The sequence below is a fragment of the Dermacentor variabilis genome, chromosome 1 (genome assembly GCF_050947875.1).
Source record: "Dermacentor variabilis isolate Ectoservices chromosome 1, ASM5094787v1, whole genome shotgun sequence".
Taxonomy (NCBI): domain Eukaryota; kingdom Metazoa; phylum Arthropoda; class Arachnida; order Ixodida; family Ixodidae; genus Dermacentor; species Dermacentor variabilis.
Window position 1 is genome coordinate 274,396,439 of NC_134568.1, and position 552,500 is coordinate 274,948,938.

General features: G+C 46.2%; 2 protein-coding genes and 1 long non-coding RNA gene across 8 annotated transcripts; 2 read left to right on the forward strand and 1 right to left on the reverse strand.

Annotated features, from left to right (window-relative positions):
* Window positions 1-13,599: 13,599 nt before the first annotated feature.
* LOC142564867 (uncharacterized) lies at window positions 13,600-276,252 on the forward strand. The gene is made up of 7 exons (XM_075676059.1): window positions 13,600-13,874; window positions 73,624-73,935; window positions 217,558-217,627; window positions 256,552-256,823; window positions 262,664-262,791; window positions 268,941-269,126; window positions 269,848-276,252. Exons 2-7 carry the CDS (start codon window positions 73,689-73,691, stop codon window positions 269,950-269,952), a joined length of 1,008 nt encoding a protein of 335 aa, XP_075532174.1. The 5' UTR covers window positions 13,600-13,874; window positions 73,624-73,688; the 3' UTR covers window positions 269,953-276,252.
* A 183,036-nt stretch (window positions 276,253-459,288) lies between these two features.
* Window positions 459,289-479,688, reverse strand: LOC142564875 (uncharacterized). 6 transcript variants are annotated; one of them, XR_012824707.1, is made up of 8 exons: window positions 478,661-478,895; window positions 470,690-471,065; window positions 470,156-470,379; window positions 468,115-468,251; window positions 467,328-467,555; window positions 465,133-465,189; window positions 460,907-461,000; window positions 459,289-459,383 (listed from the first exon to the last, which is right to left on the reverse strand). It is a non-coding gene; the product is annotated as an uncharacterized LOC142564875 (long non-coding RNA). The 6 variants fall into 6 exon arrangements; XR_012824706.1 differs by lacking the exons at window positions 465,133-465,189; window positions 478,661-478,895 and adding an exon at window positions 479,599-479,688 and having other exon boundaries at window positions 467,350-467,555; XR_012824705.1 differs by lacking the exons at window positions 465,133-465,189; window positions 478,661-478,895 and adding an exon at window positions 479,118-479,283 and having other exon boundaries at window positions 467,350-467,555.
* Window positions 479,689-481,024: 1,336 nt separating this feature from the next.
* On the forward strand, window positions 481,025-484,955 carry LOC142564896 (exonuclease V-like). Its single transcript, XM_075676094.1, has one exon. The coding sequence runs from the start codon at window positions 481,180-481,182 to the stop codon at window positions 482,251-482,253; it is 1,074 nt and encodes a 357-aa protein (XP_075532209.1). The 5' UTR covers window positions 481,025-481,179; the 3' UTR covers window positions 482,254-484,955.
* The last annotated feature ends 67,545 nt before the right edge of the window (window positions 484,956-552,500 follow it).

The following is a 552,500-nucleotide window of genomic DNA, read 5'->3' on the forward strand; positions in this document are numbered from 1 at the left end:
GATAAAAAAAAGTCCAAGTCACGCATATTTTACCCGGTGAATGATTTACAGAAATCCAAGAGGGTTGCGCTATGCCCGGAGGCACTTAACGTGTATTGAACCATGGTACGCAACAAACGCACATTTGCCGTGCTGTTTCCAGCCGTTGCTGCCGCACACTTAGAATGAGACGGCATTAATTAACGACTGGGGTCTTATTTTATGCTATTCGCAGAAGAAGCCGTTGTGATGAAATAGTTGGTTTTCCCATTTTCTTTTCTTGTTGTCAACGACATATTTTTGCACTCCGTGCGTCTTTACGTGTGCGTTTTACGGTGTGTCTATTAATAGTAGTGAACCGGCGTAACACCTGTGTAGTGGGAACTTCAACAGAGTCGATGATTCGGCGGTGCCCCTGAAAGAACGTTTCAGTGGCGAAACACAGCAGGCACGGCCGAGTTCATAAGTGCAATCGTCTCTGCCGAGGTGGCCGCATATTTACCAGCACGTATCTATCGTCTATCCCCATTCTCACACATTACTCCACTCGTGAGTCGTAACGCTGCTCTAGTGGGGTGAGCCGACTGAAGAGTAATTATTTAGAAGAATTGCTTCTGAATTGAGCACCCGTTTGCACTTTATATGCTTGAACAGTTTCGTGTTGAATCGGTAAACGTTATTATTTTTTTTCCCCGTTCAGGTTCGGTTTGGGGTCACGCACGTTCTGAGAATATCGGCTCGGGTTTAATTCCTGCTAGAATTATGGTTCAAGTACAGTTATCGGTTCGGGTTCGGATTCGGTTCGACACGCTGATTTAAAAACATTTCTCTCGATCATATCACAGAATGAATAATTATCATTTAAATGTTATACTAAACGTTCAGCTTTATCGAATTTTAACTCAATTCAAGATCAATACATTATTTTACGACCGCACCCATACCCAACCGCAAGCAATAATTGTGTAATTACTGGATTCTGCCCATTTCCCCATAGAAGGTGAGTGCAATTATTTGAGGAAAATGCAGGCGAACCAAAATATATGGTGCACTTTAATGTGGGGGAATGCTGCTGTTGTAATGTGTTGCAAGTCGAAGGAATGGCTGAAGCCAGCTGTATTTTTTAGTTGTCCTTTTTGAGGTGTTTCATTTATGATCCATGAGGTTTTATGTCCCATAGCAGCACTATAGCACTGTAAAAATCAGGCACCTACCCAGAATTTTTTTTCGGGGGGGGGGGGGGGAGGCAGGCCAAGGTAACCTTTCTATGCAAATGAGGGGGAGGTACCTTTACTAGTACAAATGTGAACAACGCCCACCATTTGCCATAAAAACGCGTAAACCCACAAAAGAGAAATGAAATAAGGTGTATTATACAGGTACGCCTCTGCGATACACCTCTCCTTTACTTGGCAAACAAAGAACTACGCCAAATGGACTCGCGCAGGAAGAACGCTGCCATGGACAAGTAGAGGCGAAAGTGTAAAATAACGGTTACTGTAGTGGAATAGAACTTTACAAACAGTAGTTAGCAACAAAGGCACACGGACCGCGCGGAATTGCGTTACTCCGCCAGCCAATGACAGAAGCAAACAATATCGTCGTCGTGCGGCCTTTTCAAAATGGCGCCGTACTTGATACCTGCACCAAATTTGACAAGGTTTCTTGCATTTAAAAGAAAAACTTAAACTCTAGTGACTGTTGGTTTCGAATTTTTGCTTTATATCGTCAATTTTTTATTAAAAATTATCAAAAATCGAAAATTTTCAGAAAACGAGACTATCACGTTTATAACTCCGTCTTTCAGCAACGAAAAATGATATCACAATTCTGTGAATTGCATCTAATAGTAAATGTAAAGCGGACAAAAGTGATATGTTACACATGAATCTAACGAAAAAATTTAGTAATATGGAAATACACCTTTTGCAGAACCCTTGTAAACAACGTAACAATTTCACATAAGATGTAAAATGATATATCGAATTTGTCCGCTTTGAATGGTCTAATGAATGCCGTTTACAGAACCGCGACATCTGTTCTTGATGCAGAGCTATGGATTTGTAAACGTCGTGCTTCTATTTTTTTCAAACTGTCGAATATTTGAAAATATTTTCAACGAAAATCAGGCACTAAATCAAAATTCCGCTTCAAACAGTCACTAGAATTTACCTGTCTCTCTCAAATACAACAAATTTCATTAAAATCGGTGCAGGGGTTATCTCAGAAAAACGTTCTTGCGTTTTACGTGTATTTGAATAGGCTGCCTCGGAGTTGGGCCCGAGCTAAAGCTTCTTCTTAAATTGTATCCGGCTATAGAAGCGTTTTGTGAATTATCTCTGGAAGAAATATACAGAAATGTATATTTGCAGAACAATCACAGTTCTTTTGGATCCCTCATTTACTGCTGTAACAAGTTAAATGCCACAACCGGCTCGTATTGTTATTTGGGAAATTACGTAAAGATGCGTGGCTGCCAGTCGCGTACAACCGCGTATGGCGCAGGAAGCTGTGATCTACACGTACTGCGGCCACCGCGGAAGGTTATAAAAACATCTACATAAGCACAGTAGAGAAGTGGCAACGTTAAGCGGCTCGAATGATAACTGTAGAAGCGTCATTCAGAACACACGGAATTGTCCTCCACTTCCGGCGGCGTTGTTTTCTCTACTTCCTTTTTAAATAAAAAGATGTTCATCGATGAATATTTTAATAAAGAATGGTTACGTTTGTTAATTTTCGCTTTTCCTTTCGGTTTGGCTGTTGCCTTGGCTCTCTCCCTTAGTAGATCGCTTAATTTCTCAAATCCTTGCGACTCTCGTTTCCGTTGGCAATCTTGCACGAAAATTTAAGAGCTGTACAATTAGGGAAAAGCCAGACGAGTTAAGAGGTGACAGTCATATTGCCTATGAGTTTCAAGCTTATTGCAGGGATTGATGATGGATGCTATCTCGCATTATTTTATTTTCCACCTTATCTAACCCATAACACGGGTGTATGGTTCCGAGGATCTGTCAGCGTCGCGGCGAGCCATCACTCGAGGAAGTACTGAAACAAAAAGAAAAGTTAAACGCAATTGGCATTTTCTTTGGCCGCAACTCATTCCACATGCATACAGACTAGCTGACCACGAACTGAATCCCTTTCCTGGCCCCTGGATCAGTCTAAACAGAAGGTTGAACTTATGAAGCAACAACGATGGGCGTGACCGTTGAATAGACGGTAGCAACTGAATGCATCTCGAGTTAATCGCGCGGGCACCGAATTGATGAGGAAACTGGCCATCACATCCCAGGAGACGCCGATAACTACCGCCATCCAAAAGGAGTGAAAAAGGCAGCAAAATGTTGACCGCCGAATAGCTGCCAGGTCTCAACGTTGATTTGGCCGCGCTTTAGGAAGATGTGTGAGAAATGGTGGTGTGGGCCGGGAGGGGGGGAGGTATGAGTCATAATTTCGGGGGGGGGGGGGGTCCCGGGGGCCGCCGGGCCCCCCCTTGGGTACGTGCCTGGTAAAAATGCTTACACCCTTAAGGGTGTTTTCTTGTCGCACTGGTAATACCCTTATTGTTAGGGCCTTACAAAAAATTGTAAAGGATTACAAAGGAGCTCTAACTAGACGTGCGATGACAAAAGACGTAGCTGAAAACTATGTAATCATTTTGATAGCCTCGGGCGCACAGAAATATCCGACAGGAGAGTTTCATATCTCTCCCTGTGAAATTCTCTTGTCGGATATTTCTGTGCGCCCAAGGCTGTCAGAATGATTAAATAGTTTGCAACTACGTATTTTGTCATCGCCCGTCTGGTTAGAGCTCCGTTGTCGGCCTCTGTAACGTTTGTATAAGGCCTTAACGGTAAGGGTGCCAAATGCTGCAGAAATCAGCCTGTGCCTTTGGCGTCATACAAAGGCGTTCTAAATGCGTAGCACGTATAAGACATCCTCGTTCTCCGACTGCCAGAAGCAGTTTAAGAGCGACATGTGAGCAGCCCATCAAGAGGCTTTCTTTTGCGTGTATAAATGTTTTATCAACGTGTCTTTCAACTTTAAAAAAAATCTGATTCTGGGGTTTTACGTGCCAAAACCACGATATGATTATGAGGCACGCCGTAGTATGGGAATCAGGGTTAATTTAGGGCACCTATGGTTTTTTAACGTGCACCGATGCACGGTACACGGGTGTTTTTGTGGGTGTTTCGATTCGATCCCGCAACCTTGAGCTTAGCAGCGCAACGCCAAAGCCACTACGCTACCGCGGCGGGTACTCTTTAATCTTGATCGAGTATTCGGGAGTAAGCGAAGAGGAGGAAAGAAAAACGGTTCTATCGAAAAGGAGGAAAGAAGAACCTCGCTATGTCTTCGTTGTATTTTGTGCCTTTTTCGCAGCTAGTAGCGGATTGTTTCATATGGAAGTAGGTAAGCGTACACAAAGCTCACACTCAGAGCGCACACTCCAGAAAGAAACCGAGCAACTCTATTATATGTAAACACAGAAACTGGAGAAGAACATTGGTTACGCTCTTTCCGCTTCTGCATTTTTCATAATGCGTTCTAACTCATATTTGTGCTTCCTCTACAGAAGGCTACATGTCAAGAAGGTTATGTGGCCCAGAAACACCACCTCTCTCTCTATCTCGCACGCACGCACACACGTACCTGCCTACGTTCGTACACGTGTATAACCTCATATTCAGGTCTGATATTCGCGGGGTGGCAGGCATGTCATTTTTACTTTCTTTCTTGTAGATTTTGGCGCTGTTTTTTGTTTCTTTTTTGCTATATATGGACCTTTTCATCGTGGCTTTCATCGAGCCGGCGCGGCGCTGCTTGAATGTGTTGCTGTCGCGTGCTGCTGAACAATTTGGAGAGTTTTTAGCTCCTTCTCTTTGAAATTTATGTGATGTCACTTCATACAAGGTTGTCGGGGAACCACTGTGCAGCTTTTCAGTGCAGCGGTAACTACAGTATGCGGAAATTTCTCTTGGGTGCGCATACAAGCGACGTGCATTATCAGCAGCGGTGCGTGTACACGTTGTGAACTATTTTGGCTGTATCGGTTTTGACTCGACGAAGAGAACTGGCGTTTGTGTATTGCCGACATGCATTGCACAATCTTCTCACTATCTGATCGCTTGGCGTGGGAACTAAGACGTAAAAGTGCATGCTCTTGTAAGGCCAACCCAATGCAACCCCGAAACATCAGAGGGGCAATCATTATAAAATATTTGCGTCAGCCACGCGCATTGAAATAATTACGCTATGTCTACGCTAGCCTTCTCTATGAGACCGGCGGCGATGCTCAACACATTGATCACTGCGGTTGGTAAACAGGTCTGATACATATAAGCTATATGTTTCGGCATTGCCCTTTTGTCCTATAAAGAAGTAATATCTGAAGAGGTTCGCATAACAAGAATTTGGCAGCCATGTGTGAGGACAGAAATTCCGTAAGACGGGCGAGTGCGTAGTAGAGGATTGGGCGAATAAGACCGAAAAAAAAATCTCATCCGCTTCTTTCGCGAGAGAAAAAAAAAGGAAAACGCGCTAACACCGCAATAAGACATCGCATGGTCATGGCAGATGCTTAGACAATGCTTTATAGTATCGGACAAACATATCTATAACCGAGCATATACTACTGCTTCAGACGCTTGCGCATTCTACAGACAATCACTCGACCACTCGACAAATGTAATTCACATTGTACGGTATTGTGTTACTATTAATAAAACCTATTTTATTAGTGGGAGAAAACCTTCTCCAAAACGAGGTAGTCGGCTAACGTATCTACAGATTAACAATTTGAACGCCTCTCAAAGTACACAGTACTACTCATTCCGTTGCAGAGCAGTACCCACGCTGTTGGGATCGTTATTGTTTTGGAACTTGCTAAATCACAGCTTGCGACTACAGTGAGAATGATACAGTAGGGTCATATTGGTGAAACGAATTTTCAGAAATACAAAATGATCTCCGAGGCTGATTCTAGGCTCGAATACGACCGCGCATATCGCGCTGGGTGCTCCGTCCGCCTCAGTACCAGCCATGCTGACTTAAATCGCTTCAGTGCGTCTCACAGAACTCTTTTCCGCGTAAAAGACGCCGCGTAATACTAAATAGACCGCGCGACGCGAATACAACGGTCATAAACTACCGCCGAGCATATACCTGGCATACAACACGGAGCGCTCGCCCAAGCCACCATGTCGACTATCCATATTTGGCGCCACTGCGTACGCAGTATATCGGCGCCCACGAAAAAATGGTCTCTAAATACATGTGCTGCTATGACCTGTGCCTTTTAAGCCGCCACATTATGAAACCGTACCAATTCACCCATAATCCGTTTCATACCTCAGGTACAACGCTGTGGAAGCTACGGAAGGACCTCGTTCATCAAAATACACCACTATTCGTGTTTCATGGTCAGATCCTTCAAGTGAACAAAAATATTGAAGAAAAAATTGGCTCAGCACATGCGGTATGACATGTGTATCTTTCACAAACTGTTGTCCAATCATAATTAAACCATATCAAGTGGTAAGTCATCTTCATGGGGTGTACCATCTATTGGATGGTGCACTGATTCGAAATAAAGTCTTTCTGCAGAGTCCTTTGGAACGAGTCTCAAAACAATATTGTATTTTAAAACTTGTAAAACAGTGCTCTGTAGTTTCAGGTATGTCGAGAATAGGACAATTCAAAGAAGGCGCAAAAATATGTTTTTTATGCAGCCAAGTGTTGGCGGGTAGAATTTCAGCGTGTAATTTAAAGAAAAATGTTTTCATACATGAGAATACAGGCATGTTGCGTAGCCGCTGAAACCCTGATGGACCAGAGAACGCAGACCGGTAAAGGCGCGTCGGGAAGAGCATTAATAATAAATCTTTGGATACCCTTTTTCTCGGCGCTGTGTAAGGGTATTCAGTAGAAAACCAAACCAAACGAAAACACATGTAAATATACTTCATACATAAAACCTCATAAATAAGGACGTTGAGGATGGTGCGATGAAACTACTAGGTTGGGCAGAGCATTGACTAAGTTAACTTATATGAATGATCAACCGCATTGGGTTTAAACTATAACGATGAAAGAAGAATTGGCAGCTACTTGTCGCACAAATACATGCACTAGACCAACGTCCTGCAGCACACACCAGTCTGAAAAGGTTATCTTGCCTAATAACTTCAAAGGTAGATGACCACACGAAGGCAGCAAATACTCTGTGAAAAATGCTTAATGTATGTCCTGGCACATTGAGGAATCTGAAGTGCACAAAACTGTCAAAGTTTCACCCAAAAGATGAAGCATTGATAGCGATAGCAAAGTATCAGACAATTTCAGGAAACGAGGCTCGTAGTTATTACCGGCCATATAAATTGCAATAAACATTCGCTTACCGGTTAAATTACCAAGCATGGTGCCACGCGCGCACAGGCGAACGTGAACAGGTCTCACTTGATGACCGCGAGCACTCGTTGTCACAACGCTGGCGTGATGGAGTGCGCCGGCAGCGGTGAGAGAACATTTCGTGCTGCCTCTCCGAAACTTGATATTACGCGACCTTCATCACTAGCCGCTCGGGAAGAAAGCGCAAATGAAGCCACCAGACATTTCAGCTTGTCCAGTCATCGTACCCGCAGCCAATTATGAATGAGTGAATGAATAAATGAATGAATCAATTTCTCATGGAGAAACAGGGGGTTATGAAGTCAAAGCTGCATATTGCAGCTTGACAGAGCTCCGTCCTCCATACAGTTTGGCGGCGAGTGCGTCAAAGCTTGCACCCACAGCAAGTGCAACATCTGAAAAAGTAAAACCATATCGCAAAGGAAGGAAGAAAAGAAGAAAGAAAGAAACAAACAAACAAACAAACACTTTCACACTCGGAAACACAGGAAATACAAGATATCGATCGTAAGTAGCACACACAGAAGTACAAAAAAAAAGATGACAACAACAATTTACATGAAAAATACAACACTAAAGAAGTTCAAAGATCATCAATGCATGGCACTGAAAATAATCTCGTCGGCCATGCAACACTGCGAAGGAACTCGCGCCAAGAAAATACACTAGATAAGGGCCTCAGGAAACCACACATAAAAGTAACAGTGCGCAACAAGAGCGCATGGAAGATATAAGCTAAATGGCGGTACTACGACTCAGCGCGATTGCATAGAAAATGTGCGAGAAATGTGTGCGTAGACACGGTTTAGGCATTTATCCAAAGTTTAGCATAACGGTTTAAGTGTTGCTATCTGGAATGATAGCTACTGGTCACCACCGTATTTTGTGCGGCTGGCTACCGTACTTTGGAATCGCACATGACAGGAATCCTGTTTTCTAACGCTGCACTTGAAATGTCTGTATGCTAAATTCAACAAGCTAACATAACGTTTCTTTAAGGGTAAACGATACGCGCAGGACAAACGAAAAGAGTAAATAAATTCGGGCTTTAATATTCGAATGGTAGAAAATTAGTGAGACGTATGGGCACAATAGTAAACACTTTCGATGGTGCATACGGCATGCTTTTGACACACGAGTAATCTCTCTATATTTTCTTTTGATATTGTACCCCAGACTAGCTGTGAAGATAAACATAGAACATATTATTAGTACGTTTAACGCTACCTTAACGCTGACGTTTTACCTTTAAAATAGGACGCGCGGGTCACATATGCGCTCTGCTGCGCTTTGAGCAGCCACGGCCAGGCTAGAGGAGGAGACGCGCTCTCCTGCCACCCCCACCTCCTCTCCTATTTCCCTTTAGCGTGCGGGAAGACCGCGCGCATCAAGCCATCATCCTTCTCGGCTCACCCTAGCATACAATCCTTCGCACCCACAGCATACGACGCGCGGGGCGCAACCAAACCTTCTCGTGCTTGGACTTCATACAGAACCTCACGGCGACGGTGAAAATTGGCATGGAGTGTCTCTGTAATTGCTATTGCAATACAATAAGGCAAGGGAAGAAGGAAGGAGAGGGAATACATCGCGTCCATTCGGACGTGCGCATATTGGCTACAGTCGGTCACTGAGGTCTGTCGACTTCAGTAACTGAAGTCATTGCTCGTGTCACTTTATGAGCTTGCGACACATATGTGCCCATAATCCTAGGGCGTTTGTCACCGAGAATGATCTTGAGTCCATTTCATCTAACCTGGTAAGCTGGTGATGGCACTGGTCGTCGTAGCATGGACAGACGCAGAATATATATCCTATAGATTCCCCAAACCCGCAACTGTGGCGGGTTTGGGGAATCTTCCATCCCAATCAGGAATGCATAGGACTTTGTGAATGCCGCACCCAACCACCAGTGACGCAGTAATGTTGCATCGTAGCGGGACCTGCAACTTTAATGAAGAATTAGGAATCGCAGGTGTAAGCTGGAAAGACGGTTGGAGTTCTAGTCAGCAAATTTAGCGTAACGGGCCTCGGATCTCAGTTCACTGCAACGTCGAATTATCTGGGCACCTTCGTGGGCTGGTCGAGCGGCACTGTCAGCGAAGTCATTGCCAACAATGCCACAATAACCAAACATCCACTGAATAAACGATGTGGCCCTTTTCGAGAGTGTGGTGGTGAGCCTCCAGGGTCTCGGACACTAACTGGTCGGAAGTTACGTGGCGTAGACTTGACGACGAGATCTAAGGGGCTGGCTTGGAATCGCAAAAGACGGACCATTTTATAGGTGGTTCTTCAATGACGTATTTAATCATGGTAAGAAGAGCAGTAAGTTCAGTCGTGGTCGATGTCGGCGTGTGGGACACTACACACTTGATCGTGATTAATTCAACCGGGATTATAATCGCATCCGAACAGCTGGCGAATGAAATAGACCCGTTGGTGCCTGAAAATAATGTAGCTGAAGAAAGAGTGGGCAACTTATACCTAGTTTCAATTTCGGTTTGCTCTTTCATTTTATTCCTCATAAGGTTACAAAAAAATAAAGAAAAAAAAAATATATATATATATATATATATGAAGAGGAAAGGCAGGGAGGTTAACCAGATATTAGTCTCCGGTTTGCTACCCTACCCTGGGGTTGGGAGACAGGGGTTAGAAGGTGGACAGGGACGTAATAGATAAAATGCACACACAGAGACGCATACACGAATGGCGTTCCAGTTAGAAACGTTCACAAAGGCCTGTAGATTGCAAGAAGTGCAGTAGCGCTTGCACGGCCTTCTTCTGTGACGTTAGGTCCTGGCGATGGTGTAGAATTCCTTCTTCCGATAGTAGTCGGTCGTCCAGCTGGTTGAGTTCGTGGTGAAGGGATTTCCTCTGCGTTCTGTACTTAGGGCAGTCGCACAAAATATGCCCAATCGATTCTTCATGGCCGCAGTGGTCAGGGATGTGTTCTTGTTGTGACGTAAAAGCAACGCCCAACCACAGTCGATACAGAAGCGTGGCGTCTCCACGGCGAAGCTTTCATGGGTCTCGAAGGCTTAATGTGAGATGAAGGGAGTATAGTCTGGAATTCCTGAAATGTGGCTCATTTCATTGCGACGTGGTGCACTGGCGAGCAAGCAGGCGGAGCTTCCGTGCTGCGTCAGTTCTATAAAGTTGTATTTGTACGTGGTGGTACTCAGTATGGGCTGAACGGGTAGCTTCATTGGCCCGTTCATTGCCGATAATCCCTCAGTGACTTGGAAGCCATTGGAAAGTTATTTCATGGCCTGCATCACTTATATGGTGCATCGTCTAGCTGTTCATAGTCAGCTGTGCATACTAGCTGTTCGTACGGTCTGCGTCGAATAGGTGACAGTATAGACTGCAGTGCCGCCTTTACATCGCAGAAGATCGTGCACTTGTGTGGCAGTTCATCGCCGATGTAACGAAGGTTGGTAAGAAGCGCTGGGCGCTCTGCTGCCGTCGATGGTGTCGCGTGAGTCGCCATAAACTTCATAATTGTAACTTTCACTGGTACCACGATTGCCGCAGTGGAGCTGTTCACAAAATGTGAATTATGCGTACAGGAAGAGGTTCCTCAGCCAATAGACTGAAAAGAGGGCGCAGTGTAGGAAACTCACCGTAGAGAGTGATCCCATATAGAAATGGGACAAAGGTGATAGAAGAAAACAACAACTAAGAAGAGGCGGCAAGGATTGTAATGAAGAGGCATTTAGGTTATGTTACACCAAAGTGTTGAAAATTTATTTGTGTAGCGGTGTTTATTCCTTGCAGACATTGTCAAATTTGTGAAATCATGCCAGTGATGTTGGATGTGCGGTTCTCTTTAACTGTAGAAATGTTTTGTTGTGTGTGAATTGGGGCTGATGTAACTGTTTGCAAAGATTTATTTTGTTATCTATTTGTAGAGCAGTGGATATATTCTTTGTTTGTAGTGTCATTGTTTATTACTGGTCTATAGACATTCTATAGTCAGCGCACGTTACAGTATAACTGTAACCAGGCAACAAGCGGGCGTGCGCAAGGGTTTTAGCATCACGTTATTGTGCACAGGCAGGCTATCGTACATTCTCGCTGACGAGGGTTTAGGAGAGCGTGCATAATGTAGCCAATCTGCTATGTGAATTGACCGTTTTTATATCGCGGCGGGCTATAACATAGCGGGTCCAAAGTACTCATGTCAAGAACGTTATGCGAAGAAGTAGTGTAAACCTTGTTCTTTTACAGACAGCAGCTCCGGACTGTTTATACCATTCAAGGTAGGCTCTCTGTAAATCATATTGCTCAGTCGTAAGCATTCGTATACTACAAAATAAATAAATAAGTAAATAAATAAACAAATAAATAAAACATGATTAGCGTTTCACTCTGAGATTACTATATTTCGCGCATACTTCTTCGAAACCATAAAATGTTGTAATAGCCTCTCCTTGAAGTTTGATTCTTTTCTTTCCTTAGTGAATTGTGTGCATTTTCTGCGTGTATAACCTCATTTCCTTTCGTACAATGTAACCGACTAACGGAATGAATGATTTTGTTTTGTTCATTTGCGACTGTTTTTTGTATTGTTGATTATTAATGATTACTTGAAGTAGGTGCGTTTTCGACATATTTTATTTCCTACCTGGTTTTCTTTAATACGTACGTACTACTGCACTTCCGTGCGTTTTGTTCTCCCAAATTGCACTTATTCTTCCTGTAAAGCGTGTTTTGCCTGTTAGGCAACAACGTAATGCAAAGAAGCAATCTTCACAAGATATACAGTGAGAAATTGTCAAAGACTGGCTTCTTATTGCCTGACATAAAACTGGCTACGGGTTAGTTTTAAGAATCATTATGTAATATGGCAGACAGTTTAATGGGTGCCCGTTACATTTATTTTTCGTAAAGAAAGTCAAACGAAGACATACAACGTTGTTTAAATTTGAGCTTTCTATCTAAAATGATATTTACGCTCTTCCCCTTAGCTTTGACAAATACGCTTGATCGTCTTTACATGGGATTATTGAACAGAATGCTTGGAAGTGAGATCAACAAGTAATATGCAAGCAATATAATGAGACATTTAGATAAAGACGAGATTGTACTGCTAATTCATTTTTATATTGCAGACTGTCAAAAGGACGTAATCTCTCTCTGTTTGTGTGTGTTTGTGTGTGTGCATGTGCGTGTGTGCATGTGCGTGCGTGCATGTGTGTATGTGTGGTGTTCGATTACTCTTCGATTACAAATACAAATGAAATGCATGTATGTAATGTAAATGTATACATGTATGTATGTATGTATACATGTATACATGTATGTAATACATACATATACAAATTATTTGAATACAAAATGAATAATATTATATTTGTGATTGTCTCTTAAGCGACCAAGTCTGTTCACTAACCCGTAGAGCCGGAAGGAGACCGTGATACAGGATGAAAATGTGAAAGATATGGCGCTGCCTCAGTCTGCGGTCGCGAGAACACACCATCCATTCAAATGTCCCGTCGTGGTTGGTAGCCAGACCTTCGACTTCGTTTTAGGCAGCAGAGCTTTATAGCAGCTGAGACACAGTGGCCATAAGAGAATGGGGCAACCTCAATTGAAAAAATTGCACGTTCCGTCTTGAATTATTGTCCGGTGTGCTAAATTACGTGGTTGGAATGAACGCTGATATCGCAAAAAGAAAAGTTATTGGCCGGAGAAATGCGCGAAGTGCCTTCAGGTAACCAGGCAAGTAAGAAGTTGTGAGGATGAAGGAGTAAATTTCAGGAGTGCACGACAAATGACCTTGCCACAGCAAGGAAGTTAGCGGGAGCCGAGAAAGGAAACAACGAAAAAGTGACTTGTGTGCGGTTTCGGTGCCACAGAGCGACTGGTCAACAGGGTGTCGGCGACGGCTGTGGAGAGCGCGGTGCGCGCGGTGCCGGCGCGCCAGGTGTTCTGCGGGTGCTGTCGGTGCCGCCGCGGCCCGGAGCGTGTGCGCTTTCGGGAGGAGGAAGAAGGGGGGGGGGTGCGTAGGAGGGGTGGTCGAGGCTGCGAGCGCCTGAATGAGAGAGAGCGGCAGCACGCATGCGTTGGAGAGGCGCGGAGGCGAGGAGAGTCTCACTGCCTCCGATTGTTCAATACGAGTTTTTTCCTAGGAGCCGCCTTCTGATTGGACCTTCTCCCGCGGAGTGCGTGAGGCCCCGAGCGCGATAAACACAGGGCCCGAGGATGCAGTCGCTTCTGCGCCGGCCGCCGAGGGGCCACGTTGGCTGTGACTAGCGCCTGCACCGCCGAGCCGGCTGTTGGACTCGCGTCTCGCTCCGGCTGCGCCCGGCACGTCGACGTCCTGTCATCGCGACAGGAAGCTCCAGCACCGGCGTCCCTGCAGTCGCGGCCTCTGCACTTGGGCCGCCGGAAGCTCGGCACACGTTCTCGGCCACATTTAGCCGGTCGTCCAGAGAGGGAGCCACTTTTCCCGCCTGACTTCCCCGCAGATAGTAAGTGGGTCACTGGGGCCCTTTCGTTGGTTGACGTCACGCCGTGGCCCTCCTCACAGCTAGCCACGCGCGCGAGGGCTTTTCCACGGCACGTTACCGCCGCACGCGTGCTGCGCTTTCGCGGGTAAATGAGCCTGACCAAGTGTAACAAGCGTAGCGTGGAGCCACGGTTGCCTTCCCAAAATTTTCTTAACGTCGCAAAGATTGTTCCTCAAGCAAAAGAAAGAGAGAGAGAGAAGAATTTTCTGCTGTGCTGCGCCCCGGAAAGTCATTAGGAAGAAGCGAGAACACCGAAGGGCACGTGTTTTATGAAAATTATTGCTTCCGTTTTTTCAACCTGTGGCAATATTGAATTAAGTTTGATGTAATTAAACTGACGTAAAATTAAATTTAACGTATTGATTGTTAAGTCGGCTTTAACACATCAGCCAGACTTCTGGGTGGTGTACTTGTAGTTGTTTGGAGAATACATGCTAAAAATGAGAAAGTCATCAGAATATCTTTTTTCTTGTTTGCCACTATGTTCAGCGTGAAATACGAGTAGGTTCTGGGTCTAGTACTTTGAAGAAATTGTGCTGACTTCATAATATCGTTGTCTCAGTTCTTGTGTCTTAAAGGTAATATATGTAGAGCTGCCTGACTGCACCAAAACATTCTATATATGTTAAAATTTTGGGGTGTTTCGCCCGCACAACGTTTTAAAGAAATCGCAGCAAGGTAATTTGCTGCCCCCGATATTTCCGTCAACCACAGGATAAAGGCTGTCTAAATATAAGCTTTTATATACGTAACGTAACGCAAACATATACGTAACGTAAGGTTTTCTAGAAAGTTGGTTGTTGTGTCTTGCTCAAAGGTGTACCTACTACCCACTCCGTGCTAATGAAGGTAACAGTACCAAGCCGAGCTCTTATCAAAATGTACTATACTTTTACGGTTCTTATTGTGTTCCTCCTTATGGGAGCCAACAGAATAAAGCGTCTAGAAATGATTCCCTTCAACATTTCGATAGAATAAGCGCCAAAATTGACGGCACACAAGAAGAAATACAGACAGGACAAGCGCCTTGTCCTGTCTGTATTTCTTCTTGTGTGCCGTCAATTTCGGCGCTTATTCTATCGAAAGCTATGCACCAACTAGCCCCACAACGTGTTTTACTGCAATCCCTTCAACAAATCTTGTCTTTGCCACAAAGCATTTGTATTGTAGATCATGTACTCGTATGTCATTTAAGCCATCACCCGCATAGCTTCACAGGCATCAGCTTTATGTTATTTTATTTAAACAGCGCTTTATAATGTGGGCATTAGAAATAAAAGCAAATCCAGCTGAACCACTAAAGGTGCAATACAGCTTACTCTATGAAACAGGTGCTACTTTAGATCCATTCCGTGGCTTGCGTAATTAAAATACGCGTCGTTAAAAGATGAATTTAGGCGTAACACAAGTAAGACGGCACCATAATGTTATGAAGAGGGGAACATACGCCACCTGTTGCAGAATTGCTTCCAATAATAGTCCTGAAAGGGCCTTTTACTATAAATTTTGTTGTACGTGCCACGAGTGACCTAGTTGAGGAAGTAATTTTAACGAAAGCGAACTAGGTGACTGGAAACATAGGCATGCCATCGGTCCCCAAGTGCCAAAAATGTTCGACTCGCAAATAGCTTGTAACAGTTTCGCGCGACTGGTGCAGGTCATACGTCACTCATAAGGAGGCGGTTGTACCCCAACACGACTGAAATAGAAAGTCGTATCTTACCCAAGACTGTCGGCGATTTCTCCTTCACACTGAGCTCAAGAACTTGTCAGTGTATAACGCCTAAGTTAAGCGGAAGCCGCGGTTCCTATGCCACTGTCAACTATACTTCGTTGGCGTAAGCTCCAAATTAACGTGAAATTGGGGTGACATATTCAAGGTCGCTGTTACTTCCATGGAGGTACTTGAACAGATGCCGACAGTTCATAATTTCACGTCGGCATTCTTCATGCTACGTTTATGTCTCTAAAAACAAATGCGTTCTTTAGCGTTGTCGCTGAGAAGCGGGGGATCATCAAACAGAAGTTGTACTAGAGAGGAAATCGTTACTTTTATCTTGCTCAGTGCTGTTCTTGCGGCGTCTGCAGAAATTTCCAGTAAGAGCGCAAGGTTTCCAAGCAACGACCACTTTTGGGCCCTTGACGATGAACGGGCCGAGAGCCTTCAGAAGTGGTCACCAAATTATGCCGTGCAGCATATGTAGTTCGCCGAACTTGCTCAACGCTTCTTCGGCGAGGGTCCGCAAGCAATAAGCGAAATCTTGTTGCAGTTTCTGCCCCGCCAGCAAACCCCATTCATCGCATCGTGCGCTGAGTGAGACCGTTTCGCGGGGGCTCTCATCTCATTCTGCCCTGATGAAAAGACCAGCAGCTGCCGGGAAGCGTCGGAATTGATTATTAATTTCGCTGCTTCTTCGCGCACAGTCCACGTCGCTGGGCCGCGATTGAAGTGCCTTGCTGTGCCACATCGCGGCTGCTCCTCTCCGACAATGCCTGCCGTCTATGAGGCCCATCAAAAGTGTTCACTTTAAGTTTCCCAAGGCGCCTAGATGCTTATTAGGCGAGGACGTTGTGATACAGCAGCATTTCAGTTCGTTGCATAAAAGGGGAAAGCGGAGGGGCAGAGTGCCCCATGACATTAATGAGGATACATGGTTAAAGTGGTCGAGCTTATTGGAGCATTTTCTGTGGAAGTTATGGCATCGATTAAACAACTTTATCTAACTTGTACTCGTACGTGAGTACACCTTAGTTTATTGTGATAACAATGATAAGGAAAGTGTTGTTTTTTTCTCTAAGAAGATGGTACTACTTATCCAAGCTATTATGCAACATTGAAAATTAACTATAGATACACAACTCGTTCGCTCTCCTTTTGTCGTCCTGACTGACGCGCACCGCTTCAATAATAACACAAATATGCCTACGCACCTTGCATATCAATATTATGCTCCTATGACGAAATGTTTCCTGTTTAGATATCTGCACACAAGAACGCAATGAAGCTCCACACTTCTTTTTTCCTCACGCTACCAAATAATTCATGGGGTGCAGAAATGGACACACGTCTCTGAATACTGGTTAAAATCATTCTACGGTAGCTGATGTGCATAAAACGCGGCTGTTTTCACGTCCTTGGCGGTGACCTAAAGGTGGATTGACGATTACCGAATCAGGCGAGCACTGTCATAACCGTGGCACCTTGACAGTTGTCACTGTCTAGCGAAAGTTATGAAGAAAATGGAAAGCAGAATAGAATCTCCGTGATATGAATCCCACGGGGCTTCCGAAAATTGCTACGGAAAGCATGCGATAAAATAAAGGTAGATATCTTAAAAAGGAAGTATAAATGCATGAGTGGATCATGTTTGTAGGTTTGCACGCAAACTTACACAAAACGAAAAAAGACTCAGAAGGACAGGACAAAACAGTTCGTCCGGCCATTCTGTACTTTTTTCGTCATATCGTATCAACCTTTGTAACTTTCGTATGAATCAGCACCAACTTTCCCAGTTTACTATTAGTTATTAGTGTGTATTTGTGACCATTGATTTAATGGCAAAGATTGTAGTGCCCACTGAGACTTTTTTTTTCTTCGATGTGACAAAATACGCGGAAGGCCGCAGAACGTCTAGAGCATAGATCGTTTAGACTGTCAGTCGGTGTTAGACCTGATTGACGCAGCCGTCAAACGTTTGTCGATGCTCTTCACATCACCGGTGTCCCATTTTTGAGGAGAAACGCCGGTGCCGTGACGGTGGCGAGGCGGTGTGCGTTTGCCGGCTGTATGAATAAGGCCTTACTCGTCGTGGTCACAGCTGTTTTTAACCATACTCTCCGATTCCTTTAATGTTTTCTCTCTGCCGTCAATTTCCTCGACCTTTCTCACGCTACATCTGGAAACCTCGTCGCCTGTTGAGAGAAAGTGCTGGAAAAATGTGCAATTGTGAGTCTCTACTAGGGCACGAGAGAGAGAGAGAGAGGGATATAAGGAAGGCAGGGATGTTTACCAGTTAAGAGCCCCGTTGGCTACCATACGCTGAGGGAAGGGAGAAGGGGAAGAGAAAGAAGTGAGATAGAGGGGGTCAAAGGCATTCGTACAAACCAGACGTTCTCAGAAAGCACAAAGGAGACTTCACTGCCTTCAGAGCCGATGATCGGTGGGGATGGTGTTCTTAGTATTGCCTATTCACTCAGAAGATAATAATCTAGTTTCCTGAATGCTTTGGACATAGATTGTCTTTGTGCTTCAACTTGAGGACAGCGGCACAATAAGTGGTCAGTGTTCCCCTCGCGTCCGCAGACATCACATGCAGGGCTTTCAGCAATTCCATTTAGTGCAGAATAAGCTTTAGTGAAGGCAACTCCCAACCACTACCGACACAGAAGAGACCCTTCGCGTTGGTACAGTCGGGCCGGAGGTCCGAGTTGCAGCGAAGGGTTTAGTATGTGCAGTCTGGTGCACCTTATAAGTGAAGTGTTCCACTCAGCTAACTAGATTGTGCGTGCTAGAACGCGAAACTGTCTCGAACAGTTAAAACCTCACCGCATTAAGTAGATTGTGCCATCAAAGCACTTCAATGTCGGCTCCGGCGGAAGCATTTTGACAGGGCGGCTGCAATTTCACAGTCTTGCGAAGGAAAAGTGGCCGTACACTGGAAGCCACCCAGCAAGTCTATAGGTAAATTTTTGTTTGTTTGCTTGTTTGGCCTAATTTTCGTCTAAACACTGCTCGTCAAAATTAGTTTGAAACGATGCTTTATTTTAGTGTTTGAGCAGCTCATCCAATGGTGTGTAACGTTTGCCACTAACTCTGTAAACAGTTCTTCTAAAGCCGAAAGATAGCATATTACACCTAACTCATTTTAGCGGTGACTTCCTATCATTCCGAAGGGTATAAAGCATGGTGCTTTCATGTAGACTCTCTCACCTTTCTTATGTACGATATTGCTTTTGTAGTTTAAGATAGAAAATCAAAAGGCTTTGGGCCTGGCACCGGTGGTTTTCTTCATCGGCAAGCCAACTCAAGTAAAGTACTCCAGATGGCCATTACCTGTTTAGGTGGTCTGGCTACGCGACAACGTTGAGACAGTGTGCGCACCTGAGGCTTCTTGCACAATCTCTGAAAATTCCGGTAATTGCCTGCGCTGTAACAGGGACTCCCGAGTCATTTGAGCGTGAGGACCACCGTGAAGACAGCCCATGCCGCTGGATAGTCTTCACTGCAGGCTCGCCGCCCTCAACTGCTTCTGTTTATACTGCTATGCGATAAATGAACAGAGCAATGAAATCGAGCGTTTTGTGATCCCAAATATATTCCCGTCATTGTGTTTGCTTTTCGAAATTCTTGCTAGTGACATACAGATCCTAATTACTACTTTCGTGTGAGCTGTCCTAGGCACTAGTTCCTACTTTTATTTGAGTGTGACTTTCTGCCTTTCTCTGGCGTATTCAGGTATATGCATATCCCCCAAATGCACGCTGAGCTGTACTAAACCTTAATATAAGTTGCTTGCATAGGAACAACACGAACAAAATGGGCAGTGGTTGATAAACTGTGCAAGGAAACGCAGTTGTAATTCTGAAGACTAAAATAATTCAGTTACGTCCACAAAATCTGCGACCTGAGTGGTATTTTTTGCTGAGCGTACTCTTGGTAACAGTTGAAGTCTTAATGAATGAAGAAAAGGAAAGCAGTGACCCCCCCTTATCAACCAGTAACATTAAATAACCTACGCATAACATCGCAACATGTTGCATAAAAGGTACTTCGGGCTTGAACAAGTAGAATGCGAAGAAGATCGCGCCTAATACCACGACTAAAGAAAGATCGGAGGACACCTAAGCACTTATGAGTTGTGAATGTGAAAGTATTAATGTTCATTTGAACGCTGCTGAGAGGTCCTTCCAGTTTGGCGCAGCGAGTAATGTTTCCGAGTTTTACTGCGGGGTGTGCCACCGAATTGTGCGAATTAATTGGTGCGGATTATTATTACATTTCCTTAACAGTTCCTACGTTAGCATGTTGGCTGTAGACCGGAATCATTTGGACGATATTGCTGAGGAATCAACTGCATATAGTATTTGCTACGTACGCGGCGCAAGCGACGAGAGACTGAGGAAGCAGCAGTAGCCACCACGGCTGGAGGCGCGCGCAGCAGCTAAGCGGCTTTCGAGAGCTCCTCCCCTCACGCAATATCTGGCGCGCCATCACGGCAGCAGGTGTTCAGTGTCACTCGCTCCGCTCCGTCAAAGCGCGGTCATGACGTGGCGTTGCAGCCAATGGGAATTTAGGGGCAGTTTCGCTGCTAGAGACTCAATGGGCCATTTGATGATTTCGCATCAATCCTGACGGTTCCTGTGCAAGTGCTCCTATGCAGAAATATTTACTATTCGTTATCCTTTAATTTGCTCTTTACGGTAGTTGCGCGCTTGTGAGAGTTTCGAAAATTGTACGTCAATTCATAAAAGTACAATCCGTGACAAGATAAGAAGATGCGAAGAGCGCAGCTGGTACCTGCTCATGAAGAAGCTTACAATAGACTCCGCAGTCTCTTGCTTCGAAACAGAGATATAGCTAAATATTCGAAATCTTCCAAACGCGCCGCATCCTATTTTCTGTCGCCTTCACGCGAAGAAAGCACGACACGCTGCAGTAGTGGAGAGCGTCAACCCTCCCGGAAGTGTGTGTTGTCGGGAAATGCTTCTTTATTTGATGAAGAAGCATGCGCGCATTTTATAGGACGCCGACTTTTACATCATGCAGTACCTATACCCGTCCGCGTCAATGTGACCAATAGTCTAGGCCGCAGCGATGCGCCTCTGCAAGGAGGCCATCGCACGCAGCTGGCTTGGCGATTAGTGCCAGACCAGAAGCCACCCGACCAGCTGTCGCTCGTCAAAATACAAGGACTCTGGCGGGTCGGCATCATCATAGTCTTGTCAGGATATTCATTGCTGCTGTCCGCGATCCCGTCGATGTCGCTTCTGTCGCTGATGCGGCAACATGGACGAGTCGTTCCTTCATAAGTGTTCTTTTCCTTGTTCAGCTTATTAATGATTTACAACCTCCATTCAAGGCTGCACACAGTATTGTTTCCAATAAAAAAAACTTGGCTGTTATTTCGCGCACAGCGTGCGCGACGCCACTTTCTGATTGTGTGCATATACGCTTCTCACATCGGCGCGCTGCCTGCACTATAGGCCACTAGCTCAGTGGTCAGCGCGTCAGACTGTAGGCTGCATTTGGACTTTTCGGCCAGGATTCGAAATCTACGGCCGATGACAGTATTTATCTTATTCTGACGTTTTGTGAATAGATAACTTGAGTTGGATGTGTATTGTCCAAAAAGGTTTGAACTCTCGCTGGCTCTCAAATAACTCTCATTGAATCACAAATGGCTTTCCTTGCCACTCGTTTCTAAAACGATAATTCGTCGGAAATAAGAACGGCACGCTTTTATTATTGTATACACACACACACACACACACACACACACACACACACATATATATATATATATATATATATATATATATATATATATATATATATATATATATATATATATATATATATATATATATAATTTCGCCATCGCATAAGCAAAATAAAGAAAAGGAAGAGGGCCAAGGCGATATATACAAATTTGTAAATTTGCATCAGTTAAATTTGTAACTATAATAACCTAGACCAACGCTTTTGTTTCTCGTTCTCTATAAAGTAGTTGCTATATCACTTATGTTGTATTGTGGCAATGAAAGTGAATATTCGCTGGGTGTAATGGAAACGCTGCGACAAAAAAGGAGGATGAGAGCGAGAAGAAAAAAGAACTAACCATACAGCAGAAAAACCATGTTATATCAGCCAACGATCAGAAAACGTTTGCCAATAACGAAATAGAATGAGCACCTTGAATAGGGGACGCGTTAGGCGTACGTCTGGTAATTAAACGTATTACTTTTCTTCGCCCCCAAATCTAGTTTTTATTCCTAAGAGTTAGCTGTACGGTACGCAATACGACTTTGTGTTTAGTATTACTGGAATGTTTTTTTAAAATTCTGTTACACACATGCTTTTCCAAGCTTAGATGCCTGCTGGTTCGAATAATTATCGCGTTTATAACTTGTTCCTCCTTTATTTTTCCGACCTAGTAACTGCTTTTCAGATTTCGTACCAATTTGTCCAATTATCTACAGCGTTGGCGCTTTTCGGTTTCTTCCGTTTGAGTTTTCTTATCCCTGAACATTGCTCTTAATTAAGAGACCGCAATCGGAGCACATCCCACAGACACTGGCAAGAACAGAGATAGATAGATAGATAGATAAAGAAATAGAGGAGAGGAACGGCAAGGGGATACCCAGACGCGCGTCCGGTTTGCTAGTCTGCGCTGGGGAAGGGGTATAGGGATGAAAAGAGAAAGAAAACACGGTTTCGCGTATTGGCAGTAAAACCAGTGAAATACAGTAATACACTGCTTTCCCACTTCGATAAACATTTAACTGTTTCTTTTGGAACGACTCAGCTCATTTATGCAAAGGGCGGTGGGTGCACCCGGGCTTTACTGACTATTGAGCTTGCATGTACGAAAGGTTGTTCTTAGATTAGATCCCAAATGTTTTATGTAGAAAGGGATTATAGTATTACAGCGGATACTTCACGTGTAATTAGAATTTGAAGAAGGGAGATGTAGTTTCGTGATTAATTTATAATTAGAAGAGCAGGAACAGCGGGTTGGTACAGCAATGCGCGCGAATAAGCGACCAAAAGTACGCATATAGACCGTGTTTGCATCACGTGTCACTGGGTTCTTTAAATGTTGATATTGCTTCTGTTAGACACGGGATAGCTAGGCATGCTAATAGGGACCTTCAATTATCCATATTCGCAGACACACAGAACACGAGCGTTCACAAAAAAAGCACACACATAGAAAATTGAAACGCACGCTTCGTCTCCCTCGCGTGCACGCACGCACGCACGCAAGAACACACACATGTACGCGCACACATTAACACATGTACGTCCACACACACACGTCTACACGCACGCACACAAATAACACACGTGGTTACACGCACATACACGCACCTCAAGCAAAGCTAACTATGCGTGAGCCGTCGCTTGTGAGTCTGGAGTGATCAGTGTCACGTATTGTTATATCTATGTGAGTAACTGACGTCCTCCTCAGTGAAAGAAAGGGTTAGCATGAATGATCTTCCGGATTCTCTTAACTCCACCAACTGCGTTCATTGCATTTTATACGCAGATGACACAACCATATCTTCATCTGACAAATCTGTTACTACTCTTACTTCTAAGTTAAATATTCTATTGAGTAACATTTTAAAATCGTGTAGCAACAATTACTTAGTTCTTAATCCTTTAAAAACTAAATTTATGTTATTCAAAAGTGCTCACAGGGCCTTAACTTCTATTCCTGAAGTAAAGCTTGGAATTCATTCAATTCCCGTTAGCACCGATGTCACTTTTCTTGGCATACATCTTGACCCTAACCTTACATTTCGCTCTCACTTCCAACATCTCAAGCACAAGACTGCGTTTGGTATACGTGCATTAATTAACGCTCGCCCTTTTTTTTCTCGTGAGGCTCTGCTAGCGTTGTATTATGCGTTCATTCATAGTCACATTAATTACGGCATTGTTTCATGGGGCAACACGTACGCTTGTCACTTATCATCAATTCAACATATCCAAAATCAGTCAATACGCATTATCACTTCTAGCTCCATGCAATCCAATGCCTCTTTGTTACTTCGCGCGTATAATATCTTTTCTATGAATCATTTGTACCAGTTTAACACAGTCGTCTTACTCCACAAGTTGCTTCATAATAACCTTACATATCCGTTCATTGCAACTGACCTTTTGCAGAATAAAAATATGACCAGATTTGCGGCTAACAACAATTTCTTGTTACCCATGGTTCATACCAATTACGGCAAAAAAACATCTTCCTTCGCTGCAATTTCTCTTTGGAATGAATTACCATCAACCATAAAATCCTGTGCTTCTCTTGCAATTTTTAAAAATCACCTTAAGCATCATTTCCTGCGATAACTTAACTACGATCTGGCGGTGTACCTTTGACATTTATCTCACATGTCATTTCTTGTATTTCATCCATGCTTTTTTCCGACTTTCTGTTATAACGTGCTTTTTCGTGTTTGATTGTAAATGACATATCTAATGATGTATTTGATCTGTAGTTGTTGTTTATAATACGCTAATTTGCTGACTATTGATATCACCATCAATGTTGTTATTATTAACCGAGGGTCCCACTACAGTTCTTTCACTTTGGGACCCTCGTCTGTATATTTGTCATGTAATTACTTCTTTTTTTTGGAACGAATAAATCTGAATCTGAATCTGAATCTGAAAAACTCGTGACCGTAGAGAAGCGATTAAATAGTCTTAAAGGACTTTGTTTCTATCAGTACCATGCAACGTTCTCCGTACCCCTGGCTTGAACGATGTCCGTTCCCCGGAAATTCCGCAAGTTATTCCAGGACGTGGTGTCACAGTCGAAGCGATGATAGCCAGTAATTCGCATTCGGTATCATATCTATATTTATTGGAGTCAGCATTGCCTGCAGCTACAGCATCTTATTAGAACCAGGTACCGCTGCACAAGTGCATCTGGAAGAACATCCCTCAGCAGCAGTAGAACAAATCAATACGTCTGAATGAGCGGCATGGGCTGAAAAAAAAAGAAAGAAAACGTGTTTAGACCTTTCATCAAACTTTACCCACAAATTATTTCCACGTCCCGTCTTCCTATGAGCCTGGAGGGCTCACGAAGGCCGCACCTATAGCGGCAAGAATTTGTTGAGTCAAACGACCTCATCCTTCCCTATCACATTGATCCCTAACTCTTGGTGCCACCTGTCACGGCTTGAGTTTGATTAGGTCGGCGATTTGATAGAATCGATTCGTTTTGGGAACCGATATGACTGGTATGCAGAGCACGCTGCTGTTTTGGTGAGTTCTGTTGGTGGCGGGCGCGGAGAAAATGCTTAACAGCGGCTATAGTCATCGCAGTAAAAAAATAAAAAAGAAGGCTGATAACAAACATCCTTTTCCAAGTTGTTGTTTAATTTGATGCCCTGTGGCTCGCAGCCAACCACCGAGGGTGAGTTGAATGTTCAGAAGCTGAATCATTCTGGTTTTATGACATTTCGCGTAAGCTCATAATGGTGAGTTGTTCTGGCTTCTTTATGGATGCTGGCCATGATCTACCTTTTGTTTCAAGCATGATTCGGGTGGCCCCGTGCGATGCGGGAGTTGCTGCAGTTCCGCACGTTCCGGCTACAAAGGCGAGGCCCTTTTCAGGAGAAACAGCAGGCTTCGTCGTAGTGGATGGAAAAGGCCTTAATTCGGAACACGGGAGACAACGCGTCAGCTCGTCTTAAGCTTTATTCCTTTATTCGTTTGCGTGCTGCTTGGCACGTGCTGCTCCTCTCCCCTTCTTAAATATTCACTTCCAACGCCGGCACGTCTAGCAGACGATGCTATTTGAATACTTGAGTCAAGCGTTTCGATACCGCACTATGGGGTAACATTAAGGTTTCATACCTGTCGCATTGAGGTCTCAAGGGTACGTGTGGAAGCAGCCCTGACTGCCGTACTCGATCTGGTGCCGCTGCAGCAGAACATTTTACTGTTTGCTTTAACCACCTGACGTACAAAAGAAAATTATCAATGGGAAATGCAATTCGATGTTATTGTTTGTTGGTTGATAGCTGTCAAGTTTAATTTAAACCCGTTAAGAGCGTGCTGTATGCCATCCAGAAGGAGATTTCTGATGGGAGATATGTGTGTTCCGTCTGCATTATGTGCGCGAAATAACGGGATTGTGCTTGTGCCTCGTGTAATTATGAGGAACGAACATTTTACGTCGTGAATCAGATGCGTAAATTTCAGATAGTTTACTAGCGAGCTTTGGTTCTTGTAACTTCTGATTCTGAATAGATTGCGCAACGTTCGTGCGCGTCATCTCACGTTTGTTGGCGAGAAGCTACAGGTTTCCTGTTTCGTAAGACACACCCTTCTGTTTAATTACAGGTTGTAGGTTTTACAGTACGCTAGAGAAATTGTAGACTTAACATGTGACGAATAAAAACAGGTGCGTTGTCCCGATGGTGGTGCGGATCACAGCTAACATTATTGGCCCGGCTCTTCTGCCGCGTGTACTTTTTCTTCCCAGTGACAACGCAGGGCACTGAAGGAGGTCTTTTTTCATAAATGCTATAGCACTGTATTGACATGCCCAATCGTCATAGCTTACATGGATTTTCCAGACATTTTTTTTAAGTATGCGATTTTCACCGCTTTGAAGACTTCATTTACTTGAGATCCATAAGTCGACTATGATGCTGTTTGGTTTGAGTTATTTTCTGTGCCACTCTTCCAATGACTATGCATGGGCATTTATTTTTAAACACAATCTTTTATATGTAAATAAAGCGGGAGGCGGGGTGTTATGCGCTACGAGTGATATTTTTTCACTATTCGTTTTTCACGTTAGTCAGCGGGGAGCGCACACAAGTCCTTTCATGCAATAGCATACATACATACATATATATATATATATATATATATATATATATATATATATATATATATATATATATATATATATATATATATATATATATATATATATATATATATATATATATATATATATATATATATATATATATATACTGTACTGTTAAGAAGTTGGGTCCTTAGCGTGGACAGCTAACAAGGCGCATGGTTGTCTGTAATTGCGTCGAAGGGGCGGCCATAGAAGTAGAGGCGAAATTTACCAAGTGCCCAGATTATGGCCAAACATTCCTTCTCCGTAACCGAATAATGCGTCTTTGCTTTGGTGAGAGTGCGGCTTGCCCATGCATCCACGTACTCGTCGAATCCAGATTTGCGCTGCGCGACCACAGCGCCGAGTCCAACACGGTTGGCGTCGGTATGTACTTCGGTCGGAGCTGCAGGGCTGAATTGACGCAGTATCGGCGGCGAATTTAGTAGACGACGCAACCTTTGGAACACATCGTCAGGAGCGGGCGACCAGGTGTAATTGTGGAAGTCGCTCCGCAGAAACTGATTTAAGAGAGCGGTGATGGACGCAAAATTGCGAATGAAGCGGCGAAAGTAAGCACAGAGGCCAAGGAAGCTGCGCAATTCTCTTACGGAGGCCGTTTAGGAAAAATCAGCAACTGCACTGAGCTTGGCGGCGTCAGGAAGAATAGCGTCTTTAGATACTACATGGCCAAGGATGGTGGGCTGACTTGTTCCAAAGTGGCATTGCTTCAGGTTTAGCTGGAGGCCGGCGTCAGTTAGGTATTGTAACACTTGGTCTAGCCTACAGATATGGGTGGGAAAATCGGACAAAAAAATAACCACATCTTCTAAGTACCAGAGGCACATTTTCCATTTGAGACCACGGAAACAATTATATATATAAATATATATATATATATATATATATATATCCCCACGGATATGTCTCTATTGAAAGCGACTGCCTTTCAAATTTGCCCCTTTCCTATAGGAGTAATTGGTGGCGTTTAGAGGTTGTCTGGATGGTTGGGATAGAGGACAGCGCATGAGCTTGCTGCCTGCCTCATATATATATATATATATATATATATATATATATATATATATATATATATATATATATATATATATATATATATATATACCACCGTCGCCGATACCACCGTTGTCGTCATATGCAGTTTGGGGAGATTACCCAGGATTGCAGGAATATTATTGCACAAAGTTTGGGGCAGTGGTTGCAGTCGAGGGAGAAACTTCTCTATCAGGAAATTAATTAAGAATACTAAACAATAACTGAAGTGTGCAGATTTCTTGTCGTTAGTTGCGTTAGAAAGGAAGATCAAGGATTTGCGATGTAGTGCCGAAGACATAATTTTTGTATCAGTTCCCGGTCATTGAGCAAGCACCGTATGTAAGTGCTCAGCGACTGAAATGCGATACTCGGACCGCATGGCGGCCGGTACTCTTGGCGTTACCGGCGAGCGCTGGGTGATCGCTGAGGGGCCGAATGCACGTTACAATGCGCCAGGAACACGCTCGCGTTCATGCGATAGAAAAATGCGTCCGCTTGGTGTCCCCAGCGCCCACCAGTGGTGCAAAATGTGCCATGCAGCCGCGCGCTCCGAGTATCGGGTTTCAATTGCTGAGCACTGCACATGTCGTGCATAAGAATGGCTTATAACGACCCGTCCCTCTTTCACAGTGCATGTATGGATATTGTAGCTCAGTGCAGGCTAGCGCCCTTCATTACACGACCGCTGACAGCAAAATATTTCTTTTTAACTTGTGTTGATTTGTGTCTAATAATCACAGAATGAAACCGCAAATGCTATGTTGTGATGAATGATTAATGACACCTGTATGTTGTATGATAGAACCATGCAAGAAATGAGGAGTAGCCGGTGCCTTAAATTGTGCGCCAGCATCTCCTCATATAATATCAATAAATATGATACCATCGTTAATTATGATCAGCTTTGGTGTCACTACAAAGCCAGCGCGAAAAAGTGAAGCAACACGACAACGGAGACTTGAAAAGAACACAGAAGCCAAGAAGCAAAGCCATGCCGTTGTCCTCGCCGTCGCCATTGCGTCATCCCTGCCGTAGTCAGGTCGTCGTCGATCCATCATGTCATTCTGTTGTTGTCACTCCGTCTTGGTCACACCGTCGTCGTCACTTGAGCGTGTGTGACAACAACGACTAGACCATCGTCGCCGCCGTGGGCTTGTCGTCGTTGTCACACACGCTGACATTTTAAACAATGGGACATCTCAGCAAGCTTACGCCACGCGGCTAGCTTGACTTAGACAACCATTCCTCGTTGGCTTCTGCGGAATCTTTTGTTCAGTCCCGTGTATATTGAAGGGTTATATATTCATAGCCTAGCTATAGTTTGCAAAGCAGTTTCCAGTCTTTTACGTGGACTTTGTGCTAACACTGATAGTGTGTGACTTCTGCCAGAGACTTGCGCAGTTTTTCAGTGATTGGATCATGAGGTGAGTCGCATCATGGTTTGTTTAGAGTAGCGTGCGGCCCCTTATGTTAAACGCGGCGATTTGCAGGCCCTTGGGGCACATGTGAATCGAATTATTTTTGCGGTGTTTCATTTGGTGCCTAGTGAAAAGCCTTTAAAAGGTTCTTGTATCTGTTAGTGCTTGCTTCGCCAAAGTGTCCTTTTTATTTTATATTTTCCTGCAGTCACACACACACACACACACGCGCACGCACAAACACACACACACACGCACGAACGCACGTCTGGGAGTAACAGTACCTCTAATGGGTTCATTTGAACGTAGAAACCTCAACAGCGCCTTGAACCACTTTTTGCGTGACGACCGTATAGGCCGGCAATCCAGGATAGTCTCCTAAGGCGGCCGGTCGATGAGACAGGCTAACGTAGTCGCGAGCGACTGCCTGCGTGCGCTATAGCGAGGAGAACAGCAAAGAATATGTTCATTAGATTTCTCGCTGGCGCAATCGTCACACGCAGCCCTGTCGTCCGTATCGATGCGGAAAGCAAAGCCACAGTCGGCAAAGTACTGTTGTCATGGTTCGGGATAGTCTGAAGAGAGGATTCAAAGAGATGCAGACGTTTGTGCATGACGCTTGATGAAATCCCTGAAGGCTGTGTGGCATCATTCGCAAGCGCACGCACTTTCGCTGTTGCATCTGTTCTTGACAGCTGGATGGGTTCCTCCACGCCCTCTTCATGAGCAGATCGAGCAGCTTCATAGGCAGGCTCGTTGCACATAATTCCATGGTGGTCTTGAGTGAAACTTGACGTCGTGTCCTTGTTCTGCGAGGCTGTGGTGGAGCTGTCGAGCTTCTAGAACTACTTCTTCGTAAAGTCCACGGCTTAACGCAGAAAACAAACAATCAAGAGCTACCTTGGAATCACTGACAGCACTCCGTTTCTGGAGTGGGGCAGCCGCTCATACCTTGCTTTTCGAGTGAGTAGAGATGAAGCAATGCTTCATTCAGAACTCATTGGCCATCACCGACAACGAGAGCGTAGTTATCATGACAATTCACAACGAAGCGGAAGTCACACGTACTGCCATGTTTGGCAACGTTCCTTTTTTTTTTATCATATACGTAAATTGTACGTACGTTTAATTATCCAAAAAAAGGTATGCCCACACTTAAGCCGCTGAAACTCGATAATGTTCAGAGTGTGCGAACTGAAAAGAACGCTATTTGTTTAGTTGGTAAAGGCATTAATTTGATCTAGTTGACTTATTGCTCTAATGAGTGCATTAACGCCGCGAAACTATACGAGGACAAGAGTAAAGGCACACGCTAAACACACGCGGGTTCGTGTGTGTGTATTGTGTCTGTCTTAATTCTTGTCCTCGTCTTGCTTCGGGGTCGCCGTTGTTCGCGTACCCATTATAAAAACCCCCTGGCGTTCTCAGGAATACTTCTCCCGTAGTTTATCCCTAGTTCTTGACTATTTTATTTTAGTTAGTTTGTATGCGAGGTGCAAAATTGCGTCACATTCTTAGTCGCATATAGCTGCTAACGAACATGACCGCTTTGTTATGCACCGGCGATGACCCTGGGAGAGTCGCCAAGAAAATGCGCCAGGCTTTACGCTCTAATTCTCTTCGTCGTCGTGGAACGTTTAAGACGCGCGACCGCACTCCCTCCTCCTCTTCGCCGCCTTCCGACTTTGTGAAGGCTACCGTGGCAACGGTGATGTCCCGCGGAGCTCAACTCGTACGCAAGTCGCGGACGCTTTAGTATACAGCCAAAGTTAGCCCCTGGGCAGCTAAGTGCGTCCACCCTGCAGAACTGCTGCGTTCTCCGGGAAAGTGGATTCGCTTCACCGAGAGTCGTTTATATCAAAGCGTTATTAGTGCACGGGAGCCCGAAATTAGTTTCGTGGTGTGCGCCACCGACTGAGCGGCCGCGACTCGCTCCTACTCTATTCTGGGAGAGGCCTGCCATGCAGGCTATATTCAATTAATAACGAGGACGCTAGCGGCCCGCCTGTTTACGCTTTCGCGTGCAGGCTTCGACGTGCGCGCATCGCTCGAAAGTCACCAGATCTTATTCAAATGGTAAAATAAAAAAAAAGATAAAGGAAGCAGCAGCTTAGGAAGAGAACATATTAGCCTGGCAGCGGCGAGCTCCTATTCCAGAGGGGGGGGGGGGTCGCTGTTTTGATTATTTTGGATGGTTCACGTCAAAACGGCGTGCTAAAAGCGGACCGCTCTGGCTCGGCCGCGTCAAAAACGTTTTGAAGAGCCCCATGCCTTTTTTTATGCCGGCTGGGCTCACCTTTGACTCGGGCCTGCCCGTCTTACCTCCGGGCGCGCGCACCTATTTTGAGAGGCCCGCGTTTCGAAAGTCAGCAACGGTGCTGCGACTGCTACGGCGGAACCGTCCAGGTCGCGCGGGCGCCCGCGAGAGCCTCGCCGAGCATGTCAGATACCTTGTCAGCGAGCGTCGCACCGGGGTGTCCTGGTTTCCCCTCCGTTCCAGTCGTCAGCGGCGCGGAAGGGCGCGCTCGATACAGCTGCTGTTGATCTTGGGAGGTTGTTCACATCCCTGCGGCGAAGGACGCCGCCACCAACGCTGTTGCTGCGACTCCGCGTGACGAGAGACGCGAGTTAGCGGAAGCAGACGCTCGCACGACCTCCCCGCAGGCTTTGAGTGAAAGGCGCACTGCTCGCCCAAGGCTTCCGAGTTGGCAGCTGCATCCGAGAGGCCTGCGTCTTCGAGATTCCTCCCTGCGCCCGACAGTCCGGCGCATACATTTTTTTTTCTCGTTTCGCGCCGTTTCAACAGTGTCGCGTTTTGTACAACTGCTGAGGCGCGTAGCTTTTGGGCCGAATAAATGTTTCTGTTCCCGTGGCAGGCGCAAAAGTCACGCGCACTTCTTTTAGCGCCTTTATTTTTGCGTTCCGACTTTTGAACGGATTACCTCATTACGAGGGTCTCTCTCCGTGGCGGGGAACGAGAATTTTGGCATCGAGCGCGCTTGCAGCGTCCAAAACACGATTATGCGCCGCTCAGCGCGCTCTGTGCTTGCACCCGTGGTGTGCTTGCCGCGATTTGCTCCACTGAAGCGGCCACAGAGACCGCGCGAAAAGTAACAAGAACATCCTTATAGTGTTTGTTAGGCAAAGGTTCTTCTTCTCTTTTTTGCTAAGCAAAAAAAAAAAAGGAGCACGATCGACGCGGTATAGAAAACGCCACACGATTTTATTTTGTATTTCTCGTTTACCCCACAATCTGATCTTGCTCTCCACAGGAGGTTGACCTAGTTCCTATTGAAACCTGTTGCTTTAATATCTCTCCTTCTATTCTGCGTCACGGGCGAGAAATTTTCGCGATTTGCGTCAGACCATGAAATTACTTCAAATCTCCTTTTCCGAAGAATGCGAGGTGTATTCAAAGGAACTATGATCCGTGAAGCCGTTCCGTAATTTGTTTCGACAAACACTTCTCGCCCAAATCTACATTACAAACACGCAGCGGTTCTCCCTTCATGAAGAGTGCATGTGAGAAGCTGTGAATAGCGCTACCAGCATGGCCCGTTTTCATATGCAGCTCATCTGTGATATAATATCAGCAGCTATTTTTTCTCCCTATAGACTAAAAAAAAAAGGAGAAACTTCGCCTCCGGCAAGTAACACATTTAATCTTTTTCAGGTGTGTTTGTCTCAAAATACGGACATTACTTGCTTGAAGAAGCACAGTGTGGAATAAATTATTCACTAATTAACCTCGAGCTTAACTACCTTTAGACGGATGTTGTAATTGCAACATTGAAGTAAAACCGGCCACATTTCAAGGCATGAGCACATAGTAGAAATTCAAAGTTGCGCCAATTTAATACGTCGTCACCTAAGTCCGGCGATATACATCTACATGCTGCCGTTATAATTTTTTTCCTCCTTGCGGGTTGCCACATGTCATACTACATTTACACAAGTACATGCTGCATTTTTTTCGTAAAGAAACAGCATAAGTGTCTCACGGAGCTTATTGTCTATAATTAACTGCTTATCTATGCTGCAATAATAAATAAAAGTCCTGATAAAAGATATTAGTATGTTTAGTTGTGCAGAAATAAATAGAGACATGCAAATTCCATTCCGCATAAACCTTATGGCTTATATGCGTCAAATAATGTGTGTGTCTGTTGTATTCTGTTCTATGGAATTTTATTTTTCTCTCGAGACGTGCGAAGAAGTTACGCCAGCACGTGTGTGCATAGCGTTTAGGCTAATATGACATATCCCTCGATAATCAAAACAAATCTGGAATATGCCTTCAATTGCGGACACATGCAACAAATTGCTATGTTATACTTACATTGTGACCTCTCCGTGGGACTTGCCAGCTACCACACTACCACTTGCTATATAAAAGGCTCATTTGCCATTTCACACTACAGTGTTGCATTCGATGCTTCCTATAGGAGGTCTCATTCATAATATTTTTTTTTAATGTCCGCCTGTTTCTTTAAGAGGGTGTGATAAAGTCAGCTAGGCATCGGGGCTCACGACTTCTACCGTGTCAATTCTTGCCAGAATAAAGAGAACTTATAGTTTGATAAGAAATTACTATAAAGTAGGCAAGGAATTGACACTCAGTCAGCTCGCCAGTTTTGGGAGCCTAATGGCAGCATACAAGTGACGATGGACTGTGGGAATAAACAACACTGGCAGCGTCTTCCGTTCTTCATCTCGTGTGCGCTGCTACGAAGTTCCTAAAACTCGACCCGTCAGTGCTTGCACCTAAACACTAAGTAATCTCTTTTTTTTTTTGCATGACCGTAACAAATTAGATAAATTAAATCATAGCATGGCAGATCCCTTTTACGCAGGTAATGCAGGAGTGACCTAGAAGAGAGCCAGATCACATAGTTGTAGATAATTTCGTAACCTAAGCATACTTTAGGTGCCTTTTCAGAAATAATTTTTGCCCTAAGGAATCGTCAAACAGATTATGCGCATCCGCTGGCGGCGTTACAGCAGAACACCATGTTTGTGTGCGTGTGTACTTGTGTACGTGCGTGTGTTTGTGTGCGCGCGTGCGTGCACTGATACTTCCGTTGGGATGCTGCCGCGTTCAGGCTTGAAGTTGACGTTCGTAGAGCGACCGAAACGCGGGCAACATTAAAATGCGCTTAACAAAGGCTTGCTTGGCAAATTTGTTTCCGCAAGAAACTTGAACTTGCAAACAATTTATGGAACATGGTATACGCGTGGCGCAGGTTCATACTTCGCGATACTTTGTGAGCCTTAGTGCTAATAAACTGCTCTAGCTACTGCTGTCACGGCTTCGCACTTAGGCCGAAGCCGCTATTTCTTTCTCACGTGGCTTTTTTAACCCTCGTCCTCTTTTGTCTTGTTCTTCCTTTGATATGAGTGCTGTCTTCGCTTACTCTGCCCAACAGGACGTCGCTAGAAAAAAAATTTACCTTTTAGGTTAGCAGAGCAAAATTTTATCTTTTCAGTGAAACGTGTCTTTTTTTCTTTTTATTGAAATGAATAATAGGAAAGGTTGGTGCCTTTATGGTGGCATCGGCTATTCCTTGTCACTAAGCAAAGGAAACAAATATGCGCAAAAAGAGAGAATAACGTCACAAAATATGTCACTCAGTAGACCACCAGATGTATAAAAACTGTACAGTCCAACAGTACATGAATCGCAAAGTCTGTGCATGCGTTCACTACACATACACATATACAGGGTGTCCCACGTAACTTTAGCCATACTTAAAAAATATCCAAATGCCACGTAGCTGGACAGAACAAAGGTAATATTGTGTGCAGTCGCTTGGAGATACTCAGATTATTTTTTGCATCTTGCCTAATTACATAATTAATCCTAATGAATTAATTTCTCAAATATTATAGTTAGATGAAAAGTGTCAATGAGAAAATTGTAGAGCGACAGAAAAAACTCCCGGTACAGCTTTTCGTTGCTCAACACGTGCTACGTAAACGTGTTTTTCCGAGCGTGAAAGAAGCCCTCAAACGCACGCAAAATCGCCGCGCGACTGGCCGCTCGAGGCACTTTGCGTGTATTCGCGGGCTTCTTTCATGCTCGGAAAACACCTTTACGTACCACGTTGTGAGCAACGGAAAGCTGTATCGGGAGTTTCTAATGTTGCTCTATAATTTTCTCACTGAGACTTTTAATATAATTATAGTATTTGAGAAGTTGATAAATTAATTAGGACTAATTATGTAATTAGGCAAATGCAAAAAATATGCTGAGTATCTCCAAGCGACGGCAAACAATATTACATTGGTTCTGTCCATCTACGTGGCATTCGCATATTTTTAAGGTTCGGCTAAAGTTATATATATATATATATATATGTGTGTGTGTGTGTGTGTGTGTGTGTGTGTGTGTGTGTGTGTGTGTGTGTGTGTGTGTGTGTGTGTGTGTGTGTGTGTGTGTGTGTGTGTGTGTGTGTGTGTGTGTGTGTGCGCGCGTTTGTTTGTGCTAAAGTAATGTTTAACAGTCTCGGAAGAGTACAGCAGTTTACGATAGCTAGGTGAGACACTGGAAGTGGTAAGGGAGTACATCTACTTAGGGCAGGTAGTGACCACGGATCCGGACCATGACACTGAAATAACCAGAAGAATAAGAATGGGCTGGGGTGCGTTTGGCAGGCATTTTCAAATCATGAACAGCAGGTTGCCACTATCCCTCAAGAGAAAAGTGTATAACAGCTGTGTCTTACCAGTGCTCACGTATGGGGCAGAAACCTGGAGGCTGGCGAAAAGGGTTCCGCTTAAATTGAGGACGACGCAACGAGCTATGGAAAGAAGAATGATGGGTGTAACGTTAAATAATAACAAAAAAGCAGATTGGGTGAGGGAACAAACGCGGGTTATTGACATCTTAGTTGAAATCAAGAAAAAGAAATGGGCATGGGCAGGACATGTAATGAGGAGAGAGGGTAAGCGATGGTAATTAAGGGTTACGGACTGGATTCCAAGGGAAGGGAAGCGTAGCATTGGGCGGCAGAAAGTTGGGTGGGCGGATGACATTAAGAGAGAGAGAGAGAGGAGAATTCAGGAAAGGCAGGGATGTTAACCAGTCAATAGTCTGGTTGGCTACCCTACACTGGGGGATGGGAGAAGGGGAAGAGAAAGAAGGGAGAGAGAAGGTGTAGATACGCGTACGGACAGCACTTCAGTTAGAGTCGCTCGAGCAAACCAGAAGTTCTGAGAAAACACAAAAGTGCCTTCACTGCCTTCTGAGCCGATGATCGGTCGGGACGGTGCGCTAATATGGTCTGTTCACTCAGAGCACGATCGTCTAGTTTCCTCAATGTGTTGGACAAAGACCGTCTTTGTGCTTGAAATTGTGGACAGTGGCACAATAAGTGGTCAATGTTCTCCTCGCATCCGCAAACATCACATGCAGGAGTATTAGCCATTCCAATTAGTGCTGAGTAGGCATTCGTGAAGGCAACTCCAAGCCATAACCGACACAGAAGAGACGCTTCACGTCGGTGTAGACCCGCTGGAGGTTTGAGTTGAAGTGACGGGTTTAGTCTGTGCAGTCTTGTGCGCCTTGTATGTGCGGTGTTCCACTCTGCCAAGCAGATCGTGCGTGCTAGAATGCCAAGTTGTCTCGCGGCGTCGGTCCTTGAGAGAGGAATGGGGACGCAGCGGTCTTCTTGGTTTGACGTCCGAGCTGCCTTATCGGCGGCATCATTTCCAAGGATACCGCAATGACCTGGTATCCACTGAAAAGAGATATCATGTCCTTTTGCTATTAAGTGATGAACAAGTTCCGCGATTTCGCACGTGAGCTGATCGTGAGTTCCATGTCGGAGAAACGACTGCACACATTGCAAGGCCGGCCTTGAATCGCAGAAGACTGCCCATTTTCTAGGACTTTCAGCGTTTATCACTTGAAGCGCGTCGCGGAGAGCCGCGAGCTCTGCACCTGTGGACGTAGTGACATGGGAAGTCTTGAACCGCTTGGTTATTCTCATTGCTGGTATAACTAGAGCGCCGCCGGAACTAGTTGATGTAGTTGATCCATCAGTGTAGACGTGTGTGCAGTCGCTGTATTTCTCGTACAAGAGAAGTAAAGTTAGTTGCTTGAGCGCTGATGATGGCAAGTCCGACTTCTTCTGAAGGCCTGGGATTGTAAGGTTCACTTGAGTACGGCGCATACACCATGGAGGAATGGAAGGCCTTGCCGCAGGTGTGTAACCTGACCTGAAAGAGGCACAGTGCGCGAAGACAGTCGCACTGAATGTCGTGTGGGGCCTATCTACTGGGAGACTTGCTAGGTGGTGGGTAGGGGTCCGGGCAAAGTGTCGTATGTGCACACGCATTGTTTCAATGATAATGTGCGTTTTAATAGTGAAATCTTGAGCGACTGCAATAACCTCAGTCGTTGACGCACTCCGCGGTAGACCGAGACATATCTTGAGGGCTTGGGCTTGGATGCTTTGAATTATATTCAGGTTAGTTCTGCAGGTGTTGGACATGACCGGTAGACTGTACCGTAGGAATCCAATAAAGAGGACCCTGTACAGTTGCAGCATAGAGTGTATTGGTACTCCCCAGGTCTTTCCTGCAAGGAACTTAAACATATGACAAATTCCTGTCAGGCGCTTTTTCACATAATTCACATGAGGGGTCCAGGAGAGATTTTTATCAAGGACCACCCCCAAAAATCTGTGACTCGTGTTGTACGAGATCATGTGTCTGTCCACGGATATCATGTATGGAGACATTGATTTCCTGGTAAATGCCACCGCTGCGCACTTTTCGTATGATATACGAAGTCCTTGTTCTCTAAGGTAGGATGATGTTAAAGTGGCTGACTTTTGAAGCCGCGCGCGAAGCTGCAGTCGCGTCACAGCCGACGTCCAAAAGCAAATGTCGTCGGCATAGATGGAGAGCCTAACGGTGCCTGGCAGGATGTCGAAGAGTCCAATGAGTGTTAGACTGAAGAGCGTTGGGCTGAGTACTCCGCCCTGAGGCACCCCACGGTTACTGTAATGCTGTGAGGTCGGGCCATCCTCGGTAAGCACGAAAAAGGATCTCTGATGTAGATAGCTACTTATCCAGAGATAGACTTTGCCGCCAAGTCCTACTGCCTCTAACGCGTTGAAAATCGCTTCGTGCGTTACGTTATCGTACGCTCCTTTAACATCCAGAAACAGGGCAGCAGATAATCTTTTGCAGGACTTCTGGTGCTCGACGTACGTCACTAAGTCGATAACGTTGTCTATGGAAGAACGGCCACGCCTGAAGCCGGCCACTGCATCTGGATATACCTGGTAATGTTCGAGGTACCATTCTAGCCGTGCTAGAACCATCCTCTCCATTAGTTTTCCGATGCAACTGGCAAGCGCAATTGGTCGGTATGATGCAATGTCTACAGGCGACTTGCCAGGCTTGAGTAGTGGAATTAGGCGACTGGTCTTCCATTCCTGCGGAACCGTACCTGTCTGCCAGGAGCTGTTGAACAAGAGCAGGAGCTCTTTTCGAGCCTCTTCGCCAAGATTACATAGGGCACGGTAGGTTATACCGTCGGGTCCTGGTGAAGCTGAACGCTTGCACAAGGCCAGTGCAGCTTCGAGCTCGTCCATGGAGAAAGGACTATCCATGCGGGGGTCGCGTGAAACCGGTGAGTGGTGGAGCGTCGATGTTCCAGCGGAACTAGTTTCGCCAGCAATCCTCCTGCAGAAAGCTTCCGCTACGTCAATCTCGCTGCATTGTTGGTGAAGGGCCAAAGACTTAAAAGGGTGGCGCTGCGGAGGGGTTCCACGGAGACCACGAACAGTTCTCCATATGTGAGACAAAGGTTTTCGTGGATCCAAAGATTCGCAGAATGATTTCCATCTTTGCCATGCGAGTTTGTCCATGCGACGCTGAATCTTCTTTTGAGTTCTTCTGGCCAACCTCAAGTCATGTACAGACTTCGTGCGCCTGTATCTTCGCTCTGCACGACGACGAATTGCACGAAGCTTCTCTAGCTCGATGTCGTATTCGGTGCGTGTATACGTTCTCAGAAGCGAATGTTTCGCAACCTCTAGGGCACCTTTTATGATGTCCTCTAGGCTAGAGGACAAGTCATCACGACAGCCGTCTTCGACAATTGACTTGAACATTGGCCAGTCGATACATTGTGTGACGCCTGCTAACCTGGAGTCCGTCAACCCTTCAACCCTAAGATTAAGAAGTTTGCAGGGACAACATGGCCACAATTAGCACATGACCGGGGTAGTTGGAGAAGTATGGGAGAGGCCTTTGCCCTGCAGTGGGCGTAAACAGGCTGATGATGATGATGATGACGTGGGACACCCGGTATAAAGTCAAATATTTTAATGGTCAAAACACAGAACTCAAGTACTTGCACTACAAAGCACCGAACACAAGTGATCACACATAGCATAAAAAGTCGTGATAACCACATAAATCAATTTTGAACACAGAACAGCATTTATGTAACTCATTTAACTGATTAGGATAAACTGAAATTATTTCCTCAATACGTTGGCGTCCTCAAATATCATTTTTCAAAGCAAGACGTGCTCTTTTCTGAAGGCCCGCAGTTGGCCATTGACCAAATATCTTTTTTAGATTGAACGGTCTTCTGTCTGAAAGCAACATATTTTTTTTTGCAATACCCCTCGTTGTGGATCGTATTTAGTGCACTGGCGGAGGAGGAGATGATGCACATCTTCGTCTGAATGGCCACAAGAACAGTGCAGACTAGAGGCGCGTTTTATCCTGTACAAGAAGTGTCTCGGAAATGCAGTACCAGGCGGTGCACCAATGTTTCGAGATTTCGGTTTTTTCCCCTCAAATTAGACGGAATTTATAGGTTTATAGAAGGGTCTATAAAGTATAACTCTGAGTTCTTAGATTGCTGATCAAACCAGGTAGTTTTGCTGAGAGGACAGGATATCTGTCTCAGGAGCAGACGAACTTCACTACACAAAACAGGAAGATTGCGTCATTGTGCGCTCGATTCGCAGCTGCGTCCGCTGCAGTGTTACCAGGAATATTGCAGTGCCTGGGTATCAATTGAAATGCAATTACATGATTCATTGCGCTCGATTTTGCGAGCTGAAAGAGCACAATATTCAAAGAAGTCTTCCTTATTGCTTTGTAGTAATGTGACAGCGGCTTGGAAATCGCTAAAAATAACCAATTTTTGCGCATAATTTAACTGATGTTATCAGACGCAAAGCACACAAGATTGCAAACAGTTTTGCCATGTTGAAACATGTCTCTTTCGATAATTTAAATGTTTTCTCTAGCGCTAAATGTGGAATTACCCGCCGCGGATGCTTAGTGGCTATGGTGTTGGGCTGCTAAGCACGAGGTCGCGGGATAGAATCCCGGCCACGGCGGCCGCATTTCGATGGGGGCAAAATGCGAAAACACCCGTGTACTTAGATTTAGGCACACGCTAAAGAATCCCAGTTGGTCCACATTTCCGGAGTCCCCCAGTACGGCGTGCTTCATAATCAGATCGTGGTTTTGGCGCGTAAAACCCCATAATTTAATTTGTTTAAATGTGGAATTACGAATGCTGAAGCCGATGACTTGGTATGACATGAACTGTCTGTGTACACGTGGGTGTACTGGGGATATAATGAGTAAATTTGGAATAGTGCCAGTTGCTGCGCGGCTACATTGAACATGTCTCTCTCAGATATAATCCCGTCGACCGATAATTATATTGTAGGACTTGTTAACATCCAAGGAGGGAAACAAACACCCACTTTGCATCATTAAAATCTTGGTAATAATGCTTTATGTTTTTGAACAATATCGTGCATTTTGATTTTGTTTCGCTCGCTAAGCGCGTGGTTTAATGAATGCTTCTCGTATTGAGTTAAGGTGCGATAAATATATTGGCATGTTTCAACCGTTTGTATGACTGAAAATGATGGGTCGCGAGCTTCAGCAATCATGGAGAACTCGAGGTAGCCTACGGAACCCCAATACTCACTCGCAGCCCCCTTGCCAGTAAACATTGCAGACATTCCTCAGAAGTTTGCGATAAGCCACGGAGTATAGGTGCTGAATGATGGTTTTTTGTTTTGTTTTATGAGGGATGAACTTGTATCAGTGAAGAGACTGATCCCCCCATGTTGTGCCAGCGAGTCGCCGAAGTATGTTTACTACAGTATTGGTGTGCTTTTCAATTGCGCGGATGTGTGATGCCCATGTCAACTGGCGGTCATGAATAACGCCAAGAAATGTGTGCTCTTTCACGAACATCAAAGTTTGCCCTTCAAGCGTCACTTTGAAATAATTCATATGTCGTCTAGTGAAAGGAAGTACGGCTATCTTCGTATGAGATATTCGTGCCTCTTTCTTTTAAAAAAGGTGTCAATAATATCAAGACCCTCTTGCAACGTTGTTTGAATGCCTTGTATATGAGATTCAGAGGCTCATATGCAGATGTCATCTGCGTACAGAGAATACTGCAAGCATACGGGTAGTTTTTGTGGTAAGGCTGCCATGACACAGTTGAATAAAAAGGGATGAGAACACTGCACTGTAGAACGCCCTGCGTCTTCTGTTTATTGAGGAGTCTCTTCCTATTTTGTCAGGACCTTTCCCTTGAATGGCTGAGCAAGATCACATTAATGTTGAGGATCTGTTGCCTAGCGCGAGCAGCGAAATATCTGTGAATGTAAAATTCATAGACCTTGCTTTGGTATTTCCAGGGAATGTTAGAGAAGCGCAGGAGAGCCCTATATACTTGGTCTCGACACGATCTTCATACCCCACCATGTGTGTATTAGAAGCTATATTTGTAGGTGCGTGTGTACCCCCAGTTTGCTTATTTGTTGTCCATTGTTTCAATAACAGATATAACGCTAAGTCTGTAATTAAGTTTGATATGCTACTATACTCCCTACACATCAGCGACGGTGCGAAAGTGCGCGTTTCAGCAAAACGATCGCTTGTTGCGCCGTGAAAATGTCGCTGTCGCTCGAACTAATGCTGCTGCTTCCCATATTTTCTGGCTGCTTATTATTGCTTGACTCGGTAGAGAATTTTCTTCTTTCGCTGATGCACCAGTTCGTCGAGCAGACCAAATGAAAGTGCGCACTCCGAAACGGCAGCGCTGCGCCAAGGACAAGGTGCATGTTCGCCGCCAGGTGAATTTAGATGCAGTGTTTTCTTTCTGCACTGTTGGTGGCGCCCAGCAAGCGCTGCTGGCGAAAAGTTATAACTTCCGTGCGAGGCAGCTCATGCAGCCAGCTCCCCACTTCCGGGACTCTGGCGTTGACGTTCTGATGGTTTTCTACCGCATCGCCATCAGTCAAGATACCTTTCTACATCTGCGGTGGTCCTGTCTGCACTTTGCTTTTCACATTTCTTCAGTTTCTAGCGTCCTCGTGTCAACCCTCTCTCTGTGCCGACTTATTTTTATTTTTGCTTTCCTTTGCCGATCACTTCCCCGTGTTCTCCTCTAGGAAAAAATCTGTGCCCGCGAGAACGCCTCTCTTCCACTTCCGTCGCCTTTTCGTGGTTCCGCTGCCTTTTTTCCTCTTCTCTCCTATATTCTTTCGCAGTTACGCGCCAACGCGCGTTCCGTATGCGCTTGGCCCCGGGCTGCCAACTTTGTACCCCGTGATGCCGTATTAATCCCACTCCGCGCGTCCGTGAAGTTGTGGAATGCGGAGGCACTGGAACTTTTCCCGCCGTGACTGGTGGCGATGCGTGCGAGCGCGCGGCCCGCCGCCGAGCTCCCCCGCCCATCTGTCTCGGGGAGAGCCGGGACCTGTCGTGCACAACGGGGAAGGGAAGAAAACACACACACGCCCGCGCATCTATACACACAGAAAGAGATTATAAAAAGAGGAAGGAGGCCGGAATAGTATGGGGAGAGCGGTGGGGAAGCGGGGCCTTGATAGGCCTCCCCACCGCCGGCAGCATTCCTGGAGTCCGCCCGGAGTGGAATGTGTGCCCGAGTATTATGCAATCTGCCGGGCACTTCGCCCACCAACTCGAAACAATAAATAGCGTAGGAACGCCGCAGCTCTTTCGCCGCCTGACGATGTAGGCAGAGGGGATACCAGAGGGGCAGAGACAACGTTTTGTTTCAGGCGGTGGTCTTTGTTTCGCCTCCTTTGTTGCTGAAGGCGGCGTCTGGCACAACAGAGCTCGTGAATGGAAGCAAAAGAAAAAAAAAGGAAGCAGAGAAACTAGTTGGCGGGGGAAGCGAAGGGAGAGACGGGAAGAAGCAGAGTCTTCTTCGGGACGGCCTCACGAAGCCGAGGTCTCAGCCGTTCGCGGAATGCCGCTGCACCGACGAGACTCGGTTTACCGTGCCTGGCTCCCAGTTTTGTCCCTCTTTTGCTCGCCCACGCGGGGGGATGCCGTCATCGAGACGAGCGAGCGTGCGGTAAATGAAGTACCGCTGTCGTGCCAGTGCGGGTCTCTCTCTCTCCAGTGCTTCGTGAAATGCCGATATGCCGGAGAGTAGGCAAATACCGAGCACAGCGAAGCTGCTGTTTTCACGCCAACCGTCGCTCTCGAGGCTTCGCGTGCACCAGTCGGCAGCCACGAAAAAAAAAAGATGCCCCCGTTTACTGCCTTCTTCGTATTCCTTTGCCTGCGCCTTTTAGAAATTTCGCCAAACAAAGATGACGTTTTGTCTTACAGTGATTGGGCGTAGACTTCTACAAATTCTTCAGCAAAGCGTGAAACGCACTGAGTGTGGAGCGCACGATTTTATTTGCTGCCTCGATCGAAGTTTCAAGGATATGTCTGGAAATATGTTGATGAAGAAATGTGTCGGCTGCCTAGTTCAAATGGTAGATATTCTTGTCTAGTTAATTCGAGAAACTGAATACATACTATATCCAGCTTCAGCGAAGTTAATTATTATTAGGTATGTACACTTACAACAATACAATTCGGTGAGCAAATTTGAAAGAACTCGCTGAAAACTGCCGGCGCACCGATGCTTTCTGGTTTTCCAGGGATGAGGGGTAGGATGAATGCAGATAAAGGAAAGCGATGGCAGGAGAGAAAAATACGTGCTGTCAGTAAGTACTACAGCAAAGCTGACGTGTGAGCGCCATAGTTAGAACAACAACAACAACAACAACAACAATAACGACGACGACGACGACGACGACGACGACGATAAATGCATAAGTCAGAATAAACACTTATAGCGCAGGCCATATAACATATGTGCTATCTGTTTCATGGCGATGACGCTGCCAGAACAAATGGTTTATTACACCGAATGCAAAACTCGCCTTGAGAAAACTTAAAACAACTTAACTAAGTGAAGACGGCAAATGTCAAGATGATCCCCCAATTCACGGTTATGCTGCGGTTGTTTTTCATAATAGACGTTTTTGTGCACCCGAGAATAACCATGTGGATCTAAGGCATCAAACTTTTATTTGCGCCAGAGTCAGTTTTATTATATGACATAGTATCTTAATGATGACCATGGTAAATCCTCATTTGGCGTAAGCCATTGGTATATTCACACTAGTGGGAATGATTTACTGCTAACCTATTATTGCCGCTATGCGCGTATATTTTTGCCGGCATACATGGTGTTTGGGATGTTTAATTATTAATGAAGGTTTACATTAATTTCGTAAGTACGCACAGAATCAATGTAGCAACTCTTAAGAACTTCGCGGAAGCTTCCGAAATGCACAGAATACTATTAAGCTCAAATGATTCACTTAGCCCATGAGTGATAGCTCTTGGAAAAAAAAAAGATTGTGTTCAAGTTTCTTAAGCGTAGAATAGACCATATAACTGGGTAAGCTTGTACGATAATTCTGCGCAATAAACGTCCACACGGCGCCCTAACTCAGAAGTTTTGAATCAGCCTGTTACAGCATTACAGCAATTATTGTCAACATTGCATGTGTGAGGACCTGCAGGCAAGGACCCGTGGGAAGACTGCGCAGTGCGATGCACTTTAAGTGCTGCCACATAGAGTCAGTTTAATTTCGTCTTCCGAGTCGGGTGACACCAGCGCTCTTGCATTGTACTGTGGTGTTGCTGCATGTGGAAGAAATCACGGCAGCTACACTGAGAGCTCTTCCACTGAACCAGCTTCATTGCTTGTCTTTCCTGGGATGAACCGATGTTTCACTCGAATATTGCGGCACTTCATATTGAGCTCACTGTAAGAAATGGAGGCTGTTATGCGTGAGGTTGCAGATCAAGCGAAGGTTGAGAGATCGCGGACAAGGGTGAGCGGAGTGGCGCTCTTCAGGCGTTCCATGTCCGCGGAAAAACGAAATGCGAGATAAACGGGGAGGAGAGGCTGGAAAGCCGCTAACGCGGAAAACGATCGTATACGTGTGGAGCAGAGTGGCAGCGGAAGAAGCAAAGAAAGAGCAAGAAATAAAATGAAAGGAAGAAAGCACTAAGCAGGAGTCGGTAAGAGCATCGAGAGGCCAAATCCCCGGGCAGTCGTTCCCGTGCGAGTTCGAGAAAGAAAGGGTCGTAAAAATTCTGAAACACCGCTTTAGTGCATATACGCTTCCCCCGTCAAGTCGTTTTTCCGTTGTCCGGGGACGACGCGGCTGCCGCCTGCCGGCGAGTTTTTTGGCTTGCAGGTGAGGACGAAGAAGAGGGGCTCTCAGGAAGGCGTCGGCAGAATTATCGCCCTGGGCCTCGTCGGACCTTAGCGGGAGCCCTCGGCCCGAAAAGGCGTGGGAGATGCTTCTGCCGGCCACTAGGGCCACTGAGATGCCGCGTTGTCGGCCGCCGCTGGCGGTCTGGGAATACGTCGCGTGGGAAGCAGAGCGTTATCCGGACGACGAAGCCGATGCTTCCGTCAGTCGAGGCACAATCCAGTGGTCTCTCCCCTTTCCTTACTTCTTTAGCAACCCCAATTCCCCTCCCTTCTTCAAACTTTAACCTCCGTCCGACCCCCGGAACGTGGCCCAATGCGCTTTTCTTCGTTCTTTACACACTGCTTTTTTGTGCTATTCGTCTTTGAATAAGCGCCCACGAGCCACGGTCTCGGTAAGGCTTTTAACTCGCTTTTTCAGAGCCGGCGTTCCTCGACACCCCTCTTTCCACTCTCCCTGAGCGCGAGCAACTCGCTTGGATTCCTTTTTTTTTCTTTTTCTATTTGCCCGCTTTCTCTGCTTTTATTCTAAAAACGTGGATCTCGAAAGGAACATTTCTTTCGTCTATTGTTCTACTTTGGTTGCTTCCTTTTATCTCGGGATCAGCACTTTCTGCGACTGCGCGTTTTTGCCACCGCAGCTCGTTTGACTTTCTACATCTTTGTTGGGCCCAAGGTGTAGCGCGCTTCAATTCTTTCCCGAGTTAAGCCAACCGGAAAGCCCGCACCCGAGTTTTACGCAAAAACCCAAAGAAACAGCCAGTATTCTTCCTGGCTTTCGTCACTCAGTGGCTTTATTAGGCTTTCGTGTAATTTTTTTTTCTTTTTTGACAGGATACGCAAAGAGCACGTGACTCAGCATGCAAAGCACGGTGCGTGAGCTCTTTGTGAAGCCGGGAAGTCTAAGTGAGGGAACGCTTTCTTGTTTCTTCCATTTCGACCCCCTGTAGAACGTTCCTTGAACTTGAGTGCGCGACACTGCTCTCGAATGAATTGTGTAGACCGAAATCGGAGGGAGAAGTACTACTTCCTGGAACAGCTGCACGTCGCACACGTACGTGTACGCACGTATGATACTGACATATTGTGTCCCGCAAGGAATGCGTGTCTGTCCGTTGAAGCGTATAGGGATATAATAGTGACAAAAATCGAGCTAGTAAATAGCTTGATAGTTATTCTGCTTAGTTGCCTATCTATCTCTCAGACAGCTGACACAGCTTCGTAAACATCCTTACACATGTACATTCTTCCTTATACATTCTATGCTAAAGCTCCAAGATCCTAACAATAATATATTTCCGCCACTTCCCAGCGGTTGTGCTCTGGCGTGAGCATTATGTCGTACGTAATCTGAATCTTACATAGATTTGTAATTAATTGCGTATGATAATGACTGTGAGGCACAACATGCGAAGATCACGGTTGAAAGACGCGGGATGGACTTAGTTGACTTTTTGGTGAACGTGGACTGGGCCACACATTTTATTGGAAGCAGTACTCTCTAAATTTGGACTAGGCTAATAGTCTTTAAAATTGTTGCTTTCCGCATAGATGGCGAGTAAACCGCTTCGAAATCGCTTGAGCAAGCAATATTATGTAAAGGTCGGCTAGTTATTCAAAGAAGCGGTTAATTCATTTCCTTTTCTTCTATAAGTGTAGCAGTTCGAATATGTGTCACCAATTTATCTCCGATCTCCTGTACCACAAGTACGTTTGTGTTCATTTCATATAGAAATGGAAATGCTTTTTATACTTTTTTGTCCGTCACTGCAGAGTTCCGAGGGCGAGTAACTAAACCTAGGTGATTTTACGAGGTTATTTTTTTCAATTCAGTGGCAACACCAAGAGGCTCGTTGTATGAACCGAAGTGACTTTAAGTATAGACAGGGCAGCGCGAAAGAACACGAACGAGGAAGGCACACGTATAGGGGATAGACGCAGTTTCCTTTCCCGTTCTCTCTCACCACACCAGCCCGCTAGCTATAGCAACAGTATGGTGCAGCTGTCGCTGAATCGCGAAAAAAGAAAGAAAAGAAATAACCACGGAACATGGGTCGACCGCAAAAGTAAGGAGAATACAATGGCATTGGCTTGGCCGTACGAGGGCCCCCAAACCAACGTTGTACAGAATAGCAGTTTTCTATCACGTGGATGCCTTCACGCTGCACATATCGATTCTTACTGTGCTTTGCCATAGGCGAATCTCAGGAGACTGTGGAAGTCCTTATTTCTGCACAAGAACGAATCTGCAAAGCGAAATCTCATTCTTGCAAATACTACTTTTTTTTTTCTTCATTCCTTTCATCGCCTCGGCGCGAATGAATATAGGCGCGCTACTCAGGCGCTCTCTATTGCATGTTCATTTCCCAACTACCATTTGCGTAGTTCTCGTCATTTGCATCGTATATGGCCCATGGACTGTTTGCTTTTGTTCACTGTAGCGAACCGCCTAAATTTAAGGATAGGACAAGAAAAGGCAGCCGGCATGTGGCGCATTGCCTCTTCATTGACCTCTCTGTAAATTTAGGCTGTACGGTGCAGTAACTGCACACCAACTAGATCACACGAAAGCCTTGTTTCTTCTGTTTGGTCTGGCTTCTCCCGCAGGGCACAACAAGAAGAGAAACTGCAAAGGCTAAGTCCAGTATTTTTTCCTTTTTAATTTTGCGCTTGCTTTTTTTTAGTTTATTTTCTAGACAATTCAACTGCTTCTTGTGCTGTGATGTATGAAAGCTACGCTTACTAGTTGGGGAGCGGGAGGCAGCCTCGCACCCTTTCTTCGAGATAGGCCCACAGGGCGTAAAGCGAAAAGCCTTATTTGGGCTCGAACTATAGAAAGCGCTTAGCCACATCGCATAGCATATAGGAACAGGGAAGAATAATAAATGACGTGATTAAGTTCGTGCTGCTTCACGTGTGAATACATGGTTTTTCGTGAAACCTAATCCACCTTGCGAGTTTCTTCAGAACTGATTCAGACAATCGACTATAGAAACCGATATCATTCCTAATACTTGCGAAAGAAAACATTATAGTATCATTATTAGTATCAAACATTATTATAGTATAGGATAGTATCAACACTATCCCAAAGCTATTTTACCGCTAGGTGCACGTTAAAAGGCAATTCCGATCATATTTTTTCATTATGTCAGAAAATTTGTCATCATGAATTTTCTTGCGCCTTCTGTCACGGATAAGATACGTAGTTCATGGGCGCTATAACGTAAAGCTATTCCAAACTTTTCTATTCCAATTTTGCAATCAGCCCTCCGTGATTGGTCACAAGCTTTCTTGGACCACCTCCACTTCGCCTGTCTGTCACGCGATGTCACGAAAACCGCGATACCTCTCAATCTGATATGACGTGTACACACTGATTATGCATGATTGCACCAAACAAACGAAAAATAGTTATTCTGATTCGACGCCTTTTCGCCGTTAGACCTCGACTATTGGTCAAAAGCTTTAGGGCTGCACCCACTTCGCCTGCCTGTCACGCGACGTCAGAAAGCCGCGAAAACTTACCACGTCAACGTGACGTGTACGCGTTAAAGATGCATTAATAAGCCGAACAAAAGTGAATTTTTCTCTGAATAGCCACAGGCTGCCCCGTTCCGAAAGGAATAAAAGATGGCTGCCGCCGATCGTTCAGGCACTGGCTACTCGCCCCTGCCGGAGAGCCTGGGTTTATTTGCGTGTAATAAAACTTTCTGCGTGGTCGTGTAACGTTTTCAAGAACTTTCGGCACGTTTACGACCTCGTTCTGACAACTCTCCTTTGCTGAGGATCCGTTTTAGCGCCATTCTTAAGCTTCCGTTGCATACCGCCGCGATTGTCGACGAGCCACCGCACGCTAAGTAAGAGAAAGCGGACCAATCGCAGACGCCGGCACCACCCTCTTCATCCGGTTATCGATATTCAGTGCAGTGGCTCGGCCCCATCGAATCCCTCTCCACTTGAGCATGCTGGTCGCCTCTTGTGAGCCAATTTGATAAGACAAGCCACTCAGTGCAGGCAATGTTATTCGTTTTTCAAGCAAACAAAAGTGACCTCCTATGAACGAGGGGAGCATTTGATTGGTTTGATCAGACAACCCTGCGGGTGACCGCCCGATGCTTGCGTCGGCGGTTACGCAAATTTGACGTCAGGAGATTGGAATAAAAACATATTGGAATAGTTTTACGTTATACGGCCCCATATCTTATACATGACCGGAAGATATTGTGGTAGGAACCATCGAAGATTATCGTCAATGTCAGCGATAGCTTTTTTTCTGTGACCTGCTGCACATCTCCATATTATTCGCGAATCACGAAACCTTACGGGTACATCAGCAAACACACCAAATGGCAATCTCACTGCCCACCACAATGCCAAATGATACCGCAACACATATCACACGGTATCATTGTAATAGTTGTAATAGTTGTATCATGTCATAATTGTAATTACAGCACCCCAACGGAAACTTCGTGGCAACCCCCACTATTTCGAGCATCCTGGTGCTGCTGGAACACCGCCTCCATCGCTCGTCGGACCACAAAGCGTTGAAGACGCTTTTGTGCTTCTTGAAGACGACGGGCTTGTGTGAACGTCTGTGACTATTAATGCAATTTCTATTAGAACACACGCGTCAGCGAACTCACCGCTAATTTCCTTCTTTCCTTCCCTCCTTTCTCTCCCAGTCATCTTTGTTTTCCCCTTTCCCATTCCCCCGGTGTGCGGTAGCCAACCGGACGTTATTCTGGCTAACCTCCCTGCCCTCTGCTTTTCTCTTCGTCATCCTCCTCCCTGGTTGCAACTTCGTTGCAACGGCTCTCCATCACGCGGCCCCCCGCTTCACGCGGAGGTGTGTGTTGCGAAGGGGCCGCTATGACTTAATACATCTAAGGGTACATATCCTTTGTGTTACCTTGGCACATTCATTACGGGGATTGGTCAAGAATAGGCACATACCAATTACCACATACGCAGTGCCGAAGTGGTCTGTTACGACACATACCCAGTAGCCCATATCCAGTGACCCATGTGTGCTACAAGGACAGACAGCAGCCAACACATGCCTAGTGACCCACGTTGACACTTCTCCCATAAACAAACAGAAACAGAACAAGCTGCAGAATGCGAGGAAAAGTCAAAGAAAGACTATCGTTCTAATACCTTAAGCTAAGCAAAAATCAACACATTTTGACGAAACCTGGACGAGGTAGTCTTATAGCTGCTTCTCGTGACGTTAGTGGTGATGTCAGAGAAGGTACCTGCCGTGAATAGGAGCGCTGGTAGCGATATATTGAAGCAATGTGTTTAACTACGAAGCATTTAGACCGCCGCTGTGCTGACCGCATCGCCAACGTTGACCTGAAGCATCTGATCTGACCCTCTACTGTCGCAGCCACCCTCAGGGACAAATACACCCGACCCCTTGCAATAGCGTGATACAACGAATTAGTGAACGCCGCGAGAAGATGCCACCAGAAAAATTAACGCTTCGCTTGCCTTCGCTATGGAGGCAGACCTTCTTCCGTTCACCTGATCCCTAACCCCGATTTCATGCCACGGACAATCATTTCAAATAAAGGCTGTGATCAAAGCTCTTGTTCAGCACGACTCTTCTCGGTGAAAAATTAAATAAAAAATAAATATTTTTTTTTATGAAAGTCACGCTCTGCTGAAACATTCGCGCCAATAGATTGGTTGAACGCAGTCGGGCGTATGTTTTTCAGGGAGACCTTCGCAACATGTGGGTACTCGCGCTGCTTCTCTTGTGGTAACGTCACGAGCCGCAAGCGCAGAGTGGCTTGTATAAATCACCTTTTCGAGGCAACGGATCGCGAGTGGGCATGCCGATGTCTAAAATATATTTGCGGAGAAACTACGCAACTCTCAATATCGCCGTTCGATGGACCTAACCAAATTGACCAGCGAGTGTATGATACAAATTTCGCTCAGCCCTCCCTCCCCCCTCCCCCCTCCCCCCTCCCCCCCCCCCCGTCAGAAAATGCTGGAGTTACGCTTTAGAGAACCCAATGTCGTCAAAAGTAGTCTGGAGTCCTCCACTTTGAGAAGTATAATTTACAGAAATATTAAAGGAGAGAAAAAATCATGACTGAAATACATCAAATAAGTTTTTTTAACGGTTTATTTTACACCTTTAATGCTTCTTTTAAAAAAGAAAACGTAAGTAAATAAATAAACGCTCTTTGTTTAAAGAAAACGGTACCCCCTACGTATCGGGGTATAGGTAGACCCGGTATATAAGTCGACCCCTGACATTTATTTGGTTAAACGACAACCTACAATGTGCTAAAAACCGCTATATAAGACGAGGGGCGACTTTCTGTTCGTTTCCGGCAAAAAATCGCCACCGATATTCTTGTTTATAAGTAGTATTTCGTTTTTTTTTCTTTCTTTTTTCTTCTTTTGAGGGGGGGCGGGACTTTGTAAACATTTAACCTATTTACTCAAATATTACGGAAAAGCTAAATGATAAAAACTGTAGGCAAGGATTTCAGCAAGAAGACGTTTGCACGGGCTTCGGCCAAATGAAACTGCATAATAGGTACGTAATATTACACGCGTACATTTGTTCGCCCGAGTAAAAGTTAGATTCTTGACTGTTGCGTTTCGCCTGCGACACGTGGTTTTGCCGGCGCGACTGCGGCGGGGCGGCAGACATTTTGGCCCGATCGTCGTCGCCGCAACACTCATCGCCAGGTGTTTCCAGGCGCGTCTGCGGCGATGCGACCGCCTAGGGATCTCGTTCCAGTCATTGTGCCCGAAACAGGCGATGCCAAAGCAGGGATCTCATTCCAGTTATTGGGCCCGAAACAGGCGATGCCAAAGCAGGGATCTCGTTCCAGTCATTGTGCCCGAAACAGGCGATGCCAAAGCAGGGACCATCTTCTCGTTACAGTCATTGTGTCCGACCGGCAGCGCCACGACAGGGTGCTACGAGATCGTGCGCAGCGCCACGACGGGGTGCTACGAGATCGTGCGCAGCGCCACGACAGGGTGCTACGAGATCGTGCGCAGCGCCACGACAGTGTGCGTCACCATTAGCCCATTGTACATTCACGTGCTCGTCTTTTGAGGGGTTCCTTCTTGCCCTCAACTGCGAGAGTATAAAAACAGCTGCCCCCGGACGCCAAAGAGGAGGGCTCCGATTTCTTCTGTTGAGTGAAGTGCTCTCCCGTCTCTCTACTTCGGTCAAACCTGACCACCAACTCTTTGCGATGTTAAAATAAACAAGTTGTTTTGTTGTTACCAGTCGACTCATGCTTTGCCGGGACCTTCGGATGCTTCCAGTTGTACCCCAGGCCGCCAGGCCAACGCTACCCTTGGGGCTTGCGACCCAGGTACAACCACGGGCGTCAGCGCCGAGTCCCCAACAGATCGCGCCAGCGTCGCGATCCAAACATCTGGTTGGCAGCGGTGAGATCGCCTACGACTTCAAACAACGGTCTGCCAGCGGCGAGATCGCGACAACGGAGGCCAGCAGCAAAGAGATGCAGTTGACAGTATGCTGAGCAGCTCAACGACGATCCGGGAGCAGTGCAACGAGCCCTGTGTGACGACTGGTTGCCTGCAGCGGAACGACTGCGCGGAATTCCTGCCTGCGAGGTTTGGTGAGTGCGGGACTTTCTTCTTCTGAGCTTTGCCAGGCTTTTGTTAGTGTCAGAAACAGAGCTGGTAATTGTGGTTGTCGTTGCTGCCGGGTTAGTTTGCGGCAAGACAATAGTAAGCAGTAGAGAAAGCAGCATTCAGAGCAGCCATGGATTTGAAGTCGTTGCGCAAACCGAAATTGTTGGAGCTTGCAAGAGAGTTGGGTCTGGATGTCTCAGACAAACTCAGAAAACCTGAACTGCTAAAGGCTATTCTTGAGTTAGAGGCTGAGGATGACGAGCTGTCGGAATGCCTTGAGACTATTGAGGAGAGGTCAAAAAGACAGGAGCGCGAACTTAAAGAGCAAAAAGAGAAACAGGAGCGCGAACTTAAAGAGCAAAAAGAGAAACAGGAGCGCGAACTTAAAGAACAGAAAGAGCGAGAGCAACAAGAGCGTGACCGTCAACACGCTTTGGAAATGAAGCGTCTTGAGGTAGAGATGGAACGCGCTCGTAATGGAAGTCAGGCACACGGTGCAGGAGAACGCGTATTGTTCAAAATGACTGACCTGATGCGGCCGTTTAAGCTTGGAGAGGACATTGGTTTGTTCCTGGTTAACTTTGAGCGAACGTGCGAGAAGCAGGGGTTCTCTCGGGAAACGTGGCCACAGCGCTTGCTCACTTTGTTACCCGGCGAGGCGGCCGACGTAGTCGCTCGTTTGGATAGAGAGGAAGCAGAGGATTTCGACAAAGTAAAATCGAGTCTGCTAAAAAAGTACCGGCTGTCTGCGGAGGCGTTCCGTCGGAAGTTTCGGGAAAATGAGAAAGGCAAAAGTGAGTCTTATACAGAGTTTGCGTATAGGCTTATGTCGAACATGCAGGAGTGGCTCAAAGAAGAGAAAGCGTTTGGTGACCACGATAAAGTTCTGCAGTGTTTCGGGCTAGAACAGTTTTATAGTCGGTTACCGGAGAACGTGCGATACTGGGTCTTGGATAGGCCAGACGTGAGTACGGTGGCTAGAGCCGCTGAGCTAGCCGAGGAGTTTGTGACGCGTCGAGCTCGCGGAGCTAAGGACGGTCAAAAGGGTGAATTTGGCTCGAAGTTTGAGAGGCCGAAGTTCACACCCATGAGAGCAAAGGGGAACACGCGTAGTGCGGATGCGAGTGAAAGCAGTCCGACCAAACGTAAAGAGACGGCGGCAGCCAAACGCAGAAAGCGGTTCGAGATGAGGCGAGCGCGCTTGTGTTATACGTGCCAGAAGCCGGGTCACTTTTCGGCGCAGTGTCCGGAAACAACACCAAAAGTTGTGTTTTTTTCAATAGGCAGCACTGACGAGAACATGAAGCTTCTCGAGCCTTACATGCGAGACCTCCTCGTGAACGGGAAAGAGTGCCGAGTGCTTCGCGATTCCGCAGCTACGATGGATGTAGTTCACCCATCTTACGTAGAACCCCATATGTTCACGGGCGAGTGCGCGTGGATCAAGCAAGCCGTGGAAGCTCATAGCGTGTGTCTGCCAGTAGCAAAGGTGCTTATTGAAGGACCTTTCGGAGCGCTTGAGACAGAGGCGGCAGTGTCATCTATGCTGCCACCCCAGTACCCGTACCTATTTTCAAACAGGTCCGATCACCTCCTGCGCGAGAAGGGGCTTTTGTTTGGTGAAGCTAGTGTTCAGGCCTTAACCAGATCGAAGGTTCGGGAGCTCGCTGCAAAGGCGGTAGTTGCGGGGCCGACGTTATCAAACAACGAAAAAGGGTCAGAGGCGCAGCAAGCTGATATTCCGAGCACGCCCGAACTGAATAAACTTGAGTCTGTAACGTTAAAGGCGCCAGATACTGGAGAGGAAACGCCCGACGCGGGAAAGTTAGAAGAGCTATCTACTGATTTGCTCATCGCACCTACGTCAGACGGACTTGATAGGTTGCTAAAAGTCAGCCGGTCGGCTTTGATAGCCGAGCAAAAAAAAGGATGGCAGCCTGGAAAACGTGCGCTGCAATGTCAAAGAAGGTATCGCCAGGAAAACTGCGCGTTTTGTGGAAAGAGGTGGAGTCCTGTACCGGAAGTATCTAGACCGCAGAGGAGTGGAGTTCGATCAGCTGGTCGTGCCTCAATGCTATCGTCAGGATCTGTTGCGCTTGTCACATGGGGGTTCGTGGTCCGGACACCTAGGAGTTAAGAAAACTAAGGACCGTCTCTTGCAAGAGTACTATTGGCCAGGGTGTTTTCGGGACGCAGACCATTTCGTGAGGACATGTGACACTTGTCAACGGGTGGGCAAACCAGGGGACAAATCGAGGGCGCCGTTGAAATTGGTACCTATCATAACGGAGCCTTTTAGACGGCTCGTTATTGATACTGTGGGACCTCTGCCGGTAACAGCCACGGGGTACAGACACATTTTGACTGTGATCTGCCCAGCGACAAAGTTCCCTGAAGCAGTGCCGCTTAAAGAACTCAGCTCAGTTGAGATAGTTAATGCACTACTGTCCATATTTGCGCGAGTTGGTTTTCCTGCGGAAATCCAATCAGATCAGGGCACAGTGTTTACTAGCGCTTTGACGACAACTTTTCTCGAAAGGTGTGGGGTAAAGCTGTTACACAGCTCAGTGTACCACCCACAGTCGAATTCCGTTGAGAAGCTCCACTCCGTCATGAAGCGCGTGTTGAGAGCGTTGTGTTTTGAACATCGAACTGACTGGGAGCTGTGTCTGCCTGGGGTGATGTTTGCTTTAAGGACCGCGCCGCATGCGGCTACGGGGTTTTCGCCAGCTGAACTGGTGTACGGTCGCTCGCTTCGATCTCCGCTTCGCATGCTTCGAGAATCGTGGGAAGGTAGGGGCGACGACCCAGTCGTGGTGGAGTACGTGCTTAAGCTCCTCGAACGCTTAAGAAGGGCACAGGAGTTGTCAGGTGAAGCAATGACAAAGGCCCAGCAGAGGGCCAAGGTTTATTATGATCGGACAGCCAGGGCCCGTCGTTTTGAGGTTGGCGATGAGGTCATGATATTGCGCACATCGCTAAACAACAAACTAGACGTGCAGTGGGAGGGCCCAGCACGAATTGTTCAGAAACTGTCGGAAGTTAACTACGTGGTAAGTCTGCCAGGAAAGCGGAAAGCACAGCAAGTTTACCACTGTAATCTGCTCAAACCTTATAGACAACGGGAAGCAGTGGTGTGCATGATGATAAACGTTCCTGAAGAGCTTCCAGTCGAGCTTCCGGGACTAGGCTCAGTGACGAACAGGGAAGACACCGGTCAAGTCATTAGTGACCTTATCAGTAAAGCACCGCTGTCGCCCGAGCAGAAAACCGAACTACACCAGCTATTACAAGAGTTTCAGGGTCTGTTCTCTGAGAGGCCTGGTAGGACTTCTGTACTTACTCATGATACAGAACTTACCTCCACAGAGCCAGTACGATCCAAGGCGTATCGGGTGTCACCCCGCCAGAGCGATATTATGGAGGCTGAGGTAAAGAAAATGCTACAGCTCGGTGTTATTGAGGCAGGTGAGAGTGATTATACCTCCCCTTTGATTTTAGTTGAGGTACCGGGCAAGGAACCTCGTCCTTGCGTCGACTACCGCAGGCTTAATTCCATCACTAAGGATCAAATTTATCCGATCCCTAACATCGAGGAGCGCCTTGAGAAAGTTAGTTGCGCTCAGTTTATTTCCACCCTAGATCTTGTCAGGGGTTATTGGCAGGTTCCACTTACAGAAGAGGCTAGTAGGTATGCGGCGTTCATTTCACCAATGGGAACATTCCGTCCTAAAGTGTTGAGTTTTGGTTTGAAGAACGCGCCATACTGTTTTTCAAGTCTCATGGATAAAGTGTTGCGGGGACAGCAAGAATTCGCTTTACCGTATCTAGACGACGTAGCGATATTCTCCGCATCCTGGTCTGAGCATATGACACACTTGCGGGCAGTGCTAACCCGCCTGCGCGAAGCGGGCTTGACAGTCAAGGCTCCTAAGTGCCAGTTAGCACAGGCCGAGGTTGTCTACCTCGGTCACGTGATTGGTCAGGGTCGTCGCCGCCCCTCTGAAATAAAAGTGGCCGCTGTGCGAGACTTTCCGCAACCGCGCACCAAGACCGATATTCGGTCGTTCTTGGGTGTCGCCGGCTACTATCAGAGGTACATCCCTAGGTACTCTGATATCGCGGCTCCCCTGACGGATGCTCTAAGAAAGACAGAGCCTCAAACAGTCGTCTGGGACGAGACCAAGGAAAGAGCTTTTAGCGCCCTAAAGAGTGCCCTAACAAGCCAGCCTGTGCTACGATCGCCAGACTATACAAAAGGGTTCATTGTTCAGTGCGATGCTAGTGAGCGAGGCATGGGCGTTGTACTGTGCCAACGGGAAAATGGAGAAGTAGAACACCCCGTCCTGTATGCTAGTCGTAAGCTGACCAGTCGTGAGCAGGCGTATAGCGCCACCGAGAAAGAGTGTGCATGTCTCGTGTGGGCCGTTCAGAAATTGTCATGCTATCTAGCCGGCTCGAGGTTTATCATTGAGACGGATCACTGCCCTCTCCAATGGCTGCAGACCATCTCTCCCAAAAATGGCCGCCTCCTGCGCTGGAGCCTCGCTTTACAACAATATTCCTTTGAGGTACGTTACAAAAAGGGGAGTCTCAACGGTAACGCCGATGGCTTAAGTCGAAGCCCCTAACGTAGGAATCAGCCTCAAAATTGTTTGTTACTGATGTTTTTCTTCCTGAGGCAGGATTTTTTTTAACATATTGCTTTTGTTTAGTGTTTCAAAGTGATGATATGCTTTCTAGTGCAATTTTTCAATTTGTGGACGCGTTCTGAGTGATGCTAGACTACTGTAAGGAACTAGGCAGTGGTATAAAAAGGGGAAAGAGCCTGGCAGGGCTTAGTGAGGGTTGTGCCGTGCTTGCTGACTGAGCGGTTGAGTTTTCAGCGTAGTTCTAACGCTTGCCGGGAACGAGAACAAAAATGTGAACTCTCCCGAAGTCACTTTGCAGTGTCCCGTGCGAACCTGAACGAGAGAACGAGGCCTTCTCTGTGCGCTGCGCTCAAGAAATGTCAAGGGACGCCCGACTTCGGTTATGAGCATCATCGAGCGACATCCCTCCGGACAGCGGATGCAGTCCCCTGTCCATCGGGATCTCCTTCCCCCGGCGGGGCGGTCTGTTGCGTTTCGCCTGCGACACGTGGTTTTGCCGGCGCGACTGCGGCGGGGCGGCAGACATTTTGGCCCGATCGTCGTCGCCGCAACACTCATCGCCAGGTGTTTCCAGGCGCGTCTGCGGCGATGCGACCGCCTAGGGATCTCGTTCCAGTCATTGTGCCCGAAACAGGCGATGCCAAAGCAGGGATCTCATTCCAGTTATTGGGCCCGAAACAGGCGATGCCAAAGCAGGGATCTCGTTCCAGTCATTGTGCCCGAAACAGGCGATGCCAAAGCAGGGACCATCTTCTCGTTACAGTCATTGTGTCCGACCGGCAGCGCCACGACAGGGTGCTACGAGATCGTGCGCAGCGCCACGACGGGGTGCTACGAGATCGTGCGCAGCGCCACGACAGGGTGCTACGAGATCGTGCGCAGCGCCACGACAGTGTGCGTCACCATTAGCCCATTGTACATTCACGTGCTCGTCTTTTGAGGGGTTCCTTCTTGCCCTCAACTGCGAGAGTATAAAAACAGCTGCCCCCGGACGCCAAAGAGGAGGGCTCCGATTTCTTCTGTTGAGTGAAGTGCTCTCCCGTCTCTCTACTTCGGTCAAACCTGACCACCAACTCTTTGCGATGTTAAAATAAACAAGTTGTTTTGTTGTTACCAGTCGACTCATGCTTTGCCGGGACCTTCGGATGCTTCCAGTTGTACCCCAGGCCGCCAGGCCAACGCTACCCTTGGGGCTTGCGACCCAGGTACAACCACGGGCGTCAGCGCCGAGTTCCCATCCGATCGCTCCAGCGGTCAGATCCAAACATGACTCACTAACAGTGCTTGGTCCTAACAACGTGGCAATACGTATCTCGTCATTTTCATTCGTTCCAAGATTCTCAGTACCATCGGAATTCCCATTTGCCGAGCATATAAAACTTGCTATTTTGATTTCTTTTTGTAGAAGCTTAGCTTTTTTGATCGCTCGGTGCACACACTGTGCATCACTTTAGTTGTCAAATTTATGACTGCTGAGCTCGAGGTCACAGGTTCGATCCCGGACGCCGTGGCCACTTTTCGATGGAGGCTGAATGTTAAAGCGCATGTGCACCGTGCATTGGGTGCCCATTAAAGAACACCAGATGGTCAAAATGAATCCGGAGCACCTCTTCACATCATTTCATCTCTCTTCGGTTCGGGCTCGGATTTGGTCACGCGCGCGTATTTCATGTTCAAGGCTCCAATTCACGAAGATTTCCATTTGAAGAATGCAATTTGCCATTAGCCGGTCGCCTTCGCTAATTATGATATCAGGAGTTGGGATTGGCTGGAATTTGCCCCGACGAACAATTCTACTGTAAGAGCTTTTTGTGAATACGGGCTCAGGCTCGCTTCTACGTGCTTGCACCTGAACGCCCTTAGCTAAAAGCAACTTTAGCCAATAACCCCGAGCAAAGAAGGAAACTAAGAGAGAGAAATAGAAAAGAAGGAGAATAATCGAAGACTACGATTCGATGAATGAAAGAACGCTCCCGTGCAGGCGTTCAAGTTGAGTGACCATGCCAAGCTCGGTGCCGTCTATATAATTTGTTGGCTTGGTGCCCGGTGTATCGTCCGGGCTTCACGGTCGTCACTGCCGATTGTGTCATCTGTGAGCGCGCGCAGACTGCGCGGCTGCGTTGCCTTCCCACCACCGCGATCCGGCCCGCGCCCGTCGAGCTGAACACGCTCGTCGCTCAGTTCCGCGGCGGGAGCGATGCCTATTGAGCAGAGCGGCCGATGGCTACGCGGGACGATGCGGAGCGCTGACAGCGTCAGTTCCGAGGGCGGTGTCTGACAAGTAATGGCGCCACATTGAGCGTGGAAGCCGGTACGCCCGCCGACTGTCACTCTACGTTTCTTCGCGCGTGTTGTATCGCTGATGGCAATAGGCGTGCGTCATTCCTTTTCTAGCTGCCGAGTGGAACAAGCGGAACGTGTTGTTTCAGTAGGGCTGCATGCTACAGAGATGCGTTTGCGCGCTTCTTCTCATCGGCTTCTTTCTTTTTCTGTAGGTCGTGTTTAGTCGTTGAAGGATATTGACAGGGGCAGACACCTTATTTTCTCGGTTTGTCTCTCTGTGTTGTTCTTTTGTTGGCTCTTCTTCTTTTCCTTTACTTTTCGCGAAAATCTCGCAGGTTTTCCCCACGATGCGAGCTGTAAGAAAGGTGCGTTTCTGTTTCTTCGCTTTTCCAGAATTTTCTTTTCACCAGGCATAGAACGGCCTGAGCGGACATGAAACATTGTAAACGGGTTTTCCTGCAGGTATGGGGGAATCGAATTTACGGAGACAAAAATGAACAATGATAAATGAGATAATAAACGGCGGGGTGAAACAATGGACGTATCACAAACAACCGTAGGGATGTCGTAACGATTTGAGAAAGATATGTTTCGGTTGGGGGTGGGGGGATTTATCGATGGCATTGTACGTCCGAAAGCTACATATCAAATATAGCCAGACGCGAAAGAGCGGTGGACAGTGCCTAGCGGCTCCGCATGCTGTCCCCGAAGAGGAAACTGGTCTGCGCTCGTGTTTGTCGTTTCCAGCTGTGCATTCTTTTTGTCTGTTTTATTGAGCAGTTTTTACATTAAAAAAAAAAAACGCCTGTGGCAGGTTTCCCGCACTTCAAGTGGAGTATATGAAGATGCCGTACTTGCGAGAGAAATCGCTGAGTTGCACTTATAAAGGTGTTGTAATTATCGTTAAGTTGCTTACATTATAGCGCATGTAGAGATTGAGGAATTAAAGCCGACCGTTAGCGAAATAACATGCATTTAGTACTTTTCATATGCTACGAAATATGCTGGCGTTCCAGTCAATATTCCCAGTAAGTACTCTTCACGTTTGATATCTGTGGCAATGTATTCGTCTTTCATCGAAGATAAAATGGGACAACCAGGAAGGAAAGCTTCCTTGTAAGGATCTCGATTTGGTTCGTGATGATGCGCTGGGAAATTTCCACATTTGCACTCAGTGATTGTTTGAAGCGGGACGTGTGAAAGGTGTGTGCGCCACACGCGGCCCGTGCACATAGATTTAGGCTCACGTACGCTAAATAACCCCGGGCGGTCAAAATTAATCCGCTGTCCCACACTGCAGCGTGCCTCATAATCAGGTCGTGGTATTTGGCACGAAAAAACGCATAATATTTTATTTTTATGCCGCTCGCGTGTTTTAGACTTTTGATACAATATTATTTGGTTAGGTACAAAAGGTGCGCTAACGCTGTGAGGGGTGTCGTATAGCCGAGCACTCCGGTCAAATAAGTAAGCTCGCCTGGCGTGCTTTAACGTGTGCAGATGTCTCAGCACACAGGCGTTTATACATTCAACGCCCATCGAGAGGCAGACCCCGACCTCTGACTCAGCTGCATACCCCCGTGCCAGTGAACCACAACATTCGCGTTGACAGCACTTTAACACGATTATTTCTCTCTCGACCATCACTCGGGTGTGAGTTTTCGCTCAGGCGTCCTTTAAAAAAGTACGCAAGAATATTTGCTTAGAGTAAAAAAACAACAACTTAAAGCATAGTAACAAGACTCGCGCATGCGACGCTGCCGTACTTTAATTACGCACCACTTTCAAAGTCGGGCGTACTTTTCGGAAGAGTAGACGCGTCTTTGCTGTCATTAAAAAAACAAAAAAGCTGTCGCACTGACTTGCAAATAATTTAAATGCGCAGTAAAAAAACTTTCCCTTTTAGTTATCTAAGGGAAAAAAAAACGCCATATGCGCACTTTAAGAAGTGAGTGACGAAAGCTACAGAAAAGGGGCCTTTCTCCGCCTCGTGCATAGCCGAGCTTATTACTTGCGACATGTCGCCCAAGTTCCGTTCCCTCACAGGCAAAGCAAAAACAAAAGCAAAAAAAAAAAGAAAAACAAAGGAAATGAAAGAGAACGAGGAATTCTGATTGAATCTTATTTGAATTGTTAAGCCCTCGCTTCTGTGTGCTGAAACGATGGTAAAAAAGAAGTTCGGTGACTTGCAGTAGGACGGTGCGGGGCTTACCCTATAGGCCCTTTCTCCAAGTATACCGTCGATCGCTATTGGAATAACGAGTGCTTTTCAAGTTAAATGCGACATGGCCGCGCCTAGCGTGCCGCCTGCTTTCCTTCGCTCGAGGGAACTACTTGTGCGCGCCTTAATCCATTGGCAGCCATTAGAAAATAAGTAGGGGTGTTCGAATAGCGGAATTTCACTATCGAATCGAATAGGAATATTCGAGAAAAATTACCTCCGAATACCTAATCAAGCATTGAATATTTTCTAATTTCTAAACAAAGTGAGATATAAAGTTTCTATGAAGTCCCTATGGCTATAATATGGTGCTTATTTATATTATTTGTTACATGCGTATACCGCCGTTTGCAACACGACATCCGGAAAGCTGAGGAGTCTGTACATGAGAAATAACTCCTTTCAGTTATCTGGCGCAGCGTATATATTACAGTAAAGAAACAAAGGAACATGTCACCGGACGCCCATGGAGTTTTGTGCTCGCCGAAGGAAAGAGAGGTGCGTTGACAAAGCACCACACATAGTTTTAAAGGGATGCACTTATAGTGAGACTAGTTGAATGATCAGTTGCTTTGTCTAAATTGAGACCACAAATTCTTATGTAGGCTGCCTGAAAGCGAGGTATTCTTATCGAACGCTCAGAAATTATTCAACAGGAGCTCTCTTCCCAGCGCGTTCATTCCGAAACTGGAGCCTGCGCAACCGCGGATCTCCACCAGCAGAGTCATTCGTAAATGTCTTCACGTGCATCAATGCCTTGATCGGTACTCCCGTATAGGTGTTGTTACCCCTTGTATTCGAACATAAATAAATATTCGACAATTTCGAACGGGGGAAATATCGAATCGAACAGCAATGATTATTTCATTCATATTGAAAACTTAGAGTAGTCGTACACTCCTAAAAGAACTGCGGTATAAAGGTTATAAACAGGAATAAGGTGCCTCAGAAAGGCTGGCCAACGTTTAGATAGGAGGACTTATCTTCGTCAAAGACGGCCTCGTCATCCTCGGCATGTTAGTATTAAAGGCTTAGTAGAGTGACGTCACGTGCGGTTGTTGTCGGTGGTGGCTGGTTGTAAAGGGAGAGACTTGAAAGAGAATGAGAGCTGTCGCCTGACCTGTATTTGCGTGGTTCCTAAGACGAGAGGACAAGAGCGGGATTGTCGGAAGGCGGGGATAAAAGAGAAGAATGAAAATGAAAAAAAAAGAAATAGAAGAAGACACTAAGAGGGGAAAAAGAACAAGAAAAGATAAAGAAGGGCATGGGAGGGTTTTGGGGAAACTACAGGTTAGGGAGCATTCGCCATCTACCGCTGTATTATCTGCTTTTCGCTTGCCCCTCAGAGTGTGCCGTGGCCACGTGGTTGGCCAGATGGCATCCCTAGGGCGAGAGTTACCTGGCAGCCGGCTGGACTCGTGACGATTTTCTGAGTGAAAAGGACACGAACCATGGCCACATCCGTCGCTGACACAAAAGGCTATCCGTGCACTGGTGCAGTTATTCAAGTGCTACGGCCGGCCTGAGTAACGGTTTATAGACCTGTGCATCCTCCTGCGTCCACGCAGCGTTGACTTTCACCCTATTTCCTCTTTCTCTACCCCCAAATATCCTTTGCCCCAACGTAGGGTAGCACACCGAATGCTCGTCAGGTTGACCTCCCTACCTTTACTCTCCTTGCTTGCTCTTTCTTGGCGCGAGAGGATATATAAGACATGAAAATGTGCAAACGCAATCAGTTGCCGCAATGCTGCCCTGCAGCAGATCTGAAGTACAGTGTTCTTTGAAGGGATGCTCGAAGTGGGTGCTTTCATAGCCGAACATGCTGACCTTGTGTCTGTTACATGCAGATTGCTCAAAAGTTCGCTGCTGAACACTTTCTCTGGGCACGTAGTTTTAAACTGGTTTTCTCCAACAGTATATATTCCAATATAGTTACCAGCTGGCATATTTTTTTCTGAAGTTCTTACATCTTTAGCATGCAATGGGATTGCTGGAACAATCGAGTTTGCGGGTATTTTTAAAACTAATTCATAATTAGATACTAAGCCAATTTAATGGCACTGATACAGTGTCCAGCAACGTGCTTTATTGCGACGAGTGTGATGTGCTCGCATCTCGGTGTAGTTGCCGGCGTCCGAGTTCAGCACGTTGCAGCGCGTTCGACTCAACGCTCTGAATTTCGGTTGCGGCATTAACAGGTGCGTCGTAAAGAATCTCTCGTAGTCCGCTGAGCGGTTTGTGATAGCGACAGTCCGACTGTATTGAAGATAATTTACAGTAGGTACTTCCGTTGTTCTATCCCTCTCAGTTTCACTCACGCGCTCGTCTAATTTGGTTGAGAAATCAAATAGTTCTAAAAAAACACGAAACAAGAGAAGAATATAGCCATAAAGCAATAGAAATAATCAAGCCCTTTAAAGATAGCTTATAGTAATAGTACGGGCTACATACTAACACTTGACGTAAAGTACCAAATATATAGATATCATGCGTAATGCTGAGTCAGTCGTAAAAGGATGCCCTGAACACGCGCTTTACACCATCAACGGCATTATGAGCATTGTGGTTTTTCTGAGATCTTCAGAGGCACAGCGGGGAAGGCGCAAGAGAAAGTACAAGCGAAAGGACGACTTCAGCGAACGTGGTAACTTTCGCTCTCCTTTGTTCTGTGTCCCGCACCGTCATAACCATCTTTCCCACGTCGATACGTTGCTGGCTTACAGAATTACAGTCATTCTTATGAAAACGAATAAAGAAACATCATTCAGGGGATTACGAGGTTATCTCTAAAAACACATTTTGCATTAATTTCTGCAGTCGCGGAACAATCTAAACCGCATCTTTGCTTGAAAACAACAGCGGCGAATCAGCGCGATCTCTGTCGGGACACTTCAGTACGCACGACCTGTTGCGCTCCGCTCCGTCTCGCATTTTTGTTTCCCGGTGGCGCTCTGTTAATGCGAAGAGACGGAGCACAGCGGGGAGCTGACGGAGGCACTCTTATGCGGCAGCTTGAGCTCCGAGGAGAGATTACGAGCGTCCTGGGTTAGCCGGTGCGTGCCCGTTCGAGGGCCGCGCGTCTTTATGAAAGCGCTTCCCGCATCTGACGTTGAGAGATCGCACCTTTCTCTGGCCGGGCTCCATCCGCTTCTTTATCGGGCTCAGGCACGCGCGCCCTTCTGCCCCTTTCCACATTCTTATGGTGCCGCGTTCGAAGCGCTCTTGTGCGCAAACATTTGTTTCCCGCAAAACAAGTTCCGCATTAAGGAACCGCAGGCTCCCAAGATCTGATGGCAGCGAGGAATGCATGCGCTATACCCCGAAGCGCCGTTTAAATGGGAAAATTCTCCGGGAAAGAACGATTCCGGCCGGCAGCATAAAACTTGGCGATAGCGTTTTCAAACTCAAAGCAGGGATAGGAGCATGAAAGACCGACGATTCTGCCGCGGTCGCGTTGGAGTTGGTGGTGTGCTCCACTCTGAAAACAGCACTGATTGCTCGGAGACTCGCTGAACTCATCGCTCAAACCAGTCGTCTCTGTGAGCTTCCACGTTTCCACCGTCACTGGCCACTCACGCGAGCGTGGCATGCCGAAAAGCTTGGCGCACCAAGGTGAAACGCAGACCGGGCTCAAGTGCGGTCGGCCGGACGTGCTCCGGACCAGGCGGCCCACGCCGTCAGGAAAACCTTGCCCAGGCTAAACGTACTACTGCCCGCAGCGCGGGCAGCACGCGCGTGCCGCGTCCTGGGCACACTCATATTTCGTAGCCGTGGTGCATCTGCGTGACAGCTCCTGGGACCCGCGGCACGGTGCATGTGTGGCGCCCACGTCCCTCGTTGCCGACATCGATTGGTCCGGTGCAGCGGGGGTGCGCGCGCGGCGAGGCGTGGACATCCTTTGCCGGAAACTCATCAGAACACTTTCGCCGCGCGTGGCGAGTAATCCGCTGTTTCACCCTCGGCCCGACCGGCCGTCGCTTTCTCCCTTTCGTCCAGCTGAAACAAGCCATCGATCCGCGCCACTGTGACAGCACGCTGCAGGAACTAAGTGCCACTGGGCGCTCCTCCTTTCAGCGCCTAAGCGACATCAAGGAATGGCTTCCTGTGTTCTTTCTGCGACGTGTGCCTTTTCTTACGCTGCAGCTCTTTGCGTTCTTTGTTTCTTGTCTCGGAGAAGTAGCAGGTGGCAGAGGTCCGCACTTGAGCTGCGACTGGAGCTTTCGCAATCATTCCGAAAGTTCTACGAAGGTTCTGTTTTTCAGCTTCGTTGTTTTTTCCCCCCCTTTGACCTATATAAAGCGCAGTAGGTTTCTGAGACTGGCTTTCAACGCATTCCGGCTTGCTGAGCTCTGAGAAACAAAAGGAGGTAATGTACTTTTCCTCGCCTCACGCTGTCGCTTGTTGGGTAGACAAAGAAAAGCGACCGTTGGCAGCGGCAAACGGGTGGGTCCCAGAAGACGGCGCCTTTCTCTCTCTCTTTCTCTCTCCTTTTTGCAACAGGTCAGAGAAACAACTCGGTAGATGTAAGGTTAAGATGTACTGCGAGATTTGATTAGGCTGCATTACTCAAACGAATCAGGAGGATAAAGGAAATGGCGCTATGTATAAGGGGTAAAGGAGAAGAAAGAAGTTAACGAAAGGAGGAAATATATAGGGTGTCCCACATAACTTGAGCCACACATAAAAAATATGCAAATGCCACCTAGCTGGACACAATTAAGGTAATGTTGTTTGCCGTCGCTTGGACATACCCAGATTATTTTTTTGCATTCCGCCTAAGTACATAATTAGTCCTAAACAATTAATCAACTTATCAAATATTATAATTAGATCAAAGGTATCAGTGAGAAAATTAGAGAGCAACACGAAAGACACCCGATACATCTTTCTGTTGCTCAATACTTGTTACATAAAAGTGTTCTTCTAAGCATGAAAGAAGCCCGCGAATACAAGAAAAATTGACGTGCGACTGGCCTCTCGAGGCACTTCGCGTGTATTCACGGCTTATAGCACGTAGTGAGCAACAGAAAGTTGTATCAGGAGTCTTTCATATTGCTCTCCAATTTAATCATTGACAATTTTTATCTAAATATAATATTTGATAAGTGGATCAATGAATTAAGACTAATTATGTAATTGGGCGGAATGCAAAAAATAATCTGAGTATGCGAGGAAATAAATGCACTGCGCCCAATTCAAGACAAGGACGTAGAGGGACACGGACAAGCGCTAAGTTTCAACTGCTTTTATTCTTCGTCGCTCGTAAATGTACGTCTCTAGTCGCACATTCGCGAAGAATGTTATCATATTGTCACAACCACAGATTAAAGCAAGCCGGGCAAAAGCACTTCTCACTATCCATTAAAGAAATAGATGTCATTTACGCAAGCCTTCCCTCTAAGAGATATATAGAAAGCTTCCATCAGCGCCCGGACAGTGGTATCTTGGCTTTCACCCAAGATCTTTATTTTTCGGAAAGCAGGAACAAACATGCAAGCTTGAAAATGCGCAGGCAAATGCGCATTTCGTTTATTTTTAATTGAAAGTTCATGTTCCCTTGCACGACCGTTGACGCAACGTCCGGTTTGCCCAACATACGCCTTTCCACAAGGTAGCGGAATCTCGTAGACAACGCCAACCATGTATTTCACATACTCTCAAAGGTGCTTTTTTGCCGCAACCTCCGGGTTCTTTTTTTTTTCTTTTCAGCAGAGATTCTGGGGCAAAGCCCAGCCAGCTTGCGCGGGGCGAAAGAAACTGTCGGCACATTGTGCCTGCTCGCTACCTTGTTCAGGTTGTGGGATAGGCGACGCACATATGGCAACACATCTCGACGACTCCTACATAGCCACCCGGTTTTCACCCTGGAACGGCCTGCTTTTGTTTCACGCGGAAGGACTTCTGCAATTGCCGTTACGGCCGCGCAAGGGTATCCGGCATTAGCCAACATGCTTCGCGCAAGTGGACTAGAGACTTATATCGACGAGCGACGAAGAATAAAGGTTGTTGAAAGTGAGCGCTTGTCCTTGTCCCATACTGCGACCTTGTGTTGAATTTTGCGCAGTGCATTTATTTCCTCGCAGTATGAACCAACTCGCCCAACAACAGGTCTAATTTTATCTGAATATCTCCAATACGACGCAAACAGCATTACCTTGGTTCTGTCCAGCGAGGTGACGTTTGCATATTTTTAATGTCTGGCTCAAGTTACGTGGGACACTCGATATAGGACTTGGCTTCTCCTCACCTGTTGAGACGAATACTGTTCGCTTAACCTGGTGTGCGTTAAGGCCTTGTCTGTACATTTTAATCAACGACGCCGAACGCTGGAACTGTAATTCGCGCTGGTTCGGGGCAATACATGTTGTTGTTTTTTTGCCAGACATCTTTATAAAAATTCGGCGAACTCAAAAGAGCAGCGTTTCTTTCATTTGCTTTGTAAACAGTTCGTACACTTCAACACGATGGTTTCAGCATTCACAGTCCTCTGACAGGTGAAAAAGCTCGCGCAACTTTTTAGTAGGTTAGTGAATAGTGAGTGCTGTCGACCCCTGCGACAGGATGGAGAACGGTAACTGTTCTCGCGCGTGCGAGCAGGAACATGAGCGCATCGTTCAGCAGTAAAGCCTGTCATCGCAAGTCTGCGCTACGCATTTGTGTTCGGGTTCGTGTGGAGCGCACGAAGCGAACTCATGATCACAATCGAAACGTTTTTGGCATCGTCGTTTTATGCGTAACATCGCCACACCTTCCTTCTGTTGCGTTCGCAAACGCACATAGGACACCTCTGAGATTCAAATCCCCTCCTAACGAAAAAAAATATAAACGAATAAAAACTAGGTTGCAAGAATGAAAAGCAACTTTAAAACAGCGAGTGCTAAACCAATCCTAGAATTACATCAGAACAGCAGTGCTGATTTCAAAAGTGGATCTTCCGTTGATTTAAGCATGCGGGTGCCAGGTATCTTCCCATCTAGCCATTTTTGCGAGATGGGAAGAGCCTCACACAGGGTAAATTACCTTCAGCCGTTACCTCGCGTGCTTTTAATCACGCACACAGATAGACACGACAGACACACAAACACTGATAGGTGCAAGCACGCACCCAAAACGGGAGCGACTGAGAGAGAGCGAATAAGAAAAGGAGCTATATTAGCACACTCTAGTGGCTCACCACTTTTCAAGCGTCGTGTCAAACCGAATGCCGCTTTGACATTCGAAGCATTTTTTGTACTTAAAGCAGTAGCTTAACCTCATCTCTGTTTAGCTTAAGGATATTTTTTTTTACATTAGTTCCTTCCGCCACTTTAATCCATGGAAGTCAATAATAAATTAAATTCTGCTACGCTCTGGTGCTATTGTTTCAATCATCACTTACAGCGCATACATAGACAAGGGACAAAAAAAGGACGGCGAAGACAAGAGCTTGTCTTCGTCGCCCTTTTTTTGTCCCTTGTCTATGTATGTGCTGTAAGTGACAATTGATACCATGGAATACCAACTAGCCCGTACCCAAACCTTGCTGGTGCTATTGACGGATAAACTCATAACAATAAATTATGTTGAAGATGTGTGTAGTTTGCGTCTTGGTTTCTTGATTTTAACTTGCCAATAGTACATACTTTTGCGGAGTAATAGAATCGAAAGTGTGGGGGCGCTACTATTTTTTTCGAACGGACAGGTTACTTACACCACCAGTGAAGTTCGCATCAAGGGCCGATTTCTAGTTTTCTAACAGAATTTCAGCGAATTACTTTTTCACACCGTATTGTTTCGAAGCGAGCCGTTTCCTGAACTGGCCGGCTAGTACCAAAGAACGACCTACAGACGCAATGGAAGTTCCGGGAGCAGTTTATTAAATTTCCTACGTGCCCTTTGCCATGGTTGCGATACAGCCTTTCATGTGCATAAGCGACGCCGTTACAGGCTATACATCGGCGGCGAAAGAAGATTGCCGCGGAGTTGGTGGAGTGCCCGCAGGCGAGGCACAGTGCAGCGCTTCGTTTCCGAAAACGTGAACACAACTAAAAACAAAAAAAGCCCTCGCTACGGGGGTCGGAAGATACGTGAACGTGGTTGCTCCGCCAGAGCGGTAAAGGAATTATGTATCGATGGTAGTTGTGGCCGGCTGTCGAAAGTCTCGGTGCACGAAATGGAATCGGGAGTGGCGAGCCCGCATCGCTCTGAGCGACGGCCCTGCCGCGCACTTATGACGGGGGTAGGGGGCAGAGATGCCCCGGGGCGTCCAGGCGGCAACTGGCGCCCATTCGGGGATTGCGGTCAAGTTGCCGGGTTGGCGCAACAAGAGCGCACGTTGTTGCACGCCGGCGGACGTGCCGCCGGGCCACTAGCGCGGTCAGGGTAAACAGCGGAAGTCGTAGGACTGCACCCCTATTTTTATTTTTTTTTTGCTCGCTGGCCAACTTTATTACTGACTGGGGTGGAAATAGCCCTAACCACCTGAAGAAGATTAAAGGGCATCCCCCTTCCCCCTTGCCGCCCCATGTGTTTCCCTGAGGGCCTCTCGCTTTTTTTACTGTGCTGGCTACATTTATTAGCGTCGGCGCCGGGGATGGCTAGTGCCGCCTGCTCTCGTCGGTCCTGCTGAAACGGCGCTAGTTGAGAGCTGCGCGGCACTGACAATTTCGCTGCCGCCGCCGCGGATCCGCGCGATTACGTTTGTTGTGCCGGGCCACAGCTGCAGCTTTTGGGGCCCGTTACTTATTTACGTGCACCACGGGGCAGGCGCGAAAGCCACTCCGGTCTGCGTCCCTTCTCTGTCCACGACTGCTCCCAGGAAACTTTGCTGGACCAAGAATTCCAACTGTAGCGAGCGCCCCGAGGCGCCCAATGTTCCTGACGGTGTCACTTAATTACTACTCGGGCAGCGTACAAGAACTGACTTCTAAGGGACGCCTTTATGTGGCCACGTCCCCCCCGCAACTTTCCAGTCAGACGGCCGGCATTTCTTGGAGAAGGCACGCGCCAGAGTGTACGGCATCAACGCAGACGACGGCTCGCTTCTTGCTATCGATAAAGCAGTGAAAGGCCGCATTGGAATGCTAACACGGGTAGAGGCGTAACCATTCTGCTTACTATGAGAAAACACGCTAAGAAAGGACAAATCGGAGCAATTTGTGTTCCTGGAATTCAACATTTTGGCGCCCGTCCAATTTCTTTCTTGACGTGCGACTTTGGCCGCGAACAGCGATTCGCGCTGGGATAGAACGCCAAACAAGTTACGCATAAGATAAACAAGAAATGGAATTCGGGTTTCACCGGCACTGCTCATTTTCTACAAGTAAAGGTTACAATAAATACATGCGCACTTTTTTTCATAAATGTGGCTTTTGCAAATATTCACTTGACTAGGGGAAAGAAAATGCATGCTCCGCATTCATCTTAGCTTTACTAAAAGCTCCAAGGAGCCAGGCTTTCATGCACTCACTCTGATGTCGGTGGAGCTGAATATATTCGTAAGCGCTCCATTTCATCGAATTGGAAGGGACCTTTAAAGTGAATGAAATGGAACGGGTCCAAGTGAAGCAGATGTTCCGTGGGATAGAAATAACAAAAGGAGCATTGCTCCGTCTCTCTCTCTGTCTTTCTGCTTTTCTTTTTTTCTTTTTTATTCTTTTCGGTTCACCTATTGATTTATCTGGGTATTCACAGTAACACACATCATTCTAAAATAAAGATTTAAAAAATACTCCACCGGGCTAGGAAAAATTTACCGAAGAAGTTATTTCATGCCATCGAGATTCCAACCATTGTTCCGGAACTCCGACGAGTAATCATGCTGTGACCCGAAGGCTGGGCTTTTTTCTGCTACAACAATGCCTAGCAGACAAAACACACTTTACAGGAGAATCACGCGATATCTTGCGCCGCGGCCATCCATTTGTTTGCCCATCCTATTTACTACTGATAGCAGTTACTTTTTCTTCTCTACTTCGTTTATCGTAACTGTTCTCTATACCTATGAAAGTGCACTTATTGTAAGAGCAAACCAACAAAGGACACCTGTAAGGATACTTCAATGTACGCACCCCTCATTTGATCATAGCAAACCGTGAGGGACATGTATAGCATCTAAATGACATTGTCATTAAAGACGTGAACTAAGCGTGACGCAACTCCATGAACAATTGCGAATCTTAACGATAATGACGATTTGTACACTCAATCGCATTTTGCGCATTTTTCTAATCAGGCGCCGAGTGCGCTATTTGAGCTCAATATGAAAAACATATGATTCTGACATAACACTGCTCCCTTTGTCTGTAAGGGTCTCTTCATCTCTTTTACCGCGGTATATAATCCGTTCTACTATAAGTGTATACTATAATTAATATCTATAAGTAGGGAATGACACATACTTTGTATTTGTATGTTTGTTACTATGTGTTCATTACATTATTTTGAAAACCACTTCAATTTGTTGTTCCAAGAACTAAAGCCATCGTTATTGCTTTGTGGTGCTTATTTTTAACAATGAGCATCTTGTTCCAGCTATTATTATTATTATTTTGTATAGTAATGTCCTCCTGGTTTGGCCTTGTGCGAGATAGGCTCCATTGTAAACAAATAAATGATCTTAATATACGCACTTCAAGAGTGAGTTCAACAGTGATTTACTATAGTCCTATTTCGAAACCGTGTTCTTCGAAATACCTTTTTATTCGTCGTTACAGCCTCGGAAACTGACCTCTTTTGTTTTGTTATTCTGAATGCTGCTCTCGCCGGAGCCATTGTTTCTCCTGAGTAAAAAGCTTTTTTTAAAATAATTAAACGAATAATTTACTGGGCGATTAATTCACTTGCTAATATTTAATAGTTTAGTTTTCTTATTTCCCTGAGGTTTGAAGGAGTGTATGATCATGTGAGTAATTTATTATATCTGTGTCACAAAATTCTTTCGACAGTACGGTAGCGATAACCAATGATTGTTGAAATCATTGTTGAAAACCAGCTCTCAATACGGAGCCAATGTAGTTCGCGGATTTTAGTGGCACTCGGTATCAGTAGTCGTTGAAAAGGCGCCTGTTACCCAGGAATTACACAGCATTTAAATACATTTGCGCAGTAGATATATAGTTTGCTCTTAGCATCGTGTACCAACAAACCCAACACCAAACTCGCCTGTAGACATGTAATAGCAAAGGAAATCGACATTTGCTCGTTCTCCGGCTTAACAAAGCTGCCTGTTCTGTGTCACGCAGCGCTGTCTCGGTGGCCTTGGGCCTCCCGTCCCTTGGCCGTGGCGGAGCTGGCGCCGACCGGCGGAATGACGCGCGTGGGCAACCAGACCAACAGCACGGACCCGGCAGCGGTCAACTCGCGCATCTTTGTGGGAAACCTGAACACGCACGTGGTCTCCAAGGAGGACGTGGAGCGGCTGTTCAAGCGCTACGGACGCATCATCGGCATCTCTATGCACAAGGGCTACGCCTTCGTCCAGTACACCGACACTTACGACGCGCGCAACGCGGTGCTTGGCGAGGACGGTCGCACCATAGCGGGCCAGATCCTCGGTAAGTGGTTCTCAGAATTGCGAAATTCCTGTTCATCTATTTCTGTCTCACGCACATCCCAAATCGCATATGGCTTGCCATGACCAGAGCCCTTTGTGTCCTGCATCCTGCACCTGTGACGCACGCTAGCCGGCATGGGCGGCGACACTCTGCTTTGCTAGACGGAGGCAAAAGCTTCTTTTATTCTGAAGCGTATGCTACGCTTAATAGACGTGCGCAATGGAAGAGATGGACGAGATTCACATAGCGTGTTATGTGTGTTTCGTCCGTTTCGCCGTTGTCCACGTCTGTTAAAAGCGACGTGCTCTTCACTGTGCTCAACCAACGCGCGCTACTAGCTGTGTTGACCAACTTGATTTCATTCTTCTCGTACAGGCTTCGACATGTAACGTCGCAGTCCCATCATTCGGACCATTGTCCAACGTAAACGCTCTCAAGTCTAAACATTCGCCCGAATTCGTTGTACGAACAATGGGCAAACTAATGTAAGCGTTTTCTAGTCATTGCCATTCATAACAAGGAAACTACGTACACTGTTTGAATCTTTCTGTGTTCGTGCATTTTGTTAGAACACATGTATCAGCGTCATTTAGGCTCTTCCTAATTCAACGAGGCTGTAAGGAAAGGCAGGGACATGTAACAGGCTAAACATCTAAGCAATACGAAGAGAGAATGAAAAGTATTCCAGAAATAAGGCGTTGGAACGTATGTTTTAAGAAAAGGAAAACAAACGTAGAAGACTAATATATAAAAGCAGTTTCTCATGCTGCGATTTCCCTCATTTTTATTAATAAAATACTGTCAACTCGTTGTTTTGATGACCCCAATTTTAACGCACCACTTACGGGCGTTTACGTTTGGCTAATTAAGTTATGGTCAAACGCGTATAGCCACAGAGGCTGTCAAGAGAACTGGAATTCTATTACTACCCACATTTTTTATGATTTTATATAGTAGAATATGATATGTGCGCCATTAGTGGCCCATTTTTGTTAATGTACCGTAGGAACAAAGTGGAAAGAAGCCATTAAACAAGTATTTAATGCTTAGTTTAGTTAAAATCCAACCAGGTTTCAAAGGCACTTATTGCTGAATGAGGAATTTTTTCAGATATTGCTTTTAAATGTCCCTTATAATTGCACTATACTGCCAATGATGATACTGCTTTTTCCGAGGAAGCCCGGCGCTAACGACGAGATTTACCAAGAATGAATATAAAGATAGAATGAAAGCAAGAGCACGAAAAGCAGGGAGGTCAACAATAGTAGTGTTCGCTTTGAAACACTACATTGGTGGTAAGGAAACAGAAGGAGAAAAACGGGGAGAGTGTAAACACCGCGCACTACCACGAGCATGCACAGGATGAGTATAAATGGTCACTCGGGCAGGTGCACCTCCAGAAATGCATTAGTGACGGAATAGCTGATAGCTGAAATTGACGTTTATGAATGCTTTTTTCTTACTGCATTGGAATGTTTAATGGTATGACGCCAAATCCTGTAGGTGCGACGTCTAATAAATAGTCCAACGTCCAATAAATAGTCCAACGTCCAATCCGATGTCCAATACTGTAGATGCTAGCAAACCACGGAGTGCTTGTTGTGCACCTGTCCTCGATACGACGTCCAACACCTGCAACTTTACACCGGCTGGACTCCAGACCATCTCCCGAGTAAAAAATACTGGAGATCGCGGCAACGCCGGTCGCTGGTGGAAAAAGTCAGCTGATATCCCAAATATGTAAACAAGCACTATTTTGGGTTTCGGCATGTCAAAATTGCTTCACATATTGTAATCAGGCAACAAAAATTTCGGCATGTAATTATTTTCGTTCTTATATGACAAAAAAAGAAAAAGAGACTTCTTTTTTCTTATATGCACGGGGACGTTTTTTTTTTCCCAGTTCTTTCCTTGGCTTGCAAATTGCCCTTCCTAATTTATTCGAATTCTAATTATAGGTGGTAATTTACAACATTCTGCGCAATTTCATTCACAGTTTAAGAGCCTCAAAACTAGCTTGACGAAAACTTACGGTTAAATAAGGGGACAAGTTTAGCCTTGCAGTTAAGGCTCAAGACGAAGTAGTTTCTTCTATATTGATATCTGTTTCTTCATTTTCTTCCCCGTTCGCTCGTAGCTGTCGCCAAATAAGTAATACGCGGGAGAGGCAAGATACCTGGTCAGAACTTGCCTTACATCCTGTCGCATCATTTGTAAAGGAAAGCTGTAGCGTGCTTAACTAGTCTTTAACAGCTTCTCTGAAAATAGAAAGCATCGGCGCACAGTTTATGATGCTACGTCCCCCTCTTCCACAAGGACGTGCTCGGGGCCCGCTGTCGAGATTGCGATAGCAAGAAACGTAATGGCTCAAATGACGCAGGCTCGACTCGTAGATCGCGCTCGGAGGGGGGCAAACGTTCTCCGCCAGCCCGTGTGCACGCCTGTCCGGTGAAGCGGCGCGGGAAGTCATCGTAACCCATCCCCCGCCCGCCCGGTCGGACGAGATCCGCGCCTGTGTGCACGCTGCTCTGTCGCACAGCAGAGCGTTTATTTCGGTCGGTTGCTTTCAGGCGTCACATCGCTGTGCGCAGAGTGGCGAATGCAGTTTGTCCTGGTCCAGAATTAGAGCGCGTGCTTTCAGTCAAGCGGGAGCATGCAGCGGGTCGTCGACGTTTCTGTGCGAGCCAATTGTGTGGCGTCTGACCTCGCCCTGGCGGCTCCGCGTCGAAACGGAAATGACCCTACCGCGGCGCTCGCGCAGACGCGCAGCACTGTTGGTTCCGTGTCCTCAGCGCAGCTGTTCCTCCGCTGCACGAAAGCACAGACGCTCGGAACATCTTTTTTTTTTTTTTGCTTTTCTCCCGCTTCGCATTATTCATTCAACCGCTGTTGGCTCAAATGTCTCCCCTAGCTGGCCTCCCTTGATTAAGTTTTGGCTTTCCGCTATCTTTACAGGTGTAGCTCTCAGGTCTCCCTTTTTACCTTAATTTGCCTCGATTTGTTCGTGTGCGGTGCTCTGATATGCATATATCGGAATCGCAGTCGACTACCTTTTCCAAATGAACCTGGCGAAGTGCAATTCTTTTCTGACGAGTATTTCAATGCGCACTGACGTGTTAGAAAAAGTGCACACATTGAAATAATTTTTAAGAGGCTTAATATCTGTAGCGTAGGGCTTAGAGTCAGTAAATAAAACGTTAATTAGTGGTATGTTGTTAACGAACTCGTTCATCGATGTGGCTAAGCTGTGTCCGCCTCTCCTTATAACCTGAATGCACGGATGAAGTTGGGCTGTCCTCAATGTGCATCTCCTTCAAATTCTTTTCAGACGTAATACGGGCTGCGTCCAACATAACTATTCAAATATCCTTTATATATCCTCAATGTTCAAGCTTCCGTTGTTCTATACGCATTACCTGGATTGTTATTCTGTGCTGCACATGTGAAATCTGGGAGGAAGAATTCTCCGTGACAGTTCCTTATTAAAAGTAGATGCTTTTAATGTGCACGTTTCTAGTGATCGAGAGCCAAAAAGCAAAGGCTTTTTGGAAGCATTAACTGAATGTCAGAAAAAAAAAACAGGCGTATATGTGACAGATATGCGAAGCAACAGCGATAGATGCATCATTAACTCGCGGAGTGACCCCAAATTTTTCGATGCTCTATCTAGTACACACGCAGATAAATACTACTTTTCTAATATTTTTATTTCATTAAAAGACTGACAACGGAGTTTTACAGTCTGTAAACTATACAGGGAAGGCGACACAGTGGGACGCTTAAAATAATCCTTTTGTGACTGTCCTCGCGACAATTTACAGAGACGATCGCTCGCAATCGCGATAGTGTGCTTTGACCAAAGACCTCTAACAGAGGAACTTATTTTAGAATGCCGACATCACAAGCCATCGCAGCGCAAGGCGACGAGGGCACTGTTGCGGTTTTTAAGGGCAACGTAATTGGACAAGCGGCTGTAGCGTGAACAGATGTTTATAGTGCTGCAAGTGCTACTGTGCTGTGCGGTGACGGTATGCGGTGACAGTGACCAACTGTGATTGTATGTCTATGCTCCTTTCTTTCTTTATCTCTACTTTGCTATCACTTTACCTCCCCCTCCTCTCTCTCCCCAGCGTAGGGTAGCAAACCGGATCTTCCCATCTGGTTAACCTCCCGCCTTTCCCTTTTCTTCTCTCTCTCTCTTTCTCTCTTTGAAAGGGATGGATTAACGTACATGCCGCTGCAAGTGTTCAGTGTGTTCATGTCGTGTGCACACAGTCCTGATCACAGCACTATAGAGCGAGAAAATAGCTCGTTCTTTCGCTCCCTAACACAAAATTTCGAGTCTGTGGTGACTTTGGTGGGCATATGTCCTTGCGATACAGCTAGTCCCCATCACCTCCTGCCCACAAGCTGCTGCCGAAGCCTTCTAACAGTCTCTTTACAACGAACAGATTTATTCCTTGTCGATTTTTTCACCGGCGTATAAACATTTGATCTGTTATGATGACTCCCACGCATTGTTGTATTAAACGCTATAGACTATAAAGACTATATGCAACTTGATTCTTTTTAATGCCATTATTTCATATCCAATGAAGGAATTGACCACCGACATAAGCAAAGTTCACAATATAGTGGGGAAAGCTCACAGTCGTTATAATAAAGCCTTGGCATGTTATTATGTTAAATAGTATGTTAAATGTGGTATGACCAAAGCCAACTGCCATAGCTGTGAAATAAGAAGGCAGGCGAAAGTGCTAACGCCAGTCTTCTGCAGCGACTTAGCAACGGTTCCATGTGCTACCGAGCGGCCATGACGAAGACAGGCTACCTCTAAAAATACTTCCCCAAAACACTGAAGAAGAGAAGCAAGATGGCAACGACAGGGTTGAAGTAAATACAGCGCAAACGAGTTATACTGATGTCGAATAAGTGTGCTTTCCGAGTGATTGAATTAGAATGCTCTCGGGCATTTGTACATCAGCCACAGGAATCAGTCCATTACGTGCCAAGTCACGTCTACGTGAGAGGGCATCTGTCGGTGGTCGCGCGACTGAGGAAAGGCGTGGGAGGTCACACCAATATGAGCACGCGGGGAACTCCTACAACTCCCAATGGTCTCGGGACTGCTCCGGAAAATAGAGAAGCACGCTTTCGCAATTTAGTCCAGCAGACGCGGTGCAGCACACCGCCCTGCAGGCGCGTGGGAGCGCGTCAAATAACGCGTGCGCGCGGTTGCCGCCTTGACACACATTCAGACGACAGTCAGAGGAACGCTGTAGCTCTTGCTCTTTAAAATTGTTACAGCCCTATATTCTGCGCGTGTCGGCGTTCCGTGGCCACTGAGGCTTACCTAACTGGAGCGCTAAGCAACTCGGAAGAGCCGCCAGTGTAAACAGCCAATTATGCTACCCCGGCTAGCCAGCGGGCGTACGTGCTCGCGCCTCCCGACACAGGGGAGAAAAAAGAAAAGAAAAAAAAAAGCTTTTGCACGTCTGGCAACTGAACAGCTTGCTACGCATTCTCCTTCAGTGGCGAAATTTGATTAGTCACTGCAACCTCGGCTTTTACGTGCGCGCGAAGCCGTGTTGTGCGAACGGGGCAACGCGGTAAGAAAGAGAGAAAATGAAATAAGTCAGAAGCGAAGGAAAACGAGGCAACTGACTACTCTCCGGCCGCGTGTTGTTTGCCCAGTGGGCCGATATTTTGGGCTCAGATTCATTTGTTCCTGTCTACCCACTCTGAAAAAATGAGGGTTTTTGGTTTCAGCAGCTGTTTCCCAGCGGACGTAACGTTAGCCAAAATAAATATAATGGCCCTGCTGGTCCAATATACACAAAAGCGCTGCTCATTCAAGAGGAGTTGTTGCTTCGTCCACTGATATTTTTAAAAAATTATTTTTTAATATAACGGTGACATATTTAGTTTATATATGATAACGATAATACGGGATGGGGAAATAAATGGGGGGGGGGGGTTAGAGTGATATAATAAATATGTCACTGCTTACATTTTTTTAGACAACTTTAGACAATTACAAAAAGGCAGCTGCCTGTTATTGCCTGTACAGAAAGCATTCCTCGTCATCTACGCATCGATGAGTACCTCTAATTTGTAACAATATATTTAGCAAAAAATATTTTTTTGTAGTAAATCAGACGAAAAATGAGCAGACAGACAAGGTTAAAGGATTCGACCGCTGAAAAAAAAAAGGAACATGGTGCAGAGACAATTTACCATGAGAGAGAGATAAGTCGTAAGGGAAAGGCAGGGAGGTTAACCAGGCTGAGCCTGGTAGGCTACCCTGCAATGCGGAAGCGGGAAAGGGGATTGAAAGAGGAGACGGAACAAAGAAGGTCACAGTCGTCACTGCTACGCACACAACTTTCAATGTAAGCGAATAGCCTGAACGAACGAACGAACGAACGAACGAACGAACGAACGAACGAACGAACGAACGAGCGAGCGAGCGAGCGAGCGAACGAACGAACGAACGAACGAGCGAGCGAGCGAGCGAGCGAGCGAGCGAACGAACGAACGAACGAACGAACGAACGAACGAACGAACGAACGAGCGAGCGAACGAACGAACGAGCGAGCGAGCGAGCGAACGAACGAACGAGCGAGCGAACGAACGAACGAACGAACGAACGAACGAACGAACGAACGAACGAACGAACGAACGAACGAACGAACGAACGAACGTTTTTCATACCGAGCGCTCTACTACCGCATCTAAGCTTTCAGACACGTCAAAGCACACGCTCAATAGCACGTGCGTATAAAATAGCTCTAAAATTGATGTTCGGCGGTGAACGCGCCGCGCCGCTCTTTTGCGCGACAGAATGCGCCCTTTGCACGTGCGCCTTAACGCACGTCCGACTACTGACCGTCGATCAACGACCACAACTACAGCCTGCCGACCGCTTCCAATCACAAGAAATGGGCGAAAAAGGCAAAGAAATCTATTCGCTTTAAAAGTGTGTTTGACTCTCCCCAGGTTAGGCGCTCATACTACGGCCATCATCATCATCATCATCATCAGCTTGGTTACGCCCACTGCAGGGCAAAGGCCTCTCCCATACTTCTCCAACAACCCCGGTCATGTACTAATTGTGGCCATGCCGTCCCTGCAAACTTCTTAATCTCATCCGCCCACCTAACTTTCTGCCGCCCCCTGCTACGCTTCCCTTCCCTTGGGATCCAGTCCGTAACCCTTAATGACCATCGGTTATCTTCCCTCCTCATTACATGTCCTGCCCATGCCCATTTCTTTTTCTTGATTTCAACTAAGATGTCATTAACTCGCGTTTGTTCCCTCACCCAATCTGCTCTTTTCTTATCCCTTAACGTTACACCTATCATTCTTCTTTCCATAGCTCGTTGTGTCGTCCTCAATTTGAGTAGAACCCTTTTCGTAAGCCTCCAGGTTTCTGCCCCGTAGGTGAGTACTGGTAAGACACAGCTATTATATACTTTTCTCTTGAGGGATAACGGCAACCTGCTGTTCATGATTTGGGAATGCCTGCCAAACGCACTCCAGCCCATTCTTATTCTTCTGATTATTTCCGTCTCATGATCCGGATCCGCCGTCACTACCTGCCCTAAGTAGATGTATTCTCTTACGACTTCCAGTGCCTCGCTGCCTATTGTAAATTGCTGTTCTCTCCCGAGACTGTCATAATGCATTACGGCCATAATGCAAAGCAAAAAAGTAAAATAAATGTATCATCATCATCATCATCATCGTCGTCGTCGTCGTCATTATCATCATCATCATCAGTCTATTTTATGTCCACTGCAGGGCAAAGGCCTCTCCCTGCGATCTCCAATCAGCCCTGTCTTCCGCCAACCGATTCCAACAAGCGCCCGCGAATTTCCTAATTTCATCGCTCCACCTAGTCTTTGCCGTCCTCGACTGCGCTTCCCTTCTCTTGGCACCCATTCTGTAACCCTAACCGTCCACCGATTATCTAACCTGCGCATTACATGACCTGTCTAGCTTCATTTTTTTCTCTTAATGTCAATTAGAATATCGGCTATACCCGTTTGCTCTCTGGTTCTAACCGCTCTCTTTCTGTCTCTTAATGTTATGCCTAGATTTCTTCGTTCCACCGCTCTTTTCGCGGTCCTTACCTTGTTCTCAAGCGTCTTTGTCAGTCTCCAAGTCTCTGCCCCGTATGTCAGCACCAGTAAAACGCACTGATTGCACACCTTCCTTTTCAGTGATAATGGCAAACTTCCAGTCAGGAGCTGCCAATGTCTGCCGTATGCGATCCAACCCATTGGCCACGAACTTGAGATTTCGCTGTGGTGGTGCTCCGAGGAGGCACATGACGTCACAATGCGCGCCTCGCCGCGGATATTTCTCTCTCTCTCGCTCCCTAGTCACTATGCTGCGCATGCGCCACTAGTAGCACCGAGCCACAGGTGTTCCGCAGCTGCGGAGCGCCGTGCCTTTTTTGCTGCCGCCGTTTGGTATGACGTCACACCGAGTTCTTCGTCGTTGCGCTCGCCTCCGCTCTCTTCGCCAGCTGCGTCGCATGCCTGATAACATGTCGGAGGATAGAAAAGGAGAGCTCGCGTGCGCCGCAACCACAGTTGAGGCGGCAGTATGGACGGCGACAATTTCGATAAGCAGCAGAAGGCCTGGAATCAACATCGGAACGAGATGAAGAGGAAACGAATCGCCCAGGAAACAGACGACCAGCGCGCCGAACGACTGGCTAAACGCGGCAACATAGCTAGACAACCAGACTAACCTGGACTTGCAATCAAGATTAACCAAGGCTAACCACGCTATGCATTAGCTTTCGCTACGTATATCATGACATAGCCGAGCTAAGCCAATGCCAATTTTTTTATTCTTCTATGAATTTCCTTCTCATGATCAGGGTTTCCTGTGACTAATGGCCCTAGGTAAACGTACTCCTTCCCCGACTCTAGAGGCTGACTGGCGATCCTGAATTCTTGTTCTCTTGCCCGACTATTCATCATTATCTTTGTCTTCTGCATATTAATCTTCAACCCCACTCTTACGCTCTCTCTGTTAAGGTCCTCAATCATTCGTTCCGATTCGTCTGCAGTATAGTATAGTATAGTATATAGTGTAGTAAATGTATAGTATAACGTAAATAAATAAATAAAATATGAAGAGAGAGAGAGCGAGCGCTTGATTTTTACTTATAAAACTGGAGATCGACGATAATATTCAGCAAAAAGCCTTCGCAGATGTATGCTAATATAATCAACTTGATACGTCAAAGGCAGCGAAGCTATATAAGCGAGTTCTAAGTACGTGGATTCTGTTTGCTGCCTGTTCTCAGTGATGATTCATCACCGACGACGTGGTCCTACTCATACGGCCACTTCGGGGATTTTGTAAAGTATAATGCTGGCCAAGTTGCTTCATAGCTTTAACGAAAGATTTGTGGCGCAATGTAATTGACGGGAAACCCGAGAGGGACAAAGTAGGACGCCAGGCGTCCTATCCTGTCCCTCTCGTGTTACCAGTCATCTTACTTTGCGCCACAATTCTTTCGTTAAAGCTTAGGGGCTCCCACGCTGACTGCCTTGCTGACCACGCCGCAGTGTTCCTGCTGCCCCAGCTGTACAAACTCCTAGCTGACTTCTAACGTGGAACAGGTAAATCGCGACGTTGGAGACAATAATTACGGATTAGTGGCTAAAAACACCTTGTAATTACGTTGTCTATTTGAGTAAGGTATACAGAAGGTAACGGCTATTTTATAATTATTTATAATTACGTTTCAAAGCAAAAATTTGAGACATTGACGCGAGCTCCTTTCCTGGCTGACACCGAGCACGTCACCGCATACCGGCATTTGAAAAAAAAATGCCTGCGCAACTTTCCTTAACAGCTTTACTGCAAAATATGACAGTTACGTTAGAGCCATGTCAGTTTGCCTAATAAAACATTAGAAAGAGACAAAACGAAAGGAAGGTGAAAGCCAGGGTGGATAAACAGAGCATGAAACTCGGTTTGCTGCCCTACACTAGGCGGGGAGGAGAAGGAGGTTCCGTATTGGTTAAACAAGAAAAGTAAATTCATCGACGATTATGATACTCCCTGATGCGAAATTTGAATGCAGCTGTATACGTGTTTTCATTTCGCGATATATTGGCTGGCACGGGCAATCTGTCTCGTGCGTCACGCTGCAAACGGAGCGAAGTTGCATGCGATTGCCTCGCTAATCTTGACGCGTGGGCGTGATTCACAGTAGCCGCCATAGACAGACTTCCGCTCATGCAGCGCTTTCTTTCTATACAGACGACGCGCGCTACTCTGCTGCCATCTTGTAGCCATTATCGCCGCAAAGCCCGTCGTGCACGGCACTACGCTTTTCTTCTCGCGCTTTCGTCATTCCCTCCTCGCGCTCTCTTCGCTATCGCCGTCTTTGATCCGCCCTCTGCGTTCCTTCTTTCATCCTTCGCTGTGCTTGTTGGCTCGGTTACGATGACGCCGATGGACGGCGTCGACGGTCTCCGCAGGAACGGGTACCTAAGAAAAAAAGAAAAGAAAACCTAAGAAAAAAACCTAAGAAAAAGAAAGAGAAAAAAGACCTAAGAAAAAGGTACCTAAGAAAAAAAAGAAAGAAAAAATCATTCTTTTAGGGCGCAATTCGTATAGACAGGAAGGAGGGAAGGAGGCAAACGGACAGAGCGCACGCAGCCACCCTTTTCCGTGTTGGAATGGCTGACAACACGGCTTGTGATGACTGTGGTCACGATTCCCCAGGAGACCCTTTAATATGTTTTGTGTCACTGTCCTAGCTACAGTGTACAGAGCCGAGTGCTTCCGACTCCTCAAGCTCGCATTGATGACAGAGCATTACCAGACCAAATAGTTTTGGAATGCCGACCACACAAACCCTAGCAGCAAGTGCCTGGAATGCATTAACAATTCTAAATGTAAAGATAGTGCCCCAGAGACTTTAGCACTGATTATAGTGTTAAGTGTTATCCTGTGCTGGTTATCATGTCCTATGTTACCCGGCTGTGATATTCTACAGATGCTATCCCTCTCTCTTTCTCTCACTCTATTTCCTTCTTATCTGCCAAGCAGCAAATTTACATTGCTCCAGTAGCCTTTGTCATACGGCAGTGATTACGTTCTTATCAGTAAGGTTGTGTTGCTCATGCTTCTCGTTCCTGAGGTCTTCATATTGCGTTTATACCCATGTTGAAATATTTTTTATCGGTATCCTTTACAAGATTTGGGCAAGGATCCTTCAATCTTGTTTGAACTCACAGCCGTACTGGCCAACAAACCATGCGAGCACCAGTAGCGTATCTCAACCCGAGCTCTCTGCCGACCGTCGGCAGGTTGTCGGCGTCGGTACAGTATGACAGAAGCGCCGACACGAAAGAAAAAACGCTGTCGCCGACAGTCAGCAGACCGAAATCGGCGTCGTGTTGGCCTAGTGTGAATGAGCCTTAATAAGAAGGAGGTCTATATTGTCCGCATAGCCATTTTGTTTTCAAGCGAGGCTTGTATTGCCTCACTCGTGTCGGCGTCGGTGCTGGTGTCGCCGCACGAAAAAAACCGAGTCGCGCGAAAAAGAAATGCTTGCCGGGTTGCAGGACCACTGCGCTAACCGATTCAGTCACTGTCGGTTCATCATAAACGCCCTTTAAAGCAGGGTTTATATGCATGAAGAAGTAGACGGAGCGCAAGGCGTGAGCCAATCACAGCCGTTCCCTCCCTCCGGAGGAGGGAAAGGCTGTGATCGCATGTTCGCTCGCCTCGCCTCCGCCGTTTTCCGCCAGTTCAGGCCCCGCAGTCAGATAGGGAGGCCGCGTTTGGTTCGTTCTGCCGGAGAGCAGGCTGCGTTGAAGGAACGGCAGCGAGAGCAGGCCTGTGAAAGTGATCGTGCTCGCCGGGCGGATCCAGAGCTTCGGCAACATAAAGTCGGAGCGCAACGACAACGCCAAGCGAATCCAAGCTTCGGGCTGTCACCTCCGAAGCACAACGAGAGAGCCGGGCCGATCCAGAGGTTCGACAGGCTGACGTCGAAGCAAGAAGACAACGCCGGGCTAATCGATGTCTCTTTAATGTGTCTCAAACGCCGAAAAAAACTAACGAACCTATCCCATAGGTTTAGACAAGCTTTGCGTGCACCCTTGTTCCCGGGTAGCGTATTTACATTTGCTAGTAGGTACAGCGCGGCGTGGTACTTGCGGAGACGCCGGACGTTTGCGCGCATGCCTGAGTAGGAGCAGCTGCGAGAGAGGAAATGTGGGGACTGCGAGAGAGGAAAAGCGGGTGTTGTATGCGTTTGTCCCTAGGCGTGCCGGCAGAAGTCGCGGGGCGTGGTAGTGTTGAACTTAGGGACGCAAGTTGGCGGCTGGACGTAATTATATATATTTATTCAATCATGTTTTTTTACTACTTGAAACAACGTGTCATTATTTCACATTATTGGTGGCGCCTCCAGGACACCAAATCGGCAACGGGGACACCAAAGCTAGAATCCGGACTGGTCCGTCAGTTGGCGCTCACGGAGGCCTCGCGTGCCAGGGGTATAAGATCAGCTGTCCGCGACAGCGGACAGCCAATTTTTCATGCGAACACCCTCTGGCACGCTTCGGCCTTCGCGGCCCCAATCCACGGGCCGCCCTGCTTGCAGCTTTGATCCCCCCTCTGCCCCTTAGATGCCCTGGAGATCCTGCACCGCCTGCTTTATTATAACCTCAGGTGCTCTCCTGATGCCTCCGTTTGCCGGTTACATGTGCACCCCTGGAGCAGTGCTTGTAAAAAATGCAATTTATCGTCGCGACGAAAAAAGTGACCCGCGACTTATACAACACCAGTCAGAGCCTCGCTCCTTCAGACACAGCGATCACCAAATGGGGCGTCCGTGCCCACTGCCTCACCGCTTGGGCAGCTAGCGGCGGAGCGTAAATAAACTCGACCGCACTCCGCAATGCCGCCATGTCCAGGGGACAAACGCATACAACAAGCGTTAAGAACCCGCCTCCGTAGTGCCCAGGCAGAGTATATTCAAGGAGACATATTCAAGGAGCAAAGGCCCCCAGTTTTTCTCTCTCGCACCCGCTTTTACTCGCGCCTGCGCAGAAAAGTCGAGCGCCGCGAGAGACGCCACGCACTGCTGCACCTACTAGCAATTGTCAAAATGCTTCCCGGTAGTGGAAGATTTTTCATCATTTAACTTCTCAGGTGAAAGAAAGAGTTTGGCCCATACCGTCATACTTGGAAAGGTCTCAGATTGTGTATATTCAATATGATGCTGGGGTTGAACACCCCAGAGCTACAGTATGGGCTACGCAGAACGCCGGGGTGGATGACTCCTAAATAATATTTAACGTATAGTTATATTTAAGCATACACCAGTTTTTTTATATTCCTCCCATATCGTTACGCAGATGCCACGACAGAAAATTGATCCAACAACAAGTTCTTGCTTTGGCAAAACGCGGGAAAGTTCTGACGGTTCTCGAAAAACAAAACAGATTTTTAAAAATCTTTTGATCTTATCGACACCACCTGTTCTCAAATACATGCACGACACTATATAAAGCAAAATTAACATACCGTATTTTCGTGTTATGTTCGAGCATGCATTACAGCAGACACTAACCCGGCATAGTCACAAAAATTGAACACCTGCACTTGGGGTACGCTGATTAGTGGACTTGTTCCACGATATAAGGGCTCGGGCAGGTTTCAGTGAGACTCAAAAGCTAACCGGGAGCTCGTAATGGACTTCCTCGCGATGAAAAATATTCTGAGCAGAGAGTGGAGCCACTTCTTCCTCTTAAAAAAGAAATAAGATACTCAAGCGGTAAATGTATTCGTAAGAGGTAACGAGACGAGCCCGTCGTGCTTATCGACATACCTTTCTTTATATAAGAGACAAAATACGATGCGTTTCATCTAAAGCAGCTTACGATCGGGGGAACGCAGGGCACTTCATTCCGAATGCTAAGCTGCTGCCCAGTGAACCCAAGTCCGAAGAGCGCTGCTGAGCGCCCCGGAAATGGGTTCACCGATGCGAGCCGATGCGAGGCCCAAGGTTCGCGATGTCATTCCCGCTCAGCGCAGGTCCGGCTACGTAGCCGGTGCCCTCGGTGCTCCAGATGGAGCCGTGTCAATCTGCGCGACCGGTGACGGTGGGCCAATGTAACCAAGAAAGCCGTACGCCCAATACGCCTGACGATCAGCGGTTGAGCAGTGAAAAATGCAAGTTTTCAAGCATCATGAAAGAGATATACAGATTTATTGGGCATAGGAAATAGTAATATGAAGAGAGGGGCGTCGCTGGCAGCGGATTCTGGCTGTTGTGCTTGTATAGTCGAGAGATGAGTAATATATTGAGATGAAACACATTATAGTAGCGTTATGTTATTTATCTGCGTATTTACTTTACCTGCAGTTTACATGGGTGTGTCAGTTAGAGAGCGGAGGGGCAAATAAAATAGTGTACAAAGAGTAGTGCAATATTCAGTAGTATCCCGCTGTGACAGAAATACACAGATAAATGAACGTGGAATACAGTGTAACACAGGAATAGTAAGTAACACTTCGAAGGCACTTGAATCAAATAGCTTACTGCTGGTTTAAAGAGAACAGCATCTGTGATATCAGCCCTCGGCGATGGCAGATTATTACAATCTGTTCTTTAGCGAAGGGCAAATCAGTGTAGGAAAGTGTCTGTTTTACAGTATGCAATACTAACTTTGCGAAGATCGAGATGACAGGATATGGCTCTGTACCACCATACAGGAGATATAGACGGTAGAAATTGTGGCAGCGGGTGGGTTAAAGAAATAGAAGACTTGAAGTATTTTGAAGCACCGTGTACAGTGAAATTAAACTGAATACTCCTTTGCATCTAACAGATTTTTAAATAATTTGGAAGCTGTTGGCCTTTTTATCACTTTCGTCGACACCATATACAGACATGTGCATCGATATTTGCTGCGCTAATGGCTACATAAATCTCATGATTCCTTCCAGATATGTGTTCATGTATCGCCATTGTTTATTGTATGTTCTTATAATGTAGTGTAGTGTCTACATTTTCCTCTTTTTATATCCTTTTCATTTTTAAGTGGGCTTCATCGGGCGTGTGTTTTGACGTGTGAGCTCGGCTTTTGAATTTGTGGCCTTTGCGTCACGACTTCTGACGTGTTAGCGAAAACTTGTCCCCGAATATTTTTTGCATCATTATGAAATCCATAACGTTCGTCTCCGAGTATTTCACTTTTTATCACACGTTGAACCAGAGGAGTAGACGGCACCATATAAAAAGGCAAGGTAACGCTCCATAAACAGACATCACCCTGAAAAAAAAAACACATCTTTAGAAGAAAAAATTTAGCGACATCCTTTTGCCTATGCTTACTTTATTCATTTATGTCCTAACACTCATTAAACTGTGCATACATTTGCAAAAGTACGTCTCGTATCTATGCATCACGTTGTCTGCTCTCGACTTCGAGCTTTTGCAACCACTTCATGTTCCCGAGGGCCAGGTCCCCTCCTTCTCATCTCATCAGCTCTGCTTCTTATACGCTCGATAGGTTGGGTCTCATTTCCTGCAACAATGTGCGGCTGTGAGACGTCGGTGCTGGTCATTCGCTAGCCTGCGGTCAGCGTACTCTGCGCGCAGATTGCGAGGAATGGCTGGGCCAGTCCTACAGGCAGCGCACTCGGGGGCAAAAAGTGAGCCTACCCTGAAGGCAATGCGTGACAAAGGCACTTCGGAAGCGTAAACGGTTGTCTAAGAAGCACTAGGTCTGCCGTCGCCCGTGAAAAATGGGGCGTACGTGACTGACGCGGTACTGAGACTGCGGCGTAGAAGACGCCAGTTCGATAAGGACACAGAGAGGCGTAAAATAGATTGGAGAGTGAAGGCTCTCACGCTGGTCTCAATGAGCTGGCGCACTTGATGCAGTCGTGAGCAGCAAGTGGAAGGAGACACGATCAGGCCCGTTGCTAGAGCCATGTCCACTTTCTGTCGTCCGTACGGAGCGCTCGTTTAGTGGCTTGGTTGGAGCGATCGATTCGTTCCTCAGGAAGAAATCATGAGCGTAGGTTTGACTTCGTTGACCAGAGGTACGCTGGCGCAAAGAAGACAGACAGAGAGGAAAGAGACGAACAATACGAGAAAGAATATTTTTCTGCGTTCGTCACAGTATTGACGCTGTCGACGCTGATAGAAACGGTGCTTACGGAAACTAGAACTTACGAGTATTCGTTGATACGAGCAAACTAAAAAACGAACATATAATTATGCAAAGAAGGACATAGCCATATAACTATGAAACTGATACATGATATACCAGCAGTGAAGAAGGATAGGAGAGTGAAAAGATGATTCAACAACTTACGAGTATTCGTTGATACGAGCAAACTAAAAAACGAACATATAATTATGCAAAGAAGGACATAGCCATATAACTATGAAACTGATACATGATATACCAGCAGTGAAGAAGGATAGGAGAGTGAAAAGATGATTCAACCGTTTTTTACAAATCTTGTGAACGAGGAACATTATTTGTAATTTCACAGCTTTTTAAAGGCAAGCTTTTCTTTTCCTCTCTCTGTTTTCCTGTCTCTCTTTTCCTTTTTCTTTCTTTGTTTACAAGCCCTCCCGGACTTTCCTGACCGTGGCTGCTCGATGCTGCTGCTGTCTTGCCGAATAGCTCACACTTAGAAAAAAAAAAAGAATTACATCCCCGATGATTAGCTCAAACCTCGGACAACAAGCGAATAGCATGATGCTCCAACCATTAGGCCACAGTCACACCCTTTTTCTTTCTTTATTGCATGGGAGCAAAGCCTTTAGAAAAACAAAGCACTACAGAAATTTAAGGTGTTTGAAAGCACACACTAAAAAGTCAGGCAAGCACGTGCATGTGTCCGATAAAAACATCCACTCTGACGGCGTTTCTTGTGCTGCGTATGCACTGGTTTAGGTCACAATGCCAAGTATATATTTATATCGTGCAAAGGGCCACTAAAGCTCTTCGAGATTATCACCGCATGTGTCACATTGCGTAGCAGGGGTGCGCGAGAGCACATGGGCGCGCGTTCCAGTTTCCTTTACGCCACAGACGCAGGAACGAAATGGGCAAGTTTACAGCATCTGATTAACCGCTTCACGAAAGCTTCGCTTCATATACGTAGATTCCAAGGTGTGCGTTGGATCTGTGTAATGCTTCCTCGTGTTCTTTTCATTTCTTGTTAGGTGCATTTCTTTACTTCACTGAGTATGTTTGCTGAGCAAGTTTGTTTGGTGCAGCTTAATGTTATCTAGCTAACTCCTGGGTTCCAGTTCTGGCCGCGGCGGCCGGCATTGCATTTATATGAAAAGGCATTGCGGAAATCCCACTGTACGGTCATTTTTGTGCACGTCAAGGAACTCGAGTCAGTCGAAATTGATTTGTTGCTATTCATAAAGACATAGAAGTTGACGAGCCACACTTCTTAAAGTGACAAAAATGAGTGTTGCGCTTGGTGCTCGACTTGGCGGAGACATATGTAGCGTTGTGCAAATGAACGCTTGGTTGAATTAAAATATATAGGTAATTTATTTCCTTGTAGTTCGTACTCGCCACGGTAATGCATTTGTGGAGAGAGAGAATAATTTTATTCTTGTTGGATGGGTGACATATAAAGAATAAAAAGAAGAATATAAAGAAGAAGTCCCTCCGAGCGGCCGCTGTTTCTTCGGTGACATATTATTTTCTGTTTTCTTCGAAGAATCAGTGCTGTGTTGAGACTTCACTGTTGTCCAGGGAGAACAGACATCCCGTGGGATTCCTGTGGGCTAAAGATCACGCACAATATCGCGTGGTCTGGCTGCGCTTCGCAGCGCATCTACGCCTACCACGGCGGTAGGCAGCAAAGAACACCGGCACGAGCCATATGTCCGACAGCGCGTTCCCAGGCGCATGAGTGCCGCAGAATCGGCGCCGCACTCGGAAGTGCCACAACAAGCGCCCAACGTCATCAACGTCATCAACGACGCTAGTTTTCAACGCTGCCCTACCTTCCATCGCACCTTCAGTGCATATGGCTGAGACAAGCGAAAGTGAAGCCAAGAAACCACGGGTTGACGACGACAAAACATCTACCTATGATCTAAGTGAAGATGAAGACATAGAGTGCAATGAAACGCCGTTCTCCTTGGTAACGTATAAAAAGAAGCGGCCTGAGGGAATTCCAGTTGTTTTTCGACCCTCACAGGAAGGGCGCAACTTCTGGCAAGTGAATCCAAACCGCGCTGCGTCGGAAATTGTCTCCGCGGCAAAGGAAACAAGTGTAGTCTTTCCGCGTGAATAGAGATGGAAGTTTCTCTGTCAACGTTACTTTAGTCTCATCTGCAAGACATCTACTGTCGATGAGCGAAGCGGCTGGTTTTGAAGTCAAGCCATTCATTCCGGCGTCTTATACCAAGAATGTTGGCAAGATACGCCATGTGCCAGCTGAGTATACGGAAGAACAACTGGTTGACTTCCTGAAGGATTTTGGAGTGACATCTGCCCGTCGTCAGGCGCGCTATAATCCTCAAGAAGACAGAGCGGTAGAATCACGCCCTCTGAGAACCGTCATCCTCCATTTCAGAGAAGACAAACCAATGCCGCAACGAGTGCATTTAGGTTTCACGAGTCACCCAGTAGAAGAATATCATGGCCCTGCTCTAAGGTGTTACAACTGCCAGAGATTGGGACATTTATCGAAGAACTGCCGCAGTCAGCGTCGCTGCAAGATATGCTTAGAAGACCACAACCACTCAGAGTGCAAGTCTGTGTGTCAGCCAAAGTGTGCCAACTGTGGCGAAAACCATACAGCTTCCTACTCCGGGTGCCCTCAGAGCAGAGCTGCCTCAAGGTTACGCAGACATGAGTTAAAATACGGAAGACTGCCTCTTCGTAATGCGCCCCCACCCAACCTTGATGCTGTAAGATGCGCGCCTCCAACTCCTAACAAAGAAAAAGAGCAAGGGGTCCATATGAACTATTCTGCAGCCCTAAAGCACTCAGGTCGACAACGTTCTGACAGCGAGCGACATGATCCACCTTCAGAGAATGCTACTCATCTTGCTCAGGCTTCGAGTGAAATTCATCGACCTTCTCAGCAACGCTCTCAGCTATTGACACAACAACCTCGCCTAACATCTGAGCGACTACCTCGGCATTCGCCTCAACCACACCAGTCATCCCAGCGACCATCTCAGTCAACTCTTCAGCGACCTGCTTCGAGCACGCATGGAGCTTCAGCGTCGTGTGGTGATTACGCGTCCCTACCCGTAGCACAGATGATCCTGCTCATGCTATTCACAGCTCTGCGTGCAATTCTCAGTGCCATTCCACATGCAAACAACCTTCCAGAGGTAAAAGCACTGCTTTCTATGGAATCGTTGGTGCTTCCACGACCACCAACAGCTCCACGGCAGGCTTACAATGAGTAATCGTTACAACAATGTTTTTGTATTTCAGTGGAATGCTTATAGCCTTCGAAATAAGTCAGCTGATTTTCGCAAACTACTAGCTCAACATAACTTTCCTGTTTTATGTGTACAGGAGGCAGGCGTACTAGATGACTTTTGTCTTTCAAACTAGGTTATATATAAATCATCGCGCATTGCTGGAAGTAGCAGAGCGATGTTATGCGTGAGAAAGGACCTGCCGTCCTATTTAATACAGTCGAGCGATTTATGCCGGAGTTCGTAGCATGCAAGATATCTTTTAGAAATACAAGCGTCACAGTGATCAGTATTTATCTACAATGTTCTAGCAAAATATCAGTAGACAGCTTGGTGAATGTGTTTGTTATCGCAAACTCACATGTGCTGGTTTGTGGGGACTTCAACGCACATAACGTCATCTGGGGCAGTGAATATAACGATTCCCGTGGGAGCATTATATAGTCTGCCGCAGAAAAAAGTAATCTAATCGTGTTAAATGACAGCTCTCCAACGTTCTTGCGGGGGTTTCGTTACTCAAGCTGTATAGACGTTACGCTCTGCTCACAAGACCTTCTTGATGGCGTTGAATGGTCAACGGACAAAGAAACGCACGGTAGTGATCATTTTCCGATCCTCGTAAAACATCGCCTCATACGGAGCGAGGGGACCCGGCACTACTCAAGATATACTAATTGTCAAAGTTTTCGTCACCATTTAAGTAACTCATTGGGCGAAAATTCGAGCTTTCAAAGTTTTGCAAATATATAGTGTGAGTCTTACGAGATCTGCACAAAGCAAGTCATTGTTCCAAATGAATACGCTGCAGTCGACGGGGAATATGGATGTCTAAGAGCAATTAGAAGACGCGCAGAACGAGCGTACCGCCGCATTGGAAATCTGGATGACTACAAGATGGCACAGAAAGTTCGGTCAACTGCGCGCAGACGCTTACAAAAATTAGGTACGAGAGGGTGGCGAGAATACTGCGTGGCGTTGTCTCTGTTTACTCCGGTTCCCAGAATATGGTCAGTTGTCCGATCTTTTAGTGGCCCAGTTACCCAGAGCCATCCCTTCCGAGCCCTTGCCGTAGCTCGAAGCACTCCGGAAACATCTGTTGCTGACGAATTCTGTCAACTTATATCCAGACCAGGAATTCCGTTTACTTGCCTACAATTTACAAGTTCGACAACACTTGCAGAACAGAAAGTTCGTGCGTGCTTTATGTCACTACATCCTCAACTTGACTGTGAGTTTAGTCTAAATGAATTGAAATGTGCTCTTTCGTCATGCCGTACAAAGACAACCGCAGGCCCAGATGGTGTCACGTATATGATGTTAAAGAACCTAGGTCCAGTAGGAAGAATACCTCTTTTGGAGATATTTAATGATATCTGGATAAAAGAGACTCTTCCAGATTCATTGAAATTAGCCCGGGTAATTCCAGTACTAAAACCAGGAAAGTCTCCCCTTTGTCTTGACTCGTACCGACCCGTCAGTCTTACAAGCTGTTTTTCCAAACTAATGGAGAAGATGATAGACCGTCGACTGCAGTGGTGGTGTGAACACACAAATGTGTTTTCCAATTACATGACCGGTTTTCGACAAAATCGGTGTACAATCGATTCAGCATTAGACATTGCCACATGCGTAGAACATGAACGAAGTTGCGGAAATGTTAGAGTAGCAGTATTTTTAGATATTCAAAGAGCATTTGACACTGTAAGTCACATATACACATCCTTGCTGGTATGTTAGAGCTTGGCCTACACGGTCGAGCACTGCGATTGGTATCTAATTTCTTGAAAGACAGAAAAAATATTTATGGAAACAATCGAAGGAGAGAGCAATTATCACAGTATCACGCAGGGTGTTCCGCAGGGCAGTGTTCTCAGTCCGTTTTTATTCAAGTGTGTCATGGCAGCCTTGCCACAACAACTCCCGTGTGGTCTACAGTATTCTCTGTACGCAGATGACATCTGCATATGGGCCTCTGGATCTCATATACAAGACATTCAAATAACGCTGCAAGAGGGCCTTGATAGTATCGACAACTTTTTAAAAGAAAGAGGCATGAGTCTTTCATACGCAAAGACAGCCGTACTTCCTTTCACTAGACGACAGCTGAATAATTTCCAACTTACGTTTAATGGGCAAACTTTGATGTTTGTGAAAGAGCATAAATTTCTTGGAGTTATTCTTGACCGCCAGCTAACATGAGCTTCACACATCCGCGCAATTGAAATGCAGACCAATGCAGTAATAAACGTACTTCGGCGACTCGCTGGCTCAACGTGGGGGCGATCAGTCTCTTAACTACTACAAGTTCATAACGCACTTATAAAACAAAGAATTGCTTACTCGGCACCTATTCTCAATGATTTACCGCAAACTTCTGAGGAACGTCTTCAACGTTTAATGACAAGACGGCTGCGATTGTGTCTTGGAGTTCCGCAGGCTACCTCGAGTTCTTTAGTAATTGCTGAAGCTCGTCACCCACCATTTCCAGTCATACGAACGGTTGAAACATGCCGACATATTTATCGCATCTTAACCCAACACGAGAAGCATTCTTTAAACCTCGCGCTTACCGAAAGAAACAAAAGCAAAATTCACGATGTTGTTCGAGAACATAAAGCATTATTACGAAGATTTGAATTATGCAAAGTGGATGTTTGTTACCCTCCCTGGATGTTAACATGTCCTAAAATAGAATTATCGGTTGACGGGGTTATATCTTAGAGAGACATGTTCATAGTAGCCGCACAACAACTGACACTCTTCCAAATTTACTCCTTATATCCCAAGTACATCCACGTTTATAGAGATGGCTCATGTCATAAAAATTCTTCGACTTCAGCATTCGTGATTCCACATTTAGCGCTAGAGTAAATATTTAAATTATCCCGACAGACATCTTCCACCGTGGCAGAACTGTTTGCAATCCTGTGTGCTTTGCGTTTCATAACATCAGAAAAACATTCGCAAAAATGGGTGATCTTTAGCGATTCGCAAGCCGCTCTCACATTACTACAGAGCAATAAGAAAAATTTTTGAACACTTTGCTATTGTATGAGACACTCAAAGAACTTACAAAAGCAAGCGCAATGAACCACGTAATTGCTTTCCAGTGGATACCTGGGCACTGCAATATTCCTGGTAATACTGCAGCGGACGCAGCTGCGGATCGGGCGCACAATAATGCGGAGACAACCAATCTTCCCCTATTGCGTAGTGAAGTCCGTCTGCTCCCGAGACATATTTCTTGTCGCCTCAGCAAATCTACCTGGTTTGATCAGCAAACTAAAAAGTCGGAGTTATACTTCATAGACCCATGTATGAGCTTATCAATGCCGGAAAATCTAAGAGACAACAGAAAATTTGAAACATTGGTACACCGCCTGCGTCTTGGTACTGCATTTACAAAACGCTTCTTGTACAGGATAAAACATGTCTCTAGTCCGCAGTGTTCTTGTGGCCATCCAGACGAAGATATGCATCAATATTCTCCTCGAGTGCACGAAATACGATCCACAAAGAAGGGTACTGCAAGCAATTTTGTTGATAGTAGACAGAAGACCATTCACTCTAAAAACGTTACTTGGCCCATGGCCAACTGCGGCCTTTCAAAAAAGTGCTTCTTGCTCTGAAAAAAATTTTAGAGTACACCAACATTTTGGGAAAATATTAGGTATCAGATGATCCAAGTACGCTAAATGAGTAGCACAAACGTTGTTCGTGGTTCATAGTTGGTTTATGTGGTGATCGCAACTTTTACGCAATATGTATAATTGTGTTCTGTACCTGCAGTACATTACATGTGTTGTGTGTTTCGGCTGTTCAAAATATCTGACTTTATATATGCGTACGTGGACTGAACTAATGCACAGAACTATGCGACTCCTGTACTGTTGGACTGTATATTTTTTATTCATGCAGTGTTCTACTGAGTGCCATATTTCGTGTCGCATTTCTCCCTTTCACGCAAATTTGTTTCCTTTGTCAAGTGACAAGGAGTAGCCGGTGCCACTATAAAGGCGCCAACCTCTCCTAATATTCATTTCAATAATAAAAAAAAAAGAATAAGGTGGTTGTCTATTTTAGGCGCGGAACGTTAACCACTTGTCACAACTGTTTCACATACTCACAACACAGTGACCACAGCCTACTTTCTAATCTGACTGAAGTGTTTATACATTTCAAAATTATTTTCTTCTTTTCTCATGCGCAGCGTATATGAACTATACGTACAGGCATTGCTTGAACGTTTAGCCTTTCGGCAGGCAAGCGTGTTTCACTCCTCCGTCGTTGCCCCGCCTTCGTCAACATATCCCGCAACGGAGAACTGCGGGCTCCCAAGGGGACGACAGCCTCGCCAGATTCTTCTATACCGCTGTGCTGTCATGTTTAACGGCACGTGCAGGCCACATCATTTTTCACCTTGTAGCTGAACGCCAAATTACTGGCGCCGTTTCCACTTTCCGAGGAAGTCTCCGAAGTGCGCCGCCCCGCCGTCGGATGCCAAGTCAAGCATGCGAGGCCCGCTCGCTGGTTGCGCTGGTCTCCAATGCGAAACCAGGCGCGCACGGAGCATAACGGGCCCCTGCCGTCACTTTTGCGTCGGGCAAGATGGATGGCTAACGCTTCCGCTGTGGAAGACGACAGCCGATGGCATTAAATGAAAATAAAAATCGCCGCGTGCGGCGCTCTGAAAAAAGCCTACCATACGCGTATATGTGTGCGTGCGTGAGCCAGCTGTGTTTCAGCGTGTGTATGTGTCCGTGTCTTGCTCGTAAAGAGATTAGGGGCTCTCGCAAGGTTCCCGAATTCTCGAAATGTTTTTGGTCGTAGCGGCGTTTCATTCCCAGTAATGGCCATTTCTAATAGCTGGGGTTATACCACGCGAGCTCTGATCCGTGATGACTGCTTAAGCGGCGGCCATTGTAGGCGCGCTCGCGGCGGACCGCGATCGTTCGTCCTCTTCTCGTTGCCTAATGGACTTGGACTCAAATGGCCGCGTGCGTAGGCGAGCGCCGCAGTTGCCTTAGAGGGAACCCCGGGCTTACCAAGATACGGTATCACCGCCCCGTTACGGAGGTTCGGCCCGCACGCGCAGCGGAATGCGCAATTTGTTGCGAATTACTTGCGAAACGCCTGGAAACGACAGGCGTTGAATGTAGCCCTGCACGGGACGTATCTTGTAACGGTCCATTTCGCCTTCCGTTCTTGCTTTCTGGTCGTCCGTCGCTCCGAGTGGCGGAACCCGGCATCAAAGGCACCGCAGTGGTGTCCGAGCCAATCATGAAGGGCCAGAAGAATGGAAAATGGAAGGGGTCGTTACAAGGGAGATACGGCTTGAGAAATCATTTGAGAGAGAGAGAGAGAGAGAGAGAGAGAGAGAGAAAGGCAAAGGAAAGACAGGGAGGTTAACCAGAGATTACCTCAAGGGGATGCAATAGATGAGAAAGAAAGAAGGATAAAAAAAGGGAAAAAAACCTAAGCACACACACACGCACGTACACAGGAACTATTTCTGTGGGCACTGCCACGCAGCCCGCAAACGCGTTCCTAGCCTTACACAGTGTCACCGTACACTCACCACACAGTGTACAGTCACAATTTGTCAGAAAGTCCCGTGTCTTTCAAGTATCGCAGCAGCGCCTTCATAGCGGATCGCGCTGATGTTCGCGTAGGCCAGGTTCTAAGGATCTTGTTTTCTGTCATTGGGCGCTTTTCAATTTGTTTGCACGAAGACCCTGTAAGGTGTACGACAAAATGTAGAAAACAACGCAGACGGCATTGAGAAAGTGCTAGCCGAGAGTAGTGATGTCTATTGTCACGCATTGGACAACTGTTGTCAATCTAGGCATAAGCTCGTAATAGTGGGTGTTTTAAAACTTTAAGACTTATTTTCCTTGTCTTGCGCTGTATGACGAATGGTTTAGGAGGCTTATAACTCACTCCGGTTTCTTTCTTTCTTTTTATGCTTTGCACGTCTAATGCTATAATTGTTTCTAGCAAGGAGAAAATATTTCTCCAAAGTTATATGTTGAAGAAGCGCGAAAACATACACCCACCGAAAGAACTGAAAATTAACGTTTTGGCTCCACCTACGGGAGCCTTGTTTACAATAAATGGGATAATTCCAACGATGTATACTCGCTGCTTGCGTCACTTACTGAAACGTACTTAAATACGCTGTGTCTATGGGGTTTATTTATTCTGAACAAGGCTCCTGCATGGGGAGCCGAAACGTCATTAAGTTTCCAGTTCTTTTGGCCGGTGTATCATTTCGCGATTCTTGAATATGTATTTCCCCGGCCAAACGGGTTGCCGTCAAACTTTGAATTTCAGAGTTATATATTGGAGTTGTGATATCCTAGTATTCAACTTAACCATGCTAATATAAAGAATTGAGCATTTGTAATACTTACTGCGTGATTTCAGCGGTGCAGTATTATGGCGAGATTTATTGTATCTGTGACTGTCGGCAATAATTGTGCAAGGTAAGACACTCTTTCTATCATATGTGCGCACACAGTTAATCCCCATAAATATTTGTATTGTCAAAAATGTTTTTTTTTTATAAACGCAACGAGGCATGGACAAGCGAATGTGGCCTCGCTTCTTTGACTGGAAGGTCGTCTCGAAGGTCACAAGCAAGCTGCCTGTTTGGCGGCCGCATTCAGCCAAGACCACACTATCTAGCTACGGATAAGTGCTTTGCAAACAGTGATGTTCTCTAAGATGTGCGAACCTATTTTGCAAAAATTGTTTTGAAAGTAACTCGCAAAAACTACACGCAGCCATTATTTCTGCTATCGTATAGAAAGATTATGTAATTTGTTTTGGGAGGTATAAGGAGTGGTGGAGTAACAAATCCTTCTTTATTGTAATATTTTATAAGCTCCAAAATCTTGCAGCACGCAGGACACGACGCTAGACGCAGGACGAGGTGCACAAGGGACACAACACTATAGCATCGTGCTGCATGTGCTTATTGTATTCGTCCTGCGTATTTATCGCAATATATAGTTAAAGATGGGTCAATCCTGGAATACGCTTCCTACTCTTTCTTATGACTTTCTTCTCCGATCGGCATGAATTAGAATCTGAGCTTAAATACACTCCCACTTTCTCGGAAACGAGCGTCTATGTACAGGGCCTTAATACGACAAGTGCCGTCCGATGGCTCTTCATGCATGTCATACTCGTGTCTTACACTAATAATTAAATGAATTCTGGGGTTTTACGCCACAGAACCACGACCTGAGTGTGGCTCCGGATTAATATCGGACACCTGGGGCTCTTTAACGTGCACCTAATGCTCGGTATACGATTATTTTGTGCATTCCTCCCCTATCAGAAAGTGGCTAGGATCGAACCTACGAACTCGAGCACAGCAGTGCAACGCCATCTATACCACTTGACTACCGCCGGAGGGTGTGTTATATTATACGTGTACTAAGCACGCGTTTGTCAATTTTAGACTTGATGGGCTTTTCGTTATAAGTCGTACCTCGAACGAGCATTTATGACAGATGCACGTCTCCCGCTAGCAAGGTAAGCCCGGCCCGCCAATGAATCATCCCCCGGTTATTATTCATTGAGACCTTTTTATCTTATTAGGATCATTCCCACAGAGAAAGCGACTTCAACAACGTCGTTATATCTCTACCAAGGAAGGGGTGCAAGTTTCTTACACAACGCGCGGTGATATGCACAACATACATGCTTCTGATGACTTAAATGAAGCAGCATATGTTATTGTCACACATTGTGACAGTTTTTTGAACGGCGAATGCCAATACGATGACATTTTTTCTTCCCGCTAGACCGATTCGAATTCGAAACTCGCTCGTAAAACGGTTTCCCTCCCCCTTTATTTTTCTCTTAAAGTTTCGATTTTGTGCTCTGATCACGAATTAACTACTTCATTAGCAAGTATTCTCTATGGTTAATTCAAAGTCATATGAACAAGTGTCGCCAGAGCGGCATCTGCTATAGATCGTTGCAGACAACCACAGTATAGCGTTTTCGCTTGCGTCGTGCTTGGTATGGTGCCAACGATATTGAGCACGCATGCGTTTCAAGGCAAGATTGCAGCACCAAAGACTGCATGAAGTCTCGCGCGACTGGGCCAACACGTCCCTAAGCTCTACATTGCAACGAGAAGAGGCAAGTGTGTGCTACTTCGGCGAGTCATACAGTGCTCAAACTACACATACGCGAGTATTTCGCATTCAAGCACAGAAATAGTGGTTCAGCTGAGTTCAGCAAATGATATAGCTCTCGTTGAAACAAGAAAATGGCATATACCAAAGAGACAGAGAGAGGGAACGGGAGAAAAAAGAAGTCGCAGTTACGCCCGAAAGGCAGAGCAACGACTGCGATAGCAAATTAGTATACACCTATACAAAGTAAGGACAGTAGTTTTATCCGCCGTGTAAACTTGTAAACATTCGCTGTCTAGCTAACTTAACAAGCATAATGTCACGTGCGCACAAGCAGACATGAACACATCTTCCTTGATGACCGCGTAAACTCGCTGTCAGAACGGTGGAGTGAAGAGGCGTGGCAGCAGCAGCGAGCGAACTGACCTTCTTGCTGCCTCTCCAACGCGAACTAAGCGGCGAGCGCACAAGAAGCTATCAGAACTCGGAGCACTCTGTCCCCATTGCAGATCGCATTCGAGATGGGGCCCGCGCAACGGTTGGAGGTGTTTCCTCTCCCACAAATGGACAGATGAGTCAGCTGCATTTACATCGAGGTCAGCATAAACTCTTGTTATGGTGCTCATGCCCCAGGGCAATATGACACAGCCCTTTATACGGAAACCTTGATTATGTAGTATCTTAGAGGTCAGTATAACAAGTGCGAAGAAGTGTCTAAGCGCCAGCAGGAGTTGCAAGCCTCTGAACACTTTGATATAGACCCTCGCTTGAAAGCTCGAATCAGAGGAGGAAGAGGACAGGAAAGAACGGCAAGGATGCGAACGGCACGCGTGTCCGGTCTGCTACCCTACACAAAGGCAAGGGGGTTAAGGGGCGACAAGAAAGGAGACACAGAGGGAGGGCGGCTCTGGCAGCGGTAACACGTTTGCAGAAGACACCTGCACAGGCGGCGAGCTGGCTTTACGCTCGGCAAGGCTGCATGACATTGATCTGTTAGAGGCCTGCACAATTGTGCCTGTGCCTCTATTATTTATGAGAGCAGCTGGAGTGGTGTGTAACGGCATGTCAGTGCTTCCAGACGGCGAGGGATGGGATTCACAAGAAGCGTGCTTGTCCCGCAACCACTGGGCACCAGTGTACACGTTCTTGAAACCATAATACCTAATTGGGATGGCCGGTTAGTTACGCAGTCGTTTGCTCGTATACATTATTTTCTGTTCTCCTTTCATCTTACCTCGGTACTGTTTGAATTGTCTCGACTACTGGGCTACAATGGCTTCAGCTATTGTCAAATCAATTAACGGCACATTGAATCCGCGTATATTTTTCGAGGAAAAATAATAAAAATAGCCGCCTCTCTTCCCGGACAAAGGCTTCAGCGCTCTAAGCTTGACTTAGCCTTTTAATCTTCACCGGCGTGTGCCATTGATTAGAGACTACCATGAGTAAGCTTCGGCGCGGTGGCTGAATCGCTGGGACGCGGGCCACCGTGTGGTCCATGTGGCCGATCGATACGACACGCCGTCAACTGCAAGCCGACGCGCCAGGGCGTGCGCGGTCCATGGCTTACGTGGTCAACAGGTGAGTTTAATGCCGAGCGCGTCCCTAAGCCCTGTCGCTTCAATTGTAGCTAACGCAGCCCGTTCCGCGCCGGCGGGCTCTTAATTGCCGCAAAAATGTCAACGGCAATTCTGCCTGTGCGCAAATCTCGCCAAACGCCACGTTAATTTTCTAGCTACTCCTCGGTGAGAGACTCTGCGGCAAAACGGGTGTCGTGTGTTTCGCAACAATGGTTATGTGAGGGGCTGCTGCGCTCTTTGTTGTCCAGGCTCGGCGCAGCACTTTAGAAGAATGCAGTAAAGTTGCCTAAAGACAAATAAGGGGCCGTAATTACTATGTCTGTCTATTTACGTACCTTTTCTCATTCGCCTATAACAGCAAATTCATTATATTGAGAGTATTACAATGTCTTACGTGCCTTTTTAATTGCACGAACGCAAATGAAATTTGTTGCAGAATTATGATTTCTGTGCTGGGTCCTGAGGAGCGTTACTGGTGACGTGGTGTAAACGAAGGGCAAATTTATTTGCAAGATATCTCAACATCGATCGCAATATGTGCCCCTGAGAGAGGCAAATATTAGGGGAGAGAGAAAGGATGCATAGAAAGGCAGGGCGGTTAACCAGAAATAGTTACGGTTGGCTACCCGGGACGGGGGGAAGGAGTAGGGAGATAAAAAGAGAAAGAGAGTGGAACGGGAGAGAGACAGCGAAAGATAGACGAGCACAAACAAACCACGTATACTGTAGGGCGGTAGCGGGCGACGTTCTTAAGCTTTATCGTGAAGGGCCGTAGACCGCAGCAACCTTAGTAACACGAGTAAGGCCTAGAATGAGGATAAATGGCTGGAAAGAATGTGACAAAAACTACGACTCTGGAAAAAAAAAAACAAGAACAAGAATACTGATTTGCCATGCATGCGCACTTCGGACGTGTTTCTTATAAGTGAGAACCAAAGACAGAAAACCGTAGGCCAAAACATTCGGAGGCCGCCTATGTAGACCAGTCGGGTGCTGCCTCCCAACTTCGCTTGTCCACTTCACCGCGATTCGGCCGTGGCAGCAGAGGGCCGAAAGCTAATGGTTATCACTCCTCGGCTGATTTTTTTTTTCCGCTGGATTCTCTCTTTCTACAGGTTTATATATTGTCTCCCAAGGTTGTGAGTGCGTACGAACAAGCGAATGACAAGGACCAGCAAAGTCCCCGAGCGGAGTAGCCCCTGGAGAGTTGCGTATCGGAGACGCGCGCACGTACTAAGCGCGCACCCTCTCCCTTAATCGTTCCTTTCTGCGCGGACAAATACGCGCGAGCCAGCGCTTAGCGCCAGAGTTGCAGCGTAGCGCTGCGGTAGAAGGAGCGCCAATCGGAGCCCGCTGCCCAAGTGGACGATAAACGTTCTCGCGTTCGCCATGCGCGCCACCGCTGTAGTAAATATTTATTGCGCACTGCGCTGACGAGATTAATAAAGCATCCGGGAGCCGTCGGCTCCCGCGGCAGTGCCGTCACGGTCGCCCATCTTTCGCTTCGTCCCAGTCATCGACGGAGTGCGCGCGCTGGTGCGTGCATTCAGCGATCTCTTATCAGCGCCCGCCCCAAGGCGTCCGCTAACCAGAAGAGACAGAGGAAAACTATAAAGCGAACAGAAGGGAGGGTTTTCGATGGTTTCGAGGTGGCGTATCGGAGCGTCCGTTCAGGCGCAGGGCACGATGCACGTACCGCACTTTTGTTCCGAGACGCTCGCTGCCGCGTCCGCTTTCGGCTGGTGTTGTTTTCAAAACAACCGCGTTGCTTCCCGTTGGTGCAGCCGGCCGCTGCCAATCGACGCTCGTCGCGCATCGGTTTTATCAGCCCTCGGCGAGGGAGCCCATAGTATTTCCGTTTTAGAAGAAGAAGAAATAAACAAAGGAAGATCGGGGCGATCGATAACACGTCTACTCATCAGACTGCATACATATGTACTTCCTCCCGGATACCGTTTTTGTTTGCCTTACTTTCGCCATGGCCGTCACGTAAGCGCCCCGAAAAGATGAAATTTCCATATCCTCGTTTACTATTTTGCATACAGAGCGAGCTTTTTAACCACACTACAGACAAAATCGCCGATTCCTACCTCGGATGAGCATAACATGGTCCAGCCGCATCGAAGCACGGCGCGCATCAGGGCGCCGCAGCCAATATACTCGAGGCGCGATTCACTGCTGCTGAGCCACATCACGCATTTTCGCGGACTGAATCGGCAATTTGGTCGGTCGCGTTGATCTAGCTTTATTAAATAGCAGCATCTAATGCAGCTTTAGGCTCTCACGCGCCAAAGGGAGTTATTGCGAACGTAATTCCCTCATTTATAGAAACGCTCATGCGTGGCAGTTTTTGTGCCTTAATAAAATGCCGAATCGACAACCACCGCTGCGGCGCGCAAAACGGAGAAAGGTATTCAGATAAGCTTTCTTTCGGTGGGGAGCGTCACACAGTAAGGGCGTACTTGCATTGAGCAACACGTGGGCCGAAAATTAAAAATTATGAAGTTTTACGTGCCAAAACCACTTTCTGATTATGAGGCATGCCGTAGTGGAGGACTCCGGAAATTTCGACCACCTGGGGATCTTTAACGTGCACTAAATCTAAGTACACGGGTGTTTTCGTATTTCGCCCCCATCGAAATGCGGCCGCCGTGACCGATGGTTAGAAAATGTGTGCACCCGTACGAGAAATGCGTTCTCTGCGGTCCTGTCGCACTGGACGGCTGACGAATATTTGTAAACGTGTTCTAACAAGCCCCGTTGAACTGTCGCGCCGAAAAAAAGTGTCGGGCAGCATGCACTGAAGCTGTTCCGCTCTTCTCTCCCGCTCGTGTGACGAGAACATAACCAAATCACAAATGCAGTATTCGCATAGCTTACCGCCCTTAACAAATCCTGACAGCGCAGCGATCCTACGCGAGCAATTTCCCCATCGTTTGGATATTCATAGCACGGTCTGGAAGTACCAGAATGCAAGAAAAAAAAGAAAGCAAATGTATTTTTATGGCACCGGCCATAAAGTGTGCCTTCCCTCCCTTCCTTTGCCCAATTTTCTCCCCCAAAAAGCACTCCCACACACGCACACCCAATCGCAAATCCTACCGATGCATCGAAGCGAATTGTATGAGGGAAAATACATGCTAAAAACAAAACAGCCGCAATGTGTTGGGCAAATGTAATCGCTAGTTGTCGTTAGCAAATATTCCACATTGAGAAACATCGGCGGTGTTGCCAACGCTGTTGTGCAGTACCACATGATGCTCGAGAACATAGATGTTTGCCAACACGTTGGGCAACCATTGGGAAACGTGTTCTCCAGCTGGCGAGAAACGTGTTCCGCAGTGTGAATCGACCCTGAAAGCGGTTAAAGAGCAATACATACCCAGCGGCTGAGAGTGTTTGTTCTCCACATAAATATACCATCTGTTGAAAAGTTGCGCATATATGCGTTGCTGTCGATGCTAAAATTTAAAGCTTGTGTTTTTTGCAGTAAGGCCTCGATGTCGGGGCTATAAATTGAGCACCAATGAAGCATACAGACAGATCACAGACGCCCATTAATGCTGCGTTAACAAAATATATTAACATCAGCAATACACAGCGGTTACAGGCGCCATTAGCACGACGCCCTTGAAGTCGTCCAGTTTTTTGTAATGTTCTTAAGGGCATCTACAACAGCAGTGAATAATAATTAAAATTAATGGCAGCCTTCATGAAAACATAGTTTCTTGTGGGTTTTCGGCCTATTGTTCCGGAAAGCCGTAAATATTATTTGATAATAAATGTTATTCGTACGGTGGGATTTTTAGGTAGTGGCATTGAGATTGAATGCTGGAACCTATGTGAGCGATGGACCGCGTTTCTAATGTTGGCGCATCTTTGAAATTTTGCACTGGCGCAAGGGACTACAACATCATCTAGGTGCCGTAAATTTCGATAAACTCAAATATTGGAACACAGATCAGCAAATCTCACAGAAGGTTCATGCACGGTGAACTTAAGTGAATTAGCGCCTATATCTGAGGCACGTGATTTTGTCCAGTTCATTCATTGAGGGCCTCTTAAGATTTCGGGAATGATACCCTCATGTTCTACTAAGAACGACAAACAAATGGTGTAGTTAATAAGGAGCTTGCTCAAGTTAGCGTTTTAGACTTTGACCTGAAAAACAAGAAAGAACAGAAACGAAAAGAATGCCCACTCTTTATATTGGGTTCAAAATGTTACCGTTGGCTGTCGGATTATGAGGTATTCGTAATGATATTCTATATAGGATGTGCACATGCATTGCTTACCAAACGCTGCCTTGTGATTCTTGCTGCATGCATGCGCTTGTGAGTGTGCGTCTTTAAGGCTCGTAATTGCGCTACTGCTCGCAGAGCCTGTGAGGGCGCTGGAGCTAAAAAAGAAAAAAGGAAAAAGAAAAAGAAAGAAGGCAGACTGTCGACGAGGCCATATATCCTAATAGCCAAACTTGAGTCTCACGTTACTTGCGCGTCTCGGTCTAGATTTAGACGAACGCTTTGTTTTCTCCGTGCTGCGTTATGAAAAAAAGGAACGCGAAGGGATAAATGATGGCCGCAGGACGCCATTTATTCTTCCCGTGCGCTCGTGGCGGTGCCCTACATTCTCCGCGCCGCTTTCGGCACCCTTCAAGAGTTGCGGCATCGTCTCCTTCAGTTTGCGCATAATCACAGGTCGCGATGACAAAGTGTAATAGGGGCGCGATCAAAAATGCGTTGCCTCCGTTCGGTCCTCTTTTGGAAAATGACGACAGCGAGAGAAAAAGGACGCGCGAGGCGCGCGCGTTGCGACGCGGTAATTTCCTCAGGCCGGCACATTCAGAAGCGGGGGCGCGTTTTCTCTATGCGCGCGCGTATTTTTCGCGCCTGTATGCGCACGCGCGTGCGTGCGTTCATTTTTGGTCCCTGTGGGGCCCTTATATTGATGTCACCTGCCCTGGTTTTACGGGAAAGAAACGCATACTTTCGCTGTCGGTTTGTTTTTGAAGTGTCCTCCGCGAATGCAGGGCACCTAAATGGCCCCTTCGCTTGAATATTTTGGTGCCACCTGTCCCACGCTCCGCGCCGTTGCGTAACGGCCACCGGCGCCTGCTTTACAGCGTGCCATAGACGCCCTGCTGCTTTTCGTTCTCATTTTAACACTCCTTTCTTTCTGAACGCATACCTGCGCAGCCTATTTTGCAGGTTTGTTTCTTTGTTTGCTTTCTTCGTGACAATTTGCAAGTGAAATGTTGTTATTGACTGTGAAATTTGGGCAGTGGCGAAGATCTTACGCGAAGTTTGTTCCTGCATTCAATCAATCACGGCAAATGGAAGTAACGTGGTAGAAGCGTAGCACGCTGGAAAATTTTCAACCAAAAGGCGGAAAACATGGGCGTGTATACAAAGAAACAAGTAAAATGTAATCTTCCTTCTTAAAGAGGGGAAGTTGTCGGTGGTGAGCATCGGGGGAAAAGTGAGAGGGAGGAATGGAGTGTAGAATTAAGAGGGGGGGGGGGGGTGCGGCTGCGGTTAAACAATAGCGGGGAGGAGCTGGCGGTCCCGGCCCTGAACTGGGCACATCGCTGTGCACTCCAGTATAGGTTTGCGTTAATTCCTCGGATGCGTCATTAAATTGAGATGCTGCTCGATTTGCGGCCCTGTTAATTTTAGCGTTGCCTCTTGCCCATGTCAGAAACGATCTGCCAGAACATGAAGGTTGTTTCTTTTCTGTCATAGCGCTGCCCTGGACTGGGTAGATAATTTGCAACCTTTGCGTCGAGACGGGGAAATTACGCGCTCAGCGCAATTTAGCTCATCAGCGCTTTCCCCCAGGCTTTGCGCTTCTTTTGCTTTTACTCTTTCCGTTGTACCTTATCTGTGCATTCTCGCGCCATCACTGAAGCACATCAATGGAGCCTTCATTTAAATCGGTTCCATAAACAACAAAGCGTCACGTTGGTTGGCAGCCCGCTCGTTATTCTTAACGCAGTTTTAAATCGAGTGCTCACTTCAGCTTCTGCTATGGTTACGGTAGAGCGTAAAGACATAATAACATAATAAGTAAGCAAAAATGAATTGGGGATATAAAAGGGGCACCACGGAGGAATATCCGCAAAAGCAATCTCGCAAAAAATCTCAAAGAAGGGCTGAAGAAAAAGAAAAAAAAAACAGTTTCTTCACTTTCGCTTCTCGCATCTGTCGAGTTTACACCCTAGAGGATTCCGCGCGCAGCATTCGTGGATGCGTGCCGCTGCTACAGATTTGCTACGCGAGCAAAGCTCGCTCGTCACGCCTCCTCGCCGCAAGGATGGCCTGGCTGCCCCGATCGGTGGCGCGTAATCCGTTTCGGCGCAAACGTGATCGGAAGACGGGAAAAACAGGGGACCGGCGCTGACGTTGGCGGCTCGTGCTGGCGCGGCCACCGCAGGCGTTCTCGTCTGTTCGCGCTCGCGGGGAGAGCGCGGCGCGGTCGTGTCCACGAGCATGCAGCGCCGGCGGCCTTTTAGGCACGCGCTAATCGCTTGATCAGGGCAACGGAGCGCACTGTGACCTCCACGCAAGAGCGGAGCGTGCCGTCGGGGCCGCCGCCGTCGCTCCGGGGCCCGAAAGGCGTTCATTGTGCGCGCCGCTATGTAAAGCGAAGTGCCCGAGGAAGCCCCGAGCTCTCGCACCCCGGGGCTCGGCAGAGGCCAAAAGGCACGCAAGACGCGGCGTCCGGCTGACGCCGCTGCCGCGCGGCTGTCCCGCTGCGCGATCGCAAGCGGGCAGAAGTTCCGCATTGTGCCCACCTAGTGGCCATGTAATTGAGTCCCGCGTGGCATCAAACTGTTGGGCCGACTCCGACTGTGGGATTGCGGAACTTGCCGGTCGGATGATGGTCTCGCTCGCGCGGCATTTCGGCGCCGCAGGATGAACGGAACGCCAGCTCACGCCTGTCTGGCTGCATTAGTCTGAACACGCGTTCACCGGCTGTCAAGCTGAAGGAAAAAAAAAAAAAGAAATCATGTGGCAGGATGTTCAGAAACAAAGTGTCATGTTGCTTTTGTCTGCCGAACCGAAGAAGCAATTTTTGTTCTTCTTGTGCTCGCTTTTAAGTTGTACGGGCTTCGGTATTTTGGTAGAACAGATCCAGTTCGACAAGATACAACCAGTAAAGCTCCTTTGTTCAGCGGAAAGATCGAAGAGGCCCAGTACAGGGTAGCCAACGGCAGTCGTCAAAGAAGTCAAGTGCAGGCAGGACTTTTGCCCCTCGGACTGAAAGCAATTTGAGACTAGTTTGATTTTTACGAGCGCGTGAGAAACCAAGCCACAAGGGTATCGTGTAATCGTGTAATAAAAGCCTAATATAATAATGAAAGTGAACCCATAACCCCACCCTTTTTCATTCGGCGACTGCGTAATTAATCCGCAGCTGTGTACGGCTGATGGCCTGGCGTATGCCTGGAAATTTAGCAGTTTATATCTGCTATCTATATAATTGGCAACTACATTTAGCGTGGTCATTTCACTGTCCAAGATATTTTCTGATTTTCCGACGTTAGGTGCTCGTCGCTCGTCGCGTCCGTTTCATATAGTTCATGTTCATATGTTCATGTGTTCATGTTCATATAGTTCATGTTCATATCATGTTCGTTGATCCGTACGACAGTTACAAAAATCACCTCCTCGCGTTAGTTCTCCATTTTATCTACAACGCTTATAGAGTAGCAGCCTCTCCATTGAACATGTTAAATTAAATTGTAGGGTTTAACGTCCTAAAGGAATTCTGGGGCTATGAGAGACGCCGCAGTGGAGAAGGGGGCGGGGGGAGGAGGGGTAATCGGGATAATTTTCGACCACTTGGGTCTCTCTAACATGCACCCAAAGCACGCTACACGAGATTTTTTTTTCCATTTCACCAACATTTAAAGGTGACCGCCGTGACAGGAAATCGAACCCGCTACCTCATTCTCAATTAGCAGAACGCCACAGCCGCTGAACGAACGCGGATAGTCGTTGGACATGTTTGTTTGTTAACAAGTGTTTTGTGCACCTACGAAAAGTGATATTGGTTTTCAATTTAACATTGAATATCTCGCCAAATAGCCGAAGCTCTCTTGTGTAGAAGAGAGAGAGAGAGAGAGAGAGAGAGAGGAAAGGCAGGGAGGTTAACAGGTTATCAGTCTCTGGTTTGCTACCCAACACTGGGGTTGGGAGATAGGGCTGACAAATAGAACAGAGAGGAAAGGCTTAAAAAAACCATGTAGTGCTTGAATTCTAGCAGCTCAGTGTGATTTGCTGCGTTCAAACCGTTCTAGTTAGCTCTGATCAAAAAGGGAAGACTAAATTATTTCCTCCCTGGGGAATTCTTCTGCGTTAAAAACGCGATGGCGATAACTATGCTGATGATAAATGCGACAAATGAACAAAAAAGAATATGACTGTGCGGACGCACGTGTGTTTTTATTTAAACTATCTTCTCATGGGATTTCTGTTCGTCGATATGACAATCAATTGCTGCAAGAAGGCAGGCGATGAGAAATGCAATACACTTCAATATCACCAAATAAATAAATAAATAAATAAATTAGCCCTTATTAGCTATGTAACCAAATGTATCGAACGACTCTTGTTAATAGCAGCGGTTTCTTTATACATCTGCAAACGAGAAGCAGGTTTATTGTGAACTTTTTTTTTCCATGGCCAACTTTGCAAAGCACCACGTATAATTGATGGAATGGGTGGGACGACACGAACCAAAGGCGAAATGAGGCATAAAAATGGTAACGAAAGCTGGCGCAACCTCTCGCTTGAGAAGAGATTGAGTACATCAGCTTATAAAAGAGGTGGACTCGCGGCCTCCTGACCGCTGTTAGTAGTATAAAGAAAGCCGCTGTTACTGTTGTTTTCTGCATTTATTGACTTAACCCGCTGTCTATAATCGCCTCAGCCCTATTCAGATGTAGCCGCTGGGGGCGATCCGGCGCTTGCATAAAAGCCGATGGCGCTGCGCGCGTCTGTGCGTGCGGACGCGATTCGAAGAAGGTGGCGGTGGCAGCCTCACGCCGCGAGAGGCGTGCCTTTCAGCGCGTGACGGCCGTGATCGAGCGGCCCCGGATGGGTGAGCAGGACCCGGGGCGAGCCGGGGCGCGCGCCTGTTGGAGATATAGATGGACGTGGCTGCTGCCGCTCAGCTTCGCGCCGCGCTATGCAAGACAGCAGCAGCAAAAAGTCGCGGCATTGCAGTGCCCTCCAAAGCAGGTCGACCGCCCCTGAGGCCGTCACCGCTGCTGCGTTGCGACTCGTTCGAGCGCGCTGTCGCGGTAGTCATGGAAACGAGCCGGAAAAGGCCGCCTCGGACATCTTCTGATCACTGCTGTTGCTTCCGCCACTGCATCGTGGCCTGTTTCTCTTCAACCCCGCAGGAGGAGGGGACGCGACGTTGCGGCTCTACGTTCGCGTCAGTCGGTGCGGCCCCACGGGTGAAAAATGAGTCGGACCACGGAGAGGCTAGACCCTCGCGGCGTAAAAGTAAACATCATCTCCGGCTGTTGCGATCATGATAGTGCAATCTATCTTGATCATGGGGAGAGCAGTGCGGGGGCACTTGGTCTCCACACCGCTCGCGAGAGCTGGCGACAATGACTCCGCGTGTATTGGCCGAGGCGACGCGGTTTCACAGGCCCACGCCAAAACGCGGTAGGTGGCAGCCAGCTGTCGACTCGGGGCGTATATGCTAACGCCGCCGCGGTATAAGCGGCTTATTGCCGTCATCTTGTGCTGCCTCTTGCCCCAACAACGACCGGTGAAGAAGTAATCCTTTTTTCTCTCTCTCTTTCCCCTGCCGGAGTGTTGCGTTTCAGCAAGAGTCGTGCGAGCGGGCTCCGTAAATTTTGTGTGTTCAAAACATTTTGCGAGAAACGGTGTCAGGTCACTTTCTAATTTAGAGTTGCCCGGCAGAACGCCGCTTAGGTTTAGGATTGCAGTGACTCGATTGTTAGTGTAAGATGTTTTTTGTTTCCGTCTTCTCTGTGCACTTAATTAGGCGGGCTTAGACGTGTAACCCAGCAACACGTGATAGATTACAGAGCGTTCCACTGTGCTTTGTATTGTTCGATCCGGGATCGCGAGATGAGAAGGATATGATTCTTTCTCTGCGATCTACTCTCTTTGCATCCTTTCCCTTTCGCTGCCACTCTGTATGGAGTTATTTCGCTAAAGGAGCTTTTACTTCCTTGCTTTTCCTCTTGGTGAAAATATTGATGACGGCAACACATATTCAGAAATTGCGCAGTTGCCATAAGGTTTTACCCAATTTGTTATAGGTAGATTCACGACGTCAGTGAGCTGGATTCAGTGTAATGTCAGCAAGCGAAAACTCCGCGGTGAGGGACGCCGTACAAGTGGAGGGCGTCGTTTTCTTACCACACGCCGCATTGTCAGCGTACGAGCGCATTAGGTACTGCAAAAGTAGTTAAGAGCTGGAAACTGCTCTTGATATGTCCGTCCATGCTTTCATCGACATTGTCATCATCGCCGTGCCGTCATCTCCGGGTTTCACCCTGACCATACGGCCGTTGTGAAGCACACCACCACCATTTGGATTCGAGCTCATGCTCTTGTGGTTAGGTGCCGCAGATGTCCGAGGTGCCCGAGGTTAGGTGCAATCTGCGATCAGATGCTGGAAGTGCTTGCAATTTTCGCGCTTAGCAATTTGTATGAGGTCTTTGTGCGCGACGCGCACTCTTAGACTGATGGCGTTTGTGTAGGTGTTTCGGAGGCCGCAGCAGGCAATACAGTAGCGGACGAATACGACGTTGTGCTCGCCCCAGTGATGTCGTCGATAAGCTGACGGTGTCCACTGCTGTGAGACCCTTCAGCATAAAAGATCAGTGAGGGCTTCGATGCGTGTCGGTTACACTAAGCTCACGCAGCACAGCTTGTGTGCGACGGAGCTGTCTTTTACAGCGCGGCTTTCAGCGCAGCAGTAATTCTCGGCGTGCTTTTTGCAAAGTCGGCTCTTCGATACGTTCGTCGAAGTGTCGTCGTCATTGTCAAGCTATGTACAATGTTTGGGGCGTTGGTGATGGTCAGGGGAATAACTGCTGACGCAGTAAATAAGTTCATAGCCAGAGAAATCAGTTAGAATGTGTCTTTTTTTCTATTTCCTTCTTTTCTCTTTATTTTTCTAGCCATCTAGAGTGCTCTTGTCGCGGCCGGAATTCTCACTAGTGAGATCGTGTTCAGCAGACCGCCGTAGATGCCAGGCAACTGCGGTGCATTGACTTCAGCAAGCGAGTTCGATTAAATGAATATGGTCAAACGAAGGGAGTAAGAAATGTAGTGTATGCCTATATAGTCCAAGCATATGGCTTTTTGTCATTTATCCAGAAAGTCTTTCATGAAATTGACGACCCATCTTGCCTCACGTGGATGCCAGGTTTGTTGATTTGCAGAACTGTGCAACCTACGATGACATTTCCGTCATCTAGTTCCGCTGAAAACGGCGTCCGAACCAGTCCCTCAGTTTGATTTGGCATAGAGTGCTTGTTACTTTTGGAGGTTTTACAGAATAAACAACGAACGTGAGCTGACTAACGTATGTCAACACCGCTCCCGTGCTCTATTTGAACTGGCCCAACTCTTCGGAGCGCTAGTCCTGAAGAGTTACATTGTTTGTGCTGGTGGATATGAATTCATTATGCCGCCGTGGAGGCGTTTGAATGGAAGAAAAACAACACTGGAATTTCGGTCAATATTGATACATGCATATTGCGTGTTTCTTGCGGACGATGCACGCGGGCTCCCCGACGAAGACGACGAATGCTCTCTGGCTCTCGAGCAGGAACTGGAACTGGAACTGGAACTGGAACGACAATGCATTTCGACGGACAATTTGAAAATTAATATCTCGGAACTGGTGCTGTCTAGAGACATTCGTTCCAAGTGGAGACGCCGTGCGAACTCAGCGGCTATCATTCGTACATTGAAATATGTGGGGTAAAGCAATTATATAAAAAGGTAATTAGTACAATTATGTTAATTACTTAACTGATCATTTTCATTTCTCGCAGAAGTAATGGCCACCTCATCGAGTAATTTAGATCGAGGGTGAGAAATGCGCTATCTGCCATAGGCAATTTTTAAAAAATTTGGTGCAGCTAAAAAAAAAAGACACTGTATAGTGCAATAGCTGACTCGGCCTTCGAGCGCAGTGGTAAGTCAAGCATCTTCAAAAGGGAACTGAGGGCCCCAAGTGGTAAATTCTTTTTATTTTCAATCGTCTTTACCGTTCTTCATGGGCTTCCGCTGTCGCCAAGATGGCCCACTCGGTAGCACAGATAAATGAATATAAGCGCAGGAAAGCAATTCTTACGCCCTTGCTGAGTCGATTTCTGTCTAATTACAGGCGTTAGCATTTACAGGAGACACTTAATCAGATTCTGAAGATCTTTGGGAGGAGGAATGAAAATAACATAAGGGAAGTAAAATCTGTCAAGTTTGTAGAATTTGCAGAAGAAGCGTTGCATTCAAATGTTTTTTAACTCTATGAATCGCGCGTGACACTGGTGGAATCAGCAGCGCCACTTCGTTAGTGACGATGAAAGGGCAACAGGCGACGATGCGGAAGGAGAGGAAGAGTCTATTTGTGCGCCATTCCTCATGCAGCTGTGTAACGTCTTTTGACGTGATGCAGCAAATAGCCAAAAGAAAACGCTCTTCGTTGTGCCAATACAGCACTTAAGGATGCAACATTAGTTTCTGCCTTTTGCGTTGACGCCAAATACCCAACGCTAATCGCATTTCCGTAACTCGGGCTGGCATCAGAAGATGCCTGGAGTCATGTTGTTGTTGGCTCAGAACATTTGACTTCATAGTTTGTCTCTTCGCAGTGCAGTCGTTTAGCTACGGTACAGTCCTGGTAATTATGATCGTTGTGTGTTCTTGCTAACGATAAATAAGTAAACAGTGAAGGAAAGAAGGCAGCTCACTCGCTTTTAACCTGCAGCCTATCGCCGCGACAACCGACGGCCTACTTAACTATGGCACCAGGGTATCGGAATAGTGCGACCGCTCTAAGAGAGGCAATGCAGCTGTGTGCGGACGATGCGCGAGAGAAACGTAAGCCAGCACCTGGATCCAAGAAGTTTACCGATACTTCTTTCTTCCTTTCTTTCTTTCTTTCTTTCTTTCTTTCTTTCTTTCTTTCTTTCTTTCTTTCTTTCTTTCTTTCTTTCTTTCTTTCTTTCTTTCTTTCTTTCTTTCTTTCTTTGCGAGGATATACCTCTTTGCGTTCGACCAATCCCCCGGTGAACGACGATGACGACGAGAATAACAACCACAACGTGAAGCACAGTACAGGAAAGAGGAAGAATCAAACGCTGTAGTTCTCCAGGTGTGCAGAAAACATGGTGGCTTCATCGGTGCAGCTTCGGGTGAGAGACTGGAGCAAAGGGATACGCAAGAGTACATGACGTGGTACCTTGAACTATTCTGTTCTTCGTGCCGTACGCCTCTGCACAGACTCGCGCGGACCCTATAAATAGAACATCCTTCGTGCCTGCCCTGTACAAGCGTCCTTGCTACTCCTTTGTCTCGGGCTGTTGACAGTCCAGGACGGAAGCATGTATCAGACGGGTGCGTAACATATAGAGCCTGAATTCAGACGGAAAATCACATGCATACATTGCGCCCTTCTGAAAATGTTTACTGCGACTAACACTGCGAATAATATTGGTGTCCGAAGTTCGGCGCGCTTTTGACGAAACGTGCAATTTATTCTCTCTTCCTCACCCCCGCTCTCTTCTTCCTTATTTGTTTTTCAAATTATCGAGCGCCTTTCGCTGTGTAACGAGGCAAAAACTAGCTTTCATGGCATTCGCTACTATGACGCAGGGCGCCATCTCTCCTGGAAGGCAATTATGTAATGCGCATCATGTGCGGCCATAGATACACAACACCCAAGTCCTGTTGTGCGCGAAAATATCTTGCAAACTTTTTACGGGTACAGTCGCTAAAAAAGAAAGATAAATACTCAAGCTAGCTGACTTCTGCTTTATTCCTATTTTCGACTTAAGATTTAGGAAAACTGAAGTTGCAAACATCCGCCCGTGTTAATGCACACCTTAATGTTTTTGATGGCGTCCTCGGGGTGATTAATCAGCCGGAATGAAGCGGTTCCCCTATTAGGGCGAGTTTGCTTGGCTGTCATTAGTAACGCTGCCTCAGGACGGCCGGCAAGATAGGCCGACGGCGGTGGGTCCGTTAGGCGGCCGGCCGAAATGGCCAGCGAGCGAGTGCATCGGCCTCGCTACAGATTCTTAGCCGGCTTAAAACACCCTTAGCATTAATGGCTTTCCGGTTCGTCACCCTTCTGGCGAGCGCGACCTTTCCCTTCGAGAGGCACTCGAATTATGCCCTTGCTGGCGGCGTTTATAGGAATGCCTGATCCGGCCGGCGCATTAACGGTGAGCCTCTCCCTTTAACGATCCTCGTTATGCCGACTTGCTCCCTACCTCCGATATCGCTGGGGATCTTGTTTCGCGCGAACGTGCCTGCTCGAAAGTCGCCGAGCCGAGCTGCTGGCCTAATAAGTCCATGGGTGGCCGGGCATCACAGGCAACTAGAGTTACCTATGGAATGCAGAGGCCGTACGCAGTATCTTGAGCACACTGTTTTCTTCGCGATTGGTTATTCTTCTTTGTTTTTAAGTAAATGCGTGTAAGGAGATGTTGGTATCTTTCCACGGACGAATTCCGTAATATGCTGTTCGATAATCCGACAACGATAATCCGATGTTCGACAACGATAATCCCAGTTGGTAATGAAGCCAAGAAGCGACGAGAACATGTGTTTGTGCCCAGCAGGTCATGGCGATTAGGAGTTGATTGTGCGTGTATGCGTGCGTGCGTGCGTATAAGTGCATAGGTGGGCAGGTGAAAGAAAAGATAATCGCAAAGTTATATCACAAAGTTGTCGTCTCACAATGTTGTATCACAATATTGTACAGTATGCTATGTAAAGCAGTCCTCGAAACTTTTTCTGAAGTGATGCGGTGTCAACATGATTTTAATTTCGTTATGGTTAGTGCTTTTAATCTCGTTATGGTTTGCCACCAGAGAACTCGCTTCTACTGACATTTTGCCCTGCGGAAAACACTCTTAAACACAGCTTTGGTTCCTCATTTCTGTGTATTAATCAAGTTGAGGCAAGTTCGTGTGACTTCTTAGATAACTCGCTGATAAGGCAACCTTCTGGCCAATATACTTGGTGAATATAACACTTCTTGATAATGCGTGCCAGAATGAACCAATCGTTCATAAGGGGAGTGATTCGCTTGCTATGGCGTTTGGACGTTATTAACTAGTTTTGTACCAGTGGCATAGCCAAAAATCTCGTTCGGGGGGGGGGGGGGGGTCACGTTGCAGCTCGGCCTCCTTCTTATAGAATTTGTCGAGGGATCAGATACATGAATAATGACTGCATTGCCATTGCCAAAGATGCTGCAAACGAATTTTTGAACGCTGCGCGCTATCAAGACAAGTAAAATATGTATTAGGTATATTTCATTAAAAATATATTTGTATCTCCCAAATATTGTGCCAGAAATAACTGATATCCATGCTTCTATGTTTTTTGTCTATTTAATAAGTAAAGAAAATATCACACGGACTTTAGAACTATTATATCAGTTCGATACCAGCAAAGCAATGTATGCCGCTGATATGAAAAACGTAAAGGCGATGGATGAAATGAACAAATTGAGGACAAATGTTTTGATGAAGCTTTGTCATTCAAGAACCTTGTTTAAATTTTTGCACATACGTAATGGCCAGGGGAAAATATAAATGACGCTGTCCTTCGTTCCATTGTATTGCACTGGAACAGCTGTCACAGCGGTCGTTTGTGAGTAATTACACTGAAATTATAGTCGCAACGGAAACCACATGTAGAAGGCAGGAGGTCTGAAAAATATACATTAGAAATGCGAAGATACAATGGAATATACAGATGCGAAGATAGAGCTTGATCAAGGGCAAAAAAGTGGCACTGGAAACAAAGTTCACTGCATGTATACACAAAACCTCGCCACAAGATGTCTAAATATACGTACAAGTCTCCAATAAATCCACGTATCTAAGCAGAAGTCACTGTATATAATGTGCCAAACAAGGCAAATAAACATGTTGCGCAATCACACGTTCACAGATCACAGAATCCTAAGGCACGCCCCACCTCTCTCCACTCCCACCGATGCATCGCGCTCAACGGAAGGCGGCGCGCTGCCTCCCCGCTTTTCTTCCTTGCGCACACAAGACTGACCCACCATCGTCGTCGCACCCCTCACCCCCCCCCCCCCACCCTACACTTTCACTCGCACATACAGCATGCGGCGCGCGGTGAAGATCTTATTGTCCTTGTACGTTATACGGAACATGACGGCGACGGAAGGAATGCGCCTGGAGCGTCCATATAATTGCTATCGCAATAATATAATAAGAGTATCTGGCAACTGAAGCGTCCCGTGGCCCATTAATTTGCGCAAAAGAAGCAGTAACAAAATCGAACTTTCACCATGCGACAATTCGCTGCGCCGAAACAATGTCTTTTTTTTTTTTCTTTTATGGGGAGGGGGCATCGAAATGAAAAAAACGCGAAGGAAAGCATGTTGGCCCCAATCGAATGCCTACTTTGGGCACCTAATATGGCTACCGAAGGAATATCGAAGATAACGTGAGACGTTTGGTCCACAGAGAACCATACACATACTACTCGGCGTCCTACATCGGCGAGACAAGACTTTCCGGAGAGGTTGCGTTCAAGCGAACGCGTTGCAATCCGGAGAGTCCCCACAGTGATGGCGGCAAGTGACCATTGTTTCTTTTTCTCGTCTGCTAGCGGGAAAGCGTCCAAAACTCTGCCAGGCGAAAATCCACTCGGCCAGAGGAAAACGAACGCGCACCGAAGTGCGCCGTGTGGTGGTTGGGGAAACACGAGAAAAACGCATGCGCTCTGGCTGGTTCTACAGCCCCCCGGGTGGTGAGAACAAGAACATTGAATAGGTTCAATGTGTCCTCGCGAATAAAAGACAAAATAGAAAAAAAAATTGAATAAGAATGTAGTTACCTTTGCTGGCTTTAGTGTCTTAAAATATTAATTACACAAGCTGAATAGTTTGCGTGCTCTTGATGCATCTCTGTGCTAAGAAGCCATGTTCACGATTTACCGAACTGCTATACTACGACTCTTCAATGCTCTGTGAGGAAGGCTTTACTTGATGAGCCACCGGTCCACGCCTGATGAGCTCACCGGGCTGACTAAATTGTGGCGTACTTTCCAAGCGATAAGCGAACAAGCCCAGTCTTATCACACAACCTTCCTTCCGGCCTTTTTTCCGGACCTCAAGGGCACCAGGGCTACACTCGCGTTACACCAAATGGACACAAGGCAGACCGCCAGCCTCGAGCTTCGACGTCATAGATGACACCGCTGGCGTGTTCACTGTAGAGCTAAGAGATATTGCAGGCGCCCTGCGTGCGGCCTTTTATTCCGCGTGTTCTCGTCGACAGCCTATAGATGGCGGTAGCGGCGCTACCATCTGCTAAAAAACCGATGAGGCACTAAATCGAACAAGAATGTCGGTGGTTACTAAGTGACACAGGCGTATCACTGCTCGCTACCGGGGTACTTCGAGGTTCCAGGGAACGAGGCGGTACATGGAGCGGCGAGTAAGCTTCTGACAATAATGCCCGCCGTTGCGACGCCAATGCCCGCTTCTCGCTGCCGCTGGAACTCTTGCCTGGAACCCAGTTCGAAGTTCTGGAAAGCTTTTAGGGATCCACTGCCACCCGGACTATCAACCAGATGCCAAGATTTAGTGCACAAGGCTCGAACCGACGCAGTATTAACTCCGAACGGCCTTCCCTGCTGGAGAGCGTACCGTAGCAAACCCAGTGCCCCCAAACCGGACACACCTCCGCCTCCGATCGAACGCACCTGTCCAGAATGCAGAACGGACGCCCGACCAACCGTTTATTACTTACTTAGGGAGTGCAGCGCATTGCCTTTCCAGCTTTGCAAGCACCAGGGCAGCCGATCTCGAGGAAAGTACCTGGCCGAGCGTGAGTGAGCGGAAGCCCTAGAGGATCTCTACGCCTTCGCCTGCGAATCGGGCATTATCTATCTTATTTCTAGGAACTATGCGTTGCGCCCTCTGGGTCGCCCGCTGATTTCTACAGTACGGAGCTCACGATGCAACGCGATACAATAGGGGAGGCGAGGCCGACCAACCCCAATCAAGAGACAATGCGATCAACTTCACACCTTCCTCCAAGTCCGCTGTCACCTCTTATCACCTCCCCAACACCCAGTATACCTGGGCAGACGGCCCAACGCCAATAAATGTTCTTTCTTCTCTCGCTTTCTTTTACCCCCCCCCCCCCCCCCGCAGGGGCGTCTGCGTCAGCAGGCGTTTGGTGTGTTGCGACACCACGTACCCGAGCACACGAGGGTTGGACCCTCCCGCGTGTAGCCGTGCGCGGCTTAGCCGTGTCTGGGGAAAAGGGGATCCTGGGGGTTGAGCCGAAGCTGGGTGTTTGGACCTTTAAGGCCCCCCGGCGGAGGCAACACACCTCTTCGGCCTCGGCTTCACATAGACGGCACCCCCGGACTGACCCACCCGGGGGAAATCGGCAGTCGCCTTTTCCTGTCCTCCTCTCCAATCTTTGTCTTTCTCTCTCGCCTTTTTCATCTTTCCTGTCTTCTCTTCACTTCTGCTAACTTCCTAGTCTCCCGGCGGCAAGGGTTAACCTTGTGTAGCTAACCAGCCTTGGTTATGCTGTATTTGGTTATAGCAGCGATGTACGGCTGGCGTTGGCAGGGTTTCTCTAGCAGAAACTCCTGTCACGTCCCCCTGTTGGGCTCCATGGTGGGTGGTCGGCATCGCGGCCGAAAACCCTACTGTATTCATGGAAAACGCTTTTCCTAAACTCCCTGATCGCCCTCACAAACGAGGGCGCACCGAAGATCTCTTTCAGTTTTTCGGACGACAAGTCCAGAACTTTCCTAGATATCATGTAATCCACTCAGAAAACCCAGACAAACTAGTGCGTAACATTTCACCGTTCCTTGTTTCGAAGTCTTTAACTGAAGTTTTTGGAACAGGATATAAGGCGTCGAGAATGACAAGTGGTGATCTTCTCTTGGAGCTCCACGATAAGAATCAGTACGAGAAACTGCCGAAACTTGTCTCATTTGGGGAGAACCAAATAACAGTTACTCCGCACCGAACCATGAACACCACACGCGGCGTTGTCTCGGACGATGACATGCTAGAGCTCACTGAAGCTGAACTCTTGGAGGGTTTCAGTGAACAGAATGTCATAAATGTAAAGCGAATTAAGATCAGGCGAGACGGTAAAGAGATCAATACGAAACACCTGATACTCACTTTCGGTTCAAGTGTCCTCCCCGAGTCCGTCGAGGCCGGTTATATCAAACTTCGTGTTAGGCCATACGTGCCCAATCCTCTCAGATGCTTTAAGTGCCAAAGGTTCGGCCACAGTTCACAGAACTGTCGAGGCCGGCTGACATGTGCCAAGTGCAGTGACAAAGAACATTCCTCCGAAACGTGCCAGAACACTCCACATTGTGTCAACTGTGAGGGCGAGCATGCCGCATACTCGCGGTCCTGCCCGTCCTGGAAAAGAGAAAAAGAGATTGTCACAATCAAAGTCAAAGAAAATATATCTTTCAAGGAGGCACGTAGGCGGGTGTCATACCTGTCTAAGAGCAGCTTTGCCGATGTGGCGCGTAAGGGGGCAGCGTCACAACGGCCTCCGGCGGCTGTCCGACCCACACACAGTGAGTCGGCAGTTACGCCATCTGCCCCCGCGGCGGTTGCAGCTAGCGCTGCTCCGTCAACCGAGGAGAAGGGACCATCCACCCCGAAGGTGGGTGCAGCCGAGGCTGCCCCAACCTCCGAGGCCCCTTCCAGCGCTGGCAACGGCCAGCGCAGCCAAATCCCTCAGGGAGCCCCATCGACCTCCGGGCTGGTGGGCGCAGGGGTCTTGCCTTCCGGGGCAGGACTCTCTAGGAAAACCTCTCGCTCGCAAGAGCGCTTGTCCGGCGTCTCACAGGAGGCAATGGACACTACACCTGTCCCCAAGGCGCACCAAACGCCTAAGGAGCGTCGAGAATCGCTCGAGCGCTTCAGAAAGAACAAAACACCTATTACAGGGCCTCGAAAGGGCTCTGTAATATAAGGCATCCACTCCTTTTCCGTAAACACAACACAAATTTACCTTAAACATGGATACACAAATAATTCAATGGAACATCAGAGGTCTCCTTAGAAACCTTGATGATTTGCAAGAACTCATCCACCAACATAATCCAAAAGTGCTGTGTTTACAGGAGACACACTTAAAATCTAAACACACAAACTTTCTCCGTACGTATGTTACGTTTCGAAAAGATCGCGATGATGCCGTCGCATCATCGGGTGGTGTTGCGATTCTTACTCATAGAAGTATTGCGTGTCAACCTTTACAGCTACAAACGCCCCTTGAAGCAGTGGCGGTTCGAGTTGTCCTACTAAACAAACTCATCACCATTTGCTCCCTTTATATACCCCCACATTACCAACTGAACAAACATGAATTTCACTCCTTGATCGATCAATTGCCAGAACCTTATGCTGTTCTTGGCGATTTCAATGCGCACAGCTCCCTGTGGGGCGACTCTCGTACAGATGCGCGAGGTCGCCTTGTTGAACAGTTCCTTTTTTCTTCTGGAGCGTGCCTTCTCAATAAGAAAGAACCCACATATTACTCTCTTGCAAACCGATCCTTTTCGTCAATAGATCTTAGTATAGTGTCTCCGTCTGTACTGCCTGAACTTGAATGGGAAGTTACCGACAACCCTTACGGTAGCGACCACTTCCCTATACTGCTAAGATCATATAAAGAAAACGAATATCCACCATACGCTCCTAGGTGGAAGATTGAGACAGCTGATTGGGAGAAATTTCGATCTCTAACTAGTATCTCATGGGCTGACCTGTCTTCGTTAGGAATTGACGCTGCAGTCGAGTTTTTTACAGCATTCATAATAGATGTCGCATTTAAATGCATATCAGAAGTAAAAGGCTTGGCCTGCAAACGAAGTGTGCCGTGGTGGAACAGCGAATGTAGGATCGCCCGTAAGAATCAGAACAAGGCGTGGGGGTTGCTACGCGCTTCTCCCACTGCAGAGAATCTTATGAACTTTAAAAAAAATAAAGTCTCAAGGCAGGCGAACCCGCCGACAGGCCAGAAGAGAAAGCTGGCACAAGTTTTTATCAAGTATTAACTCGTTTAGGGATGAGGCCAAAGCCTGGAACAGAGTAAATAGGATTAGAGGGCGGCAAACACATTCACTCCCCCTGGTAAACACGCAGGGAGGTACACTGGAAGACCAGGCAGACTCACTTGGGGAGCACTTTGAGAGTGTATCAAGCTCAAATCATTATTCGCAATCCTTCCTAAAATATAAACAAATAGAAGAATGCAAGCCACTCATCAATAAATGCCGACAGAATGAACCGTACAATTGCCCTTTTAGTGCTGCCGAGTTGAAAGCTGCCTTGAGCGCATGCAAGAGTTCCGCACCAGGATCTGATAGAATCATGTATGAAATGCTCAAAAACTTACACAATGACACGCAACTTACACTACTCACACTTTTCAACACCATCTGGGATGCAGGGTACCTTCCAACCGCCTGGAAGGAAGCCATTGTAGTCCCTGTTTTGAAACAAGGCAAAGACCCTTCCTCAGTGGCAAGTTACCGCCCGATAGCCCTCACAAGTTGCATTTGTAAGGTGTTCGAAAAAATGATCAATCGGCGACTCATTCATTTCCTTGAACAGAGCAAAATGCTTGATGCTTATCAGTGCGGCTTCCGAGAAGGGCGCTCCACAACCGATCATCTCGTGCGTGTTGAAGGGAATATCCGGGACGCATTTATACATAAACAGTTCTTCCTATCGATATTTCTCGATATGGAAAAGGCGTATGACACAACGTGGCGTTACGGAATCTTAAGAGACCTGTCAGAAATGGGCATCCACGGTAATATGTTTAATATAATAAAAAGCTATCTGTCAAATCGTACCTTCCGGGTAAAAGTCGGCAATGCACTCTCACGTCCTTTTACGCAAGAAACGGGTGTACCCCAAGGAGGCGTGCTCAGCTGCACGCTATTTATCGTGAAGATGAACACGCTTCGTGCTTCACTACCGCCCGCCATCTTTTACTCTGTCTACGTGGACGACATTCAAATAGCTTTCAAATCTTGTAACCTCGCAGTCTGCGAGAGACAGGTACAGCATGGCCTGAACAAAGTGTCAATGTGGGCAGACAAGAATGGGTTTAAGATCAATCCTAACAAAAGCTCTTGTGTTCTTTTTACAAGAAAGAGAGGACTTATCCCAGATCCTTGCATAGAACTGCGTGGACAACAGATACCTGTAAACAAAGAACACAAATTTCTAGGTGTCATACTTGACCACAAACTCACTTTCGTCCCCCACATTAAACATCTTAAAGAAAAATGTCTGAAAACAATGAACATAATGAAACTTCTGTCCCAGACTACGTGGGGTAGTGACAGGAAGTGTTTAATGAATCTATATAAAAGCCTCATTCGATCGCGACTAGACTATGGTGCCGTGATTTATCACTCTGCCGCCCCGAGCGCACTAAAGATGCTAGACCCAGTCCACCATCTAGGAATCCGACTGGCCACTGGCGCTTTCAGAACGAGTCCCATACAAAGTTTATATGTAGAATCAAATGAGTGGTCACTTCATCTGCAGAGAACATACATCAGCCATACATATTTTCTGAAAGTCCACTCAAACCCCCAACATCCCTGTTTTAGTACCATTAATGACATGACATGTGCTACACTCTTTCGCAATCGTCCGTCCGTAAGACAGCCTTTCTCGCTGCGTGTGAGGGAGCTTAGCGAAGAAATGCACGTTCCACTCCTCGAGCTTCGCCTAATGCATCCAGCCAAGCTGCTACCTCCTTGGGAGTGGCAGCTCATACAATGTGATATATCGTTCGTGGAAGTCACAAAGCATGCCCCAGAGATTGAAATCAAGATGCATTTCCGGGAACTCCAGCACAAATACTCCTGCACGGAGTTCTACACAGACGCATCAAAGTCACACGACGGGGTATCCTATGCAGCCGTCGGTCCATCCTTCTCGGAATCCGACGTACTGCACCCGGAAACTAGTATCTTTACGGCTGAGGCCTACGCACTTTTCTCGGCTGTGAAGCATATCAGGAAATCAAAACTCCAGAAATCAGTCATATATACGGACTCCCTTAGTGTTGTAAAGGCCTTGATATCATTCTCTAACCACAAAAATCCGGTAATTAACGAACTCTATTCTGCTCTGTGTAAAGCCCATATAGGTAATCAACATGTCATCATATGCTGGGTGCCAGGTCATAGGGGCATCGAGGGAAACGTTCTAGTCGACCAGATGGCCACATCAATTTCATTGCATGCAGTTAACCCTACTGCTTCGGTCCCTGTCACAGACCTGAAGCCCTTCTTACGGAGGAAACTACGGAACCACTGGCAACGCCTATGGGACGCGGAAACAAATAATAAGCTCCACGGGATAAAGCCACAGTTAGGATTCTGGCCTTCCGTAACAAAATCACGCCGGACAGATGTCCTATTCTGTCGTCTAAGAATAGGACACACATTTGGCACACATAACTTTTTACTCACCGGAAACGAGCCTCCAACCTGCGGTAGATGCGGGGAGAGGCTCACCGTCCTCCACGTCCTTCTGGAGTGTCCGAAAGCCGAATACGAAAGAAAGAAACATTTTCCCATAGCATACCGGCAGCAGATCCCCCTTCATCCAGTAATGTTACTCGGCCCAGAACCGCTATTTGACACCAACGCGGTCCTAAGTTATCTGAAAGATGTTGTGTTTCATGTTTTTAGCCCCACATGTTCGTAGCGTCTCCTCTCTTCAGAGGATGGCGCTGTGATAACTATTTTGAATAGCACATGCCTCTAGGCCCTTGTGGTTCAAGGGCTCTGGCGAGGCAGCAGTGCTCCAAGAAATTTTACCATCTTATATATTTTATATTTTGCATCATCCTTCTACGATGGATTTTAATGTTCATAGTACTCGTCATTAATCATCGCCATAATTTTATAGCACATAGATTTTACGCACTTTACAGCGACTGTTTTTAGGCCACTATACAGCCAAGTCACATCTTCGTCACAGAACTCATCATTCCACCGCGAAATCACTAACACTGTCTTGGCGCTCTTTGGCCATATCTGGCCCTTGCGCCACTAAACCACATACATTCATTCATTCATTCATTCTTTTACCCCCTAGCCATCATTTCCCAATTAGACAACAAAGCTAGCTTTGTAATAAATTCCATACATTTATTTCTCCTTGTCCGCCATATTTTATTTTTCTCTCCTTTCTTACCATTTGTTATCGAGCTTACGGTCACCTTCGCCGCGCTGACATATATTTATGCTGCCCACTCAAGCGGGCAGCATAAATAAATATGAAGTAGATCTTAAGACATGCTGCAGTGTACCGGTAATGGAAGGCTCTCCGCGTTCAGTCGTACATATATCACTGGAGGGCTTCGTAAGTATGGCTTCTACAACGGTGTTCAAAAGTCAATTATTTTAAACTTTATTCGAGGCTATGTCATTATTTTGAACTTCCCTGTCTGTATACACACATGTGAAACTATCTATGCAGCTCTTGGTGGTTTGCCAATGCACTTTATCATAACAATGGCTTCTTCTCTTTGGAAACGAGCTTGCTTCTTTATAATAATCGAAACAAAATACGTCAGACAGAAGGTTTCGACGGTAAAATATGCCTCGGTTGTGCCATAATATACGTATGCGAATGACTGCATCGGAATATAAATGGGATATTAAACAGCGTGGCAACATAAGACAGTCACCCGCATGTACACCGTAGTTTCTTCAGTGCTTCTATCGATCGCCAAAGTTTATTGTATATTATCCGAGTTCAAAGCAGGGAAGTTTGTGCCAGATAATAAACAACTAAGCTAGTTGTCTTTCTTTCTTCTTCTTTCCCCCTAAATATCGGAACCTGATCGTTTACTTTAGCAATGTGGGAGGTGTATAGTCAATTATACAGGGTGTCCCAACTATCATGCGCCAAGATTTAAATATATGCAAATGCCACGTAGCTGGACAGAGCCAAGGTAATGTTGTTTCCCGCCGCTCGGAGATACTCAGATAACTTTTTGCATTCCGCTTAATTACATAATTTGTCTTAGTTAATTAACCAATGTCTCGAATATTGTAATTAGATGAAAAGTGCCGATGAGAAAATGGTAGAGCATCATGAAAACCTCCCGATACAGCTTTCTGTTGCTCAATACGTGCTACATAAAAGTGTTTTTCCGAGCGTGAAAGAAGCCCGCGAATACACGCAAGATTGCCGCGCGACTGGCTGCTCGGGGCACTTTGCCTCTAGCTACGTGGCATTTGCATATGTTTAAAATCTTGGTGCATTATAATTGGGACACTCTGTACATACAACTGGGCATAGATTCACAACGCAGCTTGTACACGCAGGAGTGGTCCGTTAGCCCACGTGCCCTGGCGGTCGCGATATCCGAGGCGGTGCAGAGCAAAGGCGCTGCGCAATGACGAAACATAACGAACGACAGGTCTTGCTGCACCGGAACCCCAAAAAGCATCAGTTTTTTTTTTTCACGCTTGAGCACAAATTACCGGTGACGGAATCAACGAGAAGAAAGGGGGTTAACCGATGGTCCCGATTTTATTAGTCATATCATAAGAAGCCAACAAACATTGACACCAAGGACCACATAGGGGAAATTACTTGTGCTTAATAAATGAAATAAAGAAACGAAGAATTAATGGAAAATAAAGTGGATGAAAAAACAACTTGCCGCAGGTGGGAACCGAACCCACAACCTTCGCATTTCGCGTGCGATGCTCTACCAATTGAGCTACCGCGGCGCTGTTTTCCCATCCACTTTCTTGGGTATTTATGTGTCCTAGTAGAACCCTGGGAGTGTTAGCCAGCGCCACCACACACAGACCTTAGCGGCGGACGTGGGCCGTCCTTCTTGCCGCAGGCGTCACGAGAACGTGATCTTTTTGGGTGAAGGCAACTGGTCAATAAACCCACATACGCTACCTGAAGGCATCAATGTAGCCGGATTCGAGACCCTCGTTATGTAATAAACGAGAAGAAAGGGGGGTTAACCGAGGGTCCCGATTTTATTAGTCATATCATAAGAAGCCAACAAACATTGACACCAAGGACAACATAGGGGAAATTACTTGTGCTTAATAAATGAAATAAAGAAACAAAGAATTAATGGAAAATAAAGTGGATGAAAAAACAACTTGCCGCAGGTGGGAACCGAACCCACAACCTTCGCATTTCGCGTGCGATGCTCTGCCAATTGAGCTACCGCGGCGCTGTTTTCCCATCCACTTTCTTGGGTATTTATGTGTCCTAGTAGAACCCTGGGAGTGTTAGCCAGCGCCACCACACACAGACCTTGGCGGCGGACGTGGGACGTCCTTTTTGCCGCAGGCGTCACGAGAACGTGATCGTTTTGGGTGAAGGCAACTGGTCAATAAACCCGCATACGCTACCTGAAGGCATCAACGTAGCCGGATTCGAGACCCTCGTTATGTAATAAATGAGAAGAAAGGGGGGTTAACCGAGGGTCCCGATTTTATTAGTCATATCATAAGAAGCCAACAAACATTGACACCAAGGACAACATAGGGGAAATTACTTGTGCTTAATAAATGAAATAAAGAAACGAAGAATTAATAGAAAATAAAGTGGATGAAAATACAACTTGCCGCAGGTGGGAACCGAACCCACAACCTTCGCATTTCGCGTGCGATGCTCTGCCAATTGAGCTACCGCGGCGCTGTTTTCCCGTCCACTTTCTTGGGTATTTATGTGTCCTATAGTAGAACCCTGGGAGTGTTAGCCAGCGCCACCACACACAGACCTTGGCGGCGGACGTGGGACGTCCTTTTTGCCGCAGGCGTCACGAGAACGTGATCTTTTTGGGTGAAGGCAACTGGTCAATAAACCTACATATGCTACCTGAAGGCATCAATGTAGCCGGATTCGAGACCCTCGTTATGTAATAAACGAGAAGAAAGGGGGTTAACCGAGAGCCCCGATTTTATTAGTCATATCATAAGAAGCCAACAAACATTGACACCAAGGACAACATAGGGGAAATTACTTGTGCTTAATAAATGAAATAAAGAAACGAAGAATTAATGGAAAATAAAGTGGATGAAAAGACAACTTGCCGCAGGTGGGAACCGAACCCACAACCTTGGCATTTCGCGCTCGAAATGTAATTTCCCCTATGTTGTCCTTGGTGTCAATGTTTGTCGGTGACGGAATCGTCACTTTATATGCGGGGCATTTCCAGCTGAAGGGTCCACAAAGTAATAGCGATGATAGGGGTGTATGCATGGAGTTATGCCGTGAAAGACTTTGGGGATGATCACACGAGATAAGGAATCCACTGGCGGAAATGAGCATGTAGTATGGTGATCCCTATGCGCGAATGGGTAATAGTATCGAACGAAAAAAAAGCAGGTTAAATAATACGTGATCAGGTGAGAGAAATGGAGTGACAAAGAAATAAAGCGACAGAAAAGCACATGTGCGCGGAAACATTCCCACATTACGCAGAAAACCCCGTAACGATCCAGAAAAAGATACGAGAGCAGCTTGAAGCCTAACTCGCGGGAAGAACTAGTAATACAGACTGCCATGCGACACAACGTAACTGGACTTCGCCCCTGGGAGCTGTATGATGGACTGGCAATGAATATAAGAGTAAAGTACTGTTAAACACAAAGGAGGTAAGCAGCATATAAGGCTGCACAGGGATTACTGCAAGCATAGCGATAACCAATAAAAAAATTGCTGAGTCCATAACTAGTGAATTGATCATATGAACTGTACTGTAATTAACTCTGAACGAAGGCACTCAACCGGTTTATTGGAATTAGAAGCTTTTAGCCCTTCTCTGCATGCAGCCGAGTCGTTTTTACTTTCTGAAACGCAACGACACTAGGCGCTACACCTAGGTCAACCAGTGTTTTTTTTTTTTAATTCTTCTTTCTTTTTTTGTTTTGGCACATGCAATACCGAGACTGGGCGAGCGAAGAACACAAGTTCAATTCCATGTCGAGATATACAGGCCTGGCCCGTGCGTCTGTCAGAAGCCATTACTTGCCTCCGATGTCTCGGCTCAGTGGCCGCACCTACCTAACCCGCGAACGTCGGCCTGACGGCAAGCGTTGCGTGTCGCTGATACCAGAGTTATGACGTAACGAATTACACGCTAATAATCACTTGTAATGAAATGAGTTTTCTAGTAATTCTTTAATTTAATGATCGCTTTTTTTCCTCGTTAACACTCACTATACTTCAATTACTTTTTCAGTAAGCAATTACATGTAACCAGTTACATTTCTGACGGAACAAGCTATAACAGGCGACGCAGCTTTGAAAACATTTACATTTGGCAGGAACCAGAGTGTCAAAAGGGATGAAAACATGTGCCTGGATTGCCTCTTTCCCAGAATCAGTGTCCTGCAGCTGTGCCTCCATCAAGTGAACAGGGCAGGCTTGCCGATTTGCTCCTCTCTTGGAAGTCCCACCTCCTCAGATTTTCCTTTATTATAAATTTATTTCTCTCTCCTCGAAGCGCTTTTAGGCAGCTTTGCGGTAAGAACTGCTGCTTCTATGGCTCGACAGCGATTGCCATTGATGTGATGACATCACCTACGTACGATGTTTCAGTTTTTCACTGACCCTATGGGAAGCGCCTTCTCCTAGCGCAAGCCACAATGGAGCGCTGCGCTTCAAAGAGGACCCAGACTCCAGCATCGCGGTATGGCGTAACCGCAATCTTGAGCGCGAGATGTTCCTGCGCTGCAACACAGTACTTATCTCCAGCGCGCGCATCGAGATAGTGCTCAGTGTCGCTGCAGATGTCCTGAGAAAGAAAAAAAGAAAGATTACCTGAGCAAATTTTGAAAAGAAATTGTGAGCGTAGAAAAAGCGGCAAAGGACGCATATAAAGTGCCAGGCCAGCACATGCTAATAAAAGTAGGCAGGAAACTAATGTCAAAGTAATCGATTAATTTTTTTAATATTCACTTACGTTCGCGGGGCACTAATTGATAACTGCAATCAATCACATTGTTGTAAGAAGTAATTGTAATCGGTTACATTTTTTGTAGCGTGTACAAGTTTGGTTGATACAGACTCTTGGTGAGCGGTGTCCAACCTGGACATTTCGCTGTACTCTTTGTCTAGTCAGTCGAGCATCTACCGTCGCGTGAGTCAGATTTGTCGAAAACAGCACCTGACAACACCGCGTTTCGCAAATTGAACGACGGTTACTGTTTACTCAATTTACGATGACAAGTCTATAGCGCGCACGTATAAGATCGTAGGAGAGGGAATAACCGGACAATTCGGTATAGGTCCATGGTTCTTTAGGATCGCAAACACGCTGAACCTGAAGAAGAGCTGCGCTCGTTGTGTGTGGTAGCGCTTCTAAACAACCATGAGTATAAGATTGTTGTTGCTCATTTGTGGACTAAGTATAGCAAGCTAATGGTCTTTTGTCGCATTCACGGCTGTGGCTCAAGTAGCCTCAACAAAACCGTTCACGCAGCTCACATATCCTGCGCGTCATTTTTCTAACGCCTCAACTGGTACACTGCGGCAACTGGGCGATCGGCCGCTGTCCGTGTAGGTCCCCATCGCCCGTCGGGTCACGCGGCAGTGAATGTGTTTTTGTGCTACTTGAGGGTGACTGGCCAGTTTGAACGGCATTGACTGCGTGGCGCCATCTGAGCCCGTGCACTGATTCGCCGCGTCTTCCATCCCCCCCTCTCACTCTCTCTCGCCTTTCTTTTCTTCTTTCTCTCAACTGATACACATCGTGTAAAAATGCGTGGTGAACAGCAACAAATCATTTCACTAAAAAGAAGGAAGAAAATGGAAACTGGAAGCGTTGGCTTAAACCTACTTAAAACAAGTCGGCAGCAGAATAATAAATAGTCAACTTCGCCTATATCATTCAGTTTTACTTGGGCCCTGTGGCGAAGCACTTAAAAATATGAACATGGTTGTCTCCCCAATGTGTTTCGAGTTAGGTACTATACGGTGTAATCACACCATTGCCAGCGCAACGGCGTGAGCGAGGTAAATTTGATCAGGAGAGCGAGCACCTCCTGAGCCGCACATTTTCTCATCATGACTCATAAATAATGCGCACAGCGGCAAAGTTGGATCGGGCGTGCACGTAGGCATTGCTAACTTCACTTTTGTTTCCCGCTAGCAGTAGCATAATTTCTGTTGCCGAAATTGCTAAACTACATTTGCAAAGAGTCTAATTGTCGGCCCAGAGCGCAAAGCTTATGTAGTGTAAGGATTTTAGTCTCCGAGGCTAAAATAGGGACAAACTTCTTTCTACCTGGCATTTTTTAGTTGGATTTTCTTATTGTCTGGAGCACATAGCGCAATTCGGCCTGTGGAGCTTGACTACCCGAAGAGGAGGAAGTTACTTGCGCGATTTATCACAATGCCACGATGACCAATTAAAAATATTCATCAATTAACTCCTTTAGTTAATAGCGTTACGGCACATGTTCCAATTGCAAAATTGAAGTCAAGCATTAGTCATGTCACGCCTGCTTAAAAGATATTCTAAGACTATATATAGCGCCATATTTGAGACCTCCGCCTCGAAAACATCCTCAAAATTGCCTTGGCCTTACAGTTAAAGTGCTACTCCGGCGATTTTTTTACCATGTCAAGATAATGGAATATTTAGGTTCTCGAGACCCCCCTGTCACGTATCTGATAGTAGAATTGTTTCTCAAATTCGAAAATAATTTTAGATAAGCAGAAAAAGCGCAAAATACGAAAGCCAAACCTGGCCAAGCAGCCCAGCGAACCTCTTCATGTGACGTCACGCGTGTCCCCAACGAGGAAGGCGCGCAAGGCATGCCGGTCTCGCTCGCTGGTCGAACGGAACGAGCGAAGAGGAGAGGCTCAGCTGATTCGTGACCGCGCCGGACCTTCGGGTGACAATGCCAGCTGCACCAGCTCTTCGGATCAGTCAAATATTGACAGTTATGATTCTGACGAATTCAACAGCCACGAATCTCCGTTCGCATTCGACCGGCCACCACAAGAGCCACCATCCATGCGCTACATATCGCGCTGCAACATGAAGACAAGGGTAGCCCGAACCACTGATATTATACGTGCTGCTTGCTATCTTAGGTGTTTTACCCCTTCTCAGGGAAGTGCTTCGCATGTTTACTGTAGGATGTGGAGCACGACTTTCCGCATTTGTATTCCGCAAGAACGTCTCAGACAGTCCAAAGCACCAACCGGTGCATTTGTTTACATCGGCAAGTAGAGCGACTACTCCTTGTTCGGTTGAGATAAAATGCTAGCTGCTCATCGGTGACATCAATTAATGTCAGAGCATATCAATACAGGCAGATTTTGTGTTTGTAAGCACCGTTGCATCACTCTGGATCGCGCTAATATGAGCGACCACACACCTTCAAAAACAGCGAGCGGGAGACCGTAGTACGGGAGGGTTGTTATGGCTGCCTCCTTATCATTCTTCGTATTCTCTTCATGAACACAATATGTTCCATAAAGTAGAGACAGATGAGGACTTTACGCGTATGATCGTTCATTTAGAGAACGCGTAGTTTTCTCGCGGAAATGCCGATGCCAGTATAATTGACACCGTTGGCAGCTGAACGGGAGGGGTGTTGTTTACGCTGCTGTATCGAAGGGACCTACGCTTCTTGTTCCCATTTGGGAAACGAGGCAAGCAGTGCACCTCGGAAGCTAAATAGTGAGTATGCATGACAATACGTAAAAATACTCGCATATTCGTAGTCACATTTAATTTAGGGAAGTGCCGGTGAGTGCGGCTGGAAGCTTTCCGTCGAAAACGGCAACGTACCCATGTCGATACTGCTCAGTGTCGTTGCTTCTCGCTTTTTTGTGTGTTCACTGTCTGAAATGAGGAATGGTTTCTTTCAAATCTGTATGGTCAAAACTGAACTACAGAAGCAGCTTTATTCATCCCGTAGCTTAATTAGATTCAAGTCAGTCGCTGAGGTTCGCCAGCAGTACACGCATGCACTACGCGACTGTGAAACATAGGCTTAACCTCGGCTGAACGCATCGACATCGGCTCAAACTGTGTGTGCGGATGGCGAGGGCTGAAGTTTGTGCAGCCAACAACGCAATACCACTTGCCTCGGATCTCTTGCCCATCTACAGGGAACGCAACTTCTCGCGACAACAACTTCGCACGCTATGCACTAGCTCAGAATCGTAGACTCCTCGACGCTCTCGTCGCTGTCGTCTGCATGATCCCGGTACGCTGTGCATGGAACACTCCTGACGTCATACACAATGTGGCCTGTAACTGAGGAGGTGGCAAGGTAGGGTGTTCAAGGCAATGACTTAGATTCGTTCGTAAAAAAATCTGTGCAGCTCTCAAACCTTCTTTTTTAGGACATGGCGGAAGTGTTCAGAGGAACGTACCCAGCAAATTTCATCGACATCCGTTGACATAAAAAAAAATTGCCGGAGTTGCTCTTTAAGAGCACCCTGAACTGCTTGACGCATGCTTCCAGGAGAACGTTTGCTTGAACGCCCATATATTTCGTAGCGCACCGGAAGGCGGGATATCTCTAAAGTGGTTATAGACTTACAATTGATTTTCGCATTTGCAATATGCTCCCTAAATTAAATGATTAAAAAGCTAATTTCTGAATATTTTGAATTATATACCATTACCATTGCGGTCTGTCGCGCAAGCATTGCCCACCTTTTGCACAAATACACCTGAAGAGGCGGAACAGCGTTCTCACAGGCGATGCTTAAGAAATCTGGTAAAAAAAGAAAACAGGTTTCATATGGTGACTTAACATTCGGTTCCTGCCAGGAAGCTTTAGCTCGTGCACAGTCCATTCAAACAAATTCAATACTGACCACCATGTGGGCACTCAAATATTTGACGCGACAGTTTGGCAGCGATAGATACGAAATCCTTGTTCATGTACTTTCATGTCGTCTGTCACAATTATCATAGTGTTTACTTGGCCACAAGTAGGCAACAAGAAGAAAAATTCATTTGTCCCCATCACTGCCTCGATCTTACCTCTTCAGGATGAGATCGCCGCAATTTGTAGCCGTAACAGGGGCAGGCATTGCCACTTTTTCGTTCACTAAGACAGTTGCCTTTTCGGTACCGCATCGTCATAGACTACCTTAAGTTGGCAGTTACTCTCGCTCTCTCACTCCCTCCCGAAAAAGGACATCACTGAAACTATTCGTAATAATAAATGAGACACCTGCTATGTGCCGCTCTTGCACGAAACTTGAGCGTGAACGAGCCAGCAGTTTCACCAAAATATTCATTTATGTCTGGCTTCCACATTTACGCAACAATCAATATTTTCTCACTGCCAAGTGCCGGGAACTTCTTAAGTATACCTGACAGGATGACGTCTCAACGGCGCATGACCAATCATGTCACTACTACAAATTATTCTTACAGTTTCGAATCCTTTAAGATGAGTTATGAGTCCTGCCACGTTGTTATCGTCGCAGGGTTGCACTTTCCTTCGTCGTCCCTGCCTCGTGGGTCTGATGTGCGTGTACCTCACCTTTCAGCTTTGATCTTGGAGCTGGGAGTTGCACAAGAGGCTCCTGACCAGGCTCACATTTACACTTTTTTATCAAGGAGGCTTTGCAATACCTCCCACTGACGCTGTAGTTTCTTTGCTTTACATCTGCTTACTTCATTGAAGGTGTATTCCACCTGGTCCGCTCAACATGAGTCAGGCCCGTCATGCGCAATCATGTCATAACTTTGTTATTATTCATTTTTCGCTTATGTGTCTGCCAACGTACTATGTTAGCCCGCTCAGGGAGGTCTTACAACAACGGCTTTAGTCTTCCGTTTCGCAACTTTGAACTACCTGTTTGTGGAACATGCTATCGTGAAGCATTACCAAGGATTGAAACGCAATTGGCCCCGACGGAGGGGCGCGTTCCCCCTCTCACTTCCTGATTTATATAATGCAAGAAAATGCTAATACAGTTGAAACTCGATTGAACGGAGTGATGACTACGCTCAAATTATTTCGTTAAATCTGGAAGTTTGTAAAATTGAGAAAAGAATTTACCAGTCCTTCGAAATCTAAAATTGTAACGTAGCGACATGCAAAAGCCACCGTGGCATCGCATTTGCCGCTAATCCAGCCATCTGTTGCATAAACCATGAAATAAGGAAAGCGACCACCGCCACCTCTACTGAGGTGGTGTTCAGTGCACAGTTCCGCGCATGGGCACGGCGTGCAGCCTCGTGAAAATAAAACTATAGGGCCTTGACTAGGGCACCAAGATGTTTCAACACGTTAGTTTTAGAGCGCACGCTCGAAGAAAAACCCGTGTGCGTCAAAATTAGAAAGAAAACGCCGTTTTTTTATTATTTCATTTCAGGAATAACTTCGTTAAATCGAGTTCGGCCAAGTTAGTTTCGTTAACTCGGGTTGATCACAACATTAAACCCTATGGGCACTTGCCGGGGAATGAAAATTTATTTGTTGGGTCGGGAACTTCGTAAAACCGGGTTACGCTAGTAGAGATTTAACTGTACGCAGTTTCAGAATAACGAGTCCTACCGCCTCCCCTCCCCCCCTTTCTCCCTTCATGAGCGGCACGCAAACCGTATTTTTGGTTTTTGTCTGCGTTTAACAATCTGTACGGAAACCGAAGTGCACATGGACGCAATACTGATAGCCTGAGGTAATGTGGTGGCACCCATACCCGCTCACTTCCCCGTGAATTCACCGTATTTGCCGCGCTCCGCGTAACTCTCACTACAAATGAATGACGAAACAGCATTTCTATTTCTCTTAACCCGAAAACGAAGGTTGGGTTATAAAAGGTATATGTTATTAATATTGCGCCGGGACATTCGTATTCCTCAGGCCATCTGAGATGCATCCCCGTAGCAGGCAACGCTTCAACAAGCACTAAGTTAACGCGCGTAAACTTATTTGACGCGAAACAGCCGATATAAGCGAATATTATGTACCGCCTTGCGTCATTTTAACTAGTCTGTGTTACACCGTAATCCTTCAAGCTGGTACAACTGGCTCCCGTTCCATTGCTAATTCTAAAGATTTATTATGCTGTAAAAAATTTCTGAAAGGTGTGAAACGTACGTCTAAAAATTAAAATTAAATTATGCGGTTTTTAAGTCCTAAGGCTTCTCAGTGTGTTACGAGGGACGCCGTATTGTGGATGGTACCGGACTAATTTGGACCACCTTGGCTTATTTTACGTGCACCCAAAGCACACTATACGAGAATTTGTGCATTCCGCCTTCATCGGAATGCGGCCGCCTTGTCAGGGAGCATGTACAAAAAGAGAAAGGAATAAAAAAGGTAAGTAGCTTCGATTATTCTTGTGCGTAGAATAGAATACTTGCACCTAGATCATGTGCTATCTCTATAATACTGTAATGTTTAAAGCTCTCAGCCCATATAAAATATGTCTCTTAGAGCCAATTTTATAAGATTTCTCAGTAGAGAAACACCAGCGCTGCTAAGTGTATTTTTGCTAGACTGGGTAGACTGGGGTTGACACGAAGTATAGCATGGCGCCTACATCGGGAGCTCGAATGTTGTACTGTTATTTCTGGACCTTTTCCCGAGACGTCGGCTCCAATTTCAGTCAAAAGGAGAGTGCTGGAGAGTCCTCTTAGAAGCAACGAAGAAAAGTCAGAAAAAAAAAAGCTCCACACACGAACTCCGGAGGGAGACGTGGAGGTGAAGAGCATCTCCAGAAGAAAAAGAAAACACGCACACGCACGCATAACAAGCCCTGCGATCGGAGAATTGGGTTCCCCCCGTTCATTTTCTGACTCCACTCGGTCCCTCTCAACACCCGAGGCGAGCGCGTGGGCGTTGATTTAGCCAAGTCGGGCCCAGGGCGGGTCTGATTTGACCCAGATCTGCAGCGTGGATGTGCACCTCGGTCAGCGCGTCTGTTCTTGTGAAATGCGCGACTGAATCGATTTTGGGCGTCTTCCTCGGTTGAAATGACGGCCAAGGTATCTGCGCAACCGGAAAGTTCGCCCGGAATTCCTCTGCATCCTTGTTATCGGCCGACCCTGTCGCGACCAGTCATTCTAACTGAAGCGGGGGCGAGCGTCATGTGAGGTGAACGCTATACATGAAGTCCTGTTACGGAGATTCGCTCGGTTTCTTTGTATTATTATTATTATTATTATTATTATTATTACTATTATTATTATTATTATTATTATTATTATTAGTAGTAGTAGTAGTAGTAGTAGTAGTAGTAGTAGTAGTAGTAGTAGTAGTAGTAGTAGTAGCAGCTGTTGTTGTTGTTGTTGTTGTTGTAGTACTAGTAGTATCACGTTAATCTCCTATTGGGCCCGAGAGACGACGACGAAGTGCTTCTTCTGTGGAACACAACCTGCCTGTCTCTTTGCTTTTCTGGATTTGTCACTGCTATTGTAGGGACTGCCTCCCCACATTTCGCGGTGATGGACGTACAACCTCCCGAGGCCCTGTCCAGCTCCGGTTCATAGCCGGGAATCGCCTCGAGGAAGCGAGGAGAGAGCGAGAGAGATGAAGAGGAAAGGCAGCGAGGTTAACCAGATATCAGACTCCGGTTTGCTACCCTACATTGGGGATGGAAGATAGGGGTTAGAAAGATGACAGAGAGGAGAAAGCAAAAAAAAAAGAAACACGTACACATGGAGACACACACACACAAAAGGCGTTCCAGTTAAAGACGTTCGCGAAGGCCGGTAGATCGCAGAAAGCGCAATAGCGCTTGTACGGCCTTCTTCTGTGACTTTAGGTCCCTTTGGTGGTGCAGAATTCTTTTTTCCGATAGCGGTTGGTCGTCCAGTTGGTCAAGTTCGTGGCGAAGGCATTTCCTCCGTGGACTGTACTGCGGGCAAGCGCACAGAGTATCGAATCGAGGAAATACATTAAGCGACAGCGACGACATTGAGCTGTACTCCGCATCAGCTGACGAGTAATCGCAAAACAGTTTTAAACCTGTCTTGCATCATTAAAGCCAATGCATCCTCGGTGTAACGTTAGTTCACCTTTAAAAAAAATGCGCCTCAACGATGGCCTCATACTATCCTGTTTGTGCCGACTTCCAATCTGCGCGTCCTCAACAGGCAAGCACTGTCTTTGTTTCTTGAGAACACTGTTCCAAACGAGATCAAGAACGTGAGGCTAAACGCAGGGAAAAACATCTTGGGCCATCGACGCGATTACTCCGAGTGTGCTGAGCTCTCTACAGCGTGTGACGCAGCTTGGCAAAGGGTTCGATCCATTGACCCAGCAAATGGTACAACATTTACAGGAGTCATTTATGACATTGACATGGAGATCCCCGATGCAGACTTTCCAGTGCACCCCTGTCGTCTTGGTAAGACACGTAGTGTAAAATTAGCATTCAAGGGTGACAGCTTTCCCTCCTACGTGAAGTTTGGCCATTTCCGCCACCCGGTTCGACCGTTTGTTCCAAAACCGCTGCAATGTTATAGCTGCCATAGGATCGGCCATGTGAAGGGCGTTTGCACAAAATCTAGCATGTGTCCCCGATGCACCGAGCCTCAGTCAGAACAAAACTGTGTGTGACTGTTTTGAAGTGCTCTAACTGTCAAGGCGCTCACAGTGCTTCTTCCAAAGACTGCTCTAAGATTAGCAAAGAAATTTTTGTGCTCAAAGAAATGGTTAGGGACAATTCAACTCACAAGGAGGCCGCTAAAACGGTGCGACGTATACAACGTCGCCGTACACTGTAAACGGAAATAACTCCGAGGTGGGAGTATACTGCTTATCCTATAGCGACCCCCCGGTTCGGAGTTTTTTTTGCTCCGTATGATCGGAGTAGAATTTTTACTCCGTACGAGCGGAATTTTCGCGTGGAATTATGGGAGTTTTTTTTCTGTATTTTCTTTATTTTTTGCTTTGCTATTGACGGAGTTTTTTCGAGGTGCAACGGGAGTATAAAAAGAGCCATCGCGTGAGTTTGCGCGAACATGTTTACTTGCAGAGGCTGCTGGTCAAATTTCGAAATATGCACACGAGACCGCGTCGAATTCGACGGAACAAGTCAATGAAAGCACATATATCATGACATACATAAACATTTCAGAAACGCCCAATGCAGAAATTTGAAAGACATCACACGTACACGCGATACTCAAGAAGCAACGGTGCCAGTATATATAGCCACGATATTGTGTGCCTCGAAACCGCCTAGGGAGCAGCTGTGCTGTTTTCAGAATTACGACTCACATGCTCGTTCATACGAGATCTCTCTCTCTGAAATTAACAGAATACCTTAAGCAACACAAAACTGTTAATTCAAAATAGTGAGAAAAAAAAGTTAATTTCGTAATTTTTCAAAATTATCATGGCATTCTGTGAGTGCTGAAGCGACTTCGCACACTGCCGGCGTTCGCGGCCAAAAAGTAGTGCGTTAGTTACAGTAAGCAAGAAAAATGTAAGTGCATGTGTTGCATAGCAAAATTAAATTTTTGCGATATAGTGGTAGCGTAGCAAGAAATTATTACGTTTGAGCATGACCCGCAGCAGCCGACATAACACCGAGAAATGCACAGTTATACATTTTATACACCGCACTACTTGCTCTGCGTCCGAGCAATCTGTCTCGGTTGCGAAAAGGAGCTACATCGCTGATCTGTCGAGTGAATCCCTAAACTCGGAGCCAGCAGGCATGCGTCTAAATCAGTGTCTCGGATAGAGCGTAATGTTAATGCAATATAGGAAGCAATGACGTGACCAAAACATATATACGCGATAACAATTCGATTCACATCGCTCAATAAGAAGCTTTATTTACAGTACGCATACTTATGTCCTACCTTTTTTCTTCGGGTGAGAATATCCGTTCACAGATACATAAAAACAGTTGCTTGCACTCCGGTCTTTCTCACTGGCAACACAGCACCGCAACGAACTTGGGTTACGCCATTCAGGCGCGACTAGCACGGATGTCGTCGCTCGAACAGTGGCTACTGTTGCCATTGCTACGCGGTCCTTTCAAACACTACACTGGACGTTGTCAGCATGTACTCAAAAGGACATAGAAGTCGCATTTCACGTACTGAAGAACACAAGACAGGGTGACGCAGCACGAAAACACAGCCAGAACGTGAGCCGACATCACGAGCCAGTGAGCAGCTTCGAGGTATACCTAAGCCTTTTTCCGCACTTGAAAACGTGGTTCTTGCAATCATCGTTGTCAGCAAAGCGATCACAGCTAATGTACTTGATGCTAAGATACAGTGAGCTTCAGGCATGCCTATAACACTTTCTCGAAGGAAATACGGGAAACAAATTGACGAAACGCTGTCACGGAACGACACTTCACAGACGTAAACAAACCGTCAGCCATGAGCACTGCCCGCTCCGCCGAACGCGCCCGGTCGCTAGCGAGGCGCACAGCCTCATGGGAAGCGCCACGTGACCAACCTGTATCGGCGGAGGGGAGTTTTTTAAAACTCCCTGTCGGAGTTTCACGGGACAACAAGATTTTTAAGCGGAGTAAAATTGCGTCATGTCGCCTTAATACTCCCGCAGCTAGCCAGCGGAGTGAAACGAGGGGATGGCGCTGTTTTGCTCCCATACATCGGAGTAAATATTTGAGAGGGGAGGTTTTAGGGCACATCACCTCTTAAAAACTCCCAGGTGGGTTTATTTTCGTTTACAGTGTAGATGGTCCTCACGTAGGAGTGCGACTGCTCAAAAAAAAAACAAAAAGAACGCGTTACCTACTCAAGTGACGACGTCACCTCTAGTTCCCAGCGCAGCAAACGCTGACACTGGACGGCAGAAAACGCCGAAACGTCTCTCCTGCTTCCACGTAGACGGCTTATAGAAGAGCAACAGCAGGTGCCGCGTCCAATACATCAAGCTGCTACATCGGATGAAGTATGACATGAAGATCAGCAAGTGGTATCGCTACTGCGATCCTTAATGAATGACATTCGCGTGTTGCTGAACGACATGCACGCAACGTCACCAAGAAGTGTACTGCAAGTATACTGGACACACTAAGTCCGATGTTGGCAGCCCTTGAGTAAACTTTGGCTCACCAGCAACTATCTTTTCGGGAGGAGGTCCGAAAAGCAGCAGTTTTCCATCGGAATGCCTGGGAACTCCGATCGCGTTGCCGATTTCTGACGATTCGTGTACGCCAACAAGTTTTCCATCATCATCATCTGCGAGCCGAACTTATCGAACTCAGTCAGGCTATCCGGTAATGAATCATTTATGTCGCCAACTATTGGTGAAAACAGCAAGGTTATGGTGTTTTCTCGCCGTGACCTCACTTACATTCTTCACCCTGTACCGCTTCATGAAGATAACCAACACGTATGCTTAACTCTAAAGAAGAAAAGACTTACCGTTACTGTTGTGGGTGCCTACCTATCGCCATCAAGTAGATTTGATTACAAACGATTACACGACATCCTGTCAACATCTCCTGCTCGATTGATTATCATCGGGGGCTTCAACGCTCATAATACGCTCTGGGGAAGTATGAAAATCAACGCGAAAGGGAGAGACTTGTCATCTTTCGCCTCGGACAGCGAGCTCTGGGTATTAAATGACGACAGTTCAACATTTCTACGCGGCTCCACGTACAGCTGCTGTCTTGACTTGGTCTTCGTCTCACGAAGTCTCGTCAGGTGTAATGGATGGTTCGCGGACATTGAAATGGGAGTGACCATATTCCCACGTATGTCGAGATCAGCGGACTTTCCTCTTCCAACTCAGATGATACCTTGCAAAGAGTGGATTGGCCCGAATTCCAGTCTGTTATGAAAGACCTTTGTCAAGGTGGAGCTCTCATCGTGTCGCCCGATTGCATTGGCGAGCTGTGTGGGCAAAGTGATGGACAGGATGATCCTCGGACGCCTGGAGTGGTGCTTGGAATACCACAACGTCTATCCAGATTCCATGACAAAATTCCGACGTGGCCGTTCATCGATTGATAACGTCGTCGACCTAGTTACACGCGTTCAGCACTAAAAAGGATGTAAACGCCTCTGCGCTTCTTTGTTCCTCAACGTCAAAGGGGCGTACGACAACGTTACACATGAAGCCATCCTCGCCGCTCTCGAGGATGTAAGCCTCGGTGGTCGGATGTTTAGATGATACATAGCTATCGCTCTATCCGATCTTTCTTTGTGAGCACCGAGGACGGCCACACTCCTATACGTTACAACTACGGTGGCGCCACGCTGATTGGTCGCCTTGATTACCTTCCAAACACATTTAACACCCCTATCACTCGGGCACTTGAAAGTCTTCTGAAAAAAAAAAGACGTCTCACGCAAGCGCGACATACGTAGAAAAGTACCTGGCCACAAAAGACACAACAGTATACACAGATGCTGCAGTATACGCCAAGCAAAGAGGAACGAACATAGTAAAGACAGCTGCGATAGTAATAAACCCGGACTACAAAGAGATCACAGCACGTCAATGAAGGAGTGCTCCGTAACAGATGCTGGGGAAATAGCCGTAGCTCTAGCGGCAGTGGAGGGCTACCGATCCAAAAGGTCCTTAACAATACTCACCGACTCGCAAGCCACGTGTCGGAATTACATGAACGGCAGACTAGGACGTAGAGCGCTTGACATCCTCCGCTCCTGCAGGGCTAACAACAAAGTCAGGCATACGATTTTCTGGGTACCGGGACACGCTGGAATAGAAGGGAACCTAAGGGCGGACAAGGCGGCTCGACAGCACACAAACCGAGCGGCCACAAACACCGACCCTGAGGAACCCATATCAGTTGACCTAAGCTACTCTGACATCCTGAATTACTATAAGGGGGTTCGAATCAAATACCTTCCACCCCACAACAGCCTAAATCATCATGAGGCAACCTCTTGGAGGAGGCTGCAAACAGGAATATACCCAAATCTAAACAAGCAAGACGTTTCCCACCAAGTATACAGACATTTGCCCCTGGTGCGGCGCCAAGCCCACCTTATATCACATTACATGGGTATGCGTTCACTCAACAAATCCTTCAAATAAAAGACCGGGGAGCGGAGCAATGGGAGAGGGTGCTCTCCAGCAGCAACCAGAAAGTCCAGCATGGACTAGTAAGGCACACTCACCGAGTAGCCACCCTCAGTGGCGCCCTGGAATAGGGGCGTCGACCCTGCGCAGATGGGGAAGAAGACCGCGAAGACGGCCGACCACATGTGCCGCCGGTAATTTCTAACCAATTAGAGCAAATAAAGTTTTTCCTCCTTCTCCTCCTCCCGAAAAAAAAGTTTGCTCGCAGACACACAACAGGGAGCGATCTCTTTTTCAGAAGCGGTCTTTTCTGGAAGGGGAGTTCGTCGATCTCTTTTACGGTCGAAAAGGAGAACCTTCGAAACCAGTGGGCGCCACCAATTATCATATATTAAAAAAAACTAAGCAAATGCGTATTTTCCTGTCGCCTAGGTTCATCGTAAAAAATGAATTTGTGTCTCGCAGAAGGTGTAGTAAATCCAGTAATGCTCATTTTCTTCTGCACCCTCGTGAGCAGGTCTAACGGGTCTCGAAAGCAGGTCGAACGCTCTCTAAACTGCTACAACAAATCTTTACATTAACGTCTCTTAATCTGGTGTTATTAAATTTATTTGAAAACCGTGTAATAAAATAGGTTTTCACTTTATATTTCGAGATACATCAGTTTATTTTGGCCTATTTTGTTTCGAATGCTAGCGCCACGCTTTCCGTAAAGCGTGTCCAGAAGGAAACAGTAAAAACAGATCGTCGGTGCCGTGTGTCTGCCGCGCAACACCTCTTCAATAAAAAGTATTTCAACTTGGTAAAAGACCGCTTACGCAAGAGAGTTTTTGCGGGCTCGTGTGACAGAGGTATAATGTACGCGGGCGACATATGCGTTTGGGCGTCCGGAGTGACACGCTTAGAGCTGCGCGCAATGCTCCAAAAAGCTGCCACTCAGACTACACTCCACCTCTGCAATAAAGGCCTGGAGACTTGATCCGATAAATGTGCACTTGTGGCATTTACGCGTAAGCCCATGACGCAACTACAGTGTGTTAATCAATGGGCAGGTGATACCAACTGTACGCTCTTACAGATTCTTGGGTGTCATAATCGACAGATATATCTCATGGAGCCCCCATGTACTGTACACGAAGAAGCGGTTGACATGCATCCGTCACCTTCTCAAGGTCTTCGCTGGAAAGACCTGGGAAATGTCTACAAGCGCTACGCTGCAACTATATAGGGTGCTTTGCCTCGGCGTTTTGCGGTACAGCTTGCCAGCATTGACTAACGCAAGTAAAACAAACCTACGTACCATTCAAAACGTGCAGGCTGAGGCACTCAGCATTTGTTTAGGTCTTCCTCGAAGTGCGTAAACGGTGCAACTATTGCAATCGCCAGAGACCACCTCATCAAGACTCGCATCAAAGTTGAAGCACTAGAATGCACGTAATAAGGCACCTTGCCCGCACTCCTTGCCACCATCTAACCTCTCTACCTGCGGAGAGCCGAATGGTATCCGTACATCATGAGGCTATATTATCTTTCTTTACACCTGCCGCGAGACCTTTGACTCCTCCTTGGTGCCTTATTCAACCAAAGATCAACCTGACAATACTTGGCGTCCGGAAAAAAAGTATATATGTCATCGCCGGCTTTTAAACAACTTACCTTATTCCTGTTAAATTAGAAGTACCGGTATTACACCCACATATACACCGACGGCTCCGTCCTGTCGAAGAGCTCTACCGCGGCTGCCGTCATTCAAGCAAAAGTCGCCGCTATCAAGTTAAAAAACATCTCACTTGACAACGTCGACGGCAGCAGAACTCGCAGCGCTTTGAGTCGCACTACACTTTATTAATGACGAACCAACACAAAAATTGTCGATTCTCTACGATTCGAAGACGGCACTGCAGTGTTTATTGTCAGCTTTACGGCGCTATCTGCATGGACATTTGGTACGTATTTGGAATAACAGAAGCCATACACCACTTGACTGAGAAAGAACATGAAATAATTGTTCCCTTGCTACCAAGTCACTGTGATATCATCGGCAATGAACATGCTGATCAAGCTGCTCGTTCAGCTTATGCAGAAGACAACCCCCTATTGATCCCGCTGTCTAGGACAGATGCTGCAAGGGTGCTTCGTCTGCTTACACACCAATGCACTACATCAGAACGTAATGAACCTCATTTTATGCACGCCCGTTTATACGATGAGGTCGTATATATACCTTTAGGCTCCGACTTCCACCGAGACTTCCCCGAAGAGACGCGACCCTTTTGTGTAGGTTATGGTTGGGCGTAGCGTCTACCGATGCCTACGCGTTCCGCGTAGGGATGGCCGACACCGCAGCATGTGGCGATTGCGGCGGCGCGAAAACAATTCGTCATGTTCTTTGCCTATGCCCGCAGTACAGTGTGCAGATACAATCGCTTTCCGTTGTGCTGAAGCAGTTGGACTACCAGCCTCTGTCGGAATTAAGAATTTTGCGTTAAGAGGAAGCTTTTGCTCGGGCCCAACTCCGACTCGGCCTATTCAAATACATGCAAAACGCAAAAACGTTTTTATGAGATAACCCCTGGACCGATTTCGATGAAATTTGTTGTATTTGAAAGAGAAATTTAAATTATAGTGACTGTTGGAAGCGGAATTTCGATTTAGGGCTTGAATTTTCTTAAAACGATTTTCAAATATTTTACCGTTTGAAAGAAAGTAGAAGCACAAAGTTTACAAATTCATAGATCTGCATCAAGAACCGATATCGCGGTTCTGTAAAGGGCATCCATTATATCATTCAAAGCGGACAAATTCAATATGTCATTTTACATCTTACGTGAATTTGTTACGTTGGTTACAACGGTTTTGCAAAAGTTGTATTTCCCTATGATTAATTTTTTTTATATTCATGTGTAACATATCAATTTTTTCCGCTTTAGATGTACTGTTAGGTTCAATTCACAGAATTGTATTATCATTTTTAGTGGTTGAGTTACAGAGTTGTAAACTTGATAGTTTTGTCTTCTGAAAATTTTCGATTTTTGCCAATTTTTAATAAAAAATTGACAACCTAACTCAAAAATTCGAAACCAACAGTCACTATATTTTAAGTTTGTCTTTTAAATGCAACAAACCTCGTCGTGTTTGGTGCAGTGCTTGCCGAGAAAAACGAATTCTCCTTCTACATGTATTTAAATAGGAGCACTCGAGCTAAAACTTCCTCATAACATCGCATCAAAAGGCAGTGCAAGCACTACTGCGCTTTTTGAGATCCACCTGCCTGTGTGAACACCAGCGATTGGAACGCCTTTTTTGTTACCTGCTTTCTTTCTTCTTTTCTTTCCTCCTCTCGCTCTTTGTCGTCTTTACAGCCCCTATTTCCCCAGTGAAGGCTAGCAAACTGGATACTAGCCTCTGGTTAACCTCCCTGCCTCTCCTCTCTCTCTCTTCTCCGGGACCCACTCTATAAGCGCCAGACGAGCACACATTACAGAAAAAAAAGCAACCGATTACAATTACCATTACTTCTTTAGAAAATCTAATTGATTGCAGTTACTAATTAGTGCCCCCGAAAGTAATTGAGCAATTACTTATCAGTAATGGATGACTTTAACGTTACTTACCTCCCTACTTTTAATGATATTGGGCACAATACAGTAAATATAACGAGCTGGCGTGGCTCTTTCAGTGCGCCCTCTGCAGCCCTCTGCAGCCCTCACAGGATGTTAATGCTCACTAATAATAGGTTTTTAGAAATTTGCTTCGGTAATGTTTCCTCGTTTTCTTGTGAAGAAATGTGCAGCCACACTGAAAACTCGCTCAACGTGCGCGCTGGTGACGAGGGCGGCATTGTAATGTACGAACACCTTGCTCACGCGACTGTGGTTATTCAAAATGCCGTGATGTTCCGGTTTGGGTCCTCTATGAAGCGTAGTGCTTCATTCTTGCTGGGGTTCAGAGAAATAGGCGTATACACCTCACGTATTTAGTTAATCGATTGAAACATATTCGTTTAAAGGCTAAATACTTCTGTTATTATCTAAAAAAAGTCACAGACTACGCTATAGGCAAATGAAAATTGATTAGCAGCTCTTACCGCCTATGAACGCCGCGAGCGCTTCCAGCAGAGGGAGATAGATATTTATTACGAGAGAGAAACTCCAGAGGGCCGGATTTACAAGAGAGGTGTTCAAACCTGCGAGCCTGCAGGACGCTGGCATAAAAATTGTAACAGCGCCAACACATGCAACCACAAAGTAACAAGGACGACACACAAGCGCTGTCAACTAAATTTTGTTGACGGAAGGCGGATACCTTATATAAGGGGAAAGGCAGAAGTGAAGGGGGAAGGGAGTGATACAATCGGGGGAAATGACATTGCGCATCGATTAACGAACGTGCCGGCAGTCAACGGAATCAGGAGCAGAAAAACAAGAAAACTAGAAAAAACTAGAAAACAGGCGAGCGATACCAACATACAATCAAATCAGTAAGTGGCCGCTTCCAAAAATTGAAGCTCTGCACCCAAAAGCGATACAGAGGGGGGACTTACGCACTTGCTGCCATATTTATGTATGTGGAACGCTTCCAAACTGACGCGCGCCGTCGCATCGGCACTCTTACCGAGAATTTTCGTCTCTCCCAATCGAGCCTCGCAACCTCTGCATTCAATTACGTGCGCGTCCAAATGTGCGTACTTGTCCTTTAAGTTACTTAAATTTCGGGCATGTTCCCCCAAGCGTTCATTAATGCAGCGGCCGGTTTGGCCGACATAAGCCATTCCTCACTTCAAGGGAATGGCGCAGACCACTCCTGGGGAACACTTGAAGAACGGCTTCTCGTGTTTTAGCTGACAAACTCCTTCTTTAGGGTTGCGGATGCGTGGGCATAACTGTGCCAGCTTGTTGGGTGCCGAAAAAACAACGGACACCCCATGCCTGTTGGCTACCTTCTTGAGACTGTGCGAAGTCTTGTGCAGGTACGGCACAGCCAAAGGCTTGTCAGTCTTCCGACGGTCATCTTTTCTTTCGTGTTCCAAGTTTTAGCTGCTGAAGGAGGGTCTCAGACACAGCAATCAACACGGAATAGGGGAACCCCGCCGCCAAAAGTCGGCTGGCCTGATTCTCAAAAATTTTCTGCAGTAGGTACGGGCACGACTTCTGAAGAGACGATTCCAAACAGTGCGACGCTATAGCTCTTTTTACAGTTTTGGAATGCGCTGAATCATATGGTAACAAATCCTTTTTTGCGCGAGGGAAGTAGCCCCAGCAAACGTGCTTTTCATGAAAGGTTAGTCTCAGGTCTAAAAACTGTAAAACCTCTGCGTCAGGTAGCTCATGAGTAAAATTGAGCCCAAGTCCATGCTCGTCAAATGCGTTTAAAACTTCACCTCCTGTAGAGAGGTAGGTGAAGGCCGTCTGCTTTTTTAAAAGCTCTAAAAAATCATCAACGTACCCAAAAACCTTTAAAAGAACGCCCCCCCCCCCCCCCCCGCCAAAAAAAGACCTATTTAAAATTTATCTACTTTTGCTAAAAATATATCACAAAGAATTGGGGTCACGCAGGACGCAATGCAGATACCGTTGCATGCAAGAAAGGCAGGTTGTCACAAACAATAAAAGTAGATCTCAGGTAAAACTGCAATAACGATATAAAATTATCTACTGAAACGCCTGTTGAATTCGGGAATGACACTTCGCCGTTTGCTTCTACGCATTCCTCAATAGCCAACAAAAGCTGATCTTGAGGCACATAATAAAACAAGTTTTACACATCTACGAAGAAACCAAAGCCAATGTTATCTGTGCTCTCAAGAAACAGCGCGACATCCGTAGATTTCTTTGTTAGGAACGGATCATCCAAAGCAAGCGTTTTGAGATGCTTTTGCGGAAACTGACTAAAGTTTATTTGCCACGAACCTTCTTCACTAACGATAGTCCGGAATAAAATATCTGGTTTGTGGGTCCTGGCTGTAAAAAATGCGTTTAGGCTACTACCTCTGCTATTAGCAATATCCCTCGCAAGTTTGACAAGATTTAATTCCTTACAGAAGTTAATAAACTTGGTCTTGACCCTAACGGCACTCTTCTTAACAGGCTCAAAATTCTTATTGATGGCCACTTGCGCTTTTTCATTGTACATTCCCTTTGGTAGAACAACAAACCCAGTCTATTTGTCTGCTTGAACAAGCATAAGGTTATTTCTTTTAAAGAAAGAAACCACTCCATTTAACAGTCTTCTGTGATTCTGCGCGTCAAGAACGTTTGGTGAGCACTTCCGCAGACAGTCTACACCCTCAAGAAGGCAGCGGTCCCGTCTCGTCCTTGTCACATTGTGGTTGCATGTGTTTGCGCTGCTACAATATTTATGTCAAGTATGCACCTACTCACCCAGAAAGAAGTTTTACTGCAGGACGCTGATTGGGGGAAGGAGGTAACCCATCTGCAATCAAGTTTTCATTCCTTCACAGAGACTGTAGTTACCGCCAAATGTAGGTGCTCAAAGGTGCGTGACATGCTATAGCTTGTTTTATCAGAAATTTAATAGGTTACATGTAATTGGTTACTTAAAAGTGTAAGTGAATTACAGTGAGCGTTGCTGAGTAAACAAGGTAATCGTTAAATTAAAGATTTAATAAGGAACGTAACTGATTACAAGTAATAAAATTACATATATTTCTTTACACACACGCCTGTTAAGCGCGTTGCATCTCGAGACCTGCGCGCGCTCCGTTCTTTCAGCAGACCCACAAGAGATTTCCCATACCTCACTTACCTTCCTCAAATTGTTTACATCCATCTGTCTTCCTTAACTGGAATGTGCCTCAGTGGTGTGAAATGGCACAAGCGATTCAATTTTAATGCGTGTGAAGAAAAAGTTAGGGACTATATATACACATCGTTTTCTGACCTCACGCAGCATCAACTTTTTAACTCTGGAGACTCGGCCTACACTGGCATCACTTAGCTTCAGGCGCTTTTTCCACTTTTTCCATCCACTTTTTATACAAAATCATTTATGGAATTATTACACCTTCGGATCCACTAGCTTGTTTCACTGCAGGTTTCAAAGCAGACTACCAGGGAACATAGGCCCTTCCACATTCCTGCCTCTTTCGGCACATACTCGCCTCTCCGCAGAATGCAAAATACTACAAGTGTCATTTTCTCCTTTTTGATATCTTTCGAAACGTGTTGTCTTCTTTCTGTTCCGACCTTCGCACTTTCTCTTAAGCCTTTTTCTTAGCCGCACTCCTCTCCTATATTTTCATAGTTTTTCTCTCCTTCCATCATTATTCTCCGTCTTTCAATTATGTTATTCCTATATTGTTGCTTATTACGGTGCTGCTCATCCAGTTCTTTTTTCTTGTTATTTCATTCTATTTTTTATCCCATAACTCATAGTCATATAGTTGTTTTACGCATTTCCTTTTTTTCTGTGCGCCAGCAACCAGACCTCAGTCTTGTTACTGGGCACATAAAAAATTGATTGATTGATTGATTGATTGATTGATTGATTGATTGATTGATTGATTGATTGATTGATTGATTGAGCGAGCGAGCGAGCGAGCTGTTATTTCATGCGGGAGTATTTTTTACGTAGAATTCGCTGCGCTTGCTTTTTAATACAAAAAGGCATCTCGAAGTTCTTCACAAATTCTATCTGCAGGAGAAGTACCAGCCTCAATATCGAGCTTTCAGGTGTTTGTATATTTGCCTATTTAACGGCTACTCTTGGCCATGGATTAAAACAGTCCGAAGTTTTGCAACTCCCACCGCGCCATGCACCATCACTTTCATTATGTTTGCACTTGCTGTATGTAATATATTAAGGTTATTCTTGATTGATGATATTTTACTGGAAACAACATCAAAAGGAGAAAATTAAAGAAAGGTAGAAGAGAAAGGGTTGTAAGCGCGGGTACTGTAACTGCCTCCCTGCTTTGCGGGAAACTGGGGTATCATACGGCCAAATATAGATAAAGAGACTAATATGTGAAATAGTGGAGGGGAAATGGTGTAGAGGGGATCGCATATGAAAGAAAGGAGCAAGGAGGTAACATACGAGCCAGAGAGAGGAAGTTTTGAGTGCCTGGTGGCTGACAGCTGTCTACTACTGACAGTATGAATTGTGAGTGGGAGAGGAGAAGAAAAGAAATGGAGAAGGCTGTTAAGTAGAAGAGCGTGTTATGTATGGGAAATGCAAAGGCTATTCTTATGCAATCTCGAACGGAATGTTATGTTGAGCGTAGAGCTTAAACAATCCGCAAAAGGACATGTACCAGTACACTCAACAATAACGGGATCGTCATAAAAACTAAGTAATGAGGTAGCGAAAAAAAAGTTATACCCCTACTGAAGTATTGTCGACGTTATTCCACACGACAGTCAGATGATTCTTTATGGTGCCTTAAGGTGCATTTCTGAAATTTTAAAGACCGTAAAGACGGCTTACGCCTGCTTATGACTCATAGCAGGCTTCGTTTTTTTCTCCTTTCATTAGCTCTTGAGAGTATATTGCTGTATTGGCCGTAAGGTTGCCGGGGCACGGCCGCAGGAGACAAGTTTGCTTCCGTTACGGCGGCATCTTTTCACACTGAGCATCAGTGACAGTGATCCTATATCAAAATGCTGAGATAGTAAAATTGTTATTCCAATTTCAGTACAGAATACATGAAGCTGCAGTCATCCTCGCCTCCAAAACTACAACCAGTAGCACCTGGGTTACGTTGCTGCTGCAAAATTTCGACGAAGCGTAGCCGAAGCACGCGTCCGTACACGCACGGATGAGTGAGTGAGTGAGTGAGTGAGTGAGTGAGTGAGTGAGTGAGTGAGTGAGTGAGTGAGTGAGTGAGTGAGTGAGTGAGTGAGTGAGTGAGCGAGCGAGCGAGCGAGCGAGCGAGAGAGAGAGAGCGGAGGAGGAGGAGGAAGGTTGGCGATGGTTTGCAATGCTGCACGTTTATGTGCCAGCTTCTTGGCCAAATATCAAACCTTTATTCAATTTTGGAACTGAAATTGAACCGAGATGTGGATTGGGGGGCATAGAATGTCAGAGGCTTTTCGGAAAGCATGTCTACCAGAACCCATCGAAGCAAACACTAAGAATAAGAAGCACAGAGGATCTTCTCGCTGGCGAAAGAGCACACACCATCCTCTGCCCGAGCGACGGTTAGCGCTCAAGTTCTTCGCGCCGGAAATTGCCTCTGCCCTCTGTGCGAGTGATCCCCATTTTCTGTTCGTTTTTTTTCCCTTGGTCCCCTCACTTCTCTTCCTCTTGATGTCTATTGGAAGGACCCCACCTGTCACGAAAGAGCGCCTTGTCGATTTGAAGCAAAGTTTCCAGGCGTGGTCAGCTTTGCGGCGGCGCTGACACGCGTGTCCTTTTTGCTCTGCTCCCTTGAAGCGCAAAGACGTGGATTTGAGAATAGAAGACGGCAGTAAGGGGAACGGCAGTTGAAATAGAAGACGAATGACTCGAGAACTCTGCATAAGGCAAGTTATACACCGCGGCACTCACCCTACCATTGAGTACGTTTAAATTCATTCAAGCAGGAAGTCCAAGTGTCTTCAGTGCGTAAAAAATGCATGCGCAGCATTCTGCCAGATGTTAGGTGTATGCAAAAAAAAAAATCCTAATTCACTGACCAGCCTCGATAATTTGCAGGTAGTGCATGTGCTTGCGCACATAAGACTGTAGCGGGTCGCCACAGACGCAAGAAGCTTTTTCCCGTTTGAGCTTTATATGATTGCCGGCTCTTTGGGTGGCTATCACGAAGCTCTGACGCATTGAAAACACAAAGTACAAAATCTTAACTAAGCCATGAGACGGCGCGAGACGGGAAATAGAAGTACTTGGCCGAGGGTGACGGTGGACGATCCCGGATACAATGCTGCCTAAATTGGTGCCTCGTGCCGTTGAAAAGCACGAAGAAGAAAAAAACGCGTCTTTGTAATCTAAAGCTGTAGCCTTAGACATAGGTTGAAGCGATACGCCATGTTGGTTTATTTGCCCTCTGTTAATGGCTCATACAAACTAAGGGAGATTGGCCATGATTTGGATTGAATTAGGTTGCGATTAGTAATTCCAGGAAAACAATTGAAATAATTGGGGAACATTCAAAGCAATAGAAAGTAACATCAATAATTGGAAATGTAACTAGAAAAGACCTCTTTCAAACAATTACAAGCTCTTCAACGGCTGAGCAAGCAACATTGTGACATTTCCTAATAGAGCAGGCTCCGACAGAAATAACATTGTGAATTGAAAACTTCACTCCATTTTGTCTGAATGTTGTTTCTAAAATGATTTTTCTTGCATTTTTGATTCGGCGACATAATAATAATAAAAAAAACTCAATTATCTCATCTTCTCTGGAGAATGGACGCAGCGGAAAGGGATCCGGACAACCCTGTGTTGATAAAAGTTTACCATTCATACATTAATAAGTATTCGACACCGTAATCGAGTAACTCATTACTTCAAGTTTACAAGTTTTAAAGAAATTTCTGCGCTAAAGTAATAGTAACTGTCAATACTTTGCAAAATTAGTTTGTTTTAACTTCGTCGTCGTCTTCCTCCAGCGCGTCTGGTGAACTCATGCGCGTTACATCACATGTAGTAATTCAATATGTTGACCTTAGCAATGTTTAACTGTAATTGCTGAAGACGGATGTCTTACGAGGGCGCGCTGAGTTGTCGTAGTCCAGCACGGGAATCTGTTGCGTGCCTTTATCCAAAACCCTTCAGTGCTTTGCGCTTTTTATTTTATAAAGCTTGAACAGATAATAAAAGATCGCCTTTGACAAATAGCATTGTTCCCCACCTTATCAGGTGTATGAAAGAGATGGAGGTTACTTGCGCGACAAAATCGCAATGTCCAGCTAACTCATTAGAAGTATTCACTAAATAACTTTTCCTAATTATTCTGATTATGACACATCTTGTAAATATATGCCGAGCAGTCGTGGTTTCATGTTTGTGTAGCAGCAATTGTTATATTAGCAACACTTTCGAGATATACGGTCTTAAAGTATGCTACGAAATACACGGGCTTTTCAAGTAACAAATTCCCAAACGCCTCGATCAATGAGTTCGGGATCATTTAAACCTTACAACGCTAATGTCATTTGTAGCACATATTCAGTTTCAGTTTCAGTTTGTTCATGTTAGTCAGCGGTGTACGCTCACAATGGCATATGCAAAAAGAGGTCCCAAAGCGTAGAGCCGTATGGGCACCTCTTGGCTGTAAAAGAAAGGTGTGGTACATATAAGAAGCAGCAAAGGAAGAAATAAACTTATAGCAGACACTAGCATTGGAAGTGCATACAGGTGAAATAAATATAACAACAAGAAACTGGAAACTAAATAGGACATATGTCAACGATTAGGCGACACCTAGGAATACATAAAATAATGGCTACACCATTACAACGAATATGGTAAATACAAGTATGTTATAATGCACCATATATCGCAAGTTAGCTATCTAACAGAAAATAAAATATTACTTGTTTAAAAGCCTGTACAAATTGAGGACACATCTCGGAAATGCTGCTAGTCATATCAATTCGGCTACCTAAACATGACTTCACTATTACCTGGCTTCAATTTTGCAATCCAGATATGTGTCCTAAAGTGAAGAATTAAAAAGTTAATTAGTTAAAATTTCTTCATTATCCACCTGGCTCTTGCGATTTGTCGCGCAAATAACTTCTACCCATTTAGGTCGAGTATGCTCCACGCAAGGTATTAAAAAATTGTTCGAACAAAAAAAATCTTATAATAGGAAGAAAGAACGAAGGTTAAACGCCTTTCGCGTTTTTTGCAGCTTCTGTAGGCGGACACGATGCATACGCGAATGCGAAAACTTTTCACAGTTATCGCAATGTCAGCCTCCGTCTGTCACGGGAAGCTGTGTCAAAGCCCTTCTTGTTGTGTCCACAGCATGTTTTACACGGTTTTCTAACTTCGTACCACCACTTCCGCCTATATCTTCTTACCGTCGCTGCACGTACTGTGCATGTGTACCACACAAATTGGAGCGTTTTAACGTAGTGTGATGCTTGATACGTCACTGTGACAAGTGATACGTTAGGACAAATGCGCCTGCGCCGCCTCTCCGCTAAACGGCAGTAAACATGACGAGAAATCAAAGTTTTAGTTTAGCGTCATAGCGTACCGCGCTGGGGCGCTGAAATGAGTTATTGATGCAGTGAAGAATTAGGCCTTTAAAGCGTTCCACGTCGTCAAAGCTTCGCCAAGGCATCACCAATGCCAATGATGAGTGGCCGTCTCATAGGTAGACATCAGAAGATTTCGCGGGTAGGTGGCGTCTCTTAGGCCTAACGGCGTCAGAACGAACTGCTGGTCTCGCTAACAACTGAACATAGTTACTGCTTTGTCATCAGCGTGAGGTAAGAACTATGCGATGGCTTATTTTGCCACTTACTTCTTGCGCTCAAGATGGAAGGCAGGGGCGAAACCGTATCGAAGCAAGGCGCGCATCACGTATAGTGCATCCCAGAAAGCTAAATCTGTCTGCTATACGTAAAAACGGAGCGCGAACGGAAAAATTACACAGAAGAGGAGTAGGATGTTATTGGCTCCAGGCTGATTTAACTTTGCGAGACTTGCTTGCATGATGATGACGACTTCTAATGGCATCTCACTTGAAACGTGGTGACGACAAACAGTCACCTGCGTGAGCTAACCAGGTTTTGCTAAATATATTGCACTTTAGCATTTTCCCTATCTCTACTTAAACTTCTAAGGTTACCTGCCTGTAACGACGTGGCCTGAGATCCTTCCTGCTTTTGCAATGGCTCCGCCTAAGCGCTGCCTTTCGACATAGATTAAGAACCTAAAATAAATAGCAACCCCTCAATGCGTCATTATGTAGAAGTACAGACGACAGAAGTCAAGAGGACAACGCGCACAATATGGCACTATAACTGCACGTCCGAGAACCATTCATGTCATTGTCACGCTTAGTGATGCATATGTCAACTTAGTGATTCTTGTACAAAAAAAAAACTGCGCAGTAGGGAAGGTGTTAACATATGCGCTACAGAACAGTACCTGTCTTTTTCCTACTATAGTATTGCAGATTAATTCCTCGGAAACGCAAACGTTGTAGCCAGTTTGTACTATGCACGTACAATTATAGGGCAGTTGATCCGATCGACTGCTTTAATGTCATCAATGTAACAAGCAAACTGCTCTACATAGGTAAAATAGAGGCATGCCATCACCCACCAGTGGGTGATGACTGAACAATAATGTCTTTGCCACCAAACTACTACAGTGCACAGGAATAGATTTAGTGCGCTGCTGGGTTTTTAGCGGAGGTTTCGAGAGACGAGGAGTCTGAATCTGGACGGGTAGACTGCAAGCAGTTCTCAGTGCTTTGCTATGTCAAGGTACTGTCACATTGTGATTACAGTAAGATGCTGTATGCGCGATCTATATAGATGCGCGTCAAGTTGCTCAACGTGGCACTTAACGACGCTTGCAGATCGGAATGAAGCAAACACTGCATCATCCGGTCCTTAGCATAATATGACATGCCTCCGCACTCAAGCACTCCCCTCGCCGCCTTAAGTGGTCTAACATTGAGTGCTTTAGACAGCGTACTTGTTGGGCGAAGCATCTCGTCAGCAGTGAGAACATATCTTCGTGTAAATAGGAGGAGCGCTTAGCGTTTCAGCTCCGTGATCTGCACTTCTCTTCAAGACCGGTGCACCTTTACAGCTTAGCTATTATGTGCGCAGAATAAATTGCCAATGCGAATGAAACCTTACAGTAACCGAGAAAACGGACGACCTTAATTCTATCTTTAGCTTTGCACTCAAACGGGGCGAGAGGTGCCGAACGGCCGCTTCAACGTGGAATCAAATGTTAACAGCTACAGTGGTTGCTCATTAATTTTGGTTTAATAGTCGTCTGAATAAAGTTTCTTGATAGCGGATTCGCAGCGTACTGCCGTATCGAAGTTGAAGGTAGCCATTTGCAAAGTAAAGGAAAAGAAAAATTCCAGCGTCCGAGGCAAGGTAAAAGAAAGGAACGCAGAAATGACTGCCGTTAAAGACATTTTCGCATGTTAAGCGTTACGCGGTACAGAAGCAATAAGGGAAATCAATTAGCGGGTCTGAAGGACAGTAGTAGAGGAGAAAGAAAGCCGCCCGCAATTGTCGTGCCTCATTACAGGCCCTCGGACTGACCAACCGATTAATAGACCGGAAAGACCCTTGCGGGGATTATTAAAATAATATTTGAGTATCGCTTGGCGAACACTTCCCGCCCCTCTGCCATTTTACTTTCAGCCCCACACTCCTGCTTCAAAAGGACTCGTTTGTGCCGCTCTCCTTCGCGGCGTACAGCGATCTCCACAACCGTGCAGGCGTCGCCGTCCCAAGGGCGGCGCGACTCCAGCTTGTCGCGCTTCCTTCGTCGTGTTCCTTATTGCGCGGAAACAGAGCGAGGCGCCGGCGCGCGCCACGGTAAGCCGAGCTTAATCTTTCGGCCAGCCGAATGAAGAACGGAAGAATGAGAACAAAGGCACAGTGGCGAAACCTCGGCGCTCCTGTTCCAGGAAAATGAAGATAAGCTGCGAAAGGATCGTCCCGCGGGGAACCATTAGCCTGAGCTATAGCCGCTCACCCTCGCCTCTCCCTGGGACAGCTGGCGCCTCCGTCCGAGTTTGCTTTCATTTAATACGCCGGCAACGAGCGCGGCTGTATGTACGAGTCGCTCAGGACGGACCCAGAGCCGGCGCCTTCGGTCCCTCAGCACGGTTACCGGAGCGTGGTTTCGCCAGCAAGTGGCGAAGCGGTGGCACAGCTGCAGGAATAAAAGGGGGTGCTGCCCAGTTATTAATGGCCTTGAAATGCGGTGATGCGAAAGGCTAGAAGGAGCCACGCAGGCTCATTGACTCTACTACGCGCACGATAATTATGCCGACCAGCGCGAGGTGCTGAGCTGGCGAGCTTGAGCATGTGTGCTCCTTCACAGTGCTTCATTGAATTTTTCTCCGGGTCTCGGCGGAGCGCGCCACGAGCCGGCGTTTAATCTCCAACTCTTGGACTGTTCCACAAGTGCGCCTTAGGGTGTCGTTTAGATGGGAGCCGCTGGAGTGCAGGGCAATCGATGCAAAATTTTAACCGCGCTAGAAACAGACGTGCGTACTCTCGCTTCGTGGGAAAGTACAGTTCCTTCGACGATATGAGCATGCTGGAATCTACTTTGAGTAAAAAGAAATTATGTAATAAGATACGTGAGACGAAGGCGTTTCTTTGTCAACAGGTTTCGCTGCACTTTCCAAGCACTACATTGTTAAAAATGTTGCTGGAGAAAAACCACGTAAAGTATGGCAATTTTCGTGACACATATATTTTCTGTTCTCTTCGATTTTATATTACCCGGTTTTTTGTGATTTCACTAAAATATTTTGTTGATTGCTGACAGCAAACCTTATTTTACCGGTGATTTTACAGCAAAAATGATTGTTATGTAGTTTATTCCATTAAGGGAATAAGAGTTTTGTTCCCCTCATGACTGAAACTTTCGTGTAGTACGAAGAGATCTAATACTGGGATGCGGTTGTAACAGATCATACATGTACAGATAAGCAAGTTGCATACAACGTATGACCACCTGACAAAGACCAATCGACGCATTCATGCGAGATCTATCTACCGATACTCGCGTGGCTGGCGAAGCTGCAAAGACATGTTGGTTGACAATATTAAAGAGACGCACAAATCACATTTCTCTCACAGTACTAATGACAATTTTGTCCCTGTACTGTATGGGGATGAATTCTGTAAATATCAAGAACAATTCTGTCTTTGACCGTAAACAGAAGAAGCTTTTTTTTGCGATGAAATAACCTGTTTCTTCCGGTGAAAAATTTTTGTGTAGTAAAAACAAACATGTTCTGTTTTTTCTTTGTTTTTTCACATGCATTTTTACAGTGTATTCGCAGCACGAGATAGAGAACAAGGACTGAATGGTGGCCTCGTGTACGTGTTCGAAAGTGATTATATGCTCGTGTGTCGGGACATAGTGTACTGCATGGTACAATCTGTGCTGTCTTTTTTTCTTTGCATGTTCCAGGGTGTCTAGAATACAACTTAATTTACTGTCTTATCTAACTCCGCTCTCAAACCCGGCACTTTATTTCTTATTTTACAATATTTTTTAGAATTACTACTACTATTACGTGAAAATGAATAACCGAAACCCTCATAGGTCACTAAATCACCTTCTTTTATTTTCATTTCAATAAAAAAAGGACTTTGTTCCGATTATCTAGAAGTGGTGTACAAAATGTGGCCAAAGGTTGACATTACTCCAGAAACTCGCGCCCCGTAAAGTGTCGACGCAAGCTGCACAATAAGTGTAACTGCTGCCGCCAATAAAAACATTCAATGGGCGCGTTCACTGTGCTCGGAGCATGCGCAGTAAGCATGGAAAGTGTAAACAGTCCAATTTGAGCATACTCAGGATCTCGCAACAATTTTAGTGTTAGAAAGGGTGTTCATGAAACTGAGCGAAGTCTTGTTTCGATCACCCCCGTTTACTCCAGTTTCGTAATTAAGTCCAAGTAATTAAGAGCGAGAAGAGCGTTCTCGCAAGTAAGCGAGGGTCATTGATCAGAATGCGGTCTTGAGTTCTGTAGAGTCCGGATGGCTGGGAAAGACAAGCAATTTGGATTGATGCCACATTCCTTGCTGAATTTAGAGCCGCCAAACGGCGAGAGCAGCAAGCTCTCCGTTTCTTCATTTCGACTCGACCAATCTTGACAGTGGATCCACTTGGGAGCTTTGACCACTTCAGAACAACGTTAACCAGGAAAGACGCCGTGGTGGGTGGTAGCTGGCCGCTCCCACAAAATTGGCTTATGCGTTCTTTAGTCGCTGGCAATGTAACTTAACCGAACGACATCTATGACTACGTAGACAGATCAGTCACCCTTGATTTCGATAGTTATACCACTGAATTTCCAGTTCAATCTCTCGATGCTACATTGTCTGGTCGTTTGAACCACCTAGTCTCATCGACGATTGTGAAGAGGGCAGCTGTTGCAGCTTTCTTTACAATATAAAGAATTGTCCCGCACAGAACGCCGTCATACTCACATATTCCAAGTCGATAATTCAACAATTATCGCTTGGTGGGTCTTTAAACAAGTTATAGTGTCTGTCGCTGGCTTTATTTGAACGTATTATCAAATAGGACAGTAAGCGCACGGTTCAGTGGATACCTTTACGAGCTGATGTCGCATGGTGACGAAAGAGCGGATGCTGTTGTCAATGGGACCACCAACGGTGAATCACGAAGTTCCTAAAGAGTCGACTCGTTACCACTTTCGTGGACACCACAGCACCAGCCCCGTGTTGAGAAGGGACATGCCGTACCGAAGCCGGCCTGCTATACAGTTTGCGAAAAGGCCTGTACTGCATGGGCGTTTAAGGTCGGTCATGCTGGTTCTCTATATTTTACTGAGTGCAACAAAGTGAACGACATGGGGTACTTCGTTTTTACTACCATAACTTTCGTGTTGAAAGGAAGAGGCATCTTGATGGCATCAGAAAAAGTGGCATTGATCATGCACGTGCCCAAAATGCTTTTCTGATACATTGCCCGGAAGAACGGCAGAGAGTGCACAAGGAGGCATCGTGCAACGTTGTGCTCCAATTTCTTACAAATACCGAAAAGACAGACTCATGATAGCACCGCTTCCTGAAACGGAAAGCTGCGCTCTGACAGAACAATTACCACCCCAGACTTCCAGGCTATATAGTCTCCTCTACCAAGTAATACTACGGCAGCTGCGATGTACCACTGCTAGGAACGGGACATGAACCCTGATGCCGATCCTGAAATTGTCAATCTATAGGTGGCCATATCACATAAGCTCTCATTTTGATGACCATGAAGATGGCATAGACTCAATATTTTACCGAAAAGAGTACTTACAGCATCATTATAGAGTCCAGCTATGTCTTACCTATAGCAGCGGCCACAGCGAAAACAGTCGCTGCGAGTCAAAACTGAAATGGCCTGGAATTTTGGAAGGATGGAAGCTAATATGCAGCAAGAACCGTATTGTCTTCGGAGCACGTCTTATACCAAATTTGTAGCAGTAGTTTGAAGGAAAATACGAGAAAGGTGTGTACGCGCTTCCATCGCTTGTATGGTAGCTACGAGTAGTTGGCATGCCGCAGACACTACGAGACTGCTGGAGGCCATATATACGAGGGGGGACCCAGAAATAATCGGAATTCTTCAAAATAAAATTTTTTATTCACTTTTAATGGAAAAACAAATAAGTCGCCTTCAAAGTAGTCTCCTTGAGCTGCAATGCACTTGTAGATTCGTTTTTTTTTTCACTGTTCAATGCATCCTAGGAACTGTTCATTTGTGGTGCTGTCGAAGGCCACTTGGGAAGCTGCTTTTATCACCGGTACGTCATTGGAACGCTGCCCCTTCAGACTTTTTTTCGCCTAACCTGCAATTCCTCAGTCAAAATTCGTTGGCATGCACTTCAACCAATGCCTGTGCTCTATGATAACTCGTCGATTGACGTTGGGCGATCTTGTTTGATGGTTTGACGAATCAAACCAACATTTTCTTCTGTCCGACTGCTTGAAGGACGAACTGAACGAAGTTCATCTTCAATGCTCATTTTGCCACCTTTGAATCGACGATACCAGTCGCACATTTGAGTATGGCTCAAGGTTTGTTGCCCGAAGGCTTCTGGGAGAATTCCATGAGCATGAGTTTCCGTAAACGTGATTTCCAAAAGAAAACAAAATTTGATGCAGAGACTCTGCTCTATAGTATCGCGCATGATGGTTTCGCAGACGTGTCATGTTTAACCAGTTCAAAGTAAAGCGATATGCAGAATGACTTGCTTCTATGATGGCTTCCCTTAGAGTACTGTTAGCTGAGGGCTATAGCTAGCCTCACCTAGTGGCAGGAAGTGGAAGTACGACAAGCGTGAAAACGTAAGTTCGCGTTATTTCCGATCTCCCTTCTAGTTGACCCTCCTAGGCAGTCATTCCAATTCAGAGGTTTGATTTGGTTTCCTGGGTCGTAAATAGCTTGCAGCGAACTACAACGGTACAATGTAAGACTCACACGTTCATACGGAGCTGATTATCAATTGAGTATTCGTTAAAAATTGGCCTTGTAAACAATAGTGACAAGTCTTTCTTATCACAATTCACAATGCTGCTTGAAGATAGTAAATTTATTTTCTAGAGAGTCACAGTGAAGAGCTGTTGACACAATCAGTCTTGGGCCGTTCTATTGCAAATGCTTCTAATTTATCTTTGCTACTATCATTGCATCATCATCATCATTGCATAACAGCGCAACTGCTGTGAAGGCTTTGCTAGCGTTCCCAAGAGGTGGTGAGAATACTGTCGCGTTATTGGTATGCAGCTGGCATTAATCTCTTCGTTATTAATGTTAATAGTATTTGTTTTCTCTAGTATTTTTTCATATACCAGTTTTCTTCGCTTTGGTACGTGGCGAATTGTCGTTCTTTTTGCGCCATTATAAGCGCGATTTTGTGCTTGCGTATGCGTTTTACATTAGTACAGAACTTCTTTCTTTTCTTGTGTGTATGTGTCTGTGTGTGTCACACAAACTGGGCCATGTCTGCTGGGGCCGTCCCTCTCCAGGGCCTTTTTTTCATTTTTTGTTGCTTGTTGAAAGTTGCTCTTCGTGTATTCTAGAAGTCTGATTCATCAAGCTTTTATTTCGAACTATGCGGGAAATGCTATTTTACGTGTTTTTGCCTTGCTTGGTTTTTACTGTGAATTTTTAACACAGCTGACTACCCATTGCAGCTTAGCAAATTTCTTAATACCTGTTAGCATACACTGCCCTTGACATCGTCCTTTTGTTCATACAGCAATCCAACGTTGCGGAGAAACCACAAATATCTGTTGCCAACATCTCCACAGCCCTTAGAAACAAACAAGCAAAGAAGCGAACAAACAAGAAAATAAATAAATAAATCCACCGACAATTACGATACTCCCTAATGCGAAATTTTAGTGTAGCTCTATACGTGTTTTCATTTCGCGATATATTGGCTGGCGCGGACAATCTGTCTCGTGCGCTACGTCGCAAGCGGTGCGAAGTGTGGCGCGACTGCCTCTCTAATCGGGAGATCACGAGAGGCAGCGCGTGGGTGACGCGTGGGCGCGATTCATAGCAGCCGCCGCATGCCATCGGTGAAAAGACGACGCGCGTTACTCTGGTGCCATCTCGTAGCCATCGTGGCCGCAGAGCGACGTTACCCTTATCTTTTCACGCTTTCGCCATGCCCTCTTCCACCACTTTCCGTCTCATGGTTTCACTGTGCCTCCTCCTACGCTTTCCTCCTCGCGCTCTCTTCGCTTCTCATCCCCCGCTGCGCGTTCGCTGTTTCATCTTTCGCTCTGCTCGTTCGCTCAGTTACGCCGAGGCACGCAGACGCTCAAAGCAGGAACGGGCGCTTAAGAGCTGCGCTCTAAAAATAAATAAATAAATAAACAAACAAATAAATAAATAAACCGCCTATACCAACGCCGCCATCGCCACGCCCAACGAAGAAACACCATCTCGTTGTTGGCACATAGCGCCTATTTCGCCGGCTCTGTCTTCCCGAAACCGTGTCTGGTTCGCCTTCCTCTGGGGGGATTGCTAATGAATGGACCTGCCTTATTGTCGTCAACTCCAGCGCTGGCAGGTGATTTCAGCTTCCGCTTACTGGGCCGATACGTGGTGGGTGCCAGGCTGCTGCACCTGTGCTTTCGGCGATCGATGTCGCGAAGCGCATGCGGAGCCCAGTCTGCAAACACTCGCCGCCCTCCGGTCTCGTACTCTCTCGGCTTAAGCGTCGCGTCACCTGCAAGCGACGCACACCATTTGGGCCGGGATTAATTCACCACCGGCCGCGGTTTTCCCAACACCTTGCGTTCACTTTTGGCTGCCGAGTAGCTCGGCGATGCAGTGATCATTAAGGGTATGTTTACAAGGGCCGTTCTGGAACATTACCTGTTGGTTGAGTCAGCGGCGTGCGGAAGCGCGCTGCCTAAAAATATACGCGGACATCGTCAGCGCGCGCGCGGCCTGCCTGCAGGCCTCCTCGCCCGTTCCTCACGCGTCGCTTGCCGTCTTCAGCGGCCTCTCCTCGAGCGTCGTCAAAAAACAAACAAAAGAAAGAGGAATATATCGAGGAAAAAAAAAATGCAGCGAATAAAGACTCTGATCGTCGTCGCGGCTTCCGAATCTTGTCGAGCTAATTATGGCCAGATGCCGCCATACCCGGGGAGCCTAGGCACTCCGGCAACTATACGAGGGGGCGAGGGAGCGCGCGCTACCGCCGGCTCAAGGCCTTGCGGCACGTAGAGGCCTCCGATGCGTAAGCCGCTGCAGGTTGCCCTGAGGCTCTTTCGTGCTGCCCTACGGAAGAAGTCAAGGGTCTGTCTGGTCTCTCACTTCACTGTGTTTTCTTCCACTGAAGTTAGAACAAGGCTTTAAATACGGGGGTGAGAACAATGATTTTCTGACAGGAAAATGGCGTCGCGTACCGCGTGATGAGGTATATTTATTATTATTCGTTAAAAGATAAGGCAAAGGAAGCGCTGTTTTCTTTGGCTAAAACCCTTTGATGCAAATATGGCATTCTACTGCTTAGCTTGAGGTCGAGGTTTTGATTCCCGGTGGAAATCAAAGCGCTTGTATACGAGCTGTGGATGCACGTTAAGGAACCCCACATTGTCAAAATTATCCGGAGCCCTCCAATACGGTATTTTTCAGAGAAAGAAACCAAATAAGGGAAGGCGAGGATGTCAACCAGGAACGCGTCTGGTTGACTACCCTTCATTGGGGGAGGGTAAGAGGGGGAATAGAAAGATGAGGGAAATACAAGACGCGGACAACACCGGGTAGTGAAAGGCGTTTAGAGAGGGCTGTCAATTTCAAACAAACAAAAACACACAAAAAACACGAATCTGCTTTTATTGCCTTGAGGGTCGGCGAGCGTTAAGGTTAGTCAGTGATCAATAAGCGTGGTGTGAAGAACAGACACATGCATGTAGATGCTTAGTGAAAAAATATGCGAGCTAACCCGCAGCTTCAACACCATGTCCCCCTTTCCGCTGCGTGGCGCGGTTCCCGCGGGGATCCTAACACTCCACACCTCAGAATAGTGTGTTCTTTTGAATCCCCAGGACGTTGGCAATTATGGCATACCGCATGAACTCCCTTAAACAGCATGTAGTCAACTTGACAGTCGAAGGCAAGGTAGCCTGCATACTTTTGGCGTGTACTTACGTTGGCTGTTCGTATGTCCTCTGTGTCTTGACCTCTCGTTGTTCCCTGGTAATGAGGACAATTCAAAGTTTTTTTTTTAGGTCGATTCAAATTAATCACGCAAGATATCGAATGCTCTTAAGCTCAGTAACTGGTTGCGTACAGTTATGATTTAGGTATTCCATAAATCATATTTTTCTTGCGCGAAAACAGATATTTCGACTTCTGTTCTGTGTCGCGATGACCTCACTGGTCGGCTGTATATGGCGACACGGCGTTATTTCAACTCGGCATTTCCGCCAGCCCGTTAGGACGTTGGGAAATTGTCTTACTGCGTCAGTGAACCCAAGTCACGGCTCAATTATGCACCCGTGTAGTTGTCCAAAAACAGGGCCCGCCTCTCGCTCAGTATGGCTGGCTGAGAAAATCGGCGCCCAGCTTCGTCCCAACATTTTGCCGGTCGTCGACCATTGTTCAGTGGCGCGTGGGTATCGAGAAACTCCAATGCGTTGCCCGCCAATGTGGATGCCCGTGTAATTAAAATCGAAGACAGCAGCACAAGCACAACATGTCGTCGATGCACACCTTGCAACCGCAGGCATCGGTTGTGGCATTCATTTCAATGAATGTTGAATATGCTTTGGTGACGGCAACTCTTAGCAGCCTCGTCACAGTCGAAGCACAACAAAGGTCTCACATCTGAGTAGTCCGGGCGGAGGTTGGAATATTAGCTAATGGTTCAGTGTATGTGGTCTGGTGCGCCTTGTATTTGGGGTAGTCCACTTGGCTAATGAGAACGTGCACGCGAGAAGGCGAAGCTGCGCCGCGGTCTGCCCTAGAAAATGGAGTCAGCAAGCAGTCAGCAAGCAGTCTTCATGTGATCTTAAAGTATAGCCTTGTCGGCGTAAATATAGACAGTGATGCCTCAATGGTCTGGTAACCATTGGAAAGAACACTTCATGATCTTTTTCATTCACGTGGTGGGGGAGCTCCGCGTTATTTTATGTCAGCTAGTCATGAGTTCCACGTCGGAACATTGGAGGATTGACTGCACACATAATAAAGGCGGCTTGAAGTTGCAAAATGACAACGCAGTAGTCATGGGTGGATGGTAAGACGTAGGCAATTAAGATACAGTATTGAGAGTACCTCAGAATCGAACGTGTAAAAATTAAATTTTCTACTCTACGCTAGGCGCCGCAACGTATATATCGCTTACGCAGCTATTTCATTGCTGCATGCTTTCCGCTCTTGTCGTATTTGAAACCGCGATGAACGGGGCCTCAGTGCAGGACATGCAATGCCTTCGACGGGCCGTTTTTACTTTATTGTCGTTCTCGCCGTTGAGTTAGCGCGTTTGTTTTTATTCTCACTATAGTAGAACACTGAGGACACGTGCTAGCTCGAATAACGAAAGCGTGGGAAATGGTGTATAGGTTGTGTGGATTACGTTTTAGCTAGTGGCTGGTGTTGACCTGTTCGCAGTTTTGGGGTCGTTGCTGATATCAAATTGCATGGCGCAGTCTCCTGTGGCCCTGAATTTAGCAAAAATGTACCTGCCCGTCCGGCCATGTCCTGTCTTGTGCTGTTTTGTCCGCAAGAAATGCTGCACGCGTTGAAAATTTTCAGGAAATATTACAGATTATTTCAGCCAAATTTCGTGCATTCTGGCGCAGGTGTCAACGCCATATTTGTTTCGCAAAAGAATGCTACAAAAAAGGAAACGATTTGTCCCCGCCCAGGATTTGATCCCAGGCTTATACGAAGCGGTTATTAGAAGTTAAGGTAATTAACTATGTTACACTCTGTGATCGTTTAAATGTCTGCCGCAATACCCGTGCTTTCAAAACCATCAAGTCACTGCTGAAGTTGGCAGCAAGTATGATGTCGTGCTTTAGTTTTGATATCAAAGGCAATAGGCCATCAATTTCTAGCTATCGTGTGATATACTGTACATTGCAGGAGTGCATCGCGAGGACGCTTGATGTGAAACCTTAATATAGAATCATTACTGTCGTAGCCAAAGGGTCACGTTCCGCAAAACTTATTAATTCTATACCCTAATAGCCGACAGTGCCACCTGCAACTATTGGGGTTCCAAATAAACTACATGGTTACTCCTATGTCACTGCCAGGGCAGACTGTCCGATGTCATCGATTATAGCGAGGCGCCATCCAGCACATGTATTCTAGTTATAATAACCTGCAGTGCAGAGACACAGAGGCATACATGGAAGGCAGAGTGTTAACCAGTCAGGTGTCCGGTTGGCTACCCTACGCTGAGGGAAGGGAGAAGGAGAAGAGAGAGAAGGGATAGAGGGGGTATAGTGACGTGCACTGACAATACTAGAGTCAAAGCCGCTGGGGCAGTTCCAATGTTAACAAGGAAAGTTGAAAGGATACTAAGGATCATGCAATGAGCAATGGAAAGAAATAGCTTAGGCGTAACGGGGACGCATGTATGGCTGTATAGACCACAAATATCACTACTTGGCGCAAAACAAGGAAGGAGGCAAGGGGAACAAGGGGAGCGCTCCCCTTGTTCCCCTTCCATCCTTTCTTTTTGCGCCAAGCGATCATATTTACGGTCTACTCCGCAATATGAACCGACTAACCCAGCAACATGTGCTTCTAGGCATATATAGACGGCGTTGTGGATTACAGATCTAAAGGAAGAAATACAGTCGGGTAAGTCGGTTAGAGGCTCTGGCCGCTGTCACTGTAAGAGAAAACACGCCACACGCCTGGAAGCTCCAGAGGAGAAGTGGACACGAATTATGGATGCAGATAAGAAAAGCTAACATGCGCCAGCGGCTATAATAAATATGCATGAGCTTTAAGGTCACCACCGCCGCGCACCACCACCATCGTCAACAACAAGCTCTCAGAATTTGACGTCCAACAAAAAGGTCACGAGGTCGTTTTTCAATGGGTACCTGGCGATTGTGGAATCAGTGGCAATGATTCCGCTGATAATGCTGCTCGCACAGCACATCAAGAAGAGCAACGCGTTCCAATTCCGCTCTCGAGGACAGACGCGGCAAGGCAGCTTCGACACCTGGCACGCAGTCTCACACTGACCGAGTGGAACTCGCCAAACTTACCCCTCCTCCTAAACCCCTACCTGCAACTTCGACCTCCACTCGGACTTCCTCGACGTGAAGCTACGCTTCTCTGTCGCCTTTGGTTAGGAGTTGCCTTCACAAAGGCATACTCTACATTAATTGGAGTGACTGACAGTGAAGCATGCGAGGTCTGTGGCCCCGAAGAAAACATCGACCACCTGCTGTGCCACTGTCCACGATACACCCCAGAGAGACAAGAACTTGCCAAAGCGTTGCAAAAACTGGACCATCGGCCGCTTTCTGTGCAGGTGCTGCTGGAACACCGCCCCCATCTATCGCCCGTCGGCCCATAAAGCGGTGAAGGCGCTTTTGTGCTTCTTAAGGACGACGGGCTTGTGCGACCATCTGTGACTATTAATGCAATTTCTGTAAGACCACACACGTCAGCGAACTCACCACAATTTCCTTCTTTCCTTCCCTCCTGTCTCTCTCCCTGTTATCTTTGTTTCCCCCTTTCCCATTCCCCGGTGTAGGGTAGCCAACCGGACGTTCTTCTGGTTAACCTCCCTGCCTTCTACTTATCTCTTTCCCTCCTCAGAATTTAACTAGAACGAAGACATGGATTTCAATCTCCGTTACTCCGTTTTCAAAAGTCTTGAGAAGTGATTTATTTCCCCGCTAATCGATGAAGGGAAGGAAAAGTTGCGTCAACATTTTATACCTTACGTGTCAATGGCAACTGGACGGCAGTGTTCTTTACTGAAGAAATTACGAGTTCCCTTCGACTTAAGCGCGAGCAATTCGCTTGTCACACGAGGAACCCTTCTGGCCACAGTGTCAGTGACGCGATTTGTTGGGCAAACATGTCCTGCGCAGCCGTAGCGAATGGCTCGTGCGCTTCAATTAGTGGTTCCCCGTTACTCGTTTTCGGCTGAGAGGTCGAGAAGCGTGTTCAGCACCCTCTCTAAGCTTATTACCGCGCCCCTCCATAAGCCGTGCCGAGTCGGCGGCCACGGACGCTTCGGTAAGGCCTGTGCCACTATGGATATTTATCATGGGCTTAGAACTAACGAGATACTTATGTAACGTTCAAAACGTTATTGTTTATTTATTCAAACTTCAGTTAGAAAGCATAATCCAGCAACTTCATATGTCTACGATGCGACGATGGCTTCAGGAAAAAATGTCGCTAATGGCCTGCTCACGCTTAAACATATTTCCGAGCTGCTCGCCAACATTTCTTTCAGCACTTAGCCAAGGCGTTAGTCAACATCTGTTTTGCTAAGCACCCTGTCCCACTACGTAATAGCACTGGGAACAATGTAGCTTATTCTGACACCCTAGGGGAGGAAAGAGGATCGGTGCGGTTGGACGAGGCGATGGTAGGACAAACACATGAGGCGCTCTTCTTATCTTGGGTATATCTTTTTATTCGCACACCTTGCAGCGCGCGCTACGATGCCCGGGTACAATCTTTGTTTGTTTGTTTGTTTGTTTGTTTTCTGTGTGAAGGGGAGGTGCACTCTTCGTGGCAGGAGCCATATATACAGAATTGATTTTTTTTATTTTCTTCCGCGCTTCTTCTTAGTTGCATGCTGTAAACTAAAAAAAATTCATATGGGCTTGGTCGCCTTCTAAACCACGTCCCAAGCGACACCTCTACATACTCTATGTTAAAGGGACCCTATAACACTTCTTGCACATGGTAAATAAATTGTAAATTCTAGACGTCAGACAATGCTGCCGTGAACATAGGAGACAAATATTGCTCCCTTCCAGATTCCACGCAACAGGGAACGCGCAATCTCGCTATAAAATAGTTCATGCTTTCCTGCAGCTTCCTCGAACCCCTGCCTTCTGAACTGCGCACGATGACGCAATTGGGGTCCTTGTAAGGCTATTGGCTGAATTTGTGAAAAGGTCACAACAAATCATTACTTTATCGAAGCCCACAAACGCGTATGCAACGCTAACGCTGTTCACATTACTTCCCGTATTTAAAAGGTACAAAATTCTGTTGTCCCTTATAAGTCTCGACACACAAATTCTCTTTCGTACTTCCAGTATTCGGCGGTTGTCGTCTGCTGTATTTGCTGCTGCGGTGTTGGCGGTTGTCGTCTGCTGTATTTGTACTGGATCCTCCACAGCGAAAAACTGCGGCGTCACTGAAGTTTTGCTGAGCTCTACCGCAGAGTGCGTCTGCATGCGTGCTGCAGAGGCGTCTTTTGTCTTTTCACGCAGAATTTGTGCCCATCCAGACTCAGTGCAAGTAGAACTGTCATTGTTAGATGTTTTACTTTTGTCGTTCTAAGCCGCGCAGCGCGAACGCTGAGTTTCTCGTGTTGGAAGTTCTTGAAGGGGAGTGCGGTATCTTGAAATTCTTGAAGTTTAGTGGAACGCGCTTCACAAGCCGCGTTGCTGAAAAATATCAAGAACCAGAGACGCCGCTGTGAAGTTGTTGGCTGCGAAGGCAACGTCAACGATATCAGTGTACAGCGTTTGTTGCCCCAAAATGCGCAGCTTCCGCCAGCCTGCGTCCCAGCAGCGAAAGGCGGCGCAGCGTCTCTTCACGTTGCGCTGTGGTGCCGTCTGCGTACAGCCTTCACGCGCTTGAGTCGCCGTCACAAAGCGTGGTCTATCATTGCACAAATATCGAACCCGTACAAGCACTAGCACGGCGCACTGAACAAGTAGGTCACGAAGAAAAGCCTATCAGTTTCTTTGAACACATTTAGAAGCCACAGCTAGAGCAATAGTTCTCACAGTGGGAACATATAAACTGTATAGTAGCTCAGCTCAACTTGTGGGGCCGCGTCTGAATTCAGCGAGCCGTACGTGCGAAAACCGGAGGTAGTGACATTCATGTGCACACCACAAACAAAAATTATGCTACATGCCATGGTGGCGGGCATTGGGTGGAGCGTTGCGTTCACAGCCCCATTCCACCGTCGCCATGTGCCCTCCACAGTATAAGCCGTTGAAGAAGGAGCAATGCACCAGGAAAGGAATGAAGGGCTATCTTTGATTGCCGATAACTCCACTTCTACTGAACGCATTGATTTTTTTTCGCTGCAAACTATTTCTAAAGTAGTGCCCTTCAATGACATACACATTTCGCGACTTCGTTAAAAGCTGTTGGAGGGCCCCTTCGAGCCCGACTGAACGCGCACATGTGCGCGTCAGCTGCCTATACCTTAATTATGGGGTTTTACGTGCGAAAATCACGATTTCATTATGAGGCACGCCGTAGTACGTGGGCGACTGCGGAATGATTTGGACCACCAGGTGTTTTTTAATGTGACCTAAATCTAAGTACACGGGTGTTTTCACATTTCGCCCACATCGAAATGCGGCCGCTGTGGCAGGGATTCAATCCCGTGACCTCGTGCTTAGTAGCCAAACCCCATAGCCACTAAGCAACCACGGCCTATGCCTTAAGCATGGCGAACTTCTCAACATATTTTGCATTGTAAGACTTTTTCTCAAATGACTCCATAGTTTGCGTCAGTCAAAAAAGAGTTGCCAAGAAAGTCCTTATACGGTCTAGAACCATTAATGAAGTGGCAAGCTTATGTCACGTAACTATTGCGGTATTTGATTACGACCACGTGGATCTTCAATATGATGAGCGTCTTCGTGAAAAATAAACAAAAGGAAAAAAAATTGGAGATGTGAGATTTTTGTAATGGACTATGGAGTAGGGCGAGGAGAGGGGAAAGAAATAGAGGGAGCAAACGTGAAATTATTTCAGGAAGGGAAAATAAGAAAGAAAAGTGGTGCCGTTGAGATAAAGCTTGTTTAAATCTTCTGATATTGAACGACAGGTTTACGCTGGTGCCTAGTTCTGGACGCAGCGCCGTTGGAAGCAAAATGCCTGAAGATTTGACCAACCGTGAATATAGCTTCGGGCCACTTTCCGGTGGATGGCAGTCTTTCCTATACCATTACGTTTCGCCTGCCCTACGGAGTACCGCAGAATTGATTTGAATAAATGGGAATAAATGTGGTTAAAGAAAGCAAAGGAGAAGCAAAATGTAATGAACGCTAGAAGCGAATCACACAAGGCCAGGCGACCGTTACGGATACATTTATGGCGAATCATAACCGAAGCATAAAATCAGCGAAACAAAAGCATAACCAAGAATCACCGACTCTACCTACAGCTTAAGGGCACGCCATGCCAGCATTACCATGTCGCCAAATAAACGGTTGTCCTGAAGCCCTTAAAATTATGATATTTTTCTAATAGTCAGCTTGCAGCAACGCACATCCTGCGGTCTGATACTGAACCTAAAAATAAATGCTCGGCGATCGAAGGGTGCAGATGGCGAGTGCTATTCTTGTTCTAAGCTCTCGGCTGAAGCTTGACTAGGTTTGTCGCTACACTGCACACGAAGATTTTGGATTCAAACTCTCTAACCGAATAAAAGCAGCCCGAATAAATGAAAAGAACAACATTAAAATCCCCCTAAAAATCATTGGTGCTTTATTTTTTGCAAGTATCCCTTGGGAGCTTTAATATTCAAACCGAGCTGCCGGAGGCGAATTAAATTCTTTTGTATAGCGACTGCTGTCTGGGGAGCGCCGGTCCGTATTCGAGTGCCTGTACAAGCAAGGGTGCCACTCACGAGCATTGAAAGTTTGCCGGTGAGCCAAGCGCTGTCGTTATTAATTATCACCGCGAATGGCTAGCAGAAATTGATGTCTCTCGCCAATCAGAATGCTTGTAAAATGTTGGTAGTTTGCTATGTTGTCATTCGTCGTTACTCGTCGGTTGTCTGACGTCAGTGCGCCTACACTGAGGAAGTTGTGATGCAGATGCTTGACGATAGTAACCAGTGCTTCTATTGTCGCTACAGTGAATAGGTGTAATTTACTTTTGCTTCTAAACTTGCTCTTCAAGCAGAGTGTTTAATGTTATTTTTTGTTCGTTAATTCTGCAATTTTTTACGCACACGGATGAATAGTTAAAACTCGACTAGTTTTCGCTTACTTTCTTCGCTCGACTTGCGCGAGACCGTGTGAGTATTTCAAAAGTTGTATTTATATACTGATCGATCTCGTGTTACAAACCACTACACGAATGGAAGAAGGATCAATAAAAAATATTCAAGCTTGTTCAAAACGTGTGACTCGTAACATTTCCATACAATGAAGCCGTATTCGGTATTCGAACGCACTTGAGTCAGGTTTGGTCAAAGCTTCGTTCATCGGTTTACTGTGTTAATAATACATTCCGCGAAATTTTATAGATGTGCTGATACCATGAAAGTTTCGACGATAAGTGGATTTACAAATATTTTATTGTAGATACATTTTCAATTTATTTATTTTAGATACATCTTTTTCTTTTCTTAATGTCAATTAGGATATCGGCTATCCCCGTTCGCTCTCTGATCCGCACCACTCTCTTCCTGTCTCTTAGCATTACGCCTCACATTTTCCGTTCCATCTCGCGGTCTTTTACTTGTTTTCTAGCTTCTTTGTCAACCTCCAAGGTTCTGCCCCATATGTTAGCATTCTACTGAGCTACCATGGCTGGTTTTGTTCTTCTCATGATTTGTGTGACCTATTCGTTCAATTAGCAAAGGTATATCATTTTGCCTCATTATCGTATCGCGCGCGGATAATTTCGCAAGCATTTTTCTATATGTGGGCACGTCGAATCAAGTTGCTGTGGTGTAGTGAATACTCGTATTGCTGGGTTATCCTTACATGGCCTGTCGTGGCGACTCAGTAGCTACACCGTTCTGCTGCTCAGCACGTGGCCGGAGATTCGATTCCTGGCCGCAGAGCTTCCCCTTCCACCTCCCCCCCCCCACACACACACAGACACACTACGGCGTCCCTCATCGCCGCAGTGTTGCTTTGGGACACGAAAACACCATTAATGAATACCTTGATGAACTATAAAGAATGCGAGCACAACTTTTATAATGAGTAAAGTCTGGCAGTATGTCGGCAGTGCCCTGTAATGGCATATCATTGTAAAAAATGTTACACCCTTAACGGTGATTTCTTGTTGCACTGGTAACACCCTCACCGTTAGGGCATTACAAATATTGATAGAGGACGAGAACGAAGCTCTAACTAGACGCGCAATGACCAAAGGCGTAGTTGAAAACTATGTAATCCTTTTGGCACCCTTGGGAGCACAGAAATATCATACAAGAGCGTTTCATATCGCTCGCTGTGAAATTCTCTTAGGTATTTCTTTACGCCCAAGGCTGTCAGAATGATTACATAGTTTTCAACTACGTCTTTTATCAACGTACATCTAGGTAGAGCTCCGTCGTTGGCCTCTATACATTTTCGTAATGCCTTACCGTAACGGTAGGGGTGTTACCAGTGCGACAAGAAAACGCCCTTAAGGGTGTAAACATTTTTTCGGCGACCTGCGGTCTGATGCGGTCACGCCGTTAAACACTGGCACGAGCTGTAGCGAACATATCCGAGAACGCTACCCACGTGTTCAACATCAAGCTTTGGTCTTCATTTTACACCACGCTGCTTTGCTTGTACTGCGATAACAAAAAGCATGGTACATAAACGATGCTTTGTTAACATTTGGGCACGTTAATCCCCTGCCAATTACATTTTGTGCCTCGGCATGCCGCGTGTCGCTTCCGCTGTGTACTTCACAGAGAGAGATCAAGGAGAGGAAATGCAGGAAAGTCAACGAGGCCAGCGTCCGGTTTGCTAACCTACATTGGGGGTAAAGAAAAGGGGGAACAGAAACTAAAATTTGAAGGACGCTTAAGCTTCGCCTTTAAGAGTGGAACGCGATAGCATTCAAAGATCCCTGACTGCTTCCCGGCAACTGCAGCGTATGTAACCGTAATGTTTACCGGGAAACGCTCGTGGCGAACGCTATGCACGAAGGCGGGCTTTCTGGTAGAAACGCCGCCTCTTGCGCGGAGGCGATCACCATCTGGAAGTGTTTCAAGTAAACGGGCGCGCCGCTACGTAGACGCCGAGACATTCACGTTCCGGCGAGCGCAAATGGCGGACGCCATCGGCGGTCTCTGAATTGTTGAAACGCTGAAAAAGGTGTTTGTTTGACTTTTCGAGTAACACAATTATGTTTTCTCGCATATTCAAATTACAATCCGAGAGCTATCATGTCTGTTGGTTGTGTGTAGGTCGTACTTTCGGATTTTTCTGCACATTTTAGCTTGAGAAATACTATTATCTGTTAGTTCAGTAAGTTCCTTGTGCCACATGGAGGCCCTGGGTGTGGGTGGTTGGAAAATATATTTTGCCGAAACGACGTCCGACGCCGATACCAAATTTTCTGCGACGCGAGCTCCTTAACGCTGTCGCGTTAATAGGTGTCCTTCGCACATATATAAAATACGTATGCGATTTGTGGGGCATGATCAGCGACTCCGTATCAAGAATTATTGAGTTGAACTGAACATGCAGATATAATTGTCAGCGTCTATGAACCAAATAAATTTTATTGTAGCTATACCTATGGAAACCGGAGCCGTTTTGCGTCGTCATACATTTTTCGAAGTGTGTTAGGCACCGTTAAGAGTTCTCAGTGAGTTTTACGCAAAATACTGTACTTTCATGGCAGTCGATTTACGGGATGTTGCTTTGCCTTTTCTTTTTCTTATACATAATTTCAACAACCAGAAGCGCCTTGCTGTGACGACTTTCTGAATTCCCAGTTAACCCTACCTACGACAACCGGGAATGCCTATTAAGCTCGGAACATAATCGGAGACATGGAGCTGATAGAGCACCGGCCTTCCTGAGTGGCTGTAAAAAAAGAAAAAAAGAAACCTTTGTCCTCGCTTCCTACTTTTGTGACGCTCGCACATGCTGTCACCGTGGCGCAGAAATACACGCCCGAGCGCCCGCATGCGCTCTCGGAAAGTTTTCGTCGGAACGCTCTAGACCGCACGGGAGGGGGGGGGGGGGAAGGACGCTGCGGGCGGGCCGTCAATGCCTCGCACGTTATCTGGACCAGACTCGGGCGCAACGATCGGCTTCAATGGCTGCCCATGTTGGCGTTGAAAAGCGCGCTCGGTGTTTGGCGCGTGTTGACCTATAGGGACGAGATCCGGCGCTCGCTTTCGTCAGTCGGCATCGGAAACGAGCGCGGCTGCCCGTCCTGACGGAAACGCAACCTCGCTGTTGGCTGCTGATAAGCCGAAGCCACCGCCGCCGTAGCGGCAAACTGCCTTCGGCATCCCACGGTTTGTGAAAATTGAGATAGGCCCAGTCGCTTTATTAGGCAGGCAAGCACGCCCTCCTCTAGTTCCCCCTCGCCGTTGCACCCGTGGGCTTTTGTGAAACAGCCCAGGAGTTGCACGTCCGCCTCTTCTTCGGCTCTTGCGTCCGCGCACGCTGTAGAATGCCGTGCAGGCGAGCCACTAGAGAGAACGCGTGGGTCACGTGCGCCATGTGGCGAGTGTGAGCCAATTTCTCGAACAAGCTAGATTAGATCCCATGATCTCGTCATGCCCATCTGTGTACGACATGCTTGTTCGCACCGATTCGCGCGTTCATGACCTTGCGCGAAAAAAAAGAAGATAATTCTTGAATACACTGAGGCACGGCTCGCACTATGTCTCTCGCACTTCACCATCTGTTGGTCGCCAGGGCCGCTGTTTTGTATAGCGATGCCTTATGCCTTATTCTATGCTATTCTTATCATCCACCACACACGGCCGTCCGATCCCGTTGATAATGTGGGCAGACCGTCGCTCTGACCACTGGCCAAGCGCTAAAATCGTGAAAAAGCATAGAATCGGAAAAGGCATCGCTACAAAATACCGGCCCAGTACACGTTTCATAGGCTTGTGTAGGAACAGCAGGGCGTCGAAAGCTACGGGTGGATTTTGCCTTCATTTGGTCTTACCGCTCTGGGTTTTAACCACAGCAACCTCTGTGAAGGCACTTTCGATTTTCTTAGCGGGAGAATAAGAATTGTATGCTATATTTTCTAATTTCTCCTATTATCTCGTTACTTTCTGTCTTAATATTTATTTACTTAGTACTCAGTACATATCTACACCGGGTAGTACTTATTCAAGAATATTTAATTTAATTTGTTGCCTCTTATATTCTTCAAGTTTTATTTACATTCTTGTCTCTTCCTAGTATAGCTCAATTTTTGGGACCTCCCACTTCTCCATTCCCAAGTGAAAGGTAGAAAACGTGATCCTGATTATTCCCTGGGTTTCCTTCGTACCTTCTTTCTTTGATCCTGATTCTTTCCTAAATACTTCCTTTCGTCACCCTCTCTTGGCCATGACCCAGAGAGAGTTGCGCCAATACACTGAGGACCAACCAGTCAACCAAAGACATGCCGACAGCCTTTGATGGCGTCTGGTTCCGGTTGCATCAGAGCAGTAACAGTTGGTTACGTGTCACTGAATAGAGCCAAGAGAGAAGGTGAGCAAGCCTGCAGCAGAGGACTAAAACGGGCATGGTACAGGTTGGATGTCCGCACCTTTTCCAGTGCAGCGGCTGAACCGCACATCCAACTTATGGTTGCTTTTGATATGTGCCACCCGATTTCATGATAATTTCGCGTCACCCAAATGTTTCCATAGGCGGCGAAACTCCAGTTCTGCATCTGACATTCTAAAAAAAAAAAAAATTAGCATCCTCTAGGGCTTGCCTCCAAACAATAAGCGTCACGGCACAAATACTGACGTTTGAAACACTACGGCCACTCCGGGTCGTTCCTTCTTTTGAAGAGCTGAACGCCAAGAATTCGGAGAAGGTGTTGATTGCAAGGGAAGCGGAAGACTCGGCAGAAAAATTCAGTGATCCTTTGTTGGATTGATTTTCGATAATTCTCCGTCCCGTGAAAGTTCGTTTTTAGCCAAGCAAATTTTTTTTTTTGAAACATCAGTGTTCTTTGACAGCCTTCAAAGAAATTCCCTGAAACTACAGTGGGGTTGAACGTAAGGCTAAAAACACGTGCCGCCACTGACAAACTAAGAGACGCACGAGAAAAAAAGACGGGAGACACACGAGAGCTATGTGTCGCCCGTCTTCTTTCACTGTCCTCGTCTGGTAGCGCGCTTTAACTTTTTAGTCCTATGGCTCACAGCGGATCACCTTGTGCAAGTGAACATAGAACAATCTGCGATGTGCAGCCGTCTTAGAGTGCGGCTTTTGCCGTGATTTGAGTCACCAACCGGGTTTCGTCGTAGAGGACATTTTCAGAAAGCAGGCTAATATTCTGAGGAAGTAATACTGAACAGGTCCACCATACGGAATTTGCGCGCCACGTGGCGGTATAACCGAGTAGATTGGACGGCGACTAAATATTTGCTGTGATGGCGGTTTATGGGGCTCGCTCCCCTAGCCGTTTTGATGTCCGCCGCTGTCCATCGCTGGAATGCCAGGGTACTTTGCCAGAACTTGAAACAGAAAAGAAAAAGTCGAAGAGAGTGCCAGTCGAAAGTTGTGCCTCTGAGTCACTAAACTGATGGTGCAGATAAGAAAGCTGCACCTGAGCACTGCTGTGGCTGGCCTATTTGAGTGCTCGTTAAAATGAATGGCTGAGGACACCCTCTGCAGCTTAACGATTAACCGGCACCGCGGTGAAAGAATATAAACAAAGCCGGTGGCAAGAACCGAAAGGCACGATATGAAAGAGGAGGAGAAAAGTCGCGTGACGACTCTTTCCAAGTCCGAGTCGGCTTTGTTTCTCTAAGTGACGCTCCACTGGCGGGGAGTGTCAGCTACAGAAATGAAGCCAACTCGGGCCAGAGGCATCCCGTGACTAAAGCTTGCTTCGTGAATTTAGATTGCTTGCGTGAATCTGAAAGCGTTTGCTCCAACCGATACCGCATGAAACAGTGCAAGGCTTACTGCGCATGATGTTGTACCAGTCCTCGCGTCACTGCTACGCATTATGGGTGAAACTGCAACTTTATTTGTCATTAATTTCCACTCACAATGTCTTAATGCAGTAGCATTGGTGGATTCATTTAAGGGCACTCGGTATTGTAGGTTATCAACGAGAGAAGGGGCCATGTGGAAGCGAAGATCAAGGAGGCGAAGAGTCAAGAGTGACAGAGGTCAAGGGCTATAGAAAGTGGGCAAAAACGTGAGACGCTGGCGGGCGAAGGCGATCACATCACAGTCACGCGGCAGCATGGCATCATCCTCTTCGTTCTCTTGGTTGCGCCAGTCGTGTCGCCGGATCCATCACCCTCACAAGACAACATTCATGTTCGCAGATATGTCCGTAGATAATAGTCATGGCCGTGGTCATGGCCGCTGCTGCAGCAGAAGGCGTCGCCAGGCTGAAGCAGCGCGGAAGATTGGGCTGCCCAAACGCCCAGGAGAAATACGCTGTTTGTTCGGAAGTTGCTCGCGCATCGAATATACGTTGCTCGAAAAAGGCGGTGACCGAAGAACGAAATGCTATTTGTTGTGCTACTCCGAGGTTCAGAGGGAGCGTCGCCAACGCGAGAGGCCGCACCAGAACGAAGCTAGACTTGAAGCGTTACGAGCCATGAGTTTGTGGCAAAAGAGAGGAGGGAGCGAGCAGGATAAATAAAAGACAGAGAGGTTAACCAGGACTGAACCCGGTCGGCCAGCCTGCACTGGAGAAAAGGGAAAAGGGGAGGGAAATATCAAGAGAAGAAGAGGAAGTCCACTGTTGACGTCACCAACGGAGTGATAGTTTTCTGTTCTATATCGCAAACGGTCACACAGTCCGACAGCCTTCAGAAATCGCAGCAGCGTTTTTGTAGCCTTTTGCAGCTGTGATGAGGTATGCCATGGTCCCAAGACCTTGCACAACGAGAAGGGTCTTCCGCATAGCTGGTTTAGAGCTGTGTGGAGGACAAGCCTTTCATTTTGAAAAGACGGGCAGCAGCACAGGAGGTGTTTTATAAGCTCTTCGATACCACAGGCATTGCACTCGGCGCTATCGTCATTCCAATCAATAATGAGTGCGCACTGTTGAATGCAATGTCCAGGAGTAAGCGACACAGCACTATTTCCTCGCTTCCGGGTAGACGAAGTAACAGTTGCAGTTGCACAGAACGGTCGAGATAATGCAACCGATGGTGAGCGAAGCGAGGTGTGTGCCCCTTCTACAATGTTATATCATGAGCTAGCTTACTTTGGTGCTAAGCTCCGTCTGTACTCGATAAAAGTATAGAAACAAAGCTTCTTCCTTCATGTTGCTTTTCTAGTAGCTTCATCCGTGAGGTCGTTGCCTGAGATACCAAATCAGATAAAGCAATTACCATTTACAATTTGCTTCTGCTTCAAATGAATTTGACAAATAATCTGAGTGAATATTAGTTGGATTCTCGTCAAAAGATGCCTCACAGTGTGTTTTTTGGAAATCTTGAGGTTCACTCAAAAGAAATGTCTGGTGGTCGATTTTGTTATTGATGGAATCCCTCAAATGCTACCACATTACATCTCTCAGCCATGAGGAGTCCGCGGATTTTTTTGCCTTGTAGTAAGTGAACAACTATTGATTCATCGCATAAAAAGTGCTTCTTGAACCATTGATTAACTGCCCGTGCTAAATTGTGTGCCTTTTTATCTTTATTTGGAGTGCCCAATTTCGTCCTGCGCAACTGCACTTCCCGCGAAAGTAACACCGAGCAATTTATACTGACAGAGGAGGCGCCAAATTGTAGTGACAGATGAGTTCACCAAATCCTATTGGATTTAAACACTTTTCTACGTGCCCACAAGGCTCGATTCGTGAATTATTACTTATTTTACATAAACGACGAGGAATAAAGAAGGCGCTATGCGCCAGCCAGAATTTCGCGACTTCTCCAAATGCTAACCGCTCTTCGTGAATGATGGACGGACAAACAGTTCCGCATCAGCTTCCTTCGCTCTATACCAACACAGCCCTTTTGAGACATCTTTAGAACCACTTCTATATTACATAGTCTGACGCGATGGCGGTTGGAAGCGGCAAATGTGTGCATGATGCATCGCGGCGACTCAGCGGCTTTTGTGTTACACTGCTGACCAGAAATCTTCGGGTTCGATACCCGGCTGCGGCGACCGCATTCCGATGCAGACGCTCGTGTACAGTGTTTTGGGTGCACGTTAAAGAACTCCAGATCGCCAACTTTAATCCGGAGCCCTCCAATAATCCGGAGCCCTCTTAACCCACTGTGCCGTTTCGTGACGCTAAGCCTTATCATCTATTATTACTATTATTTTTAGATGTGCTCGATGCGTATATCAGCCGACATTGCGCAAGCGCATTGCTGCGTTCGAACCAGTCCGCAACGCTTAACCAAGCATTGCGTGGTTCGGTGTATCCTTGAAGATTAGGTGATTCACTCGCCACAAAACGCTCGCCGTTCACTCTCTACGAATTAAAGCGAGTGAATCTGTCGGCAATAGTGAGCCCTCGCAGGTACGGATAATTTCGCCTGATGTTTCAATGCCCTGGCTGTCTTTTACAAAAAGTTTAGGCACAAGAACTTTGTCCGTCCTGCTTACGTAACTTCCGCTTGGAGAGAGAGAGAGAACGGGAAAAGCACAGAGGTGAACTGATGAGCGTTCACTTTGCTACCCTACACGAGGGATAAGGGAAAGGGGTAATGGAAAGGGGAAAAGAGTGAGAACTGAGTGCACGTGGTAGGATGCACAGGGACGCTATAAGCGGCCTCTCAAACCGGTGCACTTCAGTACTGTACTAGTTCAAGAATCGCTTTTTGTGCCAGTGACGGGTGGGGCCACGGCCCGAGTATCTTTGACTCAGAGAACAGTCTCGAGTGCAGTCGGTTTAAGGTATTCCAGAGTGTGAGTGAGTGAAAAACTTTATCAGCTCTAGATTCACTGGTCTTCTGCGGTCTTCAGATGGAATCGTCCATCTTCTAGCACAACGGTCGGTTGCCCTTAGTCCAGGGCTCCGCTGGATGCTGCTGCCAGTTGTGCTCGCCGAATCAGACCTTCTTGGTCGACCTGGCGATCGCTGGAGAGCACTCCCTCCCATTGCTCCGCACTCGGGTTTGGTATAACGGGTACCACGTCTATCTTCTGGCATGCCCACGTTATGTGATACAGCGTGGGTGTTTCGTGGCACCAGGGGCATTTGTCATTGTATTGTTTGGGATAAATTTTGCTGAGTACGTTTAGGTTCGGGTACGAGCCCGTTTGTAGCTGCCTCCACGCGACAGAGTCCTCTCTGCTAAGGGAGTTGTGCGGTGGTGGATACCGCTTTCTGCAGCCCTTGTAGTAATTTAGTATCGCCGAATAGTCTTGGGGTACCGGTTCGGTCTCCTCGAGGTCGCCTATGTTGGATGCTCGGTAATAAGTGTACCCTCGAGCTATCCTGTCCGCCTCTTGGTTCCCTGCCACTCCCGTGTGTCCCGGCGTCCATACTATCGTATGCCTAATTGGTTCTTCTTTTGTTTGTCGTTCTGTTATGGGGTCTCCGGAGCGGAGTATGCGGAGCGCTCCGTGCCCTATTCTGCCGCGTAGGTAGTTGCGGCACGCTGTTTGCGAGTCTGTAAGGATTGTTAGAGACCGTTTAGACCGATATCCCTCCGCTGCCGCTAGAGCGACGGCCGCTTCTTCAGCCTCGACTATCGTACAGCCTTGTAGTGATGCGCTGGTGATCTCGCGTAGGTTCCAATCAATCACCGTTGCTACCGCGTTGCTGTTGCTCTGCCCCGCTGCTCTGGCGTACGTGGATGCGTCCACGTATACTGTCGTTTCTTGGGGTGCTAGTGTCTTTTGTAGGTATTCAGCCCTCGCTTCTCTGCGTGCTTTGTGTAGGTTGGGATCCATGTTCCGGGGTATGGGTGCTACTTTCAGTGTGTTGCGATACTCGTCCGGAATTGTTTCGGTCCTCTGTATCTCTTGAAGTTGATCGGCGCAGCCTAGTTTCTTCAGGAGCTCCCTGCCAGATGGGGTCTGCTGTAGTCTGCGTTGTTGGGAGACTAGTTGCGCCTCTTTCAATTCGTCGAAGGTGTTGTGTAGTCCTAAGGCTAGGAGCTTTTCGGTTGAGGTGTTGTGGGGAAGGTGGAGTGCGGTTTTGTAGGCTTTGCGTAGAATCGCGTCCGCCTGTTGTACCTCACTCTTGATGGGATTGTAGTATGGAAGGGTGTATGCCACTCGGCTGACGACCAAGCTTCTGACCAGCTTGAGTGTGTCCTCCTCTCGCATGCCGTGGCGTCTGTGTGAGATGCGCGTGATCATGCGGGCCACTTGTAGGGTGGATGCCTTGAGTAGGGCGAGGGTGTGGGTGCAGCGTTGGTTTGACTGTATCCACATCCCCAGGATTCTGATGAGCGTCTTTTCCGGTATCGGCTTCCCCTCGAGGTAGACGTGGAGCTTTAACTCGTCGCTGGTGGGGACTGTGCGGTTTTGCTTTCCTCTCCAAACTCTCAGCAGCTCGGACTTCTCAGTGGAGCAGGCTAGCCCTCTTGCTCTGACGTAGTCCTCTACGCAGGTGGCTGCCTCTTGTAACTTCTCTTCTTTCTGTCTGAGCGAGCCTGTGTTAACCCAGATGGTGATGTCGTCGGCATACATGGCATGGTGTATGCCGTCGATTTCATTTAACTGTTTTGCCAAGCCAATCATTGCTATGTTGAAAAGCGTGGGGGAGATGACCGACCCTTGAGGCGTCCCTTTGTTTGGAGTAAGGAACTTCTCTGATCGGAGCCCTCCGAGGCCAATCGTTGCCGTTCTGTTTGAAAGGAAGGCTTTGACGTAGCCGTAGACTCTCCTCCCGCAGTTCAGGTCGTTCATGCCCGTGAGGATAGCTTCGTGGCTTACATTGTCAAAAGCCCCCTTGATATCCAATGCCATTATTATATTCTCCCCACTCCTGGGGACGTTCCCGAGTACTTCTTCTTTGATTTGAAGCAGTACGTCTTGGGTCGATAATTTTGCTCTGAATCCAAACATGCTGTGGGGATACAGTTCGTTGTCCTCCATGTACTGTTGTAGTCTCAGCGTCACCACTCGTTCGTACAGTTTTCCCAGGCACGATGTGAGCGAGATCGGTCTGAGGTTCTCAATTTGCAGTTTCTTGCCCGGTTTTGGAATCATCACTACCTCCGCATGCTTCCACTCCTCGGGAACGGTCTCAGCTTCCCAGTGTTTGTTGAGAAAGTCCGTTAATTCTGCGACCAACTCTTCACTGAGGTTGCGGATGAGTGCGTTATTTATCTTGTCTGCACCCGTGGCTGTGTTTGTGGTTGTGTTTCGAATCGCTGCGTAGACCTCTGCTCGCGTGATGGGACTGTCCAGGTTAACGTTTTCTCTTCCGCGGTAGCGCTCTGCGTAAGCTGCTGGGTTTGTGTCCCCGAAGCATTTAACGCGTACCTTCTCCAGGAGTTCCGAGTCTGGTCCCTCGAACTGGTGGATGAACCGGTAGATGGTTTTGTTGTTTTCTGCCTTGGTCTGGTCGGATCTATGGGAGCCTTGAGGATATGCCACGTCCTCGCTGTGTTTAAAGTTCCGTTGAGGGAGTCGCTGAATTGCTGCCAATTTTGCCTTGCCAATTGCGCCGCGTACTCCTCTGCTTTCGCTGTGACTTCTGCGATCTTTATCTTTAGCTTCCTGTTGTATTTTTGTTTCGTCCACCTCTTGGTGAGCCCGCGTCTAGCTTCCCACAGCTTGAGCAGTCTGGCGTCTACCTCGGGCGTCTGCGTCGTTCGCGCGATTTCTTTGGTGTACTTGCGCTGTTTTTCAATGAGCATTTTCCCCCACTCTTCTATCGATTGGATCCCGTTCTCGGCGAGATTCCTATCGCATGCGTCTCGAAAAGCGCTCCAGTCCGTAATTTTTGCCGATCCCAGCTGACGCCTTAGCCTGTCCGAAGTTACTTGCGTCTTGAGTATGTAGTGGTCACTACCCAGGTTCTCTAACAGGTTCTCCCACACTGCTTGTTCCGCTCCTCGTATGAACGTGAGGTCGGGGCAGGTGTCGGTACTAACGCTGTTTCCGATTCTGGTTGGAGTGTCTGGGTCTGTGAGGAGGTTGCAGTCGGTGTTCTCTGCTGCCTCCGCTAGCGTAGAGCACGTGATTGTAGAAATTATACCAAAGAAGAAAAGAAAGAGGGGCAGTATATTTATTGTAAATGCATACAGCCCCCCGAAACAGAGGAAGGCAAAATTCTACGAGCTTTTCCATGGCGCACGCAAACTAGCGAAAGACAGCACGCTAATCATCCTAGGAGACTTTAACGCCATGGACAAAAGCTGGGGATACCAAACAGCAAACCCGAAAGGCAAAAGGTATTCCAGAGAGCGAGGCATTGGACAGTATATCATATTGACCGAAACTGTGTTCTTTATGTGTTCTCTTCCGCTGTCCCCGTCTTTAGTTGCGTTCAACGTGATATGCAGTAAACACCAACTAGGCCAAACTGAAGTCCTTCTGGAAGTATTGGACGTCGTAGCGAGGACAGATGCCTAATAGGTGCTCCATGTATTCCTCGCACCTACAGGAGTTGTACGTGGGACTATCGGCCATTCCCATGCAATAGGAGTAAGCGTTCCTAAACGCCACTTCCAGCCACAAGCGGCACAGCAGCGTTGCTTCACCGCGACAAAGGCTAAATGGCAGTTATAGCCGTAGTCCAGCCTATTTACTAGGCAACTGAAGGCACTTAGATAACTCCAGAAAACTTTTGTCTTTTTGCGTGCAAGCAGGCGAAGTTCCCTGGCAGCGTCCGCCCTCGTCAAAGATAATGGACGCGTCTGTGTTTCTTCGTAGGCAGACCGGGTAGTCCTGTCTGCAAAGCCATTACCGGCGATGCCACAGTGAGCAGGAATCCACTGACAACCGCTCTAGGATGCATTACAGAACGTAAGGGATGGCCCTTATCGCTTAGGGTCTATCTTTTAAAGACGAGAGCCCTACTTCACAACAACGACAGTGCGAGGGCGTGATAATATTGCTTTAAGTTTATTACGTGGTATATTAAGGCAGTACAAGGAAACTTCGCTGTACTTACGCTGATGCTTCACATAGAACATCAAATTGGGCTGATTGAGAGTAGCGTGATACTTTTTATTTAACTCTCAGTCTCTGGTACCATTTCTGAATACTGTAGTTACCGTTGCTTTTGCAATCGGTTCCTTCGTCGTACAGTTGAGCTTGCAATTAGGCAATTTTTCCTGTCGTTCCGTGAAGGGAAGAAAAATAAAGTGGGGCAGACAATCACTTTTAATGAGCCCTAGCGCACCACTTTCGACATTCTTAATTTCTACTTTGCGTCTTTCACTAGCTACATCGCATTACTCACGGGGCTTAGACGAAGAAACATTGAAGATCAACACGGCGCTTCTGTCGGTCAACCTCTCTCTGAATGCAAGCTGGCCTGTCCATGCTCTGCGAAAAAGCGCCTGAGCCTGTGATTACTGCGTCTCCATGGTATTCCCAGCCAAGAAAAAGGCCATTTGCGCGGGCTGCGTTAAAGCAGTAAGATAGGCATCGAATTGCTGGCGAAGCTTACGCGGAAGGTCGGACTGAAATCGACTGTGGGCTCGTGTCTCAGCGATAACTCGAGACGACAGGGAGGGTTTCACCTAACTGTTGAAACACTAATAAAAAAAAAGAGCCGCCCCAGATCGGTAAAAACACACAGAATTGGACTTCATCACTTTATTACTGGAAAGAATAATAACGAAAAGAAAGAAAGAAAAACTCGTTTTGCAGAGCACGTGCCAAAGTTACAGGCATCGTTAAAGCAGCGTAGCTGTCGGAGCGGAAAATCGGGCAACTCGACAGGATGTGCCGAGTCTTCAACGCTGCTGTCATTTAAAGTTCGCGCAGTCGGGTCTACTAGAGCCCGCATTTTGAACATTTTGCTATGTTCGCTTTCGGAAGCGCGAGAAGTACTCGAGGGCCGTTTCGACGACACCTCCCGTCGCAGTTTTATGTTTGGAGACTTTCCAATGTGCCAAATATTGGCAAGTATAACCAAAAATAAAAGGGAAGTCTTGAAATTACACAGTGCATGGCGTTATTTGTAGGTTAGTCCCGAAGCAAATGCTTGGTGGTGTCGAGCTCAAACTGGTCGATTTCATACTTCCAGGTAAGAAAAAGTTACGACTTGACGCAGCCAAAATCTGGCTAATTCTACGGCTCTGGGTCGTGTACATTCACACCTGGAGCACCCATTGTGCTAGCTTAGTGACTATGGCGTTGCGCTCCTAAGCGCGATGTCGGAGATTCTATTCCCGACCGTGGCGGCTGCATTTAGATGGAACGAAATGCAAGAACTGTTCTTGTAATTAGATCTAGGTGCGCATTAAGGAACTTCAGGTGCTCAAAGTTATTCCGGCGGTTCCCCACTACGGCGTGCCTCATAATCAGACCGTGGTTTGGCCACGCAAAACCCCAGAATTTAATTTTTTTAATGAACACTTCGTTTGCTGTTTTCCGTGCTTTGCGTCAGCACAATGGCAAACGTAATCACCCTTGATTATGATAAAGTCAACAAGTAATAGGAAGTAACAACGCATTAGAATTACTATTTCAAGTAATGTAATGGGTTAGTTTGGTTTGTAATGTAATGAATGACTCGTGAGCGGACAGGCTTTCGTCTTCATCCTCTTTAGCGTGTGGTAAAGTGATTATCAACCTTTTAGTGCAACAATTACCGTCATATTTTCATCTGATTTCCGTAAAAATACAGTCCTCCTGCTCAAGGAGCGCAATTACGACCCCTTGACTCAGTAAAAACACACTGAATCCGTTTGACTAGTTTCTTTGCAGCTTTGGGACCGAAGCGCGACCTTACGGCTGAATCACAAAATAGCGCCTGTGCTGAGCCGCGGTGTCGTTGAGTGCAACTTATACGTTTCAGTCATATACTTCTACTGATTTCGAAATATGTATCTATAGCTCAATTGGTTGAACTTTATTTAATAATTGATTAACTTCGCCTTTACTGAACGGTGGTGTAGTTGAATGCAACTTATACATTTCTACCGTGGTTCCACTCGCTTGGTGCTAAGTAAATTAACCAACGGCTGACGCGCAAAATATGGAAATTCTACAAACAAATGGTTACTTTTGATTAGACTTCATTGCGGCGAAGGAACGCTATGTTTACTTTTCCATTGCCAATATTAAGTTAAGACGCACTTACGGAAAAATATATTTCAGATAACGCCTGTCTTGCAGCTGTATCTTTATCGCTGTTCGTCAACAGTGACAAAATGGGAAGTTTGGTTACCATAAAGAGCGTGGCATCACAAATAACAGATCTATGCACAAAGAAATTTAAACCATAGAAAGTGGGCCTATAGATATAAATAAAAAAATATCTAAATATTTCGCAATTGCTTAGAAGAAAATAATTCTTGACTGCATACTGAGCGTTATGACAGCAAATTGCAAACATATGCACATTAATATAAATTCTGTGGTTTTAAGTGCCAATTTTACGATATGATTATGAGGCACCGGGTAGAGGGCGACACCTCATTATTTTTGACTACCTGAGGTCCTTTAACGCATACGTATGTCAAAAGTACACGACAGTTTTTGCATTTCGCCCCCATCCGAATGCGGCCATCACGGGCGGGATTGAACCCGCAACCTCAAGCTCTGCAGCACAATGCCATAGCCACTGCGGGCCTCCGCGGCGAGAAAAAATGTACAAATATAAACATCATGAGTAAACTTCCGGAGCCAGCGCATGATATGCGACAAGCATGAGCAGGCTCTAATCATGCTTAAATGTTGGTTTCTCAGCAAAGCGCACGAATAATTACTAACATGTAAAAGTTATTATATCATTAAATTCAGAAAAAATGAAGAACACGCTCAAATGCACTCAAAATTTTAGTGGCACAAGAAAATTATCATTACGTTACAGTGTAATAAATATTACGCCACTCAAATTATACGACAGTATTCATCATCATCATCATCATCATCATCATCATCATCAGCCTAGTTACGCCCACTGCAGGGCAAAGGCCTCTCCCATACTTCTCCAACTACCCCGGTCATGTACTAATTGTGGCCATGTTGTCCCTGCAAACGTCTTAATGTCATCCGCCCACCTAACTTTCTGCCGCCCCCTGCTACGCATCCCTTCCCTTGGAATCCAGTCCGTAACCCTTAGTGACCATCGGTTATCTTCCCTCCTCATTACATGTCCGGCCCATGCCCATTTCTTTTTCTTGATTTCAACTAAGATGTCATTAACTCGCGTTTGTTCCCTCACCCAATCCACCCTCTTCTTATCCCTTAACATTACACCCATCATTCTTCTTTCCATAGCTCGTTGCGTCGTCCTCAATTTAAGTAGAACCCTTTTTGCAAGCCTCCAAGTTTCTGCCCCGTACGTGAGTACTGGTAACACACAGCTGTTATACACTTTCCTTTTGAGGGATAGTGGCATCCTGCTGTTCATGATTTGAGAATGCCTGCCAAACGCACCCCAGCCCATTCTTATTCTTCTGGTTATTTCAGTCTCATGATCCGGATCCGTGGTCACTACCTGCCCTAAGTAGATGTAGTCCCTTACCCCTTCCAGTGCTTCGCTACCTATCGTAAACTGCTGTTCTCTTCCGAGCCTGTTAAACATTACTTTAGTTTTCTGCAGATTAATTTTCAGACCCACCCTTCTGCTTTGCCTCTCCAGGACAGTGAGCATGCATTGCAATTGGTCTCCTGTGTTACTAAGCAAGGCAATATCATCAGCGAATCGCAAGTTGCTAAGGTATTCTCCATCAACTTTTATCCCCAATTCTTCCCACTCCAGGCCTCTGAATACCTCCTGTAAACATGCTGTGAATAGCATTGGAGATATCGTATCTCCCTGTCTGACGCCTTTCTTTATAGGGATTTTGTTGCTTTCTTTGTGGAGGACTACGGTGGCTGTGGAGCCGCTATAGATATCTTCCAGTATCTTTACATATGGCTCATCTACACCCTGATTCCGTAATGCCTCCATGACTGCTGAGGTTTCGACTGAATCAAACGCTTTCTCGTAATCAATGAAAGCTATATATAACGGTTGGTTATATTCTGCACATTTCTCTATCACTTGATTGATAGTGTGAATATGGTCTATTGTTGAGTAGCCTTTACGGAATCCTGCCTGGTCCTTTGGTTGACAGAAGTCTAAGGTGTTCCTGATTCTATTTGCGATTACCTTAGTAAATACTTTGTAGGCAACGGACAGTAAGCTTATCGGTCTATAATTTTTCAAGTCTTTGGCGTCCCCTTTCTTATGGATTAGGATTATGTTAGCGTTCTTCCAAGATTCCGGTACGCTCGAGGTTATGAGGCATTGCGTATACAGGGTGGCCAGTTTCTCTAGAACAATCTGACCACCATCCTTCAACAAATCTGCTGTTACCTGATCCTCCCCAGCTGCCTTCCCCCTTTGCATAGCTCCTAAGGCTTTCTTTACTTTTTCTGGCGTTACCTGTGGGATTTCGAATTCCTCTAGGCTATTCTCTCTTCCACTATCGTCGTGGGTGCCACTGGTACTATATAAATCTCTATAGAACTCCTCAGCCACTTGAACTATCTCATCCATATTAGTAACGATATTGCCGGCTTTGTCTCTTAACGCACACATCTGATTCTTGCCTATTCCTAGTTTCTTCTTCACTGTTTTTAGGCTTCCTCCGTTCCTGAGAGCCTGTTCAATTCGATCCATATTATAGTTCCTGATGTCCGCTGTCTTACGCTTGTTGATTAACTTAGAAAGTTCTGCCAGTTCTATTCTAGCTGTAGGGTTAGAGGCTTTCATACATTGGCGTTTCTTGATCAGATCTTTCGTCTCCTACAGTATTCACAAGCAACTAATCAGGGCCCTTATTTACGATAAGCTATCGTATTCCGCTCAAATTTTCCGTAAGGGCAGATTCCGACGAATCATGATGCTGGAAATATTACTGGAGGTTACCGGCCGCAGTCAACCAGAACTTACCAACTAAAAGCTTTGTGGAAAAATCCCACTGTGTTTTCGCAGCTTCATTTTGTTTGTAGAAATAAGACCAGGGGTCCAAGCAATTTCTGTTCCGGTTAGGGCCCCTATATCGAAGACGTTAACACGATCATTAGGTATTTCCCGATGCTGATCAAATTATGGGCATTCGATGAGGGTGTGCTCTACGTAAACGTCTGGGGTTCCGCAATGTACACAGTTTGTAGAGGACCTTTTCCTTATTCGATACAGGAACCAGGGCGCTTACGCCACTTCGTGACAATGTAAGCGGTTGTCTAGGAGCTCCTTCAATCTTGAGGTTTAGTGAGAAGCGTAAAAAAGAGGCCTTTTTTGTACAAGAGAGACAATGTCACCTGCTCATCTCAAACGCATGGCCCTTGATAGTCATGCTTTTGGCGTCCGATGCAGAAAACGCTATGGGTGTCAGCTCTCTTTTTTTTTTCAGTGAATGCACCGCCGCTGTCATTCTGTCCGCTACTTCATTACCAGTTATTCAAATATGGCTTGGTGGTCACTGGTGATGGATCTGATAACCGGATTATGAGGCGAGGCTGAATATTTTCTTTATTTCATAGCAAATCGATGAGTTGTGACTGTGAAAATAGCACCACCTCTAGAAAATTAGTTCAACTATATTTGGCCGAGGTTGACGCTTTAAATCGACACCGTTCACTCGCATCGCTGGACAAAGCTCGTCGGTGAACTATGTATGCACGTTTACGATGGCAAGAACTAAGAAAGAAGCTAGCGTCGAGAGCTAAGGCCCATATTCACAATAATGTTATTCCTCTGTAGCTGTTACTAACATGAAATGCCGACCACTTGTCACTTTGGACTTATTTTTAGCGAAGGCGACCACTCAACTGTAAAGGAGGCATTGCATGCGAAAGAGCACCTCTCATAACACGATTGATGTTTCTACCAGAGAAACAAAATAGGTGACTCTGATATTTCTCGAATATTCTAATTGCATACATAGGCTTCAACATTTGCACGAATATAACTGTATGTGCTCGTTATCTAACATTTTAGGTCTTTGTCTTTTATAGTTCTAGTTGTTCTCCTCCAAATGTATTTTTATGGCTTACCACAATCATGCATCTAAAGCAGCATTCCTACACAGCCTCGGCGGACATCGCAAGATCGCAGTCAAGGGCCCTACAACGTCAAACTATTCCAACAAGTTTTTATTCCAATCTCCTGACGTCAAATTTGCGCAACCGCCGACGCAAGCATCGGGCAATGACCAGCAGTGTTGTCTGAACAGACTAATAAAACGGTCTCCTCATTTATGGGAGGTCCCTTTTGTTTGCTTAAAAAACGAATAACATTGCCTACACTGAGCAGCTTGTCTTATCTAATTGGCTGAGAAGAGGCGACGAGCGCGCTCAAGTGGAGAGGGATGCGGTGGGGCCGAGCCAGTGCACTGAAAATTGATAACCGGATGAAGAGGGTGGTGCCGGTGTCTACGATTGGTCCGCTTTCCCTTGCTGAGCTTACAGTGGCTGGACGAAAATTGCGGCGTCATGCAACGGACGGTTAAGAATGCCGCTAAAACGGATCCTCAGCAAAGAAAAGTTGGCAGAGGGAGGTCGTAAACGTGCCTAAAGTTCTCGAAAACGTTACACGGCTACGCAAAAAGTTTTATTGCACGCAATTAAACCCACGCTCCCTGGCAGGTGCGAGTAGCGAGTGCCTGAGTGATCGGCGGCAGCCATCTTTTATTCCTTTCGGAACCGCCCACGGTCGCTATTTGGTAGCGACGCCTTTTCAGATTCTATGCTTTTTCACGCTTTTCGCGCTTGCCCAGAGGTCAGAGCGATGGTCTGCCCACATAATCAACGAGATAAGGCGGCCGTGTGTGGGGGATGGTAAGAATAGAATAGAATAAGGCATAAGGCATCGCCACAAAATAGCGGCCAAGCCTGCGGCTATTCAGCGAAAAATGCAGATTTATTCGGCATATTAATGCATCTTTAAAGCGTACACGTCACTTTGACGCGGTGAGTTTTCGCCGTTTTGTGACGTTGCGTGACAGGAAGATGAAGTGGGTGCAGCCCGAAAACTTTTGACCAATAGCCGAGGACTAGTGGCGAAAAGGCGTCGAATCAGAAATAACTATTTTTCTTTTTTCAGACCAATCACGTATAGTCAGAGTACATACGTCATATCAGATGGGGCGTATGGCGGTTTGCATCACGCCGCGTGACTGACAGGCAAAGTGGGGGTGGTCCAAAATGTTTTTGACCAATCACGGAGGGCTGGTTGCAGAATTGGAATAGAAAACTTTGGTATAGCTTTAAGTTATAGCGCCCCAAATTAGGCCCTTTGATTTCAATCTGCCTACAATTTGATGACACGCACGTGCGCAGGTCACACGAGTTATCAATTCATGTAGCATTTTACGGGTTTACACATGCGTTTGCGGGATATAAGCACCTATCTGAAGGCATACGACTGAAATTTCTGGAAATGAATTTGCAATTACAGCCGCATCTCACCTTATATGTTCGAGGTTAATGGTCACCGCGTAGATTGGTTCTTTCTTTTCCAAGTTTCTTGCACGGATCGGCCGCACCGATGCCGCTAATTAAATTCAGTGCAGAGCTCCAGGCATCCGTGATAATTGCTTCTTGGTATCTTTTCAATCGAGCTTCCTCTGGCAAACAGCGTAACTTGGAGGCTTATACGACAGGCCCGAGTAATCTTCAGGCTCCACACACCTAGATACCCTTGGCTAATCTTCCGTCACTGCTTCGATTAAATGATTACGGAGCATGTCATTTGCTGGCTGATTGGTGACCTTTTCTTCTGAAATTTTTGGTAGCTCCGCTTCCGAACGAAATGGCGCTGAAACCTTATTTCGGGAGTTCATCTTGGGAGACGTCCAACCCCGTTCGTTCCCGACTCGCGAAATAGACACACGGTGCGCCCGCTCTGCTTACCCGCCGTCAGAAAGAAGAGGGGGAGACAGGATGACGTTTTGAGCTTCCTGGTTGCCGCTTTCGTCTCATGATGTGTTTTTAGAATTGGTTACTTTTGATGACAGTTACGATGGTCATGACGAACGTCGTCGACGTCTGCGTCGTTACCCGTGCACTTGCGTGCGTCGTTAATGCAGTCCACGTAGACGAGGCACAGCCTACGTACTTTTCACAGTGAATTCCACGTGGGCCATAAAAAACGGCACGGTCCCATCCGGCACCTCCCTGGATATTCTCGGTCGTCCGGTATACGTCACCGTTCGTTTTATTTTAATATCCTTGGACCCAAGTTCGTAAACGTTCCCAACTTCGTAATTCCTGTTCGTGATACAGTCGAACGTCACTACAATGAAAACGCATCCCACATGCCACCTCCCAACAGAAATGCCTTCGTTTTATTCGTACATATTGACATTCATGACAACAAATTCTCGATCGGGTCCATGAGAAAGAAGCGCGAGCATGATGCGATCTATCGGCACCACGAGCCACTGATAGGACAGTGAAAGCGTTTCCTGTCCGCCGGCTGCTCTGCTCTATAGGCGAGCCGAGAAGACGCTTTGTGCCGTCGTTTATGCGCAACAATGTGGCTTGATGAGATGTCAATGGCGGTGGTACAATGGTTGTGATCGCACGTGAGGGGTGCGCCCGTTGCCTGACTTGGAGCCGCCATGTCAAGCTTTCGGCCAAAACGCACGTTCGCGTGCATCCGAAATGCGTACTTTTGCGCATCAGATTGTTGAAAGCTATGAGAAACTGCCATCGGAAATTGCTCTTATTAAGGATTACTAAAATTTTGCTGAATTTTGCTAAAATATGAAGGTTGTACAGGTCAACGCCCCTACATCCAGTTATCATAACCAGGAAGTTGAAAGCTTCTATGAAGACGTGGAATCGGCGATGGGTAGAGTGAAAACAAAATACACTATACTGATGGGCGACTTCAATGCCAAGGTAGGCAAGAAGCAGGCTGGAGACAAGGCAGTGGGGGAATATTGCATAGGCACTAGGAATAGCAGGGGAGATTTATTAGTAGAGATTGCGGAACAGAATAATATGCGGACAATGAACACCTTCTTCCGCAAGCGGGATAGCCGTAAGTGGACGTGGAGGAGCCCGAACGGCAAGACTAGAAATGAAATAGACTTCATACTCTGCGCTAACCCTGGCATCATACAAGATGTGGACGTGCTCACCAAGATGCACTGTAGTAACCATAGGATGGTAGGCACTCGAATTAGCCTAGACCTGAGGAGGGAACGGAAGAAACTGGTACATACGAAGCCGATCAATGAGTTAGCGGTAAGAAGGAAAATATAGGAATTCCAGATCAAGCTACAGAACGGGTATTCGGCTTTAACTCAGGAAGAGGACCTTAGTGTTGAAGCAATGAACGACAATCTTGTGGGCATCATTAAGGAGTGTGCAATAGAAGTCGGTGGTAACTCCGTTAGACAGGATACCAGTAAGCTATCGCAGGAAATGAAAGATCTGATCAATAAACGCCAATGTATGAAAGCCTCTAACCCTACAGCTAGAATAGAACTGGCAGAACTTTCGAAGTTAATCAACAAGCGTAAGACAGCTGACATAAGGAAGTATAATATGGATAGAATTGAACATGCTCTCAGGAACGGAGGAAGCCTAACAGCAATGAAGAAGAAACTAGTAATTGGCAAGAATCAGATGTATACGTTAAGAGACAAAGCAGGCAATATGATTACTAATATGGATGAGACAGTTCTAGTGGCTGAGGAGCTCTATAGAGATTTATACAGTACCAGTGGCACCCACGACGATAATGGAAGATAGAATAGTCTAGAGGAATTCGAAATCCCACAGGTAACGCCGGAAGAAGCAAAGAAAGCCTTGGGAGTTACGCAAAGGAGGAAGGCAGCTGGGGAGGATCAAGTAACAGCAGACTTGTTCAAGGGTGGTGGGCAGATTGTTCTAGAGAAACTGGCCATCCTGTATACGCAATGCCTCATGACCTAGAGCGTACCGGAATCTTGGAAGAACGCTAACATAATCCTAATCCATAAGAAAGGGGAGGCCAAAGACTTGAAAAATTATAGACCTATCAGCTTACTGTCAGTTGCCTACAAACTATTTACTAAGGTAATCGCAAATAGAATCAGGAACACCTTAGACTTCTTTCAAGCAAAGGACCAGGCAGGATTCCGTAAAGGCTACTCAACAACAGACCATATTCACACTATCAATCATGTGATAGAGAAATGTGCGGAATATAACCAACCGTTATATATAACTTTCATTGATTACAAGAAAGCGTTTGATTCTGTCGAACCCTCAGCAGTCATGGAGGCATTACGGAATCGGGGTGTAGACGAGCCGTATGTAAAACTACTGAAACATATCTATAGCGGCTCCACAGCCACCGTAGTCCTCCATAAAGAAAGCAACAAGATCCCAATAAAGAAAGGCGTCAGGCAGGGAGATACGATCTCTCCAATGCTATTCACAGCGTGTTTAAAGGAGGTATTCAGAGACCTGGATTGGGAAGAATTGGGGATAACAGTTAATGGAGAATACCTTAGTGACTTGCGATTCGCTGATGATATTGCCTTGCTTAGTAACTCAGGGGACCAACTGCAATGCATGCTCACTGACCTGGAGAGGCAAAGCCGAAGGATGGGTCTAAAAATCGATCTGCAGAAAACTAAAGTAATGTTTAACAATCTCGGACGAGCACAGCAGTTTATGATAGGCAGAGAGGCACTGGAAGTGGTAAGGGAATACATATACTTAGGACAGGTAGTGACTGCGGATCCAGATCATGAGACTGAAATAACCAGAAGAATAAGAATGGGCTGGGGTGCGTTTGGCAGGCATTCTCAGATCATGAACAGCAGGTTGCCATTATCCATCAAGAGAAAAGTATATAACCAGCTGTGTTTTACCAGTACTCACGTACGGGGCAGAAACTTGGAGGCTTGCAAAAAGGGTTCTACTTAAATTGAGGACGACGCAACGAGCTATGGAAAGAAGAATGATGGGTGTAATGTTAAGGGATAAGAAGAGGGTGGATTGGGTGAGGGAACAAACGCGAGTTAATGACATCTTAGTTGAAATCAAGAAAAAGAAATGGGCATGGGCAGGACATGTAATGAGGAGGGAAGATAACCGATGGTCATGAAGGGTTACGGACTGGATTCCAAGGGAAGGGAAGTGTAGCAGGGGGCCGCAGAAAGTTAGGTGGGCGGATGAGATTAAGAAGTTTGCAGGGACGACATCGCCACAATTAGTACATTACCGGGGTTGTTGGAGAAGTATGGGAGAGGCCTTTGCCCTGCAGTGGGCGTAACCAGGCTGCTGATAAGGATGATGATGATGAAAGTTTTGCTTCCAGAAAGATATCTTCAGTGGTGCGCGAACGAATATTCGCTTCGCTAAAGGGAATGTTGCATCGAATCTTGTTCGCTCGAATCTGCATTCTGGGTTTCCTTATAGCCATAGAAAAACAGCCAAATTTTGACGTTCCTTCGTCGGACTCGGTAATTCGTTATACACGTGTTCGTTATATCGACGTCCGATCATGTACAACTCAATGTGATATTCATCGCTAAGGGCTGAAGGCGAGTGATTTTCAAATCACACTTTCGTAATTCTATCTATCTCATATCTTGGTTGTCTCCCTGGTTATTTGAAATAAGTGTCTACACAATTGATGACTTGCGCGGCGTTTCCAGATACCAAAGCCGAAAAACTTTCAATGAGCGATTCAATGAACGCCACTTACTTCTCCGTTCGTGAGTATAGACATTCCTGTACGCGCGTGACGTTCCTTTTATACCTACCCTCAGAACCTTGGATGATCAAGATAATGTTGTGTTTATTATTTGTTCAGATAGTTGTAACTTCTCCAGATATCATTAAAGTTTCGCTCTCTGCATATATATATATATATATATATATATATATATATATATATATATATATATATATATCGAGAGAGAGAAAGAGAGAGATGCAGCAGAGTACGCCTACAGTTTAATTATCACTTTTTGTATGTTGACTATCCAGCCAAATCTACGGCCAGCCTGCACAGATATCGCAGCCTTCTATTTCCACCTGTTTGTTCGAGTTACCAATGTGAACTGCCAAGCGAGACAGTCGATGCAATTCATAATTGTGTGTACTGTTGGCGTTATCTAGCCCGTGAAACATCGTTAATGAAGATATTCTCATAAAAATTTGCATGTATGCATTCACGAAACGACGTCAGGAGATTGTTATTAGGGTATGTAACGATATATTGCCGAATTCACGAAGTTTTAGTTCGTAAGTGCTGTTTACTATTGGTAGGCCGCATTCGCTAATATGTCCAGCATCCGGACTGCCTGGCATGTGCTCCTAAGAACAACTCTATCGTAAGGACTTTTTTTGTAAGTACGAGGCGTAGATACCAGACAATTGGATGTGCGATATGGGAAATTAGTGTTTTTAAAGCATCGATGGGCTGGTCGCGAAGCGAAGCAAGATCGTTTTGGGCGGTACTTTTCGGCGATGTATGTGCATGAATCCAGGTGATAAGGTTGAAAATAGTCTCTTTCTTTTTATTATTTCTTCTTCGTACATTTATTATCTTTCCTCACGTAAGTGATCCGAAATAATCGCGCGTTGCGCTTCTTTTTACGCAGACACGTTCTTGCTTGCTTTGGGCATGTACTTTCAATATGTCATTCATAAACCGCACAGCTGATGATGCGCTAGGTATGAGGCAGCTTTAAAGTACGAAAAATGTACAGAACGTATTTTTCAATGCAGTTTAGGAAGTTTCCCTCGGCTGTTCTCCTACAAGGCACACCACCACAAGCATGTAGAAAAAAAAAACACGCACAAAAACATCCCTTGTCCTCAGCATTAGTGATGTTTAATAGACTGTCCAGAACAAACAGCACACATTTACACAAAACCAGTCACGTGACATCCACAGCTCATAACCGATCATATGACCTCCATAAATGGTCGCCAATGGCTGCAACTTCCTCTACTTCTTATCCGGGGTGATACAATGATCATGCTCCTACAAAAATAAAGAAAAGAAAAAAAGAGAAAATTTTTACTTTTCAATGTGATTGCTGCAAACTGCGCACTGATCAAGCCGCGTAGCAATACTTTCGCGCCTTCATTGTCTCGAACCCCATTTTTCCAATATATTTATTTCGTGCAGTAGTGGCATGTGAATTCCTTGTTACAACCTCAATCACGACTTGAAGCCTCAGCTGGTCGCTTATTACGGCCACAATCTGACCTTAGGGAACTAGCCACCCTGACTGCTTGGGGTGCGAAATCTTTATGTGGCACGTCATGCAGTCCTGCCAAACGGGTGTATTTTACGGACGAGTGCAAGCTCCCGATAGTGGGAGCAGCCACACGTATACAGAGGCATACACGTGAAATGTTATAAACGGTGAAGAGACAGCGCAAGCACGGGACGACGGCTGAAAGACGCCTGTAGGACACAGCGCGGAATGGAAGACGGACAGTGATGTGGTCCGTCTTCCTGTCACTGGTGCTAAGTTTCTTTTTCTCTTTCTTTTCTTTTTTTTGTGTGTGGTAAAAAAATAAATTCTGGGGTTCTACGTGCCAAAACTAGGATCTGATTGTGAGGCACGCCGAAGTGGGGGCTCCGGAAATTTGGACCAGCTGGGGTTTTTTAACGTGCACCCAATACACAGAATACAGACGTTTTTGCATTTAACTTCCATTGAAATGCGGTCGCCGTGGCTGGGATTCGAACCCGCGACCTCGTGCTGAGCAGCCCAACACCATAGCCTCTAAGCAATCATGGCGGGTTGTTTGTGTGCGCGTGCGCGTGCGCGTGTGTGCGTGTGCGTGTACGTGTGTGTGTGTGTATGTTTCAAGAACAAAACACAAGCTCAGCCAACAAATCAATCTTTAGTTCTTTTTTAGTTCTTTGTTTTGTTTATACAGTACTCCCAGCTGCTCTTTGGCAGCCAAGGCTGGAGTTCTTAAGAGTGAAACAATAACCGCCTGCAGGTGTGCAGTTCAATTCTGGCAGATGGTAAAAATAAAATAAAAATAATCAATCACGCTTAATAACACAGACGAAAGTTATTCGAGAGAGAGAGAGAGAGAGAGAGAGAGAAACGGGGTGGTTCGGGAAGGCAGGGATGTTAACCGAAAGAGATTCGAGAAAAATGAAAGGACTTGCCCTTAAAGGTGAGGACTTGAAGGTGAGCAAATACATTGAGAACAAATGTCACCACATAACATTCAATAAAGTGACACGAAGTTCATTAATAAGCAAACGTCAAAAGTATAGAAAAGAAAGAAGCATAACTTGTCAATTGCGAGATCACGGAGCATACGTCGCTGATGTGGCGCAAGGAATTCACGCGACAATAAATTTATTATTTCACACGCCGTCACGGAGAGCACCTAAACATCTTTCGGCATTACATAAAATATTTACGTCTTGTGAAAGCGTGCTCTACTCCTCGATAATTCCGCGCAAGTAATCAAGCACACCTGTAGTCGAATACATTTGCAAATCAAATTATAGAGGTAAGAATAAAGTACCTGTAGAAAACTATGTAAATAAATTACAACTCACAACAACCGTGCAAGTGGCAAGAGATCCATGAATAAACACGCAGCAACGTTATAGGGGAAAAAAAGTGAAAATGACAAGGCCGCCGAGCATGCGCCGCGGATGTGATGCCACAAAGAAATATCATGCGACAAGTAACTTTGATATCTCGCACTTGCAAGTGGTCGCGGAGAGCTGCCAAAATGCTTCGGTATTAAATAACGTTGTTACATCTCGTGGTAGTGTTTTGCATTCGCGATACTTCTCGGGAAAAATTAATAGCGGTGTGCAGAAATTCGGGTTTGCGGCATTAAAGCTGTCTTGTCGTGCTTCAGCCTAGTGCGCTTTGATCTGAACTGCGCGTAGGCATCGAAGTGTAGTTTTGTTTGGTTTTTTTACAGTGTTGCTGCCTTACTTGTAATCGGTGAAAATCACGGCGTGATTAGAGTGCTGCAAGGCCAGCTTGGTTTAGGAGCTAACAGTTGTATTTCGGTTGTAGTTATTGTAAATGAATACTTTTTCTTGGTACGGCTTTCAATGAAAGCAATATTTTAGAGTACGGACCCCAGGCGACGTCGGCTTATTCGAGTAGAGGTTTCACCGACGATGTGTAAGCTACAAGCTTTGTTTTACATGCATAGTGCCTAAAGCGGTGTCTTCGCGTCCATAGTTTTTGGCGCTGTTGATATAATGTACTTTATGTGGGTGTTCCAGCTAGGTGTTCGGTTTATGATCTCACCAAAAATACTTCAATTCTTAACTTTCTTAGTTCCGCCATTGTTGGCGGTGTCCTTGTGTACCAATGGATTCCTCTGTTTTGATACTGACATATGTGCGACCTTTGAAGCACTAAGGCTCATCTGGTATGCCTGGCACCAATTGTTAATGGCTTTCAGGTAACAAACTAAAATTAGTTCGCCTTCAGCTGGCTGAATAATTCAAGCAAGCAACACAGACAACTGCAAATAAACGGCAAGGCACTGGACAATCAAATGTTAGGTAATTTAAATCAATTAAAAAGAGAAGCGGCTCAAGCACTGAGCCTTGAGGGACGCGTGAAAGGACTGGTGCAAGTGATGAACAGGATGCTCCAAGCGAGTGAAGAATCATTTGATTTCTTAGTACACATCTAAATGTTATAGTTATATTGGATACACGGTCGAAGGATTTCTGAAGGTCTATAATTATTATGTAAATTTACCCTCCTTTGTCTAGTGCTGTAATTAGGTCCTTAGTCGTTGAGGGGCCGCGCCGAAGCCCATTTTGACTTTTGGAGAAGTGGCTATAATTTAGAAAGGCGCTCAAGTGTTTGTTAGCGAAGTGTTCAAATTACTCTGCTAGAAGTATAGAACAGTGAAACCGGTTTGTAGTTCGATACAGAAACTTGAGCTGCCTGCAGAGCCTCGAGTCAGTTCTCGAACGGACAGGTCACGTCGATGATGATTACCTCCTCTCCCTTGCCAAGGACTAGATCGGGGCCGTGCGTCGCGTCATCGACGGGCCCGTTCTTGTGAGTCACTGAGAACGTCTTTGCGGTGGCAGTCTTCAACCGGTCAACAATTCTGTTGTGCCGGCTGGTGTATGCAGAGCTGTGGCTCATGCAGGGACACAGGACATGCGGAAGGTTTGTCTGCGCGCGTCCGCATACCCTGCCGCGCTACCATACGTGCATACGTGCCGCGTTGCACGTGCGCATACCCTGCCGCACGTGCAAAGTGCCTGGCTGCGTTCAGAGGCAGCAGGTTGAAGCGTGTCCTGTGCACGAAGCGCCAATCGCACAACCGGGTGAAGCGACCGCACCACATGAAGTGGGAGCTGCTGGGGGTCTGCGGCGGCGCACTCCCTCACACTTCGTTGGTTACGTTTCTCGCGGAGGGCGTGGTCGCGTGCGCGCGTCATGCTATCCCGGAGCGTTCTCACCACTTTGGTGTGGTGCTTTGTAATCCGGATGTCCTTGCCGCAGGTGATGATGGCACCATGATCTTGCATCTGCCAAGAGACATTTAGACGATGAGAGGCCTTCCGTGCTTTGGGGCATACCGACGACAGCTAGCTTGCTAGCTCTCGGAAATCGCCCTTTGTGTCTCAGATTAGGTATCCTGCGAGATCGTCCGGAGTTGCGGACCTGCAAGGACGTTTGGAAGTTATTTTGTTTAACGCTTGTAGCGCCAGCTCCTGGACATCCAAGTCTGCTGATGTCAAGAGCTTGAATGCGTTGTCAATACGACAGGTGTCGCTGGTCTCAGCGGCAAGGGACGTGCCTGCTGCCCCGGCCGCGGGCCTGTCGTCAAGGTACTCGTTTGCCGCGTTTGCTGGCAGAAAAAGCGTCCTTTTGATTAGCGGCCGTAGGGCGTCCTCGAGGCATGCCCACTCTGCTTTTCCCACAAGCCCGCACCGAATGGCAAAGATGAGTACTGGAAAGACGAAAGTTTTGACCACATCGATCCTCCGCCAAGGGGCGAGCATAGAGCCTAGCAGGCTGCGTCCGACGTCGATCACCTCGTTGATCGTGCTTCTGTCTGACAACAGAAGGAAGCCGACAAGGAGCCCTAGAAATTTCTTTCCCTCGTAGTCCCCTACGGAGGGAATCGCCTCACTATATGCAGTGAATTGCGTCGGTCGGGTGCCTGCGGGGGTTTTGCCAGAGAGATTCAGACTTTCCAACACTGCGGTTCAAGACATCGCATGTCACGACCTCAACGGCGGCAGAACTAACGGCCTTGCGTCGAGCACTGGAATTCATTGATTCTGAAAGACCTAGAAAATGGGCTGTGTTCTGTGATTCAAAACCGGCATTACAGTGCACGCAGTCAGTTCTCCGACACGGATGTCATGACCAATTGACGTACGAAATCATGAAACTTTACCATCACGTCCAACAAAAAGGTCACGAGTTCGTTTTTAAATGGGTACCTGGCCATTGTGGAATCAGCGGCAATGATTCCGCCGATAACGCTGCTCGCACAGCACATCAAGAAGAGCACAGCGTTCCAATCCCGCTTTCGAGGGCAGACGCCGCAAGGCAGCTTCGACACCTGGCACGCAGTCTCACACTGACCGAGTGGAACTCGCCAAACTTACCCCTCCTCCTAAACCCCTACCTGCAACTCCGACCTCCACTCGGACTTCCTCGACGTGAAGCTACGCTTCTCTGTCGCCTTTGGTTAGGTGTTGCCTTCACAAAGGCATACTCTACATTAATTAGAATGACTGACAGTGCAGCATGCGAGGTCTGTGGCACCGAAGAAAACATCGACCACCTGCTATGCCACTGTTCACGATACACCCCAGAGAGACAAGAACTTGCCAAAGCTTTCCAAAAACTGGACCATGGGCTGCTTTCTGTGCAGGTGCTGCTGGAACACCGCCCCCATCGCCTGTCGGCCCATAAAGCGGTGAAGGCGCTTTTGTGCTTCTTAAGGACGACGGGCTTGTGCGACCATCTGTGACTATTAAGGCAATCTCTGTAAGACCACACACGTCAGCGAACTCACCGCAATTTCCTTCTTTCCTTCCCTCCTGTCTCTCTCCCCGTTATCTTTGTTTTCCCCTTTCCCATTCCCCCGGTGTAGGGTAGCCAACCGGACGTTATTCTGGTTAACCTCCCTGCCTTATACTTATCTCTTTCCCTCCTCAGAATTTAACTAGAACGAAGTCATGGATTTCAATCTCCATTACTCCGTTTTCAAAAGTCTTGAGAAGTGATTTATTTCCCCGCTAATCGATGAAGGGAAGGAAAAGTTGCGTCAACATTTTAGACCTTACGTGTCAATGGGAACTGGACGGCAGTGTTCTTTACTGAAGAAATTACGAGTTCTCTTCGACTTAAGCGCGAGCAATTCGCTTATCAAATGAGGAACCCGGACCGGACGTTATTCTGGTTAACCTCCCTGCCTTCTACTTATCTCCCCCCCCCCCCTATTTCCCTGGATTGAGGTGAAGTCCCAACCGAGAGGCCAGCTTTGCCACTACGTTAATTCGACTCTGGAGTTTACCTTGGTCACTCGCCAGCGGCGTCAGATCGTCGGCGCAGGCAAGCACATTGTACTGCTTGTCGCCTCCCTGAACTGCCCGCACGACGGGGTCGATAATGAGGTTAAACAACAGGGCGCTCAGTGGGCACCTCTAGCGGAAACTGGCTGAGATGTCGATTGGTGCGGTCGTGCCGACCTCATCTATGATGGAGGATGTGTTGTCGTGGCAGAGGTCTGCAACAATGGCGCAGAAGTCCTTTGCGGCACCTGCTCCGCGGAGTGCATCAACGAGAGCGTTGTGCGGGACAGAGCCAAAGGCGTGGGCAAAGTCGAAGAACGCAACTCAAAGGTCTCCACCGCTGGCCCACGCTGCGTCCAGGCGCTCCTGTAGCACGAAGTTGTGTTTGAACGCGCCATCATGCGGCAGGAACAAATTCTGACACCGCGAGAGCACTTCTTGGTCGCAAAACCACTGTTGTAGGCGGTATGCGAGGCAACCTGCATACAGCTTGGAGATTGTGCTTCCAAGGGCGATGGGTCTCCAGCTCGTGACATCCTGCGGCTCACGCTTCTTCTGGATCAGGATCGTCCTTGTCTCCTTCCGGGCAAGGGTCACGCGCTGGTACTTGAGGCAGACGTAAATACTGCTGTAAGAAAAAAAGCATCAGGGTCAGTTGAGCGTCAGCGCTGGTACGTAATGCGGTCACTGCAGGGGGCTGTGTTTTCGCATCTGCGAAGGTGCGCAGCCACTTCTTCGTATGTGACTTTGGTTAGACCGGGTTCTACAATCCACAGTGTACTACGATCGGATCTTAGCTCAAAAGGCCGACCCGCGTCGGCCATGTCTACGTTTGCACCGCTCTTTCTTTGTCGGCATTCCAAGCGCTTGCGTATCTAGTTTTCTTCCGCTATCCCGTGGTGGCGGTGCTGTCGTCGACGCGACTGTAGATAAAAAAAAACAGAAAGGCAAGTTGTCGTTCTTGATTTTGAATTTCACTTCACTCTTCTCATCGTGATAGGGAGGCCGTCTATAGTCCGGACTCCCGAGGAGCAACGCGCCTACGAAGAGCGACGTCCCGCATGCGCTTGGCGTTTTGTGTACGATCTTGATCGGTGGTATTTGCCACCCGCCGGCGACGATTGCATTTTCGTCTCTATTCCTGCCGTCGCTCTTCGTAGGCGCGTTGCTCCTCGGGAGTCCGCGCTGTAAGCGCATATGATGGAATTAATGTAATAATAACAGAGGTGACACGAGAATGTGTGTGCGTGCCTATCGTCACGATGACCACCGATCGAGACAATATATGTGTTCGTACCTTTGTTCAAAATTCTGTTCACCTCTGTGTCGTGTGCTAAACAGCTTCGCTGGTCATCCACCTTCACATAGTGTAATGAGTCATGATTTTAAAGCGAAGTTTTCGATGTCTGACTGATTCGTCCGTGAGCGCCGTAAACGCATTGCAGGAAAGCCAACTTGCACATCTACGAGAAATCTACCGTTTGCATCCGCAGTACCGCGCAAGCGTCGACCAGCCGGTCGGTCAGTGCCTGATAAGGGCGCGAAGCGACGAGCTCAGCAAGAATAGCGCATGCGCACGAAATTCACCGGAAGCGCAAGTTGCGTCTGCTAGGCGTGACACCGCCACTGTCGCAATTAACTGAGCTCCCCTGCTTATCGGAGAGAAAAAGTGCGCGTCAACACGGGCTCGTCTTAGGATCTGCAGGGGAAAAAAAAATCAAAGCCCCTTTCTTAAATATGGATCGAGAGTTTCATGCTAGATCGCTGATCGCTAGATCAGCGAGCAACGATCAATCAGCGATCAATCAGCGATCAATTAGATCAGCGAGCAGCGATCGCTAGATCGCTAGATCATGCGAAACTGAAGACGCTACAGTGACCCACAACGCAACACTGCTCCTGCATTGATCTCACGTTTGCAAGCAGGCTGTGTTACGTTACGATGACAGAGCCTCTGACCATCTGCCAGAGCGATCACAAGGCATTACTGTGCATGTGTAGAGTCACCCGTGAAAGTGTGAGTGTGTTCGTGTAATCAGCGGCTACATGATCTAAAAGAAAGGCTATGCAGCTTAACGAAACGTGTCTTCATTTAGCTTCAACGTTCAAAAAATACAATCCTAAACAAGCAATCAAATCACATATGCATAGCATGGGATCGCTCAGCTTGGGTTGGTTGTGTGGTCATTCGCTTTAGACCTTGACCCAGTTTGCATTGTAGGAAAGCTTCGCGTTCAACCATCTTTCCTTAAGAAATGGGTTTTGATTTTTGAATGGGAATAACCTTGGCCGTTTCGTCTCGTGTCTTCCCGTGCGTGCGCTGTTTCTTCACCATGATATGTCATCGACTAACTCGATTATGCACCCTGCGGCAATGTCATATACGTGCTCCCGAGCAGGTTTGTTCCCTCTTTTCTAACAACCGCGTAGATCACAATTGATGTGATGCATAACAACATCAATTTTTGGCCCTGATATGCATGCCGCCGTTCCCCTAATCATTCGGGGTACTACCGTGTTTGACAGTTGCCAATACTCTTCTGCATATAAGAAAGCCACTCTCAGTCGCACCGTGCTACCACAAGTTCTGTCTCTCTCTCTCTCTTCCTTACACGGAGTGCTTTCATTTGCATATTTATTTCTCCTAATTAGTACCGCAGGCACCTCGAAGCCTCACTTCGCGTTAGGCTGCACGTCTATAGCCATCAGTGCTGTTTTACTTGGCCGAACACAATTTCGTTAGGTGGTTTCGTCAAGCGTGGGATCCGTCGCTCAAGAGCAGAATTTTCTTTTGCTCGGCGCTGCGTCAATTAGCGCAGCGGATTCGAGCGTCTCATTAGCTGAACGAACTTTCTGCCTCCTTTGCGCTCCGGTTGTTGAAGGGACACGCTTTCTTCATCTTTTTGTTTTGCTTTGTCCTGGGGTCCTGGAGCTCTAATTACTTCCTTCACAGACACACGGGACGTTCGGGCACGTTCAGTTTTGTGCTTTAAAGTCATAAAACCGAACGTAGCCTTTTGCTATTTATTGCGCGCAAGAGCAGAGTTTTTGGCACGACAGCTAAGAGTTGTGTTGAGAGAAAATTTCATTCATGTGGAGTTCGGTTTCGGATATTTCGTAGGATTGCGTAACAAGCGTTATCACACAATAAGGGTAAATCTGTGTCATGTGGATCTCTAGTACGAATGCCATTCGCTGCTCATTTTTTGAACGCGCCTCTACTATTGTCCATTTTTATTGTTTACTGCAAACGAACTATGGAAGCATCGTTAACGAAGCCTCGTAAAAATTGCGAATAGATTCCGCCTGAGAATTCTATCACGACGTTGTTTGTTCCTTTTCTTTCTTTCAAAAAGCAACCTGTATCAATTTGCAAGATTGCACACGACACCCTTGCAGATGCATCTACTAGCAAGAGCACTGCTATTCAATCGCGTAATTTTTGAACTGTTTGCAAAAAAACTCATGCAAGCTGAGCTCCGTCGATGTATGCAGACATAACCAATTAAAAGATATGCCTTCTTCAAGCAGCCCCTATTCACACTGAACGTTCTAACTCTGGGAGCAGAAAACTTGTACCATTCTACTTCCCGTTCAGTTCTGATTTCTGAATAAGTTTTATAGCCGTCTTTCTTTCCTGACCAGTCGACCTGAAAGCTTGAAGCGACGCATACAGTGAATTCTTTCCTTCACCGTGCCATAGCAGTGTCTTGTTGGTTTTTCTCTACCACAGCAAGCGATCGGCCTGTGCATGCAACGCATTTCGGTACCCTAGAGAGAAGCGTAAGGAAACTAAACCTCGGTGAGAGTTTTTGTTCGGACGTAATCAGTCATATTTTTTGCGTGCATTTTTTTTATCGCCCAGCCCCCTTTTCTTTTTCAACGGCCGTCGCCCGCCTTTGCGGGCTCAAAGCCAATACAGGACGGATCAGCCCGGCGCATCCCAGGTGGAGTTGTTTCAGCGCACGGCCCAGTTGAGCCACTTGGCGAGAGCCGGCTATTTCCTCCAGGCTTATCTTCCAGAGAACGTCGCTTCTTTCTCGGCCCCGCTTTATTCGGAGCTCCTTTCACGCGCACTTCCTCGCGTGCCTGCCTGCCGAAACCGTAGATATCTTTTCTTCCCGAGTCTCCGTGAAGATCGGCTGAGGTTGCACCTATACACGACGTGCTGCGGGAAAATAGGGACAGCGGCGCACGTAGTGAGATGGAGCGTTCGCATAAGCCACTCGACATGCCAGCCTCCACTCTGAACCGGTGGGAAATAAAACATCCGGTCTCGAGGCCGGCACGCGGAAGCCGAGAAAGACTCGGAAGAAAGAATGGGGAGGGTTATCGGTCAGCACGGCCGGCCCGCCTTGCGTATATACGCCGAGGTTATGCTCCCTTTGGCTGGGCACGCAGGGGGCGGCGTGCGCGATTCCGGACGAAGATCCCCTGCAAACAGCGTCGGCCTCAGGCAAGATACTTCCGGACGGAGGGCGTCTGGACGGAAACTTCGGATAGCGCAGCAGTGACCGCGCGATGTCGCTTCGGAAGGGCCAACTGACTCGTGTTGTTTCGTGGCCGCGGCGCGTATATGCTTCGTCTTGGGCGCTTGTCGCATTTACTGCATGAAAAACGATTTGTAAAATATGTTAATTTTACTGCTTGGAAAACGATAAATGATGACGCAGATAAGGCAGCTCGATCGTCGAACCAAGAAGATCGCTGCGTGACTATTCCTCTCTTAAGGACAGACACTGCGAAATAGCTTCGCGTTCTAGCACGCACACTCTTGTTAGCTGAGTGCAGCACTGCACATACAAGGTGCACCAGACGGCACAGACTGAATCGTTCGCTGCAACTCGGACCTTCGGCCGGACTGCACCGACGCGAAGTGTCTCTTCTGTGTCAGTTGTGGTTCGGAGTTGCCTTCACGAAAGCTTATTCAGCAGTAATTGGAATGGCTGACAGACCTGCAGACGGCCGCGAGAAGAACATTGACCACTTACTGTGCCACTGTCCTCAGTTGGAAGCACAAAGACAATGTATCTCCAACGCATTCAGAAAACTCGATTATCATCTTCTGAGTAAACAGACAATGCTAGAACACCGTCCCTACCGATCATCGGCTCAGAAGGCAGTGAAGGTACTTTTGTGCTTTTTGAGAACGTCTGGCTCGTGCGAGCGCCTTTGACTCCGTAGTGCTGTCCGTGCACGTCTCTCTACCCTAATCTCTCTCTTTCTCCCCCTTCTTTCTATTCCCTTCTCCCGTCCCCCAGTGCAGGGTAGCCAACCGGACTCTTGACTGGTTAACATTCCTGCCTTCCTTTTATCTCTCTCTCTTGGAAAACAATACTTCGTATGCAGCGGTGGATGCATAGATACGATGAGGCCGCACCAAGTGAGAAGATTATTAGCGCAAGTACTCATTTGGGCAAAAAGTCCTGTACTGCTGCGCCGATACTTCAATTCTCAATTTCCAGATTACCGTCTTCAAACAGGATGAGCCACACGCTGTTCTGTAAGAGTAGTGTTCCGAGCAAACAGCAATTATAGAGCAACCATCACAACTAACGCATATCCGAAGGTGTTTTCAGCCACTTGTTAAAAATTTTTATAGCTAGCTGCTTGTTGAATATACTCATCACCCCAGAGACGGCGCACATTCTTAGCAAACACAAAAGAGGCTGTGCTCCATACACCTAAAAAGAAAAAGAAGTGATATAGTTGCCGATGTGTGCAGTGCAGTCATCATCATGACATCATCATCATCATCATCATATATATTTATGTTCACTGCAGGACGAAGGCCTCTACCAGAGATCTCCAATTACCTCTGTCTTGCGCTAGCTGATTCCAACTTGCGCCAGCGAATTTCCTAATTTTATCACCCTACCTTATTTTCTGCCGTCCTCGACTGCGCTTCCCTTCCCTTGGCACCCATTCTGTAACTCTAATAGTTCAATGGTTATCTACCCTACTTATTACACGGCTTCCCCAGCTCCATTTTTTTTCTCCGAATGTCAACTAGAATATAGGCTATCCCCGTTTGCTTTCTGCTCCACACCACCCTGTTCCTGTCTCTTAAGATTACGCCTAACATCTGTCGTTACATCGCGCTCTTTGCGCGCTCCTGAACTGGTTCTCGAGCTTCTTTATTAACCTGCAAGTTTCTGCCCCATATGTTAGCCCCGGTAGAATGCAATGATTGTACACTTTTCTTTTCAACGAGTGCAATCATACGTCGACTATGCCGAGCAGAGTCCCGTCCCGTAATGAGCAATGGAGACACCGAACTCATAACCGCATCATTGGTAGTGACAAACAAGACGCTCACACAGAAGACAATGATACATATGTAATCGTCGATCATCAAAAAAAAATTAAATCCACAGTGCCAAAGCTCCAATAAACGATTAATTGCATAGCGTGGAGCCACATAATAAGCACGAAGAGTGTACGTCACTCCTGTGTTCCCGCGCTGTACAATTAATCGCGCCATACAAAGAAGCCTATAGGTACATAACCTCGTGATCTATTAAAGAATTGAATTGTGCGCAGTTATGCCTCCGTTACGTTATGACGTCATGTAGAATGTTAGAATTCCAAGTTACACACGTGAAATTTCTTCGGCGATCTTACTTTGGGACTTCAAAAAAGGCCGTAAGATGGGTGTATCGTGTCAAATACCGAAATTTGTTATCATATATCGGAATATCAAACTTCGCGCTATTTGAATTTTTTGGGCGCGGCTAATGCGGTTACTATGACAAAGTATATTCATATAATACTTGCAGCCTCTTTGATTTATAGACGCAGCTTGGATTTCTCGACTCATTGTATTTTCCGTTTGTCAAACGGTTGTGCGCACATTCGTGCGCGCGCAAAAGGTGGAGCCTGACGAGAGGAATGAAAATGAGATCAAGGACGTAATTTTCACTGCTGATGTCCCTTGTTTCACGCTGCATGCAACAAGCAGCTGCGTTAAAAGACGCAGAAATTGGAAGCTTCCGTTGGGGCACTTTGTCTTCGCATGGAGGGGGGGGGGAGGCGTACAGTGGGGTGTACTCATCGTCCTAGCTAATCACGTCTCCACGTAGGTTCAGACGGGACAGGAAGAAAAAGAGGTGTTTCCGCAACGTTGACGTTAACGCGAAGGAACGCCTTCCCTTAAGCTGTTCGCGAACTTCTTGTTCCTTCATGAAAGGAAAAATGGACATCGACACGTACGTAGCACGAAGCTACAAAGGAAACCAACACGGGTTTCTCATAATACAAAGCTTCGTAGTTGAAGAAAAACATTTGTCCTGGTCCAAACCGGAAGCGCTCAAACTAGGTAATAGGGGTACCCCGCAGGGTTCAGTCCTATCTCCCTTTATATTCAACGTGGCAATGATCGGTCTTCCTGCGAGACTCGAAAAGATAGAAGGACTCGGACGCAGCCTCTACGCGGACGACATCACCCTTTGGGTGGCGGGTGGAAGCGATGGGCATGTGGAAGAGATCCTTCAAACAGCAATAAACACGGTGGAAGACTATATCAAAGACAAGGGACTGAGATGCTCCTCGCAAAAATCAGAACTTCTGCTCGGAAGACCCACATGCCGGGGTCGAAAAAGCATTAGGGAAAGGCCGTGCGTTGTGGTCACAGTAGAAGGCACGACGATACCGATAGTGGAGAGCCTGAGAATACTGGGACTCCGCATATCCGAAAACGGCCATAACGGAGAAGCCATTAGACTTTTTGACAATAGTGTACAACAAACAATCAGACTAATAAAACGGATATCCAACAGACCCTATGGCGTGAAAGAGCACAATCTCATCCGATTAATAGAAACATTCGTAATCAGTCGTATTGTACATGTGGTTCCTTACTTCAAGCTCTATACGCTGCGGAGAAAGCCAAGATAGACTGCATTATTAGAAGGGCGTATAAGCAAGCCTTGGGACTTCCGGAAAATACGTCAAACAAGAAATTCTTGGCGCTCGGCGTGCACAACACACTAGACGAACTTATTGAAGCCCAGAGAGTAGCGCAGTATGAAAGGCTTACACAGAGTTTGATGGGGAGGCACATCTTAGATGACATCGGAATAACCTACGAAGCACAGCACGGAGTGCGGAGAGACATCCCAAGGAAAATAAGGGAACACCTATCAATACCCCCAATCCCCAGAAACATGCACCCAAAGTTTCACCAAGATAGAAGAAACGCAAGAGCGAGAGCTCTCCACAAAAGATTCCGTAGTGCCAGGGACGTGGTCTATGTGGACGCGGCGGAGTAGCAAATGCACAGAGTATGTCGATAGTTGCTACGAGTCTAGAAGGTGACTGCCGAGTTAGCGGGACGGTAAAAACATTTTAATGGCGGAGGCGGCGGAGGAAGCTGCCTTAGCACTGGCAATAGCCTCCACGGAAGCTAACATCGTAGTAAGCGGCTGCAAGACAGCCGTCAAGAACTATGCAAAAGGAAGAATCTCGCCGGAAGCACTGAGAACTTTAAACAACTTTCGTGAAGATCGTGACATTCACATTATATGGGCGCCCGCACAATCCTCCCTTCCTGGGAACGAAATAGCGCACAACCTGGCTCGAGAACTGACAGGCCGAGCAGGTGACACGCAACAAATACTGGGAACGGAGAGAGACCGGATGATCAGCTTTAACGAGATCACCAAACACTATAAATCGGGAAGGGCCCATTTCCCTCCGGCACACTCCTCGTTAAGTAGACAGCAAGCGACGGCATGGCGCCTCTTACAAACAGATACATATCCGAACCCGGTGGCCTACCACCGCTACTATACCCGGACCTTTACACGGATGGATGTAGATTCTGTCAAGAAAGGGCGGAATTACAACATATGGTTTGGGCTTGTCCTCGTACACCCATACAGAATAAAATCAATAATACCAGAGAGCAGTGGGAGACCGCGTTGCTCAGCTGTGCACCGGGAGACCAACTCAAGGCAATTTAGCAGGCCGAAGATGCCGCCAGGGCCCAAGGGCTCGAGGCCGTCATCTAGGTAGAGAGGCCTGTCTCAAATATGCTGTGCACAGATAAAGTTTATTCCTCCTCCTCCTCCTCCTCCTGGTCCGGGATTTTTCTTCAACTACGGAGCTTTGTTTCAGGGAAAGCTGTGTGGGTTTTCTTTGTAGCTTCGTGCAACATACGGGTGGATGTCCATTTTTTCTTTCATGAACTTTCCTCCACCTTGCGGAATTCCGCAGTACTGATTTGCCATAGGTTATTTTCTCATCGTAAACAAAAACCATAGAATGCTATCGTGTAAGCTTTGCTCTTACGCAGCGAAGGACAATGAAAAATAGCAAATGAGGTCGTCATCGATTGTTAAAGCCAAATAAAACAAAGATGTCAAAAGGGTAAAAAAAAAAACGTGCTGAGGAAAGCTGACTTTTTCTTGAGTGCAAATGTGAAAAAGGGGAAGGCAGCGAACGGAGGGAGCGTCTTTAACTTCTTGCAATAATTTTTATTCATTAATTCCAAAGCGTGGAAGAGATGCTTTGATTCTAATGACTCGTGTTTTCGCCCCCTCACGCTCTATGCCTTTCTGCACCAAGCGAAGCTAGTCCTCGATTTTCTTTATTCATTCTTTTGTTTCGGCCCGGGCTATAGTCTTGCGCCACCGCCGCTTCCTTTGTGCCGCTCCCCAGATTGAGCTTTGCCGTTCAACGCTTTCGCAGTGTTAAGCCCCAAAGGCTCTCAAGCTGTCTCAGTGACTGCGTTGTTAAGGGGCCCCTATTGGAGTGCATAATTGAGAACGGGCGCACGACAGCGTCGGCTCTGTACGAGGGATTATAATTGTCAATTATTGTTTCACGCACTCTGCCTGTGTACTCATGGTCCCTTTCAATTCGCTCCCTTTCCTCCCCTTTCTCTACCCTTCCCCCGCCCACCTCCCCAACCGGCCCTTCTTTTTTATTCCAGCTCTTTCACGTGAGAACATTTTTTCAACGTCACGCGCCTCTCTTTCCTTTATTTTTTTTTTCGTCTACCTTCTAAAGAACGCGTTGCGCGCATCGTCTCTAAGACGTTATTCGAACACCTCCCACAATATTACTTCCTTTTTCACATTTTTTTTTTATTTTCTTTCCCTCTAGCTTTTTTTTTTTTTTTTTACTCTCTTTCGCTTTCGAAATCACGGCATCCCTCCACTGCACTGCATTTTTGCATCTTGTTCTCCTGGCACACTTTTTTCCATTTTCACTTTTTTGTCAGAGAGTGACTCAGTGTTTGCCGACGGCGTTATTTTTCCTCCCTTTTGTTCCCAACTCCTCCTTTCTCTGTTTTACAGACGTTAACATGGTTTCTGAGCCCAAGCCTCACCAAGTTAACCGCAAAAGGCAGAACCTTGCGCCGGATCCGTAAGTGTTGCTAATGCTTTCACTGTCTGTACGTTTAGCACTTTTTATCCACTTTCTTTTTGCAATGTCTGCCAAGTGCAGACAAGAACCACGAGTAGTGTTTCAAAGAAGTTGTATTGTATAGGAGCGACGCGCGTGTAATCATTTAGCCGCATCTGCGGTCACATCGCTGGTGCGTCGTAATTTATGCATGCGCCTTGAAATGCCATTTTGACGCCGCTCGAATATTTTGTTATCCATTCTATAAAAAATGGGGAAAAAAAGAGTATGTCAACCGCAGTTCAAGGTCTCCTTTTAAATTTGTGAGTGTTCTCGTATTTATCTGCATTCGACATCCATCGTTTTAAGATCCGCTAATGGATTACTTGTCGGCCTCAATAAGGTCCCGTATTTGTTTCCAACGAATAACACTCTGCTATTTTTCATATGTTATCAAGAGAGAGCACGCGTTCTCGACGCCGTTGTATTACTTTATTATAATGTTTTGCCCTTATACATTATTCAACTGCGTCGCGTGGCGCTTCACTAAAAGATGGCATATATTAATGCAGGAATTACATGTAACAGGACCAACAAATTGTTGTAGCAGCGTCAGACGATGAAACGGAAGTGATGGCTCGCTCTTATAGTGCTTACTTTAGCGCGGTCGTCTTAAGTGCCCAAGGCCAAAATTCAGCAGCATTGTTCTCAGCGCGCCAGTGACCGGAGCGATCTCAATGAACGCGAAGCAAAAATGACGCCATTGAAGCTGCCACCGGCAGGCCTGGATGGCATAGTCCCACTTTCTCGAAATGAGGCAGCATTTTCTATGCTCTGATCGAAGATTATTCTTCTTACGTTGCTTTTTTTTATTTTGTGAGGACGCCTTTATAAATTTTGCAATATTTACATGCGTCATCGTTCTCAAGTAGAAGGCAGTGCGCTGAGCGTTCTCTTCAAAAGAATGGCTCGCACAGCTTTTAATGCATTCGTATCAGGACCTCCAAAGTGAAAATGTGTGTGTGTGTTTGTGCAGTGTGGGAAGCCGGTAATGGTGGTATATATAAAAGACAGGATGTTTGTCGAGCCAGCTTCTGAGTAACACTTTGCAATGTGGTGAACACGGTTTAAATCATGGATTCGGGACCTTAAATAGGTGCGACGTAATGCTAATGCATTTCTCTCGCATTTACCGCTAAATCGCCAGTATTTGTTTTTCTTTCTAATATTTGGCTTCGCGCAGTCCTTTAATACTTCTGTCGGTAGACGAGAGCATCCGTTCCTTGTAAAAACTTCTGTTCATTGTCCCTTCTGATTGCCAAGATAACTAAATCTGAAGCCTTTATGAAATTTATGCAAGAACACCTGCGAGATGAATGCGGGAGTTTGCAATGGTATAGTTGAAGATGGGGAGGCAAACTTAAAATCCTAAAGGTGATATAACGTTACAAATATTGTATGAAGCTGAGCTGTTCATGCAAACTTCCTTATTAAAATGCAAAAACATGATAACCGGAATTTTGCCACACGAGGAGATTTTCATTAGCTCCGCCATTACCTTATAACCCGTTACTGCTTTAACGTTATCTACCAAAACGTTTCCAGGTGCAGTGCAATACGTAGGCGTGTTTTCCGTACCCTTCTGGGCTAATTAATAATGGTTTCGCGTTACTTCAGCATCGTTTCAGTAAAAGTGATGCGGAAAATATGAGTGGCTAATGGACTGGCAATAAGAAAAACAGAGTGCGAAGAAAAGGAAAGGAGATTAAACATGGGTCGTGCCCGGATGGCTAGCCTAGACATGTGGAAGGGTAGCTTCTATATTTTTTATGGCATTCTTTTTTTACGCACACGTTGATATATGCTACCTGAGCTCCATGTTCAACTGGCACAATTCCCCACCGTGGCGATGTTGTTTTAGATGAGGTAGAAGAACCCATGTGTACGCAGTGTTCATGCAAGTTTTCGAATTTCGTGCGCCATAATTCAGGGCTACAGTTAGCAAAATTTCTCTTACGCCTAACATCGCTTCGTGGACCACCGCCACACGTGTCAGTTAATGGCATGAGAACAGAAGTGTAGCCACGGCGCCTTAGCGCGCGATAAGCTTTGTGAAACACGCTGAATCTGCGTCGCTGCAATTCAAAGAAGAGTCATTCGCGCGTGAGGAAGGATTGTCAGAACGGCCGCCGGCCAATGACGGCAGCCAAAGACGCGAGTGGCGCTATTTGGCCATTATTGGCCCTTGCACTGTAAAATATTTTATGCCCTTGAAATTGAACAAGGGTGCAAATGTCACTATAACTCACACCTTTAGACCCTTTAGACACTATTCACGCTCAAGGGTGTAAATTATTTTAGAGTGTGCGCTATAAAAACCCATATATAACCAAAACACGAGAGCAAAAGGTCCGGCCAATCACACGTTTTGTGTGATCTAAAAATCTATTACGCAAATGTAGTCCCACTTCTCTAAAAAATGTAATTTAATGCAGGAAAGCGATTTCTCTTGTTATTGCCGGATTCTGTTATTGCAGACAGCGCCACAAACTGTCTCTCTCAGATTTCATTCAGCGGAGACCGCGATTCAGTTTTCCACGCACGTGGGGATGTTTCAGACGCCTCGCCGCATCATTAGTAGCCTTTCACAATTTCCATTGCAACTGAGGTCTATGAATGGCATACTAACGAGCAGGCGTTTCCGCACCTCTGCGCAGACCGTTCTGCTGTGTACGCGTGCTATTTCTCACCGGATTAGTGGGCTTCGAAACGCATCGAGCGACATCACGCCGCATCGTCGTGTCTTCTTTCGTAATTACCAATTTCCGGCACGCGTCGTTGTTCATCAGTCGGCATAGCGCATAATTAACGACTATCAAACGCTGTATTGGCTGAACTGCTGCAGTTCCGCTTCGAATCACCAGACTTAGTTAGGCGAAACTCATGGAATACAAACACCCGTAGCCGTAAAGAGCCGCCTTTCTTAACACCGGCACCTGGCAAGCATTCCCCAATAGCTTAACGTCACGCCTGGCTTGTACGTGCATTATCAATGCTCCCTGAAATTCCGTAAAGGATTTTGTGTGGCTCAATTTAAAAAAGAATTATAAAAATAATAGCAAAGCCGTGAAGAAGCCCCGCCGCCGCTAAAGTACACTGGAATCGGAGGAATGCACGAGGCGAAGAAATGGTGCCCTCAGGTGTGCGGCATTCTTGAAGCTCGTGGAGACGACACCTGGCGCAACATCCTTACAGAAACTTCGGCCAGGGCGTAAAATTAGGTGAGGAAAAGAAACGGGAAACTAAACGAATCGTACTGTCCGGAAAGCGAATGCCGGAAATGTACAGGCAGATCTCTCGGGGTGCATATATATGTCTAGCATAGATCAATTTTATTCGAGCGACTTCTTTCCATTGCGCGGTGCGCTATTAACTACACGTCCGATGGCGTGTGCTCTCCCCGCCAGCTGTGCGTGATGCGGGGGCGCATATCGTTTAATGCGCTTCGGTGTGATTTGCCCAAAAATTCTCGTGGGAGACAATTTGTCGTCATGCGGACGACGTTTCAAATTTTGGTTGTTTACGCAATTAACCGCGTGCCACAAGAAAATGCTTTTTTTTTTTCGTAGTGCTAGAAAAATTTCTCTTCGAAACTATGATCACCCTGCCTAAGCTTCTCATAATTCTCATAATTCTCATTGAAAAGTTTCTGCTTGGAGTCACGTCACACGTGCCCCCACGTGTGAAGAAAATGTGGCGATTTATGAGGTTTGAAATTAAGCTCCATCGTGGAATTGAAGAGATGCCGTAAAGGTACAGCCGCGTTAATCTTCACATCCTGCAGTTTTTTTAACACGCACCGAAATCTTAGTGCACGTCTTTTCCTCGTTATATTCCACCTTTTTCTTGACCCCCGTGTAGGGCCGCAAACCGGTCGATCTCTGGTTGACCTCCTTGGCTTTCCTCTTTTTGCTCTTTCTCTCTCTCTCTCTCTCTCGCTCTCCTTCGATTCAGCTTCTTCGTCAGTGCGGTTGCTACGGCGGGGAATACAAACTGCGACCATAACCACTGAGCCCCAGCGTCGAGCGTAAATAACTGTCCCTAAGTATTAAAAGGCTTTTTATCAGCAAAAAAAAAAAAATTTCAGCAGCTACGTGGTCTGTGTTCTGGAACTGTAATCCCCGGTTAGAGTGTACTCGTACTAAGAAAAACAAATATAATAAAAACAAAAATAGTGATAACAAAATTCAACAAAATAAACAAAAAGACGCACAAAACACAGCCTCACTGAAACGCGAGCATTGGTACGGCGTTCAGTCGCCGTGTTCGCTCAGCTCTGCCGCAAGAGACGTGGGGGCGCTGAACGCTGACCTCAGTCTGGAGTAAAAGTTGGCCTTTTGGCGCAGGTGCAGTGTTAGAAAGATGTTATATTTGGTCCATAGGGACAAATGAGGATCTGAATTGGCCTGAGATTAGAGAATCGGGTGAACCACATTGACATGCGAAAAACAACAAAGAAACACACAACTTTTACTCGGTATATTCACTGAAGCAAAGGCACGGGAATTAGGACGATTAAGAGTCTTTGACTCTTAAACGTCTTGTTGCGATACTTTCAGCGATGCTAGTTAAAAGCGGTAAGGGAAACATGCGAGCTTCAGCCTGGCTACTTGCAATTCGAAGCGTGTATCTACTTGGTGGTCACAAGCCCTGAAGAGAGCTGCCTTCATGCAAGGTCTTGCAATACCACGCTTGACTATCTTTGAGTGTGCGGAAGAAAAGGGAAGAAGGTACTTATGAGACCGAGGAGCATAACCCCAACATAGGTGGTTGCTTGAGAACGAGAGCTACAATCTAAGAAACGCAGCTTATTGTCTGACGGATTCTCCGTGGTCAATTGAAAGGAGCTTTAAACTGTGCTGAACACGTCATACATAGCAGCAATAGGCTGTGCGTCAGAAGTGTTAGTATTATAAAAAATTAAAAAGTCATCAACATATCGCATCCCTTTTACAGTGCTCGTCTGGCTGAGCTACGTTTTAAGATTGCGGTCATAGCTGGCGAATAAAATGTCACTTAGAATAGGGGCAATGAATGCATGAACCGATGCACACCCCTTTCTTTTGTATAAAAAGCTTATCCCCCATGCTGATAAAAGTGGAAAGTATGTAAAAATTTAAGAGCTATAAAAACCTGTCGACACTGATAGCCCATGCATTCTGAAACTAAATAACACCGTATTTGTCAATGCAATGGCCAACTTCGATGCATACATCTTCTGGAGGCAAATAGTAATATAACTCTTTGGTGTCCACGGAAGCCGGTCGTGTTCGAAAATAAGAAGCGGCAGCGCATAGAGCTCAGCGCGGGGCCCGACAGATGGCGCTGCTTAAATAGGAAGCGGAAATGCTTTTTTTTTAGTGCAATATTCAATATGGCCGCTTTATTCCGGTTGCGTACGCTGGGTACGCGCCGTGCTCGCCTTGCTGGCTTTGAGGCATGCCTCAGTTGCCGCGTTTTAATTGCCAGGAAACTAAAGAACATCTACTGACGCCCGTACAAACAAGCCACAAGTGAGTGAACAGGACGTGCGACTTTATTGGCAGAAGAAAAGCAGTGCACCTTCTCGTACAAATAAAATTTGCAGTTCGAGATACGCTGAAGCCGTTAACGCGAGCTCGTACACTGCTCACTTTCGTCGTCGCACATGGCGATATGGTAACGAGCGACAATCAGTAGCGCAAGAAAATTGCGCAGTGCACCACCTGTTTGCATTGACAGTCGCCGTAACTTGCATTGCTACGGCTACGGCGCAGCTGCGGTCAAATGAAGGTCAAATTGCTGGCGACGGCAAAACTCGCCTAGACACGGTTAGTAAAGGTTTCGCTTTAAAATGTGCACGAGCTTCCAGACTGCGGTCACACATGCTTACAGAACGTTAGAACGTTAATGCCATGAAGAAAATGCCTAAGTGCACGGAGCCAGCAATCTACAATCTCAGACAAAGGTACACCCTTTGGGTTGTATATCTGCCACACAACGATAATCGTCATCTGCCTTGCTTGAAAACGCCGCGCCCGCTACTTTCCTGTCGGGAATGCTTGTCATGCTGATAAGGCGCATGCCGTTCGGTACTGGGAAGTACCGGGCTCGCAGCGTTAAAGAAATGCATGCAGACAAGACAGATGACGTTTATTGTTGTGTGGCAAGATACAACCCAAAGGGTGTAATTTTGTTTTAGAGTGTAAGTTCGCTGTGCACATACATACTCATGTACGGGCGCGACCTACACACCCACTTCCCGAAGAGGAAGCTTTCGCTCGGGAGCTCCTATCTAAATATAGTGAAACGAAGAAATTATTTACATCAGCAATTACGGCAGCGACTTTCATGAAGTTTCTTGCATTTAAATGAAAAAAGTTTAACTTTAGGAACTGTAAGAACTGAATCACGCCATCATTTCATTTTTGATAAGTTCTCTAAAATTTCAAAATTGTAATAAATTCACGTATCAAGTTTACAACTCAAATCATAATAAACGATATCACAATTCTCTAAAGCGCACCTAATAACGCATCTAAAGAAGCCAAAATTGATGTGTTATACACAGCTCCAAAATACACCACTAATTTGTGAATAGGAATTTTGCGAAATCGCCGCATACACTGTAACTATTTCACGTAAGCTGTAAACTGGCATATCTCATTTCTCCGCTCGAGATTACCTAACAGATGCAGTTCAATAAATTGTCTTTTCTCCCTCTTTTTTTTTTGAACAGTTATGGATTTGTAAACTTCGTGCTTCTTTTTAGTTTTTGAAACTTGCTTAATTTAGGCAATTTATGTTGCAGATTTGAGATCTTAAATAGAAATTTGCTTGTCCGAGCGCAGAGCGGCTACCATTTTAACTTTATATCTCTCAAATGCAACAAATTTTGCACAGAGTGGTCCAGCGGTTCTCTGAGAAAAACCTTTTTGCGTATGGAAAATGTACTTGAATATGGGAATCGGTATAGGCCCCGAGCTAAAGCTTCCTCTTAATTCTTAGTTGTGGGGCAAGGCCGCGAACCAATTACATTTTGTTGTCTATCTTGAGCCCGCGTTCCGGAAACTGCTTCTTGTTTAGCCAGATAATATAAATCATACATGGGACACCCGCCTTCTTAGCGTAGTGGCTTTGACGTTGCGCTGCTAAGCTCGACGGCGCAGAATAAAACCCCGGCCGTGGCGGCCGCATTTCGATGGAGGCGAAATGCAAAAAAAAAAAACAAAGAAAGAAAGAAAGCCCGTGTACGGTCCATTGGGGTCCCGTTAAGGAATCCCAGTGGTCAAACTTAGCGTGGAGTCCCTTAATACGGCGTGCCTCGTAATCAGATCATGGTTTTGGCCCGCAAAACCCACGAATGTAATTTTAAAACATGGGTCAGCTCCAGTAAGCAACAAATGGATGAAAGAATAATAAAATAAAATGTAAATAGAAATCGGAACGTCACTTCCGCATAGTTACCCGAAAGTTCAAGCAACCACACTGTAAAATACAATGAGCACCAATGTACACTGTACAAACTTTCAGGAGTTCAGCAACATTTCAGGCACACTTCGCGCGCCCATTCAATCGATGCACAGTAACGTGCACGTAAAAATAGTCAATGCGAACAATCTCCGCGTTTCTTAGCGTTTCTAGGAATATTTTCAGCGCCGCATCTGTGGAAGTGATGTTACTAGAGAAGGCGCTAGCCTGGTAGTCAATGCCACCAATTGCTCCGCGTAAGAATGCGAGAAAGACGACGCGTGCTAACAGTGCGCTTTTGCAGGTTGGCCATGGCCGCACCTCGCGCGCTGATTTTCGACGAGCCTCTTACCCGGAATGCGACAGTGCCTATAGAAACTTACTGGAATAAAATTCTTCAGACAACTAATCATACAAGCTGTGCACAGGTACAATTTCCCCGTACAGAGAGAGAGAGAGAGAGAGAGAAATAGAAGACAGGAAAAGGCAGGGAGGTTAACCCTTCGCACGTCCGCTTTGCTACCCTGCACAGGGGGAAGGGGGGATGGGAATGAAGAGAGAGATAGAGGAGCGAGAGAGCACAGTTTCGCGCACAGTGGAAGACTCGCACCAAGTCTACACACGGTTTCCAGGACCTGTCGACTTGAGGTAATTCAAAAGCGCTTTCGTGGCCTTTTGTGAAATCGACGCGAACGGCCAAGGTCCAAGGATCTTTATTACGGAAAATGGTCTAGAGTCCAGCTGGTTCAGTGCTGTCCGGAGAACTTCGCGCTCGACGTTGTACTGGGGACAGATACATAGGATGCGTTCAATCGTTTCTGTGGTTCCGCAAGAGTCGCACATGGGCGTATCCCCCATTCCAATGCGGAACGAGTAGGCCTTCGTAAATGCCACCCCGAGCCAGAGGCGGCGCAATACTGTCGCCTCAGAGCGGGAAATTTTTGATGGCACTTGTAGCTTTAAGGATGGATCCAGGCTATGAGGATGACACTTCGGGACGTTGGGAGAAGACCAGTATTTGTGGGTCATAGCTTTAGCCACGATATGAAGCTGTCTTGCAGCGTCGGTTCTTGATAAGGGGATTGGAACTGGTCGGTGATGTTCTATAGAGCATTACAGGGACGTTGTTCGAGAAAACCAGTTTTTGACAAGCAGGAGTTGAGCATCCTTCATGGCTCGTCTTTCATTTTCAACCAAATTCGGACAGCTCTCGGAAAGGTGACCTACTAGAGAGGCCACCGCGAAGCAATGAACTCCTTTTCATGTTTACTTTAGTTTCCAGCTTTACGCTAAAGTTTACACAGATAAATCGTTCCACGGCCGACTTCCGCATTCCCGTTACGAAAGAAAACAAATATTCAAGCTGTCTCACGTGACTCCTTACGCGGCAGCTGAACTTTTCGCTGCTTTGAACTTTATATGGTCACAACCGTATCCTCGCAACTGAATCAATCTGAGTGACACCAAACCGTCACTGCTGAGCATTAACTTCATAATTGTGAATGAAAGTGATAAACTTTAGTATACGACGTGCAGAAGGTACAAACGTGATAGGATTTCACAGAGAATATCAGTACATGTTTACTTGCACGCGGGAAACAACGATTAAAAACACGGTGTTATACTGCCTTCTTTTTTGTAAGAGTATATGCCGTGTGTCCCAGCCAACGTTAGTAAGAAGTTCAACGAAAAAACGAACGGTTTAAAAAACACGGCACAAGATGCGATTTTAAGCCCTATGGTGTTGGGTTTTCAAACGGCTGACAACCAAACGTTTATATACATATATATTTCCACGATGACGCTCTTCATTGTGTGCATAAATGCAGGAGGCGTGACGATAAAGTAAGATTTAGAGTTGCTTTCCCGACTGAGTTGACTTTTGCCATATCCGCGGAAGCTCTAAGTTTTATGCTCAAGAAATTGAACCCGTATCCATAACGAAAAAGCTCTTACGCTAGAATTGTTCGTGAGGGCTAAATTCAGCCAATTCTGATGCTGGAGATATTATTAGCGAAAGCGGCCGGCCAATAGCAAAGGATATTTACGAACGAAGATATTTGTGAATGCGGCCGCTTAATTGTAGCTTTCCATTGGTGGGATCATATTTCATGCGCTGCATAACTATGGTAGCTGTGTCTCAGTCCCGAATACCATAAAGCTAAGCCTTCGTCTCGACTGAGTAGATGCAAACGCAAAGAGGTCAAGACAAATATTCAGAGAAAACTTTATTACACATACCCTGTGACTCTACATTTATGCTAGATGGGTAGTTTGTCTGAGTTATGCGCGGCAGATATTTACCTGTTTTGCTTTCTAGCATTTTCCTTTCTTCTCGGACCACTGCAATTTTTTTTCTTCTTTCAATAGTATGTATTAACGCCTACCATAGTTGGTGACGTAAGATGTCATTCCTTAATTTGCGCAGCAAATTTAGACGACCAACATTACTCGCTAATGGCAGACACCGCCCTCTACTACAGGCCTGTGCTCTCTTACTTGATCTATAGTTGTCATCAATAATTCAAAGACAAATGAGACCTCTTCAGCACGCTCCCACATATCGACTAAAGCATTACAAACAATACCCCGAGGGAGGCACGAAGGCTCGCAAGTCCTCAGAGAGGACTGCATTTTTTTTTTCTCGGGACAGAGTCGCAAGCAACGGCCTCCTTTTACGAGGGCTCTTCAGCTGAGCACTCTGAGCCCATAAAAGACCATTGATCGCAAAGTTTTACAGGAAAGCCGTTTATAATGAAATGCCTAAACTCGTGCGCGCTGAATTTTTTTAAGGACCTATATATACGCCGCAGCGCTATCTTCTGGTTGCGCCGTTACTTGCGCCAGTCAATCCCTCTCCCCTCTTGGCTTCTTTATTTCTTTGAGCTCGCCATCGGGACTCCGTTTATCGGGGCACGTCAACTGCGGTTGCGCAAGCACTAATTTGCTACATTCTTTCCGCCGCAGCCATTTCATCAGCTTGTTTTCCCCAGGAACCTTTCGCAACATTGACTAGTCGCTTCGGACTCTTTCATTATGCAGTCCGCGGTGCGCCGCGCGTGATAACGAAGTAATGGTGCCGGCAGCGGCGTCGATCTGTTCCCCTGGCACGAAGACGATTAAACGCGCAACGCCGTAGGATTAAGCGATATGCGGTTTCCTTGCCCGACAGTTATTGATGGCTTCGGTTTGATCTCGAAACGCTTGTGTGCGACGAAGCTTCGGGGACACGCAACAGCCGCGCTCACCGCGCTAACCACGTACGACCAGCCCGATATATATATATATATATATATATATATATATATATATATATATATATATATATATATATATATATATATATATATATATATATATATATATATATATGACGTTCAGAAACGCAAAAAAAGTTCGACTCTCTCCGCTTTCGGTTCTTTTTCTATTTTTTTTTTTTACAAAGATGCCGTGCTAAATGGCATAATAAACTACGGGAGCTGTTTCTGCAGTATAATCAGTGTACTAGCGTATTCTGGCAGGATGTTAGCGAGGTTCTTAGAGTGTAGTTACCGGTATGTCTGTGAAGATACGTACATCATTAAGCTTTTGCTGCAGTCCTTGTCAGTCTTAGAAATAAGATTAACATGGATCGCTCGACTGAAGCCGGCGACTTTGATGAATTCGCTTCGGTTAATACAGTGATCTTTATTGCCACCGCTGGTTCCGGTATAATGTACAGATTATTTTGCAATTATTTTTATTTTTGTCTTTCTTCAGGCACTCCACCTACGTTACCTAATGCATCATTTGTGCTACAACTATTAAATCTCCAGAAGCGCGAAGGTGCAACCGCTCTATATGGCTTTCATATATTATAGAAAGGCGCTTGATTCAGTAGGTATATCAGCAGTCATAGAGGCAGTGTGTAACCAGGGAATACAAGAGGCATACCTGAATATCTTGGGAACTATCTAAAAAAATTCCACAGCTATATACCTTGGTCCTCCACAAGAAAAGTAGAAAGTTACCTACCAAGAATGGGGTCAGGCAAGAAGACACAATCGCTTCAATGCTATTCACTGCATGCTTGGAAGAAATATTCCAGCTATTAAACTGGGAAAGCCCAGAAGTGAGGATCAACGGCGAATATCTCAGAAACATTCGGTTTTCAGATGACATTGTCCTGTTCAGCAGCACCGGGTACGAATTACAACAAATGATTGAGGACGTTAACGGAGAAAGTGTAAGAGTGGGGTTGAAATTTATTATGCATAAGACAAAGATTTTGTTCACTAGCCTGGAAAGGGAACAAGAATTCAGAATTGCCAGTTAGCTTCTAGAGTCTGCACAGGAGTACGTTCATCCAAGTCACTTATTCACAGGGGACCCTGATCACGATAAGGAAAGTTACAGAAGAATGAAAATGGCTTGGAGTGCATACGGCAGGAATTACCAAATCCTGCTTGGGAGCTTACAACTGTCGTTGAAAAGAAAAGTGCAGAATCACTGCATTCTACCGGTGCTAACATATGGGGCAGAAACTTGGAGGTGAACAGAGAAGCTCGAGAACAAGTTAACGATTAGGCAAAGAGCAATCGAACGAAAAACGTTAGACGTAACGTTGTGAGACAGGAAGATAGCGGTGTGGATCAGGTAATGGAGGTGGTGACAAACGGGGATAGCCGACATTCTAGTTGACATAAAGCAAAAAGAAAGGGAGCCTGGCAGGCTATATAATGCGAGAAGTACAGAATGGGTCTAAAGGAAAGGTAGCGAAGTCGAGGAGGACAGAAAACTAGGTGGGGGGATAAAATTAAGAAATTTGCCGGCACAACTTGGAATCGGCTAGCTCAAGACAGAGTTAATAGGAGATTGCAGGGAAAGGCCTTCGTCCTGCAATGGCCATAAAAAATATGCTGATGACGAGGATGGTGACGCTTTAGCTGGCTCAAATATTGCTTCTTATTTTCTGGGCCGTATGTCCGAAAAAAAGCAAAGGTATACTTTCCAAACAGCTGCTGGTCATCTGCAGCACAGAAGAGTTCTCGATGCGCTGCACTCATTTTTAAATGAAAAACGACGTAGCACCGCAGATGAACTCATTTAAAGTCTTGTTTTTCCATTCTTTAGTGCTCGTCTTGCTCAACACCGCCAACTGGGCGTAAGCAAAGTATAACTAAAAAAAAAAAAATAAACGTTCTTGAGTGCAATGCTGGGCTGTCGCAAATTTCCATAGATGTCGGACACGCACAGCTATTAATTTGAGCTGCTGGGAGGCTCAGTTACCTTCTTGAATTTTGGAGTGATACAAGATATCAGAAAATACAAAATAATTACCAAACCTCAGAGGCATTTTTTCAAAGAAATGTCTCCAGATTTCCTAGAGCAGCTGAAATTGCAGCCTCCCACGCGACCCGTCAGTCTTCTTACGTTTCCCACGAAAACGGTCCCCCCCCCCAACTTCTCCGTTTGAGTGAGGCGAATTTCGAAATTTCCTACTTTCATCTGCATGCAAATTACCACCGCGGAACGGAACTTAAGTCGAAAAGATATTCCCCTCGCATTGTTACAAGCGGTAAGAACAAAGGGAATGTCGTACGCAAATAGGCGCTTTTGCTGCTACGACATTTGTTGATGCTCAGTAAGTAGTGAGTGGCGTTGAGGAGAGTAAGAAAACAAACATTTTATTTAATGAGAATTATTCTCAATAAAACACTTTTAGAGGACTGAGTGTAATGTGTTGTTTTTTTTCCACAAAAACGGTTCGATTAGGATAATAATAGGTACGTCTTATTCTGCAAAGCTAAGCCCCTTCCTGAGAAGCTTTTCAAATAGCTTACTACGTTATAATAAGAAAAGATTGAGGTCTTTGGTATGTGTGCCAGACGTGCTATTTAATTTCTATAGGCAACCGCCGTGGTAACTCAGTGGATGTGGCGTCTTGCTGCTGTACACACGGTAGCATGTTCGATTCCTGCTTCTGGCGGTCGCGTTCTGATAGAGGGCGGAATTTTAATATGAAGTGTTCGTGTACGTGGACCCATACTCAAAAGAAACCCCTTATGCTAGAGCTGTTCGTCATAACAAATGTTAGCCTATCGTGACTCTGCAGGATATATTAGTGAAGGCCGCCCGCCAATGGCAAAGAGCACTTACGCACGAACGCTTCTTGAATACTGCCCCTAAAGTTTAAGATCGCCGGGGGGGGGGGGAGGGGGGTAAAACTAAAGTAAAACTGAAACTAGGGCGTCTCTCATATGTCGCTGTGCTGCTTTGAGACGAAAACAATAATTTATTAAACTCTTTGGGCAACAAGTAAGTGCTTCTATGAGAAACGTGCTCGTTCAGCCCGACAATGACTGTACGCAGACGCTATAGCTGGAGTCCTCCTACAATGTATCGAATTCGCGTAAGCGTTCGCACAAAATACCGGATGGTGATTGACCGCTGCTTTGGCTGTGGCGTTGTTGACGCTCGCGATTGTCCACGGTGCAAGCCCCTCTAACACCGTAAAATTATTGACGCTGCGCTTTTCATCTAAAAAAAAAGAAAAGAAAAAGATGAACTACTCGAGGAATCTGGCCCATTTCAATGTGCCCGCCTGTTCAGCACAGAGCGTTTTAACCGTGCTGTCGGTGCACACATGGTAGGGCGGGGGGCCGGCTCTTTAATGAATCCCCAAGAGGTTTGCCTTCTGGCATGTGCGCTGTGTGTTTCGTATGCGTTACGTGACGCGTGCACTGTGTGCATCCTATTATTTCTCATCATTCCCACCTGGAATAGCATGTCGACATACCGCTTTGCATAGGCTTGTGTTCAAATTCTCGCTAAGGAGTCGCCCATTGTTAGGCGTCGGTATTGGTGACCATAACTAGCGAAATAATCTACTTCCTCGTTCTTCCGTGTAAAGCGGCATCTTAGTGTCCCATCACACATCCCATCTGGCTCAACTGGGCAAGCTAAGGTGTGTGAATATCTACTATTGTGAGTAGCAGTGGGGCAGTTTGGAGACCAAGCTGCCGCTGCAGGGGTCTTGCACAGGGATTTAGGATCTACGAGTCTAGTGTCTTGGAGTACGAATCACATCGCTTTACATTCGTAAGTGCTGTTCTCAATTGGTTAGTCACCTTTTGCTAATGATATGTCCAGCATCAGGCTTGGCTGGTAATTGCTCTTGCGAACAATTCTAGCGCAAGAGAATTTTGTGAATACGGGCCTCGATCGTTGTCGATGCACTAAACCATCGCTTTATGCAAGGTTGGCCGATGCTATTGACGATACAATTATGAGAGCACACAATTGCAACCGACTGGCGCAAACCATAAACAAGATTCAAGGAGGTGATATTTTCAAGAATCTCGCAGAAAAAAATGCGTTGTAGGAAAGATTCAGCCCCTCGAGTCATTGAGTGCCACCAATAGGAATTGAACTCGAGGTATAAGAGTCAATCCCAAATGTCGTGTTGCCGGACGTTGATGCGTCTAAGCAATGGAATTCTGGTATGCTGAGACATTATTCGACTGGGCGAGTATGCGAGAGTGCAAAGCAGAATGACGTAATGCAGCATACTTTACTCCATCGGACGTAATCTTTGTTTGTACGTTATCCCTATGCGTTCATTTACTAGCGTTTTCTAGCATTATCTTTTCGCACCACAGGCGATGCTTGCGCTTCTTTGGGAGGCTTCTTGTCATTATAAGTCCGTTTGTTATCACAGTTATTCTCATAATCAACGTTTCACGTTCACGTCAACAGAAATTAAACGTGTTCAACGATACGGACTGGGCTAGAATAGTTATGCGTGGTTCTAGGACTATGAACGAACGCTTTCCTGAGTTCAGTAGCATAAAAGAACGGAAAAAAAGGTTTTCCTAATAATACAATTTTAAGCCATGCCAGTCATTTCATCCTGCTTTCTTTCTTTTTTTTTACGTACATAGTCTCATCAGAAATTTTATGTACAGCACGTTTAGATACATTTAGGTACATTTTTATGTATATGTTCTCAACATCAAGCAATGATTCTTCCATACAAGGGGCCTCGTATTCTATAGGCACGCTCAGCAATACATTCGATGAGTGAAATGTTAAATACTAAAGGGATAACTAATCCTTGAGACAAATTTAAACCCCGCTATAGAATCCCACCAAAAGGGAGACGTGGACTTCGACAAACTGTACTGGCACCCTTCTCATGTGTATTTTGAAGCATGTCACAACATCCTTACGCTTTGCAGTTTTTGCGTAACAGCTTATGCACAAGTGTCTAGTTAGAGCATTGTCACACGGCTCTCCCATATTTTCGCCGAAAGCTTTTGTGTTACTGTTTGTATCGTCTGGACGTACCTTCCCTGTATTTCCCGAGGGATTACGAACCAGTTACACACTGTGTCGCCTCCTGTGAGCAAATTTATCCAAGCTTATCTTTCTTCGTTATTACACGCTTGCGCCCTCGTACGATGCGTTCCCGTGTTTCTAGGAAGCGGGTAAAGCAAACACAATTTCTCTGTACCACGGACTGATCCAATGAGACTAGAACGGCGAGAACGTCACTTGATGTTTTGGCGTCAGTAAAGTTTTTTATACTGTGTTCAAATATCCCGAGGCAACTACGCCAAATATACCTATCCTCCAAACTCACAAACGCACGAACGCACTCACAATGCCAGCGTGCTTCGAGAGTTTCATATCGTCTAGTGTAGTCCCCTGGGACTTTCCAAAAGCGGCCAGGCGTGAACATCACCGGAAGGAGGAACAAAGCTATTTCTCCAATAAACGGCGCGCGCGCCACAGAAGTCGGTAATTTAACTCGAACTGCTCTCTTGGCTTTTTTTTATTGTTTTTGTTTTATTTACTGTTGTATTCACATTTACTTTTCCGAACTAAATTGCCCTCGTGGGCCGCATGAAGTGTACATGCTCTAATTACAAAACTTTTAGGCTGCGACAGCTTTTTTTTTTTTTTTTCCTCCAGCGCGTCCCTTTTCGTTGTGCTTTAGTTCCTAGCTTACAAATTATTAGCACGAGGAGGACACTTGCACCGTTCTCGTTTTTTTTTTCGACTTTTAAAGGGTCGCGTCGCTGTACTGTCCCCCGCATTTTTGCACCAGCGAAGCCATAGCTAGCTCGGCCGCACGAACCCACTCACTCTCGGTCCTCTCGACGGCTGGCCGAACACTGGCTGCGGCGGTCTTTCTCCTGTTAATTAAAAGCGCAGGCCCACGATTAAACTGAAGCGGTCCGCAACTGGGCCCACCACGGTGGCGGCCGCTACTGTCGGATCAAGCGGCGGCTTCACATTTTGCTGCTGCCTCTTCCACGCACTCCCCGCGCAGGGTTCTGTTACTCCGCTCGGTGCGGCGCCTCCATTCGCCGCCCGTTTTTTGCTTGACCCGCACTCTCAGCGTGGTCCAGAGCGGGCCAAATCTAGCTGAACGAAGAAGAAACCCAAGGGAGCGGATGGAAGCATGATGCGAACTGGTGTCGCCGCCGCTGCGACGACGCTTTCCGCTTCGCCTGTTTGCTTTTCCACTTAGAGTAACGACTTGCGAAGTCTGCCGCTTTAAGGTTATCGCAATTAAGCAGAGACCCACCGGCGCGTGGTAGCGGTATCCTTCGCACGACTCCCTTCTTGTGGACATTTGAGTCTTTCACGCGCAACATTTAGTTCTTGTTGCGGTATTTCAGCCCCAGAAATGAGCGGTTAAAATTGCTGCAAGCCCTTGTGCGGTCATAATACAAGGTGGCTAGCCTGATTTTTTTTTCTCATCACTTTTGCGTCAGTGGGAGTCCCATTGCAGCTAACGAGTGCTGCCGGTTAGCCTCCGATGGGCTGACTGGTGAGTGCGGCTACATCGTGAGAGAGAGGCGATAGGTGCGGAACGAACACTTTAAGGACGAGAATTGGATGCGTGGTACTGACTGCCTTTGCTCACAGTCGCGGTCTCGGCCATTAGCTGTGCAATTACCGATAGCGTGCTGTCTTGTGCACCTCCTCAAAAGCGCGCGCGAAGATATACTGTATCGTTCGGCCAGTGATTCGGCGACAGAACATTCATTCCGAACACCTATGCCATTATATGGCTGTCTTCTTTTTATTAATATTTTTTTTCACATGATACTTACATTCCACAGGTTTCCCATGTCGGTTTGCAACCAATTCTAATGAGGAACGAATACGTCTTTGAGATTGCCACGTCCAGCCACAAACGACACAACAATGTTGTATCACAGGGAAAGCGTCGTGATAACTGCAGATTCAGGGTAGGATCGAGCATTTGGATGAAAATGTCGAACATCTTGTTTTCACCTGTATCCACTGCTGCCTCCATCGGCTTCTACTCCGCACCTTAGACCTCTTCGACGCACAGGGATGCTTCTATATACCGTTGATACGTGCGTCTCAACCTCGGAACGCGACACGTGAATTGTTACTGTTCCTGAAGTCGACAGGCTTCAATTACCCCCTGTAGTCCCGAAGGTGCGTGACCAAATTCCTGAACCCCGTGGCCCCATTTTGATGGGGGTGAAATGCAAGAACGCCCGTGTACTGCGTATTATGTGCACGTTAAAGAACCACAGGTGGTCAAAATATAATCCGGAGTTCCCCAGCACGCCGCACCTTATCGTACAGTGGTTTTGCCACTGTACGATAAGGGATGATGAAACCCCAGAATTTATTGTAAAAAAAATTTAACCGACTGTAGCCTTCATGTGCAGTTCCGCATGCGCACACCCTCAGTTTTCTCTGTCGGGGTTCTTTATGTCTTTCTTTCTTGCTTAGCAGAGCGTGGACATAGGCCAGTTGGTGGTTCGTGATTTTTGGGAAGTTGCCGCAAACACAACACGAGACTTGAAGAAAGGGGCAACACGAAGCGGTACTGACGATTGATCATTTAATGAAACGAACGCCAAGCTTATATAGATTAGACACACGTGTGCACCTCGAAAAGCAACGTAAAAACCAATAAAAAACACACAGGTACCTTAAACAGGGGTGCGATACAAATACCAAGTAAATGCTCACATACTACTAAGGCCTACTGCTGAGGCACTACTACTGATAACTACTAAGGAACTTGACTAATCATTGCCGTAGTTGCTTGGACTGCTCTCCTTTGTTTTCAAAGACTGATATTATCGGCAGAAAAAATGGACAGCTGGAAAGAGAGATTGTAAAGGCAGGGGCCATGCGACTCTTTAAGGATGGTGATTGCGTTAGTTCGGCGCCAGTTGCGGTTTCTCAGTAATAGCTTTTGTTTCTTTCCATGTGATACACGCGTGTTCGGTGCCTCAGTAGCCTGTCAGCGTTTTCTTAGTATTTGTATCGCACCTCTGTTTAAGGTGGCTCTGTGTTTTTTATTGGTTTTTACGTTGCCTTTTGAAGTGCACACGCGTGTCTGATCTTAGAAGCTTGACGTTCGTTTCATCAAATCATCAGTTGTCGGTACCGCTTCGTGTTTTGCATGCGGTAACTTCCCAAAAATCTTTCTTGCTTGCTTCCTTTCTTTCTTTCCTTCTTTCTTTGATCCCATAACTCCCTTCCTACGACGCAGGGTAGTAAACCATTAATGCTTCTGGCGGACCTCCTTGCCTTGCCTTGCCTTGCACTATGTCTCTCTGTATTGCTTTCCACAGTTCGTGCCGCATCATGAATTCACTTGATCGAAAGAGGAGGAGGGCGGGAAGGCCTAAAAAGAAGGTCGCGGGTAGTGAAGTGGAGGTCGGAATTGAAGGACAACAAAAATTTTTAGGCGCTACCCAGCACCGTTACCCAAAGGAAGCGACAACAAAATAAGTATCGCGCCACTTCCTGCGATAAAGTTCAGTGTGAATTTCGCATGAAATGCTGAACCTCGCACGCGCGATGCTTTCGCCGTTCAAGTTATGCCTCGCTTTCTTAAAACCTAGAGCTTTTCATAAAGGCTAGGGGCTATCAATTTTCGGTTTTTCGGCCGTCGCGAGGACTATATCTGAAACACGTACTGCACTGCGCCCGCGTTATGCACCTGGCGTTTTACGGTTACCCGTGTTCTACCTTACGCATGCCGTCGAAATGTCAGAGATTTTACAACCACCATGGGCCAGCCGACTTACTGGCATACGCCCACCCTTTATTACACAACTATATCGACGGCAATCTAAAGATTCCTGCGCATATAGCCTTTTCACGTTACGTATTTTGTCATTGATGGCAAGATCAACGAGCGGTTGAGAAGGCAGCTTTACCGCCTGCTCGAGAAGCACCGTAGTTTGCAGGTGTGGCGCAAATGTCGGATGTCCCGCCCTTCCCTTTCATCTACATTGTAGGCTGCGTTCAAACTTTCTCTGTCGAACAACGCTCTGCTCCAAGGAAGTGCTCCTTTGTGACAGGAAGGTCGGTATCGCTTGAGTCCTACTTCCTGAATGAAGCCGTGTCGGTGTTGCAGTGTTCTAAATTATCTTCTCGGTAATAAATCGCGCAACATTGTTTTGAATGGCAACAGAAGCTCAGCAGTGGACTGTAATAGGAATACAATGCCGAAAACGCATTATTGGTGCCTTGCAGCTCCTGCTGTTTGGTCTGAACACGCCCGTGGCGAAAACATCAGTGTAAATAATGGACGACAAGAAGCCGATACTGGCTAATCTCAATGATCCAGAAGCGTTGAGGAGGAGCGAATAAGCGACACGTGTGTTTGACAGCTTGCATTCTTTATCACCGTCTTCACCCCTTCATACCATCGCGCCTCTTCTTCTATCGTTCCCCTTGTCATTTGCCTACTCATGGAGTAGCAGCAGAGAAGAATGTACTTCAGGCCGAACTCCCCTTATTTTTATCTCCCTATATCTCTATCTGCTGCTGTTGTGTTTACTCGCTTCCGAAGGTCGACATGTTGTACCTTGAACACGTGCCTCGCCGTTTCTTGAGTGTACGCGCGTTCCCCCGTTTCTCACCTCTACATCTCGTCTTTCCGCCCACCGGTTTCCACCTCCGCAATACATGATATGTAAAACGAGTGCCATTATGGCCAACATTCCTGGCATAATTTTCTTAAACGATATAGCGTTCAAGTACTCGAAGAAGTGTGGGTGACTAAGTGTAAACGGCTCTTTGTGCACGAAACGTATACCGGTCTTGCCACATGTGGCGAAGAAAGGGGACGGATAAGATACCCGGTGCCCACTATAGGCGGGCATGAACATTTTCTACAAGAGAAATACCCGAAAGTGGCATCTCAGTCTCTGACTGCAGTGCCACCCAAGTAATCAGTGTTTCGAATACAGCTGCCCTAAAATTCATGCAAGAGATAGCGCGGGTACGAGCTTGAGTCAAGCGACGAAAACTTGTATATGCGAACGCAGCACATCATGTAGGCTTTCATTCAACAGAAACTGTGACCGTAGTTAGATACAACGCATCGACGAATACTTCGATTGTAACTGATGCCCTTAGAAAAAAAAATGTATGTGAGCCACGTCCAAGTTCACTTAAAAATGGTGCACATGACAGCTGGGATTCGCAGCTAGTGAACTAGAATCGAAAAATCGCTGAACGTGGTTTCTTTCTTTAAATTAAATACCGCACCATGCCTGCAGCCACAAACTCTTAAGACGCGTGCCGCCACTGCACCCAACTAGTTGGCGGTGGATAGTTGCTCAGCGAGAGTGAGTGCATCCAGGCCTGACAACCTAGGTGCAGACCCTTAAGCACCTCTTCGAAGATATCGGAACGCTTAGCCGCAGGCAGGTTTGAAGTGAAGCCGTTCTCGGGTGAAGTTACGTTCAAAGTCGGGCCAATGTTAAAAGCCTCGAAGAAAGTGCTCACTCAAGCAAATATACCATGTGTCCCCGTAACTTGTGCCGAAATCTGATATATATATATATATATATATATATATATATATATATATATATATATATATATATATATATATATATGTGTGTGTGTGTGTGTGTGTGTGTGTGTGTGTGTGTGTGTGTGTGTGTGTGTGTGTGTGTGTGTGTGTGTGTGTGTGTGTTTGTGTGTGTGTGTGCAAAGGTAACGTTGCTTGCCGTCGTTTGAAGCGAGTCACACTATCTTTTCTATATCGCATAATTATGTAATTAGCCATTCTTACTAAATAAACTTCATTAAATATTATATTCAGAGCAAAATTGCCAATGATAAAGCTGCAGACATTCCTGAGAAATTCCCGATCAAGCTTTCTGTTGTTCAATGCGTGCTAGTTGAAAGTTATTTTATCTAGCATGCATTGGACGCACAGGCGCTACCAACAACAATGGTGTTTGTTTCCTTCGCCGAGCCGGACAAAAGTAAATTCAGCAGAGGACGTCACAGAACACCTGAATCACCTGACCATCAAGAAACCAAAAATTTATTAGACAGAGCACCGAACAGACGGCTTGATGAAGGAAATAAACATATTTGTTGTTAGTAACGCTTGCGCAAGTCCAATGTGCCTTCTTTTGTATTCGTCTTTCCCCCGCTGAACCATCTTTCTTTCAGCGTTGGAAAAAAAAAAACACTTATCCAGCACGCATTGCGAAACAGCAAGCTGGATCGGGAATTTTCCTGGATGGTTGACAATTTGATCATTGATTCTTTTTGTCGGAATATAATATTTGAGCAGTTGATTATTTAATATTAACTGGTTATATAACTGGGCAAAATATAAAGATATTATGACTTGCGCCAAGCCACGGCAAACAATTGCATTATCTTGGTTCTGTACAGCCATGTAGCACGTGCATATTTTTAAAATTTTGGCACAAGTAACGTGGGACGCAGGGTAGAGGCCGACGTTTTGGAATGTTATCGCAATGAGTAACTAATAACACTAGTTCACTAGTATATGTCAAGGCGTGCTGTAATTTGTAGTGTGTTCTTCTTTTCTTACGTTTCTTCTTTTTTTATCACACTGCATCTCTTCACGAAAGAAGTTACATAATTAAAAAACGAATGAAAACCTTTGTTTTTGTGTAGCCAAACGGACTACCCGCCTGTGGTCAAAGATAGTTTCTATAATGAACGCTTCATTCGTTAGTATCCATTGGTATTCGCGCACGCAGGCTGATATAGAAAAAAAAACAGAGGCAACCTAAAGGGTTCCTGAAACGGTTTGGACAAATTTCGCAGACACGTAGGGTACAGCTACAGGAAAATATCAGCGCCACAGTTTAAGTGAAGCGTCTCATATCAGTAGAGCTACGGACGGTTACAAGTTACCCGCCTCCATAGCCATGTTTTCCTCGTAAACTCGTTCGCCGAGTAGTCAGGGCTAAGCTCCGCCTTCTCTGGCTCTGCGTGATAATGTGACGTCGTGTGGGCTACTTCCGATTGTCTTGGAGCCAGCGCACGAAACCTCTCCAACACCTCTCCGCTAGCCGTCTGGCTGTCGATCCCCCGCGACAGCTATCCAAGCAGCGTGCGTTACGAGCGTCTGTCGCAGCGCCGAGCGTGTCCGGTATTCCGGTAACCGCAGGCGAGCTAGGCGTTTTGGCGGATGGGCGGAAGGGTAAACTATAAAGCCCCTGCATACTGCTACCGCTGTGATAAAGGGGCTTTAGCGTAAACGTGAGCGACCTGAACGGCCTGCACGACGCAGCCACTTGGTGGCGCAGAGCGTAACCAGCCAAACACAGAGCTACTATTGATGTGACCAAGTGCAAAACATGTTAAACATTTAAACAAACAACGTGTTCCCGATTACGCTCCTGCCGAAAATTTGCACCAGCAGCAAAGTAGAATACACTTGGTTACTGCTATGTTAGCTCTGTGTTTGTCTAGTTGATATCTATGCCATGTCATCAGGTGGATGCACCGTGCAGGCCGTTTACGTTCGCACCTCCGCTCATCCGGTAAAACGCGCAGCCCGACTGCGTTTAGCCGAATACCGCACGCGCTAAAGCTCTGTGTTGTGGTACTAATCCTCCCGTGTGAACTGTATACCGGCGGCAAACGCGCAGATGCTGGCGCCGATCAAATACCGAGAGCCCGATGCGCTCCAGCCACTCCGTTCCCGTGTTGCCTTGCGGAGAAACACGATGTCGCAGCTTGACATGTTGCCGATCGCTAGATTTGCAGGCCACTATGTAGAAAGGGCAATCCAGTGCCTCATTTTCAGAAAGTGGCGTTGGCACGTGAAACTCCACATATAAAAAAAATTTAAGGGCAATCCATGGCGCTCGCGAAAAGAACTCGAGAACAATACTGACCGCGAAGCTCGCGTCAATACGGAGAACATTTTAGTACAAACAGACGACACTTACGGCGTGCCGGAAGTGCTTGAGCTTTGTGATAAATTGTCGTTGTTCATTGTCATTCTGTTCCTTTATTACAGAAACAAATTAACCATCATTCTTACTATTACGAACAACATTTATTCACCATAAAGTTGAAAAAATTATCATTGACGCGACCTGGGTAGCTAATCGGACAGCTTGCCCAACTGCGTCAATTGTGAGGGGGCGGCTGAAACTTCAGGGGAGTGGTGCCGCGGCAATCAGTAGCGATGCACATCTTTAAAATCTTATAATAAATTACACGCATTACGCAGAGCACTTAAATGCGTCACTTAATGATCAGAAGGACCCACCCTAACGACTCAGCACGTTTGTAAAAATCGTTTCATGGTCCCTTTAAGAGACGACCATAAAAGCAACCAACGCACCGCAGTCCTATTTATGCGTAACGAGTAGTTAAATGTATTGCTACTATGCTGGGAGGCCTTGCCGAGCTACAGACTTGAATCTAAAATTCACTCACACAACCAACCATGCTCTGCCCACATTTCCACCCACGCATTGCTGTAGCCAGCGGTGGGTATAATGGGCGTGCTAGTAGAGAAAAAAATTAATGGCTACAAAAGTTTTTTGCTTGTCGTATACTCTCTTCGTATCGTTCTTTTTTTTATTTCCTCGTGTAAACTTGGCTCTTTTCTCTGTCTTTCCAACTCTCTCCATCTCTTTTTATATGTAACGCACCTTACGTGGTACGAATCTGCTAATGTAAAACATAGCCTATTAGAGAGCTTTAGAAATAGCAGACTCATAGTGAGGGCACACGCCATCAATCGGACGTGAAAAAGTACGCAAAAAGAGTCAGAAAGAACATGAGGGAAGTTTTTGTTATTGCATACCAATAAGGGGTGAGCAATTTCTAAAACTCCGTATTACCACCTACATAATGTAATACCTTGAAATATTAAAATTTCACGTATAGCGTATCCCTATTTATTACGGGTTCGTATAGTGAAATTTCCGAATAGAATACGAATATTCGAGAAAAATGGCATCCGAATATTGAATTGAATATCAAACATTTTATTTTTATTTCTCTATTAGTGAAACATAAAGTTCGCGCGGAGTCTATATGGTTAAAAATAAAAAGGCTTATATACAATATCCAACAGCCGCATGTGATGCCGTTCGCAACTGGATGTCAGGACAATTGATAAGCTTGTACATAAAAAAAAGAACTGCTTTCAGCTACCCAGGGCACGGTGACAATGACAGTAATGAAACAAGGGAACAACACGTCAGCAGGTGCATTTACATTATTGTGTTCTTGAAGGAAAGAAGTGTTCATGCATGGAGGCAAGGAACTTGATATGAGTCAAACAATAAATCAAGACAACAAATTGGTATATAGAATGCCTAAAGGCGGCCTAATCTGAATGAATGGCAGCAAATTATTGAGCTGGATGTATCTGCCCCGTCCGTTGGCTCAGCAACTGTCGCGTCTGCGGATCAGTCGCAGCTCGCCTGCGGGCGTCTCACTTAGAATAGTCCTCACTTTCATCGTTTTATCTCTTTTAAGGCTCGAATAAGTTTTCGCGTCCCTCATTACTGAAAGAACCGAATATCTGACAATTTAGAATAGTGAATTCTCTTATCGAATACGAATCGGATAGACTATCTGATCGGTATTCGAAATTTCGAATATTTGCACACCCCTGTACCGTTTCCTCATTTCCTTAAACAAATTGTTATAGACGATTTGAAGTCGGGCTTACAGGCTTCTGTTTGTTCGGAGAATCGCCGCTCTACCATCGGTCCTTTACAGTCGCCATTGTGGCTTGTTATCTCGTTCGGCGAGCTGGCCTCCGAAGTGTATCGTTGCGCGAAAGCCAAGGTCCAGGCTGCGGCCAGCTCCGGCATCCGACACGTAGATTGAGAAGGCCGTCGCGGCGGCGCCTGGCGTAACCTGAGCGCCGGCTCGTTTCATTGCCGCCGCCTGATTGCAGGCAACACGCGCGCTCGCAGAAATTAGCCGCGTTCCGCGGCCGAGATAGGCAGAAGCGATTGCCGCGGCCGAGTATAAATAGAGCCGTGAACAATGACCGAGCACTGTTCTCTCCTGCGGTAGATTTAATCGAGGCGCGCCTCTGCCGAGCGTCCGCAAATCGGGCGGTCGGCGCAGCTCTCCAAGCACGCCGTCTCCACCCCCGCGTCCCCTCTCGGAGAGCCCGCGGCGGTATGCTAGCTATTTTCGAGGCAGCAAAGCCGCCGCCGTCCATGACGCGGCCACGGAGCGTGCGTGCGGTTGTCGCGCGGTGTTTCATTTGCATAGAAGGAAGCCTTACGCGGGGCGCGCGCGGTCCATGCATATGCGTGTCGTTGCTGCCTCGCGGCGCGTGTTAAGGCCGGCCGACCTGCGCTCTATTCGGCAAATTGGCGGAATCCGCCGAGGTCGTCGGATGAAACCGGGTCGTCCAGCGAGCTCCGTCCCTCGCGCGCTCCGTTCGTTTACGCGCAGTTAGTGTCACACGTGCCACCATGCACATGAGATAGCATGTCAACGAGGGCGCGCGTGCATTAGCCAGCTCCCACTGCGCCTCCATGCAAATCTGTCGGGCCGCACTAGATAAACAGCCGCGTCAGCTTTGTGCCGCAGCGCGAATGAGCGGCTCCGCGCTCTGTCGCATCCGTCGCCTTCGGGCGCTTGCACGCGCGAGTCCATTCCACTGGCTTCCGCCGGCGTCTTAAGGAAACGTGATTGTCTCGTTGATGCAAGCGAGCAGTTCAAAATATGGTTTGGGGTTTTACGTTCCAAAACCGCGATATGATTATAAGGAATGCCGTAGTTGGGGACTCGGGAATAATTTTTGAACACCGGCAGGTTTCCTTAACGTGCTCCTAAATCTAAGTATACAGGCTGTCCCGGCTAACTTTAGCCAGAGTTTAAATATATGCGAATGCCCCGTAGCTGCACAGAAGCAAGGTATATGTTGTTTGCCGTCTCTTGTACATGCTTAGGTTACTTAATTTTAATTCTAATTAATTAAATAATTAGTCCCAATTAATTAATCAACTTCTCGATTATTATCATTGGATGAAAGGCGTCAATGATAAAATTGTAGAGCTACCTGAAAGAACTCCCGACACAGCTTTCTGTTGCTCAATACGCGCTACATAAAAGTGTTTTTCCGAGCGTGAAAGAAGCCCGCGAATACACGCAAAGTGCCTCGAACGGTCAGTCACGCGTCAATATTGCGTGTATTTGCGGGCTTCTTTCACGCTCGGAAAAACACTTTTATGTAGCACGTATTCGGCAACAGAAAGCCGTATCCGGAGTTTTCCATGTTGCTCTACAATTTTATCATTGACACTTTTCGTCTAATTATAATGTTTCAGAAGTTGATTAATTAATTAAGGCTACTTGTCTAATTACGCGGAATGAAAAAAAAAAAACGTAAGCATCTCCAAGTGACGGCAAACGACATTCCCTTGATTCTGTCCAGCTACGTGGCATTCGCGTATTGTTAAACTGTGGCTAAAGTTAGCTGGGACACTGTATATAACACGAGCGTTATTGGATTTCACCCCCATCTAAATGCGGCCTCCGCGGTGGGATCGAAACCGTGACCTCAAACTAAGCAGCGCAACGTCATAGTCTATACCGTGGCGGGTGAGCCAGGACGTATTGCGTTCATTTTACCGCGTTCCGTATTTTACAGCCCTGCAACGACAGCCGCCTTTTTTTCTAATCACTTGAAACGCTTTTTGTTCTTGCACTTTTTACACGAATTCCTGCGATGGAAACTCAGGCGCGTACCTTCTTAAGGTGCTTACACCATGAAATCATGCTTAGTAGCGGCGAAAGCACTTGTTTACCTTTTCCTTTTCTTTCCTTGGTGACGCCTTTAGCTTCTGTTGGAAGATCTCGAACACTTTATCTCGATTATTATTATTATTATTATTATTATTATTATTATTATTATTATTATTATTATTATTATTATTATTATTAGGAATTGTATCAACTCCTAATGAAATAAATAAATAAATAAAAGCAGGCTATAGCGATTGCCTGCCGAAAGGGACACCTGAGGTCTGCGCGCTCGATGAGGAGGAATACGAGAAAGAAAGAAGAAAGGCGCCGCGCCACACCTCGCATCACACGCAGACACAATAAGAGCACTATACAGACCAGGGTCGAGTCCCGAAGGTGAAAAGAATTCTAGAACAGCTTTATGAGCCTTCCAGTCTTGAAATAAACCCAAAAATAAATATGCCTGCGAAGTGGGAGAGGAGCATTTAATGAGAGTTAGTCTATAGGCGATGAAACATTCTTAAACTACGCAGTGTACGCTCGCGCACTGCGGCACAAAGACGCACACAGACGGGGCTATTTGCAGACTCGGACCCAGGGTGCGGTCCAGAGGGTGTACGGGATAACTTTGGCTACTTGCGGTTTGGCGCGCTACATGCGGAGAGCGCTAACAAAGAGCGTTCACAGATTGGAGGCACAAAGCACGCAACAAAGCGCGTCTTTCAAAAGGAGTACTTGGCTGCTCAAAAGTTATTGCATAAGACGCGCAAGATTTGCTCGATGATTATCGTGCGTGGAGAGCGCGGGCGTGCATGGCTGGCTGGCCGTGCCTCAAACAGAAAACGGCTCCAGTGGGCCGCACTAAGTTTGTTGGTTCACTATAAGGATGCGCCCCGTCTCGTAGAATAAAATTTCGGTTGCAGTCCATAACTCCAAGTGGCGCAGTGTGCGTGTCCTGTTCCAACACTAAATTGAAAATAAGACAGACAGACAGACAGACAGACAGACAGACAGACAGACAGACAGACAGACAGACAGACAGACAGACAGACAGACAGACAGACAGACAGACAGACAGACAGACAGACAGACAGACAGACAGACAGACAGACAGACAGGCAGACAGGCAGAGATTTAGTCGCCTTATAATAGCGATGGCTGCTTCTTTTCACGTGATAGAAATAAAAAGGAATATTAATATAATGGAGAAACGTCACGCGTACGGGATATCAAGGACGATCGAGGGCAGCCAATGAGAGTAAACGAGTTCCTGTGTAGTCGGCGATATACAGGAGCACATTGATATGAAAGGCAATAACAAGCTGCACTATGCACAGCGTCCCGAAGAGCTGAAGAGGTAAAGGGGGTTGCGATGTTTGTCCCAGATGTACAGCGGAGGTATAAGTGTCAAAGAGCCGCTGTTGGAAGTCGCCGAATGAAATTCGAAGACATGAGTGCGCAAAATGCTGATCGTCTTCCTCGGGCACGTTTTCCTGGCGTGGTATACAAGATTCCACGCGCCGATTGCGAATCGGTGTATATTGACGAAAGCGTAAATTTCTGCAGGCGTCCCAAAGAGCACAAGAATGATGTCGCCAAAAGCCACACAGTGACAAATGCCCTCGCAGAGCATGCCGAGAAGACGGGTCACGAGATAAATTGGAACAATCCGCGTATTGTGACCACAGAGAAAAACTTGACAGTGAGGTCTTATCTCGAATCACTAATAATTCAAACGACAAATAACACAATCAATAGATCATCTGGCACTCTAAATTACATATACTTGCAAACTTTGTGTCACGTGCTGAACGCTATTTAAGAACCTTGTGCTTACCCGACATTCCATTGTGAACAAGGGATCCGTACAGATCCCGCAACGTCATTTTATTTTTGTTTTGACCTTGGTCAGTGACCTGCTTCATATTCTAACAATGCTTTACCTGTCCAGACGATATTCCGCCCAACTCTTGACTATGTCGTGCTTTGCATTAACGGAACTGAAACAATATTTCGTATACATGTTGCTGTATAGGTCGTGCACTGGGTGCTGATCGCCGCGCTTTAACCTGTATGATGATTTGTAGTTGTCATTATGGAAACAATTCTCTCATTTTTCGCATGTAATTATTGCATACTACTGCTATACAATTTAAAACCATTAGAATTTGATTTGTGCTTCTTATATTTTAGGACATCTGTGTGAACTCGTCCTACATTGCCTATTGCTAGGTATGCGTGAAAAATTATAGTTATTTTGGGACAACACGGGCAAGGCGGGAGAGAAGTCCACTTGTCGAAACGTTGGCTCCTGCTTTCACCTTGTTCTCGTTTTGCCCATCGTCTTATACTTATTTTGTTATGTAACGCCTTCGGCGATGTAGGGCTATAGGTGGCCTTGTTTTTCTATTAATATTCAGCTACTTGAAGGACAGGTAATTTTTTGTGCAAACAGATGATGGTGACGTGCCACAAGGTCGAGTCTTGAGTCCCGCTCAATTTAACTTCATGCTCATCGACCTTGCTCATTTCCTTCCTCAATCCGTTCATGCTTCGATCAATGCAGATGATGTGTCGACCATGTGTCTATCTGCACAAGGGAGCTGAGGCCTTCGTCAGGCCTTTCAGCGTTCAGCCCCGGCTTCCTGCTTTGTAACAAGAAGGAAAATAAACTTCACTTCACTTCACTTCACTTCATGCATGCATTTGGTCATCAGGAGTGACGCGTCCCCGGGTGCGCGCCAGACTTCAAAAAACTGCCACGCTAACATCAGGTTATCATTGAGCACGAGGTCTGGAGTTGTCCTCCGAGAAGTGCTCTATGGTCGCTTTCACGCGCAAAGCAATTATACCATACTTTGTCAGAATTAATGCACAGTCATTAGCTACGAGGAGACGCACCGCTTTCTAGGAGTGATAATAGATCGAGACTTCTCCTGGAGTCCTCATATCTCCTACAAAAAAACGAAGCTAGCCATGGAACCCATATTCTCACATTTCTCACGGGAAAGAGATGGGGTGCGCCTCTATGACGCACTGTTTCTGGGTCTCCTATAGCTCACCTGTACTGGCTGGGACCAGTAGGACTAAGCTCCGTACCCTCTAGTCCGTGCAAGCACGAGCTCTGCGACTATGTCCCAGGTATGCATTCCAGGTGCTTACCAGGTGTGCATCCATGGCAGCAAAAATAGTCATCGGGCATGACCACCCCATCAATGCATTCATTCAAGTCGACGCTTTATGGATGCACATCAGGCACTTCGTCCGACGTCTATCGCATCATCTCCCCTCCCTTGCTGCCGCTCGACCTAGTTTAGCGTTTAGCAGGATTATTGCCGTCAACCATGGAACCATGAAATTCCACACCTGTAGCAGGACCACTGTGCTGCCTGCATCCACTTCAAGTCCTTGTCATTCCCGGTATCAAAAAAAAAAAAAAAAGAACGGGGACATCTTTCGCCCTTAAGCAAACTTTGCTTTCATTCCTACATGAGAAGCATCGAAATGCATCCACGTTCACACGGATGGTTCTGTTTCCTACAAAAGTTCAGCTGGAGCAGTGGTAATTCCCGCAAAATCTGTCACCATCAAATTCAAGACGTCTCGCATTACATCATCGACGGCTGCAGAGCTATCCGTGCTGCTTTGGAATTTATTGGTCACAAATCATCACACTCATGGTCCATCTTTTGTGACTCGAAGGCAGCTCTCCGGTGTCTGCTGTCCCCTTTCAACCGCGGACCTAACGTGCAATTAGTCGCAGACATCTGACTACTCCCCCACCATGCAATCGACAAGGAGCACATCATCATCTACCACTGGATACCGGGCCAATGCGGAATATCGGGAAATCACAGTGTGGGTGACCCCTGCCCGATCGGCCCACGATGGTGGCCATATTATAGCAATACCATTGTCGTGAACAGATGCATCGACAAGGCTTCGCTCCCTCGCACGAGCGCTTACACAGACTCTGTGGAACAGCAGTGTATTCACCAACGCACGTCTCTACAGGTTGGATGCACGCCTGCAACTTCGTCTTTCACCAGGGACACCACGCGCGGAAGCAACACTTCTTTGCTGCCTGTGTCTCGGCGTGCCATTCACGAACGCCTATTTCTTCCGCATTGGAATTGCCGAAAGCCTTGCTTGCAACAACTGTGGCTGCGAGGAGATCGTCAAGCAGCTCCTCTGTGACTGTCCCCGTTACAATGTGGCAAGAAAAGTGCTCGCGACGGCCCTCGAAAAACTGGACGTTCGCTCTTTGACAGAGGAAAAATTTCTATAACACTGGTCCAAACGGGCTTCGGCACTAAAAGGAATTAAGTGCCTCAAAGTCTTTGCCGCTCTCTTGTTCTTTTTATCTCCTACTCCTTCTGCCCGTGCAGGATAACTTTAACTTAAGCTTTAACATCACGTTAACTTGCAATTGGTGGTCGCCTTGCCCTTCGAACTTAACCTGTTGAGAGGTTACATGGCCAACTGACAGTTATGGCAACCATAGGAACACAGTCACACACCTAAAGGTCTTATTCAGTTCTTTCAGGAGTTTTGTTTAAAATCAAGAACTCACTGAAAAGGACTTTTATAGTACAGCATTCTATGCCTTATATATGAGATGTGTTACCCATTTGATATTTTTTTCTTTCTGCGTTCGCTTTTTCGTTTTTTTTCTTTATATTTCTTAGTAGCTGGGGTTTATTTTTGTTGTTTGGAATAGTTGGCTCCTCGGTGGCCCATTTTCTCAGTATCTCATAATTTAATACATAACAAGAACAAAGCACATTTAGTATTTCTATATCTTGTTCAATAATGCTAGCTCATTTCAAGCCAGACTAATGTATAGCCAAGAACTTCCTGCGGTTCAGCAAAGAGAAAGAGAACAGAAAACAACGTCTTCAGAACATATCAGTACTTCTACATTGCAAAAAAGAAATTAAAAATGTACCGTGGTGTCGCTTCGTAGCGCATCGTGGTAATGAGTGTTTTGTGTGGTTAAACACCAGCGCCCATTATTCCAATATATGTGTGGCTCGTATTAATCAGCAAGTGTAATCACATTGAAGTTGTACTAGAACAAAAATCATGTCGTAACAACATCACACATATGACGCTAGTTTCTTGTTTTGTTTTTTCTAAAGGCTGTACAAATTTTGAAATTTTGTTATCGAGATAAAGTAGCACCAAAGGTTGGCAACGCTGCTGCTTGTTCATCAATCGATAACGGCAAAGGGAAAAGCTTTAGCATAGTCTACGGCATGAAGTGTACCAAGACGATGGTCGGTACAGCCTGTACGGTATATTTGAAAACTTTCTTAATCCTGCGTAGCGCTATGCTGAGCGGTTCACCATGCACTTCTCGAAAAAAGAATTTGGAGGAACGAATCTGCCGTTCTCCTATCACAGAGCGATTCAGCGTCGACGTGGTGACGGGCGCACGACTTGCTCGCGTGCGCCCCCCGCCGCGTCCGCGCCCACTTCAGGAGGACGGCGGCGCTTAAACCGGCGTCCTGGCTGTATTGCGTCGCTGTTCCGAGCTCGAAAGAGAGGGCGAAAATGGCCCGCGCACAGTTTCGAAGAACAAAGTTGAAGAACAAAGGCCTGTTTACTCTCGCAGTCGCTGCACTCGTACACTGCGGCCATGGAAATGAACGCGCTGAATGGCGCGCATATAGGGAGGGTCGGCAGCGCGTCCTTGCGTGGAAGACACGGCGCACAGCTAAAAGACAAGAACCAAAACGACGTCGAGAGAAAGAAAAAAGAAAGCCCTGAACCACGAAAACCAGTGGCAGTTTTGCTCCTCCAGAAAGGTTTTCTTCGTCGCGCTCCTTTGTGCTATTTCCCTCCCCCCCCCCCCCTTGTTTTCCGGCTACTGTTTGCGTCACTTTCGTCCCCTTCTTGTTCGCTTTCTCCCAGCGAGCTCGCGGCGGTCGAGCTTCGCGCCAGCGTGAAATATGGGGGCGTTTAGGAGGCTTGGCTGTTCTAAGCGCGCACGACCCGGTGCGTCGCCGCCGCACGCTCGGACGCGTTCCCGCGGCCTCCGTATCAGTGGCCGCTAACAATCTTGGCTGCCGCAGCCCCCCGTTTTTACGGCTGCGGTGCATGCTCCCTTCGAAACGGAGCCGTTTTTTCCAGGTTGCTTGCTCCCCGCCAGCTCGCCGCGTGCGCGCGTTTGTGTGCACGCGCTGCAGCCGCTGTCATTTTATTTTTATTCGCTTCCGTTACGCTTCTAATCGCTGGCTCCCACCGCGTGCCCTTTCTGTCCATTTTGTCAGCTTCACTCTACCTTCCATTCTCTTTTTTTTTTACGTATATAATGTCGCTGCCTGGGGAGGGGGGTGACTACCAACTGCCCATGCGTTCACACTTCCCTGTCCCGAACGCACGCGTGTACGAACACACACGCAAAAGTCAAACGATGAAAACTGAAAGCAGGCGTCGTCGTTGGAGCACCGAAACCGTGGCGAGAGCTTTAATTTCATACTTATTTCATTCTCCAGACTCTACCTCCGCTTTCGTTCTTTCTTTTGATTCTTCTGGCGACATTTCGCGCGACCATCAGGCTTCCCGTGCATGCGGGACATTAACCAAGGGCATGGAGACAAAATAGGGGCAGTTGTCTTTCCTTTTTACTTTCCTTTCTTCCCACCATCTCCTTGCTTCTTCCCATTTTGTTGCCGTTTTATTTCTTTTATTGCGTCAGTTCGCCCTGCTTTTGCCGCGCTGGGATCCGGCCGATGTGCGATATAAATTTTGTTGTCACGGTGGACCCATTTTATGCGCAATTAACTTTCGCGAGATTTCTACGGGCTTCAAAGTACGGGCTACTAGAATGCTTTAAAAATAATGCCCAAAGCTAACGAATGAATGCAAAGGCGGGAACAAAAACCGTCGGGAGCACGGCGTGGGGGGAGCAAACTGCATTCCATTCGACACACGGGTCTCTGACTTCGAATTATTTTATGACCAGTGTTGGTTTCCGCTCACCCTCCCCGTCACCTCCCCTGCTTCCTTGCTTTTCCTTTCTTTGTCTCTCTCCCTATTTTTATATATGTATACGCGCTTTTACTAGATCCTATCTCGTTGCTTTTAATTAGAGAGAACGCAGCAATAAAGACGTCATGTCTTGTACGTTGCGAAAGTTATAAGCACACCTCTGGTTGACTATTCGTTCGTCACATACACTCACATGTTCTTTACATCTCTTTACATTTCTTATTCTTATATGTTACATATTCTACATGTTTCTGCAGACATGGCTGAAGAGTTCTGCAAGCGTGCGCACGTGCGAGAGTTCGCAAATGTTGACTTATCGACAAAATGTGCCTTTGTGGGAAAGAATGCCATGCTACAGAGATTTCTTTGGTTTTACGTGCAACAGCACGTACATATTAGAAATGCGTGTGTAGATATCAGTGTCTAACAGAGAACGTTGGCACGACAACCGTAAGTTACGTTCTTAAATGAATCAACAGAAATGTGTAAAGAAAAATCACTTGGGCACTGGGTAGAATAGGTGTGCTAGGTAGATAAAAAAAATGTTTCACACGCATTGTGGTGCACCCGCTATATGCGGAACACTGATGATGATGAAGCATACCGTACCCTGGTAGCGATGGGGGTTGCGATGACAGTGGGGAAAGAGAGGGCATAAGAAAAGGTGCTCCAACTTCCGCATTCAGAAATATTCTCCAAGATAACTGGAGCCTTACGCTATTAATTGAGCATCAAGCCTTACGGTATTGCGCATCATGCCGTTCGCCGGCCGTCAAGTTTCGCGAAAGCAAGCCCGGTTGACAGGGTACGGCAAAGAACTCTGAAACGTTTCTTGTTTCGCCTTTTTTATGCGCATGATGAAAAATAATACTATGTGATTGGTTCAAGGTTCTAGAAACTCTGCTAATTGTATGTAATTGTAATTGTTTCTCCTTACTTCTTTTTGTATGTGTGCATGTGTGGGCGCAGCGTCGTCCTCACCATACTGACGGCGAAAATTATGAAAATTAGATTCAGGCGTTGGCCCGACGATGACAACTCGACGACTGCGGAGACGGCATGACGTCGAGCGTATAGCAGAAACACTAAACATTCTTATTATGACTACGATCCAATTATGAGGCACGTCTTAGTGGGAAACTCTGGATTAAGTTTAACGCGATAGCGTTCAGGGCCTCGTAAATTACGGCGTCGGCGTCCCACGTCCAGCGTCATCTGCCGTCTCGGCAAACATAGTTCCGAACCGTGCAAATATCCCTGTATACCCAACCACGCAGACCCTCCGTGTAGCGGAAAGCAGTTACTGAAATAATTGAATTGCTCAAAGTAAAATACGTCAGTAAAATTGGAAAGTACGAATTACATACAACCTAGAGACATGATAGCATCGGATTGTAATTTCAATACTCGAGAAAACATAATTCCGTTACGCGAAAACTCAAGCACTAACCCCTTTTCCAGCGTTTCTACCATTCATAAACTGTCCACGCGCCCGCTTCCTTGCAACACCTCCAGATGGCGCTCACCTCCGCCGCATCGCGGCCCACGCAAGAGGCCGTGTTTCTACCAGAAAGTTCGTCTCCGTGCATAGCGTTCGCCGCCACCTTCCCGCCTTCCATCGCTGCCACACGTGACACCACTCATTTCAAGGAGATTGCCAACGACTTCATATGTACTCCTCACTCCTACCTGTAATGCCCTCGTGCCTTGAGAGTGTGCAAATAATAATAATGATAATATGTCTCAAGCATTCACAATACTGAAGATATTCACGGACGAAAAGAATAAAGCTGTTTGTTAAGAAAGCACTTGCCTATAATCATTCCGATAAAACACAGCTTTATTTAAGCCCCTTACAAACGAGGCGAACTGAGGTCCTGGTACTTAAAAAAAATCAACAACAGTTCTGCATGAAGCAACTAGCAACAGTTCAGCATGCGCAAAGCTATGCATAAATATAAATCCAAAAACATGAACTGCGTGAAAGCTGGTGCGACGAATTTACCTGGTCACGTAAAACCAACAAAATCAGTCTTTGCAAGCCTCAGCAGCTTTAACAAGCAACACGATGCACTCGTAAGGTCCTGCACCCTAGCTAGAGCAACACGGTAAAGAATCGGCAGTCCGTGGAAGGGGCAAGTGTCATTAAGAAGTACATCGCTTGCCCGTGCAAACATGATCGAGCTCAACAAGAGCCCATGACAAAAGAAAACGTGAGAACGAGAAATTTCCAGTCGAACGGCGGTGGTCCATTGCTGCCGTTGTTCCCGCTGATGAGGCCTCGCGGGGAATGATTAGAGCCGTTTCGCGGGCAAGATTCTTCAGGTATTTGAGCACCCCACCGCGCAGCAATTGTTCTTCGACATGCCTTGAAGTTTTGGACACCACGCACATGAGACGGGTGCTGCTTATTTCGCTCCGAAAACGGGAATAAAACAGAGACACACGAACTACGTACGACCCAGAAAACTACGGCGCACGGCTGCCTGCTTTCCCGGGTGCACTTAGAAAGGCCGCCACCAGTAGGGCGTTCGTCGACACACGCGTGTAGAGCAGTGAAATATGAAGGGAAGAATGTGTGCGGTCGTTGCATCCCATACGTTGTAAAATTTCATTTCGGCCATATAATATACTCTGTGACAACATTGTGTAGTTGGTGCACAACAAAATATAACAAAAAGTAAGATAACATAAAGATACAAGCAAGGACAACAGTGTTGTGTCCCTTCTTTCTTTTTCTTCCTTGTTCTCATGCTGTTTCTTTCATCTCTGTATGTTTAATGAGTTCATCCTATTTCAAGTTCCAGAAGGAACAGCCTTTTCACGCAATATATCTCACTGTGACTGGACGCGCAGTCGAGTTGTGCGCTTTCCAGCGGGCGAATAGGATGACTCGTAACTGTTCGAAAGGTGTCGTCACCAGTGCTTTCGCTGGTCTCGACGACATCACTGACGCCCGCGCTAGTCCTCGCTAGAGCGCGTTTGGAGCAGTGCAGAATCCTCTTGTTCACCCACTGCAAAGCAATGTTAGCCGGAAGCGGGGAACCAATAGTGTGTTTGAATGTAGTAAACAAAAAAAGAAGAAAGGAAGGAAATCCGGGGAGTGCCTGGACGAGCGCGTCAAAACGAAGAAACTGCAGAATAGGACTCTTGTTGCTTTAGCACAACCACTATTATTATTATTTGTTTTGAACACATATACACATATATACAGTTAACAGGAAAGGGAAGGCGAGGAGCAGGCTGGCAACTGCCACCGGAAGGGGCACAACGCCTGCCTACTCTTCTGAAGGGAGGTGACAGCAACACAGAAATGGAAGATAGGAAGGAAGGGAGGAAAGAGGAAAGGAAGAGCAACAGGACAAATCTAAAGACTAAAGGAGAACACAGTACACTAGCTCGTTGTTCCGCCGAGTTTCGACTCTGCAGCCGGAATTAAAGTGACGCCGCATCGAACAGCCTCCACAATTATCAATCACATCCATGGCTAGTTTGCTACGCGGCTAATTGTGCGCTCCACGATGAGACGCCAAGTATAGCTGCACGCAATCACCGTTTCACTGGTAGTCGGTTCACAATATACACTACAAGGTGTTTAAACCCGCCACTTCCCATCTTCGAAGGAAGAAGCGTTAGGACACAGTACAGATCACACACAGTAGGGCCGGTCACTGAAGGTCACGCTACTACAGAATGTTGAACGTTCACGCTACAAACGTGAACTTAAGTTAGTTAGCTCCAGAAAGGTTAGTAGGGCGCGATGGGCCTGATCACGTTTAGATGCACAACCACTGGGGTATAAGCATTCCTCGAGTGTCGCACACCGCAGGCCAAGGAGGTGATAGTTTCTCACTAGCGACATGCGCTGCGCACTGAAAGCGGGACACTCAAATATAAGGTGCTGAAGTGTCTCGTAGCAGCCACAAGACGCACAGAATGGACTTGCCACACGCCCTTGTCTGTATAAACGTTCGTGCACGTTCACGCAACCAACCCTCAGCTTGAGCAGTTGTGCTCTAGCGCGACGAGGCAAGCCTCGACCACGAACACGGGGCGGGAACGTTCCATTTGCGACACGCTGATCTGGATGCTGCTTAAGTAGGTGGCGACGTATCAGGAGACGAGCGTCATCAAGCTTGCACAGAATTTCTGGGCAGTCACAGTTGTTATGAGCGCAACTTGAAGCGAGCCGATCAGCTTCTTCATTTCCGGCGATTCCTACGTGTGAAGGTATCCATTGAGCGACGACAGATACCTCACGTGATGTAATTTTGCTCGCACAACCACTAAATCTTTCGCCACCCACGCACATGCTGTCCAATCAGGACGCGCTCTTCTAGCAGTGGCCAGAAGCGCGCGGTTAACAACATTTCGCCGAGCTGACGCAGTGCACTCGCTGTCGCGGCGCTACGTGCTCCTCGCAGGTTCGCCACCCCCCGGCAGCTGGGCTCCCCGGTGAAGCGCGCCCGCACCGAGCCGCTCGCTTTCCGGCCAGCCAGCGCCATCGGCGGCAACAAGGGTGTTGCCAAGAAGAAGCTGCACACGTACGCCGAGCCGGACATCCTCATCTGCGGCAACTGCCGGGAGGTGTTTCCGGGCCTGCAGAAGCTGCTGGACCACAAGCGCCACCGTTGCCGACTGCGCTTCACCTGCCGCTGCCACGTGGTCGGACTCTTTCCGGCCGAGTCGCCGCCCGGTGAGCGCTCGCTCTGTCGTGAAATTGGTCCCGGCGGTGGTGGTAGTCCGGCCTGCCGGCTGAGCAGATCGACGAGCTCAAGTGCGCATTGCTCCTCGAAGGCGTAGCTCCCCGCGCCCCCTTCTTAGGTCCCTCCCTCATCCTCCTTTGAAGACGTCGAAGCGTGCATTGAGGTCTTGTCACTGATCAGCCGCAAAACTCAGGACCTGCAACTGAACCCGATGTATGCTTGAAAACAAGAAGTTCCTAGATTGCGTGAGACAAACCCCGTCTCTTGCTACTGCAAGATGATCACAGCCTAGCATCATCGATTTTATCAAAAGCGAGGGAGGCTGTAGGTTTCAACGTTGCTTCTCTGAGTGATGATCAGAGCGTATCTTTCTTTTTTTTTTCCACCTCTTCTTCTTCTTCTTCTTCTTCTCTCTCTCTCTCTCTCTCTCTCCCTCCCTCCCTCCATGGATGGTGCCTTTCCTTTTCGCTTTCTTTGTTCGGCTTTACGCCACAAATAAACGATGAAGTGTAAAGAGTAAAGTTCCGCATCTAAGTTGAAACATACTGTCTAAATATACAGGGCAATACCCGCCGTGGTTGCTCAGTGGCTATGGTGTTGGGCTGCTGAGCACGAGGTCGCGGGATCGAATCATGGCTACGGCGGCAGCATTTCGATGGAGGCGAAAACACCCGTGTACTTAGATTTAGGTGCACGTTAAAGAACCCCGGGTGGTCGAAATTTCCGGAGTCCTCCACTACGGCGTGCCTCATAATCAGAAAATGGTTTTGGCACATAAAACCCCATAATTTAATTATTTTTATACTGGCCAATGTTTGGTAGAAGCATACGTCATAGTTATTATCGTGAGATTGTGCAACGAACTTACGCTTATTTGACGACGGACAATTCGATGTGCTTATTAATTTACTCGGGTTGAAAGTCTCAAAAAGTATCGATGCTATTTGAATGGTTCTTTAAAAAACTCTTGCTTTATATCATGCGAACCAATTTGTCAGTCTCACTGTGTTCAAGTTAGGCAGTCTCAGTACGGACTACGCAAGTACTTAATGACTGCTATAAAAAATCTGTCGATGTTAAGACTAGTGTACAACGACTGGCTCACGGTGTAAGCAGCTATCAGTGGTGACCATAAGACTGGAAACAAACACAGAACGAAAAATAATTAGAGCACATGAAGAACCGCAAGCGGCGTCATTAGAGCTGTCATTGCAGCTCACATGATCGCACCGGTCATGTCAGCTTCAATGCCGAGCTGGCTGAACTAACACAATACAGAGAACAAGGTCTCTGCGTGGATGTCATAGTCACCACACCTGTTTAAACCTGTGGAAACAAACACAGAACAAAAAATAATTAGAGCGCATGAAGAACCGCAAGCGGCGTCATTAGAGCTGTCATTGCAGCTGACATGATCGTACCGGTACACAATACACACAATAGAGAGAACACACACAATACACATACATACAATACAGAGAACAAGGTCTCTATGTGGATGTCATAGTCACCAAACCTGTTTAAAATGTATGCAGTTTGTGTCGATTTAATCAAAGATGGTGGAGACATCACGCTTGGAAACCTTGTAGACCTTTACACGCAATGTCTCACGACTTCAAGTGTACGAGAGAACTGGAAGAATGACAACATTATACTAATTCACAAGACGGGAGACGTTAAAGAAGTGAAAAATTATAGGTCTATTAGCTTGCTTTCGGTATTCTATAAAATATTCTCCAAGATAATTTCCAGTAGAAGAAGGGCCACATGAGGCTGGCTTCAGGAAGGTATATTCTACAATAAATCACATCCATGTCATCAATCAGGAAGACGAGAAATCTGCAGAGTACAATCAACCTCTCTATATGGCTTTCATAGATCATGAAAAGGCATTTGATTCCGTAGAGATAACAGTAGTCACAGAGGCATTACGTAATCAATGAGTGCAGGGTGTACGTGAATATCTTGGGAAATAGCTACACATATTCCACAGCTACCTTGGTTCTCCACAAGAAAAGGAGACAGTTACCTATCAAGGAAGGGATGAGGCAGGGAGACACAATCTCTCAAATGCTATTCACTGCTTGCTAGGGAGAAGTATTCAAGCTATTCAAGTAAGGATCAACGGCGAATATCTCAGCAACCTTCGATTCTCAGATGACGTTGTCCTGTTCAGCAACACTGGGGACAAGTTATAAGGAATGGTTGAGGACCTTAACAGGAAGAATATAAGAGTGGAGTTGAAGATTATTATGCAGACGACAAAGATAATGATCAATAGCCGGGCAAGAGAACAAGAGTTCAGGACCGCCAGTCAGCCTCAAGAGTCTGTGGAGGAGTACGTTTATTTTGGTCAATTACTCACAGGTCAATTACCCCTGATCATGAGAAAGAAAATTACAGAAGAATAAAAATGGGTTGTAGAGCACACGGCAGGCATTGCCAGATCCTGACTGGGAGCTTACCGCTATCATTGAAAAGAAAGGTGCACAATTACCGTAGTCTACATGTGCTAACGTGTGGGACAAAAACTTGGAGGTTAACAACGAAACTCGAGAACGATTTAAGGAGCGTGCAAAACGCAATGGAACGGGAAACGTTAGGCGTAATGTTAAGAGACAGGAAGGGAGCGGTGTGGATCAGAGAGAAAACGGGGATAGCCGATATTCTAATTGACACCAATTTTTAAAAGGCAACTGGGCAGACCATGTAAAGCGTAGGATATCTAATCGGTGGACCATTAGAGTAACAGAATTGGTGCCAAGAGAAGGGAAGCGCAGTCGAGAACAGCACAAAACTAGGTGGGGTGATGAAATTAGGAAATTTGCAGGTGCAAGTTGGAATCGGTTGGCTCAGGACAGTGGTAAATGGAGATCGCAGGGAGAGGCCTTCGTCCTACAGGGGGCATAAATGATGATGATGGTGAACTTTTGTAACCTTTCTCGTAAGTTGTTTGTCGACTTTACACTGACGGCTAGAATAGTGCCTAACACAGTAGCGAACTAACGGCGAGCCAGTAGCAGGGATTGCTAAAGAATGTTTTTACGGTCACATTTCCTTCGACCTTACGTATGAGAATCTTTACACACATAAGAGCCACAAATAGGCCTTAACAGACAGGATGTCCACCATGTGTGTCGGAAACGCCAGGCTCAAATCCTGCTGCCATCGAAAGGGCTTCGGGGTTCCTAATGGGTACTGATATTTCCTAGCCTGATGGCCCGGTCCTTCCCAAGAGCGAACATCTCGCATATGGTGGACGACAGGCGTTTTTGACTAACCACGCATCAGAATCAAATTAGAATCAGAATCAGTTTTATTCATGACAAAAATGGGGATAATTACAGCATAAGTATATACAAAAGTAGGTCCCCTAGTTAGAAACGGAAATGGGACCTCCTGTGCAAGATGTTTAGCATTAATGATGCAAACAATCGCAACATGTAAAATTTACGACAATAATGGTTTTAGTAGACAAGGCATAAATGAACAGAAAAGCAGCAGATGAATGTATTAAACAATAACAAGGCTTCGGATTAGTCAACAAAAGGTGAAAGCACAAAAATAGCTTAAGAAGAAAAAAAAAGAAAAAAATGCGGGAGACAAATAGAGAAACAAAGTGAAAGTTAATAATACAACTCATACTACACTCATATGATAAAGTCGGAGGAAGCTAAAAGAAAATGCTTAAGTTCTGTACGAAATCTGTGAGCTTTGAACAATTTTAAAGGGAATGGTAATGTGTTCCACAGAGATAAAGCTTAAAAGTGTAATGACTACTTACCATAGTTGGTGCGAACGAAGGAAATTGTTTTGGAAATTGTTTTGAAGGAAGGATTGTTTTGGAAAGCGCGTCATTAATGTGGCAGGTTCTCTGAGCCGCCATGAACATTCCAGCAGAACTAGTAAAGAAGTGAACTCCCAGCCTCGTACAAGGCCATGATAGGATTACAAAACTCAGACGATGACCGATCCTTCCGACATCCTCTTGGAGTAAGACGAACCCCTAAAACCTAAAAAAAGAGAAGAAAAAAACTGAGCAAATATTTTAGTGAAATCTTTTACGGTCACGTAAATAATGTACGTCACCCACGCACAGAGAACCTCATTCTGATCAGTGTCTGATAAAAAATATATTTGTTCCTTTCTCTTTGAAAACCTCTAGGTAAAAAAATAAGCTTAATATCAACCAAATTTTAGCAAACCTTGGAGAGAAGACTTGATTTGTGTGCAGTTATGAAACAACACGAGCTACAAAGAAGCGATTGGAAAGTTAATTTTTGTGGAAGCTATCTAATCATTAGTATGTTCATCCCTTGGCGCTTTAATTGATTCGGCAAACTTTGGGCAACCCCAATTTTTTTTTAAAGATTTAACAACTGCATTGGATGCAAATCTGTTTCCCTGTTCGCTAATTTTGTTCGCTCGCCTATCTCATTTTCGATTAACGTTCAGCTGCGCTGTCATTACTGTGAACACAGACTTAAAATGTCATGCCGTTGTCAATAATGCATTCCTGTCCTCCCGGGACAGCACGTCGTTCACAATTCAGGTCCTTCTTCGTCGCAGTCAGCTTGATTCACGCTCACGGAACGAATGAGTACATTTGAATTACCAGGCTTTAGAAAGGCTCAAGAAGACAAGATTCACATTTAGAACTACTTCAAAGCCCCCGTACGTTAAATCAACGCGTAAATGGGTTATTCGTTCCAACGACACTATGTAAGCTGCATAAACCCTACCACACCTACAGCCTCGTCTGCTAGTACTGATTTGTTCTTCCATTTAGAAATTAAAGTATGCTTAGGCTTGAACACGGGGTGCTAGGTTGAGCTCTAGAGTCCACTGTCACATTTTTGCGAAACCACTATGGCAGCTAGCAATCGTCATCGACGCTTTATTAAACAGTTTGTAAGTATACCAGCACGACGAGCGTGCAGTGTCAAATGCGTCTAGGACGATTACATCAAGTCTTTTAAACTTCCATGCGTATTGCGCCTAGCGTTCCTGTTTCTTCACTTTCTCGTCGTCGCCAGTCCGGGAGCAGACGCTATATATTTCTATCATCCCTAAAATTCCCATCCCTCTATTCCCCATCTGCAGCCCCACTCAGCCAACAAGTTTACAGTCATACTTGCATAAACTTGTAGAACGTCGAACTTTGGCCACCCGTCTCTGTCAGGTTGACGGCGACGAAGTTGCACCTCCGCATGTTCCCAGCACTGGACTCAAGTGGCACGTGAGGGAAGTAGGCATAGGAAGGTTTGCTTTAATACAATTGTGCTCTAGATGGCGTAAATTTATGCAATGTCATTGTTTATGTATAATTTGTTTTATCACTGAGTAATTCCGGAGGAAACAAGACCAGCAGGCCAGCAAACCTGTAAGGGCAGTAAAGCTTGTAGTTCTGTCCTGCTTCGGAGCGACTAGGCAAGGCAGCAGCAGGACCCAGCCACGATGAAAAAAGTCCACGAGGGTTCGCAAAGAACGTTTCCCTTTAAAATTGGTTAGTTTACTCCCTTGTCAGAGTAACTTCTTTCTCATGACTGCAGCTTTCATGGAGTACAAAAGTTAAATGCTCAGATGCGATTGTAACAGAATATGCATGTACACTACGTAGAACATATGAGAAGGGACCATCACCATGCGACCAGACGCACAGTCCTACGCGGCGTATAATTCCACCAGTATATATAGCCATTCTCTATGTGGCATGACTCGCCCGGAAAGCAGCTTGCACTTTAGCACTTGCACTCAGTGCAAGTGCGAAAGAGACCGCTAGTTTTCTGAATGCAAAGGCAACCTTTTCGTTTACCTTGTCCCGGTGCAGGCATTCCGTTGCCCATCTGCGCTCAGTGCCTGGCACGTTGTGGAAGTTGGTGGGAGCTGGCCTGCCACCTTGAAACAACTCATGGAATGTCCATCTACCACCATCCACTGGAGGCAGCCACGAATTCGGTCAGTACGACAATAAAAAATTACCTTCACAATTTTTCTTACTACCGTGTCTTATCTATATCTATTTCTTTACTCATATAAATGACACAGATTAGCATTATTATGGCAATCCATCGTTTCTGTGTGACAAATAAACGACGGATCTTGAGTAGGTTCTCAGGCGATGGTTCTCAGGAGTAGGTTCTCATGATGGTTCTCAGGCGATGACCACGGCCGCTGTCTCGAATGCATCTTCATCCGCTGCCACAACGATCTCGTACAATTTGCCATTAGCAAATACGCTATGAGAGCGTTAAGTGTTACTATTCAATCTTTACCGTTATCTCCCATGGCCCTGTACTTCATCAGGCAAGAGAGAGAGAGAGAGAGAGAGAAAAACAGAAAAGAGAGAAGGCAGGGAGGTTAGCCAGACACACGTCCTGTTTGCTACCCTGCACTGTGTGAGGGACATATATGGATGAAAATAGAGAGAGCCAAGAGAGAGAGCCCAGTTTCGCACACTTACGAAGGTGCGCAGCGAGTCTTTAAACGGCGTCCAAGAGCTGTCAATTTGACATACCGCAATAACGCTTTCGTGCCTTTTTGTGCCATCGACGCCCATGGCCGTCGTCCAAGAGTCTGAAAAAAAAAATTCCCCGACGATTACAAAACTCCCTAATGCGAAATATGAGCGCAGCTCTATACGTGTTTTTATTTTGTTATATATTGGATGGTGCGGACCATCTGCCTCGGAGCGAGGTGCGGCGCGATTTCCTCGCTAATCTGGACATCACGAGAGCCAACGCGTGGGTGACGCCTGGGCGCGATTCACAGTAGCCGCCGCCGACACACCTTCCAGACGACGCGCGCTACTCTGGGGTGGTACGATCGGAGATTGTTGTTCGGCGCGTTCGTGCGTTTGCCGGCGCGCGCGATTGGCCTACTCCGCGCCGACGTCGCAAGCCGCGGCGCGCAGACACGTTTTTGGTGACGTCAAAACGACGACACGCTCCAGTCAATCATCCTGCCACCGAGCACATCGTCTGCTAGGCGCCGAACGCGATGGGAGTTGAGAAGTTTGGAGCGATCATGGCTCGTTACGGGACCGGCTTCGCATGGCATGTCTGGTGGATTGGATTGGATCCGAACGGCGGCTTCGGCAGCTGAATTGCACGTTCGGATCCAATCCATAGTTTAATTCAAGAAAAATGGCGCTTGCGTTGGGAACTTAGGTTGTTGCGCTGGCGTTGCCCGAGGAGGAAGGAGAGTGGGTGGCGGTGCGAAACGCGTTTGAAGAAATGACAGAAAGCGAATTCCGGCGTCGCTTTTGTTTCTCGAAACAAATAGTGCGCTGGTTTTACACCGAAATCGGCCCCTTCATCGATGCCAGCGAGCCCCTGGAGTGTTGTTGTTGCCTCTTGAAAAGTGCGCCACTGTTCCCGTCGTTCTTTTTTTTTCCTTTTTTCTTCTCGCTGTGCGCGACACCACCTAGGGACGACGCAGAGAAACTAATAATTATAAATTGCAGTAGATACACGTACTACTGTTTGAAAACGTGTTTCAGCTTGAGAAGAAACAAATATATTTTTGAGATAAAGATTTCATTCATTGGAAGACGAGAAACATTTCGATTTACAGTAAACGGTCTCCAAGCGGACGACAAACGAGGGAAGTAAACTTCCGGGGAGTTCACCGCTTGCCGATTGGCTGCTCTCTCCGCCCCGTTCTCAGAAATTTTGCATACTGCCACTTTGTGACGTTGCAGCAACCGAACATAACTCGTATCGAACAAAGATCTCCGACCGCTCCCCTGGTGCCATCTCGTAGCCAGCATCGTCGCACTGCGCTTTTCTTCTCACGCTATCGCCATACCCTCCTCCGCTTTACGCCTCATGGTTCCGCTGCACCCGCCTCTCCGCTTTCCTCCTCGCGTCTTGCATACCCCCGCTGCGCTCTGTGTTTGCTTTCATCTTTCGCTGTGCTCACACTCGGTTACGCCGCCGCCGACGCTCGCCGCAGGAACGGCCGCCTAAAAGCTGCGGTCTAAAAATTGGATGCCAAGGCCGTTGTCTTGGATTCATCAGTGCATCTTAAGGTGTAATCATGCATCTTATCTGCGACAAGCAGTAATTATTCATTCGAAGCTGCTAGGGGCACTAACTTCGCTGTGCGCAAGCGCATTGTCACATGATATTTTTCTAGATTTCGCATGCTTCTCTTCGGAATTAAAAATACATTTTAGCCAACAGCAGACCTCTTAATTTCGATGGGCGCAAAATGCAATAACGCCTGTGTTCCGTGCATCGGGGGCACGTTAAAAACCCTCTGGTGGTCAAAAATAATCCGGAGTCCCCCACTACGGCGTGCGCCATAGTAAAATCGTGATTTTGGCACGTGAAATCCCAGCATTCAATTCAGCATCTGAACGAAAACAATTTGTTGGGATGTTTCCCAATACACTCTTCTACTTTAGAATTGAAGGTATTCCATTTAAGTCAATAATTAGAAAAGTAGTCCATTCACTTTGTTATACCTAGGTATACCTAAGGCGGCATTTGTTTATTGATCGCGGATCCCTCAATAAGTAAATGTCGCTAAGACAACTGCAATAACCTCTCTTGGAACCTATTACCTAAGCCCCTATTTGAGGACCACATCAAACAGAAAACTGCACTATTAGTTCAGCGTTCAACGGAATCAAGAACAACAAGTATCCAGGAGTAGCGCTCCGCTGATTAAGCGACTAGTCCGGTATAGTCAGCATGCGCTCGTATACAAGGTAAGCCTGCTGGCAGAGCGTTCGCGAAACACGGCAGGGTAAGGGAAAAATGAAGAGTATGATAGACAGGAGCAATGACTCATCGCATCACCATCGACGCTGATGCCGAACTTACTGCAAGGAACCCGCCGCCTCCATCCAACACACGTGCGCTCTCGCCATTGCGACGCACTGCGCCGTTATGCCTTCGCGCGAGATAGGCTTGTACGGTGGGTTGGTACCATAAACACTTCCTCGCACCACCGAGCGCGTGCCGAGACTGCGGCGTGGTGGGTACACTTGACCATCTTCTCCTCCGGTGCGCGCATACGCACACACACACCGCTGCAGCCACGTAGGGATTCCCATCCACATTCGGCAATCTGGGGTTCACTGAAGACTCCGCGGCAGGGCTCGTCTTCTCCCCAGACTCAGTTAAATGCTGTGCACGCACTCACCAGAGCCTGACGACTTTCTTGGACGCCTCTGGGCTTCTACAGTGCATCACCTTCTGTGGGGCATGACCACTGTCTCAAAGCTTGCGATTGCGGTCTCTTCAATGCTGTATTCTCCACACGTCTGCACGGAAACGGTTCTGCGCCTCGTCTCCTCGTACGGCGAAGCTTCCTTAAGCATTGCTACTCTGCCGGAGTACACCTGGCGCGCAGACCTCCGTATGGCGGGTTCTCCCTTCCACCTGTCCCGCGCTGTCGCCAGCAATGAAGAGCGATGACGAACGCTCGAATACACGGCCAGGAAGCCGAAGAATGTCTTGTGAAGCCGGTCGGCGAAAACCGCTGCCATACAAGTGCATCAGCCTACAAAGGAGCCGCACACGCGTAGACAACATCCGGGCGTCAAGTACGCCGTAGGCAGGCCTACGATACCGGCGGAGATCTCCAAGCTTTTCTCTCCTTTACTCGCGACGTATACGAGAAGTGGACTTTCGGCTCCGACATGCGACAAGGCAAGGGAGGAATGTCTCTTGCAGACGTTGGTCGAGGCAGTGAGGGAAAGCCCTGCCGCGGGGAAAGTAGCTCGTCTCATCGCATAAATGTCCCGCACCCGTTAACTTAATTCTATGTTCATTGTTACTAGACCCTTCTGAAGAATTCTTGCCACAGAACGTTCCCCGAAAAGCGCTTTACGCCTTCCTTTGAATAACACAAATTTCTATCGTGGTTTCGTGAGAGGCCTTTTTCTTCGAATTAACGCTGGCTTAAGGCGATTTTATTGAGCAAATGATACGTGCACCTAATTTAAGTATAGAAGTATTTTTACATTTCACTCTTATCAAAATGCTGCCGCCACGACCATGAATTGAACCCGCGACCTCGTGGTCAGCAGGAAAACACTGCAACAAGAGATGCTAAATGTTCTTGCCATCAACGATTTCAACATAGATTCGGCAATCACACACAAAAAAAAAAAATTTGCTATCCATCTCAGTATCGCACACTCTTGCTGTATGCACGTTGCAATTTCCAGTACAAAGTCTATAGTACAACTTCCGTTCTAAATCCTGCAAGACATTCAAGCAACGGAGTACTTCCATCCAAGAACACCTGAAGTCAACATATGATCAATTTTTCTGCAACTTAGCAATGCAGCTTGTCAGACTAACTGGCCGGAATTACTCGTAATGCCGTTGATGTGCATGCAGGCTTCAGTAGAGAGAATGAGAAAATTTATTAGAAAATAAGGGCGCGCTCACTCTGACGACTTTCCAGGGCAATGATAACCTTCCATTCGTCATATATTAAGTCAAACTGCCACCTCAATTGCCATTCAGCGTAATATTCACCAGCATAGTGTAAGTTACATGGTCTGAACCAATGGTACATATTTTGTTTGTCGGACGCAGTAGTAGTACAATTTCTTTATAGAAAGACAGAGAGGCCGATCAGAGCAAACGCACTGCTTAATAGAACTCTAGCGGCGTAAACTTGCTGTTGGGTATTTCGTGTGCATTCTTCATGACACATTCGGCCTGAATTCCGGCATTTTTGGAAAGCAATATATATTGTATTGATGATTTTGCGCTTACACCCGCCGTGGTTTCTCAGTGGCTATGGTGTTAGGCTGCTGAGCACGAGGTCGCGGGATCGAATCCCGGCCACGGCGGCCGCATTTCGATGGGGGCGAAATGCGAAAGCACCTGTGTACTTAGATTTAGGTCCACGTTATAGAACCCCAGGTGGCCGAAATTCCAGGAGTCCTCCACTACGGCGTGCCTCATAATCAGAAATTGGCTTTGGCACGTAAAACACCAAATTTAATTTTTCTTAAATTTTGCCCTTATAGGCCTAATAAGCGTGGAAAAAAAAGTCATCCACAATAGAATCTTCCAAAATTTTTTATTAAGTAAGACGAGAGCTGGAACGTTTGTCGAACAGTTGGCGTCAAGGGAAAATATTTAAGTACAGAGGGTGTCCCAACTATCATGCACCAAGATTTAAAAATATGCAAATGCCACGTAGCTGGACCGAACCAAGGCAATGTTGTTTGCCGTCGCATGGAGATACTCAGATTATATTTTGCGTTCCGCCTGATTATATAATTAGTCTGAATTAATTAACCAACTTCTCAAATACTATAATGAGATGAAACGTGTTAATAAGAAAATTGTAGAGCAATAAGAAAAACTCTTGATACAGCGTTCTGTTCCTCAATACGCGCTACATAAAAGTATTTTTCCGAATGTGAAAGAAGCCCGCGAATACACGCAAAATTGCAGCGCGACTGGCCGCTACGACTGACAGACTACGTGGCAGCTGCATATCTTTTTAAATATCGATGCATGATAGCTGGGACCCCCTGTATACTGAACACACCCAGCGACTTCGACATCTGCAATTCCTAACAGAGTTCTCTGCGTCTTCTTATATCTTATTTCTGAAATTCTCTGCGGATGTTCGTGTGCAGATTTTGTGCTACTTGATAATCGAAAAGGCCCTTGGTATTTAATTGCATTCAACCCTCCGCCTTTTGGTAGTCTTTCATACTCTCCATTAACCGGGGATCTTCTAAGGTGCGCACGGCCGTGTATCAGTTTAGTCGAGGTTTAGTGCGAATGCTGTAAGGGTGAACTAAAACCCTTAATCGTTGCCCCACCTTCTGTTGTGGCACTACTGCATGCATTGGCGAAATACGTGCCAGTTGGTAAAAGTAGCTCACCATGTTTACAGGTTTCAGGAAACTTTTGCGCGGCTGCCCATGTGCAAAGCGCGAACAGCGCGCGCGTTATTGCCATAGGGATGCACAAAACGCTCTCAATCAGGCGAGAATGGCATAACGACGAGGCAGATGCACCCATCCTCAGCTTATTAATGTCAAGAAATAGGCAAGCTTTACGGGGCGGCGACATAAGCCTGGTTAGATATGGCGGTCATGGCGGGACTGACATTCGCAGGACGAGCACGACCCGAAGAGCTTGCAGTCGGACCAGGCCATGGCGTCTCCGAACAACGACGGTGGCTGCGAGGAGGCGGCCAGCGTGGCTTCAGACAGCCGCAGCGACGACTGGGCCTCCATCGTAGTCGAGTGCGCCAACCACGGCTCCAATGGTGCCCACTCAAGCAGCGACCTCACCGACGAGGTCAATCGATTGCTTCTCGCTGTTTGAAATGCCTCCTCCGTGCTCTAGCATGTACACCACGAGGCGGAAGGCGCTAATTGGTCTCGGCATCTCAGTGTGCTTGCGCCGATTGAACGCCTCTTTCATAGTTTCCCTGCGTCCATTATCTCCCGAAAGGCGACGGTCAGTATAGAACCCCAATTATGCTACGAAATGTAGTACAAAATGTGTGATCCAAGTTAAGTGCTGAATCAACTGACTATGATTGTTTTATGCGCTTTGGCATGGAGAACTGAAGAGAACATGTTCTATTTCAAAAGGTTTGATTGTCCCCGTGCAATGCCATTAAGATAATCTCTTTATTAGTCATTGCATTTTCAGATAGGTTTTTTTTATGAGTAGCTATGGAGTATTTTAAAGTACTTCAAACATACATTCAGATGACAGTAATGAATCAGCGTCGAATACTGTAATCATGCAGTCAGCTTGAAAGGCTGTTTCCAAAGCACCAAGAAATGAAGCGAACGCAACATTAATATTTGTAACAAAGAAAGTACCGACTTCAAGGCCGGCTTTGTCTATAATGCTTTTAAGAAGCAGACTGAAAAAAATAACCAACACTTTAATTCTTTATAAAATGCCATCAGCAGTTGAAATATTAACATAAAGCTATGTACTCATCTGTTCTATTGTGCATGTAGCCCCTGGTGTCTCTTATATCGGCAATTGCTCATGTGCGCAGGGCGTGGACAAATCCCACGTTGACTCGCCGGTGGGTTCAAGCCACGACACCTTCGAGAAAGGTGTAGACACAACGGATCTGCAGCCGATCATTGCCGCCGAGTAAACCTCAGCAGCGGCTACGCTCGCCTCTTCGACGACGAGAGCAACTCAGGACCGGCAGCGAGGCATCTATGCTTGTTACAATTTTGTTTCCACTACATGGTTCCTTTCCGACAACCCGCAACGTGAATACAATACGCCAATATAGCGGTGCCAAGTCAGGAATTGACTTCGACAGCACATTCGATCAGTCATTCACAAGCTGTGCTAAGAGACATCTCGAGATTTTATGCCACACGCACGCATTAGGAGTTTCTGTCGTAGTTCTCATTCCTGTTACCGTAACGTGTCAATCGCAAAGCGTTATTCACTTGCGAAACATTTCGAAACAGTGTTTTTTTTTTCTGGTGTTCTTTTTTCATTTGTGCACCAGCTTATAAGTCCTCATCTGCAGACAAAGGTGACCATGTGATGGCCTTTCGCAGTCTGCCCTTTTTTTCTTTTCACTATGCCGTGTTTATTCCTTTTCATGCGACATGCAGTGGTGTTTCGTTTAACGAGCTACAGCCATTGATTACTGTTGCAAACAACAATGAGAGGTGCGTAGAACCATTCTCCGCCAGTTCCTGAACTACGCCACGAACTTGATGCGCTATGACTCATTCAGTGCCACCGGTCGTTATTGCTGCTAAATGCAGTTACTAAAATCTTGAGGACAGAAATTAGAACAAGGAAGTCTGCACGAATGCCGATTTCGCAAGAATAGAACCATGTTACTAAACATGGAAAGGAGTCAAAGCAACAACCCCAAAATGTACTGTCTGCGACACACACAGTATATTTCATTCTCCTGCAATCTCCGGTTTCCGTATTCTGTTGTGGCCGCAGGGCAGTCTACGTCAGTGCACATGCGTGTGGCACAAATAACTTTCTGAATATCAAAGTTTTGTATTGCCGGTGCTTCCTAAGTTATGACACTAAATGTCAAAAAAGTTGCCAAGTGTTACCTGGGTGTCAAATGCGTTAGCTGAAGGATTTCCATAAGCCGTTGCAGCCTGCTTGGAATAATGGGTGCGGCTTTAGGGGTGCATGATGATCGCGCAGTAAAATGCATCGCGAAACGACAGCACGCATAGAAGAGAACGGACTCACAGAAATTACCACATGAGTTTCACGCTAGAAAATGCGGGACATGGGTGGCGGTAGGGTGCAACGTGGAGATGTTGCTTTGTTCCCGTGCCTCGGCTAAACACCACGGAAGAGCATGCAGTACGGCTTGATCATTCCCCACTGCTCCGAGGCCACTCTTTAGGCATGACCTGGAAGTGCCATAAGGTATATTTTATGAAGAAGAAACTATGGTAGAGGCTAAAGTTAGTTTTCCCGGCATGCCGTTGTTTCCGTTTCCATTCCACCTGTGCTTGCACATGTACAGTGTAGACGCTGCTGTTAAAATATTGTAAGTTTTGACTTTGTAGTTGTAACAAAAAGGGCCACTTGTTCTGAACTATCGAGGACTTCTGGGCTGTTGGTCTGCTCGTGTCGGAATGACCCTTGATGTCTACAAGCATGAAGAGCTTACAAACGGGGAGGTATTCTTTTTTATCAAAAACTGACTCGCGCTGAAGAAGCTCTGGCAACCACTCAAGTCTCGGCGTTGAAGATGCCCAACTGAGTCAGCATAGTGCAAATGAATGCATGTTGACTGCTTCATTAGATAAATATGCATCGAATTACGCTTTATAAGCCGCTGACTAAGGCGAAATTGTGGCCGCATGGTTGAAGGCCTTTCCTTTTTTTCTCTCAGGCCCATGTACGAGCCCAAACTCATGCTTCACCTTACTTATAATTTTCTTTTCATTCCCTATTATCTTCAGCCAAGGAACGTGAAGTGCGAGTGTTCCCCTTGCACGACGTCAGAAAATGACGTGCTGATGACAGTTCTAACAGTTCGAACGCGTGCGAGCTGATCGCTGTTGGGTTTTAGCTGCCGGCCAGTTGGGCGCGAAGCTATTCGAAGTTTGTCCGGATAAGGCGCCTTCCTTTGTTCTGCGGCGTTGCGTGCGAATCTTCTAAACACACGCTTGTAAAGCTGCGAACTTATTGGTAGCGGTGAAATAAATAAAACCCAGTTTAAAAGCCTGAAAGCTAAATTTTGTTTGATTTTGTTGTCAGTGGAAAGTAGACCTCTTGTTAGTAGTGACGCGTTGTCATGTCGAGGCCCGCTCTTGCTTATAGGAAAGTATTCAGGCAAGACAATGGCAGTTATGCATATCTCAAAGAAAATACGGGCGCTTCCTTGCAACATGTCCAGAGGGAGATGTTGGAAACCATTGGAAAAACAGACTGCTCCTTTTCCATCAGGTTTTTTTTTTCACTTTTTTATTTGAGCAAGTATAGTAAATGTCGCCATGCTCTGTTAGCCCGCACAATAGAGCCGCCTAACTTTAGTAGCGACCAAAGCTGCTGCGCTTTGGTTTGTTCTACAAATGATTGCTTCAGTGGTTATCACACTGGAGTTTTGCATACAAGGACAACAAACTGTAAAGACGGCATCCGTGCGGCCTATAATGTAGTATTTTCGTATTCTCTATCACAATAAAACATATCCTCTAGACTATTCGTTAAAATAAAGCATTAAACGACGGAGGGTTATGCTGCACATATTCCAGTGACCTGACACTTTAAAATGTGCTGTCCCTTGTGAACAGGTACGTGCTTATAAACGAGGTTTTTTTTTTTCCTCAGGTGATCTCGGCGTGCGTTTCGCCCTCTGTAAGCGCGCAGTATCTGATGCGATATTGGTGTCAAAAAAGCCTGGTATGTTATTTTACATCTGGCTAAAGCCTGTGGCAATATATTTTCATACTGGAACAACACATTTCTGCTTGGTAACAGTTTGAATTTAATGTTATCGTGTCAGTCCGGAAAAAAAAGTAACACTATATTTTGAGGAAGTTAAGGCACAAGATTTCGAGCTCCAAGTCTTGTGAATACCATTAGAGCCTTCAGGTAAGAGCCGATATGTCGTCTGAAACACCTGCTATTCTTCTTTGTTTCTTTTTTTTTCTTTTTGTGGGGAGGGGTTGGGGGGGGGGGAATCGGTTGCAGAATTTCGTCCTCATAAAGAAGAAATCAGGTAGGGCAAGCCAGATCGCGAAAGTTTACATATTCATGATTTTTCTTTGAATCATGAATCCGTTTGGTTATTGTTTTATTGCTTTGTTTCTGTCGAACGACATTGAAGTTTGTCCCGAAAGTGTAAAAATGGCTCTATAGTACAGAGGATTGACACGAGAAATCGCATTTCTTTTGAGAGGGCACTTCCAACCGTTTCTTCAGTCCAAATACTCTGCCATTTAGCCTGGCTCATTTGTGAAACATATATTTGTGATTTATTTTCACGCAGAACAGAATACGTAAGCGACAGCCGCATGCAGCTCTCTGGAGAGGCGATAAGCGCTGCAGGCACTGCGCCGATTTATGTCTCTTGGTCAGTCTCGTGCCAAATTTCTCATATAGCTACTAAACCGTTTTAGTTACCTAACTTGTTCTGCAGTCGCAATGCTATTTTACACTGTCCTCAGTCACTGCTCATTTCTGCAATATTGAGGTGAAATAGGAAGATAAAAGAAGCTGAAATCGCCAATGTTTCATGTGCTTCCGTACAACGTTCCCACGGCCACGTTGTAGGCGTTCAATACAGTTATTTCGATAGTTTATTTTTTCAAGTATGCCTGTTTTTCCCAAGAGACTTGCGAGTATTTTTTGAAGACACCGCGCATGCGCAAGTCGAGCAGACGGACGGCCTTTAAGCGTCTCCTGTCACGTGCAGTGGTGTAAAACAAAATACCACGTTTGTTAGCGTATGTACATAACGTAGTTGTAGGTGAGCGTAAATGTAACAGTCTATACGCCACGTATATACGAAATAAACGTAGTCCACAGAACGCGCCAACAGCGCCACCTGCGCCAGCACTCTTGGGCGTCGGCCTGTCATGTCTGTCTTCCTCGGTGTGAACGTCGTCTTCGCATGAGAAGTGACAACTCTCGACCAATGTTTGCACGCAACACAGAATGCAACTTTACTCTGTTGACACAATGGAGACTTATTTTGTTGGCACTCACATTCGTTGAAGCCTGTCTTCGCTATTGTTCATAAGGCACAACAAAACTGTAGAATACGTACCGTAGAGTCAGACCATGTACTATACATGTATGTAGCCTTGCAGATTGCCCGTGTGGTGCTTTAACGCATTGTGTGACTCGTGTGCGCATGCTTATGCGCTTCTGTCTTTTGGCGTTGAATTCATTGTTCGGCTGTAGCAAACTTCCGCCTCACCAGGGCCCGTATTCACAAAACGCCATGGATGCCAAGTGTGCCTGGCGCCCAAATGCCGGCCATTGAGGAGACGGCCTTCCGTTGGGGAAGCTTTGTGAATGTGGGCCCAGATGTATTGCGCTACTTAGACGGTGTCCTCAAGGTAGTGTAGAACTGTTTCACGAGCGGCATACTAAAGCGAAGAGAAAAAAAAAGCGCTGCCTCAGTATGCGCATGCATTGTGACGCTTTAGGTGCTCTGTTCACAAAATATTAATAATAATATATTGGGCGCGTCTTCTAATGTTTTTATATCCACGAATATATTTGTAACATTTACTTAATATTGCTATGTTGTATGAGGCACGCATTTGAAAACTTTTCTAGTGATTTTTTCGATATCTCGTTGTTGTGGTCGCACTATATAGCGGCTTTTACAGTTTCTAGTCACATCTTAAGTTCCGTTTTCGTGAATTACTTGAAGAAAACATCGGTGAACTGTCTAATCTACTTGGTGGTCAAGTTTAAGTTCTCTGCTGTCGTGTGCACCAACTTATCGCACGTAACATTGTTGAAACCTTAACGGCTTTAGTTGGCTCTGTTGCGCATTTGTTTCTTTGTTATTTTGTTTGTGGCTAAATAATAGTGTTGTACGCAATCGATTCTTGTACCTTTTTGTCCAGCTGCCACAACAGTCACAGTATATTATCCTGTACGTGGGAAATAGGGTACGACCACATTTGTTAAAGAGAACAACGAGACGAATGCATGAAAAGGGGCTGAAGAACTTTTAGCTTTTATCAAGCCTGTTTGTCTGCATTATCAAGTTTCTGAAAAGTGTAACTATTCGAAGAAAACGCAATTTAGTAGATTTTGTTGCGCGCTTCAATTCGCGAATTGCCACTTAGCTCCCGGTTTCTTGTTCACTGCAAGTCATCATCGGCTCTGTGCAACTTTGCAGTATACGGCTTTAGCCCGCCCGTCTGAAGCGCGTGAGCAGTGTGTGGCAGGAAGTGCATCTGCGTCCTCTAGTGGAGGCCGCTGAATGGACACGATTACGATAGAGCGATTTGGGCGAGTTGGCCAAAGTTCATGACATAAAATCGGCAGTTCTTCGCCCTCAGTCCTTTGCTTTAACTGCACTTTTATTTTGCTTCCCGCACTACGGTGCTTTGCGCTGTTCTTGCGTCATGAAGAGACGATTTCCTACTCAGCAAGCGGCCGGCGCGCCTTACTGGCTTATCGCTGCTGGTTGCGCTGCCGTTGGTGCTGCCTTCTGTGCTACGAACACAGCCGCTGCAATGAGCAATGAGTGACGCTGGGCCATGTAAGGCATGCCTTCGTTTGGCATTTAGGCAACTGCCGAGGCTCACCTGGCGTACGTTAATATCGTTGAAGGCGAATTGTATAGTGAGAAGGACGAGTAAGCTTCAATCAGCACATTTGGTAACGCATGCTCAAAACAAGTTGTCTCGAACCAGCGCTCTTGACGGCGTAATTGCACTTCGGAACGCACCGCACCTGCACTCTATATAAGTGTGCTGGAGGCTGCATGAGTCTAAAGGCGAATTACATTTTCTTTCTTTCTTTTTTTACATTCCTCGTTCAGTTTTAGCTCCCAGCAGTACAACTGTCAACAAAGAACGTAGCTGTAAAAACAAAAATAACGGTACTAAGAGGAAATAGAGCACTTTTTTTTCTCTTGTAGGGCATCCTCGTGACTTCAGGAGGGAAGACGTCTGGCACAAACAATTCTTGACGTACACGTATGACTCTAGAGCCACCAAATTTTTTGTAGATGCTTTATAGAAGGGGTTGAGGCAAAATCTTTTTTCGTGTCGACTTTATCCAATGAAGTCTATGCGTAAAATTATGGGATATACTGTTCAGGGAACTTGAAATTATTCTTGTATTTCTGACTGCGTAGCCGACAGCTGGTAACCGAGCCCACCCTAATATTATGTAGACGCCAATAGTCGACCTAGGTGCTGCAATTTTCCTAGCCTTTCTTCATGCACACAAGTTGATGGCCCTCTCTGTACACATCGGGGGGGGGGGGGGGGGGGGGGGTGAGGTAGGGGGGAGTGCGTTTGATGGATGTCCAGATGCTGTCTAGATTGCTCCCTTCAAATTCTCCCAAAGATTTAGCCGCTGATAACGTAGGACGGTTTCCTGGCGGCCTTCATAACAGCCAAAAAAAATGCTCCGGGATCGCTGAAATAACTCGTGATCTTGCCGTATGCTTTTTATGCTGTTGCGTATGCGCGCAACGCACGGAATCACATATCACAGAAAAGACTGCTTAAAAGTGATAAGGATGCTCATTCAAAATCGAGCACCGTTGGTGATGTTAAGATCCAAAGGAACCCAGTTGTAACTAATGTACAATAAGCTGCATATTTTTTTAAGAATTGTTAACCGCATTAAACTTTTTCAAATTATTTTCTATAGTTCTATCTTGTGTATTTTTGTTCTGACAGAAAACTAGAGCCAGTGTTGCGCGGCAAGTTATTACACTCTTGCGACGAATAACACTAGCGCCAAGGGATCGATGCGCAAGCTTACTTTCTTTGACGTGGATCAAGAGAAAAAGCAACAAAAGAAAAAAAAACGACCAGATGCATTTTTCAATAAACCCATTCCAGCGTTCAAACATCAATTCTAAAGATACGTGTAGTGATATATCACTGGATGGGTTTCAGCCATTGAATGGCGTTGGCAGATCAAACTTGTCAGTGTAACACATGTTGTTTTGTGGGATAAAAAGAAACAGATGCTCCTTTTATGAGATGAACATAGCCGTGCAGCTCTGGCCTGATACCTCAAGAAGCACAGTTCATGCAGCCATTTTTTTCTAGTTTTCAATATATTAATAATATTGTGCCGCGAACACTATTGCACCACTGCTTGCGCCTGCATATACTACTATACATGCGCTTTTGCAAGAAAGACGAAGAAAAAGCTAAGATAAGGCATCCAGAGCGATTTAATATTTCAGTGAGGACACTTTCCACATAAACATGCGTATCCCCGACCACCATCCGCTTTCCTTCACCAGGCTTTCCCAGAAGCTATAGTGAGAGAGAAAGTATGGCTGTGCCTGTTTTCAGAGGATAAAAGTTATCGCAGATATTCCCGGTGCTCTTGCATGGCGTTAAGCACTGAAAAGGATCAGCGAATTTGCCTGTTCATTACACTGACTGTAGTAAAGCGGCTCTAAGGCCTTCCTGCGTGGCTGCTGTGGTACGGCTAACGTAGTGAGTGAGTGCTTCCCGTTATAAGGGTGCACGCCATTTGCTCGGGGGTATTAGGCTACACGTAAATGTAATGTTAGGAGTCGACGTAAAAATGTTAGAAAGGCGCCTTTAGGTAATAACTTTGCATGAGAGAATACGACCTGAACGTTTTGCGGGTCTGCGGGTACATTTACGAAGGGGCGAGCCCACGGGGAAGGATAATCCACTGGGAAATGAGGGGCGGGAGTGGAGGGCAATTAAAAGAAAAAAAAAAGAGGCCGCGTTGGAAGAAATAATCATTAAGACTATAAAGATCGTGAAATTCGATAGCTGCATTCGAGATTACTTAAAGAAAGCAAATGCAAACGCACTCCTTTTTGAGGGAATAGCAGCTTGTCCCTAGTTCGACTCAGTTTTCTGGAGTTCTTGTGTTTAGCCAAAGGGTATGCTTACTAAGCTTGGCACTTGATTAAGAGTAAGCGCTCGCCATTATGGGGCATTAGAACACAAAAATGGAGCCATATATTGCCCAACCAGTTACTATTGCAAAAATGGCTCTCATCACAAAGAGATAGCAACAAATCATTTTGTTCTCCGACCGTTGGCCAAGCCAAAATGCACTTGTGTCCGGCGGTGCGCCTTACATGTATGGCCAAAGGGACACACAATAAATAGTGGCAAATCTGTCAGCTGCTAAAAATAGCGCGAAAAAGGGAAAACACGAAGTAAATAAACGCTGCCACCATTGCCATCGCAATAAAGTATTGCCACAAAACTACGATTTGGTTGAGACACTACATAGTCAAGGTGGTGTAGGCAAAATGGGCAAGATGGTGTTTTTCACTTCATAAGAGTTGCACACATCAAACAAGCGCATGAAATTCAGGTAGGGACACGTAAGAACATCAGTGTGCTGGGAAATATTCATTACGCTGTTGCGTCAATTCTATAATGGCGCTTCGTTGAAGCAATAGCCTTCGTGAACCTACATACGCCATCAAATGGTGGAACGCGTAATTAGTGGTATACTAACAAAAGGCGATCGAGAGTTCAATAGACATTTACATTGCGCTTCCTTGCGTGGAAGCGAAATTTGCGTGAAATAACGGCCACCATCCACGCTCGAAACACCTTATAGCACTTAGTGCGCAATGCCGCGCCATTGGACTGCTCTTGTTTGTGCCATCCAGCTGTCCGTTTCTAACACGTCATCCGAAAAGGAAAAAAAAAAGAAACATCCACACGCACACACACGCATCACCTACACACACCGTGGCGGCCTCGGTCAGACCGACGTGCTCGCCTTCGTCTCCCAAAGGGGGTGTAGTAATGACAGCGAATGGAAGCATAGTCTCTTTACTTTCACTCGGTGCATGCACGACACGGATCCTTAACGCGGTGCAGCAGGGATCTTCCGATTGCGGTTACCAACCCTGTCGCGCCGGCGGCCCCGTTCGCTATCGATCTGTCCTTGATGACAGGCCGCTAGGCAAGACACGCAATCTACTGGGCGTCTGGCACCGACCGCATTTCAGGCCGCCCGACAGTGTTTGCCCCTGCGGCACCGGCCTTAAGCACTGCGCCAGAAGCGGAAGTCAATCCTTCGGCTATACGAGGAAAGTGCGCGCCGGCCTTTTCCCCACAGAACTACCAATTAGTCAACTAGCCGGCCGAAATTTGAGTTCGCGCGGTTGACTCGCACACATATCAAGTGACCGCTCCCTGAAGCGATCGATACGCCCAGTGTGTGTTTCCTATTGCGGCGGAATCAGCTATGTGACCTCTTCGTAACACTAATTGGCAGCGCTGTAGGAACAACGCTCGCCCACATCCACGAAGGGTACAAAGAGTCGACATGCCGATAAAGCGACGTTCGGCATTATTTTGTTTGCAAAGTAAATACTGCCTCTGAGAATCAAACTTGTGTTGGTCTGAAGGAACATCATTGTTTTTGTGGAGTGTTGACACTCAATGTTCACGCGGCGTAGTATAACTGATCGCCCACTGAGCAAATCCTTGCAGTTTCAAATGAACGGATCCAAAAGCATACAATACTTATTCGATATACTTTGCTACAATATGGTTTCGTTGTTGCTTAAATGAACATCTTCAAGGTTTCTTTTTAATTGCTCGAACCTAGGCAGGCGCACCTGAATTGAACATTTCATTAAGGGATGTCGTGGGGCTTAGATGCATAAAAACGCATCTAAGCACTACGTTCGTCTGGGTAGGAACCGCAATACGAAAGTAAACACTATCAGGTGCAGTATCGAAAGATTATTTCATTGAAAGATAAAGAGAAATCCACTGGATTCTCACGAGACGTGACCAAGTTCAATGGAAGCTATACATGAGCATGATTCGCACTGGTATTTCTTTCGCGCCTTCAAGTTCAACCCGATCTTTCTTAGATGTAATTTGCAACGCTTCGAGATTCTAAAATAAGACAATGGTTGACGCACTATTTATTTCAGATTTCGTACTTCAGGAATTAAAATTGGCGATGATCAATTTGATTAATGTCGTTCATGATATTTCCTAATGTTGTGGTCACACTGCAGTAACGCTACAGGAATGTCGAGAGAACATAAACCTCACTGTTAGCGACAGTACTTCCTGTTGCTCAAGTTTGTACTTTGCAAACTGTGCCCATGATAACACATTCGCTTGCAGAAAGTTGTCTGCGAGTTGTGCTGTCGACACGTGTTTCCCGCATGTGCGGTTTGGTTGTTAACTATGGATGCAATGAGTGAATGCCTCAGTCTTGCTTCAAGAGGCTTCATTTTGTGGTCGATTCACACAAAGCTGTTTATGACTAAATGCTGAATAGAGTAACAAATCAAATGGCTGTTCATGGTTTGTTTAAAAAGAGCTTCCTAAAATATTAAGTTGACCCAGGAAGAAACCAATGTACAAAGCTACCAGTGGTTTTTAGAGATTTGGGGCCGTATTCACAAAACTTTTCTTACGTAAGTGACGTCCCTAATCGGCCGTCGCCACGGTGATCGCCTCGTTACCTTCCCGATCGCCATCACGAGTGGCGGGTGCTCGAACGCCGGCCAATGAGAAAGTTGGCTTACGTAAGAGGAGTCTTGTGAGTAAAGGCGCTGGGTGTACGCTGCACTTTGTGGACTGTAAACGTTGTGAACACTGTAATAGTATTGTATTCAACACGCTGTTTCTGTATTCAACACACATGCAAAACCAATCTCGTGCCCATAATTTATGCCAGTATGCGCTTCAACCCTGATCCCAAAAATCTGTGCTCATGAAATTTGACTGTACGCGCTTCAGCCCTGTGTCTTCACTATTTCACGAATAAAGAACTACATTATTGCCGGATAAAGAGCACTACTTTCCTCATACACGCTATTTCCCAATAATTTCACATCAGCTTAACACAGCTGATAGACAAAATATGAAAGGATGTATCATTTGGTGGTCATTTCATGCCACCATGTGGGATGCCGTGGCAGGTAAGTTAAGCATGTCGAGATATTCAGTGACAGTTTTAGTCATACTAAAATGCACTTCTTTTTTGTTTTTCTTTACAGCGCGCTGTACGTTACACTCTGGAGCACTCATACTAAAAGGCTAAGTCGTCCGCGCGAGGTTTCGCCATGTAGTGCACAGCGCAGCTATGCGGCTATTGAAAGCTTTGTTTCGTACTTCGCCGTCCCCCTTTAATCTTCGTAAGCTTCCTGCACTCTTCCGAGAAAGCATAACTTATCCACGAAACTACTCATTCAAAATGAATGCGCGACGCACGTATCCTTTGAAGAGGATTGGCGCAACGTTAATGCGATTAGAAAACTTATGATGGGTGTGTCATTGGTGATATATTTTATATGTTACGATGATTATTATGAAGAGTGGCACATATTCAATGACCAAAGTTGGCGTAAAAGAGGTTCATTGAAGAGTGGTAGATACGCAGTGACCCGAGGTACCAGAAAGAAAAACGGTTAAATCCGAACATAGATACCGGAGAGTGCTTGAAGTATCCGAAGAAAGCTAATCGGATTAAAAAACAAGGCATGGCGAATTATATTGCTCCAGCAGCCAATTCAAAGTCGTTGTGCACACGCCAGACGACATGCAGGGCAACAACTTCGTCGCCGCAGTTGACGAGGGAGCTGTACAATTAGCTTTTATGGTTAAGCCCCGTAGTGGTTCACAACATGAACCGTAGCAATACCAGAAGTGCGCAAAGTTGGGCTTGTTGGCTGTTCATGAGTATAGGCACAGCGCATAGTAAACAGGACGCACAGAAGAAGACACACGAAGCGCCGTGCGTGTCTTCTTCTTTCTCCAGAAGGCATACTACTTTGCGCTGTGCCTGCAGTCACGTAGCAATACAGTTTTTCTTAGGAGGGGTAAGGGCAGTGGGACCGTCGTCTAAATTGGTGGACGCCCAAGAACGTGAACGCTGACAACGCAGTGGATAAAATTACTGCTGGATGACACGAAGCTCGCGTGCCACTGGTGCTTGAAGGCCGAGTTGTGGGTGCCTGTTCACGCTTGTTTCAGGCAGCTGCACTTCTCGATGCCTTCTGTGACGATGCGAAGCTTGCAAATGCGTTTACTCATAATGGTCAAAGTCTCGCAATTAAATAATTCGCTGCTGAAGCTGTTGTTACCCAGGGAGTATCAACACAATATGATTCGCTCAAACAGGCTTAAAAGCAAGTGAAAAGAAAACATTAGGCACAGTCTCAAAATCTGCGGACGACCTGCAGAGAAGTTCCGTGAAATTTAAGAAGCTTTCACATGCTGGCGACGGCATCGTAACGTAGATTCGCAAGACGATTACCATAGGTGAAGGAGACTGCAGTGTTACATACAAAACTATCGTAAAATAACCTCTAACCGGTGCAAAGATGGTGTCATAACGCTTAAATAACGTCCCAGCATACGACATTATATAATTTGAGATGCTATAGGGCCTTAGAAAACGCGTAATTCTTGATCTGGTCTTTAATTACGCATTGTGCTCTCGCGTACAGCTCCCGCTGAAATCCCTAGATGCCTGGAGACTTGTATGTGCAGCCTCTCCGCGCAGCACGCGCTTACATTTAATAAACGCTTGAGTTCGCGCGTTGCTGCAGCGATTAAGCGGCGAAAGCGAGCGACGACAAAGTTCCGCTACATGCACAGCAGACGTGATTAAGCGCTAATGAGGCCCACATTCGTCGACCTTACCAGGAGTACCTTGTATGCTGTACACACGCCTATATTTCACAGTGCCGGGTCGCTCACGGCATCGCCCAAGACCAAACAACACATTCTACCAATGGAATAAGCCGACCGTGCGCTCTACAGCCTACGTTCGGTAGCCATTCCAAGAACAGAACCACTTCAAGCACACGCAGCATTACTGCGAAGCGAGATAAATAGCTCTAAATACCTATCTTTTATATCATCGGTGGCTATCCTTTGCCGTATTACCGGTATGTGCTGAAAATGATGCAGTCTTTCTAGCCGACATTTCTGCGCTTTTGATATATCCGGTTCGTGAAGACTGCTAAGACACTTATTGCGTTTGTTCACCTATATTTACCGGGTTATCCTAGACACTCTGTAATTGGGGTTTGCATTAATGTTTCGTTATCTACCATGAGCCTCCAAAACTGAAAACTAAATTTCGTTATTAAGCGAAGGCTTGGGCCTACGACGCCGTACTATAATCCTTATACCGCCAGTGCAGGCCTCGGCGTATGAGTTCTCTCATGCATTCCTTATATTTAAGAGTAGAATTTATTCGGATAATTTGTAAGTAAATTATGACTCTTAATTTTCCATTCTTTTTTGCGCTTCATGGTTGCCTCTCACGAAGCACCGCCTCAGATATTTGCCGTGATTCGTTATTACCACCATTCGCTCAGCTGAGCGAATGGTGCATGTGTGGGGGGGGGGGGGGGAAGGGGAAGGGGGAGGTGTTACGTGAGCCTCTGTGTGATTACAGAAGCAAGTTGACAATGACAGCGGTAGCATGACTGCGACGGCATGACTACAGTCTTGGTTTTATTCAGGCGAACAAAGATTACAAGCTGTTGCGTTATGACCTGGGCCGACTCTCAGGTTGATAACTTTACTTTTTTTTCTTGCTTACGGGGGTACGAGCCATCGCTTAAGGGGGTATGAAACTTACGCTGGGAAGCCACAAAAATGCTTACGCACTTAATAACAAAGGTGATACGAGAATGTGTGTGCGTACCTATAGTCACCGTGACCACCGATCAGGACAATAAATGCATATCCAAGTGATAAGACGTATAAGCTTTTGCATAGAATGAAGCGAATGACGCCAACATGGTCCTACTAAGACCACTGACTAAGGCATAAGGATCAAGAGAATGTGTATGTGCGTTCGTGTGCCGCCGATCTGTGTGTGTGTGCGTGTGCGTGTGTGCGTGCCTGTGTATGTTTGTGTGTGTGAACAATAAAATTTGTTCATACCTTTCTTCTAAATTCTGTATCACTTCATGTCATGCGCTAAACAGCTTCGCTGGTAAGCCACCTTCACAGTAGTGGAATGGCGCGTTATTTTTTCTGTTTAAGAGGCCCAAAACGAGGCGAGGGGGGAACTTGCACTCCGTTTCATACTTACGTGCAACGCTGCCGAAGCTACGCAAGGAGTTCGGTCATCAAAATATGTTGCCCGCGCGCTGCCTCGCCAAGTGGTTCAGACAACCAGATTTGAATCAAAATGGCACGTTTTTTCTTAGTATTAATGCGATTAGCACTGTTAGAATACTACGGTCACTTTCCTGATGGGGCGGCCGTCTATATCTAACAAAAATACGGGCAGATTATAAAGGTAGTGCAGTTTAAATACTTGGGCCTCTAACCTCCTTCACGGTGCTCCTTAATAATTTTTATTTATTTATCCAGTGCTGGATAGAATCGAAACAGCGTCACACGGGTTGCTCCGAGCAGCCCGATGCTTCAGCACACTGTACCAGAAATTTATTTTTCTTTGCGGCCGTTCTTCGAACTATTACACTTCTTATATTACACTCTTATTACATAACAGGTTAACCACAAATACTGACGTTAATTAAACTCACAATTTAATTATGACCCGTGCCGTGGTGGGGGACTCCGGAATGATTTGGACCGCCAGGGGGATCTTTAACATGTACCTAAATCTAAGCACACGGGTGTTATCGCATTTCGCTCCCATCTAAATGCGGCCGCCGTGGCCGGGATTCGATCCCACGACTTCTTGCTTCGCAGCCCAATACCATAGCCATTCAGCAACCACGGCGGGTAAAGACTGACATTAAATGAATGACATTATATACATTAGGTGTGTCCGCCACACTGGCAGTGACGTCATTTAAGATTTCCTTAGCACAGCCAGATGTTCAGCCCTGTTTATCCACTCAGGAACACGTTCTTCTCGTTTCTGTAACCCAAGAAATTTTGCCACAGAGAGAGAGAGAGAGAGAGAGAGAGAGAGAGAGAGATCAATATGCGCGGAGGCTTACCAGACGGACGTCCGGTGCTACACATAACACATTCCCGAAAGTACGTTCGTGCTGGTTTTGCATCCAGGCCGCAGTGGTAGCCCTCTCTTCTGAAGCGCCATAAATATGGAAGGTTCGAACGCATAACTAAATCATAGGGAAAACTATCATCACGGTTTATTGCCAAACACTGGACGCCATGTGGATCTATTAGCAGTTCCTCCACACACACACTACAGTCATGTTAAAAGCTTCTTTGTAGCGCTTTTAACCTTTTCTGCGAGACACTGGTCTGAACGAGCTATTTCAGGTTGATTGCCAAAATCGACTGGAAGCTTGCGAAACTGCTCAAAATCAGGACGAACACCCAAGTTTTTGATGGCGTCGTGGTCACTGTAAATGGAATTGAATAATCTGTGCAGAAAATCTCTAATAAGTATTATGAAGCGCTCGCTCCGATGAAGCAACAAACAAGTGACATATCAAGCTTGAACAAGCGAGTGGAAAAGCTCGTGATTCATGCCAAAGAACAAGAAATCGACAAGCTAAAGCAAGAAATTCGCGACCTTGAGCAGCACCGCAGAAAAGCTGGGAAGAGCATGGACAACTTCAACAAATTAAGGAAAATCGTTGAACCAACTTGCTAATGACTTCGGTCTTCCAAATCTCTTGGGTGCATATATCGAAGCCGCCCACCAACTTCCCGCTATAGACCAAGCAGCGAAGCGGCTTATAAATCCACCCTCGTCCTAGTGCGCTTTTCATCCGACCTGGTTCGAAACGCTTGATATAAGAAGAAACAGGATATAAAAAAAAGCTGAGACCATAAATATGCTCAACGAAAACCTAACCCTCCGGGACTTATAAATGTTCTAGCAGAATAAACGAAAAGCCCACGAAATGGATTCCGAGCTCGCTTGGCCTAAAGACGGCAAAACGTTCATTCGGCGTAATCCACACCGTTCAGTTGTCAAAATAAGTACGGTGGGTAATATGCACATGATATAATAAACCTCATAATATTTCTTGATTTTCTCTCTTAAGGCACAGCGATTCATAACCTAATGAGCTCGATCGTTTGCTTATCATGGTCCGGCTTCCTTCCATTTCATCAGAAGCACGCTGGATCAAGACCAGTTTTCGTAGTTTCCGTTTATGTGCGAAGACTTAAGAAAAATAACGACTCGGTTAGTGTGTTTTTATATACTCTTGATCAGAAGTTTGACTTGCGCTTCACTGAGACCTAGTTTTCAGATAACTGCCTTAAAATGTATTTTTCCAGGCAACGTCTGCTGCAGTACCTTGAAGTATAGACCAAGGAGGTCGTGATAGCAAATACAAATTGATGCACTCCATAATTTTGAACCTATGTGAATGACAGCATTTCAGCAAAGCGGTTAATTAAATGCTATACAACTAAATGCGATTCCTACCTACAATTGTGTTTATTTTCATTTTATGCAACGTGCAATTTCATGCATGTTTAAGCAGCGCACAGGTCATAATTTTAATATCCCGTGATGCTGATCTTTATGCACTAAAGGTTTCACCAATTATGCCGAAATGCAACCCTCCAACAAGGCGGATGCAGAACATCACTGTCGACGCAGCGATGTCCCCGGGATGAAGATGATGTATGATGCCTGTGGAAGGATGGTGATGAGGATCTGTATGGCACAGCGAAGTACGACACAACCCTAAATACATCTAAATATTCTCTACATCTTATGTTCCTGTGGTACCAGAGTCCTAGTGGCCCACTCTGTAAGGTTGGCCTAAAGTTGGCACATACCCAGAGGCACGCGCCCAAAGGCTAAAAAGATGACAACCCAAATATAAGAAAATTATTTTAGAAATCAAGGAAGCCGTTGAATATCATGCGCTGTTCCATTAAGAGGTGTGTGCGTTTTAGAGGTAGCTATGAGGCGACATTATAGCAGGCACAGGTTTTATGACGTGATTTATTGCTTGATTACGCAGAACAGACTTGTGCCCACTGGCACTACACTGTCGGCTCTGGAGCGAGGTCCACGCGCCTGTCGGGCGAACAGCCGATGACCGCAGGCCTAAAACCGTCGACCCACGTCAAACACCGCAGGGACGGCGAAGAAAGCTTCACTTTAGGATAACTTTATTCTTGGAATTATTCCAAAACTCTCGCTGATAAGCACTCATAGCGGGTGAATAAAGCATACTACTAAATTGTACCCGTGATTCTATAATACCAGGTTACATACCAGGTTATATACCAAGTGTATCTGTTATTCTAGAATATGATTATGATTATGACCTCTGCATCATGAACGATGGTAGCCCGACGTACCTGCGGGGCCCTGCGTATAGCAGCTGCCTCGACTTGACCTTAGTGTCACGGAGCTTCACGTCACATGTTAAATGGTTTTGCGGCATCGAGACTCACGGCAGGGATCACATTCCCACCTACCTAAAGATTAATAGACTCACTCGCTCCTTCTCTCATGCTGTCTTGAAGAGCACTGACTGGACTATGTTTACGCCACTTATGGAAGAAGCGTATCGGGGAGATTTCGTCGGCAACGTCGACGACACCATCGCAGAAGCAACGAAAGCTGCCAAGTGTCTATTATCGCTGTCGTCAAACCAAACGGATTTCGACATTGAACTTGAGAGACTTCGTGCGATTCGACGGCGAGCAGAGCGACGATACAGACGCACTAAATCAATTTATGATCTCAGAGACGCACGACGCATCCAGAAGAAAGTTCAGCGTCGCATAGACAAACTGGAGATTGAGCGATGGAAGAAATTCTGTGAATCACTGGACCATCACAAGCCGCTTTCACTTATCTGGAGGACAGTCCGTGGTCTTCGTTGATCCCCGCAACAATGACACCCATTCACATCTTTGGCCATCCATCTCGGCCAAACTGAGCTTGGTGTGGTGGAGGAATCCTGTGCGAGAATCACAGGCGGGCATGTCTACGCCAACGTTGATGTAAGTGACTTCCCTGCGACTCGGGCACCAGAAATGGACGTGTCCTTTACCATGAAAGAACTCGAAGCTGCCCTGGCCGTTTCTAAACGATCATCCGCTCCAGGCCCTAACGGCGTCACGTATACGCGGCCCTGGTACCCCTTGGACAAGAGGCAAGAACAGCCCTTCTGAACAGCTTTAACAACTGGCATAGAGGTACAGTTCCCCTGCGATGGAAGTTAAGTCGGCTGGTACCTTTGCTAAAGCCGTGAAAATCTCTGTTGGACTTGGGCGGCATATCGCCCTATCGTTCTGGCCAGCTGCATTGGAAAGGTGATGGAAAGGATGGTCTTTGCACGTCAAGAATAGTATCTCGAGCGCTACAATATCTACCCCGCTTCCATGGCAGGATTTCGTCGGATTCGTTCTTCAATTGATAGCGTCATTGACCTGACAACGTTTGTGCAAAAGGTGAAAAGCCGTAACCGCATATCAGTTCGCTCGTTCTCGACGCGAAAGTCTCGTATGACAACGTTCCACATCCCGCCGTCATCAACGCCCTCGAGACTATTGGAAATGGCGGGCGCATGCTTCGCTGGTTATCCGAGTACATAACTCGCCGGTCGTTTTTTGTACAAACAGAAGACGGCCTCACATCTGAATGTTATGCCTAGGAGGAGTGTTGAGTCCCACGCTGTTCAATGTGAGACTCATTGAACTCACTGAAGTTTTACGTAAAACAATCTACCTCTCGATATACGAAGATGGCATCTACATTTGGACTTCTCCTGTCCCTCGCCTTCAGGTTCGCACGCGATTGCAGCGGGCAGCAACTTTGACATCAGCATACCTTCAAACACAAGGCTTGACTATATATACCGAGAAATGTGCATTGATTGCATTCACACGTAAACCTATGACACCATACCCAGTCTCCAGACCTCCAGACCTATGGAAAGACCCATCGATTCGTATGTGTAGTAATCAACCAAAATCTTTCCTGGAGCCTTCATTGCACGGACCTGAAGAAAAAAACTGTTGTTGATTGCCCAGGTGCTGAGATTCATGAGCGGGAAAACATGGGGCACATCTGTACGGTCCATGCTTCAGTTGTACAGAGCTCTATTTATAGGGTATCTACGCTACAGCCTTCCAGTGTTGTCCAGTACCTGCAAGTCAAATATTCGCTCATTGGAGAGCTTACACGGCCAAGCATTGAGAACCTGTTTAGGACTTCCTCACTGTGCGTCAACAGCTGCAACAATTGTGCTCGCCAAAGATCACCCCACCCAAACATACGCAGCTGTGGATTGCCTCCGGACGCATATCCGTCATCTTTCCCGCGTCCCCGATCATCACTTGCCGTTCGTGTTAACGCAGAGATCTCGTGTAAAGTTTTCTGATGTTATCACCCACACAGATTATTTTCCATTAGGATAAATACCAGCAGTAAGGCCTTCATTACCCTTGTGGTGTCTACAACAGGTTCAGGTGCGCCTAAATATTCTGGGTGTAAAGAACAAGGCCAATCACCCAAAACTAGCTCTGAAACACGACGCTGCTATTAATCAATGAGACATATGGGGGAGCGAATACACATCTATACCAATGGTTCGGTCTCACCTACCAGCTCTTCAGGTGCCGTTGCCATTCTGGCTACGAAAACCACAGTGACATTCAAACTGTCACACATGACAACATCAACGGCGGCGGAGCTTGCTACCCTGTGTGCTGCTGTCAAATACCTCCTGCAACAGACACCTAAGAAATAGATCATCTTTTGCGACTGCAAGGTAGCCCTTCAGAGTCTGCATTTTGCCCTGTATCATATGACTCATGAGCAGCTGACATATGAAATAAGGGAAGGCCACCATCAAGCTGTCGCTAAGGGGCATGAAATTATATTGCAGTGACTACCTGGACACACCCGCATTGATGGTAGTGACCTCGCCGAAGAAACCGCCCGGTCTGCCCATCTGGAAGCCCGACCAGTTCCAATCCCCTTATCTAGAACCGACGCTGCAAGAAAGCTTCATATCATGGCTAAAGCTATGACACACAAATACTGGCTTTCTCCTATCCTCCCGAAGTGTCATCTTCATAAGCTGGATCCATCCTTAAAGCTACAAGTGCCATCAAAAGTTTCCCGCTCTGAGGCGGCAGTATTGTGTCGCCTCTGGCTCGGGTGGCATTTACGTAGGCCTACTGGTTCCGCATTGGAATGCGGGATACGCCCATGTGCGTCTCGTGTGGAATCACAGAAACGATTGAACACATCCTGTGTCTCTGTCCCCAGTACGACGTCGAGCGTGAAGCTCTCCTGACAGCACTGAACAAGCTGAGCTCGAGACCATTTTCGGAAATGAAGATCCTTGGACCATCGCTGTACGCGTCGGTGGCACAGAAAGCCACGAAAGCAAGTCGACAGGTCTTAGCAACCGTGTGTAGTCTCTGTGCGAACCTTCAAGTATGCGCGAAGCTGTGCTCTATCTCCTCTCTCTCTCTCTCTCTCTCTCTCTCTCTCTCTCTCTCTCTTCGTCCCCATACCCCTTTCCCCAGTGCAGCGTAGCAAACCGGATGTGCGTCTGGTTAACCTCCCCGCCTTTCCTCTCTTCTCCCTCTTCTCTCTCTCTCTCTGTCTCTCTTTCTCTCTAGATTATGCCAGTTTATTTCATCATCTCGTACTTTTGCCCCGGTTCATGAGTTTCATAAATAAAAAGGCCCTAATTCCTTTTTCTTTTTTTCTTATTACCTGTGATACTAGCCGATGATTTTAGTTGTGCCAATTATAATCTGAAAATAGTAGGCAACAATTCCACTTTTCTTTTGGTTACCAAAGTGTCGTTCATGAACTACTCACAAGGTTTTACAGACACATTTGAAACTCTGCGAGCCGCGTGTTCAACAAATTACTATAAGCTACACAGGCTGGGGTACTAGTATTGGCAATAAGAATAATGATAACTTGCTCATTCTTGTTTATTTACACCGCATACCAACGCAGACAAGCAAATTGGTATGCGGTATTGCAGGCGAGTGTTCCTGTTGTGTCGCATATCTTTCGGAGAAAACTCACAAAGTTTTACGCCGCCGCATTTCCTCTCGTGGTGCCACGAAGCCATGCCAGAAATCCACGAAGCCATGCAACGACGTATCCCCTTCGACGCGAATATGATAAAATGTCTGCCTTGTCATGAATACAAAAAAAATATAGAAATGAATACAGAAAAAACCGGAACCAACTTGATTTGGATGTTAAACGCCCACGTGCTTATCCACTATCACAACAAGGTTGCAAGTAATACGGCGATTCTAGGAGAGTCTGAAAAGTCGCTCTTTGAAACGTCTGGCGCGTACATCACGTGGCACTTTCTTGGCTTCTCCCCTGGTCAAAGCTAGCGCTTAGAGACCCCGTATCAGACTGTACTGCCTTCATAGTGGGCGAGCTTCGCCTATAATGCTGTCGCATTAAAGCGGTTTCTACTCATTAGCCGCCAAGTCCCATTTGCAAACTAACCCGTAGCATGGATATATTCCACATAAGCTAGTTAAATATTCCAAGAGTTACAGCCATCTTCAAAGGAGGGATAAAAACGATCCCACTGTACGTAAATCAATCTCTGTCTTTGGAATGTTTTCAGAAGTATCAATATTTTCAATATTTTCAAAGTATTCCTAAAGGCAATGTCTTTGAAAAGAAGCAATGCAGCTTTCAGAAACAGCTAGACAGCTCCGAAATGTCCTTTCTCCAAACTAAAGATACAATGCTTAAAAAATATTAGGCAAAAATTATTTTAATGTACTTTTCTGGGCTATAATATAGCTATTTTATCTATAAGCTATAAAAAGTAAAGATAACTAAATTAAGCATATAATATTACTTGAAGCATTCTTCAAGTGTGGAATAAGAGGCGATGTCTTGAATCTCGTGAGCCTGATGATATGAGGATAAATCTGCTTACAAAACCTCATTGAGGTCATTGGAATCAGCAATGTCAATTTTGATATGGGCCATATAATATGCGGTGATCTACAGGGGTGAATACTCGGAACACTTTTACTGTAACAGAAGAGGGGCGCGCTAAACCAGGTTTCCTTTGTCCGACCGTCCGTTCTGTTACGCTAAAACGACCGTTGTTGTCATCAATGTTACTGCGTCGTCGTCAAACCGCCTCCTGATCCCGACATTCAGCGACACCATATGACGAAGAAAAAGAACGCTTTGTCCACAACCGCCGTCACATCGCTAGCGTTGCAAACAAATTAAGCCCCAGCAAGCCGGCTTAAATAGATTAACATAGCGGCCCACACAGTCTAGTACCAGTGTGCGCATGTCTGTCTTGCGCAAACAAATAATAAATCTCACCATAATACCCGCATAATACATAGACGGCTTATAGGTCTAACAAAGCACACAGACCAGTTAATATAAGACCGTATATATATAGGTCAAACACTTAGTTTTTTACCCTAAATTGTACGAAAGCGCCGTGAGGTCCCATGTATATTTAGGTATATGTGTGCTATATGCCATGCCATGCTATATGACAAGCGGTATATGTGGGCTATATTGCCACGCCATTCTTTCACTAAAGTTGCTCATACCAGGTCTTACATTCTTGACAGAATTATTTCTCAGTATTTTGGGAATGTCAGCCCGCAAACAAATGTCGTGAAAGAAAACACTGACAGCACATGCCTTTTATCTTAAATCTTCTCAGACCTAAATATTAAATGTCTGAAAATATAACAGAGCTGAAACCTGAGAATGGTGTAATTTTATTGGCGCAGTTGTGCACTACCTCTGGGATCGACCCAGGAAAGTTATTTGAAACATACCCGATACAAAAAAGTGGCAGTAAAGCCACTAAGAAAGACATTCGCTTTAATTGATAAACATAAATGAAATTGTCCGATGGCAGGAATTTAACAGAGGGCCCCTAGCACAGCGGCGCGTTTTTACTTAGCTTTCATTTGCTTCGATTCAAACTGCCACTACAGCTACGAGTCTTACACTTTGTACAATATTCTAACATGTTGCTATCGCATTCATTGCTTCGCCCATATCGCGAAACTGATAGTGAATTCCAATGGCAGATTCGGAGTGGCCGATGAACAGAATGAAATCTGTGATTGAAACACAGGCACTCCCACCAGAGCAATTGGCAGGGGTCACAAGCGTACATCCCGCAAGCAGGAAAAATGGTTGGGAATTCAAACGCAGCTAAATGAAGCGATTGTACGCCTTGACCGAAACGCCTCTACGAAATTTTTATTAGTCGCCTGTTATTGACAATTTTGTATGGGAATGGTGCAACAGAATGACTGGGTCAAAGAAAGGCGAAGTCGTACGCACGCTAATTAGGTGAGGTCTCAAGTGGCAAAGGGTAAAAGAGACATGTAAGGAGCATTTATGGATTAGCGACACATGGCAAGGCAAAAATACGTGGCTGGGAATAGCTTACCAATAGACAGGTAGTGACAGCAGAGAGAAAAATAAGGACTCGATTGATTGCATTAGAAGCGATATTATTGAGTTCAGGAAATCGCGCCAGGTGATATTAGTGGGAGATATGAACGAGCAGATGAATGATTTAGACGGATATACTGATTACAGCCTTTCTCTAGTGCTGGATCTGCGTGATGAGCATAACTGTATAGCAGTTAATAGAGATAATAAGTACCATGGACAGGCAGCGCGGCAATTGTGGAAACAGGCAGTCAAGTATAGGCTATGCCTTAGTCTAAGAAATGGTCTACGAACAACTAGACCAAATGATAAAAGATGAACATGAATAAAATACCCTATGTAACGACCATAGATGTTTAACATTAAAATTTGGGAGAGATACTAACGCAAAACACGAACCAATAGCATGGGAATTTCTAAAAATGAGTGAAGAGCAAATAACAGGGATCGCAAAACACATAGAGAAGAAAATAGAGACTTTCCCTACAGCAGTCCGGCAATATAGGGAACTGGTAGACGTTCTGCAGCAGGAAATTAGACAGACAAGGCAAAAAAAAATATTGGATTAGAAAGAGGAAACCACGCAAGTAGTGGAACTGGGAAATAAGGCAAGCTATAGAAGAGCGTAAGCAGGCGTCTAGGGATCATGCAGAAACCAAAAAGTTGGAATTACACGAAGAAGAGGTTCCCCTTAGATGGAACAAATACTGAGAAAAGAAAAGGGCGGTGAGTGACTTCTTGCAAATGAAAATTAAATGCGCAAGTGAACGTCGGGTGCACAAGATTCGCAAAAGAGACAAAGGCACCCGGCGCCCAACAAGATCTCGCAACCACATAAGAGCACTCGCAGCTCCAACTAAAAATGCCCAAACCAAGGGATGAAGGCGGTAACATCTAAGAAGGAAATGATGCACTGGGCACATCCCACACGCAGACTCAAACAGATCCAGCAACACCAGAGGAGCCCGAGAGATCAAAATCCAGCATAGAAAGCTTTTATCTTAAAAAAGCGGAAAAAATGTCCCTACTGACTCGGCAGCAGGTCCCGATGAAATCCCAATACAGTTAAACAAAAATCTCTGTCCGAAGAGCAAGCGCTGCTGACTAATGCCATAGAGCAAGTGACTAAAGCGAAGAAAATTCCGGTTGAGTGGCGTGAAAGCAAGATGAACCTCATCTACAAAGCTACAGGTGATAAGGATAAGACGAGCTCCTGCAGGCCACTTACAATAACGCTGTTGATATACAGAATGACAATGAAAGAAATAAAATTGGAACTGTCGAAGTGTACTGAAAAAACTTATGTACTGGATTAACTGTAGAATGAATTCAGGCCACGTAGACGCTTAGAGGATAATATATTTGTACTAACTCAGTGCATGGAAATTTCAGTAGCTCGGAATATATATTTGTTTGAAATATATTTGAAATATTTGTTCGACAACTGTCGTGATTCTACGCGTATTTACACGGATGGATCTCTCCTCCCAAACAGCTCCGCGTCGGCAATCGTCATACCAGCGAAAGCTACAACAATCAAATTTAAGACGATCCACGCGACAACATCGACGGCAGCAGAGCTCGCAGCGCTCTTTACTGCCCTTCATCACAATGATGATGAACCACCACACAAGTGGACAATATTCTGTGATTCGAAGGCGGCACTGCTGTCTCTACTGTCACCTTTACGACGTGGACCGCACGAACAATTAATATTTCATATTACAGAGGCGTTACACCATATAAGTGATGCAGGCCATGAAATAATCTTCCAGTGGCTTCCAAGTCACTGCTGGATTATCGACAATGAATGGTCGGATCAAGCTGCCTGCTCAGCTCATACTGAGGAGCACCACGTCCGAATTCCACTTTCTAGAACTAACGCAGCACGGAAGCTCCGCCTGCTTGCTCCGGCAGTGCACCGCGTCGCAATGGAATGAGCCACATTTAATAAATACGCGACTGTACTCACTTGATCCCACATTAATTCTTCGAGCGCCATCACAGCTTCGCCGTAGAAATGCCACGCTTTTATATCGACTGTGGTTGAGTGTTGCCTTTACCAAAGCCTATGCATTCCGCATAGGGATGACCGACACCGCAACCTGTGACCACTGCGGCCATGAAGAATCAATTGACCATATTTTGTGCGCCTGCCCACAGTACAGTCCAATGAGGGATGCCTTCGCCACGAACTTGATCAGCTGAACGACCAACCGCTATCGGAAAAAAGAATTTTACACCATCGAAAGGACCTACCGTCACAGAGCCGTGCAAGCACTTTTGCGCTTTTTGCGATCTACCGGCCTTTGTGAACATCTTTAACTGGAACGCCTCTTGTGTGTGTGTGCCGCCATTTGTGCGTATTTTTTAACGTTTTCCTCTCTGTCTTCTTTCTAACTCCTATTTCCCCTCCTCAGTGTAGGGTAGCAAACTGGATTCTGATATCTGGTTAACCTCCCTCCCTTTTCTCTTTATCTCTCTGTCACTCTCTCCTCTACCTATAAACGTAGGTGAACCGTCATAGAGTATTTGAAAATCATTCTTGATAATGATCTCGTTAATCTCTGCCCCACGATTGTCTTGCGAACGGCTACAGCACTGCGGATGATGGGCACTAAAATCTCCGCATAACACAAACGATGCACCACACCGAGACACTAAGCACTCAAGTAGTGAGGTACCTGAAGAACGTGTAGGCCTTTTGGATATGCTTGCCGTCGTCGTAGACACACCCCTAAGGCTCACAGTAACAGCTGCACACGCAAACTCATCGTAACAGATACCACCTGTGTCAAGAACCGCGAAATCCAAGTCAGCACGTACGTACACTGATCCTTTTGAAGCACTGGGCGTATGCGCCGCGTCCACACACTGGAAAGAGCCACAAGATGGTTCCGCGCATCGAGTGTTACTGTGGACACCCACAAAGCCAGGTAATCGATATTCGTCTTTCCTTACATTAGTTTCTTGAAGCGCTATAACATCTGGTGGAGTCTTCATAGCGATGAGTCGAAGAACTAGATCAGCGTGCCGCTGTCGCATCGACCTGACATTCCATTGCAACACAAAGGGACGAGGCTGCTGACAACTGTTAAAATTGTTTCCGGTAAACTGTCTAGTGAAGGCCGTCGAGGACTGGAACGAGGGCCTCGAGAAGTTGCTGTGCTGCTGACGCTGCTGGTGCCTGACGACGGGCGATTAGAGAATCTGATGACGTTGACCAGCATCTTCAGAAGATTTACAAGTTGCACATCGTCGTTGGCTGAGACCGGTTTAGGTACTGTGTTTACAGTGCTTTCCACTGTGGTTGAAAGCTTTGTAAATACTTTAACCGATGATTTCGATGGCAGCGCTGGCAACGATGAGTCTGAGAAGCAGACTGTCCGCCCCCCTGCTTTTCGATGCGTTGTGTCTGTCATTCTTTCAACGCGTTGCTTTTCTAGTCGCTGGAGCAGCACTACGGCGACGGTAGCTTTCATCTCCTCCTGCTTTCTTTTTGGCTTTCTCTTTTAGTGCCTTTAGTTAATTATTCAATGAGGTACATCCTTTATCCGTCGCCAAATGTTCACCATGACAGTTAAGGCCCCGACATGCCTCACTTTCGCAGGAATCTACATGGTCATTCCCACCGCATTTGGCACATACCAGATCTTTGGTGCAAAAGCCCTGAAAATGACCAATCTTAACACACTTATGATATTGTAAAGGCCGTGGTACGAAGGGTCGAACAGGATAGCGCACAAGTCCAGCCTTCATATGACTAGGCAGCTTTCCACAGGCAAACAGCATGTTCATACACTTTAGAGAGGCCAGCCTTCGAACGCTAATTATTTTGCATGGTGGCGTGCAAACGATCATGCTCTTAAAAACATCCTTTGAGATCCAAGTCGACATCAAATACGACACCAGCTGCTATATGCGTACCCTGTGGGTTTAGGGCCGCGTGCGGACACCACAGATTTCAGACAAACCAAGCAGAGTTTGCACCATCTTATCATCGGTTGTGTCAACGGCAATGACATCTTTCCGGGAGTTCACGCGAACCTCTTGGATTAGTCCAGGGGTAAGTTTAAAGAATAAATTATTACGTTTCTGTCGGGAGATATCATTCAGGCTTACCATCGCGTCGACGGGCATGAAAGCTACTGTCGTAGTCTTGATGCTGCTACATATGATAGTAGCTTCACTTCAGGACGATGCCAGAGACGTCCGTCTTAGACGGTGGGGCTTGGCAGGTATGAAAGCATCCGAAGCTTCCGATTTTGAGTCAGAAAGATCAGAATCAGCAGCGTCAGATCCCACTTCAGAACTGAGCCGCTTCCGAGCCGCGAGTGGTCTGTGCGGGCCGCCAGACGAATCCAATACCATATATTCCTTGGTAAGCTCCGCGGGGAGGATCTCACAGCAGAGTAGGAGTCTTCAGGGTTCAGCACAAACGTCGCTTCCTGTTACTGGTGCACGAAAAGCACAGAGAAAAACTACAGTAGTAGAAGAAAACCTCCAACCTGGCACCTTTCATGAAGCGGGTAATCGATTAACTGTCATCAAGCAGGTAATCGAGAAATCTGCAGATTATAATCTACCACTCTAAATAGCTTTCGTAGATTGCGAAAAGGAATTTGATTCAGTAGAGACACCAGCTATCACACACACAGAGAGAGAGAGAGATGCAAATGAGAGAAAGACAGGGAGGTTAACCAGAGTTAAAACCTCCGGTTTGCTACCCAGCGCTAGGCGAAAGGAAAGGGGAAGTAAAGGCTGAAAGAAGAGCGTGACAAAAATAAAAGCGGTAAAGAAAGGAACAGGGGTGGAATGGGATCATTATAGTCTTTCTAATAAGCCACTGTCACGTTAAAGGGTCAACAAAGCCTTGACCGGCTTTCAGTGCGACGACAGTTCATGTCGGCATCAGCTGTCATAGAGGCATTAAGTACTCAAGGAGTACAGGAGGCTTACGTAAATATCTTGGAAAATATCTACAAAGATTCCACAGCTACCTTGAAGCTGCGCAAGAGAGAGAGAAATAGAAGACAGGAAAGGCAGGGAGGTTAACCAGGCGCACGTTCGGTTTGCTACCTTGCCTGGAGGAAGGGGGTATGGTGGTGAAGAGAGAGAGAGAGGAGAAAGAGAGAGCACAGTTTCGCGCACAGTTGGAGGTTCGCACCGAGTCTACACACGGTTCCCAAGACCTATCGACTTGAGGTATTTCACGAGCGCTTTCGTGGCTTTCTGTGCCATGGACGCGTACGGCCAGGATCCAAGGATGTTCATTACGGAAAATGGTCTAGAGTCCAGCTGGTTCAGTGCTGTCGGGAGAACTTCGCGCTCGACGTCGTATTGGGGACAGATACATAGGATGTGTTCAATAGTTTCTGTGGTTCCGCAAGAGTCGCACATGGGCGTATCCCCAATTCCTATGCGGAACGAGTAGACCTTCGTAAATGCCACCCCGAGCCAGAGGCGGCACAATACTGTCGCCTCAGAGCGGGAAATTTTTGATGGCACTTGTAGCTTTAAGGATGGATTCAGCCTATAAAGATGACACTTCGGGAGCTTGGGAGAAGACCAGTATTTGAGTGTCAAAGATTTAGCCACAATATGAAGCTTTCTTGCAGCATCAATTTTTCATAAGGGGATTGGATTTCGTCGGTCATCCAGATAGGCAAAGCGGGCGGCTTCGTCGGCGTGGTCATTACCAATGATGCGGTATGTCCAGGTAGCCACTAGAATATAATTTCATGCCCTCTATAGCGACAGCTTGATGGTGATCTTTTTCTTATTTCATATGTCAGCTGCTCATGAGTCCTACGATATAGGGCAAAATGCAGAATCTGAAGTGCTGCCTTAGATTCGCAATAAAATGACCCATTTGTGAGGTGCCTCTTGCCCGAGTTATTTGACAGCAGCACGCAGGGCAGCAAGATCTGCCGCTGTTGATGTTGTCATGTGGGACAGTTTGAATTTGATTGTGGTTTTCGTAGCCGGAATGACAGCGGCACCTGAAGAGCTGGTAGGTGCGACCAAACCATTAGTATAGATGTGTATTTGGTCCCTATATGTCTCATTGATTAATAGCAGTGTCATCTGTTTCAGAGCTGTTGTTGGGTGATTGGCTTTACATCCATCCAGCGTTTACATCCAGAATACTTAGCGCACCCGAGGCTGTTGGAGACGCCACAAGGGTAATGAAGGCCTTGCTGCTGGTATGTATCCTAATGGGAGACAGTCTGTATGGCTGATTATAACTTCAGAAAACGTTGCACGCGGTCCCTGCAATGACAAGAACACCAAGTGATGATCAGGGACGCGGGAAAGATGACGGATATGCGTCCTGAGACAACCCACAGCAACGTATGTTTGGATGGAATGATCTTTGGTGAGCACGAATGTTTCAGCTGTTGATGCACAGGGTGTGTTGATGCTGCACAAGAAAAGTAGAAAGATGCCTGTGAAGAATGTGGTCAGGCAAGGAGACACAATCTCTGCAATGCTATTCACTACATGCTTGGAAGAAGAATTCGAGCTATTAAGCTGGGAAGACTTAGGAGAGAGGATCAACCGTGAATACAGCAGCAACCTTCGATTTGCAGATGACATTGTCCTGTTCAGCAGCACTGGGGACGAGCTACAATAAATAACTAAGGACCTGAACAGAGAGAGTGTAAGAGTGGGGTTGAAGATTAATATGCAGAAGATAAAAATAATGATCAATAGCATGACACGGGAACAAGAGTTCAGGATTGCCAGTCAGCCTCTAGAGTCTGTGAAGAAGTGTTTACCTAGATCAATTACTCACAGGGGACCCTGACCATTAGGAGGACATTTACAGAATAAAAATCGGTTGGAGCATACGGCAGACATTGTCAGATCCTGACTGGAAGCTGAAAGGTGTACAATCAGTAAATTCTGCCGGTGTTAACATATGGGGCATAAACTTGGAGACTGACAAAGAAGCTCGAGATCAACTTAAGGACCGCACAAAGAGCGATGGAAGGAAGAATGTTAGCCGTAACGTTAAGAGCCAGGAAGAAATCTAGCGGTGTGGATCAGAAAGCCAACAGGGATAGCCGATATTCTAATTGACATTAAGAAAAAAATGGCGCTGGGCAGGTCATGCAATGCACTGATTAGATAACCGTTGGACCATTAGGGTGACAGAATGGGTGCCAAGAGAAGGGAAGTGCAGTCGAGGACGGCAGAAGACTAGGTGGGGTGAAGAAATTAGGGAAATTCGCAGGCGCAAGTTGGAATCGGTTGGCGCAGAACAGGGGTAATTGGAGACCGCAGGGAGAGGCCCTTATCCTGCAGTGCACTTAAAATAGGCTGATGATGATTATGGTGATGATGGTAAAACCACAAATTTGGCAATGCAGGGTGACACGAGTTGGGCCTCTTTTGAAGTCACAGAAGCACAGAGCAAAATTAGTCTTGAAGAAAGATTCACGAACATGGATGGTAGTCGGCAGATGGTAGATGGCAGTTTTCCATAAAATCCTCTTAAGAGTTTTTTTAGATAGAATCCTTTCATGGCTAACAATTCTTCATTCGTGGGGTTCTAATTTATTACTTTTAGCGGCACACGGCCGACAAATTCCAGCGTCAGACCATGTAGACCATTAACGTTCCTTTTATTCTATGCGGTATCTTTGATCTCTGCCCCTGGCCTTGTGACCATTCGACAAAGAAAATCATTGTTATTATTCTAAGAGCAATTATTAGCGTAACAATAACTGCTTCATGGAATAGTGGCTACAGGTTACTTTTGCGGTGCAGGATAAGTGAGCACAGTACATAGGCCGAATATGAGAGTCTAGAATGTTCAAGTAACTACAAACCAAGGATGGCTTCCTAAAATGGAGACATCGTTGTTATCCGATGATGTTACCACTGACTCATGCGATTGCTCTTCATTTTGGCCTCACACTTTGAGTATTAAACAAGGGAAGGCAGAGCAACTGACAACGACCCGAACTGACGAATCCTATGAAGAGTGTTGGCAATGAACTTGACGGACTGAAGCATATATTCTCTTCGTGCGCTACCATGCAATAATTGATATTCCCTCAAGGACGCTAGATTTCCGGCGAGAGCTTTTCCTCTACCTCCTAAAGTGTTAAGGACACTGCCCTATTCAACAAGTGGCGAAGTTTAGCAAGTAATGCTAAACTCTGCAAATCGCGTATTTCAGTTCATAGCCTCATTAGATACACAGTTAACTTTATGCTGCGGTGAATCGCTTATTCACACGCACGTTCATATCCGTAAAGTAAAAGTGAACACTCGGACGGAGCAATTGCCAGCATGCCACTGCAGGGAAATATCCGCCCGTCGCTTATTGACTTTCACTCACCCGTCATTCACTATGGAAATCCATATAACAGCAAGACCATCGCCGCGGCAATGGCCAATCGGGATCTGCACTTCCTAAGAGAAAATTTGTGAATACGGGCCAAGAAAGGTAAGTTTGTTCTTGTCGTTTTCCATTGTTTTTGTTCTTCGATTTGGCCCGCACGAAGCCACACCCCCATTATAGGCACCTTGCACAGGCCAGAGGGCGCTACGGCGCTTTCATATATCCACAAACCACAAATGAGACAGTGCAGAGTAACATGAGCTGGGTTTTGAAGTTAGAGAAGCACAGAGGCCCAAATTGGTTTTTAAGAAAGGCTCAGAAACATGGCTGAAAATAAATGGGCAGCTAAAGCGCAAAAGTATGTGTACTTGAAAAGCATGGACACAGAATGGAGGAACAGGTCAAGAAAGTTGTCAAGCAAGTACAGGGTAATTGAAACTGTATATAGACATCTAGGAGTCATCACAAAGAAAGTGAGAGAAACAGGGACGGGTAATTGCATGCAAGGAATGAAAACCAAAAGGACCACGGAGATTTACAACAATGAGAAGAAAGAAATTAGAAGGGAAAATCTGTGCTATAACACAAAGGGCAGTGCCTTGCTATTTGAGGCACGAGCCGGCTGCCTAAAGAGAAAAACATACCGGAGCAAATATTCGGAACTAGGTGAGACATGGTGTATGCGGCAGCAAAAGTTAGGAGACCACTCAGCACATCCTAATGGAATGCAAACGGATTCACGTAATGAGAACCGTAGGTAACGTACACCTTCCAGAAGCGCTTAAGTTTAAAGTGGACAGAAGCGTCAACCAGTCAGCAGTCGGGATAAGCAAGAGACTTTTAAAGTATTGATGAAAGAAAAGCTGGGAATATATTGATATGACCGGATCTCTTGAAGTCATAACTAGCGGTACAAGGTAGATGTTAAAGGGGGAAAAAAGATTAAGGAGATGCAGATAAAATGCATGTATAGCATACCTGAATAAATCAAACAGGATAGGTCACTATTTGTCAACGCCCCGTTTCAAAGGGGATGCCATTAAATCACCACCATCATCATAATCATCATCGTCGTCGTCGTCATAATTCCGAAAGCCCCTAGCATTCCTTGCGTTTTCCGTCGTTTTCGGCCTTTCCGGCGAGAATTGGCGCACGCGTTGTGTATAGAAGTTTCGTGTTTCTTTTTAGCCTCCAGCGCTCTAATGGAAGTCGCACCACCATGTAAGTCTACTACTCTCGTCCGCCGTGATTGTGTGTGGGGCACATCGGAGACGCAGTGAACCCCGCGATCAGTTTGGTCCATGGCAACACATCGAGACAGCCTGAAGTGCTTTTGGAACTGCACTTCATCAACCATAGTATAGGATGTTAAAATGCGAACTTCCAAAAAGAGCCGTACCCGCCGTGGTTGCTCAGTGGCTATGGTGTTGGGCTGCTGAGCACGAGGTCGCGGGATCGAATCCCGGCCATGGCGGCCGCATTTCGATGGGGGCGAAAACACCCGTGTACTTAGATTTAGGTGCACGTTAAAGAACCCCATGGTGGTCGAAATTTCCGGAGCCCTCCACTACGGCGTGCCTCATAATCAGAAAGTGGTTTTGGCACGTAAAACACCCTAATTTAATTTTTTTAAAGAGCCATTGTTACCTCTTCATCCGAATACTGGTGAACGACATCGTCCACGAAACGCGCAACTTTCGATCGCTTGGCCGGCGTCGAGATATGGTGTGAAAGCTTCCTTGGATACACTAGCTACCGAAGCTTCTTTTACGCTTGAGTTTCCGCTGGTCGATTCGGAATTTCACCTAGATAAATCATCGCTCTCCGCAAGCAGTAAAAGCGCAAGATGATGATGCGAAGTGCCACTCATTGCTTCTGAGAAACCACGATTCGCGTTCACGGACGCGCGCCATAGCGGTATGTTAGCTGTGGGTGGGCTGACATCAAGCGACTTCCGGTCTACTCCACCAATTTTTACGGAGTAGAGAGCTCTACTCCGTGGACTGGATCTAGCGGCGGAGCTGCTGCCTATCTGTCAATTAAAGATACGGGAAGCACTCTCAATCTCCCAATGGAATACACTTGTCCCGCAATGAGCAGGAAAACTGCTACAGGAAGTGTTCTAAATCTGCCATTGGAATTTACCATAATATTTTTTTTCTTTTTCTTTTAGCTTTTAAACTATTCCTGCTTCTTCCTCTGTCAGTGTAGGGTAGCAAACCAGGTGTAACCTGGTCAACCTCTCTGCCTTTCCTTCTCCCTCTCTCGCTACGAGGCATCGTAAGCCACATGTTTTAGCAACTTCTCACATCTTGTTGCTGCGCACAATAGTCTACTCGGCGCGCGCGCGCGCGCGCGCGTGTGTGTGTGTGTGTGTGTGTGTGTGTGTGTGTGTGTGTGTGTGTGTGTGTGTGTGTGTGTGTGTGTGTGTGTGTGTGTGTGTGTGTGTGTGTGTGTGTGTGTGTGTGTGTGCGTGTGCGTGTGTGTGTGTGTGTCACGTACACACGCTTGCACGATATCCAAGCACGCATGATACTGGTGTGCGGCTGACCATCGCAGCAACGGCTTATGCGCGTACCTTCGAGGACACGCCAATGGGACGAACACAACCAAGCACTCCAGCAGTGGTAGGGTTTTTCTTCTTCCTGGGGGCGTATGTCATTTCTCTAGAGGGCCGTGTCACAAGCCGTTGGGCGCAGGGGACCACGCGCATGGTTATCTCGCCGAAGCCAGGCTCTGGGAAGTGCACTGCCTCGCATTGCTTCTCCGCTGGTGAGCGGTCATTAACACCGCCACCGATCAGTGCCGCTGAGAGTAGCCGTTCTCTCGGAGGGAATACTTGTGCGGGGACTCTGATTAAAAGCGGCCGCTCGAGCTGGGATTCTCGACTGTAACGCTCCGCTGGTCTTCGCGCCCGCTTTTCTTTTTTTTTTTTTTTTTTACTTATTTGCTTTCACCACTCTGTGTATTTGGCTCCTGATTCTCTGTTTGTGTTCCTATACAGTGCCATCATTTTTCTGTGAAGGCTATCGGTTGTGGGACGTGCAACACAGACGATGACAAAAAAATCTTGATCTGTTTCTTGCTTTTTATTTTACGTGTATGTAAGGCGGTAGCTGACCAAAACAAGTGGCTGACGCAAAAATACGCTCGTGAAAAACTGTGGAGAAAGTAGCCTTTCTCTTATTTACCTGAAGTTAACAAAATCTTAAGTGATACCACAGGTTACTCCTTTAATAGAACGACTCATTCGTTGTGCCGTCTTAGCGAACCTGAGCCATTGCGAAATGAAGTCGCCAGGTTTTTACGAAACTCTACAAACTTCACTTTAATATCACCGACTACTGTCTAACTATTGTCTAACTTGTCCTTAGTCAACACACTTCCTTTTACCGCTTTATAATGGCAGTTAGGATACGAAAATGCATAAAACAGATATATTATATAAACAGATACATTAACATGGCATGGTTCCCAACCGCACGCTCGTAGACAGTAGGCATATTCCTAAAATACGGCGGAACAACGATGGCGAGAAGTAATATTCAAAGATTTGTGTGGAAGTCGTCGACGATTATCGTCAAAGTAAACGGAGCTTGTACTGCTTTGCATCGTACTGTGATTGTCGCTGTATTCATCGTAACCGTGTGTCTCGTTTTTGTTGTGGGAACTATTGTTTCACAGCATGGCAACGCCCGAGGTGTCCTTTGCTCCCCTGACCATGGGCCGACCGCGAAGGTAGCACTGGATAAACTGGGAGAATCCCGAAGGCGGCACACAGTGTCTCAAAGCGCCAGCTGCGACTGGGAACGAGGGGAGGGGGGAAGGGGGGAACTGGCGTGCTTTTACTTAAACACGTAACAGTTCCTACGCGCCCCGATACACGCACCAAGCGCCTCAGAGCACCAGCTTGCACGAAGGAATAAGTTGTAAGGTTGTTATTTCGTAGCCAAGCATATGCATCTGTAGCCTACTTGGTAGGCTGCAGGCATGCTGCGCTGGGAGACTCCGGTCCGAATCCCACCATTTTTGGAGCGATGGCTTGTGTTAACCCCCCCCCCCCCCCCTCCGCTGAGCCTACTCAACGAGAAACCCTGCTAGCCAGCCACTACAAATTCCGGAGAGGTAAGCAAAGAAAGCGCCACTTCAAAAGAAATCATGCACATCCCGCGCACTCTGAGAACGGGCTCACGCGAAACTTTGTCGAAACGAAATGGCGCATTTTAATGACATTGGCCAGCAGATTTTGGTGACGAACGCGTTCTTAACTGTTTCCAGGCATTATTAAACATTAAAAAAAATGAAGCAACTTGATCTCATTTATTTCTCCACATAGAGAGTACAGTCGTAAAAAATGAAACAGAAACGAAAGCAAGAAATGAAAATTGAGTAATCATATTTAGTAAGGTAATCAATCATTTAATCAATCGTTTCATTAATAATTCACAAATAAAATCTCTCTCCAAGATATCGATAACGCCACTATATAGCCTTCGCGAGAAGTTTACACCGCTCAAGTCAGAATTTTGAGGTATAAAATTGAGCGTATCAAAATAGCACGTTCAGCTTTGTGGGGTTAAAACGGGTTGAAACACACCACAACATGTGCAAAAACTCGAAACATCGTCACCACTGACGACAGCATCTAAACGTTCGCACGCCCCAAAAAGAACTTCACTAAACAGGGCCTCCCTACGGCAGCCAGATTTGTTTCACTGAAACTCTATATATGAATTGGTTATCAGCTAATATTTCGAATGAATGACAGAGCGACTGCAAGGCATGTTCTTTATGCGTACATATTCCATCTTCATTGTCAGGCAGCAAATCACGCGTCCTTAGTTGTATATATATATATATATATATATATATATATATATATATATATACTCGTCAAGCGCCTCATAGCGCTGGCTTGCACGAGCGCAGCCGTCAAAGGTTTTAATCCCTCTTTCTGTACATATTTCTGTGGCCTAATCTGGCTCTCGAAACCCACTATCAAGCACTTAATTTTCTTTCTATCTATCTCTCTCTCTCTCTGTTTTTTTTTTTTTTTTAGTGACGGCTTCTACTCGCTGACACAGACGATGAAGACCACGACAGCACGAAAAAACCCGCGCGTAGGTATCTAAAGAAAGCTTCGCTTTGAAAGCACTTGTACAGTAAACACGCTCTATAATTGTTCGCCTACGAGTAAGGATACACAACGCAAATGTAAGCATGTAGAACTGTAGGAAGCGTTGTTACAGAGCTTTTGGGTTTGCCTCTTAAAGAACTAGAGTCGGAAAAGTTCACATTAATCTCCTTGGGAGAGACTACGCCTTCGGATAGGCTAGAAATAGTGGGCTTCTTCAACGGGCCTTCACATAAAGTTCCCTCTATCTGCTATCACGTTGGTATTGAGTTTTGAGAAGAGCAATAAAATTCTAAAACCGCAAACTACTATCGCGCTAGCTGTGTCGCTAAAAGCATCATTTTACTTGGGTGAAGCAGCGGATTTGGGTCGTCGCATTGCCGAAAAAGCTAATGGGCAAGCAAGCACCAGACGTTCCTTTATACCACGCTTTTTCATCTCTCCTAGAAAATACAAAAACGAAAACAAAGTATAAAGGACTGTTGATGTTCAACAAAAAAAAATGCGAATGTCGCACGCTTTCACCTTTCTGCTCACGTAATTAATATCCCTTACTATCAAGCGGCAAACTACACACTGCATGAAACAGAACGCCAGAGTGTCTGTGTTGGGATTTGGAGGATATCACGGAGCACTGAGATTCAATCTCCCTTATAGCTGCCTCCGGCTTACAGCTCTCCAGCCGACTGCGCAAGAAAACCGTTCGGATTGCAACACGTTTTATAGCTGTATAGGCTGGGAGTCTGAGGCAGGTGCAGAACTCTTACTTTAGAGCTCATGTGACCAAGTTCATAATCATGGAGGTTAGGCCGCGAGCGGCATGGATGAAATCTGAGCAGAAACCATGGGGCATACCCCCGCACACCTTCCGTTTCATAAATAATTGTTTATATACTTTATTTATTTGCACAATCATGCAGGCAGCAGTGCTGCTCAAGCAGGAGAGGGTTACAGCAGATGGATTCGCAAAAGTTTTTCGAAAGAATAATGTGATGCGCATACAACAATACTTTCAGTAGATAATTGTACTCTTTGCTCGTAAGGGGAAAGAATGGTTTCTGGAAAAAGTTCTTTACAGGCAAAGCATGCTCGAGAGGCACACTCGCCTCTTTGTGGCACTTACTACATGAAACGAATTAATTTCGCAAGCCACATCACGGATAGACAGAAAGGATCACATTTTTGTCAATAACGAAGTTCATATTTCTATGGCGACGTGGCCCGCGGGAAATGAAACCAAAGTTTTCATTCCATTGTATGCTCGATGGATCAAAAGCTTGTCGCCAATGCTTGCTGACGCAAGACCGCACAGTTTGTCCTGCTGAAAAAGTATGAGGACGCTGTGCCGCAGTGCGTGCGGCGCAGCCGCGCGTATTTTGCAACAGATGTCTGGGCCAAATCGATACCTATAAAACTCGCACCCTAGAGATAAAACTCTTCAGCGGGTATAATGCCGCAAGAACAGTAAATTGCGTTTCCACGCATTCCAGTTTCAATCGCCAGCTTGCGTCCGCATTACGTTCTTCCAGTCTGTCTCTGGTCTGCAGGACAAAATGGGCACAAGCAGGTAAACGGTTCGTCGCGCAGCATATTCTGCATTATCAAAGCTATCTTTCTTTTTTTTTTGGTTCCATACCACCATTTATTTATAAATTTTAGTATATTTGTGCACGTGGCTAGATCACAATGACTATAGCGGGGGGACGTGAGAATAACAGGAAAACTTTAGCAGTCATTGTCAATGTACCTCTACATGACACACCGCAGATATAAAGAAAAAAACTCGTAAGCGCCGTTGACGACATTTCAGATCCTGTTCTCGCAGAATCTTGCGTCTACAAATCATACACTGAAGATATACCACGCCCGCTGCTTTAAACAAATGCGTGAACCAAAAATATTCGGCATTTGCTACGAATTGAATCTGCAGCCCCTACACTTCTATGCCTGCGGTTAGCCGATCACATTGTAAGTTCCATCGATGTTTTACCGATCCCAGGATTACTATTGTGTCGGGAGGAGCACGAACCAAAATTGGTTAACAACGACATTTGCGCCGGCCCAACGAACGACGCTAGGACATTGCTAGGGGACATTGCTAGGACATCGCTAGGGGACATTGCAACACCTCTCGCCAACGCAGCGGCCTATTTGCTTTCCTCTTCATGCATTCTCTCGGCAGTTAAAAGCGCGAAACTGGACGTGTTTGTGCGTCCGTCCGTCTGTGTGTCCGCCCCTTTCTTTACACTGACAACGGCGGCCGCAGTCATCATTAAGTCGTCGTTGTTATCGTGTCGTGGTGAGGCCACCTCGCTATTGGGCTGTCATTGTCCGTTTTCGGTAGGCGACTGAGCGCTGCGCGCAAGTCACTGCGCTTACATTATGAGCGACTGACGATTCATGTTCACCAATAATGCTGGAAAAGGTCCTCATCATTTTTACCTTTCCAGACCACGGACAGCGATTGAGGCGGGCAAGGAGAGCTTGTCCACCCGGTGCCCGATGAAGGTGCTCGATGCAGCGCAGCTCCCGCTCGACTATGTACACTGAGGGGCACCTGCTGCATCTTCTGTTAGCAAAAGGGGTAGACTGTGGTCCACGAGACGAACCAAACACCCCTCGGAGAGAAACGCTATGGTAGCGCTCCAGGAGGTCCATCGGGCTAAGCGGTTTGCGCAGCAGTTGTAAAGAGCACAAAAAGGTGGGAAGTGTGCATAGCAGCCTGATGGACCTGCAGGCTGGTTGCTTGATCACATCTAGTTTCTCGAGAAGTTGAGTTATCTCACTGCGCCGAGTGATCTTGTGCTTTTAAAGAAGGCTACTGACAATTCAACAGCGTTTGACTGCCACAAAACATTTGCCTGCTAGCGAGAACAACAAAGAAATGTTTGGAGAGGCCTGTACAGGCCTGTATAGTCACGCGCGATATCAAGGTTAAAAAATAATTGGCTGAGGTTTAACTCTTGTAAACCTAGTTATCACGAGCGAAAGGTCTGTTTGGCTTGGTTTTGCAAAGGCTATGCACACATTTTTTCATTGAAGTTAGGCCACAGTCTTTTACACCCATTGCACAGGCTGCCGAACGGGTTGTTCGTAAAGTCGCAATGAAACCCAGCCGTCAAGTCGAGCTTGCCGGCAGCCAAAAGGTGTGGTCCGTCAAACGTAAATTGTGAGGGCCGTTGTTTGTATCCACGGTTTCGTCCCCTTCTCCTTGCTGCTCTTGTTGCTGAACGACGGCGGCGGTAGCAGTTGCTTCGATCTTAGCACGCTTCCGCGCTTGGCAAGCTTCTCTATAACGTGGTACTCGGCCTCCCTTTGCTCCGGTGTTTCAGCAGGCATATTTGCCTTTGCTTGAGATTTCGCAGCCTGCCGTGTAGCTATATCTACTGAATGATTGGATTCGCCCTCTTGCTTGCGCTGAAGCGCACGCACAGACGGCCCGGCCGGCTCGCCATCCATGTCCAGATTGAGCGACCAAGCGCCGGCAAAGCAGCCGTTAATAAAAGGGCGCGTTTATAGTCCGACCTTATCGGCGGGCGGGCGAGCGTCGCTCGACGCCAGGCGCGTCGGAGTGCGTTGGCCGCGTCCGGTTACGTTGGCTGCGCCTGTGCGTCGAACCATCAGTTGAACTATCGACGCTGTTGTTCTCGCCAACGTGACTTAACGTGTGCCCGCGCTCACGCCACGTCGGACTACATTTAGCCCGCCTAGTCACGTGGTAGCGCAGCGGCGAGGCTCCGAGCGAGCGCAGCTGCGACGTCTCTCCCCAGCGGATCAGGTGGCGTGACGTGACACCTGCCACACTTGCGCTCCGGCGGCTCAAGGTCATTGCGAAGCGATGAACGACCTTGCGAGACATGGTGTAGTAGAGCTTCCGCTCTAAAAAGTGAGCTTAGACCGTTTCAGTAACATGGGCCGTCGGAGGACACTTTCAGCCCGGTGGGGTAGAGACTATGTGATTTATTCTCTTCCTCTTTAGTGCTTTTTGCAGGAGCCACTCAAGTACATCTCTATCTCCCCGTCAACTATCAGCATTCATTTCCGCAATTGTAACATCTGCCTTAATGTATTTAATAAACTTTAATTATCTTATGTTCCAGAATGAATCGGTTAACTAATGATTACCACATGTTTACGGATGCCCGCCGCCGCTAGTAATGCATGGCCGGCAAATAAAAACCTTGTCACCATCCATTAACTGTCCTCAAGAAAAGTGACTCTTCTTCAAGAAGGTGGTATACTACGAATTCGAAGAACAATACACGCTAAAACTAAAGAGCTGTGACTTTGCTGTGGCCATTGAAGTTCAATTTTCTCTTTGTGTTACAGAGACAAAAAAATAAATAAATAAACAGGCGCAGCACAACCGTTCTTACAATATGAGCGTAAGAACAAAGCATGCATGAGAAGTGAAAGCCCGGCAAAGCGTCCATCGTTATTTGATCGGCGGGACGGAGCGATCGATGATGTCGCAAGTAGCAACAATGTTTGTGCTCGTAGAAGCACTCCCGCCGTTCTCAGACATCGTGGAACGCAAACAGTCTTTGAGCAACCTCCTGACTGAGTCCCATCTGCTGTGAAAGTAGCAAGTGGAAGCGCTACCGTGACGGCCTGCTGTTTGTCAGAGCTTGTATCAAAGCTGCACCTGCAGGGAGAGCGGGTGCCAAACTACGAACAGGCTGCCCGCCCAGTGATATCTTCGCCCAACCTTCGCGACGAGGTCCCTCCTCGGCCTCTCGGTAGCCCCGCATCCCTTTTCTCGCTTCCTTCATTCTCCCAGTCGTCTTGTGCCACCAGCATACACGACGTAGGTGTGCGAACACGAAAGTTTACTTAGGCTGTCGAGGCAGCGGTACAGGCCAGAAGTCACCGAGAGGCGCGAACCACGTCGACTATACCGTATAACAACGCGAGACACCGTGAAACTCCGAAACATCATCCGCCTCCTTTTATTTTTTTCTGTCGCAATATATCGATTTCACAAAATGCACCGAGACATCGCCCACCTGCAGGCCTGACCGCAGCAGTTCCTACGAGAGCGGCAGCCTGTTAAATTCTGGTGTTTTAACGTACCGGAACTGCACAGTGGGTTACGAAGGACGCCGTCGGTTCCAGATTGCTTTTGAATAAGCGCGGTTCTTTAACGTCCATCCACAGCACGGTACACGAGCGTTTTTGCATTACGCCCCAATCAGAATGCAGCAGCTACGGCCGGGAATCGCACCCACGTCCTCGCACTCAGCAGCACGACGCCATAATCACGAAGTCATCGCGGCGAATGTGCGGCCTGTTTTACTTCACCATTTGGAATATGGACGAGTATATTATCGAATACACCACTACTTCTCCTTTCTGACATTATGTCCACTGCTCGGGAAAAGGAGAAAAGGGTAAAGGGAGCATTATGGAGGCGTTGACTCAGAATTGATTGATTGATTGATTGATTGATTGATTGATTGATTGATTGATTGATTGATTGATTGATTGATTGATTTGGTGATCAAATGTTGAATGCTGAGTATGCACTACGGTACCATTATCAATATTTAATGTATGGTCGAGGTAAGATATAATAAACAGAACAAAACAACTTTTAGTTCCAGTACTATATGGCGCTCCGATCTAATTGTTTTCCGTTATACATCTTGCATTCGTGCGGCATAGTATATCGATTTTGTCGAGACGGTTCAGAGAGTTTTTTCTGTTTTCATGGAAGGGGGGGATCTTTCTGGGAATCCACAGGGTGAACGGAAAAGTCGGTACCTGAGAGTTCGGCTAATTATTTCAGGCTTTACTTGCCTTTCTATTTATTTATTTTTAAAATAAATTCCTCAATTATCTTGTGGCATCGCTCCCCTCCTCCCGCAGCTTGGTTTGAATTTCCTTGCAACTCATCTGCTTCGTGCGTGCGAAAGTATATGAGCAATAGAGGAGATGCAATAAGAGCACCTGCCCCCTTTCCCCTACATTACCCGGATTCAGCCCTGCCTATACACGCTGCGTGGGCAGGGTACTTCCTACAAAGGGTACAAATGCAGAAAGTGTCGAGCGTGTGTTGCGCAGTTGAACTTATTGTGTGCTCATGACGTGTGTTGACGAGTGCGTATACTAACGCACAACGTTCGTGCCCGCCTTCAATATGTCGCCCTTATCCAAACGCAGACATGCCTCACTGCATAGCGGCGCGGCTGCTGGCTTCCCGTCGTGCAGGGAGAAACAAAAAATCTCGTCATTTCTATAAATTTCTCTTCCGATTATATAGGCGAACAAGTGAAAGAAACAGCTTGGCAAAAAGCAGGTCTTCCTCTTACTACTGCAGCTTCGAGATGTTGGCGCCTTTGAGGAGCATTTTGACAGACGGAAGTAAATTCAAAACTGAAATTAAGCACCAAACATAACAACTACTGCAGCGCTCTTCTCGCCGTTTTAATATGTGGAACGTCCAATAATGCGCCACTGCGACTAAGGCACTATTGTATAGGGAAAATGTGATGTTTCATAAAACGCGCCAAACGGATCCCTAACTTCAGCAGCAGTGCATCACGCGTGTAATCGAATGAAGGTTGAAGTACCCTAGCATACGTCCCTATCAACCGATATGGCGCGTGTGTGCGTGCGTACGTGCTATATTTTGCATTGATATATAACTACAAAAGCAACATCATTGGTGGTAATTCTTTTTTTGTGTGTCCGTGTGTGTGCGTGTGGAGAAGATCTTGCACAGAAGATAACTCATTTATCTTAAGTTTTGCAGGCTGACTAATATTGCTACGATCATCGTCGTTACATTATAGCACGCAGGGAATCGGGTGCGCTTTATAGATTGAAACGGGAAGAATCAGGGACGCGTAACAAAAGCTGCCGGAAAGGCTTAAGAAAAATAATCTCAGCTAGCTCTGCGCCTCTGTCCGAAATTCATCCACCCAGGGCTCACTCTTCTTGCGCAGTTCTTTATTCGACGGCCTGAGTCGGTCGCTACGCCAAAAGATGAACGTTCGCTTTGACATCTTAGAAGGGCAGCTGTACTGCGAGCACAGGGGCCGCACGCTCAGGTCATACACTCTCTCTCTTTCTACGTCCGCCGCCCCCTCTAACGTAGGGTCACGTTCTCTTCTTTCGCATCTTCGGGCTTTTCACAAGGACGTGATGCTGTTCTGTGTGTATAGTGTAGTCCTGTGTTTCTTTTGTTTTTGTTTTTGTCTTTCTTGCACCACAATATAACCAACGAGAATAAGAGCGAACGCGGAAACTTCTTTTTCTCCGCCCACTTCGTCCATGGCATGAGTGTCACGTTACACAACAGGATAGTAATAAGAATAGAAATAAGAAAGCGGTAACAGCTGCCCACGCTCTGGAGCGTAAAAAAACGGCATTTGCTCTTCGCGCGTTTCAAATTTTTTTGCCAGTTTTACTTCTTTTTGTCCGCGCTACGCGCACGCCATAATGCATTGGGTGTCGGCTCGCCGACGGCACGGGTTGACGCAGTGAACCAGTGCCCGTGCACTCCGTTTGTGTATGCTTGCGCGCCCTGCCTAGCTCGTGTCCTCGCATGCGAAAAAAAAAAGGGGGGGGGGGAGCATAAAAGAGCACCGGCTCCGCTGTATTGCGCTTATTAAATGAGACGGAAGCGTTAAATATCGCGCCGGATAATAATGAGGCGCACGCGACGGGAGTTTCGCAGGATGAACCACGCGGGAGCAATCCATTCGGCGTCGCTCTCGAGCAGCTCTGCCCCAGAGCTCGCGAAACGCTGCGCGCGCGCGCGCATTACAGCACCCTTCTGTGCCTTCTCCTCCTTCCCCTTTCTCGTTCTGCCTGCGAGGTTTCGCTAATGAGTACCGGAAATGCCCGAAAATCAATTTTCGATCGCCACGGAGCGGGGATTAAGCGCAAAACGAACGGGGAGCGTAAATGAGCGGCAGCCCGCCAGCGGTTGACAGCGAGGATGAATGAACTTTCTCGGCAGACGGAACGCACAGGCGAAGATGAGATCCTGGCGAGAAGAAAGATCGCTGCTTTGAGGTTGTACGCGGAAAAATTAGCGGGAAAAGAAAGAAAAAGAAACTGCCGTACTATTCTAGTTTTCTGCGGGAAGGCAAGACCTCAACCGATGGTGGAACGAAGCACCACTTATTAACACTGAAAATAATGAAAATGATGTGGATTTTTTTTTTAACCGAACGCTCGATTCAATATGACTGTTTACGAGTATGTGTAAACTTGATCTCCACACACACACACACACACACACACACACACACACACACACACACACACACACACACACACACACACACACACACACACACACACACACACACACACACACACACACACACACACACACACACACACACACACACACACACACACAGATATATATATATATATATATTGTTACGTAGGAAGATGCAGACGAAAAGCTATATACAAGTATATTTACAAGGAAATGCGCCGCACTTGGTCAAGCGGCATCAGTAGTAGTAGTAGTAGTATAAACTTTTATTAAAAAAAAAAGAAAGAAAATCACACTCAGGTCCAGTAGGTGGGTCCCTCAGTCCAGGGCCCCACTGGCGATCGCGGCACGCCGGGCTTGGTCAAGAAGGGCCAGTTGGTCCTCCCGCACCGTGCTGGCTAGCCACACCTCCCACTGCCTACTGTTGGAGTTTTGCCCCATAAGGGATGATTGGATTTCTTGTGGCCGACTCTGGCACGACCATGTGATATGGTCAAGCGATGGCCGCCCTCCGCACCAAGGGCAAGTGTTGGGATACCGGGTGGGGTGTATGTGGTGTAGTAGGAGTAGGTGTGGGTATGTACGGGTTTGTAGTCGGCGCCAGTCCCGCATTTGCGCTGAGTCCAAGGATGTGTTTGGAAAGCTATATCGTTGCCTTCCTCGTCTCTGTGCCTCCAAGATATCTTTTGCTGTGATCGGAGATTCTACGAGAGTGCGTTCCGTCGCTCGGATGCTATATTCTCGAGCGAGGCGGTCCGCCCTCTCGTTACCGCTCACTCCGGCGTGCGCCGGACACCACGTAATAGCGTGGTGTTCCGTGAGATTTCCTCCTAGGATTTTGACGGTGAGTTTGGGCAGGGTGCCTGCCATGAAAAGGCCACATGCCGACTGCGAGTCGGTTAGTATTAACGCAGAACGTGCTCTATTTTCAGCGTCACGTATAGCCAGAGCCACCGCAGTTGCCTCTGCTGTGGCCACCGACCCTGTTCTGACTGTTGCGGAAATAGTAGTTTGTGCGTTTGTGGCTACCACAGTGAAAGTTTTGCTATCCTGTTTGCACGCGTCCGTGTAATAAACCTCCGGATTTCTACCGAACCTGCGTTCGAGTGTCCTGGCCCGTGCAAGGCGCCGTTGTCTGTGGTATTTCTCGCTCATGTTTTTAGGGATTGGGGACACAGAGATCTGCGCTCGTATGTTCGGTGGGAGTAGTTCTGTTTGGTCGTTACAATGTGCCGGTCTGAGTGGATACCCTAATCGACGGAGAAGTGTTCGACCTTGCTCAGTGGAATTGAGCCTTTCTCGTTGTGCGATCAGTGTTGCAGCCACGAGTTCTTCAAACGTGTTGCTAATACCCATTGCATTAAAAAGGGTCGTGCTAGTGCAAATCGGTAGACCAAGCGCCGCCTTATAAGCTGTGCGTATAAGGGCGTTTATTTTAGTTTCCTCTGAGTTTGAGACTTTTTGGAAAGGAAGGCCAAAGGTTACACGGCTTATGATAAATGCCTGTACGAGCCTTATCCGCTTCCTCCTAGAAAAGGCTTCAAGGAGGAAGCAGCATCAGCCCGCGCTAGCCTCTAATCGTCGTCGTCATCTTCACACTGCTCGCCTCTTCGTTCGTGATCGCAAATACTGTTCCCTAGCACTACCCCGGCGGCAAAAGCGCCGTCCCGGAGCGACTAAATGCCGGACTCGGGAGCAGTGTAGTAGGCCTTGAGCCTACTGACGTGCACGACATCACTAGATGCCAGAGTAGAGGACGAGGTTGAACTCACAGGAGCTATTTCGTACGTCACAAGCGTCACCTGGCGCAGCACGCGGTAGGGCCCTGTGTATCGCGAAAGGAGCGTCTCTGAAAGTCCGACGTGACGAGAGGGCGACCACAGGAGCACGGGCGCACCAGGCGAAAACTGTACGTCACGGGGGTGGGCGTTGTACTACCACTGCTGAGTGGTTTGCGACGCCGTCAGTCGAGTACGGGCAAGCTGGCGTGCATGGTGGGCGAGGGCGATAGCGTCGCGCGCATACTTGCTTGTTGAGATCGCAGCAGGAGGAAGTGCCGTGTCTAGGGGCAAGGTCGGTTCGCGACCGTACAGTAGATAAAATGGAGAAAATCCGGCGGTGTCGTGCCGGGAAGAATTGTACGCAAATGTGACGTAAGGAAGGACAATGTCCCAATCGTGGTGGTCCTTGAAAACGTACTTGGACAGCAAATCGGTAAGAGTACGGTTTAACCGCTCTGTCAGGTCATTGTTTTGAGGATAGTATGAGGTAATCAGCTTTTGTTGAATGGAACAGGAACGCACAATGTCGGCGATAACTTTCGAGAGGAAGTTACGACCACGGTCAGTAAGCAGCTGTCGCGGGGCGCCATGAAGAAAGATCATGCAAGAAAGAAAGATCACGCAAGAGAAAGTCCGCGACGTCAGTGGCGCAACTGGTAGGGAGAGCCCGCGTGATAGCGTATCGGGTGGCGTAGTCAGTTGCGACGGCTACCCATTTGTTCCCAAAGGATGACGTGGGAAAGGGACCGAGGAGGTCAAATCCAACACGAAAGAACGGTTCCACAGGGACGGTGATCGGCTCGAGATGACCGCCAGGTAGTACCTGAGGTGTTTTCCGACGCTGGCAGGGATCACAGGCAGCAACATAGCGTCGGACGGAGCGAGCGAGACCAGGCCAATAGAAGCGGCGGCGGACGCGGTCGTACGTGCGAGTTACCCCAAGATGTCCTGCAGTGGGTGCATCATGCATCTCAAAGAGCACAGTCTGTCGTAGTACAGAATGCCGCCCTGGGGGACATATCGGCGAACGGATGTGTCGGTAGGTGTAGAGCGCAGACGCTCGATGAGTGCTTGCAGCGATAGGTCTTGGTACTGCTCATCGGCGATGTTAGCGAAGGCAGACACAGAGAAAATGCCGTTGGCCGTACTACTGTCGGCATCGTCAGGCTCGTCAACCGGGTAGCGAGACAGGCAGTCAGCGTCCTTGTGTAGTCGGCCAGATTTGTAGATGACAAAATACGAATATTCTTGGAGGCGTAAGGCCCAGTGACCAAGTCTTCCTGTAGGATCTTTCAGTGAGCATAACCAGCAAAGCGCGTGACGGTCTGTGACAAAGGAAAAGGGTCGGCCATATAAGTATGGGCGGAATTTCGCAACCGCCCAAACTAGGGGCCAGACACTCACGCTCAGTGATGGAATAGTTGCGCTCCGCGGATGAGAGGAGCCTGCTGGCGTAAGCGATAACACGGTCGTGGCCGCGCTGGTATTGTGCCAGTACTGCGCCAATTCCGTGACCGGTGGCATCAGTACGGACTTCGGTAGGCGCAGAAGGGTCGAAATGGGCCAGAACGGTAGGCGTTGTGAGAAGGTCGATTAGATGCGAGAATGCAGAGGCCTCGTTATCGCCTCACTGGAAAGGGGCGTCTTTATTCAAAAGCTCGTTTAGTGGTCGTGCTATGGCGGTGAAATTTTTCACGAAAGGCGGAAGTACGAACAAAGGCCGATGAATCTGTGCAGATCCTTGACACACTTCGGTACAGGCAAGTGCGTAACAGCATGGATCTTGCCTGGGTCCGGTTGCACTCGGTTCGCGTCAACGAGATGTCCAAGGACGGTAATCTGGCGACGGCCGAATTGGCACTTCGATGCGTTCAGTTGCAGACCGGCTCGACGAAAAAACGTCCAGGACTGCTGAGAGGCGCTCGAGGTGCGTAGCGAACGTTGGGGAGAATACTATAACGTCGTCCAAGTAGCACAGGCACGTGGACCATTTGAAACCGTGAAGAAAGGAGACCATCATGCCTTCAAAAGTGGCAGGAGCGTTACATAGACCGAATGGCATCACTTTGACTTGATAAAGACCTTCGGGTGTTGCAAAAGCAGTCTTCTCACGGTCGAGATCGTCCACGGCAATATGCCAGTAGCCGGAGCAAAGGTCAATAGAGGAGAAATAGCGAGCACCGTGGAGCCAGTCAAGGGCGTCATCAATCCGAGGTAGGGGATACAGGTCCTTTTTGGTAACCCTGTTAACGTGCCGATAATCCACACAAAAGCACCATCAGCCATTCTTCGTTTTTACCAGTACCACAGGTGACGCCCATGGACTACATGACGGTTCAGTAATGTTCTTGGCAAGCATTTTGCGAACTTCGGTGTGAATAACTTGACGCTCAGCCGGTGATACTCGATACGGGCGGCGATGAATAGGAGGGGCATCGCCGGTATTAATGCGATGTTTAACAGCTGTTGTTTGGGCCAAAGGACGATCGTTAAAGTCAAAAATATCTTGGTAGGAAATCAGAACGCGGTAGAGCGCACGAGCGTGCTCGGACGGCATGTCGGCTGCAATAATTTTCTGTAAGTTGGCGATGGTACAAGTTGCCGACTGCGATAGTAGAGGAGGACCGGCTGAATTGTCGTCTACTGCAATAGATACTACTGAATGATCCTCGAATGAGCAAAGCTGGGCCAGAGACATCCCGCGTGGTAGCATTTGTGTCGTCAAGCCAAAATTGACCACTGGCAGGCAGACGCAATTCGCCGTAATAGATAAAACTGTATGAGGTACTGTGATCCCGTGTGTAAGGAGGACGTCTTGCATAGGAGCCGCGATGTAGTGACCGTCAGGGACTGGTGGGGATGACACTAAGTCAACGTAAGTCAGTGCCGAAGGTGGCAAGTGAGCGAAGTCGACGGAACTGAGGCGACTGGGTTGTGGTTCAGCGGGATCCAGAATAGGCAGGTCAAGGCGGAGAGTACTGGCGGAACAATCGATGAGAGCAGAATGTGCGGAGAGGAAGTCTAAGCCGAGCATGATGTCGTGGGGACAGTGGGCGAGGACTGTGAATAGCACGATAGTGGAGCAATCGGCGAAGGAGACGCGGGCGGCACACATACCAATTACGGGGGCTGTTCCGCCATCGGCGACACGGACAACAGGCGTCGTGGCGGGCGTGATTATTTTCTTCAGCTGGTTACGAAGGTCAGCGCTCATTACCGACAAATGCGCCCCAGTGTCTATAAGAGCAGACACAGAAACACCGTCGACTTGCACGTCAAGAAGGTTCAGATGAGTGGGCAACGTCAGTTGATGATTCGGCGGCGTAGGGAACAATGCAGCGTCACCTCGAGGCGCTGCATCGTCTAGTTTTCCGGCTGGGAGCGGTGTCCGAAGGGAGTCGGCGAATAGGAGCAACGGGGCTGGGGAGAGCGATATTGTCGTCGTTGGGGCGAAGGCGAACGAGAATAGGGGCGGTTCGGCGCAGGAGCATCAGTGGCGGCATTATCGGAGCGTGCGGCATAGGGACGAGAAGGGCCACCTGGGGGGCGAGAGTAAGCAGTATTAGTAGACCGGGTAGGGGAACTCCAGCGACTGCGACAGAGCCGAGAAATGTGCCCGATTCGATGGCAGTGGAAACAAATGGGATTGTCGTCAGCAATGCGCCATTCAGACGGGTTCCGGAAACGTGGTGGGTAAGAAGATGCGGGGCGGGGCGGAATCGAAGAAGCCGGGCGGGTATCAGGGCGATGGGCCGAGCAGATGGTGTGAAGACCCATGTTTGCGAACTCCTGGCACACAACTGCCTGGATCAGGGAAACCGTGACTTCAGATGCGTTGGTGGGGCTGGAGTCGAAGGCAGCCGGATCGCACGCCAGACGATCCTGGTAACATCGCCAGTGTTGTTGGGACGAGGAGCGTCGGCACAGGAAGATGTCGCTGGGGTGTTGGGCAGACGGGCAAACTGATGGTAAATACGTCGGCTTTTAGCGAGTTCCAGGCGGCGGCACTCTTATAACTGCATCCACCGTCGCCACGTTGTTGAAAACGAGCAAGTTGAAGGCGTCATCGGCAATGCCTTTGAGGATGTGGGAAACCTTGTCTGACTCAGTCATTGTGTGCATCAACTTTGCGGCACAGAGCCAAGACGTCCTGAATGTACGTGGCATAGGGCTCTGTTGACGTCTGCACACGGCCGGAAAGCGCCTTCTGCGCGGCAAGTTGGTGACCGTAGGGGTTGCCGAACAAGTCTCGGAGCTTTTGCTTAAGCGAATCCCAACTGGTGAGCTCATCTTCGTGCGTCCGAAACCAAACTCGAAGTGTGTCACCGAGGTAATAGACTACGTTGGCGAGCATGATAGTAGGGTCCCACCGGTTATTGCTGCTGACGTGTTCGTACAGGATGATCCAATCCTAGACATCTTCCCCATCTTTGCCCGAGAATACGCCAGGCTCATGGCGACTTTCCCGAAAGAAGCACGTGTTTGCTGCACCAGACGCCATTGCATACTTCCAATAAAGCTTTTGTTCATCAAGGCAGAAGATTTCATAAAACAATATATATATATATATATATATATATATATATATATACACACACACCATGCGCCAAGTGCCCTTCGTCTACATGACGTGTTGAATACATGCATGACCTCCTCCAAAGAACAATCCATGTCCATCACCGACAAATCTGACATAACTGAATCATCGCTCTACTGTAGTTAGAGCTATAGCCTTACTGATTCTTTGTGCTTTTCCCTGCAGGACGCTACACTTCGCCGAACTAGCAGAACACAAAATTCCTCAGCGACAGTGTTTAGATGTGTTGTATGGAATCATTATAGTGGTTTACAACAATGTGAATAAATTCTAAGACGCCTATCTTTAGTGTTGCGTCCCACCTGACTTTATTGTGTGCTAGCAATTCATATCTGCCTGATAAGGGCGACAATGGTGACGGTCATTTACCAACGGACAACATTCTGGTTTTCGCGAATGTACGTCTGAGATTATACCGGCTGTTGGGTGGGGCAGCACTTTTCGGAATGGCGAAGCTTGTGGGGTCTTTGGGTCACACAGGAGTGCAGGCCAACGCGGGTTCGAGCTTAGCGAGCCACAGGGCCGCGTCAGCCGTCAGTCTCTATCGCCGCTGCGCGCGAGCTCGGGCCGCAAGGGACTACCGAGCGACGCACGCAAGAACACAGTATTGCCCCGAGCTGACGGAAACCGTTTATTGTATCCGGCAGCATCCCACACTGCACAAACGCCCTGTCCCTGGGCGGCGGTAAACCAAAGGGGTCCCGCACCAAGGGCGAAAAACACAGTCAGGGGCGCCTATAGCACGTCGCTGCGAGAGCACAGGCTCAAGCTGGGACACGCTGCTAGGAAAAGTCCCGGCGCCTATGCTACTTGCGCTCGCGATAACGAATGGGCCAACTCGAGAGAGCTCTAACAATCTACTTTGGCTTGGGCCTTCGATAAGTGCAGCTCGGCGTGGTACAACCTCGAGCGAGCGCTAGGCACCCGTTCTTCGGCTTAGTGTCCGGAGAGGATCAACGTAAGGTGCGCGCTCCCCGCACGGGCAAAGGCACCGTGCATGAGCTCAAGTCCTAGTCACAAAAGTGTCGGCGGACGAGAGGAAGCTACGTATGCCCGGCGCAGTCCCTAGGTAGAAGAAACGCTACCGCCACGAGAGTAGCCGCCAGTGGCCATCCCGCCAGTGGCCCTCACCACCTCGATGTCCAGCGCCGCCATCAGGGTGGGGACACCCACGCTGTTCGGCGCCATCTTGGGTCTTTCCAATACGGAGGCGGTGGGCGTTTGGCGGCTGCAGATTAGCCATCGGACAGAAAGAAATGGGCACGCGTGCTAAGGGCGATACCACCGCGATATAAATGCAGATTTTCTGCTTTACCATCTGATAAGCAGTTTGCTTGCTCTCGTTTCAAAAGAGGTTGTTCGACTCTTTTCGCGAGTATCGCAACCTGAAGGTGGTAACATTTGTTCGCGATGTTACCCCCTCTTTTATTTACTCATTTCACTCGTAAACGTCCCACAAATATTACCGAAATTGTGCACCTGGATGAAATATTAAGTTTTAAGGTCTTTTAATGGCAACCTTGTTTCTTATGCTTTTCCCATCATTCACATTTTTGATAGTAGGAGAAAAATTAGGAGACGTCGCCTGACTGGGGCTGAAGCAGTTCAGGTATCTACTAAACAAGAACAAAAAATTCCCTTCAAACACAATTTATTTACAAAAGTAAGCACTAATTATATACTTTAAAAGCTCTCAGCCAGCTTATCTGGTTAAAATGTGGTTGATACTACTCCAGGTTCGTACCTGCTACAGTCTTGCTAGCATAACACTCAGCTGGCTTTTCAGGAGTGTTAAGCCATCGCAGTTGGGTGCGGAGACATATGGACACAAATCGGCCAAGAAGTTTCCCATTAACATCTTCCATCGCATCAAGGGTCGTGGGCAGTGTTGGCTGACAGGGAAGCTTTTTATGGCCGGGCCGAAATGCAAAAATTAAGAATAGTAATAATTATAAAAATGCTACCAGAGTATTAGGGTGAGAAGAAAACGTCCCTGAAATGTATATATCAGGTACACAAAGGGTGGCGTTCCCATGCATTTGTCCGCCCACTAATAGCAATGTATTTTTACAATATGCACATCAAGTTCCTTTCATACTGCTATGCAGCAAAACCTTGAGTAGACTTATGCATTAGCATACTAGGAAGAAGCATTTTCATACACAAGTACGTAATAGGTCTACATGAAGTTTCGTAGCTTAAAGCACTCAATACCTTGCAATGCATTCCACATTGCCTCGACAACGTTTGTTCCCGAGAAGGCTGACAACGTATAATATACATATCAGCATACATGTCTTATCATGTACTTCTAAAAACAACCTAGCTCAAGCTTCGAAGCTTGTGCATCCTCAGTGTCTAATACACGAATTGATTGTGAAAAAAAATGGAGGACAGCACCTTTGAGAAAAAAGTCCGCTAACCAACTAGCAGAATCAATACAATGAATATGCCATGAAAGCAGAAGCGACCCACGGAACTTGCTGAGGAACTGGCACTGATGAGTGCATGCCATGGGTTTGTAAAGAAGAACAAAAAACCCTTCCCGACAATATACTGCTGTACTTTTGACCTAAAGATTCAAAATTCAGTTATTGAAATAGAGTAGGCAAACATACGCTTCCATTGCGCAAACCCACGTAGAAGTGTTGTAAAAAATTTTTATAATAAGCAATGCACCCAACACATGCACATTCCATGAGCACAGCTTAAGCGAGTGTAGTCTGCGGAAAATAAAAGCGATAAATTCGCGTAAGAACCACGTACTGTCTTGAAGAATAGGTACGAGAAGCAAGTAAAGAAAAGCGCACAGTACGCATGACTGCACCTTTTAGAAGACTTTGCACAATGCCAAAATGTTTAAGAAATCATATACACGTTTACGTACGCCTGTATAGAGTAGGCAACGCATTCCACTTGAGTCGTCGTCCATCCTGACGATTTAATTCAAATTGATCCTGCTCAAAGTGCAGCTGTAATAATGAAAAAAATATGAGGAGCAGTATGTTATTGAAAGACGCGCCGGCAAACGAAATCGTAAGGCACTTTCCTCGCACACACCCCACTCGACGAACAACTAAACCCCTCATGTTTACAAAAAAGATCATTGCCCGAACTCAAAAAGGAAACGAGGATACAAGCGCCCCAACACTTCTAGCTACAAAAAAGAAGGTCAATTCACACACATCTAGAATGAACCTACGCCGTTGCAACAAGTCAAACATGGCGATCACACCATACTGTAGCCTTATCATCACTGCAAAAGGCACGTCAACATATACATGCAGCTTCTCTGTGAAAATAAAAAGGATAACACGGGGACATTATTCTTGACAAAATAATTATCCTTACCTCGCATATCTTCGTTATGTCCATCGGTGCCCATTTCTCACGTTCTACTTGCGCTGCCCATTTCTTCCTTCGTTCAACGTCGAGGGGGAAACGAAATACCCGCTGCCCTTTTGCGCTCGATCCAGTGCACAGAAGGACACAACAGCCCTTCACGTTTCGTTAACAAGCACGAACACCACAAGAGACTACACAAAACACGAGCTTTCGCACCACAACGCCACAAATAAAGTCACTGAAGCGCGCGTCCGTTCAGCTCTACAGATATAGCCGACGCGAAAGAACCAACATGGCGCCCGAAAACCAGAGCGGCGGCGCTGGGCGGTTCAAAGGCTGACCCCACCCTGAAAACCGGCGCTGGCATCGAGATATCCTAGAACCATTGCGAGTGGAGCGCCACCGCTGACAACCGGTTCGGAGAGAGAAGGGGTGAGACGTAGGGATGGCAGAACAGCAGGTGAATGTGCCCGCCCAATGGCGCGTCGAATTCCCAAATCCCCACAAGCTTCAGCGTATTAGCTGGCGGCGAAGCGGCACCGCCGAAGCGCGTGTTTGTGTTCGTGTGCGTGCGTGCGTGCGTGTGTGTGCGTGCGTCATGTAACGTCATGTAACGAGATTGCGGGAGCGTTTTCATCACATGTCATGCACCTCTGATCCGACAATGCCCCTTTCATTTTCTAATATACGAAGCTTGAAGCCTAAAAGCGATCAGCTTTGTTCCTTTTTACTCAAGATAGTGACTCTGACATAATATATTTCACTGAAACTTGGTTGTACGCCGGCATGGAAGACAGTGACTTTTTTTCGTACGCCGATGCGTACAATATCTACAGCCATGACCACACAGATAAAGAAGGGGGCGGGGTGCTTCTTGCTAATAAAAGAACGTTACCATCCATCACTATCACCTCAAACTCTAATCTCGAAATAAAAAAAATTAAACTATGGGGTTTTACTTGCCAAAACCACTTCCTTATTATTAGGCACGCCGTAGTGGGGGACTCTGGAAATGTTGACCACCTGGGATTCTTTTACGTGCACCTAAATCTAAGTACACGGGTGTTTTCGCATTTTGCCCCCATCGAGATGCGGCGGCCGCGGCCGGGATTCGATCGCGCGACCTCGTTCAATCCCGAAATAGTATGGGCTGCCTGCAAAACTAGTTCTTCGAATTTACTTATTGGGGTGCGTTAGCGCCTACCTGACTGTGGAATTTCTTTCATTCATAATCTCCGGTCTAGCATTTCTGCCGCTGTTGACTATTGTTCACCCAAAGACATGCACTTGTTTGGTGATTTCAATTTTCCGCAAATATATTGGGCTAGTTTGTTTTCAACTAGTCAAGCTGCTACCAAATTCGTCAACCTAACTCTTGATTTCTACGTGTATCAAATGATTAGCCAGAATACCCGTGGTTCCAACATACTAGATTTAGTGGTAACCCCTGCTCCTGAAACTATAGGGCCGGTTTGTATATTGACGGATTTAGCGATCATAAGATGTTGCAGTTTTATATCCTAGTTCCTTGTTTGTTTGCAGGTATGACAACTACAAAGATTCGAGACTATAGTAAAGCGAAATATGGTGAAATTAACAGTGAACTTACCACATTTTTTAATGAAGCAATCTTCCCACTAAGAAACCAACGATCTATCGAGGATTACTGGTTGCTTTTCAAACTGTCTGCGCTGATAGAGAAGCATGTTCCTCTCATTACAATATCTCATGATAACACAAATCTCCGTCTTTGTTTGATAAATTTAGACAGTGCTCAAAACACATTGCTCTGCTATTACCACCTACAAAAACAAATATTTTACTAGCGATCTTCCGTCGCTATTGCAAACAAATCGTAGGAAGTCTTGGCAAATTATATCTGCCGAAAATAAACAAGACCTAATATCGCTGCACAATACCGATGGCTTACCGCTGACACTCAGTGTCCCACTGCATTTGATTTTTCGCATCAGTCTTTACAAAAGAACATGTTCATTCCAGTAAGCCAATTGTTCCTGATTGTGACTACCCATTCAGGGAGCCCATCAAGATTAGCCCTGAGGGTATTGCATCTATAATTACAGACCATAAGTTACCCTCATCTGCCGGAGTGGACAACATAAATTTGGAAATCCTTGAAAACACCATTTCTATTTCCAGCCAGATATTGTGTCATATTTTTGAGCGATCAATATCATCCGGAGAGCTGCCTACAGACTGGAAAATAGCCAAGGTCATTCTTGTCTTCAAAACGGGCAACAAAAACTCACCTGATAACTATCGTCCCATTTCTTTAACATGCATATTTTGTAAATTCCTTGAACATATTATCGCTTCTCACATCTACAACCATCTGGAACGAAATGACTTTTTCTTTTCCGATCAGCATGGCTTAAGGAAGGGCTACTCGTGTCATACCCAGTTATTTGAATTTACTGCTGACCTGCATTTTAGCATGGATGATAACCAGAAAACATATTGTATTTTTTTAGATTTTTCAGAAGCATTTGGCAGAGCTGCACACGGCACGCTGCTTACTAAATTATTTGCCCTTTGTCTTGATTCTCTCACATTATCTTGGCTTCGTAACTTTCTCTCATTCCGTCAACAATTCACAGTTGTCAAAGGCTTTTCCTCACCACTATGCGAAGTGACCTCTGGTGTACCACAGGGAAGCGCGCTTGGACCCTTACTTTTTCTAATTTACGTTAACGACTTTCCCAATAACATTTCATGCCAGTTACGTCTTTTTTAATATGACTATGTTGTTTACCATAAGATCACTTCAGAGACTGACCACCTGAACCTTCAAAATGATCTTAACACCATTGTTGATTGGCGTAAAGACTGGCACATGATACTAAACACTTTGAACATATTGAAGAGGTAGCGCAGTATGACGAAGACAGAAAACAGGAACCCACAGGACAGCTGTGTTCCTGCCTTCTGTTTTCATCATATTGCGTTGCCCCCTTCAATATGTTCAACCAGTACCAACTCGCTCAAATGTCGATCCTTCTACAGCATATTCTAAACCCTACTAAATGTGAATATAAGACCTTTAGCCGCAAGCATGATATTTCTAATGTCCGCTACTATATTAATAACACCTTCCTGCCCAAAGCTAGGTCATAGAAATATCTTGGAGTTCAGTTCACACAGGCGGACGACGACGAAGTGCCTTCTTCTTAGAACGCTTCTATCTGTGTTCTCTGGTTTCTGAAGAAATCTTCGGAATTTCCTGGTGCCTCGGCTCCCGGTCTCGTGGCCATGGACGCGGAGCCTTCCAGAGGCCCTCCTGGCCTGAGGTCATCAAGGCCGTCCCTCACGAGGAAGAGAGGAAGCGTGCTCAGTGACACCGAGGATACTGAGCTATACTCGATGTCGGATGAAGACGCATCGGATGATAGCTTCATCACTGTTCGCAGAAAGAGGGCCAAAAGGAGGACTGTAAACGCGAACCCATCAACGCAAGCGAGCACGGCGACTCTGAAGTCAAGGCCTGAACACTGGCCTCACGTCATCGCGTTCGTACCCGAAGAGCCCTCAAACAACCTCCGACTGCTAAACAGGCAAGAACTATCTGTTTTCTTGAAAGGGGTCGTGCCGAATGAAATTAGGCTCATTCGGATAAATAAACGCAAAAATGTCCTCGCAATCGATGTTACCAACGGAAGTGCGCTCGAAAAACTGAAGCAAATCTCGGAGCTAGGGCGCATCAAAGTGCGTTCATATATCCCGATGGATGATGCATACACAGCAGGTGTCATTTATGACATCGATGTCGCCATTCCCAACGCGGACTTGCCTATCCTCGTCAAACCAGCAAGTGAGGGTGTTGTCATCATGCGTGTGAGCCGCCTGGGAACATCGCGCTGCGTCAAACTCATCTTCAAAGGAGATTGCTTACCAACACACGTCAAAGTCGGTCACTTCCGAGATCCTGTTCGGCCCTTCGTACCAAAGCCTCTTCAATGCCATCAGTGCTTTAGGCTTGGACATGTCAAGGGTGTCTGCCCAAACCCGATACTGTGTCCCCGTTGTGCTGAACCTCACGCGTAGTAGACGTGCCGGGCTACTGTCCTAAAGTGCGGTAACTGTAATGGTTCCCAGGCTGCCTCATCTAGGGACTGCCCTCGCATCAAGAAAGTGGTCGCTGTTCCCAAGCAAATGGTTCGGGACAATTCGACACACAGGGAGGCTGCTGCAACGATCTGGCGTCGGCGTCACCGAATCTCCTCAAAAAAGGCAGAGCGGCGAAAGGAGAGGGCCTCTTCCACTGTGGCACCGACATTCTCCAATGAGGCCACAAAGGGGCTGAACAGCACAAGAAAGTCGGGTGAAAGGACTTTGTCTCAAGAAGAATAGCCTGCGCTTCCGAGCCAGCAATCTCCCACAGAATTGCAGATTGTCAAGCCCGCTCGGGAGCCTACTCCTGCCGCTGATGACACGCCCAAAGCAGATCGTCAAGTCATTTCAATGCTGCCTCCCCTCATAGATGCCATTCGGGTGATTCTGTCGAACCTTGGAACTACGTCTGCTCGAAGTGCACTGAAAGTACTGGATTCCTTAAGCCTAGTGCTTGAGTCCCTCGAATAGAGACATGGCCAACCATCGCCCATCGTTTCGAAAAGAAGTCAAGGCAGCGTCAATCATACAGTGGAACGTAAGAGGACTAAAATCACGCCTTTCAAACTTTCGTCAGTATATATATACTAGTTTGTTCCCAATCATTGTCATATGTGAGCCTAATGTGTCAAAACCAGTCAGATTATCGGGATACGAAGCTGTTATATCCGCAACAACTGATGCATGCAGCAAAGTCATCGTTTTTATTTGTCGAGAACTGACCTATGTTCGCCAGCCGATTCCGCCTCATGATAAAAATCAATACGTTTGCCTAACAATTAAAAAGGGCAAACTCATGTTTACACTTGCAGGCGTTTATATATCGCCTTCAAGTATTTTTGATCCCAAACGATTAACGAACATCTTGTCTGTGTGCCCTGCTCCATATGTCATCATCGGAGCTATTAATTCGCACCATATAGCATGGGGAAGCACAAGGACAAATGAAAGAGGGCAAAGGCTTGCAAACTTCGCCTGCAACCACGGCCTTTCACTCCTGAATGACGGCAGCCCAACGTTTATACTAGGCGTGAATTATGGCATCTGTCTTGACCTAGCTTTCGTCTCCAGCTCTTTCACAAGATATGTTAAATGGTTTTCGGATATCGAGACACACGGGAGTGATCACATTCCCACGTACCTTGTCATCAAAGGGATGTCCAGGCCCATCCCACGGAACACCGTTCGATTAATTGATTGGACCAATTTTACTTCCACCATGGAAGATGCTTGTCGAGAGGGCTTGTCCTCTGGATTAGAGGAAACAATGAAGTCTGCAATGCTACACGCCGCACGCATGGTCACGGTTTCGTCGAAGCACACGGAATTGGATATAGAGTAGGAGCGACTTCGTGCACTCCGTCGTCCTGTGGAGCGGCGTTACAGGCGTACAAAATCCATCGAAGACCTTAGGACAGCCAGACGACTACAAAAGAAACTTCAACGTCGCATGGATAGATTGGCATCTCGACGTTGGACAAGGTTTTTCCAGTCACTAGACCCCCGAAAACCACTTTCCCACATCTGGAGAACCAAACGTGGTCTACGTTCCCTCCCTGAACAACGCTTCCCATTCAAGGCGCTGGCGCTCTTCCAGGGGCGGCTGGAGGCTGATGTTGCAGAAGACTTTTGTGCAAGGATCACTGGCCAAGCAACCGGTCCAGACTTTCCAGCCCGCAGTCGCATCCCTGTTGCACGTGACGGCCGCATGGATCTTCCTTTCATAATGGAGGAACTAGAAGCGGCTCTTGCTCTATGCAGGCGTCCTTCCTCCGCGGGACCAGATGGAATATCCTACCGCACCTTGAACAACCTGAGTGATGGCGCACGGAGAGAGCTGTTACATCTCTACAACTCATCTTGGCAGGATGGCATGGTTCCTGAAGAATGCAAGATAAGCCGCTTGGTCCCTCTCCTGAAGCAAGGCAAGTCCCAATTTGAACTCACCTCATACCGCCCAATAGTGCTGGCCAGCTGTGTGGGAAAGATAATGGAAGAGATGATCCTTGCCCGCTTGGAGTGGTACCTGGAACACGACAACATGTTACCTAACTGCATGGCTGGTTTTCGTCGAGATCGCTCTTCAGTAGACAGTGTTGTTGATCTCGCTACATACGTCCAGCTTCAAAAGTCACGCAAAAGAGTATCTGCAGCTTTGTTCTTGGATGTCAAGGGGGCATACGATAACATATCTCACGAGGCTATCCTCGATGCTCTTGAGATGGTTGACCTAGGTGGTCGAGTTTTCCAATGGTATTCTCATTACCATTTTATGAGATCGTTCTTTGTCTGTACTGGTGATGGTAAAACCGCACGACATTACACGTACCGCGGTGTTCCTCAAGGCGGTGTACAAAGCCCTACCCTATTCAACCTCACGCTCATTGGTCTCGTTGATCACCTGCCAGCCGCGATCAAGATATCAATGTACGCCGACGACATATGTATATGGACCTCAGGTGTGACACGTCCTCAGATAAGTGCAAGACTTCAAAAAGCTGCTACTCTAACAGCTATATACCTCCGCAACCAAGGTCTTGCAATCTCGTCAGACAAATGTGCACTGATGACGTTCACTCGCAAACCAATGACACCCTACGCCATCTCAATAAATGGCCAGATAATTTCTTATGAGAACACTCACAAATTTCTTGGCATAATCATTGAAGAGATCTCTCATGGAGCCCGCACGTGACCTACTTGAAACAGCGTCTGACAGCAATCTCCCACCTTTTCAAGTTTCTGGGAGGAAAGACTTGGGGAATGTCAGTGCATGCAATGTTGGAATTGTACAGGGCTCTTTTTCTGGGCTTCTTGAGATACAGTTCGCCCGTACTGGCCAACACCTGCCAGACAAATCTTCGTGCTCTACAGGCTATTCAAGCTCGGGCTCTCAGGGTTTGTCTTGGTTTGCCAAAATGCACATCGACAGCAGCGACTATTGCGATTGCCCGGGACCAACCTAGACAAACACACATTGCGGTAGAAGTGTTGAGAGTGCACATTAGGCACGTTGCCCGTGCCCGTTCCCACCATCTGGCAACACTACCGTCAGAAAGGCCGCAGGCATCATTTTGTACTACGATTTCGGAGTATTACACCTGCCTTCCATCAGGCTTCACCCCCGCAACTAAGCCATCGATTCCTCCATGGTGTGTGGCTCGACCCGCACTGCACTTCACCGTACCAGGAATCAGGAAAAAATCTGAGCTGTCATCAGCTGCTCTTAAACAACTAACTCTGCTCCTTTTGCACGAGAGGTACGCCGAACACGTACATATCTATACTGATGGATCGGCAACTCTCCAGTGTTCCTCTGGAGCCGTGGTCTTCCCAGCGAAAGCCACCACCATCAGTTTCAAGACATGTCACCCAACGACACCGATGGCTGCGGAACTTGCAGCTTTTCGCGCTGCACTTCGTCTCGTTAGCCAAGAACAACCTCGAAGATGGTCAATATTCAGTGACTCGAAGGCAGCAGTGCAATCTTTGCTATCAGCCCTGCGGCGCGGACCACACGAACAACTGGTATTTGAGATTAGAGAACTAATCCATACCTTAACTGAGAAAGGACACCACGTGAGATTTCAGTGGCTTCCAAGTCACTGCGGAGTCATAGGGAACGAACACGCTGATAACGGTGCTCGGTCGGCTCTTCAAGGGGACGAAGAGCAGCCGATACCGTTATCAAGGACAGATGCCGCTAGAAAACTTCGAATGCTCAGCCGTGACATCCCGTTCTCCTTGTGGAACGCAGGAAGTTTTCAAAACAACCAACTCCACAATCTTGACTCCTCTCTACGCCTTTGCATTCCAGCTGGACTCTGCCGTCGCGAAGCTACCCTGCTTTGTCGAATATGGCTAGGGGTGGCTATCACCAAGTCTTTTGCTTACCGAATTGGATGGGCCGACGACGCCTCGTGTGAGGACTGTGGTAGCGAGGAGACTCTTCAACACCTTCTTTGTGACTGTCCTCGCTATAATTTCCAGAGACAATCACTCGCAATCGCGATAGCGCGCTTTGACCGAAGACCTATCTCACAGAGGAACTTACTTTAAAATGCCGCCATCACAAGCCATCGCAGCAGAGGGTGACGACGGCACTGTTGCGATTTTTGAGGGCGACAGAATTGGACAAACGGCTGTAGCCTGAACAGATGTTGATAGTGCTGCAAGTGTTACTGTGCTGTGCGGTGACAGTATGCGGTGACAGTGTATGCGATTGTGATTGTGTGTCTATGCTCCTTTCTTTCTTTATCTCTACTTTGTTACCACTTTACCTCCCCCTCCCCTCTCTCCCCAGCGTGGGGTAGCAAACTGGATATTTTTCTCTGGTTAACCTCCCTGCCTTTCCCCTTTCCTCTGTCTCTCGCTCTCTCTCTCTCTCTCAGTTCACACAAAATCTTTCATGGTCTTGTCACATTTTAACAATCTGCAACAAAGCATCGAAAACATTAGGGCACATACGCTAAAACCTGAGAAACTCGCATAGCTCCGTTCGAAAACTAGCATATCTAACATTTATTCGTCCACAGTTGGAATTCGTCTCATCTATTTGGTGTCCTCATCAAAAATACCTCATTGAAATGCTTGAGTCCATTAAAAACAGAGCTGCCCGGTTCATTTCTAATAATTATAGTCTCTTCGCCAGCGTCTTCCACCTTAAGAACCTCAATGATATACACGGAAAACACGGGGAAGGCGGGAGAAGGAAATTCAAAACGATGATCAAAACGAGAACAAGATGAAAGCAGGAGCCAACGTTTCGACAAGTGGACTTGTCGAAACGTTGAAATTGAAAATCGTCGTTCCGTTTAACTATTGTGGTTATTTCATAAATATGTTCACACCCGCACCTCATTTCTGCCTTCTGCCGTGACAATCGCCTCCTCGATTGTCACGGCGCTTACATAATCGTCTCTACTTTAACCGCATATATTGAAAAACTCAGTCATTCGATTCGTCTGCATTACCTAAAGAAATGAAGCTCTGGAATGATCTTCCTAACAACTTAATCTCTTTTTCTGACCTTGGAAAGTTCAAAAGCCACCTCTGCCTGCATTTATCGCCTTAACATTGTTCTAAATGTTGTTTTCTGCTATAGTACTCTTTCAATTGCTCTAAATATTGCTTTATTTTGTACTATACTGTTTCACTTGTGCTTGACTATCACTTTTTCCCATTTTCGCGTTTGTTCTGGATTTTAATCTTCGTGTTTATATGTCATTTTTACGCCTTTCTTTAATGAACTTTGTATTCGTTTTGTGTATTTACCTTGTACCGCGTCTGTTCCACCATTACTCTCGTTTACTATTTCTGTACTGTATGTATATTGATATGCCTCCCTCACCCTATGGTCTTCGGGGCCTGTGAAGTATAAATAAATAAAAATATATAAATAAATAAAGGTACGGATTTCCTACCAACCAAAAATTATCTCGATTCGAAAAGGCCGAGAAGGGAGAAAAGTGATAGAACGCGGCGCGCTGCCTTTACTCTTTTTTTTTACCATTCATTGAAAACTACTAGATAAATAATTAAAACAAACCTACCAGTTCAGTTTTCTGCAGTGTATAAAAAAAGGTTGTCTGCCCGGTCCTAGAGAAATCGCACTTTTTGCAGATCTCAACTCAACCATTTCTTTCTTCTTTTTTTTTTCTTCTTTTTTGCTCTTTTACTGCCACACTCCTCTGAGTTCGCCGTTCCAAGCGCAGCGCGTCCATCGGCGGCCGTTAAGAAAAGCCGTTCGAAACTTTGTTTCAGAAACCGCTGAAGCGTCTCCGTCGCGAAGGAATACAATATAAAGAAGCGCTGCGCCGGGGTTCCTCCTTAAACCTCGTGTTTCGCTTGTCCAACTTTGGCGAGCCTGCGCAACGATAAGAGGGAGAAAAGGGTTTCTCGCTCGTCTCGAGCACTCAGTACCGCTCGCGCGCCGCTATTAGTCTCAGAAGTCCTTCGTTGACATCTGCTCGTGTCGGACAGTCTCCACACTCTTGCAGGAACGTTACGTTCCGCGATAAAAGCAACGCCGAGCGACTTTCCCGGTAATCGCGCGCCGCAGAAATCAGCAGACAAGCTGCCCGGCAAATCCCGAACGAAGACGGCGTCCTTTCTTGCCGCCATTCTGCTTTCCGCACGCCCCAACTAGCTTCGTCGCGAGCGAGCGCCAGATTGCTTCAGCAGAGCACAAACTTTAATCCGGAATAACGAAAGTAAGATCGGGTTCGCGAACGAGAAAAAAAAAATTTCACACAGAACATAAATTCAGCAGAGATTCGCGTCATTCCACCGGCGGGGCACATCGTTACTTTCTTCGCGTGGCATTTGCCAGCGCTGTTTCAAGCGCTCCGCTCGCATGATTCCCTGTCGCCCCTTCAAGCACCATCCCGCCGCCAAGGTCTTGCCTGCGGTCGGGGGAAGGAGTCGTGCCTTCATTAGTCCCCCCCGAATGTCGTCGCCGTCTTTCCCTGCGCCGGTCGCGGCGTGCAGTTAGTTTAGTCGGAGCTGCCGCCAACCCCGATGCGCTGAGATCTCGAAATAATGCGCCTCGACATATTACACGCTACAGTCGGAGGGAGGCCACTTCTGCTGTTCCTTTCCGAGTTCATTTTGCGTTAATATTCAGTGCGCTCGTGCGTACGAGTTTCGGCGCAGCGTCGAGACACAGTGGTCTTAGTGCGCTACCTAAGTGAGCGCTGAAAAAAAAAAAAAAACGTCCCACCAAACATACGACAGCGCCTGCAAGCGACGCCGCATATGCGTTACACCAGGGTGTTAAGCTTGCTTATATGCAATAATGATCGCGTGCCTCAAAAAGCTGCCATGCTACATCCTCACTAATTGTTATAAAAGGATCTAGCCTTTCTTTCTTTTTTTTCCCTTCTTCTTCCTGCGTGCGATGCTCCTGACACGAAGCGGCTAGGAGCTTAAACAAATTTTTTTTTACTACAGCCATGCTCCAAATCAGGACCTTCGTCTCTTTTCAGGTATTCTTACGCCGACGCATTGAATATAATATGCGAAACATAGTAAACACGGGTGAAAGGATAAACAGCAAGCATAACGCAGAAGTCAGTGAAATGCAGCAGGGTGTTACTGGAAAGAATGTCGAGATGCAGATACAAACTAAGTGTTTATTTTGTATTATTTCCACACATTTGCAAGCCAGAAACTCCCCTTCCAAACCCCACCCCACCTTTTCCTTTTCTTTTTTTAAGCTTAGAAGATCGCGGCAATACATAAGAACTCGTTAGTTGTGCTTCCCCAAATTCGGTTATCTCGTTTTATTTTTCTCGTTTTTTTTAACCTTCGTCGCTCGCACATATGGCTTCTGCGTTGTGCTACTTTACATCTGAAACTGAATAGTCCTGTTTCTTTTTTTTTTTTTTTGGAGAACGAAGAGTGGCCAGGAGACCGTTCGCAGTTGTTCCCTATGGTCTGTGAAAGAAACTGGGTAGGTTTCGATGCATATGTATACGGAAGCCACTACCTGCCTATCACATTTTCAGGGAGGACGCTGTTAGGTATATAAGTACCTATCGATCGCATGCGCTACGCACACACACGAGCGCGAATGCTCGTCTGTGTGTGCGTGTGCGTGCGTGCGTGCGTGCGTGTGCGTGCGTGCGTGCGTGCGTGCGTGCGTGCGTGCGTGCGCGCGCGCGAGCGTGTGTGTGTGTGTGTGTGTGTGTGTGTGTGTGTGTGTGTGTGTGTGTGTGTGTGTGTGTGTGTGTGTGTGTGTGTGTGTGTGTGTGTGTGTGTGTGTGTGTGTGTGTGTGTGTGTGTGTGTGTGTGTGTGTGTGTGTGTGTGTGTGTGTGTGTGTGCGCGCGCGTGCGTGCGTGTGTGCGCGCGTGCGTGCGTGCGTGCGTGCGTGCGTGCGTGTCGAAGTTAGGTAACTTCAAGTAAGGTAACTCCAAATGTGTTGCACCTCATGTCCGAAGAAAGCTTCGAACTATGGACATTCCCGGAGAAGCACCGTCGCATAATGGTTATGTCATTGAAGAATGAATATGGTCACTGACTAAAGTTTAAAAGACGTCTAACTCGCTACTCACAGCGAAGCTTTACATGTGACATTTCCATTGTTAGCCGAACTCAGCCGTACCTCCCTACTCCATACCCACACCCCGACGTATGCTTCAAAACCATTTAAATATATCGTGAGATTATCTATGATCCGTCGACTTATCACTTCTCATTATTTTGTGGAAACACCGAGTCTACGTCGCTAAAAATGCATTTTTATCAATGTGATATCATCGAAGACAGCGAAGGTGCATTAAGGGCCGGTTCGTTTCTTTTCTTTCTTTTTTTATTCGGGTGACAGCCATATGACGATTGATAGAAAGCTACATTGTGAAAAACGAGAGCGCGCACACCACGGTCAGCGTAAGTTATGTCATCAATACACGTCCTCGCTGCTAATGCTCTCCGGCGAAACATGTTCTTCGGTTAACTGCCAGAGTAAGAAGCTTCCTTCACAGCAGCGATGGCCGATTCGGCCATCCTTCAGAAAGCTCCATTTGGCAAGAGCCTCGGAAGCCACCTCTCATCGGATACACCCGCCTGGTTGTGGGACCGTGGGGAGGGTCGCAAGGATGGTGCAACGAGGGTCATCGGAGTGCTTCCCACACCACCTCTTCATCCCTTTGGCCGCCGCTCGTAATAACAGCTGCCAGAACCTGGGAACGTCATCTTGGCGGCTGGCGAGGTCCACGGGAGGGGCGGCGGCAGCGCTTTATCATCATTGCTATCGCCCGCCACTGAACCCAGGATCCGAGCGCCGCGGGAAGGACTCGAAAAACGTGCCTCGGCGAGCATCAAAAGCGAAGAGGGTGGCCGACTACAGGGCTCAGCAATACGGCCATCAATTATCGCCCAGAAGCAATTAGAAGGATCCAACTGCGAGGGTTGAAATTAGGAGGGAGGCATTCGACCCAGCGCAAAGGGTCCCGTTCCTGCTCCCGTCGGACGGCGCTACGCCACAGTGCGTCGGAGATTCGTCGAAGAAGAGTGGTCACCGCGACAGCGCTTGACAGATCGCCAGGCACCGGCTTCCAGGGAGTTGGCATGGAAATCATAACCATCGTCCTGGCTTCTCACCTCCCTGTTCCCATGACGAGGTATATCGCCTGGTTCAGGTCACAAGGGATTAAATGCAATTGAGAAGAAAGCCAAATGTCGCAATGTCGTTTACTTCTCGAATCGTGGTACCCTCTCAAACGCTTATTCAAATAGCCTCAGCCTAAACTGAGTGCTGGACTATGGAAATGTTATTTACACGGAAAAGTGCAAAGGTAAGTCTGCTGCAAGTAGATCTAAAGATGGCGGCTTTGTGCTGGAGCAAACATGAGAATGAAGAGATTGCTGCAATACAATAACCGTGCTCGAGTCTATTCTTGCGCCAGTCAATAATGTGATAGTTTTCTTGCCTGTGATTTAGCGATGCGACCAAATATATTCAGGCAGTAATTTGCAAAAAAGAAATAAGGAATTATTTTTCTAATTGCATGGTTTCAATATGCACTAAAATAATATTGTGTATTTCTCGCAAATTTGTTTTCCAGAGAGTCTGCAAAGCTTATCTCTCACGATGTCTTGCTAACAAATAATTTATCTCTCATGCTGTGTCAGGGCACTCGTCAACGTCCCATTACCATTCCTGTGAAACACACGTAATGAGAATACGCAACGCTTACTGACATGCATGTATTTATTTACTGAGTACCGAATATGTAGATTTAGTATAGTAACATAATTAACTCTCCTCTGCGAGACAAAGCTTCTGGCAGCTCTATCGCATGGCCCTTGGAAGAGTCATGGCAAAATAGTGCGTGCGTGTGTCAGAGCTATAGGCGCGCTTGTGAAGTGGCACCAGTTTGTAGGTCTAGGAATCATGATATTCTTTGCTTCTGATCATTAATTTCGTTTAGAAACGAAACCAATCTCAGCTATGAGAATTATGCAACAGCAACGCCCCGTAACTTTTTATCGAGAGCCTGATGCGGATGCAGTGATGCGCTTTTGACGTTTTTTAGCATGCTGAGCAGCGGACGCTTCTATTTATTGGACATCATCGTAAGCAGAATCAACAGCAGGAAGTTAGCCCCCCCCCCCCCGTTCACATTGTCCCTTCCCCTTTTTATTATCATTTTGCGCTAACTGGCCATAGGTCTTATAATCTGAAGTTGTTCAGCGAAAATACCTAGCGTAATATTTTGCAGCCTTTCTTAAGTCAAGAACAAAAAACTCAGCAGGCTTTCGACACCTTACAAAATTACAACCGAAATTCCAGCGAAGCATAGTTCCAGACAAAGAGAGCTAGAAAGAAAACCGCATGTTCACTTTAGGCCGTATATGGTAAAAGAAAAACCTTCAGTCCCGAGACTCGCTTGCGGCACTCATCGATGTAGCACTGATGCGCTGGTGGCTTCTGACAGCCATCCGGCATGGGGTGTAGAGGAAAGGTCTGGGGTAGCGGGCAGGAAAAGAGGGCCGGGTGGGGGGTAGTTCACAGGGACCAGGAGATATGGGATGTGTTCTGCACCACAGTGTCGCCACGAAAGGAGATCCTCGGGCAAAAGCTCGCAAAGAAGGTGCGGCCGTGTAGCTTGCACGTTTCTTTAGGCATTTTCCCGCTCAAGCAGCATTTTCTTTCCCGTTGAACTGTTTCAAAGGCATCGAGTACTTTACCCATTCCCTCTATATATGCGTGCCGCGATGAGCCACGGCGGGACTGATGGCGCCAGAGGCGTTGAACGCGTGAGAGCTTACAAGTACCACCCTTAGATCAGTACTTCTGAACTTAGAAAGATACTCTAAACAATTGTTTCTAAAAGTAAAGGATATCTCGTATATATGCGCAAAGTTTCACGTAGAAAGGCCAAGCCATTCGCTTGCGAGCAATAACTAAAACTTAATTTACTTCTCCAAGGAGTGTTTTAATGTCTCCAACGACATTTTGTAGTTCACGCCTCCGATGTGCCTACGAGTAGAATATTTCTACAACACGTTTCTGAACGGACGTTTTACTTCTGCAAGGTTTCATTTAACTACACTTAGTATTTCGCAAGCGGCAAACGTTTTAGTGCCATGGCACTAAAATGGTTGCCGTGCACTAAGCGTCAATTAGCACAAGTGTTATAGCCTCCTGCACAAAGCATTCTACGACTTCAATATTCCTCTAGCCTATCTCCCCTAAGAGGCTCTGTATTCGTACTAAGTTCCATGTTCATACATAAGATAGTTCTGTAACGACGTACTGCTGAATATCCCACTCAGCTTCAATGCACAGCGAAAAAAATTGGGGTCATTTACTATTACGCACCAAGTTATTCTACACACTCTAATTTTTGACGCACGTCATTCTTGAGATGCCCAAACTCCCCTCCAAATGTAGTTGCACGACCCCCTGTGACTCTCTCCATAAATTTTTGCCGATATTTGGAGCGGACGGTTGCCATTGAAGTGGACATTTCGGAGTGGACATTCTTCACTGCGTCTAGACGTATTAACTACGTTGTAGATGGAAGTTCCAACGTGATGAAATCGAAAAATAACGCGAGCGAATGCAAAAGTTCAAAAGAAAAAAAGTCAACAAGAAATTTCTTTAGGCAGACACATTGCCGATCGGCACGTAGGACCCTCATCTTGTACAATTCTGACCGTTGACCAGAATGGAACTGCAAATAGGGTCTAACAGCGCGATGCTTAGAGGCACGAACTGAGGACTCTGAAGGAGGCACGCTCACTCCTGAAGAGCGCGGAATTAGCTCCTATGCGGGAACATCGAGAACATGAAATAGCGCCAATGTGCTAGGGAGGTGGATGATGGGGATAACACTATAGTATGAAAAGGCCTATACTCTATGCAGCCATCTAATGCGCTATCTCACTTGCCGTTGAACGGCCCTTGTGAAGTATCGACAGCTTTTCGTGCACGCGTGCAGATTGTTTCGCATGACAGAATCACAGAAAATACCAACATGAAAGTAGTGCAAGGAGAAGCACAACATGATCTACAACGTGGAGTGATAATTCTACGAATCGATCGACACAGTGTCAATGAAGCGGAGGCAGAAAGACCTGTCGGACGAACACTCAGAAATACAGTTGCTATTTCGCTGCTATAGGCCCCGTCCATGCGCCTACCTTGGGGAAAACAGAAATATAGTAGGTTTAAATATAAGGTAACTTGAAAGTAACTAAATTAATTTGCAAAGAGCCAGCTAATTTCAGCTATTCCTCAGGAGATAAACTTGTTTACAGAGACAGTATAGATCCATTCGACGACTAACCCCATAGCACCCAACTAGACGCAAAGCTTATCCAATACTGTGCGACGCCCCCACCTGTATGCAACAACGATGGCGACGACCGGTGGTATAAACGTGTACACTTTGTTCATAGACTTCCGAGACATCGAACAGTCGTCTTCACAACAGAAGCTCTGAGAATGACTGCCGCGCTGAAACCTGCACTGCGAACGATGGCTGGTTTGCAGGCTGCGCGAGTGTTCTGCAACTAGGCCGCATCGCAGCCGTCATTAAGTTTAATGCGGAATACTTTAGCAGCGGGCACTGAACAACTTCGCGATTCGTACAGCGTCTTCGTCGCCCGCTAATGTATTTATTGCTTGACATTGTCTCCGAAATACATGCATACACAGACGCCACCATTCTCGGAGTCTGAGTCGTGCGCAAAACTCAGCATAATTTGCCAAGTGAGGAAGTTGGCTCCCAGATGCTTATTGCCGCAGAGGCACGAGTTCGACACCCAGCGGTGGTGACAAGGAAAATTTTTGTTTTTTCTTCAAAGTTCGATGAGTGGAAGTTAAGGAAAACGAGGTGGACTGACGACGACTGCACGATAACAACAACACGATGGAATGCAACGACGGCCCAACAGAAAACTCGATTAAGCATTTATTTTCAAGAAAAACAGATATATGCTTGGAAATTGTGCTCTAATATCTTTGCGCATGTGCATAATAAGAAAATCGACCTGAATGATGACACATCTGATGGCGCGCTTGTTTTAGGAATCGGAGTGGTTTTTGCATATTTCTAGTCGCTTGGGAGTCCCGCATGCGATAGAGAATTAAATAATGAACACAACATTTCAAGCACATTCCGCATAGAATATAAAAAACGTACTTGGCATTCCATATATGCCTGGCGATTTCTTAACGTCTGAATTGAACAGGAGCGCAAGTATGCCTCCTTCAGAAATACACACATCATTAATAGGTGCTACGCTGTCAAAAGGATCAAATTATGGCGTCCGGCCGTCATCGAATGGAAATACAGACACAAAATAAGCATTCATTGCTTAGAAAATTACAGCGCTATCTCTCACAGGGATACCATCGACAGAAAGAGTGACAGATTTCTTTTTTGTCGAAATATATCGCCAAAAGTTTTCTGCTGATGGCACAAGAAAATTTTCCACACGAAGGCTTCCGTTGAATCTTTCGCTTTTTAGTGCTATTAGCAATGGTAATATGATTGCACTGTATATGCTGCATGTATGAACAGGGCAATGGAAAGAAGGATAGAAAGAAGAGCATCATAGCAGATGGCTGAGCAGCCTGGAAACTAAAGGTCTTAGGTGCAGAGCGTCGGGCACAGGACAAAAGAGCAACATAGAACACACACGGCGCTATCTGTCGTTCTGTGTTATTCTGTGTCACTCTTTTGTCAAGTGTCCGGTGCGCTAGCTACGCCTTAAGCCTTTAGTGTGACGTACCAACAAGCCCAGCGTGCAACTTTAGCGTGCAACCTTAGCCTGGAAACAGGCTTAGGTTCTCGCCAGGAACCAATTATGCTTTCCACAAAGTAGAACCATGTTGTAAATACGGCTATCGAAGCTGCCCATACCTGTAATTCGCGCGGGTATACGATCAAACACAGAATGCATGTTACACTGTTTTCGGACGCCAACAAAGCTCGCATTCTAGAGGTGTTACGCGCCGTATAAGCCGCACAAAACATCAGTAAGTTGCCACATTCCTGTCTTAGTCTATTTGAAAGACCCGCATGGTTGCACTGCATGTATAGGACGACTATAGCCTGTGTTGCTGTCATGAAAAGCTCGCCCGTGGAGCAGCGTTGGTGTAATGGGCCATATGGATACTGAAGACTTCAATGATTGCTGCACATATCGACAAGCGGCAAGTGTGGGCACGAGCACGCATTCTCTCACGTAGACACGCTGAATGACATTCAATGGCGGTTGCTCAAAGCCCAACAGTATAGTTATCATGTGGTTGTTTCGCGTCACTTTTAGAATAACGGTCATGCTTTACAGATATTCGCAACGCAACATGTGGGCTTCTCCACTCCCAACGCTTTAGAAAAGTACTGTACTAGTGGTGAACCGCATGCGTCTTCAGCTGCCTTTAAGATCACCGTCCCAGTCCCAGTAAGATCTGGGGTCGCTGCATTGTGGTGTGCCACAGGCAGCTGCCACTGACAAGCTTCTTCAAAAGTCTCAGTCGTCATCCCTCCGACTACTTCACCCTCAACGACGGTACTAGCAGCTCTGCCGCCTCAGTATTAGTAATTTAGGGAAAGCTCCTCTCCAGAGACTTCGGAGGTGGACTGAATCCTACGATTTTGGCGGACTCAACACTTCGTGTCATTGGTATGCAGTTGCTCATAAAAATAGAATGCCTGGGGCATCCGCGGTCATACCAAAGCGTGTAATGTCATTTCAAAATTCCTAGTATCCGCGCCAGGCGCTTGACCCCTGTGACGGAAGCAACATCTCTGGTGCTCGAACATGAACGACTATCATCACTTATTCACCTACATTTCTGCTGACGGAACTAGGGCAGTGGCTCCTATGATTCTCAACGTGTAATTGGCTGCTAGACTTGACCACGTCATGTCCTCTACGGCGTGTGAAAGTGTTGCCATTGTAGCAGCCTTGCCAAAGCTGAAGGAAGTCTTGTTGACCGCAGTTTCTTTTCTTTTCAGACAGCAAGACAGCGCTGAAGTTACTAAAATGCGGGCTACCCATTGACAAGTGTCGTCTGTGTTGATTTTGTGCAGTTAAAGAATTAGACAGAATTACTTTTGCACTGTATTCCAGTGATTACTCTCACATATCGGTGTAGCAGGCAGCGACGTTCTTGATAGACTTGCGCACACAGCATTAGAGTTTGGGCCCACGAAAAAGGCCTCCCCGGACACAAAAGGAAGCAAGCAAATATTTTCTTTTATTTTTGCCTCATTAAGTTACAGACAGCAGAAGCGCAGAAAAGGCTGTCAGATACAGCTTGACAAAGCCGCAACCCCATGAAACAGGGGCCGTGAAACAGGGGCCATGAGCCATGAAACAGGGATCGAACTTGCAAAGCTTCGCGTTCGTAAGCGTTCTTTGCCATTGGCCGGCCATCTTCGCTAATAATATGTCAAGCATTAGGATTTGCTAGAATTTGCTCTTACAAACAATTGTAGCGCAAGAGCTTCTTGAGAATACGGGCCCAGGTTGTTTTAAACCAGTTCCATTCCTTGTAGCTTCCACCGCACCATTCTTGTGCGACCATGAGACTTCAGAGAACTGAAGACACCTTCCTTTATCAACTCTGCAATGCGTCAACCCTAATTCCAGCGCTGGCGTGCAGGACAGGACCCTGCGCGTCATCGTCGTATGTGTACTGTCAAGCTTTTGGTGACATTAATAATTATCTGTAAGAGTCCCCTGAATTTGATACAGAGCGTAAAGCGTTACTAAATATATTGATGCATAGAGCGGCTACACACACAAGCGCAAGTGGCATTGCGTTTCCATAGGATATTCAGGAAGAATGTGTTTTCGCTTCTTATGCTCACCCGCGATTCAGAGCTAGAAAGTAGATCGTGACCTCTGTACACTGGCTCACAGGGCGAGGTAGGATGGACGGCGTGCAGGCCTCTGCACCCATTGCAGCTCGTTGCGCCACCGTCTGCGTTAATTTTGCCTGCTTGTGTTGGGATGGGTTTCATACTCTACCGTACCTGGTATGCGGCGTTTGGAAGGAGAAGTTGCCGGCAGCTTTTACAAGGCTTGCCCGCCTGAAGCTTGCAGCACTCCTCTTACTCTCATTATTCTTTTACAACGATATCTTTCATACCTGAAATCTTAAGCGCCTACCACAATGTCTAAAATTTCCAAATTCTCAAGCTTTTGGTGACATTAATAATTATCTGTAAGAGTCCCCTGAATTTGATACAGAGCGTAAAGCGTTACTAAATACATTGATGCATAGAGCGGCTACACACACAAGCGCAAGTGGCATTGCGTTTCCATAGGATATTCAGGAAGAATGTGGAAGTCCGAGAACCTTTAACGATTTCAGTAGCACATATTGGTCACGACTTTCAGGCACACTACAATTAGATTTCGCTTCAAGAATAGCTGCCGCATGCAGCAATTGCGACAATGTACTTCGCATTCGCCACTGGCCAGTCGGCCGTCCCTTGCGGTACATACTTCGGTTTTACCAGCGCTCACATACTCGCATGCACCCGATCAAATGAAGCCGGAGCTCTCAGCTGCCACGGTTGATGAGGGTATCATTCTTACCACCGCTATTAATTGCGGTAGCAGAGTTAATTCTGAGCGCCCTCCTAATAAGCGAAAAAGGCCACGGCCTCGTGAATAAGATAACAAAAATTGGGAAACGCATGTGGCCGGCCCCGCAAAGGCGCGCCAGTGTGTGCGCGCTCGGGCGCCCGCACGCGCCGCGAGCGCGCAATTTACGATGCGTGCTTCCGCTGTTCACTCGATGAAGTGGGCGCAAGCGGCGTCTATAAGCGCGCTCGAAGACGCGCCGAGATATGCGGGCTCATACGCAGCCGATCCACCGAGGATGCAGAAGCGCCAATCGCGCGGAGCAGCAAAAGAGAAGGAATTTCTTTCATAACAGGGAACGCGTGCATGGGCTCGGCGCCAAGACACTCCAAAACAAAACGCTGTAGCTGAAACAAACCTCGCCGAAATTGAGAAGAAGATAGAAATCGGGCGACGGGGAGCGGGGGATGGCGTGCCAGCTTAAAGAAAGGCAACGGTGGTGGCGGAAATATTGGAGCAAGCGACGCGAGAGCAGCGCATCCGCGGATGCTCGAGAGCCACGCAATTACGACCGGAAAATGTGGAGCCGGCTCGGAAGAACGGCGCCGCAACATACTGACGGGTAGGCGGCAGCGGTTGGCTTACACCCCGGCTTCATTACCTTACACTGAGATACCTCAAAATAGATTTTCTCGGCGGCTGACATGCGAGGCTGTAAGTGCCTTGCGTGGGCTTGTTCTCCTATTTCGTTCTACCCTCGTCTTCCGTTCCTCTCTCGCGTTGCGATGAGCCGATATACGCTCAGAATGTGGAGACAAGTTTCGCAGTTTTGTTTTCGGTCCTCCACTTTTGAAGCAGCTGGAAGCGAGTCGGGCGAATCCCGACTGTTATTGACTCGACACGATGGTGGAGGCTGCTTTAGTGTGATCACAGCCTGAACGCCCCATTTCTCTTTATCTAGTTTTTATTACTTTTCTCGTGTTTCTGTTAGCATTCTTGTATTTCTTTTCCGGGGCTGCCTGACGACATTTCAGATAACCCTACTATCGTTCGAATGCACGGTAAAGAAAAGTAACCTTATAAAAGCGGCAAAGATGGTAAGCAAATAATCGTGCAATAAAATTCAATAATTGCGGTTAAGCAGTTAACTGATGTTCAGTAATTGAACTATTGAATTATGGAACTTAGTGCAAGAATAAAAGGATCACAATGAATAAGTAATGTCAAAATAAACAAGGAGTCATGTCTAGAATTGAATTTGCTAACAAAACGTGAAAATTTTCTTTAGTCGCTGTGGTTTTCTTATCATGTCATTAACAAATTCACCGAAGCAGCGTCCCCTTCGAGTATCGACTTTTCAATGAATATGGTTACAGACTAGTCGCTTGAGCGTTTCTCTCCTTAATAAGCGTCTGTCTAGGCATTGCTGGTATCTACTGACATGTTTGTATCGTTTCATGCAAAAGTAACTACCAAATGAAACCAACTAGACTATATTAGCGCAAAATGCTGGACATAGTTGTGAAGTCGGAGTCCGTGCGGTCACGAAGGTTCCATGGATGGTGCCGTGCCAAGAACAGGGAGAAAGAAAGGTCCCGAGTGACGTCTAAGAGAAGAGAAAAATGTTTATCTTCAAATGTACGTGATCGAGTTTTACAAAAACGGTTCGACGTCTCGGGGCACACTACATACTAAAGCCTTTGTATGTCCGAGCCTCTTCTCACAGTCGTCCAGATCCGCTTTTTATGCCGTTTATTTCCCTCCTTCACTCGTTGAGGGAATTCACTGGCCAATCACAAACGCTGAACTGTTATCAACCTCCCGCCCCAATGTCCCACCGTTTTGCCGAACTTGCATCCTTTTGCCGGCTCCCTGGTCTCCAACGTTGCACAATACGAGGCAACCACGTGGCAAACTGTGAACCTGCCGTCGACGCCGTTCTCCGGCAGTCCTCGACAATGGCCGTTTCATCAATTAGTGGCCACTTCGTGCCGGTCAATCTGTAAGTACCGGGAGACTTCGCGGTAGTCCGAGGGAGGCGTTGTCGTCTTGAAGTGAGCTGTCATTGTTAAACGCGTCACCGTTTGCACCAGGTCCAGTCGCAGTTCGGGTGCGCATTCGTCAGGCATGTCAATTCTGGGCGTTCGGAAAGCCGAAGATACGAAACATGACTGCTTGTCCGTAAGTCTCTGGTGACGCTGATTTAGTCGCCTTGAGTAAACGATGAAGCGTGAGTAGCACCCGAAACAGCAGCATATCTGCCGGTGAAGCATGCGATGCTTTGTTCCGAGGGATCACCAGGCACAACAACAGGCACGAACACGAAACAAGCAAGGACAAACGTTGCTATTTAATAACTGAAGAACACCCACCATTATATGTACTATTTGGAGCACATGGAGCAATCCAGTCATGGTTCACAATCAACTGGCTCGATAATAAGCAAGAGACGCTGAAATTTATGCATGCACGGTGTTTTAAATAGGTACCCACGAAAGTGACCGATCCTCTATCCCAGCTAGGAGACCACCCCTCGCGTCATGCGCAGGCTGTCTGCTCGCTTTACAACGGCAGCAAGTTGTCCCTTTCCTTCCGCTTATATATTCAACTCTTTCTTTAAAAATTTCATAAAATATAAAGATTTAATCACTTGCTACATTCAGACAGGTAAGCAAAAGAGGTGCATTTACGGCCTGCTTTCATTGGTTTCGGCATACGTTAACCTTGTTTGTACAGTGGTTACTGGACAAAATATGCAATCCTACAAATATAAATATTTATTTATTTATTTATTTATTTATTTATAGTCTCGAACCACTCCGTCCTTCTGGTTCACCTCAAATGTGCAATTAGCTAATTTATAAGGTTCCACTGATTACCTTAGCCGCCATTTTGTAATGGGATACCTAGAAGCTGTTCAGAACTCAAGGTACCTAGTAAATTTAGCAGAAATCCTAACGTACCACAGGTTTGGAGATATTCACCCTTAATACGGGCTAAAAAATATTGGACAAACAAAATTTTCACATGCCTCATTGGAAACATTGCAAACCTTTTATTCCTCGCCGATTGACAGTGCATGCGCACTACATATTACGACTTCGGAGTAAGAAGCATCCCCTGCCTGTATCAGGCATTGAGTCAGCGCCTACTTTCAGCATTCCTCTTTCTTTCGGTGTGGCGTGTGACAAACAACTTGAAAAAAGCTTAAGAAAAAAATATGCCAACCATAGGTCGTAAAAAAAAAAAAAGACCTCTTCTCCCTTTTTGTTTATTTCTCTCCCCCCCCCCCCCCTTGAGACCGTGACTCAAAAGTCAACACGAGAGTATCGACAGCAGCGAATTCAGCGCGAGCCTCGTCCAACACGCTTTCTATAAACGCGGCCGCTCTTTTCGTTCAGCTCGCTCGCCGTTTCGCGTCCGTTGCCACTTTCACCGACTCGCCCGGGCGAGTGCGTTTTCATAAACACGCCGCTTCGGCCGCACAGCGTCCGGACGCGATCGCCAGGCGGGCGAGTGTATTCGCGCCCGAATCCTGGCCTGGCATCGCGAGACCGGTCGAGAGGATAAACCGCGCAGCAGCTTATTGCGCGCCCCGGCGCGTTGAGGAGTGCGCGCGGGAACTTTTCTGGAAACCGGGGGAGGCAGACAAGCGTTCGCCACACGCGCGCTTTCCTGTTTGCCGAGCGAGACCAACTCTCCGGAGACCTTTTTCGCGTGTCCAGAAGGTATAGGGAAACGCTGTGAGCGAGGGGCCGGCACTTTCGCGTCGAGAGACTTTGGGCTCGGCCGGCGTAGAGAGTGCAAGATGTCATTTCCCTCCCGGCCTATATCGCGTCTCCTACTCCTGGCTGCCCAGATAAAAAGCGCCGCCCCTGGAAATACCGTCGGCCAGGAAATCCAATTTTCTTGCCATTCACTGTTCGTTAAACTTTAATCTCTGTTTGTGCAGCTTCGGAGGGAGCGCCGCACCATGCGCTCGCCTTTCGCGACGATTTTTTTTTTTTTTGGCCCCTTGGCCTCGCTTTATACGGCCTCTGCAGCCTTTCTCTTAACTTTCTTTCTTTCTTTCTTTCTTTCTTTCTTTCTTTCTTTCTTTCTTTCTTTTTCTTCTATCTCTTCTTGCTGAACCTTTTTCACTTCCTGCTGCCTCTGATCCCGCGATTCACTTAAGGCACTGTACTTTATTCCACGCTCTGAGAACATTTCATTTACTCCATAAGTAAATTGAAAAGACTGCAAAGCCGTTTACAGCCAACTTCGAGAGCCCGGGAGGCCGCTTATTACTTTTGCCGACGCTGCAGCTGCCAAGTCGTGGGAGGCCTTCGAGCTTCCGCTTTTTCCTCCTGCCGCCCTCTCATTTCGGAATTCGCGCACAGCGCAGTTCTTGTCATGCAAATTTAGCCAATTAGAATAGTTGGCTTGCCACTCAAGGGGAATAGAGCGATCACGCGGTAGATTAGATTATGATCCACCTGACTATCGTGCGATAGTAACACACCCACGCGCATGCGCGCGCTCCACTTTCTCTTAGAGCGGCCCATCTCAATTATGTAAAATACTAAAGGTCACCTTTAGCGGCACACAGATGCTTTCCTTCTGCTTTGTTCGCCGCAGATCCTTGGCTGGGTTCACTCCTTTCAGCTATGGGTTTTTTTTTATTCTTTAACTGTGCGCAGTGAACTTGTTGCTTACCTTTCTGGTGCCGATTACCTACCTTGGTGTTCGCTAGCTATCCTTCGCAATGAACGTAAACGCCTCGTATCTTGCTACGCGTGCGAATGAAGTGCTACAATAGACGTTATTCTAACATTTCCATGACAGCTAGCCTGCCTGTGTGAGCTGAATTCGGCAGGGAAAAAAGCGAAGTATACGCTCTACCTTCTAGCCGTATCTTATAAGCCACAAAGATGTCTTCCGAGGTTCGCACTGAATCACATCGACGATTGTCGCTTTATCATAAAAAAAGTACTTGGCCTTCAAAATAATTCACAAGCACTCACAACCCCCCCTACACACATAAAAACACACACAAGAAGAAAAAGAAAACAAAAAGGGCTAAATGAAAGTTTTAAAACCGTTACTTTACGAAGGGTATTAGTGTTGCGTTTAGTTAATGACACAACTTTTGTTATTCACATTTTTTCATTCGTTGTCGCAGTTATTTTCATATATTGTCATATATAGTGCACCGCAGCAACGAAGCTTTTCTTGCAATGTCGCAGTGCGTGTTCTGTGCATATCTTAGCTCGATTCACACTATCAAGTAAGTTGGCACTTCATTCCTTTTCATTGCTCGAATCAACTTGACTCAACTTAAGTAATTTCGCTTCAAATAATTTGGCCAGTGACTGTCGGGGAAAAACTTGCGACAGACACTGTCGACATATCAAGCCCCGTAAAATCCAGTCAATCAGCATTAAGTGTTCAAGTCCACAAAGCGCCCGTGGTTCCCACGGGTGCTGCATACCAAAGAAATCTTAACGTTATGATAAATAAACGCCCCCCCCCCTCAAAAAAATACAAACTTTTCCAGAAAATTGAGCAACGCAGAGGTTCACAGAAGAATGGAGATTTGAAATGATCAACGGGAATAATAATAATATTTGGGGTTTTACGTGCCAAAACCACATTCTGATTATGAGGCACGCCGTAGTGGAGGACTCCGGAAATTTTGACCACCTGGGCTTCTTTAACATGCACCTAAATCTAAGCACACGGGTGTTTTGGCATTTCGCCCCCATCGAAATGCGGCCGCCGTGGCCGGGATTCGATCCCGCGACCTCGTGCTCAGCAGCCCAGAAATGATCAACGGTGACTGAGCAAGAGGTGCCTCTGGAGCCAACGTTTCCGCAAGGAGATTTGTCGATAGGTAGATAAACAGCCGCAAAGATTGCGGGGTGTTCGTCAGCTCGCTTCTACAAAACTCCAGAAGCCTGCGGCAGCAGGTGGAATAGTCTTATTGCCTGATGTACGCCGGCCCGATATCTGCATTAAACCATGCTATTATGTATTTTCGTTTTGCTAGAGCTTACCTTCTGAAATATAGGTGCCGAAACTTTGTACAGAATATCATCTGTTATAAACACACATGTGAATTAAATGTAATAACTGTGATTTTCAACTTGATTGTGAGCCAACAGACAGCTTATGCGAGGATTTATACAAGTCCATACACTGTTATGTATGTGGCAGACGTATCAACTAAAGTATGCCTTATTGCCGATTCAGAATTATTTTCCCTGTTTACGCTTCCACCAATAAAGACTGAGGAATATGTATTCTGCACCTTTTTTTTTTTTGTTTCACTAAAGCGGCTACATATCTGTGTGTGCCGCTTAACCAAATACCACACATTTCACCAGCTGGCGAATAAACGATCTTTTCTGATATGGACCCTCTGGGTTACGTAAAATCTGAAATTATGTATCTCGCATTAGTTAGGAGAAAGCTGAGACGTTTATCAAACAGGGGGAAAAATACCATGAGTCTAAAGTTGACCCTTAAGATGTTCCCTTTAGTAACAAGTTGACCAAGGCCGCTATAACGTGAAGCTATTCCTATCCGTTTCTATTCCACTTCCGCCATTAGCCCTCCACGATTGGTCAATTTGTTGCCTGTCTGTCACGCGACGCCACGAAAATCGTGAAAACTTCTCATCTAAAAATGACGTGTACACATTTCTCATGCATGATTAGGCTGAACATAAGAAAGAAAAAGCGTTTTTTTTTTCGATTCTACGCCTTTGTCGCCATTAGTCAGCCGCTATTGGTAAAAACTTTTTGGACGTCCCAATGGTGTCCGAAACTGCACTAGAAATGCACTGTCGAACGTCCTATAACACTGAACGACCAACGTGTGTTGCGAAATCTGTTCTCATCAAGCGCCGACGACATCTTAGCGAACAGTTTGGCAACACCCTATCATTAAAGAAAAGATCATCACGATTGAAAACACGCTCAATAGATGTTCCACCGTCTACCACTCTTGTCACATGCACGTAGCCCCAGTGATTATCACTAATCCAGCGTTCGTGCAGCCCGCCGCCTTAACATATATAGAAATGTTACGGTGACAGGGTTGACCAGGTGACCGTCCTTGGAGCACACGCCGAAAGTACCACAATCGCCGCACTTTTGAAAGGAAATACGACGAAGCGCATTTTTATGGCAGGTACCACGAGGAGTGCTCACCAAACAAAGCGCTAAAGAAATCCTACCGAAGAACCATTGAAAGGGTTCACTAAAACTTTCTAACGAGATTACAGTGCGCCGTGTTCATCAATACAAAAACACTTCCACACGTGTTAGTCAACGCTGTCGCTCGTCGCCGAGACAGTCAACTGAGAAACGTCGCTGCTGTTGACAAGGCTGTTCTCCAAGCGTGAGGGCGCGTTCGCCAACACAGATGTTGACCTACGCGTTGGGCCATGGTTGGGAAACCTGTTCGTTGGTTATTTGGCAACGTGCTCCGCGGTGTGATTAAGCACTAAGCAATGTCGGCGATTTCCGTTTCAATCATTTCAGCAAATCGGCATCACGAAGGAAAGCTAAAAGTAGGCACCACGCTTCCTTGCTAACAATGATGGTTCTTCCGGAAACACGTATAGAACACATAGTTATCAATTTCTGTAATCTCTGAAGTATAGCTCTTTGCTTTCAGCTGGATGGGCATAGGCAGGATCATAGAAGTGCTTCAAGTCTACCGCCTCGCCCCATAAATGACAAATTGCAGTAGTGACCCGCTCAGTGTAAACCGTATAACCATGCTGGAGTACATGCGACACCAGTTTCTCATCCAATGTAGTATTTAGTATTTAGACTTCTTCTCGTCAAAGCCGCTTGGCAACGCAGAGCTCGCGTGACGGAGTCCCGTAGGACAAGAAATGGGTGGGAATAGCTACTTTCGTAATATGACAATGCTCGTCAAAGTTGTGCCTTTTTAATGGTACGACAGAGCCGGTGTACGCCTGAGCCTCACTTTTCTCACTTACACCTATGGCGATATTACATGGGATCCACAAGAACAACAGCGTGGAAACTTTGCTTCAGGAGAACCTATGTCTGGGGAAGCTTGCTACGCACGTCCTTTACGTCGCGCTGTTATAGTCAAGTCGGCGTCAAGTCAATGTCGACCTTTTCATCCTCATCTTCGCCATCATTATATGACGAAGAAAAACGAAATATTGGCTACCACCGCTACAAAAATAGAATTCATGCCCCAACAGCAATGTGCAGTTGGGCACCTGCTGCCGCAGGCTTCTGGAGTTTTGTAGAAGCGAGCTGACGAACACCCCGCAATCTTTGCGGCTGTTTATCTACCTATCGACAAATCTCCTTGCTGAAACGTTGGCTCCGGAGGCACCTCTTGCTCAGTCACCGTTGGTCATTTCAAATCTCCATTCTCCTGTGAACCTCTGCGTTGCTCGATTTCCAAGCTCGAAAGTTGTGTGATAACCACTGAGCTATCACACAACTTTAGAGCTTGGAAATTTGTGCGAAAGTTTGTGTATCACGTAGATTTTCTAAGTGGGGGTGCCAGTTATGATGATGATGATGATGATGATGAACCTCTGTCATGGCTCGCACCCACTAGTGGGTATAGGCCAAGAATCGGGCGGCAGGAGGTACCTAAAGGAAATTCTGATTTGAAAACGATAAACGCAAAGTAAAAAAAAATAAAAAAAGAGATGTTGCAATAACCAGGCTAGTATGCGAGCGAACAGTCAGACTAACTGAAAAGTGAATGTTGATAGAGGCTGCAGTCAAAAAGAGCATCAATGTTATTAAAGAATTTGGAGAAACCAACTTAGTTTAAAGGAATGCAGATCTGATGTGGGGAATAAAGATAAAATAATTAACAGGGTAATCGTTTTTTTTTCAGGTAAATAATCGTATACTGTGAAACAAACTTCTCTGTGACCATAGGCTAGTATCGAGGCCCCAAGTGCTAATAATACTGGTATACATAATCCTAATCCAATTTTGCAGAGTGGAGCTTCGAGTAATATTTTTCTCTGGTGTGAATATCGCGTGCATGATAAAATATAGTTGTTTATTGATTCAATGTCCTTACAATCGTGGCACAGAGGGGACATCGTCACACAAGATGTATGTAAATAAATATTCACTTGCGGGATGCGACAGCGTAATCTGGCGTATGTAACTTCCAAATGCCGAGACGGACGTTACTGTTTATTCCAGCAAGAACTCAGGTGCTGAAAGTCTGGAGATGGTATCAGCAATTATTTGCTTAAATCATTTTGCAAACAAAATTTTCTGTACCTCGATGCAGTAACGTTAGCTGTACCCGGTAAAACAGGAATCAATAGTCCACTTAAAGACGTTATGGCTAATAAATCTGCCATTTCGTTTAAGTATAAACCGCGCTGGCCAGGAACCCACAGAAAATAAAATTTTTGTAAAGTTGTAGGGACTAAATTTTGGAACATAGTTAAGATATCTGTATTCGTTGCCTGTCTTTGCTGTCTGTGCCTGCATGAGGACACAGCAGGCAATGCTGTAGCAGACCAAGACGATATTAAGTACATCGCAAAAACGTTATTCTTGAAAAAATAATGGCGTCTGCCGTGAGAGCCTGCTGCTCTCGCATTAAATCACAGTTGAAGGAATGGATGAAGTCTGCAAATTTTTTTTTTACTTTTTTTATCCACGCGACACGGATACAAGACATATTGTTGGTGAAGCAGCGCACTGACAAGGACAAGGCGAAGACACACAAGAACTCGCGAACTCGCGAACGGATACAACACGCAGGGAATGAGACAGACAAGCAAGCGCCACTAACAACTGTTAAATGAAATACAATGCATTGAAACAATCAAGTTCATTCGCACATGCGCGATATACTCTTATACACGTTGCGACATCTTTTAAGGTGAAAGCCTTAAGTGGCTCGTTGTGCGATGATCTTGAAAAAAAAACGCGGCGTCTAGTCGAGCAGTACAAAAAAAAACTACGTGACCTTCTCTGAGCGAGCGGCGGGTGGAGAAGAGAACGAGCAGCCCGCGTAGACAGAAAAACAGTCGTTGCGTCGCTGACGTCACGCGGCGGTGGCGGCGGCGGTTGTGGCAACAGTCGCCTGCGAAGCGAGAGAGACGGCGATGGAGGACGCTCGCCAACTGCTTAGCACATTGCGCTGTGGGCCTCGGAAGTATTCGGACGGCCTTGGAAGGCTCTACTGCCGAGGAAGTGAGGAACGAAGTGCGACAAGCGAAGCGGCGGGAGCAAGGCGTTCTACCGCGAGTGCTGCTTTCCCCTGTTGAGCGGATGCAACGTAATTGTGTTAGGCTTGTGTTACACATTTGTCACACTTACTGGCGACAAGCATGTTGCACCTTTAGGTAGTGCATTAAGTGGTCACATGTGTCGTTGAGGAGGGCGACCTAAAGCGCCACACGTGTACTTCACACTGCGGCTTGTTAGGTCTAGCAAGAAGTCCGACCACTCCGAGCGTATAACTTAATGCATTACCAAGTGCGCAGCAAGATTTAGCCTTCACGTGTTACAGGAACATATCATGCTGCCGAACTCTTAAAGGGAAGCTTTCTTTGCCTCTTCCTTCGACATTCCAATTCCTGCTCTTCCTCCTCCTCCTACCCCTCCTCCTCCTCCTCCTCCTCCTCCTCCTCCTCCTCCTCCTCCACCACCACCACCACCACCACCAGCAGCAGCAGCAGCAGCCGCAGCTGCTGCTCCCGCTGATGCCGCTGCTGCTGCCGTCGTCGTCGTCGTCGTCGTCGTCGTCACACCTCGTCCGGGGTGGTTCAAAAGTTACGCGAGAAACTCGTTTGGGCTTCACCACGTCGAATGTGCACAATGCCCTCTGGAGCCACATTAGCCCCTTGAAAGCTGTATTTATCCGTGACTTCCCTCAAAAGCATTACAGAAACTACAGCGCTTCCCTTTCAACTAACATTCGAGTCCAGAGGGGCGTAGATATAACTGCAGAGAGGAGGGAGGAGAAGAGGTAGTTCCCATACAGGGGTGGGGGTGACGTGAGAAGGCAAGGAAACCCTACTACTATACGACAGTGGTTGCGGGGAAACTCGATAAGCTTAGGTTCAAGGTACGGTACAGTACGTTCCTGTAATTTCTGAAAAATAAACTCCATGCAAATGTGTCAAGCGGACAAATTACGCAAGGCGTCCAGAAGCAGAGCCGCATTAATTAAAGCCCACGGCAGGGTCCAGGCGACACTACGGAAGCGATCAACCGTCAAATCAACACTTCTATGCCCGCTGCGGTAGATTTGCGGCTGTCATTGCTAGAGGTCGCAGATTTGATCCCAACCACGGCAACCGCATTTCAACGGGGGCGAAATAGAAAACACACATGCACTTAGATTTTAGAACATCACGGTGTCAAAATTCGGAGTGTGCCTCTGCGGCGTGCGCCTCATAATCCTATTGTGATTTTGGCACGCACAGCCCCACAATCCAATTCAAGTTTAATACTTCTGCGACGATGCGATGTGCCATGTGAGGCAATGACATTGCTCAACCCTCCCATAGGTTACGAAATATGGCGCACAACAACGCCTCAAGCAGATGCCTCTCCCTGTGTGTTCTGTGTACTACGCAGACAAACAGCACTGGTGCACGCAAGGTAGCGTTTAACATCTACGCACCACTCTCATGTTAGACTAAACGTCCACGAAATTAAGCTTTCCCTGTCAACATCAGCGCTAATTATCGTCAATCAAAGCAACCAACACAGAAAGCTTCGCTTACATCGATTCCCACAGTGCGTGGAATCTGCTTTTTTTTTTCTCTTCTTTTATTTAGAAACAAATGTTTGCCGAGAGCCAGCGGCTGTCGGGAGACCTTGTAGAACTTTTGTAGCGAATTCTTCGAGTTAGTGGGTCTAACCGCATATTAGGCATAGAAAGTGCAGGATAGCAGGCTTACGCATGATAGCAGCTACGGGGGCATCCTTCACAGTCGTCGACGAGTGAAGGTAGTCCAGCAGGCCAGAACAAGCAGCCACTAAAAAGGAAACGCAGAGCGCAGCTGTGGAGTGGTTCGCATTAGCTTTGACTGTCCCTTCTGTATATACTGATGCCAGTTTGGACAAGCTGTGAGAAGTGCTAAAAACCCCAGATAATTTGCTCATGCAGCTGCGATGTAGTAGACTTAAATTAGCCGCGCTATGCTGGTGCTGTAAGGTATGTCTTCAGGTATTTATGGCAGATGAGAGGTGTTTATGGCAGGAACGGGAGAACGAAAGGCAGGAACGCTAGCCAGGACTGAGCTCGGTTGGCTACCCTGGCCTGAAAAAATAGAAAAGGGAGGAAAAAATTAAGAGGGGAGTCGAGTTGATGTGCCCAAGAGTCACTGACGGCATGGAATTATAAGTCCTCTGCCACAGACGGTCGCTCAGTCCGGCTGCTTTTTTTAAATCGCACAAGCGCTTTTATGGCCTTCTGTAGCTGTGACAGGCGAGAAAAAGTCTTCTTTGTAGCTAGTTTAGAGCGGTGCGGAGGGCAAGCCTTTTATCTTCGAATGCCGGACCATAGCATAGAAGGTGTTCTACACCTGTTGCCTATGTTTTGAGAGTCAGAAGCCTAAGACACGAAGCGTATTCAGCGCTGCCTGAAAATGGGAACGGGCCTTGTTGCTTATCTGTAAGAAGATGGCCTCACCGGGACGAAATCGCCATAACATGCTTGAAGAATAGCAAGTTTCTGCGTGTTCAGTTTACAACACCAATTAACGGCACCACATTTATTTGTATGGTCGAATTCAACTTGTAGTAATCGAAAATGTTAAAAGTAGGCCCACGCAGTTGTCCAGTGGAGTTCGTCAGGGATCTATTTTAGCACCCCTTTTATTCAACTTATATTTTAACGATCTCACCCAATCCATTCCTCATTGCCGAGTTTTTCAGTACGCTGATGACACGCTTCTAGTATCTCGTCATTAGCATGACGAGATACTAGAGCCGTGGATGAACTACAAATTGACGTTGTAGATTTCGTGAGTTGGTACTGTAATAACTTATTTCCTACCAATCAAAATAGAACTAAACTCGTATGTTTCCAGAATCCCCTGAAACGTATCCCTGTCGTCATTCCTTTGTTCTTCATTCTCCTCTGTGCTTGCCATCCTATTCCATACATTTCAAATCTCAAATATATTGGTGTCTATTTCGATTCCAGCATGTCTTGGGACAGTCAGTTGGCTAACGTTTGTGAACAGCTGCGCCAAATAGCGTGTCTGCTATACTCTATCAAAGCATTATGTACAATTTATACAAGGAACATGATAGCTCATGCTTAGCATACAGTGTACTGCGCTATGGAGAATCGTTCTTTTTACTTTTGTTGAGCGTTTTGGCGCAATGCACCTGCCGGACCCTGTACGTTTTCTCTCCATGCCGTTGTTTGTTGCACTCCCTTGGAAAACTGTTGTTTCTTTCGGGAAACATTGAGTTGAACACTGACGCAAATACTGAAATGAAAATGTTAACGGAATTGCTTGCGGGACATCCTCGAATCGGTCAAGACATAGCTGCCCTAACTGCTAAGATATCCTCACTTGAGGATCCTTTGAGCAAACTCGAGTCTCTCGCTTCCAGCAATAACGACGCTGTCCAGCGTCTGCAAGAGCAAACGCATACAGTAACCAGTTTAAAGAGCCCAACACAAAAATTAGACATGACGAATGACGAATTAAAAAACAGGTTACGAAGACGTAACGTAAAAGACAGGCGTCGCATGAGACCCCGGAAAACCTTGTAGCCTCCGTCACCGACCTTCTCTCAACCAAGCTCGGCGTTCATTGCGATGTTATAGGGTGCTGTCACAGGCTCGGTACTCATAGTCAGGATAAAGGGCGACCTGTGATAATAAAACTGCTCGATTACAGGACTAAAATTGAAGTATTTAAAAATTCGCCGAGACCTATCTATTAATGAGGATTTCTCTGCCCGTGTACGCCTGCTGTACAGAAATCTCTGACAGGACTCGTCTGATTTAAGAAACGGTGCAAAATCAGTTCTGCTGCGCTTCGATACCCTGATTATTGATAACGTTCGCTACAAGTGGGACGAAGTGAAACACTGTATGCTCAAAGCACCAGTCTCTCGGCGCACTGACTGACTGCCTCCTGAAAAGCAGCTAACAGTCTTGAACATGAATGCGCGAAGCCTTGTCAACAAGGGAGTATATTTGCACTGTATCGCATAACCCGACTTAATATGGATTACGCAAACGTGGCTGCACTTTGCAATATCAGGCAGCGAATTTAGGCCCCCAGGTTACGCTGTGCTAAGAAAGGCTAGAGTTGATGGCCGAGGGGGTGGCGTAGCGATTTTTCTTCCTGCTGCCTGACCTTCCTGGTACTGAGTCACTACGGTGTAATGTCAAGGTTGGAGCCTTGGTTGTTGCAATGGGCACAATTTATCATCCTCCTGATGCCGCTGGCGATATTCTTGGCCTTGTCGGAAACTAAATTGCAGAGCGTAGGCTGCACAATGAGAAATTGGCCCAAGTGAACTGGTCGCGATAGACAGCTTTGTGAATTGGTTTCGACATGTCCGTGTCATTCACTTTGACCCAACTAGTTAATTGTCCAACTCGCGAGAGTTCTATTCTCAATAATTCTAGTCTGTTTTTGTGCTCACGTATGCCTTCGTTCAGGCTGATTTTTAAAAGAAAGTGTTATCCCTACGTACCTGTGGAACAATGAATTCTGCATCTCATATGTCACTGCTCGAACATCGCGTCCACGAGATCATTTCATTTTGCCCAGAGTGCGGACTATAGATACGGTGAAAGTGTTCGCGCTTTCTATGTGCCAAGCGTTCTAAATGACCACCCAATTAGTGTTTTCTCTTTAATAAGTCGCAAAGACGTAACGTCCGTCATCTTTGTTTTGTATTCTTGATTTCTTTCCTTTTCTTCGTGCCTGTTCCCTAGTCCAGTTATTTTCGTGATGTGAACCGACAGTGGTGCATGCTCTGACTTGTCCCTTGCTGCCGAACACCACCCCACGAGCAATTTGTTGGCTTGTGCAGGCCCATATTTGTACTCTGTAAATCCACAAATAAATAAATAATTAATTATTTACATTCAGTTGAGGCAAGACCATTCTTAACAAGATATGCTACAAGTATGGCTACATAAGACAGGGTGTGATGTGCGACTCTGGTATCAAATCACATGAATTGAGTAAGTTCTGTTGCGTTTCGCCTGCGACACGTGGTTTTGCCGGCGCGACTGCGGCGGGCGGCAGACATTTTGGCCCGATCGTCGTCGCCGCAACACTCATCGCCAGGTGTTTCCAGGCGCGACTGCGGCCCTGCGACCGCCTAGGGATCCTCCTCGCATTCCAGTCATTGTGCCCGAAACAGGCGATGCCAAAGCAGGGATCTCATTCCAGTTATTGGGCCCGAAACAGGCGATGCCAAAGCAGGGATCTCGTTCCAGTCATTATGCCCGAAACAGGCGATGCCAAAGCAGGGACCATCTTCTCGTTACAGTCATTGTGTCCGACCGGCAGCGCCACGACAGGGTGCTACGAGATCGTGCGCAGCGCCACGACAGGGTGCTACGAGATCGTGCGCAGCGCCACGACAGGGTGCTACGAGATCGTGCTCGACATGGTGCTACGGCATCGCTACGACAGTGTGCGTCACCATTAGCCCATTGTACATTCACGTGCTCGTCTTTTGAGGGGTTCCTTCTTGCCCTCAACTGCGAGAGTATAAAAACAGCTGCCCCCGGACGCCAAAAGGAGGGCTCCGATTTCTTCTGTTGAGTGAAGTGCTCTCCCGTCTCTCTACTTCGGTCAACCTGACCGCCAACTCTTTGCGATGTTAAAATAAACAAGTTGTTTCGTTGTTACCAGTCGACTCATGCTTTGCCGGGACCTTCGGATGCTTGCAGTTGTACCCCAGGCCGCCAGGCCAACGCTACCCTTGGGGCTTGCGACCCAGGTACAACCACGGGCGTCAGCGCCGAGTTCCCAACAGATCGTACCAGCGGTCGATCCCAAACATCTGGTTGGCAGCGGTGAGATCGCCTACGACTTCAAACAACTGTCTGCCTGCGGTGAGATCGCGACAACGGAGGCCAGCAGCGAAGAGATGCAGTTGACAGTATGCTGAGCAGCTCAACGACGATCCGGGAGCAGTGCAACGAGCCCTGTGTGACGACTGGTTGCCTGCAGCGGAACGACTGCGCGGAATTCCTGCCTGCGAGGTTTGGTGAGTGCGGGACTTTCTTCTTCTGAGCTTTGCCAGGCTTTTTGTTAGTGTCAGAAACAGAGCTGGTAATTGTGGTTGTCGTTGCTGCCGGGTTAGTTTGCGGCAAGACAATAGTAAGCAGTAGAGAAAGCAGCATTCAGAGCAGCCATGGATTTGAAGTCGTTGCGCAAACCGAAATTGTTGGAGCTTGCAAGAGAGTTGGGTCTGGATGTCTCAGACAAACTAAGAAAACCTGAACTGCTAAAGGCTATTCTTGAGTTGGAGGCTGAGGATGACGAGCTGTCGGAATGCCTTGAGACTATTGAAGAGAGGGAGACAGAAAAAGAAGAGCGTGAACGTAAAGAACAGAAAAAGCGAGAGCAACAAGAGAAAAAAGAAGAGCGCGAACACGCTTTGGAAATGAAGCGTCTCGAGGTAGAGATGGAACGCGCTCGTAATGGAAGTCAGGCACACGGTGCAGGAGAACGCGTATTGTTCAAAATGACTGACCTGATGCGGCCGTTTAAGCTTGGAGAGGACATTGGTTTGTTCCTGGTTAACTTTGAGCGAACGTGCGAGAAGCAGGGGTTCTCTCGGGAAACGTGGCCACAGCGCTTGCTCACTTTGTTACCCGGCGAGGCGGCCGACGTAGTCGCTCGCTTGGATAGAGAGGAGGCAGAGGATTTCGACACAGTGAAATCGAGTCTTCTAAAAAAGTACCGGCTGTCTGCGGAGGCGTTCCGTCGGAAGTTTCGGGAAAATGAGAAAGGCAGAAGTGAGTCATATACAGAGTTTGCGTATAGGCTTATGTCGAACATGCAGGAGTGGCTCAAAGAAGAGAAAGCGTTTGGTGACCACGATAAAGTTCTGCAGTGCTTCGGGCTAGAACAGTTTTATAGTCGGTTACCGGAGAACGTGCGATACTGGGTCTTGGATAGGCCAGACGTGAGTACGGTGGCTAGAGCCGCTGAGCTAGCCGAGGAGTTTGTGACGCGTCCAGCTCGCGGAGCTAAGGACGGTCAAAAGGGTGAATTTGGCTCCAAGTCTGAGAGGCCAAGGTTCACGCCCATGAGATTTAAGGGGGACACGCGTAGTGAGGATGCGAGTGAAAGCAATCCGACCAAACGTAAAGAGACGGCAGCCGAAGCCGAACGCAGAAAGCGGTTCGAGATGAGGCGAGCGGGCGTTTGTTATACGTGCCAGAAGCCGGGTCACTTTTCGGCGCAGTGTCCGGAAACAACACCAAAAGTTGTGTTTTTTTCAATAGGCAGCACGGACGAGAACATGAAGCTTCTCGAGCCTTACATGCGAGACCTCCTCGTGAACGGGAAAGAGTGCCGAGTGCTTCGCGATTCCGCAGCTACGATGGATGTAGTTCACCCATCTTACGTAGAACCCCATATGTTCACGGGCGAGTGCGCATGGATCAAGCAAGCCGTGGAAGCTCATAGCGTGTGTCTGCCGGTAGCAAAAGTGCTTATTGAAGGACCTTTCGGAGCGCTTGAGACGGAGGCCGCAGTGTCATCTATGCTGCCACCCCAGTACCCGTACCTATTTTCAAACAGGTCCGATCACCTCCTGCGCGAGAAGGGGCTTTTGTTTGGTGAAGCTAGTGTTCAGGCCTTAACCAGATCGAAGGTTCGGGAGCTCGCTGCAAAGGCGGTAGTTGCGGGGCCGACGTTATCAAACAACGAAAAAGGGTCAGAGGCGCAGCAAGCTGATATTCCGAGCACGCCCGAACTGAATAGACTTGAGTCTGTAACGTTAAAGGCGCCAGATACTGGAGAGGAAACGCCCGACGCGGGAAAGTTAGAAGAGCTATCTACTGATTTGCTCATCGCGCCTACGTCAGACGGACTTGATAGGTTGCTAAAAGTCAGCCGGTCGGCTTTGATAGCCGAGCAAAAAAAGGATGGCAGCCTGGAAAACGTGCGCTGCAATGTCAAAGAAGGTATCGCCAGGAAAACTGCGCGTTTTGTGGAAAGAGGGGGAGTCCTGTACCGGAAGTATCTAGACCGCAGAGGAGTGGAGTTCGATCAGCTGGTCGTGCCTCAATGCTATCGTCAGGATCTGTTGCGCTTGTCACACGGGGGTTCGTGGTCCGGACACCTAGGAGTTAAGAAAACTAAGGACCGTCTCTTGCAAGAGTACTATTGGCCAGGGTGTTTTCGGGACGCAGACCATTTCGTGAGGACATGTGACACTTGTCAGCGGGTGGGCAAACCAGGGGACAAATCGAGGGCGCCGTTGAAATTGGTACCTATCATAACGGAGCCTTTTAGACGGCTCGTTATTGATACAGTGGGACCTCTGCCGGTAACAGCCACGGGGTACAGACACATTTTGACTGTGATCTGCCCAGCGACAAAGTTCCCTGAAGCAGTGCCGCTTAAAGAACTCAGCTCAGTTGAGATAGTTAATGCACTACTGTCCATATTTGCGCGAGTTGGTTTTCCTGCGGAAATCCAATCAGATCAGGGCACAGTGTTTACTAGCGCTTTGACGACAACTTTTCTCGAAAGGTGTGGGGTAAAGCTGTTACACAGCTCAGTGTACCACCCACAGTCGAATTCCGTTGAGAAGCTCCACTCCGTCATGAAGCGCGTGTTGAGAGCGTTGTGTTTTGAACATCGAACTGACTGGGAGCTGTGTCTGCCTGGGGTGATGTTTGCTTTAAGGACCGCGCCGCATGCGGCTACGGGGTTTTCGCCAGCTGAACTGGTGTACGGTCGCTCGCTTCGATCTCCGCTTCGCATGCTTCGAGAATCGTGGGAAGGTAGGGGCGACGACCCAGTCGTGGTGGAGTACGTGCTTAAGCTCCTCGAACGCTTAAGCAGGGCACAGGAGTTGTCAGGTGAAGCAATGACAAAGGCCCAGCAGAGGGCCAAGGTTTATTATGATCGGACAGCCAGGGCCCGTCGTTTTGAGGTTGGCGATGAGGTCATGATATTGCGCACATCGCTAGACAACAAACTAGACGTGCAGTGGGAGGGCCCAGCGCGAATTGTTCAGAAACTGTCGGACGTTAACTACGTGGTAAGTCTGCCAGGAAAGCGGAAAGCACAGCAAGTTTACCACTGTAATCTGCTCAAACCTTATAGACAACGGGAAGCAGTGGTGTGCATGATGATAAACGTTCCTGAAGAGCTTCCAGTCGAGCTTCCGGGACTAGGCTCAGTGACGAACAGGGAAGACACCGGTCAAGTCATTAGTGACCTTATCAGTAAAGCACCGCTGTCGCCTGAGCAGAAAACCGAACTACACCAGCTATTACAAGAGTTTCAAGGTCTGTTCTCTGAGAGGCCTGGTAGGACTTCGGTACTTACTCATGATATAGAACTTACCTCCCCAGAGCCAGTACGATCCAAGGCGTATCGGGTGTCACCCCGCCAGAGCGATATTATGGAGGCTGAGGTAAAGAAAATGCTACAGCTCGGTGTTATTGAGGCAGGTGAGAGTGATTATACCTCCCCTTTGATTTTAGTTGAGGTACCGGGCAAGGAACCTCGTCCTTGCGTCGACTACCGCAGGCTTAATTCCATCACTAAGGATCAAATTTATCCGATCCCTAACATCGAGGAGCGCCTTGAGAAAGTTAGTAGCGCTCAGTTTATTTCCACCCTAGATCTTGTCAGGGGTTATTGGCAGGTTCCACTTACAGAAGAGGCTAGTAGGTATGCGGCGTTCATTTCACCAATGGGAACATCCCGTCCTAAAGTGTTGAGTTTTGGTTTGAAGAACGCGCCATACTGTTTTTCAAGTCTCATGGATAAAGTGTTGCGGGGACAGCAAGAATTCGCTTTACCGTATCTAGACGACGTAGCGATATTCTCCGCATCCTGGTCTGAGCATATGGCACACTTGCGGGCAGTGCTAACCCGCCTGCGCGAAGCGGGCTTGACAGTCAAGGCTCCTAAGTGCCAGATAGCACAGGCCGAGGTTGTCTACCTCGGTCACGTGATTGGTCAGGGTCGTCGCCGCCCCTCTGAAATAAAAGTGGCCGCTGTGCGAGACTTTCCGCAACCGCGCACCAAGACCGATGTTCGGTCGTTCTTGGGTGTCGCCGGCTACTATCAGAGGTACATCCCTAGGTACTCTGATATCGCGGCTCCCCTGACGGATGCTCTAAGAAAGACAGAGCCTCAAACAGTCGTCTGGGACGAGACCAAGGAAAGAGCTTTTAGCGCCCTAAAGAGTGCCCTAACAAGCCAGCCTGTGCTACGATCGCCAGACTATACAAAAGGGTTCATTGTTCAGTGCGATGCTAGTGAGCGAGGCATGGGCGTTGTACTGTGCCAACGGGAAAATGGAGAAGTAGAACACCCCGTCCTGTATGCTAGTCGTAAGCTGACCAGTCGTGAGCAGGCGTATAGCGCCACCGAGAAAGAGTGTGCATGTCTCGTGTGGGCCGTTCAGAAATTGTCATGCTATCTAGCCGGCTCGAGGTTTATCATTGAGACGGATCACTGCCCTCTCCAATGGCTGCAGACCATCTCTCCCAAAAATGGCCGCCTCCTGCGCTGGAGCCTCGCTTTACAACAATATTCCTTTGAGGTGCGTTACAAAAAGGGGAGTCTCAACGGTAACGCCGATGGCTTAAGTCGAAGCCCCTAACGTAGGAATCAGCCTCAAAATTGTTTGTTACTGATGTTTTCTTCCTGAGGCAGGATTTTTTTTAACATATTGCTTTTGTTTAGTGTTTCAAAGTGATGATATGCTTTCTAGTGCAATTTTTCAATTTGTGGACGCGTTCTGAGTGATGCTAGACTACTGTAAGGAACTAGGCAGTGGTATAAAAAGGGGAAAGAGCCTGGCAGGGCTTAGTGAGGGTTGTGCCGTGCTTGCTGACTGAGCGGTTGAGTTTTCAGCGTAGTTCTAACGCTTGCCGGGAACGAGAACAAAAATGTGAACTCTCCCGAAGTCACTTTGCAGTGTCCCGTGCGAACCTGAACGAGAGAACGAGGCCTTCTCTGTGCGCTGCGCTCAAGAAACGTCAAGGGACGCCCGACTTCGGTTATGAGCATCATCGAGCGACATCCCTCCGGACAGCGGATGCAGTCCCCTGTCCATCGGGATCTCCTTCCCCCGGCGGGGCGGTCTGTTGCGTTTCGCCTGCGACACGTGGTTTTGCCGGCGCGACTGCGGCGGGCGGCAGACATTTTGGCCCGATCGTCGTCGCCGCAACACTCATCGCCAGGTGTTTCCAGGCGCGTCTGCGGCGCTGCGACCGCCTAGGGATCCTCCTCGCATTCCAGTCATTGTGCCCGAAACAGGCGATGCCAAAGCAGGGATCTCATTCCAGTTATTGGGCCCGAAACAGGCGATGCCAAAGCAGGGATCTCGTTCCAGTCATTATGCCCGAAACAGGCGATGCCAAAGCAGGGACCATCTTCTCGTTACAGTCATTGTGTCCGACCGGCAGCGCCACGACAGGGTGCTACGAGATCGTGCGCAGCGCCACGACAGGGTGCTACGAGATCGTGCGCAGCGCCACGACAGGGTGCTACGAGATCGTGCTCGACATGGTGCTACGGCATCGCTACGACAGTGTGCGTCACCATTAGCCCATTGTACATTCACGTGCTCGTCTTTTGAGGGGTTCCTTCTTGCCCTCAACTGCGAGAGTATAAAAACAGCTGCCCCCGGACGCCAAAAGGAGGGCTCCGATTTCTTCTGTTGAGTGAAGTGCTCTCCCGTCTCTCTACTTCGGTCAACCTGACCGCCAACTCTTTGCGATGTTAAAATAAACAAGTTGTTTCGTTGTTACCAGTCGACTCATGCTTTGCCGGGACCTTCGGATGCTTGCAGTTGTACCCCAGGCCGCCAGGCCAACGCTACCCTTGGGGCTTGCGACCCAGGTACAACCACGGGCGTCAGCGCCGAGTTCCCAACAGATCGTACCAGCGGTCGATCCCAAACAGTTCCTAGTTTCAATTTCTCAATGTAGATAGCGAAGCCAGTGCGATAGCTACCGTGTTATCGGCGCGGGTGTGCTTCAATCGGAAATACGGAGACTTTAATGTTAGCAATGCGTTACCTCGTGCTCTTTACGCTGTAAAATAAAAGGTACGATTTGAAAAGAACCTCTTACATTGGGTTTTGTGCTTATGTGTAGTTGAAGGTTTTAAATATGCACTATTTCGCCAAGTCTGGTTGCGGTAATGCAGAAATTGAGGCAAGAGGCCAATAATTTCGGTTTAGAAGACAACATAAGAACTGCGACGAACGCTCAAGCGACGCAATATTACTACTGCCAAATTCTTTGTCTACATACACGCGCCCTGATTCGAGGCTAGACGAATCAATTGTGCTTTTTTTATACTTTTTACTTTCGTATCCAAGACTACTGCTGCGACCGGCTACATGGCTATTGCGCTTCGCTTTGCAGCGAGCGTGGCACGAACTATAGCGAATACGTGGACAAAAGAGGCCGGCCGAGAGCTCGTCTCAGGAGGTCCAAGCAGATAAGCTGAATTTTACTAAAAGCAATGCTTTCCTTTTCTGTTTGTGCGTTTTATCTGTACGTTCGTTGCACTTATACGTAACTTCATCTCTCTTCACATCCCACTTTACTATAAAAAAAAGGCGCACCCCTGGACAGAGTAGATATCAAAGCTTCTCCTATCAGGGGCGAGGCGAAGCAGGATTAAGTATGAAGCGCTCCAAGCTGAAATGGAAAATTATAAAGCCTCTCGAATTTGCACTTCATTTTTTTCTTTTCACGGGCGCTTTTAAGTTCGCAATTACATTTCTTTTTTTTTTTGCCTTTATTTAATTCAGCGAAGCTCAACTCCTTGACCCTAGCAACCTTCTTGAAGGCGTCGCTGCGTCGGTATTATCAGCCACGGTTTCCTGCAAGGATTAGTTCAAGGCGCGTCGCCAACTTTGTGGCTGTTTGTTTCCTTCTGCAGCGCGCTCTTTCCGAGACGAAGCCGGCTTAGAAGCCCGCAGGCCTGCTGAAAGAGGCCTCCCATTGCAGCACGCGGGCAGGGACCGTGTTCAGAGCGATTAACGAAGGCCTAAAGAGGAGCCTATGTATAGTTACTCAGCTCGACTGTTTTGTGTGTAAACACCGCGCTGAGCGAAAATCTCACTGTGAATTAGTACAAAGAAGGGTGAACAAAGGAAAAACAATAATGTAGCTGCCTTTAAACCAAAGTGAGTTTGTTCATAACGAAATCTCAAGCTCGGGTTCCCCTGCGTATCCCTTTCTCCGTAAGTTTCATGGTTAGTTTCACGTGCCATCAATGTCAACAGCTTAAAAAGAACTACCGTAGGAACACTTTCACATTCATAAACCCCAATGCTGATGTTGTACTCGATAACTCACGTAATACCACCGTTTCCGCTTTCTCTCGCTGTTTGTTGCTTTCATTTGGCCGAATTTACATGCTTCCCAGTTAACGGAGCATCAAGAAAGCCAACTCTTGAATCCACGACCTGAAAAGGCCAAGCCCCGAGGATAAAAGCTGGAACAATAACGTAGACGTGAGGCGTTTCGAGCCGCATTGACTACACGTTCAAGCTAAATTTGCAAGCTACCGAACTGCCATGAGGCATACGTGCTTGTTGTGTATACATGTCGTATATGAAATGTTTTGCTTCTGCAGTTATAGATATTGACACGTGTACTTGCGTATGTTCTTCCTGGCGTTGTATTTCACTGGCTAACAACTTAACGTTATCGTTCAGCGCAGGACGCGCCTGCATGATTTGGAATTTACTCGAATGTTATCGTTGGTTCTATCTGTTCTCTATGTTCTCGCTGAACCTTGGGCGCTATAACGTAAAACTATTCCAAGCTTTTCTATTCCAATTCTGCAATCAGCCCTCCCCGATTGGTCAAAAACTGTTTTGGACCACACCCGCTTCACCTGTCTGTCACGCGACGTCACGAAAAGCGCGATAGCTCCTCATATTAAAAGACGTGTACACACTGATTATGCATGATTTGACCGAACAAAAGAAAAATAGTTATTTCTGATTCGACGTCTATTCGCGATTAGCACTCGGCTATTGGTCAAAAGTTTTCGTGCTGCATCCACTTCATCTGCCTGTTACGCTGCATCACAAAACCGCGAATACTCCCTGCGTCAAAGTGACGTGTACACGTTAATATGCATTAATATGCCGAACAAAATTGAATTTTCTTCTGAATAGCCGCAGGCTGCCCCGTTCCGAAAGGAATAAAAGATAGCTGCCACCGATCGCTCAGGCACCGGCTACTCGCACCAGCCGGAAAGCATGGGTTTATTTGCGCATTATGAAACTTTTTGCGTGGCCGTGTAACGTTTTCGAGAGAGAGAAAGGCAAAGGAAAGACGGGGAGGTTAACCAGACATTATCTCCAGTTGACTACCCTGTACTGGGGGAGGGGCAAGGGGATGCAATAAGTGAGAAAGAAAGAAGGATGAAAAAAGGAAAAAATAACCTAAGCACACACACGCACGTACACACGAACTATTTCTGTGGGCACTGCCACGCAGCCCGCAAAGGCGTTCCTAGTCTTACGCAGTGTCACCGTACAGTCCTACGTCACACAGTGTACAGTCACAATTTGCAGAAAGTCCCGTGTCTTTCAAGTATCGCAGCAGCGCCTTCATAGCGGATCGCGCTGATGTTCGCGTAGGCCAGGTTCCAAGGATCTTGTTTTCCGTCATTGGGCGCTTGTCCAGTTTGTCTAAGGTGGCTGAGAGGACTGCTCTTTGTGGGTTAAAACGAGAGCACTGACAAAGAAGATGCTCGATCGTTTCGTTGCACCCGCAGAAGTCACACAGTGGGCTGTTGGCCATTCCAATGAGGAAAGAGTAGGCATTTGAAAATGCTACTCCAAGCCATAGACGGACAAGAAGGGTGCAGTCACGTCGTGGAAGCTCGGGCGTAATGTGGACCTGTAAATTAGGGTCCAGGGTATGGAGGCGTGCACTTGTGAAATCGGATTAATACCATTGGGCTAATGTCAGGTCACGCGCAAGTGCGGAAAGTTTTTTCGCTGCGTCGGCTCTCGAAAAAGGAATGACAACGCAGCTGACGCCGTCATGGGCAGATCAGGCAGCTGCGTCTGCTCGATCATTGCCATGTATGCCACAGTGACTAGGCAACCACTGATATATTATATCGTGTCCTTCGTCAACTAGTCGATGGTGGACTTCTCTGATCTCTGCGACGAGCTGCTCATGTGATCCATGGCGCAGTGCTGAGAGTACACTCTGTAGGGCTGCCTTGGAATCACAGAAGACTGACCATGCGTGGGATGGTTCCTCCTTAATGAAATGAAGAGCCGCACGCAGGGCTACCAGTTCAGCAGCTGTCGTTGATGATACATGTGACATCTTTAGCTGTATTTTGACGGATTTTGGTATCACCACAGCGGCAGCTGCGCTTGCAGATGTGACTGAACCATCGATGTAAACGTGTACGCGGCCACTGCGCACCTCATGTAAAAGTTCTAATGTGGCCTGCTTAAGGGCAAACGACGGCATGTTGGCTTTCTTCATGATTCCTGGGATGGTGAGGAATATGTCAGGTCTGTGCAGGCACCATAAAGGTGAGGATGGGCTTGCTGCCGGCATGCAGTCCGATGGCAATGAGGTACGATTGGCATCAATTATACGGCTGAAAGTTGTGTGTGGCCTTTCTGCGGGTAGAGCGGCAAGATGGTGAGAAGGTAATCGGGCAACGTGCCGAATATGCGTCCTGAGAGCATCGGTTGCCGAGTAGGTTGATATTGGGTGATCTCGAGCTATGACAATCGTTGCCGCTGTAGACGCACACCTCGGAAGACCGAGACACGTCCTTAGCGCTTGAGCTTGTAGTCCCTGGAGTACACGCAGGTTTATTTTGCAGGTGTTCCCAAGCACAGGGAGGCTGTATCTTGCGAAACCGAGGAACAAGGCGTTATAAAGCTGCAGCATTGACCGCACCGAAGTGCCCCATGACTTTCCGTCGAGAAATTTGAGGAGATGTATTATTGTCAATAATCTCTTCTTCAGGTATGAAACATGCGGGCTCCATGATAGGTCGCGGTCAATAATTACCCCTAAAAAGCGGTGTTTCCGTGCATTTGCTACTGCTTGCCCATTGACCTTTACAGTGCAACGCTTCATTTCCTTCCGAGTGAATGTAACAAGGCAGCATTTCTCTGAAGACAGCTCTAAGTTCTGTTTTCGCAAGTACAGTGATGTTAGCGTAGCTGCCTTTTGAAGCCGTGCTCGTACCTGCAGTCGTGTTACAGCAGACGCCCAAATGCAGATATCGTCGGCATATATTGATAACTGAACTGTGTTGGGCAAGCATCGGACTAAGCCAACGAGCACTAGGTTGAATAGCGTCGGGCTCCCCCCCCCCCCCCCAACACTTCGCCTTGCGGTACTCCATAGCACGTTTGGCGTTGAGTTGTGGCGCCATCCTCGGTCATCACGAAGAAATGCCTGTCGGTCAAATAACTGCAGAGCCACTGAAAAGTGCGGCCACGGATTCCGGCTTCAGTCAGAGCATATATAATGGCATAATGTGCTATATTATCATAGGCGCCTTTTATGTCTGGGAATAATGCGGCAGTGAGTCGTTTCCGACGGTTTTGATGCTGAACAAACGTAACCAAATCGATGACATCTATGGATGAGCGCCCACGCCGGAAGCCAGACATAGCATCTGGGCACACGTTGTAATTTTCCAGGTACCATTCCAGGCGCGTCAAAATCTTTCTTTCCATTATTTTCCCTATGCAACTGGCCAGAGCGATGGGGCGGTACGATGACAAGTTTAACGGTGATTTACCAGGTTTGAGAAGTGGAACCAAGCGGCTGCATTTCCATTCACGTGGAACCAAACCGTTGCGCCAAGACTCGTTGTAATGGTTTAGCAGCATGAGTCGTGCTTTCTGCCCAAGACTGGCGAGCGCCGCATAGGTTAGCCCGTCCGGGCCAGGCGACGAAGAGCGCCTGCAAGTCGCCAGTGCCGCTTCAAGCTCCTCCAGCGAAAAAATTACATCCATGCGGGAATCCCGTGGCACAGGAGCGGCACATGGTGTAATTGCGCGTTGGAACTGCAAGCTGGAAAGTCTTGAGCAAAATTCTTGAGCAATGTCAATTTCGCTGCGACCTTGGTGCAAAGCGAGGGATTTGAAAGGAACGCGCTGTTGTGGTGATACGCGAAGCCCACGCACGGTTCTCCATATCTGAGATAACCGCTGACGTGGATCCAACGACTCACAGAAACGTTTCCATCTTTGAGATTGTAGTGCATCGATGCGACGTTGAATCTTCTTTTGCATCCGCCTTGCCTCTCGGAGATCATGGATGTATTTAGTTCTCCTGTATCTTCTTTCAGCCCGCCGGAGAATTGCTCGTAGTCGCTGCAGTTCTGCTTCAAATTCTTCATATTTCGGGAAAGGCTGGAAACTACGCGTAGCCTCTTGCATGGCTTTTTGAATTTCGTGTTCCAGAGTTGAATAGTTCCCTTGCTGACATACTCCCTCCGTGTGCGACCGAAACGCTGACCAGTCAATTCGCCGGAGGGTCATGGAGGAGCATTTCGATAGTCCCTTGATCTTCAGGTACGTCTGAATATGGTCGCTTCCATGTGATTTGATGTCTGTAAACCATTACACGTTCCTTTCAAGACGCCGAGAAACCAGGGTCAAGTCTAGGCAGCTGCTGTACGTAGGCCCGCGTAAATATGTAGGACTACTATCGTTGAGGCAGTAAAGGTCGTGCTGTGTGGCAAATGATGCTAGTCGCCTTCCCCTGGAGTCCATCTTCAAGCTCCCCCAAAGCGGATGGTGAGCATTAAAATCTCCTGTGAGAATCGTAGTGCCGGATGTCGCTGATAGCACGTCGTGCAGTAGTTTAGAGTCGAAGCCACTTGAAGGAGCAATGTACACAGCGACGAGTGTGAACGTAAGCTTACTCGTTTTCACGATTAAATAAACGTACTGGTTGTCGTCGTGAGGCCGAACTGGATGCAACACGTAAGTCATATCACATCTAATAAATACAATTACCTTGCTCACATCACCACAGGTAGAGGACATGAATGCCTCATAGCCAGAAATGCGTATAACATTCTGCACGTTCGGTTCACAAATTACGAGGATGGGAAAACGGTTTTCGAAAACAAAACGTCTAAAATCTGAAATTCTTGATTTGAGACCACGGGCATTCCACTGCAGTAAAGATGCTTTCTTGACTTCCTTGTGGAAGGGCAGCGAGGGGCAGGCCATGGTGCTATGCGATGCTTTCAAGTACTGGAGTCAGCGCGTCCAATACTTTCAGTGCGCTACGAGCAGCCGGAGTGTCCATGTTCGTCAGTAGTAGACGCATGACATTCGTGAGCGATTTGAGCATGGCAATCACTTGTGAGTCCTTGTCTTGCATTTGGTCAACTGTAGTGACATTTGACTTTAAGTGACGAGTCATTTGCTGTGGCTCTGGCGCGTGGCATGTCCTCGGCAGTGCCGGCCACGCCTCACTTGATGAAGCATGGCCATTTCTTTCGTTGACATTCGTGCTCTTACTGGAGACAGATGGAACAGGAGGCGGCGTTGCCGGACGAGACATTTCCCTTGAACCGGAAGAGGATTTCATACACTTTCGTTTCCGGGAGCGATGTCGCCTTATCGCTTCAGAAGCATCTCTGTGTGACGATCCGTCTCTGGTCATTTTTCTCAAGATTTTCTGCTCTTTCTTTAGGCGTGGACAGTCTTTTGAGGATGCAGCGTGCGATGCTTGACAATTTGGGCACTTGAGCTCTGTTGCACGGCAAGTGTCAGTGTCGTGTTGTTCGGAACATCGTGGGCATATCGTTTTATTTCGGCAGACAGCACTCACATGTCCAATTCTTTGACACATTCTGCACTGAAGTGGTTTGGGTACGAAAGGTCGTACCACATGCCGAAAGTGGCCGACCTTTACATGTGGTGGTAGGCAGTCACCTTTAAACACGAGCCCTACACAGGTCGACTGGCCAAGGCGCCGAGCTTGTAGTAAGGCAACACCATCTGTCGCAGGTTTGATTAAAATTGGCAGATCGCTGTCGTTAATGGATGTGTCAATGTCATAAACAACACCAGCCGTGGTTTAGTTGTCTTGTGGAATGAGGTAGTGGACATTGATGTAGCCCAGGAGCTTTACTGCCATCAAAGCATTGATTGAGCTTCGGTTGTGGACGTCAATGGCCAGGACGTTCTTTCGAGTAATATTTCTGATATCTTTGATTTCTCCTGGGACAAGAGCCTCCAGAGAAACGGAAATCGCTTGTCGATTAAGGCGGTTGAGGTTGTTGGCAGGTGTGTCCGGCACAAAAAGAATTGTGTGCGCCGATGGCCTTCGCTGTGGAACGACGTAGACTTACTTGACGAAGATCATCCGCTGATGTTTCTTCTCTTGGCCTTCCGGTGTACTACTCTTTCGAAGCCTTCGTCATCTGAGGCGTCATCGCTTGAGCAGGAGTACAACACAGTGTCCTCGATGTCAGCTTGACTCGGTGGGCAATTGCTCTTCCTCGGGCCGGTACCTGCCGAAGCAGTCACGTCGCGTCGGCATTCTTCCGACTCCACTTCCATTGTCGTGGCAATGGGGGCGGCGTCTCCCAGTAAAACACGGGAAAAATCTGAAAATACTGCAGCGCGAAGGAATAGCGGTCTCTACGAGAATCACTTCGTCTTCGTTCTCACCAACGTTTTCGAGCACTTTCGGCACGTCTATGATCTCGTTCTTCCAACTCTTCTTTGCTGAGGATCCGTTTTACCATCATTTGTAAGCTTCCGTTGCATGCCGCCGCGATTTTCGACCAACCACCGCAAGCTAAGTTAGGGAAAGTGGACCAATCGCAGACGCCGGCACCACCCTCTGGATCCGGTTATCAATTTTCAGTCCACTGGCTCGGCCCCATCGAATCCCTCTCCACTTGAGTGTGCTCCTCGCCTGTTGTCAGCCAATCAGATAAGACAAGCCGCTGAGTGTAGGCATTGTTATTCGTTTATCAAGCAAACAAAAGTAACCTCCTATGAACGAGGAGAGCGTTTGATTGGTCTGTTCAGACAACCCTGCGGATCACCGCCAGATGCTTACGTCGGCGGTTACGCAAATTTGACGTCAGGAGATTGGAATAAAAACATATTGGAATAGTTTTACGTTATAAGGCCCATTGTGTAATAAAACTGTATGCGCGGCGCGAATTGCGTTGTACTTTCTGGAAGGTACGCGAGCGCCGGTGATTACGCTGGTACCTTCGACGAGTCATGTATAGATGTCGAGATGTCTGCACAGCAGAAAAGACTAAGACAGAAGAAAGAACACAGCACGTCCTCGTCTTCTGTCCTCGTCTTTTGCGCTGTGTACACATGTCGATATTGAATCACCAACTCGCCCAAGCTTCCACTTTATAATGTATAAAAGCCGACGCGCTTGACCCGCAGGTCATGTCTCGACGATCGACGAGTACGCTCCTCGCCATCATTGTGGTGAGTATTAATACTATTGCGGGGCACATATTCGCTCTATAAGAAGTTAGTTTCGTGTTAGTTGGTGTGCTACTGTTGTTCACTGTCACTACAACCTGACATCCGGTGGAGGTGCTTTTGCGTTCATGTACCGGACGCCCCCGTATAAACCAAAGTCTGAAAACAACACCAACATCGCCCTGGACCAACGAGCTAGCCACAGGCGACAAAACCTGCTCCGGGAACACGGACTTCTACATGAGACAACCAGAAAGGTCGCGGCCAAGACAGCTACTGCGATAACGGACCCAGCTTCGCCTGTAGCCATCGTTCTGAAACAGCCAAGGGAGCCACCGACAATCTGTGTGTCATCGTTTGAAGACCCTGAAAGCTGAGTGGAGAAATACGAGGACCACTACGCTCAAAACCTGGAGCGCGAAGACAAGTTGCGCCATGTATACTTTTCTTCAGTTGACGCTGCTTAGATCTACTTCGACAACAGAGAGACTCCCCTAGCGACGTGGGACCTATATTGTGGGACCTTCCTGAAGACCTCCACGAGTATCATACGCAAGGAAAGAGCCGAAGTTCTTTTTTTTAACCCGAATGCAACTACCGAACGACAACATCGCGATCTTAGCGGAGATGACTCACCTACTCTAGGGTGCCTCGATGTCAGCGCCGCCTCTAGCGTGTTCCGCCATGTCGACCACATGTCTGAAGAGTGTGTTCGGTTCCTGATACGGGGTGTGAAAGAAAAGCTCTTCGCGAATTGATACGCAACCCACCCAAGACCATCGCTGAGTTTGTTTCGAAAACCACAACCTTCGAGAAGACACTTAAAATGAGCGCCAGGCAATACAACCGCCATGCGCTGACAACAAACTACGCCGAAGCTCAAGTACTAGGCACCAACGACTTGCGCGAGAGAATCAGAGTGATCGTACGGGATGAGCTGCACTTGCTGCAAAGGTCGCAGCCTCAGGTGGCCTCGTTCGCTGATATAGTCGAGGAAGAACATCAGCAGTCACTAGAAGTTCCAGAAGTTCCCGCATCACCACAACCCTATCCTGAAGCGATGTTCTGCAATACCGACGCGCACCGTCAAGTTTCCGTTCCCTCTGCGCGCAGAGGCCAGTAGCGCCGCAATTCCGTCGCCAGCCGCCGCCGCCGTCAGCCCGCCAGCCCACCAGCCCGTGAGCCTACGCAACGCCTCAAGGACGACGACAGGCATTCGGCGTGCCCCCGACTACCGCCCGCTATGCTATCACTGCGGAGAAGCGGGGCATGTCTACCGCCGATGCCCATACCGCGAGTTGGCACTACGAGGATTCGCCGTCAAGGCTCCGCGTTTACAAAAAGGCGAACCACCAGGTGACCTCGCCGACTACCTCAATGGAATGAAGACCCCGATGACCTTCCCGCTCGCCGTCACCAGGACATTATCTGTTGCCACAGCGCGGACCGTACATTGGTCACACCCGTGTGGCCGGTCAGTTAGCCCATATCCGGAAGACTGAAAGCAGCAACCGATGGAGGTACGGTTGCTGTTGAAATTCCGAAGATCCTCTGCCGCCAACAAAGACGCCGAAAGAATCATCTCTACTACGTATAGCGGCACGACGCCGCCCTAACGAAGCCTCGAAGCCAAGAAAACGCTGCCTAAAGACCTCATGACCTGACGCATCGCTGGAACAACGCGACGGAGCCCTGACCCACCGCCGCGCCCTAACTGCAACGCAAGACAAAGAACCGCCGACTTCGACGTGCTTCTCGGCGGCCACTAAGTCGCCGCTCTTGCAGACACCGGAGCCGACTACTGAGTCGTCAGTGGATCCTTCACCACCACATTGAAAAAAAAGTCGAAGACTGCATAGGACGGCCCTCAAATATGGACAGCTGGAGGACGCCTGATAACCGACTACGGATTACAAAATCGTTTCAAAAGTAATCCCCATTCACAAAGGTAGCAATAGGTTGCACATAGACACATACCGACCGATTTCTCTAAAAAGCTGCTGCTGCAAATTAATGGAGCCCATTATTAACAAATCCATTATTAGTTACTTAGAAAAGAATAGCCTGATATACCTTAAACAGCATGGTTTCAGGAAGGGCCTTTCCACGATAACACAGCTATTGGAAATTTCTCATGACTTCGCAGAGAAAATCAATTCCGGCCTTCAAGGAGACGCCATATCCGTAGATTTCTCCAAAGCCTTCGATCGCGTACTTCACCGCGTACTGATTGAAAACAAACTAATTGGCACTGAATCTAACACTGTTGCATGGCTAGCGTCTTATCTACCACTCAGATCACAATATGTATCGATAAAGAATGCTGAGTCTAAGAGCCTTGAGGTTTTCTTTCTAATGTGCCACACGGGTCCGTGCTGGGGTCATTGCTCTTTCTTGTGTACATCAACGACATCCCATCATGTGTTGAGCCTGACGTAACAGTACGTCGTTTTGGAGATGGTTGTGTTCTCTACACAACTGTTCGGATCAAATGAAACTAAGCACCTCACTAAACAGCATTGCAAATTGGTGTGAAAGGTGGGGAATTCAATTCAACATCAGTAAAACAGCATGCATCACTTTTACACATAAAAAGCTACCTGACATATTCACTTACAATAGATTGGGCACAGCAATAATAAGGTCAGATATTGTAAAATATTTGCGTGTGAAATTCTCGATCTCGCTCAAATGTGACACTCACATTGATAACACATGTGCAAAGGCAGTCAGGCAACTCAATTTCTTACGTCAGAAATTGGCTGCAGCACCATCTCATGTCAAATTAACTGCGTATAAAACACTCGTTCAGCCGATACACTAGTATGCCAGTATTGTATGGTCCCAGCACCAGTCTTACTCATTGATAAACTAGATAGAATACAGCGCATGCCACTCCGTTTTATTTATTGCAGATACTCACCGTATCACAGCGTCACTACTTTACGTGAACAAGCAAACATCGCGACTCTAATATCAGGACGGCGTATCACTGCCATGAAGTTTCTTTTCCTTCTTTATCACGGGCGCATAAACATAAACAAAACAAAGTACATCAGGCCACCCTTCCAACATTCGGAAAGAATAAATCATAATAAATACAAATTACATGCTTTTTCTGCGCGCTGCAACACATTTAAATATTCATTTTTTTCTTTCTGCAATTGAAGCCTGGAACCATTTGCCAGAAGAAATTGCGCATGTTGACTCTATCAAGCAATTTGAAACCAAAATACGTGCACTTTTCTATGAGTAGGTCTGCTTGTGATTGTTTAGTGCTCTGCTACAACGTTTTACTGCGCAACTATGTTTTGATTGTTCGCCATCACGTCTGCACTTTACACAGCTGTTCCCCTTGCCTGTATTATCTGCCTTGCACTGTTTTCTTTGATCTGTTTGTTCTGCTTGTATCTTATTTGTTTACATTGTAATAATTACCCCATTTCATTGCTTTTCTCTTGTTCTGGCCCATAAGCTTTTGTTTTATTTTTTATCACCCACTCCTGTATGAGCCTGTAAAGGCTGACAGTATTGCTAAATAAAAAAAAATGGCAGCTGAATCTGTTAGCAGTGGCCACATGGCTACATGTTATTCATGTCAAGAGCTTTTCACTTTGATCAACACTGTTTGGTGGACTCTACCCGTTGCGGATACTATTTTGTGTTATGCTCAGCTCGTCCCTCTTACTGCATTTCTGCTTCACGTCCGAAGCGCACAAATGTTTAAAACCCGTGAATCGCTAAAACGCGCCAGCTTCATGGAATACAAAAGCGAATTTATGTTTTCCAGTCGAGCGATTATCTCCACCTCGCTTACATCTTTATTATATGGTGTGCTCATACGAACGGCAAATGGTAAGTAGAATCCGCAAAATATATTTGGGGCGGCACTCGACTGCCTGCATCTCGGAGTTCAAGAGCAACGTAGCGTATTTGTCGCGCTCTCCACTCACCGAGCTATCCTTTTCAGTAAGTGCCTTTCGGTCAGTTGCTCCTCCAATGTCTCCCTATCTCCAACTTTCTTCTCTTCCAGCTCGCTTCCGCTCTGCCTGAGGAGGCTATCTCAAACGAACTGGCCGTTACGGCCGCACTTTTTTACCACTGAGCGTACGTGTGCTCTCTCTCCGAGGAGCCAACAAGCAAGATGCGGCCTAAAAGCTGAAACGCGTAGAATACGGCGAAAAAAAAATTACCTTTATTTACTATTCTTATTATTTCTTTCTTTTTCGTTTTGTGCCATCTCCAAGGCCAATTTATGACGCGGACAAATGTCACCCGATTTTCGAGCTTGTCACGGCGGCGTTCCTGTTGCACCAGTGGTGCGCCTCAGACGATTCCTCTTCTGCCAAGAAGATGCGGGACTGTAAACTTGCCAACAATTACTACGCCCCATTGGCCCTCCCTACGGCGACGGCGGACAACGCGCGGTTTGAGCGCCTCTTGATTACCGCCAGCGCGCACATTAACGTCCCGCTTACCGAGCTGCGCGGCCGCGGAACGCCGGCACGGCTCCTTCGCTGGGTAGTTTGGATCAGGAAGAAAGAGCTAATAGAACCGCCGGGGCCGGGGCGGCACGAGCGGTTACGGATATAGATCGCGTTACGCGCGCTGCCGTCAAGCCACTGAATTATACAGAGGCTACCGTAAAGAGCTCGCAGGCCTCTTTTTTGTCGCGGCCCCTTTGTCCCTTGCCAAGCCGGCGTGTCTCGGTAGCAGTATACAACAAAGCAACCTCCTGCTACCTTCGGCCTTCCCTCCCGGTGGCGGCGTTCTGGAGTCGCGCTACAACGAGGCATGTGCTTTTGTCCCGCTGAGACATTCTGCGAACTTAATGGGCAAAGACGCGCTCACGAGGTGACAAAAGAAGGCAACTGGCTGACTGTAGAGCGCGTGTCCAACCATTTTATCCGCGTAAAGTTATCTGATGGCTGAGATTGAAAGCCGCAACAAAATTAGTTAAATGAAATTCCCATCCAGTAGATGCAAAGCGCCTTTGTAGGTTGTTTTATATAGAAACTCCCCTTTTAAATGAAGTGCGAAACAAACATGGGAACCAGCCCACTTTTGGTTCAGTGCACGGAAAAGTAATTGGCATTCCTGTAGGATCTACGACAGTGAGCTGCACAGGGAGAACTCTGACTCAATGGCACTGCACGCTCAAACAGATTAGCACATGTTATTCAGAAATGTATTGTTAAACGTGCGCATTGATGTAATCGTTATTGTGAACTCATACTTTGTTTTTCTGCTCCCGTATTTTTAAAACTCGATGCCGCATTGATTTGGTGCCCATGGAAAGTTGTTTGGAAGTAGTTCTTGAAAGTCTGACTAACCATATTGCTGACCGAAAGAACTCGCGTTTCTCCCACGATCTATTTTTATGAAACATGTCGTGATACGTTATGTCAGAGAGGTTGAATTGCAGCGCCGTGTGTACCACAGGGATTAAAAATTATCCGTCACCTGCACAAGTTATCTCCCCCAATTACTACAAAAAAGCAAAAGATCTGCTTTCTAGACAATTTCTCAGCTTTCCAACACAATTTTTCCGCCTGCCACTTAGAAAAATCAAATAATCCAAAAGAAGTAGTCGAACAGCATGCTGAATGTTGTCATATGTTGTGGATGCTATTCTCCATTAAAAGAGTCCATATGGCCCACATGCCCAGTGTTCATAATCCTATATAATCACATGGGTTCGCCGATCGCTCCACTACCGTGCTATTCACAGTCATCGCTCACTGTCCCCACGACATCATCCTCGGCCTAGACTTCCTCTCCGCGCATTCTGCTCTCATCGATTGCTCCGCCAGTACTCTCCGCCTCGACCTGCCTGTTCTGGATCCCGCTGAACAACACTCTACTCGCCTCAGTTCCGTCGACTTCGTTCGCTTGCCACCTTCGGCAATGACTTACGTTGACTTCGTGTCATCCCCACCAGCGCCCGACGGTCACTACATCGCGGCTCCTCTGCAAGACGTCCTCCTTACACACGGGATCACAGTACCCCATACAGTTTTATCTATTACGGCGAATTGCGTCTGCCTGCCAGTGGTCAATTTTGGCTTGACGACACAAGTGCTGCCACGCGGGATGACTCTGGCCCAACTTTGCTCATTCGAGGATCACTCTGTAGCATCGATTTCAGTAGACGACAATTCAGCCGATCCTCCTCTACCATCGCAGTCGGCCACTTGTACCATCGCCAACTTACAGAAAATGATTGCAGCCGACATGCCGTCCGAGCACGCTCGTGCGCTCTACCGCGTTCTGATTTCCTACCAAGATATTTTTGACTTTAACGATCGTCCTTTGGCCCAAACAACAGCTGTTAAACATCGCATTAATACCGGCGATGCCCCTCCTATTCATCGCCGCCCGTATCGAGTATCACCGGCTGAGCATCAAGTTATTCACACCGAAGTTCGCAAAATGCTTGCCAAGAACATTATTGAACCGTCATGTAGTCCATGGGCGTCTCCTGTTGTGCTGGTAAAAAAGAAGGATGGCTCATGGCGCTTTTGCGTGGATTATCGGCACCTTAACCGGGTTACCAAAAAGGACGTGTATCCCCTACCTCGGATTGATGACGCCCTTGACTGCCTCCACGGTGCTCGCTATTTCTTCTCTATTGACCTTCGCTCCGGCTATTGGCAGATTGCCGTGGACGATCTCGACCGCGAGAAGACTGCCTTTGTAACACCCGGCGGTCTTTATGAATTCAAAGTGATGCCGTTCGGCCTATGTAACGCTCCTGCCACTTTTGAACGCATGATGGACTCCCTTCTTCACGGTTTCAAATGGTCCACGTGCCTGTGCTACATGGACGACGTTATAGTATTCTCCCCAACATTCGCTACGCACCTCGAGCGCCTCTCAGCCGTCCTGGACGTTTTTAGGCGAGCCGGTCTGCAACTCAACTCATCGAAGTGCCAATTCGGCCATCGCCAGATTACCGTCCTTGGACATCTCGTTGACGCGAACGGAGTGCAACCGGACCCACGCAAGATCCATGCTGTTACGCACTTCCCTGTTCCAAAGTGCGTCAAGGATGTGCGCAGCTTCATCGGCCTTTGCTCGTACTTCCGCCGTGTCGTGGAAAATTTCGCGGCCATAGCACGACCACTAAACGAGCTTTTGAAGAAAGACGTCCCTTTCCAGTGGGGCTATAACGAGGCCTCTGCATTCTCGCTTCTAATCGACCTTCTCACAACGCCTCCCGTTCTGGCCCATTTCGATTCTTCTGCGCCTATCGAAGTCCGTAGTGATGCCTGCGGGGACGGAGTTGCCGCAGTACTGGCACAACGCCAGCGTGGCCACGACCGTGTTATCGCTTACGCTAGCAGGCTCCTCTCGCCCGCGGAGCGCAACTATTCCATCACTGAGCGTGAGTGTCTGGCCCTAGTTTGGGCGGTTGCGAAATTCCGCCCATACTTAAAAGGCCGACCCTTTTCCTTTGTCACAGACCATCACGCGCTTTGCTGGTTATGCTCATTGAAAGACCCTACAGGAAGACTTAGTCGCTGGGCCTTACGCCTCCAAGAATATTCGTTCTCTGTCACCTACAAATCTGGCCGACTACACAAGGACGCTGACTGCCTGTCTCGCTACCCGGTAGACGAGCCTGACGACGCCGACAGTAGTGCCTCCGACGGCATTTTCTCTGTGTCTGCCTTCGCTAACATCGTCGATGAGCAGTACCGAGACCTATCACTGCGAGTACTCATCGAGCGTCTGCGCTCTACACCTACCGACGCATCCGTTCGCCGATATGTCCTCCAGGGCGGCATTCTGTACCGAAGGAACTTCCTCCCTGATGGCCCTGATCTTCTTCTTGTCGTACCAAAACATCTACGACAGACTGTGCTCTTTGAGATGCATGACGCACCCACTGCAGGACATCTTGGGGTAACCCGCACGTACGACCGCGTCCGCCGCCGCTTCTATTGGCCTGGTCTCGCTCGCTCCGTCCGACGCTATGTTGCTGCCTGTGATCCCTGCCAGCGTCGGAAAACACCTCAGGTGCTACCTTCCGGTCATCTCCAGCCGATCACCGTCCCTGTGGAACCGTTCTTTCGTGTTGGATTAGACCTCCTCGGTCCCTTTCCCACGTCATCCTCTGGGAACAAATGGGCAGCCGTCGCCACTGATTACGCCACCCGATACGCTATCACGCGGGCTCTCCCTACCAGTTGTGCCACTGACGTCGCGGACTTTCTCTTGCGTGACATTATCTTAGTGCATGGCGCCCCGCGACAGCTGCTTACTGACCGTGGTCGTAACTTCCTCTCGAAAGTTATCGCCGACATTGTGCGTTCCTGCTCTATTCAACACATGCTGACTACCTCATACCATCCTCAAACCAATGGCCTGACAGAGCGGTTAAACCGTACTCTTACCGACATGCTGTCCAAGTACGTTTCGAAGGACCACCCCGACTGGGACGTTGCCCTTTCTTACGTCACATTTGCTTATAATTCTTCCCGGCACGACACCGCCGGATTTTCTCCATTTTATCTACTCTACGATCGCGAACCGACCTTGCTTCTTGACACGGTACTTCCTCCTGATGCGACCTCAACAACCAAGTAATCGCGCGACGCCATCGCCCTCGCTGACCATGCACGCCAGCTTGCCCGTGCTCGACTGACGGACTCGCAAACCACGCAGCAGCGTCAGTACAACGCCCGCCACCATGACGTACAGTTTTCGCCTGGTGCACTCGTGCTCCTGTGGTCGCCCTCTCGTCACGTCGGACTTTCCGAAAAGCTCCTTTTGCGATACACAGGGCCCTACCGCGTGCTGCGCCAGGTGACGCCTGTTACGTACGAAATTGCTCCTGTGAGCTCAACCTCGTCATCTACTCTGGCATCTAGTGATGTCGTGCACTTCAATAGACTCAAGACCTACTACACTGCTTCAGAGTCCGGCCTTTAGTCGCTCCGGGACGGCGCTTTTGCCGCCGACGGTAGTGCTACGGGATAGTATTTCCAATGACGAAGAGCCGAGCAGTAAGAAGACGACGACGACGTTTGGAAGCTAGCGCGGGCTGTTGCCTCTTGGCCAACTGCGGCGTATTGCCTTGTAAATATACTTGTAAATAGCTTTTCGTCGGTGTCTTCCTACGTAACATTATGAAAATCAGGACATTCCCAAATGAACTTCTATGACCATATAGAATTATGGTACGACACGTTTGGGTCTTTTTCAATGAGGCTAGGCTGGCTTTCAGCTCGTTCTTCATGGCTGACAAATGTTCGTTCCTTCTTTAAATTCTATGTAAATTATAATATTGCTTGCCGACAAAATTGGCACTAGACGCGTGCTGCCAAATTACAAAACAAAAAACTGAACGCTGCCTTTATTTCGTCCAAATCGAATGTGTAGCTGCTAGTTTTTACCCCATTGCAGTTGTACCTGAACTGACGTCTTGGTCAAAGCCTCACAACTGTGAGCGTGGGGGTACAGAGACATTGTACTAAAATTATTTCTAGGGCATCAAGGCAAACTAAAGAGTTAGGAAAGCCGGAGTGTAGAAAAAAGTTTACCCACCCGCCCATCTTGAGTGAAAAGCGCAGAAGCCCACATCTATAGTCGTTCCGGTGCGTTTTTAGGCTAACTACAGATTTTCGACAGCAATCTATGAAGTGAGTTGGTGTTTTAATTCAGGTATGTTGGTCCTTGTTATCACATACCGACAGAAGTGACCCTAAAGTACAGCACTGTGCTACTTTAAGCCCTACGACCTTTGCAAAGGCTCTCAATCAGATCGTCCTCTCTGCCTTACAACCTGCAGGTATGAGTGAGTTGTTGTGGTCCCTTTTGCGTTCTATGACAAATACAAACAAACCTAACTGAGTGTTTATTTAATTTCTATATTATATATTTTCTTAAAACACAGCTACAGTTTTAATCAACAGTGCAATGAGTAGCCAACTGATCAGCTCCCAACAATACACTTTAATTTACTGTGAAGCGTGCTTTGCCTGTATAGCAATCCTTTCTTGCAAAGAAGAAAGCTTGCAACCAATAAGGCTGGAGGGTTTTGAATTCATGAACCCTGCTGAGCGCAAGGACAATTTATAACGACGGACACCAGCCAGTCGCATTTTTCAAGGCGATGATAATCAAGAGCGAGCCAACAATGATAACGGAGAGCGAGTAGCTGTCACGAGTAACATATTGAAAAATGTATCCGGACCCTGGGCAAAAGAAATCAGAAAAACGAAAAATGAAAACAAGAAAAATTATAGAAAAAACACACTATTGCATCAACAAGCGAAACGCGGCGAAAATATTAATGTTACCATGGTCCGGTGCTCAAACTGCAAGCGTAACAGTTCCCATCGTTTATCTTTCAGTTGTGTAAAGAGCAACACAATATTCTATTTCAACAACAATTTTTACTTCTTACGCATACAGATGATTCCCCGTATAATGGTTTAATCTTCTTTCTGCAAATAAAAAGGCGGGAGGCCATTGGAGAAAGTTCATGATGCTAAATCGCTGCGATTGTGCAAGGCCCTGCACCTGTATCACATTCGATATTGTTACAGTAGCAAATGTTTTCCTTGCAACAGCAGTTAAAAACTCGAAACTGGGTTTGCAGCCGTCTCCGTTTGTCCGCCACATCATCTTGTCACACTCTTCTTATCAGCGCCATTTGGTGGACAAAAAATTATAAAAGTCATGCACCGCCGGCACTGTATAGTTGAGAGCCGGACGCGCTAACCATGGCTCTTGAGCGCAACATTTTAGGTCGTCAATTTGTGCGTGATTTTGCGTGCCACGCCGACTCTGGGAGGGGCGGTGTCTGTTCATGTATTTCGGGGGCCACGGATAAAGACGAGGTTGTGGGCATCGCACAAAAGTTGTTCTCGAGAAGACGGCAGTGTCCGCTGTGAGAGCGCGCTACCGCCGCTTTAAATGGGTTCAGAAACGCAGAAATCGGCCAAGTCTGCTGAATCTTTTTTTTCTTCACACCTTCCTTCTTTCTTCCCTTCTCTATATATTAACTTAGTTAGTTAGTTAGTTAGTTAGTTAGTTAGTTAGTTAGTTAGTTAGTTAGTTAGTTAGTTAGTTAGTTAGTTAGTTAGTTAGTTAGTTAGTTAGTTAGTTAGTTAGTTAGTAAGTTAGTTAGTTAGTTAGTTAGTTAGTTAGTTAGTTAGTTAGTTAGTTAGTTAGTTAGTTAGTTAGTTAGTTAGTTAGTTAGTTAGTTAGTTAGTTAGTTTTTTCCCCCTTCATTAGAACATCAATGCCCGGACTGGGATGCACAGAGAGAGGATTAAACATGTACCGAAAAGGACAAAAAATTCAGAATATACGTATAATGAAAGATATCTAGCAAAAAAAACCACATCGCGTAAAAGATAAATAGTGGGAGCGGATGGTTGACAGCAAATAAGGTATGGAAGTATGATAGCACGAGTATAGAAGCTTACTGTAAAAAAGAATCAAGAGGGAGCCTCGTGGCTTTTCGGACGCCGCAGATATGCTCTCTGATATGCTCTACCCATTCATCACAACCCATTTTTGATGGTCATGGAAGTAGAAATCATGTCTACGTTTCAATATACGGCTGAAGTGCCCCCAAAAACGCTATTTGTGAATTACGTGAACTGTCATGTGGGACAGCGTCAAAGGCTTTCTCTCTCTCTCTCTCTCTCTCTCTCTCTCTCTCTCTCTCTCTCTCTCTCTCTCTCTCTCTCTCTCTCTCTCGCTCTCTCTCTCTCTCTCTCTGAATCTCGAAAGAAATCCGCTCCCAAGGACAACTGGAAAATAGTGATAGTGATAATGTTTTAAATGAGGATGGTTCACCTGAAACCACCCTTAATTGGGTGCTAATCATTATGTTCAAGGTCCTTGTATATATCGCAGCACAATATGTTCAGCTATCTTACAACATGCACTGGCTAACTAAATTGGCACATAAATTACAGTATTACATTAGTAACCACGCTTGTGGAAAAGCACATTACCAGGCTTCTTTTTGCACCGAGTAAATAAACTGTGTCTCGAGACTTTTGGTACAAGACAATTAGGCAGTTTTCGAGCGATATGTTCAGGGAAGGCTCACGGGTCCGTAGTGAGGTAAGCTTACTTAATTGAACAGTTTACGACAGTTACATGAAATTATTAGAAAACTCATGCATTCACCTCCGCTTGCATGTGGCATTTGCGCCGACTAGCATTTCATTTGTTTCATTTCATTTGTTGTTGTTGTCGTCGTCGTTGTTGTTGTTGTTGTTGTTGTTGTTGTTGTTGTTGTTGTTGTTGTTGTTGTTGTTGTTGTTGTTGTTGTTGTTGTTGTTGTTGTTGTTGTTGTTGTTGTTGTTGTTGTTGTTGTTGTTGTTGTTGTTGTTGTTTCTTTATTTACGAGACGGTGACTTTGCTTTTGCGACGACTAGCATTTACTGTTTCTTCCTGTCTTTCTTTTTCTTTATTTACGAGTCGGTGACTTTTGTCTCTCAGCATGCCAACATTCAGAGTTGCAGAGGTTTGGTTCCATAACACTTTGAACGGTAGATATTTAGATGAAACAAACCTGCAAAGTAAGTATATTGCCCTTACCAGTCCTAAGAAATCGTTGAAGCTCTATGACAGGCTCTCTTAACTTCTCTGTTGTCTTCATTCGTCGTCACTTTTCTCGTGTCTCCAATTCTGCAGGCATTTTTTTTTTTTCATTTTACGAAAGCAACTAAAGCAATGAGCACACACACACATAATAAAGCATCGGAATCAGTTGGTACGGGCATAAGAAGAGCATAGCGAATCCACTGACCAAGAGTGAGACGCAGATGATCTCAGGTTTCTGCCCAGTTGGAACCGAACCCGCATTTCTCCGCTTCAGGATTAATGCCCTATCAACACTTCCCTCTACTCAAGCCAAGTTTAAGCGGCGCCCTGCCCTTCGCCAGAAGGGAATGCATTCATCTCGTGCGCCAAGAAAAAGCGATGCAGTGGACGTACGCAGCTCTCGACAGCACGGAATCCGCTGCACCGGAGAGGCTGACAGTGGCCGCTGCTGTGATTTCGAACAGTGCGCCGCACCGCTGACGAGTTTCCCGAAAGCACTCTCGGATTTTCATGGCTGGCTTGTCCCGAGTCGCATAAAGTCCTCGTATGAACGCTCGTGATTCGGAAACTGCCCGCCGCAAGCAGTGCGCGGAAGCGAGTCGAGCTGCGAATGTGAAGCGTTGCGGGAGTCTCGCCTCCACGCAAACTTGAAATTAAACGGACTTCAGCCAGCTGAAAGCCAGAAAAGCAATTTATTTTAGCACCGAGCTGCGCCCTGGGAAGTGCTCGCGCTGTGGGCGGCGTTTGTTCCGGAGCTGGCAGCGGAGCGGACATGACCGTAATATGAGTTTGCGGCAGCGGTCGGCCCATAGGGAGGCGTGCACTGTTTTTGTCGGCCATTTTTCACCCGGCTCAGAAGACACGGAGCCTAATTTCCATTTTTATCGCGAGTCTGGGACCACAGTTTCTAAGAACTTCGACTAGAGTTCCGCCCACAAACCGCACCGACCACTCCGCACGATTCACTTTGCCGAATGGTCCTCCATCGCAGCTTCAGTGACAATTGAAGTCCTCCAGCCCGTTTCGCATTTTCCGCATTCCCTATAGGCGGAGCAGTAGAATACGGCATTCTTTGGGACTGGAATGGACGTCCTTGGCTACAGCACACGGCACAGGACAGTCGCCCATTTTCATTGCTTCGCCGGCGAAAACACAAGCCTGCGTGCGTCATTCTGAATTTGTAGAATTCTCTTCAAAACATCCGCTTGCGTTAAGCTAACCTTGGTAGCATGAAATGCCTGTGTTACAAGATGTAAATTTTAGTCTATGAAAGAGCGCGTATGTCGAGGCACACATCTAACAATGAAAAAATAATTTATCTATTCCACCTCCACGTCACCTTTCTCGACACGTGAATACTGGCTAATTTGACACCATGACGTCATCGAGAACTCAGGATAAGTTCTAAATTATTTTCTTTGAAACGGAACTCTCTAATACACAAATCAACTAATGAATATGTACCAAAGCATACAGGAGCACAGTGTTCCCAATCTGCTTTTGTGGCCTTCGTCCAAGAAAGATTCGGCAGTAGAGCAGATATTTAGAAGAATGATAATCTGGTTCGGCGCTACATAAAACGTGTAGTGCAATTCCAACTGAGTTTGGCATTGCCGTAGCACATTCCTGAAAACTAGGCGGGGGGGGGGGGGGGGGGAGCAATGCGAGAAACAGGCAAAACACATGCAATGTGCCTGAAAATGCCTCTAAATGTGATCAAATTTATATATTATTCTCCAGTAGAAATGTCGGTGCTAAAGTATTCAAAATACTTTAATATTTTTTCTTCGCGGTTCTAAATTTTCTTGAGTATAAACTACCGCGACGTCAAATTCCCTGTCTTGGCAAGTGGCAGATCTCTAGCGCCTCAAGAACGCCTACAGTACGTTCTGCGTCGTTGTACTGGCCCTGGAGTTTCCCGTTAACAAGTCCGTACTTTTGACTTCCTAACCAGGGTAGTGTTCGCAATACGCCTTCTATGAAAAACCTCTTCAAGACGACCAACAAACTACAACGTCTTCCGCGTTTGGCGGTATTTTCCAAGGACAACTTCCTTCGCTTCGGAGAAGTCAAACAAAAAGAAGAGAAAATTGGCTGGAAGAGGTGTTTGCGGTGAGCAACTGGATCAGTAATGAACTGAGTGCTAGCTCTTCTGCTACACGCAGGCTAGCGGTGCGCAAATCTGGCTATTGTGGTGATGTCAGAAACAAATGACGAGCAGCATTTGCTGGAGGCAACGTACTGATAAAAGCCGAGGATTGCGTCTAAGTTTCGTAAGGAATGAAATGAGCATTGAAGGGTATAACTACACCACTCCTCTTGAAACAACACAGGTCCTCGATATTGTTCTTTCCGAGATAGCCGGAGACAGGAACTTACGAACATTTACCAGTGCGGAAGTTGGCCCTTCGTTTAACTCGGAATACCAGCCAATTAGAAAAGGCCCTTACGTAAAGAAGGTTTGTGAATACGGAACCCAGGTTTCGAAGACACACGTAAGATTTTGCGAGAACCGTCGAGAAGAATTGAGAGAACCATCGCGCCCCTGCGTTAAGTCCCCTCAGTGGACGTGAGTTGGTAACATTTTACAACCAAGAGAATGTATAAAATGGGGAACTGGAACAGCAGTCAGACGTTCCCTGTGACCTCAGACCTAATCATAAAAGAAAATATCAAACTGGCAGTTTTCTGCAAAGAAAATTGGTAGTCAATCCGTCTTGAAGCACAGTGCGAAGATGAAACAATACGAAGACTGGATGAAGCGACAGCTGAGCAACACTTGGGTTGTTTACTGCACGTGTCGTCTTTTATTCTCCGGGTCCTTGTTCGTTCGCCCTGATGTCTCAAGCAATGAGAAGGATTCTTGGAAGTGTAGTTGAAGAAAGAGGGCTCAGAAGATGAAACTTGTTAAAGCTATTATTGATCTGCCAATTTCGGAACGTTTAGCCAAACTTTTTCTCGGAAATGCCTTCAGCTGCACGACAGCGAGCTGCGGGCCAATAGAGTTGTCCTAAATGTTAGCTAACAAAACTCACTAAAAATAATCGAAAGCATGTGTGGACCAAACATGAAAACAGTGTTAGAAAATACTCGCGCAGAAGTGAAAAAAGTGCAGCCGAAAGTGTCCCAGTAGGAGCTAAGCGCCCGAGCGAATATTCTTTACAGACACTTTCTTTTTTTGCGTTTGGTTTGCCACGCTGCATAACGTCATAATGTAGCTAAATATAAGCATGCAGGCCCGTTTCGTGGAGATACTGCAACACTTCTTTTTTTGAGAGACCCCTCAGCGGCTCAAGCTGACATTCTTCAATTTCGTTCAGCCAACAAATTTCATTACACGAGTCCTCTTTTCTTCAGCGACGTCAGTGTTGTTTTTATTCCGCGCGCGCTGTCCTTTTGGCCTCTTAGCAATGGCCCACCCCACCCCCGAAGCGCAGCTGGCAAAAATGTGCTTCCCACGCAGGCCGCTTCTTCCGTGTGCACCGACGCAACACGCTCGCGGCCCACGACGAGCGCACGTAAAAAAGCGAGGTCGCGAGCTACTCGCCGCAAACCGGCGGCTTAAAATGGAAACGGTCGCACGCCAGTACCGCTGTCGCCTTTGGGGCCCGCGAAGAGTGCGTGCGGCGGCGTCAGCGGCGGTGCGCGACCGATCCTGTTTACATTCATCACACGCAACATCAGGCCGGTCCCGGGGGGGGACCCAGGAATGACACCGCAGAAAACAAAGCGAACGCCGGGCTAACGCGCGCTGCACCGGCATCGAACGCGAAAAGCCAGAGCGAGTGCGGCCCTGTCCACGGCGTCCCTCCAAAGTGCCCCCGTTCCCTCTTGGCGGCGAGAAAGTAAATAGTGCGCCCGTGGCGCGGCCGCGAAGAGACGTGCCGTATCGCTGAAAGCCGGCTCGAGTGAATGCGCGCTTAGGCGCGCACGCACCTACTCGGCGGCTCGCAGCGCCGACACGCACGCACATAAACAGCCGTATCCGTTTTCTCGCGCGTTCCTCGCAGCGCCGGCGACCCGCAGAAATGCGTTTCTCTCTGGAGCCGACAAAATAAAGTAGGTGAAATCTTGCGAACGGCCAGCTGCGGGAAGGCGGGAGGACTGGCAGGCACTCGGTCGCGCGTCGCCAAAGCTTACAAAAAAGAAATGCCCGAGGCTTAGGCGACGCCTGCTGGCTGTCGAAATATTCGACCGCGTGGCAACTGCGCGTTTTGTTTCGTTTTTTTTTTTTCACTCGCTCCTACAGGTTTCTGTTTGGTGGATCTCTGCGCTGGAATAAGAAAGGCGTATGTTTTACACCCAGCGATCCCCAGAAGTAAGAATGCTACATGCCAATTGCGAAACGATAGTAAAAAAAGAAACAGCGCCTGCGCACTCTCTTCTTGATTCCTGAGGCATTTCCACCCAGCATCGCAAATGCAGCTGTCACGCACATTTGCATCGCGGTTAGGAGAACTGTTCATACTCGTGACCAACTTCAGCAACGAGCAGCACAGGCGCTGATGCGCAAGACAAAGCCGCATTTTTTTTAGTTGGCGCTTCTTGTTTTGTTTTCGCTTCTTTTATTTATTTAACGGGTAAATCCACAGACCACACTATCTCTCGCGGACTAAAGAAAAAGCAACCGTGGCGTACTTGCCTCCTTGTCGTCGAAAGTTATCCCTGTTATGTAGCGACCGCGGTCTTCGCGTACAACGTCGGACCAGCAACTAAGCGGGTATTATCTAGTTATAACGGACAAATATTTCCTAGGGCTGAACAGCTATCTTCTCTGTGCACTTGTGCGCTGTGTGTTTGATAGCTGTTATCTTGTGGTGCCCAAAGTGTCCTAATAAGAAGAGATCCGTCTTATTTACTGTAGCGGAATTGGTATACACTGTACACCACTTTGCATCCTTAGGGCAATTTCAAGCACCAAGAGCACTATCTCGCCAAACATAAATCTGCAAAAAAAGGATGTGTGAGAGTGTTTTGATTACAAGAACTAAGGGCGCTAAAACTTAAGGCTTTACCAAACTTTTTCTATCCCATTTCCGCAATCAGTCCTCTACGACTGGTCAAAAAATGTTCGGGCTACCTCCACTTCGTCTGTATGTCACGCGAGCAGCAATAACTGCCCATCTGATATGACGTGTGCACACTGATTATGCATGAAGAAAAACAATTATTTCTGATTGCGCGCCTTTCACCATTAGCCCTCTGTTATTGGTCAAAAGTTCTCGGGCTGCGCCCGCTTCGCCTACCTGCCATGCGACGTCACAAGACCGTAAGAACTGAACGCGTCAAAGGGACGTGTACGTGTTCGATATGCACTATTATGGCGAACAAAACTGAATTTTTTTTTCCTGAATAGCCGATAACAGCCCCGTTCCGAAAGTAATAGAAGATGGCTGCCCGCCAATCGGTCAGGCACTGGCTATTCGCACGTGCCGAAGACCATGGGTTTATTTGCGTATAAGAAAACATTTCGCATGGCAGTGTAAGGTTATCGAGCCTTTTCGGTGCGTATACGACACCACTCTGGCAACTCTTTTTTGCTGAAGATCCGTTTTAGCGCTATTACAACCTTCCGTTGCACGCCGCCACGATTATCGATCAGTCACCGCTAGCTAAGTAAGGGGAAGCGGACCAATCGCAGACGCCCGCATCACCCTCCTCATCCGGTTATCTATTTGCACTGCGCTGGTTCGGCCCCATTACAACCCTCTCCGTTTGAGCGTGCTACTGGCCTCTTGTCAGGGAATTATATAAGAAAAACCGATCAACGTAGGCAATTTTATTCGTTTGGAAGGCAAACAAAAGCGACCTTCTATAAGCGAGGAGAGCGTTTGATTGGGCCGTTCGGACGACCCTGTGGGTCATCGCCCGATGCTTGCGTCAGCGGTTACATAAATTTGACGTCATAAGATTGGACTAAAAACAGATTGGAATAGTTTGACATTATAGGGCCCTTTGTTTGCGAAAGGATGTATTGTTCACCTAAAGCTACATTTTTGTGGCGATGAGCTGTCGTATGTCGCCACAATGCTGATAATTGGAAGTCACCAGTAGAAAGACAGCCTATAAAATGCGATTTTATACTAACAGGTATGTGTGGTTTTCAGGTGTCTGTTACCTTAATATACCAATATAAGCATACTCCTCAGTTTTGCAATAAATGCGACTGAAATTTGCCAGGACTAGTGACATTGGATTTCTGCCGAAAGAATTGGGTTGCTTGGCTATGGTGTCATTCAGTAGACGACTCTTTCGTTTTAGAGAGTGAAGCGACAGTGTCAGGTACCAGATCATACCAGTAAATGGCTCCGTGTAAATCGACATACTAAATGGGAAGGAACAGCGATCACTTTCGGTTATTCTTAACACAATCACACTGTCGGGCTAGTTGTATCTGCGGCGAGAACTCATGTTTAAGACATACTTTGGGGCCAGCAACGTTTTTGAATTAGTCTGCGTTACGCAGGTCATGGCTTCCTGATTTTAAAGTGTAAATTATTATTATTATTATTATTATTATTATTATTATTATTATTATTATTATTATTATTATTATTATTATTATTATTATTATTATTATTATTATTATTATTATTATTATTATTTGAGAACATTGTGTTGATTCTTGTATTCTTCTACAGTTGTGCTTAGATGTATGAGATTATGTATTATAAGTTTTGTTTCCTTGGAGTTAGTACGGATGTCCTTGGTACTGGTTTTGTGATTGCCTTGTTTTTCTATTTCTTCAGCTGAACCTATTGTTCCTTTCAATGTTTTGCTTGTTGTTGCCATGTTGTAACCTCTGCCGTAAACTGCCGAGCCCAGTCCTTCAAGCCTCCTGTTGGCTTTGACGGGCCTGAACCTCTCTGTATCCTCTACAAAGTGGCAATTATTATTATTATTATTATTATTATTATTATTATTATTATTATTATTATTATTATTATTATTATTATTATTATTATTATTATTATTATTATTATTATTATTATTATTTGACGCACAAAACTATATCGGCCCTGGTCCAATGCGATGCCAGTGTTCATCTCTAAGTGAGCGGAGAATTCCTTTGAAATTTGTTGAGACTATACGTAACTTACATGCCCTCCTACGGGGTTTCTATTGAAAAATATAGTTCCGACCTATTCGGTTGTTTACGTCATCGACAACGTTTACGAGTGTTTCATTTGTTTTTGAAATGTTGTTTATGACAGCCTTAGTAGAGCCACTAACGGCTTCCAATTGGTTTTTGATTTCAGGTACACTGCTGAGTGTCTTTTCGATGGTGGTGAAACGTATCCTAAGATCGCGGTAATCTATTTGATCATTCCTTTCATGATCGCCATTGTTTCTTTGTGACACTCATTTTGCAGAGCCTGTATATCTTGGATCTTCTTCGGGCCAGGGTTTATTTCAACATGGCCAGCGAAGAGCAGCAGCAGAGTAGTGCAAAAAGGCAGCAAGATTAAGATTAATTACGTTCATAACACACCACAGCCAGGGTCGGATCAGGATAGCTTCAAGGGACTGTTCCCATACAAAAAGTATACAAAAAGAAAAATATGCACATCCAACGCATATGCTGTAATCTATGTGAAACGACAATTTGTTTTAGTAGTGTATATCAAATCCTATGCAACTTACGGCGGTGCGTACAATAGCGTTTACTTTCATCCTATAAGGACATGCAACCTCATGCAATGTTCACATCGTACACACTGTGCACAGATCAAATTGACTTACAATGTTCACATCGTACACACTGTGCACAGATCCACAGTCATCTGTAGGAGATACTCTAGGGCAAACCGAGGCAATGTGTATCCACGAAAGCTTTCAGTAAAATAGCTGTGCCTGCCTCAAACAAGCAAAGGAGTGGCCACAACACGCCGTTTATGGGCGACAATCCCGAGGCAACGGTGTGAGGAGGCAGTTTATATGCCGTCCTCGTGGAGTTGCTTTCTTTTCTGGTGATGCTGCTGGTCACATCCGTTATTCGGCACGTTTCAGGGTCCAAATAAAAAGAAAGCACATGGGACACTTGGCGAGCCATAGCAGGGAAAGGTAGTGGTTACATTATGCACCCCGCTTGTGGTTGAATATCTCCAATCTACTACTCGAGTCTTGTTCCGCATTCGCGCTATCCGCAGTTTTGCCAAAACAGTTCTTTTTTCTGATTGTTGGTTAGAGCAACTACAAACATTACCATGTGTTCACTGCTATTGACATTTTGCACGTAAAACGCATTTAAATACGTAAACGCACTCACATATATTTACATAAATGCATTTGCGTGCGTTTACTATATTAGAAGCATCACGATACTTTGTAATACGCTGTGCCCTTTGATTGTGTGTTCCTATTTGTATATTATTCAAATTCTCAGGTTTAGCACACCATTGTGGGCAAATTTTCTGCAGACACTACCTTCGCGCGGTTTCCTGTGCGTCCAGTCAAGTTCGTGAAGCCAGTTTTTCTTCCCTAGCAATAGCTTTAAGATTGCATATCAGGAAGCAATATATTGAGCTGAGCACCACACGACACCAAGAGTTAAAGTTGAAAGTCGATTTAACGAAGTGGCGAGCCAACTACGCTCAAAATATTTCGTTAAATCCGGAAGTTCGGAAAATCGAGTAAGGGGTTTTTCGGTCCTTCGCATTCTAAAATTGTAACGTAACGACACCCAAAAGGTACCGCGGCATTGCATTTGCCGCTAACCCACGCCTCCGCGTGTAAAAAGTCCGCGAGGGCGGTCCCACTATCGCCGCCCCTAGTGCCATCTAGTATGTAAAAACGCTAGTTCCTGCTGAGTGCGTTGTTCCGTGCATGGGCGTGGCGCGCAGCCTCGTCAAAATAAAGCTAAAGCCCTGACCAGGGTGCCTATATACTTCAACGCGACAGCGTTAGAGCGCACACTCGAAGAAAAAGCCGTCTGCGTGAAAATTAGAGAGTAATCAAAGCTTTTTTACTCATGTATTTTTGGAAAAGCTTCGTGAAATTGCGTTTAATGCAAGGTAGTTTCGTTAATTCGGGTTGATGATAACATTGAGCCTTACGGGTACTTGCCGAGGAATGGAAATTTTTTCGTTAGGTGGGGAACTTGGTAAAATCGGGTTTCGTTACATCGAGTTTTAACTGTATTCAGGTGCTTTATTTTGTTTTCACTTCTTACATGAGTAGTTGGGATCAAGTTTTGCCAGAATTGCCAGAATTTTGCCAGATCAAGTTTTGCAAGAATTGCCACTTGCCCAAATGGGCAAGTGGCAATTCGTTTCTACTTCATAATTGTATGAATATTGTAAACCATCCTTGTGGTCTTCAAATTTTAACGAATTCCGGAAATCGAAAGTTGAACGAGCTTGAAGAGAAAGCGAAGCTTTGCGCGTCAGAAAAACACCTCAACCTCTATGTTAGAGCGAACGACATTTAGAAAGAAATGCTTACAACTATTGCTTACGATGTAAAGCCGAGTTGAAACACGCAACGTTTCTCTTTTTAAGTGAATTTTCGGTTTTGCCTAACTAGATGTGAAACTTATTGGATAACATTTCGCAGCAAGAATTACATTCCTGCGTCGTTTGTTGCAAGCTCTGACCAAACCCGGTGTCTGTGAAACCGAAACTGGGGGTACTGGTTTAATTCGTAACATAAGAATACCTGAATTCTGCAGTACTTGCTTGTCTTTGGAGCGGTAATATTAAGTTCACACAAGCAATGAGGGCTTAAAATCCTTTGCAGCATGCTTCCACCTGTAATAAGCATAGGCTCTCAGATGGTGGACGCACTATATTTAAAATATGCTGTTTACACTAGGCAAGATTCCTGCGCATTGAAGGAACAGTAAATTGCATTTTTTCTTTGTCTAGATGCGCTGTAATTTTCTCATTTATATTAGTAACTACAGTATCTTAATGTTCAGAGTGCGAAGGCGAGGGAAACGGAAGTTTGTGGGGATACGTACAATCTCAAAAAACACAGTGCGCGTTGGACCCGGTGTCGCGAGGACTCCAAGGGGTGCATCGAAAACTTGGTAATTAATGCGGAGAGTGACTGCGGTATTCTGGAGTCGACAAGCCCTGCACTGGAAGGAAACAATAAAAAAGTCGCAGTTTCGCCCGAAATGCGAAGTATGGATGGCGATAGCAAATTTGTAGACTGCTATACGAAGTAAGGATAGTGTTATCGGCCGTATAAGCTCGTAAACATTCGCTTACTAATTAAATTAACAATCATGGTGTCACGCGCGCACAGGCAAACATAAACACATCTCACTCGATGAGCGCAGACACTTACTATCAAAACGCTGGCGTGAGAAAGAGCGGCAGCAGCAGTGAGCGAATTGACCTTAGTGCTGCCAGCCGCTTCAACGCGAACTATGTGGCGAGAACAGAGTGCATACGAAGCTATGAGCGCTCGGCGCACCTCGACTCTGTGCTTATCACATATCGCGTTCAAGATAGGGTCCACGCGGCCGCGCTCAGCCACGCCATACGCAGCCGCCGCCAGAGTAGAAGCCCCCACCCCCGGTGCCTTGCGCGCGGTGAAAGACGGCGCGCTTCGTCCCCGCCTTCCTCCCTTGCGCGCGTGAGATCGAGCCACTATCCTCGGCTCACCCTCACACGCTTTTACTCGCACCTACAGAATACCGCGCGCGGCCACGGTGCTATTGCACTTCGACTCTATACGGAACATCATGGTGACGCCGACGACGGAAATGCGCCTGGAGTGTCCATATGATTGCTATCGCAATAATAGATGTTGGCATCCTGTCGAACGCTGTCTTGCCTTATATGAGTGCATTGGTGGCACGAATTGACAAAAGGCTACCCAAGACACCTGTGGGAGCCTTCCAACTCACAAGCTTGTTCTATATGACACTCTGTGTCATTTCATCAATGGCAAGAGAGGCACACTTGGCATGCTGAAACAAGTTAGAATAGAACCTTACACAATCAAAGCTTTTCTCACAAATCACAGCGCGCCAATGCGAATGCCTCCCATTACCGTCTTACCGTACTGACGCTTCAAAGCAACATACAAAAGGAAATCCTATGAGTAAAATTAGACAAAACAAATAAAAAGGACGCGAACTATGAGTCTGGGAAATTTTAAATCTCCTAAATCTTTCTTTTTTTCTGAGCACTGGAACTGTTTCAAATATCTATAGCTCATTTTTTTTCAAAACGCAATTTTTGCAGATCTTTCATACATCCATGAAGTATAACTATTTTTTCAATAAAGATCTTTAAATGAAATGTTGTGCAGCTATTTCTTACATAGTTGGCCTTGCAATAAACCACCAATAGTAACATTGTACGAAAACTTTGGATATGACTTCATTTCAAAGTAAGGCACGCCTATCAGTGGCCGAATTCACAAAGCTTTTCGTTCGTAAGTGCTGTTTCTGATTGGTTGATTGCCTTCGCAAATAATATTCCTTACATTACTACTGGCTGGCACGAACGCTTGTAGCGTAAGAACGTTTTGTGAATATGGGCCCCGAAGAGGATGCCTGTTCTTTTTTTTTTTTGCCATTACGCTTCCGGAATTATATCGATCTCGTTAGTTTTAGTTCATTGCACAAATCAAAGCCCCTCCTGTGTGACTGCCAAAAAAATGTTTCCTTACAGTGAGCTAAATTAAGCTATGAATGCTGGCGCACCACCCCCATTTGTTAATTTTACTTTTGTCCATTTTTACACGTTGTATAATACTTTTATTTTCTATAACTAATAATCATACGCTGAATTCACAAAGCTTTTCCTTCACAAGTTCCATTTGCCATTGGCCGGCCGGCTTCGCTAATCATTTATCTGGCATGAGGCTTGGATGAAATTTTCTCTTACGAATAATCTTGCATAAGATGTTTTTTGTGAATACGGACCCTGTGTTGTTATTTTTCGCCAAAATACTTTCTTTTTCTGGACATGGCTTCATGCCTTAAACATTGTGATCCGCATTTCAGCCGTGCCTTGGAACATAAGGTAGGAGCAATGAGGTACTTTGTTTTGATTGTGCACAGCTTGCTTGTCTTGTCTTGTCTCTAAATACTGCCTCATACCCACTACGGGGGATTGGTGAAGAAGCAGGCGGTTGCAAGTATGTTTATTCGAATTAAAACAAAAACTAAATTTTCATGGCAGAGCGTGGGTTAACAAAATATAATTTAGAAATTAGAAAAAAAAATAGTGCTGACAATTTTGAGGGAAACTAATTTTACACAAAGAAGTGAAATGATAGGAGTAGGTGACACTTTTAGGAATTCAGCAAGGTATTCTTTTTGTGCTTAATAAAATTGTAAACTGCGAGAAAAGCATCTCTGTGGCTGGATCCCAGTGAAGTTGCCGCAAAAAGAAAACAATGGTTGGCGAGGTTAGCAACAGCCAAAGATGTTGAAATAAAATTTCCATGAGTTTTCTTTGTCTTAAAAATCGGCGGCACTTGAGCAAAAAAATGCTCAGTAGATTCAAGTGCATTTCAAAAAAGAACATTGAGGGGACACAGCGAGAACAGACCTGCGTAATTAAAAATTTAGAGGCGGTATACGGCATCTCAATTTTGTAAAGGAAACTTAGAATTGCCTTGAAGGACACCGATTATTATTAAACGAGAAGCAAAGATTGTGGAATTCGCAATAGAATGCTAGAATAGATTTTGTGGAATTTTGCGACATAAGACATTTTGGTACCTAGCCGCGGTTACATAAGCTGATGTCGGCGAAACAGATATGACAGGGCGAGTGAGGGATGCTCGTGCAAGTGAATCAGTCATTTCATTCAAGTGCGACAAACGATGTCCTGGTACCCAAAGCAAGTATACTTGGCGTAAGTACGGAGAAACCATTGAAGAAAATGTTCGCAAAATTCTTGAATTTTAAGATGCAGTAAGCATGCAGACAGCGAGTCGGTCATAATAACAGATAATGAGTCATTTTGGGGAAGCTTTCATAATGCTAATGCGATCGCTAATAATTCTGCCTGAAATGTCGGTGTTAAATCGGGAAAGCGAAAAAGGTAAGACCACTGAAGTTATTCAGAGATCCCCACTCCTGGTTTCTCATTGTACAGGCGCCGACTAAAGTGGTATACTCCACGCAGCGGTAGCCGGAGCAACGGCAAACTGCATCGCAACGCTATCTACAGGCAGCATCTGGGATCGAGACAGCCAATGGGTGCCCTTTATTATCTGCAGGCATGTCGCTTGACTCGTGTCAATGTTTCGTGCTTCAGCTCGCCAAAATGCCGAGCGACGCCGCTGCAGTAGCAATCTGCGTGGAGTATACCACTTTTGTCGGCGCCTGTACATAGAAGCGTCAGTAGCTATTATGTTGCCAGTAGCTAGCTGGCCTAGGTGGTCTTGTAATATAATAATTAAATCTCCGCTAGGCAATAGTTTAACGTGATTTGGAAATATCTCCTCGAACTCAATTCTGAGGTCTGATAAAGCATCATTCGAGGCAAACTTGACGTACAGACACATTCAATTGTATCTGGGCTTGCACAAATATTATCTGAGGGATGTGTAATCTCGACCACGATACGTCAAAAAACTCAGACAGTTCAGTGATAAATATATGTTGTGTTAGTCTCTTTTCAAGATCATGCATTTCTAAAAGTGTCTGAACCGTAAGCTTGCGGAATCTGCAATCTAGGGTGGGTGTATGAGCTACCAGATATAAAACAGTGTTGGCAATGAACCTACGTAGCCCGAAGTATAAGAGAGCTTTAGCTTGTCTGTTGCTCCGGTTAACGCAGGCGGACTGGACGTTTTACTGGAGAGGCGGAGGCGTAAATGTGAGCGGTCGGAGCACTGAAGCCACCTGGTCGTGCAGAGCTCAACCAGACTCATGTTGCGGTAGCCAAGTGTATTCTTTTTCGCTGCTGGTTTAAATTTTCAGAGGCGTAAGTATGTCACGATTCGCCGCTGCCGAAAGTTTACACCAGCAGCGAAGTAGAATACACTTGGTTGATGCAATGTTAGCTCTGTGTCTGTGTGGTTGAGCTCTGCTCCACGAGGTGACACCTCCTGTCAAGCAGTTCCCGTTTACACCTCCCGCCCATCCGGTTAAACAACCAGTCTGCCAGCGTTTACCGGCATACCAGACAAGCTAAAGCTCTCTATAAGCGTAGAGCACCTTTTCCTAAAAGTATGAGAGGTTTCATTTTATAGGCGGGACCACGGGAAAATAATACGCATTCGAATTCTAATATGGGCCGAACATACATCTTACATGTCATCCGTAAAGTATCCCTGCGTAGTCCCGAACGACGGTTGTGACTTAGCTGGCGGAGCATAGTTACGGCATGTTCTGCCTTTGTTGTCATATGTTCAATGTAATTTCGCCAGGCGTGCTTGCCATCGTATATAACACCAAACTACTTGACTGAGTCAATTTGAGGAATGATTTCTTGGAGGTACTGAATAAATATATGCACCTGCGCGCTTAACTGAAAGATTACTACAGCACTTTTGTTAACAATAAACGACAAGCATAGCTCATTTAGCCATGTCGCAAGCCTTTCTAAGTAAGTGTGCAATGACTGGTGAATTGAGCGTATATTAGTTGCGGATGTAAGAAACGCGATATCGTCCGCATAACATAAACGTGTATTACCCGAGACACAGGAATTGTCCTTAGCAAAATGTGAAATAAAATAGGAGAAAGAGTGGCACCCTGTGGTACACCTCCTGTCTACTTGTATTTAGACGACGAAAGACCGCGTTGATAAAAATAAAACTGTACCTGTCTCTCATAGATTCGTAGATCGAAGCAGTTATATACGTCAGGAAATTCGTAGACCGAAGTTTATGGAATACAATAGGATATTCTACTGTGTCGTATGCTCTTGCTATATCTAGCGTCGCCAAAGCTGCATAGTCTCGTTTGCGGCGAGCAAGTTCCAATGCGGCTCTCTAGATCTACATCGGCGCACCATATGGAGTTCCCGGGACTAAATCCAATCTGACCAGGACTGAGAAGTATATCATTTTGCATAAATACTTTTATGCGGCCACGAGCAACCCTTTTAATAATTTTACGACATCGGAAGCAAGAGAAATTTGTCTTATGTTGTCTAAGTCAAGTCCAGCTGATTTTTCCTTCAACAGTGGAATAATTTTAGCTACCATCCGCTCTCTTGTAACCCAAGAATGTTTTCGATATAAAAATGCTATATTTAGTAGGCGCTGGGGCGCATAATAAAATAGAACATTTAGCATTCCTGCTGTAATTCCACCAGGACCTGGGGCTGACGCTGGTAATTATCTAGTAATGTCCGCAAGCTCTGTCGATGTTGCTTCTACGAAGTCGTCTACCGAAGGAGGTTTCCATATATAGGCCTGTCGGCAATTTACGCGCGAACCATCGCGCTAGACCTTGAGCGATTTCCTCAAGTGACTCTCATAATTATTTTGTTGATAGAACGACATAGTCGATATTCACTGGCGCCAGTATAACTTTACGGGATCGCAGAAATTCAAACAGTGCTTTTTCATTGCTAGACTTCGAAAGACATATTTAGTGCTTTGAATCATAATCGTCCCTAGCTTATGAGGCTCTTGGCTTAAACGTAGCAGCTACATATGTATAATCAGCTCAATTAACAGGGCATTGGTTATATAAACGGTTTTTCCATGCAGCTTTTCGACGTCTAAAATTTCGATCGCAGTCAGAATTCTACCAGGGACAATATGATCCACCCTCAGTAGATGGTACGCCAAATTGAGATATTTTTATGATTGTTTTAGAATTGAACAAACGCGCATTGCCTTAATATCCCTCTCCATGCCTTCCTGGGCGTTTAAAGACGATTTTAATTCATTTGTAATTTTTGAATAATTAACAAAAGTGTGCACATGACTACCTAAACAAGTTAACTGGGTAATCAACACAAAAATGATAGGGGGATGATCCCTGTTAGTACCGGAGTCAACAGTGTTCCAGGAGGTGACAAAAATGCCCGAGCTAGCAAACCGGAGATGGGGGGGGGCGAGCATGACTGACCCCGAACGAAAGCATGTACTCTCGAATTTAAACAGGAGAAATGATTTGATAAAACCCAATGTCACAAGCGTTTGCCACAGGTATCCATTCGGGAACCCCACGATACATGATGAGAATAAAATCGAATACTAGTATGACATTCTCCTGGCTGCAAGCAATAGAGGTATCGAGATAGCGGGTATCTTGCACTACAGCGGTGCAGCACGTAATAATTATAGAAAATAGCGTGCAAACAGGAAGTGTTATATTCAATAATAACAGTTAACATTCTGGTGACATTATTTGATATGCTATCGTAGCTTTAAGGCAGATCTTTGCTGATACAAAGAAAGCCAAACCACCACCTCGGGGAAAGGCGATCCAATCGAAAACATCGGTAATACTTTAGATGGAAAGTCTGACCAGTAGCAAGGCCAACTTTTCTGTAACCCGCCGTGGTTGCTCAGTGGCTATGGTGTTGGGCTGCTGAGCACGAGGTGGCGGGATCAAATCCCGGCCACGGCGGCCGCATTTCGATGGGGGCAAAATGCGAAAACACCCGTGTACTTAGATTTAGGTGCACGTTAAAGAACCCCAGGTGGTCGAAATTTCCGGAGTCCTCCACTTCGGCGTGCCTCATAATCAGAAAGTGGTTTTGGCACGTAAAACCCCATAAATAAATAAATTAATTAACTTTTCTGTAAAATAATCATATCTGGAGAATATTTAGAAGATATAATCATAATGTATGGAACGGCAGCTCCACTGAATTGTTAAACGTCCTATAGTGAAGAAATCCAAGTAGCAGAGACCGCTTAGTCTCCAACGCTTTCTTTCAAGAAGTTCTTGTTGTTAGGAATCTCTCTCAAGTACTTTTTAGCTTTGGAGTCGGTGAGAGAGCTAGACTTATTATTCATCGCCGACCTTGTGTGTTTAAGAGATCGGGGTTCATTTCTACATCTTGATTTCCCATCCCATCTGTGTGGGAGAGGCACATGTGGAAAACTTTCTCAAAAGGCTTTGATAAATCGTTGCTATTCGATGGCTGCGCTGTCGACACTTCACTAGGTTGATTCCGCGGCAAAATAGGTACCTGATCCTCGATGTTGGCTTTATTAGTAATTTGAAACCACTGAGCTATTTGTAAGGACATAGCCTGAACAAGGGAGTCGGTGAGATTTACCATAACGTGTTCCATTGCTCTTTGCAACACATATTCTACAGAATCTCGAAGAGACTGAGAGATTGAGTTTTCCATACCCAATACATTTTAAGGGCCGTTATACTAGCATACCCTTGAGTCCTGTTCTGAATTCCTTCAATGGCCTCGCGACGAGAGCATCGACGTCTATCAGTTATTTCAAGGATTTGCAGTTCTTTTCACCTTGCAGGGTAGTTGGGCTCATCTGCAGGATGAGTACCGCCGCAAAGGCAGCAGGACTCATTACGGGGAGAACAGCCTTTTGAACTATGGCCTTCTCCACAAACCCGGCACCATGTGTTTGACCTGCAACCTTTTATAGAGTGCCCAAACCACAAATATTTTAGACACGCAAGGACAGGGTGTGACAGAGGTTCAACTCGGTATATCAGTGGCCATACCTTGATTCCCGATGGGTGCTTCGTGGCGCTTATTATCAACGACACGCTTGCAACGATACAGAGAAATCCCGCCTGCCGCTGCAGACATTTACAAAATGTTTACACCCCAGACTGGGCCTTTGGTACGTGCAAAGTGATGAGGAATGAAACTGCTCAATGGATGTGTCGCAAGAACATTGCACACAAGCCTCGTCTGGCGAACAGCAAATAATGACCCTTCGGCCAAATTGTCGAACTTCGGTGATATGTTGAAAATTGGCCCAGGCTATCCGGAGTTCAGTTTGAGTTGCCTTGGGATTAATGCGAATCACTCCGCCATCACTCGGGACTAAAGCCACAGGTACGCTGCTAGCCCCACTGCGTAAGAAAAGCTCCACCGGCAAATAAGTGGAGGAACTGAAGCCGACCAGGGATATGCCTCCAGGCCTAGCAATGAAAGAGACATTGCAGATAAGTAGAAAATTACTCTAACAGGTTAACAGGTATTGGAACAAAAGGGCAATATCAATTAGGTAAGAAAACAAAGAACAAAAGAAACGCCAGCTACTTGACCATAACCAGCGTGGAATCTCCATTTCTTTATCGATTTGGTTTTTTATTGGTTTCCTTTTATGATGGCGCATACCCAATGCCGGGTATCGGTCAAGATTTGAACGGTATTAGGAAATTAGTGTTGATGCTAAAATTGGCAAAACTGCCAGGAAGGAATGAATAAAAATAACGTACGAAGAGCTTAAGGGAATCTCCCTGAAACAAATATAGATTCCTTCATGGCTGAACAAATATCCCTGTGGTAGTTTCCAAGAGAGGAGGCTCCTATAGAAAGAATATTCAGAATTGAAAAATCTTAACCAAGTTATCTGAACCTTGGTTCTAAAATGATTTTTTCTTAAAGAAAAACGGCGGCAGAATAAGAAAAGAATATCTATAGTCTCATCTTCTCCACAGATTGTTCACAGAGCAGCCAGACCAGCCCTGCGAAGATGAAAGCTTATTACTTCATTTCAGAGGTAAAATTATTTCAGTTTTGCTGGTGTGAAAGGAATTATTTTGCCAAGGGAATAAGTGTTAGCTACAGCTCGGTTCAAAAATGACTTGAATAATTGTATATCTCCTGAATGTGCAGTATAGTTAGCTAAGCTGATGTAAGGAGTAATAATACTACAACAGCACCTATCTGACTCTGTCGCCATGCTAATTTTAATCTATTTTCTAAGTCCGCGTGAACATGCCAGATTGAATATGATGGTCGGAACCAATTGTGGCAGGGAATAAGCAAGTCTTTGTTCTGCACAAATTCAATCATGCATGCAGGCCTATAGGATTATTTCAATTATTCACCAAATTTGAGGTTAGTGCGATTGGTCTACGTTATCGATTGTGCATATCCTTCCCATGATGCTTAAGAATTGGGATTATTTTAGCAATTTTCCATGCAGATGGAATCCATGAAAACCTAATTGAATGATTTACTAGTGCGAAAAGGCCATCAGGAGCTTCCCTAAATAAAATTTTGATTTTAGCAGAGGTTACCCCATCTGCGCCGGGAGCTGAATCTGACACTCCACGAATTCGGCCCAATTCTACCATAGTCAGTTCTGTAAAAGTATCCGATGCACTTCGTAAACTAGAACGATTTAGCAAGACGGAAGAAAATCTAATTTCTAATCCCTTCGCGATTTCTTCAAATGATTGGTTCATTTCATCACTGCTTAAGACTATAAAGTCAGCGTCAGTTGGACGCGGAAGAACTTTCCTACTGCGGAGGAAGTTGAACAACGCACGCTTATTTTTATTATTAGATAGTAAATCAAAATGCTTGCAGTCGTATTCGTCTTTTGCCTTTGAAACTATGTTTAATGACGGCTCAATAGAATTTATATCGCTCCAATTTTTGGAGACTGTGGCTATGTAATAATCTTTTCCAAGCGGCTCTTCTCTATCTGTAATCACGAGCGCATTCTTCATTCTACCAAAGGCTGTAAGAACTTCTTTTAATAAATATAATCTCAAATTCAGACTTTTCGGGCGAACTTTCCAGAGCAGAACAGATAATCGTTGTTTTTTTTTTCTCAGTACACCCGTCAGACAGATACAAAAGAATATTTCGTGAGCATTCTTTAGAAATATGTAATTAATGAAAGTTCGCACCTGATCACTCATAAATGTTACAGGGCGTGCTATTTCAAAAAAAAAAAACATGCTCGCCATCCCGGCTCCACAAAGTGGAAGTCCAGCAAAGCTGTTGACCGCCACTACGACTGCTGATGGGGGTATGCAATGCTTTATTGCTTTAGGGTAAGGGTAGTAATGGTAACTTAGAGCAATGGTAGTAATGGTTATTTTGACAGTACGCTGCCACTGGTCGTATTGCCGCTTCTTATCGCTTTGCCGCTCCTCGTATCCACGCTGCTCCTCGGGGATCCTAACTATGCGTTGCCTGCCCTAGCGGTGCTGCAACAACAATGAAATCGGTTGCTAGGGTGCTTCTTTTATATATGAAAGACTAGGGACGCCTCTCCCCCCGTCGCAAGCGGCCGTCGCCGCGGCAGCTTGCACAACAGTAATCTTTGCCCGGAAACATAGGCGGGGAGTGCAACGTGCTTCGCATTGTTATCAGGAGCGCCTTATCATCAATTATATGGTTTCGATGCTTGTTTTGTGCTTGTTCTTTATTGAAACAAATGCTCTGCTGTATGTTGCACGCGTGATACTAAAGAAGATACGCGCTTTTCACTTCAATCGCTGAAGGTAGTTTTTTTTTAATTGCTGAATGTTTTTTTCACGAGGACGCGCCGCGATAAATCCCGACCAACTACTTCGCTGTAAAATTACTTGAAGGTGATCAATGCTTTTCGAATACTCAACAGTCGACCAGGAAGTTACGGAGAGACTCGGCCCACAGAATGTAATATCATTTGCAGAGTAAGATCAACCCCGCTCAAACGTAATAGATCCGGAGTTTACACACGCTAGCCCATTGTCCGACCAGTTCCGTAATACGATGCCGCCAAAATCTGTGCTTAATCCCCATGAAATATTGTGAGCCTTGAAATCGCCTGTCAGTAAGATGGCTCAACCACAACAATTAAGAACACTATCCAGTCTGCGTGTGTCCTGTAGGCCAGAAGGAAAATATACATTTATAATGGCAAAGAGGCTGCATCGAGGAAGATTCAGCTCTATGGCTAGGATTTCACAAGCAGGAGTACAAAGTTGAAATTAAATTTTGGCCTTATTGCAAGCTTTAGATGAAATAAATGTAGCTTAGAACGACAGAAAGCTGAGCTAGTTGGTAATGATTCATTATGCAAAATAGAAGTGAGGCGTGCAGACAGGACACAAGAGTAGAGAAGTGGACAACACGAACGCCGACTATCATCTGAAGGGGGCACCGAGGCGAAAAAAGAAAGAAGGCACAAAACTCATCTGCGCATGCTCAGGAATAGTAACACCACGTGTCAATCGGGTAAACGTGCCGGCCTACGTTAACAGTTATTAACAGTTATCTCTCACGTAGGCCGGCACGTTTACCCGATTGACACGTGGTGTTACCATTCCTGAGCATGCGCAGATGAGTTTTGTGCCTTCTTTCTTTTTTCGCCTCGGTGCCCCCTTCAGTTGATAGTCGGCGTTCGTGTTGTCCACTTCTCTACTCTTGTGTCCTGTCTGCACGCCTCACTTCTATTTTAATTAATATTTGGGGTTTTACGTGCCAAAACCACTTTCTGATTATGAGGCACGCCGTAGTGGAGGACTCCGGAAATTTTGACCACCTGGGGTTCTTTAACGTGCACCTAAATCTAAGCACACGGGTGTTTTCGCATTTCGCCCCCATCGAAATGCAGCCGCCGTGGCCGGGATTCGATCCCGCGACCTCCTTCTATTTTGCATAATGAAATAAATGTAATTAATCCGCCACCTCTAGTAGGACGGCCTAGACGAAATGATCTGTAAAATTTTATTTGAAACTTTTTCGCAGAATTTAACCACGTTGCTTGCAAAATAATGAAATCAGAACTGAGTTACATAAACCTATATAAGTAGGATATAAAGAGCAATAGTTCCACCGAACCACTTTCAGCAACCCTATGCTTTAGAAGGTGCCGCAGCCGAAGCTGCCTTCTGTAGAATACTTTCTTTTGGTGTAGCACTGGGCTGACTTTTCTTGACTTTTGAGTAAGGAACGGAGGAAGCATCTTCACTGATGGAAGACATTGTTCTTTTACATCGCTCGAGCGTTTTGTTCCACATCTGTCATTCCCGAATCTGTGTTAACCAGATTACCAGTAGTAAGGTCAACGGAACAGGAAGTCGAAGGTTCGATATCCTCATTGGAAGGGTGGGTAGCTGCGCTTCTGTCTTTAGTTTGTTGCTTAGGATCAACTGTTCGGTTTGCTACAGGACTTAGGCATGTAGGTTGCATCAAGTGAGATAAGTGACTAAAGACGATCTCTGATATACATTCACCAAGGCTCAATGCCAGCCGTTTCGTAGCTTTTGTAGCTGTCTTTTCTACAGTGGCCTCTATAGTTGCAGTAACCGATACGTCCGATGTAAGATTTTTGTCGACGTGTAGTCCCTGCATAGCCAAACGCCCTTTCTTTCACAATCTTTATCACCTCCTTCCTAGAGGACGCCGTGTATCAATTATTTCAACCACCTGTGATTTTTGAGCCCTAACAGAGCCGTTAGAATAATGGGCTGGGTAACTTGACACTACAGAGGCAGCATCGCTCATCTTGGGTGCTACAATCACCTTGAGCGTGCTCTTCCATATATGTGCAACAATGCTGACTTGACACACCCCCTGCAATACTCACATCACTGCGGAGGAATAAATTCAGATGTAATTCATCTGTCGGAATAGAGACTGTCCAAAAGGAAAAAAACCTTTACCAGCGGAGTTTTTGGACATTAATCTAAGATGAAGCAGGCGTAATAATAATTAAGAGCTCAACCAATAACACTAGACAAGCCTTGATTGCTTACTTGCTTGCTTCCTATATCATGACACGTACCCACTACGGGGGTTTGCCAAGAAGCCGGCGGGTAAACGGGTGGGACGGGGCAAGGAAACGTGACGAAAAAAGTATATGTGAGGGAACAGTTGAAATTGTACAATGAAACAAACTAATGTTGCAGACCTTTTTTCTTTCCTTTAAGCAAAACGTGTGCTTTTTGAAAGGAGAGCAAACTAGAAGGTAGTCAATTTTAATCAATCTAAATTCAAATTCTGTGAAGTAATAAATAATAAATCAGTAAATTAACCAGGTATTCTCCTTGTGTCTTAAAAAAGCTTGCATAGGGCCATGTATACGTTCTTGTGGCTAAAACCTAATGTAAATGGTCCAAGGCAGAGAATGTTTTCAGTGTACAGCAATGCCTAATTTTCGGTATGGAGTGCAGTGGTATGGTATTCCTTATGCGATGGCGCACAACCACTGTGGGGGATTGGCCAAGATTTGGATGAAATTAGGCAATCTTTATTAAATAATAAAATTGGTAAAGCTAACTGGAGGAAATGAACAAAAATAAAATGTTTAAGAATTCAAGACAATCTTTTTGTAGCAATTATAAATTCCTCCACGGTTGAGCAAATATCCCTGTGGCACTTTCCAAGAGAGGAGGCTCCTAGAGAAAGGATATTTATGTACTATACACTTCAACTTCTTTTCTTCCTGCTCAAACGACGTGACTTGTATATGCCGAAGAACCTTAGACATGCCTTCCTTATTCCTGAACAAAAGCTACATGCGTTTGCTGCAAGAAGGGAGGTGCACAAAAAAAAATAAAGAAATCGTGTGTCAGCATTGGGTCGCGGCGCTACAGGAGTAGTAAATCAACTTTATTTATTCCGAAGGAGCACAAACACGCGAAGAAAACGAGAACCGTGGCAACGCACTGAGCATAAACGCGTCCGTAGGAAGCACGGAGCCGGCAACACATATGTTACCGCTCGCATTCCAGCAAACAACAGAGTGGGCCCAGATCTGTGCCTCAGAGGAGAAAAGAAAAAGATCGAGAGATTAGCGTGACAAAAGACGCCAGCTACTACTATATTTAGGTTCATAGAAACCTAAAAAAAGCGAAGACTGCAAGTAGGAAAAAAAAGTTAAGAGCAAATAAAATTGAGGAAGGAAATGTTGCAAAAAGACAGCTCTGTGAAGAAAGCGGGCCTCGAGTACGTCCAAAAAGGGAATAAAAGGAAAATATGTCAATAGACTTACGTAACGCTTCCAAAGGTCTGCACGTCAAAGAAAAAAAGCTAGAAAAACAATGATTACGAGTCCTAACAAATACGTGCCATCGTTCTGAGACTCTGCAGTAAATGAAATAAAGCAGAAAATCAGGACGAAAGAAAATTCGACTACCTTGCGCGATTACGTATTGTTAATCACTATGAAAGATTACACTAAAGGGAGATGCTTGACAACAGGAACAATTGTCAAATGTAGACTATATCTTAATTCATTTACAAAAATATGTATATGTCTGACGAAACGCTGTGCTTGCCAGTATACGTAAGTTAACTTCAGCATACATAAAAACCAGATATGCCTGACAGTAAATATCTTAAGTATTTTCCCTATACTCACCACTCACCCCTTCTCTTATCATCATCACCCATCTGAGTACTTTCACTCCCCGTCCCTCCTCCCCAGTGCAGAGTAGCAGACTAGAGCGCACTATAGCTCAGGTCGACCTCTATGTCTTTCGTGTCAATAAATTCTATCTGTCTATTATCCGTTCTTTTTTTACATGCGGTTGTAACTTAACAAATACATCAAGGCAATCAGATTTTTCTTATTCTTCTCGCTGATTGGCGTGAATTCATTGACAGGCACCTTGGCATGAGAAAACTAAAGGTCACAACTACAAGCTTGCACTACAAGTAAATTTTCTTTTTCATCGCCGCAATGGGATGTAGTGGGAATAACCTTAAATTGAGAGACAAAGAGAGAGAGAGATGTGCTAACCGAAACAAATGTCTAGATGGCTAACAAAATGACGCATACAGTTAAGGGCACCAGACTGACAGGAGCAGATCACAAACCATTGTGTGTTCCTGCTCCTGTCGGGTTTGTTTCTGCGCTGTACGTCGTCTAATTGTAAATGACCAAGCCCGAATTTCCCCTCTCTTGGCTACACTGCACTGCTCTGCACCGTGTACACCTGCCTTTACTTATTGGCGCTAGAACGCGCCCAGACAATGGGCGCTATAACGTAAATCTATTCCAAACTGTCCCTATTTCATTTTCCACACTATTCCTACGCAATTGGTCGAAAACGTTTTGAGCCACGTCCACTTCGCGAGTGTGTCACGAGATGTCTCGAGATTATGTGTACTGTGTGATTATGCATGATTAGGCTGAATAAAAGATAAGCAGTTCTTTTCAATTCTACACCTTTTTCGCCATTAGTCCTCCACTACTGGCCCAATTTTTCGGGCGGTGCTGACTTCACCTGCCTGCCTGTCATGCGATGTCACAAAAATGCGACAACTCACTAAGTCAAGGTGACGTGTACGCACTAAAGGTGCATTATAATACGGCGAAGTGCGCCCGTATTCACAAAACGTTCTTACGCTAAACACGTTCGTGCCAACCAATGGTGACCTCGGACATATTATTAGCGAAGGCGGTCAGCCAATGAAAAACAGCCCTTACGAACAAAAAGCTTTGTGAATTCGGCCCCTGAATTTTTCAGGAGAATAGCCGGAAACTGCCCCGACCCGAATGGAATAGAAGACGGCTGCCCGTGGATCGCTCTGGCGCTGGCTGCTCGGAGCTGCCGGCTAGAATTGCGTTCTTTGAAGAAAACAAATACCTTGCGTAGCAGTATAGCGTTGTCAAGCCCTTTCGGTACGTACACAACATCACTCTACCAACTCTTCTTCACTGAGGATTCGTTTCGGCGGCATTTTTAACGCCCCGTTGCACGCCGCTGCGATCAACGGCGAACCACTCCAAGTCAAGCGAGGGGAAGCGGACCAATTGGAGACGCGGGCACCACCCTCCTTACTCAGTTAGCTATTTTTACTCCGCTAGTTCTACTGGCTTTACCCCACCGAAACTCGCTCCACCACTGCGCATTTCTCGCCTCTCGTCAGCCAATCAGATAAGGAAAAATTATCACGGTAGGCAATGCAATTCTCTTAAAAAACTAATAAAGGTCATCTTCTACAAACTAGATGGCATTTGATTGAGCTCTTCAAACAACGCTGCAGGTCACCCCCTGTGGTTGCGTCGGCGGTTACGTAAATCTGACGTCGGGATACTGGACTAAAATAAGAACGGAGTAACTTTACATAACAGCGCCCCTAAGCAGACTCGGCGGCTGCATCTGCTCGGTCATTTCCACTTACACTACGTTGGATTGGCAGCCACTCATAGACAATGTCGTGTCCTTTCTCCGCTGTATGTTGGCGAATTCTCCTCATGTCCGCAATACGTTGATCACGAGATCCACAGCGTAATGCAGAATGTAAGCACTGAAGGAACTGCCTTAAAGTCGCAAAAGCTTTTTGGTTGATGGAGAGCTATTTGATTGATGAATTGAAGTATCGTACACAGTGCTGCAGGTTTAGCGGCTGTCGGCAATGGCACATGCGATGTTTTCCATTCAATATTCATAGATCAACCGAAGGCAACCACTGGAGCTGGTGAGCTATAGAGCCGGAGACCGATCCTGCGGTGTCTCCTGCGATTTCTCTCCCACTCTGGGAAAGAAATCAAGAAGAGGAACGGTAGGGAGGTTAACCAGACGAGCGTCCGGTTGCAACCCAACACTGAGGGTAAGGGAATAGAAAGAGGCAAAGTGGGACAAAATTATATCTGGGCACGCAGGACGATGGACAGTAGGACTATAAACGGTCACTGATGCCAGTGCAATTCAAGAACTGCAGTAGCGCATGAAAAGCTTTCCGTTCCAGCGACGGATGTGGCAGCCTTCCAATATTTTTCGTCTAACAAAAGGATCTAGCATAAAGGAGTTACGGAGTACAGCCGGTTTAGTGCGGTTCGTAGAGACCAACGTGTGACTCTTGCGAACCAGAAGAAACCATCGATCACCTGTCGTGTAGCTGACCTCAATATGAGTCCAAGAGAGTCGCTAGTTCGTGCCCCACCTGCGACCAGTTGTTTTTTCATCCATTTTCGTTTCCATTAATTTATCATTTCTTTAATTCAACTAATAAGTACAAGTAATTTCCCCTATGCTGGCATTGGTGTCTTTGTTGGCTTCTTGTAGTATGACTAATAAAAATCGGGCCCTCGGTTTCCTTTCTTCTCCTTCATTAGATAGCGAGGCCTCGAATCCGGCAGAATTGATGCCTTCAGGCAGCATGTGTGGATTTGTTAACCAATTGCTTCACCCAAAAATATCCCGTACACGTCACGCCTGCGGCAGAAAGAATGTTCCCCATCCGCCGTCAAGGCCGTGGGAGGCGGTGCTGGTTAACACTCCCAGGTTTAGTTCTAGTAGATAAGCAACAATACCCCAGACAGTGGCTGAGAAAACGGCGCCGCAGTAGCTCAATTGGTAAGAGCACCGCACGTGTAATGTGAAGACGTAGATTCGTGCCCCACCTGCGGCCAGCTGTACATTAATCCACTTTTATTTCCATTAATTTATCATTTCTTTAATTCAATTAATAAGTACAAGTTATTTCCCCTATGCTGTCCTTGGTGTCTTCGTTTGTTGGCTCCTTATATCTCAATATGATAAGCCGCCTCTGTGAACGTTGTGTAAAAGAAACAATGTCCCCTGTTGCAATGCTCTCGTCATTGGCGCCCAGATTGGTAACCCACATTGAGAGGAATGCAGGTACCACAACGGAATCAAGGAGGGTGATTTGCTGCTGAACAGTCTTCAGATTCCCTAGTAGACTCACCTAAGGAAGACGACGGTATTAAAATCGGAAACTTTTCGAGCAGCAAAGGACAGATGGTCCTGATGTGAACTTGGACGTTTAACTTGCTTCTGGATGCAGTGGGCTTCTGTACTGAAGCCGTGTAAACAAGTCAATAAACCTTTTTCCTTCATTTTTTTACAACATGACGTAGCAGTCGATGGGCTTGGTTTGCATGATTCCCATGCTCTGAACGTCACCCTATCCGCAACAACCTCCTTTACAAACTAAACGTAATAAAACACAGATTACAGCACTTTCAACAAATCGTTAACACGTACGGAATAATTACAGGTTTTATTATGAATAGCATACCTGAAGAATGAATGTGCATATATAAGAGGCATATAGAAAGCACTGTAGCATAATCTGGTTGAATTAAAACTGAGTAACTGACATGACATACAAAGCATAATTTGCGAACTCGAATATATGTGCATGGCAAGGACATCAAACAGAAACCTAATGGTATGACAATGACAATGAAATGAAAGCACACTGAAGGAATGGTTGTGATTATGAACGAGGCATCAGTATGCGACAGAATATATTCTTTTATCTGTTTCTTGAATTCGTGAATTTGACGTGTTTTTATATCTGATGGTAGTGTGTTCCAGAATGCGACAAATGAAAAATAGATGCTCCGCTTGCCATAATTAGTATGTACGTTGGGTAAAATGAATTTCCTATTTATTGCAAACGTGGTAATACAGGTATTTATTAGAGAAGATTGTGGTATCAAGCTATGGCATCGTGTATAATTGATTTGACCGAACAAAAAGATACCGAGGTTATATGTAACTAGTTGTGCTGCAAACAGCTCCTACAGTGCAAGGTTTCCCCGTTCTGTGGAATGTGGTAACGTACTTTGATGCTATCCAACTGCGTAATCTTCGTCAAAGGATTCAAGGTGCTTTGTTTAGAAGTATCGTTAACAGGGACGTTCTTTTGGGTATAAGTTCTTGCATCTCTTAGCTCACCACGATCGAGAACCAAGAGAGAAACAGAAATAGTTAGTAAAGTAAGGCAGTTGAGGTTGTACGTACATAGTATGTTCGGGCACAGAAGATCTCCCTTTCCGTGACGTCTATACGTACCGGGAACGAAGATGATATGTGCCCCAGAGAGGTCGTTGTAGGAATGACAGTCGACATATTGAGCACGGAACCCCTACAAACGCTCCTTCTGTTCGCTTTGAGGCACGCAAAAGTCCCGTATTCGTCTTTGTTCGAAGTGACGTCGTTAGAGTCCGAATACCGCTCGGTATTATCAGTGCTGGCCGGACTCCGAGGGCAGTTCCTTTGAGTGGATACCGTAGACATAAACAGGTCAACGCGGTGATCAGCCGACTCCAATTTTAACGCGAAAAAGAGGAGTAGCATCTTTCAAAGCCGGGAAAATCTCTAAAACTGCATAAAGGCAAAATAGCCATCTGCACAAGAGGCAGTTGGCTGTCGTATTCCGACTTGAGCTTGAACTTTCTTTCTAGCGCATAGTGGGCGGGAACCGCTACCAAAAAGCACCCATGTTAGAGTTATGTTTTATTTTTTATTTTATTTATTCATTATACTTTACAGCCCTGTATGTAGAGTGTATATGAAGCAGTAAGGGGCGAGCATGATATGATAAAAAGAGAAAGCGCTTACGGAATTTGAGTAATATCAATAAATATTTGCGAAACAGTTATTTTGCTAATGAAGCAAAATACACTACGGCTATAATATAATTTCGACAGCACTTGAATACAAAATGAGACAATGTGCGACATACATAAAAAGAAGCAAGCGCATCCCCAAGATGCATATATATATATATATATATATATATATATATATATATATATATATATATATAATGTTGATATATGCGGGTATAAAAAGATGGCGATCTCTTATGATTACAGTTTCATCAGGAAGGCCATCCCCCATTGAAATTAGACGAGGCAAAAAAGGTAAGTTAAAGAAGCGCTTTTTTTTTTTCAAACATACGGTTGAAAGCTCAAGTAAATATGTAGACTTCGTGAAGTGCGCCGTGGTCGTTTGAGAGGAAAGACGGTAGGTGATGGGCCATAGACGTATTTATGTAAGACTCATAAGATGGTATCGGAATTGCGGCGAGCTTCGGGGAGCTGAAGAGATATGTTAGGTTTTATATTAGTAACCCTAGACCTTCGATCGTCTTTACTTCATATACCGGATGTTTCAGGGAACATTTTCCAAAAATTTTTTTAAATTTCCTGTGGCAGATAGCACAATTGTAGTACATGAGCTGATCTACTTGATGAGGCGGACATTACTGGCACAAAATATGATAATCAGCTAATTAACTAAATTTAACCAATTAATTTTTCAACTAATTACGATATGATAGATATTGCAAACTACGAATTCTAGCCGGGGAGTTCGCAAGGCGGATCCACTTGGAACAAATTCTTAGGATGACATCAGTTTCGACATATTAATTCCATAACTTTGCGGAGAAATGCATTGGCTCTCCAGTTGCTTTTGTGTTTCAATGCACAAAGCCACGTTTTGTTATGAAAGTAAGTGGAACGAGAGTGCATTTTTACCGTACGTTTGACAGCGCATACCTCGTAAATAGTGTCACTCCCACAGTTATTTTCAGGTGGATATGCCTTGCAGTCTCACCCACTAGAATTTGTAAATTGCAGCATGTGCCATAACGTAATTAGTTAGATACTTAACTCGTGAGTTTTTGTTATTTAGTCAATTATGCATTTCTATTTTTTTGTGTCAATAATATCCGCGTCTTTGAGTGTACTAGCTCATGGACTAGAACTGTGCTATCTCCCACAGGCAATTTTTTTAATTTTTTGAAAGTATTCGCCGAAACACCCTGTATACCTGGCGGTCCTGTCTTGAACAGGCTGTCATTTATTGATGAGATACTTTTGATGCGCGGACCAGACTGATGATGCAAATTCAAGCGGCGGGTGACCAAACGTGACAAATGCCAGTCTGCGGATGTCAGTGGGCGAGTTTCCCAAGGACATTATCAAGCGACCGAGGCGCTTTTGCACAGACGCAATGATATGTGTTGGCTATGACAGGTTGGATTCGAGATGCACACCAATTCAAACTATAGCAGAATTTGTTGTTGGGCAAGTTGGTTTATCGTATTTGGAAACATTGGTTGCGCTTTGTAGACGATCACTAGTAAGAAGACAGGACAGGCGCCAACTAACAACTGAGGTTTATTCGAACACTTAAATATCAGACCATGCCAGCGCAGGCGCATCAGGGTATCAGCAGCAGAAACGAAGAAAAAACACAAATTCAGAAAAAACCAATGGTGTGACTCAGCTAAACATATTATCTAGGAAACGTGCCTCCCTATTGTAAAGCATGACCGATGTGTCACTGATGCATGCTTGTCCCGTCTTTTTTATATAATATGCCTCTAGAAGTTCTCGAGCTTTTTCGTTATTGCACTTGCGCAGGATATTGACCTGGTTGAGCAGAGGCCTGCATTTATGATCTAAGCAATGCATGGGTAAATGACGTTGCTCCCAGTTTATAATTGATCTTTCGTGTTCTCTGATTCGCACGTTCAAACAACGGCCCGTCTGGCCTATGTAGGTTTTGCCGCATGTCAGGGGAATCTGATAAATAACGCCAACTTGGCAATCTACATGGGGGTTCTTGTGTTTCACGCCGCAGCCACCTTGCTTCTTTCTGGCGTGAAGTCTCCCAATGCGGGCGCAAAGGTGACTGTGATGTGTGGTGCGCGACACGGTGCGGGGCTCGGGACGGTCGAGAGCAGACGACGCTGAGTGCACGCGCGCCGAGCTGGAAGGAGGAAAGACGACGACGCCGAAGAGCGCCCGGCACGTGAACGCGCGGCGCAGGAAAAACAACAAAAGAAAAAGCAACCAATGAAAAAAAACCACGAGGCGTCGGGCAGCCAATCTGAGAATGCCAAATCGGCGAGACCACGACAAAAAGCGTGGTGCGCTGGCAAAATGGGGGCGACACGCAAGAGGACACGCAGGGAGACGCCGAGGAGACGCCAGGATCGTCCCAGGAAACGACGGCAGGAGGAGGTCAACCACCGGAGCGGGCGTTGAAGACGGGCCGTCGGGTTCCGGACCCGAGCCCACCAGGACTTCACCCGCCCGGGGCCTCCTGCCAACCTGTTCCTGTGCGTCGCCCGTCTACCTGAGCGTGCCGTCGACTCCTCAAGGCCGGTGAGCTTTTGCGCCAGTGGGCAGGACGGGAACAGTCGGGCTTCGGGCCCGAGTTCTACGCCAGCTGCCCGGCCAGAACGCCACCCCCGTCTGCCGTGCCGCCTGCTGCCCGAGGCCGGCGTTCGAGCTTCCATGCCCGTGGGCGAGAGGGGAGCAGTCGGGCTACGGGCCCGAGCTCTCTGCCCGGCCAGAACGCCGCCGCCGTCCACTCCTGCTACCCAGCCGTCAGCGTTACCTCGCCTCACCAGAGCTGGCGCGCTCCCGGCGCCCGATCGGTCAACCTACGCCGCAACCTTTGGTGAGGCCGGCGCCACTCCTTCTGCCAGCTTGACGCCGCGTTGCCGCGTCGAGACTGCGACGCGTCCCCGCCCTCGTGGCAAGCCCGAACTCGCACCCTCGTTAACCTCGTGCAAGCCCTATAAGAGCGTTCCTTACCGCAATGTTTTCTTGAGTGTGTATTTTAAGCATGTTTTCAGTTTCTTTTTATTTGCTTTATGCTTCTTTTGTGTGTGATTAAAAGTCTTTGTGTGTGTGTCCAAACCAACAGCTTCGTCCTCAATTGGGTTCTCGGAGGCTCCGCCTAAGAGAACCGCTAAAACATTGAGAACACGAACCTTTGCCCATAAGTGGGTCATCACAGTGACTCAGCTTGCAGGAAGCCGAGAAGACTAGTGGGACACCATGCTTGGTTGCTATTTTCTTCAGATTGTGTGCAGTTCTGTGAACATTGGAATTACGACTGGCTTTGAAGCTTTGTTGGCAACATCAGAGTTTACTTTTTGAGGCGCCTTTAGCTTCTTTTCGAGCGTTTCAACCACTGCCAGGACAACCACATCGGGGAAGCCAGCCTCTTTCAGCCTAGAAATTTCATGTCGAAGCTGGTCTGCATGGCATGCGTACATGACTTCTTCAAAGATTGCTCAATAATCTGTTTAGCAATGGCACTTTTGGTGATTTTAGAGTGAGCTGAATCCTATGGTAATAGTTGTTTCTGTGTGCGAGGGCAGAAACAGCAACAAACGTGCTCTTTTCCAAAGGTAAGTTTGAGGTCAAGGAACTGCAGAATGTTATTGACAGGGAGCTCATATGTAAAGGTTAGACCTACGGCATTATTCTCAAAGAGATTTAAAATGTCTGCAATAGCATCGTCATACATAAAATCATTTCGTTCCTTCAGCAGCACAAGAAAATCGTCAACATACCTGAAAACGTGTGCTGCTTTGTCTTTGTCAAGTACACCAAACAAGGTGCGGTCAATACTCGATAAAAAGATATTGCATAGAACTGGTGCTACGCACGACCCAATGCACACTCCCTGTCGCTGCAAAAAGGTTTGGTTGTCAAAGGTGATAAAAGTAGCAGTGAGATAAAATTATAAAAGAGCCAGGAAACTGTCTACCGAAATGCCTGCTGAGTTTTTGAAACCAATGACATCGTTAGCTTCAATGCAGCTACGCACTGATTCAAAAAGTGGCTGGTGAGGTATGGAGTAGAATAAATCTTCTACATCAACGGAGAAGCCAAATCCGATTGAGTCAGCTGTCTTCAGAAGTGAAACAACTTCTTCAGAATTCTTCGTGGCAAAAGGACCATCAATATGCAACATGTTCAAATGCCTCTGCAGAAAGATACTAATTTCCTCTTTCCATGTGCCTTTCTCGCTAACAATGGCTCTGAAGGGTACATCAGCCTTGTGCGTTTTAGCAGAAAAAAACACAGACAGGCTATCGTTCTTACTGTTGTTAACAACATGAGACAGTTTGGCTAGCTCCAGGTTATCGCATAAAGAAATTGCGGATTGCTTTACACGAGTACGTTTCACTGGTACCTTTTTAAAGTTCTTAGCTGAGTCACACCATTGGTTTTTTCTGATTTTGTGTTTTTTCTTCTTTTCTGTTGCTGATACCCTGATGCGCCTGCGCTGGCATGGTCTGATATTTAAGTGTTCGAATAAACCTCAGTTGTTAGTTTGCGCCTGTCCTGTCTTCTTACTTGTGATCGTCTACAAAGCGCAACCAATCTTTCCAAATTCAAACTATGTGCAATGAATTGTGTGCACATTTAGAAATACTAGCCACACTGATTCAGTGTAAAGAAATATGTTTTTGATGACGTACCGAACACATTTTATTGCGCGACGACCGCATCACACTGTTACTTCTTCTTGGCTATTAGTACTTCAAATATTTTTCTAACAATTAAGGTCTAAATGGTCAACATGGATCAAAAGTAGGTCACAACTACTGCGTATGTGTTTTTCTAAAGAGCCCTCTGTGGCAACAAACTTAGCGAGAATTCGCGCAGCGCTTATCTACCAACTGCTGTCCCGTTTTTACATGCTACGATAAACGCTCGAACTGGGTTTGCTCTCTTCGTGCTGAAGCACATCATGCAGACCGCATGACCACTGCGTCGAATCTACACTTCTTGTTTCAACTCGAAGCATTTCCCAGAGGGCACAATGAGAAAAGCAAAAAATAAAAGAGCAGCGCACTCGGCACCCGCACGCTTGCAACCCCACGCTATACTATCTTTATACAGGGTGTTCAAACTTACGCTTTGTGGTTTTCTTAGAATTAGGCACTGGGAGATACACGAAGACCACCTGTGCAAATAAGTTAAGTGGGCAGGGGGACACAGAGTGAGGTGATAATTATTGCTGTCCGCAGCCCAATTAAGTAAAATTAAATAATTAACTTTTTGTTGACTGCAGTAAGTGTGCATGTTTGTATTGAAAAGTTAGAGGCAGTCGTGTTTCTACACAGTATCAATTAGAAGAATTCTTCTAGTGCGTCCGTGCTTTTCTGATTTTTATTTTTTTTTCGCCAGCCGAGAGGGGAAGGGAGATAGTTATCATCTTTGCCTATGCCTTCGGCCCGTTGTCAGACTAAACGCCGCACGTAACAGCGGCGTCACATCAAAGAGGAGCTTTGCGCCGATCCTATCTCTCTTGCATGCGTAATCATGCGAACGACAATCAAAATTTCGAGTCGGATATCTCGGAGCACAGACATGCTAGAAGAATTCTTCCGATATTCTGTAGAAACACGACTGCCTGTAACTTTTGAATACAAGCGTACCAACTTACTGAAGTCAACAAAAAGTTAATTATTCAATCTTAGTTAATTCAGCTGTTGACAGCGATAATTATCATCTCACTTTGTGTCCCCCTGACCACATAACTTATTTCCACAGGTGGTCGTCGCTTGCCTCCCAGTGCCTAATTTTAAGAAAACCGTAAAGCTGAATTTTGAACACCTGGTATATTTTGTACAAAGCAGACTCATCAGCGTCGAAATTCACACCTTCCTTCTGATCCTTATGTAACGTGTCCGTACAACCAACTGCTACTGGATTGATTTCTTTCTTCGGGTTCTTTACAACTGCCTTCCCTTTTTATTTATTATAAAGAGATTCACATTTCTTCCCCGCGCGAAGGCCCTCCCGCAATGTATGCCGTTCTCGCATTTACCGTATTTTCCGGTGTATAAGACACGGTTTTTTTCCAAAAATCTTGCTGGTGCGTCCTATACAAGGGTGCGTCTTATATGCGAATTTTTCGTTTTTTTTTTGCGGGTTCAGAAATTACTCAGGTTCATGCTCAAGCTTTTTTCACCGAAAAAATATCACTACCAATGATGCGGTAGTAGCACGGTTAATACTTCAATACGGGGACCGCCGTGCGCAACTTTTTTTAGGTGAACTTTATCATGAAACGGCGGGGATGACGACTTCCAGAATCGCAAACACGCGGTCGTTTCGGAGGCGCAAGCAAAAGTAATGTGAAATTCCCAAAGATGGCGACAGTCGCACTTCTCGACATTGTCAAGACAAGCCAAGCCGGCGTTCTTTTTTAGTCATTCTTTGCAACTTCGCAACCGTGTACGTATTACGTCTGTGTTGGTGACTTCGGCGTGTGTTTTCCACTACCTACACCTGTCGTGCTCGGTCTTACTACAGTATGCCACCGAAGTTGCGCAAGAGCTACACCGCAAAGTTCAAATTATCTGCGGTCGAGTATGCTACCGAAAACGGAAATCGGGCTGCGGGCCGCCATTTCGACGTCACCGAGAAGATGATTCGCACGTGGCGACAGTCGTCCGCCAAACTGCAGGCGATGAAGAGCGGAAAGAAGGCTGACCGCGGGAAGAAGGCGCGGTGGCCTGAACTTGAAGACCGGCTCCTCAAGTGGGCTCTTGAACAACGGGCTCAAGGTAGGGCTCTGTCAACCGTGCAGTTGCGCTTGAAAGCACGCACTTTGGCGAGTGAAATCGGTGCCGCTGATTTTGTTGGTGGGCCGTCATGGTGCTATAGATTTATGCAGCGCAAAGCCTTGTCAATAAGAGCGCGAACGACAATGTCTCAACAACTACCAGACGATTTCGGAGAGAAAGTGGAGAAGTTCCATGAATTTGTGAAGAAGGAAGTCGAAAAGAATAACATCATCGACAGCCACATCGTAAACATGGACGAAGTGCCTCTAACATTTGACATCCCTATGTCAAAAAGTGTCGCTCAGAAAGGTGATAAGACTGTCACAGTACGAACAACTGGGCACGAAAAGTCTCACTTCACTGTCGTACTTGCGTGCTGTGCTGACGGAACAAAGCTGCCGCCGATGATAATTTTTAAAAGGAAAACGATGCCAAAAGAAAGCTTTCCGCCTGGTGTTATTGTCACAACTAACCAGAAGGGCTGGATGGATGAGCAAATGATGGGAGTTTGGCTCGAAAAGTGCTTTTCGAAGCGCCCGGATGGATTTTTTCACTCCCGGAAAGGCCTTCTGGTTATGGATAGCATGCGGGCGCACATTACTGACTTGACACTGAGGCAAATCAAGGCGAAGAACTGTACCCCTACAATAATACCCGGTGGTTTGACGAAGGTTCTACAGCCTTTGGATATTTCCGTCAACCGCAGCTTTAAAGCTATTTTGCGACGTATTTGGGAGGCGTGGATGACGGAAGGCGAGCACAGCTACACCGCAACTGGACGCATGAGGCGCGCTTCTTACAGCGAAGTTGCGAAGTGGGTCCACGAGGCCTGGAGTGCTGTTAGAGTGGCAACCATAACTGCAGGGTTCCGGAAGGCTGGCCTGCTAGCTTCATCGCCAACCGAGCACGACGACAATCAGACCAGCGGTTCTGAGTATGAAGAGAATGCTTCAGCCGCGTTGCCTCCAGAAATGGGCGAGCTTTTTGAGAGCGCATCCGAAGATGAAGACTTCGATGGTTTTAAGTAAAAATAAAATGTTGTTATGGACATATGAGAGAGTTCTTTCGTCGTATTTTTCTTTCTTTTTTGCTAAAACGTGGGCGGGTATGGCGTGAGTGTTGCCTTTTGCGATCACTTAGCGTTGCTTAAGAACTTCTCACAGGCCGCCGCGGTGGCTCAGTGGTTGAGTGGTGATGGTCGATCAAGCGTGTTTAATTAACCCTGACTAGCCTAAGTGGGTAAATTGGGGTGCGTCTTATACACGGGTGCGTCTTATATACCAACTTTTTCAATGAGAGCCTTCATATATGGCGAGTGCGTCTTATACAAGGGTGCGTCTTATACACCGGAAAATACGGTAGTAATTGTCTTCTTACACATATTCTGCAGCCCCTTTTCGTACAAGCAAAAAAAGCATAAGTTACAGTCAGAAGCAATTGTTGGTATAAGCTTGTCTTTCTTTCTTTTTTCTTTTTTACTGCGAGACCACTCGACATCTTAAGCCGCTATGCTTAGACGATGCGATTGGCGCAACAGACGTGCATCAGAATGTACGGCAGACGAAATGGTCGCGAGCAAGGGGGCCGCATGATCCCTCGAAGAAGCTCAGCGACGAAAGGCCAGCTGGTTCCACCCGCTGGACGCCCGCGCAAACCACAATCAAGCCCGGGCTTTTCGCTGCTTGCGTTAATATACATGCACCTTAATGTCGATGATGAGCGCAGACACCGAGACATCTTTGGTGTAGTGAGGCATCGGTGTCAGGCAATACCGGTGGTTCCAAATCTGCATTTCCCTGCTTCACAAAATAGGAACTAGGGCCGTTTCCCCTCCGCTAAACCTCTGAACGATCCAAGGCTGGCCGAGGCACCGCCGCCGTGTCGCCGACGAGGCGACTCAATAATTGGGTTGCCCTGTAGGAGGATTCCTTAAAAACGACCCAACATGTGCTCGCCCATGTACCACCGCGGATCACACCGGTCGAGTGCTTAAACAGAAGCTGACTTACGCCTTGCGCAGATCTCAATATAAAAGTATCATAATGTGAACAAAGGCAGGGTAGCGTCGCGTGTGCCACTGGAAGTGATGTACTCCTTAATTACTTCCCTGTTCCTCCGTGCCATGCGTGCTAGTGCGCGCGTTTTCGTGCAAGACACGGAATGTGTTTGATTTAATGCGAAGATTAGCGGGGGCTTCGAGACTTGCGTTTCTGTAGCAAATTATTTTACGAAAAAAAAAACGAAGCGTAATTATAAGAGCAACACAATCGCGTATTTCCCTTTCTGAGGCCACTTTTAACTTTCTGAGCATCACTGTGCGAATATTTGCTCGTTTTTACTTCGTTCCTTGTTAATTAGGCTGGCGTATTCAAGGCGATTACAAAAAATAAAGGCACTACTCAAAATGCTCACAAAAAGCGCTTTTGTTTTAGAATTTTAGAACGTTGTGAAACCAGCCCCGACTTGTATTTCGTTCTTTCTGGCTATTGCGCCATCATGCCAGGCTCTATATGCGAGTGTATATCCCACATACGCCTTATGTCTCTATTTCCAGACATCCTCGCGCAAGGCCGGAGTGTTCTGAATCTCCTTGGTTTTCCACGTCTCACGCTACACTGAGACCGTCGAGGAGCATTATTAATGCAAGACATCTCAAAGTCACCGCTCCTCGTTGAAAATCAGATTTATTTCCGGCGCAATTTCTGCAGACTCGCTTTCTGGTGATTCGGTAGCAGAGCCGGTAGAGGAAAAAACGATCACGTCGGCTTGTTCTGTTGGAACGCGCGCAGTGGATAATATCCGCCCGTCTGCGATTCGGTAAAAAAAAAAGGCAGAGTTATGGTTAAATAACTGCTATCAGTGTCGAAACCTTTGCTTAACATTGCGCCTGGTTGCATTCCGCCCTTCGCTCTTCAGCCCTCCACACAACAAGTAAAAATGAAGGAGTGCGCCGAAAATAAGTTTCGTCAATTTTTTAAAGAGAAGATGGCACACGAGGTGAAATAAACAGTCGCCATAAGAATCCACGGCCGTTGCTGGTTCAACGACGGAAGGAGCGTCAGCGGAGGAGGAATGGCGAACGCGCAAAGCGCCGAAGGAGAGGGAGTAGCAGCAGACCGGCGTGCCCGAAGTTATTCGAGTACAGATCACGACGGCAGACCGACGTGCGCTGACAACGTGGTCGCCAATGGAAGTGCGTGCTGTTATCCGGTATGAATGGGCGCGTATAACTAGTGTGTCCGTCATCCATGAACGCCTACGGATCGTGTATGGTGAAGAGGTCATGTCTCAGTCCTTGCATTGCAAGAGCCCCGAGTTTCACCGGAGTGGTTTCTTCGAATTGATTGCACGCTACGACACATGTCTAAATGTCGGTGGCGACTATGTGGGAAAGTAGTGCAAGATGTATAGCTCATGATGCCCCGGTGTATTCTTTTTTTCTTTTCTTGGCAATAAAGTTTCCCCGTGAAAATAAATGACGAAACTTACTTTCGGAACGTCCCTCGTATTATTCCTGTGCATGCTATTGTTATTGTCGCTCCCAACGTGACGCAAGTCCGCAGTCCACCTATCTTCCGATATTTCTTGATACAGGGCAACAGTGCAGGAAAGCGACGAAGACACAGCAAGGCATAAAAGAGACACAGCGCCTGTCTTCTTCGTGCCTCACTTTGTCTTCGTCGTATTCCTACACGCTGTTCCCCTGTGGCGATAAACAACCAACAGGCCCAACTCGAAACACCGCTCAGCGATATTTGTCGTTTGTTCGTCGATGCTGCGTTACAGAAACGTCTTTCTGGTGTGCTCTGCCACCCTGCCGTATGCGCCCCCGGCGCATTATGTCCACTCAGCCGCGGGACGTATCGCTAGGGATTCGGAAGACATACACGCTTCTTCATCCCGTTTGAACAACAACCTTCTGTGAGAAAGCAACGCGTCGGACGCTTCATTTTGTCTAGCCCGAGGCAGCAGCGCGTCGACCAACCTCACGTGTTTGCTAGCAATTACTCTGTCTTTAATGTAATTCTCACATCAGATACGATCAAATCACTTTTGGGTGCCATAAAGATTGGCACTGAACATACAATTTTCGGTAATTGCTTTTTTTTAATCACTACTGTTTCTTTTCTTGCTCTTTTCTTTTTACTGTACACTTCACCAATTAATTTCAACTTCATTCATTACATTCAATCGCGATTTTGGCTCGGTTTATGTCTTTACTTCATTCACGATTAGAGCTTATAATTAGTATCTATGCACGTATTCGGATGCTGCAGTATTACTTCTTGCTCTCCGGACGGTGGTTAATATTCAAACTGTAGGAACCGTTTCTAACTTGGTGGCACATCGTACGTTCATCTTTCGTTCCTTGCGTTGTCTACGAAGAAGATCCCAGCAACAATCTCGCACGTCCTCTACGACTGTCCTGATTACGGCACAAAATTCCAGACACTCGATGCCGTCTCTTTACGAGCGGTAGATTACGAGGGAGCGTATAGCGACGCTCGAAGTGCACTGCACACAACAAGCGTGCTTGGTGACAGCGGCATCGACTTCAGGCCCCAGCAGTGATTGCCAGGCGTTTCCATGCTGCGCACTGCTAGCGTGCAGGAGAACTTGTACGCACATCGCACGTCCATTTAGTTCACTCTGTGTACTCTATCAATATATTCTGGCATTTCATTATCTCATTACTGTTTCCCGTCCAAACTTCCCTTCCCCTAAGCGGCGTAGCCGGCGAGAGACAAAGTTCCATTATCTATATCTCCATCTGTTTGTGCTGTATGGCAATTTCCACATGGCAGCGTTAGTTAGAAGGGTGATGGTTTGCGTTAGCTGGTTTTCCATTTTAGACTGTGTGGTACAGCACCAAGCGGGACAGGGAACACAGAAAAAAAAAACGAGGACATGCGCTTGTCCTTGTTTTTTTCCTGTGTCGCCTGTCCCGCTTCGCGCTGTACCACACAGTCTAAAAAGGCAGCGTCAGGTGCCTTAATACAAAAACGGTCTCGGAATAGGTGAGGTGGGACCAATCGCCTACCATAAGCTTTTCTTTTCTTTTTTCTAATCCTTTCCGTCACTCCCCTCATACAGCGCATCTTAACATAGTCGCAAGCTTCTCCCGTGAAAACTTCTAAAGCTAAGAGATAGCGAGCGGATTATTTCTGAATATATAGCCTCCCTGTTAAAATGGTCACAGAAGTCATCTAGTGTTTCTTGCAAGACCGCGCCAGACGATGGTGAGTTCATTTCGCAATGGCGGCCCTTGGTTGTACTGCATACAGTTGCGTTCAGCGTTTTCATAAAGGTACGCTACAGCCGTCAGGCATATCTTTATAAATTTTTATCTTTGTTGGTCCGTCTTTTGACTGTGTGCACTTCGTGCGAAAAATGGCCTGAAGTCGGCCCACGCGGCTCGTTTTCCCGCGCTATGTGAACACGCGCCATAACGGGCGCCGTCATCGTTCAAGCGGTCGTGAAAGGTCAGGACTGTAAGCACCGTTAATTTTTTTTTTCTAAATAAACCTTCTCTCTCTCTCTCTCTATCTCGTTCTCTTCCTTTCTACACGCCAAATATTTCTTGTAGCTCTTTCCATCTGGAAAGCAACAAGATAAAAGTGAAACAAGCCAAACGCCTGTGTTGTACTAGTAAAACATGTTGTGCTAGCTGACGCATCGTATTAAGAAAAAAAACCAGCCAAAAAAGAAAAGACGCACACAGGAAACATACAAGACAGGAAAGAGGCTCGACTAGGCTGGTTTTTTCTTAGTGTTTGTGGTGTAAGTCACTTATTTCTCAGTCTGCCGCTCAGACAAGTTTTAGATAGCATTTCGCATTTGTCCTGTACTCGAGCGTTAGCAGGAGGTTACTGCCTTGAACTGTGACGTGAGAATAGTGTAACTGATTTAGAACTGCTCCACTGGACACGAAGGGCTAGAAAAAGATTAACAACTCGCGAATAAATTTTAAATTTAGCAGTAAACAAGAAAGTGAACCACTAATGTAAACTAGTATGCGGTAACAAACGCAAGTGAGGTTTAGCAAATGCGCCGTTTTTCCATTTCATTTGGTTGGCCTCAACCCAATATTTATGTCTTCATACGGATCAAAACGTAGTTTCTCGGCCTTGTAGCCTGTAACTGCTCCTATGCCATATTTCTTTAAGTTATGCTTTCTATTTTATATCGTAATTCTTTAATATGTTATGCCATGTATATTTTAAAAATATATTTCTATAAGTACACCTTATAAGTATATTTTATTTATGTATATCTTTATTTTATTTTTGTCATACTTGCCACGTTTTTATTCACCACTCTTACCGTTTCGCATGTCATGTTTGCCATGCTTTTTCCAAGCGTTGTGCCAGCTACTTATCAACATTCCTCTTTCTTTATTATTCATTACTGACTTCCCCATGCTTGTCTTTAACCTTTTCTTAGTTTTTTCTCATTTGTATTTTGTATCTATGATCAAGTATGTAAGTCTTATTTGCCTCTGTGTCTACATTCGCCCCTCCCCTCTGCAATGTACAAATGTACCTTGATAGTAAAATAAATAAATAAATAAATTTCATTTTGTCTCTCAATTTGAAATCTTGCGCTGAAAAATCTACCCTTTCTTTAAAAGCAACACAATAACAGAACGCTCGCGAGAAGGTTTTATTATTATTATTATTATTATTATTATTATTATTATTATTATTATTATTATTATTATTATTATTATTATTATTATTATTATTATTATTATTATTATTATTATTATTATTATTACATATATATGCCAAATTTTGCGTATTTATGCCCAGCAAACATAAAACACTTTAAATTGTCACTGGGCATTTTTTTAACAATGGAAGTCTACAGTCGATAAAAATATTTTAGAGCTGTGAACGAGAAAGCTGTTATTTTTTTTTAAATCCACTCACCGATTACCATAGCAAGATGATAATTTTAAACAGATGCCACATAAAAAAATGCGTTTATATTCTAGCCCAAGATGCCTAAGCTGACATCTTAGTTCCTGCTTTAGCGCATGTCTAGGCATTCGTTTCAACGCAGCCAAATCTGCGAGCGTAAATGTATTCGTGCTCTCGCGTGTTTTCATGGCACGCGCCCCGCTCAACAGAGGCGGTAACTTCGCCATTCCAGTTTCAACTGTCGCCATGAGAACCTTCGCCAAGCTGTTTCATCTACTTCTGCCCGTCCCTCGTGACCATAGTGCTTCTTTAATTTACTCTTTTGCTTATCTTCACTTGCCATGGGGCTTGTTCCAAGAGCTAATTAGTGTGTCGCTCGCAAAGCTAGTCAGTCTGCTTTTGTAAGTTGTTTCTCTGCGTGTACAGCAAAGCGTTACAGACAAAGCACGCTTTACAGGAGTCAGAAAAACACGCAATTAAGGCGGTTTTTCGTCATGCACTGAGCGGCAGACATGCGTCAAGGGACGCTCTAGTGCTCTTTTGTTTTAATTAGTGAGTAAGCATTCTTTGGCGAGCTCCCCATCCCTTTCACGCGAAAAGTGCAATGCCTTGTATGCACAAAAATGCGCAATTTGCAAAAACATTTAAACGTCACGACAGTTTAAATGTAGATGATTAGTAGCTTAATTTATTGGTAATAATTTAAAGCAAACAAATAAAATGAAGGGAATATACCCCCAGAGATACATAGAGCTCCTTAGAAAATGCATGGGGAAGCTTATGGAAGCATGGAGAACTGAAATTCGGGGATGGGTCAACTTGAAATTTGGGGCTGGTCAACTTGAAATATGGAGGTGGACCAACTGAAGTTTGGGCCAGCTTGAAATGGTGGGATGGCCCAACCTACATTTCATTTCTATTTATTTATTTATTTATTTATTTATTTATTTATTTATTTATTTATTTATTTCATCTAATATTAGGGGTTGGGCCAATTTGAAGTTTGGACATGGGCCAAATTAAATTTGGGGCTGCGCCAACTTGAAGTTTAAACGTGGGCCAAATGAAATTTGGGGGTGGGCCAACTTGACACCATGGCTGGTGTTAGATTGTTTGGTATCTCTAGTATTGCTATAGTAATGTTGTATGCAATTCATTGCGCTTCTTCAAATGCTGGTAACTCGCCGTAATGTAAATTATCTCTCAGTCTTTCCGTTCATCAGAAATTCCAGCAATGCTGGAATTATATGTGAACTATTGCACATGTACACACACACACACCTGTACTACTGCCTTTTCTGGTCTTTTAGGTCACGTCATGCTACATATGTACTTTTAGCCAAACTGAGCATCCATCATGTAAACTGGAGAAGATATTGATTTTATTGATTTGACTGATTGGAATACAGGGACACAAACCCCTGTCACGGAAGAAAGTTTTTTACAGGTCATCCGTCAATACCTTGTTTTCAAATAAAGTCTTTACTCACTCAGCCTGCAGAGATAATTTACGTGCTTGTTCCAAGATAGGCGTGAGCAGCAAAAAACGCCTAGAATTTTATGAGCGTCAACTATTTCTATTTTTTACCTTCAAATGTGATGGTATTAACTAGAGCAACTTATTCTTGGAGCGAAAAATAATTATCTTAGTTTTAGTTGAATTAATTTTAATTTGATTTAGCTGAGACAAGGTATATAATCTTTCTAGCAGTTCATTACATTGTACTGTTAAGTTCTGCACATCATTTCCACATAACATGACAGTGCTGTCATCAGCACATATATTTAATTGAGCTTTAGTATCCATTTTTACGATATCATTGATGTAGACATTAAATAAAAGCGGCCCTAGTATGCTTCCTAGTGGCACGCCACATCTGTTCATTAGAAAAGACATGTGACCGCTGACGTACATGCTCTGGGATCTGCCACTTAGATACGATTTAAACAGAGATAAACAGCTACCACGTATTCCCTAACGCTCCAATTTATCCAATAAATTGATGTTATGGGCTGAGGCAGCCAAATGACTCGCTAAAGTGTACAAATAACGCAAGCGTTTAGATATTCCTTTCTATGTTTTTCATTATGTTTTCCTTTATCGACAGTAGGACTGTTTCTGTTGATCTATGTTTCCTAAATACATGTTGGGCGTTAGTTATAATAATGTATCATATAAATTCGCCATACTACAGAGTATAATTTTCTCGAAGTCCTTCAAAAACACAGGCAACACCGAAATTGGCCTGTAGTTGTTTGGGTCATTAGGACTGCCACCTTTCAAAATTTCCGAAACTTTAGCGTACTGAAGACGCCCGATTAAAGCGTTAAATTGAATATATGAGCAAGAGCAGGAGAAATTAAGGTTATGCAGTGCTTAATGGGTCCTAATTGTAGGTTATTGGTCTCTAAGGCCTTACTGCTATTTAAATAATTAAATACAGTACACACTTCATATTCATCCGTAGGCTGGAAGTAAATGCTATCGGTAATAATAGTAGCATTTGTTGTTCCCAAAGTTGCTGCGCGGAGGGGGTGGGCAGAAGAAATGGTACCGTTAATGAAGTATTGCATAAAATGATTTGCAAGGACCTTCTCCCTTAATTCAGTACCGTCATAAAGTGTACTATTTCGAACGTTCGTTTTGGTCCAACGGCCAAGAACATCATTGATTATATTCCACGTCTTATTAGGGTGCTCCCATGGGGCACTTAAAGAGGCGGACAACTGGCCCGAATGTGTTGCGAGACGTTGATGGATATGAAATAAATATAACTTATAGTGATAGAATCCAGCACGCTGTTCGCGATCTAAGTATGAATTATCATTGTAAAATTGGCAAAGAAAGCCTGAAAAACCAGTAAGCGGCGAGGCCTGGCGGTGAAGTCTTGGTACTTCGGATGTATCATATGCGAGATTACTGTACGTAAGTCGACTGTTATTGAGTGCAGCATAATTATTGCTTAAAATTGCAGTTTCTATTTTATTACACACTTGCGCTTTATTCTATGCTTCGGAAATCAAAAGCGCACGCATGGCTACGGCAACACGCTGAAGTGCGTGTCACGTGTAAAAGCGTCGTTTCGTTTTCGATCCGACTGCTTTCATTTCGACTGGTTAAATACCAAAGCAGTTGGATAGGAAACCACGAGAACACACAGCTATTACTGCAGAAATAGTTTAGCTCTTTGAGAAACATGAATCGCAGGAAAATCAACTTGATAAACAAAATAATACTCTCTCACACTTACGGACTCACTTGTCGTCTGCCTCCCACTAATGCCGGCGTATAATCGCTACCCCGCTCACCTATCACCCTTTTCAGCATGCTTCCAGTGAACGACTACATTCTCACTGCAGATCGAAAAATTCGGATAAAAAATATTCCACGTCGTTTTCCGCGTTACCACTTCGTGATGAGACACTCTGACCGGTAAGCTTTCCATTCCACAAAAGAAAATAGGTACGATGAAAACTGGTTGTCAGTCTCTTTAAGAAAAGCTAGTAAGCCCGTCTTGCACGCCTAAGTTGCGAATTTAATTGGTTTCGAAAATTTTTAAATTCCTTAAATGCAATGTAGAACGTGACTATAAAAATGAATGATATATGTGTAATATGATGATTTATTATAAGGCACTAGGCACAGTCTAGTTGTACTGGCACTACACAAACGCTGATCGCGCGCACCGCCGACACAAGAGCGCCTTCTTCGTCCTCCTCTTCACTACAATGGCCCCCGGGAGAGAAGAGGAGCCATCCTGGCGACTTACAGCGTAGGTAGAATGAGGGGGTCATAGTACGGCTTAAGTAGGTTTACATGAACCGTGTCACGCCCGCGATGCCTAAGGTCGGGTGAAGGCGTCACAGATTCTAAAACGTAGGTGACAGCGGAGGTACGGTCTATGACGCGGTAGGGGCCATCATAGCGTGCAAGGAGTTTGGTTGAAAGGCCAGGGCTATGAGGCGGGACCCACAACCACACAAGGCAACCAGTCGGGAAAACTGGTGTAAGCGCGCCACTGTCACGCCGCAGCTTTTGACGACCTTGAGCAGCGGTCGTAAGGGTTCGCGCGAGCTGCTTACAGTCCTCGGCGTATTTTGCGGCTTCAGACACAGGCGTGCATTCGGAAGCGTCGGGTCGGTATGGGAGCAGTGTGTCCATAGTACACGAGGGCTCTCGTCCATACAGCAGAAAAAAGGGCGAAAAGCCAGTGGTAGCTTGTGTGGCCGTATTATAGGCATATGTGACGAACGGCAAAACAGTGTCCCAGTTACTGAGGTCCGACGCGACGTACATAGTCAACATGTCACCGAGTGTGCGGTTGAACCTCTCTGTCAAGCCGTTCGTTTGCGGGTGGTAGGCTGTAGACTTGCGGTGATCGATGCTTCATGCAGCGAGAAGGGCTTGGATTACTTCGGACAAGAAGACACGTCCCCTGTCGCTGAGCAGTTCGCGTGGTGCGCCATGTCGAAGAACGAAGTTCTGCAAGATGAAAAACGCAACTTCGCGCGCAGAGGCTGCCGGAAGTGCGGCAGTATCGGCGTAGCGCGTTAAGTGGTCGACACCTACAATTATCCATCCATTGGAATTCTTACGCCTGATCATTTTCAAGTGTTCTTTCGTTATCGACGGTTGTCATGCTTTTTTTGCGGTTTTATTTGTTTCATAGGAAAATGCTTTTCATATATTTTTATAAATGTTAGATAAATTCCCTGTAAGCCTTAGTTCCGGCCAGCCTGTAGGCCGAGAAGAAATGAATTGCTTGCTCGGGCCAGGCGACGATCAGGACTGAGCCGGTCGTCGTAACGGTGGGTTTCCTTGGACGCAGTCGCGGAATCGCATTGACACGACGATGCCTACGCTGCTACGTCTTCGCGGACTATCGGTGACGATTAGCTCGTAGCCGGGATCACCCTCATCGTCGTCGAGGGCTCGGGACTTCGCACCACCCCACCTGTAGTGCGCAAAGGTCGATCCGCTGTCCATGCAGAGCCTTCAATAGCCGCTTTTTGCTTTAATTGTGCCGACGTTGAGCGTTGCTGCCCGATCTCGCCGCGTTGTTTGGGGACTCGTTTGATTGCATACCGGCGCTGTTCTTGTATCGGGAGCCTTTGGGCATTTATCGACAAGGTCGGGCGACAACGTATCGCGTCAATTCGGGAACGCCCTAGCTAGATGTTGTCCGAGATTCCTTGTGGCCAGGCTATGGTTCACGGAGTAGCAATGGCTTAACAATACACCTCCCCGCCGGCCTGTCGTCGTAGCCTGTCACCCTGGAGACGGTTCGTGTTCCGCTCATCTCGCTGAAACGAACAGCTTCCAGGGGCACCGGGGAAAGGAACGGACGCCACCCTACACTATGAAGCACTTTACCCCACACACAGCCTACAGAGAAAATCCGCCCGATCTCACTGTGTGTTCGCGTAGCGTCGCGCTCTCTAATTACTGCCGATATTGTTTTTCTGTGTAATTTTATAAGTGCCCACACTACTAGGCCAAGAAACATTACGCATTTTATGTGCCTTCCAAAAAACAGCAGCCGTTCGGGTCAGAGACACGATCCCGTGACTCAGTCGCGAAGCATCTCGCCGAGTGAACTCAAGTCTACGCAAATTTGAAGCCGAAGCATGATATTAAAGCTCAGTGCCAAAATGGCTTGTCGACTAAGCCGCAATGTAGTTGACCGCAAATTTTTCACTTCGCTCATAATTCCACTCGTTTGATTCTGCGTAAATAAAGGCTACTGTCGACAAGAACATCTGATAATTTCACTAACAAGCGGTTACTCTCTAACAGTAGTTACACTGCGTTTATCGTGTGTCGCAATCATCAAGGGTGATTTACACTATCGTCTTCTCGCATAGGAATAGTATGATCAATTATAATGCGAAAATTAGATGTTAATAATTTTGGTTAGCATGACGCCACTATTTCTGTTCAATGGACCCTTATAAAACATGAAAATGCCCGCAAAGCAACCCTTCGTCAGTGTAAAAAGAAAAATGTTCTATAGATTGAAAAATAAACTGAATATAAGTTTGTGTTTACGGCAGCCGAATGCACACAACTTTTTCTATTGCATTTGTTGACGCGCTTACAGGAAACAAAGTTGTGCAGATCCAACGCACATTGAAATTTATGCGAATCGAAGCTTGATTTAAGCGATCATCAATGCTATACAAATTGTGGTGCGTCTAATTGCGCTTATTTTAATTCTATACGAAACGTTTATGCTTACAGCCTCGCACAAGTCACAAGCTCAATCTCATATAATGTTTGCGGTTATGCACTACACCATTCCCAAGGTCAGCGCTGCCGCACATGACTGTCTCTTTGTTTTGGCCGCTTTCTCGTCGTCCCTGCTAACAGATGTTTTAGATATTTCGTAACTACCAAAAGCCGGTCAACGAGTGGGCGTCGATAAGTTTTTGTATGTCAACAGCGGTGCTTCGCTGGGATTTTGGTCATTTTTTGTGGCACTAGAACTCATAGTGTCCTCACAGGTCACTTTTTTATACAAAAAACGGAGAACCTCTCTTTGTAAGATAAAGAAAGCACGAAATGTCAGGCAAAGCTGGCACCCAACTACACAGTGTGTATTCACACATTGATCGCGCATTTCATCAACTTCGGCTTTAATCAAGCCCGATCATGCACATAATCACTGCTTACCTAATATGTCACATTGCGGCAAAATGCCACGTTTTGCTCCAATGTACTGCATTGAGCACCGCAGCGACACCTTAATTTCTAGAGAACTGCACAAAACGCCTTCTGCGATGTATTAAACGATGGACGACAACAAAATTGAAATTTCTGCGGCCAACGTAACGTACTATACCGACCACGGAGAGCGCGCTGTACTCAGGCAAACAGTAAATTTATTACAGCGCAGATACGGCAGCACAGGGTCGGTGCTGCATATCGTCGTCAAGGAGGAGGAGCAGGAGAAGGAGGAGGAGAAATAGACCGGAAAGACAGGCAGGCTAGCCAGTTCTCAGGCCGGCCGGCCACCCTGTGCTGGGGAAAGGGCGTGACCCAATGTATTCATAAATATCGATACAATGCATCAGGAGGCATATTTATGTCTGCCATGGTGGCTTGCAGATGATTCGAGGGGCGATCCGCACTAATGATAATTCCGACGGCCCATCGTGCTGCGACTTCGCTCGACCTCGCGGTGGATAGTGGTCTATAATATTCTGCACACTTTAGCATAATATTGCAGACTCGTGAGATTTTAAACACTCCAGGAGGCCTGGCTGAGCGACCGCGTCAAGCAGCGTCGGCGGAGTCCCCGAGCCCAAACTATAAAGGCTGCCCGAGCCGATGTCACGCGCGAGATAGTCACGAGCAATACAGTGGGCAATGCATTTGTGTAGTTCTGTGTTTATTCATTTCCCTATGTTTGTGTATTTATTAAGGCGAAAGCCTTAAGTGGCTCGCAGCAATGGCTCATACCCGAAAAAAGCGGCGTCTAGTCTAGTTATGTGAAAAATCAGTGATGCAGAAAACATCATCATCAGGAATGGCTCATACCCACGTAAGCGAGCAAAGATGCAATGGTTGAATATGAAAGAAGAAACGAAAGAAAGAAAGAATCTTCAAGTAGTCCATTAGGTGCTTAATTAAATCCTGGGGTTTTACGTGCCAAAACCACGATTTGATCGTGAGGCACGCCGTAGTGAGGGACTCCGGATTAACCTTGACCACCAGGGGATCTCTAACGTGCCCCCAATGCACGGGACACGGGCGCTTTTGCATTTCGCCCCCATCGAAATGCGGCCGCCGCGACCGGGATTTCATCCCGCAACCATGCGCTGAGCAGCGCAACACCATAGCCGCTAAGCCACAGCGGCGAGTGAATCAGCTGCTCTCATGTCTCGTTCAGGATGTCAACCTACAGCGCCGTACGTTCACTTCACACTGCGGCTCGTTATATCTTGCAAGAAGTCTGACCCCTCCAATCGTATAACTTAATGCATTACCACATGTGCAGCAGACTTTCGCCTTCACGTGTTACAGGAGTGTGACATGCTGCCGAACTTCATACATTCATTCATTCAGACGTGGGTGACAGAGTGGTCACATCATCATCATCATCATCATCATCGGGTTAATATGTAACAATATATAAGACAGAAACTGATGAAAACATGAAAAAATAATAACACTGCTCGTTTAATCTTATCAAAAGGTCCCTAAATCTTGAGGAGGCACACTTAGCGCCACCTCTGCGGCAAAGTCTAAAACAAGGATCGGCGTACCGAGCCTCCAAGATTTGTTCACTCGCAGATTAACGTGCCATCTCAGAGGCCATGCAGCGCATGCCGTGGTTCCAACTAGTTCCAGTAGGTGTTCTGTAGTTCCAGCCAGTGGTGGGAAGATTGTTCTTTTAGATTTCCGGGGCCATTGCTTAATTAAAACCTAGGCTACTTCAGCCAGAAGTATTACCTGGAGTTGGAGGGCTTCCTTCGACTGGCGTAATCCGTATTTCAGTAGCTCAGAATAGGCCTTTATGGATAACATTTCTGTAATAGGTATTCAGGGAGCTTACGGCAGCGTAAACAGGGAATTGTTATGGGTTATATCCTTTGACCGCGAAGGCATAGACGACGATTTCGTAGGGTGTTGAGGGAGATATATAAGGCCAGCCGATTACAAATCGTATGGGAAGCTTGAAAATGTAAAGAACTAGTTGAAATTCACCGAGGGCTGAAGCGAGGATTCCCTGCTTCCATTATGTGTCTTCCACGTTTAATGTTAATGGCATAGAAAGACGACTCGAAAACAGTAAATTAGGTTTTGATTTATCTTACATTCGTAATGAAAAAAGGGTACGTGCAACGGAAGGTTTCTTTGTTGATGCGTGCGGAAGACTGTGCTACTGCGGACAATGCAAGGATTTTACAGAGACTTGCGAATATATGGGACACTGAAATGATGAATGACAGAGAAATCTAGAATCATTATCTTTAAAGAGAGAAGTAATGAAATCGTATCAACAGCAAGTCATGCCCATAGTCAAGCAACATGAATACCTGAGTATATGCATATACGAAGGAAAGGCCTACTAAAGCATCCATAAGATCATCTAAAAACCAAACGGAAGCTGAATGCGGCAATAATGAAACATAGGGAAATTTAACTAGGGCGCAATAAATATGAGATAGCTCGGGGATCTCGGAAAAGTGTAATGGTGCCAGCGCTAACGCTCGCAAATGCGATTATGTGCTTTAAAGCATATTTTTGTCGGGGTTGGAAGTTAACCAAAGGTTTGGTGAGTCGATTGGCATTGGAGGCCCGCGGTAAAACCGCAAGTGAGGTAGTGCAAGGTGACATGGGCTAGGCTTCTTTTGAAGTCAGAAAAGCGCAGAGGAAAATTAGGTTTGAAGGAAAACCAAGAAACATGGATGAAAACAAATGGCCGGCTAACGCGCACACATACCTGTACCTCAAAAGCGTGAACACGAATGGAGGAAGAGGTCAAGAAAGTTGGCAAACCAGGACAAGGTAACTGAAAGCGTAAATAGGCAAACAGGGCTCATCAAAAGTAAAGTGAGATAAACAGAGACGGCCAAGTGGATGCAAAGAACAGAAACAAAAAAGTCCTTAGGGGTTTACAAAGGGAAAATCTGTATGATAACACAAAGGGCGGTGCCTACAGCTTGCTATATTTCAGGCCCGAGCTGGCTGCCCTATTCGGACAATAATTAACATCCGGAGCAAATATGCGCCACAGGAGGAGGCATGTATGTGCTGCAACCAAAGTTCGCAAACGACCTGCAGGCAACATATACCTTCCAGAAATGTTGGAATTCAAAAATGATGGAAGGATTAACTAGTATACAGTCGAAATAAGTAGGAGACGTTTAAAGTATTTGTGGGGAAAATGCAGAAAAGAAATAGAACAAGAGTCGTTGCAAGCGCAGGTAGCGGTACAAAATATAGATATGGGTTCAGTGATGTTACTGCAGCTCCAATTGCGCCGAACTATGCGGAGAGGCGAACCCTGCTACATTTTAACAAAATACGATATGTCTGCGCCCACCTTGAGTTGAAGGAGTTAATCAGGCTTTTAAAAACGGAATGAAGAGCTCAAAGTGCTTTTTCTCCGCACCACGGAAAGTGACATGGCGTGAGCCAGCGGCTGCGTTTACTGCGCGGCAGACCTGACCAAGCCTAAATTGTGCCGCTGTTTCTTCCGTGGTTAGATAGTTTGTTAGATAGTTAGATAGTTAGTTAGTTAGTTTGTTAGATAGTGGTTAGAAGTTAGTTTTGTCGTTCACAGTATTGCTACTGTGTTTTTCAACACAGTAGCAATACTGGGTGGCAGTAGCAATACTGCCACCCTCTCGTTAATAATGCTATAGAATTCCTGTATGTTACCAGCTATATTCTTATTTATCAGGAATCCGAATCCTAGTTCTCGTCTCTCCGCTAAGCTCCGGTAGCCCAGGACGTGCCCGCTTTTTAGCACTGTATATATTTCTTTTGGCCTCCAAACTTCACTGAGCCCTGTTATATCCCATTTACTGCCCTCTAATTCCTCCGATAGCACTGCTAGACTCGCCTCACTAGATAAAGTTCTAGTGTTAAACGTTGCCAGGTTCATATTCCAATGGCGGCCTGTCCGGAGCCAGGGATTCTTAGCACCATCTGCTGCGTCGCCGGTCTGACCGCCGCCGTGGTCAGTTGCTTCCCAGCTGCTGGGGACTGAGGGCCGTGGTTTGATTGTTGTGTTCATATAGGAGGTTGTGGCCAAATACTGCACCAGGGTGGCCAATCCTGCTCTGGTGAGGGAGTGCGTTACCGGTTCTGGTCACCGGAATCAGGCCACACTCCAGGCCTGCTTATGCAATTTTATCAACACGCGGATTTTTTTTTTTGATCCGGTGGAAAATTGCGCGGCACCGGGATTCAAACCACGGACCTCTTGCACGCGAGGCGGGTGTTCTACCTCTACGCCACCGCTGCAACCGTAAGAGAAAGTTAAATATGCTCTTTGTAGATGCAGAGACCATTCGTTGGATTCAACGTACAGGCTCTCTACAGGACTAGCCCTGAAAGCACCTGTAGCAAGACGGATACCGAAGTGGTGAATCGAATCTAGCATCTTCAAGGCACTAGGCGTAGCAGTTATACACTATAGCACCGTAATCAAGGCGTGACCTTATCAAACTTTTATACAAGCTCAAAAGGCACTTTCTGTCGCTTCCCCAGGATGTACGGGCCAAGAGCTTCAGTAGATTCATTGTCTTCATGCACTTCGCTTTCAGATATTTCAAGTGGGGGATAAATGTTAGAGTCTAAAATGAGGCCCAAAAATTTATGTTCATGGCTCACAGGGAGCTGTTGTCGATTAAGGTAAATAGCGGGTTCAGGTACTATACCTCTCTTGTTCGAGAAGAGAACACACGTGCTCTTTTGCGGGTTTAACTTAAACGCATTCTCGTCAGCCCACTTTGACAATTTGTTGTAGCTGTAGCTGTACATGTCGCTCACAGATGGAAAGACTACATGATTTAAAACCTATTTGTACGTCATCCACGTACACTGAATAAAACTTTGTACGTATGATGGTATAAAGCGAGTTCATTTTTACAACGACTAGAGTGCAGCTCAGCACGCCACCTTGTGGTACACCCGTTTCCTGTGTAAATAGACGAGATAGCGCATTACCAACTCTGACGCGGAACGTGCGGTTAGATAAGTAACTCTGGATGACATTCAGCAAATTGCCTCGCACTCCCATTTTAGCCAGGTCACGGAGAATTCCGAAACGCCACGTGGTGTCAGACGCCTTCTCCATGTCAATAAATACTGACAAAAAGAACTGCGTATGCACAAAAGCATCGCGAATATTTGTCTCAATGCGGACAAGGTGATCGGTTGTGGATCTACCTTCCCTGAAGCCACACTGTAGGGGATCTAATAGTTTGTTACATTCAAGAAAATGAAGGAGACGCCGGTTAACCATTTTCTCAAACAGTTTACATAGGCAACTTGTCAAATATATAGGCCTATAGCTGTTGACCGAAGTGGGATCCTTGCCGTCTTTTAGTATTGGAATGATTGTTGCTTCCTTCCAGGCGGATGGAATGCAGCCGGCAGAAAACACAGAGTTGAAAAATGACAGTAGCGTTTTGTGGGTTTCAGGATGTAGGTGTTTGATCATTTCATACAATATTCTGTCACTTCCTGTAGCGGACGTGTTACAGCCATTTAGTTCAGCTTGGAATTCTACCATGTTAAATGGACGGTTGTAAGGTTGATTACTATTTCCTTTTCGACCCAGAGGCAGTCGTTTCGCTTGTTGCCGGTATCTGAGAAATGTATCTGAGTAGTGGGATGAACTAGAAATCTGTTCAAAATGTACCCCTAGAGAATCAGCTTGGTCAATAAGTGTCTCCTTGTGTATTTACCAAGGGTAGAGGATGATTTTCGCGGCCTTTTATTTTGTTTACCCTGTTCCAGGTTTTTCTTTCATCTGTATAAGAATTAATATTAGAGATGTATTCTTGCCAGCTTTCCCTTGTGACTAGGCGGCGCGTTCTTCTACCTTCGGACTTTGTTTTCTTGAAGCTAATCAAGTTCTCGGTAGTTGGACAGTCGCGAAGGCGACTCCAAGCCTTATTTTGATTTTTGCAAGCTTCCTTACACTGCTCATTCCACCAAGGAATACGTCCTTTAGAGGGCGTTCCGTTCATTTCAGGGATACATATTGATGCAGCGTCAGTTATAAATGCCGTCAAATGTGACACTGCATCATCGATTGAGAGAGTACAGATGTCATCCCAGGTCAAATTTCACAGCTCTCTGTATCGTTTCCAGTCAGCACAGTCGACCTTCCAACGTGGCAGATGTGGGGAACACTTATCGCATTTTCTTAATTATAAGACAATTGGGAAATGGTCACTCCCATATAGATTTTTGATCACATTCCACTCCAGGTATGGCACAAGTGTACTTGATGTTATACTTAAGTCAATAGATGAGAACGTTTTGTTCGCCACGCTTTAGAATGTGGGTTCTTTCTTGTTTAGTAAGCATGCATGGGAAGATGAAAGGAAGTTTTCTAATAAGCGCCCTCTCCTATCACAACGAGAACCTCCCCAGAGGGTGTTGTGTGCATTTAAATCGCCTACTACAATGTAAGGTTCGGGGAGTTCTGCGATAAAGCTCTCGAATTCTGTTCTGGAAAATTGATGGCTCGGAGGGATGTAGAGAGAGCTAACTGTAACTAGCTTATCAAATAGCACGGCTCTGACTGCTACTGCCTCAAGGGGCGTTTGCAGATGTAAATGCTTGTAGGCGATACCCTTATCAACTATAATAGCAACACCGCCTGACGAGGCGTACGCGTCACTGCGATCTTTGCGGTAAATGGCATATTGTTTGAGAAAGTTAGTATGTGAAGGATTGAGGTGTGTCTCTTGCGCACACAGCACCCTTGGATTAAACTTGCGAAGGAGTTCCTTAATGTCATCAAGATTGTGTATTAGACCTCTCACATTTCATTTTCACCTGTGTGGCCATATTGGAAGTGTTTCATGGTGTGTGTCAAGAGATATCAATTAGGTTGGCTCAAGGGACCTTTCCAGGCCCCTTGATGCGGGGTATTTCTTTTTTGTTGGCGCGCTCCAGGGAGCAACGCCGTTCCTTCGGTGTCTGAGACGCCAGAGTAGTTTTTGTTGCATCCATCGCCTCGTCAGAGGCGCTGGATGACGTCCGCTCAGCGGGCGCTCTCGGGGGTTTTTTGAGCCTGGCTGCACGAGCAGTGGCCCTGGGACCGGCAGGCTCGGAGGTCTGCTGGCCCTTCGTGGTAGGGGGCGGAAGAGCAGTGGCTGCTCCCGCCAGGAGGGCTGACCCCTGTAAAAGATGCACCGCCGTAAAAATAGACCCTTTTCGCGAAGCAGTTTGCTCTAGAGAAACAAGATGGCGCTTTAAGCGGCGCGCTGCACGTTGCCTCAGCGAAAGCTCACGAATACGAAACCATTACCGCTTCTGCATTGCTGCTGTGCTTATCAGCTGCCGAATATGCAACTGGATGTTCGATAACGCACTGTGCTCTACGCATACTGCAAAATGTGGAAAGGTAGAGGGAAGAAGCGTGCAGCAGTTGGCTTCAAAAATAATTTGAGCGACTTGATCTCGGAAACCCACCGTTTCTTATTGCGACAGCAATTATATGGACACTCCAGGCGCATTATTGTCGTCGCCATCGCCGTGATGTTCTGTGTCAAGTCCAAGGGCGGTAACGTCTTCGCCGCGCGTTGTATGTTTTATGTGGGAGTGAAAGCACGCGAGGGAAGCCGACGATCGTGGCTCAATCTGGCGCGCGCGAAGGAAGAAAGCGGAGAGCAAACGCGCCGTCTTCCGTCGCGCGAAAGGCCGTGGGGGGATGGGAGGGAGGGATGGGGACGGCGTTGTGCTCCGGCAGCAACTGCGCATTTAGCGACTGGGCGCAAGGGGAACTGACGATCACGGCTCAATCTCGCACAGTATATATGGAGGTGCAGGGAGGTCAACGAGTGCGTGCTTTGCACGGTAGCAAGCACCGTATCTTGATAGCGATCTGCCGACGGCTCACACCTTTGTGCGTGCTGTGTTCTTGAGTGAAGCGATAGACCGCACGACGGTTACTTTGCTCGCTGCTGCTGCTAGCGCGCTTGCTCACACCAGCGTTTTGACAGCGAGTGTCCGCGTTCATCGAGTGTGATGTGTTCATGTTTGCTTGTGCACGCTGACACCATGCTTGTAAATTCAGTAAGCGAATGTTTCCAAGTTTGTACGGCCGGTAAAACTACTATCCTTACTTCGTATATCTGTCTACTAATTTGCTATCGCAATCGATGCTTCGCCTTTCGGGCGAAACTGCGATTTTTTTTTTTCTATGGGCAGAGATGCAGCACAAACTGGCGCTCGGTTGTTTATATGGGTTCTCATCTCTAAAGGGGCCCTATAAAGGTTTGCAGAGGTCTCTGGGCGCATCTTTCCCTAACCACAGCTTTGGGGAAATAGTCGCGCATCGACGGCCGCTGTGGAAGGCAGATGAGTGCTGCTACCGGGTACCTACCGGCAAAATAGGTGCAAGCGAGTTCCCTGAGTTGGTGCTCGACAACTAGAGTTCCAGATGCTTGGAGGTTGGCGGTATGGGACCGCCAGACTCCTCTTTGCACGTGCGGACTCCTTCCCCAGGCATATCACCCATGAATAAAACCGAGAGCCAGGCCGCGGGACGCTGGTACCCATTATTGAAATACCGGTGGGTACTCAGCGGCAGCGAATATCGAACCCACGATGTCCCGCAGCCGAGGCGGACGCTCTACCCCGAGGTCACGGTATCGTAACCACTTCCAGAGATCAAGCGCCCTTTTCGCGCCTCCAGAGCGTCGTAACGAGTTGCAACAGCTATCGAAATGTAGGTCTCAACGAGAAAAAAAACGAGAATTAGTCGCAGAGTACGTAAAATTAAAAGGTACAGGCGTAATTAGCGCCAATACAGTAGAAAATTAACCCTATTGCATTATGCCCCTGTAAAGGGTGCACCACCGTAAATATATCCTTTTCCAGTATCAATTAGCTCTAGAGGAAAGAGGTGGCGCTTTCGGCGGCGTGCCGAACGTGGCCTCCGCGAAAGCGCACGAATACGAAACCACTACCGCTTATGCCTCGCTACTGTGCGATCAGCTGTCAGAAATGCAACTGGGTGTTCATTGACGCATTGTGCTCCACTCATGCTGCAAAATATGGAACGGTAGAGGGATTACGTGTGCAGTAGTTGGCTGCAAGGATAGTGATGTCATATTAAGGAATGAAATTAATCTGTGTGACCGAGTTCACAGACCGCTCCTACATAAAGACTGGACAGCCTGTTTTACCGGCCCTTCGCGATGCACGACTCTTCTCAAGGACAAAAAGAAATTTACTCATCCACCAGCGTTGTACCGCTGTCGGATGAGAGAACGACTTTCATATAAACAACTTCAATCCCGGACCGTCGGCAAGAGAGTGCCCGTTATACACAGTAAAAAAGACAGTAGAGCCACTTCCCAGCATAGCAAGTTCCTCGCGCGCTATCGACACCCCACCGCCACTCAGGCGCAAACTTACACCCGCTCTATCGCCAGCGTATCAGGAATAAGTGAATGGACGTACTATTGAATCAATGCGCCGAAGCATGGGTGACGGCGCCTACACCGACAGCACACGAGTGTTCGAAGCTGAACGCTTCGTCACGGTCCACAGAGCAAGCGATCGAGTGAGATAATACATCTTTGCTACAAGCTATTACAGCGTACAGAACATCTACGTTTCAAGCCCTTGTGCGCAGCAAGAACAAATCTGTCGCAACTGAGCCCATCCACGAGCGATTGGGCAGACAAACAAGATAGCGACCGCGCCGAGGAAGTTACCGAGTCAGAAACATGACAAGTCGCTGCTCCAATGTGTTTGCCAACAAAAGCACAAAAAGCAAAACATCCTGACCCGACATCCTGACGCGGGCTTTCTTCAATTTTAGCATGATTTCGAACCTGACGCCAAATTATAGCCTAGCGGGGAACCGGTTTTTCAAATACTAGCCTCGTGACCGCTGAAGTTAGCTTCAGTTTAGTTGCGCCTATATTATAGGTGAGTCTAAAGGGGGTTAAAGAAAAACTTCTAGAGTGGAGGGAGCGCCCGTCAAGTGAATACAAGTGAAGCCGCCGCTTCGCCATCTTGCGGGGGGCAAAAGCACGCCAGTGGCCGCAGCTTGTGTTTTTCGGGTCGTCGTATCTTGCCGTGCGCGGCGCTACGTGGATCCCAAAATGTGCTAGCGCGCTCGGGTGTTTTTAGGAAAGTTAGCGTTATCATTCTCATTCAAATAAGGTTGCAGGCTGGCACTGCCTTGCTCGAGAATAAAGGGCCAAAGTTCCGAGACCCTCCATGCAATTAGGATGCTAAAGCACCGGTAACACCTGATAATAATGGAGATCATGATGAATACGTTTGTTTGTTGCATGTACTATATTTATGCTACATTTCCCGTTTTTAATTGCAGTTTGTTCCAACAGCTTTCATGATTGATCAATTTCTAAACTGCACTAAATAAGGTGAATAAATGCTAATTATTGCGCAATTTTTTTTTCTTTTTTCTTTGCGCGAACTATAGCGCGAATTTTGCGGCAGCTGCATATTCACGCCGATAAAAGGGGAAAATGTCCCAGTACTCGGATATCTGCGATCCGGAGACCTCCAATATGACTCGCCTCATAGCCCACAGAGATGCATTAGAACTTGAAAATCCGTTAAACAATTTAAAACCGCTGGAAAAGCCGGCGAACAGCGCTGCGAAGTTCTTGGCAGGCCGCTCCTAAATTGTCCCCCGCAAGATGGCCGCCGCCGGCTTCACCTAGGTATGGTTAGTATGGTGGCTAGCTAGCCACCGTAACCCGGGCCCATAGGCTGGTGTAGGCCATTTCCACTCCAGGAGTTTTTCTTTAACCTCCTTGGGTGGGTCACGACCACATCACGCGCTCTGATTTAGGCACGGCCTGCGTTCTGAATTACCCACCGTTTTGAAAAACCTGTAATTCTTCCAAAAGTATTTTTATGCGAGTGAACTACAAATAATCTTACACCGTTGGTGCATGCCATGCGTCCAGGCAGATTGTTCTGTCACTCCGATTATTAACATAAAAGCGAAACGCATTGATATGTTTTGCTGTACGGTATTTTTTGTTTAGCATCTAGTGGCAATTAACGAGCTTTTTTTTTTTTCCAGAACATCTCTCTGACCTCTTCTTATAGTGCCTTCTGGATACTCGACAGTGTGCGAAAAAAAAAAAAAAAAGACATGGCGGGCGTTCGAAATTACCTTGGATGCTTGCGCAGGGTGCAACCATTTGCGACATCGTTCTTGGCTTCCATATCCTTGTGTCGTAGGCCATTAGTGCTCTTGCTGTCTTTCTCTAGGAACTCCCGTCTATGAATGCGAAATTAGCCTACTTAGTGTCAAATTTGATTATCAATATCTATGAAAAGAAATAGTCAGAAGAATCAATCAGAAATGGTGTTGTCTTCGAATATGACTGCTCAAGCTCTTAATATATTTAAACATATACCATAAATCGTGAAATCTTAAAACGTTCGCAGTTATCATCAAACGTACTGACAACTGCAACTTTACATGTCCGGTACAATATATGAAGATAATAAGCGTTGTGGCGATCACACAAAAATATAACAAATTACCTATTTTATAAGGAGGTGAAGGGGGAGCCGCTGCCTCTGCTACATTATCAACATACACTTTTGTTTCATGGACTGTTCCAGCGTAAAAGATTCACCATATATTCGCCGGTTATCGCACCGCCTAACGAAAATTGCACGCCACACTAACACAGATGTGGTTCTCCCTGCACCTAATAAACTAAGCCTTTGCAGAAAAAACAAGATCGGAGAAGAAAAAGAATGATGAGCTGTCAAGTAAAAACAGAACAAGATTGTAGAATGCAAAACTTTAATTATCTATCGCATCCCTCTAACGTGTGGAAAGTGTTACGTCGGGCAGTCAGGTGTAAACGACAGATTGCGTGAACACAAAAAATAAGATCGGCAAAGTGACGTCGCGTGGTTTTCTCGCCCTTCATTGCAAACAGCATCAGTGCTCCCCTCTTTCACTGAACTGTCATTACTGGTAAAAATATGTGCGAACTTACTAGAGTGATAATAGAAATTGAACAGATTGCTGCTCTCGGGAAAGCGTGTGTTAGTAAGTCGTCGCTTGGCCGATAAGGTATCGAAGTTTTTGCGCGTGCCATGAGTTATCACTAAGCGTATCGCTGCTCTAATTTACGTGACTTATGTACACATGACTGTGACTCATCTGAGTATTGGGGGCGAGGACTTACGAGGTCGACATCTGATGGAAGCGCCTCCCTTGCGTAGTATGAGGGATCACGCGGCGCACTCCTCATAGGTTTCGCTTAGGGCGCTCAATAAAAAAAAACCACACGGCACCTCTCCTGGACATTTATGTAAGTACTCTCAAAATGAGAGAAGTTTTCGATTGTCGATATAATAATCTTGGGCAAACTGAAAGCACGGAACCATTTGCAGACGCTATCTCTTTACCGAATACCTACAGTGAACGCCACTGCGCGCGGTCGCCACGATGGAGCCCCCCGAACCGGCTTCTTGCGTGAAAGGTAGGCAAACGCTGTGAGTAAACTATGTGAAATATGTTCTTATAGCGGGCTGTCTGTCTACCCAAATGGAGCATAACAGAATTAAGCCTCAATGCAGCGATCGCACGGGTTCGCAGCGACCGACTGCGCGTCTGCATGCATGTCTGCGTACAATGTTTTGCTCTCGCTGTAAGCACGTTTTCACACCGTGCCGTGAGTTTTATGACACAGCATATGAGCATTTGACAGTACACTGGCAACCATCGTTGCGTGTACGCTATTAGAACTGTTCAAAAATAATTTCGTTATACACTTCGACGCCGGCGACTGTGGTGTGCCGTCGCAACGATTCAATCTTTTTTTGTCTTCTAAATTCTTGAACATTTCAACATTATTTCTGAAGTTGCGTTATCGGTCTTCTCAGCGTGCGATTTCGCTCTGCTTCTTTTTCGTAAACCAGTGCTTAATTGATAACACAAACATGACTATATGCCATGCCTTTTTTTTAATGTGCGTCTTACCGCTCCCTTTCTGTTTCAGCGAACTTGCCAGTATCTAGCATCAACAAGATCATAGACCAAACCGTCATGACATTAGCCGGGCAGCGGGCGTGGGCGAGCGTCTCAGTGCGCGTTTTCTGCTACTCACCGAACATCGCAGTCCTGGCGCCGTAGCAGAAATCTTCCTGACGTCTGTGCTTGCTGCATAACCGAGTTGTAGCCGATGGCTGTCTGCCAGTTCTAAGTTTCGCGAGCCAAACTTCACGCAGCTCCTTGTAGTGCGGCTACGTGTGAATAAGGCTGACGCCGGGATCCATCGCGTACGTCTGGCACTGCGACATCGAGCAGTTAGCCTACCATGCTGCACGCCTCCAAAGGCAGCCACTACCCATTATAGTACTTTCAAACGTTGTCAAGCACGCACCCAAGGCGGTAAAGCCTCACCACTTAATCAGAACCGCAGCGCAGGTGAGACTTTAAACTTTCGTTTTCAGCTCGCTTCGGCGCTTCCGAAGCAGCCGACGCGGCCGCTGTGTCCAGATGATCCCTCATGCCACGTCACGCCGACGGTGGCGCCAGCTTTTCCAGTGGTGGAGCTCGCCCTAGTATATCTATGAACTTGTTATCGATAATAAAACATTGTTGGAATTTAGCGCCATGTGTACCCTGCGTGTCTTCTTGTTACAAAAAAAATGAAATTATTAAATTAAAGACATTAAAATTAAATTATGGGGCTTTGCGTGCCAAAACCACTTTCTGATTACGGAGCACGCCGTAGTGGAGGACTCCGAAAATTTCGACCACCTGGGGTTCTTTAACGTGCACCTAAATCTAAGTAAACGGGTGTTTTCGCATTTCGCCCCCATCGAAATGCGGCCGCCGTGGCCGGGATTCGATCCCGCAAAAAGCCCACATTGCTACTCTGGCCATAGTTGCAATTGCAAGGCAAGCTCGAGGGACCCTCGACATCTTGGCCAGAGAGGAGGACAACCAGCTCATTGGACTCTGATCTAGATGAGGACATGAGAAATACATTAAAAAAAACGTCGCAGTATCGCCCGAAAGGCGAAGCGTCGATTGCGATAACAAATTAGTAGACAGCTATACGAAGGATAGCAGTTTTATCGGTCGTATAAACTTGGAAACATTCGCTTACAAACTGAATTAACAAGCTTAGTGTCAGCGTGCACAAGCAAACATGAACACATCACACTCGATGAACGAGGACACTCGCTGTCGAAACGCTGGTGTTAGCAAGCGTGGCAGCAGCAGTGAGCGAAGTGACCGTCGTACGGTCTATCGCTTCACGCGAGAACACAGCGCGCACAATGGTTTTAGCGGTCTGCAGATCCCTATCAAGATAGGGCGCTTGCGACCGTGCAGAGTACGCACTTGTTGGCGGAGACGAAGCCGCCCCCCTCCCTCCCGCGCTGCCTCACCGCTTTCCTCCATATATCGCGCTCCAGATTCAGCCGTGATCGTCACGTACTTCCCCTTGCGCCCGGTCGCACTCCCTCCATCCCATCCTCCCACGGCGCCTTTCACGCGACGGAAGAAGGCGCGTTTGCTCTCCGCTTTCTTCCTTCTCGCGCGCCAGATACAGCCGCGATCGTCGGCGTCCTTCGCATGCTTTCACTCGCACATACCACATACGACGCGCGGCGACGGTGTTATCGCCCTTGGACATTGTACGGAACATCACGGCGACGGCAAAAATGCGTCTGGAGTGTCCATATAATTGCCATCCCAATGAAACATCCCAGAAATAGCATTCATGGATGCAATGTGCAAAACTAATGACAGAAGACTGCCATATTGTACTTCATCTGTGTAGAGGCTGGGTACATGAAGGTTGTTGGATTCTTCCTCTGTCTGCACTCTTAAAAAGGTTTACACGCATTGGGGTGTACATCTGCCACACAGCAATAATCGTCATCTGCCTTGCTTGCATTTCCTTTCTTGAAAACGCCGTGCACGCTACTTTCCTGTCGGCAATGCTATGTCATGCTGATAATGCACATGCCGTTCTATACTGGGAAGTACCGGGCTCGCAGCGTTAAAGAAAGGAAGTGTGGACAAGACAGATGGCGTTTATTGTTGTGTGGCAAGATACGACTCAAAGGGTGTAAACTTTTTTAGAGTGTGTGTCTGAAGACGAGGGCACAGTGCAGTGATCACTGTTTCAGCAATTTGTTGTGCACTTTGGAAGCGAAGGCATGCTTAGAACATCTGCAGTGATGACTTACAAGTATTTTATGGAGAAGAAGGTACTTGGGGAAATATTTCCGAATGCTGACTTCTACATTTGCCTGTTTCACGTCCTGCGCCCCTTTAAGAGGTAAATTACACCACAGAAATGTCCATAACACCAGCTCTTAGCATCAATTTAAAAAAAACCGGGAATGTGGTACGCAAGGACAGATGAAGAGTACTCGTGACTACTGCAGGGCCTTCAAGATATACAGTGCCCTTTTGTGGTGACATACTTCATGAAGAATTGGCACCTAATCAGACATGAGTGGGTGTCAGTAATGCAAGGGGTCACTGACCTTAGGCAACAGGGGCAAACAATAGAAGTGAGCCTATCAACCAGAAAGTAATGCAGATCGTTTCGAAATACAGAAGTCTGCCTCGGGTTTTCAGTGATCTCATGGCACTCTTAACCAGCTTTCACGTTGAAAGGGACCAATGTGCTGTGGAGTCCTTATTGAAAGCACCGCACTCTTGAAAGATGAAACAAACTTTACACAGCTTCTCACACCATATTGCTTCAAGAGGGTGTGTGACTAACTGAGAGCATCTGAAAATGTGAACCAGGTGCCCCCTTCAGTGACATCAAGTACTGACCACTGCATATGTGGTACGCTAATAGAAGGTCACGTGTTAGGTCATCCTATTTGCTGCAATACTTTTGCTGGGTGGCAGCGCCAAAGGTCATTTTTCATGACTACAGAAGCCCCTCACTTTGTCCCTATACAATACATTATTCCCAACCCCTTGCATGCTGGAGTTTAGGTGATTCAGCTATTCAAACATGTGACATAGATAAGCAAGCTTAGTGAGGAATGAAGGGTCTTTGATAGGCTCTCCCAGCCCCTTGTCTTTTGCTAAAAAAATACTTCCTTCCAGAGCTCAAATACCCTGAGCACTCTTCCGTGCGACAGCCAATGCACCTCTGTGTGTAGGAGTAGGTGCTGGTGTTCTGAACCCATCTTTTAGCAAAGCACTTTGAAAAGACGATTGGCCTTACGTCTTCCACTGGCGCTGTTCATAACTTTGACAACATGCTCCATCACACTCGCAAGCTCTTGGCTCAGTTTCTTTGATGCCAAAGCCTCCCTGTGAAGCATACAATGTATAAATACAACTGAACAGTCCATTCGCTTGACAGGGCCTAGCAACTGTTTAAGGCTATTAGCGCAGCTCAGGACGAGCAAAAAAGGAAAGAGGTAGGGGTAATCAAAGGGAGCGGAAAACAGGGTGAGCGCTAACTTCCAACTAGCGCTCACCCTGTTTTCCGCTCCCTTTGATTACCCCTACCTCTTTCCTTTTTTGCTCGTCCTGAGCTGCGCTAATAGCCTTAAACAGTTATGACATACCAACTCGCCCAAACTGCCACGCTTAGGGCCTAGCAAGCTTGCCAATCTACCAATAAGTGCACAGGCACCATCAGTGTACTACGACAAACATATCCCAACTAAGTCCATGCAGAACAAAAAACTTAATAGCATTGAAGAGGTCCCGACCTTTCGCTGTCGTTTCGAGCTCTTTGCACATAAGCAACTCTTTGGCAATGACGAAGTTATCCACGAAACACAAACACTATGAGCTATGGGCTACCACAGGTGTCGCAGCTCTCAACCATGACAAGCGAAAACTTCCTGGCAGATTTTAGTTTATCAGTTATCTAGCTTTCCACATCTGACACTATTTGTCACTTTTTATGCAACCATGTCACTTGAGCGTGGTACATTATTCCAATTTTTTTCAAGTGCTCATTCTCAATGACAGTGCCGACAACTTCCTTCATGCAAGGCTTGATCAGCGTCTTGCAGATGGCGTGGGGTTTTATCTGTTTCACTATGTTGTAGCTAATCACACAGTTTATTTTACTGCCACTGAATTAAGAGCTCACCAGCTGGAACGAAAGGAAGTTTTGTACAGTAGAATCTATGAAAACAGTTTGGGCAGAATGTGGCAACATGAAATAAAAGTATACAGGTGCGTTGCCAAAGGCATGCGGCGTAGGTAGCAACAGTACACAACACACTAAAGCAGCAAAACGGTGAACAAGGCATACTTTTACAGTTCTGCATCCCCTAATGTGCCAGCAGTTGCAATCACAGCATGCGTGAAACCAGCAGCACGTGCTGCTGAGACTTGTCCATAACATTGTGCGGGGAAAAAAGAAGTTGATATGACTGCATCATGATAGGTGGACTTGCCCAGCTTAACCATCACACTGACCTGAAGGCAAAGGTTGCAGAGACCTGGGCCAGCGTTGGCCTCACACCATGTGCACCACCTTGCCCCCCACACCCTCATCTTGTGGCAGGCAAAATATATTGCAAATGAACAAAAACAAAGAAAAAACACTTAACATTGCTTGGGTATCAGGCTGTCTAGCAACTTTGCCAGGCTCCTTAATTTTTGAGGCTTGCAACTGTGTCCCCTGATCCCCATCGCATTCTAGTAAGCTTGCCTTCACCTAACATTTTAGACCAAAACTGAATTCTTGAAAAAAAGCATCTGGCATACTTTTTTTGTTTTGAAAACGCATGGCATGCCGGTGCGTCCAAATGCAGAGAAACGCATCATGCAGCAACCGGACTCCTCTTGCGCTTTTCTGGACACACATGCTGCACGTAGTGGCACTGCTGAGAAATCGGCGCCTGGCCTCCGAGAAGAGAAGTGAGGTAAGCTGGTGACTGCGAATGCCGAAAATTGCTCCCTCACTGGCCGCACACTCAGTGGTACATACTCAGTGACCCAAGTTGGCAAGAGGGTCATTGAAGAGTTGGCACATACTCAGTGCATTCACAGCATCGGATTGCTGTCCTTGTGACGTGGGTTCGATTCCGCTCAGCATCAGAGTAAGCTACCTTTTTCGTCATTGTAGAGCAGCACATTCCCAATGGCACTTACCTAGTTACCCAAGTTGGCAATGACGAGGTTCGTTGAAGACCAGCCAGACCGAGTGGCACATACCCACTGCTCCACGTCAGCATCAAAGTTTCTTTGACCAATGCTACCTAAACTGGTCTCACATCTACAGTGAGCCATGTCAGCGTGAAAGAGGTTCATTGAAGAGCGGCACATTTGTACACATTACCACATACTCAGTGACCCAAGTTGGTTCAATGTTTGGTTTCGAACCCTGTTCCCTCAGCACAGCAGCGTGATGAGTTACACATTCGACCCACTGACCCAGGTAGGCGAGAAAACGGTTATTGAAACGTACATAGATACTAACTTAAATACATAGCTAGCCCCTAGAAAGGTGGTTAAGCTCTGTTGCACATTTGGCTAGCCCAGGGCAGTACTACTGTAACGCCTGCAGCGTATTCACAGCTGGCTTGTTGGTTCGATTTAGCTTCGTTTTGTGGCTTACCCATACTTGGCTGTAGTTGGGGTAACAACGGTGACTCGAGCTGCTGAGAGCTCCTGAAAGCTGTTAACGATACTTGATGTCCGATTGCTTGATATCCGATTGGAGATAAAGCTTTTTGTATGCTGCTGAGTGCCTTCAGAACTTTTAGTGGCGCAGCGACCATTCTCACAGGTTTCTCTGGAGCTGCTACCATTGCAGGTGGCTGTGAAGTAAAGTGCTGCAACAACAATCTGATTTGTTTTGAGGTTGGGGCTCTTATATCCAGTCAGAGACTGTAAGACAAAGATTGATTCTCTGCTGTAGATCTCTTCGGTTTTCTTTCAGTCTTGTCATCATCTCCGTCAGAAAGCTGTAGCTTGGCTGTATGGAGGCAAAGTCTTGTATCCTGTTAGTCTGGTTGTCTACGATGTGCATTATGGTATGCGGTGTGCTAACTTTTCAACAGAATTCGGCATGCTTGAGGGCTGTGGCATGGCGAGGCTATCCTCAATGGTTAAAATACCTGGGATTGCTGAAGAGGCTCTGATGCAGGTTGCAGCTTTGGGAAGGCCGCATCGTAGTCATCGAATTGCAGTGGGTGTCGCCTGCTGTTTCTGCATGGACAGCTTTGGATTTTGCCTTTGTGCATGTCTTGGCGCTGTCAGCTGCGGGGGTGGTGTGCTGTCTTGGCTCACTTCTGTGCTTTTTTTTAGTGTGTGCTTATCAGCGAGGGCACTCGTGGTCAGTTGCTAAATGGCCCAAGGTTTTGCATAGGACACAATGCAGGTCTTCATTCCTGCACATGTCCATGCGTTTTTGTGCAGGGTGCCGCATTAGCTGAACATGCCCTTGTTTCAGTAAGTGTCTTGTTTATGAACCAAGCTGTGGCAGTGTAAATTTAACAGACAACCGGCCTCTGCTCGTACGGGTACATTTTCAGGGGCATGCAGCAGTAAAGTATGTGAGCCGGCGTCCTGCAAGCCTCCATCGTGACAAGGGCTGATTCAGACTTTCCATGGGCAAATAGCAACGATTGTTTACCCTTCCAAGGAGAGCTTCACCATGAGCACTTCGTTCGTGCTGTCCTTTGCAAACCCACAAATCACAGCTTGGTGTATGTCTGCGCAGGATGCACTGAAACAGGAACAGTGCACTATGCAGTTGAACTCACAGAGCTGGCTGGTCAATTGCTTGGCGTGATTCAGCTGGGTCATGGGTAGTGACAATGTTCAATAAGAGCCTTGTTTGGAGTTAAGGCATCAAGTACCATGGCAAGATCATCCATCGTAAGCTCTGTGAAATCAGCTTGTGGTTTCAGCCTGACTGAGAGCCTTATTTTGGGCAAAGAAAGGTACCCATTATGTCTGTTGCTGAGCTTCAGGCGTGTGCTTGGCCTTGATCATTTGGAAATTGCAATTAACCAGGTGCTAAAATCATTTCTAAGCATTGATTCCTAAGCTGTCCAATCCACCTGGAACAAAACAATGCCGACTTCATGCTCTGACCATTTTTTTGGGGTTCATTGTCTTCGGACTCCCTGTCATAAGTGTTGTGCTGTTGCCTGCGTACATATGGTCTTCAGATTCCTAAGAACTTCCGTTTGGTTGAGGTTCTCCAGAGCATGGTAGCTCAGAAGGAGAGCGACTGGTGAGGGTTCTTACTTGCAAGATTGCTAATATGGCTACATTTCTGGTGGGCTGGTGTGGCTTGGAAAACTGAAAGGGTTTCAATTTTTTATGTCAACTTGGCAGTCATTATCATCGCCTTGTGCTGTGGTGGTTCATGCAGTACCGACTTTATGGAAGCCACTGCTACAGCAACAGCGGCCATCAGCGATGCAGTGCAGCTTCTGCAGGTAAAACTTTATCTACGAGGCAGTCGATGCCTCTCTTCATTCAGCTTAGCACCAGTGCCCCGGCATGGTCTACAGTAGACTGTACGATAAGGTCTACGAATAAAAAGAATGGGGGGGGGGGTCATAGCTCTAATTGGTTAAAATACAAGCATAACACGGCTGAGACAAAACCATTCATGTGCTGTGCAAAACACTGCCATACAAGGTTGAGCATCCAGTCGAGATAAGGTGCCCTGGTAGCATAAAGCATTGCTACAACCTTGCAGCAGTGATGCCTCTCAACTCTGTCACATGGATAATGTCCTCTCTGAATCACATTTCAGCAATGTTGGCATACAACATTGTAATAACATTCCACAAATGTTTTAGCAACATTGCTTATATATTCTAGCACTGCTAACATTTCAGAATGTTGCTTTGACAGCTTTCCAACATTAGGGAAACATCTGCACATGCTCTGCATCCCATAAACAGCTGACCTACATTTTGAATAATGAAGTATTTTCTCATTCATGGTGTCTTTACAGTCTGCCATTCCATTAGATAAAAGCAGGGAAAGAATGTTGACCAGCAGTCAGTATACATTACTAAGTTCACAACTACTTGGGTGGAAAAAGTCACTTTATTGTTTCTGAAAGCTTTGCTCAAAAACTGATTTATTCTATACACTATCGGCACAGCTGGCATCCTCCGGTGCACTCTAATGCTGAAAAAAAAAAGACAGTACAAAATGTTACTCATATCAAGATTAACATGAACCTTTCGTAGCTCATATTGACACATGTACTTGTTTATCTTGCTCCGGTGATCGTTTTTCATAGACTAACAAATGCGAAACGTAATCACTCAGTGCAGGACACACCTGCACACACCTGCATATATCGGAAGTTCCCCAATTGTTAACAATAGCTCTATTTATTGTCTGTTGTCTCCAAACCCAAACTTTTTGTAATCCAATTGCATACGCAATGAAAATTGTGTAGTACTTTCTGGAAGGCAGGCGGTCACCAGCAATTACACTGAACCTTCGACTAGCCATGTATAAAAGTTGACATGCTTCACCTGCAGATCAGATTAAGACGATTGCCGACTGTGCTCGCCGCTATCATTGAGCTTTGAGTGCAGCCTGTTTTCCTGAGCACAGTTTTGGCTAATAAACAGCTAGTTTCACAATACAGTTTTTGCTGCTGTGTTCTTCAGTCACTACAACACGATATTTTTTGCGATGCAGAGCACAGTTGATGTAACACACAGGAAACTAGCAGAGCACATGTGATGAACAGAGCATAGCACTGCACATTTAAAGGAGGTATTGACATGAAAATTGCTTCTGCTGTTTTTCTTTAGGTAGCGTCTGACTAGTCAAAATTAGAGAACACATTTTATGCAACCTGTTCAAATTATGCATCAAGCACAGCTTTCAATGTGGCAACGGAGACACATAACGACACTGAAAAATTAGATTGTAGCCATGTGGTATTGCAAACTCTGAAAGCTACGAAACTGGTCCGGAACACAGGGGGACATGCTCCCTCCTCTTGTCCATTAAGTGGTGAATGGACTTGGTTTTTTCAAACATGGCCTCAGTGTCTGTACACCTGCCATGGTGGCTTGGCGACTATGGCGCTAAGCTGCTAAGCACAAGGTCACTGGTTCAATTCCCAGCTGAAGTGGCCGCATTTCAATGGGGCAAAAAGCAAGAACATTCGTTCACTTAGATTTAGGTGCAAGTTAAAGAACCTGAGGGGCTCAAAATTAACTGAAAGTCCCTCAGTACAACCTGCCTCAATCAGATCGTGGTTTTCTCATGTAAAACCCAAGAATATTGTGCCTTTTTTTTTTGCTCTGTGTGTACGCTTCAATGGTACCTGGTACTACGAGACCACTGCAAGAGGTTTTGAAGCTGTGGCGTCATTTCTGACATCCAAAGTCGTGCTGCTCATGGTGTGCATTTTGAAGTGGTCACACTAAAAGGCAATGCAATCATTTGTCACACTCTTGAGTAAATAGGAGCATCATTACTGGGTCGGTGGCTATGAAATAAAAAAATAAAACAAGACATATTCTTCTGTCAGTACTTCTTTAACACTGACGATAAACCTAAAGGCTTTTGGGTCTGGCATACGCATGAACCAATATGAGCTCACATGCAACATACCCTGGGTATATACAGCTTATGGCAACGCTTTCAGAGTACAGGCAGATCATTTGAGAAAAAAACTTGTGTACCTTCTCTAAATCGTTGATGGAGCGCAACACAGCCAATCAGCAGCATACGACCGCACCATCATGTCGGTGGCATCGGGGAAGTTCTTCACTGCCTCTGAAAAGTTTCAATACAAAACCGTGGAAGCAGATTTAGGTTCTATGTTCGTATATGTTTAGAATATTTTACCATTTATTTAAATCCCAATGATTCTTTTACAATGCCGATGCCTCATATTCATACATGTGCAGGCCAAATTAGCTGAAATTATTCCTGGCAGTTAATTTATCTCTAGGAGATTTGGTATGCATAAGCAATAATTCGATTTGCCTTTGTGAAATATAACAATGTTCGACGGTTCATTTCAGTTAAGGCAGACACAGCAGCACTGGCTTAGCAACAAGATGTCCCCACACTTTGAGGCTGGATGTGAGGTGTCTCACTTAGCTAACATGATCTATTGCGTTAAAGAAAAAAAAATTTTTTTGAGTATCACAGCAATATCACAAACAGCTCGGAATGGCTGGCACTATAATTATTATAGGTCTTGAGGTTCATACTGTGACTGGAGACAGCGCGTGCGTGCAGGTATCAATTAATCAATCATTCAATCAATCAATCAATCAACTTTATTTCCCTTGGAATAGGAGGAGTACGGGACTAAAAGCTTGAGCAGCTTCACGAGGTCCCGACCCCTTTACAGTTGGCAAAACAACAGGATGACGGTCAGTCAGGCACAAAGAGTTTAAATAAATCAATGAATATTACATAACATCGAGCAACAAAAAAAATGTTTGTGACAAAGCGCAAGAACAATACAATCTAATTGCATAGGCTTGAAATGGCATGAACATGAAAAGCAGCAATCGATAAGTAGAGGGGAAAAAATTCGGAAGGATGTACTATTCCTGAAAATAAATGGACTGGGCGAAACGTTTAATGAGAGAATTTTGATCACACGAAGGATCAAAATCTCCATGGTTTAATAGGTTCAGAAGGGAAGGTAGCTTGTAGGACAAAGATTGTTCGTCCTAAGAAGTTCTAGGAGTGGGTACAGTCCCCATTTCTTTGTGCCTGGTTGAACAAACACTTGTGTTTGCTTTTAACTTGGCAAGATTAATTATGGTACTGATACCATACTTAACAAAAGCTTTATAACACAACATCAGCCTATAATTATATAAACAGAATACTGGAAGAATTTCGTACTTTGTAAAAAGAAGTTTTGTAGAAGAAGCATAATGTACAGCAGCAATATGTCATATGGCTCTTTCCTGCAGCAAGTACAGCTTGCGCAAATTTGTTACGCCAGTAGCACACCACACTATGCTGCAGTACTGCAGCATAGAGGACACTAATGCATTGTAGATCATAATCTTCACCTTTGTAGGAAGAATACATCGCGTACATGCAAGGACACCAATGGCAGATGACATCTTTGAATGGAGGTTTTCAACATGTACAGGGTGGTCCTTTATGAAATGGAACACACGAACGCGTGGCCCGTGCTCTGCAGAGGCTGCTTAGAGCGCCATCAACAGGAAATGCGTTGGCTTGTAGCGCCATCTATTGGCGGCCTGAATAAGCAGACACGGCTGATAGGCAAGCGGCTGTGGACTGCGTCCCACGCCATGTGGATACGCAACAGGCGGGGCCTGCAACGCAGCGTCTGCTGCTAGCAAACCACACTCGCTATGCTAGCACAATGAAAACGTGGAAGGACCAACATATGTCCGATTGTTAATAGTCACTCCCAGCGTATTTTAATGCGTAAGCATTCTTTGGCGAGTACCGCAGCGAGATCTGTCTGCTACGCGAAAAGTGTAACCTTGTATCTGCACAAAAATGCGCAATGTGCGAAGTTCCGACATTTAATCATTATAATAATTTAAATGTAGATGATTGGTAGCTTTATAAGCAATGGGGAACAATTGAAAAAATAATTGATCAGAGAGACTAACCATAGAGATACAGAACATAGGCCCACAGAAAATGCATGGGCAAGTCTATAGTAGGGGCGGGCCAACTTGAAGTTTGGGTGTAGGCCAACATAAATTTGGGAGTCGGCCAATTTCAACTTCGGGATGCGCGAAGTTAAAATTTGGGGGTGGGCCAACTTGAAATTTGAGTGTAGGCCAACATAAATTTGGGGTGGGCCAGCTTAAAATTTGCGGGCGTGCTAACTTTAAATTTTGGGAGTGAGCCAACTTGAAATTTGGAGAAATTTGGAGGTGGGCCAACTTGAAATTTGAGTGTGGCCCAACTTAAATTTGGTAGTGGGCCAAGTTGAAATTTGGGGGTGGGCCAACTTAAATTTGGGGGTAGGCTTATGCACACTTTGACAACTCCAGTAGAGTTTCTGCGTACTTTTTTACAGCACGGAGCCCTGACTACCCACTCCCCCCCCCCCCCCCCCCAATAGCATGAATAAACCTCACGAGATTTGGAGCGGTTTAGGAGAGAAGTACACTAATGTGAAACTTAAGCTTAAGTAAATAAACATAACTATTTTATTTATTATTCAAACTTAGTTATTTCTATATAATGACGACATTTGTCAAATTACTTCATTAATTAATTTTAGTTAAAGTTATGGCAAAGACGGTTGTATCTGTAATTAATAATTAAGATTACTTAATTATGTCTCACTAATGCCAAGGTACCCTTAATTCTTGATTAGGCTCCGTTGATTTAGCCTCAGTAACTTTTGATTAGCCTAATAATTTAGCATACATTCCTTTTAATCAGCCTCAGTATTCCTAATTACCCTCAATTAATCGCCGTTACAGTTAACTACTTTTATTGTAACTAATCTTACCAGTCTTTGTTAACATCCCTTACCCTTATATACCTTTCAGTACTCAATATATATAGTCAAAATCATAATTCTGATTAGTCATACATAGTTATAAGGCATTCTCTTATACACCTCCATAGGACTTCATGTATACCCATGGATGCAGTGCATCGTGTCACGCGTTAGACAGAAAAACAGGCGGACGGACGGACAGGCAAAGTTCCGAAGCAGGAAGCCCTAGTATGCTTACGCATTAATATAGGTACGCCAGGAGTACCTAATTAGAGTACCTACTTCCACGTTTCCAGTGCGCTTGCGTATCCAACGCGGTTTGCTAGCAGCAGACGTTGCGCTGCAGGCACCGCTCTTTGCGCAACGGCCATGCGACGGGAGGGTTCCAGCTAATTTTAGCAGGCGCTTGCCTATCGGCCATGCCTGGTTATTCTGTCCACCAACAGATGACGCCCCGAGCTGACGTGCTTCTGCTTGCTGCCACTTGCTGGCGCTCTAAGCAGCCTCCGCAGAGCACGGGCCACGCGCTCGCGTGTTCCCTTTCATAAAGGACCACCCTGTACATTCCATGCAAGGTGCTTTGAAAAATGTATTCCAAGGGTTTTAACAGAATCCACCAACTCCAACTGCTGAGAGCCCAAAAATAAATTCAACTTCTTTGTCAACGTTTCTTCTTTAGACGTGTACAAAATAACTTTTGTTTTTGAAAGGTTTATTTTTAGAGAATTCACCATGGCCCAGGCATCTAGGTTAGACGTTTTGTTAGCCATTGCTTCTATCTCTGTTTCCAAGTTCCCTGTAATAAAAACTGTCATGTCATCAGCATATGAGACGAATGTTGCGTTGTCTGTGCAGTGTACAATATCATTTATGTAAATAAAAAATAAGAGTGGCCCTAGAATGCTTCCCTGTGGCACACCAACAACGACCGGCTTCCTTGCAGATGTTTCATCGTTTGTATCGACGAATTGTGTCCTGTTTAAAAGATAGGATTTTAAAAGCGCATGCACTGTTCCACGCACAGCATAGTTTTCTAATTTGCTAAATAGGATGGTATGATCAATTAAGTCAAATGCCTTGGAAAAATAGACGTATATGCCTAATGCCATTTGATTACGACTAAATGCACCTATAATTATTTCTTTTTGAGTCAAGAGGGCTGTTTCGGTAGAGCGATGCTTCCTAAACCCATGTTGAAGATCTTAAAACAAATTGTGGTGATTAAAAAATGATAGCAATCTGATATGCATTAATTTCTCAATACCTTTCGAAAACACTCATATTACCGAAATAGGACGATAGTTGTTTAGTGACCCCTTATCACCATGCTTGAAGACTGGAACAACGCGAGAAGTCTGCATCCGTTTAGGAACCATGCCTGTAGATAATATTAAGTTATAAATATGGGTAAGAACAGAGCATATAATATCAAGCACATACTTTATGGACTGAATCTGGAGACCATCGGCGTCCAGGGACCGGCTGTTACCTATATCGCTGAAGCAAGAAAACACTTCTAAGGAGCTAGTTGGGGCAAGAAATAGAGTGTTACTAAACGCGCTTACAGGCAGTAACTGACTATAGCTGTTGAGGACATCAACGTCATTTAACTGATGTTTTAATGAGAATATTTAATTAAACACGTTTGGCAAATAATTTCCGGAAAGTTTCTGCCCGTTATGGCACAAAACATCTGGAATAGCTGAAATTGAATTCGGCTTTAAAAAGGGGGCATTCAATAAGTGCCAGATTACACCACTTTTTTGATTGGCTGGGTCTCTTAAAATTCCCACGAAATAAGCATCCTTAGCAGCCCTAAGCTGATTTGTGAGATTATTTCTATATTTCTTAAACTCCCTGAGCAGGGCTGGATCTCTAGATTTCGGAAATCGAGCGTACAGGGCAGGTTTGTGTTTAACCATACTAAGAAGCTCAGGTGTTAGCCAAGGTTTTCGTGGTTTGGATGGCTGTGCCATTTTTTTTCATGGGGAAGTGTTCATGGTAAAAAGTTTTGAAAGTGTTCAAAAAGGCAGTATGCGCAGTCACTATCTTCTGCTCGGTAAACGCTGTTCCAGGCTACATGAGTAATAGCTTGGCAAAATGCTTCAAGATTTGATGAAGTAATGGACTGAATGAAGACTGGTTTTTTAGTTTTACTAGCCATGCAGTGAATTCGATTTGCTGGTAATATAACACCCAGATAATCACTGATATCAAGATTCAAGATTCATTTATTTCTCCAGTGTACAGAACTTCGGCCTCTAATGAATCAATGTTATGTTTGAAATGAATACATCTAATAGGGATGAGCCTTCAATAGTCACGCGCGTTGCAGTAGATATTGTGTTTGAAAAACCATAAGTTGTGATAAGAGATTGAAAATACTTTTGTAGCGGGGAAGACGAAATCACGTTTATATTGACGTCACCGCCTAATATTAGATTGATTTTCTCTTCTAATGTATCACTGAAAAGTTTATCAAGAAACACAAGAAATCGGGCTGCGTCACCTGATGGTCATCTGTACACAACGGAAAACATGTGACTCTGCATGGCCAACACCTCGTAGTCGGAAGTTATATCCGGGAATTCATCTACGGAATTAGCCACAATATCACCCCTGAGCAAAAGCGCGACACCGCCCCCACGCTTAACCTGACGACTTCGGAAAAGCTATTGATAGCCAGGAGGCTGAAACATGTGCGATGTGGGCGTCAACCAAGTTTCAGTTAACACTATTGCTGTAAACGGTACTCCGAAAGTGTCGATTAGCAAAGGTCAAGTCATCTATTTTAATTGGAAGTGATCGAACAATTTGATGAAAAAACGTCAGTTCCGGCTTTTTAACTGACCCTAATGATTTTATTTCGGATGGAACATAGCCCATTATCAAGCCAAGTGAAGCATGGTTAATCCCAATTAGCAAATTTTAGACAGGTCCCTTGCGCTTCCAATGACACACACCCGGCTAACTTCTGTTTCCCTCGCCTTGATGCGGCAACCATCAGTCCAAAGAAACATCCATTTTCTTTCTCTCTTCAGAGCCAATGCCTGGGCAAAAAGACGCTTATTGTCGGCCGTCAAGTGTTCATTGGTAAAGACTGGAGTGGCTGGGGTCCGAGAGAGATCAAGGTCTGTTGTAGTTAATCTAGCCTTTCTAGGTTTGCTGATAAAATCAGCCTTCTTTGTTCTCAGGCAAAATCGGCCCATTAGGTTTTTGTCTTTCTTGGCTGGTACCCAGTGAATGATGTCAATATCTGCAGAAGTCACTGGTCTCCGATTTTTTGCAAAATGGCATTGCAGTCCCCCCTTGCGTGCACGGCATACCCTTAATCTCAATGTTGTTGATTCGAGAGTACTGCTCCAAATCGGTGAGCCTTTTGGCTAAGTGCTCATTTTCTTGCTTTAAAGCTTTGTTGTCCAATGTTAGCACTTCCTGATCTTGTTTCATTTTTTCGTACAGGGAGTTGAACATCTCTAGGCTATTGCACATTTCAGCCACTTCTCATCAAAGTATGTCAACCTCGCGCAACAATTTTGCATTCGTAACCATCATTCACAAAGATACACCAGGTTGGCAACAGCAGGTGTGGCAATATGAATTGGGTGGAAAGATTCAACTGAATGAAAACTAACCTGCGTAGTGAAATGCGTGGGCCGGCAGAAACTTGTTGCCACAGCCGCTGCTGCCGACCGAAGTGCAGAGCGATGAGCACGGTCCCACTTAAGTAGCGTTGATGGCAGCGCTACGTCAGGGTCCACTTCCACTCATCACTGCAAGCAGGTGCACGTGTCGATCTGTCGTCCTCAAGGGATGATACCGACGGCTTGAAATGGTGACCGCTGAAAGCAGTGCCTCGGCGCCTGCGTAGTGAAATGCGTGGGCTTAGTGGCAGAAGCTTGTTGCCACAGCTGCTGCTGCCAGCCGAAGTGTATAATTAAGGAACGGGGTATAAGGAAGTGGGTATAATTACGGAACGCACACAATGACCCGTTACAGTGGCCCCTTCCCGCTTTTATATGCTTCACCACATTACAGGCCTCTAATGCGGCGAAGCTGACTTCAGGAAACCAGTCATTGTGCAACATGTATTAGACTTTTGCCTCTGGTGCAGTTCTCAATGCAAGCATCGATCTGAAGTAAACTGAATTAGGCCTACAATGCTTACAAAGTAGTGGCGTGGATTTAAATCAGACTTCGGCTAGCCACCTAGTGCATAATGGCTATTATGATGTGGCTGTTCTGCATGGCGCACATCTTTCTGTATTTTATTTCCTTTTTTTCAGTAAGCTAGAGTAGTTTTACGGGGAAATTATGGCCTTGTCTGTTCAATCAGGAGTCCCCCAGACAAATTGGCATAGTTGGCAGGTATGGTATACCTGCAGCAAACAGGAGAAAAATTAAATGCTTTAGCTGGCTTACCAGTCATGACACTGAGAAGGTGCAGGCCCATGATTGCTTTCTTCCCTTTCCTCCCCGTCATGCTAAAACTTTGGGCATAACTGTCTCGCATGCACTTTTGCACTATGTGGTCCAGGGCATCCAGCAGAGACGACCCCCTATCATTGACAGGCAGGAGACGTAAGAACAGAAGTATTATAAGAGACCACCATAGCAGCGTATTATTATCACTACAAAATAAAAGTGAGAAAGTGCCTAATAACTTGCTATGGGCTGTCGTAAGAGCCCTGATGAAAATGGACAATGCAATAACTTCAGTCATTTTTGACAGTCTTGTAGGCTACATTCAGAAAATGAAAATATGTTAGGCGTCAATGACCAGATGTACAGAATTATTTTACAGGCCAAATATTCAATTAAGGGCAAGTAGTGACCACGGATCCACATTATGAGACTGAAATAATCAGAAGAATAAGAATGAGCTGGGGTGTGTTTGGCAGGCATTCTCAGATCATGAACAGCAAGTTGCCATTATACCTCAAGAGAAAAGTGTATAACAGCTGTGTCTTACCAGTACTCACGTACAGTGCAGAAACCTGGAGGCTTACGAAAAAGGTTCTACTTAAATTGAGGATGACACAACAAGCTATAAAAAGAAGAATGATGAGTGTAACGTTAAGGGATAAGAAAAGAGCAGATTGGGTGAGGGAATAAACGCGAGTTAATGAAATCTTAGTTGAAATCAAGAAAGAGAAATGGGCATGGGCAGGACATGTAATGAGGAGGGAACATAACCAATGGTCATTAAGGGTTACGGACTGGATTCCAAGGGAAGGGAAGCATAGCAGGGGGTGGCAGAAAGTCAGGTGGGCGGATGAGATTAAGAAGTTTGCAGGGACGACATGGCCACAATTAGTACATGAGCGGGGTAGTTGGAGAAGTATGGGAGAGGCCTTTGCCCTGCAGTGAGCGTAACCAGGCTGATGATGATGATGATGATTCAACATCTATTTACTAAGATAATTGCAAATAGAATCAGGAACACCTTAGACTTCTCTCAAGCAAAGGACCAGGCAGGATTCCGTAAAGGCTACTCAACAATAGACCATATTCACACAATCAATCAGGTGATAGAGAAATGTGCGGAATATAACTAACCCTTATATATAGCTTTCATTGATTACGAGAAAGTGTTTGATTCTGTCGAAACCTCAGAAGTCATGGAGGCATTACAGAATCAAGGTGTAGACAAGCTGTATGTAAAAATACCGAAAGATATCTACAGCGGCTCCACAGCCACCGTAGTCCTCCATAAAGAAAGCAACAAAATCCCTATAAAGAAAGGCGTCAGGCAGGGAGATACGATCTCTGCAATGCTATTCACACCGTGTTTACAGGAGGTATTCAGAGGCCTGGACTGGGAAGAATTGGGGATAAGAGTTAATGGAGAATACACCTTAGTAACTTGCGATTCGCTGATGATATTGCCTTGCTTAGTAACTCAGGGGACCAGTTGCAATGCATGCTCACTGACCTAGAGAGGCAAAGCAGAAGAGTGGGTCTAAAAATTAATCTGCAGAAAACTAAAGTAATTTGAACAGTCTTGGAAGAGAACAGAAGTTTATGATAGATAGTGAGGCACTGGAAGTGGTAAGGGATTACATCTACTTAGGGCAGCTAGTAACCACGGATCCGGATCATGAGACTGAAATAATTAGAAGAATAAGAATGGGCTGGGGTGCGTTTGGCAGGCATTCTCAGATCATGAACAGCAGAATGGAAAGAAGAATGATGGGCGTAACGTTAAGGGATAAGAAAAGAGCAGATTGGGCAACAAGGCATATAATACCACAAATGCCGCCTTTGAACCTTATTTGGAGCATATCCTGCTGCTGGAAGTAAGCCATATATAAACAGAGTGAATAAAGGGCCAGGCTTTTACCATGAAAAAAGTACTACCAAGATGACAGTCACAGTGCCAGTGAATACTATTATATGGCTGAAATGCATTAAAAATGAGTGCACAATGCTGACTTCGAACGATAATAAACATAAAACTTACACAGTTATTCCTCCTCTGGGCAATAGAGAGTTGACTCTCGAGCTCCTGAAACCCTTCACAGGATGTCAATGGTAGGACATCAAGGACGCTGCTGCCAACAGGTCTGGAATTTCGGGCACATGCTTGCAGCGAGTACAACGTTTCCAAATTCATTAAGATCTCTCCTTATGCTGAGAGCTCTGCTCTCATCTCTTCCAACTCCTTCAGAATTTTCTTCTGCAGTCCTGTTAAGGAAAGTTAAAGCAATGTTTCACATTAGTATATCAGAGATGACAACTAGATTTTCTTCAAGGCTAATGAATGGCAATAAGAGTTCTCATATTTCTTAAACAATGCACAATGAAAGCTACAAGACCTAATGACTAAATTTTTGAGTAGCACCAAAACTGCTACAGCAGCTGCTGGCTGCTGAGTGAGCTCACATGCAACTCAGAAGTGAAATATGGTGGTTCCATTTTGTCATTAAAACAAGTAATCAGCAGTTACATTTATTTGTGAGAACATGTACAAACAGCCAGTGCTCTTTCTACTCACTTGACTTCTGTGAATCCCTCTCTGCATGTTTGACCTTGCACTGACGATGCAGGCATGGCTGAAGATCCAGAGTGCTCAGGGCTCATCAACATGACAGGCACATGAGTCGAGCGGCTATTTGTACTATTCTGCGGGACTAGAAGCTCAGGAGGGACAGCGAAGCTTGCTTGCAGACGTGAATGTGTTGGAAAAGTTTCTTTTAAGCCTTGTAAAAAGCCACCATTGTCTGCACCAGACACATGCTCCTCATCTGAAGAAGTCAATCATGTGGCACACCGTCGCCGTCGCCTTCTGTGCTGGTTGCTGTCATCTTCAATTGCCAGGCCCAGTGTTAAAGCAGCCAGCTGCTCTTTTTCTCATGCTGCATTATAAATGGCTGCAAACAAAAAGATAATAAACAAGCACATGAAAAAAAAGGGACAACATGAAATAAAACATCTCTGAAGCGAAGTCAACATTACAGGGCTAGGACCAATTTCTATGAATGTACAGCTTACTAAACTCGCACAGTACACAACAGCTGCATTCTTCCCAAGCAGTCATTGGAATTTCCTAGCTTTTTATTGCCAATCATATACTGTGAAAATTCTTATATGGTGGCCAAGCAGCTTTCCATCTGCTTATTAGCCACGTAGATTGTAAGACAGACACCTCATGACTTTGTTTAAGTGAACAATACAGAATCTCTGCAGTGCTGAAAAAAATGTTGCAGTTTCACCTGAAAGGCAAAGCATCGACTGCGATAGCAAATCATTAGACAGCTATGTGAAGCAATGATAGTAGCTTGAGTGGCCGTATAAACTTGCAAACATTCACTTACTAAATGAACAAGCAGACTGTCACGTGCACACAGGCAAATTTAAGCCCCATCTCACTCTACAACCGTGGACATTCGCTGTCAAAATGCTGGCGTGAAAAAGAGCAGCAACAGCAGCAAGCGAATTGCCCTTCGTAGTGCCTGTCACAACGTAAACTAAGTGGCAAGAACACAGCACACACGAAGCCATCAGCCCTCGCTGTGCCTAGACTCTGTACTCACCACAGATTGCTTTCAAAACAGGGCCCACACAGCCGTATTCAGCCGCCACTGGAGCATAACTGCCCCCTGCTACCTTGCACACAATGGAAGACAGCATGCTTCCTTCCCACCTTTCTGCCTTGCACACGCGAGATCGAGCCCCTATCCTCCTCAGCTCACCCTCGCACCCACAGTATATGGTGTGAGGCTGCAATGTTATCGCACTTGGACTTTATATGGAACATGATCGTGACGGCAACGACAATGGTGGAAGTTCACCTGGAGTGTCCCTATAATTTCCATCACAATAAAATACACAAAAGCATTTCAGTACAAGCAAGACAAGCCATGGCAATTGAAGGAACCATAAAGGCATAAAATGCTATAAGTTCTCAATCACACCTCGGTAAGAGTACAAATAATGGCTGCATTAAATGTGAACTTTGCTTAATTCACATAATTCTGAGTCATAGCTTGCATTAGGAACATTTAATTTCACAGTGCTTGGACATGTGGTCTCAAGCAGTGTCCCTCACCAGCAGCCTAAGTCCATCTCAGGCCAATGATTTCCAAGTACTCCTGCTCTGCATCAAACAAACTAACACACTCCATAGAATTTTTATCTCACTAGTTTTCCATTTGTGTGCCACAGGAAGGAAAACCATGAGAAAGAGTAACAAGTTCTCCGTTACTCTCAACTAATACACCACTGGTTACATGTACTTTCCTAATTCCTAATCTATAGTAAAGCATACATGCTAAATTGTTTATAATTACGACAAACAGCTACGCCTCAGTCATAGAAAATTGAGAAACTCACAAACCGTAAAAAGGGATTCAGTGTTGCATTGCCTCTAGCTTTTATGTGTGCAGAACAGAAAAACTGCGTAGGCCACTGATCCACACGGCAGGCGCACACACTTGTGTTCAATGTCAGTTATGCTCCACACAGAAAAGCCTGTCGAAAGCTGTGGAGCTGTGAAGATGTTCAAGCTTGCAGATAGCAAAAGGCAGTAGAGGCTGGTAGAGGCTGGTAGAGGCTATGATGGTAGAGGCTGTCCAGTCTTTAAAAAAAAAATATTAGCTGACTCCTTTATCGGTGCTTATGATGTTCACTACCTGGACGATGTGGCCATCTTTTAACTTTACACTGTTGTCTCCCTTGTCAGCCGTGAAAATGGTGCCTTTAATTTTAAGTGCAGAATATTGACTGCCCTTAAAACCAGGAGGAACTGGTCCATTGCAGTGCTGGCCAGACAGTTTGTATGGTGGCATAGAAGAGGATCGCACTGCATAATGCCCTGCTCCTTTTCCCCTCAACCAACACACAATTTGTAGTAGAGCTCAAACATGCACCTTCAGCAGCGCCTTTATCTCATAAAGATAACTCTCAAATATATAAGCTCAGTATGCATCCAGAGGTCTAAATGTTACGGCATCATCAGCTATGTGTAATAAACCCTCTTTGGAGGGTTTATTACACTATCAACATGAATAGATGAAAATTTCTCACTCGTAAAGATCATAATCGTAACAGTTCACAAGGAGTTTCCTCATCACACATAAACAAACCAGGCTCATACAGACTTTTAAAAACTGGCTTAGTAAACCTATGCTTAAACACGGCAAGGCTGATTAGCCACTGATTTATCATTATCATCTCATCAGCTCTCATCAGTTTGCAGGGGACTCGTACAATCACGAAAAATGACTTTGTTGTTTGTGCTCGAGTACAAACCTTCTTGAGTAAATTTCTCGCATCCCTACTAGGTAGCGGGACTTAGAATATATTTTAGAAATGCTCTTGCAGGCATATCGCAATCAATGCATTTGGCTGAACCCTGAAGGAATGATCATTATAGCTGACACCTTCATTTAAAAGTGCATTCACCCCTTCTGTAATGTCGTGGATGTAAGTGTGCAAGTTCTCAGGCTTTGTTTCCTTCATAAAGGGTGGCAATGAAAGGGGTACCGATGACAATCTCATTCACAATTACAAGTAACGGCCAGAAATGCCTTCTCTAACTTCTTGAAATGGGTCTCCATCTACATTTACGATCAATGACGAAGTGTTGAACACCTCGAGGCATTTCTGGCTACAGGTCCTGGAGCACAGAACTTATTCAAAAATAACAATATAAGCCACCATCCATTGGAACTATTCACATCACTCTTCGGGTTCTCAGCAACGTTCTTGCATCTACAGGCAAATCAAGGTGATGAGGCTTGAGGATTTTCAAAAGGGAGCTCAAGTGAAGGGCAGTATTTTTGTTTCCAGCGTCCAGTGCTATAATTTCACTCGAAAACTGTCCTCCTCAAGGAACACTCCTGTCCCTAGATCTTCATTAACAGCCGTCAAAGAGCCATCGTCACCACTTGCACAATCGGCCGCCGAACACTGTAGCTCAAGACATCGTCCTTCTCTTGGAAAACTATCATCACAACTATCATGGCTGGCGTATGCACTGCTGGCAGAACAGCCAGTGGTTTCTGTAGCTGTCGCAACTCCTATGTTGGAAGCGTCACCCAACCCATCTCTGCTGCTATGATCGCAACAATCGGATCCATCTTACAGGATAACGTCCAGCTCATTCCGGACACGTTCCGCAATCTGTTGCTCTCTCTGTAGAGATGACATTTCACTGAACAAGCTTCTTACCCTTGACCTCTTCATGTTCACATGAGAAGGTATAAAACCAACTGAGTGAAAATGATCGGCGGAACAGTAACCACCGCTGTCAACACAAAAACAAAGTAGGACTGTCTATAGGACCTATGTTACTTTATGATTAATTTAGTTCTAGTGTTTTGTGTGCCAAAACGACGATCTGATTATGAGGCAAGCTGGAGTGGAGGACTCCAGATTAATTTTGATTACCTGGGGTTCTTTAACGTGCACCCAAAGCACGGTACACAGGCGTTTCTGCCTTTTTCCCCATCGAAATATGGCTGCCATGGCTGAGATTTGATGCCATGGCTGAGATTTGAAATGTGGCTGCCACGGCAGGTTTTGCTCTGGCTGTCCCATTCACACAGAAAGAGCATAAGTTCAGTGGTGGGCATGGCCAGTTCCTTCTCCCCACTATAACAACCGAGAGCTTTTCATGCATCGGGGAGGCTTTCGAGCACACCGGTACTATCACTGTGGCTTGTACTAGGTGAGAATTTCTTTTGTACTGCTATGTGATTCTTTACTGATTTGTAACACCTGGCAGTCTACTAGGGGCAAACTGCATGCTGGCACCTATTTATTCTGAAATGCATTATTTTCTTTCCACAGACATACTCCTGGCCACCACACTTATGTTGGCATGTAGAAGTGGAACACATCTGCAAGAGTTCATCATGTGCAGGCAATGCACTATACTTCACAGTTTGCGAGTTATATACATGTTCATCATTTTGCGAGCTGGTTCCAGAGCTTTGAACCAATCACTTGCTGGTGTCGGCACTTCCTTTCATCTATGCATTTTGCCATCGCGATAGGGTGGGAAGCAAGATGGAAACAAGCATGACCCGCCCACACAAACATGCTGCAATCGCTCGTGTACTCAATATAGGTGAACGTTAGAGAATCCAATGTGGTTAAAGTTAGCCTGGAGCCCTTTACTATGGCATTCCACATAATTATGTCATGTTTTTGGTATGTATTCCCCAGGATCCATGTATTTATATTTAAGGTTTTTAAATTTATTTCTTCACTTATATACTTACACTCTAAAAAAAGTATATTTGCCACACAACAATAATCGTCATCTGTCTTGTCAGCATTTCCTTTCTTTAACGCGGTGAGCCCGGTACTTTCCAGTAATGAACGGCATGCGCTTTATCAGCATGACATAGCATTCCCGACAGGAAAGTACCGAGCGCAGCATTTTCAAGAAAGCAAATGTGGCCAAGACAGATGACAATTATTGTTGTGTGGCGAATATACACTCCAAAGGGTGTAAACTTTTCTTAGAGTGTATTAAGTATACCAGTCGAAAGGCAAATTTCAAGGTTCAGTGTCATCAAAATGCGCAAATGCACAAAGAATGTTTCACCTAAGGCGCAGCACACTTTAAGAAAGGTGTTTTTTGCAGATTAAAGAAAATTCATACGTTCTGTTGCTTAACTTTGCATGCTGTTACCTGCAGCGTGTCACAGTCACAAGGCTAGATGGAGCAAGAAATTGCATGCCAAGAGTTAAATGATAAATTATGCAATTATTTACTCTTCTTTAATGCATGTAGTTGCCACCCAAGCAGGCATTATCATAACTAAAAACAGTAATGATCTAAATGTTAATTACATAGAATACAAAAATGCTAGTCGCTTTTCTGCATGACCGCTTAGGGCATGTTTACTTTTTAAAATATACTTATTTATGAATATATTGTTCAGCCTTCAGGAAGGCATTTGGCTTACCTAATGCCTTCAAAAATTCAAGTTCAATGGGCAAGTAAGGTTACATCAATGCAAAGTAAGTGTTAATCAACAAGGCAAAAAAAAAATAAAAATCACGTAACAAAAGCACTTTTCACAGAATGCGATGGGATGCAACATGAAAATAAAAACAGGAAAAAAGGACCCATGGTAAGATACTAGTAAATATTACACGAACATAACTGCACAACAGGGTACGCCTACAAACGCAAAAACTGTCATATCAATTGATGAACCATTGCAATGCAAAGTTAAAATAATAATTATAATAATAACTAGGCAGATGAAAATTAAACTGTGCTCTTTATGATGAGCTACCAGTTCAGACAACGAATGGTGTATGAAGCCACACATGATCTGTTTTGAAAAATAAAATTATTGAACATAAGTACAGGCTATATAGATACTACAAATTCAATGGCTAAATAAATGGCTAATGACAAAAGAAGATAAAGGAAAACATAAGGTACAAAAGAACTAAACGGTTCAGACGGCAAAATGTTCGAGGTAGAGCACGAGGTCGAGCTAGCCTGTGAAAATCTTCTACAGCACATGAAAAGAGAGGAAATGCGCACGTTGAAATCTCGCACGGTCAGCCTTTCACTGCAGCCTTGCCAGATGGATGGATGTTATGAGCGTCCCCTTTGGAACGGGGCAGTGGATTGTGCCACCAAGCTCATACTATTATATTGCCTAATGCCCTACCTATGTTAAATAAGAAAAAAAAGAAAGAAAAGGAAAAAAAAATCCACAATGAATACTTTTAACCAAAGTTTCTCAACCCCTATTGTGAACTTCGTTTTTGTACGCCTCCATTGTTTGTCATTTCACTTCTTTTCTTCCACCAATCTTCCAATCACCTCTTACAAATCTCTATTGCAGACATGTTTACTTTGCCCCTACTCTCGCTGAACTCAAGGGCTTCAAGGAGGCCAGTGGTGCCTAAATCGACCACTGGGCAGATTTCTTGACATTCTAATAAAACATGCTCCATCGTATCCCTACCTTTAATGCAGCAAGCACATGCTTCTTCTACCTTCTTATATCTCGCTTTATAAGTGCATGTTTTAAGGCATCCTGATCTCACTTTGGAAAGTAATGAGCTTCCCTTTGAGTAATCATAAATTGTTTCTTTTCTCATTGCATTTTTTTCCTTTTAAGTAGTTACTCAGGGCAGCTTTCTTTTCAACTGCCACCACCCATGACATTATCTCATCCTCTCTTGACTTTTCGCTTGGCATTCTTTGTTGCTGTGTTCATCACCATACTTGCTGGTAAGCTTCCTAGTTCTTCTCCTCTATTCTGAATCAATGTTTTTCCTGTACATATACCTTAACGCTCTCCCAGCCCATTTACTTTCTTTCATATTACTTAGTCTTCATGTTCTTCATAATCAATCTTACTGTGAGCTTCTTTCACTTCAAAACATGTCCACCCCATATCACCCTGCCCAGCTTCATCTGTAGTCTTCCCGTGAGCGCTCAATGTGAGGCGTCGCACTGACCTTTGGTTCCCATCGAGTCCTGATTTTACCCCTGATTTAAAGCAAGCAACTGCATTTCCAAAAGTAAGTCCTGGAACCATTACACCTTTCCACATACCTCGGAGGACCTCGTACCTATTGTATCCCCATAGCACTCTGTGCTTCATTATGGCTGGATTTCCCTTACTGTTGTTGTTTTTTTCCTGTGTTTCCATATATCTATTGCCATCGTTTATCCATATACCAAGGTATTTATATTCTTTTACACGAGATATTTACTGGCTCTGTATTGACACTGTCTGTTCACTGTTTTCATTGAATATCATAACACCTGATTTTCTAACGCTACATTTCACACCTAAATTCTCGCCTTCCTGTCCACAGATATCAGCCAGACGTTGCATATCACTTTGCTTGTTAACTAGCAACACTATGTCATCAGCATAAAACAAACCTTGAAGTTGCTGCTCTACTACTGTACCCGTCTGTTTGTATAAAGATTAAACCCTATATTCCTTCTAGTGCTCTTTCCATCCTCACCATGTACAGCATAAAGAGCAATGGGGATAACGGGCTCCCCTACCTCAGTCCCTAGTTGATATCAACTTTCGATCTCCTCGCTCCTCATACCTTCCCACTCAACACAAAGGGTATTTTCTAGGTAAATCTCTCTCAAAAGCTGTAGACAATCGTTGCCCAAGCTCCTGTAATGTCTTAAAAGGTCACATATAACGGTCTCCTTGCTACTCTTGATATTTCAATACACTGAGTAAGGACAAATAAGTTATCATCCAAACGCCTACCTATTCTGAAGCCATTCTGAAGTTCTCCCGAAATGCCATTAGTCTCTGCCTACGCTTGCTGCTTTAATTGAATTGCCTGCATTGCTAACCTGTATATTACCGATGCAACGGTGTGTATGAGTGAATTCTGTATTTCTCCCCATTACCTTTATAAATTAATTTCTTTCTACTTTGTCGCCAACTGCCTGGCACTCGTCTATCTTCTAAAGTTTTTTCCACTGCTTTCAATAGAGCTTTCTTACTTTTTGGTCCTAGTTCATTAATCAGCCAAACGGGAACCTTGTCTAGTCCTCTGGCTGTGCGTTTAGGAAATTTCTCTTCGGTTTTCTTCCACTTGAAATTTGTCAGCACCAGCTCCTTTTCCGTTTGGTCCTCTTTCATGGTACGCGGCTAAAGCCCCTCCATCCATGCGCCACCGCCTGGTCGGCGAAAACGTGTATATGGAGGGGCCGGATCAAAACCTGCCAGCGCACGCTATCTCGGAGGCCATGAAGGGCATCTGCTATAGGTCGCCTGCGAGCCGCGATTTTCTTCCCTTGTATTAATATTCACAATCACGAATTTAATCGATCATCTCGTCGCGTTGCCAACCGGAGAAAACGCTCACAAAAGCATAAAATTTTCCACAGGTGGGACTGCAACAATGGACAATGCACACAGAGCTGATTAAAAGAAAGAATAAAGAAAGAAAATCCTCACCATGTTCACGTAACGTTCCCTCAAGCTCATGGAGGAAAGAATTTCTTCTTTCCTCCATACTCACATTGCCGGAAGTCATGACATAGAATAAAAAACCAACTTTGGCCATGGTCTGATGTTGCTGATACACACATGAAGACGGTCGTATTGTTCACTTTAAAACCATGCCAAAACAATTACCGATGGCCATGGTGATCGCACTTGATCAAAAACAATATGTTGCGCACAATGTGACAGCGTGCTGGAACTGTTTCTGAAATAAGTTTACTTTCGTGTGAAAAGCATTTCGCATGCCTGGTAGTAACAACTGGGTTTCCCGCAGTAACAAATGGCAATCTCGAAGGACATGCTTTTCTATACTGCAAGCAACAGAAACGATTGGAAGAAGCGAAAGTACGCTTCTTTATTCTATGAGTACGCCATATTTTCAAAATCTCGAAAGTGACGGCCTCCAATATTTTATGCAGATGATTTTATGTACCATCTACGGCTTGGATAGGTGCTGTCCATGACGGTGTCCATGCATGTGGAGTCTGAATCCGCGTCCCAGCGACTGCCCCCCAAGATATGCAAATCTTGAAGGTAAATGCATACGGCGACAGCGTTTGCGGAAGTCGTAAACCCGCCAACTTTATGATTCAGTAAAACCCGACGTCTATGACGTGTTTCAGACTCCCAGAATTGCTTCCGCCGCTTTTAACTATAGCTTTTAACCAGCAGAAGCATAGCCTTTAATTAAGATTTGAATTTTAAATCCACACGTCGCCTTTCTTTTTTGAACTGGTGCAAAAAAAGGTGTATCTCCGCGCACCTACACGAACCAGTTTTCAGAGCAGTAGTGTAGCGTGCAAAGTACACTTTCTGCACCGTACGTTCGATGAGTGTAGGTAGCAGACGACAAACAAACAGGCGTCGCAAATAAGTGGCATCATTTTGTCTAGGACTCTCCGCACTGATATGGCGATGATAGAGAAGGTACCTGCATGGATAGGCATCGAAATTCCGCCGTGACCATGTGTCACAGATCACTGCACAGACGGTCGCAGGAGAAAGTGAGCTAATCCTCCAAAAATACAACATTATCACAGATGGTGAAGACTGTTTCAGACTCCGCGGTGCATAGAGAAGTTGTCTTCAAGGGCTGCGCATTCGCGATATATTTAGCTGCAATTTGTTTACATTTGTTGCTGAAAGGAAACGCGTGATTTGGCTATTAGTTTCAGGCAAGGGCATATACGTAGCCAGTAAGTGCAAAGTCAGGCATTTTTCGTCTGCTTATGCAGACAACCCACGACATATAAGGTGGCGCCCTCTTGAGTTATATTTGGGATATTGAAGTCTATGCTCCTGCCCTACGAGATTTGCGCACGCTGGCAGCTTGAGCCATGGAATCCCGAAGGCCATGCTATGCTTTTGCATGTTGAGTGTGCCGAAAACACCACAAACGTCTAGTTTTGCACATCACCAATACCACAGCACACATACAACCCCATGTATAAACCCCTACGCCTATCCACTCAGGCGCGGTACCCACAGGTATCCACAGTACGCAAAAACCAACGTTACTAGAGCCAGCCAGCTCTCGGTGGTGCTACATAGTGATGCTAGTAATACTGCGCTATAGCCATCGAGAAAAGACAGGCAATAACATGGCCTTTGCGATTTGGTTTTGATACTTTGAAGGGGTTAAAGAAGGGCGCGACCTGGGCACCACTAACGTTGGGCACCACCCGCACCACCACATACACCATTTACTTTTACAAATATAGTAAAGTTGTTTTCAAAGGAACTTTAATATAAATATTTTGTATACTATGTTGTCATATAAAGTTATTGGTATTTTATTTAGCAGGTTTACAGTGGAACCGAACAATAATATTTGGCCAATTGGCAACTATGAGCACAACAAGTTCTGACTTGTGCCTGCTTGCGCGCGCGCTACATGACGCGAGTTTGCGTTTGTCGAAGTGCGCCGGAAGGCTACAAGAAAGCTTTTTGCCTTATGTTTTGCCAAAATGTATCTGGATGTTAGTAGTGGTAACATGTTCCATGATAACAGTTGATGTGGCTGTCACAGTGCGTTCTGACAACCGCTGAAAACGAAGTAATGGATGACAACAGTGCTTGGGACGACCCTGAAGGTGACGATCTCATAGCGAAACTTCGTTGTGACTCTGTCGCCGATCCAAGACCTCCTCTACAGAAGTATCGGAATGGTCGGATTTACGTGTCTGATTTGTCTAGTCAAATGTACTGTGAGCAGAAATTGCTGTACACGCTCATCGGAGTTCCTCGTTTGAAGGAAATGGGCTACGAAGTTGAAGAAGGCGAGAGTCCACAAGTCACTCGTGGTTCGGATATCCACATGGCGAGGCAGCTCGAAGTTCAAGATGTGATTGCTGTGGACACAGAGACACGGGAGGATAATATTGCGGTCCTGTTTATGAATCTGTTGCATTCCATTCGCTCTCTGCTGGGTGGTGAACCTATTGCCAGAGAAGTGCCTGTGTTTGGAAGAGCCTTTGGCGGCGACATTTTCGTCAACGGAGTTGTGGATGAAATGCGTTGCGACTCAGATACGCTTCAAGTCGACATCGTTGAACTGAAAACGACAATGGGCGCGAGGCTGCCAAACCCATCTGTGCGCCACTCGCACCGGTTACAAGTCATGCTGTATCATCATCTGCTGAGTAACCTTATTCAGGGCAACGTGGACATAAAAGATATTGAAAAAGGATTCCGAGTAAATCTGGATGTGCAGTTGAGCTCTGTTGTGCTTGAGCTGTTGTCACGGGATGAGCGGCATATGAACTCCCTGCGTCATCTGGTACCGTTCGTATTAAGTGCGGTTCAAGCATTGCCCCTTCCCAGTCAATTGCTTTTGGAGTATTTCAGCCAGAAAACCAACACCACGCTGTGTTTTGAAGCTGTTAATTATGATGAAAAGTGGTTGATGGACACTCTTCAGCAGATGTTTCCATTCTGGACTGGTGAGAGGCCTGCAGAAGGAATTCAAGACATCGAAGATGCATGGAAATGTAATTGTTGCCCGTTTCAAAATATGTGTGAATGGCGTCAGGCCAAAGAGGCGGAATGCATTAGGCGCAACTCAAGCTGCTTTGTACAAACAAAATGAAACATGCAATAGTAGCTTTTTAACTTGATATAGCAGCAGTGGCCTACTACAGTTGAATGTTGATCTTTCTTTTTTGTTACTGCTTATTTGTACCATCACATTCCTCATTTATGAATTCCATCAACTGTATTTTTATCAGAAGTCATTTATGGCGAAACAGTGGAATTAAATTTGATGTAATCGTGTGGAACAAATAAATGCAAATTAATAAATTGTAGGTTTTTATGGGCCAAAACCACAATCTGATTATGAGGCATGCCGCAGTGGGGGACTCCAGAATAACTTGGACCACGTGGGGCTCTTTAACATGCACCTAAGTCAAGTGCACAAGTGTTTTCGCATTTTGCGCCCATCGAAATATAGCCGCCGTGGTCGGGATTTGGTCTCGCGACGTTGTGTTTAGCAGCCCAATGCCATAGCAACTAAGCAACCACAGCGGGTTAGTGTGCAAGTCATCTCTACTGTAATAGCTCTAGAAGGAGTATAAATGTTACTAAATGGATTTGTCTCCAGCCAAGTCAGCTGTCTTCAGCAAGTAGTTAGGGTGAACTTAGCCTCATAAATATGGCATTATGAGCATCTCATCAACATTGTTTATTACATGACTGTTAGGCTGTTGAGTTCATTTGTAGCTGACCTGCATAGGACTGATGTACACCTTGTTAGATCATTATTTGCAACACTGATGGAAAATGAGAAGTGTTTAATTTTTATCAAGGGATGTGTTATGTGTCCACTGTACTACATTTTCTTAAAAGTTTTGGACATTTTAGTTTGCAAAGCAAAATTTTTTGTATGCATTGGCTGTCACAAAGTATGCTTGAATTTATCTGCAGTTTAGTGATTTTACTGGCTTTATGTGCTGTGCTTCTCCTGCTCAAAATAGAGGTATTTAGTAGTAATCTGTTTCGTTACTTCTTCAAGATCTGTGAAATAGAATTGTGCTCTGTCATTCATGTGGACTTCTTCAGATTCATTGATCAAGTGTGGAAAATTTTAAAAGATTTGAATGTTGGGATAGTTGGTATTTTGACATGAGAACCATCTTGATATAGTGCGCAATGAGACGGCACAACAGAAAGGAAGACGTTGAACACAGGTGCAAACTAACAACTAATTTATTGAAGCCCGACCCACAGGTTTATATATCCACAAGCTGCACAGACTCACCGTTACAAGGAAAATAGAATTTGGCATGCAGGAAGTGATTAAACCAGGAGCAAAAGGGATTTCATTTCTGCATTGTACAGTGCAAGCGAAGTTTTGCTTACACAATCCTGACTTGCTTTTCTGATAAAAAATGCCTCTAACATTCCATGAGCAGTTTTTTTGCTTCCTCTTGCCTACAATTTTCACGCTACAGAAACGTGGTTCTCAAATGGGACACCTACTGCAATGTTCAGCAAGATGTGTATTCTCCTTATTAGCTAGATTTCTTGCTTACTACCCTAGTCGGTCATTGATGCATCGTCCAATCGGCCGAGGTAGACTTTTCCGCAGGATAGGGGAATCTCGTACATGATGTCGGCACACTCATAAGACAATTTTCATGGTGCTTTCTACAGCCCACTTTCTTGTCTGTCTTTTTTGCAACACTGCACGATTGGATGAGCGGATTCTGCGGTTGTAATTCTATCAGCTTTCACATGTCTCATGGCACAGCTTGCAGGAGAGAGAGAGATCGTGCACATTAGAAGAAACCTGTGGAAATCTTCACTGTAATTTTGGTTTAGTTCTATCACATCCTAGGGTGTGGGCTTGTTTACATGCCCTAGTCCAGTGAAAATTTCTCTTGCTCACTTTAAGCATGCCAAACGCATAATGCCAGTTGCAAGTCTAAATGTTAGAAGCTTATTTATACTGCAGTATGCATTCAGGGAAAGCCATTTTAACAGAAATTAATTTATTTCATTTATTTATTGTATACCCACAGCTCCTATCATAATCACAGTACGGTTTACAGACATAGGAAATTTAAGGCAGGTAAACATGACATGACATGGGGGTTGTGGGGTTTCCGGTTCTCGCGGGGGTTGTGTAAAGCCGTTGCGTTGTGTTGCCGGGGGCTCCGTGTCCCTCTCCTCCTTGTCTGGACGGGGTGGCAGCGGGTCATAAAACACTGTCACTCTGCTGTCATCCCGCCCACGGGAAGGTCAACAGGCTTTCCCCATTGGCCGACATTTTGGCGGGATTCGGGCCCTGCTTGCGGGCACTCCGGGTAAGCGCGCGCAAGACGGGTTCGAGGAGAGACCACATCGGGGCGTCGGAAGGTGCGTACGTGTTCCTCTCTGCCGGCGGCGGCCCCCTTTGTCCGCCGCCGGCCGATGGTTACTTCGGCTCGTCGGGGTCCCGGTCTCGGCGGGCGCGCGCGCACGCACTCTTCCGTCGTCTCGATGTCCTGAGGCAGGGTCTGCCGATCGTGCCCCCGTCTGTTCGTCTGTCGTTTCTCTCCATTTCCCTTTTCTCTGCTGTGGGGTGCACGATGGCAGGCGCTGACCGAAGGATAGGCAAATTCTTACTGCTCGGGTTCTTTGTTCTTTGTTCCTCGTTTCTCTATTCTCTCTTTGTCGCGGTGCGCCATTAGCGGCCACCGGCGACCATTCGGCCATGTTTTGTGTAATTAGATTCATATTCGGACGTGACGTTAAAACGCGTGTTTGTATTGACTCCCAGCTCAATAAATGTTCTTTGTTTCTTCTCGAGAGATTTGCCTAGGGTCTCCCTTGCTGCGCGCGCGGTCTCGCCTTCCCCTAAGCTGTGGGGCCGGCGGAGCGCATACGCGCGCAGCTGCGCGTCGGCACACGGAGCGGACCGGAGCAGGCGCGGACGCGCGGTGCCCTGCACGCATGGCGGCTCGGATTGCTCGAACCCGCGGTGGTCGTCCGGCGCGCGCGGAATCGGAGCGTGCGCGCCGTGAGCGTTGCTAGTGAAGACCACAGGGTTTACATACATAACTATTTAGAGCGCGCTCATTTAGCTAGTTTGTTAATAATTACCTGAACTGGTAATAAAAAAATGTTGGGCTAAATTAGTAAGTGGAACAACAGTGCAATTTTACAGTGGGTTTGATGGCATATATCTTGAAACCTGTGCCATCCTCAAAATTTGTTCCTAGTGGATATGCCTTGCAAGCTGACCAACTACAATTAATAAATTGCCACACGTGCTGTAAGGTAATTAACTGAGAAGTTAATCAGTAAATTTTCATCAATTAGTTCATTAGTTGTCTGGATTTCTCATGCGACAAATGTCTGCCTCATAGAATATTCCAGCTCAAGGAATGGAATTATGATATCTGCCACAAGTAATCTTTAAGAATTCTGTCAAACTTAAAAATTGTAATCCCATGTATTCCCCTAAGTTTATGCGGTAACTGTGTCTGTACCACACCAGTCTATGTTGTTTCACTTGCTCTCTCAGCAGCATGTTCTACAGCAATTTCTACCGCTCTAGGAGCTTACCCTTACCTGTGCTAGTTCACCATCTAAAATTCCCTTAAGTCCTGCAAATTCCTGTGCTTGCCCGTTCTACTCACTCTCCCCACTCCCCGATATAGAGGAAAAAGGCCCCTTGTGGTTTAAGAGACTTGACTGCATCTTTTTGTCCAGATATATATATATATATATATATATATATATATATATATATATATATATATGTAACAAAAAGACTGGGATGTTAAGAAGAAATTTATTGTTGGCTACCCTGTACCGGGAAGGGGGAAAGAGGTGCGAAAGATGAGAGAAAAAAAAAACCATGTGACACAGAACTGTTTCTGTGGGCACTGTCACACAATCGACGAAGGCGTTGCATAATCAAGTGCAGTGGGAACGTCCCGCTAACACGTCCTGTGTCTTACAGTACACAGTCACAACTTGTCACAGTGTTTGTAGGTGTTCTGGGGTCGCCTAGGGCGTATAGACGTAAGGGCTTGTAAAGAAACGGAATTTTGTTAAAGAACTGTTTATCTTGTTTTTTTCCAAGGCATCAAAAGCGGGGAAAAATCCAAGGATCCAAATATGTAAACCATGCAAAATTTAGCTTAATGTCATTTTTTGGGTACAAACATTCAGGCAATGTGTTATTTCACAGCAAGCTGGGCAAGTCGGTGACTGAACATATTCCTAGGGGTGGGCAGCGCAACGCGGACAAAGGACAAAAGGAAGTGGACGATACGAGCGCAGTATCGTTTCGTATGCACTCATATCGTCCACTTCCTCTTGTCTCCTGTCTGGGTTGCCCAGCCCACCCCTAGGAATATGTGTTATTTCACCTAGTTTGTGTCAATTATTTGAACGTGATGGCATGATGCATCTCCATATTGTGTTGTTGTGAGAGGCAAGCTATACACGTAATTTATTGCGGGAAACAGGATCCAACATTTTACAGTTGAAGAATTGCAGAGAGGACAGCCCTGCGCGCATGGTAACACTCATTCACAAAGCCCCATCCCAAACACCATGACATCCTAGGGACCTCCTCAGGACATACACTTTTGTACATTAGGACGTCCTCAGGATATCCCTGCATTAGACTCAAAACGTATATGATACATTACAATACATTCATTTCGATCAATAGATTAATATGAAGGGGCTCGAGTCTTCGGCAAAGTTTCCTGAAGGACGCTCAGCCTCCTCTGAGAATGTGTGTTGTTAAATTATAAGTTGCTTCAGGAAGTGCTTGAAAGCGTGAATAGGCCATTATTTGCTGTTTCCAAGTGCCCTATATATATATATATATATATATATATATATATATATATATATATATATATATATATATATATATATATATATATATATATATATATATATATATTCTAAACCTTGAGCTAAATTACTCGATGAGCTGGCTGTTATGTCTACGAGAAATCAAGATGCTTAATTGATTATTTACATAATTACACTATTTAACTTTTTAATTGGTTTGATTACTCACTAATTGGTTTTTCATTACTCACTTTGTTCCTTATATTTGTGCAACAATGATGAATGTATATTGTATTACATTGCTTTGATCTTCACTGGGTATATTTAGATTACTCTCTAGTCATAGTTGAAATGCTTCTTAACAATGTCCGATTGGTGTTTCGAATTAATTTTTTTTTCTGTGCAACAATGATTATTGTCCTTGTATTACACTGCTTGAATAACACGTTTTTTTTTTTTCTCATTGTGTACACTTAGATTCTTCTCTTGCCTTTTTATAATGCTACCTAACATTGTCCGATTGCTGTTGCTAATTCTTGTTTTTCTTTATTTTGTACACACATTTTGAAAGGGACGTAGAGCCTTGTCAAGCCAAATTGATTTTGCCTTTTTGTCTATGCCACCTACATCATGTATAGATGTGAAATAAATTTGATTTGATCTGAATTAATTGCCTTATGGCTCATATTTCAATCTACGAATTGTAGTTGGTGAGTTCACACTGGCGTATCCACTTGGAATGAATCCACTGGAGTGGACAGCTCGCTAGCTGCCCACTGTAAGGTGCCGTAAGCAGAACGTCAGATCAAGGGACGCGGCTTTGCGCTCGCTGCAACCTCTCAGTTTCGGTTTCAGGCGCTCCGATAGCCGAAATTTGTTGTGCCGCAGTTCCGCGGGTAATCACATTTTTCTAGATCCAAAGTTGATATGGCTTGTACGGAGAGCTCACTTCAGTTTCCCAATTATGATGAGCCCGCTAAAACTAATAGTGTGAAAGTTCATTAATTAGCAATAATAATTAATTAGCAACTAATAGTCCATATAATCTGTCACCCCGTGGTCACCACCACTGACGGCTTGTCTCTGAAGGAACCATTCTTTTATTTCAACACAGCTATTTTTAAATGTTATAATATTAGTATACTTAAAGTCTTCATAGCAACACACGGTGCTACTAGAGTTACTGTATATGCTACCAAAGGTAGAGGTAGCATATACAGTAACCATGATGGAGCCAGATTCATGACGCCTCGTACATGATGCGTTTCGGTGGTTTTGATGTACGGTGAACCGATCTACATTGCTTTAATGCTAATTACAAAACCATAATCGCCGCCATCGTGAAATGGTTTCTGTCGCATATTTTAGTGTTCGCTTCAGCTCGTAGAGACATTAGGCTATACCCTAATTCTCTTTTAGAATAGGGGAGGGGGAATGGAACGTTGGTCAGCTTTGCCACGAAATCGTTATTCATTTTATGGATCGTAACAATGCTTATAAACAATGCATCACAATATGTATTTTTTGTTTCTCTGTCATTAAACGACAGTGTATGTAGCGTAGGGTACCAAGGTACATTAAAGGGCCCCTCACCAGGTCTGGCCATATTGAGCTGACAAGCGCAAAGCATACATTGCACGATAATAATCGTGTCTGCAAAGTATTACATCGCTACGCGCTGCGGAAAGATCTGAAATTTGAAACTGAGCGCCGTTTTTCCTCCTGGCGGCCGCTGCGCTCCAAGACGGAGGATGACGTATTCGTGTGCCAGCGCCTACGTACTGGTGTCCGCAGTGTGACGTCACTCGTAGTGACACGCGACTTCGAGAATTATTCAAGATATCTGTTATCTGTTTGATCTGTTGCTTGAATTGACGAATGAAGTTTAGAGAAATAATAAAACACGCAAACGGAATGTTAGCGTTTTTTTTTTACTTCGCACCGAAGCAAGGGGATATACTTCCGCTTGGTCTGCTTGTTCCCACGGTCGTGCGGTCACGTGCGCAGTTACCGAAACTATGCCATTTTCTACCGTGTTCCAGCGCGTGAGGATTCTCTGCGATGCGCTTATTCTGCCTCAGTATTCGTGTAGCATTGAATTATACCCCTAGTCATGTTTCGTTGTGCACAGCGCGAAAAATCGTGCGCTACACGAACGAGACAACAGCTCGTGCGCGACGCCGTCAGCGAAAGTGGGTAGCGCCGAAAAAAAAAAAAGCGAAGAGAAAAAAAATCAAGGCGGGCCCTGTGACGTATGCGTCACGCGATCCTCGAGGTCCGGTATGGGAGAACGCAGGGAAGGAATTTCCCTTGCGGAGGCTAGACGGGGCGAGTGGAGAGAGCGTCTTGCTTGGCAGTGGAGCCCGCCTGCTGAAATCATGGGTTCGCGGCACTGAAATATTTATATCATGGCTGTCAAGGAGCCGATTTGAAAACTTTTTGCGACAGAACGCTCCCTAGAGGACACGTAACAACTTCCAGCGTATAACCAACATTTGCTATGGGCCCTGGTGAGGGGCCCTTCAAGACGTTCAAGACGTGAGGGGCCCTTCAAGGGGCCTTTCAAGCCACCAGAAAGTTCAAAGAAAAGTTTAAAGAACGCACTTGTGAGATATACCACCACGCCGTGTGAAATGAGATGCTTGTATAACTTCATTTTTACAATCATGACAATGACATAGCGAGTTTCTACCGATGTTCTAAGTTCGCGTAACTTAATTATTGAGGTGGAGCAGTGCGCGCTGCTGCTGATGGCTTTGCGAAACGCACCTCTTGATTCGACTTCGTACCCGTCAGACGAAAAAAAAGAAGAAACACCATGTGACAGGAGATAACGTTCTTTTTTGAGAGCACACCGACTGGCATTAGTCGCGCTCAGCTTATCGGTAAATACTTCCAGGAAATATTTCTGCAAATAGTGCGAGAGATTTCGAGGTAACTCGCATTTGACATAGGCGCTGACTAGGAGGGGGGGGGGGGCTCCGGAGTTTTCCGGGGGGGCTGAGCCCTCTCCCCCCACACGCACACCACCTAAAGTCCCATTGCCAGAGCTTTGTCATCCTCGTCATTTGAGGTTTCTTTTGACTTTCCTCGACCTTTTCATTTGACATTTTACTGGAACATTTTACTGGGACAGGCCGCCATTGGAATCTGAACCTGGCAACGTTTAACGCTAGAACGTTATCTAGAGAGGCGAGTCTAGCAGTGCTATTGGAGGAATTAGAGGGCAGTAAATGGGATATAATAGGGCTCAGTGAAGTTAGGAGGACAAATGAAGCATATACAGTGCCGAAAAGCGGGCAGGTCCTGTGCTACCGGGGCTTAGCGGAGAGGCGAGGACTAGGAGTCGGATTCCTGATTATTAAGAATATAGCTGGTAACGCACAGGAATTCTATAGCATTAACGAGAGGGTGGCAGGTCTTGTTGTGAACCTTAATAAAAGGTACAAATTGAAGGTCGTACAGGTGTACGCCCCTACATCCAGTCATGATGACCAGGAAGTCGAAAGCTTCTATGAAGAGGTGGAACCGGCGACGGGTAAGGTCAAAACAAAATACACTGTACTGATGGCCTAGGTAGCACAAAAGAGATACGTAACGTTTTCGTAGCGCTTATCCAAGACGATAAAAACGGGTTAAAGAAGACACGAATGAGAGAATTTCGGCGGGAAAACGTCGTATATCTCTGCTAATGTCCGGCTTAATTACTTTCTTGAGACGATCTAGAACAGGTCTGCAAGACGTATTCGAAAAGCTGGTCTAGAAATAGGATTGGGAAAGACACAAGTAATCCCTTTGCCAAAACTATTCGTAACCGATTTCTGAACGTTTTTAGGACGTTATCAAAAAGCTGGTCTAGAAGCGGTCTTGAAAGGTTTACGATCATCTGAAGCTAATTTTCGCGGGTGACGGGCGCGATCAGACATCGTTGTTCAAAACACGCGTTTAGTTTCGCCTCACGCGACTGGCCTATGCCGTGCAGACGTCGTCAGCCGCACCCGTTGGCACGGCCTAGGCCAATCGCGTGAGGTGAAACTGATCGGGCGTTTCGAACAACGATCTCCAATCGCGCCCCAGATGAGTAGAAGCGTCGATGTTGACTGTAAGATCCATGGCGCAGTGCCAAGCACTGTTCCCCGCATGGCCGGCGCATCCTCTACCAAGTCGCACGAAAATGAGCCTGTTAGGAATAATAAATCCTTAATACCGCCTTTAGTAAGCTACGATGCTTACAACCACAATGGGAATGACATCCTGCAAAGAACAAATGGCCACGTCTTGGCCAGACCAAGCCCTTCATGCCAAGAGTGCATGAAATGAGAACATTGTGACAAAGCAAAAACACTTTATTAAAATGTAATGCTTATGCAAGGTTCGAACAAACTGTGTGAGAAATGCAAATAGAAGTGAAAGTACATCAACAATGACAAAAGTCGCCGAAAGGATTCGTAATGAACTCGAAAGTGAACATTCACTAGCACATAAACAAAATTCCAGGTACACATACAAAAATGAACAGAAAAACCTGGACTTTACTAATGTGTCTAATTTATCATAGTAAAGAGCACGTGCTATTAGATGGACTAGACTTATGCAGAAGTGACATCGGAGCGAATGGAAGAAGTAGACTGAAAAATGCAAGAGTATGAATCGGATGGTAACTGCCTCCAAGCAATGTTGCCAATCAGCTAGAAGCTTGAAAAGAGCACAAAAAGAAATACCACCGCATACCATCATAAAACAATCCTGTGACAGAAATAAAAAAAATGGGAACAATGCAAAATTTGAAATATTGCCTTTAGGATATATCAGAGAAAGTAATGGCGAGAAAAAATAACCATACAACAAAAAAACAATAAAGTGAAATTAGTACAGAATACTTAAACGGGGGATTCAGTGTAACAAGTGAACACTACTGTAGTACAGCGAACGATGAGACAGTAATGCTGCATCTTGCCACTCCAGAACGTGAGAAATGAATATGCAAGCCTCATATTAGAAACTTACATAAACATGGAAATAAACTGGAATGCACTGGAAGCTGCATTTGTGTAACAAAGGAAGCAATGGCCATAATAAATAGTAAGTGTTTTATCTAAAAAGCCCTGTACAAGAGGCAAAGTTGTACCTCTCTGGCAAAAACAAAGTTGCAACGAATAATTTGCAAACCAGCAAATACATTAATTAGCACACTGACATGTCACACTTTGCGCACATCTCCAGTCTCCTAAAGTAAAAAAAAAGCACTCTGAATGAGAAAAACGTTTAACACATGTAGCCCAGAGCAAATTCTTTGCCAGTTCACTCACACTTTCACATTCAAAAACATTTGCCACAAAGTCCAGGCACAGTTCCACTGATGTTTACCAATTCACTCCCACTTTCACGTCCAAAAATATTTGGCACACAGTCCAGGCAGAGCTTCATAGATAAACAGCTTGAGAGCACCCTGCTGATTATTGTGCAGTCCCGCTGCTGGAAATATAACTGCCACACATGCTGGTAGTGGTTTCAATGTAGACACACTTGCTGCCCTGGACAGGTATGCTCAGATATCTGCACTGGTGCTCCATTTTGTCGAAGTAGACACATTGATGCACTACGCTGGTAATTGAAATGTCTTGAATGCACAAGTATTGGCTTCACCAGAAAGACTTGCCCACATACCACCACTGGCATATATATGCACTTGCTCTTCACTCAGTAGCATTGAACTTAAAGTGTTCCCTATGTGGGAGCCATGGGTAAAACCGGTGTCACACGACCACTCTCGATCGCGATCAAGCCCGATCCGGATCGAAATTATCGATGCGACTGGCCCACTCTCGTAGCCTGCGCAGAGGAGCCAATCACGACCGATAAATTCGATTTGTAACGGACTGGATAGCGGCTAAAAGAGCCCCGTGTGAAACTGGTATCAAATAATGCACAGACGTACGCTAGGAAAATGTGTTGCACAAGGACAAAGAACTGCGACATGCCCTGTTGTGCGAAGCGCGCGAACAGAACACATGTATATATATATATATATATATATATATATAAAACTGCGAGAGCGCTTCGCGAACTCCATGCGCACACCTGGCACCCGCACGAACTCGGCAGGCCGTCGTAAAGCGCGAAGGGCGCACAGCGTACATTCCGACACATGTCCCAAACTGCAAACAATCGTACTACCTAAACCATACAAGTTATTTTATACCAAGGGCATACTCGACTCACGTATGCAGTATGCACAAGCGAGTTATGCAGCGTACATGCTGTATCCATTCGCCAAATAGTAAAATTGATAACAAGCACAAAGCTACAAGGGACTCAATACATTACTACCATTTGAGGCGTCAAATAAAATCGAATTTGGCCGTTTCATATATTGGACACAATATATGGACACATGTGGTACCCGGTAAGACCATGAAATACCCATCACGTGGGTAAAGGGGGCGAAAACACAATCGAGAACCTGAAGCGCAAACGATAAAAGCACGGTATGGTGCACGCAAAATTCTGTCAGTGCGCTGTAGCGCGAGGGAAGAAAATAGGGCGAGCACTTGACCTCTCCTTTTGGGATACCGCACTAGTAGTGAATAATTAAAAAGAAAGCCTGTTTGAACCAGTTCCCTTGTCTGCAACACTCTTGCTAAACGGGAGACTAAAATACCACGATGACGGCTCTATTGCGGAGATCGGCAAGGTACGCACAGACAGAAATTTTGCCGCCTTTCTTCGCATTCTGCAAAATGCTTTCTTGTTAGGATCACGCATAGCGGCCGATCCCGACGCTAGGGACACACAGGCACGATTTCGTCCCTCTAACTTTCGTCCTTATACTGCCGTTAACGCCTTAATTACAGCGTCAGTGAAAAGGCGCCTCACATGACATGACAATGAACTTGAAGAGCTGATTAGTGCGCTCCACTCCGAGCCCTCCAATTGAAAACACTACTGATTTCCAAATTAAACTACACAAACAGATCGCACAACCCAAACTAATCAGAGAACGTCGTTTTCTTGACGGCAAAACCTTGCAACACTTACATGACAAAGGGCAGCGGCAGCACATTCAGAACAGCCGCTATCATACCACAGCGCAACGCAAGTGCGATAACGCTATTATGCCCGGCTCAAACAGATCGCACAACCCAAAATAATCACAGAATGTCGTTTCCTTAACAGCAAAGCACTGTAACACTTACATGACAAAGGGCAGCGGCAGCACATTCAGAACAGTCGCAAACAGACCATACTGCCATGCGAGTGCGATAACGCAACTATGCCCGGCTTCACGAATAACGTGGCCGCCTTGGTCACATAACAATTGAAAACACTACTGATTTCCAAATTAAAACCACACAAACATATCGCACAACCCAAAATGATCACAGAATATCGTTTTCTTGACAGCAAAACACTGCAACACTTACATAGCAAAGGGCAGCGGCAGCACATTCAGAACAGCCGCAAACACATCACAGCGCAATGCGAGTGCGGTGACGCGACGACGCCATGACGACGCAACTATGCCCGGCTCGCCCGGCTGCCCGGCATCACGAATCACGTGGCCACCTTGGTCACATGATTTGACGACGGCATCGCCACCTTGCGCAAGGTTGGATCGAGTTGATGGGTTGTTGAATATTGTAGAAGCCGCTAATGAGGCTGACGCGCCGTGGCGTGGCGGTGGCGCCTTGAGTCGTTTTCAAAACGTATTCACCCCTCGTTTTTAAGCTGCCTGGCTTCCAACGTTATCAAAACGTATTCACCCCTCGTTTTTAAGCTATCTTGTTTGGAACGTCTTTGATGTGTCGATTTTGGTCAAAAATCCGTTTCAGACGTTGAATCCCTTAATACGACGTTTTCAAGACTTTGTGTGCTACCTGGGGGGCGACTTCAATGCCAAGGTAGGCAAGAAGCAGGCTGGAGACAAGGCAGTGGGGGAGTATGGCATAGGCACTAGGAATAGCAGGGGAGAGTTATTAGTAGACTTTGCAAAACAGAATAAGATGCGAATAATGAATACCTTCTTCCTCAAGCGGGATAGCCGAAAGTGGACGTGGAGAACCCCGAATGAGGAGGCTAGAAATGAAATAGACTTTATACTCTGCGTTAACCCTGGCATCATACAAGATGCGGACGTGCTCGGCAAGGTGCGCTGCAGTGACGATAGGATGGTAAGAACTCGAATTAGCCTAGACTTGAGGAGGGAACGGAAGAAACTGGTACATAAGAAGCTGATCAATGAGTTAGCGGTAAGAGAGAAAATAGAGGAATTCCGGATAAAGCTACACAACAGGTATTCGGCTTTAACACAGGAAGAAGACCTTAGTGTTGAAGCAATGAACGACAATCTTATGGGCATCATTAAGGAGCCTGCAATAGAAGTCGGCGGAAACTGCGTTAGACAGGATATCAGTAAGCTATCGCAGGAGACGAAAGATCTGATCAAGAAACGCCAATGTATGAAAGCATCTAACCCTACAGCTATTATAGAACCGGCAGAACTTTTCAAGTTAATCAACAAGCTTAAGACAGCTGGCATAGGGAAGTATAATATGGATAGAATTGAACATGCTCTCAGGAACGTAGGAAGACTAAAAGCAGTGAAGAAGAAACTAGGAATAGGCAAGAATCAGATGTGTGCGTTAAGAGACAAAGCCGGCAATATCGTTACTAATATGGATGAGATAGCTCAAGTGGCTGAGGAGTTCTATAGAGATTTATACAGCACCAGTGGCACCCACGACGATAATGGAAGAGAGAATATACTAGAGGAATTTCAAATCCCACAAGTAACGCCGGAAGAAGTAAAGAAAGCCTTGCGAGCTATGCAAAGGGGGAAGGCAGCTGGGGAGGATCAGGTAACAGCAGATTTGTTGAAGGATGGTGGGCAGATTGTTCTAGAAAAACTGGCCACCTTGTATACGCAATGCCTCATGACTTCGAGCGTATCGGAATCTTGGCAAAACGCTAACATAATCCTAATCCATAAGAAAGGGGACGCCAAAGACTTGAAAAATTATAGACCGATCAGCTTATTGTCCGTTGCCTACAAAGTATTTACTAAGGTAATTGCAAATAGAATCAGGAACACCTTAGACTTCTGTCAACCAAAGGACCAGGCAGGATTCCGTAAAGGCTACTCAACAATAGACCATATTCACACTATCAATCAAGTGATAGAGAAATGTGCAGAATATAACCAACCCTTATATATAGCTTTCATTGATTACGAGAAAGCGTTTGATTCAGTCGAAAACTCAGCAGTCATGGAGGCATAGCGGAATCATGGTGTAGACGAGCCGTATGTAAAAATACTGAAAGATATCTATAGTGGCTCCACAGCCACCGTAGTCCTCCATAAAGAAAGCAACAAAATCCCAATAAAGAAAGGCGTCAGGCAGGGAGATACGATCTCTCCAATGCTATTCACAGCTTGTTTACAGGAGGTATTCAGAGACCTGGATTGGGAAGAATTGGGGATAAGAGTTAATGGAGAATACCTTAGTAACTTGCGATTCGCTGATGATATTGCCTTGCTTAGTAACTCAGGGGACCAACTGCAATGCATGCTCACTGAACTGGAGAGGTAAAGCCGAAGGGTGGGTCTTAAAATTAATCTGCAGAAAACTAAAGTAATCTTTAACAGTCTCGGACGAGAACAGCAGTTATGATAGGCAGTGAGGCACTGGAAGTGGTAAGGGAATACATCTACTTAGGACAGGAAGTGCCTGCGGATCCGGATCATGAGACTGAAATAATCAGAAGAATAAGAATGGGCTGGGGTGCCTTCGGCAGGCATTCTCAGATCATGAACAGCAGGTTGTCATTATCCATCAAGAGAAAAGTATATAACAGCTGTGTCTTACCAGTACTCACGTACGGGGCAGAAACCTCATGGAGGCTTACGAAAAGGGTTCTATTTAAATTGAGGACGACGCAACGAGCTATGGAAAGAAGAATGATAGGTGTAACGTTAAGGGATAAGAAAAGAGCAGATTGGGTGAGGGAACGAACGCGAGTTAATGATATCTTAGTAGAAATCAAGAAAAAGAAATGGGCATGGGCAGGACATGTAATGAGGAGGGAAGATAACCGATGGTCATTAAGGGTTACGGACTGGATTCCAAGGGAAGGGAAGCGTAGCAGAGGGCGGCAGAAAGTTAGGTGGGCGGATGAGATTAAGAAGTTTGTAATGACAACATGGCCACAATTAGTACATAACCGGGGTAGTTGGAGAAGTAGGGGAGAGGCTTTTGCCCTGCAGTGGGCGTAACCAGGCTGATGATGATGATTATGGGACTAATAGCTCACTGCATCATTGTTGGCGCGCACGTGCACGGCATTTAATACATACTTTCGCTTTATTTCTGCAAATCTTGGCAACAGAAGGACACGCGCATTAGAAGCGCTAGCGGCGGCTGCCTCAACCGCATTTTCTCACTTCAACATTCTTTTAAATTTCCACCGTAAACACCATGCATATATACAATATATTTAAATATACACAAAGCACAAACTTTATTATATTTTTGAAAGAGATCTGAGGTAGCCTATTAATAAAAATTATTTCTAAAAGTATGGATAGTCTATGCCTAGAGAATGAATATGTTGTTGTATGTTCACCGCGCGTCAAATTGCTTTGCCTGCTTTTTTGACCGCGAAAAAGACCTATAGACTGCAGTGACACCTTGGACAGAGTCTTTTTTCAATGCCGTGTGAAATGCACATGAACGTTGTGTGTCTCAGTATTTCTTCTCTTTGCAGTAAGCAATGCTAACGACTCATACAAAAGAGAAGCATTTCTAATAATTGACAAGATTTATAAGAAGTGGAAACATCGTCACTTGCACGCAAAGGTCATAAATATATACAGGGTGTCCAAATTAACTATCATGCACCAAGATTTAAAAAAAAGAGCAATTCGTTAGTCGAAGAAAAGCTGGTGCATATTGTTTACAGTGGAGTGGAGTAGCTGCTAGTAATTTTTTCGTTACTGAGATTTAATTAGGTAACTGTAATTAATTATCTAACTCTAGACGTACCATCCTAATTATCAAAGTGTCAATGAGGCATTTGAAGGCACAGCCAAGGGACATCTAACTGCGGTATTTTGAGCGACGTACTAATTGCGTACTAACTTTTTTCCCGAATGATAAACCCCGGGAAATATGGAGAATACCATGTGATTGCAATTCCACTCGGATCAACGCCCTCAAACAGGCTCCCTCCGGCTTAGCTTGAACGAAATCAAGAAAAACATCGTGATCGAGCTAGTTCCTTATCTGCCGCGTCCCGGCTGAAGTAACACGTCGTGTTTGGTCTTAGTTGGAAACAAGCTGTGATAGCTGTTGTAAAGTGCACGGACGTTGTTTTCTTTTATTATTTTTTTTAACCACGAAACCTATCACCGCAAAAGAGAATTGGCAACGTCAGTGCAAATGTGTAAAGGTGCGTTTTGTTTCGTCCAAGTCGCTATGTCTTTCTGTAATGAGCAGAAGGTAAAAATGATCCTTGCCGTGGGAGCTGCAAATGAGAACAAGAGGAAGGCCGCAAAATATATCAGTCATGGAAGTGTGGTGGTAGACTAAATGCTTCGACTATCATCAGAAATTATGAAAACCTGAGACACACCGGCAGCTTCAAGAAACAGCGGCTTAGGACTCCGTCTTTGAGACCTGGCCTACGCACGGATGTTCTAACATTTATGGCCTCAAACCCTCATGCTAGCGTGCGGGACGTTGCCGCCCAGGTACCAATTTCCGAGTCATCAGTTCGGATGATTCTAAATGACGACCTTCACCCGTACTGCCTTAACGAGGACCAATGCTTGGAAGATAGGGACCCGTAGAATCGTCTAGATTTCTCAAATTGGGTCCTCACAAAAGCCGGTGAGTCACCGGACTTTTTGAGCCACGTCATGTGCACAGAAGCTAACTTTCGCAGAAACGCCTAGGTAAATTTGCACAATGCACACTATTGGAAGGACTACAATCCACACTGGGTAAAGCGCAATCGGCACCAGTACCAGTGGTCGCTCAATGTGTGGTTCAGAATTTACGCCGGTGCTATAATCGGTCCCATCTTCTTCGATCACACACTGACTGGACAGCGTTACGTGAATAAAATCTTCCAGGAGTGGTGGAGGAGTTTCTCAGCGAAGTCCCGCTGTCGCATCTTGCACTTCTGTGGTGTCAGCAAGATGGGGCATCCGCACACAGCAGCAGCCAAGTGCGAAACTAGCTGGATGCGACTTTTCATGCGCAGTAGATTGGAAGGTACGCGCCTGTAAATTGACCGACTAGGTCACCTGACCTCTCTCCACTCGATTTCTTTCATTGGGGTTATGTGAAAGATTGTGCTTACATGATCGAGATGGACGTCACATTAGTTCAAGGTAAGGATAACGGATCTCTGCCGTTGAATTCCGGGGTCAGTCATCAAGAAAACCACTGAAGATGTGATAAAACGGACACAGTACTGCGTTGCTGCGAAATACCTATTAGAACACATCCACTAGGCAACAGCTAATATTCAACGGAGCTTACGAATTCATAAATAATAAGGACACACTGAAATATGATGGGGCTTTTTTGTTTCTTCTTTCTGCACAGATTTCCTTCTTTTTTTTTTTTTGTCCAGCAGACGTCCTGATTGCCAATTCGGCTCATTTAGAAGTGGTACATTTAATTACTTTCGTTTCTCTACGCGTGAGTTGCTTCTTGGTCTATTTATTTCGCTTTTATTTTTTGACACGAACCTGTTTTTGCAACACGTACATACTGTCATGAAAAATAAAATGGTGACTTTGGCTTTGGAGAACCCCCGTAATCGGCGCCTATGGTCCAAGGCATTCTGTGCCAATCTGAAGTGACCCGTGCAAAGAGCTGGCTTTTATACCTTATTAAAGAAAATACAACAACAGATTAAGTTCTAATTTTTTTTCATTTTCACAAAAACTAACATTGTTTCCGCGTAAGGGAAAATAAGTTATACAAGAAACCGCTTTTCAAATCATTTTCCTGTTACCACTTTTGCGATTGCATTATTAGAGCTCTCCATACTACTGCATTAACTAAGCGCTAACGCAAGGGGTGTGTGTCTCTGTCTACTTGTGCATTTATTTTAAGCTGTATATGCTCGGGGGGTGCATTCGCCTGTTCGCGTATATATATATATATATATATATATATATATATATATATATATATATATATATATATATCATAAGAAGCCAACAAACAGTGACACCAAGCACAACATAGGGGAAATCAGTTGTATTTTTTAATTGCATTAAAGAAATGACAAATTAATGGAAATGCAAGTGTATGCAAAAACGACTTGTCGCAGGTGGGGAACGATCCCACGTCTTCGCATTACGCGTGCGATGCTCTACCAATGGAGCTACCGCGCGGCGCCGTTCTCCCATACACTTTCTTCGGTATTTATATTTTACTACAAGAACTAACCCTGGGAGTGCTAGCCAGCGCCACCACTCATAAACCCTTGCGGCAACCACCTGCGGCAAGTTGTTTGTACATTGATTTTACATTTTCCATTAATTTATCATTTCCTTGATGCAATTAGAAAGCACAAGCAATTTCCCCTATGTTGTCCTTGGTGTCACTATTTGTTGTTGGCTGCTTATGATATATATATATATATATTCGCATATCAATGACCTCAAAGCACCAAATGGTACGATCAAGGTAAATGCGTTCGCACCAGCGGAAAAATAACAACACTTGCAATGGGCCAGATCACTGATGTTCGCATGGGAGAAACAAAGTTTCAGTCTTTTGTTGCTTATACACTGCTCAGACTCCGAGAAGACGAGGCTGACGCGTACGGTACAATCTAAGTAATTTTTTTTTCTTTAAGGTCGGGCCTTGTCATGCATACGCGGGCCTGGTTAAGCTTAGAAATGAACGGCTGGCCTCGGGCCGGGCCCGGGCTGGGCTCGGAATTTCATGAAGTGGGCACGTGCAGTGCTCTATCGCATGATGCTTCGTATTTGTCGAGCGAGCGCCTGCTACCGACAAGCAAGCGCGTCCTGTTGAAACTCGTACGCCGGACTCTTAATAGATGGCGTTTGGTACATGAGGCGGCCGTTTTGAAATCCCTATGAGATCTTGATTCCAAGGCGGAAACTTATGGAATTACCTTCGTGCGCCCTCTGCGCCAGTATCGCGTATGATCACTGCACCCCACAAAAAAGAAAAATAAAAATAAAAAAAAAGACCACGCATTTTTCTAATCTTGTACATGACAATGACGCCATTTCAATGTGTGGTAATACTTTTATTTTATAGTGAGTTGCGTTTAATTTGCCGAGTTGTGCCGCCTGCCAAGTTGTTTAAGATTGTTTAAGTCTTATGCCGCCTGCCAAATTAAGATTCCTTGCCCGTAGGGAATATCTTGTACAGCGGGTGCAATAAAAGAGAGAGAGAGAGAGGGAAAGAGAGAGGGGGGGACAGGCTTCGCTATCGATTTACAGTGTACGAATATCGGCAACACCGATAACTGAGAGCGATGGCGACAGCAAACAACAAAAATTATATTCGAACGAGTTTAGCAGAGACAGCAAGTAATTTTTATGTACGCGAGTAAAGTTTGGTTGCACGCACAAGCACGCTCATAAGCACGCGCACATACACGAGAAGAATCTAAAAGCTGTACGCCATACTACTAAAAATTTAACAAAACATAAATTTAAGGAAAAACAGAGGAGGCGGAAGGATAGACAGCGATGTTAGCCTTTGTAAATACCGTCTTATGTAATTTTTGCCCCACTGTGCTATTAAAAAAAAAACGTAACTTTATTTTTCTTTGCGAATTCAAGGACGTTGTTTGTACAACTTTAATATATGTTTTTCTATCAACAACGTAATCTGCGGACATATTCTAGAGAATTGACGGTCCCTTTTATGTAATGATAAACGATATAAGCGATGAACGAAGGCGTGCCGCAACAGTGTGGTTTGCCTTCTTCGAATCCGCAAATTATGAGTAAGCGTTGCTCAAATTCAGTGCTCCCGCTCATATTGCTGCCAACTATTCAGTCATCAGCGCTAGCGTTCGGCTTCACTCAAAAAGATAGACAACTGCTTCACACGCCTATCCGCTCATACTACCAGGCACTCGGACGCGTTCGAAAAATAATATCGACTCGCGCTTTCCAACACCTGCTCACGCTGAATCGCACTGAAAAAAAAAAACTAATTTGCGTACATGTCCAAAGACACTGACCAGCACTGAAAGTTTTCTGCTCACGCTCACAGACTCTCACTCACACTCAACAACACAATCGCTCACGTGCACTGTCGCTCACTCTCAGAATCTCTCGTGCTGGCTAGCACTCACTCAAGTCCACTCGGACACGTCGGCACTTATAAGTTCGCAGCTTAACTCACACTAATTGGCACTCATTGCATTTACTTGCAGTCACACTTATCGGCACTCACTAACGTTCGCATAGCGTAAGCTGATCTCACCGGCTCTCACGTGAGTGAGAGCGGGTGAGAGTCACTTAATCACATAAACTCAGTCTCCCCAGCACTCGACTTTAAGAATCACTGGCACTCACTGGCATTCATACTCACGTCTACTCACACTCACTGATACTCACGCACATTCGTATACTATAGTTACGTCTTCTTACACGAAGTGGTATTCACTGCGGTTCATATTCACGTTTACTAACACCAAGAGGTGCTCAATCAAGTTCACACTCTCGTTCTACTCACATTTGGCGATGATCACGCTCGTTCATACTCACGTCTACTCACACTCATTGGCACAATCACTCACGTTCATACCGCTGTCCATTCACGCTAACGACCTTCACTCGTGTTCGTACTCACGCCCTCTCACACAAACAACTACTCGCGCACGTTCACCCTCACGTGTACCCACACCAACAGGTACTCATTCACGCTCACACTCACGCGTATTCTCACACCGACAGGTACACAGTCGCGTTCACACTCACGTCTACTCACAGTCGCGAGCGCTCACTCCCATTTTTGCTCACGACTACCCACACACAAAGGTACTCACTCACGTTCTCACTCACGTTCACGAGAAAAATAAGGTCGTAAAGTTGGTCTTTTGTAACATCCAGGTACCTGATACAGACTCAATTTTTAAATAGTTTTTCAATGTTTGCTTTAAGACATACTTATAGAATATACTGTATTACAAGAGTCAGTAAAGCAATGATCAGTAGTCTGTGTATATTCAAGTAATTTGCACTCTGTGTACCAGGGAACCACATATCTTAGTATTTTACTACGTCTTCACAGGAAGCGTTGAAGTATAAAGCTTAGAGATGAGTCGGTTCCCGGAGACGTATACATTTTGTTAACACGATTCAAAACATCGAACCATTGATGATTTCAGAATGTAGCACGGTATTATTATTATTATTATTATTATTATTACTACTACTACTACTACTACTACTACTACTACTACTACTACTACTACTACTACTACTACTACTACTACTACTACTACGTAAACATCAATACCAACCCTAACTGATGCCTTGACTCTTCAACTAAATAAATAAATGAGCTATTGGAAATATCGGGCCAAGAAATAAAACAGCCTCAAGTAGCAACCAAGAAGTTTCTTATAAAAGCGAGAGCGCGCAAGTTTCTCCCATTCTTACCTTGTGACATTTATAAGGCTTTAAGACGTTGTGTTAGACTGCACACTACCGTAGGCCTTCTGATAAGCCCACATTCCACAGGGCTTTCCTCGCAACAGCTAGCGCTACGCAGACGCTTTGCGACCGTCTTCGAAATGGTCCAATAGGTTGTAAGGGAACAGGATGTACAACGTTACTTTGTCGGAGTACAAAGGAACTCCATCGTCGTCCGGACCCCCTTGCTTGACGTCGCCACACATACGCCCGCGTCACACACATAACTGCTCTCCTTACACAAACGCTTCGGAACATCTGCTAGCGCTTTGTAAAACCCCAAATGACGCTGACATGCAGCCTGCAAAATACTTCGGATGACATCGATTCCCGCAGTGCGTGGGACCTACATCATTTCTCATCTGCCGTTGGGGTTATCGATGACTTTTTGATTATAATACAGTTACATGCCCACGACTGCATACTTTACGTTAATATCTAAGACTCGAATGGTCAAGAAAATTTAAGTCCCGCCTTTTTACCATAGCATTGGGACCAGAATAACAAATGGCGGATGACGAGTTTCAAGATGACTGTAGCATTGACTTCTACGAACATAAAAATAAATATGTAGAGTACAGCTACAGCAACAATGCTAGTAACTTAAGCCGTGTTTATGAGTTTAAGTAAATATAAAAATCATTTAACACCGGATCTAAAGTGGCATATTAGATAATTTAATGCCGGTTGTCCCACGTAACGCGAGTCAAACTTTAAAAATATTCAGACGCCACGTAGCTGGACAGAGCCAAGGTAATGTTGTTTGCCGTCGCTTGGATATATATATATATATATATATATATATATATATATATATATATATATATATATATATATATATATATATATATATATATATATATATTGCATTGCGCCTAGTTAAATAATTAGTACTAACTAATTAATCAACTTCTCAAATGTAATTAGAGAAAAGTCTCAATGAGAACATCGTAGAGCAACATGAAAATTTGCCGCGCGACTGGCCGCTCGCGGCCCTTTGCGTGTATTCGCAGGCTTCTCTCATGCTCGGAAAAACACTTTTATACATCAAGTATTGAGCAACACCGGTATTTAAATGGTATATTAGACATAATCCACACAGAAGCTGAGCGAGAACTAGGTTGCTTGAAACGTCCTGGCTTCAATTCAATGCGCTTCGGTTTTGCGGTGCCCCCATCATGTATGCGATATAGAAAGACTTCAACATGTGCATAAGAATGTCATTAGATTTATTCACAGATATGACCACAACATGTCGCCTCCACCAAGAGAAAGCAAGCTGTCACTTCCTGCCCTTAAGTACAGGCATAAATATGAGCGAATCATTCCGCTTTCTGATATTTCTCCTCTATTTATTTTGTCAACTTTTCTGCAATGGCTACTCGACCCACCCACTCTTTAGATATATTCCTCTAAGCCTTCTTCAGATCGATTTCTTTTTCAAGCACAATTGGACAGTTGAGTAATTCAGAATGTTCTCTTTATGACTTAGCTCTTGATGAGTCTGTAATCCATTCACCGAGTCACATATCATGATGTCCTTTATATATATATATATATATATATATATATATATATATATATATATATATATATATATATATATATATATATATATATGTATATATAACGATAGCTTCAGTCAACTCTGTATTCTCTGCTTCTGTTTTCGCCTTGAACCTGTACTCACTCATGCCACGTCTCGCAATGTAAGATGATAGTCTACGTAAATAAATCATGGCAAAGAACGAAACGAACGAAGAGTGAATAAATGAAGGACTATATTTTATGCCCTAGATTTTCGCAGAGCTTCTTTTATATCGGCTGCGCTTTCCTTATCTGTTGCGTCGTTCACCTGACCGCGGTGTCAGAACACGCGGAGCTTCTCTGTGAGCGCGAAGGGAATCTTCTCTCGAACATATCTGATGTACACGGATTTGTGCCACGATGCCGCGCCGTTAGCTCTCGCCAGCGAGGGATCCATCTCAATTTTGCACGAAGCGCTCCGGCGGCTTCGCGGCCGCCGCCATTTCCGCGCCAGGAGTGCCGCCCCAAATGCGGGTATTAAGCAAAGCCACACTCTCCGAAACAGGCGGCGCAATGAAGAAAAATAAGCGGTGCAATAAGAGTTCTTATTTTAACGCTGATTGAATGATCGCGGCACGATCGAACCGGATCCCGTTCGCTCGCCGGAGGCGCAACACGAACCCTGCCTGCGGCTCAGGACTCGAGCCGCAGCCACCCTCCCCCCCCTTCTCGGCTGCCGCCTTTCTCGGGGCGCGCAGCTATTTGCCACCGCCGCGCAGTGGCGACACCTCGTCCCGACTAGCGTTCGGTCTCTGCCCGACGTGTCCCTCGCTCCTTCCCTTCTTCTCACGGGGCCGCGCACTGGCCGTCGGTAGCCGAAGGGAGACGGGCCACTTCGGCGATCTTCGGGTTCGGTGATGCTGCGTCTGATGCCGCGTTGCCGGTGATTTGGGCTGATCTGGGAGATAGGTTCCCGCGCGCACCGTTACGCAACGCAGGCCTCAGCTAGGGTCTTCAAATTGCGCCACAGTCTGTGACAGAACATGCGGTGCTCGCGAGCACACAAGAGCAAGATGCTGCAGACGGGTCGCTCGCATGACCGCGTCGACAGGGACCAAGGGTTAGGGCCGCTGTGGCGGTGGCGTCGACCTCAAGGTCGCAGGTTCGATGCCCGCACGATAAAAGTGCGCTGGACAAATTGAGAGAAGGAGATAAAGAAAGAAAGAAAATGGAGCAACTTTTCTTTGCTTCGAGAGCGGCAAACCGGCAGATGAGTGCACGATGATCTCATCACACGTCGCGATGACCCGCCAACAGGGATTACGACAGATCCGTTACGCGCAAATATATATATATATATATATATATATATATATATATATATATATATATATATATATATATATATATATATATATATATATAGAGAGAGAGAGAGAGAGAGAGAGAGAGAGAGAGAGAGAGAGAGAGAGAGAGAAGAAAGCATGCATTGTCCCGGCGGTAGTGTTCACGCGAAAAAATAAATAAATGAAAGAAGCGATTTAGTGAAATGTGTAACGTAGCGTACAAGAATACAATAACCGAAAAAAAATGTTTGGTGCTCACTTTTCTTCTAATGACTATTCCGAGTAACGCCTGGGACCACTGGTGTCGCGGCGCGCGGACGCGTAATCACGCGGCTATTTTCGTATTTCGCGCGCTCTCCTAATAACGCGGGAAAAATAATTACGCGAGGCATAGCACACTGAAAGCAACTGAATCGCGTGTTTTACAACGTAATTGCTACTTTTATATCAGTATTCGCGCCTTCAGTTCAGTAATTAAAAAGCTCGTTAATTCATCTCATCTGATTATCTATAGTTCAATTACGAAAAGGAAAAATCCTCCTGGTGCGGCACGCCACTGCTGGCATAATACCATTGGCTGCGTCCTCGTCTATTCTATATTTGATCTTGAAGAGCTTGGCTAACGTTCGCTGCGACACCCTGTATAAACTGCAGAGTGTGGCGTCAGCCTATCATAACAGCTAGAAGCGCTACCTCCAGGAGCAATAGGTATCTCACCGTCGGAGCGGTTGGGAGGCAAAACGTCCGCTTCAACTGGCTCCAATGCTAAGCCAACTCGCTCAGCGTTCAGTCATGGTTACGACTGCCAATCTGTGGTACTGGAGTTCGAAGCCAGGTGGGTCATTCCGCGTTTTTTATTTCTTATTTTTTATATTTAGAAATCCATCGCAAAGTTCTTGGGGATGACGGACACCGGTGCCAGTGGTGGGCAAGGGTGGAGATAACAGATATCGCTGTAAAAAATGGAAACGTATACGGCAAAACGCCCGTCGGGGAGAAAAGGTGTAAATCCAGCAAAACAGTTTATATGAATTCACTTAAACAGCCTATTTATAGGTTTAAGATGGTGAGTTATGCACTCTAAAGTTTGCACCCTTTGGGGCTTCTCCACAAAGAATAATCCTCATATATCTTGCGTGTCATTCACAGCGCCCTGAAGTTTCAGGGCATGAACAGCATGTGCCTATCTGTGTGACATAGCGTTCTTGACAGGAAAACATCCAGCACAGAGTTTTAAAGAAAGGAAACGCGAGCAAGACAGATAACGATCATTGTTTGGGGACGAGATACATTCCAAAGGGTGCAAACAGTTTTTAGAGTGTACAGTAGACACATTAAACTACCCTTAAGGACGCCAGTTTCTTTAGTGCGTAGTTAAAACATCGTATTGGTTTACGTAATTTTTTCTTCTATAATTGTATAGTATATATATTCTTGTTTCCGTGGCCCTTGTTTCCTTGTCCACGAGTGTTGTGCTTTTAATATGGCTCTCACGAGGGACGTGTTTGCGCCTTCCTAGGGGCTATCTTATTTTTTAACTTGGGAACGAATCTCACTTTGTTTTACTCTTGTTTGCTTGTAGCACTTGAAACATTTTGTGCACAATTATTATGTCAGTTGTCAAAGAAGAAGAGTAGCTGGCGCTGCTTACAGCCTAACATCTCTCAAAAGAGAGCTGTTTAAGATAAACACCATGGTTAATAAAACACAGCTACTAAACGTTGATTACTGAGTTTTAGTCAGGAGTATAGCAGTGTTTATCGTACATTTTCTTGCGTATGCCAACGCGTATAACGTATCGCCGAAAAAAACACCACCTTTGTGTTTCTGCTGCACTGCTCTTAAAATTGAAGTTAAATATGTTTCAAGCTACGCGCTCTGTTGATATATATTGCAGTTGACGTGTACGTGCCCACAGAAATTGATTTCGCAAGTTATTTCGACTTCGAAATTTTCTGTCAGTACTCTCTTAAGAATTACTGCGCCACCTCATCACAAAAAAAGAAAGAAAAAAGAAACTGCACCCACATTCAAAATCGCGACATTGCAGCAAAGGTTCGATAGGAAAGACTAATGGTTTGGCCACGTAATGAGATGAGACCCGAGCTACGTCGGCACGAAGGCAATAACGATCCACTCACGGGACGAGAAGGAACGATAAAGATCGGTACAATATGAGCTGACTAGGCCAGCAAGGAGTAATCCTAAAGGGAAACCACTTGGGGTAAAGGAAAGATGACTAGTACTACACCATGTAGGAATATTTTAAAAAAGAAGAAAAGCATGAAGTGAATCTGGAGTGAGTAGGTTGGTAATAGGACAAAGTGGACGTAAGTGGCAAAAGTATGCAAATAATGAAATCGCATTAAATTTAGCCAGAACAACGACCCTGTAAGGAAACCGGGAAAGAGCTGACTGAAGAACTTGATCACAGCGTCACTGCATGGTGCCAAGTGGCACGTCGGAAATCAAAGGTGGTGAATACCGTGACATGAATTACATATTAATGGCTACCCCACCCAGACACCGCACCATGCACTGTGGCCCTGCACGCTAACTGCAGCCGCTTTTGTCCGAGTTCTTTCAGACGAGCAACCGCACAAGCCTTAGTGGATGCAGCGAGCCATAACAAACCTTCGCGTCCACGTCAACTGGCCCCCACCTCTCCGGAGACAAGGCTCCTCACAGAAAAAGAACACCTTCGGTGCGCCACGCGAGCACTTCTCCCACCGTGTGGCACCGACCTCCCTGGCGGCCTAGCGCGCTGGGAAGAGGTCTTGTTACAAAGGTTACGCCTCCGCGTCGCCCTCACCCCTGCGGTAACCTGGTCGTGGTCGGCACAGTACCGTGCCTCCATCAGCGATTCCTGCCCCTTCTGTCCCGCTCCTGTCTGCGAGGTGGACACTGGGCACCTCCTCTGGACTTGTCCTTCTCTACATGCCCTCCGCCAGAAACACCTGCTTCGATGTGGACCACTCCCAGGTCGGACGCCAGATGTAGAAAGTTGGATCTCGGGGCCCCACCACCGGACATTGCTGGACTTCCTCCGCGAATCCGGAGTGTATCTACTCGTTTAAATATTTCTTTATGCCAGAAGGCACGCTGTCGCAATAAATAAAACAAAAAAACACCGCCTTCGCTATGCGTCAACAGATGGCGCGACATTTGCATCATCTCCTGGGAAACGAACGCCTTTCAGAAAGCGTATGCCTGCCACTTCCAAAGACAAGAAGCCGACGAAGGGGTACGCGAGCGTGTCGTTAAGAGCTTTTTCGCGGGCTGATTGGTTTATGTTTACGAAAGTTAAAGAGGTGCACGAAGACACAAGCACAAAATACAAGAAACGTGAGCTTATAATACGGAGAGAAGTGTATAATTTACGCGCAAACTCGAGAGGATTGAGCGAAACAAAACATGAACCGAAGAACTGTGCTGGGTCTTCGGCATTCCTGTTTTCCTGGTTTTGTCCTGCCTTCGCGTCGAAGTTTTATCGTCGTAAGCGAAATTAAAGTTCTCATGGCAATTGAGAACAGCGCCGCAGGCAGAGTAAGATGAACTTCCAGAGCCCGCGGATGATCGGTTCGCGTCTGTGATTTCACGTAGTTACTCTTTGAACTAAAAAGAATAGAGAACGTGAAAGCAGAGAGAAAAGGTTATTAAAAGCCTTAACAAAACGCTAAAGCAATGCACTAAATCGGCTTATACAGATAAAGCGTTCTTTGAAAACTCTGTTGTCGTTAATTTCGAAATAATAGGTTCATTATTAGAAGAGGAAAGGAAGGTGAAACTTGCAGGTTTTGAATTTCGCGCCGAATACCCAGCGGCCGTCCGTCACTCTGACGTCACGGATTTTAAAGTATCTTTTGGTATTTAGGCCGCGTTGGGGCTCAGCAAAAGTCCGCGAAACTCGCCGTATTCAATCTTTGGCTTCTTTAGAACACAATGTAGTCTGTCTGTACGCCGCTAAAGAATTAACGAGGCCCTAGAAGACGCTGTCAAAATCCATGACGTCGCAGCGGGCTGGTGCGGTAACTTCAAGGAGGCGTCAGCGCGTGTCCGTCTTTTGTTATCGTGCTTTTTGTAACCTTTCCAAGCGTCTCATCGTGGTAAGTGTAGGATGGTAATTTACCGATACAGAAGAAATCATCTTTCTCTTTAGTGTCCCTTTAAGTCTTTAAATGCAGTAAGAGTGGGGGACCGCACCACCCCGAAAGCTAAGCGGCCGGGCAAAGCGCCAGCCGAACGATCACCGCTCATCACGAGCGATGCGAGTTTTCATCTGGTTGATAAACCGTATTGCATGAAATTCCCGACTGGCGCCGCAAATTACGTCTGACTATGGAGCGACTACGAGCGTTTAGGGTCGCCAACGTATGTGCGTCGTCGACAGCAGTCGAGCAGCAAGGATCTGGCGAGAAGGCCGCAGCGTGGAGAGACTACTTTTTAATGGTAGAAGAGATAAATTTGGGGGAACGAGTTGAATAGACAGTTCAAACCCAATGTTAAGGCATCATTAAATTATCCTACAGAGCCGAGACAACTTAGAGCAACAGAGCAGTAATCCGGGCCTGGCTTTTGGTTATAAATTACCCTCTTTCCTATAGGCTAGATCAATCGCTCTCACCTAAGTTCGTCCTCGTCACTGGTATTTCCGAATGACGCGTTGAATATCCACAAGGACGTGGCAGAAATCAGTCTGAGGCGACGTGAAAGTGGTTGGCCGCTCATCTACCAAGGCAGTCGAATAAACCTCTCCTGGTTTTGTTATGGCTTTGAAAGAGAGAGAAAAAGAATCGCAGGCGAGATAAACGGGCGCATCTTCTCTACCTCTCGTAAAATAATGCTGCCGTCCGAACAGTTTAACCTCTTAACGTGCCTTGAACACAATTATGTACATCGTGTATTCGGTAATCTTTACACAAATTTACACGGAAGAGAAGTACACTTATTTGCTATTTGGGGGTATTTTGCTCACTCGTCAATTGTTTTGTGACAGCCTAAACCAGTTTCAGTGCCAAGATTTGTGGCGTTTTAATGAAAACAACACACTTAAAACAAGACAGAGTAGCTCGCTGAACATCCGAGACAAGCGAGCCGTTCGTGCAATTTTTTTTTTCAAGTGATACTTCTTTTCAGGCAGTTTTTAGATAGATCAGGCATAATAAACACGTTTCAGCATTTCTAGTTTCATTAATAAACAACCAGAAAAAAACAACGCATGCTGCAACTCTCCACAAGTAAACTTACCGAGATTGTGGCACTGTGTACACAGCGATGCCCAGAGCGGTACACTGTTCAAAGAAACACCTGGATGCAGAGCCATGCCCGGATTTTCCTCTCTCGAAAAAGTACAATCGGCTTGATTTGCAGCAGATAACTTGTGGTTGGTAGCTATGACTCCTTTCGACACACTTGTGCAGAGATAGAGAGAAATGAAGTAAGAAAGGCAGGGAGGTTAACCGGAAGAGGTTGTGGTTTGCTACCCTTTATTAGGGAAAGGGTAAGGAAGGGGGAGCAGTGCACCGACATTGCTTCCGAAACTACTTGCAGCTGGGCACCAGCAAAGTGAGAGACGCACATTTGAGTGTTCTCTTGAACAGTGGACCCCACTGGACATGTAGGCACGCTTTTGCGCTGAAACTTTGAGATGTCTGTCTCAGGTACAAGAAAGTACGTTTCTTCAATATAAGAGCTGCCGAATGTAAGGGTTGATCTCGATGTCTAAGCCTAAGGGAGTGAACTTCACGTTAATTCAAACATGTATACCTCCCTGTCGGCCGTGTTCGAAGGAGAGGTGGAATGCATTCGTGGCGACACGGTTTCCCGACCCTTTTCCGGTGCCATTGGAGGCATACCATACGGTCCTCTCTTCAGAGACTGAAGGACGAAGTTGTCAAGTTGCGACAGATGCACTATACCGTTTGTGCACGGCGAACGCGGCTCTTTCCGCGAGCTCCCGTTGCGTGTCACCACAACAGCCTCCGTCAGCGAACGGATACTGTTGGGAACCATTTGCACTGAGGTCCTGCTCAGTAATGCACGCACATAGACCCACTTCTCACCGCGTGTGCTCAAACGTGAGCCTGTAAATTCAAATTTTGGATCATGTGGTTGCAATGACGTCGACAAGCAGTGGCAGTCTGGTATTCTTGGCCAAATTTTGTGCGCGATGGAACTCAAAGTCATCTGCGAACAAGTGTGTGTGGCGATGGATACGGTCGTAGAGCTGCTGGACACTGGTCACTTGCGATGACGCCTAGACGTTCCCATGACTTCGAACCTTAACAACAATCCAAAGCTGCCTTAAAAACGCATGAGCTGTTGATGCTGTCGCTTCGCGGAGGACATTCAAGAATGATGGTAGCCGTATTTCAACGCTTTAGCTCCCACAACCAACTTCATAAGCTGGATATCAAGCAAGAACGATAAAAAAAAGTTTTCAGGAACGCTATCAGAAAGTGGAAAACGCAACCAGCTGCTGTAATGCGTTTCCTCGTTTATACGTAGCAAAAAATTGGCGTGTTGCCCTTTGTGTATAATGCGAATCATAATCAACAAAATGACCCGTCGCGGTAGCTTGATGGCTATGTAGCTTGAGGTTACGGGTTCGATCCGGACCAAGCCATACTTATATAGGGACGAGATTGAAAAACGCTCATGTACTTCGGTGCACGTTGAACCCCAGGTGTGAAAAAAAGAACTCAAGGGCCATTCCACTCGGTCTATGTGGATGACCAGCGAAGCTGTAGCACATGACACAGGTTTAGACAATGATACATGCATTAATTTTCATCATTTGGTAATGGTAGTGACGATAGCTTCGTGATTACTGTGATATATACACTGATTGGTTCGGTTACAACCTTAGACAGATTCTTGGCCAAAGTTAAATGTATACGCGACCGTTGTTGAGTAGTTGGGTGACTTGAATTGCTATATATATACAGTGGATATCACAATTCCGTCTTTCGTTTGTACGGCACAAACATCCCCACAGTCGGTGGCATTGTCCTCCCGCGGGTCAAGGATGTCTGGTTGTACATACATTTTGTCATCTGCGTATATGCCAATGCCTCCTGCCTCTTGAGTCCATGTGCTGTTCACAAACGATTCCAGTGTAGCCATCGACTTGAAACAATGCATCTTGATTGATTTATTTCATTTATTATTAACTATTACTAGTATTATTAAGGGCGGAGTGCATGAAGCCTGCTTCATCTTCGCCGCAGGTCGGCCCGGTTTTGCACGATGTCCGGGATTGGCCCACGCTCACCTTTTTTTATACATGGAACCCTAGTCATATACAGCTTTACTGTAAACTAACAATAATAATAATAATAATAACAATAATAATAATAATAATAATAATCTGAAGTCCCTCATTACGATGTGCCTAATCGTAGTTGTGGCACGTAAAATTCCCGAATAAATTCTTTCAATTCGCTAAAAATATCCAGGAGGTTTAGGATTTGCAATTCATTAGGCGTAAATTACAGTGTAATCGTTCGGAAGGCAACAAATATCTCCGAATTCTGTTCCTACTGGTGGGCCGAGGATGCATATGTATCATTCAGATTAGAACGCCCAGCCGTCCATAAGTTTAATTCTATAAACCTGTTATCTCGTAAATTTGTCCTTTTCATTGCGTTTTTATTTTTGTAGGCGCGACCGCGCAGTTATTTGGTGGATTGTAATGGCATTGTGCCGACAGATAACTTCTCATGGTGTAAGAACATACGTAAAGAATAAAGATAGAATATTGGTACGTTTCATAAGCGAAAATAAGGCTCCTCCGTGGAAAGCTATTTCTCAACACAGAACTCAAATATGTCTCTCATATATGTAGCGGCGTGGACAGAAGTTAGATGTTGACTGAACTCTTCGTCGTCGTATCCTTCTATTTTGATTATCTTTATTCTCACTTTCTTTCTTTACATATTATATTAATTATTTGCATGTTTTGCTCTACAAGAGCGATAAATTGAGTGCCCAAGTATGGTTTCCGCCTCAGTCTCACCACGTTAACAGAACAGAACAAGAGAATGCGTTTTTTTTTCCTCACCCGTTCTTTCCTCCGGCGTGGACTATCACGGCTATATACTGGTCGCACCCCACTGGCGCCAGTTTGAAGCTACAATTAGACGCTCTACCGCGGTTGAACCGATCATCTACTACTGGCTCCTAAACCATCCCGATGACCGTCGCGAGCAGCGGATCAGTTTTTACTTGGCTTACTTTCCGTCCTTGCTGTCACTGAGCCGCCGCAGCGTTCAATGCCGTACCGGCCGCGACTTGCGCACTCGCATCCGAGCCTACGGTAGACGCCAGTCAATCTGGCGACACGCGAGTCGTCCTTCCGCAAAAAGGCAACGTTTCACGGGCGCGACAGGAAATCCGGGAAGCCGTGACGAAACGGCCCGAAGCCTACCCGTTTCATGCACGACGCGCGTAGGAATAACTCATGATGTATAGATGACACAAATTCTAGCAGCTCGCAAATGAAGCAGATGAAGGTTAACTGCGCTGGCTTGTGCCCCTGCGCTGTAAGCATACTAGGGTGACGACATGGCTTCCAGCTTCCCGGCCATGCTCTATCTGCTGGAGGCATTCGTCGGAACGTCTTCGGTGCCTTTGGAGATCGTGGCATCTAGCATGCGCCCAGCAGCGAAAAACCACAAGAGCGCTGTTGAGGTTTCTCAAGGCTATCGGACTGCGTGAACGCCTCTGAGAAACTCGTGGACATTCCAGTTTGTCTGCCTCTCCAGGGTGCCTGAAATCTGTCCTATGCCCTTATCTTTATATCAGAGCGAAACTTTCTTTGCCTAGCCCATAGCGGTTTCGCATAAGAAACATCCATTAGAAACCTTACATGCATAACTCATGTTACAGCTAGTGTGGATCTTACGATATAATTTCGCAATCCTGCTTGCTCACTACTCGTAGTCAGCCTTTTTTTTTTTGCAGGGGTTGTTATGGCACTAGGGTATGAAGAAATGACACTGATGGCGCCCGGGACTTCCCTGCACCGCTCGAGCGTTTGGTTGGGGCTCCTGCACTCGCCTCAAGCTCCCGCGCTTGCGGTCCTAATGGAGACGGACTTCGCCTTAAACGCTCTCAACATTGAATTACGTATTGAATTAGGTGGAATTGAACCCCGGTCGCCCAGCATAATGGCCCAATGCTCTAACCATTAGGCTAGAATCGCGCGTATTCTTCAATCGTGGCAACACAGCTAACTCTTCGAGACGATCGCTGCGTGTGTCTAACATTGCGTAGCCCGGCGTGCGCGAGTGCAAACGCGAGCGCCAGGTGTATTTGCGCCAACGGCGAAAAAAAAGAAAGAAAGAATCGAAATGGGCAAATTCGCAGCATTTGATTAACCGCTTCACGAAAGCTTCGCTTCGCGTAGATTCCAAGATGTGTGTGCATGATCTGCATACTTTTTCTTTGTGGACGTGGTCCCCAGAGAAATAATTCTCTCTCTAGGGCACGCACTGAAAATCGCAGTCCCGTACGCCTGCCATCCTTGGTACTCAGGTAGGACAGCACGCACTCTTTCTGTCCGCGATTATGAAATCCATCACTAGGTCTCTTTCAGTGGCTCCCTGTGTGGGCGCCATTTGAGAAACTTCTGTTTGATTCAAGACGAATCCCTTGCTAAAATATTAATACGTTAATTATGCGGTATCAGTTTACCTTTGCTGTCATCAAAAACTTTCATTAGTGTTTTTTTAGACCTCACTATCTCCCAACTGCAGCCGAATATTGGTCAATCCATCATAGTGAGTATAAGGTATATATAGAGGCAAAACAAACAACGAACAAATCTCTCCAGGCTGAGGCTTCCCTTGTTCACTCACTCTTAATCAGGGAGGGATGAGCATGTGATGCGAAAAATCGGAAGATAAGGAAACACAAGCATTCCCCGAAAATAGCCGAAACCACATGTCGAGCACGATTTACCCTACGGAAACATTATGCGTTATTTTACTGGAATTTCAATTGCGACTCATTATTCCTGAGAACAACTACAGCATCTAATAGCGACAAATTGTTTCTGCTACAACAGAAAGCGCTTCGTGTAAGTGCGGCTTTTAGTACCCCAACTTGTCCCGTACGCTTACAATATACAATTGTATCTGTACACAACATGTTTCAGTATAGATTCGCATGCTTTTATAAATACACAAATAGCACAGAGTGACCCATATTTATTTAAAACTGGTGAAGCTGTCATTACATCAACCGCCATATCAAATGTGGCATAGAAACGTTTATACATTGCCTCATTGCAGAACAAATTATGGTTCCCAAATCTTTAAATACATTTTACCTAAATTTCTCAATACTTCTCCGTACCGATTAACATCAATGTCTTTTACTGCCCTGCGTAAAATATTTGTAGAGTAGAATATGCCATTACCCTGTTAGTCTTCTCGATTTCACTAATGTACATACTGTTGTAGATATTGTGGTATATCACGATATTATATGTACGGCGGCAACTCGTCTCATTTTGTTGTAGCGCAAGCTCAACGACAAGGACAACAGAAATGCACATCTGACACACACAGCGCTAAATTTCAACAATATATTTATTTCCAGTTCTCGTCGCTATATGTACACCCTGGAAACGTCATACAACACATGTAAAATCTCGGTAAATATGAATAAAAGGAGCGGCATCAACGTTGTATTTTCGGCGCCTAATAAATTGGTCAGCCTGTGTAGAAACGCAAGGCCAGAAATAATCACACGTACCGCATGCGAAAAAGAACATAAAAACAAATTCATTGATTGCATCGCGGGTGTGGTATACCGCATTCCTCTCGGGTGTGGACGATCCCACATAGGTCAAACAGGTAGATGCATAAATGACCGGCTACGAGAACACAATAAAAAAGTAAACAACGTGGCTGTCGATGGCTTTCTTGCCATCTATTGTCAGAGATGCAAATGGAAACCCATATTTAAAGAAACAGCCATCATGAGTAGAAGCAGATGTGAGATGACGCCCTTGATAATACAAGCTATAGACACATATCAACATTTGGTGATACATGCGTCAGTAAGCCTTCCATTTCTTTATCCACAAAAGAGCTCGATTATCTTTGTTCCCGTTGAACGTGTATATGTCTGTCAATATGTGTGGCAAAAAAAGTGCTTGCATGTGGTTCCCGGTTTTTGTTCATGTTTACCGAGATTTTACACGTATTGTATGACGTTTCGAGGGTGTATATATAGCGACGAGAACTGAAAATAAATCTATTGTTGAAAGCTAGAGCTGTGTGCCTTTCTGTTGTCCTTGACGTTCAGCCTGCGCTACAACAAAATAAGATGAGCCGTACCAACAAGCCCCTATAGTTATCCTCATCGGCATCTCGTCACTCCTGTAACAACATGAATATAATATAGCATTATATGGTATTATAGCTTTTCCCGGGACATCGCGCCACCTGATTTCATTCGCAACCATGTATTGATTCTGCTTCTGGTATTCATGGACAAATATGTAAGCTCTGTCGTACTATTATGCCCATATGTTAAGCTATCTGGTGTCTGTTATGCTAATCTCACTTGTTTATTATGTTTACGGTATGTAAGCTATTTTAAATTACCAATACTGATCTGAAACACATGTAACTTGTTATGAAGTTTTGAATGTACTTTATTACATCGTTAGGTATTGCCAACAATATTTTGTTCTTGTTTATGTTGTTATGGTTGGTGAGACTTGACAAGCAGTCGTTGGGACTGCTTAATCTCTCGCCAACCTCAATTTCCTATCCGAGAAAACTGAAATAAAGCATTGGCGAATTGATTATTGCTACTTGTGCGGAAGGAATTGTATTTTTGTGATAACAAGCTGTGCTTACACTGGGTTGCGCTCTTTCCGCCTACCTCCTTTTTTTCCTGTGCTCGTCCTCTTATATGCGCAACTTTTCCTATACATAGCTTACACTAAGCGATACATTTCGGCGGCCTCCGTGGCCACCGTTGCTACCCAGGCTTTTAAAATGATCGGTTATCGTCTAACGTGCTACGCACATGACTATAAACCAGTTTCACGGCGTTCCTGTGTGCCATGTTTGATCACGTGGTGACGCGTCAGTTGCTTACCTCAGCTGCCTCCGTAGCCTCTGTGTTTACAATGGGTAGGCATGACGTCCCGGTGCGGCTCAGAAAGTCCCTGTTTCGGCGGATATCGTAGACGGTGATTGGGTGGACGACACGAAGCTCTGGCCACAGCTTCAGAGGACACGTATGCGCTTTCGGAGCTCATTACGCCTTGCTTGTTACGGCGCGTGGTCCTTGTACCAAAAGCGGGGCTGAGAATGTATTCCAAGCTGCCCAAACTTTCCACTTTAGAATTAAATAGGGAACAGTGTCTTTTGCTGTTCATTCCTTGTTCGGCAAACACTTTTAAGCAGCGGTTTGTAGTGTTTCTTACTCAGTAACGTGTCTCGGTGCATTCACTATGTGATTGTTTATTTTCTGCCTAATCGCTTGCGGGTGTGCTTGGTTGGGATAAATCTGTTCTTGCTGCGCACGAAGCTTGAAACGTAGCTGTTCTGCACTTCGTAATAGTTTGCAGCGATCAGGCATTATCGCTAGTCACTCGCTTACTCCCTGTGGACCGTCACGAAACGTTCAGATACGAACATTCGTGCGTAGTCGCCGTCACCTATGCTTTGGCGTAATGAGTAAAGTATGAGCCCATTCACTTATTCTTGATACCTTCGCGATATAGCGGGTGCAAGTTTGCGTGTTAAAGAGTTAAATTATGGGGTTTTACGTGCCAGAACCACGATCTGATTATGAGGCACACGCCGTAGTGAAAGACTCACTACGGCGAAATAACCTGGACCATTTGGGGTTTTTAACGTGCACCTAAATCTAAGTACACGGGTGTTTTCTCCCGCAGCGAAATGCGGCTGCCGTGGCAGGAATTTGATCACGTGACCTCGTGCTTAGCAGCCCGACACCATAGCACTAAGCAACGTTTGCGTGCGCGTTAGCGCGGATGTGTGTCGATAAAGTGCGAGAAATGTGCTATGCCAGGAAGCGGCGCTGCTCCATTTGTTTCTGCGTAACGGGCTGTACTCATTAATGCCGGCGTTTCGGGGCTGAAGTACTTTCTTTGTAGGTTAGCGATACAACGCTGGCGGAAGAGTGAAATTGGCAGAACCGTGAAAAGCCGACAACAAAGGCAGTCCTTATGTAGCAGCGGTCCGTGGACCTGAACACGCAGATTCACTCGATTACTTGAGATGGCAGTCGCTATTTTGCAGCCAACTACTGCACACGTCTTTCCTTTACCGCTCCACATTTTGCAGCATGAATGGAGCACAGTACGTTAGCGAACACCCAATTACATTTCCGACAGATACATTTCCACAGTGTACATACATAGCAGGGCAGGAGCGGTAATGGTTTCTTATTCCTGTGTTTTCGCTGGGGCAACGTGTGGCACGCCGCCGAAAGCGCCATCTAGTTACTCTATAACAAACTGTTCCGCCTGAAGGGCGTATTGGCGGCGAGGAGTTACGGAGTCGCCATCTATCGGAAGCGCCTCGCTGGCGTAGTATGAGGGATCACGTGGCGCGCTCCTCATAGGTTTTTCTGTCAGCGCTCACTGAAAACACCACGCGCGAGCTCTCCCGGACATTTCTGTAAGTACTTTCGAAACGAGAGATGTTTTTTACTGTCTAAATAATAATCTTGGGCAAACTGAAAGCACACAATCGTTTACAGACTCTATCTCTTTACCGAATACGTACAGTGAACGCCACTGCGCGCGGTCGCTGTGATGAAGTCTCCCGAACCAGCTTCTTGCGTGAAAGGCAGGTAAACGCTGAGAGCAAACTATGTGAAATATGTTCTTATAGTGTTTGTATAACTAAATGGAGCGTAATAGAACGAAGCCTCAATGCAGCGATTGCGCAGATTCGCAGCGACCGAATGCGCGTCTGCATGCTTGTCCGCGCACTGTTTCGCTTTCTCCGCGCGCTCGTTTTCGCACCGTGCCATGAGCTTTAGGCCGCAGAATATGAGCATTTGACAGTATACAAGCAACCATTGTTGCGTGGGCGCTATCAGAGCGTTTCAAAAGTAATTTCATTGTAGAGACTTCGACGCCTAGGGACTGTGATGTGCCGTCGCGACGATTCAATATTTTTTCTTCTAAATTCTTTGAACTTTCAATATTATTTCTCGAGTTGCGTCGCACTGTATGTTTATCGGTGTTCTCAGCGTGCAATTTCCCGCTGCTCCTTCTTTTGTAATCCAGTGCATTAATTCATAACATAAACATGACCATATGCCATGCTTTTTTTTAATGTGCTTCTTACCGCTGCCTTTCCACTCCACTGAACTTGCCAGTATCTATAGCATCGACATGTTCATAGACCAAACCATCATGACATTAGTCGGGCAGCGGACTGGATCGAGCGTCTCAGTGCGCGTTTTCAGAACATCGCAGACCGGGCGCCTTAGCAGAAATCTTCCTCGCGTCTGTGCTTGCTGCATACCAGAGTTGTAGCCGATGACTGTTTGTCGGTTTTATGTTTCGCGAGCCAAGCTTCACGCAGCTTCTTGTCCTGCGGCTACGTGTGAATAAGTCTGACACCGGCCTCCGTTACGTGCGTCCGGCCCTGCGGCACCGAGCAGTAGCCTACCATGTTGCGCGTCCTCAAAGGCAGCCACTACCAATTGTAGTGCTTTCAAGCGTTGTAAAGGAGACACTCGAAGGGGGAAAATTTTGCCACTAAATGAGGACCGCAGCGTACGAAAGCTCGTTTTCAACTCGCTTCGGCGCTCCCAAAGCAGCCGACGCGGCCGCTATGTCCACGTGATCCCTCCTAGCAGGTCACGCCGACGGTGGCGCCAGCCTTTCCAGTGGTGGAGCTCGAGGCCAATAGCAAAATCATGGTGGCTGCCGAAACTTACCACGCGCAGGAGCGCTCTGTGAGGGCGCCTTCATTAACAGTATCGCCAAAAGAATTTTCTTTCGCTACGCTAGTATTAAACCACGTAAGGTATGCTCTTTTGCTTGGTGTCTTATGTTGCATATGTTTCCTGCTTTTCCTCATTTCTTTAAACACTATATAGTATATCACGTCTTTTTCGGAACCTATATGCGGGAACATGTATCTTGTAAGGGAGGACAATGTATTCTCCCCGCTTCGAGGAAGAGTCGCTAACCGGGACGCGTCTTACATTAGACAGTTTTACACAGCGTAGCTTCTGCTCCGCGCAGATTTCACCAGTTGAGGAATTACAGGGAAGTGCGTAAATTTCACATTGCACAGCGAAGCTGTTAAGGCCTACTTTTTCCACTGTCATAACTGCGTGTAGAAAAAAATCGCGAAGATAGTGCAATGCTGGGCCGACCCGCGGCGGAGGTTAAGCAGGTGTTAAGCACTCCCCATACGTGGACCGATCCGGAAGATAGCGAAATGCCGGGCCGCCCCGCGGCGGAGGCGCTGTTCGCCATTAAGGGGCCCACATGGACAGCTTCACTGGTCATTCTTCTTCACAGAATGGAAAGGCAAAAAATTTTTTTGATAAGCGCGCGATGCCGAGACGCGAACGACGCGCTGTCACCTTGACTGCAGAAAGACCCATACTCGCGGACAACTTTCTGTTGCTATGAAGGGAAAGCTCGGGTGCGTGGCTGCTGCACATGTGTTACCGCGCCGAGTAGTCCGGCAGCGTTTGACAGTGCTTTTGGTTGCTCGCAACAGACGCTGAATCGACGCGGCTTCCACGTGCGACGGTTTCGCGTTTCCCCAGAACACGGAAGGGAAGAGCCGCAAAATAAGTGAACCTCTACACTCAGGGGTGTGTGCTGTCTTATTGAATTGTTGCTAATAAGGTGTTTATGTTTTGCCTTCACCAGCCTGAAGTGGATTAAAACGCGGGACTCATTTCAGAAGTGCTCTCACATGTGCGCGCTTTGCCTCCGTACCTACAGAAACTTGTCCGCGATTACAGAAGCCACGTAGACGTAACCTCACGCTCCGCCCAATCGGCTTTATGACGGAGTGAGGGAAGCGGTCCAGGTTCCGCTGCTGGCATGAGCGTTGCGCACACGCGCACTGGCGTTCCCGCAAAGCGGTTGTGTGCAAATTTTAGCATACACAGGTCTGAGTGCAGTCGACCGGACCGTAAACGTTCTGCTAAAATTTTCGACTTTCTGTCTGTGAATGGCTGGCACTGCGTACAACGCGCGTCTGCTGCTTCATGCAAGCTATAGGCCTTATACGAAACCCGGAGCCGGCGTCGACCGCTGCGCCTCCTTTAGGAGCACACGTAAACGACCCCTGACTTCTTGAAGGTGATGCGGCATTTAAGCTGTGTACCCTCTTGCAATATTTAACACTATCGCGCGAGTGTCGACGGCACGGCGTGTCAGCAGCCTCGTAGCGCTGAGGGGCCCTCCTAAAGCGAGCAGCGCAGTAGAAAACTGGCGAACTCGAAATCGCTCTGCGCGCCAGCACATACTTTAGCCCATTCAGCTGCTATTCTCGCCGCTACAAGCCGCTGACACGCCATGCTGTCGAAGCATCGCACGATATTACGAAATTGCAAAATTGTGTACATGGCGTAGCGCAGCTACTCAAGTAAAGTGAAGCTTTACGGGAGGACTTGCTGGTTGACTAGGTGGTGCTTGCTGAACGACATGCTGAAGCAGTAAGGCACGGCATTGATGAAAGACATACTTAGAGACATTTCACCAGCGCTCCTAACTATTATGATGAGTTCTGGATGGCATCCTCGCGATCGACCACTGATACGCACGGTGTCCTTCCTATTTCCTGTGCCCCGGTCCCGTGCTTAGGCCATACAGCCCGCTTTAGAAATATCAACGCCGTATTTATTCATTAATTGAAGAGGCAGTAAGATATCAATATATATATATATATATATATATATATATATATATATATATATATATATATATATATATATATATATATATATATATATATATATATATATATATGTCGGTGACGCTGCTCGGGGCTGTCAGATTTTCCACGTTCATATAATGAAGGAGCTGTCGCTGCAAGCCATGAATGATGCTGCTTCAACTGTGCCTTCTGTTGTTCAGATGCGCGAGAATGCTGGACATAATGGAAAATGAGTCTGCTCAGTCATGGGATGTGGCAAGCAAACCTCTGCACCAAAGACGGTATCACCCATACATCTAGGACAACGTGATTGCTAGACATTGCAACCACTTCCATCATTGAGAAGAGGCCGATGTAAGCACCGGTGGGTAGCATTCGACCTATTGGCTAACGACATTTGTGCCCGGTACCACTGGATGACGTCAAACGCAGGCAACTCAGTGGGTTTCCAGTACTCGGTGCCGCGTACCAGTTGCCAGGAGAGCAATAGCATATCTTCCATAGGTTCGCAGTATTGCCGGAAGTTGCCAGCAGGTGACAAGGGCATATCACTGGTCGTGTACGCAGTGCATGATGGCGACACCGTAAGAAATAAAAGAACGCACGATCCCAGTAGGTATACATACTGCGCTGAGAGACCCGGGACACCTTCCATCACAGCCACCACACCAGGCACCAGCGACTACTAGAAAAACAGTCGAACACGAACCAAGCCACTGTACAAATGGTGCCCATTATGGTAGGGCTCTTTCTTTCGGAAAACGGGGGCGTGCACTACTGCCACAGTGAAACAGCTCCGAAGGGTGACCGCGAAGGAATCTTCAGAGGTGGAGACCTGGGCCACCCACAGGTAGCTGCCGCAGCAGGGAGTACAATTTTCGGGCACTTGTATGGCCAGGGACACTTTGGGATGGTCTGAATGGATAGTGGTCGCCAGCATATAGGAAAGCTTGTGGGCGCCGTAAAGGTGGACAGTGCCACAGCCTGGGGTAATGTCAAAGGAGCGCAGGTTCGGCAGCCACTGCAAGCACGTTACCTGTACGTCTGCATTCACAGCATGCAAGTCTGCATTGCCATCCAGTCTGCAAAGATACGCAAAGGCATGCATTGTAGCACCATAGACGGGAGCGAGGTTCGGCAGCTCGTGGGTGAAGGCGCTGTCCAAGGGTACCAGGTTTGCAGGGCTCGCACCTTCCTCGTGGAACACGCAGTGTCCAAGTCGAGGCTCAGCAACAGCAGAAGCAGCAGCAGCTGGAGATCTTTTGCAGTTAGGGCCACGCAACCCCCCAGTGGATAGATGGTTAGTCTATCCGCGCTCACTAGGCATAAACGGGTGGTTGGAGGAAACGGATGGATGACACTTAGTACGTGCCCAATGAGTGGATGACATACGCAGAGCAGAGGTCTCCCCGAACTATCCCGCATGACCGCCACCAGGAAGACGGCACGGCCACGCGCCAGCTTCACGAAGGTTCGCGAAAGTGGTCTCTCCTGTCGTTCAATGTGCAATTCGGAGTCCAAGGTGCAGTTCCGATTCGCCCCTTTGCCACATTGCTTGATGCTTCCCGCAACGCTGCCCTCAGAATCGCTGTCAACGAGTGCTAGCAGCAAGGGAATCGGTTCCGAAACAGCTGCACGCGGCGCCGAGGTTAGTTGATTGGATGGTTGGTTCTAAACGAAATGGCTTAACCCACTATGGGGTAGATATGGGCCATGAATTGGGCGGAAGTAGGGACAAAATGAAAACAGAATTTTGTAGGACTGCGGTGTGTTGCTTTAGTTCCATAATCCATCCAGCCACCTTTGGAATGTTTCCGCAACAAATTGGAATTATTGGATTGCTTCGCAGCTTCACGCATCCCAAACACGGCGAAATTCGAATTTCGGTTAGCAGAAAGCTAAGAAAGTTCCCCGTTTATTTCTCATATTATTGAATTATTTACAAGCGATGTTTTACGGATTTATTATGCGGTACTTTGTCACCTATGTTTAGTCAATCTCCTTTTCTTTATCTTACTCAGGTATTGAGAAGCATAGAGTTTCCTACAATAATTACTAGTGGCAATATTGGCGCTTCGATCGTTCAGCGACCATGGGAGAGATGTACATAAATTTGTCTGATCTGAGTGCTTGTGGCGTCAGACATTCTTGCAGCTTCGCTTATTACGCTTTAACTGTCTAAATTTTAACTGGCCTAAATTTCAAAGCAATGTAAACGTTTTTTTGAAAAACAAAAGGCAATAAGACTCTGCGAACCCGCCTAATAGCTGCTAATTGGAATGGTTTTGCTTGTCCATGTGTCCGTGCCGTTATGGTTTCAATGTCGGAATTCTGTGCTAGAGTTTTCTGTCCGAATCCTGCTGTCGGAAAATTTGAATAATGTTAATTTAATTATTTATTAGGCAGTACTTTATTGAAAACTGATCAGTTTGGGAAGTCACGAAGCCGTTTAAAGCCAGAAAAACTAAGTTTAGCCAAATACATGTACTAATCATCATTTCCATGCTGGCTGAACCGACCTGCTTGCATCTCCCGTAAGGTACTAGCGTCACAGTTCGCTCTAATAATTGTATGATGCTTTGTGTTGAGAATGCATGTATTTGTACTGTTAGCTTTCGTTTCTTCCTTTTGGCACAGTTCAGTTTCTTTTTATAACTCGTTTAATGTGATTAACATTCTTAGCCTACTTCAGCCAATGTCTGTCTATCTAGCTTTTTTTTACGCCGCTCTCCAATGAAAAAAAATCATTTAAAATGTCTCCTGTTCTGGGCAGAATCTAACTCATGTCACAGTTTCCTCAAGCACAGCAGCCCAACGCTCCTTGCGTTGTGCGAGATCATGAATTTTCAGCGTTAGCGTGCGCCGACGCGCTACCGGTGTAATAGAAGCAAACACTTGAGGTTGGAATCTGCCGCACATAGGACACAAGTGCTTGGTCGATACTACGCCCTTCTCCCGCGTGTTCTGCATTTGCTCCAACCTTAGACAGCGTAAACCAAGCGCTAACTATGGTAAAAAAAGAGATCCGTCTATCAACGGCTACCCTTCTTAGCCGCTGAAGGTCAATAACTATAAGCACTGCTACCTGCCGCGATAGTACAATGGTTGTGGCGTTGGGCTGCTGAGATCGAGGTGGCATGCTCGATCCCGGTCGCGGCGGCCGCATTCCGATGGGGGTTGAATGCAAAAGCGCTCGTACATTTTGATTTAAGTGCAGGTACAACTACAGGTGGTCAAAATAACATAGAGTCCCCCGCTACCGCGTGCTTCATGATCAGATCGTGGCACTGCCACGTAAAATGCCAGAATTTCATTTAAATTTAACCAGGCTCGTCTGCTGCTATCCGTGACACGGTACAACAAAAATTGACGCAGAAACGTGCGCAGGTTCAATACTTGCAAAGTATCAGCGAGGTACTTGCAAGAATCTTTGGCACAAACGGTGTGGAAATCGCCCACGAGACAAGAAACTGAAGACAACAGCTCGCCTCCTTGGTAGTCTAACGGTATCCACCTGTAACAAAGAAGCTACTGTGCAAGAATCGTGACACGTGCTGCACTGGCGAGAGTGGAAACTTTGAAAGAAGGATTCACAGCAGAAGAACGACGTCAGTAAAGGCAACTCAAGCTCGAACGTCTTGGCGGATCATTAAATACATATCCACTAACCATATTAATGAGAGGGATTATGCTGGTGCAATGGCGACGAAGAAGCATCCATTATCACGTCTGTTCTCAGAGTCATTGTGCACCCAAGGAACAACATACGTGATAAAGCGAACGCAGGATAATCTTCCCGAGATATACCTCACTCTGCGCAACCTAACGCGTAAACTGTCGGACCATCTCGCGTTGCCCTTAATTCTGAACAAGGGACCCACAGCGGCCCCGAAACGTCAATAATATGTTTCTTTCTTCCAACCTTATAGGTGAGAGCTCGTTTTATTCTGACCTTGTGCTATTCTCAATGACGATTTTTTGTCGAGCATTAGACTATAATCCACTCCCTATCAGAGCTAGTCGCTCTTGTAGAGCATTGCCATTTTCCTTACCCTCACTTTAGCCTTTTGTGACCGCTTACTATATACTATATATGAATTCTATATACTATACTATACTATACTATACTATACTATACTATACTATACTATACTATACTATACTATACTATACTATACTATACTATATGCTATATGAATTCTATTAAGCCGAGTTTATACAGATTCACCTTCAAAACAAAGCGTCAACAGACGAGACATGTAGTAAGGTGCTGGTGTTTGCTTTACTATGTCCCTTGCCTTGCGCTCTGTTTTCTGCTTTGTTCTGAAGATAAAGGTATGTAGGTACCTGTGTGGAAATGTGGTTAGAGCGGACCCTAGGGATCGCGTTCTCTCGATACTTCCTGCGTCAGCTTTCATAACTGTTGCTAGGTTCAGGAGGCGTGAAATTTCGCGAGACTCTTTGAAACCATGGTAAATAGAATTATCTCAGTATCGACACCTCCTATTCGGTTGGAGTACAAATTTCTGCCGTACTCAAAGGCACAATAATGTTGCATCACAACGGGAGAGGCCTTCCGATAGTTGGATATTTTTGGAAGAGAATTCGTAGGCGGCAGTTCGAGAGATGGGTTGAGTTCCAGTCAGCTAGAGTAGCGTTACCAGCGAATGTTCCGAGTTTGTCTTTCTTTTTTTCCCTGCTTTTTTAATGTTTTTGCGGCGTCCGTTCTAGACAGATGTGTTCTAAGCGCCTGGGCAATGTCGTTAGTGGACCTAGAGGCACCGTCAGCGAAGCGATTGCCAACGTTGTCGCAATGACCGGGGAAACCAGTAAAGATGATGTTTTGTCGCTTTTCGAGACCTGTATGGTGAACCTTCCGAATCTCAGAGACTAAGTGGTCGTAGATTCCGTCACGTAGGCTTGGCAGCAGGCTCTGATGGGCTGTATTTGAGTACGGGGACTGCTTGAACATTTACACCGACAGCTTCGTTTCATCTGCAAGCTGCTCAGGTATCATTATCATGCCGCTCAAGTTAGTAACGATCATGCTCATAGTGTCCCACATGACGACATCGACGGCAACTGAGCTGGCCGCTCTCCTTACCGCGATTAATTATACGTCATAGGGGAACCATCGAAAACTTGGGCAAAAAGGGCATGGCATAGAAATCCCCGTTTTTCGCACTTTCTTCGAGATGGCGCGAATATTGCTCCAGGCTCCAGACACGATTGATATAACAGCTCTAACCATTTGGGCCATTCTGGAGTTTTTCCGACGTTGGAGTACGAATTGTGTTATCTTCACTTGCGCAAAGTAGCCGTGGTACGCCCTTTAAAACGCTATCATTGAAACCAAAGTTAGGTATACGCCTCTCTGATCATCAGTATACCTCCTTGGATATCTTCATTTTACGTTACTTTGCACCGTATCCGAATGAAAAGGCAACGAACGAGCATAATCCTCCCATTTGCTAGCTCGTAACTGTCATTCGCAGGTAAACTACAAGATCAACTGATATCTTTGTGCAGCAGCTGCGTATCATTTGCTTTTACGCTTTTCCCATTCATTCATTCATTCATTCATTCATTCATTCATTCATTCATTCATTCATTCATTCATTCATTCATTCATTCAGTCAGTCAGTCAGTCAGTCAGTCAGTCAGTCAGTCAGTCAGTCAGTCAGTCAGTCAGTCAGTCAGTCAGTCAGTCAGTCATGGAGGCGATATGAGACACTTACGTTTTGACAGCACCTGATTATGCTCATAGAGTACTTCCCTCTGTGCTCTCTCGCGCGCCGAAATGTGTTGTTACTTGGTATTCAGCGCTTGTCTTGTCCGCCTCCTCCTTTCTTCGTCCTGTTTCACCTTTGTAATCAAACTAGCGCGACGGCAACCCAGCTCGTGTAAAAACGGCGCAGTGGGGAAAACAGCTCTATCGATTGAACACTTGAACAAACACTAGCAAATATTTTGCTGATTATGCACAAAAACAAACAGAATCCTTTTATGACGGCAAGTGCGTTGTTTCCAGTGCGCGATCGTTATCGCATCACTGTCGCTTGAAGGTGAATACAAGGCATTCACGACGTGGCCTTATACGACATAGCTACAGTGTCGGATTGAAAATGCGTTAAATCATACATAACGGAACAATGCTGAGTAGCATGATCACATCGCAAAAAAGCACTGGTCCAATGCACAAAGCTTTTCGTTCATAAGTGTTCTTCGCCATTGGCTGGCCACCTTCGCTAATCGTATGTCAAGCATCAGACTTGGCTGGAAGTTTCTCTCGTGAAAAAATCTGTCGTAATAGCTTTTAAAGTGAAGTCTTTCTTTGCCTACCATTCCATGGTGTCGCCTGGGTGTGTCGATCGCTGCTCGGATCCTCGCCGTGTAGATTCTTCCTCACTCTTAAAAAATGAAAAGAAGGAAGAAGCGCGTCTGGTGGTAGGATTCAATCATCGGCCCCCAGCGCAGCAGCCTTATGCTCTAACCATTCGGCCACAATCGATTTTTGATGCGAAAGTATCAAGTGGCTCATTGAGCGAAAAAGCCGGCGCTTGTAGCAGCGAAACGGCACCTAAATTCCTATTCGCTGTGACTCTACGTCACGTGCACGTCTCGATGGAGCAGAGCGGGTAAATGAGAACATTTGCGGTCATCTCAGGTGTTGCGTGAAGGGAGAGGGCATCGTAGCGACGCCACGTTACTCTTGCTCTCGGAAGTCTGTTTTATCCGCGCAAGCTCTCACCGGAGTTCTAACTTCGCCTCGGCAATCGCTATAAAGAATAGGTGTACGGTAGCGCGATTAAAAAGACAGGACACGAGAAGACACACAGCGCTAACTTCCAACAATGTTTATTATGGAAAACCAGGTCGTACTTATACACTCAGCCAACATGAGTCACAGCCACGTGAACAGATAAACAATCAGAGCGCAAATTTTTTCTAAGTGATATCTTAAGCCATGCGCAAAAATTTCCATTCTTTTTCAGAGAGAGCCAATGACGGTTCACTGATACAGGATTTTCCCAGGGCGGCAATCTGCTCGGCTTCTATTATAAGTCTAGTCATGTGGCAGTTACTTCTACCACTAATGGTTGTTGATTAGAACAGAGGGGAGCACTTACGTTGCTTACAATGAAGGGAGAGAAACCCATCTGATGGAACTTTGTCGACCTTATTTTTGTGTTCGCGTAACCTATCATTAATGCATTTGCCCGACTACCCGACGTAATACTTTCCACACGATAAAGGTATACGGGTATTAAATATAAGGGTATTTAATAATATTCAAAATAAGGGTATTCAAGATGCGTTACCAACAAGCCCACATTGCAACCCTCGTGAGCTATTAAGAAATTAATGTATACAAAAACAGAATAAGTTCGCAAGGAAATACGTTGGTGGTAGTAAGCTTCGAACCTCATACGCCCTCACACTCAGAAGCCGAGTGTCTTACCCACTGGGCTAAACCAGCGGATCCTAGATAACAGGCCTGTACACTCTGCTTTATGATACCATGCTACTTGGACCAAAAGTTCCATTGCCAAGCCCGACGTTACGAAAGCGGTGACGTCAAAATCACCTCCGCGTACTCGAGAACGTCTCCATTAGATCATATGGCAGTTGGGCAAGGTAGCATGACGTCACGGATCGAAAGGTACCGGCCTTATGCTATCTACGAGGCGTTCGCCAAGCGTGCCAACGCGCTCGCTTGTCCGTGAGCTCATAACTCGAATGATTGCTCAGCAGGGTTCAATTGGAGATTAATGCTTTCGCATTCACAACCCATAAGAAGAGTCTAGGTGCCTTCGGATTGTTTTTTGTTTGAAATATGAACACGATTTGATTAAGTCCGTTTTCTAACAGTGCTGCCAATTAAGCCTTTTTTTACGTGTATTACCACTCTGTAGCCCCTCCCCTCTATTATACTTCATATATAAGCCCCGAATGTATAAAAATAAAACATATGAATAAGCAGGAATAAACTTTCTTCAATACAACCCGGTTATCAAGCAACATCACACGTATACTGCTCACGTGTCAGCATGAACTAGCTCTTTCAGACGACCACCGCGTGTTGATGATGATAATGGTTTCCATACTATGACCCCCACAACGTGATATGGACCCCGAAGCACGTCCGCGTGTTGATTGTGATCATTATTTCCCTACTATGGCACATACCCAAAGCGGGCAATTGAGTTGAGTTGAGTTGAGTTGTTGTAGGCTACTGGTGGGATTAGCCTTGCAGTTGCTGCCGGCAATTCCAAAGCGGGCAATTGGCCAAGAAACGGACGTTACATATCGTGATACAAAGTATATAGCTCCAAGTAGCTATTGAGATGCTCGCGGCGTGTTGATGATGATTATGATTTCCACAATATGTCACGTTTCCACAACAGGGGATCGGCCAGGAAGAGGCTGGTGCATTTACAATAGATCAGAAGACATGAACAAATACATGGCAATATAAGATTTGTCACATCGCGTAGCCACGGCCGCGCCGCGAACGCTACAGCACTGTTGCTCGCATTCCAGCGTGTTTGTGGCGTAGCACGGATGCACGAGAGTTCATACGCGCGCCGGTTTCCTTTTGCGCCAAGGACGCAGGAACGAAATGGGCAAATTTATACAGCCTCTGATTAACCGCTTCACGAAAGCTTCACTTCATATATGTAGATTCCAAGATGTGACTGTTAGATCTGCGTATATTTTTCTGAATACGAGCGCAGATGCGCCTGTAAAGGCCAGAATGGTGCTACACCGAGCCAAAATACGTATCTAGTGATTAGGTTTGACCTAACCATCAGCCTATCCCGCCTGTTCTATGGGACCTGCTTTTTGTGATTGATCGTCGCCGACACGTTGCACTCAGCTTGCATATAGTGTGTCCCATCCACGTAAAAATAAAGAAAATAAAGAGAGAGAGAGAGAGAGAGAGAGAGAGAACTCAGTTGAAAATGAAAGTTGTCATGTGTAGCTCTTCTTCTAGCACCGTTTTCTATCTCTCTCTCCCGCGCTGTTTTAAAATGAGCCAATCGAAATTCGGCCCAATTTTAATTCTCCTACGTAGCGGACTTACGTAATTGCGCTCGGAGCTATACATATGCGCGACATGAGCTCTCGCTCGGGCCGTGCCTTTTCACGGTGCAAGGACGCGTCGCTTTACGCTCGGAGACAGCCAGCAGTAGCGTGCATCCGGCCGAATGAACAGAGGCGCACGAGGATCAATAAGGTCGGCCTCACGGGCGCCGGTCTGCCGAGGGCGCAGTGGAACATGCCTGTGCGGGCGGCTGCGCCAACTTGAAAGTCATTTATGAATAGACGGATATCGATAATAGCACAGCACAGCAAGCGTTCTTTTTTTCTCTCTCGTTTCCTATTTCTTGAAAACGCGCAGCTTCGGCGATCCGTATCGCATTAGCGAGTGTGCGGAAGAGAGGAAAACAAGCGGATTATTAACGCACTTTGCGCCCTGTATGCGGAAGACCGTGCCTTGGAACTTTTCGCGAGAGCCTGTGATCCGGCAGCAGAATTTCAAAGGCTGCTATTTTGCGAAACGCGCCACAGTCGTCGACGATTGGAAGGGGCGGATGAATGCGCGAACGCAATTCTCGAGTATGGCGACAGAGAAACTAACTGAAAAACGAGAAACACGCAACAAGTGATCTTAAGGTCGGACACCATCCGGACATTCTTGCTTGCAAGAATAGTTGGGAACCTATAGGCTTGTCGTTAGCATTTATAGATTGCGTTGTTATTCAAGTTTCTATAGATGTTCTCAGCCACCGAAATTTGTATTATGTGTCTTTTGTCATATTTTCTATACATCGCTGTGCGTCTTGTTTTTTTTTTGTTGACACAAATGAGCGTATCTATCGGTCGTGAGAGGTAACAAGTACATTTGATGGAGTTAGTGCAAACAATGAAAGAGTTGTTGCAACCATAACCATAAAGTACAACCTGAAGAAAAAAACCATCTGAATATTGATTTAAATAGTACAGGGAAGCCTAACGCATCATGCTGCAAAACAGAAATGTAATTGTTATTCTAGATTACGTTATCCTCCAGATGTTGACGCTTCCCTGAATTGTTGAGGCTGTCGTCTTTGTTGAGGCTAATTAACATATGCCTGACGTAATGCGACGCAGCGTTAAAGTGCGCGCCCAGCAGGATAGAAAGCAAGACAGGAGCTCAAAATTAAGCGGGGCAGTGAACGAGAGCATACCAGGAAAGCGACGAGAGAATATCAATTTGTTTGCGACATAACAATAGCGTCCGTTTCAGCTACGCTTAAGCCAAGTTTGGCTGAAGTGCGATTAATTCGCGAGCCTGAAGCGAAGAGCAGCAGTCGACTCTACTACGGCGTTTTAAGGTTAATTAAGAGGGAAAAAAAACACTGAACTGCGAGTAAAAATGCACGAAAGCGAGAAGTTATTCGAGCGATTATATATCGATTACAAATATGCGTTGTGAGCTTTGGTATTTGTTTAGATTTGGGTGCGCTTCCAAGGGTGACTCTTCTCGGGAAGCTTTACTACGGACAGCACTTACGAGCTAAGAAATTAAGTGAACGTGTCCGTTCGGCCATTTGCAACAATCATCAGCCGTGCCGCCGATCCAAAGCCCATGACGTCAGATTTACACTGCTCGGAGATGTTTCTCCAGGCTGCGCAGAACGATGCGCAATAGCCAAAGGAAGGAAGGAGCTCCCACCGAGTAGGTGCGTGGAGGAAGGAAAAAGGCTAGGAGGGAGCGTCACGTGGCACTCTTGAAGGCTAGTCATTAAAAAAAATATAAAGAGGCTTATGGTAAATTGACCCTTTCCACGTGACACGCCAGTGGTGATTTCTAGCCGCCGAGCGTGAGGAGTGTATGGGGTAGAGTAGAGCGGAGAGTGGCTGGCGAGGGCCGATCGTGACAAGGGCGTCACTAAAGGCTACAACGAACCAAATGATGCCCTGAAAAGTCTGGCAACCAAGTCCCTAGGGCCTATGCCCTATAGTCAAAGCGCAGGTCGGCTCTGTAAGTAAGGAGGAGTGGCGAGGCTAGCTACATCACGTCATGCTCCCTCCTAGTCGTTTTCCTTTCTCCGTGGATAGGCGTGAGCTAGCAAGTAGCACGGAAGGGATTCGTGATTTTCGAAGACGCCAGCCAGAAGTTAGTGCGGTCAAAGAACCTTGAAAAGAAGCCGTAGCTGATTGATTGATTGATTGATTGATTGATTGATTGATTTGATGGTATTGGAGATGGCGACAACTTTCTTCGCGGGCTTCTCCACAACAATTGATTGTCAAATAAATATGCAGAAATGACAACAGGAAATGAACAAATAAAAGCACGCATACGCACAACAAAGAGCGCCTAAGCGTCGACGCGATTGAGCCAATTAGCAGCGTAGTGGGTGCGATAAGGCACTTGGTACAACGTGCACATAAAGGGCAAAGAAAACAAGCAATGGAAGATAAACAGAGGAATATAAAAAATAGGCGTCCGTCAAGAACGTATATTAGCGTCGAGAGACTTACACAATACATTACACAAACAGTAAACAATGCAGATATGCATACTAGGAAATACGTATCATGCAATGAAAAAGAAAAATGAACAAGCAAATGTGCAAGTAAATGAAAACATGAAAATAGAAAGCAGAAAAATAAAACTAGGTGTCTAGAATCAGATTCATTGCCACTGTCCGTTAAGAAACGTATTAGATGTTTCAGAGCTCTTGTTTGCGTTTGTGGATCATTCCACGGTTCAAGCATGTTTTTATGAAATAAAGGGACGGTTATCAAGACCATTCAGCGTCAGACTAAAAGCAGCCATTTGTCATTAATAGATAGGGCAATTCATAAAGACATGTTGAACGTTCTCCCATAGGCGACCGCATTTGCAACAAAGCAGTGTTCAATGGTGTATCTGATAAATGAAGCAGTCTGTGTAAGCAACTTTTAGTCTAAGTCGAGGAACTAACAATTCATGGCACGACCAGTGCCCGTATGCATCAGGAACAATAAGTTGGGGTCAAATCCTGTAGATGTGGTTATTCCTAGAATTTGTATCAGACCGGTTGCTTTGCTTAACATATTTCGCAACAGTCGCCTAATGGTGGGCATCCGCAGCAACCCTACATGGGCTTCAACATTCATTGCAATGCCAACATGACAAGATGTACATTGAAGCCTGATTACATGTCATTTCAGCTCACCTGTAGCTACCGCCTGTGTTATTACATACAGGGTGTCCCAGATAACTTTAGCCAGAGTTTAAAAATATATCGATTTACTCTAAGACGACGCGACCAAATGCATGTTGCCGACTATTGTATGGGGCAAGTCACACTATTTTTGTATTATGTTTAATTGTATAATTAGTCAAGCTTAATTAACCAACTTCGGAAGCAACGAAGTCAGACAAAAAATTTCAATTAGAATGTAAGCGAAAGAACACAAATGCCTAAAAGATATAAAGTTAGAAACTGTCTAATCGGACGTTTTGCAAAGCGCTCTACAACTTTCTAATCGGAATTTTTTGCCTAACGTCGTTGCTTCCGAAGTTGGTTAATTAATGTTGGATAATTATGCAATTAAGCAGAATACAAATATAGTGTGACTCACTCCATATAAAAGTCAGCAACATGCATTTGGTCGCGTCGTCTTGGGTGCATCGGCATATTTTTAAACTCTGGCTAAAGTTAGCTGGGGCACCCTGTATATCATAGTTGCACTGGTGCAACGCAGGGGGCAGGACGCTATAAGCATACTAGTGCTTGCATTGAGTCAGTCAGGTTAGGCTGTGTAGATAGTCCAGACTATTTCTGAACGAACTCGACAGCCAGAAGCATAGCATGTGGATCTGTCACCATAGAGGACGTCACATGTGAAAGCTGGTTTTTTTTCGCCCTCAAGATATGGAAACACAAATGCTGATTTCGACCCGTTAGTATACGGGTTGAACCATCCATCTAATTGTGCGCAATCTCTGCGTTGCATTCACGTAGATGGTACAAAGTTAGCATTTCGACAGACAGAATTTTTCTCAACCAATTCTAGTATATCTAATTTTATCTGCAATGAAAATATAATCCAAGGTGATTCTTGTATATGAGGGCGTCATTCCGCATGAAGTGTGATACCGAAGTAGAGACCATCTTGCTGCTTGCCAAACAGCTGGCAGGACTCTTTAGGATGAGAGGTTCTGACCTCGATGCTGATATTCGAAGGGAAATGCGACCAAAATGACTGCTAGCTTCTCTATTTCGAAGCGCACCTCTACAAGATTCACGAGCCTCAGCCGTCACAAAACAGCTCCAAGACATATTTGGCAAACCCAAGCAGATATGGGATGAAAGCGAGAGGATGAGGCCTTCTTGAGTCAAAGATAAGTCATTCGACACAGGTTAATCATAGGCCACAGACTGCCTCGTAAGTATGATATGTGCTTGAAAAAAAATTATTAGCTTCGCGCGAAGGCGAAGTATTGAAAGCAATGGCAAGGTATAGTTATGCGCTGGAGCTCCTCGCACGGTGTTCTAACAATATAGGCAGGCGACAAGGCGCGACGCTGCACGGGAGGCAACTGCTGCTGCGCCGTAGGAACATGTTCCTATGGGTGGGCAGCGCAACCCGGACGAAGGACAAGAGGAAGTACACAACACGAGCGCAACACCCATAGGAACATGTTCAATCACCAACTCGCCCAGCTTGCCGTCTTAATCCGTAGGAACAGCGACCTATGGCAGAAACCAGTAGCGTCACTACCCTGGCGTGACGACGATCGTCGGCAAACTGAGGTTCGTGAAAGAGCATAAATTTCGCGGAGTTATTCTTGACGACCAGCTGACATGGGCATCCCACATCCACGGAATCGAAAAGCAGACCAATGGTGTAGTAAAGGTACTTCGGCGATTCGCTGACACAACGTGGGGGGATCAGTCTCTTCACTATTACAAGTTCATAACGCACTCATAAAACAAAACAAAAAATGCTCATTCGGCACCTGTTCTCCCTTGTTTGTCGCAAAATTCTGAGGAACGTCATCAACGTTTGCTGGCGAGGGGGCTGCGAATGTGCCTCAGGGTTCAGCCAGGCTGTCTCGAGTTCTCTAGTAATTGCTGAAGCTCGTCACCAACCATTTCCAGTCATACGAACAGTTGAAACATGCCGGCGTATTTATCGCGTCTCAACCCAGCACGAGAAGCATCCATTAAACCTCGCGTTTAGCGAACGAAACAAAAGCAAAATTCATGATGTTGTTCAAGGACATAAACCGTTATTACCAAGATTTGAATTATGCAAAGTGGATGTTAGTTACCTTTCTTGGATGTGAAGTCCTAAAATAGAAATATCTGTCGAATGAGTGTATCTAAGAGAGATATGTCCATGGTAGCCGCACAGCAACTGGCACTCTTCCAAATTTACTCATTATATCCCCAGTACATGCACGTGTATACAGACGGTTCGTGTCATAAAAATTACTCGACTTCAGAATTCGTCATTCCACATTTGGGGCTAGAGCAAACATTTAAATTATCCCGAGAGCCATATTCCACCGTGGCAGAACTGCTTGCAATCCTCTGTGCTTTATGGCTCTTTTTTAATTTCTTTTTCTCTCTCTCGCCTACCGAAACCCTTTCCCCTCCCCCGGTAGAGGATAGCCAACAGGAGATAATTTCTGGTTAACCTCCCTGTCTTTCTTTTGCCTCTCTCTCTCTCTCTCTCTCTCTCTCTCTCTCTCTCTCTCTCTCTCTCTCTCAGTGTGCGTGCGTGCGTGCGTGTGCGTGCGTGTGCGTGTGTGTGTGTGTGTGTGTGTTTGTGTTTGTGTTTGTGTGTGTGTGTGTGTGTGTGCGTGTGTGTGCGTGCGTGCGTGCGTGCGTGCGTGCGCACGCGCGCGCGCTTTGCGTTTCAGAACGTCAGAAAGGAATTCGCAAAAATGGGTTATCTTTAGCGATTCGCAAGCCGCTCTCACATTACTACAATGCAATAAGAAAAATTCTTTGAACACTTTGCTGTTGTTTCAGACGCTCAAAGAACATACAAAAGCATGCGCAATGAATCATGTAATTACATTTCAGTGGATACTCGAGTACTGCAGCGGATGCAGCTGCGAATCGGGCGCACAATGACACAGAGACAATAAATCTTCCCCTTTTGCGTAGTGAAGTCCGCCTGCTCCTGAGACACATGTCCTGTCATCTTAACAAAACTACCTGGTTTGATTAGCAATCTAAGTATTCGGAGTTATACTTTATAGACCCATGTATAAACCTATAAATTCCGGAAAATCTAAGAGAAAACAGAAAATTTGAAACATTGTCGCACCGCCTGAGACTTTAGTACAGCATTTACGAGACACTTATACAGGATAAAACGTGCCTCTAGTACGATCCACAACGAAGGGTATCGCAAGCAAATTAGTTGCTTTTAGACAGAAGACAGTTCACTCTAAAAAAGATACTTGGACCATGGCCAACTGCGGGCCTTCAGAAAAGAGCACTTCTTGCTATGAAGAAGTTTTTCGAGGACACCAACATTTTGGGGAAACGTTAAGTTTCAGTTGATTCTGATAAGCTAAATGAGTGATATAAATGTTGTTCTAGGTTAAAAATTGATTCATGTGGTGATTGTAACTTTTACGCAATGTGTAATTGTGTTCTGTGCTTGCAGTGTATTTACATGTGTTGTGTGTTTTGGCTATTCAAAATATCTGTCTTTATATGTGCGAATGTGTACTGAACTCATGCACAAAACATTGCGATTCACGTACTGTTAGACTGTGTAGTTCTTATTCATGTGGTATTCTACTGAGTGCCATATTTTGTGACATCATTCTCCCTACTTGCGCATATTTGTTTCTTTTGCTAAATGATGAGTATTCGATGCCGCTATAAAGGCGCCAACCTCTCCTAATATTCATTTCAATAAAAAAAAAAAAACGCCGGCAGCAACGTTACAGGCGTCGCAGCTGGATGGCGCAGTGATGAGACTGACCGAAAACTGTCGTTGCCAGTGCCCAATCATCACAATCATCATCATCACAATCATCATCATCATCATCATCATCATCCTGGCTACGCCCACTGCACGGCAAAGGCCTCTCCCATACTTCTCCAACTACCCCGGTCATGTGCTAATTGTGGCCATGTTGTCTCTGCAAACTTCTTAATTTCATCCGCCCACCTAACCTAACAGCGCCCAATCAAAGGGTTAAATGGATTTAGCTTGATCATTATTAGAGTATACTACATATGGGGAGTGGGTCCAGCGCGGGCTCCCCGCTGAGGCTTTCTTTATTGAAAAGTTGGGGTAACGCGCCATGCGTTGGCGGCGCATGGGCCGTCGATACCAGAGCACTACAAGGACGGCGCCGACGGCTCGATCGCGCCTCGAGTGTCCCTATAATTGCTATCGCAATAAAAGCACATGAGACGGTGCACTTCACGTTGGCCACGACAGAAATCACATAGCATCCACCTACTTTGTTTACTTTCTTTTCAACTAAGCAAAACTAAACCTGGCCTCGTGGTTGGGCCATCAGAGAGATGGTTGGGCCATCACACTTGGCATCGGGAACCGGACTGCTGGGGGAGTGATCACCGTTCCATTCGGCTCGGGCCTAGCGCTTCAGAAAACCGACCGCCTCCGTCGCCAATGTAGGGTGATCGAATGGGACACGTTTCGAGCTTTGTTAGCAAGGGACGCTCTCGATCCTCTATGCGATCCCATCCCAGTGTTACAAGCGGCGGTCAAAACAGCCACTTTAACGTCATGGGTCGAGTAATCTCGTCCGGCACCAGATCTTCGACTCCTACAGCTTTGGGCACAGCTTCACCAGGCAGAGGTTCATGCCAGTCGACACCCAGATTCCGTGGAGGCTCAACTCCGCCACCGTCAGTCGACAGCTCGAGCTAGACGCCATGAACGCCGCCTTTCACGTCAACGCTGGTTGGCGTGGTGTTCTTCGCTAGGTCCAACCACCAGCGCCGCCTCAATTTGGAGAACGCTCAGAGCAATGGAAGTTGGCGGACGATCTCCTGACCCGGGTTCCAGCGCGTGCCTCGCGCCCGTCAAAACCCCAGATGTCTTTGCATTTGACATGGCGCCGGTATTATTTCCCGGTTATGATACGCAACCACCTGTGGTCTTCGCCCCATTTACGCTCCGGCCGAATGCAGGGGCAATCCCACCAGCTCATGCTATCTCTGGGATGCAGTCTCCGTTCACGGTGGCTGAATTTATCGCTGCAATCATCATCATCATCATCATCATCATCATCAGCCTGGTTACGCCCACTGCAGGGCAAAGGCCTCTCCCATACTTCTCCAACAACCCCGGTCAAGTACTAATTGTGGCCAAGCCGTCCCTGCAAACTTCTTAATCTCATCCGCCCACCTAACTTTCTGCCGCCCCCTGCTACGCTTCCCTTCCCTTGGGATCCAGTCCGTAACCCTTAATGACCATCGGTTATCTTCCCTCCTCATTACATGTCCTGCCCATGCCCATTTCTTCTTCTTGATTTCAACTAAGACGTCATTAACTCGCGTTTGTTCCCTCACCCAATCTGCTCTTTTCTTATCCCTTAACGTTACACCTATCATTCTTCTTTCCATAGCTCGTTGCGTCGTCCTCAATTTGAGTAGAACCCTTTTCGTAAGCCTCCAGGTTTCTGCCCCGTAGGTGAGTACTGGTAAGACACAGCTATTATATACTTTTCTCTTGAGGGATAACGGCAACCTGCTGTTCATGATGTGGGAATGCCTGCCAAACGCACTCCAGCCCATTCTTATTCTTCTGATTATTTCCGTCTCATGATCCGGATCCGCCGTCACTACCTGCCCTAAGTAGATGTATTCCCTTACGACTTCCAGTGCCTCGCTGCCTATTGTAAATTGCTGTTCTCTCCCGAGACTGTTAAGCATTACTTTAGTTTTCTGCATATTAATTTTTAGACCCACTCTTCTGCTTTGCCTCTCCAGGTCAGTGAGCATGCATTGCAATTGGTCCCCTGAGTTACTAAGCAAGGCAATATCATCAGCGAATCGCAAGTTACTAAGGTATTCTCCATTAACTTTTATCCCCAATTCTTCCCAATCCAGGTCTCTGAATACCTCCTGTAAACACGCTGTGAATAGCATTGGAGATATCGTATCTCCCTGCCTGACGCCTTTCTTTATTAAGATTTTGTTGCTTGCTTTATGGAGGACTACGGTGGCTGTGGAGCCGCTATAGATATCTTCCAGTATTTTTACATATGGCTCATCTACGCCCTGATTCCGTAATGCCTCCATGACTGCTGAGGTTTCGACTGAATCGCTGCAATAGACCAAGCCAAATTAAAGACTAACCAGGGTCCTGACGGCGTGACCTATGAGGCGTTTAAAAGCCTAGAAGGAGCCACCTTGGAAGCTGTTCTCAGTTCAATAAACGCTGCATGGCTGTCAGGAGAAGTACCGGAGCACTGGCTGCAAGCAGCTATAAGCGCTATACCAAAGCCCGGCAAACCTCATGACAACATATCAAATCTTCGACCAATTTCTCTTATGTGCACACTATGGAAATTGTTGGAATGCATGGTGGCTAACCGTCTCCAGTGGTGGCTAGACGTACATCACTGGTATCATCCGTGGCAAGTTGGCTTTCGCCCCCACCTTGGCGCAGAGGGTGGCCTAGGTCGCTTATCCTCTATGGTTTTGATTGATGGCCGATCGACCCGAGTGAGGTCCCATCTCGGCATGGATGTGCAAAAAGGCATATGACCACGTCAGCCACGTTGCCCTCGTCGAAGTGCTACGCTGGATTTGCTTACCCGCCCACGTATGCAAGTTTATTCACACCTTTCTTACATCTCGTGAATTCGCCATCCGCATTGAAAAGACAATGTGGGATCCTTTCGGCCACATCGTGGTGTACCGCAAGGGTCAGTGCTGGCCCCCATACTTTTCAACATTAGCCTCCTACTCTTGGGATGACGATTGGGCGACATTGCTGACCTGCACGCACTGATTTATGCGGATGACATCACAGTCTGGACCGTCCACCTGTCTCTCCAAATTCAAACCACAAGGTTACAGCTCTCTCTTACAATTACAGATCAATGGTGTTCTTTTGTAGGACTCACGTTTTCGCCTCAAAAGACGGCTCTACTTCCGGCCGTGCGTTTAACACCACCCCTATTGTCCCGCCCCCCCTCCCTTTTTTTTTTTGCGCGGAAGCAGAATTACAGTCGTCAGCTCACTCCGAGTCCTCGGCCAGGACCTGTACGATTCCGGCTCCCCCGGCCCCTGGATTCGCACAGCACGTCAGAAGGCATCCCAAATGCTGCACCTCATACGCAGGATTTCTCAAAAGTCAGGTGGTGCCACAACCACTATCGCCCGCCTCCTCATACGTACTGTGTTACAGCCAAGATTTATATACCAAGCCCAGTTTTACCAGATGACACGCGCAGACTGGGACCGCTTGTAATCTATCAATCGAGCGGCAATGCGTGTTATTACGGGCCTCCCACAAATTACGCCCATTCACGCGCTCCAGGCCGAAGTGCAATTAAATACGCTAGACGAACTGGTTCACCAGCGTCGCCAAGCTCGTTCCGCAAAGTGCCATAGCGTCCCTGAAGCCGCAGCTCTTGAGAAGCATATGGCAGACGGTTCGGTGATGACCCGCGATTCCTGCTCGCCACGACCACCGTGGCTTTATCAACAAGTTACGGATAATCGGCCTCTGACTCGCATACACACACGATCAGTTGGCCACCTTAGTGAGTCCAGTGTAACAGCAAATAGCTCATCAACTACGAATGCGAGCTCTTCCCGCATACATGTAGCGTATGTCGACGCTAGTGTGAGTGATGATCACGTTACCACGGCTATCGCTTGTCCGGAAATATTGACAGAAATAGCAACCTGCTCGTATGCTTGCTCGCCTGCCTGGCCGTTGACACAGGCGGAGCTCTTGGCAATCCGAGACGCAATATCCATCCTCTGTCCGCTGCTTCCGCCGTCTAGTAGGCACATTGACATCTTCACCGATTCCTCAGCTGCCATCCGTAGTCTGCGGCGTGTTCTGTATTCCGACGTTTTGGCACAGGAGATTCAGGACACAGTTGAGCAATTACCTGTTACAGTACAATTACAATAGATACGTCGCAATGCACATCCCACACAAGCCTCAGTGGATGCAGCAAGTCATAACAAAACTTCTCGTCCACTTCAATCGGCCCCCACCTCTCCGGAGACAAGGCTCCTCAGAGAAAAACACCTTCGGCGCGCCACGCGAGCACTTCTCCCACCGTGTGGCACCGACCTCCTTGGCGGCCTAGCATGCTGGGAAGAGGTCCTGCTACGAAGGTTACGCCTCCGTGTTGTCCTTACCCCTGCGGTAACCTGGTCGTGCTCTGTACAGTACCGTGCCTCCATCAGCAATTTCTGCCCCTTCTATCCGGCTCCTGTCTGCGAGGTGGACACTGGGCACCTCCTCTGGACTTGCCCCTCTCTACACGCCCTCTGCCAGAAACACCTGCTTCGATGTGGACCACCCCAGGTCGGCCGCCAGATGTAGACAGTTGGATCTCAGGGCCCCACCACCGGACACTGCTGGACTTCCTCCGAGAATTCGACGTGTATCTATCTACACGTGTAAATAATTCTTTATGCCAGAAGGCCCGCTGTCGCAAAAAAAAAGAAAACTAAGCCTTAATGTTTTTATTTTCCGGAACAGGGTTATGTGTAACACCAATGAATTTGCGATTACTCACACATTGAGTATTCTTTCTGGTGGTGGTGGTGGTGAATTGTAGCAACAGGCGGGTTTAGCCTAGCGATCAAGGCCGGCAATTGCTCCGCCCGAGCGTCTCGCTACTCAGAGAAAGTGAAAAAATGCCGTAATTGTTTCCTGATAAAGGATAAGAAAACCGACTTCGCAGGAGAAAGATCCACGCCTCGAGATTGCGGAATTACTTGGAATGTATTTACGCCGCTCTGCAGTTGTTGCATGATAATTGTATCTCAACCGCAAACCTAACTGCACGCATCATCCCCATATATTGTGGGGTCAACGCTGGTGATAGAACTGATGGACGTTGCGGCATGACAATACTAAATAATGTTGGACTGGCGACACCACCTTGTGCCACGCCATGCGACAGAGAGTGATAAAGCTTTTTCCATAAACTGCTGCAACATAGATTTCGCGGTCTTGCAATAAATCTCTAATCCATCGACGCATCCTGCAAAGCAAGCCAGGGAATACCATGTAAAACATGAATGTGACTGACATGCGCTTTAGACCCAGAAATACTACTGCATAGGTGCTTGTGGATATGTCTCGATCAATACTCAATGATCTATGATCAATACTACAATGATCAATACTACGATCAATGTCGTTTAAAATACAGTCTATAATGCAGGGATAATGCCAGAATACCGCTAGGAATTGAGGAAGTAAATGAATCGTTTCATGCCACCGCTGAAGACGAAACGCGAGCTGCTTTCCATCAACGTGCGACGCCGGTAATCAAGCTAAACGGTCGGAATGAGTGCATCCTGGCTTCGACAAGGGAAGTACCTTGACAACTTTCCACGGTGATGACAACACACCCTGTGTGCATATATAATTCATTACGTGAAAAATACATTGACTAGTTTCGGGGTCTATAGACCACTAACCATTGTATAAGTGATGATGTCGAGCCTTAGTGCTGATTCCTCGTTTGCCGAGCGCAACGCTTCCTGACACTCCTGTATTGTGAAGTTAGAGTAAAGTATCACATGCTTGACTTTAATGAGCTGTTCAGCCACAAGTTTCACAGTTGACTTCACAGTTCCACTGATGACTTGTGCACATGATGCCATATGCAAAAATGATGATCTTGCACTTCCAGGTAGACAATCTCAGAAACGAATCACTTGTAGCACAACGAACAAACTGTGATCGCGTTTCTCTGCTCCCCGTCTCTCGTTTTCTCTCTACTTTCTTATCTCTTACCTCCCCCTTCCTCGTTGCGCAGTGTAGGGTAGCAAACTGAATTTTCCCTTCTCGTTCTCCTTCCTTCCTTTCACCGTTCTTCTGTCTCTCTCTCTCTCTCTCTTGACCGTTCGCACCTATAATATAGTAAGCAGTGAACGAAACTCATCTGCAACCTGAGTATATGGCATATATTAAAGGGAAGCTGAAATGGTTTTCAATTGCCATGAATTGCTGGGATTGGGAAGAACAGACCTAAAAATTTACGGTTCCGAAATTTTTTTTTTCGTTTTGTTAATATAAAGGGCGGAAATCGCTTTCTTAATCACCCGCGCGGACACGCCCCCATCGCTTCCCGGAGCGCTGGGTGAGGTTGTTGCCAGAGGAGAGAACCGGCGAGAGCGACGTCATGGGCGGAGACCGAGCCAACCGAGCTGCGGACCGGCGTGCTGACGTGCTGGCATGCCTCTTTCCGTCCTGCCCTTTACTGAACGACGCTACGAGAGATCTGCCGCCGCCGCCGCCGCTGCCGCTCACGTTTGTTTTGCGATTTTCGTAAACTGTTCTTTCCTTCTGTGCTGCGTGAGTGCCTACAGCCAAGGGCGCCCAACATGCCCTCGTTCTGTGCAGCATTCGGCTGCGCGAACACAGGCGGGCGAGACGATGTGGTTCACAGGTTCCCGAAGGGCAAGAAGCTTGCAGCGCAGTGGGTACGTGCGGTGAGGAGAGATAAGTTCGTGCCGACGAAATCAACTGTGCTGTGCTCGGACCATTTCCGCAACAGTGACTATCATCGGAGCTTGACAACGATGCGGGCAATCGGTATTCCAGTTAAATCGGCGCGACTGAAGCCCGGCGTTGTTCCGTCTATATTCTCCTACAAAAGAAACACCTCGCCACCTCCAAAAGCGGCCTTCGCCAAGAGGAGAAAGCGTGAAGTAAGGGTTTTAATGTGCACACGGGCAATTTTTTACCAGATGATCACCTTAGTGTCAAACAAACGGTCTACGACGAAGCGAGGTGGAGGCACAGCCGGGAATATGCACCTACGTGCAAAGTGCTTGCCGTTTTCATCCTGTTTTGCCTCTCCGCTTTGTCACGGAACACTGTACTACAGCTGTTTGTTCGGTGCTGTTCTGGTACGGTGAAATAACTGGCCGGGGGTACGCTTGCGCATTCAGTGCTATTTGTTATTCGTCCTACCTCGCGGTGCCCGCAGATTTAGCTGTTCAGCATTCGTGTTCAAATCGCACGACATGAGGCGTTACGGTAATATTTTCATGCTCGCGTTAGAGTAGTTGAACTCGGCGTGTAAAAACTTCGTTCCGTAGATTTATAGTTATACGGCTGCTAACACGTTCTTTTAAAAGAATTTTCTTTTCGGTATGTTTTAATTGCAGCCCGTCGCGGCAGCTTCACGTGCATGCTCGCGCGAGCAAACGCCGCTGGCACGCTGCGAAGCATAGACGGAAACGCGCGCAGTAATAAATTTTGGTGACCGGACTTCGAGCGTAGCTTCCACAGCGTTGCACCTGAGGTATCAAATGGAGTGTAGGCTTGCCTAGTGACATTCGACGTACGGTTCAGTTATCGTGTTTAACACACGGCGGTGCTAAAACTGCCTAATATCTTTATGTCAACACTAGCATGGAGCACGCATACCGATTCTTGATCGAGCCACACTCGCAAAGTCGTCGAACCATTGTATGAATATTGCACATATAATACCTCTGGTCATCTCTGGATGTATATGATAAGCAACTTCCATGACTGTACCTCACAGCACTGCATGTGCGCGCTTTGAAACGCGGCACTTATGTTCGCGATCGTGTATCAACGCTGAAAAAACCACGGGACTTTAGACAAGCAACGGCAAGGTGCTTGACATCGCGGAATTGCACCCGTGTTTAGAATCTAATGAGAAGTTAGTGCTTCGGCATTCTTCCAGCAGCATGTTCCCAGTGACACTTTAGCGCATTTTTTCTCCCGTCATTGCAACGTGCAGCTACATGAAAAAAAAAAAAACATACGTACTAGCTAAGATTTCCAGCGCGCGAGAAGGTGCACACATCGCTCTCGCTGTTGGCACACTCAACATCGTCATTGCCGCCGTTGCCGCCATCGTTTTCCGTATCGGCTGTGGGTTCAAACATGTACGGGGAAAATACAAGCTGTCGGCGACAGCGGGAACGTTCCATCTTACAACGCAGCTATGAAGCCAGAACAGCAGAACCGCGTGCCACCAGAGAGAAAGGAATGGTGCTACGCTCTGAAACGGAGACATGCGGCGGCGGCGCCGACCGGCGACAACCGCCAACGACGTCACAGCGGCCCCGACCAATCACGGGCAACAGCGGCGTTCGCGCGATGCTCTGAGGCGCTGGTGCGCGTTTTCTTGAAAAAACAGCCGCTTGCGTTTGTTTCCGCCCTTTTTAAACCAGATATTCGTGTTCAGGGGACTCAAAACTGTAGAATGCCGCAGAGAACTCATTTTTTTCGAAAAGTGTTTCCGCTTCCCTTTAAGAGAGCCCTGCTAGTGGTCGAAATGAAAGGTTGTCGCTGAGTTTGTGGTGATTGAAGCGATCACGCGATGCACCATATACACCACATATTACTCATTGGCTTTGACGTCTGTAATTTATGAACAAAACTACCTGAAACGCTCTCAATCTAAGCGACATAACTATCGGTGTATTCTATTATACATGATTGCGTTTGTGCTGCTTGATAGTCACAGAAGAGCCCTGATCTTCTGTTATTGCACATGTGTTGTGTTTGTGCTGCTTGATAGTCACAGAAGAGCCCTGATTTTCTGTAATGACGCTCCGTCCTACATATTTGAGCTCGAAGCCTTTCATGCTCATCATTGCCTGATGACTTGTGAGGTATTGGATTTGGCTTCATCGTGGCATTCCTGTGCGACTGCTGAAGCGTAGGTGAAACGTCGTCCATTGTCGTCATGTTTTCAATGGTGGTACCATATGTTATATTGTCGAAAGAGTTGTCAGTTCGTACAAGCAACATGTTGAGATTTGCTCTTTCTAGAAACACGCAAGCGCTAGTAATTGACTCCCATTGACTATTGGTAAATTATCGCTGCTGTCTCGCTCAAATACACCTGTGGCGAGAACAACTGTGAAAGTCATGCATGCTATACACTCCAGATAACCTTGACCTCACTCCGCCGAGGTGGATATGCCTTGAAACATGCACGTGTGCGTTGCGCAGAAACGGTAGACGGTGCAGCAGCGATCATAGTCATCTTCGCCATACCACCTTCACTAACCTACACTGCCTCTATCGTTCCCCTAGACCCTTTCCCCAGATGTGAGTTGCAGGATAGCGTCACATCACTCAGGCCGACCTCTGCACCTGTCTTCCGGTTAAATTTTTCTCTCTGTCACAATATTTCATGATATATGTCTGCAGTACACAACGCTAAAACCAGGCAGCTGGAGTAACTGATTGATGCTGAGTAAAAATGTTGTGCAGGTAGGAAATGGGCTGAGCGTGTCCGTCTGGAAACCTAACTTAAATCTTGCAACTTGTGGAACGGGAGCGCTTTCAGGCACAGCCGGGTGATTATGATCACATAGTCTGCAGATATTGCCCATTTGAGATTGATGCTCTGAGTAACTGAATTATGGTAATCAAAAAGTTCGCTGCCAGCGTGTTCTTATTTTTTTCAGTGGAGCTGTATATGGCTAGCGTACCATAGAATTTTCGCATCCGCAGACAAAAACTATTATCATCAATGGCTCACAAGCGCGTAAGCGCTAATACTCCCGCAAGCAAGCGAAAGGTGCAATGGCTAATAGCCCCGTAAGACAGGGGCTACAAGCACTCAGCAAAGTGAAGCGAACAGTGCTTACATTACTTGAAATAACGCATACAACATACAAAGCAGCATGTCGAAAGCTGTCATCGGCCGCCTCGGAGAAGCCTAGTTGGATAGTGTTTAGTATGAGTTGTGATGGGGGGAGGGCCACGCGTGGTTAGGACTCCCTAAGATCAGCTCGCTTACGAAGCGAAACGGCGCGAACTTACACGAGAGTACGATGGCGGCGCGCGGCAAACACCACCGAAGATCGTGCCCGAGAGGCCGACCGTAAGCGGCAGGACAAACGGGACGACGCGCGTCGCGAGTCGGAGAACGCGGCGAAGAGACGCGAAAGTCTCTTCGATGTCGAAATGCGATGTCGAAAGGTTCGTGGCTACTCACTTTGCGCGGATTAGTGGCGATGACAGTATACCCTTCTGGTCGTTGTCGGTGACTGCAGTGTGGACGTGTTGGGACCGAGAACGGAGGGGTTTACGCATTTTGTGTTGGAGACATCACGCTTGCGATGCCACACCGATCCGCGCCAAACGACCACCCAGTGGCGTACGTGCATCGACATGACATTATCGAAGAATGTGTCTGCAATTGCGAGTATGCCGATCAGTGTATATCCTATAGCGACCCTAAAGCCATCGTGACCGTGTTTACTAAGTGACAATGAGTGATGCAATAAAGTATTCCCCACAACCTTTCTTACCACGATATTTGCAGCTGCACTGGTCATCCACCTGCTCAGGTCGGAATGGGCTTGATTTTTTTCTTCTGCGGCTGCGCAAGGGAGGATTTCACACAAATGAACCCTTCAAGGTACTGTAAGTGCGACTAGCATTTATGCGGCTATACTGTGAACACATTTGTTCATAATCATTTGATATGTTAACAAGAAGAATATATATGAGCTTTCTATATATGCCATCTTTATTTATCTTGCTGTATGCAGTCTTGTGCATAATGACCCCTACGCTATAAGTGTCGTATGTTATCACTCGTCTTTGCTAAGATTCCTTCTAATGACAATATCAAATAATTGCCATTATCAACGTAATAGTTATGCGGAAAACCCCAAGGTGGTGATTAGTAATTAATATATGTAATTGATTAACATATGTAATTAAGTCATTATGTAATTAATAATTACTACTAGTTTCCTTTATTAATTGGCATTATGGCGGCAGCATTCGCCTCGGTGACCACTTATTTTAATGTAAACGTGCCCTTCATTATCTGCAGCATCTAGTGATCCTTGAGAACAGTGGCATTGAAGCCCCCACCACAGACGTTCGTTTATATGTTATCCTAGCATAACCTGTGTCGGTAAGGAAAAATCTTCCCGAATTTTAGCGTGTAGTACATTAGTTGTCACGACCGCCTGATGCTTTCTTTTGTTCATTCCTTGGTGAAATTTACGAGCGCCCTACCTCTGTCTGTAATCGCTTGATGCAGCGATGACACTTATGTTCTCTTCGGACGTCTTTGTTGGTTTTATTGTTCCCTAAAGCCTCTACTCATTCACGCAACTCTATAATCTGCACAGTCAATAAAGCGAGAAAAAAGACATTTGGGCTTCAGCCCTTTCTGTAGCGGAGCTGTTATATGCTAGGATGTGGTGGTTCCTGTGCGCAGGAAAAAAATATGGCGGCCACCCCAGAGCTAAAAGAGCTAAAACATAAAGCAAACGCGTATTGCCGGGTATGCCCCAGCTGCGTTTAACCGCGAGGAGTGTCAAAACGTATTGTGATAAAAAAATATCGTATGAAAAATATCGTATAAAAAAAACCAGAATAGGCACTGTTTAGTATGGATTGCAGTTTGACGTCACTGGCTTTATAGGCAAACCATGTAACTTTATCTCAGTTCTCAGGCCGCGTGCGATGAGGACTGCGGTAGAACAGCGCACCTATGAAGAACACCGCCGTGAACAGAAGCAGGAATGTGCGCGGCGACGGCGGGCGGCGCGTAAAATACGGACGAAGATCGGGCAGCAAACGCCAAGCGTATGCACCTTTGGCTGGATCACCCCTACCAACTCCACTCCCATCGTAATTGCGGGTGATTTCTACATAGACGTGTCTCGGCCAGATGGAAAGTGGTTCGTGGCGTGTCTCTTGGAAAGATTCGGCATTCAATGTTACACAAGTATCAGTGTGCCCACGACGCGTCATCCGTCGTGTATAGACCTCACATTGGCCAAGAACCTTTCCAGTGTCGCCACAGAGCCACTGGCCGTATATCGTAGCGATCATAAAGCGATAATCACATTGGTCACCAAATAATAAATTCAAGAAAGCAAACAAAAGAAGGTTAAAATAAAAGCGTTTTATAACTTGTTGTTGAGCGAGTTGGTGCATATTAGCAAAAAGTGTTATAACTGCCCGAACAAATGTCCAACCACAGAGAGAGCCCACAAGAACAGGCGCATGTCCTTGTGCACCTGTCCTTGTGTGCTCGCTCTGTGGTCGTTTGTTAGCGCAGTTATAAAACTGTTTAAAAATAAAAAGAAGCATTGAGCATTCAATTTAATAAAACAAAAAAAATCGTGAAACAACGAAATTCATCGGGGTATGTGTCTTTTATTTTCAATCAACATAATTATCACCATATATACAGCTTCGCTGGTCATTCACCTTCACAGAGTGGAATGACTCTGATTTTTTTTAACATCAACATAGCTCGCCGTTACACTACCAAGCATTTCTTCTATCATAGCTCGAGAGGGAGATCAGGTAGCAGGCTAACAGAGAGGGAGATTAGTTTCAATATCAAAACCTCTCCGGTTAATTTAATAGCGCCGGTGAGAGCACCCATTCAAGGTAGGGAAAGGCGTAGCAAGTGAGCTGTTCTGAAAGCACTTCCCAAAATAAAGTTCTGGCTGCGGTTTAGTATCAGGTAGCAATCAGGGCCCGTATACGTTCACAAAAAGCTCTTATGATAGAATTGTTCTTAAAAGGAAATTTCAACCAATCCTGATGGTGGACATATTAGCGACCGCGGCCCAATGGCAATTAGCACTTAAAAACGAAAAGCTGTCTGAATTAGCTCCAGGCTCCTCCATTTCACAGCGGGTAATAAGCTGCCAGCACAAATTGTTGGCTGGTGCTTATTAAGTGAACTTAACCCTGAGATACGTTATTCTTTAAGAAACCGGCATCATGCATGTTTAATTCAACTTATAAAACACATACGTCTGCTCTTGGATAATATGGCACAGTGGTTAATTACCTTTTTTTT

What these genes read in the sequence shown, in the direction of transcription:
- LOC142564867 (XM_075676059.1), top strand. Translation starts at nt 73,689, where the DNA reads ATGACGCGCGTGGGCAACCAGACCAACAGCACGGACCCGGCAGCGGTC. An exon ending in CATAGCGGGCCAGATCCTCG is followed by an intron (nt 73,936 to 217,557) that starts GTAAGTGGTTCT and finishes TCTGTTTTACAG; the next exon opens with ACGTTAACATGGTTTCTGAG. An exon ending in TGGAGGCAGCCACGAATTCG is followed by an intron (nt 262,792 to 268,940) that starts GTCAGTACGACA and finishes TGACATTCGCAG; the next exon opens with GACGAGCACGACCCGAAGAG.
- LOC142564896 (XM_075676094.1), top strand. Translation starts at nt 481,180, where the DNA reads ATGTGGCTGTCACAGTGCGTTCTGACAACCGCTGAAAACGAAGTAATG.